This window comes from Pan troglodytes, chromosome 3, assembly GCF_028858775.2.
Source record: "Pan troglodytes isolate AG18354 chromosome 3, NHGRI_mPanTro3-v2.0_pri, whole genome shotgun sequence".
Lineage (NCBI taxonomy): Eukaryota > Metazoa > Chordata > Mammalia > Primates > Hominidae > Pan > Pan troglodytes.
The window spans coordinates 31,129,645-31,706,360 of NC_072401.2; the positions used below are offsets into that span (position 1 = coordinate 31,129,645).

General features: G+C 36.1%; 2 protein-coding genes across 21 annotated transcripts; one reads left to right on the forward strand and one right to left on the reverse strand.

Annotated features, from left to right (window-relative positions):
- Positions 1–11,230: 11,230 nt before the first annotated feature.
- On the reverse strand, positions 11,231–14,917 carry LOC129143707 (uncharacterized). Its single transcript, XM_054682824.1, has 2 exons — positions 14,827–14,917; positions 11,231–14,004 (listed from the first exon to the last, which is right to left on the reverse strand). The coding sequence occupies exon 2, from the start codon at positions 12,561–12,563 to the stop codon at positions 11,997–11,999; it is 567 nt and encodes a 188-aa protein (XP_054538799.1). The 5' UTR covers positions 12,564–14,004; positions 14,827–14,917; the 3' UTR covers positions 11,231–11,996.
- PCDH7 (protocadherin 7) lies at positions 14,072–446,211 on the forward strand. 20 transcript variants are annotated; one of them, XM_016951433.4, is made up of 6 exons: positions 14,073–19,262; positions 81,549–81,608; positions 221,928–222,144; positions 224,327–224,356; positions 237,084–237,120; positions 251,904–251,999. In XM_016951433.4, the coding sequence occupies exons 1-5, from the start codon at positions 16,089–16,091 to the stop codon at positions 237,110–237,112; spliced, it is 3,510 nt and encodes a 1,169-aa protein (XP_016806922.1). In that variant the 5' UTR covers positions 14,073–16,088; the 3' UTR covers positions 237,113–237,120; positions 251,904–251,999. The 20 variants fall into 20 exon arrangements, 18 of the variants coding, with proteins under 18 accessions (XP_016806919.1, XP_009445747.1, XP_016806922.1 ...); XM_016951435.4 differs by having other exon boundaries at positions 221,928–222,120; positions 251,904–251,941; XM_063809452.1 differs by lacking the exon at positions 251,904–251,999 and adding an exon at positions 244,600–251,080.
- The last annotated feature ends 130,505 nt before the right edge of the window (positions 446,212–576,716 follow it).

The window sequence follows — 576,716 nt, forward strand, 5'->3', positions numbered from 1 at the left end:
AATAACTTTTAGAAAGAGCTTAACTTTTCAAGGCATCGTTAATTGTTTTTATAGAATTATCTTATTTACTGCTTACAACAACCTAAAAGGTGGCTTATTATTTCCATGTTATTAGGTAGAATTAAAATATGAGCTTTATGACAGCAAGGATTTTAGTTTTATTCATACCCAAAATTTCACATACGACCTGATACAATATAGAATTTAAATACATGGTGGATGAATTGAATTAAATGGTAAAAACCAAGACTCAGGAAGATTAATCAACATCCCAGAGAAACACAGTGGAAGTCCTGGAATTCAAAGCCAGTGCCTTTTATTCCAAATTTTCCTCACCAAAGCAACACCTAACACCAACAATCTGGTCCAGTAATTATTTGTTATATCAATATGATTATTGTTTTTAGGAAAATATCATTATGCCATATTTACTTATAACTTAGGTTATGTAAAGCATAAACATTTTAGTTTTCAGAATTGAATTTGTGGTTTGAGGAAATGTTTATGTCCACACTTTGCTTATAATCATTGTCTATATTCTATACTATTTTAAATTAGTCAGTTAATTAAAGGACTGACACACTTCTATAATACTTCTTTTTTTGCATTTTGGTATGATCAACACTTCCAAAATAAAAAATATAGAGAGAGAATTAATTTGAAATTAAGACACAAAGAGGAACAATTGAAAAAGATTTTTAAAATGTTATTGTACCATGTTGAGATTCATAATTGTACAGATAAAGCATACTTAACTTATTGATTAATAGTTGTAAAAGTTTTGTCGCTGAAACATTTGTTCCTTTGAGCTCTCTTTATTGCATTGTTGGATGTTGGGTGTGATAATAATTTGTACCTCTGTCCCTGCCAAATCTCATGTTAAAATCCCCAGTGTTAGAGATGGAGCCTGGTGGGAGGTCGTTGGATCATGCGGGCATATCCCTCATGAATAGCTTAGCCCTGTCTCCTTTGTGATGAGTGATATCTGGTTGTTTAAAAGCATGTAGCACCATAGCATCTCCCACTCACATACTCTCTGTCTCTCTCTCTTTCTCCCTATCTCTCTCTCTCTCTTGCTCCTTCTCTCACTATGTGAGACACGTGCTCCTCCCTCACCTTCTATCATGATGGTAAACGTTTTGAGGTCTGGAAGCCAAGCAGATACCATCACCATGCTTTCTGTATAACCTGTCAAACTATGAGCCAATTAAACATCTTTTATTTATAAATTACCCAGCCTCAGGTATTTTTTTATAGTAACACAAGAATAGCCTAACACAGGGTGTGTCATTTCATCCAAAGTACCAGACTTTTCAGGAAAAGTTGCATCAGATTTGATAACAATTACCTTGATTCCATATCTTGGATATCATAAATAGAGCAGTAATAAACATGAAGATGCTGTTATCTCTTCAATATACTGATTTACTTTCCTTTGAATAAATACCTACCAGTGGGACTGCTGAGACTGCATGGATTTTCTGTTTTTAGTTTTTTGAGAAACCTCCATACTATTATCCATAATAGCTGTACTAGCTTACATTCCCACCGACAGTGTATAAGAGTTCCTTTGTCTCTGCATCCTAGCTGGTATTGCGGTTTTTTGTCGTTTTGATAATAGCCATTCTAATTGGGATAAGAAAATAGCTCAATGATTTTTTATTTGCATTTCCCTGGTGATTCATGATGTTAAGCATTCTTTCATATATTTCTTGGCCATTTGTATGTCATGTTTGCAGAAATGTCTGTTCAGATCCTTTGTCCACTTTTAAATGGATTATTTGCAGTTTTCTTTGTTTGTGTGTTTGTTTGCTTTGCTGTTGGCTTATTTGAATTCCTTTTATATTCTGGATACTAGTCCATTTTCAGATGAATAGTTTGCAAATATTTTCTCCTATTCCACGTGCTGTCTCTCCCGTTTGTTGTTTCTTTTGCTGTGCGGAGCTTTTTAGTTTGATATAGTCCCATTTGTCTATTTTTGTTTCTTGTTGCTTGTGGTTTGAAGTTTTGCCTATAAAATCCTTGCCTAGACCAATGCCCTGATGTATTTTACCTATGTTTTCATCTAGTAATTATGTAGCTTTGGGGCTTGTATTTAAATCTTTAATCCATTTTTTGTTTATTTTTGTATATTGTGAGAGCGATCTAGTTTCATTTCTCTGCATATGGATATATAGTTTTCCCAGCAGCATCTATTGAAGAGTTTTGTTCTTGGCACCTTTGTCCAAAGTCAACTGTTGTAAATGAATGGATTTATTTCTGGTTTCTTTATTCTGTTCCTATTCCTGTTCTCTATTCTCTATTGTCTATGTGTCTATTTTTATACAAAGGTCAGGCTGTTTGGGTTACAATAGTTTTGTAGCATATTTTAAAGTCGGGTAACGTGATGTCTCCAGTTTGTTCTTTTTGCTCAGTATTGCTTTGGCTATTTGCAGTCTTTTGTGGTTCCATATGAATTTGGAATTGTTTCTATTTCTGTGAAGAATATCACTGATGCTTTGATAGAGATTGCTTTGAATCTGTAGATTGCTTTGGGTAGTGTGGTCACTTTAAACAATATTAACTTATTCAATCCATGAGCATGGGATATCTTTCCATTTTGGGGGAGTCTTCTTCAGTTTTTTTCATCAGTGGTTTGTAATTTTTATTGCAGAAATCTTTCATCTCATTGGTTTAATTTATTCTGAGGTATTTTTATAGCTATTTTAAGTAGGATTGTTTTCTTGATTTCTTTTTCAGCTAGTTTATTATTCATATATAGAAACCATAATTTTTTACTGCTGATTTTGTATCCTACAACTTCACTGAACCTATTTATCAGTTCTGAGAGTTTTTTGGTGGAGTTTTTAGGTTTTTCTATGAATATAATCATGTTCCCTGCAAAGAGCAATAATTTGACTTCCTTTTTTTCAGTTTAGGTGTCCTTTATTTCTTTCTCTTGTTTAATTGCTCTGGCTAGGAATTCCAGTGCTATGTTGATTAAAAGTGGTAAAAGTGAGCATCCCTGTCTTCTTTCAGTTTTTAGAGGAAAGGCTTTCAACTTTTCCTCATTCAGTATGGTGTTAGCTATTGATTTGTCATATGTTGCCTTTATTGTGTTGAGGTACAAACCTTTTATACCTAACTTACTGAGAGTTTTTGTCATAAAAAGATAACGAATTTCATTGAATGCTTTTTCTACATCTATTAGGATGATTATATGGATTTTGCCCTTCATTTTGTTTAGGTAATGTGTCACATTTATTGATTTGCATATATTAAACAATCTTTAAATTCCTGGTACAAATTCCACTTGACCATAATGTGTTGTCTTTTTGATATGTTGTTGGATTTGGTTTGCTAATATTTTGTTGAGAATTTTTACATCTATGTTTACCAGGCCTATAGTTTTCTCTTCTTGTTGTATCCTTGTCTGCTTTTGATATCAGGGTACTGTGGGCCTTATAGAATGAGTATGGAAGAAATTCCTCCTCTTTAATTATTTGAAATAGTTTAAAAAAGTATGATGGCTTTTCCTTAAATTTTGGTAGAATTAGCAGTAAATACAACCTGTTCTGAGATTTCCTTTCTTGGAGGCTTTTTCTTACTGATTCAATCTCATTTGTTATTGGTCTATTCAGATTTTTAATTTTTTTTCTCATTCAATCTTGGTAGGTTATATGTGTACAGGAATTTATCATTTCCACTAAGTTTCCTAGTTTTTTGGCCTATAGTGTTAGTAACAGTCTCTAATGATCCTTTGTATTTCTGTGATTTCATTTGTAACTATATAGTTGGGTCTTTTTTTAAATCCAATTAGCCAGTCTATTTTTTTTAATTATAGAATTTAAACTATTTACATTAAAGGTTGTTATTAATGGGTGAAAAATGACTCCCATCATTTTGTTCCTGATTAGTTGGTTCCTGATTACTTTATATATCCTTTTTTTCTGTCTTCCTTTCTTATTGTTTATCTCTCTGTTTCAGTGGGGTTTTTTTGTTGTGTTTTATTTGTAGTGATAATATCTGATCCCTTTCTCATTTATGTATCTGTTCTATCAGTGAGTTTGATGCTTTCATGTATTTTCATGATGGTTCTTATTATCCTTTTACTTCCAGATGTACAACTTCCTTATGCATTTATTGTAGAACTGGTCTAGTGGTGATGAATTCTGTTTTTCCTTCTCTAGGAAATTCTTTCTCCATCATTTGTGAAGGATAGTATTAATGGGTATAGTATTCTTGGCTTGCAGTTTTCTTTTTCTTTCAGCGTTATGAATATATCTTTCAATTCTCTCCCAGCAAGTAAGGTTTCTGTTAAAAATCTCCACTGGGAGTGATGGCTCATGCCTGTAATTCTAGCACTTTGGGAGGCCAAGGTGGATGGATTACCTGAGGTCAGGAGTTTAAGACGAGCCTGGCCAACAAGGTGAAACCCCATCTGTACTAAAAACACACAAAAATTAGCCAGGTACAGTGGTGCATGCCTGTAATCCCAGCTACTCAGGAGCCTGAGGCAGGAGAACTGCTTGAACCCAAGAGGTGAAGGTTGTGGTGAGCTGAGATCATGCCACTGCACTCCAGCCTGGGCTACAGAGAGAGACTTCATCTCAAAAAAAAAAAAAAAAGTCTTCTATTAGTCTTCGCTTATATGTTAGATTCCCTTATATGTAATTAGATGCTCCTCTTTTGCTGTTTTAAAAATGCTCACTTTGTCTTTTACTTTTGACAGTTTGACTATAATGTGTCTAGGTGAGGACTTTTTAAGTTGAATCTATTTAGGAATGTTTGAGCTCCTTGTATCTGTCTGTCTACGTATCTCCCAATACATGGGAACTTTTCAGCTTTCCACATATTAGAAGAAAATTTATTCAATGTATTTCATGGAATAGGTTTTCTATGCCTTTTAAATCTCTTCTCCTTCTGGAATTCCCAAAATTTAAATATTTATTTGTTTTTAGTGTCCCATATGTCATGTAGACTTTCTTCATTCATATTTATACTTTTTTTTTTACTCTCTCTCTCTCTTTACATGACTGAGTTATTTGAAAAGACTTGTCTTCAAGTTCAGAAATTCTTTTTCCTGCTTGATATAGTCTGTTGTGGAAGTTCTTGATTGTATTTTTATTTCATTAATTACATTCTTCAGTTCTAGTATTTCTATTTGGCTCTCTTTTTTTTTTACAATATCTATCTTTCTTTGCTGAATTTCTCATTCAGATCACTGTTTTCTTCATTTCTTTGTATTGTCTATTTGTGTTATCTCTTATCACACTGAATTACCTTCAGATCATTATTTTGAATTCCTTGTCAAGACACTTCATAGATTTTTATGGGGGTCTTTTGCTGTAGAATTAATGCATTCCTTCGGTGGTGTAGTGCTTCCTTGCTTTTTAGTTTCTTGTGTCCTCATGCTGCTATCTGCGCATTTAGTGTAAAAATCATTTCTTTCAACTTTGTGGAGTAGCTTTTGAAGGGAAAGACATTTTTCTATAGATCTGTCTATAGTATTACTTTGGTAGGGTACTTTGGCTTTTGTTCTGGGTGGGTTCTCTGGTATACTCTTAGTTTGATTTCTTCAGCCTGTGAGTTCTTCAGGCTTCAATAACAGAGTTGCCTGTGAGTTCTTCAGTGGATTGGGCTGTGGTTATTTGTGGAGGCTGTGGTGAGGCTTCACTGGGGACTGGGGCTCTGCATGGGCTGGTTCTCAGGCTTTTTGTGGTATGTGCAGGTACTAGTAGCGATAACAGTGGGCTGGACAAGCCCATCTTCAAGCCCCTAGATGGTATGTGTGGGGTTGCTGTCAGTGGCAGTTGCCCTGAGCATGCAGTTCTCAGGCTTTGGGGAATGCACGTTTTGCCTCTCTGTATCCTGGAGGCAGTCCCCCTGATGTGCTGGACCTTTTGTTGCCCAGGGTGTAGGGTACTTCATGGGTTTGTGTGCCAGGGTTATGGCTGCACTGCTGGGTCCAGATGGTGTGACAACACTGCAGCATTCTGAGTGAATGTGGAGGGATGTTGGAAGTGCATCAGGAATATAAAAACGCATGGGTTATTAAACAGGATGTAGCCTGAGATCAGCCCCATTCTCAAAATAGTGGCATGCTGCAACGGCTTGGGTCTCAGGGCATGGGTGGGACCTGGCATGATTTCCCTCTCTGAAGCAATGTAGCTGTGTTTATTCCAGGCAGTTCCCTATACTATGCTCAGGGACTCTGGGTCCCAAGAAGGTCTTCTGTAGCTAGGATTGCAGGTGTCTATAGAGGGAATGTGGATTGTTGGGGATCTTTCACTTACCTTTATCCTGCAATGGGAAGTCTTTCCTGGCTCTGAGCTGATTTCAGTCAGCTGCTTCGCTTCCCTGTTTGTGCTGCCATCTTGAATTTTCCTGCCTCAGAGGGTCCCTGTTACTTCCTTGTTAAAATCTAGTGTTCTCCCTTAGATGCTCTATTTTGACATGTGGTTATCTACTCACTGTTTTTGTTCTTGTTTTTTTGTGTGTGTGTGTGTGGAGGGAACATGATGTGCTGAGTGCCTCTAGTAAGCCGTCTTGATGACCTATGCCCACTCATGCAAGTGCTGTTTGCAATACTGCTACTACATAATTGTACCATCAAACATGGATTCCAATAAATTTTGTATTTGTGTTTAAAAGACATACACACTCAAAAGAATAGCATGTTTTTAGTATATCTGCTGTCTTATTGAGTAATTCCTGACAAAAAAGGATTTTTGCTTTGATTAGACATTGTCAGAGAGGAAAAGCTTTTTCTCTACCAGTTTAGGTTATGTTCTTGAGAGGTATGCACATTAAGCTGGCAAAAGACAGATTATTAAAAGAGAAAAACAGATTTAATTATGTGTATGTACATGGGCGTTGACAAAGAAATGTGATTCAAGGAGGTAGTTAGAATTGGGCGCTTATATAACATCTTAATAGGGTACAGGGGAGGGCAGAGGGCACTTCTGGAAACACAAATGACTTTTAGGGAAGATCAATGGCCCCTTAAGAGAATAAATGTTAGATATAATAGTTTTATGCCAGTATCTGTTTCTCTTTCCAGGTGCTACCTTGTGCTGACTTCTTCACGTCGATGCTAAGATTTGCTCCTCTGTGGTTGTGAAACTCACAGGGAAGGGATTTATAACAATGGAATTATTTGCAGGAGGCATTGCTTTTAAAAAGACAGAGTTTCGAAAAAGCCTCTTTCTGCAGCTGTTGATTCTCAAATGTCTTCAACTCAAAATAGTCCTTTATGACACTGTGGCATATTCTGAACCCTTCAACATCAATAAGAAAGCACCTTCTTAGCTTGGAATTTCATGTCTAATAATTGAAAGAGCTTTCTACAGACTAGTTTCTGGCTCCATACATTTAAGCTTTGATTATACTCTATCACCCACATAGGCCTGGGAACCTATCACATCACAACCTGTGACGCTGCACCTTTGCACGACCATACTGATGAGCTGGCAAAGTGGATTTTGCGAAAATTCTTGGAAGCCATTCTACACTATGATGGCTAGCAACAACTGAACTGTGAGAGAACAGGAGTGTGAATTCATAAAAATACATTTTAACACATCCAAATTAAATGTATCCCCATCTCAACTTTCCCTTAGCTGGATCCTCAAAATGCCTGTGATCTCTCTAACACAATTTAAACAAGTAGTGTGGCAAAGAGGAAACTGGAATGAGATAAAACGTGCTCTTAACCTATCGTGGTTAAAATTCTTACTCTTGCAAATACCAAACTCATAACTGTGCAAACACTCCCTCACTGCACCACAACTTCAAGGTCTTGGAAGAAGCTGGTACAAGTAAGAGACCCTGAAAGCTTGAGCCTCATTGGCATCATAGTCAGTCTGGCCAGGAGGGTAATTCTGGAATTGGGAAACAATTGCCAGGATGCCTGCAGAGAAGAACTTTTGTTAGTTCAAAGCAATTTTCATTTATAGACCTTTAGAAAATACTGTTTCATAGGAGAAAATAAAATAGAAACAAGGGCATGGCTTTAGTTTCAGTGATACCTTTTTCAGTTTGGCATATTTTGCTCTTAACCTCTCTCTTATATTTTAAATATATTTTATTTTAAAAAATGTGGCCAGGTGCAGTGTTGGCTCACGCCTGTAATCCCAGCACTTTGGGAGGCCGATGCAGGTGGATCATGAGGTCAAGAGCTCAAGACCATCCTGTCCAACATGGTGAAACCCCATCTCTACTAAAAATACAAAAATTAGCTGGGTGTGGTGGTGCGCCCCTGTAGTCCCAGCTACTCAGAAGGCTGAGGCAGGAGAATCGCTTGAACCCAGGAGGCAGAAGTTGCAGTGAGCCACTGTACCCCAGCCAGGACGACAGAAAAAGACTCCATCTAAAAAAAAAAAAAAAAAAAAAAAAAAAAAAAAAAAAAAAAAGCACAATGCTGCCTAGGTATTAGATGAAAAAGAGAAGCTTTATATTAGATATCACTGAAAAGGCAGAGGTAAGGACTATTCCTTCCTTCCAAATTGGCCGACATGATCAGGCAGACATGATCTAACATCTGGAAAGAGAGGTAAAGAATCACTAAGGAACAGAAAGATCTGGATAACATATACTGTTAGTAATCAGTGCTGTTAGTTTAATAATGTGTCAAAACACTTACTATTTTATACCTATGTTACTCAAATTCCAAGCTTGTATTTACATTTTTGCAATTTTTTAATCCAATCATTTGCAGACAATATTGAGAATCAGTTACACAACCAAACCAAGAAATAAAAAGAACTGAAAGAAAAAAAAAACATACATACAAAGAATCATGCTTATCTTTCCATCCCACTGTGAGTCAACAATACTTTATAAAGAGTCCTGTTCAAAGTGTCAAATTCTGTACCAGTTACTAGAAAAAATATTAACTAAACAGTTTGATAGTGTTAAAAATCACCAGATACAAATGTGTGTAGCTTTATGAAGAACTTTTCTTGTGAATGGAATTGTATTTCTCTCTGTGACTGGATAGCACACCACACCTGCTGATTTATAGGGATGTATTGTTGAACCCATATTATCTACTTTGATATGCTTCTTAATTCAGCTTTACATGGATGATTTATTTTAAAAGCGCTGAAATGGGTATCGAAAATGTACTACCACTTTCCCAAATCAATGTCAGCCTGAAGTTTACTGAATTCTTCAAGTATTGGTCCTAAGTCAGATTCACAACCAGTCTGAGTTATACAGAGTTGAACAATGACTACATACCAGCACCCGTATTTCCCAGGGAAGTGAAATTCCTCTTACACTTAGGGCTGCCCGGAACTGGTTAATGGCCTCATCTAGCCACAAGGGGGCCAAGAGGTACAATTCCATGTTAGGCCCAGAAGCCACAGTCAGAAATACTTGGGGAAAGTTCTCAATGACTGCCCTATAAGTATCAGCATCTGTCGTTAGAAAATTCATTGCTGCTGAAATAGTCAAATTTCTTATATTTCTCATTCTAGAAACATCCCACATTATGTATTTCCTAATTATAATCAATCAAATTTGTTTGAATAAAGTTTTCTACCACCTGTTATTCAGAATGAACATAAGAAGTGGCCTAGCTAGGTCGACACAGCCAGGTGCTAAAACTTCTAAAGCTAATACATAATTTCCAACCATTCTTGTTATAAGCAAGGTCATTTATTTGGGAATTAAATTTGTCCAAGCAATTATAATGAAATTTCTCCCCTAAATCCTTAACATATTATCTAGCTGAGAGGTCATTATCCACAGCAGTATTTGATATATCCTGCCACGATAGTAAAAATATGCAAATCTCCCAAGTTCGTACTGCAAAGGGCATTGGTAGGTCTAATTTTACCATCAATAGTGAAAGGAGATAGCTTCAGATGACCCTAAATAATAGGATGTACTGCTTTTAACCTATCAAGGGTCTTCTTCCCAGAACTAATCCAGATTTTATAAAATACTGTGTGCCCCCAACTTACATTTTTGTAAATGTATGAAAATTAATGTAAAGTTGAAAAAATTCATAAGCTAATGATCTTGTAAGTAAAAGACAAATGCCAGTTATAGTCACTGACTGGATCTTTTTATGTGTGTCATGACTTGTAAATCTCTGCTATATTGCACATATTTTGGCATGTAAACCTTTAGAAAATGAATAAAAAATCAACTGTCAGTATGTGCTAAACTTAAAGTAAAAATCATTTATTCTGTGTTATTTTAAAACCTAAAACACTCTATTGAAATCTGAAAACCAGACAGCATGTGAGCTAATATACACTTAAAAGTTTATTTTTCAAAACTTCTTTTTTTTTTTTTTTTGTAAATGAGATTTTCATATCGGCCTTGTGGAAATGTTTATAGTTATCCAGTAGATAGTATGAATCAACTTAGTTTAGTTTCTGTGTGCTTCTTTTATAGATACACTGTAAAATATAGCTTTGCATATGATTTCTTGATTTAAACAGCACAACTTATTCTATGTCTTGGCTAGAAACCAATTAACCACTGATGCAAGCAGTTATTACCTGCTTAAAAGGAAATCTGTGGTTTCCTTATTTAAACTGCTGAGTTTTAATGTCTATCAAAAAGGCTGTTATTGCAATGAATAATTTAGTCATTTCAGTCTACTAAACATGTTAATACTACAAGCATGGATTTAAGGCTGTAAAATATATCTAAAGTTTCTCATAGTCTCAAGGATCAGAATCATACTTGGAATAGTTATGCATAGATATGTTTACTCTTTCAAGTAATATATGTTTAAAGGACAATCGTTTGTAGTAATTATTTAGAAAAGGAAGACTGAAGTATCAAATTTAGCGAAAGGGGTTAGAGAAATGGTTGATCATAAAGGCCTAGAAAACACGTCTACAGATAGAAGACCCTTTTTAAAAAGATGAAAGGTCAATGGATTTAGAGATATCCGAGTGTCATTTCCTCTGTTTGTCCCTTGGTGGAGTTCTTGAGTTACTTTCTCCTTTTCTGTCAAACTGTTTTTATCTTTCCAGAACTGGCTATCGTGTTTACTGTATTTAACCTTTTTCTCATATTATTGTGAATACAGCGTCTATTATAAATGAAAGGCCCCCTGAGATCACATCTCCAGCATCTACTTTGTATTCTTAACCATAAACTTTTGTTGTAGTTACTTCTCTTACTGTCTTTTCTTGAGGCTTGAACTACATCAGGGACCCTGAATGCTATTTTTCAGTTCAGCCACTGAAATTTCTTAACGGCAAAACAGGTTTAAGCAAGCGAGGTTAGTAGGTAAATTAAAAAAAAAAAATCTACTGAATATTTTAAGTTTAGGGTAAGATTTCTGGCACAGAAAATGAATCGTTTGTCAAGGTTTTATTAAATGCATATTAGAACGGGATGATATTTATATTTTAATCAATTTCATTTTTTACATCTTGGTTTCAAAGGGGTATTTCCTTTTATTGTTCTTTTTTAAAAAGCCACTAAAGAAAAAACAGAAATCTCCATTTCAACATTCCCTCAAACATTTTGCTTCCTACATGCGATGACGTCTAATCACTCTGATCGATGCAAGCTTTAGGACACTGATCTCATTTTCTCTCTCCAGTTCTGGGCGCCAAAGCAGCAGCACCAGCAGCAGCAGCAGCAGCAGCCTCTTTAATTTATTGCAGGCGGTTACACTTTCGATCCCATTTCCTTCTGAACCCTTTCCTCTCAGGTTGAGTAGATAAATGCAGCCTCAGGTCTGAGAAGCCGGGCGGGGTTGGTGGGTGGGAGCGAAGCCGGATATCACATTCCCTCGGTGAGGTCTGGTACCGGGGGGGATTAAGTCTCCCGGTTCCATTTAATGAAATTGCTGAGCACTTGTGACACTGGCTGTAAGACTGCGGAAATGGGGCGGGGGTGGGAGAAACTGCTTCTCTCTTCATTCATCCTCTGCGCCGGCGAGAGGAGAGTGTCAGCCCCTAGAGAGGGGGCGGAAGAGGACTGGGAGCTCCAGCCGCCGCAAGGGCGCCCCGAGGGCTCCTCTCACCTCCCCCGTACCCCTACCCCGCCCATTTCCTTTGCTTGCCCAGAACGGCGCTGCAGGGCAAAGCCGCCGCCACTTCTTTGCTGCTCTGGCAGAAAGGTCGGAGCCTGGGACTGATGGGGGTGGGAGCAAAGCCAGCAGGCTTCTTGGCCCCCGCAGTCTGTCCTCGCTGTTCTCCATGCAGCACACGTCGGACCCATTTCCCACGCTGGCTTGGCTCCGCCGCGAAGTTGGTAGGAATGAGAGTGAGGAGGGCGGGCTGGAGACTTCCTCCCGCTCGCAAAGAGGAAACCACTCCACTGTGAAGGACGCGCTGCAACTCCCTAGTCATCCGGGAAGAAATGTGCAGCGCGCTGAGGAAAAGCCGCCCACTCCTTCGCGCCCCCCTCAAGTGTGAGCCTGGAGAGTGCGCGCCAGAGCCGCGGGCAAATGCTTTGAAGATGCGGAGAGGCTTATTCAAGTTTATGGTCTGGAGAGGGACGAGGGAGTGCACAACGTTTCTGCCCACGCGGCTGCCTGAAGTTTGCAAAATCTTAGTAAGGCGATGAGGGGAGTGAGTGCACTGCACCATATTGCCGCGCATCGGAATGCACGGCGCAAGACCGCGGAGTGGAGACGGCTTCTCCCATTTGCCTCCAACCTGGGAAAAAGGGGAACCAGGGTCGGAGGTTTGGAGGGAGGCAGGCGTTCCGATAAACCCAGGTTCTTGCCAAATGTAAGAGGGATTTGGCTTTACTGCCACTTAGCCGGCCGCGAAGGCGCTGCGGAGCCCACCCCCGCCCCCGGCTCGAAACTGCGGCGGTGCGCACTGAGCCTGCGCGCGGGGCTTTTCTCGCTGATGCTGCAGATACAGAGCTGAGAGGTTCGGGTGCCAGCAGCGGGAGGGTTAGCGGGAAGGCCGGGTTCCCTGCCCTGGCCTCGGAGGAGGAGCCACCACCCCTGGGGTGATGCTACTTTCACAGACTGGAAAATACTCGCCAGCTCCCTGACACACACTTAGACACCCTTCCATCCAACGGGCATCTACGATCCCCTGTAGGGAGAGCTTGGAAATCTCTGCCGCCTCTCCCTCCTCATTCCTGTTCCTGCGCCCGCCCAAACAACCGCGCGCTACATCTGCTCGTTGACTTTATTGGTGTTTGTCTTGTTTAAATCATTCTGCCTCGTCACCCAGGTCTCGTAAAGAATACCCACACCGGACAGATTTTATTTTTTCGGCTTTAAATTTTTCTTTAAGGGGAGGCCCTTAAATGTATATGGATACGTCAGGCGAGCTGAAGACTAAGCAAATCCCAGCAGCGGCCCTTTCTCTCTTTCGAGATGGTAAAAATTCTCCCCAAATACCTACAGTCCGCCTCAGTCCTCTTAATCCTAGCCGGGCCTCTTCGTTTACAGCCACTGAAATAAATGAGTAAATGGCTCAGTTCAAAAACACAACCAGACCTGAGATCTGATGAGGCCGGCTGCGGTGGTCGTGAATGAAAATTGGAGAAGCCTTGCTTCGGGAAATAGGGACAGTCAAGGGACACAAAGTCAAAAGGAGAGATGGGAAAGCTGGGGACACTTTGGTACACAAAGTTGCCATTAAAGTTTATTTCCCTTTTATCCAGATAGGTGACGCTACACTTTGCCAGTTACTAAAGGCTGCAGGTTTCTGCTCAGAAAATAATACCGAGGTTTCCAACATGTGTTTATTCCCCAGGCGCGCACACACGGTCTACCCCCGCAAGCAAGCACGACGACAGGAATGTCAAGCATTTAAACAAAGACAGACATCCTTCCCCCTCCACCCAACGCCGCCCCTGCCCCCCGCAACCATCCAAAGTCTGAGCTCCCAAAAAAGGATCTTTCTCCCGCTCTCTGGAGTTTGATGTTCTCTCTTCACTACTGCAGCCCGTCATGGTTTTTCAGAACAGAGTGGCTTTCTGGGCGCTCGTAGGTTCCCCAGGACCCCGATAACCATGTCCTAACCAAGATGCTAAATCGCGAACCGGAGACACTTTCCGGGGGGAGGAGGACGTCGTCTGAGAGGGAGGGAGAAGGAGAAACCTATCCTGACACCAGCTCCGAAAGCTCTCACGCGTGAACTGGGCATTAGTCAAGGGAGGAGGAAATTTACCAGCCCGAGGGAGGGAAAACAAGTCCCCCAGAGAAGACGGCGGTACTTGCTGGGGAGGGGGACTGGGCTTTGGCTTAAAGAGGACTGGCTGGGATTGGGCACACTTTGAGCGGCCCCTGGAGCTGAGGCTGGGCTTTCCCGAGCGCGGCGGCTGGCTGACGCTCCCTCCCGCCTCCTTACCCCGGGCCCTCCTCCCTCGCTCTCTCCTAGTGTGTAGTTTCGGCGGCTCGGCTGCTACTGCCGCCGCCGCTGCAGCAGCAGCGTCAGGGACAAGCCTGATCCGTGAGCAAGCGAGCACCCAGCAGCAACCACCACTTTGGGCAACTTGCGGGTTTCCTGCTCGCGGGTAGCGAACGGGAGATTCCCACTAGCGGTTCAGTGTCTCCGAGCCGCTGCAGCCCGAGGGGCGGCGGGAGCGCCCGCACCAGACTCTCCCAGACGCGAAAAGGGACGAGACAACTGCGGAATTCACCAGCCGTGCCAGGGCACTTCCGAGGCCACAACCGACTGACACTTTTTCTCCCCTTGGCAAACTGGATTTTTTTTTTTTAAGCTACTTGGCAGCTGTCTCTGACTCCACCTCCCCCTCCACCCCCGCCCGAAAGCCTTTGGCTTTTCTTCGGAAATCCAGACAGAATTGGGCATCTTTGTTAATTGCCGTTGGGGACGCCCGGCCGTGCGCTTTCGCCGGCTAACGTCGCCTGTGCTCCGAGCCTGGTTTGCTCACCTTTGAACTGCAAAGGGATCAAGTTCAGCTTGAGTTCCCTGCATTGGGACTAAGAGGAAGGAGAGAGAGCGTGCAAGAGAGCGAGTGGGAGAGGGGGAAAGGGGAAAGGAGAGGAGGGAGGAGAGAGAGGAGGGAGGAGAGAGAAAGGGAGGGAGGGAGGGGAGGGATCGAGAGAGAGCGGGGAGAGAGAGGCTGCAATCTCCTCCCTGAATCGCGCACAGCGCTGCAGATCCCACTGCTCCGACATGCGGGCCGAATGCAGGTGAGAAAAGGCACGGACTCTGCGGCTGCGAACCCAAACTTGGGCACCGCACGGTGCGCACTGCTCAGCCTTCGCCCCCGTGGGCGAAAGGCTGCTGCGGTTTCAGGCGGCTGCTTCGTGACTAATGACCTTGCGCAGAGTTGTTAAGAAAAAAGAGAAACCCGCGCTCTCCGGGGTGAGAAGGGACTGACTCTGGGCGTCTCTGAAGATGGCTCGGGCTTCTCTTTGGCGCTCCGGGGGGACCCTGACACTGACCGCTCTGTGACGCGAGTAGTCTCCGCTGCACCGTGCCCGAAGCGACGTGCCGGGGGATTTTTCATTCTCGATCTGTTGACTGGCTCCCCCGCTGCATGAGCAGAGTCGGAGTTGAGACTGGCTTGTTGCTGGCCCCAGCGCCTGGTGCAGGAAGCGACTCACGTTTGTCTGGGTGGCCGGAGCCGGAGCAGAGCCTGGGTTTGGAGTGAGTGCCTGGAACGTGAATTGGACTCAACTCGAGTAGCAGCAAAGACCAGCGGGCTGGCAGGCGGGGGAGGCTGCAGGCTCATTCCCCACCTCTTCCCAGCCCCACTGCCCGTCTGCCGGAGCGGTTCTGGCCCCTTCCGACAGAGCGGGGACTAGAGCCGGGGATTCTCCGCCGGCTGCGGGGATGACTGTGGGTGGGGGGGCCGCCGAACCCGCGGCGCGCAGTGTCCCGTGAACTGTGAGTACTGCGACTGAACGGCGGCAGGCGAGCGGGCGATTAGCACCCATTGCATGAATTATGAAACAATAACTTTCGGAAGAAGCAGGAGGAAAAAAAGAAGCATCTATCGCTGCCCTCCCACCCCCATTCCCGGCCAACTCTCCACGCCGCTTTTGCCCCCTCCCTCCCCTCCCTCTCGCTCCTTCCTTTCCGGGAGAGGGGAGAGGACTGGGGGGAGGGCAGGCGGCCGGCCCCGGAGGAGGGGGGCGCCGAGGGGGCTGTGGTTAGAAGGAGCAGTAGCAGCAGCAGCAGGAGAAGATGCTGAGGATGCGGACCGCGGGATGGGCGCGCGGCTGGTGCTTGGGCTGCTGCCTCCTCCTGCCGCTCTCGCTCAGCCTGGCGGCCGCCAAGCAGCTCCTCCGGTACCGGCTGGCCGAGGAGGGCCCCGCCGACGTCCGCATCGGCAACGTGGCTTCAGACCTGGGCATCGTGACCGGATCGGGTGAGGTGACTTTCAGCCTGGAGTCTGGCTCCGAGTACCTGAAGATCGACAACCTCACGGGCGAGCTGAGCACGAGCGAGCGGCGCATCGACCGCGAGAAGCTGCCCCAGTGTCAGATGATCTTCGACGAGAACGAGTGCTTCCTGGACTTCGAGGTGTCGGTGATCGGACCCTCGCAGAGCTGGGTGGACCTGTTTGAGGGTCGGGTCATCGTGCTTGACATCAACGACAACACGCCCACCTTCCCGTCGCCCGTGCTCACGCTCACGGTGGAGGAGAATCGGCCGGTGGGCACACTTTACCTGCTGCCCACAGCCACCGACCGCGACTTCGGCCGCAACGGCATCGAGCGCTACGAGCTGCTCCAGGAGCCCGGAGGCGGCGGCAGCGGCGGCGAGAGCCGGCGCGCCGGGGCGGCCGACAGCGCCCCCTACCCCGGGGGCGGCGGGAACGGCGCGAGCGGCGGCGGCTCGGGAGGCTCCAAGCGGCGGCTGGACGCATCAGAGGGCGGCGGCGGCACCAACCCCGGCGGCCGCAGCAGCGTGTTCGAGCTGCAGGTGGCGGACACCCCGGACGGCGAGAAGCAGCCGCAGCTGATCGTGAAGGGGGCGCTGGACCGCGAGCAGCGCGACTCCTACGAGCTGACCCTGCGAGTGCGCGACGGCGGCGACCCGCCTCGCTCCTCGCAGGCCATCCTACGGGTCCTCATCACCGACGTGAACGACAACAGCCCCCGCTTCGAGAAGAGCGTGTACGAGGCCGACTTGGCTGAGAACAGCGCCCCGGGGACCCCCATCCTGCAACTGCGCGCAGCCGACTTGGATGTGGGGGTCAACGGGCAGATCGAATACGTGTTCGGGGCGGCCACCGAGTCGGTGAGGCGGCTGCTGCGCCTTGACGAGACGTCCGGCTGGCTCAGCGTCCTGCACCGGATCGACCGCGAGGAGGTGAACCAGCTGCGCTTCACGGTCATGGCCCGCGACCGCGGGCAGCCCCCCAAGACCGACAAGGCCACCGTGGTCCTTAACATCAAAGACGAGAACGACAACGTGCCGTCCATTGAAATCCGCAAGATTGGGCGCATCCCCCTCAAGGACGGGGTGGCCAACGTGGCCGAGGACGTTCTGGTCGACACCCCCATCGCTCTGGTGCAGGTGTCCGACCGAGACCAAGGCGAGAACGGGGTGGTCACCTGCACCGTGGTGGGCGACGTGCCCTTCCAGCTCAAGCCAGCCAGCGACACCGAGGGCGACCAGAACAAGAAAAAGTACTTCTTGCACACCTCGACCCCTCTGGACTATGAGGCCACCCGGGAGTTCAACGTGGTCATCGTGGCGGTGGACTCAGGCAGCCCCAGCCTCTCGAGCAACAACTCCCTGATTGTCAAGGTGGGAGACACCAACGACAACCCGCCCATGTTCGGCCAGTCGGTGGTGGAGGTTTACTTCCCTGAGAACAACATCCCGGGCGAGAGGGTGGCCACGGTGCTGGCGACAGACGCAGACAGCGGTAAGAACGCCGAGATCGCCTACTCGCTGGACTCCTCTGTGATGGGGATCTTTGCCATCGATCCCGATTCTGGGGACATCCTGGTCAATACCGTGCTGGACCGCGAGCAGACTGACAGGTACGAGTTTAAAGTTAACGCCAAAGACAAAGGCATCCCCGTGCTGCAGGGCAGCACTACGGTGATTGTGCAGGTGGCTGATAAGAATGACAATGACCCTAAGTTTATGCAGGACGTCTTCACCTTTTATGTGAAAGAAAACTTGCAGCCCAACAGCCCTGTGGGGATGGTCACCGTGATGGATGCTGACAAGGGGCGGAATGCAGAGATGAGCCTGTACATAGAGGAGAACAATAACATTTTTTCTATTGAAAATGACACGGGGACCATTTACTCCACAATGTCTTTTGACCGGGAACATCAGACCACATACACTTTCAGAGTCAAGGCTGTGGATGGGGGAGATCCTCCCAGATCTGCCACAGCTACAGTCTCGCTTTTTGTGATGGATGAAAATGACAATGCTCCCACAGTTACCCTTCCCAAAAACATTTCCTACACTTTACTGCCACCTTCGAGTAATGTCAGGACAGTAGTAGCTACAGTGTTGGCAACAGACAGTGACGATGGCATCAATGCAGACCTGAACTACAGCATTGTGGGAGGAAATCCCTTCAAGCTGTTTGAAATTGATCCCACTAGTGGTGTGGTTTCCTTAGTGGGAAAACTCACCCAAAAGCATTATGGCTTGCACAGGTTGGTGGTGCAAGTGAATGACAGTGGGCAGCCTTCCCAGTCCACCACGACTCTGGTGCACGTGTTTGTCAATGAAAGTGTTTCTAATGCAACTGTGATTGACTCCCAGATAGCTAGAAGTTTGCACACCCCACTCACCCAGGATATAGCTGGTGACCCAAGCTATGAAATTAGCAAACAGAGACTCAGTATTGTCATTGGCGTGGTTGCTGGCATTATGACGGTGATTCTAATCATCTTAATTGTAGTGATGGCAAGGTACTGCAGGTCCAAAAATAAAAATGGCTATGAAGCCGGCAAAAAAGATCACGAAGACTTTTTTACACCCCAACAGCATGACAAATCTAAAAAGCCTAAAAAGGACAAGAAAAACAAAAAATCTAAGCAGCCTCTCTACAGCAGCATTGTCACTGTGGAGGCTTCTAAGCCAAATGGACAGAGGTATGATAGTGTCAATGAGAAGCTGTCAGACAGCCCAAGCATGGGGCGATACAGATCCGTTAATGGTGGGCCCGGCAGTCCTGACCTGGCAAGGCATTACAAATCTAGTTCCCCATTGCCTACTGTTCAGCTTCATCCCCAGTCACCAACTGCAGGAAAAAAACACCAGGCCGTACAAGATCTACCACCAGCCAACACATTTGTGGGAGCAGGAGACAACATTTCAATTGGATCAGATCACTGCTCTGAGTACAGCTGTCAAACCAATAACAAGTACAGCAAACAGGTAAGATGTATCCCAAATATATTTAAATATCCCAGGGAGGGCTAATAACTCTGAGACAGATTATCTTCTGTAAAGTTTTGTCTTCTCGTTTTTAAAGTTATTAAAATTTTAACAGTAGGAATTTAATGTTAATTTTTGCACCATTAATTTAGCAAAGGCCATCTACAAGAGGTATACCACTGTATTTTGCAAATTAGAATTAAGGTTCACTAAACTACTGAAAGAAATATTCAGAGTAGGCAGTGTTTGGCAGTTCTCTTTGCACTTGACATCCCTAATTCATACTACATTTTTTTGTTTCCAGAATAAATATGTGTGTATTACTTAGATGGTTAGTTTTCACCTGAAATTATTTTCTTCTGTGGCAACTAAGTGGATAATTACATCCAGAGAAAAAGTTTCTAAAGTTACTACTGGTGTCTATGCAAATTGGATACCATAGAAGTTTTAGCTATGTTATTTACAATGCAGGATTTTACAGATAAATAGATGCTGATTCATGCAGATGTAGTACTAAGTCTGAGATATTGAAATACTGACTACTTTGATGAAACTGCTGGTTTAAAAATATTTACTGATATGCAAATGTCATGCAAAACTCCACTTTCAATCTTTTATATCTATAATAATCGATACCTATAATAATTAGTGTTCTATAATGATATGCAATTACCATTTGCATTCTTCCTGTTTGGTATTAAAAGTTTGCAAACAAAAATACATTGCATGAGCCATTTATTATTTAAGCCAAGTAATGAAAATATTCATGATTGATGTACTGTGTGCAAGACTATTTTGGTATGCATTATGATATATTGAGAATGTAAAGATTATGTGGAATATTTGACATAATAGTTTCTCAGTGAAATGTAGAAACAGTAAAAAATACATGTATTCTGAGGCAGAACTTAAGCAAATCTGAAATTTATTTTTGAAAGTTTTCCTCGTGTAATATAGCATCCTCAGAAAGTTTACTTTGTATACCTACCAAAGTTTGCCACACAGCAAACAAGACCTTTTGGAAAGGACTGTGTCTCATGGTACAGCAACCTCAGCTAATAAAACATGTATTTCTTCCTGTCAGAACCCATCTCAAGAAACACAGTTATGACTGTCAATCTAATTTCTATTAAATATGCTTTGCATGTGGAATGTGGAATCCGAGAAGAATTGAGGCAAAGGAAAAAGTTATTTTATAGCCTCATTGAAGATTATAGTTATAGAAAGAGATATGAATTCTTAATTGCTTTCATGATTATTGAAATTAGTATTTTAAATAAATATTTTCTGTATATAGTACTTTACTGTAGCTACTCAGATAAGGAGAAACAGTCTGAATATACTTTTATATCTAATAACAAATGCAATCCAAGAAAACACCAGTTCAAACTACATTTGCATTAAATGGCTTTTGAAAATATGTCCTTTGGTGTATGTGAATTTGAATTATTTATTTATTTTAAACCAACATTTGACATAGTGGAGTGTTTATATCTGTTGTATTATTGTGTTACATGGAGTGAGAAGCTGATTTTTGTGTTGTTTTGGTGCTTTTATCGGTGTTGTAAACAAGGAAGATTCTAGCTAAAATGGTAGCACTTTTTACAGATTAAACACCCAAAAATAAATTGAGATTTGTAGACATTTCTCTAGAAAATAGTAACACCTAATGCAAAGGAGTGTGAAGAGATCTGTCTGCAGAATATTTACACCTCGGTTCTTATCCTAATGGTACTTCTGTCCTGTGTCTGGATAGCATTTGCATTCTAAATTGTGTAATCTTATGCTTTTGAATGGACATATCAAGTGACACTTTTATGGATATTTTATGCAAACACTTCATATGTTCTGTGCTGTTACTTAAGCTTCATTTGGCTCATCAGATGAGGTTAGCTCTATATTCTTGAATATTTAAAACAGCTAATATCAAGACTGTTGGCATCCTGTTTAAAAGGCAAAGTGATATGCTTATAAATAAACTAATATATGGTGTTAGCCTCTTAACTGAGTAAATAAGTCCACATTCCAAAAGAGAAAACCCTCAAAGCAATTGGAATGAATCGCACAGTTTGCCAAAAGTGACTTTGGAAAACTTTTCTGTCATTACATATTCAAAAGAAGTATACACTTTTAACCCCAAGTAAATAGCTGACCTAAAATTAAATAAAGGCAGATGAAACACATTCTCCTTAATGTAATTAGTAATAGTAATTGATAGGTTTCATCTCCTCAATATTGCTGTCAGGGGACAAGGGATCCATTTACAAAGTTACATTCTGTTTTGACATCTGACATAAATGGGATCCTTTTTGTTCTGCTTTTTGTTTGTGCCATAAGTAGACAATTTCCTATTTTTATTTTTAAAATATATGACCTTTAATTTTTACAGAACTGCCAAAATATATTTTCTTTGATTAAACCTGATGTTATAAAAGAAAAAAAAGAATTCAGGGTTTCGCGGGAATTTCCTTCTTTTGATAAATGGATTTATCTAAGGTAAAACTAGACCTTTGTATTCTTTCAATTCCATACAGCAGGGTCTAATTTAAAAATTGAGATTTCATTTTACATAAAGCCTTCATTTTATTTATAGTTTTCCTGAATTGCCTTATTGCAGCTCTTTATTTGTGAAAAAATTAAAGTGATGTTTCTTAAGAGTGTTCTTATCTTCATGAAAATTAGACATTTTAAAGTGTTGAACCTAAGTCCTGTTGTTTTCGTTATAATAGGTTAAACTGCTTCGTAGAAATGAAAGTTTGTAAATAATACTCTCCCTTAACCGCTTACTTTTTGTTTTGTTTACATAGACTTGAGAGCCATTCAAATCAAGCTTCTATAGTTACTCTTTGGCAGACTCTAGGAAATGTGTGTGGTAGAGTTGCTGGAATTATTTCCGAAATTCACACTTTAGAAAAACTCACTGATGATGTAGCCCAAATTTTCATAGTTCATACCTTTGCATTTCAAACAAAAGCCTTTGCTCTCAACTAAATAATGTGTTTAACTGAGCAAAATCTGGATAATTTACATCATTATTGAGATTAAGTATCCACCTTTGTGTTTCATTCTTCCTTGGTAAACCTGGTCTTGGTAGTTGTTAAACTTTTGTGAACTAGAAGTACAACTGTGTTTTTCATTCATAACATAAAGGCATATGCATTCTATTTTTCTGTTTATTTTTAAGTCTCCGGTATTTTACTATGTGCTAAGCATTTTTCAATTTTCTTTTAAAATAATGTAATCCCCCTAAAGAGTGATAGTATGAAAAGTACAGTTACTATTTTGCTTATTATTCTTGAATTCTATTAAGCTTATCCTTGATATGCTGTTATTTAGATAATGTACTTACAAGTAAAAATTTTATTGTATTTAGTAAATGGAAAGTAAGGTAATTTATTTTTGGCAGGAGCTTAGTTTGAATAAACATCCATTTTAAAATCCATTTGCAGCTGATCCTGAAATACAAAAAATTTACATTAACTTCAGTGAGAGTTTCACAGTTTGTCTTCATAATGTTCTCTTTAGTGATCGAATTATGTTCAATATATTCATTGTATACCTAGCGAAAAAATTTGGGAGAAGTTTTTTTTTAATTGCTTCAATTTTGGAAGCAAATGGTTGACTTGCTGTCATCTATTAAGCAATAAGAAAACTAAATGTCAATTCATTTGTGTGTGTGTGTGTGTGTGTGTATACATACATATATATATATATAGAGAGAGAGAGAGAGAGCATATATATATATTCTTTAGTGGAAATGCATCTACATAGTGATGCCAACCATAGCTTCCAGTGCTCATTCTGTAAGCATAATTTTTACAATGTTTTTCTCCTGTCTATAACCAAGGATGTTTTCATAAGGCACAATGAATCTGCATATGGTGAAATTTCTGTTACATTTGGCCTCATACCATAGGCAAAAGACTAATAGCCGATGGAAGTTAGGCTGTGTCTTTAGTCATCTAGTAAAGCAACATTATCTGGATCTCTGGATGTCTATGAAATAAGGAAAAGGTCATCCATTGATTTGATCCGCAATGAATTTGCAAATTTATATGGAAGTCCACAAGATTATTTGAATCTTATCCAAAACTTATCCTAAACCAATTAATGACTTAGATGTAAGACCACAAAGTCAGTTTAAATATTTTAATGAACCATCTAGTATAATAAATATGGCAAAATCATTTTTTCTTATCCTTCTATCTTTGGGTAATTACGTATCTCCTATGTGAAAAAGTGTGAACATGGTTTATATCACAAACTCTGTACACACAGACATATACACACATATTCATGTATACCATTTATAGCTGTATTAGTCTTTTATTTAGTCATGATGTTTATAGATTCATATGTGAAAAATATCTGAACTTAAACATACACAATGTTGAAATAAAATATACTATAATCAACAGCTTAATGACTATACATGAAATCACTAGCATCATCACATTTTAGAATTACAAGGTGTCAAACAGTCCCCTCATTTTAATAGAAGAGGAGACTGAGGCCCAGCATGAAACAGTGACTTGATTGGGATTACAAAATTGTCAGGGATATAATGTGGACTAGAGTCCAAGTCATGGAATGTGGTGTCCAGTATTCTTATTTATCTGATCATACTAACTTTGGGGGAAAAAAACTGAATTTCTGTAACTTTCTGTGTGTGTATTTCAATTGCAGTAGAAATCTGTTGAAATTTACTTACTTATTTATGACTATATATTTGGCTATGAAGATTGACATCTTTACAATAGACTATAATTCTGCTTTAGGCTCCAGTTCTTCTGTGTAAAATTATCTGGGAAAATATAATTCAAAATTTACAGAATTTTAAAGAAGTTAATAATTCTTTTCCCTCACATAGGATTGTAATTGATAACATAGAGTAAAGCATCTTAACATGGTTAAGAACATATATTCTGTTGACAGAATTTTTAATATTAGCAGAACAATGATAACAGACATAAGTTCCTTCCTAGCATTTAGTATATTTCAATGAAAATTCATTTAAATAGAAAAGAATTAAAACATTCTACACATTATGTATGAAACTTTTTATGCATTCTAATTGTGATAATCTTTTACCTTTTCCATCAATATTGATAATTACTTTTGACTTCTGGGCTTGTGTGCATTTTATCAACTTTGCACATACATTTTATTTTAGTAGCATCCTTAACACACGGTCACGCACGAATGTTTTCTCTTAATTTGTTTTCTAGCAAGTTTTTAGAAGAATATGACATTTTGTTAACTTTCAATTGGATTGCTTCCCTGTTAGGCAGTTAGCCAATCTACTGTACTAGATTCTAAATTTGCACAGTGATAAAATATAAATTATTGAAACTATTAATTTTAAAAATAAAATCTGAACTATTTTAAAAACTAAATATCGTGTGACAAAGCCATTACTTCAACACAGCAATCTACTCTATTAAACATTTTAACATCTTTTCTTTCCTGGGAGGATGTGGTGGTGGAGATTATGTAGGAGATTTAGTATAATTATCTACAGTATTTTAAATATATATATAACCAACTTTGTTTAGAATAGTCATGTATAAAGAGTGTATAATTGATTTCTAGACTATGGCAAGGTTTCCCATTCATTTATTTACTATGACTCTATAGAAATAGTAAGAGCTGTTCCCATATATCTAGAGTAAGCTTTGCTTTTCTTAGTTTTTTTAAAAAAACCCATAGAATCTTTTCTAAAGCAGTGACTCTTCTGCGGTACATTACACAGTGCTTTATTTAGCATTAGTGTTGTGGGAAAAATCACATTCTAAGAAGAATTGAGCTGAAACCACTAAAACTAATCTTAATTATCACTTCTGGTGAATTAATGTTTTAAAGGCGGAATCAAGGTTTATTTTCAGGAATGTAGTGATGTTTGTATTGAACTCTAATGCTGTGTACAAACAAAAAGCTATTAAAGCTCCCAGGTAGGATTCCTCTGACAAGTTAACTTCCCCCACCCCCCAAGTGTATTTATTATTTACAAACACAAAATTGGCATTAAGATTTTTCTTAGCTCCTAAATCTCTACTAAAGCTTTTCCAGTTGGGCATAAGACACTGGGGAAAATTTCTTTATCGATTTTTTTTTACCTGCATAAATCTTTATTTTCCTTCTTTCAGATGCGTCTACATCCATACATTACTGTGTTTGGCTGAATTCCACTCTAATATGATGCTCCATTATGCACCATACTGTGATGACCTTTCTACTCCGAAACCTGCTGGAGCCTGCCCTTGGCCGTGGGGTGTCAGCCAATCACTGCTTGTTCCACTTGTTGTACATTTTATTTTTGAGTCTTTTTCTTTCTCATATACAGAAAAATAGTATGAAAATAAAATAAATGTATGAAACAGTATTAATGCAGAAATGTGCTACTAATGGATGTCTGAGTCACCAGAAATTCCATTCTTAAAGAGGCGGTTAGCACCTATTAGACTTAACAGTGATGTCTTTTAAAAAATCCAAAGGCATATTGCAACAATAAGTTTGAGACTTTGTGTGAACAAAGGGAAATTCAACCTCTTATGTCTTTGTCTTTAATACATTAAATACTGATTTTGAATAAAAATCTAAATTGATCAATATTTTTAAGTGCCATGTAATCACAGGCCTGTCAGATAGTTTTGTTAGAGTGAAGGATAATATCTTTTGCTCATTCTGTGTGTGTATTTTTAAATGCTGTTTTGTGTGTTTGTGTGTGTTTCCATATATGTGTGTGTGTATATATATATATATATATATATATATATATATATATATGCTGGAACTTTGAGCAATATTTATAAAAATATTGTCTGTAAAACAAGTTTGAGAAATTAATTTTTTATATTTATAATGGGCACTGAAATGGATTGATTTTTTTCTTAATCTTGAAATAGTGGCCAAGATATTTATATCATTTTTGAATTTATTTTTTAATTCTTTAAGAAAATTTAGAACTTTTCACTTTCATTTGCTAAAGTCACTGTAGTCACATTCGGAAGGAATATGTGGCTTTCTGTTCTTTATGGACTACGTTTATCAGAAGTCCATATTTATTAAACATCCTATTTGATGTCAGATAACGTAAACTCAAGCAGCTTCAAAGAGTTCAGCATGTTACATATTATTGAGAGAGCAAGTGACTGAATTTTAGTTGTATAAGCAATATTATAGGCAGGTCAGGGAGTCCTCTGGATGGCCCCTCTACCTCTTTATGTTTGTATTTTTATGTCTTTATTTGTTATGTCGTATATGTTTATGAGCCTAGAAAATAAGTGTTCCATACGTAAAGTTTAATAATTTTGTAATACATTTACCACGCTGTCTGCCCTATTAAAATTTTCCACAAATTTGGGAACTAAGAATGCCAAATTCTCAAGATTTTTTGGTGAATCACTCTCAATATAAAAGCCACTTAAGAAAAATAAATAAATAAATATTGGAAGGACATTGGAAGTGATAGGAAATGCATTGTAACCCCTGTGAATCTCTAATGTATACCTGAGGATTTTCATTTTATAAGCTGTGTATTTAATCTTGCAAAAGGGAAATTTTCAGAAACATCACTGCAAGTACAGTAAGATTTCTGTATAAAACTTAATTATCCTCAACCTCTCATTTTGTTTTGAACACAAGGACTAGTGTAAGAAACTGGTGAAAGGAACCTTACCAATCTCTGCTTCTTGAAAATGCTGTTTTCCTCATTCCAAATAGTAAACGTCACTAGATATTCTTCAAATGTAAATCCTGTAACAAGTCATATCAACTCAAAAACAAATTACAGAAAAATCAAAATCTAGAATTTTGGGTTAATTTAATGTGCAATCACATAGAAGTGATATTTATGAATACCTTCACAAAGAAGAACATTGTAAGTTAGCATTTTCTAAACAGGTTGCAACACACTCTTGAGGTATGAATCAATTTATTGAGTCTCTACCACAATTAGAAAAGTACAAAATAAAATAGAAAAATTCAGAGTACATCACCCATAGTAAGAGTAAATATTGACTTGTGCAATTTTTGTTTCAGTTGTGTTTGTGTGGAGGTGTGTGTTTCTGTTCTCGGTTGCTATGTTAAAAATATATCTTATTGTGGAAGCAGTCGAAAAGGTTTGAGAACCAGCACTCTAGACTGGGGTAGGAAGTTATGGCTATTTACTATTATGACTGGAAAAACATAGTAAATCAAAGCAAGAAAAAAAAATGCTGACACTCTCAACGATTTTAGTGTACTATTAAGCTGAATCAGAATGATCAACAGCATACTGATTACAGCAACATTTATCAACAGTAAAAAGCTTTTGAGAAGTCTATTACCATTCCTCTACTATTCTTGTGATTAAAAACAAAAAATCTTTGAACACGTGCCATTGGTTTATTGACCAGATACAGACTCCCAGTCCCCCTTCCCCAGTCCCTTACCATGCCCAGCGCCTCCCCAGCTATTCCTCACCCAGCTGTTGCTATCAAACTCAGGTCTCTAGGTCAGTGAGTCTCCTTTGTAATTACTGGAACTTACCATTTATGGAGGTGCCTGTGGACAATGGACAGGTTTGGACAGAGCAAACCACGTATTACCCTGTATAGTTTAGCATGTGGATATTTTATTTTAAACTAGAAGACAATAATTAATTCTCCATTTCAAAATCTGAGAAGGAATATGAGATGCTAGAGACTGGTCTATTTTAGAGTAATTCATCCTTTGGATAAAGTTTTTTCCTTTATCTATCAGTACCGGTCCTGGTACTAAAAGAATAATAAGATAGAGTCTTTGCCCTCATGGAATTAATATATTATAAAGATGATAACAGGGCAGAAAAATGATACTTCATTTCATTTAAAAATTTTATTCTATTTTTTTAAGAGACAAGTGTCTCATTATGTTGCCCAGGTTGGATTCGAACCCCTGACCTCAGGGGATCCTTCTGCCTCAGCCTCCGAGTAGCTGGGATTACAGGTGTCCACCACCACATTGGACAGAAAAATGATAGTTTATATTTGTATCATGCTTCTTAAACTTCAAAGCATTGAATACATGTTTGCTTATTTGTACCACAGAACAAACTGTGAGGAAAAGCACCAGTTTACCAAGGTGAGGATACTGAAATAATGAACAGGTTTTTCACGACTCTAATGTAACTAACTTAAAAACCTTATAACGTCTGTGAAAAAAAATATTCAGTCATAATTCAAGAGTACTGAAAACATTTGAGGGAAGTTTTGAAATGTATGTTTTGGAATATAGAAGAATTCCTTAAAACAGGTCCAGTTTTTCAAACATTTTGAGTCACAAACTGCACTTCATACTACTAAAAAAACGTGCTTGCAGGATTAATTTGGAGATCCAATTATTCGACTGGACTTATGAACTACAGCCACATATGTGATTAAAAAACAAAACCCTCAAGAATTAGGCAAATCACTTTATAACCCTAACGGTATTTTTTAGGTTATCTTAAAAAAAAACACACAAAAAACCTACCAAAGTCTTTTGGGAGCAATTCCACAGTTGGAAATATCTCTCTGGGAATAATTTTCTATCTGCAACTTTGCAAAACACTTTCTTTGATGTGCGTGATTTTTTTAATCCATTCATTTTTTAGAAAATGTATTAATTTTCTATCTTTTTTTTTTTTTTTTTTTGAGACATAGTCTGGCTCCGTTGCTCAGGCTGGAGTGCAGCAGCACAGTCACGGCTCACTGCAACCTCTGCCTCCCACGTTCAAGCGATTCTTCTGCCTCAGCCTCCCAAGTAGCTGTGATTACAGGTGCCTGCCACCATGCCTGGCTAATTTTTTGTATTTTTAGTAGAAATGCAGTTTCACCATTTCGGTCAGGCTGGTCTTGAACTCCTGACCTCAAGTGATCCACTCACCTTGGCCTCCCAAAGTGCTGGGATTACAGGTGTGTGCCACTGCGCCTGGCCATAATTTTCTATATCTTTAATACACACTGAAAGGCTTTGGAGTGAAGATACAACAACAACTAGAATAAGTTCCCTGTCTTCATACATAGGACAATGAAAAGTAATATACATGAGGCAAGGGAGACATGAAGCTCAGAGGGACTGCCGTCAAGTTTTTTTTGCCATCACAGTATTTCCAGTGCCCAGTAGAGTGCTGGGCTTAGAGGAGGCACTCATAAATGCTTGCTGAACAAATAAACAAAGGGCCTAGGCTTTGTTGCTAGGTAGCCTGCAGATCCATCCACGTTGGATTGTTGGAATATGGGGTGGCTATTTTATATTAGGCTCTGAGAATCTCACAGTTGCTATTTTCTGCCCCTGCTGGGTGAGTGTCTCCAAGATGAAAGTCTACCTGCTGTGTTGGCCGGAGTCCCTGCCTTCCTTGTGTGGTGTGTGACCCTTGTTTCGGTAGCACATGGGCAATTCTCTGATCTCCCCGCTTCCCTTCTTCTCCTTGGTGGTGTAAGCACGGAAGCCTTAGAAAAGCTAAACTCAAGCAAATGTTTGAGGCAAGTAAGAGACGCATTGGTCGTACAGTACGCTTTGACATTTTGAGGGGGTATGAAGAACAATCACAAAAACGTACAGGTTTTTAGCATTTTTCTGAATATCATTATCTGGAGAAGATGTAGATAAATGTGCACACAAACACACCCACAAACCTCTGTTTTCGTCAACTGATATATTCCTGCAGATATTATTCCTTCGTTGTGCTAATCCATGCTCACCGATAAACTTTCCATCTTTATTCAGTCAAATGTCAAGCAGCCATGTTTAAAGGTGAGGCGGGGCATATCTTGGTTTACTAAGCAAGGACGTATATGCCGTATCTTGAGAGCAACGGGCAGTGATTTGAGAGCAGAGCGATGCCTTGCAACTGAAAGTCACTTCTAAGCAGCCCAGAATTTTCGAAGGACTCCTTCTTTAAAGTGTAACTGACCGTAAGTGACCTCTGAAGCAGTTTGGTTCAGAGTTTAGCTCGCCAGGGTGTAAACTGCTCTAAGTGGATAACTAGGTCAGCAACTCACAGAGATCAATAGTCCTTAAGAAACGGGAATTTTGATTAGGGCCTTGAGGAAAGATGGGGTAACCTTGGGTAGCTTAGAAGACTGAGACTTTTGTTAACGTATCTTGAATTCTAGCGAGGAGTTGGAGAGGTAGGGTGAGATTATATCAGCGAAGGATGTTCAAGCCTGACAAAAGCAAATGTTTGTGGCCTGGAATTTTGGGCCAGGGCCTTGGTGACCATAAGGATGCCAGTAAACATCATGCTATATGATTGCAAGATTCGTGTGAAAAAGTAGGAAACCTTCACTTCTTCCTATTTAGACCAAGTGGCTTGTTTGGGTTTGGTTTTTGTTTTCAGGCTAGAAAATTCAGTCTAACTGCTTCATCTCCATTCATTTTCTGCTCTCATACTTATGGGAGATAGAGGAGTACAAAGAAGAAAAAGGGGAAAAAGAAAGTAGAAAAACTGCGTGGCACCCTACCTGACTCCTCTCTACTGCTGTTAGACAAGTATAGTAAAAATAGTTGCCACTTTTGACACATTGTTGCCACACAGTGGTTTCTTACCCTAACTTAACTGGAGTAAGCTGAGACTTAAAGAGGATAACAAAGGCCTGTTTTTCACTGTTGGAAGAAACTTGAAAAAATACAAATAACAAAAATCTGTGGAATATTTAGAGCAGACCAAATGTAAAGAGCTCTCCTACCCCATACTGGTTGGATGGACTAAATATTTCAATAATTTGAGAGATAATATATTTCATTTATTTACCTGTAATCTTTTAGCAAAACAATAAAGATTAAATGGAATTAAAACTGTTTTTAATTAAAAAAATCGGGGTGATCTCATAATGTGGTGTGGGACTGTGTTAACCAAGTGTAATAGGCCTGTGATTTTTATCTGGCACAAATGTCATTTTAGTTTTTTTAATTTATTTTATTTATTTATTTTTATTTATTTATTTTTTTTGAGACGGGGTCTCGCTCTGCCGCGCGGGCTGGAGTGTAGTTGCGCGATCTCAGCTCACTGCAAGCTCCGCCTCCCGGATTCGCGCCATTCTCCTGCCTCAGCCTCCCGAGTAGCTGGGACTACAGGCGCCCGCCATTGCTCCCGGCTAATTTTTTTGTGTTTTTAGTAGAGACGGGGTATCACCGTGTCAGCCAGGATGGTCTCGGTATCTTGACCTCGTGATCCGCCCGCCTCGGCCTCCCAAAGTGCTGGGATTACAGGCGTGAGCCACCGCGCCCGGCCACAAATGTCATTTTAAATGCAGGTTTTGCATGCCGCATTCTCAGAAAATCAGTTCTAGGAAGTCTGTTCTATCGCCTAGAAACCTGAGTTTTTAACACGAACCCCTGTTCTCCATTCTGATTGCAAAATGTAAGCTATGCTAGTGAAATTGGGAGTTACAGCTTTTGAAATTCTTACCACCTTCTTACTGGTTTACTCCTCAAAGGTCTCTGGAAAAATAGAAAACTAAAGCTGGATGAGGGAATCTAAATCTGCCTTCTAGCCCCAGCTCTGTCACTGATTGGCTGGTGTGACCTTGTGAAGTCCCGTTCAAGTCTTGAAGTCTCTGGAAACTCCTGTTCTGTCACTTTAGATTATAACTCCTGCTCTGATTACATGACAGGGTTTATGGGAGTCATATGAAACATTTGCAACTTTTTGAAGCACTAAAGCAACTGAAGAGAATATTTCTAATTATCTATGAATTTCTCTAACCTCTTTTTCAGTTGCATTTACACTTTTGGGGGCATTTTCAATATATTATATTTAAAATATAGGCTGGGTGCTGTGGCTCACACCTGTAATGTCAACACTTTGAGAGGCAAAGGTGGGAGGATCGCTTGAGCCCAGGAGGTCGAGGCTGCAGTCACCTGTGTTCACGCTGCTGCACTCCAGCCTGGGTGACAGAGGGAGATCCTGTCTCAAAAAATACGTATGTATACATATATGTGTGTGTGTGTGTGTGTGTGTGTGTATGTATTTGTTACACTTATCACTTGTTTGATCTTGTGATAGCTTCTTATCCTAGTCACTGTCTTCAAAGTTACAGTAATTTCAGATCAAGGTGCATCAACCGAGTGTGGCCCTCCACATATACCAGTAGGCACTGGGTATTGTGAGAATGACTTTCAGTGCTGTTGACATGTCCCTGGTAAAGGTGGAGAGGTAAAGCTTGTTGTCATAAACTAGGTAGTATAGGAAAAACTCACAATAGTTTGATAACATTCTTTTTTACAGTTGAAAAAATCCAGGTTAGTAGAGAGAATCTATGTGAGTCTACTCAGGATGTTATGACAAAATACCCCAGACCGGGTGTCTTAAACAACAGAAGTTAATTTTCTCTTGGTTTGGGAGGTTAGAAGTCTCACGTCAAGGTGCTGGCAAATTCAGTTTCTGATGAGGTCTCTCTTACTGGCTGTAGGTCTCTGCCTTCTCTTTGCATCCTCAGGTGACCCTTCCTCTGTGCCTGAGTGGAGAGAGAAAGCTCTGGTGTCTCTTCCTCTTTTTATAAGAACACTGGTCCTATCAGATTAGAGCCCTAACTTTATGACCCCATTTAACCTTAATTTTCTCCATAAAGGCCCTATCTCCAAGTACAGTCACATTGGAGAATACAGGGCATAATTTAGTCCATGATAGAATCTATTATTTTCTGAGCAAAAACACACTGGACTGGACCATTGTTTCTTCATGAGCTTGTCTTTATTACACACAGCCCGTCCATTCCTGGGAAAGTACGCTTCCCATTTTAAAGGAAACTTTCCTTCCCTTGATGAGCTCCAAAAAACCAACCTTATGGATCTGTTCTTAAATTGAAAAAAAAGAAAAGTACAATTACTATCGTTTTTGTGAAAAATATATGAATCTATACTACGTTTGCATGGACATCAAATTTAAAATACATTGTTTAGCTTACTATATCTAACTTATTAGGCACATCACTGACTGCTGTCTGCAATGTTAAGCTTTCATGGAGATTTCTGACATTAAAGAACATCTTAGTTTTTTTTTAATTCTGCTAACCAATAAGTGCATGAGGGTATATTAATTAATGTAAAATCAACATTTACATGAAACAGTCTAAAAACTGTTTCACAAATTTAGCAGTTCTTTTTAATGGCAATATTCATATTTAGTCTTAAAATTTTAGTGCATTTTCAGCATTAAAATGAAAAGCAATAGGAGTTAAGTGGAGAGGGAGTCAGTTGAAACAGAAATGTAGTCTTAATATTCTTCTTATGAAAGCACAGTCTCAGTGGATTTTCATGCACAGTGGCATAATTGGTCTGACATAGATCCAGTGGGTCTGATTTCTCATGGCATATGGAAACTGCCAGGCATGTAACCAAGGCTGGTACCACGCTCTGAGTGACTCTTCACTATTATTATGTATGCATGCAATACACGTTTTATCATGAGACCAATCCATGGACAAATTAAAAATTATGCTTTTGTTCCCTTTGTGCTTTTCAATGTTTAAAATAAAATAAAAATTTCCCATGATAAAATTAATAATGAGCAACCTGGAACTATATATATTATATATATATAAATATATATTATATATATATTTTATATATAAAAAATCTATATATTTTAATATATATTTTTATATATATAATATATATTATATATATATCTAAATATATATTATATATATTATATATATATATCTAAATATATATTATATATATATATATCTCTTTGTCCAGTGTGCTGTAGGAGTGATGACTTTGTGAGGGTAATACAGGATAAACTCATCAAAGTCCAGAAGGGGAAATTCCTCCTTCTTTTCCTTTGGTCAGCATTTCTAGGCAACAAAATGTAACAGCGAATAGACTTTTTCTAAGAAGTACCTTTCTAAGCTTCTAGAGCTAATTTTACATTTGACCCTCTACAATTAATATTATAAACTTTAACAGTTCCCTTGTTGAGGGAAATGGCAATAATGATGGTATAAACAAATATATATTTTTTAAATTGCATCTAAATCTGTTTTTCAGTGTATTTAACTGTTGAACACAAGGATCAATTTCATATACAGAGATGGCATTTCTGTTGGATTTAGGAACAATAGATGGTAATGTCTGGATTTTTCCCAAACTAATGCTTATACTGTTAGGTCAAGGATATTAAAATTTACTCTCTTACTAAAACTTGATGTTTTCTTTAATGTTTTACCTTTAATAAGAAATGTATGTGTGTATGTATTTATGTGTAGTGGACGTATTCATATGCATATATACATATACATACATGAAACACACAGAAAGAGGTAATGCGGTTGACATTTCAGAAAGAAAATAGTGAATCACTACTATATGCCAATTATGCTTAAGGTCTATTCCAGGCACCAGAGAAAAAGTAGTAAATGAAACAGAAAAAAGTTTCTTCCTTCGTGGAGTTTCAGTTTTAGTGTTGTAATATGTAAATAGTATATCAATGATAATATGTAAATACATAAATAGCTAAACTTGCATTGCACACTATATTTTAGGCACTGGTCAACATATTTCACATATATTAACTCATTAAATAGTGATAATGATAAAGTAACACCTATAATTATCTTCATTTTTAGTTTTCGAAGCAATGTGCAGCAGCGTTAAGTAACTTGCTCATGGTCACACAATTTGTAAAGTGATAGAACTGAGGTTTAGGTAAGGACAGTTGGGCTGCAGAGGCCACTCTCTCTGCCACTGTGCATATATGAAGTAGAGGGAACACATCTATTTTACAGCCAACTAGTTCTGTGAGAATGGAATTGGATTCCCTTGCTTCTCTTCCCTTCAGTGATATTTCAACCTTGCTATTTTAGTATCTTGTACTATGTTCTTGAAATTAGGTCACTCTGTCCAATTTTTAAAAAAATAGTTTCACCTTAAATCTTACCTTATGCAAAACAAAAGATGGGAAGATGCATATTAGACCAGTTTTATCCTGTGCTTTTGGGAAACACTTCATAAAATATTTTTTTTTCATTATTTTATTTCAATATTCTTCAATTCACTCATTATGTATATAGTTTGTTATTTATATCATTAGTACAGGTAGGAAAAAATAATTTCATTATTTTTGTTGATTGCCAATTGATTCAGGATAGGAAAATGCCTTTTCATAGAGAATAACATTTTGACTAGGATTTTTTTAAAAGTACATTTTGTTTACCTTTTACAAAAAAAAGATACATGTTTTTCTCTTGAGGTTTTTTTTTTAATCTTTCACAATGTTTGAAAGAAAATAAAGTGAAAGTGAATTACTTATACAAGATTCTAGTTTTACCTAAATTAGTTGTTCATTATTAAATAGTCAATTAAAATATGACCTATGTCATCTAACAGTTTTTTTAAAAATATCATTTTACTTCTTATTAAAAGCATTTATATAAATTTTTATGATACATGCTTTTTTTTTCAAAGAATATGAAACATTTTTAATCAGCTAAAGTGTACATAAGCAATACCAAAGCCCATCTGAAGTTAATTCTTTATGAAAGCAATGGTGCAGTGATTTTTTTGCTGTGACATTGTGTTCTTCATGTGTGGATGACGCTTTTCATTGTAGGATTTTTTTTCAACTGAGATATCTCAAAATATGATCTTTGTAATATAACTTTGATATCGGTTATATAATGTTTTTAATACATATGATCTGAGTTGATATGAGTATCATTAGAATGATTTAAAATTTTAGACTTCAAAAACTAGTGAATTAACTATGCGAGGCTGTTTCCTTAGTCCACTTATGCATTTATAGAGTTTTGTTTACTCAACAGTAGATGGTTTTTTTTTTAGATAGTGTGTCACTCGGGCTCAGGTGATTCTCCCACCTCAGCCTCCCAAATAACTGGTGCTACAAGTGTGTGCCACCATATATGGCTAGTTAAAAAAAAAAAAATTATAGAGACAGGGTTTCGCCACGTTACCCAGGTTGGTCTGGAACTCCTGATGTTAAGCCATCTGCCCGCCTTGGCCTCCCATAGTGCTGATGTTACAGGCGTGAGCCACTTCACCTGGCCAACAATAAATATTAAAACATTGCCACCACTGCATTTTTTCCTAGGAATGGAAATAAAGTATGCTAAAATTGTAAGGAACCCAGTCAATCCCCTGCAGGTCCCAATGCCCAACATATCATTCAATGCCCAATGCCCAGCATATCAATGCTCCTTATCATTCTTTTGAAAGTTTAACTCCCAGTTGGAAACAACCAACTTAGAGGCAAGTAACTCTGGAAGTTGAATAGTGTTTGTTATTTGCTGACTGACTGTGGGCACCACAAATATAATCTGCAATTACTATATGAGTAGAGTATAAGCAAATTAGGGGCTGGAACAATCTGGCTCGATTTGGAAAGCTGTTTCAAATTTAGTGTCTGAAAGCGGACAATTAATTTTGAATCTATAAACGTCAATGAAAATATTTGTATGCTTTCAAGGAGGGTTCAAAAGAAGAAGAAAAGATTGAGGATGCAGCGTGTTTTGCATGATCTCATTGTAAGAACTTGATGAAATTTATGATTTGCTCTGTGTCTATTATTATCATTCTTGCAAGATGTTTCCTGGATACACCAGGAATACGCTTGTGAGTCTTTGTATTCACTCAGACAAGTGGCAGTTGTTTTCAGTCCTCAGTAAAAAATAGTGTAAACACTCACCTCACACAGTTAATAATAAAATTGTATGTTTATCAGTTCTTGAGAATTCATGGCTATTAATTTTGATTTTTGATTTTTTTTGTAAAATTAGAACAGTTATTGTCAGAGCACAAGTCAGGGCTTCCTAGTGGCAAATAATCATGTAACTGCGCTGCTTAGCCAGACAAATAGTTTAATGAAGAATTTATGCTTACCATTTCAAATATTATCTAGAATATTGCTTGCTAATCATTAGATGAAGGCACACCCTGGAGGGATATGAAGTGTCTGATGTCTCCACTGTGTCGTATTGCTGTTAATAGGATAGCATATGCACATTGTGAAGGAAGAACAGACATGGCTTGGAAAAAACAAATTGATCCATATAATATAGTACTTTTACAACCTACATGTATATATGGCTATATGCATTTCTCTTTAGAAATGCTGGGTTCTACATTTTAAGCTACAGAGATGCTGTGCAAAGAAAATGAAAGTGATTTGTGTGAAGCCTAAACAAAGGAAATTCAGAAACATTTCTAGTCCTAATTATTATATCATGCATATTTGTGAAACTTACCTGGAGTTCAGAGTTGACAGGTGTGATGCCCTTTTGATCTTTGTCATTAGTATACTAAAAGAGTGCTGCCACTTGAGCTGTGAATTTTGTTTTAATTCGGCTTCATATGAGAAAGAAAAAGAATATTCATCACATACTGCTTCATATCAAAAGAAATTGAAATGCAGAAAGATCCTCATATCTAAAAGCCACATAACTTACCATACAATATGCCATCATATTAGTGGTTACAATCCTGGCTAGGACGCAGATACAGATTTTACAAGATTTATTTTAGTCTTGATCTCTGATGTTGAGCAAATCACTCAACTTCTCTTTATCTCTGTTCTTTAATAATTCATCTAATACTCTCTGGGAAATGTAAGACACTATAAAAATCCAAGTGACACTTTGGATATTGATTAATATAATATTGATTACATATTATTGTAAATAAACTAGCTTTGGGGAAGATGGTGGGAAATATAAACAAAAATAAAATAATGATGCCAAAAACTGAAGCTAATATTTTCCTAAGGAAAAAAATAGTTTTTTCAAAAAGAATATCTTGTAACCAAAAATAGCAGAGTTACATTGTCACATTTTATTCCTAGCATTCATCTGTGGAGGAGAATTGAAGACATATTATTTTATCACTCTGCACAAAAGCTGAAATGTCTTATTGAAGAAAGGAGAGAAAATATGCTTCAGAGCTAGAGAGGAAAGTCTTAATTTACAAAAGGAAAAAAATCAAGGATTTTGCTCAGGGGTTCAAAAAATGGCTTATTTCTTTTTTATCACTTAAGCTGGTTTCTTGCTGGGCCTTTTTACTGAATAATTGAAAAAAACTGGGTGGGGGAGGGACTTTTTCATCAAAGGAAAAAGATAGAAATAAATGTACTAAGGGAATATAGATAGGAAGTTGTATCTTTCTGTACTTTTATGATTGACTACATTTTCTCCTAAACTTATAGTTGAAAAAACCTGAAAAAATATCGGCCTCTGAGGAAAATCCTACAGAATAAAACATAGCATTCTCTGCTCCTTCAATCCTTCTTCTCAATCTTTCTCTCTCATACATACACACACACACACACACACACACGTATACCTCAACAAGCTCAAACTACTTTATGTTTTAAATCAGTCATAATTTATCTTTGCAAACTAAAAAAAAATCAGTTTGGTGAGCATTGAAACTTTGGGGGAATATTGGCATTTTTGAAAGCTGCTTTCAGAATAAGTATTATTAACTATCTCACTAGATTTCAAGTTGTGGAGGAAAATTACTAGAATAATGACTTGGGCAAAGTAGAAATTCTGTACTTGGCAATCTTCCTGAAAGACATGGGATTGTAGGCAATCTATCTCCGTTGATTCTTTAGAATGCTCTACAACAGTCAGTTTATGATAGTCTGAGGTGTTGCTCTTTTCTTTCCCCAGTGGCATCCTGTAAGCTTTTGCACTTACTCTATCTTCATTTTTCCCGCCAAGCTGTTTTCTCACTGTCTCAGAGGAAGTCAGAAGTCAGTATCTACCAAGCAGCCAAGTGGTAGGATTTTAAACACTGAATGTTTTTTCAACTTCAGTGTCCCAGCTGCATTGAAAAAACCATAAAGGACTAACAGACTAACAAATTTACATTTTTAAAAAAATCAGCAAGTTTCCAACATTCCTTGATTCATATAACTAAAGGTCAGTAAAAGCAAAAGAGTTTCCTTAGGCTGTGTCTCCATTAACCTATATGATTCGAAATAAGGTGGGACCATAAGTAAGACTCTAATAATAATGTAACCATGATTTATATGTCCAATGGGTGTTGTTCATTCATTTATTTAACTCCCAATTATTAATGTTCCATTACGCTAGTAGTATGAAGCAGGAGCTGACAGTCTTGTAGGGGAGACAGACTTGTTCAAGAATAATTATAATGTAGTATGATAAGGGTTATAATGGGAACCATATGTACCCTGAGGAAGGACTGACTGATTCCTAGAAAGGATGACACTTGACACTTGCCTCACAAGAGTTAGAATATGGCTTTGATTTCCTTCTCCTTTATCAGTCCTGCATCAGTCTTGCAACCTTGGCCATAGGGCATCAACTATTCTCACTGGAGCTGAGTTGGGATGTATTTTTCTTCACATTCCTCCTTTACATTTCAACAAGTTTTTGCTTTTAACAGATTGCTAATGGATTAATTCTTTATTTGTCAATCCTAGAACCAGTTAATGAGCAATTCCCATTAGCTTCACTGTATTTTAGTCATTCTATGATTTTGACCAAAACTGAACTTATTCACTGTAACTGTTCACCCTGAATTCTTCACTCTTGGCTCTAAATGACTTTTAGTTATTTTTAGATGTCAAATCACCTTCAGATGGAACTTTTGCCATCATCGAGGAGATTGAAAATAGAGGGACAGATGCTGTGAAGCGATTTCCAAAAAAACAAGGAGTTTATATAAAGAAGATATATAGACACTTTTAATCATAGAAACATTTCTGGAATGTTTACACCCTCCCATGGCAACTTCTTTGAAGAGTACAATTCATCTGAGTCATAAATTATATTTTCCTAAAAACAGTCACGTAATCTCATATTTTTACATCTTGTTTTTTTTTATGAATTGGTTGTAGAGGGTGTTCTAGCCCTGGGATATCTGGAGAACAATTATAATGACTTTTTTTTTTTTTTTACAATTTCTAATTATTTTTAGGTGGCTTTCATTTATCTAGTGCTCTCCTTTTCACTGGAGCACTTATCATGTGTCCTATTAACACTGGTACTTGTTATCAGCTGGCTTTCAGATAATCCTGCTTAAGTGACTGGTTGATGACAGCTTTTAAGATACTGCCTCTCCAAGTTATATTTCTATTCATGGAGGATTCTAGAAGAACAAAAAGCCTTGACATGAGGCTTTCTAATAAAGGCACTCATGTGGGGCATCATGCAGTATGGAAAACAGTGGAGGCAAAACAATCCTGGTCGACTTTTCTCCTGTCACTCTTGGTCCCTGCATGAAGTCTTTTAAAGCTGTAACTAACAACAGATCCCTGGTTTTGTGTCTTGGTGGAAATTAGGTACTTCTTATTTAGTGCTGATATCATCCAGGATCAAATTACTCAGTTTATTTGTGTGTGTGTATGTGTGTGTGTGTGTGCATGCACATATAATTTTTCTTCTAAAGAGATTATTATTATTACTGTTAATTTTTTTTTGATACAGATTCTCACTCTGTCACCTAGGCTGGAGTGCAGTGGCATGATCTCAGCTCACTGCAACCTCTGCCTCCCGGGTTCAAGTGATTCTCCTGCCTCAGCCTCCCCAGTAGCTGGGATTACAGGCATGCACCGCCACATCTGGCTAATTTTTGTAGACGGGGTTTCAGCATGTTGGCCAGGCTGGTCTTGAACTCCTGACCTCAAGTGATCCGCCTGCCTCAGCCTCCAAAAGTGCTGGGATTACAGGTGTGATCCACTGTGCCTGGCTAAAGAGATATTATTTTTACAAATCCTGAAGCAATTCAAGGTTTGAAAGACTCTCACCTCGAGGAAATAATAGTGGCTGAATACTTTAAAATTATATTTCTATCTTTTATGAAAATGATTAAAAAGAAGCCACAGGCAGAAAGACCACAACATTTAAAAAGTGTCCTGGCCCACCCTCAGTGTAAAAGATAGTAAACAAAAATCCTAATTCAATCTGGTTTTTGCAAGAACCAGATTGATTTTCTGGGAATTAGCTTTGGTTGTAAGGCCCTGCAGCGTGAAGGGAGAGCAGGGGGTAGATGTTCTGGAATGGGCACCACAGTGCAATTCGCCTTAGTTACAGTCCTTGCCTTAATATTTTGGCATCTAATCTTCCTACTGTTTTATGCTGCCAACTTTTCCATTTTCTTGAGTCTTTATTTTTGGTGGCTATTCCTGAAATTTGCCCCATTTGCTTTCCACAAAGCCTTGCAGAATCTCTGTGTAATTCTCTCAGGGCCATAGTTTGAGCTAATGCATTGGTTGGCATAGCCTATTGAGAGGATATTTCCACTGGTAAATATTAGTGGTCTAATATGTCAACATTACTAATGACAAAATTGAAAATTGACTTGATGCCAAAAAAATTTCCTCTCACAATGGTTATTTTAACTAAGTCTGCTTGATGGAAAGAAGATTTTTTTTCCTTTTCAATCATTTCACTTCTTTTATTCCTCTCCTTTCTTTCTGTTTGTGTAGAATCTAGAAAACCATAAATAGGTTTTCCTTGCACTGGCCTATCCCCATGTGAGGATTTCGAAATATAGGTCATTTGTGTCACTGGGTCATTTATACCACTGGTATAGTAGTGAATTCTTTAGTGAATCAGAATACAGCAGTATAATGAATCATTTGAACAAGATATATTAAGTCTCTTAATACTTTAAGTATTTCAATGCATTTTTTGAATTATTTTTTCCATCATGGCAATTTATATTATGATTTTCTAAAGGCATTAGCTGAAACAACCTGTATGTTGTTAAAATGTTTTAGTATGGTTTATATAGTTAATACTGAACTGGATCTAAGAAAATAGAAGCATGTTTGTACTAGACAACCAGGATCCGCTAATTCATGTCCTACATGATGTTGGCTAATGCGTCTAATTATAATTTTCCAAGTGCCTTCCAAATCTTAATTTTATTCATTTATTAGCTTCCCATTGCCCCTGTAACAAATTATAATGAATGCAGTGTCCGAAAACAACAAACTTTTTTATTTTAAATGGCTCTTACGGTCAAAAGTCAGAAATGGGTCTGACTAGGTTAAAATCAATGTGGAGGCAAGGTCATGTTTCTTTCTGTAGTGTCAAGAGGAGAATCTGTTTTCTTGTCTTCTCTAGCTTCTAGGGCTGCCTGCATTCTTTGACTCTTGATCCCCTTCCATCTTCAAAGCCAGGAATGGCTAGTAGAATTTTTCTCCTATCTCTTCATTCTGACTCTCTTCTGCCTCTCTCACATTTAAGGACACTGTGGTTACATTGGGTCCATCTGGATAATCCAAGAAAATTTTATTTTCAGTTTATTTGTTTAGAAACTTTAATTCCATTTGCAATCTTAATTCTCCTTTGCCATGTAAGGTAACATATTCACAGGTTTCCTGGATTAGGATGTGGACATCTTAGGGATCGATTGTTTTGCATACTACAGGTCTGATTGGCAGACATTCCCAAAATTTGATAACCACCTGTTATAAGCCACAAAATATTATTTGGGTAGACTACAGTCAGGCTTTCTTTTTTTCTGTGCAATCTCAACATTTTATTACTGAATAGATACTTTATTATTACTTGCACTGTATGTTGCTTTTCCCTCAGAATAATTTATTAGTGTTTTAAACAAATTCAGAGATAGCAAAAGTTTAAGCGATCAGTTATTTTTCTGTAAAATGAAAGGTTTATTCTCATATACAAGGCTGTCAAATATTTTGAAATGTGAAAAAATGTTTCACACTTTAATAGGAGCACAAGACTGGAGAAACTTTTACAAAATATTTATTCAACTTATCAAGTGCCTGTTACATACAAATACTCTGCTTGTTGGATGTGATCTAACTGACCTGCTACAATCAGAGGCCGAGAAGGGGTGGTGAGGCCAGGCTTGAGATACAGTAGGTCTCATCCTACTTCTTTGAGCTTCAGTATCCATCTGAGTTTGTTTTCTGTGCTGTAACAGAATGCCACAGACTGGGCAATTTATAAAGAAAAAAGATTTATTTGGCTCACAGTTCTGGTGGCCGAGAAGTCCAAGAGCATGATACAGGCGTTTAGAGAGAGTCATCTCATGTTGGAAGGCAACACATCGTGAGTGAGCACATTAGACAGAGAACAAATGGGGCCAGCCTCATTCTTTTTATCAGGGTCTCACTCCTGAGATAACTAATCCACTTGAAACACAGCATTAATCTCTTTGTGAGATGAATATCCTTATCACCTAATCACTTCTAAAAGGCCCTACTACCTAATACTATTACAATGGCAATTAAGTTTTTGATATACGAATTTTGGGGTGACACATTCAAACCATAGCAGTACCATCTGAACACTGGGAATAGCAATATCATTAATTGACATCCTATGTGATATTGGCCATTCAGGGGTGTTGTGAGGGTTAAATTTGATAATGATGCACACGTCTTGGGATGTACAGGAACTCAACAGAAGATAATGTCTTTACTCTCTAAGGAGTGGCCTGACAATGATGCCACTGAATGGACAGCCTGATGGGTGTTCTCTGGGACAACTTAAAGGAAATAAGATGTAGTTATATCTGGCACTAGTCATAATTCTTTCCTCTCTTACAACTATGTCATATGACCCTTTTTCTTGCAAGAGTCCATATTAACCATTATTATACTAGTACTTATCAACAGGGGAAGGGATATGTTATGAATTGGAGAAGGCCATTTAGTTGTAGCTTCCTCAAATGCATTCGATTTATTCCTATATGCATTTTCTTTGGAGATAATGAATCCAAGATAATGTCTCCTTCTAAAACAAAAGAAAGAAAAAGGAAAAGAGAAATATTGACTATGAAGAAAAGGTGTGGTTTCACCACTCTCATCAATTAATGCCCCCTCAGATACTAATGGAAACATTACCTGTTACTGCTTTGAATTCATAACTTTTTTCATGGCACACATGGCTGACATCATTTCTTAAAGTCCGATAACAGTCTGTGTCTTGTATGAATGAGAAAATTTCAATCGGTGCAAGTTTTTTTCTTCGTCATGGTAGTGGGAAGAGGGGAGGAAAGATAGAACAGTCTCTGGAACTCTGAAACGCATTAAGCATCCTTCTTGATTTAACATAAAATCATCAAATACATGAGTATGCCTGGAGTTATTCTATTTTTTTCTATTGCCTGGTGGTCTTTCTTCTGTAGAAGAGGTTCAGAATACATTATCTTTGAAAAGGATTCCAATTGTCAATACAATATGCCTGCAACACTGCTCTTCTAAGGGGAAGAAAAAGAGATAATAGATGATTGACTGTATCACTTACATTTCATGTTATGCCCAGAGAACTCCACTATGATTTTTGTATTTTATCCGAAACCAGTGAATCCTGATGATAAAACACGGGCATTTAGGAAAATAGTAATAAAAGGAAGTTTAGTTTAATAAATGTGTATAAGGCCAGTGCAGTACAATGAAAATTAGATTATGATTTCGGTTTTAAAAATTCCATATGTACCATTTCTTTGTAGAATTTTTAGGTGCAGGATTATTAGATGCTGTAACTGTTTCATTTTCTAATCTGTAAAAATGATTATAATAACATTTATTTACACAGTTCTGGAGCTTAAATGAGATTAAATAACTGAAAGTAACCTGCAAGTTTCTATACAAAAGGTATTTATATCTAGTGGGTAGATGGCAGGGATGCTGCTAAACCTCCTATAAGGCACTGGGCAGCTCCTTGCAACATATACTTATTCTGCATAAAATGTAGATAATGCCATGTTAGGGAATTTCTGATCTATAATGAGTAGTACCCACTCTCTTCCACCTTTAGGCTAAAGTACTAGAGAGAGGGAGAAGTTAATAGATTATGAAAACAGAGAAATTTGGAGAGGGCTGTCCAAAGTGGCCCTGAAGCCTGGAAATCCTGTTTCTTTTCTCTCTTTTTAGTATGGGCTAGCAATTTCTCATTGGCTTAACCTTGCCATAAGTCAGAGGGCAAGGGACCTTGTGATTGCAGTTCATATTGGTCAACCTCCTGGGCATAGAACATGATCACAATAAATGAGAGTGAGAGTGGAAAGAATAGGTGTATATGAGTCTAGATACCTAGACTCAACCATTAATCCCTCTCTCAAACTAACATTCAACTCTGTGAATCTGTGAGGAAATGATGTCTGTGGCGAGGTTCATCTATACGCAGAGGGAAAAGTTAACCCTGGGTGCAAATTTGGAGAGGAGGAAAATTAGTTCCTAGAGATATTTTGTGTTTGCTCACTATAATAAAACAGTGCATTTGTTTTTGCCACTTTCTACTGTATGCCCTTATCCATTATGTGCATTCATTAACTTACCAAGTTACTGAGAACATGCTGCATTCTAGGTACTGGCCCATGTACTGAGAATACAAAAAATCGTTATGAATGGTGCCCACCCCGAAGCAGCTTTAAGTGTAACGCGAAAGACAGTCATATGAACAAACTATTATAACATTTGGAGCATTTATATATAAAGTACTATGATAGAGAATGGAAATACTATTTTTTTTTCCAGGATGTAGAAAGTTCTTGCAGAATAGGTGATATTTACAGAGTTGTTAAGGAAAGGCAGGTACTTTTTGGTGCAGGGAAGGAAAAAAACGCAAGACTAAAAATTGTCCTGTGTTATGGCGCAGAAGCAGTGGACAATGAGGCCATAAAATGAGTTAGGTTTTTATTTCAAAGACTTTTTGTGGCCATGTTAAGATATTGAAACTGTTACCTCAAAATGCTGGAGAATCTTGCACAGGTGATTTTGTACCTGTGCAAACTCATTTAATTAAAAACGACTTCCAACTTCTATAACCTTGTATGATATGAGCTATTTGGAATTTTGTCTTTAAATTAAAATCTTTCAAAGTAACGTGGTAAAATTAATGCTGTGCATATTTATTTGAGTGAGCTTAACTCAGTGAAAATTTTACTGAGGCATTTTGATGTTTAAAAGTGATTACACTTAATACGTATCCTTTGCTAGGCTATTTTGATTGGAGTGATATAGGATCAAAGATCTCAGAAATATTTCGAGCAAAAGAGTTCTTCTGTTTCCCAAGTATAAGCATTCCTTAAATCCTAAAACACATTGGAAAATATTTCTTATATCATTATCTTTTAGAAAACTGTGAAATAGCCATAGTTGGGGAATAGATTTAAGGAAAGTTTATAGGTTATATAATTGGATTCAAATATTATATTATGTGGATGTTCCTAAATTTGACAGTATTAAAATATGAGTATATATATATATTTTTTTGCATGGTCTCTGAAAAGTTTATTAATCTTTGTGTCCTCCACAGAGCTAGGTACTGTGCTTTGTAGGTGCTTAATAATGCTTTGGAACTGATATTGTAGATTTCACCTTTGGCTAGACAATTTTATTTTGAAGGAAGTTCAACTTAATAAATATCTTTTAATAGGGCTATACATTTTTCCAGTAATATTTACTTGTATAGTTCCCCTTAGTCCTAACAAATATTTTGAGAATGAAAGTAAGGAAAATATTTTCACCATGGAATGTCCTTCCTATTCGCTGTCATTTTTAAAATGGAATTTTCTCCTGTTTCAAAATAGTAAACTTGTTGGCATGATGGTTTTGAGGGTAGAATAAGATTTTTTCTCTAAATAATCTTAGACATAAAAAACTAAAAGAGCATGATTGTCATTGAAAAAGAATATGTCTAGGTAGTTCCTATCTTTCCACTCTTCCACGCTTCTTTACTTTGCTTTTCTTTATTACTTTTTTTCTTTCTTTCCCTTTTTTTTTCCTTCAAGATGGAGTCTCACTCTGTCGCACCCAGGCTGGAGTGCAGTGGCGTGATCCCGGCTCACTGCAACTTCCGCCTGCGGGTTCAAGCGATTCTCCTGCCTCAGCCTCCGGAGTAGCTGGGATTACAGGTGCCTGCCACCATGCCCAGCTAATTTTTCGTATTTTTAGTAGAGACGGGGTTTCACCATGTTGGTCAGGCTGGTCCTTCTTGGCTTCTTTGGCATGATGGAGCAGGTTCATGGATGATTTTTCCAACACATCTCACACCCAAGTAGGTGATACCAGGAGTGAGGAAGTAGTGACAGCTACCTGGTGTCTCCTCTTTTTATCCCTGAACCGGAAACTTGAAAGAATTTCATTATAATTCAGTAGTTTAGCCTTAATATTTCTACTTCTCAAAATAATAAAATTTCAAAGCTATCTTTTGATCTAAATGTGAGGAATGTTAACAGTGCACGTATGTATTAGAAGATATGGACTCTTACTTTTTTTTTTTTTTTTTGCAAACTTTATAAATTGTTTTCTTTCATTGCTGAAGGTCAGAATCTCAGTGATTAATGGTGACTAAAGAAGTTTGCGACAGAAATTTAACCCAGATACGCACACATCCAGCCCTATCTTCCTCTTACCTGTAGGGGCAAAAAAAAAAAAAAAAAAAGAAAAAGAAAAAAAAAGAAAAAAAGAACCCTGGAAAATGGAACAGATTTTATAACTAAAGGTCAGCCCCACATATACTGTAGATATTTAAATAAGTGGTAATTCATTCTGCAAGGAATAAGTAAATGGCATATTACTGTAACCCAGTTAAAAATATTAGACTTCAACACGGAAGCATTTGAACTTGGTGTCATGGATTTTGGGAAGTTCTGAAAGGAATAAGAAGTGTTGAGATTCCAGGAATCTTTGATTAAAATATATTAATGAAAGTGGAAGAGTTCTCAGTGGCTGGTATGGGAGATAAAATACCATAAATGTCAGCATCATGCCTGGGAGACCCTTTAAGTCGTTGTAAACAATAATGGGCCTATGAAAGACAAGGTCAGAGTATTTCTCTTAACTTATCCATACAGAGTCTTTTTATTTCTGATACATATCTCATTTCCCTTCAAGTATCTCTAACTGTAAAAAGAGAGATAACCTTTACTACTTTCTCTGTTCTTGATATGGAACCAGAATGAAAATGCGTCAGTTTATATACATGGTCGTGGTAAGCTGGGAACAGCATATTTTCTTGAGTGACAATATGGTTAAATTAGCAAGAAACATAGAAGTGTATTTTCACATAACTTGCACATTTTGCTTAGTTGATGTAAGAAGGTACATTATAGGCAAAAATGAGTCATTTCTTAGGCAGGCACTTAGTACATGCAAAGGCTAGCAGTAGCACGCCATATAAGGTAGCATTTCAGGGGCTATACACCCTTTGGATTTTTGACACAGGGCTCAAGGTAGACTTGGGCTAAGCTTCCATGGCAAAGACATGTTTTTGGCTCTGGTTGTCATTCAGTAAATATTTATTAAACCCCTTGACTGTTTTTAGCTCTGTTCTTATTCTTGTGAAGCTTACCTTCTAATTTTGAATGAAGAAGACATAAACATTTATTACATATGCGGTGCATTTTAAGAATTGTGATGGAGCCTTTTTTTAAGAATTCCTCCCAAAAAAATAATTACCAGTACTTTCTGATTTCATTGCACATATAAATATGGAATGATATTGGAAGAGAAAAACATTACATTTGTAACTTCAAATAAAGCATGAATTAGATTTGAATATTATGAAATTTACCAACAAAACCTTGATTTTATAGAAAAGTGTTACTGATCATAGAAACTACCAGACATAACAGCACTGTATACTTTTAAAATATATTTTTATAAGTTACATTGAAACCCTATACACACGCTTGTCCAATTGTAGTCAGGTTGGGCGGTATGTGATAACTAAATTTTTATGAAGCAGGTAGCTTCTTCTTATCTATTCAAAACTGTCAAGATTTGCTGCAAACACTAGGTGTGTGTGTGTGTGTTTTTTTTTTTTTTTTTCTGGAGGGAGGAGGAAGTAGTAGAAGAGGTTACTATTAGCCTCCACCATGACTCATTAGAAAATGTCCTGAAAAAAGTTTAGCTCTGTATCAGACAATATACAGATAATTCCCAAGTCATTTGTCAAGTGAAAAAGAAAGGAGGTTGTCATAATCAAGCAGCTCCAGGAACATGAGCAGAAGTGTATCACTTTATTATTTTCCCTTCTACAGAAAGCATGATATATTAATTTATTTTAGATTGTTTAGGGTCCAAGGTTTTCTATGCTTACAAAAGTTATTAATTAAAGGTCCTAAATTGTAAGTCCTTAATGTGAATTAAATTCACACCCAATACAGGAAATATTAGTTGGAAACAATAAATCTTGTCAGGCTCAAGGTACTTTTATTGCTGTAAAAAAAATGAAGGTCACACGATAATACTATTCGGGGAAATATGTAAGACATTCAAAGAGATTCATCATTTTCTATATGACACACAGATACCCTTTTAAAGGATTTCAATATTTTATCTTCAGTTCAGTTTGGTATTTAAATATTTTAAGTCAATCCTTTAGAAACTTATATGTACTTTTTTTTTGACATTATCTAATTACATAGCTTAACAAGTAGAGGGGCAGTGAAGATTTTTGATGGGTGTACCTAATTGTTTGGCAATATTCAGATGGCTTAAACAATTTTATTTATAATAGAGCTTAAGGAAGTCCACATTGATGGGGAATCTGTTATACGCCAGACTCCGGGCAAGGTGTGTGTAGGCTGATTATGCCATTTCATCCTTATGCTGCTGATGGATAATATTTTTATGGTTGTATTCACAGATGGAGAAACTGAGGTTTGGGGTTTAACGACTTTTCAAAGATCATACAGTGGCTAAGATGTAGAGCTGAGTTGGAACCTAGGGCTAGCTGACTCCAGAGCTTCTTATGTCCATTTAAGATTAGTCACAGACCTCACCGAGTATCTCATCATATGCGTGCCATCCTATAATATTAATAGGGGCATAAAACTTACATGTGCTTGATCTTAGAAATTTAAACAACTCAAGTGTTTGAAAAATTACAGATGTTTCTCTGTTTATGAATAAGTATGGTGCTCTTCCTTTCTTCCTCACAATTTTGACTCGCCTTATAATTGCTTTTATTGAGAGAAATTTACAGGGAAAACCCTGTTATAAACAAACTTCTTTTTGGATCCTGAAAGTTGCATAGATTTCAACTCCTTGTAGTCCTTCCTATCTGCTCTTGACAGAAAAAAAAGAGAGGCCTCTAGCCTTGAGGCCTGAGTCCACAAAACATTTTTGTCTTCCTGTTTTCTCAACAAATACTTCTATAGCCACTGTCCTGAGAGCTTTACAAGGGGGAGATTGACTCCTGTAGTTATCATAACAAGCCTGTGCAGAAAAAAATGGTTACCATCCCCCACTGTCTTAGTCTGTTTTTTGTTGCTCAGGAATACCTGAGGCTGGGTAATTGATGAAGAAAAGAGATGTATTTGGCTCACAGTTCCACAGTCTGTACAGGAAGCATAGAACTGTTATCTCCTTGGCTTCTCATGAGGGCTTTTGTACTGCATTAAAACATGGCGGAGGCCAGGTGCGGTGGCTCACACCTGTAATCCCAGCACTTTGGGAGGCTGAGGAAGGAGGATCAGGAGGTCAAGAGATCAAGACCATCCTGAACAAGATGGTGAAACCCCATTTCTACTACCAATACAAAAATTAGCTGGGTGTGGCGGCGTGCACCTGTAGTCCCATCCACTCAGGAGGCTGAGGCAGGAGAATCACTTGAACCCAGGAGGTGGAGGTTGCAGTGAGCCAATATCGCACCACTGCACTCCAGCCTGGTGACAGAGTGAGACTCAGTCTCAAAAACCAACCAACCAACCAACAAACAAAATATATGGCGGAGGTCAAAGTGGAAGCATGCACCTGTGAGGAGGGACTAAACCTAAGAAAGCTTTATAACAACCCACTCTAGATGGAATTAATTCATTCCCTTGGGAACCAGTCTGGTTTTGGGAGTGTAAGAACTCACTACCTCAAGAATGGCACCCCGCCGTTCATGAGGGATCTTCCCTCATGACCCAGACACCTCCCACTAGTCCTCACCTCCCAACAGCACCACACAGGGGATCAAATTTCAACATGAGATTTGGTGGGGACAAACCAACTATGTCCAAATGATAGCACCCACCTGGAAGATGAGGAAACTGAGACAAATACAGATTCAGTAACTTCAGGTCACATACTTAGTAAATGGTAATAATGGAACTTGAATCCTTAATGTCTGATGCTAGAGACCTTGGTCTCAACCATTACATTGTGCTGACACCCCGAATACGGTACAACCTCTTCTTATCTTTCATGTTTCTGTTCATGTTAAGAAAATTTTGCTTGTGTCAATTTAAAAAATGCTCAGGCTGTTTGTTATCCCTGTATGTTACGCCACTACCTATATTTCTCCTAAAACATTGTTTCATTACTCATTCTCTTCCTGTCTTTTGTTCAGTCTCTCTCCCCATTAGTTCTTGCTTAGATGTCTAACATCTTAAACATGTACCAACTTCTCCACAGCTCTCTCCCACCATAAAATGGAGTCTTCCTTTGTATGTATTCATTTCTTCATCTCCCTTTTGGCTGTGAGCTCACTACTCTCTGGCCTACGCCTTAATCTCCTTTTCCAACTGTTTTTGCTAAGTCTCCTCTGACTGAGAGGCTTGGATCTTTCAGCCTTACTGTGCCACTGTTTGTAGGAAGCTCTGCTCCCAGAGCTTACAGTAACAGCTGTCACTATATCCAGGGGGTACTTCTACCTCCAAACAGTTCTACATCTTTTTCATCCTTTCAATGTCACATTCCCAAAGCTTCCATTGAGTTACACTCCTTAGTATAGCAGTCACCACCTATCAAAAGAGCTTCTATTTTCAAATGACCGTTGGTTTCTGTATTTGTGCACAAGACCCAATGTGTAATGTGTGCAAAGTCACACTCACTATCTCCCTGTAGCTGCACACCCATTCTGCTCCTTTTTCTAGCCTTCATCCTCAAATGTTCTACCTTTCATGATGCCCTAAGAGTTATTCCAAAAAAATAGATCTTGCTTTCTGGATTGTCCAAGTTGCTCCTGTGTGTAAAAGCCTTCAGTAGCACCAATAGGATAAAGCGAACACCATGAGCAGGGCAGAAAGGCCCTTAGCAAATGATTATCAATCTGCATTTTCTGACTTTCCTCCCAGGCACTCTGCCTAGCCCTGCTCAGGTATGCTAGCCATACCTACCCTATTTACTATTTGCCCAACAGGATTTCCCCTGTATCAGCTCTGTGCCTTTGTACATTCCTTTTTGCCTGTATGAAACATCCTTTGATCCTTCTCCATTTCTCAGAAACACACTCATATTTCATGACTCAGCTCAAATGTCACTTCCTATGCAATGCTTTCCCTGCCTCCCACGCCAAATGAGTTGTTCTCCTTCCTTTAGTCTTCATTCGACATACACTAATCACTTTGCATTCCAATTAAATTTTTATATGCCTATTCCCGCAATGATGTGCCCTTTTCAAGAAAAAGGACTGTCTAATTTATCACTGAATACCCAATGTTGCATACATAGTAGGCTCTCAATAAAAGCTTGTAGAATGATTGGAGTGATCAGATTAGTGACTGAAAGCAACAAACATTCATATAATGCATATGTACATGCTCTGTGCCAGGCAGTGCTCAAGGTGTTAGGACAGGGGAAAGAACAGCCTTGCTAAAAATCACTGCTATCACGGGGAGCTTACATTCTAGTAGAGAAATGTGCATAATTAATAAGACAGTGATAAGCAAAATGTACACTTAGATGGTGGCAAATGTTATGAAAAAAAATGCAGAGACAATGTAGGGAGTTCTGAGGACTGTGAGGGCTGCAATTAGCTATCAAGAAAGGCCTTGATAAGAAGGTGATGTTTGAGAAAGATCTAAACTGTAGGAGGGAGGAAACCATGTGAATATTGAGCACCTCACCTCACAGAGAGAACAGGAAGATCCAGGTAGAAACCTGTGTGGGATACTTGAAGCCTGGGCCTGGAGACCAGCATGGTGGGAGAGGAGTTGGGGAGTATGGGAGTATTAGAAGGGAAGTGTTAGGAAGAAAGCTCAGAGAAGAGGTTATGTTGTGCATGGTTTTACCCTGAGTGTCATGAGATGCCATTGGAAGACTGGCAGACAAATGGAATACTTCATAGAATTTAAAACATTTATCTTACAGTTCCAGTATGAGCAGTTACTGCCCGTAAGTTTGTAACAATAGCTTTGAAAAGAGCATCAAAGGCTCTTGATGTTGTGGTTCATTTTGCCATACATATATATTTGAGGACAGCCAACATTCACAAAGATAAAAACCACATCTCCATCTGCAATAGCATGACAGTTGTGTGAGCACTAAGGGGCAGATAGGACAAATGACCCTGCCTGCCTCGGTGGACAGGAAGGGAGAAAAGCATGGCTGGGAATGCAGGTATTGCACTAAGTTAACTACATAACTGTGGATTGCTCATTGCTTTTTTATATACTGCTTAATTTGGAAGGAAGAGAGTATTTCATATAATAAATTATTGATGCAGTTATTCTAATTGAGTAGGGTATTCCTTAGAAACTCTAGCACATTAAGATAGATAATTTTTTTGTTGATATGTGGCTTACCTGTTTTAATTTTTTGTATTTATTTGAAGAAGTTTTTTTTTTTTTTGCGATACAATCTCACTCTGTCACCCAGGCTGGAGTGCAGTGACGTGATCGCGGCTCACTGCAACCTCCGCCTCCCAGGTTCAAGTGATTCTTCTGCCTCAGCCTCCCGAGTAGTTGGGATTACAGGTGCCCGCCATGACGCCCAGCTAATTTTTGTCCTTTTAGTAAAGATGGGGTTTCACCGTGTTGGCCAGGCTGGTCTTGAACTCCTGACCTCAGGCCATCCGCCCGCCCTGGCCTCCCAAAGTGCTGGGATTACAGGTGTGAGCCCCTGTGCCTGGCCTCTTTGGGGAAGCTTTTTAAGTGGTCATGTCAAAGATGTCAGCATTCTTCTTTATGGATAAGAACAGAAATCATTTTGTTTATCCTCTGTCCGAATTTCTTGTTGCAGTTTCATAGTTACTTTGAGCTCTACACTTTTCTGGTGAAACAGAATGAGTTTCTTAGAATTCGGTGTATCAGCTTTCAGGAAATTCTGGGAGTAAAGGATCTTTGAAAGACAAAGAAACTCAATTAAGCAGTCAACTTTATTCCAATCTGTGCTCTCAAGAGAAAGATAAAGTTCATATTTTCTAGGAAGAGTGAAAAGATAGAAGTTGAATATTAAGTTATTGGATGTCAGGGGTTTATCTTTGTGTGAAAAGAAAAAAATCTATTTAGAATTTTTCTTCATCTTAGCCACAATTTCATTACATTATAAATAAATATATTGAAATGTATAAAATACAGCATATATATACACATACATATATAACAAAATCTTTCATTAAATGAAAGATTCATATAAATGAAATCTTTATTAAATGAATTAACAGTGGTTAAGTGCTAGATTATTTAAGAAAGTGCCACCATTGTATTTGTAATACATGAATCTGTTTTGTAAGATTAGATACATCTTACATATTACTTTTTGATCATAACTCATGTGGCTCAAAAGCCTAGGGTGATATTTCTCTTGGTTTGGGCTCTACTCCCCAATTCCCTCATAATGAAACCCAGGACAATCTTTTCATGAAACCCTCCTTTCAAAATAGTGGCACCTCCTCTCTACATTGGAAATAGGCAGGCATGAAACATAAACACATATGAAAGCTACTGACAAGAAAAAAAAAAACTTAAGAAGGGTGGTAGTTAAGCTTCAAGTGCCATTGTTCCTCTGCTTCTCAAGGTTAGTATCCCCCAGTGTTTCTACATGTTTCTCAGCCTTCTATCACAAAAATTTCTCCTACAATGCCTTGTCACAGCTCTTGCTGAAGGAATGGAACATTAAGGAGGAAGAAGTAGAGAGGAGCAGGGGAAGGCAGTCTTGTGCTGCTCAAAACACTTATCAAGGTCCACTTCCTACCCACTATCCCTAGCCCTTCAAGAGGTCACTCTTCCGGCACAGGGCACTTAGGCAAGAGAAAGAAATAAAGGTATTCAAATAGGAGGAGAGGGAGCCAAATTGTCTTTGTTTACTGATGACATGATCCTATATCTAGAAAACCCCATGATTTCAGCTCCAAAGCTTCTTAAGCTGATAAGCAACTTTAGCAAAGTCTCAAGATACAAAATCAATGTACAGAAATCACATGCATTCCTATACACCAACAACAGACAAGCAGAAACCCAAATCATGAGTGAACTCCCATTCACAATTGCCACAAAGAGAATAAAATACCTAGGAATACAGCTAACTAGGGAAGTGAAGGAACTCTTCAAGGGGAACTACAAACCACTGCTCAAGGAAACCAAATATTTCATTATGCCATGTCATTTCCTAAAGGGCACCAAGACACTGATAAGATCTCCCAACCAAGGGCATCTGAGCATGGCTATACAGTGAGAATTCCTTGAGTTTTGACTTTTCTCCCCTCCTTTGACAGCTCAGCTGTATGCCTTACACAGACACGTCTCCAAGAGTGAATCAGAAAGGGTCTTACAGAGTGGGGTGCCTTCTTCCCAATCATTCTCTTTGGAGTTCTGTTTACACCTTACATTAAGAAAGACCCACAAGCTTCCATTCAACTTGAAAAATGAGACGTCTGTAAATTCTCCTTAATCTTGATGTTCACCATTTGGTTGAGTGCTTGCCTAAAGGAACTGCTCTCTGTTTAAGAGGCACCCCTTTCTTGTATTGTATTCTAGTCTCATTAGGCACTAAGTAGGAATAGCCAAATCTCTCAGGACTTTTAACTGGAACATCCAGATGAGGATGGGTTCTTGGCAGTACCTAATGTATGCAGCCTTAGGGAAATAGTTTTTAAATTCTTACCTGCAAAAGACTCACTAACGGAGCTTTTAGGAAGCGCAGCTCTCCTCTGCTTATCTCAGTCATGGGCCAGGAGCTTGCACTTTTACAAAGTACACTGGGCTCTTCTTATGAAAATACTCTAGAGTAGCAGTGTCCAATGAAAATATAATGCAAGTCACATACATAATTTTTAATTTTCTAGTTGCCATATTTATAATTATTTTAAAAAGATGAAATTAATTTTAATTATACATATCATTTAACCTCATATATCCAGTATACTATCATTCAATATTTAATCAATGTAAAATTATTAATGAGATATTTTATATCCTTTTAAAAATTTAATCTTCAAAATCTGGTATATATTTTATAATTACAGCACCTCATATCAATTCATACTAGCCTTGTTGTAAGTACTCAATAATCATATAGAGCTAGGGACTGCCATATGAGACAGCACAACTTGGGATAATTACATTCAAATCCAGTAAATAAACCTGCAATGTGGAAAGGTCCAAATTCAATCACTTGACTGTCTAAATAAGAATATGCTTTATTTTGTATTGTCATGTGCTAAGTTCTTAAAATGAATAATATAAAATTCTTACAACAGTAATATTAATTAGATATGCTATTTAATCTATTTGGTAGAGAAAAAAATTCTCGCTTTAGATGTCGATTTGCCCAAACTCACAGAGAAGTGAGAGACAGAATTAGTTTGATGTGACCTCAGAGCATACCTGCCAACCACCCTTGAGTACCCTCTTCAACACTATGCTTGTTTCTTGTATAATTGAGTGAAATTCAGGCTTTTTTCCAATGTTAAAGTCTTATACATGATCAAGGCCATGTTTGATATAAATATATAATAAAATAGAATTCAGAGATAATGTGACTGCATTTATGTATTAATCCTGTATGCCACTTGACTTCCTAGAATTGAAATAAGCACCCTTGGAATGGAATGCTTGGGAGAATCGGCTATAAAAGCTGTGTGTTATTAAAATGCTGAAACTTTACACCAGTAGTTTTTTTCTTAGCAATTTTGTATTTCTTAAAATTCGCATTTTTTTCCCCTGAGGCAATAGGAAACATTATAACAAATAATATAAAAGATCATTTAAGGATGATTATTCATTGTTTTAAATATATGAATGATTAGATAAATAACTAAACTGATCCAATATGCAATAAAAGTATAAGAGCTTCAGTTTTTCAAGGGCAAGACTCTTAACATATTATCATTCGTTCAAAGAAGGTTATTTGTCGGAAGTTATTTACTCTTCTTTTCCTTTGCTTCCTGAACTCATGATATGAACATCTTCATTTATTTTAGTTCTAACTTGGCTGATTAAAAAAAAGGATTCACTTTGCTTTTAATATTGCTGAATATTTGAAGATCAATTGAAGCTATTAAATTAAAATAGTTTACCCCTTGAGGATTTTCAAAGACCAAAGAAAATATTAGTTTAAATGGAAAGCATTAGTCTTCTATTATTACTGTCTTGGACTGGATTGCGTTAGATCTTCAGAGTAAGGCAGCAAGTGCTTTATAACTGTAAAGCCAGTTGTAAAATGTGGAATTAAAGCAGACACAAAATCAAACAAACATGGTATTTCTCCCAATAATTATAAGTTTACTGGATGCTTATTTATCTGTCATTAGAATGGACATACAATCAGAACGTCCCAAACTTGTTTACTCACTCCAATGAGATGGGCAGAGGTAAATGGCAAACAGCAATTTAAATATGAATATATTTAGCCTAGGCCAGGCATGGTGGCTCATGCCTGCAATACCAGCACTTTGGGAGGCCTAGGCGGGCAGATCGCCTGAGGTCAGGAGTTCAAGACCAGCCTGGCCAACGTGGTGAAACCCTGTCTCTACTAAAAATACAAAATTAGCCTCTAATCCCAGCTACTCAGGAGGCTGAGGCAGGAGAATCGCTTGAACCTGGGAGGCAGAGGTTGCAGTGAGCCGCCATTGCACATTGCACTCCAGCCTGGGGACAAGAGTGAAACTCCGTCTCAAAAAAATAAAAACATAAATAAATATATTTAGCCTAAAATGGCTGTATTATTTTTAAATCTTTATCTTCTAATTCTGACTGTATATTGATTAGTCAATGAGTAAGATTTCTCAGAAACATATTGCTATAAAGTCTAACTACAGTTACAATTTTTCATAGATGATTCACCACAGTGATCTTTATCTAAACAATGCAGGGGAAATTATTTCGAATGTCAACAGCTCTCTTAAATTGGCCATATAAAATCATCTACTTATATGTAAGATAAACACAGAGGCTTAGAAACTTCTCAACATTGAGGTACATTCATTACAAGTCAGTAAATCAGTGTTTCACTAGCTTCAGCTGTTACCTCATGGGTATAGCTGTCTAGTCAGAAGTAGGAAATATAATCCCACAGTGCTCTGTTAGCCTGGGATTTCAGGATCCGTTTTGTTTTTGATCTCAGTATTTCTCAAATCCCTTTTCATTAATGATGAAATAGGGTCTCAATATCTTAAGCTACCATTTGGAAAGAGAAAAAGGAAGATTACACTGTTCGCATCCTAGTCGTTTGTGTATCGTCTTCCATTTCTTCTTACTTTACTATAAATACTTACTTGCATTTTGATATATTTACACATTTTGAACATTAATTCACTGTGTAACCTTTACTATTTGGAATGAAAATGAAACTGAGAAACAAGCTAAAAAGAGCACTGAGCAACTGAAAGAGGTGCTACCAAATGTATGTAGGAAATCTCACATAAGTCACTGATGTCTAAATCCTCACTCGGAGCTTGTTTCTTTTCATTTAATCTATGACTGTACTAAATATACTTACTTTCCTACTCTTAACTTTGTTAAAGCAGCCAATTAGGATTTGAAAGATCCTAATCTTTCAGGCATTAGTAAGACATACATATTTCAATTTCAGTAGTAAATTATACCCAAATGTAAGGAAAATATGTGTCCAGGAGAGAATCCTTATCTGGATTCGTAAAGTTACACACACTTCATTGACATCAGATGGCCCTGACCCAGCATATGTAGTATTTGTAATGATAATGAGTCTTCATGTATTCTGCAAGAATTCAGATCAAGGTGCAATGCATTTAACCACACAAACGGTTAAACGTATGCTTAATGGGTACTTTACCATATAGTTTTAATTTCCATGAGCATCAACAAGCCATCCTTGTATCTAACTTTAAGTAGTGGTTCAGGAATATAGTTTTATAAACTGTTTATCATTTATCATTTATCCCAAGATATTTATTTATGCAACAGTGCCTAGTCAATTCTTGACTGAAGATTACCCAAACATGTGAAAATAAATGTTACTGTTAAATCTTTATATGACATTGAAAGAAACGAAGTTTATAAATGCACTGTGTTAACTTTGAAATACCAGCCTTAGGTTTCACTAGATCTTTATTGGTATATGAGATGAAGACCTAAGTCTAATTCTACCTAATGCACACAATTGACCTGATTATATGTTGGTGTGTGTTTGTTTGTTTGTTTGTTTGTTTTGACAGAGCCTTGCTCTGTCACCAGGCTGGAGCACAGTGGCGCGATCTCAGCTCACTGCAACCTCCCACTCCTTGGTTCAAGCTATTCTCCTACCTCAGCCTCCTGAGTAGCTTGGATTATAGGCACACACCACCACACCCAGCTAATTTTTGTGTTTTTACTAGAGACGAGGTTTCACCACGTTGGTCAGGATGGTCTCTATCTCCTGACCTCATGATCTGCCCACCTTGGCCTCCCAAAGTGCTGGGATTACAGACGTGAGCCACCGCGCCCGGCCTAGTCTTTTTTGTTTTATGTGTATTCTTGCATATATGATCTGCCTGGGAAATGTCCTTTGCAATTAACAAGGTTACTTAAGGGAAAGAGAGATAGGACTTTAGATACTTTTTTTTTTTTTTTTTAAGAAGGAAAGGAAAGTAGCACTTATGAGTTAGGGTGTCTCATTTCCTGCACATTGTTCCTGAAAACGACCTCGAAAGATTAAGTTATGATATAAGATAACTAACTTAAAAATGCCCTCAAATTCCACTTTGCCACCTAAAATCCAAGGGCAAAAAAGACATCAATGGCATCTGGTGACTTTATGCATAATGTTCATGGCCTTGCCGCCTGGAATAGAGGCTATTAATTGTCCTCACAAGGATTTTTCTTTAACATTCTGGAATGCGTGTTTTAGTATTTTGGTGTGTTGTTTGTTTGTTTAGTCCCTGGTACCTTCAGTAGCATTAGAACCTGCTGTGCAAAGGTCTGCTCTGACTGATTTTGCACTTTCATGGGGTTCTAACTGCACTTCTTTTAGCAGAGACATTGGAGTAGACAGATAATCTATGGGCCAAGGGAATAAGTTCTTTTTAAGATTTATTTTCAAAATGGTATTTTCTAGGCTTACATTTCAGTGTCTAATTGTAAATCCTATGGTGTAAAAAGAAATGCAAGTTTTAAGTATGCACATGTGCCTCTGTATTTACTGTGTTCTCTGATGAGAGTGTGAGCTGTGCAGGTGGGAAGAAGGGAGAGCTGTTTTAATAGCTGAGAGAATTGAAGAAGGCACCAAAGGATTTGAGGCAATAATGACTTTGGATATTCAGGTTGATTAACTGGTACTTCCTCCCCCACCTGTCATTAGAGGTTTACTAGAAGGCAGTCGGTTCTGTTTAGGCAATGCATCAGTCAAAGGGTGGGTCAATTATCTAACCTGCATATTTATAATTGGGAGGGAGCAGGGAAGAGCCAAATTCCCTTAAGACGGAGAAGGGAACCAAATGACGCCTGGTAAGAGACACTAGTGGGCTTAGAGAAGACGTCACAGGAAAAGTGGCTGGGGACACTGTGCCAGACAGATCTCTCCCATTAAATGTAGGGGAAAAAAAAAAGGAACTGATTCTGATGAAAAGCCCCCTCTAATTGCAAAATGTCACTGTGTTATAAGTGAGATCTAGTATTATGACGATTCTAAATTTAAGAGAATATTTGTATACAGTTTTAAGATATGCAACCCATCCAAGAAGGGTGGTGCATGCCAGAAATCCATCTATTTGGGAGGCTGAGGCAGGGGGATCCCTTGAGCCCGGGAGTTTGAGACCAACCTGGGCAACACAAGAAGACTCCATCTAAAAAAATTTTATTTGAATAAGACATACAACCAAAATTCAAATTTCTATTACTATTATTTTTTCTTTTGTAAGAATTCACTTGAAAAGTGATTTGATCTAACAATACTTGTGGTGTGCTAAATGACAATGACACATAATCTGGAATTTAATCTTAAGATAACTGCATTAGGGGGTAGAAGGAAACACAGATTTTTAAATCCATTCAACTGAGATACTGGTGTATTTATAGGCATCATATAATAATGTGTTCTTTGTAGAAGTACTGTATTATATCAAATCTCAAACATATATATATATATATGTTTATAGTGTGTATATGTGTCAGTAAGACAGTGTCCCATTTATATTTTTAAAAAGCAAGAACAAAGTATTTTCTATACTTTAGACATTATTTTGATAGAAAATTACCAAAAAGGATTTTTTAAATGTTACATCTGATTTATTTGTATTATAGTTACTGTTATTTTTATCAGAGTCTCTTCAAATTGCAATATTTTAGAATTAATCACTGTATTTTTTCAAGTTGCAAACAGATTCATAAAATGTACCATCCATCAAAAAATTTTAAAAGATGGGCTTACAGTTGTGAAAGATATGTATAATATCAAAATTATTACTCATCTCAAATATTTGTTGAAAGAGTTTGACCCGTTGGTATAAACCTATATCTGATACTTTTTTTTTTCTTAATGTCACATCAAGTTCTTAAATCACTAGTGGGCTGTAAATAACAGCCATTACAAATTCCCATAGTAATAACCTGTGGCCACTGAAGTCTTAGTATCTTTTCTCTGAATAGCTAAACTCGGCGTGGTTGCACATTTAATGATTCAATAGTAGGGTATGGATTTGTGAAAAGGAAATATAAAATGTATTTCCTGAATATGGAGTCTTTGTTCAGTATGTTGTCAGGTAAGAATTAGCGGTCTACAGTCATCCACTTTAATCTATGATCTAATCGGAACTCAAGAGCTAAATAAGAACACGGGTGATTAGTCCTTAGTTAGTAGGGACCCCTAGGGAAAATTTCAGTGCCACAGGAAGTGATGCTAACGATTCATCAAGTGGTAAACTTGCCTCTGAGAAATTAATGAAGGGGCAACTTCACAGCCCGGGTATGTCTATTGGATATTTCAACCAATCTGAGTTTTGCCAGCAGAAGTTCAAGGTACATTTTAAAGACAGGACAGAGATGGTAACAAGAACTGTGACGGTTTGTTCATAAAAACCTGGACTCTGATGAAAATCTTCCTTTCATTTGGGCTAGGAATCTTTAGTAGCTCTGCCAACAGTCAGGAAACTCTTAGTCTCCCAGAGGTACTGAGTGGAAAAGCGTTTTAGAATTTAAGTAAAATAGCAAAATCAGATCTTACTAGTAAGGCAGAATGTAGTGCCTACCTTGCAATTTAGAACACTGAATTAGAAATTTGAGAGAATTAAACTTTTCAGAATAATAAAAAATTCTTTGTACTGCTTATCTTCTGAAACAAACATCAATAGAAAGGAAAATTCAAGCCCTGTTCCATTAAAACCATTAAAGGAGCTGGCAAGATTGCAGTTTGCAATTTGTGTAACTTACCTCCTATCCTTCATTATTACAGTTTTATCAGTTGAACATGAAATTTATGTCTCCTTTGTCTGAAAACATTGTTTAATAATTTTAATAGTCATTTTACCTTAAAAATGTGATACTCAGAATCAGAAAAATTCAACAGATTAATTTTAATAATTTACTTTTTTAGATAAAATGTTCTCACTCTATGTAAATGTATAGCTGCCATTATAATAAATTTAATGCCATGCATCAATCAATTGATGAGCCTTTAAAGATCTAGCAGTTGTATCTTATTTGATCTCTTAATTTATTGTTTAATTCAATAACCAAATGTACCTTTACTAAGCGTATTGGCTAATCCAAGTAGTATGCATACATCTTCCAAGTAGTATGCATACATCTTCCAAGTAGTATGCATACATCTTCCAAGTAGTATGCTTTCACTTGCTTATTACTGGAAATGTCAGAACTTTTAAGAGCGGCTGAAATTATGTCACCAGTAGAAAGAAGGTCGAGTGGATAGCCTCAGCTGTGAAGCATTTGGTTCCTTTTCAGCTTCCCTAGTAAGCTCCATTTGCAAAGGAGATATGAACAGGAAGACCTCAGTTGGCCTGAATCTGAGATTAACCCCCTGTGATTCAGTCCTGCTAAAGCAGGAAATTGGACTTAATAAATATTGTAACTTAGTGAAAGTTTTAGAGCAGGAGATTTTCAAGTAAGAGAAGATACTTTTAAGACAGTATCTTGCTGTTTTTATCACCAGTGAACTTATTTAGCCAGATGACAGTGTACATGTACATTTTCTGTCTTATCCATGACTCGGTTTTAAAATTTCAATTATTATCTTGCTATTTCCTACGTATCTTTAAAATCAGCTGGAAACCTTTCTTAGAATTGTGTTAAGCTACACAAAAAGTAAGGACCAACAGATGATGCTATTTGTAGTGAAAACAATTTGAAATAAAGCATAATTTTAAGCTAAATTTCTTCATGGAGTTATTGAGGATGAAATCAAGTCTAGGAGATGATACTTTCAGGTGGCTTTAAAACTGTATAATTTTTACAGCTGAATCAATCTAATATAGATTAGCAATGATTGTGTTTCCACTTCCATACACTATTTAAAATAATTGAATCTAGTGAGGAACATGGATCAGGGTCAAATAAATGTTTTCATAGCAATTATTGGCAGACATTTCCTTTCCGATAAGTTTCTCCAACATAGAAGTAGAGTTTGGATCTAGTTAAGTGTAGATGAGTTGAGTCGTGAGTTTTTCTGATTTTGAGAAACCACTTGCAGAGTTGCAGGACTGTAGGCACCAGGACTTCCTGCACACAGCTAGTGTAGAGCCACATCTGCCTCCAGCTCCTGCTGACTTGGCTGCACCGCAGCCCCCTTAGGCCCTGCTGCCAGATCAGGTGTGGAGACACTGCAGAGCTGTCACTCCGCATGGTTTCCTGCAAGTCAGCTATCTCGTTCCCATCTGTGTTGGTATTCTTTCCTAGCTTTTTTCACTGCTTGCCTGGCATGCATATATTTATCCGATAAGCCTCAATTTGGCTTTAAGACTTGCCTTCCCAGGTAGAGACTAAAGATGAAATTTCTCCATGCATGTATCTTCCTTTTAATTGTGCTTGTAGTTAATACTTAATTCTTAAATTTGAGATGTTACTGTTTTAAGATACACTCTATCATGCATGTTAGCATCCGTTTACATGTTGTCTATACTATTTTGAGGATCTTAATGCATTAAGATCCACCCTGTTGTGAGTTTTGTTTGCTTTATGGTGTAAATAAGAGAAAATGAGATTACTTCAGTATATAAGGACTTTTTCCACTTTATGTTTATCTTACATAATTCTCTTAAGCTAAGAGTTTACACTGTTCATCAGTTTTTACTTTTTAGAAGGAACTTATTCAGATAGCTTTATTATTAATATTCAGGTGTGCCATCCTGCAAAGTCAGGGATGGATTACAAGGTGTGATACTTTTAGTCCATAAATGGTTTTTCTATAGCTAGAGCTTGATCCTTTGTGCTTTGCACCATTAATTGGCGTTTTCAGCTATATTCTTGATTATGCAGCTAAAATTTAGCCTGAAGTGGCCAATCCCGCAGGCTTTGTACTTGCAAAACACCCATTGAATTTATTAAGAGTGGTGTACTCATAATGGCCATTGGAACAGGCTTGGTGGGTATCCTGAGTTCAAAAATGAAAGGGCAGATGACTCAAGTACACCATGCTCTGATTAGAGAGCCATGAACAGCTTCCTCCACTTGCAGATTAACATCATTTCAAGCTCTATTTTCAAACAAGTAATATCTGTTCTAAAAGTAGATTCCACCAGTGCTACTAACGTACCAAGTTCCAGTTGTCCTCACATGAAATAGTCCATCAGGTTTTCTTTTCCTTCAAGGAATAAATAATTATTGCTTTCATGTATTTTGGCAGATTTCCTTAGTTATGGGAATGTGGTTTGAAATGGTTTATGACTTCCTGCTTCTAAACAATAAGAAATAGCTTGAGTGTCTTGGCCCTATTACCCAATATGTTTGTTATGGAAACTGTTTGGGGTGAAGTAAATGGAAAGAGAAATATGAAACTCAGGTGGGAATTGAGTGCTCGCTGGATGATAGCTTGTACATTTCTGCCTTATAGATTCATTCACTGCAGTAACAGTAACTGAATGCCTACATCATGCTAACTACTCTTCTAGCTTAGAAGTTATAATTAAAGTTATAATATGTGCTTCCAGATGATTATAAGCTGGAAGCCTGCCAAAATTCCTATTAAGTACATAGGAATGAAATGCAACTTCCCCATTAAAAAACTGGAAAATTGAACAAAAAAGTCATTAAATAATTTTCACCGTGTTCCATTTGTTATAACTGAAGTTACACAAGAACCACATTTTGAAGGGGAAAACAAGATTGTCTTTCATTTGTCTTTTAAAAAAACAACCGTATACACTATATGATTTATTATGACAGAAATTTTGCAAAATATAAGCAACCTTACTTTCTGTAACTATTTTTTTCCCACCGCAGAACACCACGAGTAAGCAGGCAGTTTATGTTTGAGCTGTGACAATTTAAAATGTGAACACTAAATTAGGTCTTCTTAGTTCTGGGAAGGTCACACCCTAAAACTTATTTCTATTGGGAGCTAACATTTCCTTGATAAAATAAGTTACCTAGGTGTTCTAAACAGGAAATAAGTGCTATTTGATCTATTTATTGTCACCAGATCGAAATATTCCTCCACATTTCTTGTTTTTAATTTGTGTTTCTTATTTTGAACGAATTCATAATTTTGGCCTAGCTACATAAAAATGACCATATTTGAACCAGTTCTAGATCTGACAAATGACTGTTGTTAAATTAGGATTATAGGGAAACTCAGAAATTGTACTTCATTGTCAACAAAACAAAATAAGACTGTAAACATAAGCCCTTGCATTCTGGGACTCTATACAAACGCATTCAACAATTTGGCTGTGCCCACCTTCAGAAAAGCCATAATTTGATTCTAGGATCTGGGTACCATAATGCAGTCAGAGGATCTTAGCATTCAATAGGCACTCGTGGGGGCTGGGGGTTAGAAGTTGGTCAGTTCTGTTTCCTTGGCACCTAAAATCTATTCTCCTCCTGGAGCTCTTTGCTGCTCACAGAAAAGAAAAGTACACAATTTTATACATAAATGTGATTTTTAAATTTTGTTTTGCAAGAAGACTCTCAGATTAAACATTCCAGAAAACATTTTGTAACTTTAAGATTTTAACAAATCTGAAATTTTCTTTAATGATTGCAGACACCGGGAATCATAAATAAATAGGAAATTATCCTCTGTTATTAACTGTGAATGCCTTTTTATTTCATAAAATGCTTTATGAAATTTTATCATAAAATCATAAAGGTAACGTAAAGTGATAGAAGAAGAAGGGAATATAGGAATATAGATAGCCTTTTCTTTCTTTCTTTTTTTTCTTTGAGATGGAGTTTTGCTCTGTCGCCCAGGCTGGAGTGCATTGGTGTGATCTCGGCTCATTGGAACCTTCGCCTCCAGGGTTCAAGCGATTCTCGTGCCTCAGCCTCTTGAGTAGCTACAATCACAGATGCCTGCCACCACGCCGGGTAATTTTTGTATTTTTAGTAGAGATGGGGTCTCACCATGTTGGCCAGGGTGGTCTCAAACTCCTGACCTCAGGTGATCCGCCCGCCTAAGACTCCAAAAGTGCTGGGATTACAGGCGTGAGCCACCGCACTCAGCTATGGGTCACCTTTTCTTGTACACTTCTGTAGGTTCTGATTTTGTATAACCAACCTGTAACATGTTTCAATGCCAACACTAAAATGAATGTATTTAGTTAAAACTCTTTGGTTTCCAATATGAGAAATCAGCGGAAGACATTTTATGCTAAAGTTGGGAATACATGGGACCTAATCTTCAGAAATGGATTGGAAATTCAAGGCCATCATGTGTATTCTGTCTCCCTCCCTCTCTTTCTCTATCTCTTTCTTTGTTATCTTTTTCTTTTCTAGAGGTAAAGCATGGCTGACAACTTCATAGTTCCTGAATTAGCCTGTTATATGCCTGTTTACCTACAAAACTGCTATTGTGTTTGGGTGGCTATTTCAAATGCCAGAGAGAGAAACTCTGGCTCAGCTTGGTTAAGAGTTGACTCTTCATTCCATCTGCCATGCCTGGAAGAGAAGAGTCATGAGGCAGGAATATGCCTTCTGAAGGACTGTGTCTCTAGCAAGGCAGGGATTTTCTCAAGGAGCTATGGATAGGTATCTTTGAATAATAACAGTGGTAATGATAAATAAACACTTACTGTGTGTCCAAAATTGTGCTCAGTATTTTACTTATGTCATCCCATATACACAGCTATTAGTAAAGTGCTGTAAGTTTTTAGAAAGTGTTTTTACATGCATTATCTTGTTAATCCTAAAAATTCCTTTATCAAATAAATGCTATACTTTCTATTTTATTTATTTATCTAATCCCTTTTTTTTTGTGAGATAAAGTCTCACTCTGTCACCCGGGCTGTAGTGCAGTAGCACAATCTCGGCTCACTGCAACCTCTGTCTCCCAGGTTCAAGTGATTCTCACACCTCAATCTTCCAAGTAGCTGGGACTACAGGTGTGTGCCACCACACAACCAGCTAATTTTTGAATGTTTGTAGAGGCGGGGTTTTACTATCTTGGCCAGCCTGGTCTCAACCTCCTGACTTCAAGTAAGCCACCCACCTTGGCCTCCCAAAATGTTGGGATTACAGTCATGAGCTACCACACCCAGCCTACTTTCTATTTTATAGTGAAGAATTTCTTGCTAAAAGTTGAGTGTGTTTTTAAGTGAAAGAGCCAGAAGGGAAACCCATGACTTCTGATTCCTGGTTCAAAGATTTTACACTTGAAAGTGGTCTCCTTTCTGCAAGGTGTCAGCAATATAAAAGTATGTGAAACATGGTAGTTGATCAGACGAAAACACCTACAGCCCTGTATTTAGTGTCTGCTAGTAGCATCATGGACCTCTCATAATCATACATTGTGTTTTTCTTCTCTTTTTTTGGATAAACCTTCTATTTTTTTTTTCTTTTTCTTTTTTGGGAATGTATTGCTTAGGAATGCACTCAGCTGCAAGAAATAGATTCACCAGAGTGGAATGAGGGGTTTATGTTTTCCTTATACAAGACTCTAGAAGTCATCCACAACTTCCACTGAAGAATCATGGTGCTGCTTTCCTCTTGCCCACCATCATAAATATTTTATTTTCATTACCATATTCCCCAGAGGGTTGCTGTCTCTCCAGCCACTAAGTTCCTATTTCAGGTGGGGAGAAAGTTGAGGGAAAACTTCACTTCATCCCATTTCCTTTCTATTCTGGGAGGGATTCCCTTCCCAAAGATTTTTCTGTATATCTTATTGGTCATAATTATGTCACACAGCTTCCCCTAGGGACAAGCTAGATGGGAGTGTGAATGTTTTTCTTTTTAATTTTTATGACATTGGAAGACAAAGGAATGGGCCATCCCATATTCCATTTAGTGGGATTGGAAGTAGCACCTGAGATCTTGGTACCACATGCTTCTAAGTTCTCCCATGTAGTTTTGCTTCAGTTACGCTTTTTCAGCATTTTCTTTGCTCAGTTGAGTGATTTCAATTTCTTTTATGTCTCTTAATAGGATTGCTTTCTGACTTTTCTCTGACCTCTAGAGTCCCTTTCATTGATTTCATCTGAATCCCTGTCTCTACCCATACCCAGGAGGGTGTATATACCTACATATTCCCAAGAGGATACTTGAGAACCGTCTTGTTCTCTCTGTACCCTTCCTTTGCATTTCATAGATGAAACTGGAGAGACATGGAGAGGCAAAGTTACACAGCAAGTTAGTGAACCAAAACCACACTCGATGCCTCTTAACTCTTAGGCCTAGCTTTTTAAACTATTACTAAATAATAAGTTTTTATGTTTATGTATGTCAAAATTTTGGAGCAAAATAAAACCACTGGTGTATAAAGTGTTTATTACAGAAAAAAATTCTTGAAGTCTATCATTTAAATTCCGCAGAATCCTCTGTTTATTCAAATCAGCAGATGTTCACTGAGTGCCTGCTAATGTGCTAGGCACAACAGAAGCCGGGGTATTGCAGTGAACAAGAAAGAGTGACCCTTGGCCCTCATAGAGTTTATGTGCCAGATATATTTAAAGTATGCAATACTTTTCATAGAGTAATCAGATATTTATTAAGGGCTTACTCTGCATCAGGGACTGTTCTATGTACGATATACAGTTTATGACAAGAAATAGAAGATTTCTGCTCTTATGTTCTAGGGATATATAGTATAGAACTCAGAGGCCATCATTCTCCTGTTGTTTATTACCAAATGTAATGAAGACATACCTAATTGATAGTATTTCTTAATCTATAGATTGGAGTAATTCATATGCTTTTTACAAGTTATAATACATACCTTATGACTATGTGTGCAATTTAGTTGGCTTAAAAAATTGATTTAGATTTAAGTGTAAATTTGTTGGACTGAATTCTAACAGCTTTGACTCCTTCTTTATTCTTTTGTTTTATTGAATTTAACTTGAATGGAATCTTTTATTTGTCTAAGTCTATTTCTGTCTAGTAAGGAAGTTGAAATTGATCATGCCTTGACTTTGTGGGCCATCAGAGAACCATGACATTCCAGGGTATTGATTTTGTGGTGTTAAAGGGTGACAGATCTACTGTTAAAGTGCCGAGAGAGAATTGGGTTTCAGATTGTACACCATAAGCAGTCTTGGGTTTTGCTGAGACATGACTAGCTTTTTAAAGTAATGGACAGAGTTGTAAGTCTTAGGTAATTTTTAGTGCATAATTTTGAAAAGATTAATTTCAGCAAGCATTATGTAATCATGCATAGAGGGGAATAAGTTCCATCTATGATAAATATTGTATATCTAAATATATACAACTTGGAGTGTGTGTGTGAGTGTGTGTGTGTATATTCAGAAAGTATACTCTATACTAAGGGTATTGAGTAATGTTTCAAGACAGCATCACTGAACCTTTCAAACATATTTATTCTTACATTTGGAAGTTGCTTAAGAATGACAAATTTTGTTTCCTTTCATACAATTGATTCTTGTAATCATTATTTCGAATTTTGCTTCTGTTGTGCTTTCTCTCATTCAGCTATTATAAGATATGAGTTATAGGACGGGCATGGTGGCTTACGCTTGTAATCCCAGCACTTTGGGAGGCCAAGGCGGGAGGATCACGAGGTCAGGAGTTTGAGGCCAACGTGGTGAAACCCCATCTCTACTAAAAATACAAAAATTAGCCAGGCATGGTGATGCGTATCTGTAATCCCAGCTACTCGGGAGGCTGAGGCAGGTGAATCGCTTGAACCCAGGAGGCGGAGGTTGCAGTGAGCCAAGATTGCACCACTGCACTGCAGCCTGGGTGACAGTGAAACTCCATTGCAAAAAAAAAAGATATGAGTTATGATGCCCACATTTCAGAAAGGCCAGAGGTCTACAAGTGTAACGCTTGGCGATTTTTCATTTCCCTCTAAGACATAGAATGTTGGCAAGTACATTATAATAGCTGCTATAGACATGAACTAAGGAAGAGTAACCATGGTTGTCTTTCATTGTCCCATTTTCCTCTGGATTTGTTCTTTTAAATTTTATGACCTTTGGTGAATGCATTGAAAATAACATTTTGATTATATGATTATTACGTGGAAAACTATACTGAACTAAGTCCAAGTGTATCTTTGGAAACTAATCAGAGGTACACCACATTCATTGACTTAAACCAATCCATCATAGTCATCTTCTAATTTATTTCCACATGTTCTTCCAAGTTCCCATTCTTGAATAAGACTCTGACCTGCAAAGAAGAATGGAATGTAGTCTATAATGTATGTTTGTTCTGTTTTCTAACAACATAAATATTTTGCTTAAGCAGATTTGCTAGGAAGTGACAACTTTGAAAAATTGGACATAGGATCTGCTGGAAGCATTTCAGTTCGAAGCAATCTAAATAGTGCAGAAGGGGAAAATGAAATATCACCATGTTTTAAAGATGACAGTTTTGTCAAAGATTCCCTTTCACTCTTTGGCTTGAAACAAATGAAGTAAATCAAGTATATCTGTTCAAAGTATGCGTGTGTACTCACTGAGGAACATTCCTTCCTGAGACCGTTTCTTCAGAGACAACCAATGAGAGAATTATCATCGAAAAAACTGTATCACGAGTTGGGGAGACTATCATTTTCTTGGCTTAATTTTTAGTTTGGCTTTTGAGGTCATAAGATTTCACAAGAACAAAGTGGTAGTTTAAGAAATGAGGAAAACCTACAGGCTTAACACCATTTGAGTATATCATTAGGTACACGTACTGGATGTTCTTCAGAAATATGATTATAATTTTGATATGTGGCGTGTGTGTGTGTGTGTGTAAGTGGGAGAGAGAGTTTCAGTTAAGAACTTAAGGTTAGCTAGATACTAATTTTTATGGATATATTAAAAATCCCAGTAATATTCCCTACCTGAAAAGTGTTGAGGTACATTTGAAAAGGTTTAACAAGTTTGACAAAACTTGCTTTTAAGAACAATGTAATCACTCATTGGAAAGGCAGTGGAGTGTAGTCTACTTAAGAGAACAAAGACCAGGGTGAGACTTCCTGTGCTTAAAATTCCAATACTGCCGTTTTAGATCTGTGATTTGGGGAAAGTTAATTTCTCAGTTCCTGAGTTCCTTCTTTGTGAAATGTGGTCACTGGATAGTATCTACTTCCTAGTGACCTGGCACATCAGCCTGAAACCTTATAAACTTTCAGTAGAATGTTAGTATCACTAATTGAAACTCTTAACATGTTTTGACGCCAAGAATAACAGCACAAAATTTTTAAAAAGTAATTCAGAGGATGAATTAAAAGCTCAAACATTTCAGGAATCCTGTAATACATACATTATGCTTCTTTCAAGGTAGTAGTAAATGAGTGGTGATCACATAATTTTAACAAAAGAAGCATTGCTGATTATCATTTATGTCCTATGAATATTATGTAAAGTGCTTTAGAATCACACTATATGGGAGTCACTGGTAGTTTCTGATTTTCAGATTCTATAATCAGTGGGTTGATTTCAAGTTCAGAGGTTATTCTCAGTTTTTATTATATTACTGTTAGAAATAGCAGTGCCATGTAAATGCTTGTATATTTTAATTATAATTTGTTCCCACTCACCTTTAGTAAGAGTGGTTATGTTAGTACTGTTACTTTGTGAAACAACTTTCATTTACTACGTTACATTTATTAATTCTATGTTCACTTGTGTGCTATATTTGCCTATTATTAAAGAGGTACCTGGTAGTATAACTCTATCTGAATAACAACCTAAATCTTTCACATAAAACGATTGATTCATTCTAGTATACATTTAAAAAATCTTATCTGCTTGTACATTTTACTTAATTTTAGAGCCTATCAGCTTTTCATGTTAATAGGATTATCATTTTTATATACGGTAGGATTCTAGGTGTAGTTTGGCTTTGAGCCATAATATGATCTATCCTTTTAACCCTTTGGAAACATTGACTTTTTCATTGCATTAGTGCAGTCTTCATTTTATTTCCAGTCCAAGATGCCAAAGGTCACTTCATTAGACACCTCATTTGCCTTTCTTCCCTGTAGTGTTCTGGTATCTTATATACTAAGTATCATTAAAAAAAATTCTGCTTCCATTAACAAAATGTGAGCAGAGAACAAAAAGCCAATTATTTGTAGCACATAAAATCCTTATGATAATTTGGTAGACTTTAATTAAACTAATACATCACGCTGCACTTATAAGACGAAAGAGCAAAAGAGAAGCAAATAATCTTTTTTTTGTTCTGTTGAGAAAACCATATTGCCTTGTAATCAAGCATTTTAAGACTTATGACCTATTTTGAAGTATAAGATTTTCAATGCTTTTCATACAATGTGCATATTAAAATTATATGCTATATTGATTGGAACCATACCCCCAAAATTTAAAATGAAACTATGACAAAGCTTGACTTAAAGTAACTTTGATTATTATGATTTTTTTCAAACTCTTCAAAAATAAAAGGAGATTCTGCAAATTCATCTCACATCACACAGAAACTTTACTACAAAGAATTTTTTTTTTTTATTTAACACATTTTGCTGGGATTTTTGCATTGCTGTTTATTCTTTTTGATGAACCAACTGATATTATTAATGCAAAATTTGCTATAAATTAAAAGGATACCGGTGTAACTTATTTGTCTTTCCTGCATTTCACAACTGGGTTTTACTGGAATTAGAGATACTTAGTCTTTGTTTAAATAATCTCATCCCCAAATCTTCAACGTCTTTGTGATATAATTCTCATAATTTCAGTGGAAATAAAGAGCCGAATTGAGAGTGAATACATTTGCTTTCAATCTAAGGTCTGCAATGTTATATTGAACATGTCCTGTCACCTCTCTGGGTTTCAGCATTATCACTAGTAAAGTAAATAATCTTGTAAAGAATGATTCCAAATGGCCTCCTTACTCCGTTTTTTTTTTTTGTTTTTTTTTTTTTAATGGAGACGGAGTCTCACTCTGTGTCGTTCAGGCTGGAGTGCAGTGGTGCAATCTCAGCTCACTGAACCTTTGCCTCCTGGGTTGAAGCGATTCTCCTGCCTCAGCCTCCTGAGTAGCTGGGATTATTACAGGTGCTCACCACCACACCCGGCTGTTTTTTTGTGTTTTTAGTAGAGACGGGGTTTTGCCATGTTGCCCAGGCTGGTCTCAAACTTATACATTCAGGCAATCTGCCCGCCTCTGCCTCCTAATGTGCTGGGATTACAGGCATGAGCCACCAGGCCCAGCCCCTGGTCTCATTTCTGAAATTATATTTCTACATTAGATAGTAATGTAATGTCTTTCTTGTACCAAAATCAATATTTAAATATGTTCATATCAATCTTTAAATCAATGTCTTCGTGTTTACAAAAAGTATTTCTGAAAACATTTCTAGAACTTTCTAATGGTCAGAAAGCATAGGTTTTTGAAGCTGGTAAACCACAAATCATATTAAAAGATAGTTATATTCAACTTAGAAATTCACGTATTATCAACCAAAGGGATCATATAGAATCACTGTGCCAGTTCTTAGATTTTTAACATATTTTTCACAAAGAGGAAATTGTTTGTAATTTCTGATTTTGTCCTATCTCACACTTACAAATTCAAGTCTCAATTCCTTGGACATTTAATTAATTTGCTTTTTAGTAGATCAAACTGTTAGTGGGTTTATCAATCACCTGGAAATACTTTGTATTTTTCTACTCTTCTCTGTGGGTGTTCAAGGCTCCCCAAGTAGCTCTCAATTTTTTAGGCACATGATTGCAATTTTAGTGTCATTTAAGGACAGCCAAACTTGCTATTCACTTCATCTTCTCATTAGCATCTAGTCTCTGTTTCTCTCAGGCAGCCTTGGCACATGAATACCAGCCAATACTGCTTTTGTTTCCAAAGGTGGCCGGTATTATGGCCTGAAGAGGATAATAATGATAGTTTAAGTTTGTATCATTTTACGTTTTTATTATGAGCCTTCAGAATGGAAATGAATTAACTCTTAACTTTGGCCAAATGTAATTAGAACTCTAAAGCTGGGATCCATTCTAATGTTTTACTTATATAGTGCATAGTGGTATGGTCTATTTGTAGTTATCTGTATCCTTCCCTGATTCAGAAAGGGTGTTTCTTTAAAATAGTTGTTTTCTGGCCAGGCGGGGTGGCTGACGCCTGTAATCCTAGCACTTTGGGAGGTCGAGGCAGGTAGATCATCTGAGGTCAGGAGTTCAAGACCAGCCTGGTCAACATGGCGAAACCCCCATCTCTACTAAAAATACAAAAATTAGCTGGACGTGGTGGCACATGCCTGTAATCCCAACTACTCAGGAGACTGAGGCAGGAGAATCGCTTGAACCCAGAAGACAGAAGTTGCAGTTAGCTGAGACTGTGCCACTGCACTCCAGCCTGGGTGACAGAGCAAGACTCCGTCGAAAAGAAAAAAAAAAAAAAGCAAGAAACAAATAAAATAGTTGTTTTTATAAAAACAATAAAATGAAAGTATGGACCAAGAGAAAGATGATTTAACATTGAAGAACAGGCTCTTCTAGAGCACCAATCTTCACATACTTAATTACATTAGCATTCTCTTGACAAATAGTTGTTTTATTTGAATACTCTGTCTTTTGATAGTTATTGAATTAATTTGTCTGTGTACGTCTAATTGAGGATGTTCAGAACAGCCTTGTTATGTTTGTTTGTTTTTTCTTAGTATACTCGATTCTATTTTATGTAGGCTTCAGCTAAGTAGAGACAATAGGAAAAACAGCTCATGACGGAGCTGAGTGGAATTAAGAAAATCTCTGGTTTAGGCAGGGAAACTAAATCCTCTCACTGTTTTCTGACCTCACCTTGTATCTTCCTCTCAACTTTGTACATATAAGCAGATTGTAACCTTGGAGAGAAAAATGTAAGAGCCAAGTAAGAAAAAGAAAAAAAAAAAAAAAAAAAAGAGCCAAGTAAGTAAAACTATAAGAAATAGTTTTACCATTTCAAAAGATAAATAAAAGTTTCCTCAGAACCAGGACTGTGTTTTATGGTGCTTTGTATTTCCTTCCATGCCTCTTACATGACTGGACTGATACATACATATGGTATTCTTTCTAATGAATCCTGGGATTCCATGATTTTAACAGCCAGTGAGGAAACATTGATTGCTTGGCTATCCAACCCAAGGCGTTCTTCTTTTTTTTTTTTTTTTTTTGAGTTCAGGCCATTCTTCTGCCTCAGCCTTCCGAGTAGCTGGGACTACAGGTGCCCGCCACCACGCCTGGCTAATGTTTTGTATTTTTAGTACAGACAGAATTTCACCGTGTTAGCCAGGATGTTCTCGATGTCCTGACCTCGTGAACCGCCGGCCTTGGCCTCCCAAAGTGCTGGGATTACAGGCATGAGCCACTGCACCCGGCCCCAAGGCATTCTTTTGTAAGTTCCCAAATCATTTATACTCTGAAGTCAGGGCCAAGTATCTATGATGAGGAATTTGTATAATATTTTCTATCTCTCTATTTTTTTTTTTTTTTTGAGACGAAGTTTCCCTCTTGTTGCCCAGGCTGGAGTGCAATGGTGTGATCTTGGCTGATTGCAACCTCCACCTCCTGGGTTCAAGCGATTCTCCTGCCTCAGCCTCCCAAGTAGCTGGGATTACAGGCATGCGCCACCATGCCCGGCTAATTTTGTATTTTCAGTAGAAACGGGGTTTCTCCATGTTGGGCAGACTTGTCTTGAACTCCCGACCTCAGGTGATCCGCCCGCCTCATCCTCCCAAAGTGCTGGGATTACAAGCGTGAGCCACCCCGCCCGGCCTCTATCTCCTTTTCCTATGTAGCTAATCAGTGGTTGACTCGCTGACTAAAATACTTATTTTTAAGAGTATAGTTCAAACGGCGCTAATGGCCTTTGTGTGTGTGTATACTCTAACTTATGTAAATGGGTATAGACTTCCCTTTCTTTGATTGGATAGAATGAGTCTTTTAATTAATTCTTTTTCATGTTGCAATTTAGACAACTTTCAGGTATGTAGAAGTTGCTTCATATGTATGCATCTATTTAAATAATTATGATAGAATATATATTTGTGAATTTAAATAATCATGATAGAGTATGATATATATGGAAGTTTCTAGAACTGAGCTTCTTAACACTTTTTTTATATTAGTTTAGGAAACTTGTATAAGTTTGCTTATTTTTTCTTAAACATGCCAAAAATGGAGATATCTACAATGATAACTTTGCTGTCTATTTTAAAAAGATTTGAACTTGGATTTAAAAAAATAAATGTGAGGAAACATAATGTAAGGGGAACCTATTTGATTTGAGCCCTAATTCTACCACTTACCTGTGTGATTTTACATAAGAAGATTAAACACTCTGAGCTTCTGTTTCAAGTGTAAAATGAGAAAAATATTATTCCTACTTTACAGGGACTTTTTGAGGTTAAATTAGATAGTTAAATGCAATCTTGTAATAAAGATTGTAGGAGAGAAAAGATTTCTTTTTCTTAACCATTGCTAGATTGATAGCTGAGGCACCCGTAACAAAAGATAGAATAATAACAGCAAAGCATGCAAATTTATTTAATATAAGTTTTCCATGACATGGGAGCCCTCATTAAAAAATGAAGACCCAAAGAAATAAGTAAACATATGTTTTTATGCTTGGGTTTGATGAAGACGTGGGTAGTCATAGAAAAGTATGATTGGACAAAAGAGATGTGGTTTAATGTCTATAAACTGAGGGGAACTTAGCAAGGCCTATTTGTTCAGATTCTTCTGTGTGGCACTGTGTCTTCAAAGATAAGGATGTTCCTTTCCTTCGAGTATATGGAGGGCACCTCTCGAATGAGGGTCTTATGACCTGCTTCAAGGGAGAAGGGCAAGGGGAAGGTGAGAGTTGGCTTTCCTGCTCCTGCCGTTTTCTCAAATGCCAAGGTACCATATTTTGGGGTGGTGTTTCTTGAGCCCCATCAACATCTATACAAGTGTCACAGTAATTAATAATTATTGTCATTTATGGTTTTTGATATATCATTTGTATAAATGAGAAGAAAGTGAAATACCAAAATACCAACCAAAATTGTCTTTCTCATAGTCCTCCACTTTCCTAAATCCCATGTTCACTCTATGTCCTGTCTTTCATTTCAAATGGTTTCCTAGTATTAAAAAAGAAAAAAAACCAATAAACTTTTCAATGTTAATAATAACACTGGTTATTCTTAACCAATGGTTCAACTCCTCTATTATGCATTTATGCTCTAAAAATTAACATCAACTTCCTGTTGTTAGACTGTGGAAACTTAACATCAATTTGATTTTCTGGGTCATGGACCATACTCTGCGTTTTATATCATACTTTTTATTTTTCCCTAGATTTGAACATTAGACAAGGAAAAAGATAATGAATATTCATGGAATCATTTTACGTATTGCCAATTATATGCAAACACATTCAACAGATACTTGTACTTAATCTACACCAATTACATAGTGCATGATTTAGTATTGAAGCATACCTAATAAAAATAAGAAGAAAAACAGACATCTGTTTCTTTTAAAATATATATATTTCCCTGTCTGTGGTTTTGAAGTTTTTCAGGGTCACAGATAAAGGACAGGTTTATTCCTATGTGTGGGTGTGCAGTGTGTTCTTGTACTGAGGTCTGAGTTCTTTTCCAATTCTCTGCATAATTCAGTTTTCTTCTCCTAGCACTAGTTACCTATTGTTGGCCAAGGAGGTCTGGAGAAGGTAAACAATATAGCTTTTATATAAGTGAACATTTTACTGATTTTTTTAAGTAAATTTCTCAGCTTAATTTAGCCTCTGGGGTACGAAATGGAAGCTGAGTGAGACACAGAGATAACCTGGTAGAAGCTGCTCAAGGAATGATGTGGCTTCATCTGCATTTGTTTGTGTGTGTGTGTGTGTGTGTGTGTGTGTGTGTGTGTGAGACTTGTTGCCTGAGTGATAGAACAAATCCAGGAGAAAGGTTGAAAGGCAAAGACAAAGGCCATGTCTATACAACTTCAGCTGAATTGGACTTGACTGAAAGATTGGTTTGGTCTGATTTATTAGAGCATATCTCCTCAGTGTCTGTGATCTGAAAATTGCTTCCAGGGCCATTTTAATTAGCTGATTCAAATCAAAACCAACACATCCTGGTAACATCCAGTTCTACTCTGACCCTTACCAAAGACAATTTTCAGAATGGTGATTCCTAAGTAGTTGTGTATAAACTCAATAAGTGATTCAAGATAGGCACTTTTTGTTTCTAAACATTTAATCTTTAATGGTGAGAAAAGTACCTATTTCTTTTGGCTTTAGTGACAGGTGAGTATTAGTACACCATTGCATTTGTTGAGCACATCACAGCTTAAACCACAAAAATAGAAGCCTGTTCTTATGTAGTTAACATATGAAATGAGAGAGTTTCTGTTCCTCGATAACATTTTAATACGTGGACTTCATTATGCTGCATAGCAATATGATTAATGTAACATTTAAATGCATTATATTCCTGGGGATGCTTTTAAGTTAAAAGTGTAAATCAGGTCCTGAAAATAAAAATTAAAACATTTGATACCTATAATTTCCTATTTTTTTAAAAAAATGTTTTTCTTATCTATTCATTTATTAAAAACCTTGCAGAAAATTTTACATAGTATCTTTCGCTTAAGAAAAGAAGAGAAATACTATTATAGGAGAAGAATTAACAAGAGAAGCTTAATGAAATTTTAGATTGTTAGACTAAATTTAAGAGAGAGATGGGGAAAAAAGGGGCAAAATGGGGATGCTAGCAAAATAAAGAGCATTTACTATAGTTTGAAAGAGGTGTATTCCATAATCTAAAATATGATAAACAATAGAAAGTCAAAGATAACCTTGTGATTTCAAAACATTAAAATTACATATGTGATACTATGATATAACAAGTAATACGATTTCCCTAATTGGTTATTTCCAAATATGCATGTATTCATTAATCCAATTTTCAGGGCAACCAAACATGTACCAAAAACACTGAAAAGAAACAGAAAGTACATGATATTTGCCTTCATAGACCACATGGTAGCCTTGTATAGAATGTGATAATTAAATGAATAACTTCACAAAAATAGTTAAATAGTTGATAACCGCTATGGAATCATATCATATATAAGAAAAGTGCATAATAGGAAAATCTAATGTGGTCCTGGTATACATTACTTTAAGGTAGTTTTAGTTGGTTAGTAAATAACGCACGATATCAGAAACTTTGAAATATTTAGCTTTCATCTGTGTATAAGGAATTTTAGAATTAAATGTGCAGTGATATGGTTTGTGTAAATTAACATGAACTTTCTGAAACTTACAATTTAAATCATAAAGATTCACTTATAGATGCCTTGGTAAATGTGTTTTGCTTTATGTAATTAGCCCGAATATCCCCATATATATTAATTTTTAAAGCTATTGCTAGAGAAACAAAAAGATATTGTTTTTATTTCTAGAAGAAGACACCATTTAAATTTTAAAATTAAGACATATTTTAATGCTGCTTAACTTTATACAGCTAATATTGATAATATACTGTCAGAGCATTTTAATGCATTTTCTGTTCTCTAAACGATTAATTTTAAAGTTAGTCATTACTTGTTTTATTACACCATTTACTTTCACAAATAAGTTGGTCCAACATTCAGTGAAATAAGTCATTAATTTCTTTTCTAACTTTGACTCTAGTGTGCTGATGCATTGTTACATTGGAAATTAAGTGGAATATTTCTCTTCTCTGATCCTAATTCTTAAAAATAAGCACTTTGGGCAGTGAAATGTACCATGTTTACTCTATGAAAGTGATTTATTATTATTTTTTGGCAATATTCAGACTTACTAAGATTTTACTAACATCAATTGCACCACCATCGAATTGGAAAAAGACACTTTGTATACTTTCTGGCACCGAAAGTAGAAATTGACCTGTTGGTCAGGCTCAAGTTCAGAGAAATATTTAACACTATTTAAAACTGACATTAGCATCAAAATATTTTGAAGGAGTTTTTATCATAACTTTTATTTTTCCAAACTAGAAACAAAGTTGGGAAACATTGTGCTTTTACAGTCATGACTTTGAAAAGGGGCGTAATTCATCCTTGACCAGAGATTAGCAGGCCATTTGTTGATAGCATATAACTTGCCCCGATTTCTGTAGAGAAAGTGAGCTGTCTAATGATTGCATTAAGAGACTAGAGCTACTTGGAAGGGTGTGAACATTCAGATCAAGCTCACATCTCTGAGATCTTAGGGATGTGCAAGTTGTAAAAGCACTGACAGCAAAGTTACCATTTCATTCTTATTTGTATTTGTAATATAAAGAAAGCAAACAACACTCCCCCAGCCCTCTTTTGACATTTCATAGCCTTGAAAAGCTTAAACTCTGAAACACACTAAATGCAGTGTTTCTTATACCATGCAAACATCTCTTGTCAGAGATAGCATTCCTGAGATTAGCCAGCTGTATTGATTTAGATGCCTCAGGGTTGTTAATTGTAGTGAGGATTGTTATGTCTCTATGGCTTCTGAAAGACGTTATGGCTACTGCAAATACATCTTAAAGAAGGAAAGAATACTATCAGCAAATACATCTTAAAGAAGGAAAGAATACTATCAGCCAAGCTTTGGAACTAGGCTGGCAAAACCCTACTCACATCCCTGTAAAGCAGACATATATTTTTGTATTTTTTATAGGTGGATACAGTGCAGACCATGAACCCCTCTGGCCACATTGAGGAATCGTGTAAAATGAATGTATGTGCTCGTAAGTGAAATATATGCAGTGTTCCAACTCAATATGTTGGATCCTAATAGACCTGGATTTGTCTTGCGTAAAAAGAAATCGATTCCCAAGGGGCAGGATCACTAACTGATTAAAATGAAGCTTTGAGTTTGAAGAAAACAAAAAAGGCTTTAAAATAAGATCTCTGCAAAAAGGAATCAAACTGTGCTTTTTAAACCAGTGAAAAAAATCAAGCTCTCAATATGGAATAAAGGAGGGATGTGAGAGAGAGGTTTTGCAATCTTATCAATTACTGTGGAGAAACAGAATCAGATATCGCCATACTCAGGAGTATGAAAAGAAGAACAGGAAATTCTTTTTCTTCAGTTTGCACTTGAATGGACTCAAGCAAAGAGTGTGGATATGTATCTTGTTACTGTTTATAGTTAATAATGTGGAGATTAGTATATATGTGATTTCATTTGCCTTGTTTGAACTAATTGGATGCATTATATAGAAATCACCTGAGTCTGTGCTAGATCAACAAAGAAAATGGAAATGTATACCTCAGGATTGAAATCCGAGAAAATTAGACAATTCAATGCTATTTAATAACGCATTAAGAAGAAATACTACTGCCAATCAGGGAAAGTGAGAATCTAGTGAACACGAGAGGAAGTAAAATTTAGGCAATTATTACACTTGTTGAAACATAATTTATGACGGTGTAAAAGCAGAAGATAGATCACAGTATATGTCACAGACATTTTACACAGTTTCCAACTGAATTTGGGGTTAACTATGTAAGTGTTCAAGGAATGTATGGCCATTATATCAATAAGAAACTGTCCTTTTAAATTTGTGATCCTACACATTTATATATGCAGAGGAGGGCCTTTTAAAATTTATTGAGGATGAATTGCATGCTGGAAGTACCTCTTTGCATTACAGTTACTTGCTCAATTGAAGATACTGTATAAAGTCTAATTTTTGTATGGGTGTGAGGGTATGTGTATGCATTTATGTGTGTGTGTACAAGTGGAAGGAGGTAAAATTTAATGATTAGCATTTGCACTTTGGTTTGTTACCTGGAATGTAAAGAGGTAGAGTAAACTGTCTTAAGCCATTCTGTTATCATTAGTAAAGATTATTATTCACAAAGGAAGCAATTTTAAAATAGAATGACTACTTCAACAATTTGCCAATTAAATATATTATTTAATGCAATTGAGCCATTTAAATAAAGACAATACCAATGCCTGAAAATAATGAGAGTAGGCTCATGTGAAATTAGTCTGCAGACACTTGGAAACTCATAGTGTCCTCCTTCAGGCTGTCTCACATAGCGGCAGGATGTGAATCATGGGTGCTATTATAGAAAAAAATAGGGAAATATCTGTGTTCTAACTATAACTTTTTAATTCTACCAATAAGTTACATGTGCTTTCCCCCACTTTTCTTCAACCTAAATTATATAACCAGTAATGATATATCAACATGAACAAGATAGTGAATATTTAAAGCAGACTGACATGTTTTTGTGTAGTCACCGTGTGCCATAATAATTTTGAAACTGTTCTTCTCCGCTATTTGTACTCGTTTCTTTTTATCTTGCCGATTGACTTTATAGTTAAAATTTTTACCTCTTCTTTCTATGTGACAATCAACTGCAGTTAGTACCCTATCTATAATATTACAGGGATTTTTGTCCTTATTTATGATACTATAATAAATTATAAGCCAACAAACTGTATAATTCTGTTGTATTGAATATTTTTTGTGACCAAAATAATAAAAAAACTACTTTATAAAATGCCTATATTTCCTATTTTAACAGTCTCTTAAAAGATAATGGGACATAAAATAGGTTCATATTGCTGGCTTTTAGAATACACTCTCTACAGCTTTACGAATGGAGAGAAAAGAGTTTATCTTAGACACTTAAGATAAAAAGATTTGACTGAGTTAATTATGAGAGTGTGTGGAGAGAAACACTCTGAACAAGTTAGAAGTCTAGATGTCAAATTTTGCTGTGCCACTAAACAGCCAGACATGAGGGATACATTTTTTGAGTTCACGAGTATTCAGACTTTTCAACTGGGTTTTGGAATACACTATCATTTTTAAGATAATTTTAAGTCTTAACTTCAAAGGTTTTGGTAACTTAGAAATGTTTCAAACAGATACTTAATATTCGTCATCTTAATAATCAATATTGATCATTCATATTAAGAGAATCACATGCTGGTTTCCACTTAAATTGACCTCAAGCGCAAGACCAAGGGACAGTATGAATTGACAGTTGTTGCTACCTCACCATTAGTTTAACCTAATGGAAATATGTACTGAGGTATAAGTTATCGTGTTCTGGGATCAATAGGTCCCCCCCTAAGTTAACTGAAGCAAGCAATACCCAAGTACAAAATCACTGAATTTGTAACAGAGGAAACCTTTTTGTTCTGCATCGAGTTGAATGCATTGCCTGGCAGAATATTAAAGTGCAAGAACCAGTTTTTCTTGCTCTTTACCCCTGCAAGGATTGATCAGCACATGAAGGTTTCCTTGCCTTCAAAGGCATTTCTGGACTTGGATCAGCCTGATTGAGTTCAGAAGAGAAGGAAACACTAGCCCCTGATGTTTATTGCTGTAGGCTCTTTCATCTAATAGTAACTCTCTGCTTTAGAAGAAGCAACAGGCAGAAAGTCTTGTGACTTTTAATTTCACGATTAATGTTTACTTGCAAAGTGCCTCACACAGAAAATAGTGCTTTTATTTTAGTTTCCTGCTACTACTCCAACTGTGAAAGGTCAGGGAACCAGTAGGAAGCAAAATGAAAGCATGTATAGAGGGTTTTTTTTTCCTTCTCTGAAGCATGCTGACTTGCAAAATAGTGTCACTTTCAGAATCCCAAAGGTGTGGTGGATAATCTTCAGGAAGCCTCATTTAGAGCACTGGTCACACTGAATTTTTTATTTAGGTGAATTTCTGGCCATTGATGAAACCGAGATAAGGAAATTTAATTTTGTCCCATTAATTCCTTATTTTCCTTAGAGGATTAGATGAGAGAGTTGCAGACTTCCACCTACCAAATCTCTCTTATGTCCCCCTGTTTCTAAATAAACCTTCTACCCTTTCCTCTTGCCTCTATTTTGGGGGAAAAGAAAAGGAAGACTAAACTTGGCTCAAGGAAAATGGCTATCTACAGCAGAAGAACAACTGTGAATGAGAATCACCAACTGAAAACTTATGTGCAGAATCCATCATTAGATTTGGACTCGCATGAATAAAAATGTCACTAAAATATAAAACAAAATCCAAAATGTGCTATTAAGGATCAAAACCTTGCTTTTGGTTTTAGTTCTTGTTATTTTTTTGAATGCTATTATTTCACTTCCCTGTTTGGTAAATATAGTTTAGGTGAACTGATTCTAATATTTCTCTGATGACTTTTGAAACTTAAGTTACTGAGTCAATTCTGTAGAGGCGATATATTCATTGCTCTCTTAATATTCTTATTAACCTCCTGAAGAAGATACTATTATGTTCATGATACCCATCTTGCAGATGAGGAAAATGAGATACACAGAGTTTCAGTAACTTGTAAAGCTACAGAACTAGCAGGAAGTGGAACTGGACTTTGAGTCCAGAGGTCACACTCAACAGGAGGGCCTCAGAGCTTTGATGCCAAATAGTAATTAATAAATTGAGAACTATCTAGGGATGCAGAGAGGAATTTTGTGGTTCCTTAAATCACATATCCAGTAGCTTGATGGATTCAACTTGCATGACTTAAGATGGGAAAGGTACTCATTAGTTCTAGCATACAGAAATATTGGATGAAGATGAAATCTGATATAGAAGATCTGCTTTAAATATTGTAGACAGCACTGGCCATGGTGGCTTATGCATGTCATCTCAGACTTTGGGAGGCCAAGGTGAGAGGATCAATTCAGGTTAAGAGTTCAAGACCAGCCTGGGTAACATAGTGAGACCTCATCTCTACAAAAAGTAAAAAACAAAATTAGCTGGGCGTGGTGGCAGGTGCCTGTAGTCCCAGCTCTCAGGAGGCTGAGGTGGGAGGATTGCTTGAGCCTGGGAGGTCAAGGCTGCAGTGACCCGTGTTCACAGCGCTGCACTCCAGCAAGAATGACAGAGAGAGACCTTGTCTCAAAAAAACAAAACAAAACAAACAAAAAACAATAAATAAATAAATACATGCTGTAGACAGAAAAAAAGGGAAATTCTTTTCCAATTTACCTGCTTTGTGGGCTTAACGTATGTTCCTGTATATATGTATAATTTGTGTCAAAAAACATTTTGAAAATGAGTTTCTTGCCACTGGAACCTAGATGGAATGAGGAAAATGGCAACTGCATTCTTTGAACAGGGAGCGTTCACAGCCTAATGGGGTCACAGCCATCCATGCAGGCTAGTTGTTACAATGTCATGTGCTAAATGGCAGAATATCATAGTGATTAAGAGTGCAGTGTCTGGAATTCAGCCTGCTTGGGTTTGAAACGTGGTTCATACATTTACAAGTTGAGTGAACTTTGGACAAATTACATCTTACTGTCTCCATTTCTTCATATTTTATATGAAGTTATTAACAATATTTACTATTTACCTTATAAATTATTTATGACTGTTGATTAGATTAATCCAGCCTACGTGTGGCCAGTATAAGAAGAATTCAATAAATGCCAGAATTATTAATTTTCTTATTGTTGTTTCTATACTTGACATATGACTAGAGTGTAGTAGTTGCTGACTTAGATGTTCATGGGCCAAAATAAACCCAATGTCATTGTCAAAAGGTGAAATGCCTGTGGAAAAGATAACCCTGATCCTTCAATATTCTCTATATGCTATTGTGTGAAACTCAGCAAAATTCAGCAGATACAAGTTCTCCAGTTTCTGGTCTGCTATAATTCAAATATAATTCAAATCTTATAGCTCTGTGAGCTGTAATTTTTTCAGGCATAGACAAGTGAAAGGAAACTGTGAAAGCCAAAATCAAATCTCTGTCACAAACCAATGATGAAAGTTTCCAAAAAGGTTGAAGAATAATTTTTGAAAATCACTTTATCCACAGTCATAAGGGTATATACAAGTTCCTCCGACTACTAGTAGCATAAGAATCATGAAACCTAAGAATGATAAATTGTCATATTATCATAAAAAGATAATACTGATTATGATAACCATTTCACAAATAGTTGTTATTCTTTGCAAATATTTAATGTGTCTATTATATTTCATGAGGATTTTATTTCAAAAGTTTTTCATTAAATAGCAAATGTGCTGTGTTTATTAAGTGATAAGATTTCAGTGTATGAACAGAAACAAAAATTCTTGCTTAATTGAACTGGACAACATTTAATATCTGAAAAGTCAGTAGCTTTCATTGGAAATAGTTAACTAAGAGTATTTTGGAGAAGATAAAATGAGCAACCATTGAGAATGTTCAGTTTTGCTTGTTTGAAACTACTTTTTGAAAGAAATATATTAATTAATAATCGTGACTGGAAAATGTTGCTCTCAGAAATGGCCCTCTGGTCTTGGAGTACATAGTATCATGTGTGAAAATATGAGAAAGTTATATTTTGACTTCATATCGTAGTTTAGCAACTGAACATCAGAAAAAAAAACAAAGCCAATTTCAGATTTTCATTAGATGAGAAATCTCAATAATTTTTACAGATTTTATGAAAGGGCTGGCTACTCTATTTTTATGGATGTTAATATCACCATAATAACCAATCTTAAGCTGCTTTTTTTTGAAGTTCTAATGAAGAGTTAAAATTAGGGTGATTCAAAATGAACGTCTTAGCCTATATGGTTTGATGTTAGGGGAAAAATTAACATTTCCAATTTTAAGAGATTGGAGCTCTGAGATCAGGTACAGCTCAGTCTGTTTTCTAATTGCTACTGCTCAATTGTGTCAGTGAAAATTCTATCTCAGTAGGAGCCGAGGGGGATCCAGGTCTCTAATCTTTCTTTTCTGTGTGTCTAGCTGTTAAAGGCGGGTCGGCATGAGTTTTTTCTCCCCTATGTGTCAGACTTATGAAAGAAGCAGACATTTGGTATGTGCATTCCAAAAAGATCGGAAACTGGCTGCCTCCCGATAATACATTTCGAGTGGGTACAGTATTCTAACATTCTGCTGGTTGACTTTTAAAAAACCCTGCATACTTATTACATAAAAAAGTATGCCATTTTTTCAACCCCAAATTGAAACCTGATTGTTAAAGTTATGTAATTGATAAAAATTACATGTTAAGAGACACTGGTAATATTAAGGAAATAATCAAATTTATCACGTGGGCCTTTTAAATAAAAATCCTTTGATGAACAGTCACATAAACGCCTTGCTATTTAGATTGAGAAGTTTGTGAAAATGTTTATGAGGCTTACTTCCAATTAGTCCTACCTTAAGAGTGATTGTATTCAGATTAACACCAAGGAGAAGGCAAACACAGAATCTTTTTATTTTTCAATAGCCCACTTTAATACTAGGAAGAAATACAATATGTATCTTGCACCACTACTTAGTAACTGTGCTCTTGTCATTTGAGATTAACATTTGGATTAAAGAGCATGATTAGAAGATTCTAAATTAGTAGTTACCAAGCTGAAATGACACAAAAGTTAAAACAAAGTAATACAACAGTCTATTTCATGCAATTTATTTCTTATACCAGTTAATTAGCACTTTAATTAGCATGATGTTTCATGTTGTGACCTAAGCCATTGTATTCCCAACGGGTTTAGTGAAGACAATTAAAAAAAAAAAAGAAAGAAAGAAAAAGCTGCAGAATTGTTGATGGCTGTGTCACATACCAGCAGAATTAAATATAATTCTTGACTTTAAAACATGAGAATACACATATACTTTGTTCCTGAATTCAGAACAGATTTTTAAAAAAAGGCATTTTGATGGTATGAAAGACTTCCACAAACTCGAAGCATATGTACTTATGTGTGCAATAGCGTTAAAGGAACTACATTTTTAATTCCAAATGACCACAAATCAATGCCCAGAGGATTCACTTGGATAAAGAAGTACCTTTCACTATTTTGGGAACAAACATAGAAGATATGTATAAAGGTAATCATGGTTTTGAATAATAATGTGATTCATAGGAGTCTATTAAGGCCATTGAAATTACTTACAAAGGACAGCATTCTGGAGAGTCACAATGGAACTCTGCCTTTGGACAGACCTGAGGAAAAGAAATATGCACCTTAGAAGTCATTTGTTGCTTGCAGGACATAAAAGAATTCTCTCATCTCTCCTCTCCTCCCCTCCCCAGTGAGAACACATTCAGATTGTGTGTGCTTGTCTTTATCATGTGAGATAGAAGTTTCTGCAGAGCCAAAGACAGTCATCTGCCAGAAGATTGGTTCTGCCATTTTGCAACAGCATAAAAAATGGCCACAACGGTTGTGAATATTGGACTATAAAACACAGCAAACCTCCTGAAGGTGTTTTTCTCTTCATTTTATGCTGCTTACTATTCAAAACATGCAAAAAATAAAACATTTTAAAGATCTAATATCCAAAGATTCTGTCAAGCTTGCTTTGTTAATCACTGGAAGCTGTTGGCCTCCTGTTTTAGGACTGTATAATTAAACTATTAGTTTCCTTTGAATTTGTATAATACAGTAGGTCTGCAGAGGACTCTTATTTCCCCTCTTAAAAATTGTTCCATAGCCTCTTTTGGCAGTTAATCTACAGATATCATTTGGAATTTCTTTAGAATTGTTACATAATTCACAGATAATTCATTGCACACAGAACTGTGTATTTATGGAAATCTAATTTCATTGTTATGCAAAACCTTATAAGAAGGGAGACATTTAATTTTTTTTTCCTTGTCTCTTTTCTTTGTTGAACACATAAATTCAAAGGCTCACTTTTTGTTTAGTAGGGATTTTTGGCAAATGACATACAAAGTATCTAAAAATTATACATTTAAAATTTTTAATACAATCGATTGAAAGTTCTATTTTGTAAAATAAGAATAAATTTGTAATTTGTGATAAAAAAATCCAATAGACATTTTTGTTGAGACAAACACAAAGATGTGTGATACCTACATTTCTCTGTAGTTTGATGGCATGAATATTATTAGACAATCAGAAAGTTGCAGTTTTATTTTTGGTATGATAGTTAAGTGATAATGATTTGATCTGAGAGTGATCTTTCAATTTAAATCCATTTATTGAGTATTTAAATTACTATTTTTCCTCCCTCTTGGATTTTCTATGAAAATGTATAATTTAAACCTATATATAATTTATAAATTAAAAGGCAAATTATTTAGAGCACTGATATGGATCAGTCTTTGAGACTTTGGGGAAGTTACTTAATCTCTCCTGTGTTTGTTTATTTATTTGTATACATTTTGAGATGGAGGTCTCACTATGTTGCCCAGGCTGGACTCGAACTCCTGGGCTCAAGCAATATTCCTGCCTCAGCCTCCGGAGTAGCTGGAATTACAGTCAAATCCTACCTTACCCAGCTCTCTTATGTGTTTAAATGAAGATAATAGCACACTCTGATGGCATTATTTGGAAATGTGGGTAAGTGAACATTTTACATATGACATACACAATATAATATATAACACTTACAGCACTTCCTGGCATAAAGTAAGAAACTGTAAGTAATAGCTGTTGTTAAAGAAGGCTTGGAAATGTGACACAAGTCACAAAGCTACTCACTTACTGATTGAGCTAAGATTCTAGAATTGGTCTCAGTGCAAAGCAAACATTGCCTGGCATACAGTAAATGCATCTAGGTGCAATCTGCTATTAAAAACAAACACATATTTTCCAAAGGTCTTACACCAGTCACTAACTAGGCTGGGATGAGAATTGCAAGGGTGTCTGATTTTAAACCCTAATTTCCCTAAATGTTTGCAGGCGTCTAAACTTATTAGAGCTATTTATTGGTATAGATTTCACAGCCTTGATAAATACACTTGCTGTTTACCAAGACTTTGAAAAGGTATGTTTTTGAATTGTTTAGAATATATAAACATGCCCATAAAACATGGTAATATTTGTAAGTGGGAATATACTAAAAATGATTAATGATCAATGCACACACTGAGTTGTAATTGTGAGAATAAGAGTTTCTATATTGTCTTTTAATATAGAAACTATTTATTAAAACAAACACCGAAAAAATATGTAACAAGTTTATTTATCTTCTAGTAGACTTCAGCAGAGTAATTAGGTAAGTTCATATTCTCACCTCCATTTTCATTTTTTTGAATATTTGGAATTATATTGATAAAAGGTGTCAGGCTGTTGTGTCTATGAGAAATCCCTTTAAAACCTTGACATTCTCTTCTCAGCTGCTGCTACATCATTTTTCTTGCCATTCAGTTTTGTTTAACTGTGAAGTTTAGGATTGCTTTATTTCAGTTTTCTTCAAATATTTTACTGCAGTTTTTCTTATTAACTGGTTTTTCAAAGATATATTACAGTTGGATCTTTAGATTGACTACTTCTCAGTAGGGGGCCTAACGGACTTCCCCAGTAGTCACCGTTATTTACTGTTAAGTCTGAATTTGAAATTGATAAGCCCTGATGACTGTTATTAGCAGTCATTCCACTTATTGTGCCATCTAGTAATATTGTATCATGGAAATAGGTGTTCTTTAAAAAAGCAAGAGTTCTCTCTTTCTATGTACTGCTGTGGTAACTGATCAAAACTATGAAATACAACAGATCATGGTTAGGCCTGAAGAGCTTAGTTGATCTGATATTACAGTTTGTGGACAAATTATGTATACTGGATTCAGATATTACATAGAAGGCTAAAATATTCCATACACTGCTGCCTCAGATTCTTGCAAGGACAGAACAATTTACTTCTTGTTTGAGTGTGCTCAGATATATCCAGTGCCAGTTTGCTTTTAATACGTAAATTTTAAATGTCTTGATTTAGAATCACATTCCTCTGGTTTTAAACTCCCTTTCCCACTTTACTTTCTGTTCTTCTTCTAGAACTCTATTTTCCAACTAAATCTTATAACTTTCGAAGGCTTTTACGTGCTTTGCACTTCCCTGCTAGCTTATCCTAATCCTTACTGTTATCTCTTCTGCAATTCTCTTTCTAATTTTACATGAGTAATTCCTACCTGCCGTTTTCTTTTACTGAGCTTTTTCTAATTATTAAGTTGTTGGCGCTTTTTCTTTTTTTTTTTTTTTAAATGGAGTCTGACTCAGTAGCCCAAGGTGGAGTGCAGTGGTGCGATCTCGGCTCACTGCAACCCCCTCCTCTCGGACTCAAGCAATTCTCGTGCTTCAGCCTCCCAAGTAGCTGGGACTACAGGCGCATGCCACCACGCCCGGCTAATTTTTATATTTTTAGTAGAGATGAGGTTTCATCATGTTGCCCAGGGTGGCCTCAAATTCCTGAGCTCAGGTGATCTGCCCGCCCCTGCCTCCCAAAGTGCTGGGATTACAGGCGTTAGCCACCAGGCCCGACCACTTCCTACTTTGTTTTGTTTTGTTTGGTTTGGTTTGGTTTGGTTTGGTTTTTTTGAGACGGAATCTTGCTCTGTCACCCAGGCTGGAGTGCAGTGGCTCCATCTCAGCTCACTGCAAGTTCCGCCTCCCGGGTTCACACCTTTCTCCTGCCTCAGCCTCCTGAGTAGCTGGGCCACCACGCCCGGCTAATTTTTTTTGTAGTTTTAGTAGAGACAGGGTTTCACCGTGTTAGCCAGGATGGTCTCGATTTCCTGACCTCGTGATCTGCCCGCCTCGGCCTCCCAAAGTGCTGGGATGACAGGCTTGAGCCACCGTGCCCAGCCCACTTCCTACTTTTAATAATGGAATACTGTGTGCATGCTAGTGCATATGTATGTGTATTTCTTTATCACACCATAATGTCTTCACTGGGAAGATCCTGGTGTAGTTCATATTTACCTATCCTTCTTTCCCAGTTCTTCGCAAAGTGCCTTGCTTATAGTAGATTACTAGATTGCTTACTAAACAATGGTTGAATTCATTTGATGCTGTAAATTGGAAAATTACGTGTTTTCTGGGGGCACGCAATAAATATTTACAGAGCTCCTACAATACACTAGATGTTGAGTTTATCACATTCTTAAGAAAATATTAAATTCTGGGTCTTACAGTTGAGGTAATATACACGTTTATATACATATATGTCACGAATCACATGAATCTGTAACAAATCATGTGAACTTCGTTAGAGCTTCGCGTTCTTTTGTGTTACTCAGGATCTACTATATTGCTGGAATTCAGTTGTTACCAAGATAAATGTGTTACCCGTATGCGATAAATACACAGTGCCGAGAGTCCAGGCTCTAGTGGAGGACAAGTTGGTGTCCAGGCAGCATCATATAAAATGAGGCTGGAAAATCAATCAACATACCTAAGACGTTGTATTTAAGTTGAAGGAGATTCAACTTGAACTTGGGAGGAATGGGAGTCAGACAGCATAGGTCTTTACAGACAGGGGAGTGGATGCCTTGATTTGTTAGAACAATAACTTTCATGACGGCACAGAGGAAGCACTATAGAAAGAATCAAATAACCCTAAATATATCTGGGTTGTATGCTTACTTGAGACGTATCTCCATTAGACTTAAAACCCTTGTGACATTCATGGCCATAATTTATGTGAGATAGGATGTAGTAGAAACAATCGCATTTGGTCATTTCTAAGCACCAATATGATGTTTGGTACATGAGACTTACTTCTTTAAGTTGAGGAATAAGTATAATTAACAACAAAAGAGAAACATATTAATGCATGGTTTCAAAAATTCGTAGGCACAAAGCCATTTTGTGAACAGAGTTCAGTTAAACTATTTATGTGTGATGATATGGAATAACTTTAATATAAATTTTTAAAAATTACTTTGTTGAATACTAACAGTAAAAAGAGACTTTCCTTGGTGTTAAGCTAGGTTCTCAATGAAGTCCTGCCTAGGAGGCTATCTTGATGTTGAAGGCTAAAGAACCATCACTAACGAATCCATGGCCTCTCATTTCTACCTCTATCCTCTGAACTAACTGTTCAAGTTATAAACTGATTTTTATTTCAGGCTGCATTTGTTTTATACTTTGCAGCATATTACTAATTTTTAAAAATAATTTGTTTGCTTTTGTGCTTCCTGGTTTAAAAAAAGAATTTATGCTGCAAATAGTATGAATATGAGTTACACAGTTCTGTAGTTTATAGGACTCACTGTTTTCTTTTGAAAAAAATATAAAACAATTCATATGATTTCATTTGTAGTAAGACACTTCTGGCAGTTCTGTGACAGTGAAATTTTAAGGATCATCAATATTGGAGACATAGTCTGTAGAGTTACTTTTTTTTCTCCTTTCTTTTTTCACCTTTAATTCTAATTAAAAGATACTCTACTAGACTAGATGCTTCTGCCTGGATGTTTTCTGTCTGATCTTTGACTTGCAATCAAGAAAATTCAGCTTCAATCTGTTAGAGCTGAAAGGGCCTATGGCATGCTAGGGGCTGTCTAGCATTTCAAAAATTCAGAATTCCTGTCCTATGAATAATGATTAATGTACAGTACTTACAATGTTAAATTTTCCAAGAAAGACACCCTGTAAAGTTATTCTATATTGTTGAAGCCATTCTTAATATTCTGTATAATGCAGAAGTTGCACATAACACATCTATACAAAGTAGTTAGCCCATGGTTCTCTAGATAAATATTCACATGCATATAATTTTCAAAATGCCTGGATTATGCTATATCATAAAATTTATACAAAATCCCATATCAATCACATTCAATGTACTTTATCATGTACTTTCTTACAAGTAATTGTATATTTATCTGAATTTTTTGTTAGTTTTCATAAGTTTCAGTGGGAATATGGTCTTTAACATTGCTGTTACTCATGATGTGACAAATTTCAATTAGAAAATATTTATTTTTCTAATTGAAAGAGTTAAAAGTTTTCTTTTTAAAATTCACTTAGAAATCAAGGTTTCCTTACCAGACTTATTATTATGAGAAAATATAATCTATAATATATTTTTGGAATTATTGCATATAATTCAAGATTTTCTCAATTCTTAATTTGCTATTTATGAATATAACTTTTTTTTTTTTTTGGAGATGGAGTCTCACTCTGTCACCCAGGCTGGAGTGCAATGGCGCAATCTTGGCTTACTGCAACCTCCACCTGCCAGGTCCATGCGATTCTTCCGCCTCAGCCTCCTGAGTAGCTGGGACTACAGGCACACACCACCACACCTGGCTATTTTTTTTTTTTTTTTTAATTTTTAGTAGAGACGGGATTTCATTATGTTGGGCAGACTGGTCTCGAACTCCTGACCTCATGATCTGCCCACCTTGGCCTCCCAAAGTGCTGGGATTACAGGCGTGAGCCACCTTGCCCAGCCTATGAATATAACTTCTATTGATATCATAAGTAAAGTATATTAGGGATCCTAATGTCAGTGTGGGGTCATGAGCTGACTTGACTGAGGCATTAACCAATGGAGTGTAGGAGTATAAAAATACTAGATTATTTTGGATATACACAGGCAAACACATATATATACACATACATTTGTATATATTTTTGCAATATGGATTTTTCTTCATGTATATGTTTCACATATATATATATTTATTTGAAAATGTATTTTTTCAATTTGAAGTATCACCAGAGAGCTATAATTACTCAACAATAATTGCTGAGTAGCGACTTTAGCCCAGACACTGTGCTTGATGTTTTGAATTTGAATATAGGAAATAAAATATCTGTGTTTTCAAAGACCTCACTACCATGAGAGTTAGATGTGTTGGAAGTGCTATAGCAAGACAGAGATAGACAGGAAAAGTGAGGATATTTGGGAAAGGTTTAATGATACAAGAACCTTTTGAGTTGAACCTTGTAATAAATTAAGTTTCCTCAAACTAGGACAGAAGAAAAAAGCATTTCAACTGGATGAGAAATCATGAACAAAGTCAGGAGGTATCAAAGTGCATCATTTATTAGACAAAAGGCACATCATCCAGTGTGGTTAAGAGTACAGGGAGCATGGGATGAGTGACTAGATGGGAAGTGGAAAGAGAAACTGGACTTAGCCGGAGATGGGCTTTGACTTTTATGCCTAGGAGTTTGTATTTATCCTATAAACATTTGGAAGTCATTGGAAGTTTTCATGCGAGAGATAACAAAATACCTGTTTTGGGAAGTTGGCTCCGCTGATAGAGTGGAGGGCAGTTTATGGTGAAAGCTCTGGAAGGAGGGATGCTTGTCAGGGGACTAGTACAGTCTGATGAAGTCTGCTTATGTGATTTTGATGCCATGCCCTTGGACACTGACCTTGGAGACAGATCAAGAAGCATATGGACAGAAGGATATAAACTATTTGGTAGGTGGTTAGATGTTGGGAAAAGATTAGATGTTGGGGAAAAGAGAAAATAGTAATGGATAAGATATTTGCTTCAGATTTTAGTTTTGAACATTTTAATAAGAAAGTGGAATTGGAAATGTGGGAGATAAACATTAGGAGGAAAGAATTAAACAATTTATTTACATTAGTGATATTACACTTAGTGATAGGTGATATCACTAGTGTGATATAAATAAATAAAAAACAATTTATTTACATTAGTGATATTACATTTAGTGATAGGTGACTCCATGCAAGTAAATGAAATACCCAGTGAATATATGCATATAGAGAGTAAAAACAGAAGGCAGAATGCTAATCTTGATAAGCCATGGAAGGAGAGCATAAAAGAAAAGCCAATGAAGTAAACTTAGAATCAGGGGAAAATTGTGACAGAAAGGAAAGAAGGAGTGTTTCAGTATACATGGAGTCAACATACTAATAATAATATCAAAAGCAACAACAATAATAAAAATCAATTCAATCCCTGCTAGGCCACTAGTCTTTAAACTAAAGATATTACACAAATTATCTTATTTAATCCTAATAGCATATTTTGTTTTAAAGAAATAGAACTCAAGTTTATCACTTAATATTTTAAACCAAAGAAAGCTTCATGAATCATGAAGTGGAGCTCACAAGGTCATATTGGAGGATGAAGAAACATGTGCAGGAAAGAAAAAGGCGTATTCCAGCTCCAGAGGGTAGAAGTAAATTGAGAAGTTAATAGGAACAGGTAAACTGTCTCTTTCAAACACTACTGCTGGAATGACTTAAATCCAATTATGTTAATTTATTTAATTCCTATGCTCACTATTTAGATTCCAGAGAGAGAATGCTGCTGAAATGTCCTGTTGGAGAAACTAGCCAACCTTTTGGTTAGAGAAGGGTAACATTTTTTGACTAACAGTCCTACCAGGCTAAATTCCGTGGGTGAAAAGTAATTTGCTCAAGGGAAAGCAGGGTGTCCTTATCAAAAGAAAGTAGAATACAAGAGTATGTTAAAATTGTATTGTGTAAAAGTGACTCATGGATCTTCAACTTAAATGTGAGGGTGCCAAATCTTAGGGTAATTAAGTAACTTGCTCAAATTCACGCAGGTTAGTAAGTGAATGAATTCATATCAAAGCCAAACTCCATCATTCAGATCAAGAAAACTGAAGTGAGAAAAGGCTATTTTATATAGCATTTCTAATAGTTTCATCAGTATGGTAGCCAGGCAAGAAAATTATTAATACATCAAGTTTTATGGAGCCAATTTTAAGTAAATTCTTTGCCAAGAATTTATGCAGGAAAGAAAAGGAAAGAGCAGTTCGGCAGTGGAAGAGAGGAAGGATGATCTCTTTTACAAAATATGAAAATTTGATAGGTTTGTGGGTTGAAAAAAAGTTAGAGGTTGAACAGGAAGGAGAAAGTACATGGATGAAACAAGATCCTGTCAGAGGCAGGAAGGAGTGGAATCAAAAAGTCAGATGGACAAAAGAATAAGGATTCTTTTGAGATGCAAAATGAGATCCAGATGAATAAAGATGCAGATAAATTTGGAGATATAGAGGAGGGAAGCGGAAGGTGTTCACAACTGATAGGCTCAATATTTTCAGCAGTAAGAGGGGAAATCATGTGTTGAGGTTGAGGGGAATGAGGATAAGGGTGGGGATCTGAGGAGGGTGTGGTGGGAACAGCTGCTGTGTGGAATGGGAAGACCAGCCAAGTAGGAATGAGTAATAGGGCTGCTGAGCAGCTCTGAAGGTTCAGCTGACATCGGAAATCATAAATTTGTAGCAGAGTCAATCAGCATGGTTATTCAATTTTCTCAGGAACTCTTGGCAGCCCAGGAGGAGGAGGAGAGCAAACAGATGGTAGGACTGATTTGGTAATGGGATTGGCAAGGCAGCTGCGAGAGAAGGTTAAAGAAGGGAAGAAATCAATTGCACCCATGAAAGTGTGTTGAAAATGGTTTATCAGGGGGATCAAAATTAGGGAGAGAAGGAAGTCAAGCCAGGAAGGATTAGACACTGCCAATTCAGGGAAGAGTGAAGCCATGGAGGTCATTAGCCTTTGAAGCTTAAGAGGAGGTTTTGTGAGCATGAGTGAGTGGGATAGGTGATGAGAGAGGAAAATTTCACAATTTTAGATATTACAGTAGAGCATTTTTTTGTTTCAAAACAGCCCATTTTGTATCTGTGAGTGTGATTGCCAAAGCTGAGTAGAAGTGACTGTCACTGAAATATAAGGCAAAAGAATTTCAAACCTAAATAGGGGAATATGTCATCCAAGTCATTGAGAATGGTGATGATTTATAGAAGATAAAACAATAGGAACAACAAAAGCAACAATAAAACACCAGCTGCCAAGTTATTCAAGTGCATTTTTTTTTTCTTAGAGACAGGGTCTTGCTCTGTCACCTAAGCAGGGGTGCAGTGGCATCATTATGGCTCACTGCAACCTCAAACTCCGGCGCTCAAGAGATCCTCCTGCTTCAGCCTTCCTCACTGCTGGGACTACAGGTGCATATCCTTATGCCCAAGTAATTTATTTTTTATTTTTTGTAGAGACAGGGTCTTGCTGTGACCCAGGCTGGCCTTGAACTCTTGACTTAAAACCATCCTCCTGCCTTGGTGTCCCAAAGTGCTGGGATTACAGGCATAAGCCACTGTGCATAGCACATGCAAATACACTGATGTAGTACTGTGGATGACTAGATTTAGAAGACAGCTAGAAGGTTTGATTGTTTGGACCTTGTAAATATAAGACTTACTGAAATAAAGCAGTGGAACAATGTCCTGGAATTGAAAGGGGAAATCCAAGAGAATGTCCCACTTCCAAGAGGGACAAAAAATTACTATTTTTAGCAGTATTCTAGCATATAGTGAAATCTATGTGAATAAAACTTAAACTAACCAGTTTTCTCAAGCCCTTTTATAAGGGTTCTGATCCTCTTCATCAGGACAGAACCCTCATGGCCTAATCGCCTCCTAAAGATCTCACCTTTTAATACTGTTACATTGGGTTTAAGTTTCAACATGAATTTTGGACATGACACAAACATTTAAACCATAGCAGTGTTTAAAATAGGTTATATTATCATATGTTTAAATGTAAATTGGCATGACCTAGTAGTAGAGACGTCTCTACTTAGTAGAGAGGAAGACATTTACCCACTTGAACATACTGTAGGCTAAATGCATATTAAGATTTCATGCAGGCCAGGCACGGTGGCTCATGCCTGTAATCCCAGCACTTTGGGAGGCCAAGGTGGGTGGATCATGAGGTCAGGAGATTGAGACCAGCCTGGTCAATATGGTGAAACCCAGTCTCTAGTAAAATACCAAAAATTAGTCAGGCATGATGGTGTGTGTCTGTAGTCCTAGCTACTCAGGAGGCTGAGGCAGGGGAATCGCTTGGACCTGGGAGGCAGAGGTTGCAGTGAACAGAGATTGTGCCACTGCACTCCAACCTGGCAACAGAGCAAGACTATCTAAAAAAAAAAAAAAAAAAAAAAAGATTTCAGGCATAGGTATATTTTGAAATGAGTTTAAGTTTTATTCTGCCATGTGAGGATGCAGAAACAATGCACCATCTTGGAAGAAGAGAGCAGTCCTCACTAGACATTGAATCTGCTGGTGCCTTGCTCTTGGACTTCCCAGCCCCCAGAACTGTGAGGAATAAATTTCTGCTTTTTATAAACTACCCACTTAAAGATTATTATATCGCCAGAAACAGACTAAGACAAACATAAAATGTCTAACTAAAATAAGGCCTCTGACTTAGCTACCACCTCCAGTGATACCCCCTTATTTCTGATCTCCTTCACCAAAACTTGTCAAAGTGTTGTCTATGTAGTCGTTCTCTATTAGTCACATCTTAAGGTCTCCTTAATTGAGTCCTATGGGGCTCGTTTTGTCCTTTCTACTCCACTGACATGGCCCTTATTAAGGGCACAAGGTCTCTTTTGCTGAATCTAGCTGTCAATTCTGTCTCTTTTTCTAAATCTTGTCATTTGAATAGTTGTTCACTCCCTTCCCTGGAGCACTTTGTATCACTCTATTTACTTGGTTTTCCTCCTTAATTGCTGACTACATCTTGTCAGTCTGCTACTCTGGTTCTAATAGATGTCTATGTCTTATAGTGCCCCCAGGATTTTGTTTTTATGTATCACCATCCCAGACTTCTCCCTTGGGCTCAGTACAAGTCCTCAGTACAAGTACTTACCTGTCTTTCCTAAAGGTGAAGGCATATGGTAGGGGGTCATATGGTAGGTTTTGGTGCCAGATTCTCTTTGGCTCTTGTAACCTATTAGCTGGCTGACTAAGGCAAGTTTCTTAATGTCTGTACTTTAGTTTTCTCATCTATAAAATGAGGATAATACTAAGAACTACTTCATGGGGTTTTGGGGAGGATTAAGAAAGTAAAAGATATAAATAAGTAAATACATATAAAAGTAGAAATGTTCTTGAAACATATTAAGTGCTCAATAACTGCTCATTATTAATTGTATTACAAACATAATAGAGCAAAAGTAAAATCATGGATTATTTCCCCCTCAAATATTCTAGTTTATTCTCTTCAGAAACGTTTCTCATGAGTGAAGACTACTGACATCCAACCAGTTGGTTTAGGGTAAAAATCCAGAGATCATTTTTTGTTCTTTTCCCTCTTTATGCTGTTCCAACCTATCAATCATTACTGTTATTTTTACTTCAAAATTTTATACCAAATCTGACCACTGTTCATCATCTCCTTCTCTAAACCATAGTACAGGCCACCAACATTTGCTCTGTTTCTCTGACACTTCTATGCTTCTTACAATACATTCTCCATGGAGTGACCTCTCTAAAGTGTAAATGCACATTCAGGTTGAATATCCCTTATCTGAAATGCTTGGGACCAGAAGTGTTTTGGATTTCCAATTTTTTCAGATTTTAGAATATTGCATTGTACTTACTAAGTGAGCATCCAAAATTTGAAATCCAAAATGCTCCAGCAAACATTTCCTTTGAGTGCCAAGTTGGTGCTCAAAGGTTTTAGAGCATTTCGGATTTCAGATTTTTGGATTTGGTATGCTCAACCTGTATGTCCTTTCATTATTTAAAATCCTTCAGTGGCTGTTGATCACATTGAGAATAAAATCCAGTCTCCCAAATTGGTACAATCATGTCCTTATTGAGTACTAGCCTGACTCTGGAAAGTCAGTTCTTTTCTCAGAGCTATTCACTAAAATCCACTCTGACCCCTTTTCTATCACTCAAACATGCCTAAAGATTTCCTTTTTTTTTCAGACAGTCTTGCTCTGTCACCCAGGCTGGAGTGCAGTGGCACAATCTTGGCTCACTGCAACCTCTGCCTCCTGGGTTCAAGCAGTTCTCCTGTCTCAGCCTCCCGAGCAGCTGGGACTAGGTGCATGCCACCATGCCTGGCTAAATTTTGTACTTTTTTTAGTAAAGAAGGGGTTTCACCATGTTGGTCAGGCTGGTCTCGAACTCCTGACCTCGTGATCCACCTGCCTCGGCTTCCCAAAGTGCTGGAATTACAGGCGTGAGCCACTGCGCCTGGCCACCATTTCCCATTCTGAAAGCCTTTGCACGCGTTATTCTTCTGCTTGGAACATTTTTTTTGCCCTCAGATCTTCATATCTGCCTCCTTTTCATTTAAATTTTATTTCAAATTCCATGTCTTGACAGAGGCTTCTCTGACTACTTTCTGTCAAAATACTCTATTTTCTATTTTCTGTAGCATTTACTAAGGTCTTCAATCTTCAGTCCCTGCCCCAACCTTAATTTGCCCATGTTGATCACACACCTAAATCTGAAAACAATAAAAGAATCTATTGTAGAGTGTCACTTGTTTTACCTGATTATCTACATTTTCATCATCCAATTTCTTATATTTTATTTTTGTGTATACTTTGCCTTGTATTTCACTATTAGACAGTACACTGGTATCTGCTAATGCATTAGGAATTTTGGAATGGTAAGCATCTCCAGCCATCCTTTTCATATTTGCAAATGTTGACACGCATAAAATAGTAGTTGTTTTGGATCTGGATTTCTCATGAAGAACTACATGTTTTTGGAAAATTGAGCAGTTATCCTTTTCATATATTTAAGAGCTCTGAAAGAATTACCAAAATAACCTGAACATTGTGCTTAAGCCTGGAAATTCTTCCCTTGAATCACAAATTATTTTATTAATAAGGTTAATATATCAGAAGATTCTATTTGTTTTTATCATTAGTTTCCAAAAGCATAAACAATAAAATACAAAAAAAGACGTTGTCTTCCTTATATTCACTTTGCTTTAGAGCACAGCAATGCGAAACATATTTCTCATTATTTTCGAAGCAATGATACCTATTTTTCTGGGACTCTATTTGTTATGGACCAGGACATTGACCATGGAGGCATGTTCATGGATTACTGTTTTACGGTGACAGCAGTACGGATGAGGATATTGGGCTTTAAAGAACTGCAATCATGAGCTTTCCTCTGCAAAAATAGAAAGACTCTTACTCAGCAAATGTAAAAATAATGTTATGTTTGCAATCTCTACTCTTTATAATCACTTAAAATTTTAAGGTAACATTAGGCTTTTAATGCGTAACATGAAACAACAAATATTCTATTTTTGAGTTCTGGTTGCGTTTTTAAAGATGTGATGGAGCAAAGGGCTAACCCAGCACATACTATCATAGTCAAATCTATTTGTGAAAAAAAAAAAAGGAAATTTGGTGATATAGGCACACTTTCAAAATTCTCATTGCTAGAGAGGGCTCAGAGAGAGGCTCTGATCTTAATTATTTCATAAATTCTAAACTGAGATGCTTAATTAGAGCTTAAATTTATGGAGACTCTGATACATGAGAGGTGTCCACCCAGGTTTCGTTTTTCATGAAGGAGCAAAAAGTATATGCAGTCACAGCGGGCTCTCTGGAGAGTCTACAGTGACATGGGCATCATCTTTTCTTAGCTGGTGTAGGAGGCAGGGGAGGGCTTGTAGGCACATCTCTGTGTTGGTGTGCAGAAGCTGACTGAGATCCAAACATGTACTAAGGTTGTCAGATGGATAGAAGAGATGAAGAGATGCTAGTATGGACTAAATGAACAAACAGACTGAAAACAGGTTAAATTCAAAGATTAATAATTGATTTTGGAGAGCACAGTCGATAAATTTCAAGTATGACCAAAGAGCTGCTATAAATTGACTTTCCTAGCCTAAAATATTTGGTAATTTTTCTTAATGGATTTGTTAAGAAGATGTTTGAATAACAACTATTTTTTAGCTTCTTTATTGGCAAATAAAACCAAAAAATAAATAAATAAAACTTTTTCAGGGCATTCTGCTTAAATCTCCCTCTCTTTCTCTGCTGTTTTTTTCTTCAAGATAACTTAGGCACAATTCTTAAAAGAACACCATTTGGCTAATTTCCATCTGGCATCCTTTCCCTCTTATTTTCACTACAAAGAGTGGAGTCTCCTTTTTAATAATATTTCTAAGTAAATTCAGCCTTCAGCTCAACACTCATCCTCCCTTCTGTTTTTCATATAAGCAATTACTTTTTTTTGTGGGGAAAAATACATATAACTGGGCTCTGAGTTGATTGAATCAGATAAAAACAAATTGTAGAAATATAGGCTCACTAATTTCTAGTAATATTTTGTATGCTCTAGAGTACAAATGTGTCGTGTGAAAAGTTCCATTTGTGCAGAATTGAGTATTTTACACACAGATAATTAGAAAATTGTCAAGACATATGTTGCTTTTACAAACGTTTTTGTCTTTATTGTTTTGCAAATGATACCAAAAATTATCATGGTGCCGAATCCTGAAAAACCTCTCAACTTAGAGGTCTTCATCAGTGACTAATTGCTACTATTTGTAACCCACTTTAAAAGCAAATAAAGCACCCATCTGGTAATTCTATTAACAGTTTCTATGCTAAAATGGCAATTTGTCCTCAAAAAAGAAAATATGCAATTATGAAATATTTGTATTTGTGTCACTCTTGAAAAGATACAAATGTATCTGGCAAAATAGAGTTTATCATTCCTTTTCGCATTCTCTATTAAGTCTACAACCTTTTAAAAAATCACATTGGATTAGCGACATAGCTATGTAGCTCATATATTTAACAAAATGGAAAATTAGAGCAATAATCTGAATAAATGAAGGCAAAAAAAGAAAACTCATAATCAATCATCTGGATAGCGTTATCAAATCGTCTTTCCCCTTCCCTCCCCAACTATCTGTGTTGCCCACTGTAGGATTAATAGGTCTTGAATACCTAAATCTCTCCCCTGAAAAGAGGGAAAGGGAAGTGACATTCCTGACCTTGTTATTTTGAAACTCTGACCTTGAGAAAACTGTATCTCTCTGAGAGTCAGTTTCTACGGTGGTCAAATGCAAGAATTTTTTTCTGCTAGTCTATAATAAATGCTGTTATGAATAATTAAAGAAATGAAGAACTTGAAAATATTTTGTGGAAGTAAGCCCCTTCTAGAACTCAGAGGTAGCTGTGATCATGCAGGTTTCTGAAATAGGACAACAATGATTGTCCACCTAAATAATAAAATATTTAACTTCTGAGGAAAAACAATTTGTAGACTTGCTTCAGCCCTACGTCATTCTGAACCTTGGCCCTTTGGAGGCTTGTGAATATTCACTAACCTTCATCTACTGCTGCGTGGGTATTCTTTACAAGGGACACAGATTTTTCCGTTTCCTTTTTACTTTTGACGCCCTAGTAAACATCTCGGGGTTGGCAGAATGGGTTGGTCTGGTGTTTATTATATGTAACACATATTGTGTCCCTGGCCCCAGTGCTATAGCACCTTTTCTGATTTTATGATGCCTCACTCTTACTTGCTTTTGGACATGTCTGGAGTGCAAAATCTCTTTTTTCTCTTGCTAAGTTTTTCTTGTTCTTCAATGTGCAGCTAACTCAGTGTGGCAGGATTACAGGTAGTTTTAAAGTTTTCTTTTTTATACTTCACTTTTGTAGTTCTTTCATGGCTTTTATAACTAAAAATGCCATTTGAAGATTTTATTAACAAAAACCTAAAATACCTAATTTGAAACCTGAATCAGGATTAGAATTCTCTCTCATATGTTCCATTAGCACAGATGTTCACTTCTCATAATAATTATCAGAGTATAATATAATAGACTATCTGTCTCACTAGACTGAGACATCTTGTAACATATAGTTCCTTATGTCTGCTACAATATCCATAATAAACGTTTATTACATGTCAGTTGAATAAATGGATGGGCGAATATGTTACATCTGTAGTTCATTTTCATTTAATAAGTAGACATATAGCAATATGAAATAGCTAATAACTAATTAGATCTGCACTTAATATAATACATTTCATTTTTTTAGCTTTTTTTGCTTTTCTACTCATTGGAAATAAATGGTAAAATAAATTTCTTCATAATATAGTAAATAAAATTATAATGAATAATTAAATGATGAAAACTCTTGTAAATTATGATTTTTTAAAAAACGTCTTCTCATTTTCTTTTTTTTTTTTTTTTGAGAGGGAGTCTCACTCTGTCACCCAGGCTGGAGTGCAGTGGTGCAATCTCTGCTCACTGCAACCTCTGCCTCCCGGTTCAAGCTATTCTCCCACCTCCGTCTCCCAAGTAGCTGGGATTACAGGAACCCACCACCACACCCGGCTAATTTTTGTATTTTAGTAGATATGGAGTTTCACCATGTTGGCCAGGGTGGTCTTGAACTCCTGACCTCAAGTGATCTGCCCACCTTGGCCTCCCAACGTGCTGAGATTACAGGTGTGAGCCACCACGTATGGCCAACTTCTCATTTTCTAATTCCTTTTCTGTACCATGTGAAGTATTTTCATCTTGTGGTTTATACTTAAACCTTAACAGTTACAGCGGAGGTGCTATGGCAACATAAGGCCACAACTCATAAAAGCTAATTGTGACTATGCATCATGGTTTACCATGACGGATTATTGCTATTTGTCCATTTCATGTCAAAACTGAGGCTCAGACAACTGGATAACCTGAATGACAACCAGAAGCTTCAAACATTCCTTTCATGTAGAAGGATGGTGTACTTTCTACTGGAAGAATATTTCCTCTGGGATGGCAGTCAGTGGCACCTGATAGGAGTTGGCAAAGATAAGTTTAATTGTATTCAGTGTGATTCAACAGACATTTATTATATACCAATTAGTTTATAATTCTCTAGATATATAAAAGTAAATAAGGCCTTGGCCCTTTTGTGGAGGAACTCACAGTAAGTTTAGGGAGGCCAAACATAATCAATTACCTATAAAAAAAGGATGACAGTTTAATTGGCAACATTCAACAAACAATTATTAAGGGCTGTTCTTTGCCTTCTTTGCCTAACGCTGTGCTGAGTGCTAATGAAGTGCTATGGAAAAAAGTCATGTGGAATCTATTTGACTCTGATGTTGGAGGGAAGCAATTGGGCAGGACTCCCTTTTCAGGGTACAGTAGGTACAGAGCTTTGGTCACATGATACTTTTAGGGTCCTGTGACATTTTAATTTCTTTTAAAGTCAGAAGAGAAACAAGGACCTTTTAGGAAAAATGAAATGTTTTAGTATGTAATATCTTTATACCAATATAGTCATAAAATATAATCTGTAGTGTTTTTAGTGATGAAAGTGTCCCATCAAGGCAAAAGAGCCTAGGGGCCATGAAAGTCCTAATGTGGTCCTGACTGGGAGAAGGAAGTCAGAGAGGAAGGAGAAGATTCAGATCACTGGAGCTGGGCCTTGAAGTGATAATAATATTTCACCACGTGGAGAATAGGAGGGTTTTTTAGCCAGAAAGGTTAACCAAAGCCAAGATCCAGACTTGTGAAAGTATAGGATGAGTTAATTCAGACATGCCCAAGACGCGGTCCTCAAATGAAAAGATTTATCAGGTCAGTGGATAGAAGCAAAAGTATGTGAATGAAAAGTTACATTATTGAAAAAATATTTCTATTCCAAGAACGGCAAATGAGGCAACTGCTCCTGAATCTTAAAGGTCTCTGAGAATTAAAGCTTTACAACTAGACTATTTAAATAAACAAAACTGTTTAAAAGTTTACCGTTGTATAACTCTTGATGTTCTAGTCTGTGTAATGTATTTGAGAGTAGGGTAGGAGACAGCACAGTTTTGAGATCATCCTCAAGTCCTGAAATCTTCACTTACAAGTGATTATATATTTACCAATATTTGTTTTATTGTTATCCTTAAGTATTTTGAAAGTAATACTTGGAAATATATCATTTCAAATTTACATGAAAAATAATGTAACATTTTGACCCTCAGAAATTAACTCAGGACTAGTTGAATACCCTAGTCAGGACATTAATTCTTATGTATATTGTATGAAAGTGTTTAGTCATAAACAAATAAACTTTCTTTGTCTAGAATAAACTCCAAATCCAAATTCAACAGTGAATAGTAATACAATTCATATTGATGAATTCTGTTAAGCTATTTTCAAAATATGAGAGCATAAATCAAAACTTTAATCTAGTATATGCTATTGTGTTAATTCCATTTCAGCTTTAATCAAATTCTAAAAGGGTAGGTTCTCTTGGTATTTTCTAAACCCTGTTCTCAGTATTATCTTCTATTTTTCCCCTTTGTATAATGATGGGAAAACATTATTCATCTAATTTATTTTGAGTGAATAACATTAAGGCTACTTACATTTTTCTTGTTATTATAAAAGCTGTAGTGAATAGTAGGTGAGCTTATGAATTTAATTTTTCAACTAAGTAAACATGCACATATTAAATTCTCTGTCATAAATGTAATCAGGCCTTTAATTAGAAAATGAAGGCAACATAATTCTAAGCATTATGAAGATATATTGGGCCTCTGGTTGTTAACACATCTAGGGAGATGAGGCAACTCAATCAGAATTCCAGTGTCTAGCTCTATCCTGACTAGAACTTTTGCAGATCAATCTTAGCCTATAGGAGAGCTGCTGGAAATAAAAGCCTGTGCCTGTGTATGGTGTGTCATATTGGGAATCTTCAGAACTAAAGAATACCAGCCTCTCGTATAAGAAAGCAGTTGGATTCTTGGATATTGCAATCTATGTTTACTAAATACGGAGATAGATCTACTAGCTTTTAAAACACATTTTTCCCCATTTGTTTCATATTTGTTTGCAACTCTGAAATTCATTCAGGGGAGGCAGACAAAGGCATTAGTAAAAAGTGAACTGTTCCTTTTTGTGTGTTACTCACTGAGTGATTTTGCAAGACTTTTATCAATCTCCAGATCCTCCAAAATAAATGTTATTTATTCACTTAAGAAAATGTTGGTTTGGCAAAACATTATGCTAAAGTCAGAGACTGTAGGACTGTATAAGGCACAATCTCTACCCTCAAGAAATGTACACTCTGGTAGAAAAATGGAAATACAGTATGATATGACTAATAGTAGTGCATCATATAGTGTAGAGGAAAGATACTAAACTCATGCTTAGGATGTCAGTGAAGGTTGCTTCAAGTCAATGTCACTGGGTCCACAGAAGCTTACTTTATTTTAACTTATCTTTTGAGATGGAGTTTTACTCTTTTTTTCCACGCTAGAGTGCAGTGGCACGGTCTCTGCTCACTGCAACCTCCACCTTCTGGTTTCAAGCAATTTTCTTGCCTCAGCATCCTGAGTAGCTGAGATTACAGGCGCCTGCCACCACACCCGGCAAATTTTTGCATTTTTAATAGAGATGGGGTTTGACCATGTTGGCCAGGCTGGTCTCGAACTCCTGACCTCGTGATCTGCCAGCCTCGGCCTCCCAAAGTGCCGGGATTACAGGCGTGAGCTACCGCGCCCAATCGGCTTACCTTATTTTTTAAGGAATTGGGTTAATTATTTGAAATAATATGCCTAGTTTTATCTGTGACCGAAGCTATAAAATTTTTATCCCATCTTTGTACTATTATTTTTTATATTTTGATAAGCAAATGCATTATAATATCATAATTTATTACCTGTATTTATGTATATTTACAGATAGGTAACATTTATTTATTTTACATATAGGCAATTTTTACATAAATATGTAAATAGCTACATTTACATGTGAGCCAATAAAGGTGTGTTTGTGTGTGTGTGTATATATATGTGTATATACAAATATAAGTAATATGCCTATATTAAATATATATTGAAGAAAGCAAATAACATTAATCACATTTTGAAAATTATTTTCATCATGCCTTGCAATTTTTTCTGCAGCTTTAATTTCATATCAGATTCACAGTAAAAATGTCAATTCGTCATATGAATTTCTATTATTAGCTCATTTAGTTGTGAGCTCCTTTAGTTTATTTTACTCTTCAGTGAATTTTTAAAACCATATTAAATGCAGTATTGCCTCTTTTATTTACTTTTTCTTCTCTGAACGTTGTTGTTGGTAATATATTTTTACCTTTTTCTGGCCTAAGAAATTTTTTTTTTACCTACTTGAATTTTCTCTTTATATAAGGAAGCCCTTTTGTGTTGACAATCTCTGTTGACTTTTATTCACCATTCATTACTCTCTCACTTAATAATTGCTACAAAGATATGGAAACAAATCAAACTGTTTCTTTCCTCTTGGGAAAGATTTCTAAGGCTTAAAATATTGGTATAAACTTTATATGATGGATTAATTAAAGACATTCTTTAGGTTTTGGAAAAAGTTACTAGCTCCTCACATTTAATTTCTAAGGTAAGCATGTAAGAGTGAATTAGAGTCATTTTTTCCCCATAATTTTTATTAAAGCAAATGTGTTAATTAAGACTCATGAATTGAGCATCTGCCTTCCTATATTATGTTTGACGTGATGGGAATGTAAAAAACAGTGTAAGTCTCTTTCCCTGTACTAGATGGGCTCAAAGAGTACAGCTTTGAGACAGATTAACAAGCACAAAATAAATAGCAGTATATTAATAAAAAAGAGAATACAGCTCAATTGTGAGTTATACAACGAATATTATAAATATATAGGTCTTTTTAAATCTGTGAGGATTATATGTGTATATGTGCATGCATATATAAATTATAATGAAAAAAGAAGGATCTTTTTTCATTATAATTTATATATACATGCACATATACACCCAGTACTGTTGCTAGTGGTGAATCCATCCATATGGGTCTGCAACAACTGGATTCTTGCCTCTTCAGAGGAAATAATTAGGCTGAGGGGCAGAAATAGATTTAAGGCAGAGGGGGAGAGACCGAAATGAGTTTTAGAGCAAGAATGAGCATTTATTAAAAAGTTTTAGAGCAGGAACAAAAGGAAGTAAACTACACTTGGAAGAGGACCAAGCAGGCATCTTTAGATCCAAGTGCTCCATCCGACCCAACCCTTGACTTGGGGTTTTATACAATGACATGTTTCCAGGGTTTTCATTTGTATTTCTTTTCTCCTGATTCTTCCCTTGGAGCGGGCTGTCCACATGCCTGTGGCCTGCCAGCTTTGGGGAGAGGACGCATGCGCGGTGTGTTTACTGACGTTGCACACATGCTCATTTGAGGCGTTTGTCCATTACCAGTTGAGCGTTCCTAAAGGAAGATCATACACCAGTAAAACTCTGCCATTTTGCCTCTTAGTGCACATGTGGGAGCCCACTTACTCAACTCATGAGATCTTATTGGGAAGCTGCTGATCACTAGCTTCAAGTTTTTCTATCTATTGGGAACCTGCGTTTCAGCTGGTGCCAGCTGCGACCAATTATTATTTTAGAGAGACAGTTTAACAACTGCCTGATCATCACCTGATGGTCGCCTGATATTCCTCAGGGGAGGGCCCTGTCCTGCCCTGCTAATGTCTGCCTAGCTACCAACTCTAAGAGTATCTCACTACTGCTAGAAGTTTGAGAAAAGGTGTTTGAAACAATACAAGTGAACTCATTCAATAAATTAATGAATGGACCTCTAAATTACAAAGGATCACTCTTCCAGTGAGACTGCTGATTAATTATTAATTTCCATTATTTTATAGATACATTATTGGTTTTGTTCATCCTTTTAAAATATCTTCTTGATTTTTTTAATAGTAAATGTAGGTAATATATCTAGTTAAATTAGGTGAAATGAGCTTCAAATGTGCTTTAAAATATATTGTACTGTACATATTTAAAGAAATTCAAATGATGTCATGTTCTCTCTCGAGTTTTTGTATAATGCTGCTAGTGGCATATTTTGCTTTAAAATAAATTTTCAGTTCTAAAATCTCTGAAGTACTTATCTCCTGCAGTGATTGACTTTGTAGGGAAACGTTTAAGAAGGAATTTAAATTCAAAAGGTGCAATTTGAAACACATTTTCTTGTTTTTTTTTTTTTTTTTTTTTGAGGGAGATACTCAATATTTATTGAATGACTAAATATTCTATGTATGTTTACCCTACTTTATCTTTTTTTTTTTTTTTTTTTTTTTTTTTTTTTTTTTTTTTATTATACTTTAAGTTTTAGGGTACATGTGCACATTGTGCAGGTTAGTTACATATGTATACATGTGCCATGCTGGTGCGCTGCACCCACTAACTCGTCATCTAGCATTAGGTATATCTCCCAATGCTATCCCTCCCCCCTCCCCCCTCCCCACCACAGTCCCCAGAGTATGATATTCCCCTTCCTGTGTCCATGTGATCTCATTGTTCAATTCCCACCTATGAGTGAGAATATGCGGTGTTTGGTTTTTTGTTGTTGCGATAGTTTACTGAGAATGATGGTTTCCAATTTCATCCATGTCCCTACAAAGGATATGAACTCATCATTTTTTATGGCTGCATAGTATTCCATGGTGTATATGTGCCACATTTTCTTAATCCAGTCTATCATTGTTGGACATTTGGGTTGGTTCCAAGTCTTTGCTATTGTGAATAATGCCGCAATAAACATACGTGTGCATGTGTCTTTATAGCAGCATGATTTATAGTCATTTGGGTATATACCCAGTAATGGGATGGCTGGGTCAAATGGTATTTCTAGTTCTAGATCCCTGAGGAATCGCCACACTGACTTCCACAATGGTTGAACTAGTTTACAGTCCCACCAACAGTGTAAAAGTGTTCCTATTTCTCCACATCCTCTCCAGCACCTGTTGTTTCCTGACTTTTTAATGATTGCCATTCTAACTGGGGTGAGATGATATCTCATAGTGGTTTTGATTTGCATTTCTCTGATGGCCAGTGATGATGAGCATTTTTTCATGTGTTTTTTGGCTGCATAAATGTCTTCTTTTGAGAAGTGCCTGTTCATGTCCTTCGCCCACTTTTTGATGGGGTTCTTCGTTTTTTTCTTGTAAATTTGTTTGAGTTCACTGTAGATTCTGGATATTAGCCCTTTGTCAGATGAGTAGGTTGCGAAAATTTTCTCCCATGTTGTAGGTTGCCTATTCACTCTGATGGTAGTTTCTTTTGCTGTGCAGAAGCTCTTTAGTTTAATTAGATCCCATTTGTCAATTTTGTCTTTTGTTGCCATTGCTTTTGGTGTTTTGGACATGAAGTCCTTGCCCACGCCTATGTCCTGAATGGTAATGCCTAGGTTTTCTTCTAGGGTTTTTATGGTTTTAGGTCTAACGTTTAAATCTTTAATCCATCTTGAATTGATTTTTGTATAAGGTGTAAGGAAGGGATCCAGTTTCAGCTTTCTACATATGGCTAGCCAGTTTTCCCAGCACCATTTATTAAATAGGGAATCCTTTCCCCATTGCTTGTTTTTCTCAGGTTTGTCAAAGATCAGATAGTTGTAGGTAAGCGGCGTTATTTCTGAGGGCTCTGTTCTGTTCCATTGATCTATATTTCTGTTTTGGTACCAGTACCATGCTGTTTTGGTTACTGTAGCCTTGTAGTATAGTTTGAAGTCAGGTAGTGTGATGCCTCCAGCTTTGTTCTTTTGGCTTAGGATTGACTTGGCGATGCGGGCTCTCTTTTGGTTCCATATGAACTTTGAAGTAGTTTTTTCCAATTCTGTGAAGAAAGTCATTGGTAGCTTGATGGGGATGGCATTGAATCTGTAAATTACCTTGGGCAGTATGGCCATTTTCACGATATTGATTCTTCCTACCCATGAGCAAGGAATGTTCTTCCATTTGTTTGTATCCTCTTTTATTTCCTTGAGCAGTGGTTTGTAGTTCTCCTTGAAGAGGTGCTTCACATCCCTTGTAAGTTGGATTCCTAGGTATTTTATTCTCTTTGAAGCAATTGTGAATGGGAGTTCACTCATGATTTGGCTCTCTGTTTGTCTGTTGTTGGTGTATAAGAATGCTTGTGATTTTTGTACATTGATTTTGTATCCTGAGACTTTGCTGAAGTTGCTTATCAGCTTAAGGAGATTTTGGGCTGAGACGATGGGGTTTTCTAGATAAACAATCATGTCGTCTGCAAACAGGGACAATTTGACTTCCTCTTTTCCTAATTGAATACCCTTTATTTCCTTCTCCTGCCTGATTGCCCTGGCCAGAACTTCCAACACTATGTTGAATAGGAGCGGTGAGAGAGGGCATCCCTGTCTTGTGCCAGTTTTCAAAGGGAATGCTTCCAGTTTTTGCCCATTCAGTATGATATTGGCTGTGGGTTTGTCATAGATAGCTCTTATTATTTTGAAATATGTCCCATCAATACCTAATTTATTGAGAGTTTTTAGCATGAAGGGTTGTTGAATTTTGTCAAAGGCTTTTTCTGCATCTATTGAGATAATCATGTGGTTTTTGTCTTTGGCTCTGTTTATATGCTGGATTACATTTATTGATTTGCGTATGTTGAACCAGCCTTGCATCCCAGGGATGAAGCCCACTTGATCATGGTGGATAAGCTTTTTGATGTGCTGCTGGATTCGGTTTGCCAGTATTTTATTGAGGATTTTTGCATCAATGTTCATCAAAGATATTGGTCTAAAATTCTCTTTTTTGGTTGTGTCTCTGCCAGGCTTTGGTATCAGAATGATGCTGGCCTCATAAAATGAGTTAGGGAGGATTCCCTCTTTTTCTATTGATTGGAATAGTTTCAGAAGGAATGGTACCAGTTCCTCCTTGTACCTCTGGTAGAATTCGGCTGTGAATCCATCTGGTCCTGGACTCTTTTTGGTTGGTAAACTATTGATTATTGCCACAATTTCAGCTCCTGTTATTGGTCTATTCAGAGATTCAACTTCTTCCTGGTTTAGTCTTGGGAGAGTGTATGTGTTGAGGAATGTATCCATTTCTTCTAGATTTTCTAGTTTATTTGCGTAGAGGTGTTTGTAGTATTCTCTGATGGTAGTTTGTATTTCTGTGGGATCGGTGGTGATATCCCCTTTATCATTTTTTATTGCGTCTATTTGATTCTTCTCTCTTTTTTTCTTTATTAGTCTTGCTAGTGGTCTATCAATTTTGTTGATCCTTTCAAAAAACCAGCTCCTGGATTCATTAATTTTTTGAAGGGTTTTTTGTGTCTCTATTTCCTTCAGTTCTGCTCTGATTTTAGTTATTTCTTGCCTTCTGCTAGCTTTTGAATGTGTTTGCTCTTGCTTTTCTAGTTCTTTTAATTGTGATGTTAGGGTGTCAATTTTGGATCTTTCCTGCTTTCTCTTGTGGGCATTTAGTGCTATAAATTTCCCTCTGCACACTGCTTTGAATGCGTCCCAGAGATTCTGGTATGTTGTGTCTTTGTTCTCGTTGGTTTCAAAGAACATCTTTATTTCTGCCTTCATTTCGTTATGTACCCAGCAGTCATTCAGGAGCAGGTTGTTCAGTTTCCATGTAGTTGAGCGGCTTTGAGTGAGATTCTTAATCCTGAGTTCTAGTTTGATTGCACTGTGGTCTGAGAGATAGTTTGTTATAATTTCTGTTCTTTTACATTTGCTGAGGAGAGCTTTACTTCCAACTATGTGGTCAATTTTGGAATAGGTGTGGTGTGGTGCTGAAAAAAATGTATATTCTGTTGATTTGGGGTGGAGAGTTCTGTAGATGTCTATTAGGTCCGCTTGGTGCAGAGCTGAGTTCAATTCCTGGGTATCCTTGTTGACTTTCTGTCTCGTTGATCTGTCTAATGTTGACAGTGGGGTGTTAAAGTCTCCCATTATTAATGTGTGGGAGTCTAAGTCTCTTTGTAGGTCACTCAGGACTTGCTTTATGAATCTGGGTGCTCCTGTATTGGGTGCATAAATATTTAGGATAGTTAGCTCCTCTTGTTGAATTGATCCCTTTACCATTATGTAATGGCCTTCTTTGTCTCTTTTGATCTTTGTTGGTTTAAAGTCTGTTTTATCAGAGACTAGGATTGCAACCCCTGCCTTTTTTTGTTTTCCATTGGCTTGGTAGATCTTCCTCCATCCTTTTATTTTGAGCCTATGTGTGTCTCTGTACGTGAGATGGGTTTCCTGAATACAGCACACTGATGGGTCTTGACTCTTTATCCAACTTGCCAGTCTGTGTCTTTTAATTGGAGAATTTAGTCCATTTACATTTAAAGTTAATATTGTTATGTGTGAATTTGATCCTGTCATTATGATGTTAGCTGGTGATTTTGCTCGTTAGTTGATGCAGTTTCTTCCTAGTCTTGATGGTCTTTACATTTTGGCATGATTTTGCAGCGGCTGGTACCGGTTGTTCCTTTCCATATTTAGCGCTTCCTTCAGGAGCTCTTTTAGGGCAGGCCTGGTGGTGACAAAATCGGTCAGCATTTGCTTGTCTGTAAAGTATTTTATTTCTCCTTCACTTATGAAGCTTAGTTTGGCTGGATATGAAATTCTGGGTTGAAAATTCTTTTCTTTAAGAATGTTGAATATTGGCCCCCACTCTCTTCTGGCTTGTAGGGTTTCTGCCGAGAGATCCGCTGTTAGTCTGATGGGCTTCCCTTTGAGGGTAGCCCGACCTTTCTGTCTGGCTGCCCTTAACATTTTTTCCTTCATTTCAACTTTGGTGAATCTGACAATTATGTGTCTTGGAGTTGCTCTTCTCGAGGAGTATCTTTGTGGCGTTCTCTGTATTTCCTGAATCTGAACGTTGGCCTGCCTTGCTAGATTGGGGAAGTTCTCCTGGATAATATCCTGCAGAGTGTTTTCCAACTTGGTTTCATTCTCCGCATCACTTTCAGGTACACCAATCAGACGTAGATTTGGTCTTTTCACATAGTCCCATATTTCTTGGAGGCTTTGCTCATTTCTTTTTATTCTTTTTTCTCTAGACTTCCCTTCTCGCTTCGTTTCATTCATTTCATCTTCCATTGCTGATACCCTTTCTTCCAGTTGATCGCATCGGCTCCTGAGGCTTCTGCATTCTTCACGTAGTTCTCGAGCCTTGGTTTTCAGCTCCATCAGCTCCTTTAAGCACTTCTCTGTATTGGTTATTCTAGTTATACATTCTTCTAAATTTTTTTCAAAGTTTTCAACTTCTTTGCCTTTGGTTTGAATGTCCTCCCGTAGCTCAGAGTAATTTGATCGTCTGAAGCCTTCTTCTCTCAGCTCGTCAAAATCATTCTCCATCCAGCTTTGTTCCGTTGATGGTGAGGAACTGCGTTCCTTTGGAGGAGGAGAGGCGCTCTGCATTTTAGAGTTTCCTGTTTTTCTGTTCTGTTTTCTCCCCATCTTTGTGGTTTTATCTACTTTTGGTCTTTGATGATGGTGATGTACAGATGGGTTTTCGGTGTGGATGTCCTTTCTGTTTGTTAGTTTTCCTTCTAACAGACAGGACCCTCAGCTGCAGGTCTGTTGGAGTACCCTGCCGTGTGAGGTGTCAGTGTGCCCCTGCTGGGGGGTGCCTCCCAGTTAGGCTGCTCGGGGGTCAGGGGTTAGGGACCCACTTGAGGAGGCAGTCTGCCCGTTCTCAGATCTCCAGCTGCGTGCTGGGAGAACCACTGCTCTCTTCAAAGCTGTCAGACAGCGACATTTAAGTCTGCAGAGGTTACTGCTGTCTTTTTGTTTGTCTGTGCCCTGCCCCCAGAGGTGGAGCCTACAGAGGCAGGCAGGCCTCCTTGAGCTGTGGTGGGCTCCACCCAGTTCGAGCTTCCTGGCTGCTTTGTTTACCTAAGCAAGCCTGGGCAATGGCGGGCGCCCCTCCCCCAGCCTCGCTGCCGCCTTGCAGTTTGATCTCAGACTGCTGTGCTAGCAATCAGCGAGATTCCGAGGGCGTAGGACCCTCCGAGCCAGGTGTGGGATATAGTCTCGTGGTGCGCCGTTTTTTAAGCCGGTCTGAAACGCGCAATATTCGGGTGGGAGTGACCCGAGTTTTCCAGGTGCGTCCGTCACCCCTTTCTTTGACTCGGAAAGGGAACTCCCTGACCCGTTGCGCTTCCCAGGTGAGGCAATGCCTCGCCCTGCTTCGGCTCGCGCACGGTACGCGCACCCACTGGCCTGCGCCCACTGTCTGGCGCTCCCTAGTGAGATGAACCCGGTACCTCAGATGGAAATGCAGAAATCACCCGTCTTCTGCGTCGCTCACGCTGGGAGCTGTAGACCGGAGCTGTTCCTATTCGGCCATCTTGGCTCCTCCCCGAAACACATTTTCTTGTGACAACTTTTGACACTGACCTTTTAAAATATGTAAGCATGGACTTTCCCCTTTAATTATGTTGCATCTTTTAAATTAAATCTGTGCTGTAATTCTTTATAAAATAAGGTGATATTTTGGAATGAGTTTTTTTTTTTAACTTCTCTTAAATTTGGGGAGTAGAGTTTCATATGTTTACAATGATAAATCAATAATTTTTTGAAACATTTTTTCCTCTCTTCATTTAGGCAATAGAAGTCACAACACTTTTTATCCCAACAGCGATTATATATGATACAAAAATGTATATTCATTTTTCAAGATGTTTTCTATAGTGAATTTGAGCCAGAATTGCACGATGAAGAGTTAGAAGGAAAATAATAATAGTAATAATAATAAGCTGATCCATGGGATATTTATCAGAAAGAATAGGGAAAAGGGGCATTTTTTGGATTTACTCTTTGGTCTTAATATTAAAGGCCTTTTGTTTGCATTCCAATGTAGAAGAAAGAACTTCATCAGCTGGCTTCATTATGAGTTAGCATAGTATCTATTCTTGCATCACTTTGCCAGAAATTCAGCGAGCACATAGAGAATACAGACTGGTCATATCAAGAGAAGTCATTAACAATACCGAACATCCTTAGGTATTTGATTATTTGGCTATGCAATCTCTATTTTGAGGAATTTAAATAAAGAAATTCTCAAATAAAAGCATGACAGTTGTGATATAGGAGAAGAAAATGGCACCTGGACTTAGAAACCTGATTTAAATAGATGCAAGATATTTACTTGCTATGAGACCTTAAGCAGGTCATCTCACTTTTTGTAGCTTAGATTTTTCTTTTCCATCTATCTCATAGGATGTTGTGAGGGCTCAAGGATATACAGTTTCTGAGGCTTTTACTTATAGTGCTCAAGCATTTTAGATTCATTCTCTATGTTTCAGTATGCTGAGTTGTTATTTTAGTATTTTGAAATTTGGTTTTTAGATTTTAGTTTAATCATTAGTTGGTCCTAAGATAAGAGGCTGTGTTATGCATGAAACATTTGTTTCTTAATTTGTCCTTTCGTCTGCATATATCTGTTCTAAAAATGTCAATAAATAAGTAGGTGTCAAATATATACATAAGAATGAGATAAAGTAAATTGGAACATTAGAGACTTATGTAATTTGTTGAAGAACATGCAGTTTTTAATACTCATCCTTCTGAGATGACTATTCAACCTCTGGGAAAATTGACCTGTCAGCATTTTTCAGGATATGGTGGATTTTTTTTTTTAGAGGGCTTTTGTTGTGGTTTCAGATCAGGGCATGCATGTTATTGTGTTGTTCTGTTTCATTTTCTACTATCTTTTCTGCCTGGCAAAGAGTATCTAAAAGACTCCAAATTGGTCTCCCTGCTTCCAACCCTGGCCCCTACAGCACTCTATTTTTAAAACCATAGCCAGAACACTTCTTTTAAAACACAATTCAAATTACTCCTCTGCTTAGATGCCTCCAGAGATTTTTTTCATCTCGTCCAAGTTAAAGCCAAAAGCTTCAAGGTCCTACAGGACCTGGTTTCTCAAGTCCACTCCTGCCACATTCTTCTCACTCAGCTTCAGCCACAGTGGCCTCCTCCTTGTTCTTGCAACAAGGCCAGGTCTAGTCCCTGTCTGGGATCTGTACCTGCTTAGCCTTTTGAGCCATTTCTTCCAAATTTCCTCAGAGCTCAATAGGTTTCCTCCTTGAGGTCGTCTTAGCAGTGAGCTCCTTCAGATCACTCTATTTGAAATTGCACCTTCCTTCTATACCCCAAACCCGATTCTTCTTCCCTTCCCCTTAACCCAGCTTGGGATATATATGTATAGTGTATGTGTGTGTGATATTTACCTATTTATTTAGCTTACTTCTTTCTCACCCATTAGAATCTAAGTTGCAAGAGGTTAGGAATGTCTATGGAGCGGAATAGGAAAATTATTTACTGTTTCTCAGCTTCCATATTTCTAGTTATCATATGCCAAAAGGAAGCCTTATGGTCAAGAAAATGAGTCTTCTCTCCATAATATGGGACTAGTTGTTTTTCACTTCTAAACACCAGATGATTTCTCCCTGTAATGAGAGAGCAGCTTTCCCCTTGAAGAGAATCTAACAATTCCAATGATCATAGTTAATTCTCTATATATGTATATGTAACCATACAAACATAGTAACCCTTAGATTTGCTCCATAGAACTGGAAAATCAGGACTGACTAGGAGGATTTGCATTAGAATCTGGAACACCAATTTCCCAAGGCACTGTTTTTCCAATATATGCAGCTTAATGATCCCAGGAAACTAGCCCTGAAGGGATGATATGACCAATAATAAATAAGCATGACAATACCTGAAATCCAGTGGATTACTGGCAGGGAAGATTACAAAAATACTCATGACAATACCTGAAATCCAATGGTCTACTGGCAGGGAAGATTACAAAACAGGGCTCAAAAGAGAGGTTTTCAATCTCTTCTCTTTTCCCTACACTTATAGTTCTAAAATTTCATCTGATTGATTTTTGCTGTAATTGTTTCTATTCCTAACCATTTTGAGTTTCCATATTCTACAAAGGGAAAGACACCTTTCACAGTGCATCATTCCTGTTGTCACAGGATGAGACAGAGGTGGCTGACCTGTGATCCACAGAGCACAGAACATTGCTGAGTGCTTTTTTAAGGTGATGTGTTTCTTGTTTTCTGTGAGGGTACAGGAGCCACGACTCATAGTGGATAAAGTCTTCTAGAAATTTCCCATCATATGTAAGAAGACCTTCAGTGTAAACAGTGTCTTTTAGGGAAGAAAAATAAGTGTCATGAGGATAAAAAGTTGTGGTGGGGAACCTAGGCCTGGCTCTCTGTGTTGCTGCATTGAAATTAGAGATTTCACTGGTTGGGTAGAGTGGTGCTGCTTTTTCTAGATCATTTAGATAGACTCTGATTTAAATATGTTACATGAAGACTCTATTTAACTATATATACACTTTTTCATTCTCTTGGGATCTGATAATGTTTGGGTGGATTGTGTGATTAATTAAGTGCAGATGGTTTTGTGCTCGTACAAGAGTTTAACATTGTTAGGGGGAAATTGAATAGATAAAGTAAAAATAGACTTCGTTGCCGTTTTGCTAAGGACAAATTAAATGATTCATCTTCAGATTGTCTATCCCTGCCATTAATTTGATGGGGGTGTTATGATATGATAGTCTCTTGAATAACTAAGTTAAAGTTGGTTATGAAATTATTTGTTTAGTGGATTTTGCTCAGATCATTTTTCAATATGTAGAAGTTTTCTGTAATAAGGTATGGTGAACAAATTTCTGTAATTGGGCCGGACAAAGAGCTCACTCTTTTTTTTAAAAGTAAATCCAATAGCAAATTATTCTAAAGATCTTTGGGAGAGGATGGGGGCAAATATGTGTAATGGTGCCTCTAAGTTCTGAATAAATCCTAGTTCAAAGCAGTAGAGCAGATAGGAAACATGTCCTGCCTTGTAAGGGTGCTCTAAATATGTTAATAGAGTCTTGAATTCTCATAAAGTCATTGACCAGAACAATTAAGAGAGTAAAAATGCTAATAGGTCAAGATTCAACATCCAAAATAATACTCTTGGACTTTCAATTAGCATTTTTAGGTAACTCAATGATAGGAAAATTCCTTTGCTATTAAAGAAAACAGCAACACAGAATACAGGAAAAGAGAGAGAAAATAATGGAAATGCTTTCAAAACAGGCCCAAAGTTGCAAAATAAATAGTAAAATAAAATAGATACTTTTTGTGTGTGAGAGAATGTCCTTGTCTAAAAAGCCCCAGGAGGGGCTAGTTTATCTTAGTTTTCTTAATTTTCATACTTTTGACTCAAGCATTTTTTTAAAAAATGAAAATAGTTCTTTTTGTAACTCTCTAGGAATATGTAGGAAGTGACACATTAAACTGAACGGTTCTTCATACTTAAGTTTGACCACTGTGAAGAGTCTGATTGGACAAGGAGTTGCGTATTTGACTACTTCTTGTGTATGAAGAACCACATTGGCAGCAAACAGTGAAAGGTGATAAATCATATTCAAATAGACTTAAAAATAGTAATGTATTATTCTGATGAGAAACTGAGCATATTACTGTGGCAAAGAGAAAACTGAAGTAAACAACACTAGCATTTTTTTACGGAATAAAGAAGTTTTGAGAATATGTAGGTCACAACCATCACATCATATATAAATGATGATCGGACTATAAAAATACAGCTAATCTAGGAGAAAATGGGGAGGGGGACATGTTTTCATGTGAATATGAATATTTTAATGTGTAATTGATCTATTTAGTACATTTGCAAAAACACCACAGGCCACAGGACTTTATTAGCGATGACACATGAGGAAAATGCAATGTTCATAAATTACAGTAAAGAAAATTTGAGGGGTTGTTATTGCATTTTGCATGGTATTTTAAGTACAGGTTCTCATCTTCACTGTTCTTATAACGGAATTATTTTTCTGTGCCTCATTTTAAAAAATGACACTAATGGCTTAAATATTGATACTGGAACATTATCACAATGTACAACACCTCTTGAGCACTTAATGTCAGTCGCTTGTGCTAAGGACTTATGAATTGTCACAATGACTGCGTGAGATAGGTACTGTTATTTGACCCATTTCGCAGATGAGGAACTGAGGCTTTGGGAGGTTAAGTCACTCTCTGCCTCCTTGTAACTGGTAAATGATCTCACTCTGTTCACTCTCAGGTATGTCTGATTCTAAAAATCAAGTCTTTACTATTCTACCTCCTCTTTGCAGATTCTGGAAAATCACCTAAAGTGTTGTTCTCCACATTGTCAGCCAAGCGATGGGTCAGATAAGTTTTATCCACTTTCTTGAACTTAGAGGCTTCCAGAAGAACCAACATCATGCAGAGGAAAGGGGTCATCCCCATTTAGATGTGGGAGGAAAGATGTGCAATTGCACAGTTGACTCATAGCATTTGGTGTGCCTGTAGCTTGGCACAATGTCCAGAAAATAAAAATGAGGCTAGACTGGTTCTGACATACAGCTAAGGATGGTGGCCTTCTCAAGGTCTCGTTCAGATGCTGGGCATAGCCCTGTGTGTTTAAGATTTCCCACCCCTTAGGCGGGCCTGAAATCGGTATAAGGCAGTGTTCCTCTTACTACAAATGCACTTGTCTTCTTAGTCTTAAATAAGAGATACCCTTGCTTCTTCACAGATTTCCTTCATAATCTTCAGTGATAAATGGTCTGTGTTCATGGGAACCCAGGGTTTTTAGGACACTGCTGCTGTATGCATGAAAGTTGAATTGCCGGAATTCAAAACTTTTTATTTAAACTCAAACCCATCCTTCTGCATACAATTTTATTGTTTCTAGGAATATTCAGTTGAAATGGCTTCTGCATACTGATGTAACAAGAATAGAAACAGTGGGAAGGATAAAATGTGTATCCCAGAGGCACTATTCAGAACCTTCTGAGCTATGTTCCTTGATGCTCAGTTTTTATTAACGGTTGAATTAAGAGTGAGATAAATTGAGTTAAGCCCTGTCTCATAGCAGCATAGTAACTGGTGACCACAAACGATCGGTATCTCAGATATTGGGTGATGGCACAGACATAGTAAGTCCTTAAAGGGCAGGTCTGTAATCCGAGCATTTCCTCTCTCTTCCAGGCATGACTAATTAAACTCCTTGATAGTGAGGTCATGAGAGTGCCCTCCCATCCTAAGCAAATTCATTTTCAAAGAGCACCTACTTTCACATTTATTTGCAAGCAACTTCTATTATTTAATTTCATTTACTCAAAATAATGAGTAAAAATTTGAAGCTTTGCCTGACGGGGGACTGGATGCTATAAATGTATTAGAGTGCAGGCCAGCGACCGCTTGGTTTGGAATGCCACACGCCACATCCAGAGACCTTTTCTCATTGTTGTGTTGCATTAAACAGCGACAGCCTGGCACAGAGTAACAGTGAGCTGCGTAAAAGGTCAGGTGTTGCATTTTCATCTTTGGTTTGTGTTATTATTTTTCTGCCTGTTAAATGGTGCTGTAAGCCTTAAATAGCTACTTTACATTCCTGTGGGGATATTGTGTGCATTTTGATGAATCCGTCATGGTTTACTTATTTTGTGCTTCCACCTCTTTATATTAAAATTTTATATATTTTTTTAGTTAGACATTTCAAATACTAGGCTTTTAAACACTGGTGCTTCTTGTGGTCATTGCACAAGAAAGATTGCCTTTATTACAGAATGCAACTGTGGGGAGTGCGCAGAGGATAATCTACACAAGATCTTAAAACCTGGATATTATTCCTGGACTACCCCTCTGTTTTCTAAAGAACCCGTTTGACTTTCAGTTTACTAGTGGTAACAGAAACCTTTAGAAATAGTATGTAGAATTAATTCTCTTTTGAAAGCAACAGGATCCTTCTCATGCATTTTCCTTTTCTTCATTTGCAGGGTTTTGCGTTTTATATGTGAGTAAGAACGGGAAAAAAAGTAAGCATTAAATAACAAAGATAAAAGCCTTAGAGCCCAGATGCAGAGGCAGTTGACAATACAGGCATCACCAGAAATGAGCTTTGCACAGATATTCATCTAGTGAACAGTTTGGTTACTATATGTGATATTTATAACACATTAAAACATGGAGATTGTCCTGTGTAAGCTTTTTGGCACCCTTTTGCTTCGCAGGGTTGATAACATGGTTGACTTAACAACTTTCAGCTGGTAAAAATATGGAGGCATGATTTGGGTCTTCTGATTTATCTCCTTTTGTTGTTGTTGCTTTCTTCTTATCTCTTTCACTCCGATGCCTATGTCCTTTGGTATTTCTCATAGCTTGACATGTAGCGGTAATGGTTCTATTAGCTGTGGCAAATCTGCTGAGCTTGCTCTTCAAGGCAAGCATGTCGTCACCGGTACTTTTTGCAGTTCCTTATTAGTACGTGCCCTTTACTGACTCTGCAAGAGCCATCACCTAGAATTAAACATTTTCTGCTAGACCTGTCCTTACTCTGTGCAAAATGATTATAGTCCATTATGCCACCTCCTTGCTGACAGCCAGATACTGCTGAGATTACAGTAAAGTCCCTGCAAATTCAAATATGATGCTACCTTGGCATACAGGGGTCTTTGATAGCAAGAACCATTTGAAGAAATGCCTTCCAGAGATCAGAATATGAGACGCTTCTTGAAATCATATTATGGAAACACCTGGTTACTATTAGATTGATAATATCAAGAGCTAGGATCTTGGGGGTTAGATTAGTAGAAAGTCTAATGCTCTTAAATTATCCTAGAATAGGATAGGGCTAACTCAGCATAGGTCCGAAAGTGCTGCCTCTGCAGAACAAATAGCACCCAACCAAAAATGAGAATTTCCAATTTCTCTAATTTTAGGGTTATCATTTACATTTCACTCCAAAAGTGCTTTTCTTGTTTAGCTCAGCAAAAGCAGTTTCCTTTTATTCCTCATCAAATTTGGAATAAAGAACCCAGAATCTGGAGAAGCCAGTAAGTTCCAAGGATTTCACAGAAATATCAGTCATAGCAAAGGCAGAGCCACTCTTGATGGTTGGCTATCTGATAGTCTGTAATTAAAGCGGGGTTTCTTTTCTTTCTTTTCTTTCTTTCTTTCTTTCTTTCTTTCTTTCTTTCTTTCTTTCTTTCTTTCTTTCTTTCTTTCTGCTTCCCTCATATATGTGATTCTCCTTCCATCTTCTGGGAAATCTTTCTCTTTTAGCTCTTCTTCATAAAGCTGACCTCATATTTTCTGTAGTCATTGCCCACCAAGTGTAGCCTGTGTGTGTTCTCCCTCCATTCAAAAATTTAAACACAAGCTCTGAAATCTGATTTAATGTTCTCCTGGGAAACTTCAGATTTGTAGTTGTAATATTTCACTGAGAGATATCACAGGCAACTCAAAGACATTATTTTCCTTTAAAAATGAATACACTCAAGTATTAAACATTCTTTTTGGATGGATGGTATACGTTAACTTTGCCATTCAAAAATGAAGCCCCCAAACCAATCACAACTAGTTGATAGAGATATATCCCAAGAATTACTGAAGGACAAAGGAGTGATATTGCCTTACCTTGGCGCAGTGGCTACTCTAGGGGAGAAGGTCTTTGACTATGATCAAGAGTACGGTTTTATCAGGCAGAGTAGGAGGAAACAATACAGGCCCAGTTTTAGCAACATGAAAGGGATTTTGGATTGTTCAGGATTCTGATGTGGTTGAGGAAGCAGAGCACAGTGCAGAATATTTGGGCTGACAGGTACTTGGGGTTTTCTGAATACTGTAGAAACGTGCTTCGACTTTGTAGGAAATAGAAGCTATCAACAGCTTATAAATAGTAACTATTTGAGATCTGTGTTGTAGGCAAATAATTCTTGCAGTAGATGGTTTGGGAAGACAAAATTCAGTGGCACAGAGGCTGGAGTGGGGCTTAGGAGACAGAGGACGAATACCCTGACAAATAAAATGGTGAAAGAGGGATGAGGTGAGATGTACAAGGCATATATAAAGTTGAATGGATAGCGCTTGGTGAATAGATGTGGATGTGTTGTATTCATGAGGACAACTCATACCATTTATTTTAAGGTTCCTGTTTTAGACAATGGAGTAGAAGATGTTTCCAATATCTGACACAAAGAGTACCACATTAGACACTAGGTAATATCACCATTGCTTTCCTTCCTCCCTCCAGTGCTTTGACATTGTTGAGTCATGCCTCAGCTCGTGGACAAGGCATATTATTTATGTGATCCACTTTTCAGTGTTAACTTTGAAAATCTGTGATATGAACCATAAGATTATCAATATTATGTTTTGGTGTAATGTAGTACCATTTCTAACTTACACTTTACAGAATGTTTTGATAGAACTAAACTTTCAGTATGTTTTATCTTTTTTTGTTGTTATTTCTCCTCCCTTAGTGTATTGCCCATGAACCTTTAGGAATCCTAAGATAGATCAATGCCACATTAAAATTTAAGGAACTGCTTCATCAAAACCACATGCTTCATTTCCTGAGGATTGTCAGCAAGCCAGAGAAAAGAAAACATGTCAGAAATCTGTATTGCTGTTATTGATGCTTCTTGCTTAACTGCTGCATTACTGTGATGGTGGCCCTAAGTAGTTTCCTTTCCATAAAAGCTCAAAGAATGCATGCAGCAATGACAAGGAATGGGTCAAAATTTCATTGGGGACTTTTGAGAAGTGACCACAGTGGTTTAAGTGCTTAAGTTCTTGGATCATTTCTAACATATCAAAAGGTATTAATGTACTTTTGTATGGCTATTTTTTTACTGTTTTAAAATTCTAAAATGGCAGGTCAGACTAGGCCAAGCATTGACAGGCTTTTAAAATTAATGTTTAATAAGATGGGGTGGCTGCCAGTACCTTAAAAGAATAGTGAATATGACTTGGATAAATGTAGCATATTCTTTAAATTTGGCTTCTGGCTTGTAGATGGATATAGAAGCTGTTCTCGCCTTCCCTCTCTGTCCTTTCTTCTTTCCTCCATTTTTCTCTGCCATTTCTTCTTCCTTTCTTTCAAGCATCATTGCTGCCTCTTTCTCACTCTTTGTGCCCCAAAGAAGGCTTCACTCTTAAGGATGATCCTTCTTTAAAACACAATGGCAGATCATAAGTTCTATTCCATTCGATAACCTCATTAAAGCCATGGCAGCACTACTGTTTATTTATTTCAAGGACCTATATTGAGTTTAGAATCATAAGTATTCATTACAAATTTTGTGAAAGGGAAGCAGAACTGATAGAAAGTCAGTGTATTTTGTCATATTGTGGTTAGGATTCTCTGGGACATGGATTATATACATAAATAAAACAAATGCACTGAACATTCAGACAGCCTTGGAACAGTGCCTTATGGGAGTAAACATATGCTTTTAAAAAATGCATCACAGTAATACAGTTTATCAATAATCCACCCTCGGTCCAACTGAGCCTCCAGCATATCTAGTATATTAGAAGCCATTCTGGAACTTATTCCCAGCATGCTTCACTTCGGGCAATAATTGACCTATGCCATCACTGTGGAAATAAGAGGCAGGAGGTTTCTTCTTTGGGGGATTCACCCAGAAATGGATATGCCTCATCAAGAAAGTCTAGAGATTTTCAAACTACCCAATGTTGTAGACCATGACGCTTACAAGAGGGTGTCATCTGAGGAGTCCTAGGGGTCCTGTAATCTGACTGTTGATTACCCTTAGGAAATTTTTATCTTACTTTATTTTTGAGACAGGGTCTCGTTTTGTCACCCAGGCTGGAGTATAGCAGCACCATCTCTGATCACTGCAGCCTAGACAACCCGGGATTAAGCAATCCTCCTGCCTCAGCCCCCCAAATAGTTGGGACTACTGGCGCACACCACCTTGCCCAGCTAATTTCTGTATTTTTTTTGTAGAGACGGGGTTTTGCCATGCTGCCCAGGCTAGGAATTCTTATTTTTAACTTGAATCTTCCCAGTGCTACTCTAGATTTTTCTCTTATGTTTCCTGCCTTTTGCAGTCAATGTGTATATAAACAATGAGGATACATTTTCACCTTAGTATTAGAAAGATACAAATGCAAAGAAAGTCCACATATTTAACCCATATAAAGTTACAGTTAAGTTCATTTTTATGTTTGTGGGTTTTTAACTTATATGTCACTTCCTTGTAAAAAGCCTGCAAAGCAATTTACAAACTTACTATATAGTGCTTGCTTTGGGCCAGCTATTCTTTTGTTTTATGTAATTCTCCTCACAACTTTATTAAATAGATATTGCAATTTCCATTTGAAAGCTAAGGCAACTGAGGTTCAAAAAGTTTAAGGAATTTTTTTCCAGAATTTACAACTAGTACTATACATAGTGGAAGGGCTGGGACACAAACCCAAATCTCTGTCTGTAAAGACTATTATTTGTTTTTCAAAAAATACCAAAATATGCACACATGACTTTCAGTGCATGTTTTTAGAAATCTTTTTGGTAAAGGTAGGTACAGAAAGAGTGGTCTTTGAACAGTTACCTAGGTATCATCTACTCAGAAATAAAAAATAAAAGGATAATTAAAGTGAATGTATATTTGTGTCATTAAGCATGAAATATTCAATGCATATCTTAATTTTTTAAAGTTAAAATGTTATCTCATATATTATGCCTACAAGGCCATCAATCTACATAGGCAGTTGTGCATGCAGTACATATCTGCTGAGTACAGATCAGTGAAGAGAGTAGCCTGTAGGAGATTACTATGTGACAGAACATGATTCGTATTCTCAAGAAACATACAATCTAGTATGTGCATAGATGTCAATTCTGGAAAACTTCTTGGAAGACATGTTTAGGATCAAGTTGTTGAAGGAGCAATCCATGCAATCCTTATAAGAGGCAGAGCCTAGCAGTTAAGAATAATTAAGAACTTAGGTTTTGTAGTTACACTGCTGATATGTATAAAGTCCAGCAGCATCATTTATTAGCTTGTGATCCCTGGGGAGGTCCTTAATCTACCTCTACTTCTGTTGCCTCATCTATAAAATGAGGATAGCACATATAACCTACTTCATATGGTTGTTGGACAAACACAAAGCACATTCTTTGTGCTGTGCATTATCATAAGCACTGTATAAATAAGCCATTGAATATGCAGAAGAAGTAGGTGGTACTATTATTGTTAGTTTTGAGAGGATAAAAGGAGTTGATGTATAAAAAGTATTTCAGGCAATGACTATCTCAACAAAAATTACCCTTAGTAAAGGAAAAAAAAATATATTGAAAGCAGAGGAAACGTCACGTGCATAAGCTATAAAAACAAGAATAAATACATAATATATGCTTGCTGAAGTAACTACCACGAGTTTGGTTCTGGTGATTAATAAAGAAATTCTCAAGTGGAATGTGGCACAATGAGCTTCTCAACTTCCAGTGTCAACATATGAAATATACCCAGCCATTCACATTTTTGTGGCTTAAAACAATGTCAATTACCTCGTTAATAGTCTTCTCTTCAGTTAAGTGGCAGTTTCCCCCATGAGAATGCATGTGTTCATCATGAAATCTAATTAGAGTGATACCAAAAAAAAGGTAATGAAAAAATGTGGTTTGTAAACCTGCATGTTTTTCTGAATTGCCTCTTGTGTGCAAAAAAACATAAGGCTGGTTACTATGGTTCCAAGAGCATGGTTCTCTGGTTACGTTGACTCTTTTAAGAATTGCTCACTTTTCTCTACTCACAATATACACATTGAATATCATGCCTGTGCAATTATGGCTGCTGAAGGTATTTTCTGGTTTGTCATTTATAAGACTCTCTACACAGTTTGCCTTTACCTTGGCCCTGAGGTTTTTTTTGTTTGTTTGTTTGTTTTGTTAAACCCATGATTTTAATAGTGACAGTTAATCAATATATTTCTTAACTCATTTGCAATTGTCATTTGACTGTGTTTTATAAAAGCTTTAATGGTCTGTAAGCCTTGTGAGTTCTTTTTGAATGTGGCTGTTAGGACATGTTTTCCTTAAAGTAAACTAACATGAAGGTTTATGCCTGAGTTTAATTCAGATCTAACCCATATACATGTGCAGATACACATGTACCTGCACTTTATTTCATTGCTTCATCTTTTCAAACTGTAGCTGCCATTCTTTTGTGTTTGGTTTTGGAAGGGAAGAGCATTTGAGAAACTGATCCTGGGATTTGTGTGTGCTGAGAGAGAGAGAGGACTCTACCCAGGGAACCACATTATAGGCAGAAAGAATGAAATGGTTCTAGATGTATAATTGAATACTTCATTCCACAAGCATTAATTAAATACCTAATGTAAATTAAATACATATAAATATATGAATATAGAAAATTGTCTGTTTAATTTCCTAGTTATCAAACAGGTAGAATTCAGATTTACACAAATGTGATGTAAAATTAAATGATATCATTCAGCAGAGAAGAAGTTGAGGGGCAGTTTTAGAAATTTTACCCCCCAAGGCTGGAGGGAAAATCTCTGTTAATGAATCAGATTTTGCTCTTTAGAAGCAAAGTGTTGGTAGAGAAGGTATCAGTATATCAGTATTTAGAAGCAACAGCCTGAACCCACAGATGCAGCCCTATTTCATGAAGCAATTGTCAGTGGTAGCTAATTGATATCCACTATCAGGTATCTAAGTTGAAATCTTACCACATGTCATTATTTTAAACAGATAAGACTATGACAATGTCACCAATCCTGGTAAACTGGGAGGTGGGGAAGAACCAGACAATTTGCATTATCCACAGTCTTTAGAAATATGGCTAATAAAATGTAGGAAGCTTTATCATCTTATTGCACACAGTTTGCTCTAAAATAGAAGGGGGATGGAGAGGAGTTGATGATATGTTGTTATATGGACCACTTTATAGCCCGCATTCATTATAATATGACAGTTGCCCCATTGACACCATGTTATTTATTGAAAAGCAGAGCAAATAGGCTAGTAAATCATGATTGCACATCTAGCTAATCAGAATCTGCTCTGGTTTCGTGCACGTTAATTTTTAAAACTTATTTATTCTGCTTTTCATTTTATTTTTTATTGCTCTTTGTTTAATAGCAATCTTTTCTTTAATAGACTCTCATCTTGAGACATTTTAAAATGCACTACGTGTCAAATCTGATTCAACTATGATACCTAAATGCATATTATTTAAATTAAATATGAATGCTTTGAAAAGTGTATACTTATATCATAATTGCTTAAAACTGCATGTTCACATTATGTATGTTGTAGAGTTGAATCTTGTTAATGTATGCAAGAACCAAAGTTAGTTTAAAAAAAGTAAAATAAATTATTCACATCACATACATCTATACATCTGATAGTGTAATTAGCAATCAAAAGTACTACATATGGTGATGTAATAAGGACATTATAATTTTTGTACATCCTGCTGATGATGGATTTAGATTTCACATTTTGCACATTTTCTATTTTATTATTTTAGACTAAAAAAAGATTTAAAAAATAACATGTTTTGTTATTTTAGTTCCTTTTTTAATCATCCTTCACGCTTCTTTTGCTTTCCTTCCGTGTCTGGCTCTCATTTCCCCAGTTTAGATAGGACTTGTTTTTCTTCATTTATCTTGACTCTCTTTCCTGCTCTGCAGTGCTAACACTAATAATAATAATAGAAATCTTGGGCCTAGATCTTGGGATTTGGGAGGTCATTGTGGTTACTTCTCTGCTTTTAGTTAGCTTGCTAGCCATTTCAGAAAGAAAATCATTTATGCTTTTCTCAACATGCCCACAGATTTCTTGCATGTTTCCAGTTGTATTTGATCTCATTATTCCAAAAGTTTTATGTATCATAATGTTAAACACTTTAGCTAAAAGATTACTACTCCAATTCTCATTTCCTCATAATGCTGCCAATGTTTTAACACTTTCTTCTACTTCAACTCATTCCACTCTCTCCATCTTTCTCTTCACTAAATGTTGGACTTCTCTCTATTTGATATAAGTCTAGTCACTTTTAATAGAGTAAAAGCATTTCATCAAAAATAATTTTATGAAAGTATGGGTGTGCCGACATCCCACTAGTTAACGGTTTCCCACAGGTGTATTTTAATTCGTTCTTAGGCATTTCTTTACCCTCCCAGGCACTGCTATCTCTGCAGCATCTCCATCTTGTTTTCTGTGGGGGTTATGATGCTTCCACATCCTCTCCAACTGGACAGAATTTATCCCTCTTACGCTTCGTCTATTTATGCCTGGACAATTAAGAAGCATCATAACTAGAATTGGTTCAGATGAAATATATTTCTGTTTTGTGCCACCATCTTGAGACCCACTCCAGAAAAGGAGTCTGGGATATGGACTTGATTAACTCAAAGAATTGGGTTCAATTCATAGTCTTGGCCTTTACTAGCTATGGGACAAAACTTCCATCAATAAAATGAGTATAACAACTATACATAGGGTAATATCAGTTTTAAACTGTATTAGATAACATTTGTAAAGTCTTAGGCACAAATTCTCAGAGTCTTGAACATGGGTATTCAACAGATTTCACAAGCATTGCTTGTTTTCATTATGTAAATACACCACAAAACTATTCTTAGCTGATTAATAGAAAATAAAACAAACAAAAAGGAAAGAAGGACCTCTACTCATTGTATACACCCTCTCTCATCAGGCTAACTCTGAACCAGGAAGAAATGCATTAGAGTCAAATTTACCTATAGTTACCCAGCTAATGGTAGGATGATATAAGGCCTATTTTCATACCAGCTACTGAAACAGAATCTCATCTGTAAAATGGGCATAAACCCCTTTTTCATAGAGTTATTATTGATGAATATTCAATCATCAATAAACTTCTTTGTCATGCTCTGCTAGTCAAGTGTTTTTTCCTATGATGAGTTCTGTCTCTAATATTAAAGTAGCATGAATGATTTGTATTTAAGATATTTTGTAATTTTCATAATTTTGCATTTTTAATGTATGGCCACCACTCATTGAGATCTAGCCATATATGAATCAGTACTTAAACGATTCTCAAAAAGCAACACTTTAGAAAGCACAGTAACTCATACATGACTCAATGAGATTTGTTCAATTTCTTTTGAAAGAAACACAGTTCACACCTAGAAGTGAGCTCAGCATCACAGGTTGAGGGAGACTTGTGAGCTTTCTCTTGCTACGGGGGAATGAAACCTGGTTTCGGCCAGAAAGGATGCAACCTATAATAACACAAAAACATCCCGTGACTCCACTGTTGAAGAATTTTGTCTCACTTATCCATTCACATGCAGCAGGAATGGTGCCTAATTTTTAGACTCCTGAAGAACTTCTTTATGTCTCTTTTTCTTTCTTGCTTACTTGCTTTCTTGCTTTCTCACTGTTGGATACATCTGGTATATTCTGAAACTAAATATCTTGTAAGCATTGACAGATTTTTGAATAATGTGATATTATATTAACTGATAGCAGTGAAGCCTGTTGTTCTTTCATTGATAAATATTCAGTGATCAGAGGCTCTAATGATTAGTGGTTATAAGCATGAACCAGAGCTTAAATCCATTTCTGTCATCACTAATATAGTGCCTACCTTGTAATGTTGTTAGGAAAAAAATAGAAGTAAAAATTTATCCCCTGTGTGTGTTTGTGCATGCACTTGTGCTCCTGCATGTGCATGTACTTAAAGATTTTTCTAGCCATTCATCCATTAATTTAAGTCAAGAAACTTTGATGGTCCTGTCATGAGCCATACACTGTCTAGATACCAGATATGCAGATATGAATGAGGACACAGTTCCTCTCCTCCAGGCAGTCCCTGTCTAGTGAGTAAGATGGATAAATATATTATCCATTAACTAATGTGATCAACGCAATAATGGAGTAGTAGATTCAGTGCAGCAGAACCAATGTGGCAGGTCGAAATACTCAGTGTAGGTCACAGAAGGCAGGCTAATTGCACTTTCTACTACAATATCTCTGTAGCAGAAAGGTGGAAGCCTGTTTGGAATCCAGTGTTAAAGTATAGACTCTGCTGGCTTCAAGCAATAAGAGCCTGCTTTGTGACAGTATTTACTGGACATTAAGGATGGGAATATTCAATGCTGGAGGGCTTATTTGGAATGTGTTTTTGTGTGTGTCCATGCATGTGGGTACACATGCTATGTCTGTAGACATTATAGTAGCATCCTATTGCTGTTCTAATAAATTGAGTGTCTTAAAACATCTCAAATTTATCTTACAATTTTGGAGGCCAGAAGCTGGAAATGAGTCTCAGTGGGCTAAAATCCAGGCATCAGCAGGATTCCTGGAGGCTCTAGGGGAGGATATGTTTTCTTGCCTCTTTCAGCTTCTAGACAGTGGCTGTATTCCTTGGCTTACAGTCCCCTTCCATCTTCAAAGTCAGCAGTGGCTGGTCATGGGGGTCTCAAATTCTTATCACTCTGACACTGACTCTTCCGCCTTCTGCTTCCACATATAAGAGCCCTTGTGATTACATTGGCCCACTTAGATAATCCAAGATAATCTTCTATTTTAAAATCACCTGGTTAGCATCCTTAATTCCAGCTGTCGTCTTAGTCCCATCCCCACCCCCTGCCACCACATAACATAGTATATTCATAGGGTACATGGGTAAGGATGTGGGCATCTTTGGGAGGAGAGTATTCTGCACAAAGGTGCAGCTAAGGATTGTATATCAGGGAGAAAATGTAGAAAATTAACAATGCAAGGAAAGTACTTTACATCTGAACACGAGAAAGATCAGAACTTGAATCGCTTAAGAAACTGTGTTGTTACATGCACTATGTGCCATGATGAGACAGAAATTACGCAGATAATCGAATGGAAAATGTCATATAAATGTTGTATAAAGATGACGGAAAGAACATTCTGAACACTTTGTATGAAGGAAGGACGAAAGAGTTGTCTGTCAAATAAGTAAGAGGTGGTGCATTTTGCTGATAGGATCCCAAATCCAGTGTAGCTAAGAACATTGTTGCAAACTTTAGAGGTCATTAGAAATTTAGATCTACCCAGAATCTTTAAAAATGTGCCATTTTCCTTTATATTTCTTACGTGTTCAGTGAAGTCATAAGCTCTTTGATAACAAAAGCTAAAACATATAACACCATGTGCCAGGCACTTTTCCAACTGCTTCACAGGTAGTAATCATTTACTTATCACCAGGGCCCACTTCTAGGGCACTGGCCTAGAAAGTCACACAGGACCTTGCACTGAGAAAGATCCCCACTTGGTTTAATGGTTTGCTGTTACCATCTTGAAATTCTTAATAATTTTTGAACAAAGGGCCCTGCTTTTTCCTTTTGCACGAGGCCTCATAAATTGTATCATTGCTCCTGCTCATCACGATAAAGCAATACATCAGATACAATTATTATCAACATTTTGTAGAAGAGGAAATTGAGGCATAGAAGGGTTAACTTGCCAACGTCACACGGCTGTTGCATTAGAGAGCCAGGATTTTAAACTGAGGTGCTTTGAACCACTTCACTCTCCTGCTTATTTGAGATAATGTCTTCTTAAATGTGTCTGTTCCTCAACTATGACACACTGTCTGGTACATGGTTAGCTTTCACTAAGTGCTTGTTGAACAGAATTATGTTTGATGGTCTTTGGTAAAAATGTTCATTTCAGTTTTCAACTAATAGAGATGAAAGTAAAAAAAAAAAAAAAAAACCGAGTCTCTTCCAAGACATTTGTTTAAACAAGCAAAAATCAGCTTTTTCCCTTTGCATAGTCATATGTCTGAGGATGTTCCTTTGTTCAAGGTATGTTATTTATTATGTATTAGATTTATACAGCAAAATTTTCTGGAGAGATCTGATAAAATGACACAAAGCAATATTTTTCCACTGTCCTAATTTATCTTGAAGAAATTTGAACTTTATAAACATTGGTGTTTTTTATATATATATATATATACACACACACACACACATATATATATTCATCAATAAAATTGTTATAAATGTAAATACATGTGTATGCAATAAAGTGAGAATAGGAGAGCCATATATAATAATAAACCAGAAGGATGGGAGAGGTAGCTGAATTTGTCGGTTGTTACACCTTAAACAAATTTAATGCACATCTTCTGGGGTTTGCTGTGTGCCATATGCTAGGCAGTATGAGGGAAAATTCGTAATAATTGTATTAGTAAGAATAATAAAGTCATTCCCGGGAGCGCAGAGTCAGCAGATTGAGACAGGGATCCCAACCCCCGGGCCACGAACCGGTCCAGGTTCATGGCCTGTTAGTAACCGGGCCACACAGCAGGAGGTGAGCACAGGCAAGCGAGCATTACTGCCTGAGCTCTGTCTCCTGCCAGACGAGCGGTGGCATTAGATTTTCACAGGAGTGTGAAACCTATTGTGAACTGCTCATGTGAAGGATCTAGGTGGCACGGTCTTTCTGAGAATCTAACTAATGCCTGATGATCTGAGGTAAAAGAGCTTCATCCAAAAGCCATCTCCCACCCACCAGCCTTCGTTCGTGGAAAAATTGTCTTCCAGGAAACCGGGTCCCTGATGCCAAAAAGGCTGGGGACTGCTGAGCTGAGAGATCCAGTCATACGGAGGTCTCATCAGAGAGACTGTATGGCAAAGACTGGAAGAGAGGGCATAGTAGGAGCACAAGCCCAGGGCTTGGACATTTTAATGATGATTCTATCAATTGAAAACGTGTAACTTTGGGCCGCTCACAGCCATTCTGTATATTTCACCATCTGTAAAGTGGGGCTAATAATATCCCTTCTACCTACTTCCAGAGATGATGTAATTACTAAATGGATCCATAAATATGAATGCATGCTGAACATTTTTTAAAATGGGAGGAGGAGGAGGGAGGCATTAAATTAAGGTGTTTTTCTTGCACTAAGTATTGTTCCAAATAAGACATAGGCAATAAAATCACAACATATGAAAAAGAAGCCTTATTTAGCATGAAACACTGCTATATTATTTTAATCCCTACTTTACTACCTTACCTTAGATAATTCATATCTGGTGATTCAGACACTTATTGGACCAAAACAAAGAGATTGAAGATGTTAGCAGTGCTAATTTATTTTCAGCTTTAATTCACCATGTTATGTAATCCATATTTGGTTGACTTGGATAGCTAATGGAGAGGGCAAAACATGAAGATGTTGGAAGTACTGACTTATTTGATTCATTTCATTACTTTATTGAGCATTTATTATTTATAAGGCATTATGAGTGACACAGAGATAAACAAGATAAATAAGATGTAGTCTATACCCTTACAGAGTGCACAGTTTACTAGTGACAATGGGAATAAAATGTTTGCATACAAGACCAAATGTATTAAGTGCTGTGAGAGAATAGCTGCAAGGATCCACAGGAGGAAGTGACCATATGAAATAGAAAACCACGTAACTAACAATCTGAATGTTGTCTTTGGCAAGAAAAAACACAGTTTAAAATAAAGCAGTGTGGAATAAATAGAAAGTGTAGGAGAAGGTATTATCATTTTATGGAAATCCCCTAAGTTGCTTTATAAAGAATAACCAATGCTGCCCAGGAGATTGTATATGTTGGCAAATTTTTTCATAGCAACATTTACTGTGGCTTATGAAAATTTAAATTTCTCTCCTGAAAGTTTTATTGCAAAGAGGAATAGTTTTGAAAACATGACCAGGAGATCTAGGAGTAAAATAATGTTATGATAAAAGCCTGTAGCCTGGAGGTTATCATAATGAAAAAAAAATCTCACTCTAGCTGGTTCAGATCATTCCAAAATAGTATTATAATATCTGCAGATTTCCAACACAAGAGATGAAAATCCCACCACGAATACACCCATTTACATTCTTGTGACCCGGAATGACTGTCAGAGTAACTCATTGTTTTATTTCAACAGCCAAGCCGAGTGCCTTAGAGTTCATTACATTATCACTGACTCACTTTAAACCGTACTGGCCAGCACAGTAGGACAGTTGAGGCTCCTCCTTGAGACACATATAAAACATGAAACATTGAGAAACCAGCTTTTGGTTGTCAGTATTTTTGAAAAGAGAGTACCACATGACAGATACATGAAGTCTAGAGTGGTTAAGAGTGTAAGAACTGCATCTTGTGTCTTTTTAATTTTTTTTTACATTGAATCAATGATTGTATGATAAGTAGTGTAACAAAGATTTCAGGAGCAAATATGCACCAAAGCACTGGATTAGACCTGTGCAGAAATTATTAAAATTACTCCGGGCTAAGGGCTTTGTTCCTGCTAGCCACCTGCAGTGTGTGGTAATGCCCTTTTAACGTTCTATCCAGGGCCCTGCATGGACTGTCTGATTTGACATTGGACACTACTAAGAGGAGACAAGCATGCAGAGAGAGAATGATTAATGTAAGCCCTTCTGTAACTAGCCAGAGGCTTAAGGAATTCTTTTCTGCAGCATTCCAGAGATAATTGCCTACCACTTTATCTAGGAGAGTGTTGTGTCATTAAAAAAAAAAAAAAAATGGCATACTGTGACACCTAAGAGGTTGGTTATGTTACAAATAAGGAAGGAAATTAAAAACAAAATAGAAAATAGAGAAAAAAAGCGAGAATAGAGGGGAGTATGTAGAGTGTTTGAGGGAGGATGGGCATTGTCTGTTTCATTTGTTTTTGAGTTAATAAATGCAAAGGTTTGATAAATTTTTCCTTTACGTACCGACAAAGTTTCATGAATTCTCTGAAAAGTCAATGTTTTATAAGTTGAAGGCAACAGACTTGCCAGCTGGAAACCTTTATTTTACAAATTAACTCTCGCTCTATTATTAATGTCTCTATGAATGAAACTCTAATATAAGACACTAAACAGAGTACATTTCTAAAAATAATTGATTTTATATATATAATCAATTATTTTAAAAATATATATTTATTATGTATATTTTATATATATATATATAACATTATTGTGTTTGAATCCATTAATGTCTTATATGAGACCAATTCTGTTCCAATTTGGCATTAGCAATCCACAAGAGCATGTTAAGTTCCAAAATATTGTAGCCAAATATCTTCTTCATCATGCTGGGGCTGGGGGCTAGGAGAGATAATCGACTTCAGTTGTGTACAGAATGCCTGGGTGCTCCATATGGCCTATTTTCCATTGGCAAGTTAGTCCTTAAAATCTTAGGGAATTCTGCTACATATGCATAAGTATTATAAATTAATGTTCTAATGTGCTTTGAGGCCCTTGCTGAATGAATGGCAGGCAAAATGAAATGAAAAATAAAACATATTTTTTAAAGAAACCATAGGCATGTGGTTCTCCCCAGGCACTGGAATTAGGAATTTGATATACATTTTTTTTTTTATTTTAACTCAATGACTAGATCCTTCCTTTTCTGGAATGAACTCTTGGGAGATGTACTTAAATTAGGCCTTTTCTTGACACCTTAGCATTCAGAAGGGGCTGTAATCATTCCAGTCAAATCCCTTGCCTTGTTCTTAACTTATCAATGTTTCTCAAACACATTTTAAAGGGTTTTTTCCCCCTTTTAAAATAAACATAGACAATGCATTAAGCCACGTGGAAGTGATCTATCAGAAAGCTTATCTAGAAAAACAGCACTCAATTAAGAAGCCAGTCCCTGGCTTTGCTAGAGCAGCTCAGGCAGCCCAAGAATTCTTTTTCTTTTTTTTCTGTCTTTGTATTTTTTTTCTTTAGTGAAGATTCAGATTGGTTCTCTCTATGCGCATCCTGGAAGTGGAAAGAACTGTGGATCTTATTTTCTGTGGCAGAACAGTGATTTACAGGGAAAATAGTTCAACTGAGAACCACTAAATGCAGAAAGTCTAGCATCCAAGACTATACCCTCAGATCAGGGGCCAACCTTTCTTAGAAATCAACTCATCCACATGTTGAAAAATCTAACTAATTTATGGACTATAGGGAGAAAAGCATCTCCCTACTTTCTTCCTACCTTCCTTCTTTCCATCCTTCTTTTTTTAAGGTATTTACTTTCAAGTATTACATTAGTAGGCAGAGACTGAGTAAAATCAAGTAACAATAGAGCACTAGTATGAAAGGGCATCCTGAATTTATAATATTGTTTCTCCAATTAATAATTATTAAATATACAGTATATATCTATGTTATATGTAGTATATATAATAATCACAATTGCTATATATAATAATTGCTATGTATTATGTAGTATACTCTCTCTATATATATGTGTGTACATAACCAATTAATAATTACTAAGTATTTTGGACCTGAATTATCATTATTCATTAGTAGAGATAATATAGCCAAAAGGAATGAGAAGGGGACTTGTAGTCAAGCTGACTTAAGTTCAGTCCTCAAATTTCTTGGGCCTAATTTCTTCATGTGTAAAACAGAAGTAACGATAGTTTTTATATAGCTATTGTGTGTAAACTGCAAAATATGCTAAATACCTGGAATAGTGTCTGGCTCATGGAAATAATAAGTGGCAGCAAGTATGATTTCGTATTATGCAAGCTGAATAATAATTATTGGCATCCTAGGCCCATCCTTATGGGGGTCACGGTAATTTTTATTTTTTGCCATAGAACCTGTGATGAGAGAAATGTAACACTTACCCCAGGTCACCCAATAAGTCACTCTATGTCATTAGGACTTAAGGGTTTTCAGCTTCACTGTCTGATTTCAGTCCATTAGGCCACAAAGTCATCAAAACAAACCAGAAAAGAGCACCATCAAAAGCAAAAGTAATAAAATCAAAGGATCCTGGAGCAGTATTGTACTAAAAGCCATCTGCTATCTTAGTCTACATTCTCAACCCTCTTGAAATGTTATTTGTAAAGCTTTAAAAGGCTTGACTGGAAACCTTCATGTCTTTTTAAAGATACAGTATATCTATTGCTGACTCATGCATGCTAAATTAAGAATTGTAATATGGGTTTTTGAATATACATCAGAGAAATGCCAATACTTTTTCCATTGCCAAAGCCCTTAGGCTTTTGCTGTTGAGAAAGAGGCTTTATGATTAGCTAAGCAAATGATTAGTGCTACAGTAGCAATGATGATGAGTGTGTGTGTGTGTGTGTGGTTTTGTAACTGTTTGGAGGAGTAGGGGTAGTTGAACAAAATATTTGCACCATTGAAATGATAATAAATATTGGTATGCATTTCTTTTCAGTTATTATTTTTTTAATCTAATGTCCTTATCTGCCTGCTAGGATTTCTGTGCCATAATCAGGTAGGAAAAAAAAAAGACACAAAACTGCTGTCTTAGCATTTCCACTTGACTTTGGTGCCTTGTCTCCCTGCCTTGCTCTGTCGGATGTCCTTATTCTTTCCACTTCTTTTCTCATTTGGACTTGGCAGGAATGCCTTAGCTCAGTGCCAGTGTGGTAACCATAAACTCGCTTACTTAAGTGGCTGATCTCATCGCTTCCTTTATGTGGTTTGCGGGATTTTTCCCCTCTTTGCCTTATTACTTCCCTTGACCACCTTGCAGCTTCATCTATCTCATACTTCCGTTATTGTATTATCCTTTAAAAATAAAACAATAAATATTTAAAACATAAAGCATTTTTATGACAGTTGTGCGGGTAGATATTTTTATAGAAACAATAATGAGAAAAAAAAAATGGATTTCTCCAAGCTTTATAAAGCCCCAACTACGCAGAGGGCAAATTCTCAAGTTACAGGATTCTACTTGTCCTATTTCTGAGGAGCAGAACAAAATTTTTTTTGCAGATATTTTAAGAGATGGCAAAACAGGGAAGCAAACCAAAGTCATTACAAAAGCCTCCCAGTGTAGACCCAGCCATCTGCATATAGTTCACAGAACTCTTCTGTTTATTTATGAGTCGTGGAATGTGTAAAGCCAACTTCTAGCTGTAAAAGGACATACAGTTGCTCTCATATAATTTCTTTGGCCCTTTTTTGTTTCTGCAAAACCAAGAGTTTGCTTTCTCATATTCAAGGAAACACTGCCATGCATAAGGACCCAGTTTTTGGGAATTCCGATTCTTTTGCAAAAGCATTTTAAATGACAACTAAAAGATACACTTAAAACGTAAGACTATGGAATTTAAATAAATGCAACTGATCTTGATATATATACCTCGAAGCACTGCACCTGCCTAAAAATACTTTTTCATAGTTCTAATGTACTCTGTAAAAGAAACAGAATTAAATTGAAGAGAGAAACCTTCATTTTTCAGTATAATTTGGTTCTTTTCAAGATAATAATCTTAGATTAAGACAGTCACAAAGAAAGACAATGAAAAAAAGTCACTTATTTTACCTTAAGACTTCACAATTTGCTTCCTAGTAATATATTTTTCCGGAGGTTTTTATAGGGGAAATGATTTCTCAAATTTCATCTTGATATAATGAGTTAAAGGAACTAAATTGTTTAGACATTAAAAAATTAAATATCTCTGCCATTCTTGTTCTGTAGTTCTGTGCTCTATCTTTTCAGTTAAAAAGAACATTATGTTTTGCAGTCCAGCAACTTCCTTGATATGATGTTTTAGTTTAATCTATCTAAAGCATTACCCTCCAGACATTCTAAGAAACTTGTTTTTCTGACGTGATGTGATTTTGTGAACTCTTTGAAACATTTTCAGCCTTAAGCATTAAGCACAAATAGATGGAAATAGGTGGTAGCTTGAATGTTTGCCCTGTAAATGTGGGTTTGGAGTTACCCCCCTGTATATGTGAAAATGTAAAATAACACATATACCCTAGAATATAAGGATATAAACAAGTACTATGCTGGGCAAGGTCAGGGTTATCTAACCCTGACTTATCTTTGTCTCCTTATAATTTCCAGTGCATCTTGGCTAATATCTGGGGATAGTGTAGTTACAAAGGGGATGTTACCACCCTAAAAACTGAAAATCAAATTTAATATTCTCCTGAGTTGTCCATTGAGACAGATAATCCTCTGGTCTATACATTTAAGACCCTTACCACTAGAATAGGTGTCAGCAGGTTAATATTATATATTTTTTTAGGAATGTTGAGTCTGACAACATAATTTCAGAGAAAGTGGAAGGAAGAAAGACAAAGACCATTGATCCCATGAGCTGGGTATGAGGATGAGAGGAGAATCTGATGTGGAAAACATATTTGACATTAATAAAATCTGGGCTCAAGTCTTCCACCTCTGCTCTTAGTAACAGTTTCAGCTATCTACAATATGGTAGTCAGAGGTATAAATTTATTGGAAATAATTTCTTTATTACTTGTAATATTTTATATGATGCTCTGTATATGGGGTTGGGCACCCAGAAATAACTTATTAAGGAGCACACAAATTAACCGAATGCATAGAAACACATAACTGGAACATAGTAAGATAAACTTGAATAAATGCCCGGTCATCATTTTCTCTGGGGTTCATATCTTTTTATGAATTTTATTGATATCATGTTCTCTTTTGAAGCACTTTTCACATTTGAAATTGGCAGTCTCGTGGAACTGGATTAGTATCTGTCTTCTACACCACATTTTAAGTGCTTATAGTGGAAAGGACCAAAAATATTTATATGCATTATTATATCCCCAGAACATATAGGTATCTCAATAAATACTGTATTCAGTGAGTGGATGGATTGGATGGATGTGTGAATTAATGATGAAAGTTATACACGATGTGATATGATTACACTTAGTGAGGAAGATGAGGTTGGAATGTGAACAGGTGGGGAAGGCAGGTTGTGAAGGATCTGGAACACCATAGGTATTAGCTTATATTCTGTAGGAGGCATTGAAAGAACTTTAGCAGGGAAGCTACAAGATAAGATTTATGGTTTAACAGACCACTGTGAAGGTTATATGGAGGAGGAACCATGAGAGGGACAGCAGCAGGGGGCACGTTGGATAGAGTACCTGCAGTAATTTTTATAGCACTCTTTTATTTTGCTCACAGTAGTGCTTACTACTCTCTGATATTTGTCTACTTATTCTATTGTTTTCCATCAAGCCCTGCTTATCATTCTATAAGAGAAGAAACAGCGTCTGTCTTATGCAATACCACAACCCTAGCAATTACTACCGGCGTATGGTAGGGCCTCAATGTTATTGAATAAACAAATGACTTTTTTTTTTTTTTTAATAATTTGAGCATAGTTAGGGAACAGTTTATAAGTGTCAGTTGAGCTATATATTTTATCTTATTTCTACGAATCTTTTTTTTGGACAATTCTTCATATTCCATCTTTCGAATATAGAACTTTATTATTTATTTATTTATTTATTTACAGGCAGAGTCTCACTCTGTTGCCCAGGGTGGAGTGCAGTGGTGCAATCTTGGCTCATTGTAATCTCCACCTCCCGGACCCAAGCGATTCTCCTGCCTCTGCCTCTGGAGTAGCTGGGACTACAGTTGTGCGCCCTGCTAATTTTTCAGTTATTAGTAGAGACAGAGTTTCGCCATGTTGGCCAGGCTGGTCTTGAACTCTCGACCTCAAGTAATCTGCCCACCTTGGCCTCCCAAAGTGCTGGGATTACAGGCGTGAGCCACTCCGCCTGGCCTGGAATATAGAACTTTAAAGAAAATAGACATAATGTTTCCAGTTGAGGATGTAGCGATTACTTGCAAAGTCTGTCACATTTTCTGATTTCTGTCTTTACTTTGTCAGTGTGTGTGCTATTAGACATAAAGCAAACAAAAAACCAAACATCTCTCTGAACTAATTTTAACACGTTTAAATAACAAACTTGCTCTTGCACTACCTAGATTTTTCTTTGTGGTACATTTGGGCTGAGATTGCAATTTACCTTTTCATCAAGATTTGGATGGCCTCTTCTTATCAGTACGAAAATCTATTTAAGTTTACATGGACTGCACTTTCTCCTACAGACAGAAATGACTTCACTGTGCCTAGGCATTTAAAATTCTTTCAAAACCTCAGGAGTACATCCACAGTGATGATTTCTCTGTGGGTTTCACTGGTAAAAAAATAAAATAAAAATAAAAAATAAAAGAAAAGAAAAAAGAAAAAAAGTCATAGTAACAAGGAGCAAATGTCATGATCTTGACAATCAAATTCTGTTTCCTATTACAAATTACTTGCACTGTATGGTTCTCTTGTTTTCAGCGTCCAGGGAGTTTCTTAGCTGAAAAGTTGAGAATGTCAGATTATTTACATAAGTGGCTTATTCTGAGGTTATTGCTACCTGCTACCTGTGGATGCTTCACAAACACTATGTTCTTGTATGTGGCATGCAGATGTTTCTGTTAACTCCTATTAAATAAATATATAGGAAGTAAGCATCAACAATACGATCCCAAACTAAGAGTTTTCCTGTGTCATGTAATGTTACTAAACAAACAAATAAAAACTCATCTTATCATTGCAAAATTGCAAAATTGTCACTGTGGAAATAACAAATAGTATAATCAGCAATTTAAATTTTTTTCTTGTATATTTAGCTATAATTACCAGAAAAATTAGCTCTTCAGATATTTGCTTTTTAAGTCAATCCTCTGTGAACTCTGTGGATTCTAAGTTAGTATCGACTTCCACATACTTCTGTTGCCTGCTTTCTTTTTCATACTTGGAGCTTTTCTAGCTTTTTCAAGGAACAGCTTCTATAGTCATTTCTAAGGTAGGTACAGAGTTAAGGTGGTTAGAAAAATTTGTGGAAAGAAATAATCGTAAATCTCCTCCTCCAAATCAATTATTCACACAAACCACATTATTTACAAACATGTATATGTTTTGCTGTAGATATAGTCATCTTTGTTTCAAAAGGAATTTGAGCATACTGCAATCTGCATATTAATGAAATAAACTTGAGGGGCTGTGGTAGATATTGGAAAGAGAGCAGATTAATGTATGTGATCACTAAGGTTTAACCCTTCTAATTACATTCCACAGGGTTAAAATCAGGTGGGCTAGCCGTGCCATCTCTTTTCTACATTTTGAGGGGGACGGAGGTGAGCAATACACCAGAAGTCTTTGAAAATCTGTGTATGATTTTGTCCATCAAAAGTGCATCTTTGAATAAGAAGGGAGTTTTGTTTTGGTTTTAGTTTTCTTTTCCTTCTTTCCCCTTCCACTGACACCAAAACCACTAATCTTCAGGGGAGTTTTGTCATTCCTTTATCAGTGAAGTTATTCTAAAGAGCTTAAATACTTAAGTGATTTCCTTTGGAGCAGTAATGGTGAATTATGCGGTGCTCTAATTGTGCTATTAGTTTATCTAAGCTAAAATGCAATCTACTTAATTTGAGGGTCTTATTACACAGTGGTTTGAAAAGGTGAAACACATTAAAAGGACATTGGTATTTTTAACAGGAGGTTTTAGCCTTTTCAGATGTTGTATTTGATGGAAATATTGTCTCTTACATTTATTTCTAATGTTAGTGTGAGATGTTTATTTTGATATGGAAGCATAACTTGGAAAATTTGTAGGAAATTTGCTTAGTATGCATTTATATGTTGTAACTTGTGGAGTTGAAGTTCCAGTTCTAGTAAAACCAACCCAACCTTATAATACATCTAAATATTATGTGAATTTGTTATGGAATTATACCACTTACATTGTGGTGTGCTTGAAACTTAAAAACACATGTTTTTAAGTTGGTGTAAATTTGGTGTAAAGTTACAACGCAATAGGAAATAGGATGGTTTACTTTATATTCTCTCTTTGTCTTTTTGAAGACAAGGTCTACTTCTGTCATCCAGGCTGGAGTATGCAGTGGTGCAGTCACAGCTCACTACAAACTCAAACTCCTGGACTCAAGCCATCCTCACTCCTTAGCCTCCCAAGTAGCTGAGACTACAAGTGTGTGCCACCAGGTTAATTTTAAAAACTTTTAGAGACAGAGTAACATTACATTGCCCAGGCTGGTCTTGAACTCCTGACCTCAAGTGATCCTCCTGCAGCTGCCTCCCAAAGTGTTGGGATTACAGGTGTAAACCACCACACTTGGCCTCTCTATTCTTATTTGAATGCTGTGAAACTAGAAATTGATTAACTCAATACTATGTAAAAAGTGCTTAAGAAATTTTGAATTTTTGAAACTGAATTTTCATCTTGGAATTATTGGTAGTCTAATAATGGTAGTCTAATGGTAATAATGGTAGTCTAATGAGCAGCTACACTATTTATCCATACATTAAAATTTTACTTATAGTGATAGCTATAACTAAAACATGGTCTGAATATATCTATACCAGGGTTTCCCAATGTTGGCACTATTGACATTTTGGATCAGACAATTCTTGCTACGGTTTGAATGTGTCCCCAAAGTTCAATGCAACAGTGTTGATAGTTGAGGCCTTTAAGAGGTGATTAGGTCATGAGGGCATTGCCCTCATGAATGGATTCATGTTGCTATCACAGGAGGCAGTGGATTAGTTATTAGAATAGTGGATTTCTGATAAAAGGATGAATCTGGCCTCCTTGCTCCCCCTCTCTTGTACTCTCTTACCCTTCTTCTTCCTTTCATGGGAAGACACAGCAAGAAGGTCCGCACCAGATGCTGGCAACTTGATGTTACACTTTCCAGACTCCAGAACTGTGAGTTTTTTTTTTTTAAATAAACTGTCCGGTCTGTGGTATTATGTTATAGTAACACAAAATGGACTAAGACAATTATTACTTGTGGGTAGCTGTCCTGTGCAGGATAAAGTGTTTAACAGCATCCTTGGTGTCTACTTATTAGGTTCCAATAGTGCCACCCAAGTTGTGAGGATCAAAAGTATTTCCAGACATTGTCAAATATCAACTAAAAAGAATTGCCTGTTGAGAACTATTGTTTCTAAGGTAAATATGCAGTTACATTTTATTGTTGTTCAGAATATTTGCTACGCATATGTCCAGGTATGTTTAGCCTCCAGTTCTATGTGTAGAAATCAGGCTTTTAACAGACAGGATGCAGCCAGGGGCAGTGGCTCATGACTATAATCTCAGCATTTTGGAAGGCCGAGACAGAAGGATTGCTTGAGGCCAGAAGTTGGAGACCAGCCTGGGCAACATGGCAAGACCTCATTTCTACAAGAAATTAAAAATTAGCTGGGCATGGTGGCATGTTCAAGGAGTTCCAGCTACTTGGGAGGCTGAGGTGGGAGGAGCACTTGAGCCCAGGAGGTCAAGGATGCAGTGAGCTATGATCATACCACTGTACTCCAGCCTAGGCAACAGAGTGAGATCTTGTCAATAAATAAATAAATAAGTAAAAAAAAAAGAATGCATTTTTTAAAAAAGGTTTTAACTTTATTCATAATTTATAATGCTACTATCAGATTTTGTGCTTTTACCTCTTTTTTATGTGGTGGATTGACAGAAGACAGATGCAGATTTACACCCTGTAGCTCAAGGAATGTGTGAGTGAGAATCCACTATGAGTAGTGTTAGCTTTCTGCATTAGAGGCTGATTCAAACTAGTTGTGTTGCAGGCCTTCCTTTGTGCTTCACACCAGAAGGCTTTAGAATAAACATTTGGCTGAAACGTCTTTGCAGGACTCACCCAGCTGTCCTGTGAAGGAACTGTTGCCCACATCCACATGCATTAATGTCTGACTTGCCAAAATGTTTGTTTGCCTTCACATAGACAAAGGCACAATGCAATGTGAATAGTATACAGTTAAATTATTACTTCTTCAGCCAACCAAGTGAACATGGAATTTTTTCATACATAAGATAGATAGTTTAGTGAAACTTTTTTTTAAAAAAGAATGATAGAAATTTTTAGTTGAATTTTGCTGAAATCATAATTTTAAGTTAATTTTATAGTGGATTTTAATAATGTAAAGTGTTATAAACAAATTGCAGTATGATTTTTATTTCATTTTAGAGAATTATATATTTTACCACAGCTTTTCAATCTTATCTTCTTTCCTTGCTCTTTCCTCACTAGCACTCTTCCTTTATTACTTTGTTCATATTGGTACTACTGTTGAATCTCTAAACCTAGTAATATATCAGTGTGAACCTAGGGTTTAGAGTTGACACGAATAAAGGTAGACTATTAACTATAAAATGATTTTCAAGAGAAAAGTCTAAACTTTTTCATTTTGCAGCTATTAATATATATTTAATGAATTGCCTTGATATATGCCTTCTCTGTCTTTAATGTATATGAAGATGGATTGGATTATTTATGTATATGGATTACCCATATAAATAGATTATTTGTATACACTATAAGCACAAGTTTATGCAGTTGTGCAATCACATTCCCTTCTCTGGACTAACTTCTTTCTGAAATAGTTTTAATGAAGATAGCATCGGCAATCTGAAATCTTTGCTAGAGCCTAAAACTTTGCATGTAGGTAAACTTTGACTAGGTAGCAAACAAAAATATATTTTAAAATTTAAAGTACTCTGTGTAAACAATTAGGTAATTCAGTAGGAAAACAAAAATAGTTGAGATAATATGTCATCAGGTGATTCTCTGCAAAATTATAATTTTAATATGTATTTACCACAGTGCTGGCATACAGCATGGCATACTAAATGGTGATTTTGAGTATTTAAAAAATTTTCTATAGCAAAGAACATTCCTTCCTTTTTCATTTAGTTTTTATTTATCAGATGAGGACAGATGCAATGAGGGCTGTGTGCCTAAATGAATACTTTTACTCTTGACTAAATTAGTCTGGCATAAACACAAGACTGCTAGCTTTCAGTACAATTGAAAATAAGTGCTGTGGTTCAGAGGTCTTTCTTTTCATAGTCCTGCCAAATCATGCTTAAAGTTCAGTTTGTATTCCAACAGTAGCATTTAAGACAGCATAGTTAAGAATCTCTTAACATTTCCATTTACAACTCTCCTCTCCTTCTAACATTTTCTTTATTGATTTTAGGATGTTTCATGGTAACAGCTTATCAGTACTTACAGCCAATGACCTAAGTATGCAATTAAAATTGTACTATCCTAGCTAGGTGATAAACTGGCCCTGACGGTGGGGCTTTGGAAATACTATTTTCTTTCCTCAAGACCTATTCTTATTACTAATTATAAAATGGAAAAGCACACTATTGAGGTTGAACCCTTTAGAGAAATCATGCTTGTTTCTTTATAGATTTAAACATGAAGATGCTTCAATATTTTTTCCTTGTTAATAACACTTATGGCCTTTAACATTCCATTCTAACTAAACACATTCACTTATTTGTGGTTTGTCAGTGGAGAAAAATAGCATAGGGAAGTCTATTTTTATGATTTAAATGTCAGTATGGAAAACTGCCATCCAAGAGAGCATACTGTTGGATGAAACTTGGCCTTTTGGTAGTCATGGGCTTGTGTGTAAGAGAACACTGACCTCCCTCTCCCCTCCAAAAACCACTCTTGGGGAAATCATAGATTCATAGTGAGAAAACATGTTAGCTCAACTACCTTAAAGTTGAGACAACTTCCACAGACAAGAGCAAACTACCTGTAAGATCACAACATGTGTTTACTGATTCTCAGAATAGGCAGACTGACCTTTCAGGGCCTTTGCCCATTTCGTGTTACTTTCAGTCTTCTTCCCTCCGATTTACCACTGTATCACAGGACAGATCTTCAGCGATGTTAAATATAAAAAACATGGATGACAATATGCATGTGTGCATGCCTGTGTGTGTCTATGAGTTAGGTTATTATGAATGTGTAGCTTCTGCTTACTCCAAAGTAATAAGCTATATAATTTTGTAAGTTTGTTTTACCTTTTTGGGTCTCATTGTCTTTGTGTGTAAAATATAAACCTCCTGCTTGTTCTGAGAGATCTATTCACTAAATTTAAAGCATCGATCATTTTCTTCCAATAAGACCCTCGCATTGTCCTCTTCCTTCTCAAGCTTCAAATTCTGTGAGGTCTCCTTTCTTATCTGGTATTTCTTTAATTTCTATTCCTGGAATCCAAGGCAGAATAGGTTCTCCCATTCTCTGTGAGTAGAGACATATCTGTGTTAGTCTGGGACTTAGGTCTATACTTTCTAGCTTCAGGTCAAAATTCTTCTCTTGAAAGATGAAATTCTGTCAGGACCCCAATCTTTGTTTATAACATTACTTTGCCTATAGCATAATTTTCTTTATTCTGCAAAAGAACCAGTCTGTTCTGTTTCCTTTGGCTAACCTTTTCTTCTAGATCCTTTATCTCTTTTCTTGCCTTTGTCTTCATGTAGCTCAAAACTGTCTCTCTCCACAGAGACCAGCTACTGTCTCTTATATATTCGTGTTTTATTACAAGTACAACTGAATTACACTTTTTGTGAAGAGTTCAACTGAGACTGTATTCTTGATATATGTACATATTATTTGTGGTTGAGGGGCAAGGTTTTAGTGTATCTCAATGACTGTGCTCAGTCTTCATGGAATAAAGGAGAATGGGCTTTTAAGCTGCAACTTGATGGCTAAGCGCTGAGTTCGCTTTCATATTGATTTTTCCCTCCCTCTACCTTCAATTTTAATAACTGCTCTTCTCTTCATTCCTCTGACCAAGCCATAGGCTATTTGTGCTAGAAATAGCTTTAGGGATAATTTGGTTTCATCTCATATTATACATGAAAAAAACCGACCTCCAGAGAACCTAAGTGACTTACCCTGAATCCATTTAAAGTCTATAAACCAGGGTTTTTATTTTTTATTAGGTGGAGGGGGGGGGGGTTGCTTTTGTTGCTGATATTTCTAGTTCTGCATCCATTCCAGGTATGTGCCCATGCTTCATAGAAGTTGTTTAACTAAGTTGATACATTTGGTGTCCATATTTGAGGCATGACCCTTTTCTTTGTAGTCTTCTGTGTCAGGGCTCTATTCCACGGCTGGACACTCACTACCAGACACCAGTCTAGCCTGTTGCCCACTGCCTGCTTATTCCTAGTCCCCAGACCTTGCGTTTTTGGTTAGCTATCCACCTGATAACACTATGTCGGCTCCATGAGGACTTCTTGATTTTCTCCCAACATCAACTGCCACTGTTCTTCGGATACCAGGCTGATCCTCCTTGGCTCCCTGCATTTTCCTCAGTGGTTTGCCTGAGAGAAACATTATGTATGCCTGGTCTCTATTTTTTTTCCTCCCTTGTTCAGACTGCTGGAGATATTAAAGGAAGCCAAGCGATTGTTCTCTGGAAATTCTTTATAAAATTTTATAGGACTACTTTTGGAAATGTGTCTTGTTTAAGGTGAGTGACATGTTCTTCATAACCTTGCAGCTTTCCTGTAGACCCTGAAGCTGAGAGGCTCAGAAAGTAAATGTGTGTGTGTGTGTGTGTGTGTATACACATGCATTTGTGTTGAGGTATCACACAAATGCTAAAAACACATGTCATTAGAGGGATGCATTTCAGTTTTGGTATAATGAGATACATTTGGGCCTGGAAATTAGACTTACCTACTTTTGAATCTAGTTTCTCCAGTTACTAAATATGTGATCTTGGGAAAAATTATAAGTTAAGTGCTAGAGTCAGAATTCCAACCAAAGTTTACCAGGCTCCCAAATCTATATTTTTCATAAAATGTGACATAAGACATTCTCTGGTTGAGTATATTCATTTAATATCACTGAAGAAAAGAGTGTTTATGGTTTTCTGACTTAGTGTCAAGCAGGAAAGGCAACTGGGCTTCATCTTACTTCAAGGTAAATGAATGAAGACTAAATGGTTGGACAAACTATTTAACATCTCTGAGCTTGAGTTGCTTCATTTGTAACTGTATGACCAAAATTAGATCATGTATGTGAAAGATGCCTTTTGGAAATGGCATTAATAGACCTCTTATTCTACCTTCTCTTCATCCTAAGAAACTGAGTGTAGTAACCATTACTGAGTGTAGTAAAGAAGAAGTAAGCATTACTTCTTTAAGTAATGGTTGTCATTAATTTTTCTTGAAAATATATTGTCAAGATGGTAAACTCGATGGAAAGTGATAATATGCGTCAGTATTGGGATATATTTACCTAGAAATTATAATTTACATTCATTTACTCCTAAAACCTAATGCACATATACACACAAAATCAACTCACATATCATGGCTACATAGAAGTAATGAAACTCAGTGGCTTTTTTCAAAGATAACGCTAGCTATAACTTAGGACAATAGATTTTTCAATGGAAAGCAATAGATAAAATATGTAGAAGGTACCATTTAATGTTCTGTGCTATCTTATGTTATTAACTTCAACAAAACACCTAAAAACAGTGTTTTCTTATGTAAGAAGGATTGTAATACAAGCATTTCTATTTATGTCTAGCAATCTGAGTGTTTTTGTACCATTTTAATGTTTTATATTTAAGAGACTATGACAAAATATAGAATATCATGCTGAAGCACTAGTTACCAAGCTACAGAAACACATCGGATTCAATGAAGTCCCTTTGTTTATATGCAGATATATACAGATTCATGTAGTATAGGATTTAGCAATGTGCCTAAGTCAAGAAAGCAAAAGGCAGTGGGGGATTAGAGGATAGGGAAACAATTATTCTAGATCTGAGATAGTATCCCAGGCAATTAAGGGCTTCAGATATGTCAGAGGATAATGTGTCCTTCAGCAATACTATTTCATCTAATCAGCCAGAATCCTAAACTATCTCTTGAGACTACTTGAAGTAGTCTTGAGTTATTAATATGTTAACCAAAATGGTGGCAGAGTAGAAAATCTCTTGGTGATGAAATCAAATGGCCCTACTTGACGTTCATTATTGAATCATAATGGTCCTTCTGAAAAATCCCTGAAGGAGGAAGGACTTTAAAACTTTGCACATGAGCCTCTTATTTAATAATATTGTGCCCTCCAAATTTCAATACTTTCCTGACAGAATTCCAGCATTATTGGCCTCGGATGAGATGGGGGTTAAGGTTAAGCAATTGGTAGAAGTTGATGTGGAGCTGTCAGAACCAGAACTCAAACTCAGGTCTATCAAGCACAGGAAAAAAAAAAAAAAAAAAAAAGAAGGCTCTGTTTGAGAATTTGATTCGGCTTCACTGAACAGCAGAGAATTCCTTGTCTGTGCTCCCAGTGTTTATCGGAGATGGCAAATGGGTTTCATTCTACCTGCTGCTTCATAAAGATTGATTGGTAATGGCTTTCTGGAGTGCTACCTTGAGAAGGGCTTTACGGTAGATCCATGTTATTGAGAAAGTGACATGATTGATTAGAGACACCTGCTTTGGAATGTGAGGGGGATGGGTGCTTGCCAGTATTTGCCATTTCTGGCTTAGAAAGTGAGAAATGGGGAAGAATTTCTAAAAGAAAAAACTAGGCCTTTGGAGTCAGAGAGACATAAATTTGAATCCTGATCCATCCCTCTTAACTGTGTGACATTGTGGGAAACTAACTTTACCTAGTGTTAATTTATTCTCTAAAATGTGCTACCAATCTCCCAGTCTATTTCCAACATATGAGGAATCAAATGTCTAGGAGAGTGTGCGGTGAGTATTAGATATTTAGGAAATGCTATTTCTCTTCCATTTACCATTTATCAAGTCTTCTAGGTGTAGCCACAAGACTCTTCCTACGATGGACCTCAGGCCTATATTCAGCAATGCCCACCAGGATAATTTGGGAACACAGGGTTATAAGTTGAGCCAGAAGCTAGACATAGTCAGTGTTTTAATGTAGCAACCCTATTAGATCCTAGGAGGATTCATTCAAGTTTTATATATTTATTTTTATTTTTAATCAAACATGTTAGGGTATCACTAAGAGGTGGCATATTTTCTGGAATATGGGAAGTCATTTGAAGCTATTTGTTCACTTGTATTTATTGCTCTGTCACAGCATGCCTAAGATTTTCAGGACAGAAGTCAAGTGTAAATGATGATATATTTTGCTCTTCTATTAGCATCCCTTTTTTTTCTGCTTAAAGTTAAAAGTCACTTTGGATGTAAAAATGTAACTACCACATCAGCCAGGATTTTTTTTAAGCCATTGTGTACTCCAAAGTCTATTTTCCCTCTGAGTAGATACGGAAGAATGAGCTCCTAAGAGACTAGCCTAATCAAATTTAAAAGCAAATGTAAATTTAAATCAACCATGCAGCCTTGCTGTACGGCAATTAACATTTCAAGGTAAAATGAAATGTGATGATAGTAAATATCAGTTCTATGCAGAATCAGAAACATTCTGTTCCATGGTATATTTGGGCAGAGAATGGAAAGTTGAAAGGAAAACCATTATTAACACACCAACTTTGACATTTCAAGATATAATTCAAACTTGATTAGAACTTCCACTAAAAATAAAATCTTCTATTAAAAAATCACAGTTTCCCCCACCTCATAGGCTACATCACAGCCTCTCAACCTTGGCACTCTGGACATTTTGGACTATCTAATTCTTAGGGGCTTTCTCGTGCATTGTGGGACGTTTAACTGCATCCCTGGCCCTACATACCAGATGCCAGTAGTAACTCACCTTCTTTCATCATTGACAGCTATGAAAATCAAAAATGTCTCCATATAATACTGATTGAAGAATTTAGGGAACTGGGTTACTACTCACTAGGCTTACCAGTCCCTAACTGTGTGTTTTGTTTGTTTGTTTGTTTTGGGTTTTTTTGTGGTTTCTTATTCCTCCCATATCATATTTCAACTTAAATATATGAGGATTTTTAGTAGTTTTATTAAGCTCTAAAATGATCTGGTTGAATCTTCCTATTACTTTTTTAAAGGGAAAAAACACTATTTCAGAGACAGAAAGTCCTCGAGTGATGGTCTTTGGGGGATAAGCAGAAAGAAGTATGATATGAAAAAAGGGTTTAAAATTGTTTGCAGCAAAAGCAAAACTACCAGAGCCATGCATATTTTTTATAAGTGTCATCCAAGAGTCGGAATTTTTACAGTTGTTGTTGGTTACCATGGATATTAGTTTGAAGGACTTGGAAAAGTGGAAGAGGAGGGTTGTGGGTAGTGGGATGATGGCCATAATACATTTCCTAGGAGTGTTCAAGAAGTAAAATTTACATTCTATGTAATTTGTATAATTTTTCTGAAAAGAAAAACTTTTCAGGTAAAACAGGTATTATTATTTATACCTTACTGATCAGGAGCTGTATAGTTCTGAGTTAAGTGACTCACCTAAAATTATGATCTAGCAATTACGTTGGCTCAAGCTTCTTTTCTTCTACTTAGAAAGTGGAGGAAAGCATTTGCCTTCTGAAGGCAGAAGGCTCATTGCTAATTTTCAGTGTTCACAAAATCTGCTGCTGTGGTATTTCTGGGGCTTCTGACAAGGACAGGAAGCCACACATTGGTGAAGCATCTATGCATTGGCAGCACTATTGCTGAATAATGGAGATTCTAATTTAATCAGCCTGAGTTAGGGAAAGCACAATACAAATGAACACTTTGTAAAGATGCTTGATTTGTCATGATCAGAACAGAATATCCAGGTAGACCTGGTGCTTCTTCCTTTATTGTGTTTGTTCATCCTGGTCCTTTTCTAAGACATCAGTTGCTCATTGCCCCTTTCCCCAGATCATCTGATGTGATTGTGACATGTACACTTGGTGTGACTGTGATTAACAATAGCTGGCCAGTGGGCACTGCTGCTGTTTGCGGCAAACTCATCCTTTCTTCCTGATGAGAAATCACTTTTATTGGACGTTATCCTTAATCACCAGTCAAATGAGCCTCTCTTGAAATCTGGCTTCTCTGTAACCTGCTGCTACCACATTTACTCTATTGGCATCAAACAGGGTCGTATATCAATGCAAGTTAATTTCTTGAAATCTGTTAAAGAGGATGATCTTTTGCTCTGTAGCATGCAGATTATGTTGGTAAACTTAGTAATACATAGTAATACATTGGAGTTAGCACAGGAATAGGGCAATTCTGTTCTTTTTCTTGTTGCAAAGCTAGGGGACAGGTAATTTATTATACACGTATTCACCCTGAATAGGTCAGAACCATGAAATTTAAGAATCCTTCATTTGAGGCTATCAAGTCATTGGGGAGATTAAATCTACATTGTGCTTTAATCTGCCGGATGGCCATTGCCATCAGTAAAATGTCGGATCTGTCGGCATTGTTAATGTAAGGGGCACCGTCTGGGTAATCATCAACTGAATGCAGTGACAAGTAATTTTATTGAAGTACCAAGTAAGAACTTAACCCTCTTGATTTTTTTCCCTTGAACCCATTTTCTTACTTTTGATGGAATGAGGACATTTTTAGAAAATACAGTGAGTTCTATGTCAGTTTTAAACAAAATGTTTCTCACCCTTACACCTAAATTTAGTTCATCTGAGAGGTTATGCCAAGAAGAAAAGAAGAATTAACAGATTACCAAAAAAAAGTAATTTTACAAAATTTAAAGCACTCTCTTTTTCTATCTTTGCTAAGTCACTATTTTTATAGTAATCCTTTGGAGTATTTACATTTTGCTTCTGAACAGAGAGACAAATTCTCCTCCCACCACGTATGTACTGGAGTCGTATTAATCCTTGATATTGCTGGAACTAACTTTTCATAATAGAATATGTTCTCTTTCCCTTTTAGACTGAGAATTTAGTAGGTAAAAGAAGAAATACAGATTAAACTTTGAGCTTCTTAAATAATTCAAGATGATAGGATTTTACAAAAGCTTAGAAGTCAGATATTAAAAATGGAATCTGTATTCTGCAGTTCTTGTATACCAGTATAAGCTTGATCACAAATTTTTCTGTTTATAAAATATAAAATCACAATTTGATACATACGTGTATAGGCACTCTATTCATGCTTAGGAAAATATAACTGTGAAGTGAATTGTAAGTAATTTTGTAAGTACTTACTATACTGATATCAGAAAAAAATATATATATATATACATGCTTTAAACAAGTGTAAGCCAGAACTAAAACTTATTCAAATAAGATTGCAAACAGAGGTGTACATATATGCAACCAACTAAAAATATGAATTTATTGACTTTCAAAATTCACATTTTTACTGTCAAAAAGAAATATAGATTTACTTTCTGAAACCTAATTGTGAAATTGTACACTGAACCCTTCAAATAATTTTGGAAGCTTTTTTCTTTTTTTTTTAATCTTCAAATGACTCTACTTTGTCAGGCATTTCGGTTATGAGAGAACAGTGGTAGTGGTGGTGACTCAACGTGGAGGTTGAAATAGAGATGTAATTAAATACATTCTGAAATTAGAAAACAAGGTTAACGATGATATTTGAATGAAATCTTTTCAAACCCACTGTCAAAACACAACTTCTTTTCCACTCTTGTTTGAATCTCATGGCAACCTTGCTACCTTTTACAGTGACTTCTCTTCTGGGGTGTGTTTTCTGAATGCCTTTCATTTAATAGGCATATTTTAGAAACCTAATTTCTCTGTCTGCGTCACATCAGCAATGCTGTAGAAACCTAACCATTTTAGACTGTCTGGATGCTGTTCTCATCAAGTCATTAACATTATTATTGAGGGTGACATAGAGAAGTTAACTCCCCTCACTCGGAGCATCTTATTTGTTAAAGACCACAGCCCTTTAACCTTTATAAAGGATGTGGTTTCAGCAAGTTAACTTTTAATGTGGAGCTGTTTTCCATTATAATTTCAATTTATGTCTGTCTGCAGAACTTCCTGCAAATCTTACAAGACCTTTTTGTGTAAGTAAAGCTCGTCTGGGTTGTGCATAGGTGTGTTCTGAGGATCTTAGTTCTTGGAATGTTAGAATTGGAGCCCAGACTCCTCATTTTAGGGATGAGAGAATTGAAACTCAGGTTGTCCTGCCAAGGAGCATCAATACAACAAGGTCTATTATGAGTATCCTGACAGTTCATTAAGTGTGTTTTCCTCTACCTCATACTGACCTTTTGCACCAGTTCTATCTTGGTTAAAACTGTATTTTGAGACCCTGAAAACAGGTAATTTATGTTAGCCTTTTTTGTTCTGGATCGTTTCTCCTTTGTTTATGTTGAATCAAAGTGCAGATCCCAGTCTTCTGCCTTGTGCTACAATTCATTTTAACAGAACTCTTCACATAAACAATGCAGTTCATTGGAAAAGTAGTAATATTGCTTTTGTAAAAATGATATATGCTTTGTGCACAAATTTAAGATAACACAGAATTAAGTAAAGAATAAAAATAAGCAGAAACTATACCAACCACTTAAACTCATAGTTAATATTTTGGCAAATTTATATCCAAGTATATCTCTGTGCAAAAATTGTTTATTGATACACATATGAACTTTTGCCTGCATTGATTCATATGGCCATACATCACCAGTAATGCTTCAAGTTGCCATTCCTTCTATCAAAGCTAATACAGACTTTTGCCAGTCTTTTTATATTCTTCCCATTCTGATATACATTGAAAAAGTCTCTTTTTTTTCTTTATCACTAATTCAGCAGAAGCCTTTAAATTACCTTTTTGTGTCTTTTGTTCTCATTTATGTTGAGACAACCATGTTGTTTCTTCTTTCCATCCTTACGGATTTGTGAAATCTCTTTATCTATTTGGATATTCACTGTGACATTTTACAAATAATTTTCTGTTTTATTTCCAACTTGCTATGTCTTTTTTGTTGTTTTTGTTTATTTTGTTTTGCTAGCATAAGTTTTTCTTTGTAGTGAGGATAAACTTATTCTAACCGGTGCAAGTAATTAAGTAAATTTATCACTGAAGTTATATTCAGAGGTAGGCCTATAGCTAGGCACATTAATAGGATAAAATACCACAATTATTTTAGAAATACCTTTTTGCACATATAAGTTATATTGCTAATACATCTCTGTAGCAAAGAGAGAGTCTCTTAGTAGGCAAGAGTAGCAAAAGCCTGTGTATACATAAGCAGGTTAATGAGCTGTTTACTGATTTCCTACCATTGGGTTAGCATCCCTTGAGCATTTAGTTCTTCATCTTGTTATCATGCTGAGATTCCACATGAAGTCTTTTTTTTTTAAACTTAAGTGTGTCCTGTGTGAGAGTAGTTTCTGAGATGAATATATTGAGTTTCTGTTTTGAATTCTTCTAACATGCCACATGCTATTTTATCATTTGGTAGTGGAAATAACAATCAGTTACCTTCAGGAATTCTGCATTGTTTGACGGATGGTGGCCACACATATGTTTGGCCAATAGTGTTACTCTTCTCTAGCTTTCATCCTGAGCACTACAGCTTATAGCTACAGTATCCTGCAAACAGCCTTTCCTTTTTTCTCCCTTCTCTCTTTGTTCTTAACTATTGCTACTCTTATTGTTGTAGTGAAGTTGTTCATTTTGTTTTTGTTATATTGTAGTGCATACTCATTTTTAGGACAATGTGCCTATCTAAAACTGTGGTTTTCATCCTGGGCTTTTTCCTAGGTGAAAAGGACATTAAGGGTCAATATATGATAACCACACAGCATTTTAAATAGTTTATCAATTTTTAGGTATAATTAGGAGAGCACACTGACATCAGATTAGGTCAATAAATCTGTCCTAATACTTGTATACTGCCCTCTGAGTGTGTGATATTTTGAAAACAATAGCTATCAATTTCATTCCCCTGTATGTGCATCAGAGAAAGCTCTAATTCTTCTTTTTTTTTTTCTTTTTTTTTGAGACACAGTTTTACTCTGTCGCCCAGGCTGGAGTGCAGTGGTGCAATCTCGACTCACTGCAACCTACACCTCCAAGATTTAAGTGATTCTCATGCCTCAGCCTCCCGAGTAGCTGGGATTACAGGCGCCCACCACAACGCCCAGCTAATTTTTGTACTTTTAGTAGAGAAGGAGTTTCACCATGTTGGCCAGGCTGGTCTCGAACTCCTGACCTCAAGTGATCCACCAGCCTCGACCCCGCAAAGTGCTGGGATTACAGACGTGAGCCACCATGCCGGGCCAGCTCTGATTCTTTAGAACGCAAAATTGTCTTAGTTGAGAAAGGTAAGAATTTAGCTGATTGGAAGGAAACTAAAAGCCAACAGGACTTTGCTTCTGGTAGATACAGGAAAGTGTAAAGACTGAGTGAAGCACATTAGGAAGTAAGAGAAAGAAGTCTCTCAACGAGTTGGTACCTTGAACAGAAGTTCAGAAGAAAAATCAATAAAAGTAAACTTTTCATGAAAATGTGACTGAGGCTGGGAATCTTTCAGGTTTCATTGGAGGGGAAATTCCAAAAGTAGTGAAAAAATGAGAATCAGTCTTTGTTAGAGCACCTACCATGTGTTCGATTCTTTTCAAACACAAACATCAGTAAGGCATTCAATTCTCAAACCTCTGAAAGGTGACTCTCATTATTCCCATTCTACCGATGGGAAAATTTAAGGTACAAAGAAGTTAAATACTTTGCAGTGTGTTTGCTAAGTAATGGAGCACCAGGTCTCTCTCTGCCTTCAAAATCATGACCTCTCTCTCTCCAGGGAGGGTCTAAAAAGGAGAGTTTCCTAAGGGGATAAAAGAATTCAGTGAACTCTCTGATTGTCAAAAAAGACACCACTGAATTGGAAAAAGTCACTTTGTACTTCTCTGAGGAAGTAGAGCAGAGAGGACATTGGCAAGTGTAAATGAATAATTAAGTCTTTTTTTTGGTTTCTTTGTTTTAGCATCAGCCATATTTTCAAATTGGAAAGCTTTAGGATTTCTTAATTATGGATTGTCTATTCATTTTACTTTTCAACTTGTGCATCATGTCTTACATATTTTGGCAGCCTATATGAACAAGGACATACCTTTCTGAGGTTCTGCTTATCTGCCCAGGATCTTCTCTTCCCACATGATTACCCTCTTGCCAATCTTGCCCCAAGACGAAAAACAGCATCATCTGCCTTTTATAATGTTCAAATTTTGAGGTGATATAATCTGTATTAAAATTTTTATGTAAAAATTAATGTGAAGGTACTAGGATTGTATTTTTGTTAATCTTTCCAAATTTAACATGTGACTCTTCTAAAGAGTATGCAGGCTTATTTCAGTTTTGGTAATTGGGTTTAAGGCTCAAGGAGGAAGGAAAACATCTTATAGTTATCTTTGAATCTCTAGTACCCAGTATACTGTCATCTGCTTTTGAATTGAATTTTTTAACTGCTGTTTACATAGGACACTTTTCCATATCAAAATCATTTTTAAAACTATTTTTGGATCTATATATTTTATAATACATTAAAAAGAGTTTGCATAGACATTTGCAGTTTATGCAGGAAGATCTTAGCTACTTGGTAATTAAGAAAAGATGATTGCAGAAGGGAGCATGTGCGCAAGAGAGAAATGTTCTTGGGTTGTTTGCTGAATCAGTTGTATTACATGACAGCCCCACCTTATACACTAGAAGTACTGTTCTTTGTATGTGAGGATGATGCCTCCAACGATTCAACATCAGCATTACAGGATCTTGAGTTGTTTTTCCGGTAGAGGTAATTACTTTCTCTGATTCACCCCCACTCTCTTGCTTCTGATTCCTAGTGATATACTGCATGCAGGTATAACATGATTAACCAGGGTGATATTTGTATTTTCTTAACAGTGGATCTGAGCAACTAAATGCATGTATGCTTGTCTGCATGTTATAGTAACCACATGAGTGAAATAGTTATATGCACAATGTAGTTGAAAAAGCGACACAATAACAAAGAAATGACCTCCTTAATTGTTATTCATTATTTTCTGCTGTGTATCCCTTATTTCAACACTTGTGAATTGAAGGATTTAAGATAGATAATTTTTAACTATTCTGAAGTTCTAAAATTTATGATTACTAAATTCAGTATAGTTAAAGTAATGGGATTAATTTCCACACACAAATTTCTAGTGTAGTACTATATTACTTAATGTTTTCTTAGGAAGCTTTGCTTTTGTTGTTGCTCTTTTTGAGACTATAAACCCAATGCTTTTACCTTCATATACAGGTACATATCAAAGTAACATTCAATGAATTATTTGTAGTTGGTATATGTTCAATGGTATAAAATCATATTTTGGTCAGACAGAGGTTGTATATAAGCTACTTAGAAGTAGAGCACCTTGTTAGCCTTTTATTTGACTTTGTTCCCCCCAGGTTAAATTTCTGGTTCATTTTGGCCCTCATTAGTTTCAAATTATAAGCTAGGTATAAATTCTATACATAGGAAAATATAATCCTACTTAGGGCATGTTAAGAAGTCTGGCTTATCTATTAGTAAAGCTGAAAGGGACTACAGAAATGATATACTTTAAGTCCTCACTTTATGGTTGAAGAAACTGAGGTCAAGCTCAAGGTTGTATCACTAGCTTCCAAAATCCTCTGAATTCTGGTTCTTGGTCTTCCAGCTTACCCATGATATATTTCCTTAAACTGGAATATAAACAATAATAAGGTGTTGATAATGATTAGAATACAAACCAAGTGGAAAAATTCACAGTGGTGATGAAAACCAAAAATTGTTTGGTGCTCTCCAGGAATTTCAGAGAGGGATGCCAACAGTGTGAAATTCTCTGTAGCTAACATATTTCCTTTACAGGAACCAGAATTGTCAGAATCACATTATTCTCTCCACAGAAAACTCTCTTGCCATTAGCTGTCTACATCCACAATGTAGAACATCATGCTGAGAACTTGGGGAATCCCTATTCATATATGCAGAGGTTTGTGTTCCAATGACTTGGCTATTGTGAAATGTAGAAATTTGTTTCTAAATTTGAAGTGTGTACATAGTGAGATATTACGGAATTACATTTAAGAAGTGATAACATATTCTATCCAGTGTTTTTACCAAGATAATATCTTATGCCAATTGCAAATATCCTTTTAGGGTTTGTCGCCTATGCTGAGTCTTCCATTGCTGCAGATTTTAAATAAATGCACAGAAGAATTTTGCTTTTTGCTTTCTTTTCTTAGTAGCTTCTCTCAGTTCAACAACAAAAGGGTCATAAGTGAGACCAAGTGGAGCATCACTTGATTTAGTCTTTCTTACTTGAAATGAAAATATTTTTTCTCTTGACATTCTGAAGTCTGCAGCACTACATTATTAAAGGGTTACTATAGTACCATGAGACTGATTTAGTGTCGCCCTGAACCACATGATTATGGAAACATAGTTCTGATTATGAGAATGTATTGCCAAAAGTGAGTTAAAGGAATTAAAAAAAAAAGATTTTCCAATTGTGTACAACAGACAAGTACTAAAGTAAATTCTCTCATTTTTATGAAAGGAGTTTTATGTCTGGACAGCTTTGGCATTACCAATAAATGTGTTCCCTTTGCAATTTCAAAGCACTCCAAATTCGTATGTGTTCCGGGATCAGAGTACCACTAAGGGAAATTGGATTTTTGCCTGGTGGTTATGGAATAACTTCCCTTTGCTTGAAAATATTATGGAATGAAGAAGATATTGTATTGGTTTCCTGCCCAGAAAATGATGCCTCATTTCCTGATTATGTAGTTAGCTATTCTTTCTTCTGTAATCTCAAACCACCGAATGTGGCTATAATATAGTTGTTCTCAACCAGTGGTGATTTTGCCTCCAGGGAAACATTTGGTGATGTCTGGAGATGTTTTTGGTTGTCACATGGAGGGTGGCATCTAGTGGGTGGAGGGTATGGATTCTGCTAAGCATTCTACAACACAGAAGCTAGGTCCCTACAACAAATGATCGTCACGCACAAATGTCAATAGTGTTGAGGCCGAGAAATCCTGATTTAATGTTTATTGCTTTACGTATGTCTAACCTCTGGCTTGTTAGGTTTTTCCAGGGCAAGAATTAGTCTTCTGCCTCCTGACATATCTTACAGCATAAAAGCTGTTCCATAAATATGGAAAGAGGAAAGACTCTCAAATGTGTCTGACTAGGATTGTTAACTTCTTATACTTCTCCATGTACTCATTGGTGAGGTTGGAAATCATTATTTAAACTTTTGTATTGAAGTTTGGCACACACAAAAATTTCATCCACACAAAAAATTCTGCATTTTATTTCAGAATGCTTGTGGGTTTTTTCCAACCCCCAAGAGAATAAATTTCATAATTGTGTATTCTGTGCAGAAATATCAACATAAATGTGCTTTCCTGAAGCATACATCTGCTGTCAGTGAGGCTGACTGTAACTCAGACATATGCTGGGTGGCAGCAGATAAGTTTGGAATTAGTTGTGATAGGTTATTCACAAAATAGCTAGAGCGCATGACAGTAATCAAGAATTCACTGTAATTACTTTAATCTGTGATTGGCTTAATACAGTGCACAAAAGACTGGCAGAGGAATTCTGCAACCAGAGAGGAAGTTGGTTAATTATTCCAAGACCATCTCTTTGTTTTTGTATTGATTTTTCAATTGTATGACCTTTTCATTCATTTATATGTTTATTCATTCAGTAGAATGTGTTAATTACACTAGAAGCATATTAATTACACTAGAAAGAAAAAACAGCACAATAACATGTCTCCTGACCTCTCAGTACATCCCGAATATGAGACAGACATGTAAACAAACCCATAATAGCAATATTAATTGTATTCCTTCCTTGAAAAAATAGAGAATTTATAGACTCAAATTTAATAAACAGTTATTATGAGAAAGTCCTTAAGTCCTTCAATTTTTATCTTAGAAAGAAAAATTATTGGAGAACACACACACACACACACACACACACACACATTTTTTGTTGCCAAGGGAGCCAGCTTAATCTACCAGTGAAAATAGTGAAGTTTAATTTTGTTGTTGTTCCTAAAATGGTAGGATATAGATGATATACTACATTTACATGGATGACAGACTTGTTTATTGCACAATAAAGTCAGTCCATACAAATTAGATGCTTTGGTATTCTCTTCAGTGGTCCTATACTGTGAATGAAAAAGTTTGCACTTTCAAAGTTCAGCTGAGGAAACCTCTGATTCTGTTAGATATTTCTGGTTACTAAGACACTATGGCTTGGTCCAATGTGTAAACATCTCAAAGTAATTCAGTGCAAAAGGTTCTCACAGGCTGGATTAGGGGTGGAGTTTTACAAAGCACAGTTGAATAAGGATAATAGGAAAAAAAATTTAAGGCAAAATTCAAATAAAAAAATGAAGGAGATAAACTTCAAGAGCAACATCAATGACAACAACCTTCAGGAGTTTTATATAAGTTACAACATAAATTAGTACTGAGTGTGGCTTTCACAACAAAATGAGCTCATGTGATTTTAGAACACTTGATTAAGATGAAGCATATGAGAAGTAGGAGCTGATAAACGGTCTAACACTGATCATACCCTACTAGTTGCTTAGTGCTTATTTTTAGGCATCTCAGGTAACAAGTGACATAACACAGTCAAAAACTAAAATAATTTTGAAGAGGAAGGAAGTCAGGATGATGAAAAAGCCATATAAAAAAAGGCTGAAGATTTCAATAATGTTTGACTTGGAGAACATAGGACTTGGGATGTTCCTAAGGTTTTATGTTAAAAATTTGAAATGTTTGAATATTTGTCATGCTTAAGGGGAATTACATTGTAGTGTTCAGGAGAGTGATTGATATTTATAGGAAGGGGGGCTTTTAATAAGTATTAGAACATCTCAGTGGGGCAGATCCAAAAATGAAGTGGAAATCCTGGAAGTAGTGAGTTCCCATCCCTAAGGGTTCTTCAGGAGAAGCTAGACTATAGTCTGGAAGGCTGTTCACTGAATCTCATGTGGGGAATTTGGACATGTGAGCAACATTGTTCCAACCATATTAAATACCACCTCGTAAGCTTGTAGAGCTCTAGCAGTGCATGACACTTAGGCCCTGAGATGACAGTTGAAGGTCCATAATAGTTTGTAAATATTCTTAATAATTTACAATGTTTTTTAAGGAAAATTAAATACAACGTATTTTAAGGAAAATTACCTTGGAAAACCTCATAGGAAGGAACTGATAGAAATATACATACCTTCTATCTCTCTAACATAGCCAGTCTTTTCTCAGTTGATGAACAGTTGACTCTTAAGAACCAGTGGAAGTAGCTGGCATACTTATAGAGTACGTTGTATGAAAACCATGTGTTTTTTGACCCTTGAATCACATTTGGCACGGAAATCCTCAAATGCTGGAAGGAAGATGCCTGAGAGAATAGCAGATGCATTCTTATCCTCTTGTTCGAATTTAGGGGCATACTTCCGTGGAGTGGAAAACTGGATAAAATGGTATACACAAGTAAAGCTCCTTCTGTGTTTTTGCCTGAACCTAGTTGAATTCCTATATGTTAAATGAACATGAAATGACTCCACTCCTGTCTTTTTAAAGCTCTCTTATTACCTGATAGTCTTGAGTTATTTCTGCTCATTATCTCATGGCTCTTTCTACTTCCTTCCCTTGCCCTCCTTTCTTTACTTGGCAAAATTTTAAAAAAGCTGGTTCTATATCAAGAAGCTTAACTTTATTTACATGTTGGTAATGAGGGGAGATTTGAGAAGTTTAACCTGGCTTGTTACTTAACAGGTTACTAATTACCTAACATATCTACATTATTTCATTAAATTATCTAAACTTCCTCCAGAAAGAAGTATTGCTATTAATATTGTAAATTTAAGGAAACAGATGCTTAGTCAGCTTGTGTAGCAAAGACTTAAACAGAGGCAAAATGAGATCTGTTTGACCCGAAGTTCATGCTCTTTCCATTATACACAACAGCTTTCCTTATTTGACTTAGATCTTTTTAATAGAGGCATTTTTGGGCTGATTGCTGTAACGTTAGAGCAAATATACTCCAGTTTCTAACTTTTCTGTTCAATTTTCCAGGTTACATTTCTGTGAAATGAAGTGACTGGATATTTTGCTTACACAGCTTTGCTCAGCAATCAGTTGATTTCTGGCCATGGCCATAAAAGGAAAAGTCTTTCCACAAATAGAATCTCTGGCAAAAAAAAAAAAAAAAAAAAGTATTGTTCCTTTTGATGTGTTTTTACTCCTTTCTCTGCAATCCTTACATGGTAAACTGGAATAAGACAATCGTTTACAGAGAAACAGGACTTGCAAAGGAAAGATGAAACCCTTCTGCAGCCATTAAAGAAGTTTCTGTATGTAGCCCTCATTTTGATAAAGCAGTAAACCTGCCATTTTGTTTTCCTTTTTCTTTTCCTTTCTTTTTGGTTTCCCCCCAGAACACAGAGCTGGACTTTGGTTGGGGTAACAAAAAGGAAATGAAACCTTATTCTTAAATGTGAGGTAGATCTAAGGTTCATGGTGTAGAAATGGGAAAATTGTTTTCTACACCTTTGCTTGCTACCTTCTAGATGGAATTAGAGATTGTTTGCCCAGGGTGATGAGATTCAATTGGTATGTCACCTCAGGCTGTCTGTACAGGTCCATGGATCAGAGCTCTCTGTGACTTCCCAGAAATGTAAACCACAGATGGAGAATTATTGCTGGTTTGAACTTTTAGTTCTGATTTTATTTGGTTATCCTGTGTAGAATTAGTCTCTGTATGCTAAGGGAGAAAAAGGTAAGAATGGAGGTGAGGGTCCGTCTTAGTATTTCCCACAGCCCCCCTCACAGAAATTGTTGGAATTTTAAAGAATATATTCAAATCAGTAAGAAAGTATATGTTTTGTGATGTGCTTTGTAATTATTTACAACATTTGTCCTATACTTCAGGGCACCTAATACTCAAATCATTGTTCAGCAAGGAAGAATGAAAGCCTCTTTTAAGATGGTACATGATGTACTCACTAACTTTTGCATTCCTAACCATCATTTTTTTCTCCTGGATCTCATCACCTAAGCTGTAGGCTCCCTGGGGGAAAGGAAGGACAAGGATTTAGACATCCGTGGATTCAACTGAGAGCCTGGCACACAGCCTTTCTCTGGGTAGGAGCCCACAGAAGGTTTGGTGATTCACTGGTGCCGCCACTTCCTTGTGAGAAAGGGGAAAACAGACATGCAGTGTGATATGGAATATGTCTATTTGTCCCTGTCACTCATATGGATCACCTGAGGGGAAAATAGCATTCATTTTTCATTCTGATGGTAGGGCTATTCAAAAGAGATACTTGAATTTTATCAGAGGTGATATCCTCATTTTGAGAAACTAACATATAGTTCTGGATTAGGATGCAGTTTAAAAATTGCACGATATTTTTAATATACATTAAAATGTAGGTCTGTCAATCATGCTGGTTTTTCTATAAGAGGATGTCATAAAACCTTTCCCTAAAAGAGGCTCAAATTTGAAGCCACATTAGTTATTATTAATAGTTATTATCCATCATTACATGTCTTATAAAATCCGTCATTTTCACTACTTTTCAGTAGTCCTGTCAGAAATGTATTCTGACAGAAATAAAAATTCATGCACTACTAACTGGGACTTCAGTTAATGATACCAACTGTTATGAATATTCACTTTTTAAAGCTACCCTTTCTGGCGAAATTCCTATATGCCAGGCATGGTGCTAAGTGTTTTACATACATCACCTCGTTTAATCCCTATTATAGTGCTATTTTAAAGATGAAGAAATGGTGATTTAGGTTCATTTGCATGCTAGCATCATACAAAATGGTACAGCTGAAATTCAAGTGGTATGTCAGATTGCAAAACCCCAATTTTAAACATTACGCTGCTGACTTAAGTTCCTTGCTGAATTGTCTCTGCCTTTTCCTGAGCACTTACGAGCAGGCGTTGTGTATGTTCTGATTTAGCTTCTCTGACAAGGAATGTTCAGTGCCTTCCATTTTATGATGTTTATTCAAAGACTTCTGTTTGTAATGGCAATTCCTTGTGCTTAATTTTTTTCTTTTTTTTCTACTTTGTATGATTTGAACAATATAATTAAATGATAAACTCTCTGATGGAAAAAAAAAATCTTTGTTTATGTAAGTGTGACTGATGGAAGCCAGGATCTAATATCAAGAATTCTTGACCCCTGGAATAGGCCTGTTGTTTTAGAATCCAAGAAAACAAAAGCAATTTGTTCTTTTACTGAAGAGCCCATCCAAAGTAAAGCTGTCAGACCCTAAAGTGTTGTGATGCATCTGTATAGCCATATGCTGACAGATGTTTCTGTATGTAACTCTAGCTTTCTGATGTACAGGGTGACTTCCATGCAAATATTTTTGTCTTTACTTGTTGAAGTTTTATCTGCAAAATAGTTCAACCATATGAAAAAGAATTAGTAAAATGAAAAGGGGTGAACTAAAAATATACTATGTCAAAAGAAAACCAAAAATGTTATCAAGCATTTTTTTTTCAGCTGGCGATGGAGAACAACGTGATAATCTTGGATTCCTTCTGTCAGATAGCACAGAAATACCACAAGGTAGTGTGCCAGTTCCAGGGTGGCAGCTAATCCACTGATCACGCAGCAGCATGCCACCCCAGAAAGATAAATCTGCAGTCTCATTAGGACTTCATGTAAAAAAGAATTTTGTTAGCAAGAACAAGGAAAACCTATCAAAAATTAATTAAGATATTGTAGTTTAGCCTGTGTAAACTCAGAAAATAATTATGTTGATTTACTTTTTTTTAAATTGTACTTTAAGTTCTGGGATACATGGGCAGCACATGCAGGTTTGTTACATAGGTATACACGTGCCACGGTGGTTTGCTGCACCCATCAGCCTGCCATCTACATTAGGTATTTCTCCTTGCTATCCCTTCCCAAAACCCCACCCACTGAAAGGCCCCAGTGTGCGATGTTCACCTCCCTGTGTCCATGTATTCTCATTGTTCAACTCCCACTTATGAATGAGAACATGTGGTGTTAGGTTTTCTGTTCTTGTGTTAGTTTGCTGAGAAGGATGGTTTCCAGCTTCATCCATGTCCCTGCAAAGGACATGAACCCATCCTTTTTTATGGCTGCATGGTATTCCATGGTGTATATGTGCCACAGTTTCTTTATCCAGTCTATCATTGATGGCATTTGGGTTGGTTTCAAGTCTTTGCTATTGGGAACAGTGCTGTAATAAACATACGTGTCCACGTGTCTTTATAGTAAAATGATTTATAATCCTTTGGGTATATACCCAGTAATGGGATTGCTGGGTCAAACAGTAGTTCTGGTTCTAGATCCTTCAGGAATTGCTATACTGTCTTCCACAATGGTTGAACTAATTTACACTCCCACCAACGGTATAAAAGTGTTCCTATTTCTCCACATCCTCTCCAGCATATGTTGTTTTCTGATTTTTTAATGATCGCCATTCTAACTGGCATGAGATGGTATCTCACTGTGGTTTTGATTTGCATTTCTCTAATGACCAGTGGTGATGAGCTTTTTTTCATATGTCTGTAGCATGCATATATGTCTTATTTTGAGAAGTGTCTATTCATATCCTTCACCCACTTTTTGAAGGGATTGTTTGTTTTTTTCTTGTAACTTTGTTTAAGTTTGTTGTAGATTCTGTATATTAGCCCTCTGTCAGGTGGATAGAATGCAAAAATTTTCTCCCATTCTGTAGGTTGCCTGTTCACTCTGATGGTAGTTTCTTTTGCTGTGCAGAAGCTCTTTAGTATAATTAGATCCCATTTGTCAATTTTGGGTTTTGTTGGCATTGCTTTTGGTGTTTTTGTCATGAAGTCTTTGCCCATGCCTATGTCCTGAATGGTATTGCCTAGGTTTTCTTCCAGGGATTTTATGCTTTTAGGTCTTATGTAAGTCTTTAGATTTACTTTAAAAATAAAAAAAGAAGAAAGGAATTTTTAAAAAGAAGTTTAAAACTAGAATGTCTCATTTGGAAATTTTTGTATTTGTTATCTCATCTTATTTTATTCAAGACAGGTAAATGTTCCTCCTAACCATAGAAGGCTTCTATGGAGCTGCAGCTTTAAAGACTATCTTTGACAAAGACTGCTCTCTAGATGTGTTATTGCCTCCAGGAAGTGCGAAAATAGCACCAATTGGTTTCCCTGTTGCACCCACAGAAAGATCACATTTTGGCGTCACTTGGAAGCCATTGTTTGCAGAAGGCAAAGCTGTCAGTGACTCATTTATTCTCACCTCTTGTCTAATGCTTTGCTTCAAGCACAGTCTTGGCTATGCCTCAGATTGATCTTCGAGCTCCTTTTTGTTTTTCTTAGAGGTCCACATCTAGTTATTACCATTGGATTTTGCACATTGCGGCACCTGTAAACATCTTCTATGCCCCAAATTCTGAGGTTTACTCCCTTTTTTGCACAATACTTAGCAGTTGTTTGGATGTTCTCTTGTCATTTATTTTATTTGGCTCTTCTGTGAGGTTTGCACTGATGGCAAATGATGTTTGAGTTTGGATTAAGGTGCTTGTGAACTTTACATTGGTGATGCCCTTCTTCATTTGTTTTTAAAAATCTTCATAGAGGAAACATAATATGACACCTACAGGGAGTTCAAGTTCTAGAGATGATGAGAAATTTGATTTTATGCTTATTAGTTACTGTGGTTAATGTAATTGTAGCTGACATAATATAAAATCATTCCAAGGACTTACCCCCAGAGTTTACTTTTCTCTTGCATAGAGACCAGTTAGCAGAGGATGGGTAAGGAGCATAGGGTTTTGCTCCACGTATCTGTTCAGTGTTCAGACTTTTTTCATCTTGTGGCTCCATGACCTATAGGACCTCTGAACCAACTGCTAGATCCTGTGCATCCAGCCTGAAGAAGGCACACTGCTTTCTTAGTCACTTTGCCCATTTTGCTTCCAATAATATTCTGTTGGTGAGCACAAGTCACTTGGGTCTGACTAAGCCAATGGGGGCAGGGAAAAGTAGCCTCTGACAGGGCAGCCACTTCCCGAATACAAGTCTACCAAAAACAAAAAAAAATAAAAACAAAGTGTCGATGATCAGCTGGTAACCTCTGCTAACTGTTCAAAATGAGTAACTTAGTGCTAATCTCTGCCTCTAAATACCCTGAATTCATTGTATTTCTTTCTTAGGCCTGTCATAAAAAAGTGATACAAAACGGGTGGCACAAAATAATAGAAATATAGGATTTCACAGTTCTGAAGTCAGAAGTCTGAAATCAAGGTGTCAGCAGAGCCAGGGTCACTCTGAGACTCTGGTAGCATCCTTCGTCACCACCATCAGCAAGGATGACGGTGGTGACCCATCAATCCTTGGCACTCATTGGTTTGCAGCTGCATTGCTCCAAAGCCTGCCTCCATCATCTTATGGCATCATTCTCTCTTTGCGTTTTTGTCCTTACATGGTGCTTTCATTTTCTTAGGACACTAGTCATATTGGATTAGGGTCTACATCAGTAAATCTCCTCTGGCCTTTATTACATCTGCATATTTTTTCAAATGAGGTCACGTTTATAGTTATCAGGGGTTAAGACTTCAACATATCTTTTGGGAGAAAGAAACAATTTAGCCCATAACAGATAAATTGGGTTCCTCTGTTTTGTTTTTTAAGTTCCTTACCAATTACTGCTTATTAATAGATTAAATATAAAACGAAGCAACTATAATCATATCAGAATTCTTTGAATTTCTACCAAGATGTTATTTAGGGACAACTTAGACCAGGGATCAGAAAACTTTTTTCTGTAAGGATCCAGAGAGATAATTTTGGCTTTGTGGGCCATACTCTCTGTCACAGTTTCTCAACTGTGCCATTACAGCATGAAAGCAATCATAGACAATAGTCAATGAGTGAGCATGGCTCTGTTCCAATAAAAGTTTTATTTTATTGAATTTCATACATTTTATTGAATTTGACCTGTGGGCTGTGGTATTTGCAGCCCTGTGCTAGACTATGTTCCATTATAACCTGGATGTGAATATTGTGAAATGAACCTTGGGATTGGATTCAGGCATAAGTAAATTCAAATTCTGACCATCATTGGGTAGCTGTGATCTCGAATGGCTTAACCTCTGTAAGTTTCAATCCCTCATCAATAAAATGAGGACAATTCCCATAAATCATCCACACAACGCCTAGCTCATTGTAGGCATTCATATGTAGTTTTTTACATAGCACTTCCTTTGCAGAGGCAGTGTAACAAATTAGACGAGAGCAGTATCTCCTTCTGATGTTTGATCTTGGGCATGTTCCTTAATATCACTGTGCTTCATTTTTTCTCATCATTTAAATAGACATTATAATAGTGACTACCTTTTAGCTTGCTTATGAGGATTCAGTAAGTTAATACATGTCAAGAATCAGACCAGTTCCTGGCACTGTGTAAGCACTCAGTAAATGATAGGTAGTCACATTGACCATTATTGTTATAATTGGCTTCCCTTATTACTCAGCAAAAGGAATTACTGAATTTTATTTTTGCTGAATTTATGTCAAAGAGTGAACTAAATGAATACACCATGATTATTCAGGCCTGAGTATTCTTTTTGTGATTTATCAGTTTGATTAAGATGAAAGAACAGTTTCTCTTTTATTATGTATACTACTTCTGCTCAACTGGGGAGAACAATGGCATAAAACTGTGAAGGCAACCACTAAGTCCTTTAGCCACACTATACCTGAAGTCCCACCCATGTTACAATAAGAATTTAAAGGAAAATTGATTCAATGAATACAATTATGCTTTAGAGCTAACTTTGCTATAAAATATTTATGTATTATATCTGGGGATTCTGATGTCATTAGGCAAATATATAAAATTGGATACAATTTAATCATGTATAATTGAGAACTTTTTATGGAGATATGGCAGAGAAAAACCTCTTGGCTACCCAATGTTATGTTAAAATTTAATACAAATTTAATTTGAGATCTATATACAAATTTAATTTGAGATCTATATGTATTTCTAAATAATGAGAAATTTTGCAGAGAATTACAATGATCATCTAGCTAGTTTCTCACTTTTCTTAAATTAAGAGGGAGTGTAGGTCATTTTCCAGGAATATGATTTGATGGTTTTGCAGTCTGATATTCATGGGGTCATGAGATTCAGGTCAAAACTGAGTATTTTGCTGGGTATTTTTACTTCTATATGTTGAATATGGCATGCAATATGCCCCATGTTCGTAATGCAAATACCACCTGACACTAATTTGGATAAATTCAAATCCATAGAAATACAGTTTTGTGGGTTTGTTGCTTAATTATATTTGGAGGCTTTTATTTATTTTTGTTTATTTATTTATTTATTTATTTATTTATTTATAATTTAAGGACTAAAAGTCTGAATTTAATTTAAGGATCAAAAGTCTAAATAACCCTAACAGTATTTGAAAGCTCTTTACAATGTAATGGCTCAGAAAGTTCCTAGTTGTTTCAGTTGGGCTATGTTAATTTTTAAATAGTGAAATTGAATGGCAATCATTAAAAAGTCAGGAAACAACAGGTGCTGGAGAGGATGTGGAGAAATAGGAACACTTTTACACTGTTGGTGGGACTGTAAACTAGTTCGACCATTGTGGAAGTCAGTGTGGCAATTCCTCAGGGATCTAGAACTAGAAATACCATTTGACCCAGCCATCCCATTACTGGGTATATACCCAAAGGACTATAAATCATGCTGCTATAAAGACACATGCACACGTATGTTTATTGCGGCACTATTCACAAAAGCAAAGACTTGGAACCAACCCAAACGTCCAACAATGATAGACTGGATTAAGAAAATGTGGCACATATACACCATGGAATACTATGCAGCCATAAAAAATGATGAGTTCATGTCCAATTTCATGGATGAAATTGGAAATCATCCTTCTCAGTAAACTATTGCAAGGACAAAAAAGCAAACACCGCATGTTCTCACTCATAGGTGGGAATTGAACAATGAGATCACATGGACACAGGAAGGGGAACAACACACTCTGGGGACTGTTGTGGGGTGGGGGGTGGGGGGAGGGATAGCATTAGGAGATATACCTAATGCTAAATGACGAGTTAATGGCTGCAGCACACCAACATGGCACATGTATACATATGTAACTAACCTGCACATTATGCACATGTACCCTAAAACTTAAAGTATAATAATAATAAAATAAAAAAAAGTGAAATTGAAAAAAAAAGATAGCATTATTATTCATTTTATTTAGAGATGTTGTGAATTTTAAACTATCTTCTCCTCATTTTCTACCATACCAGAGACCATTACTTAACTACCTCTGTCTCATTAAAGTATTTAATATTTACTCTTCAGCAAGACTGTTGGAGCTTTTATTATTATTATTATTTATTCTTATTTTTACTGTGGCTCCTGAATATATACTGGCGCTTATGCTAACTCTCAGACTTGGTGTGTCTTACAAATTCTCCCACCTTCACCCATTTATTGTTATAGTCCTTATTTCCTCACATCATCGTATTTTCAAGTTGGCTAAGACCTTAGAGACTGTATTAGTTTGCTAGCACTGTTATAACAAAATACTACACACCTAAACAACATGAATTTATTTTCTCACAGTCTGGAGGCTGGAAATCCAAAATCAAGGTGGTTGCGCAATTGATTCCTTCAGGAGGGAGCTGTTCCGAACCTCTCTTCTTGGTTTGTTTGGCCATCGTCATGTTCACATCTTGTTCTCCCTTGTATGCACATCTCTGTGTCCAAATTCCCCCCTTCTTAAGGACTCTAGTAATATTGAATTAGGGCCTGGCCTAATGAACTAGCTCACTTTACATTGATTACCTCTGAACAGACCCTATCTCCAAATAAGATCACATTCTGAGGTAGTAGGGGTTAAGACTTTCACGTATGGATTTTGGGGAGACACAATTCTATCCATAACAGAGACTGACTTGAAATCCATCTCTTTAATGTTAGAGCTTAGAAATGAGAGATTCTAAGAGAATAGTCCAAGTTTACATAGTCCGTTTGTGTCAGAATCAGAACAAGAATCCTAAAATTTTCTAACACTTTCAAGAGTATTTAGTTACCTCCCTCTCTCTAGATTAACGCATCAATGCATTCTACCTAAATAGACTGAAAGCTTCTCAGCCCTGGACTCACTTGGGTCATGTTAGAATTCATGTGGTAGTGATTTAAGGTCATCTGATTCCGTATTTGCTTTGTTGGGTCTTAGCTTAAGGTTCTTAGTTAAATAAGTGAACATTATTCATCCAATTTTCTGTGAATCTTCTGCACATAGTTACCATTTATTCACTTAGCAAAGATTTATTAAGAAGTCCTGATGTTGGCTCGACATTAGGCTATTAATTTCAACAGGATCTGTGAACGTTTTCTTCTGTCATGTGAGATAGAGTGAAAATTAAATTCACTGGTTTTAAGTAGTATGCTGTTAAAAAGTTATGTAAGTAGTTTCTGAGGTCATGTTGGTCTCCAAGGAGTATTTGTTAACTGTAACCAAGTAGATCTGTAATATGTCTAAGTACTGATGGTGTTCTGTAATATCAGTAAAGCATTAGTCATATAAAATCTGAATCAGCATTTTTCCTCCACCTAATTCCTGGCCACTCACATGTTTATCAGCTAGAGAAGGTAACAGGCTGCAATATGCATTAAGATCAACCTATAGCGTTAATATTCTTACCTGTTGTCATCTAGTGAATAGGAAAACATATCAGAATGGAAATTATGTACAGGCAAAGTTTTAGTAAACATATATGAAGTAAGTGATATTAAATGTGTATTTATTTGGAGCTTAACGTACATAAAATGTGAGAAATTAAAACGACTGTTCTTGTGATATTACATTTTTATATTTAAGATCAAGAAAAGTTTTCAAGTAAAAACACTGTAAAATTTTTTAAATAAATTGATATTGGTAGTAAAAAACAATAAAAACATTTGTGTAGGTGGTAATAGTACAGATGCATTCATTATACGTGATTCATTTGGAAGGATACTTTGTTATAATACTGTACATTTGTATTATAATATCACATGCAAGTTTTATGGTGTGTTTATTAAGACTCTTAGTTTAAAAATACTTTAGACCTCAGGGAATGGGTATTTAATATGTGAAATATTATAAGATCATTAGGAAGTGAAGCAAAGGTACATAAGGTGGAGATGTGAGTCATTTACCTGTAACAAATAATTTGTTTTATTATTATTATCATTACTATTATTTTTTACTTTAAGTTCTGGAATACATATGCAGAATGTCCAGGTTTGCTACATAGGTATACATGTGCCATGGTGGTTTGCTGTACCTGTCAATCTGTCATCTAGGTTTTAAGCCCTGCATGCATTAGGTATTTGTCCTAATGCTCTCTGTCCCCTTTCTCCCCACTCCCAGACAGGCCCCGGTGTGTGATGTTCCCCTCCCTGTGTCCATGTGTTCTCATCGTTATGATGAATAATTTATAATATCTCCCGCACAGTCCCTGATAGGGATTAGTGCTTTCTTGTTTTCAATTTTTTTCCTCCAGACTAAAGTCTTCTTAGTAGTGATTGAGAAGCATTATGAAAGTATTTTGTTAAAATATTAGTGAATATTAAAAGAAAAAATACTTCTTAGGATGTAAGGACAAAGTTAAACTGGGGTTGAAGGTTTGGGGAGTGTGGAAAGAATAACAAAAAAAAAAAAGAAAACAAAAGCTAGACAGGCCAGGGCTAAGCAAAAGTTGGACCAATGTGTGGAAGGTAAATGCCTATTAGGGAGGACAAGAACTCTCTATCTGGTATCAAAATCCGAAAATAATTAGGACAGAAATGTGAAAAGTGTCAGGAAGTGGTAAAAGTCTTATAAAAAGGAAATTACTCTGGCACCTCGTAGTGTATTGATTAGTGAGAGATGGGCAGTAAGAAGAGGAAGTTGTAGCTATCAAAAAAAGACATGCCTAAGGCAACAGTGCTTGTGTGTAATAAAAATAAAATAAAATACGGTTTGAACTGAAGGAAAGGAGGCAGCAGGCCCATGGTCTAGGCAGATCACCTATCCCTCTGTCTCCTTCCGACTGGCTCTCTCTTCATCATGCAGGCAATTTCCATTTCTAATATCAGTGCTCAGGAATATGACTTTCAACTGTATCCTATTCTTTTTTCCATAATTTAGTTTTCCTAAGATTTCATTCTTATTTTTATGCTGGTAACTACATGGTATTCAGTGGAAAATTTCATACATATAGCTTTAGGCAGAATTTTCTGTTCTTAGGTAATTTACATTGGAATCAACAGATGGAGATGGAAATATGCCAGTGCCAATTCTTATCTGGATATGGAAATCTAGTTGGTTAGATAAGTAAAAGTTTTGAGGATAGTTATTTGTTATTTTTCTTAATGGGAACTCTGAATTGCCATGGTGCCTTATTTTATTTTGTTGATAGCAAAAATAACTCACTATGAGAAAAATGAGGTAGAAGAGTTTATTTATAGATAGGCTTATATCAGAAGAAAAGTGTGTGAGGAAGAGCAGCAAATACTGGATTGATATGGTAATTAAGATGTGGATTCAGTTGTGTGACTTAGACCCAACATAACACTGGCTTATACAAAGGAGGAATGTTATTTCTCTCACACATTAATAGGGCATCATGCTGGTGCAATGGGTTGACTCTATGATTTTAGGTGAGGCCTCCTTCTGTCTTAATGCTTCACCACCCTTAAAGAGTTGTGAGGTCTGGATTTCAGTCAGTGGAGAGTAAAGGGCAAGGGAGTCCACTTCTGGACTGTTGGAAGCATGATCCGATTTTCACACATTACTTCTGTGCACATGCTATTGCCCAGAAATTATAATCAAATGGGTTTACCTAGGTGGAAGGAAGGTTAGGAAGTGTCTTTCTGAGCTTCCATGGAGCTCTTGTACTGGGAGGGAGAATGGTAGAATGAAGATTGAGGACAGCCAATGGACCTTTCCGAAACTGAGGTTTTGAATAACGTGATGCAAAAGGAGAGGAAGCTGGGCATCCAGATGGTCATCTAAGGCAGAACTGTGCTGCTAGCTTGGATCACTCACCCCCCCTCTATGATATAAAAGAAATATTTGGGAGGCCAAGATAGGCAGATCACCTGAGGTCAGGAGTTCAAGACCAGCCTGGTCAACATGGCAAACCCCCCGTCTCTACTAAAAATACAAAAATTGTCTGGGTTTGATGGTGGGCGCCTGTAATCCCAGCTACTCTGGAGGCTGAGGCAGGAAAATCGCTTGAACCTGGGAGGTGGAGGTTGCAGTGAGCTGAGATTGTGCCATTGCACTCCAGCCTGAGAGACAAGTGTGAAACTCTGTCTCAAAACAAAGAAAAAAAAACAGGAAATACCTTTCCATTATTTCAAGCCACTATTTTCATGTGTTTTCTTTTCGTTGTTGTTTGCAGTCTTCGTTGCAGCAACCTAGCTACCAGTCACCTAACTAATATAGCTAGAAGGGGAAAAAATATCCAAGTATATCCTCTAATAGTATTTATTAAAATATATATGTGAAATATTATAAGATCATTAAGAAGTGAAGCAAACGTAAAGCCACTGAACTTAGAGGGAGATGGAGGTTTCTCTGGAAATAATCAGTTAATATAAAAAATCCAATTCTTTCTTCCTTTTTTCCTCCCTCCCTCCATTTATTCCTCCTTCTCCTGCTTCCTCCATCTTCCCTCCCTCTCTCTTTTCTTCTTTCCTTCTCTCTTTCCTTTCTTCTCTACTTTCTTGGTTCTTTCCTTTTTTCCTCCAATAAACAAGTTGAAACAATTATCTGATTCTTATTTCTAGACAAAAAAATCAAAAGTGATTATTTTCCAGGATTAACAAAACTGTGCATTAAGAGGAAATTCTTTAGATCAGATGATTTTAAATTTTAGAACTGTGACCACACAAGTCATATTAGAGTATTTTTTTTTGCAAAATTTCTCTCTTAAGCCCCAAATTCTTACCGTTTACGTGACAGTATCCTTGAAACTTTATAAATTGGCCTTTTACATTCAAGTCTGTCTGTACTGAACCTAATTGTCATATCATGGAGATATGTTTCTTGCATCTAATTCTCATTTGGATTATGCTTCCTCACAGGGACCCTGACCACTGAACAATAAAGCAATTATCGCCATGATGATATGCAATAGTGAGCAGATTATATCATGCTTAATTTTACATATTCATAACCCTGCCACTTGCAGATACTGACATCATACTGAAGCTGGTTTTGATTAGATAAATAGAAAATGGAAATTCTGAAAAACACAGTAGCATCCCTTGTTTCTTGATTTTCTCTTTAAAGATTAAATTTCTTCTGGTTGCTACCAGTTAATAACATTTTTTGGATTATAAACCTCTTTGATAATTTGATAAAAGATAGAAGCCTTTTCTTGGGGAAAAATTACCCTGATACATGTTTCTAAAATATTTTGCATACTTCAGTTTTTAACAGATTCCCTAAACCCCACTCATAGTTTCCACTTCATAACCCAATGTTTGGAACCCCCACTCTTAGTCAGTATACCAGATTGACTCATGGAATATTTAATGGAATGTCCTCTAGGTATTTCATAGCTTAGGATGAATTTTAACTTCTTGGGAAAATGCAATACCTAGGAACAGTTGAAGAGAGCCAAGAGGTTTAACTAACTATGGTAAAATAGTCAATGGCAAAAGGCAATATATGTTGCTTCCTCTAAGGGTCTTTAAGGTGTAAGTGGTCATTATCCATAGTACTGAAAAGCAAAGCTACAAAAGAAAAAAAAAAAGCCCTCCTCAGCTTTACTATAGAAAGTCCATATTACAAAGGACTCCTTATATAAAGAGCTTAATTAAAATATTCTCCATAACCAAATCTGCATTGCATAGTTAAAGCAGTATGTAGAATATGTGTAACTGTTGTGGGACACAGAGGTATCATAGTTGTGATTCAGTGAAAAACAATGAAATCAGTATTAGCACAGCTCAATATAAACACCTCTGCACTGAATTTCTAATAAAGTTCTTTATGCACTGAGGTATCATCTACTTTCTGTCATACAACTTGAAGCAAACAAAACAAAACAAAACAAACATAAAAACAGGAGTTCTATCTTCTTGCCTATTTATTTCCATTTTTCTCTCTTACTGTCCTATTTATTTCTTTAAGCTCCATCAAAACTCAAAAAGGCCAACCTCTCCTTTTTGGCAAAAATGCAAGCAAATAGTTTCCTTTTTGAGAAACAAAAAATAATATAGAGTAACACAGATAAGAACAAGGAGAAGTGAATTATGGTAAACCAAACACAGAGTATAAAAATGAATTGATTGGCATACTTAAATGAAAGCCAAGAGGCAGAGTCTTGTCAGGAGTATGGCTGGAGCTGGAGACTCAAACAATGACATCAAGACTGGGTAGCTTCTTTTGTTTTCCTTGCTTTCCTCTGTGTTACATTCACTGTTTGTCTTCTCCAGTGGACTCCCCAAAGTCAGATTTTCACTTTCTCAACTCCAAGACCATCAGATTAGCTTTCATTAAATCAAATCAGTTCACATACATTTCCTGAATCAAATTTGTTGAACAGTATGAGATGGACTTATAGAACATCTCCTCAGTCTTGACCAATCACTCTGGCAAGGTAAATGGGGAAACAAAATTGATCCTGTTACCAACCCTGGAGCTTTTGGTGCCGTCAGCAGGTCACCACAGAGACAAGGAGTAGGACAGGAATATTTTACTTAAAAACTGTAAGTTTCAAACTGCTTGAACCCAGGAGGCTGCAGTGAGCTGAGATTGCATGGCTGTACTCCAGCCTGGGTGATAGAGCAAGACTCCATCTCAAAACAAAACAAAACAAAACCCAGAACAAACTATAAGTTTCCTTACTACAAGAAGGGAGGATGCTGGTCAAAGTCAAGAACAACTGCTCACATCTAAAGACACATGCATAAAAACAAACATGCACATTTACAGCAACCAGAGATCATTGAGGAATTCATGTCATCTCTAGCACAAATTAGGAAGCAATTTTGCTGAGTTCTAGTTGTCTTTTACCACCGTTTCTAGCTTTTTGACTGCAGTTAGGTCTCTTAACAGCTTTGGAATGCAGTTTTTGGGTGCCTGAAGGAGCCTTTTCATTTAAGAAATTACTTTGCCCAGAAAATTGAAAAGTGCTTTCAATAAGACACCATCTGCTGCTCTCATATTAAGTTAAAACTGGCGAAAATGGAAATCTTCCTCTATGTGACTTGCAGGTTCCACCTTCACATTTTTAGCAGCGTTGGAAACGAACCCTTCAGAAATAGTCCTTGAATTGATGGGTTTGGAGTTCTGTGCCTATTCCTTAATCTGAAGTATTTTTTCAATTTAATTATTTATTTTAGCAAAGCTGAGATATAAATGTGGATTATATATAAAGTAACAGATAACAACTGGCTAAAAAGCAGAGGGGCACCCTTAAAGGCTACCAAGTGTGAAACATGAGCCTTATTGTAGATGTCACAATTTGGAGCTAGTAATTCTGAGAAGTCCTTTCTCTTCCTCCTCCTCTTCCTGCCTCTCATCCTCCTCCTCCCCTGCTTCCTCCCCCTCCTCCCCCTCCTCCTCCTCCCATTTCTCTCCCTCTTCCTCCCCCTCCTTTTCCTCTCCTTCCTCCCTCTCTTCCCCTTCCTCTTTCCCCTCCCCTTCCTCCTCCTCTTCCTTTTAACTCCTCCTCCTCCTCTTCTTCTTCATCTTTGTCTTCATCTTCATCTTTGTCTTCTTCTTGGAGAAAGGGTCTTGTTCTGTAGCTTAGGTTGGAGTGCAATGGGGCGGTCATAGGGCACTGCTGCCTCAAACTCCTGGGCTAAAGCAGTTCTACCCCAGCCTCCCAAGTAGTTGGGATGACAGACGCACAACCATGCCTGGCTAATATGTTTTGTCCTTTGTAGAGACAGGATCTCACTGTGCTGCCCAGGCAGGTCTCCAGCTCCTGGTTTCAAGCCTGTCTTATCCTCCCAAAGTGCTGGGATTACAAGTGTGAGCTACTGCACCTGGACTGAGAATGCTTTTTTAGTGTTTCAGAGGATGTTAAATACAAGGTTATTTTCTTCGTACCAGTTGGTAAAATAAATACAATATGCACTTGGTGTTTCTATCATCTCTATGTGTTAGTCATGTGGGGAAATAAATCTTTCATTGCATGCTTTACTCTTTGAAGAGTTGAAAGAAGATAAAAACAAAGTCATACTTTTGCTTAGGGAAGTCACTGCCTTAGCAATAGCTGCAATTACTTGAGAATGACCCCATGCCAAAAGTTAGTAGCATATGCTTCTTATACTTCCCAATATCTTCATATATCCAAATATCTTCATATATCTGTGTTAACCTTACTCCATTTTCAAGCTCTTCATAATTTCCATTTTATCACTTGAGACTCTTATTGACCCAGCCACATAATAAAGGTTATCCCATGGTCTCAAAGAGCGGCAATTTCCCTTTCAGTGTGATACATATTTTGCCTTCTTCTCTGACACTGTGCCATATCTTTTGTTGGCATTGGATTCTGTCAAGTGTGTGCACATGTGCACACATGTGCACGGGCACACACACCCACTTATCCTTTCCCTGGACTATTTCTCTAAATCACTACACTGACTTTTGCCTAAATGGCTCAGAATCCCACGGAGGTAATTCGAGAGAAGGAAATGTTATCTTCTCTTTTATAGAGGAAAAAACCCAGGAACATAAAATTTAATTGATATGTCAACTCATTCAGCTTGTTAGTGATGGTATAACCATTACCAAGCCAAATTATCCCAGTACTTTCTGAGAATGTGATAAAGAATAGAAAGCTGCACACTGCCTCGCTTACATGTATAGCTTTTTTTGTTTTCCTTGAAATATGTGTAGGTCCAAGAAATCATGACCTCAGTGGTTCAGTGAATCAATATGTATTTGTTTGACTATCACACCAGCATGACGAATGTAACGTGGTACTTACTTTGTTTCTAACATTTTTGCTGCTACAGACATTAAGAAATACAATTTCCATGGCAACCCCAAAGACCCATGGATACCCACATGCACATATGACTGTAACACTTTCATCCAATAGTATTTGCTTTTACTTCACGTGATGTACACTGATATTTTCTCCTCTCTTCTCCTTTTTTAATTTTTGCAAAGGCTAGGTTAAAATCCACTAAAATGATTTCATGACTTGCTAAATTTTGGAACCTATAATATGTTGAACACTGATGTAATGGAAAAGTAAGAGCTATTGTGTCAGGGAGGTATCATTTCAGGTCCTCTTGCTTTTGCCATTTCCTGACTGTGCAAATTTGAATGATCAACATGACTCAGTTTTTCTGACTGTGATGTGGGAAAACACTTCTTGTGGAGTTGAAGTGAACACTGAGGTAACTGTGGCAGCGGCCAGTATTCCTTCCTCTTTATTGACAAATTGGTTCCTTTAACATTTTCCTCTCCTTTTGTAACTTTTAATTCCTATGGGAGGCAAGAAGAAAAGTACTTTTTCCTGGTTGCCCTATTTTCTATTTATTTTAATATTACATATTAAATAAGGAGGCTTCCTTCATTCAGAACAAATTCTAAATACCATGACCAATAATTTGGGCACATAATGATAAAGTTAATAGCTGAAATTTTTGAGCACCTTACTACTCGCCAAACACTGTACACACCATTTTTGTGAATCCTAACAAAATCTATGTGTGGTAGGCATTTTTGGCACTGATATTTTATAAACAGAAAAAAGCAGGAAGTATTTTGCACAAGGTCATGGTCCCAGAATTCAAGCTGAGGCAATGTGATTTCCAGCTTTGAGTGTTGACGGTGAAGCTGGAGTGCTTTTTCCCTGAGTTATCCTGGGGAGGGGACTGGTTTACAAGACCAGAGTATTGAATTATACTACAAGGGCATTTTCATTTAGGTAGTTTATTTTCAATTAGGGTAGTGCATAGTATGAGAGTGAGGATAGTAGAGAAGTACATAATGGATGCTGTCTGTCCGATGGTAATAAAAGAGCATTCAGCTGACTGCCCTCTGATTTACGTGAGTGTAAACAGGGCAGCCACTAAGATTCAGAATAGGCATTGACTTAATGGCCCGAATATTACACTTTGTTGTTTAGACATGTGACATATGGGAATAACTGCTAAAATTAGAATGGAGAATACAAGGGCCAGAACGCCTCCTAGTTTGTTAGGGATGGATCGTAAGATTGCATATGCAAACAAAAAGTCTCACCCTGGTTTAATGTGGGGTGGGGTATTGAGGGGGTTGGCTAAACTGTAATTATCTGGGTCACTCAGGAGGTCAGGCAAAAATAGTACTAGAGTTATTAAGGAGGAGGAGGAAAATGAAACCTAGAATATCTTTAGTTGTAGGGTAGGAGTGGAAAGTGATTTTTATGGGGGTCTGATGAAACCCCTAAAGGGTTATTAGATCCTGTTTCATGTAAGAATAAAACGTAAATAATTGCTAGAGCTGTAATGATGAAGGGTAAGATGAAATGGAAGGGGAAATATCTTGTAAGGGTGGCTTTGTCAACTGAGAATCTGCCTCACATTCATTGTACAAGGTCAGTTCCAATATATGGGATGGCTGATAGTAGATTTTTAATTACTCTAGTGCCTCAGAATGATATTTGGACTCATGGGAGCACCCTTGCTTTCCACACAATCAACTGTTTGTCCTTTGTTACATTTTGATTAAGAGACAGGGTACCATAGTGATTAAAACACAGACTCCGCAGCCATGTTGCCTCAGTTCCACTTCTGGCTCTGTCACTTGTTAGTGTGAAATATCAGAAAAGTCTCTGAAACTGTTTTATCCTATGTGGTAATTTCTGATATGATATATGTTGAGTGTTGGGTGAATCAAATGAATTAATAAGGGCAAAACACTAATATTGACACATGGTTCCTAATGAGCAAGATGTGAGTGTTAGTTATTTCTTCAGTCTCTTTCAAGATAACCTTTATTTCTTCTCAAGATACTGTCTCTGTGTGTGTGTGCACGTGTGTGCAGTTTAAAAGCTCTGCAATGCCATCCCCATCAAGCTACCAATGACTTTCTTCAAAGAATTGGAAAAAACTACTTTAAAGTTCATGTGGAACCAAAAAAGAGCCTGCATCGCCAAGTCAATCCTAAGCCAAACGAACAAAGCTGGAGGCATCACTCTACCTGACTTCAAACTGTACTACAAGGCTACAGTAACCAAAACAGCATGGTACTGGTACCAAAACAGAAATATAGATCAATGGAACAGAACAGAGCCCTCAGAAATAATGCCACATATCTACAACTATCTGATCTTTGACAAACCTGACAAAAACAAGCAATGGGGAAAGGATTCCCTATTTAATAAGTGGTGCTGGGAAAACTGGCTAGCCATATGTAGAAAGCTGAAACTGGATCCCTTCCTTACACCTTATACAAAAATCAATTCAAGATGGATTAAAGACTTAAACGGTAGACCTAAAACCATAAAAACTCTAGGAGAAAACCTAGGCATTACCATTCAGGACATAGGCATGGGCAAGGACTTCATGTCTAAAACACCAAAAGCAATGGCAACAAAAGCCAAAATTGACAAATGGGATCTAATTAAACTAAAGAGCTTCTGCACAGCAAAAGAAACTACCATCAGAGTGAACAGGCAACCTACAAAATGGGAGAAAATTTTCACAACCTACTCATCTGACAAAGGGCTAATATCCAGAATCTACAATGAACTCCAACAAATTTACAAGAAAAAAACAAACAACCCCATCAAAAAGTGGGCAAAGGACATGAACAGACACTTCTCAAAAGAAGACATTTATGCAGCCAAAAAACACATGAAAAAATGTTCATCATCACTGGCCGTCAGAGAAATGCAAATCAAAACCACAATGAGATACCATCTCACACTAGTTAGAATGGCAATCATTAAAAAGTCAGGAAACAATAGGTGCTGGAGATGATGTGGAGAAATAGGAACACTTTTACACTGTTGGTGGGACTGTAAACTAGTTCAACCATTGTGGAAGTCAGTGTGGTGATTCCTCAGGGATCTAGAAGTAGAAATACCATTTGACCCAGCCATCCCATTACTGGGTATATACCCAAAGGGCTATAAATCATGCTGCTATAAAGACACATGCACACGTATGTTTATTGCAGCATTATTCACAATAGCAAAGACTTGGAACCAACCCAAACGTCCAACAATGATAGACTGGATTAAGAAAATGTGGCACATATACACCATGGAATACTATGCAGCCATAAAAAATGATGAGTTCATGTCCTTTGCAGGGACATGGATGAAATTGGAAATCATCATTCTCAGTAAACTATTGCAAGAACAAAAAACCAAACACTGCATATTCTCACTCATAGGTGGGAATTGAACAATGAGATCACATGGACACAGGAAGGGGAACATCACACTCTGGGGACTGTTGTGGGGTGGGGGGTGGGGGGAGGGGGGAGGGATAGCATTGGGAGATATACCTAATGCTAGATGATGAGTTAGTGGGTGCAGTGCACCAGCATGGCACATGTATACATATGTAACTAACCTGCACAATGTGCACATGTACCCTAAAACTTAAAGTATAATAATAAAAAAAAAAAGCTATGCATAGGGACAATCTTGTTCTTGGCAAACATAGCAGTAGTATGCTAAGGTAGCTATGACTAAATAATAATCCCCTGTTGATAGTAAGGATATTTGATTTTTTTGAAATAACCATTGTTTCTTTCAACTTGAATTCTTAAAGCTGGGATTGCTATAAGCACACTTATAGCACATTAAGACCAAAGCAGAAATCATCTGTGTGTATATGTATCTCTTCTGTATTATACTGCTTAGTTTTCAAGTTCATCTTTATATCCTAAGAGTTCAGACTCAAACATAGTAGGCACTCAATAAATGGTTATTGAACTGTCTATAATACAATGGACCACATTATCAAGCCCTCCAAATGGAATGGAGGGCTACAGCAAAAGGTAGACACACATTCAGTACATAGAGAAGATAATACTTGATAAAATACATAAAAAATACATTTCTTCTAATTTTCAGAACTTTTTTTCTCTATGAAACAGTAAACAAGTGTGATTACAATTAGGTCTAAAATAATTTTGTTGATTTATTAGTTTAGGTATGAAGTAAACTACAAAGGCATGCAAATTCAGTTTTACGTGTGAAGGTTCATACATCAGGACATGTAGAACAATTAACTTAGACTCAATGAAGTTTATGAGTTTTGCATTCACACGGCATTGATCAGATTTTCATAAGAGAAGAAACAATGAGCCAAGTATGGTCATAGCCCATTTCTTTTTTCTTTTTGGTTTTTTTTTTTGGAGATGGTGTCTTGCTATGTTGTCCAGGCTGGAGTGCAGTGGTGCTATCTCTGCTCACTGCAACCTCCGCCTCCCGGGTGCAAGCAATTCTTCTGCCTCAGCCTCCCGAGTAGCTGGGACTACAGGCATGAGCCACCAAGCCCGACTAATTTGTGTATTTTTAGTAGAGACGGGGTTTCACCATGTTGGTCAGTCTGGTCTTGAACCCCTGACCTCATTATCTGCCCACCTCTGCCTCCCAAATTTCTAGGATTACAGGCGTGAGCCACTGTGCCCAGCTGGCCCATTTCTTTTTAAAATGGATTTGTGTAATGGATCGATCATAATTGTAAAATCCAAAGCATGACCATACTTTAGGCACTTTCTATGAAGTAGTCTTATGAAACACACACACACACACACACACACACACACACACACAGAATCTGATAAGCCTATATATTCACATAATAGAGGGGCAGGTTGAACTTGACCACAAGAAAGTAATCAACAATATCCAAACTGTGAGATTATGCAAAACATTTGTTTTATTCCTCAACAAATAAGCTGCAAGGCAGAAATAGATGGAGAAAGAGAGGATATTTATAGACTAGAAGAGATATAGCAATCAAATGTTTTATCATGTATGGAACTTATACAGACTCTAAAAACAGAACAAATTATTTTATGTATGAAACAATTACAAATGTGAACACTGGATATTTTATAGTATTAAGGGATTATTGTTAATATTTTACTTTGATAACAGGGCTGTGGTTTGGTTAATATAGTTCATTTTTTATAGATGTACATAGTAAAATATGGATTGAATGAAGTGATATCTGAGATTTGTTTCCAGGTAACTGGGAAGAGAAGAAATTGGACTGGAGAGTGGTTTGACAGACTTGTTCTTAGGATGATAGATGTAGGAACTGGCCAATGTATATGAGTACTTACACTATTTTATTGGATTTTGGATATGTTTAAAATTCTCCATAGTAAAACAAGTTTGTTAATAATATATATTTACTTTTGACCAAGTGTGGTGGCTCATGCCTGTAATTCCAGCAATTTGGGAAGCCAAGGCAGGAAGATTGCTTGAGTCCAGGAGTTCAAGAGCAACCTGGGCAATACAGTGAGACCTCATCCCTACAACAAATTAAAAACTTATCCAGGCTTGGCGGTGCATGCCTATAGTCCCGGCCACTCCAGAGGCTGAGGTGGGTGGATTGCTTCAGCCTGGGAGGCAGAGGTTGCGGTGAGCAGATATCTCAAAAAAAAAAAAAAAAAAAAAAAAAGCAAAAGAAAATACTGTATATTTACTTTAGAACTCTTCTTTAAGTTACCAAGAGTTAACAAATTAGAAAGCGGAAACACTTTAATTAAGCATTTATGACGTAGTTTGAAAGTAACTGCACGCAGTTAACTATGGTTTGGAATATATAATGGCAATATATTCTCCTACTGGTTTTGTTACAAAAATAATAATAATAACTATTATTATCCTTATTATTATAAGCTATGGCAAATTGATCGATGTCAACATTATAACATTTTCAGAATGTAAAACACCAAATGAACTTTCATAGTGATGCTCAGCAGCATGAGACAATAATATTGCAATAAATTTCACAATGTTATAGTAAAACAATATGTATACAAAATCTTCTATGTGGTCAGCATCTGTCTTCAACTGTTTGAGCTACTATAACAAAATACTATAAACTGGTGGTTTATAAACCCATCAGAGTTCTGGAGGCTGGAAAATTCAAGATCAAGACACTGGCAGATTCCATGTCTGTTGAGGACCTGTTCTTCATAGATCTTGCTTTCTTACACTGCAGTCTCATATGGTGTAAGGAGCAAGGCGGCTCCCTTGTGCCTCTTTTATAAGGATGCTCAACCCATCCTCGTGACCTAATCATCTCCCAATTGTTCCATCTCTTAATACCATCACATTAGTGATTAGGTTCCAATATACAAATTTGGGAGGGACACAGGCATAACATTCAGACCATAGCAGCATCATACTGGGCATTGCAGAGACAGAAATTGATCCTAATATGCTAGAATGAAAAGTCTTTGTAGGCAGACAAATACATAATTAAGGAATTGCCAGACAATTGGATAAGTGCAATATTAGAGCTGTGTAGTGAACACACAGGGATTATTGTCAGTTCGGCTTAGGTGTCAGTATAGACGTCAAATAAAGTATTGCTAGAGGTTTCTACCATGTTCTATGTACAGCATTTATTTACAGTGACTTAAGGAGATATTATTAGTAGGCTTTCAGAAATATAAAATGTAGAGTAAAATTTGCCATTGACCAGTATTTTTAGGTATCTCCTTTAAAACACAGAAAATGAAATCACTGTCAAAGCGAACTGTAATTTGTATGCCAAGTGTGTCTGACTTTCATTTAGTGCAATTCATACTCATTTAATTTGAAGGATTCTGAAGTTGAGGTGATAGAAAAAATACCCTACACACTTAATATATTTTCATTTTAATTGCATGCTTAACATAAATACCTTAGAGTAGTACATCATTTTTAATGCACTTTGTTTTATGTGTCTGTTAAAAGATGGAATTGCAGTAGATTTCATCGTTTATTTTTCTTGATCTTTGTATAGTCATTCTCAACTGCTGAAAATCAAATGTTTTGAATATTTAAGCCCAAATATATGATCATCTTTGTTTATGTGCATATTTAAGAATATTTTCAAAGAGTTAATTCATTTTGATGCACATTAATACAGTTCAGATCACTAGTTTGTTTTTATAGTTTTCAGGGTTAGAGGGAAGACAGAATCAATAATCTGATAGATATCTTGGGAAATGGAATGCATAAGATATTTATGGAGAGGTGCTTCATATCAGCATTCTTTTGAAAATAAATCCTATTATTTCTAAGGGTATATTTAAAACCTTATATTTACCTAGTGTAGTAAATTATATCAGTAATGATTTCTTGATATCCAAGTGAAATAACTAATATTACTAAAATAGGGAACATGTCCTTTTAAGTTATTGTAGCAATCCAGTTAAGTGGGGGCCTTTGTGTTATTAAACATGATCAAGTAACATGAACAGAAACTTTCTCAAGTTTAGGAATAGGCTCAAACTAGATGCTCCATAAATGCTTGAAAAATGAAACTCTCATGATGATACCAGTTTATGGTTTGTACATTCTCTATCTGAATTTTTATCACCTTCTCTTGCTCAGTTTAAATGAAGGAATGGTCTCTAATTGCCCCTCTCATTTTGGATTATCTAGCAAGTCCCTCTTTAGTCATTAAAATAGTTAATTGGGTTTCTAAGTTAGTCTAATTTAATGTTATAGTGAACAATTAGGTATATTTTACCAGGAATAGGAGAATACATTGGTCACATTTTGGAATTGCATTAACTTGTCAATCACTAAGCAAATGAGAGTAAGAGCTTCATTAAATGGACTGAAAGTGTTGCTTTTCTTTGGAAGGATCTCGATAGAGATGCTGTAATTTCAGTGTTTTGTTTTTTTATACATTATGTAGAAATATTAAGCCTGAGTTTTACTGAAGCCAGAGTGTCATTTACTGTATATAAATATGTAGAATAATGTCTATAATTAGGATACCAGGTTACATTAGATCAAGTGAATAGTTGGTTAGGATCTTGTTATCCTTTAAGACTTTCTCTTCCCCTTAATGGGGAAATGATTGCTCCTGGTGAATGAACTTATCAGTGTGTCTGATCCAAATCCACTATTTTTCTCTTTTACCTAAATTAAAGAATGGCAGCAACAACAAACTCCATCATGGGAAGGGCAGGGAAATGACCAAAGATCACTTATTGATTAATATAAAACTGCTAGTTAATTACATGTTGCAACTAACTGGTTGATTCTCTGCCGGTTGGTTTTTCTTTTTTTTTCCTCTGTTAAGAGTTAAACTGTACTCTCCAGGGTGTCCATTGTATAAGTTACTCCAGAAAACATGGGGATGATGCCTTTTTGTGCTTACATGATATGTCAGACTTTCAACTAATTTGGTAAGGGGATCGTATTCGCAAGAATTTTTGTGAACTGACATGGATTTTACATAGTATAGATAGGAAAAAGAGAGATACTCTGTCAAAAAAGAATGAATGTTAAATATGTTAATAGCCTTGTATGTAGATAAAAAGCCTATTTCTAACCTTGAGGAAATTTCTATTTATGTTGCTTGATCATGTTTAATAACAGAAAGGCCCCCACTTAACTGGGTTGTTGCAGTAAATCAGAAGGATGCATTTCCTATTTCAGTAATGTTAGTTATTTCATTCGGATTTCACTGAGACATTACTGATATAATTTATTATACTAGGTAAATATAAGGTACCTGTAGAAATAATATGATTTATTTTCAAAAGAATGCTGGTATGAAGCACCTCTCTATAAATATATTCTTAGAAAAATAAAGAAGAAAGTTGTTAGAATTTATAATCTATTGTTAGTAAAGTAGACCACGTAGAGAGATGGATTCTCTAAACTGCATATTGGTGTACTACATAGGAAAAAAAGGAAGAAAGTTCAGAAGAATTATTCTATATCCAGTGATTCTTAAATTAACTGAGAAGGCATTAAGACTTATTGGAATATTTCATGGTGAAATAGAAACTGAATCAAACAATGCTAAGAGAGAAAAAGTTACTCTTAAACAGAATTCTAAAGTGGAGCCTTTTTCATGCAATGAATTATACTGCATAGGTTTGTGAAAAATGATATATGCTTAGTACATCGGGTGCTTTTTCCTTGATGAATTTAAATAGTGAATCATTAGTAAATTAAGAATCTTTTTTGTGAGATGAATGATGGCATAATAATATGTTAATATGAATTTTCTTATTTTGGGGTATTGAATGTCATGCTTGTAGGAAGTGAAATAACAAAGAAGGAATCTAATAATTGTATTCTCTTTCCCAAAATGGGGGAAAAATAAATCTGATGAATGCTTTCATGGATTAGGGATACTCAACAGTTGTCAGTTAAATAGTATGTACTGGCCCCTCCCATCAGTTTATCACTTCCTGTTTACCTAGGCCACTTCCTGTTACCACTGTTAAATAGGCCACATTTCTTTCCACAACTGTTTACTCCAAGCCATACAACAGCTGCCTCTGCATCAAGTCTGACTGTCATATTGGAGTGTGACTATCATTGTTTAAAATGTTATAGAAGTATTGTAGGGTCATTTTTCTGAATACATTTTATATGGTCTTTATAAGAAATTCTGTTACACTCTATTTGTACTGTGTCACATACTATATTATCTCAAAATTGGAAGCATCAAAAACAAATTAGCTATTTTCCATGGCAAAATAAGCAGACAATATATTTCTTTAACCGTTAAAATAAGATACTATTTTCAGTAATCAACTTTTCCAAGCTACCATTGTTGTTGTTTTTCTGGGCTTGTGGTAACTTAATAAGTAGGTTTAGTTTTACTTTCCAACAAATTCACATTCCTCTCTCCTGAGAAGAGAAGTTACAGAACTATATATATGGTGAAATTCTTCTTGATTATGATTAAATTTCAAAGTATCACCAAATATCAGTATTCAATATACTGCTATAAAGATAACAATGTCTGTCTTCTTATTTCTGAAACTCACTTATGGCTATTACCACTTTGAATATGAAGTCAGAAGTTTAGCACATATTCAAGTTTGCAGGTATATGAGCTAATACTTCTGCAGAAATGTGAATTGCTACATGTGAGGTCTGAAAGATTTTATCTCCTAGTGTTATGGCTTATTTTGTTGAACATTAGTATGTGGCAAAGACACCTATAACTGTGTTTCTAGGTAAATCCCTTTGTGTGTAACACCAGGAGTGACTTTTACTTGCAACAAAATCTATTATTTACTTCACTAATTGTTCCTTATTATACTATTTTTCATTGAAGGACCACATGCCTTCCATATGAAAAATTGACTCTGCTGCTTACACAGGCCTGCATGTATCATCTTGGCTAAATTTGCTAGATTAAATGTCTAGGGAGCAGTGAATGTTAGATTATCCTCACAAAGGATTTGTCTGTCAAATATGGTACAGGGAGGCCACCAATGGCTAAAGCCATTCATACTTCTCTAGATGAACCTGCAGGGTACCAGACAGATACTGGAGAACTGAATGTAGAATCTTGCAAACTTCCCCAAATTTTCTGATAATAAATTATTATTGCCTGGGCTATTATATTTTGTTCTTAAGAAATTATTTCTGTAGGAATATGAACCTTGTATTCTGAAGGATTATCTCCAGTGAAACTGTGGGACCTCCAGTGCTTGAAGTTTGCTTTCCAGACAGCTTAGGCAGGCTTTGAATTCTATTAAACCAGACAATAGCACCCAGAAGAAAACACTTATCCCAAAGAACAGCTTTGCTACTTTTAAAGTCCTATTAAGTCGGGGAGTTGTTAGAAGAAAATAGTATCACTGTCTGTGGCAAAGGGTACACTAGTGAATGATATTAATCAGCCTCCATATAATTGTAGCTTTCCAGATAAGCTCAGTTGTTTGGAAAGTGGTATTGATGAGGCCAAGGCCCTGGTCTGGAGACCAGTTTCATTCAGGAAAAAAAAAAAGTATATATATGTATATATATATACACACACACACACACACGTACACACACACACATATATATATATATATGTTTTACGTTTATAAATTCATAGTTTAATCCAGGTAAATGATCTTTTAAATGTAAGCATTGGTCATGAGTAATATTTGATGAGAAAATTCAGATGTTTTTATACGACCATGTGACTACCATGAGATGGATAAGGAACTCCAGGAGTAAAAAGATCAGGAACCTGATTTTACGTTGTGGCTTTGCCCCTTCTGCTTGATTGCTGGAAGTTTAGTCAACCTATCTGAAAATCAGATTCATTCTCTATAAAACTGAAATAATAATTCAGATGCCATATTGTTCTTGTGAGAAATAAGCAACATATGCAAAACCTCTAGCATGTTATTTAGCAAATTTGTAAGTGCTAAATCAATTATACTTATTATTATTATGTTATTTTTATCATAGTATTATGTCATGCATTAGTTTTATCTTCTTATACCAAGGGTGGCATCTATCCTTTCTTTACGAAATTTTAAATGAATATCTTTTGTTATTTATTTAAACAGTTCCATTTTCATTATGAACATGACAATTTCAGCAAATAATAATAATAATAATAAATGAGTACCAGTTTTGTTCCCATAGCAGTGGAGAATGCAAAGGAGGACAAAATCTAGTGTGCTGGAAAATCTTCCAATTTAATCAGGAAAACAGGCAGCATGTAACCGCATGTATGTTTAAGTATTTTACTATAGGTCTATAGCATTCATGATGTGATCTCAGCTAAATAGGGAAATAGGAATAGTTTAAGTATCTTCAGGTAAAATAACCAGAAGATGTAAGTGATCTCCAAAATATCAACTTAATAGAAAGCTTCTGAGCAGTGTGGCTACAGGAACATATGATGTATTTCTAATGTAGGGTAGGACAAAACGGGATTTTATAATTGGGTTTGTCTCACCATTGCCCCTACCTGCACTCTCATCATGAATGTTATTTTCCCCTATTCATTTCTTGCTACCACCAGTGGATGCAGAGTAGCACTTCTTCTGTCAGCTGGCCAGTGGTAAAAGTTAGAGCAGGACATTATTTTTTTTCAGCTACCTTGCAAAGAATCCCAGGATATGAAAAAAATCTCCTTCTTACCCCTCCCCCAAATACAGGAACACTGATGCCAGTTGCTAGCAGGATGGACTTTGCTGTGGCCCAGTGCTTGTGGCAAATTTTCATTACATGCTACCTTACTCAGATTGTGTTTATAAGACAAGTGAATCTAAACAACTGCAAACCAATTCAAAGTGAAGCTAAGCACAGGAGAGAATGTGAGAAATGAAGATATCTGCTTTCTCCAATGAACATATCAATAATTCAGAACTCTATTGATGCTTTACTTCTTCCGCTTCATCTAATGCACCATACGTGGAACTCTGGTTCAATGTCAAAGGTATTTGGAGAGTTCCATCCAATCTTATAAGCAAGAATAATTTTGACTACATAAACCCTGAGGAGGTGCAGGGGTTATTGTTTCTTTCTGAACTCCTTGACATAACTACATACTCTAATGGCATTTTTTATTTTCCTTTCACTTTCTAATGAACAACTTGGGGCTAAATCCAGTTGTATTTCCATTTTGGACAGTAAATTTGGTGTGTCTAGAGAGCATATAATTTATAATTTAGTTATATAGATTTGAACGGGCACTAAATTCTTACTGTGAAGTTGAAAACTAAGCAAAATATAAAATGTTGTTTGTTGAAATTTTATATTTCTTCTAAAACAGCTTAATTGCTTTTCTAGATTTGGGTAGCTACTTCAATGCTGAACTGGCTCTCAATGGTCTGTTTCTGCAAATGTGTTTCTACCCCCATCTTGGGCTCTAATCCACCATGAATGATAACCATAAAAAATTGCATTTTTATAAATGTTATAAAGTATCTTGTACTTTGAATATACAGTACAAACCTCATCACTAGAACAAGAAATGATTTATAACCTTTTTTCTTTTTTAGTCTTACATCTGATGAGTGATTTAAACAGTAATTTAACTAATTAGGTAAAATAAAACCACACCAATTCGGAGTAATTGTATGGAAAATTTTAAGGAAGAAGTGGAAAATCTGATAAAGAATTTTTAAATAAAATTTTATTCCTTCAAAATATTTACTATATCTTGTACTAATAATTGTGTCATTATACTTCTTTCGTATATTACTTTTTAAAGCAAAAACACACGAATTATTTGCAATTTGCACGTATCTTTGCACATACATGGACACCAGCCAGCTTTTGAATTGGTAGCTAAACGCTTTCCACTTGTCTTGTGCCCCCTCCCAGTTCTTTGCTTTTTTTTTTTTTTTTTTTTTTTTGAGGCGGAGTCTTGCTCTGTCGCCCAGGCTGGAGTGCAGTGGCACGATCTCTGTTCACTGCAAGCTCCACCTCCCGAGTTCATGCCATTCTCCTGCCTCAGCCTCCCGCTTAGCTGGGACTACAGGCGCCCGCCACCACGCTCGGCTAATTTTTTGTATTTTTAGTAGACACAGGGTTTCACTGCGTTAGCCAGGTTGTTCTTGATCTCCTGACCTCGTGATCCTCCCGCCTCGGCCTCCCAAAGTGCTGGGATTACAGGCGTGAGCCACCGCGCCCGGCCTCCCAGTTCTTTGTTTACAACACTAAATTGCTTCACAAACTCCTTTGTCAGAGACTATACAAATATTTAAAGTGCTTCGAAGATACGACGTTTAAACATCATTCTGTCATTTGTTACGTCACTCATTTAACCATATTTAGTAAATGCTATGGTTTACTAAATCGTAAATAAGTGGCTCACTAACTTGAAATATTTTCCACATTCATGCCAAAGTGTTTGTGGAAGTTTTTTTTAAGGTTTTCCTAAAGAAATTCCCAGTATAAAATATTTCTTAAGCTCCATGACAATTGCCTTTAATTATTAATATAAAATAAGGGATTAATATCTATGTTTTAATTAAAATGAGGTAAAGGTATTTGATTTAGATATTAGTTGCGTATATTTTATTGATTACAGATTTTTCGAAGAGGAATAGAGTTCTATAATTCTTAAATTTCTTAACAGAAGTTATGTGAATGAATAATTCTATTATTGATGGTAGAGAGTAAATGTAATCAGGTTAGCTGAACTAATTAAAGCACACATAGCTGTTTATCTCTTTGAAATAAATTATACAGGTTAATATTGTAAACCAATGAAATAGGTTGTACTTTTTTGTAGTGATATCCTGGGAATGCGAGCAAAATTGCTTTTAGTTTTATTTGAGAAATCATTTCAAATTTTGGCCAACTAGTACAATATATATGATTCTTTGGCAATAATGGAAAATATCTGTACAGCTTGGTATAATCAGCTCTCTGCCTTGTAATGGTCTGCTTTACTGATCCAACTCCAGAGTTCACTGGAAATGTTTTTCTTTCCTCCCAAAGGTACATTTGTAGTTGAACCCCGATAAGAAAATTGAGAAGTTAAGTTTTCCAATTTTCAGTAAGATAAATTATACATTAAAAAGTACAGTTCAGTCAAATTGGTTTAACATGTTTCTATTTTCTATCCATAAAAGTAGCCTCAGGGGGGAAAACTGCATGAACTAAAAAAACCACAGACTGCATTTGAGGGGCCTTTATTTTTTTATTTTTGGTTGTTGTTGACTTGAACTCTGCCATCGGTATAAAACCTGAAGGAATTTTAAAACCCGAAGGAATTTAAGTGTAGGGCTGGCACTCACCCTCTCAGCGCCTTAGTTTATTCTTCTGTTAAATTGCGGCAGGCATCAGATTGAATCTTATCTAAGGCTGGCTCCACTTCTGGTAGATAGTCGAGGAGGATACAAAAACAGGAATGTGAAAGACATCAAGAGGAGGTGAAAGCAGCTCCATCCGAATGTAATTTTTAACTCCGCAGATCACATTATTTCTAGCGATCAGAATAATCTAGATTGCTTGTAAAAGGCACATTCCTGATTCCTCCCCTAGAATTACTAAACGCACATCTTGAGGTGTAGATGGAGCTGAAATCCCAATTTTTTTGAGAAGAAATCTTGCTCTGTCGCCCAGGCTGGAGTGCAGTGGCGCGATCTAAGCTCACTGCAAGCTCCACCTCCTGGGTTCACACCAGTGTCCTGCGTAAGCCTCCCGAGTAGCTGGGACTACAGGCGCCCGCCACCAAGCCCGGCTAATTTTTTTGTATTTTTAGTAGAGACAGGGTTTCACCATGTTAGCCAGGATGGTCTCGATCTCCTAACCTCGTGATCTGCCTGCCTCGGCCTCCCAAAATGCTGGGATTACAGGCGTGAGCCACCGCGCCCAGGCTGAAATCCCTACTTTTTAGCAAATGCCTTTTTTTTTAATACTGTGATTGAGACCTAGTAATGGGTCATAAAGTCAATTTAGTGGATCTTAACCAGCATTTTAAAATTAAAGACAAGAATGGAATGGAATATGGAAAAAAAAAAAAAAGTAACTGAACTTTATGAAGTAATGGACAACGTTGTTTCATGAAGTTTTCCTTTGGTGTGTGTGTTTACACGATAGGAAAGCAAAATTGATTTCTTACTGTTGGTTGTGATTAAAAAAAATTGAAAGTCACTGCCCCAAGGTTTTTTTACGCTACAGATTTTGAGAATGACTGTCCAGAACAATGCAAATTCTAAAATATTCCTATCCTGCTCACATTGAATATACCAAAGTTCACTTTATGAATGAGAGGCCCGTAAGGTATTGCTGTATTCCAGGTTTTGAAGGATAAAATTGCCCTTATTTGACTTCCCTGACATGAATATTTTGTGTATCTGGAAATTTTTGTTATATTCTTGTTTAATAATCGTCCCTTGTCTAATTTCCTATCTATAGGTCCCAGCTCCTTAAAGCTGTGCTACTACCTGTAGCTCCCTCCTGTAAGGCTAATCTTATCTCAGCCTGCCCTATACGAGGTGGAATATACTATATCATCTGCTGCTGGTTTCATTTAAGCCTGTCAGCCAATAGGAAGCAGTAGCCTGTCTGCCAGAACTAGGCTAAGTCATCTGATAATCTCTAAGAGATCCTTTTGGGTTTCTGTTTACTGTTGACTCCATCTTTTGAAATCAATCTTCTTAATTTTCCTCACTATCCTTATAGAATAGGAACCACTTGACTATGACACTAATATTTTTTTTTCATCTTTTATCAATTCTTCACCACATATGTGTGTTTGTGGGGTGGGGGTGAGGTGGGCTGGGAATGGCTGCAATCCTACGCATTGGGTCTTGCCATAACTAAACTTCCTGATAAAGGGTGGACCTGACTCCCACTTTATCACCTGCTATAAGCAACATCTCAATAGTAGTCATAAAAATGATGATGTTGATAATAACAATAATAATAATAAAACAAATAATGTGGTCCATATTTTACATAGTTTATATCAGTGGTTCTCAAAACTTGGTGTGCATCATGATCATCTGTTTGTTTTCCTAAAACCGTATCGTCTGATGTGGGGCTAAAGGACTTCTGAGTATTGAACAGTTTCCCAAGAGATCACCAGACACACAAAGATTGGGCTTTACTGGGTTGTCTAACTTAAATCTTTTTGCTATACTGTGATGTAAGTATTCCCATTTCCCCCCATATTAGAGATTAGGAAACTGAAGTTTAGAGGGGTTGTCTTATATCATAGAGCAAATGAATGGTAAAGCTAGAACACAAAAACATATGGTGTGAGCAAAGAATAGAACCAATACATTTTTTTAAATTGCTGTTGAAATGGGAAAGTTCAATTATCAGCTCCAAGTCTGGTGCTATTTCCAGTTGAAGGAAGAATAGGTGGAGTGCTTGTGATTTAAGGAGTTCAATCTCCTCCATCAGTCTTCCTCAAATATCTCTCAACTTTGAGATAAAATTTATATTCTTGAAATATATACTACTTATGAAAGATTTTCTTAAAGCACCGGGGATTTTAATTGGGCTAAGACACAGGAGCAACACATCATCTAAAAGGTAATACATCAATACTCTTGTTACCATCACCATGGGTATTTATAAATCAGTGCATGGAAGTCCCAGGACAGAGAAAGGGTAATTTGTCCTAGATGGTTCTGATGCAGTATGTCAGTAGAATGACTTGAGTAAAATATAGACATAAAAATTGCTAAAAGGCAGAAGAGATGGTAAAGACATAGATATAGAAATGCTTCATAGTGCTGTCTAGTGATGGCATTATATATGGGGAGTTCCTGGGCTTAAAGAAGGAACTAGCATTTGATCACATGGAAATAAAGTCAGGAATGGCACTCTACATTTGCAATATGATGATAAAAGATAGGGCTAGTACCAGTCTTACAAGACTAATTGCTAATTGAGGGGCAACATATGTCTTTCATGTCTTATGACAAGTGTTAGATAACTCCATGAAGATGAATTTTCTGGTTTTTGATGTCATCTTCATTGTTTATATAGTATCTAATAAATAAAACTCTATTACTCATCCTGTTTCTGAACAAACTCCCAAATATGATTGATTCCAATTACAAATTACTTTTACTAGAATGTACGATAGCTTTAAAAAACAACACCAGCCTTTTCACAGAGTAAATAAAGTGAATGAGAAGAAATACTCATTTAAGTTTTTCTATAATCATTTTCAAAATGAAGGCTGCCAGCTTCCAAAAAGATGTGAGGTATTTTACAATAAGTCACATTTATATTAAGACTATTAATGTAGAAATAGTAAAGTAAAACAGAAAAACTACATAGAGAGAGGAATAAGTATATATACCAATTCTACTTAGTTTATAAATCACATGGTGATGGAGTGCTGACATCCCTAGCAGCCAAGGCAGATTAAAATTAGGATGATTTCCCGTTTTATTTTAGGGCCAGAGTAGATTTTTCAACCTTGCTGACATAGATACTGAGCTGTATGCAAAAATAATGTTAGGATGTGGTTCAGACATCAATATTTTTTTAAGTTTCCCAGGTAATTCAAATGTGCAGCCAGAGTGGAGAACAGCTGACTTGTGTAAAACACGGCAGGGAATTTACTGGGCTGTAAGAAAATGACTCCAACCCACATGATGGAAGGTGAACTACATACCTTTTCCCTTACAATTGGCTTAAATGTAACCAACTGCAGATAATGTCTGGTGGAGTTCAAACTGGATGTCTAATTTTTCAGCCTAAGGAACTCATGAAAAACTCTTATCAGAAGTGGTTAGAATAACTGACTTCATTCTCCTGAGGACTGGTTTTCTTGTATAGTTCAAGTTCTACCGACCTTTACTCTTAAATAAACTGGGCTATGCTGAAATGTGGTTTAGTTATATCAGTGCTCTTATCAATATATTCAGAAGTCTCAGTGCCTGTTTGTCAACTTCTTAAGGTTCAGTCAAGGCCATGACATTGCCTGATGAATAAGAACCGACCTGTGGATCAGTTAGCAACTATGTAACTGTGGGCAAGTTTCCTCCACGGGCATTGGTTTTCTTCTCTATAAAATGCAGAATAACAGGAGTAATTACCCATAGTACTATTGTGACAAACGATAAGTATTAGGGAATGTCACTATGCATTTTAAGTACAAACACTTTATCAACTCAATTACTAAGAAGGCTTTGCCTTTCTTCTTTCGTTATGTTCTGGGAAATGTCTGCTACCCGTTAATCATTATCCACTGGAAAGGATGATCTTTCTATTGGTCAGTTGTTGCAGTATGTAAGTCTGTGGCCCAGCCCTGTATCTCTGTGTTTTTTTACTTCAGCGTTCTTTGTCAAACTGAGTGCAGGTAATAAATGTCATCCCTAGTTAATTCATGATCTGCCAATGTAAGCAGTTGTCATTTAAAAAAAAACTGAAGCTAAACGTTTTTAAAAATGCCGACACTATCTTGTTCCTTCCCCCAGAATGAGTTAGCTTAATTACATGCTTTATTATTAATGCTATTTCTTAATACGTGTGATGCATATAATGAGATCCAGGGAGCAGAAACACTGGTGAATCAAACATTTTAATAGGCTATAATAAATTTAACAGATTATGGGTGCCAAAGTGTTATCATTTTAGTGCTTCTGAAGTGAAAATTAAGATATTAGTGAAGTAATGTGTAGAAAATGCCCATATCTATAAACTTTTGTGGAAAAAAAAGAGACTTGAAAAAGTCATAAGGAAAAAAGTTTAAAAAAATAAGGAATAAAACCCTTTTATTTTAGATATGGCTCACCAAGTCTTCAAATATGAAATGTAAACAGGCTTAGAAAGCCAAGTAGTAGTAGTAATAAAATATGATTGTTCTACTATTGCCTCATAGATTTGTTTTGCCCTCCTGTTTAAAAATATCCCTTTTCTACAAGCTTAAGAATTCAAACCATTTTTCTCAAGAAAAGGATAAATGAAGTAAGTTGCTCTTGTGGCATTTACTATTGGATAAGACATGGAGAACACTGGAAAATTTAGGTTATATTATCAAATTGTGCTTTAAAATTAAACTCCAGATGGCCAAAAGTACATCTGACAACTTTGCCCTTCTGAATAAGAATGACTTCTGTGACGCTGGGTTATGGCCAGGTTGTGAATATTCTCATTTTCCTAAAGAATCATGAAAATATCATAACTTAATATTATTTAGTGAATTTATTTTTCTCATTTCTTCTGAAAAGCTTAAGTTTTTATATAAATAACTCATCCTCTTAATATTTCTTTAACTCAAGTATAAAACAGAAACAAGAAAGAAGGAAGGAAGCAAAAGACAATAGCTACAGAGATGGTAACTCCAATTAGGCTCCAATCAGGATTCAATAACTCTCTCCAGTGAAAATTAGGCCAATCCTGAAAATAAAGACGTTTATTATCGTTATTTTTTATTGTTACAAGTGTGGAAAAAAACTCATTTCTTTCAAGTTCCTGGATTTTTTTTTGTCTTAGTGTATATAACAGTTCCCTAAAATCTTCATCCTGTGGACACAATTCTGGGCTTAATTCAGTCATTTATAGAGCACTCTACAGTGTAAATCTGTTTCACTTATAAAGATCTCATCAGATCTTCATTGCATCTTTAAAATGGAAAGATTATCCTTTATATTTTCCAAAGATGAATCATGACTCAGAAATTGAGTGGCCGAAGATTGCTCAATTTATAGTTGATGTCACAGAAGAAGTTCTGGATTCCTGACTTGAAACTCCATGAATTTCCCTAAATACAATATTAGTTATCTGAAAAGAGAGAACCAAAATGTAAATTTTCAGTGTTTATGCCTTACAAGGGGATTCCAGAGACCTAGCCTACTTCATTTTTTTTGTGTGTTTTTGGTGTTTTTTTGTATTAAAAGGATACTACATGTAAAAGTAAGACTATAAAGACTATTTTGATGATTTTACACTTATTAAGCTAACATTTTTAAACACAAAATATACAACACAATATATTGAGTGTTTTATAAAATAAGTGTAATTGTTAGAATGACATGTGATTTGCAGTGCCCTACAGGTGAACCCAACAGGGAACACCCATTTAAATTTGAATGATGACTATAGCCTCTTTTATAAGTATGAAACCCAAGCCCAACTCTGTCACTTCCATCTACTCCCCACCATAACCAGGATCTACAACCTACTATATAAGTTTTCTATTGCTTTGTAAGAAACTACCAGGAGCATATGGCTTAAAACAATGCACATTTGTTACCTTATATTTCTTGATGTCAGAAATGCAAAATCGGCCCCACTAGACTAAAATCAAGGGGGCTGGCAAATCAATGTTTGTTATGGAGGCTCTCTTGCCTTTCACAGTTCTTGGCATGCAGCCCACTCCCTCCCTCTTCAAAACTACCCATGGTGAATAGAATCCTCACAGTGCATCCCCTGACCTTCTTTTCTGCCTCCCCCATCTCCTTTTAAGAAACTTTGTGATTATAATGGGCCCACCCAGATGATTCAATAGACAATTTACCCATTTTAAAGTCAGTTGATTAACAAACTGCATTTCGTCTGCAACCTTAATTCCCCTTTGCATGTGAAACATGTCTCCGCTTCCATTCATTAAGACTTGGACCTTGTTGGGAGTCTATTTTTCTACTTAGCACACTCACCTTCAATTATTTCCCTGCAGTCATCTGACTTGTACTAAGGAATAAAAATTAACATATGCTCGGCGTTGAATATATTTTTCCTTATGGTCACTGGTAGCTTTCCTTTCTAACACAGTGCAGATAAGGAAGTTAAAACAAATGAGTGATGGGAGTGGCAGAGGAAATAAGTTCACCTGTGTAGTAAAAGGTTTGGGTGCCAAAGTTAGGTTTCAGTTCAGCTTAATAATTTAATGCTTAACTAACACTTCAGAAACTGACTCTATTTGTCTGTCTTGATTCCTGTGAGACATTTTAATTCATCTAGACCAGGAAAAGCTATTTAAGGACACAAACCTTCATTCCACAGAATATGAAAACCCAAGGATTTTAAATGTATGTAGTTTCCTAAACAGATTTCACCAGGTGCAGTTTATGTGAAATGTCTAAGATAGAAAAAGAAAAAAAAGAAAAAGAAAACAGAGCATCTGTTTGAGTGGATCTTAACATGCATGTTTCATTTTCATTCATTTCATTATGGGACAATTGATTCCAGTGTTCATGATGCAGGCCCCTATCTGTGCTTCTGTGTATTTTAGGAGGTAGCTTTTTAAAGTTGGTTTTTTGTCCTTGTTTATTTGTTCATTTTTAGTGTTTTACATACTACTGGAGTTCCACTTGGCTCTTCAGCATTGCTCCCTTGAACTGCTGCAGACTAACTCCAACTGTGTAATTTACCATGTAGGTTTATCGACCTCATTCAGCTGCATCTGGAACTCCATGGTTCTATAGGGTAGTCATGCAAAGCAACAGAGCAGCATGTGAACTGAGCTTTTGATGATTATCACAATGAGAAAATGAAAAAAAAAAAACCATAAAAATAAAAGAAACCTTTGCTTGTATTCTGTGAATGCTTTTGTACGATTAATCCACACTTTGCCCAACTGGGTTTAATGCCTGACTTTGCAGCATGTAGATTTTTCGGCACAGTGGTAGGCACAAAGCAAGTGCTTAATAAGTCTCTGTTGGATTGCATGTCATTGTGAAGATAGTATTTTTCACATTAGTTGCTTGTCAATATCTCTTTTCCTGACTAGGACTCCCTCTGTCTTCCTGTCTTTCTGTGGGTGTAATCATAGAGCCTTACAAGGGCTTGACTCAAATAAATTGGAAGGTGAAATCCAGCTGTAGTCCAGCATGCTTTCTCTGTTCTATTTTACACCAGCCTTGCTATCCTCTGCTATTAGAATTATACATTTTAGATAAATGAGATCTTGCAGCCTTTTACACACAGTAGGAATTCAATATTTTTATGAGGCTGAGGCTAAGAAGAAATCACAGAAGAGATGGTTTCAGAGGTAGGGAAGATTTAAACAAACATATTCCAAGGAACTTATCTTTGGGAATGTCTTTGCTTTTCCACAAAGATATTAAGCTTAAGGAAACCTTGCCATTTCTGTGCTTTCCGTTAAGTTAATTAACTAAGATGTTTGATTATTATGCATATTTTGTGATATTCCAAGATACATTAACATTTTCAAAGCCAGGCAGTATACTAAGGAATTTCTCAATAAGTGAACAAAGTCTACTCTGAAATCATTGATTTCAATCATTTAGTCACTGATCCAACCCATATACTCTTGCAGTTTCAAAGTCATATGGTTTAAGAGAATTAAACAACTGAAAAGAATAGTAAATATCACCTATTAAAATTCCCTCATTTTAAACTTGAAGGTATTAATGCTGAAAGATTAGGTATTGTCCCATATTTCACACAATATCAAAACCACTATTTGAATCCAAGTCCCCCAAACCCCTAATTCAGTTATTTCCAAAAAGAACACGACATATTAAAACATGTTAATATGTAGCAATTGGTAAAAACAATTTTTAAGATACTGTCATTGAAACAGAGCTATAATGGATAAATGCTATCTATAAAGGCTATACAGTATAGTTGAAAAGTCCAGAATAGTGTGTAAACATTTTAATACAATTGAAGAACTATAAATGTTGAAACAATGAGATATATTTGGTTCAATAGCAGCTACACTTTCCAGTAATTTGATATATTAGAAAAGTGCTGTTATATAGCATCTTGAATATTGCATTTCAAGGAATTAAAAATAAGTAGATTATGGACCGGGCACTGTGGCTCACACCTGTAATCCCAGCAGTTAGGGAGGCCGAGGCAGGAGGATCACCTGAGGTCAGGAGTTTGACACCAGGTTGGCCAACATGGTGAAACCCTGTACCTACTAAAAATACAAAAATTAGCTGGGCGTGGTGGCGGGTGCCTGTAATCCCAGCTACTTGGGAGGCTGAGGCAGGAGAATCGTTTGAACCTAGGAGGTGGAGGTTGCAGTGACCCAAGATCATGCCACTGCACTCTAGCCTGGGTGACAGAGTAAGACTCAGTCTCAAAAATAAAATAAAATAAAGCAGATTATGGTCCCAGCAATAATTTTTAAAATGTGCATTGTTGAGGATCCAGATGCAAGGAAAAATATTATTAAACCAAGATTCAAGCTGATGACCTGTCTATGGACTTCTCAGCAACTGTGTATGAAGATGAAGATCACTGGGCTATGGAGACCTCCAGCAGGGGAGTTAAAGAAATGGGCTTCCTTGGCAACAAAAGCCAAAATAGACAAATGGGATCTGATTAACTAAAGAGCTTCTGCACAGCAAAAGAAACTCTCATCAGAGTGAACAGGCAACCTACAGAATGGGAGAAAATTTTTGCAATCTACCCATCGACAAAGGGCTAATATCCAGAATCTACAAAGAACTTAAACAAATTTACAAGAAAAAACAACCCCATCAAAAAGTGGGCAAAGAATATGAACAGACACTTCTCAAAAGAAGACATTTACTCAGCCAATGTCATATGCAAAAATGCTTATCATCACTGGTCATCAGAGAAATGCAAATTAAAACCACAATGAGATACCATCTCACACCAGTTAGAATGGTGATCATTAAAAAGTCAGGAAACAACAGATGCTGGAGAGGATGTAGAGAAATAGGAATGCTTTTACACTGTTGGTGGGGGTGTAAATTAGTTCAACCACTGTGGAAGACAGTGTGGCGATTCCTCAAGGATCTAGAACTAGAATTACCATTTGACCCAGCAATCCCATTACTGGGCATATACCCAAAGCATTATAAATCATGCTACTATAAAGACACATGCACACGTATGTTTATTGCGGCACTACTCACAATAGCAAAGACTTGAAACCAATCCAAATGTCCAGCAATGATAAACTAGATTAAGAAAATGTGGCACATATACACCATGGAATACTATGCAGCCGTAAAAAGAATGAGTTCATGTCCTTTGCGGGGACATGGATGAAGCTAGAAACCATCATTCTAAGCAAACTATTACAAGGACAGAAAACCAAACACCGCATGTTCTCACTTGTAGGTGGGAGTTAAACAATTAGAACACATGGACACAGGGCAGGGAACACCACACACCAGGGCCGGTTGGGGGGTGAGGGGCTAGGGGAGGGATAGCGTTAGGAGAAATACCTAAATTATGAGTTGATGGGTGCAGCAAACCAGCATGGCACATGTATGCCTATGTAACAAACCTGCATATTGTGCACATGTACCCTAGAACTTAAAGAATAATAAAAAAAAAAAAGAAGAAAAGAAAAGAGAAAAAAGAAATGGGCTTCCTAATTAAAGAGTCCCCTATGGAGTACATTGATTAAAAATTGCAATGAAGAAAAAAGTGAAAGCACAAATGCCCAATGCTAAGGTGATATAGATTAATTAGAGAATGTACAGAGATAAGAAATTAGGATAGCATCCTTTAGTATAGTTGGCCATAAGGTGGAAAAATGTGGGAATGAGGAGTTTACAGTATTTTTGTCTCTCAGAATGTCACACAACAAAGATTAAATCAACTAGAAAATCTAGAAGAAACCAATAAATTTCTGGACACATACACACTCCCAAGACTAAACCAGGAAGAAGTTGAATCCCTGAATAGACCAATAACAAGTTCTGAAATTGAGGCAGTAATTAATTGCCTACCAACCAAAAAAAGCCCAGGACCAGAAGGATTCACAGCCAAATTCTACCAGAGGTACAAAGAGGAGCTGGTACCATTTCTTCTGAAACTATTCCAAACAATAGAAAAAGGATCTGGTACCATTTCTTCTGAAACTATTCTAAACAGTAGAAAAAGAGGGCCTCCTCCCTAACTCATTTGATGAGGCCAGCATCATCCTGATACCAAAAGCTGGCAGAGACACAGAAAAAAGAAAATTTCAGGCCAATATCCCTGATGAACATCCGTGTGAAAATCCTCGATAAAATACTGGCAAAGCAAATCCAGTAGCATATCAAAAAGCTTATGTACCACGATCAAGTCAGCTTCATCCCTGGGATGCAAGACTGGTTCAACATATGCAAATCAATAAACATAGTCCATCAGATAAACAGAACCAATGACAAAAACGACATGATTATCTCAATGGATGCAAAAAAGACCTTAGATAAAATTCAACACCCCTTCATGCTAAAAACACTCAAACTAGGTATTGATGGAACATATCTCAAAATAATAAGAACTATGTATGACAAACCTACAGCCAATATCATACTGAATGGGCCAAAGCTGGAAGCATTCCGTTTGAAAAACGGCACAAGACAAGGATGCCCTCTCTCACCATTCCTATTCAACATAGAATCTGAAGTTCTGGCCAGGGCAATCAGGCAAGAGAAAGAAATAAATGGTATTCAAATAGAAAGAGAGGAAGTCAAATTATCTCTGTTTGCAGATGACATGATTGTATATTTAGAAAACCCATCTTCTCAGCCCAAAAACTCTTTAAGCTGATAAGCAATTTCAGCAAAGTCTCAGGATACAAAATCAATGTGCAAAAATCACAAGCATTCCTATACACCAGTAATAGACAAACAGCCAAATTATGAGCAAACTCCCATTTACAATTGCTACAAAGAGAATAAAATACTTAGGAATACAACTTACAAAGGATGTGAAGGACCTCTTCAAGGAGAACTACAAACCACTGCTCAAGGAAATAAGAGAGGACACAAACAGATGGAAAACATTCCATGCTCATGGGTAGGATGAATCAATATCGTGAACATGGCCATACTGACCAAAGTAATTTATAGATACAATGCTATTCCCATCAAGCTACCATTGACTTTCTTCACAGAATTAGAAAAAAATACTTTAAATTTCATTCGGAACCAAAAATGAGCCCATATAGCCAAGAAAATCTTAAGCCAAAAGAACAAAGATGGAGGCATCACGCTACTTGACTTCAAACTATACTACAAGGCTACAGTAACCAAAACCTCGTGGTACTGGTACCAAAACAAATATGTAGACCAATGGAACAGAATGGAGGCCTCAGAAATAACACCACACATCTACAACCATCTGATCTTTGGCAAGCCTGACAAAAACAAGCAATGGAGAAAGGATTCCCTGTTTAATAAATGGTGTTGGGAAAACTGGCTAGCCATATGCAGAAAACTGAAACTGGACCCCTTCCTTACACCTTATACAAAAATTAACTCAAGATGGATTAAAGATTTATATGAAAGAGCTAAAACCATAAAAACCCTAGAAGAAAGCCTAGGCAATACCATTCAGGACATAGGCATGGGCAAAGACTTCATGACTAAAACACCAAAAGCAATTGCAACAAAAGCCAAAATTGACAAATGGAATCTAATTAAAGAGCTTCTGCAAAGCAAAAGAATCTATCAGAGTGAACAGGCAAACTACAGAATGGGAGAAAATTTTTGCATTCTATCCATCTGACAAAGGGCTAATATCCAGAATCCACAAGAAACTTAACAAATTTACAAGAAAATGCAACCCCATCAAAAAGTGGGCAAAGGGCCCCGTCCGGGAGGGAGGTGGGGGGGTCAGCCCCCCGCCGGGCCAGCCACCCCGTCGGGGAAGTGAGGGGCACCTCTGCCCGGCCGCCCCTACTGGGAAGTGAGAAGCCCCTCTGCCCGGCCAGCCACCCTGTCCGGGAGGGAGGTGGGGGGTCAGCCCCCCGCCCGGCCAGCCGCCCCGTCCGGGAGGGAGGTAGGGGGGGTCAGCCCCCCGCCCGGCCAGCCGCCCCGTCTGGGAGGTGAGGGGCGCTTCTGCCCGGCCGCCCCTACTGGGAAGTGAGGAGCTCCTCTGCCCGGCCACCACCCCATCTGGGAGGTGTACTCAACAGCTCATTGAGAACGGGCCATGAAGACAATGGCGGTTTTGTGGAATAGAAAGGGGGGAAAGGTGGGGAAAAGATTGAGAAATCGGATGGTTGCCGTGTCTGTGTAGAAAGAGGTAGACATGGGAGACTTTTCATTTTGTTCTGTACTAAGAAAAATTCTTCTGCCTTGGGATCCTGTTGATCTGTGACCTTACCCCCAACCCTATGCTCTCTGAAACATGTACTGTATCCACTCAGGGATGAATGGATTAAGGGCGGTGCAAGATGTGCTTTGTTAAACAGATGCTTGAAGGCAGCATGTTCGTTAAGGGTCGTCACCACTCCCTAATCTCAAGTACCCAGGGACACAAACACTGCGGAAGGCCGCAGGGTCCTCTGCCTAGGAAAACCAGAGAACTTTGTTCACTTGTTTATCTGCTGACCTTCCCTCCACTATTGTCCTGTGACCCTGCCAAATCCCCCTCGGCGAGAAACACCCAAGAGTGATCAATAAAAAATAAAAAAATAAAAAATAAAAAAAAAAAAGTGGGCAAAGGATATGGACAGCCAAAAGAAGACATTTTTAAGCATCCAACAAACATAGAAAAAAAGTCCATCATCACCGGTCATCGGAGAAATTCAAATCAAAACCACAATGAGATACCCTCTCATACCAGTTAGAATGGTGATCATTAAAAAGTCAGGAAACAACAGATGCTGGAGAGGATGTGGAGAAATGGGAATGCTTTTACACTGTTGTTGGGAGCATAAATTAGTTCAACCATTCTGGAAGACAGGGTGGTGATTCCTCAAGGATCTGGAACTAGAAATACCATTTGACCCAGCAATCTCATGACTGGGTATATACCCAAAGGATTATAAATCGTGCTACTATAAAGACACATGCACACGTATGTTTATTGTAACACTATTCACAACAGCGAAGACTTGGAACCAACCCAAATGCCCATCAATATTAGACTGGATAAAGAAAATGTGGCACATACACACCATGGAATTCTATGCAGCCATAAAAAAGAATGAGTTCATGTTGTTTGCATGGACATGGATGAAGTTGGAAACCATCCTTGTCAGCAAACTAACACAGGAACAGAAAGCCAAACACCGCATGTTCTCACTCATAAGTGGGAGTTGAACAATGAAAACACATGGGCACAGGGAGAGGAACGTCACCTACCAGGGCCTTTTGGAGGTTGTGGGGGCAAGGGGAGGGAGAGCATTAGGAGAAATACCTAATGTAGATGATGGGTTGATGGGTGCAGCGAACCACCAGGGCATCTGTATACCTGTGTAACAAACCTGCACATTCTACACATGTATCCAGAACTTAATGTGTATTTAAAAAAATCACCCCCCGAAAAAAGAAAGAACTACTAGAACATAGCCATGTCCATTTATTTACAGATGTTCTATGGCTGTTTTTACACTCCATTGGCAAAGTCGAGTAGCTGTGGCAGAGACCTATGGCCCACAAAACCTAAAATATTTACTTTCTGGCATATTACAGAAAAAGTTTGCCAGACCCTTGACTAGGTTTAAAATAACGCAGCAATAACGAGCAAAACCTAAACTGAATGATTGTGTCAACAATATAGAGGAACCACAATTTGTGTTTTGGAATATAATATCTTTTTTAGAAGTTTTTAGAAAAACAATTGCTTACATTAACTAAGAGTTTTAGGCTTTGGCTATTCTGTTTCCTGACATTTTTCATTAGTGGCGGAAAAAACCCGAGAAGCTGACTTGCACTTTTAGGCTAGAGTAGTTCTTGCATTAGTCTGAATATTGAAATTCATTATTTTCTTCTCATTTGCAAAATCAGAATATTAATCTGATCCACATAGGGATGGCATGAAAAGTGACAACATAAATGAAATGATAGCATTTTCCTGGCACAGAGTAGCTGCTTTAAAAAAAAAAAAACATTAATATCATTGTTTTGTTGCAATAATTAAATAGTTTGTAATCTACTGGACTAAGAATTATAATAAGCACCTACACTCATAATTTCTAAAGTACAGATATAAACAATAATGTCAAATATGTAATTGCATTCAAGTCAAAGGAAATAGTTATTTAACTTCTGCCCCAAATGAGAGTTTTAATTAACGAATCCAAATGTCTCAACATGTTTCTTGTTAATATCCTTTCATCTGCTATTGACTTGAAAGAAAGAAAGGCAGTTTGAAGTATGGAGGCATCTTGAAATGTTAGCAAAAGAAAACACCCCTAAAAAGTTTAAAGGCCTAACTAAAGTTTGTTTCAGAGTTCTGCCAGATATAGTCCAACTAATGCACTATGGAATCCTAAATATGTTTGTTCAATAGCCACTAACACTGGTTGAGACTGTTTGCAGATTAATCAGTGCCTGCTCATTTGCAAGGAAAGATCTCACAGCCTTAGCCCCTCTTTAAAAATGAAATGCAGCACTCCTTATAATACTGCAATGTTCTGCTCCATGACTGTTTCAGTGCTTTTTGACTGACAAAGAGAGTCATTAGAAGTCTGTTTGATGGACATAACTAAGTGAATTGGAAAAAATAAAAAAGCCTTTTCAGCCCATTCAGAAATAATTGATGTGACTGAGACAGCTGTATGTGAGTTCCAGATAAGGAGACGATTTATGGAGAAACTACTGAAGCTAAAAAGGAAGGTGCAGATTTAAAGTTCCCAATAAAGTTGTCTGTAAGACAAAGAGCAGTATTCAATGAGGAAAGAGATTTAACCTGAGGTTCTTTCCAATAGATGGCATCCTTAGGGTCCTATCCTTTTGCCAATAAAATCCCCATAAAGGTAGTGTCACTAGGTTATAAAAAATGGACTCCAAGCGGAAAGCATCTGCACTCTTAGCCTTGTGCTATATTTTCTGTTTTACTGTAACTATTGTGTACAGGTTGTAACTTAGAAAATTTTGCTTAGTAGATGAAAGGCACATATTTTTAATACGTCTGATTGTGGGACATAATATTTGCTTTTATGGTGTGATGGTTACTTTCTAATTAATCTAACCAGGATGGATAAAAATAAAGTTTTTAATATTATTATTATATATATATTTGTTAATATTCTTCTGGTCTCTATTGCTTTTCTTGGAAACCATACATGAACTTTTGGACAAATATTTTTCCAAATAGGTAACACCTGTGAATGTTACACATATTTTGCAATCATTGTATTCTGAAAGCAGAATACATTAATAATATAATATTAATAACATTAATAGTAATGTGAATTTCAAAATTAACTTCCTCAAATGTGCAGATTATAAGTAGTAAATGTTACTACATCAGTACTTTCAAAAAGGTAGGGTGGTTATATAGTTCTCTAAAATTAAAAAAATAATAAAAATGAAGTCACAAAACAAAATAAAAAATAAAGAAGTTATTATAGTACAATTTTGACTTCTGCTTTCTAGAGATTTAAAAATATGGACTTTTTTGAAAATTGTTTCAGTCTTCTAGTGAATTTGAAATATGTGGACTTAACTTTCCTTGAACTCTCTGTGTGGAGAGCGGGATAGAATTTGGCTGCTAGTTTATTTTTTGAAAAAAAGGTACAGTTTTTGAGAGCTTTTCATGTCGTCTCTAAATCTGTCAACTGCCTACATTTAGGGTGGCTGTTAGGTGCTTTATGTTATCAATCACAGAGATGCAATTTTACGAAAGGGAATAATGAATCAAATGCTCACCTCATTTTCCCTTCATGAGTGCCTTATCCTTTGCAATAATGTCATTAGAACAGAAGCCTTCTTTCTGTAATCCAGATGGATTCTAATTCTTCTCTTTATCTAAGAAGGCAGTCTTTCTCTTGATCCCAGTTTCACCAATATGCCCATTTTAGCATCTGTTTATATTTTTCAGAAAACAAAACTATCCAATGCAAATGCATTTACTGGATATGTCACATAGTACACCCCACAGGAGTCAATTTAATAAATCCTAATTTGCTATGTTTGTCCTTTTAAGTCTCTGAGATTAGTTTCATTCAGAAATGATCACTGTAATCGCACACCCCTTCCTCTGGTCTCACCCACATTTTAGGGCAGAGGGGAGGATATGAAAAGGCCGCCACGTTCAGGCCTCCCAACAGCAGAAGAGCAAGCATGGCAGATAGAGGACCTCTCCCTTAACACTTTTGCCTACTCGTGTGGCCTCTAGATTTCCAGAAAATAAAGTGAATAAAATTAAATAAGGAGAGAACAATGTTCATTATAAGTATATGGTAGTTTAAAAAAGTGTCAGCTCTAATGCATTTCCATCAGCTGGAGGCTTAGAGGGAGAATGATGGTACGTACAATGCTCCAGGAATTGTACATTATCTGGGTTTTGCCTTTGAATATATTTGTAACAAACTCTAAAATGTCTGAGTAGTACCTATAGGAGGGTATGTCCTTAAGTGAAAGTCTCTAGTATGTCATAATGGAAACAAAAATAGTTGATAAATACCATTCCAAAATAACTGAATAGAGAAATATTCATGCTTAATGAATGATTAGATTCAAATAGCTTTTAAAAATGTTGAGTATTATTGTATGTACATATTTGCATTACAAATAATTTGCATTTAGGAAAATAAAATTTTAGCACTTTAATAGGATAATTAGGTTTGAAATTTTGTGTGGATTTTAGAAATTCTATTTAGAAGCTTTACTTGGCCAGCTCTATATTTTCTCAAAAAGCATCAAAACAATGGGCCATAACTCTAGTTATATAGCTGTGGCCTGAGGTATACTACCGTTTATAGTATATGTCTTTGAGGGAGCTTAAGGCTCTTTTTATAAACTATCTCATTAATTCTGAGAGAATGTAAGTTAGCAAGGGGCAGTTACTATTGTCTCCATTGTACATACCCTGAGCCTAAGGCACAACAACCAAAAATCAGGTAACTTGTCCTCGAGGTCACGTAAGGTTTCTTGGAATAGAATTCTTTTCTTGTTCTGTTATTTTTTGTGTACTGTTTCTTTCCCATTAAACACACATACACACACATACCCCATTAATAAAATTCCTCAAAATAGTTTAATGTTTTTATAATTATTCTGATTTTATTTCTCTCTTAATTCTAGCTAGCTTGTCTTCTTTGCTCTCTTTCATTCTGCTCCCACCTTATCTTTTTGAGCACCCCTTTTTGCTTACATCTCCAAATGTTTATTTTAAAGCAAACCTTCTTCAGTGCCAATGAAGAAAGACACAAATGTAGATCAATAAATCAAACACTTTACAGAAATCTTTGTTTTAACTTCTACCCTATTTCTCTCTTTTTTCATATTTTTAAGAATAGTAGTACATTCCCACTTTCTCTATTTCTCCATTGATTGACAAGCCAATCTTCTATTTCTTTTGGTCCAACCTACAATTGTTCCCCAGGGTTTAGAGATACTATAGCCACAGTGGCCTTCTAAAGGATAAATCCAATGGGCATGTGGTAGTCAGCATCCTTCTTAATGTCTCTGATGCTTTTGATTACATAGGATTGCCTTTCTGGAAATGTTACGCTTCCTTGACTTCTGAGTTTTGAAAGTGACCTGCTTTTCATTCTCACCTCTGTTGTTGTTGTTGTTGTTGTTTTTGAGATGGAGTCTCGCTCTGTCAGCAGGCTAGAGTGCGGTGGCGCGATCTCGGCTCACTGCAACCTCTGCCTCCCGGGTTCAAGCGATTCTCCTGCCTCAACCTCCCAAGTAGCTGGGATTATAGACACGTACCACCACGTCCAGCTAATTTTTGTAGTTTTGGTAGAGACGGGGTTTCACCATGTTGGCCAGGATGGTCTCAATCTCTTGACCTCATGATCCGCCCACCTCAGCCTCCCAAAAGTGCTGGGATTACAGGTGTGAGCCACTGAGCCTGGCCCTCACCCTTTTTTTCAAATTGCTTGCTTCTAGCAATATGGAGTATGGAATCCATAATCAACTCCCAAATATTTATTATCTATCCAATTTCTTTTAGAGATCTCAACCAACAAACCACTGCCTTTGCAGTGCCTGCCCTAAATTCCTGAGTGTTACAGCATGTTGTTTATGCCTCCATTTTGCTGGAAACTTGATCACATTATATTTTTGTGCTTTTATGTACTGATAAGGTTTTGAGTTTCTTAAATGTGTAGAATCATTGTTGGAGCACCCTCGAAACCCTGGAAAATAATGGGCATAAAAATAAATGGAGGTCTAGTGAATTAATGACTCAATCCAATCAGCTATATGGGCTTTCTTCATAATGGCCTTGCTGTCCGTTTTCACTGCCACTACCTTCTCTCAGCCTTACCTCTCGCTAGGTAAATATTTCATTATACTTTATCTTCTAGCATAATCTTCTGCCTTCAACATTTCTTCTTCCTCCTCTTTCATAAGGAACTGTCAGAAAATGTCTTCATTATTGGCCTTTTATTTAGATAATTCACTTACCTAAAGAAATTCTTTGATTTTCACTCTCTTGTTTTAATTCATTCACACATCTCATCCACAGGTTTTGGAATAATTTTCTTTAAGATCTCTGTCTTGCAGTACTTATTCAAGTCTGTAGCTTGTCTTCATAATTTCAAAGAGCTGGCAGACTGTCACTCTTCCTCAAGCTCTTTTGCTTTCTCTTCTATTAAATAGACCAATTTACATTTACAAGACACAAAATCGTTTATCACCCCAGACAGAAAAATGCAAAGTTCAGACACTGCAATTTACTAAATGTCTTTATGACCATACTTTTAAGTCTCAAGATGGAACCAGGAGTCTACTGACTCTCCCTGGAAACTATTTTATACCCTTAAAGAACCAGCTAATTGCCTGGAGCACATTGCTTTTTGAACCTCTACCTATGTTCTTCCTGACAATAAAGTTTCTCATTCCTTTCTGTGCCTCTTCATTAGCTGGGGATTTTTAAAAACTCCCGATCTCTGAGTCCCGCCCTGAATGCTGATTCATTGGGTTTAAGTTGGGACCAGATATTGGCATTTGTTTTTTTCACAACTTCTCTGGGTGATACTAAGTCACATCTAGGTTGAAGAATTATCACGTAAGCTATTCTACTTCAGAGTATCAGTAATTAACAAAGTGACAGTTACATATATAATGCAAATTCATTCTCTGTCAGGAGCTGACACTCTGCTTTACATTTCTGCTTTAGTCAATCTTTCTAGAATATATAAATAATATGAATATGGTGTCATAACCTTTGTGGTAAAACTGAACCATCTTTTCAAGACTCAATTGTCTGCCTCTCTCTCTTGCTGTTTCTCTCTCTGTCTCTCTCTAATTTCATCTAACTCTGTATGTCTGATATACTATTTAAATTAAATCTTAACTGTTGCATCAATGGGAGCTCTTTCAGAATTTTCACTTCTGTATTTATTTGGTTCACACTGCCAACTTAAATACTTGGCCACAAAAAATTTATTATTCAAAACTATCAAAATGAATTTGAAGAGCTAGTGATATAATGCTGATACCATACTATAACATTCTAATTAAAATATTTTAAAATATGAATAAAAATGATAGGTGTGATATAATCCGTTGTATGATACATTTTATTTTGAATATTTATTGTGAGTTATGTTTTTATAAATTCAGATATTATTTTAAATGCAAAAAGCATTTTATACAAGAAAGAAAGAATTGATGGATCTAAGTATTTTCTAATATATAAATAGATAAAAATATTTTTAAATTATGCCATTTTTACTTCTAAAATAATTTATAGAGATTAAAATATGCACAGTCAAAATAGGGTAGGAAATCAAGAAAACAAAATGCGTAGATTCATAGCAGTCATTATATAGTACATTACAGATAAATCATTATTTTATTGTTAACATTTTTCATTATGAACATAGCTATCACCGGTTTCTCTGCTAGCCTATCCACTTTTTGTGGAATAAACATTTAAGCACAGATTCCAAAATTTTTCCAAAATTATTCCAAACTTCACCCAAATGTCACTCTTTTTTTCCACTTTTATATCAAAATGAAACACCATTTCTAATCATTTCTTATTTTCTGTTTCTAAGTTTATTGGTATATCTTATGTATTTCTGTATTCATTTTGAGTTTTCTTTTTGTGTTAATGAAGGTATTCTAAAAGATTTGAAAGTCATTAAAATAGAATTAAGAACAGCAGTTGACCCTCCTTTCTCTTTTTATGTATGTGTTTGTTTTTAAACCCGTTGCTATGTCTTCAAATGATAATATGTCTGCATGACCCTTGGCATTCTTAGCTAAATTCAACATTGTCATTAAAATTTCATTGCCCAGAAGTGTTTACTGATTATTGTGTGTGTGTGGAACAATGTGGTTTTAGGAGACTGTCAGTGGTCTCATTTCCAAGGTGAGACCAAAAACATTAAACAGTCACAGGTGTGAGAAGTTGGGTGGATGGGGTGGGTGGGGTGGGCGAGGGGTGGGAGAAAAGAAAATACGTACAGACAGGTAAAAATGAGAGTACAAATTGATTTCTTCATTTTTTTAAATACAGGGTATTTACATTTCTTTATTTTTTTTTAAATACAGGGTAAAATATCGCAACTATATTACCATAAAGAAATATGAGAATCATTAGTGAAATAAGAATAATGTTTCTAGAAAGTTTATTGTCAGTAAATTTAAATCCATAACATACATGCTATGTATACTGAAAATATTTGTAATTGTTTATAAATACTGCAGTTCCAATTCAGTGAAACATTATAAAGAAGAGAACATGAATTAAATGTTTTCCTTTTGTATTAAGATTCAGCTATTCTGATTTTGACTTTGAATTAGAATAAAAAGGAAACTTTCTAAAGATTGTACACTTCAAATAAGTACATGAATTGTGAGCTACTGGGTTAAAATTACCAATAATTCACAATGTTTTCAGCTAGTCTTCCATCTATGACAAAATAAAGGGTAATTTTATGGAAGCATGTGTTTGTCTTTAGCAAAGCTAATTTATAAATTAGGGGGAGATGTTATAACTCTTCTTAGCTTTCCCATTAATAACCTCCCATGTGCATATAATCCTTAATATTTCTAAAATTCTACTGGTCCAGGTTTTAATTAGTAATTTGTATCATGAACATTCAAGTTATAAAGGTGCAAAAAAGGTTTGGTAACCTTTCACTATTTTCTAGCAACATTAATTTTTTACTTTGTAGTAAAAAGAAACAGTCTGAGTTATAAGTTTAAAAATATGTACACTTCTGACATTTTCAAATTCATGCAGCAGCTTTATGGATACAACTATTGCCAAGAATAATCTCAGACTGACATTACAGAACATTTTTATATGTTTTTCCAAATTATTATTCCTATGTAGCACTGTCAATACTTGGCATTGGTTTGTTCCTTTAATGAGCCTAATTTATTTTAATTTATTTTATTTTGTGGTTAACTAAGACAATCTGCAAATACCTTCCATAGTAAATCTTCAGTCCAGCCATTGTCAGTAACATAGTAAATTGGGGGGTTCAACTGGATAAAGTTTCATAAAATTTTTTAAAAACAAATTAAAGGCTGTACATGATTTTACTTTATTGAACAAATCACAAACAGTAATATTAAGGACATACAACTAAACTTTATAGTTTATTCCCTACTCACTGTTTAGGGATACTTTTATCTATTATTTCAATATGACTCTTACAATTTCAAGGTCCATAGGCAATATTTTTATAGGAATGATGTAATAAACATATTTCTGTTTCCTAGCACTGCATCTAAATTCCTATTTGTCAGCTGTACTTTGAACAGTTTAAGTCAACTGCCAGCCCATTTGATTTTATAGCTTTGTATCATATGGACAAAGTATTTAAAAATTGAGTCTTCTTACAATGGATTAGTTCAATATTTACTGCCTTCACAAATCACTGACCTTGTTTTTTTAGAGGCCATTTCTGGAAAGCATATCTGAAGTGAATACTATAGAATAGAAAAAGGTTGAATATGTGGAACTAACATATCAGATTTAAATGTATGTTTTAGTGAAATTACTGTTTTTTTATCTCTGTTTCTGAAAGGGAATTTCCAGTTTTTCCATAAAAAAATCTAAGCTCTAGACATTGCCTTAGATAATACATAGTTAACTAATGCAGTTTCAACATATCTATTCATTTTGTATTGAATTAGTTGCCAGTAGACCTTAATGTATGTAATTTATGTATTTTTTAAAATAAGATCATTTACAATCTTACATCGTAGTGACATTCAGAATCTTTTCTTTTACAGCCATTTCGTAGAGTGACGTTTTCTGTTGTGAGTCAGCCTCAGGACCCACATCAGGGGTCACTGCAGAGTTGCTATGACAGCGGGCTGGAGGAGTCAGAAACACCAAGCAGTAAGAGTTCATCAGGGCCAAGACTGGGTGCCCTTCCACTCCCAGAGGACAACTATGAAAGGACCACGCCGGATGGCAGTGTTGGTGAGGCAGAGCATATGGAAAATGGTAGGGGCAAACACAACATCCACACACATAATCACGCTAGTGAGCCGTAATAAGTAGACTCGCGAAGGTCAGTCTAAAACCAAAATAAAATAGCTGACATTAAAACCATTTTATTTCAAGTGATAAATATTTGCTAAAATACAGAAATGCCAAATAAAGGAACATAACTCTGTAGATAAAATTCACCCAAATTGCACCATCATTTTAAAACATCCTGTCAGAAATAAACGCACTTATAAATAAATCAGAACAGGGCCCACTATGAAGGAAGCTAAATAAGTGCAGAATTCCTAAACAATAGTCACCAAGAAAGGTCTTGTCTAATTGTTTTCTTCTATTCATTTTTGTCATGCAACTATTTCTTCAATTGCAACTGTCCAGACTTAGTGAAAGGAAATGAAAGAAACATACCTTGCTCTACCTTTTCTTGTCCTAGATGTTTAGAAAAGCATTTTCAAACCTCTCCTTTCCCGTGATCACTGAATAGAGTCAAAAGAGAACAGTACTACTTTGTTCTCCATAGTATGCAATAAATGCTATTAGAATTTCCCTCTTATTTAAGTATAAGGGTTTTTTTTTATTTTTATGTGAGAGAAAGGAAGGAAAATAAATCATAATACTCCATATTTTTATACTGTTTTGAGGTGATTCTCATAATTACCACAATTGGCCTTGTATACATTTTCTTTTAAGTTATACATTTAGATTGCAAATAGCACTTATAAAACGTTCCACATTTGTTTATATTCCCAGAGATAATTTGGTGATTTATTTTCTGGATTTTGAGTCATAAGTAAATGCCTGAGGAATAGGTTTGTGTCAAATAATGGAATGGTAAAATTCATCCTAACTTCATTATTCTTTCAAATATGAAGAGAGAAATGGTTAAACAGAGAGAAAGGAAAGGAATCACACTCATTTTATCCCTAGTAAAACTTGCAGTGGATTTATGTCTTTTGCCATCTCAACCCCTGAGTGACATAAGACGCTCTAACTTTTTGTTATATATCCGTTTCTTTAGTGCTGATATATATGCAAGTAGAGCATATTGATGCAGGAGAAAGACTGATTTTCTTCTGTAAGTTTACCTATGAATATTAAAATCCAACATTAGAATATAATATATCATAAATGACCCCAAATGAAAGTATTGCTAAATTATATTACGCTAAATAATTATTTATCCACATTGTTCTTGGTTAAGAAAATATGATATCAGGGTCTGATGATTGACGTCCCTCTTGATTAATTTTGCAGAGTTAAAATGGCATTTTGCCTTATGGCTATAAAAGCATGCTTATCTGTGTGTATGGTGGTGTGTGCTTATGTGGATGGGAGTCTGGTGTGGTTTCTAAGAATTACCTTTTTTTAGTAATTTTTTTAATGGGCATATAATTTTGGTATGAATTGCAATGCTGATGAATATATATTTAAGGCAGATATGTTTAAAATTATTTGGAAAAAGAAATTAAACTAAAGATACTGTAATTACATACATACTATGTAATTACATATGTAATTTGGATGTCAGCTTTATTAAAAAAGGACTTTGTACCCCTGGCATTATAATCATTTTTCAACGTTAGTTTCTGTTTTATTAGTTTATGGGGATTCATCACCTTTAAAATAAGAAATGTGATGAATAATTAAAAGATAATTATGTAATTACATGTATGTAGTCACATGTAATTGCATGTATGTAGTCACATGTACTATAGTGTATTATGTTACATATGTGTAACGTGTAATTACGTATGTGTGATATATGTAATATATAATACGTATATAGTACATATAATTACATATATGTACATATATATGTAATTACAGTATTTTTAATATAGATAGATGATAAATAGAGCATACCTAGGAAGGCAGGATTAATTTAATTTAGGGGTATTACTACATCTGAGATTACCTTTTCATGAGAACATATAATTTTGTTTGTGTTTTAAAAAGTGCTTATTCTTACTGTAAAGAACAGAATGTACAATTAAATCTTTATTTTTTGGATGTCAGCTTTATTAAAAAAGGACTTTGCACCACTGGCATTATAATCATTTTTTAATGTTAGTTTCTGTTTTATGAGTTTATGGGGATTCATCACCTTTAAAATAAGAAAGAAATGATGAATAATTAAAAGATAATTATATATGACAAACACATATCGGTTACCTTTTAGGAAACACGCATGTCATGGAAAACTTAACAGGTGAGCTTGTTAATAAAATAGAAAGTATACTGAGAAAGAGTTCCAAAAAACGACTTTTAATTCTTTTTTAGAACCAAGTTTTTAAGGCCTGTCAAAAGCAAGGGTCATGATAATGTAACGGATCTTTCCTGATTTTGTATGTGACCAACACTTGAAAGTCAGAGTTTATATGACCATTTGTCATCTACTGGCTGTGATTCATGTTAGCCTTGATCTATAAGTAATGACAAAATGAGATGCGATGCACTATGGGTGATCTAAATGTAGCAGTTGACCGTTGAGTAACAAATTTGTTGGGTCCATGTTTTCAGACTACTCATCTAGCCATAAAGTGCAATTGTATTGCTTAAATTCTGGTAATTTCATCTTCAGTATTAATGGATCATTCTGACATAAATAGAATTGGAATTGAAACCTGTCAAGTATTCATTTGTCACATTTAATTGGAATCCAGGTAATCTGTAGTTTTTTGCTTGGCTAGGTTTTAATCAGGATTTGTATTGGATTTTCATTTGGATTTTCCATTAAAATACCATTTTGGATGCTGTGCTAGTTCCTAATTATTATTATCTCAAATAGTTTTCTTGAATTTTAACCTATGTGAAACAATGCAGTTATCAGCAAGTGTTTGGGATTAACTTTCATTGTAAAGTTTAGAAGATAATTTCTAGTGCAATAACAAGTAAAATTTCAATGCCATGCTAACAAACCAGGAATAAGTTAGGATAGCTAATGATAAAAATACATTTTCACAAATGCGGAGAAGGAACAGAAACAGGAAAATTTAAGTGAAATGTACTTACATTTTACAAAAGCGTTATCTTCCTTCTGTACTGTAGTATGATGAATACAATTTCATTCAAAGGGCCTGTGTGTTAATTCCCTGTTTAACAAGCTTTACGCTATATTCTAAAACACATTACCACCAAATGTAGAATGAGGTTTTATTCTCTTACTAGCTAAGGAAAAAGAATATACCATAAGAATAAATATAATTTCTTACCACCGGAATCTAATAACGTAGAATGAGATCCACCATTTTAAAGTTCCAAATCTGTAGAATGCCACAGACCCCTGGAAAGTAATACTAGAAATTACCCCATTTAAAAAATATTTTAAGAAAACCTTATTAGTTATACATTTATTTGTGACAAAGATTACTAATATATATTTCTTTGCCTTTAATTATCCTCAACATTATGATAATTTCATGCTAATCCTTTAATATCAATCTAATCAAAGATTGAGGAAATTGGTTATTTGTTTCATTAAAATACATTTAGCAATAAAGTAATAATTCATATAGAGTTTATGGGGGGAAATAGGTAATACAAACATTTGACAATGAAAATGTTAGAATAATTGATGCATATTGCAATGAATTGGTAATTCAAGTTAAAAACCAAACATTAGGCTTAAAGGCACCATCTCATTCAAGGCAAGCATTGACTATGCAAGAGTTTGCTCTTATTTTAATTATGCAGTAGTCTTCAGACTTTCTCTTGGAGTGGGATACAATGGTTTCTTTAGGTCTATTGTATTTATCCTGGTCCCTACCTTCATGCCATGACCTACTTAATCTTTCCAAAGCCCCCTCTAAATTATCTTTGCAAAGCCAGTTTGCCTTTGCTATGTAAGTCTTTATGATAATTAGTGTTTAATAAGCTCAGATATAGAAAACACCTCGCTTGGCTTCTCATCTCAATTTTGCCATCAGCATTGGGTAGGCTACTGTCTAAGGAAATTGATAAATCAACTCTGAAATCTTACTCGGTTCCAGGTCCAATAATCTGTGATTCTCTTACATTCAATTTTTCTTGTATCTTTTACGCTATAGAATGGAGACATTTGTCTCATAGTAAGATAGTGAGTGAATTTGACAAGGTATGTTAATGTGGGCAGGCCAGTAGTGATTCTAGGGCCTTTCTCTCAACCCACACAGCAAGTGCATTTTAATAGTAGAAAATGCATTTATTACATAAATCAAAGGAGTGGACTGAATCAAATGGTGTGATTTCTGGCCAGGTGGGTGGAAATGTTGGCACCATAGTAGGCCAGTGTGGGAGACAGCTGTGGAGCCTCCTTCAGATCCCACTATGCAAGAACCATCTGTAGATCTGATCAAGCCCTGGGTGCAATGCCCTTGAAATACATGAATTATGATTAAGACATTTCACAATAGAATAAGCACATGTGTTTTCTTACTTAACAATGTGAACTTTGGTCAGAGTACAAATGAAAAAAAAAGGTAGGAAATAATATATATTTTTCTGTAGGTAGATTTTCTTAAATATCACACCATAAAAATAAATTAAAAAAAAAACAGCAGATGATCCATAAACCAGGTTTATAACAAGTTAAATGAGGTTAGAAATTTGGCCACTCTAAATCCCTAATTCGTTTTATGCCTCTTGATTTTCTCAGATCTTTAAATAATACTTTTGACTTTATACGTGAATATTTTTGAACTTTCCCTTTCCAAACTTCCTTACTTTGTCACACTTATATAAGCTAAGCTCAACTGTTTGATTCATTCCATTTCCTTCATCTCTTCATTCTACATGCATTATACCTTGTCCTTGATTATTTAAACATGCTGCAGTAAACCATGGACTTTTCCTATTGCTTTTAGACAGTGTATTTGAAATATCATTGAGAATAAGCCACTAATTTTAAATGGCCAAGTGTAATGAGCATAGAGACCAAAGGCATATCTTTGTATGAGATAAAGGACCTCCTCTTTCTCTCTCCTTTTCTCCTGTCTCCCAATTTTCAAGCAGGCGTCTGTCAGGCAAAGTTGTCTAGTTATTGGTTTGTGCTGATTTCATGTAGATTGAGCAAACTTCTCTAGCAAGGCTGCCTCTTCCATCTTTACAAAGATCCTCATATACTTTTTAATGGCATAAGCACAATACCTAAAATACCAAATACCTGTCATACCTTTTTTCGTCTTCTGCAGAAAGAGACTAACATGACTTGCTAAGGATTCATTTTCACAGTTTTGCATTTCTCTATGCCACCCTAGTTGCCAATGTCTGACTGAGGCTGCAATTGTTTTCACCTTTCCTGTCAATTGTGACATGGCTCTATACCGCCCAAGTATCCCCCAAAAGTCTGTATGCCACCACTTTGGGAGGGTGCTATTCACTTTGAATTTCTTCATAGTAATATATAGAGAGATGGATTATAGAGACTGTCTCTAAGCCAGATCTCAACTAATTAAAATGTGTGCTATAGTGGCTTCTCAGCTGTCTAGTAAAATGAGCAGTACAATCTAAAAGAGTCTAAAGAAGGTACTGTCCTAGAGAAGAATTGGCAGTGCTGTAAGTAGAATCTACTGGTTTACAAAACAAGCTTTGAAATCTGATGACCTCAGTTTGAATCCTGGCTTTACCTTCTACAAGGAGTATTATTTTCTAACCCCTCTTAGCTTCAGTTTGTTCAATTGCAAATCATAGGATTGCAGAAGGAACTAAATGAGACAATAATATGCAATAATTTATAAATAAGTAATAAGTTGTATTTTCACTATATTAATTGATAAAATGTTTTACCATTATTATTTAAATAACAATGATAAATAGTTGGGATTATTATTAACTTTAGGTCGTGTTTTTTTTTGAGATGGAGTCTCACTCTGCCACCCAGGCTGGAGTGCAGTGGCACAATCTCGGCTCACCGCAAGTTCCGCCTCCTGTGTTCAAACCATTCTGCTGCCTCAGCCTCCAGAGTAGCTGGGACTATAGGCGCCCGCCACCACACTCGGCTAATTTTTTGTATTTTCAGTAGAGACAGGGTTTCAACATGTTAGCTAGGATGGTCTCCAACTCCTGACTTCGTGATCTGCCTGCCTCAGCCTCCCAAAGTGCTGGGATTACAGGCGTGAGCCACCACATCCAGCCAACTTTAGGTAAATTTGATATAATACAATGGCTTAGTCATGAGGACTTCATAAAATGCTCAGCCTCACAAATTTAGCATTTTTAAATTACCAGTATAAATTATATTCTCACCTTAAATATTTTCCAGTTAGTTTTTTGTCTTTTGTTTGGAGTACCATAGGGTAGTACTCATGAGTAGTGACTTACAAATATAGCAAGGACCTAAAATGAGGGGAAGGAAGTCTTCTATCTCTTGGCATCAAACCAACCGACTCTTTGTGTTCTTTGTCATTCAAGGTAGGGAGATGTCATTATGATCTTTCTACATTCTTTTCTCTTTTTTTAAGTGTTCTAGTTGAATGCATTATTTTTCAGGTGTACACCTCCCTTTAAAGTGCTGCAAATTATTCACATTAACAGGGAAAATTAGCTGAAAATAATGTCCAATTAGTATGCTTACCAGATTCTCAATCCTTTCTTTTCTAATCTCAATATTAATAATTAACTCTGATAAAATGTGTGGCCGTATTACCCTTTTATTCTAATTTGGTCCTTTTAAACTAGATCACTTGCTGAACCCTTATGACATTTGAGGAGGGAATGAGCGCTCATCAAATCTCAAAGTGACTTTGGAGGTCAGTTAGTGGTTTTGTTACCTCCAGACTCCCAAAGCTTTTGCTTGTGTGAATTTCAGCACTTGTTGATAATACATTTGATTGTTTTAGTTCCTTATTTAGTTAAGGTGTTATCTCAGTCTTTCCTGTGAATTCTTTTTGCTAATAGATTACATATAATTCTATTCTTCCTCTGATGTTATTGCCAGATTTATGTATAAAAAAACCTTGTGCTGTGAGGAGCCCATCTGCCCGGCCACCACCCCATCTGGGAGGTGTACCCAACAGCTCATTGAGAACGGGCCATGATGACAACGGCGGTTTTGTGGAATAGAAAAGGGGGAAAGGTGGGGAAAAGATTGAGAAATCGGATGGTTGCTGTGTCTGTGTAGAAAGAAGTAGACTTGGGAGACTTTTCATTTTCTTCTGTACTAAGAAAAATTCTTCTGCCTTGGGATCCTGTTGATCTATGACCTTACCCCCAACCCTGTGCTCTCTGAAACATGTGCTGTGCCCACTCAGGGTTAAATGGATTAAGGGCGGTGCAAGATGTGCTTTGTTAAACAGATGCTTGAAGGCAGCATGCTCGTTAAGAGTCATCACCACTCCCTAATCTCAAGTACCCAGGGACACAAACACTGTGGAAGGCCGCAGGGTCCTCTGCCTAGGAAAACCAGAGACCTTTGTTCACTTGTTTATCTGCTGACCTTCCCTCCACTATTGTCCTATGACCCTGCCAAATCCCCCTCTGCGAGAAACACCCAAGAATGATCAATAAAAACAAACAAACAAACAAAAAACCTTGTGCTGCTAAAATATAACACTCTTAAGCATCTTCTATTTGGTAAAGGAACTGTGGATCTTGACTGTTTAAGTATATTTAAGTTTAGTAGTCTTTTTTTAATTTTTATTTTTTAATGTAAGGTCTTGCTCTGTAGCCCTGGCCAGAGTGCAGTGGCACATTCTTGGCTCACTACAGCCTCGACCTCCTGGGCTCAAGGGATTCTCTCACCTTATCCTACTAAGTAACTGGGATTACAGGCATGCACCTGTTCAAGGCTGTTCTCAAACTCCTGGAATCAGGGGATCCTTCCATCTTGGCCCTCCAAAGTGCTAGGATCATAGACATGAGCCACCCTGCCCAGCAAGTTGGTACTCTCAACCTCAGAGGTTAGACGACCTATTGAGAAACCATTTTATCTCAATATTCCTCTTCTAAGGTAAAATACTTTCCATTGTTACCTCTTCTCTTGCAGGTTTTTAATAAGTAAAGTACTTTTTGCTTTGCTAATAAAGCAAAGTAGAACAATAGGTGTCTCTTGTTTCATGGGGCAATTATATAGTGTCAAAGCTGTGTTTATTCATTTTGATTCAACAAACCAATACTGAAAATAAAATATGACCAAGGCTTTCTGAGGAAATTTAAGTAAAGGAGAAAGAATCTCGGCCTTTAAGATGGAAGTTTTTATGCTCAGGAGATACAACCTTGATCACAGTAAATTAATTATAATGAAAATGTAGTAAGCTCATTAGAGAAGTTCAGAGTGGTGTGAGGTACAGAGGAGGGAATGGAAAATTATACGGAAGAAACAATTATAGACGCAAGTTTTGAAAATTTTTATTTTATAAATCAAATGTTGGACAGGAAGAAGGCCATGAAATGTTCTTTGGCTGCACATCCTCTCTCTTTATCTACTCATCTTTGATATATTTAAAAACAATTATTATACTGGCCTGGAGGCTTCATTTGAAGCCAAATAAATTCAGATTATTTGTTTTATTTTTCTAATTGAGTTACTGTTACCTTTTTATGTCTTCTTTTTTCCTTTTTTCATTTTTTAATGCTAAACACAATTAGTTCAAAAACTCTAAAATTTATCCTTGATGAAATTGGCAGCAGAAACTAAATCCAGATCTAAACTATAAAATAGATTAATTTGGTGTCTTTCTTTTCTCTCTGCTTATAAACATGGATAATTACTAAAAATGTGTGTGCTGTAAATAAGGCCTTTCAAACTCAATAATAACCCGTAAATAATCTTTTGAAGTCATTGTTATTTATTTTCAGAAGACCAGTTGTATTACTCAAATTAAATAGATGATTAAATTACATTAGAGTAGATTGGATTACATTATATTTATTTTTAAGAAAACCCATTTCTTCTGTGGCAGTTGCAAATTGTTTTTGTAATTGTTATTTCAAGATTCAAGTTAAGCATACAGGTATTTATATTACAATCCCTTTATACTGAAATATAGACAATAGGTTGCTTTGTTTTTAAATCTTGTCTCTGATAAATTTTACTTAATATACGCAGGTAGATTTTTTGGCATTAAGTCTCATTATCATGTATGTCTTCTCATTATTGTCCAGAAAATATAATTGTAAGTTCGTTATAAGAATGAGAAAATTTCTGAAATGCATGCAAATTTAAATGCCTCCTCTAGAACAGAGTTTCAACTACTAACATATGATAATGTTAAAGGAAACTAATTTTTGATACTATATGTATAAATAAAATCTGTGATTAGTGGTATGTTTTGGAAGTAAACAGACAATAGGATAGTATCCAGCTATTTAAAAATCTTCTTCTTCATTTCTGCTTGAAAATATATCTCCCATGGTTTTATTTCTGATCCTCAATGCTTAGCGTCTACATTAATGAAGTTGTTAGGAAGCCCTATATGATCTGAGAGTGGTATGCATTTCTGAGGTTGCATTCCTCAGAACCCCAGTGCCCAGTGCTGAATTGTGCCCATTGTTTCAGTTCCTTATGAGGCCACATTTCACCAAGGCAGCATTTGTAGCCAAAGGTCATAGCAGCTATAGCTGAAATTGTATACAGTGAACAGAGAATGTAGAGTGTTATAAGAATCCATTGAGTAACATTCAATGACCATTTGTTGAGTATTTATTTTATGCAAATTTTTATGAAGGACTCAAAGGTGAATGACACAGGCTCTGTTTGCTAAGCATTTACATATTGTCAGAGAGAAAGGCGTGTACAGATTTGATGTTTAAAAGTAAAGGCATGAGAGGCATTATATGGAGATACTGATTATATGCTACAAGAAGTAGAGGAGGACTTGAGTGGGGGTTACAAAAAATCATAGCCATGCTTTGAAGGGTGGAAAAGTAGGGATTTGCTGAGCAAAAATGTGGATAAGGCTATGGAGAACAGTGGGAGATACCAAAGATACCTACCCGAGAGGGTGAGGAAAAAGTGGTGCCATTTGCCAACCTCGGAAAGTGGAAAGAGCAGCACATTTTCATTGGAATGATTCTGGTTAAGATATCCTGTACTTAAGGTATCTTTGAAAAATGCAAGTGATATTTAACAGGATATAGATCTGAAATTTGTGAGTATAGATAAGCAGAAGAATGTAGCTTTAGGAGTCAGAACACTGGTAATGCTGAATTCCTGGGAATAGATCAGACTACGATTTAAGTATTTGGCACCAGATAAGTGACGTTATCCAAACAGAATGTTGAAAAGTACTGAAATATAAGAGAATAAGGGAGAAGTAAGTTTCAGCGAATGTGACTGTGAAATATATTAAAAACAAAATCAGGCTGGGCAAGGTGGCTAATGCCTGTAATTGCAGCACTTTGAGAGGCTGAGGTGGGTGGATTGCTTGTGCCTGGGAGTTCCAGACTCGCCTGGGCAACATAGTGAGACTCTGTCTCTGCAAAAAAAAAAAGTTTAAAAATGTGCCAGATGTGGTGGCACATGCCTGTAGTCCTAGCCACTTTGGAGGTTGATGCGTGAGGAGGGCTTGTGCCCAGAAGTCCCAGGCTGCAGTGAGCTTTTTGTGTGCCAGTGCACTCCAGCCTGAGTGACAGACTGAGAACCTGTCTCTAAAAAAAACAGAACACAAGCAAACAAAAAAGTAAAAACTGAAACAAACAAAATGTGACAGGATAAATGAAGAAGTTAACATTGGGAAAGTAGTAACTATCAAATATCTAGTCCTGCAGAGATGAAGATGAAGAAGTAGACCTGTGGGATCATGTAGATATTGATTAATGAAGAGAGTTACGACATTTGCATGGGAGGTATTTTGTGTTTTTACCACCCCTTTTCCCCACTATACCATAAACTGCTTAAAGACAAGACCTGTGCCTTGGCTACCGTTGCATGATACTTCTGGAATTATCCTTCCATAGACATGTCCAAAAGAAAAAAAGAAGTTGAATTAAAGTTAATATGTACTGGTCGGGCACGGCGGCTCCCACCTGTAATCCCAGCACTTTGGGAGGCCCAGGCTGGTGGATCACCTGAGGTCAGGAGTTCAACACCAGCCTGACCAACATGGAGAAACCGTGTTTGTATTAAAAATACAAAATTAGCTGGTCGTGGTGGCACATGCCTGTAATCCCAGCTACACGGGAGGCTGAGACAGGAGAATCGCTTGAACCTGGGAGGCGGAGGTTGCAGTGAGCGAGATCACGCCATTGCACTCCAGCCTGGGCAACGAGAGTGAAACTTCATCTCAAAAAAAAAAAAAAAAAATTACATGTACTAAATAGGGGCCCAATGTTGCTGATACAGATTTAACAGAATTGAGACAACTCAGAAAACTGGAGACCAGAAAATGGAATTAAGAACACACTTGAGAACTTCTTTCTTAGGTCACCAAGTCCATTGTAACATCATTATCAGAGGGTGGGGCATAGTGGCATCCCTTGATATCAGTCTTAAAGAATTTCTAATCGCCTTATGCTTCTATTTTTCAGGACTTTTTTTTTTTTTTTTTTTACAAAATTTTCAGAAAGTACCATGAGTGTGACATTTCTGTATAATAGCTTTTGCTGTCTTTTCTTGAGTGATGTAACACTGATTCATTAAATTAGTTTTGTCCTCTAGTATGACTTTTGTATTTTATTTTATACTATGCAATTCTTTGACCATTTTACTTACTTAAAATTAAAAGAATATGTGACTAACTACATTTATGGTGAGATCTAATAATTTATAACATTTCCTGGTCATCATACAAAATTATTTTGTGATTTTAAGATTCTTGACATTGTAACAGCACTATCAGTTGTCAGTAATACTATGCAAGTAGGTGTGCTTCAAAACATAAATCACGGAAATATAATCTGAATGAGAAATAAATTCAAATTGTATAGTAAAAGGACTAATTCCAGTCCATTTGATGTTTGCATAGCACCACAGAAATGTCACGTCACTGATGTCTACCACAGCTAGTGCACCATCCAAGGAAAGAAATGCTTCCAAATATGTTGTATGCAAAGTCATACTAATAATGATTTGTCAGGAAGATATCACTTTTAATGTTGTTTTTAACCTAAAGAAATGAAACCACCAATGTCACATAAATTTATTATTTCTTTGTGTTCATTTTTGCTTTATAGGAGTTATGTATAAGTACTATATCGATAAAAAGTCTTCCAGTTCAAGATAATCTAAACAATTGCTACAAAATAATTTCCAAGTAAAAAATGCAACTCCCATTTAATCACTCATATGTATATTTGTTTCATGGAAAATCTCTACTAATGTCCATTTTTTGACATGTGTATGCACTCTGCATTGTCCTGGAACATTAAATAGAATGTATGTAAATGTGGTATGTGACAAGAGCAGGCTACTTGGCTGATTACAGAGTGGCCTCTGGGTGGTATCTGTAAACTGCTTTCTAGATCCATAAAACACAATTTTATCACGGCCTCAGAATTGTACAGAGCCAAGCATGATAACCAAGTCTCGACAATATTACAAGATCCTAATGTCAAACTGTAACATCGGTTTATTGAACTTAGAACAGGAGAATATCCCATTCAGTAGATAAGAAAGTCTCTGCCTCTTCTTCAAAGCAATACCCTTTCTTTAAGGAGATCCAAGGAAAATCAGAGTAGCTCTTAAAATGTTGCCTAAAGAGGAGGATGGAATCAGAGGAGGAGTTTCTTTCTTTCTTTTTTTTTTTTTTTTTTGAGACAGAGTCTTGCTCTGTTGCCAGGCTGGAGTGCAGTGGCCTGATCTTGGCTCACCGCAACCTCCGCCTCCTGGGTTCAGGCAATTCTCCTGCCTCAGGCTCCCAAGTAGCTGGGACTACAGGCGCATGCTACCACACCCAGCTAATTTTTGTATTTTTAGTAGAGACAGGGTTTCACCATGTTAGCCAGGATGGTCTCGATCCCCTGACCTCGTGATCTGCCTGCCTTGGCCTCCCAAAGTGCTGGGAGTACAGGTGTGAGCCACTGCGCCTGGCCAGGAGTTTCTTAATCCACACACTGAAGCCTGATGAGGCTTGCAGAAACAAACCTATCTTTGAGGTCATCTGAAAAACACATTGCTTTTGCTCCCTAGATTCAGTGCTTCTTTCAGTGTCAGCTACTAACCACAATCTTGTGTCTCTAACTTACGCTTGTTGTTATTGTTTGTTTGTTTTCTCTTGTCTTTAGGGTCATCTATTTAGGATTTTGCATATTCTTTCTTAAAATATATAAAGGATTTTTTTCAATAATAGCTTTAGGCCTGCTTATATAACCACACTTCATTTCTCTCCTTGCTTCTGGTCCATTTTATAAAGTGTCTTTCCACTCTCTAAACATTCACCAACTATCTATCAATCAATTTTTTAGTTGTTTACTTGGTAGTTACCTGCTGTTACTCTTGTGTAGGTGGTATCTGACACTCACAACTGTGTACATAAGAAACAATTCCAGATTTATGTGTAATTTCAAAAATCATTAATTAAATGCTCATAATTCTCAGGTAATTCTCACCTAAAACAAGCTCAATCTTTAATTATATGAATACTTGAGGAAATGGAGTTTTAGGGCCCAGTCCTTATGATTTCCCTTCACTGTGGGTGAAGCAATCTAACCATACATAATCTTTCAATAGGTAACTGCAAACAACGTGTTCACATGGAACCATATTTTATCAGTTTTTCCCCGTAAGCTTACTGCCCTTTATTCAGTGTGATCAATTGTATTCAGCCTTCACTAGCTCTTTGAGAATTCAATTTTGAGAGGCATTTCTAGTTTCCTGGACAACATTGGTCCATCTCTTTCTCCCAGAATAATGAAGATCTAAAATCTAATTCTTGCCTATTTCAGCCCCAAACTTGTCATCCTCTTTTGTGAAATCAAGCCAGTATGCTTTTTCTTTCGCTGCCTACATCTGAGTATTATCTATGTCCCCGGGATCAAGTAGCTATCAAATTAGTTCTATCAATTGCTCATGGGTTTAGAGATCCCTGTGTGTCTGTTTTTTAAGTAACCACATTTTATTTTAGAACACAAAGTACAGGACTTCTGACTTGATTATTTAGCTTCTTAAACTTTTTCTGAAATTTTTTGAAAATAGCAGAGAAAATACATTATTACTCTTCTTTACCTTAATGAAAATTCTCAGTTCCTCTATCATTTCATTTTTGAAGGAGAATTAGAGGACTCTTCCACAAATTGACTCTCGGGCTTCATATTTTCTTTATTTCTCCATTCTAATAATCTATTCCTTTGCCTTTCCTAAACTCACCATCTCATGCACAGTTTCTTCTTTATAATACCTTATCTGTGACCTTTTGGAGATTAAATAATTCAGTTTCTCTACCAAAAGTCATTATATTTGAGTCATTTTTGACTATCAAGTTTCTCTTTTCCTTTGGGATACCTTCTGGAAGAGTCTATTTAATATTTTCAGTTTTAAAAAGTCCTTCTTAAATATAACAATTCTACTGTATTGTAATGTATCACATAACATGTACATTTGCAAAGAATTGGAGCCAGATATCTTGGGTTCTAGTTCAAGCTCCATCACATTTCCAGAAAGAGAACCTAGGTCAATTCATGTAATATCTCCTTCACTTACACAATGGGAACAATAATTATGATAATAACGGCCCTATCTTCCTCAAAGGGTTATGTGCAGTTGGACATACATTTTTTGGAAGTTAGCATTAATAAAATATGCTAAAGTATTACTGAAGTATTACTTTACTATATTCAGTTATTTATAGATACATTATTGCTGAAGTATTGCTGAAGTATTATTTTACTATATTTAGTGAAGTATTTAGTATATTTAGTTATTTATAGAAGTATTGAATTCTGAAGTATTACTTTACTATATTGAGTTATTTATAGATACCTTAAAATTGCTGATAACTAGTTCTACAACAGTCTTATTCCGCATTAAATCAGACTTGCAATGTTCATAATATTTATTAAATGCATGATTATTTTCTTACCTCCAGAAATGTTTACTGGCCTCACTTATATTTAGCTGTAAAGGTAAGTAGTTTCTTGGCACCTTTTGAATTCGCTATTGGTTTCCAATTCTCTATACTAAGAGTACATGGGTCTCTAACTACCGTGAACAAGTTCCAGTATTTATAACAAATATAATTCTATGAAACTATAGAAAAAGAAAACATTAATAGTATCACATCTGTTTTCTACAAGCTAAATGGCTCTGTCTTTAAGAAACCTGCATATATTTTCCTGGATTTATTGTTAAGGAATAATAAATGACAGAAACCAGTAACTCACAGAGATATTCATCAAGTAATTACTAAAGATCATTCAGTGAGCAGTGGCAGAATAGTTCCAAAAAGGCTGAGATTACAGACAACCGTCAAATATTCAGAGCAGTGAGCAAAACCTTGTAAAGATTATCACCGATCACAGAGTGTGGATAGAATCTGCCAATTAGGCACCAATTCATAGCCCTTATTCACATCTCCATTTAAACTGCTAATTATGCCAAATAAATTTATAAATGTAGAAATCAACTTTTATGGGCTATTTGAGATAATTTTCTGAGCACAGTGCAAAACACCCCAATTGCAATACAATGCGAGCACAAAAGGCTTCATGAAGTAATCTAAAGGCACCACGTCATCACAGTGTCAAAGATAAATAAATTATAATTATATTGGTATTCACTCCCTCTTATAAATACACATAAAATGAAAGAAGCACTAAAAAAGAACAACGTGAAGTGGATAACCTATCCATCAAAAATATTTACTAGAATGATAAAATAGTATCCTTATTAAACATACAAAAAGAAAAGATAAATAGAGCAAGGAATAATTGAATTAGTAAATTAATTATTTTATAGTATATTGGTGTCTACCTGAGGGTTCTACATAATCATTTGCTTTACAGTATCACTCAAAGCAAGGTAATATCGACATTTTACAGATGATGAAAGTGAGAAGAAGATATGGAAAGTTGTAGTTAATACCTGAAAACTCTTAGTGTTTAATACATGGTAGCTTTTATTATTTATTATTTGCCACTATTAACTCCAAAGGGCTATATTTGAGTTATTGCATTCAAAGCTTATGAAAACCTATTGTAGCCATTATAATTATTTATATTTTAAAAACTAATTTAAGTAGAAAAACATTTAGTTTTTGTTTGATATTTAATAGAAGCACTGATTTATTGCGTAGTTTTAAGCAAATCCCTTAGCCTTTTATTGTCTCATTGTTTAAGGCCGGCAATAAACTTTGCTCTGCCTATCTTTCAGGTAATTTCTCTTTCTATCTGTGTATTATAAACCACAATGCATTTTTTTTTGTTTTTTGCATAAAGCAATATTTATGTTATCATCAAGAACCACTGTAAATTGTAGCTTTGATGTTGGTACCTGGGATTATAACTCAGACGGTCAAATATTTACTTCACAAAAATTGGGAAGAGACTAATAGATTTTGGTGGGAGGTGCTTTTATTTGCTTGTTTGTTTCAAAATAACAGAATAATAACTCAGTATCATGAGCCAATTAAAGAAATATACCCAAAATAAGGTAAGAAGAATCAATACCAGATGCTTTATTTATGGTTAAACTTGATAGTTATATCGCTTTTGACTGTAATTCATTGGTAGTTCATTCAGAACACACACACACACACACAGACATACACACACCTGCATTGTATCCTTCTACCAAGGTAGGGAGGATGCTTAACTCAATGGGAAGAGGCATAAGAAAATATTGCATTAAGAGCCTGATTCTGGAGTTGGTCCCATGACTCCCAAATATTGTGGAAACAAAGCAATTAACTTTTTTAATTATGCAAACCATTCAGTAAAGTAAGCAGTAAAATATATTAAATAATTTATTTAATACTTCTAATATTCTCAGTAATGTTGGAAATTTCCAAATAAGCAAAAAAACTTTAGCTAAATGTGTAAACTCAGATTTTTCCTTCAAATTTTTCTCTCTGCTGAATATAGGAAAATATTTCCATATCCATATCACTGCTTTCAAAACTGCTAGATAATCCATTTTAAATAATAAGATTTTTATAATATGTGATTCAATTAGAAAATATCTTAGCTATTTTGAGTCTTGGTCACAAATATTTTTAACTGCAACACAAGTCACAACCTTTCCTCCTGCCTCCCTAGGGAATATTTATTTTAATTATGCCTGCCAATTGATCTAAATTATTGAACTTGCTCAAACTTGCTTAAGAATTAGAAGCTTCCTTGGATACAGTAACAAATTAAAATAAAATGGAAAATAATTTTGAAATTACCAGCATGACAGAAATAAAAGGGAATTTATATTATGCACACTAACACATTTTCAAGTTTCCTTGTTCTCAAGCATATCTCATTAAATCTTTTTATGTTCAGGAGAGGATATGCCTTACAAAAGTGGATCAATGACTCAGCTGGAGCTAGCATTTAAAATATTGTAAATTTCCTATTCTAATATAAGGGTATTATGGGATTTTTATTTGACATACGGAATCATGTCATCTATTTAGGAACACACATGCAGAAAAGATGCATATTTCAAAGTAGAATTAAGTAAAAATATCTGTTTCCACCGAGAAGATGGCATGTGTAGTTTGCTAATAATTGACCTCGTCATTAAGCAACTTTCAGCCCTCATCTGCCAATTCTGCTCCTTTGTAATTATCATATATATTTTACAATCAGTGGTAAGGCTTTCATTTCCTTCCTAAGAATAAGGTAGGGCATTTCTGAAGTGGTTAGGACAACTCTCTTGTAGCAACAGGGGAAAAAAAGAACAAAAAATGTAATATAGCTACATGGAGAGATGTATGCCTCTGAGCTCTTTTCATTTTAGCAGCTTGAGAAATATTGCTCCACATTATTGCTCAGACACACATTCTTTCTAAACGAAGTTTACTGCCATTGATTCCCAAGAGCTAAAGGATTCATTTTAATATTTTTGTACTTCATTTAGCTAGTCTCCTTATTGATTGGACTTTATGAACTATCTACTTGTACGTGATATGCATTTCTAAACAAATTTTAGGACAAATATTTCCTGGATCAACATGTAGAGAATTTGACTTCCCAGTTAATGTATATTTGGGATACTCATTCTGAAATTTATGAGCAAACTTTAGGGTGAACTGGCACTGCTCACTGGGGAAAAACATACACACACACACACACACACACACACACACACACACACCAGCCTTGATAGGCTAGGCCAAGCAGGTTTGAGACACCTTTTGGAAATAATTTGAGTAATAAATTATCCTTTCCGAAAGATTTTATTTTGGACATGTTCTATTAAATTAAAATCAATTGTTTCATACATTACAAACTTGACAGTCTCTTAATATATTGAGATATTTTTATATTGTAAAATCAAGTAATATTTTTATAATACAGTAAGCTTTAATAAATGACCAGTATAAAATTTGTAACATATGTGCCTTAAAATTTGGGTTATTTTCTTTTATTATTTAACATGCCAACCTGAAATTTAATGTAATCTTTTAAGTAAAATACTGACAGAGAAACCCTGTAAGGTGAACTTAAGATTTTAGTTTCCTAATTGCCTTCTAATGCCTTTTTCCCCTCCAGAGTAAAGTGTGTCCTTATATTTTTGTAATACTGAGGTAAAAATATACAAATATATTTTAGAGTATTTCAAAATACTGCTTTAAGGCTATTTCAGTGGACTGCTCAAGTACTTCATCATTTCGAAATGTCCTTTACACCTAAAGCTCTAATTTTCCGTATAAGGGATATTGTTTTTTAATGCAAGCCTGAAAATCCCTGGGAGCACTTAGGCCTGCCACTGCCAATGCACAACAACAGGTCTCAACAAGAAACCCCATGCCCTGGGACTGGTGCTGACAGTTGGTATTTTAAGTTTCTGTTGAAAACTTATGATAATCCAATGTAAATGTGCCTGTTATTTATAATAACCATTTCAGTATTGTGGTATATTAGGCTTTTCGTGCACTTTCTCTCAGCACTGGAACCCAGCCATAATTCTGTCCTTGGCTTCTGTATTGCTTGCTATAATAAAGTCCTTGTGATACTACTGGTAATAAACTTTCATGGATGCAATCCAAGATAGACCCTACTGATAACTGAATTCTCTTTCATAGTGAATTGTATGGTTGTGAGACTCCAGCATAGTTACTTTCTTTTAGAACTAAGGGTTTTACGTTGAAATAGTATTTATTTATTTATTTATATCATTGAACAGTCTCACTGCCATGACTAAGAAAATTGCTCCATAAAATACTTGGTAATGTAAATGTGAGAATGAAAGTTATATATCTGATGATTTGTCAAATTTATGGCTTGTACCAACACAACTGTCTCTATAAAGGAATTTAATACACACATTGGAGAATATTCCTGTAATGCCTAGTAAAATTGAATGCTGTTATGCTATGAGATCTCAAAAGCAGAAATCACTCTAGAATTATGCCTTTGACATTTCTAATCATGCATGGCCTGGCTTTACAAGTCTAAATTTGATGTAGGAAAACTTAAAATAAGCATTTATTATAGAAGTACCTGCCCTCCCACAGAGGATAGCATTCCATGTACAGGGCCTGCTTTTGATGTATTTCTTTACCTGTTTCTTTTATTGGCAAGAAATGGAAGAGTCGATTAAGGGTAGGAAGTTTAACTGCATTCACATTAGAGGAAAAACAGGTCAAAGTTGATGAGCACGTGCCTGGAATCTGAGATCAATGATTACCCCAGATTGAAGAGTAATGATGTAGTAGGCAAAAAACAAAACAAAACAAACAAAGAAAAACAAACCTCAGGGTTATACTAATAGCCTGAAAATGCATTAACGTATTGAAATATGTTTAGCCTCTTTCTTTGTCTTCCAAGAATTAGGTTTTAAAAAGTATTGGTCCCCATTTTAAAGAGTAGATTGCTTTTTTTGTCTTGAATTTAAAAAAAATTATCACACTTTCTGAACTGATTTTGATTGAAATTCTATTGACAAATTCAGTGTATTTGGTCAGTGAAATTTAAATTTTATAAAATGGTAATTTTAGAATTCTTTTTATAATGAACTTCCATTGATTGATATATGTTCATTGATATTTGAAAAATCCCAACATTATAGCCACTTAATATTTTATACAATTATATTTTTGCAAACCAAAATAATACACTAGCATAGTACAAAAATATTTTTTGTGCATTATGTATAAATAGAGTACACTAAGACAAAGATTTAGTTTCTTCTTATACAGTATTCTTAAAATAAACTTAGCTATCATTTTTACAATGAAATTCTTGTGGCATATGGCTTATTCTCAAGTTTACCCTCCCTTCAACCAGGAAATGTATTACTTAACTGAGACATAAAAGCGCATAGTTGGTAGGGGAGAGAAGGAACAGGTCCTTTACATATAATAGCAGGCTCTTATGCTGTTTATTAAGTTTGATGATAGTCAACCAACTCAGGCAGCTGATTGAAATAAGAAGAAATCAGCAATTTTGTAGAAGTGTGAAAACGTGTGCACATGTACCTCGCTCCTGCAGTTTTATCATCTGTCAGATTTCTCAAGAGTATACCATATTTTTTTTCGGCTTGAAATAAAACATTGAGAATATATACATACATAATGAAATGAGATATATGCTTTGAGGGAATAGCACTGCCCAAAGTTAACAGATAGTTCGTGTGATTTAAATGATTGTATTTGGAAGGGTATTCTCATGTATAAACTGAATTCCAACTTAGAGCACTTCTTATCTTTTTAGTTGTACATGAATGTGGTGAGCAGAAAATAATTTAAAAAAAATTTTAGTAAGTGTCTGGGATGCTTTATTGTCAAAGAACAACTTGTATTTTAAAAATAAATTAAAATACATTAACTAAGAACAGTGTGCAAAGTATTTCAAGTAGATAGGGTGAACAGACTGTTTTACTTTTCTTCCATTCTACATGTCTGTGAATAACCATTCCTTGAAGTTTAAGATTATAAATAACAGTGCAAAATGGTGTTATTTCTACTTTACGAGGGAAATCATCCATTTTGTTTTCATTTACATTTGGGTAAACTCAAAATGGCTTTGTATAGCTTCCGCTAATCTTATTCAAGACTGAAGCATTTTTGACAAAAGAATGTTTCCCAATTTTGAGTAGATTATTACATTTATGTGGCTAAATTGACTCAGAATTGACAACTGTTGTTTGACTTGGCAAAGTGAGAATATGGTAGTTGATAGTAAGAGGAGGGAGGTAACAAGTTGTAAAAACAAGAAATTTCAAAGAAGAACCTATAAGCAAATTGTGCTTTAGTAGTGAATGGTTGAATAAGGGTATTTTATTTTATTCTACTGTTTAAAGTGGAAATATAGAAATTCTCGCTCTGTGTTGATTACTCCACAACCTGCCCTCCCATACCTGGACATATACATGAGACCAAAAAATGAGGTAAAGTTTACTATCTAATACTAAGTTTAGCTATTCAGACAGTCCTTTGTAAATCCTAGATATGTGTGCTAGGTGGAGTTAGAAACCTGTCTAGGTGGATATAACCTTTGCTCTCAGTATTTACAAGGTTAGGATGTGAGAAGTTATAAAATAAAAAGCTTGGTTTAAGTTTTAAGATATGTAATTTTTAAAACAAAATTCTTTTGAAAATAATTTATAGAATTATTTGTAACACATTGGGTGGGGTGGAGGCCTGTATTTATTTATTTATTTAATATCCTACCTTACTAGACTTTATGCTACTTGATGACATGAGTTTGGAGACCACGTTTTCTTGTTTACCATAATATATCCAGCGAAACTAGGACAGGGTCTTGCATATAGTAGAGTCTCAATAAATTTTTGAATTAATTAATGAATAAATGAATATTCGAATCAAGGATCTCACAATTTCCATTATTACACATGCTTTAATATTTTATTTATTTTTTGCTTGCTCTTCTTATAACTTAATCTACATTGAATTGTGTTAGTAAAGAAATTAGTCAAAATTATTGATTAGTATAAAACATACTGTATAAAAAAGAAATTCAATTTGCAAATCCTAAATTCTTTATAGAGCCTTGATGAAGTGTGCTCTATATTTCAAAATCATACTTCTCTACAAGGTATAAATTTTTACCTTCAGTGTCCTAATTGGCAGAACTAAGGTATATCAGTGGCAAATCTTTATTTTGTAGTTGAGAAATTGTTTTTCTAAATGTTCTATCCCTCAAGGATCCGAGGACCTCAAAGACTTGAAGATCAAAGATGGCATGATGATGGTGCATTCCTAGCATGGAGAAAAGTCCTAACATTCTCTGTGTACTTTGCCCTTAAAAAAATTATTTTCTAGATAAGTTGGTATTGATTAGTAAACTTTATGAGTAACCCAGGTTAAGAACATCACAATTGCAAATTTGAATTCTTGCTACATTGGTGATACACGTTAAAGTATGATTTATTTACATATTCATTCATTAATTTACTTATTACTAAAATATTGTTGAAATCTAATTTCAAAGACAGCTGCAAGATTCAGGTATAGACAACCTACCTAAGCAATGGAAGAGGTAGGTTAAATTTCTGTCTTGAGTAAGTGTTTTTTTTTTTTTTCCTGACTATGCTACTCTTTACACATTTCGTTCTATTTTTATGAATATCCTGGAATACTTTTTGAAAATTACAGTTTGTTTTTCCTTTTTCCCTGGGAGAACATAGGGTGACACTGGGTGGAAATCAAGATTTGCTATGGGTTTGCAAAAACCTGCATAAGAAATAATTCTCTGAGTTTCCAAGGTAGTTTATTGGATATTATCATATTTCTATTTTTAAATCACTTTCATTCATCTTGAACCTCCATATCAATTCTGCTTCATCGCTGCCCTTTTCACCCTTGTTTATAACTTCAGTTATAAACTTCAGTCCTCTCTTCACCACCTCACTGCACCCTAAGCTCTCAGCATGATAACTAATTCACTCTCTTTAAATATGCAACAAAATCAATATATTACTGGTGTGCTAATTAACTGTCACGTGAAAATATTTTGCATATTTCCTCTCACTTAATTCTCACTGCATTTTTATTATGTAGGTTTTATTATTTCACCAGTGAGCAAACTAAGGATTACAGTATTTAAGTGACTTGCTTAAAGTCATGTAGCCAGTGAGTGGCTGAAATGCAGTTTGAACAAAATCTGGCAAAACAAAACAAAACCAAACCATGTTCTTCCCATTACATCATGCTATATCTAGCCATGCCTTTCTTTCATCAGAGTGGTCTTAACCTCTTTCGCCTGCATCTCTTCACTGCTGGCCAACTCTTCCTTTAAACCAGACTTGTCCAACTCGTGGCCCAGGATGACTTTGAATGTGGTCCAAAACACATTTGTAAACTTTCTTAAAACATTATGAGATTTTTTTTTTGGCTGGTTTTTTTTTTTTTTTTTTTTTTTAGCTCATCAGCTATCATTACTGTTAGTGTATTTTATGTGTGGCCCAAGACAATTTTTTTTCCAGTGTGGCCCAGGGAAGCCAAAAGATTGGACACCTCTGCTTTAAACTTTACTGCAAGTTTGGTCTCTTTTGTGCCCACCTCTTCCATAGCTCTTTGCATAACACATCTTGGTACTAGCATATGTCATATTAGGGTCTTAAAAATTTATGTATCACTCCTCTTGCTCCAGTGTGGCCTCCGTGAGGGCAGGATTATTATTTTTTTTATTCCACTCAATATTGAAGGAGCTTAAGCTGGCAGTTCTCAAAGCCAAGCGATCTCAAAACTCCAGGACTCAAAATCATTTCCTGACAATATTAGGATATCATTTACTCTTTCAACTCTCATTCTCATAAGTGCACAAAAGAATTTTCCTGAGGCTACATGCTCTGTGTCAGTGCAACAGATTGAATTCAGAGCGGATAGGATAATCCAGATATCCTCTAGTAAGATAATCATTCAAGAGATGTGCAAAAGTGTCAAATAATGTCATTCTTCTCACTTTTTTTAAATATGGTAATTTTCTATTAAAATATATTATTTTTGTCAGCATATAATGAATTTATTGTGACTATTTTCAAACATATATATAACTAATTATTTTAAAAGTGTTTTTATTTTAATGTTGAATATGATGAATATCAGCAGATATACCCCACATAAGCAAAAGCTCTTTAGGGTCCTCTATAATTTTTAAAGTGTAAAGGAGGCTTGAAAACCAAACACATAGGACCACTGACTAACCTAACCTCTGGCACCCATTAAATATTTGATTGACAAAACTGAATAATCAAACTAATAAACCAATCCAGTGGGGGAGACTATAAATGTTCTAGTGAGGACTTAGGTTTTCCGTTATTTTACAAACTTATTCTAACAAACAACTGTAAGTCAGGAAGATAATGAGCAAAACTCATTGCACATATATTAGTTACAATAAAAGTAAACTTAGAATATTCATTATTTCCATTGTGTAAAATCATGTATTAATTAAAATTAAATTGTAAGCAAATATCACTCAATACAATAGTCAACAGTTAACTAGGTATCCAGGTAGGTTATTAGCTTTTATAAAGGACATAGTGGGTTATGCTATTGTGGTTATACATTGTGAGATTTTTAGGGAGCAGGCTTGTGAAATTTAGAAATTTGAAATCAATTAAGCAAAATATTATACATTTGCCGATAGTGTTTTACAATGTTTTTAATGCAACTAAATCTTGAAATTTTAATAAAGTTGTCACCTAAGAAAAATATATCTCAGCTCCAGTTATGGAAAGCAACATTCTAATTGTCATGAAAATTAAAATAAATTTTGAAAAGAAGCATGTCATATTAAATAAGATTAATGAGCATCTTCAGTTAGAAGGAAAAATAAAATAATATTTTATGTATTTACTCTAGATTTAAGAAATTTTAAACATATGCTACTATTAATACAGCATACTTCAACTTTTCATATATGTGTGTGCATGTATATTATCTCAAATCCAATTGTAATATAATTCAGTAGCTTAGATTTACACCTAATTTTTAAATATTATTCACAAATTTCTTCATTGTATAATTGCTTATTAAAGCTGGTAATTTTAAACACTTTTAAAATTTAAAATTTTACTCAGTTGATTTTTACTGCCATTAAGCTATGCAACTTATTCATTTAAATCTCAGGAATACTAGAAACACTATTAATGCCTAATAAATGAGCTGTATATAGAATTCATAATTAACTATTCTTTTAACTCATTTATAATTCTTACTAATTTTCAAAAAATGCTTCAGGTCATGCCTACACAACGATTTTTTTTTAAACAAGTATTCTCTATTTATTTTTTTTAATGTGGTCTCATTTATGTCCTGACTGATAAGCTCACCCAGGGTTTACATGATTATGTACTTTGTAATTTGAAAATACTCTTTGTTCTTCACTTTAAAAGGAGATCAGGCACTAGCATATCTGCAGTTTCCTGATTCCTGTGAAAACATGTGACATTCCTCCTTTGCAAAGGTTTCCAGATTCCTTCTCTCTGTGTTGCCAATCCTGCCGCCACCCAAGGCTGATCTTAATTCCATCGGGCCACAGTTAGTGCCAACAATCGAGGTGACCTCTCCACACTCCAGCCCTGCCTATAACATTATGGACATTATGATTATTAAAATGCCCTTTTTGATGATTATTCAGCCACTACTAGCAAGAAAATCTGAAATGTCTCTGCCTAAAGCATGGCCTCCCCTGAGGAACATGCTAGACTATCTATGGTCGCAGAAGCCCTGAGTATAACCATGACAGACTGTGGGAAAGTTTGAGAGTCAGACCCAGAATGAAAATCTCTGATTTTTCCAATTGTAAGAGAAAATTTACTTTTAAGACAGACCTTACTGATAGGATAAGGAAAACAATACTGTTATCAGGAATATTTATGCAGCAGGGGAATAATCTCTTCTCCTGTATCCTTACACCAGACACACCAGGTTTTGACAAATGTTTAATAACGTAAGCAGAGAACAGGGGTCCCACTGCCTAACTAAACTCCCTGTAATATGTTAACATATTGCATATTAATGTTTAATATGTCTCTCCTACCTATCAAGGATGTGTTCTGTTGTTTTTCTCAACATCTATTGTTTTTTCCACCACAAAATCCACCCTGTTTGAACAAACTTCGCTGACTCTCCAGCTCTCACACACCTCCCTCCCACCACACTGCCTTAGGATGTTTTAACTTCCCTTTCCATAAACTTTTTTTTTTCTTCTCTGCAGCAACTCTTTTTTGCTGCCATTCTTTTATACACATCCTATCCAGTCTGTGAAAAGCAGTCTCTCTCTTGTGAATAACATTTACTCTTCTTATATCTTTGATTTTAATCCCCAATTACCTCAGTATTTAACGCCTTATCTCATGTGTGTGTGTGTGTGTGTGTGTGTGTGTGTGACAGAGTCCTGCTCTGTCACCCAGGCTGGAGTGCAGTGGCACGATCTTGGCTCACTGCAACCTCCACCTCCTGTGTTCAAGCATTTCTCTCCTGCCTCAGCCTCCCAAGTAGCTGGGATTACAGGCGCCCACCACCACGCTTGGATAATTTTTTTGTGCTTTTAGTAGGGACAGGGTTTTCCCATGTTAGCCAGACTGTTCTCAAAGTCGTGACCTCAGGTGATCTGCCCACCTCGGCCTCCCAAATTGCTGGGATTACAGGCGTGAGCCACTGCGCCCAGCCTTACCCCTTATTCTTTTATCCCAGCTAAAGAACTCATTCCTTGAGGACATGAACCAATGCCTTCTCTGCTTACAGTTGCACATGGTCTCTGGGCTTATTTTACTAAGTCCCACAGCCTTGTGTTATCAGCCTCTTAATATCTGTACTTCTACCATGATCATACATTTTTCCAAGAATGGAAACTAGAAGAAGCCGACTCTAGAGTGGTCAGACCAATAGTGTTTTCCATGTGATTCATATTGTTTCATTGCTGTGACAGATGATTCCTGTCGTTTTGGGAAAAAAAACTTATTACAAACTCTTTATTGTCAGTGCACTTAATAATAACCACAAACTGTCTCTCCATCTACTACTTATTTTTATAAATCATAGGGATCATTTTCCCTTTGTTATTGTTACCAGGTGAAAATCTGACTCATATCATTGTCCATACCAAATTCCTACCAAATGCCTCATGGGGATGAGGGATGCTTTTATTATCCTGGTCTCTACCTTTCAAATACATCAAATTTATATTTCCTTCACCCAGAAATTGCAGTTCTCTACTCTATCAATTCTTGTATTTTATTTCATTTCTTAATTGTCATATAATAATTTATAGTGTACCTAGCGATGATTCAATGCATATAGTATATAGTAATCACATCAGAGTAATTAGCATATGTCCATCATCTCAAACATTTATCATTTCTTTGTGTTGGGAACATTCAGTGTCCTTCTTCTAGCTATGTGAAACTATATAATATAATAGTGCTATCTGTAGTCATTCTGCAGTGGTAGAGAACACTAGAACCTATTTCTTTCCTCCTATCTAACTATAATTCTGCATCCTTTAACAAATTTTTTCCAATCCCCTCCTCTGCCTACCCTTCCCAACCTCTAGTATCCTCTGTTCTACTTTTTACTTCCATGATTTCAACTTTTTTTAGCTTCTACATGTGAGTGAGAACATGCGGTGTTTAACTTTCTATTCCTGGTTTATTTGACGCTTTAAGATTCCAGCTTTATTTTTTGGAGTTATCCTTCTATGTTGTTTTGGTTATTTATAAACTCTGCTATTTATGAAATCATTTTATATTGCTTATTACATCTTAATAAATTATCAGTGTTTTTCTGTGTTTTCTGTGTATATATTTACTTTTTATAGTTTCCCATAAGTATACTTTTCATTACTTTTAATCTCTCGCAGTGCAGTGCTAATTCATTATCCCATAATAATCTACCCTTCTTAAAGCCAAAGGAAGAATTTTCTATACATAAAAGTCTTAGTATATTAGCAACTCATATGCAAAAAAAAAAATGCTATATTTCATGCTAGATGCAAGATCTGGCCACAAATTAAGAGCATGTGGATTCTCCTCCTTTTTGGTTTTTGGCTTATGAGATTCCCACATTTGCTTCTTCCAAAGACAAAATTCTGATCCCAAAATAATCACTGAGGAATATTTAAATGTGCAAAAAATTAGGTTTAATTTTTTCAACTTTATTTTACTGAAATGCAGAGGTTTTAACTTTGAAGGGGGATTCAAACTTTAAAATATTACATGTAATATCAATTAATGTTTTAAGTTAAATACAAAATTATAGAAATTTATAGAATCCCAAGCAATGGTGCAAAAAGTATATGCTCAATATTATCAGTTTAAAATTAAGTTTGCTACTTTGAGTTGTTTCTTTTACATCAGAGGGCCTAGATGCTACATATGCCTTCAGAATTCTTTGATGTTAATCTCTTAGGACAACCAATTAGTTTCCAAATTTCTCAACTCAAGGGCTGACTAATACTATTGCCTAAGCCTTAGGTGGGTCATGTTATTTTAACTAGATAGGATGGCTAATCATAAGCAGTGTGTCAAAGACCAGAGGAGTTGAAAACTGGGAAATTTGGAGACACCCTGTCTAAACAGGATTAAGGCTAAACGAAAAGAATTATTGTTTTCCAAACCCTAATGATCCTTGTGATAGCTGCTTTCCCAAACATTGGGATTAAAGGTTAGATTCACATTTAGAAACAAGAATGCAAACACGTATTCATGAATAGCCCTGTCTTTAGAGAAAAATTCATCAATGTCCTAGCGCTTCTGTATCTAATACACTAAGAAACATATTTGTGTATGAAGTCACACACAGGAAAATTAATTCTCTCCTATATTTCATTTTTTTTACATTACTTTTCTTCATAAAATACACGTCTATTTTTGCAAGTTTATCTTCACTGTGTATAAAAGCTTTTCTAAATAAACAGTTTAAGAGAAACATTTTTTATATATGATTTGCATTTAAATATAAACATACAAAGTTAAATATTTCTTTTAAAATAAATTCTAAGAGAAAAAAATTGTACCAGTGTTTGTTTTGCAGTGGTATTATTGCATAGGTTATTAAAACAACTAATCTTTATTAAAATTCAAATAATTTACTGCCATCAACTGTTTGGTATACATTTTAATTTATTTTTATAAAATTCTGTGTATTTATACTTTTTGAAAGTATACATAGTCCAGATTAAACCATGTCCACAAAAATGTAACTAAAACATGAACATTTTAAAAATTTTATTAGTTTGACCTCCTCCAGTATATAAGGATTCTGTTAAATTAATTTTTTTATTAAGTTAATAAGTTGAAGTTGTTTTCATGTCAAAATTACATATCCTTAGGAGGACATGAAAAGGAAGGTGCATTGTGAGACAGTTATATAACAGCTAGGTAGAGACAGAATGAGATGATAATCCTACTGCATGTTAGAAAGAAAATACGTATCTATTTGGTATTAGGGTCATCTTATAGTTTTTTTCTGTTGTAAAAAAACAGTTATGCCCATATGTGAAGGTCCTGCCTAGTTAAAAAATGAGGATAAAATAGTGGCTCATTTTGTAGCAGCCAACTGGGTCCCTGGATTTGGAGAATCATAGTTGAAAGACTGTTCAAATTAACACATTTCAAAATACTAATTTGTTTAGATTGTCTTTGAAATTTATATAGATTCTTTTTTTAAAGAAAGCAAACAAACTCAGGGTTTTTGGAAATTGTTTTATTGGCGAGGTCTATGGATGGACACCATTGTGTAGGGGCTGCTGATTTTCCCTTTACATATTTCCCCATCTCCCTTCCCCAGGTGTTGCTGCCATCACTATCTTTCCCTTCCTCCCCTTTCCTCATGGCAAGACGCATGGAAGAAGAGTGCTGTTAAGGCCTCTCCATTAATCAACAGGTATGGTGGTTCTCATGAAACAGTGTAGCTGCCCCTCTTCTGCATTCTCCATTAATAGTCTGTCTCTTACATTTACAAGGTGCATTCATTCACTACACAGAGCCTTCTATATGGAAGAATTGTTCAACTTGAGTTTATATGTTTCACCGTGTTATGCATTACCTAAATCCCTATACAGTGGTAGATTTTTCTCTATGTATAGAGTTTAGAAGAATTAATGATATTATTCTCAGGGAAAGTTGCTATGCAGTTTCCTCAACAAAATATGTATAAAATAAATGGAACTTGTATGTATGAATATGCCACTTTCAACATTCTACAAACAATCGTTATATAACACATCTTTGAAAGTATAAAACAGGAATATTTCTGTGAATTTTATTTCAAAATTTAATAGCATTTGCATCTTCAAAAGCATTGCACAAAATTTTATGCACATAATTATAATACTCATCTGGTTATAGAAAATTAGGTATAAGCTAGTTCAAATAAATCTAAATGCCCTACAAAGCTATGCCATTCAGATGTGAAAGCTGAATGCATGCTAATTACTTTCTGCAACTTTCTTTCGTCAACTCAGCTGGTGGCATTTGAGGGAGACAGAGGGGACTAGGGACTGTTTGTTCAGTCCAAGATATCCTTCATTCAGGGTGCTATGTTTTGAAAGGAGCTAGGCCCTCAGGGCTCAAACTCCAGCAGAGTCATAACCTATAAAACATGAACACTCAGTCATCACCAGGAAGCACCCGCCTTCTTGACTTCTTTTTTCACTAGTGAAACGAGTCCTCCCAGCTCCTGCAGGGGCTTGTTTTGATGTATCAGGCTTTGCTTATAGTCTTGTGACTCTCTCAGGTTCTTTGAGACACATGACTAAAATGCTACCTTTGGGCTAGGAAGATTCCTGGCAGATGACTTAGAAAAATAGTGTGTCTATGGGTGTGTATGTGTATAGCAGCATTATTTGTAGTATTCTTTAAAACGGTAGCAGAATTAAGACTTGTCTGTGTACATAAACAAAGCAAACCATTTCAATTTACATACATTTTCACCGAACATTAAAAGATCATATTCCATTTTTCTACTGTATTTGAATGCATTGGAATACGGGAGAAATTGAAAAGGGAATGGATGTTAGTCTGGACCATTAATCTTCATTTAGAAATGTATGGCTTTCTATTAGATAAAGCTCTGATCATTGAGTATCTTTCATGATCTCACTTCTACCCATATTCCTTGCCTTTATATTTTGTTTTAACCTTGAGCACACACTGCACTCTGTGCTCTGCATCTTTCCCAGAGGGTGCAATCTTTCACGTCCACAGGTCTTCGCATGGTTAGGTCTCTCCGTCTGGAAGGCACTTTACTCATGGCTGTTTGGAAAATTCACATACAAAAAATAATAACAGCAACCGTGTACTGAGGATTTATTTTGTATGGGCACAACGTTAATGAGTTTCGCTTCCATTTTCTTGATTCATCCACACAAAGAAACAGTGAGTTAGAAATTATTATCCATTTTATGCAATAGGTAAGAAAACTGAGAGGTGGCGAAGTTGAGAGGGGACAAGATCACTCAGGATTGACTCAAGTGGGACATGCCTTATACAGCTTCTCCTCATTTCTCCCCAGGAAAGCAGTACTCTCGTTCATGCTCACCTCTTGAGTTACTAGAGGGCAATGATTCCACCTTATGTTTTATGAGCTCTTCAATGTCCACAGTATTTGTTACTCACTAAATGTTGATTAAATGAATGAATGTTCACAAAACAGCCTTTTGTCTTCTTCTCCTGAACATGGGCCCTTCCCTTCACCCATACTTCTCTCTATTCTGTTTTTATTCCCTACTTAGCTTGTTGCTCTTGGCCATTATTAGCTTCATAGACTACTCAATATATTTTCTATAAGAAATAATTTATTACTTTTCAGCAGGTTTAGGACCTGTAACTACGAACTGAATCAATATAAAATAATTTCATCCCCAGAAAAGGAAATCGGTAGTTCAAATCCTGTAACATTTATCAAATCTAATGGCAGGAAAGGAAGCACAGAAACACTTGTAACTCACACAGAAAGAAGAAAATTTAACCAAATTTTTTCAAAGATTTGAGGAAAGGAAATTATGAAAATTATACATGGGATTATAGGAAAATAAAGAGGCTATGCTTGAATAGGAAAACAGTTGTATCAGTTTACCACTAAAGGAAAACAGTGGATAAGTAAAAAGACAGATAGGAAAAGAGGCCAAATTAAGGAGAAAAAAAAAATCTTTGAGAAAAAAGAAGCAAAATAATTTTGGAAAGGTGAATTAGGAGTAACAAAATGAAGGAAACATGTCATTAAAAACCACAGACACTGAAAGGATGTTAAAAGAATATGAATTAAATTGGGAGGGAAAAAATCAATGGAGGTAGAGAAAAAGAAGTTTATTTATGAGTTTGTGTTTCCTTATTCTTAGAAAAGCCTTTGAGGTAAAATGACTGAGAGGAAAAGGGGTAATTTAAGATGCATTGATTTGTGTACACTGTATGTTTTTAGGACTTTTTCTGTGACAACAGTTTTTTTGAGAGCAAGATACGGGCTTAAGCATTAATTTGGAGCTATGCATTTAGAACTAAAATAGTTGTGCCTAGAGAATACGGTTGAGACAGGGCTTGCTGGGAAATTAGGATTCAAGTCCAAATATCCCTCTCCACCACATTCTCTACCAAGATACTCATAACACTAATTAATCTGTTAGTTTTACACATAAAAGTATCACCTTATATCTGTTTTTCTTTATGTAGAGTGCCTGAAGCGTAGAATAAATATTTGCTGAATTAGTCATGAAATTTTAAGAGTGGATAGAGATTAATGGTTAACAAATCCCGTCTTAGATTGTGCATGCACCCCTTAACACCATTTATAAGACTTGCTTATCTCCACTTGAATAATTCCAGGGACACAAAGTCTAGAGGTTGCTCCTATTTTGGGACATCTTTAACTTTCCAGCTTTTTCTAGCTTCCTGTAACTTGAATCCAATTATCCCAGTTTTCCCTTTTGGAAGCACAAAATAATTTCTATTTTTTTTAAATGAAAGTATTTCTAGACTTAAATTCAGACAGACACTATGTCATAATGTCTAGATATCTAATGTCTCTCTATTTTCTTTTTTGGTTTATAGCCCCAGTCTTTCTAATTTTTCTATGTTACTTGATTGCAAATCTTTTTAGTATTCTGGTTATTTTCATTTTCTCATTTGGTGAAAAATGGTCTTGCCCAAAACAAGCAATTCAGCATGGGCTTCCACAGTTTATGTTCTTATATTTAGTCAGCTTGAAGAAACTAGCAATTTCATTTGAACACCTTCAAGGAAAAAAAAAAAGACATACAGATTAAAGCTGCATATGGCTTTGACATTAATTTGTTAAAGGTGTGGTTTGTATAGGATGCAGTATATAAATAAAATAAACATGAGTATGTGTAAAACAATTAATTTTAAAAATAGCATTTGAAGAAAGATTTTCAGTCTTTACTTTTTACTTTGTAATTTAATACATATTTTAGTTTGTGTTGGTTGCCTGAGGTGAATCTTTGCCTAAGAAGTCCATTCATCATTCTAACAAATTTCACACTACAAAATATAATGTCCTTAAGTGGATAATAACATCGGTGGAAGTAAAAGACAAGCACAACAAAACAAAAATTATTTTTTCATTGCAAGTAATTGACTTGATTGACTGATAATATGGTCTCATATATAACAATATATTATATTGTTACATGGAGGGCAAAACAAGATTAAAAGATATGTAAAGCAAGAGCTGTCAGATCTGCGCTTTCCCTAACATAATTTATTGCAAAGTAAATTCTTCATTTATGGGAACTGTTACAAATGCCAAATTGCTGTCAATATCCCTTGGTGAAGCCTATTTATGAGTAGATTATGGCACACTCTGCAAGGCCCTGCACATCTGACTTTCAGTGAGTGTCTATGCAGAATATATGGCCTTTTCCAGAACTAGGAAATTTAATTAATTTTCTGGCAGAGAACACTTTTTATGCCACATGCCTTTTTGCTGACCCTACCCAAGACTTCCATTTTCAAATGTGCTTCATATATTATGAACCTATATAATCTTAATGAAAGTCTTCCATATGGTAATTATATTGTGTGACTTTGTACAATATTCTCAAGAGTTCCAGTGCTGACATAAATTTTTTCTCTGTGGTACTGAACATTTCTTTGTACATTGTATGAATATATGCACCTCCCTCTGCTTTTTGACATTCAGTTACCAAAGCGATACCCTTTAGGTATTAGATTATCTATAAGATTCTTAGGCCATATTCTTAAAACAACAGGGAACATGTATCTGCTTTGCTATCACTGCTGTTGAAGGGGTATGCCATGTGCAACATGACAATTTGATACATTTTACTCTGTCTTTTAGTGTCATAGAAAGATGAGTGAAAAGCAGGACACAGGGATTAATCACTTAACCTCTCAAGACCTCATCAATGCCATTAAAATGGGGGATTTGGACTAGTTCATTTTTAAAGTGAATTCCAACTTTCTACAGAATATGGAAGACAAGGAATTTTATAAATTGAGATTTTGTTCTAGGTTTGCCAGGAAACTATATTTAACCTCCCTGGAGCATGGTTTCCTCAGCTGCAAAATAAGGAGACTGAGCTAAATCACGGATGTAATCTTTAGTGATAACATGTGTTGACTTATTTTTCTTTCTGAAGCTATCTCTTGAGAAGGATTCTGAGAGCTTGCTTTGACTGAGTGGCATGGAGTGCTGTGATCATGTATTCCATTACCTCTATGTCACAAACTTGCATCATAAATTCTGAGAATGCTTCTTATTCAAAAAGAAAAATTTTGAATGATTATTATAATTTTTAAATTTCTATTTTTTTTCTTGTTTGAGGTATACACAGATGATTCTTGTGCTTAAAAATGTGTGAATCCAGGAAATTGTTTGGTGCTCTTAAGGAAGACAGGTTGAGGAGAGGACAGCCTCTTTAGATACTTAGAATACTTTAACTCAGAAGACAGATGAGGGATTCAACTCATTCTTTGTGCTTCTTAGCAGCAGACTGAAAGCCAATTGGATAACATGGGGAAAAAACTGACTCACATAAGCATAAAATGTATTACTATAGAAAATGCTCAATAAAGGTTGATACATAGAATAGTCTGTGTTGTGAAATCTGCATCAGTAAAGATGTTAAAATTTAGATTGCTTGACAATTTCTCAAGGCCACTATTTTTATTTATTTTATTTTATTTTATTTTATTTTTTGAGACAGTCTCAGTCTCTGTCGCCCAGGCTGGAGTGCAGTGAGCAGTGGCGCAATCTCAGCTCACTGCAACCTCCGCCTCCTGGGTTCAAGGGATTCTCCTGCCTCAGCCTCTCCAGTAGCTGGGATTACAGGCATTTACCACCACACCTGGCTAATTTTTTTATTTTTAGTGGAGACGGTTTCACCATGTTGACCAGGCTGGTTTCAAACTCCTGATCTCAAGTGATTGTCCCGCCCCGGCCTCTCAAAGTCCTGGGATTACAGGCATAAGCCACCGTGCTCGGCCAAGGCCATTGTTAAAGGGTCTCATAAGATAGCAAGTTAGATAAAATGAATTCCAGGCTGGCCGCAGTGGCTCACGCCTGTAATCCCAGCACTTTGGGAGGCCGAGGCGGGTGGATCACGAGGTCAGGAGATCGAGACCATCCTGGCTAACACGGTGAAACCCTGTCTCTACTGAAAATACAAAAACAAAAAAAAAAGCAAAAAAAAAACAATTAGCCAGGCAAGGTGGTGCACGCCTGTAGTCCCAGCTATTCGGGAGGCTGAGGCAGGAGAATGGCATGAACCCAGGAGGCGGAGCTTGCAGTGAGCCGAGATCATGCCACTGCACTCCAGCCTGGGCAACAGAGTGAGACTGCATCTCAAAAAAAAAAAAAAAAAAAAAATGAATTCCAATGCTAATGGTCTGTCGTTCTATAATAACTATCAGACATAATACTACCAATAACTTTGTACCTGGATTTGGTGATAAAATTATCAAATATTTTATCGGAATTGATGATTTAGAATTTTAACATAAGCCATCTACTTGCCGTAGTGTTCTAGTAAAGTGCTTTATATTATCAAAGCTGCTTTTTTGAAGGAAAAGTTACTAATTCTCATTTGTGGAATTCACTTCTTCTGTTATCTATAGACTACACTTTGTATCTTCATTTTGAATGCTACTTCTTTATTGAAGTATAACTGACTATAATAAAAGTTAAAATAAAGAACATTTGCAAAAGTAATTTAATTATTTTCAACTTAATAAGATATAGAACATAAAGCATTCACATAGAATCATAAAGTATTTTACCTGGAAGGGATTATGAAAATTTCCTTTTGAAATCTCGTTAACTTTTTCAAGGTCATTTAGTTAGTGAGACACTTGTGATCCAGATTTTCTGAATCTCAATTCAGAGTAACCAAATTTACTGTAGTAGTTTGCTGAAAAGTACAGATCTTGGTGAGTTGAGGCTTTCTTTTGCATCCTTGGATGCACTACTTGTCTTGAATCAGCCGGATGAAATAGGAAAGCAAACAAAAAATTTTGTATAGAAGAAACAGAAAAACACTAGGTAGCATAGCCTGCTGTGTTCCTGGAGGAACGTGGAGGTCGGCATCCCTTTGTAAAGCTTGACATTACAAATATTCTTTGTAATCTACTAACAACTCTTGCCAGAAGTAAAAACAGTAAAAACCAATATATATTCCAACTTAAAATCAGCAGCTGCGTAATATGAGCTTATCACCACCATCTCATGGCTCTGGTCACGAGAGTTTAACACCACTAGAGTTTATAACAAAAGAAACAGAGCAAATTACCGAAGATGTCCAATCACAAACGTTAACCAGACTTACCCATCATTATTTAAGCTTGCCTGTCCACTCTAATCAGGATAACAGACATCAATTAAATAAAAAGAATTATAAACACAAGCACATTAGCTGATTGTAATGGAATATTCTTTATTTGACAGGGGAAAAATGTCTTCAGACACCAGTAGGACATATTGCTCAGGATTTTAATTCTTTGTGGTCTTAGCTGAGTATAATAGCAACATAAGCCAGTGTGTTCAAATAATGAAGAAGATGCAGGAAAATATTTTAAAAACAACCAGGAAATGTGGATCTAATTTTGAAATTGTGACACTTTTGTGAGGATAAGCTTGGCCGAAATGCAAGTTTTACTGATCTTTCTCTATATTTATAATAGGAACAAAAATTGACATTGGGTGGGGTGATTGTTTTAAAAGGTGTTTTGGATCATTTATTTTAAAGATTTGTTCCCCAATAAGGCACTATACTATCAATGACTTTTCTTCTTATATCTGAACTAGTTCTCAAAAGGACACTGCATATCGAATGTCTTTAAATACATTAAATAGGCTTTACATTGTAAGAGTCTTATAGTATATATCCATAAGAAATTTTCTTCCAGGGAACTGAAGTTCTGATTTTATCATGGAAATCAATGGAAAAAGTTACTTTCGGCTAACGCATTAATTTGCTTTACTGCTAACTCTGCTGGGTCATATTAAGTTAGTGGATAATTTCCAAGTATTTTTGGCCTCAGTATGAGGGAGACAAGAGGCACTATTCAAATCATTTGAATATGTTTTATGACACTTGAACTTAAGAAAATTGTCATTATGCTTCAGAGACCGAAAATATCTGCTAAACTGTGATAGACAGAGGGTATTTATAGAAGAGAGGAAAGAGTGGAAAAGATAGATCAAAACTAGGCAGAACAAACTATATATACATGGAAAGAATCAGTGAGGAAGGAGGTTACAGTTTTTTAAAAAATACTCTTAACTTTTAGTTAATTAGCAAGATAGTTTGCTGGTGGAATGGAAACACAAGAAATTAAGTGTACTGAAGGAGGAAAGACACCAAGGGCCCATCTGTAATGTCTCATATAGTTAACTGGGCAGATAAGCTCTTCTTTACATTTCCGGAATATATTTCGTGGATATATGAGTGGCATGTAATCATAACATTATATCCAATACTTATCAAAGAAAACATAATCTATTCTCATCACTGATGTTGCCTCAATGGTGTTATAAGTATACTATAATAGCAAAAGAAATACACCCTTATATATTTAAATGATAATTAATAACTTAAGGTGATTCAAATAATAACATTAGAAAATAAAATATATTTCACCTAATAAAACTCTTAACAATCCACTTTTAGTTTTTAGAATAACAATATCATAAGAAAAAAATCTTCACGTATTTTTGGCAAAACATTTTAAAGTTTTAATAATATTTTAACAAAATTAATTTAATCTGGAAATTGAAGTAGTTTGCAACTGAAATAAATGATTATGGTACATAATGTAGCATTTTGTTTCTTTTTAAGAATTTTGATATTTATCTAAATTAACCAAGAAAAAGCAAACCAGTCATTTCATAAATAAACTATTGCTATTACTGAAATAGTGACCAGAAAAAACAAAATCAAATTATCTTATTATAAATTTAAGATTAAGTTTTTAAGAAAATAAAAAGTATTATGAACAAATAAAGCATAAAAGCATTTTACTTAGTAGATAATACCATACTTTTTAAGCATAGCTATATTTGCTAGCCCTTTGGTAGGGGTGGAGGAGCCAGCTTGTCTTTTCAATAGTGTGAGGCTCAAAGCACCAGATTAGCAAAATTAGATGGTTCTGAAAGTTTAAGAAAGTATGGAATCATCTACAACTTGGTATAGAAATCACTAGATTTTCCAAAGATGTTACAATTCAAGCGTTCCAGGGACGCTTTAATATATGTTTGCTTTTACCTGCAATTGTATTTATGAGATTCACTGATGAGAATGACTGTTTTTGAAATTTGCTTATAAATTGAGGGGTGCAAAAAGGAACATTTTAGCAATTGGAAAGTCCTTTTTTTTTTTAAGCCAAACATTTATTGTAAATAAGTGCAAAATTTCAGAGTAGTTTGCTCTAAGGAAATATGTGATTTACACAGTACCATTAGCAATTAAATTTATGAACTATTTTCTGGGCTCTCATAAAGTCCAAATATCAGAGATACATATTATCTTGTCTTGTTGGATGAATTATATCTTTTTAGAAAAAAAGTACAATTAAAAAGTATAACCTCTTATCACTGAGCATTTTGGCAAAAGTAAAACATGAACTATTATTATTACATATTATGGATTTTACTTTGACATGACTATAGTTTGTACAGAAGTATGTTTCCTGCAGCTGCATGAATATAATACTTATAAGTAAAATGTGTAGGCTGCTTTTTCTTCCAGAAGCCTGATGGCATTAAATCAATTTTAAAGTGCCACGTTAGGCCCTATGACCATGACATCTAAGGATTTAGTTTATAAAATAAAGTAATAAAACTTAGATACTTAAACTGCAAATGAAGTTGCCTTTTATCTTAGTTTACAGTACTATAAATGTGTGCCTTCATCTACTTTGGTAGGTAGTTGTTATTTATTTGTCTCTTCCACTTTGAATTAATAATTGAGAGCTTCCATTTTATTTAGCACAAGTCCTAAATGAAAGAGGATATATACTTAATCAATGAGTAAGCGTCTGGGAGAGCCAAGCACTTACACTGGATTGCCATTTGTTAAATTTTGATAGTCTAGCCACTCTGTATTCTATTTTCTCACCTGTGAAATTATAATATAGTAACCTACATTAGGTTCCCAATGGTTCATGCAGAAATTATATAGATAGTTAGAAAAGGAGGGGAGGGAGGAAGGAAGGAAGGAAGGAGGGAAGGAAGGAAGGAAGGAAGGAAGGAAGGGAGGGAGGGAGGGAGGGAAGGAGGGAGGGAGGGAGGGAGGGAGGGAGGAAGAAAGATTTCCTACTGATTTATAAAAGGATCAGTCCCCCAGTGCAATTTGGAGATGCTACATCCAAGTAGGGAGCATGGATAATGGGTGCAATAGAATATTTTGCCATTAAAATAGGATTATCTCTTCGAGACATGCTTTTGGGAATGAATTCGAAAATGAGAATTGGCTGTGGCTAGGTCATGTAAGGAAACAGTGAATCAGACATTCCAGTAAACCAGGTAGTTTATGAATGAGCAACATGCTACCCTGTTTTATCACTTCCTACTGCTTATTGAGGGTGGAATTCCTTTGGCATAGCCATGTTTTTAGAATAATCATCTAGAGAACTCTTACACAGTAGTCACAATAATCATGGAAAAGATCTGGGGAAGAAATTATAGGATATATTTTATGCTAACTGTTAGAGAAACAATCACAGTGTAAACATCAGATTAAAAATTAAGTGAGAGCTATTAATTCTAAAATATTAGTTAACCAAAATATTATTTACCTTCTTTTGAGTCTCATTTTTTGTTTCAGGCTTTTCCTGGGTATTACAGATGCAAATCAATTCTAGCTGTTAAGAAGGCCTTTTCCATTTCTCATGAGAACCTCAGTTTCGTTCACCTGATGTTATGCAATATGAGATGAGAAAATAACACTAGGACTATAAAAGAGACCAAAAATAAATCTACTGAGTTGAGGAAATGTGAAATAAAATTTAGTTTTAAGATGTTTTATGTTTTAATCTGAGTAAACTTTGTTAGCTCTCTCTCTGAATATAGAATGTAAAACATTGGAGTTGATTTCATTAAAGAGTCTAGGTGACTAAAATATGTGAATTATGAAGAAAAGACGTTGTTGTTATTTGACCTCAAAATGAAGATATGTGGATTTATAGATCTTTAAAAGACTATTTTCTCTCTCAACAGATCTTCTCTTGCCAAATGAATACAGTCACTTATTATTTCTTTTATGGGAATGTGTGTAAAGTGCTTATTATATTCTTAATAATACTTTTTAAAATTAATGAGTTTCATTAATATTATATCTTAGAAAAATTTATTTAAAGTAGCTTATAAAAATATATTATAAAACCTTGGCACACCGGGCACGGTGGCTCATGCCTGTAATCCCAGCACTTTGGGAGGCCAAGGCGGGTGGATCATGAAGTCAGGACATCAACACCATCCTGGCTAACACAGTGAAATCCTGTCTCTACTAAAAATACAAAAAAAAAAAAATTTGCCAGGTGTGGTAGCGGGTGCCTGTAGTCCCACCTACTGGGGAGGCTAAGGCAGGAGAGTGGCGTGAACCTGGGAGGTGGAGGTTGCAGTGAGCCGAGATCGTGCCACTGCACTCCAGCCTGGGTAACAGAGTGAGACTCCATCTCAAAAAAAAAAAAAAAAAAAAAAAAAACCTTGGCACCTAGTCATAGTTTGATTATAATCAAAACATATCTAAATATATCAAAGGTATAGCCCTCTTTTCCCTGACTTCTTGTTTTTATTATTTAAAAATGCAATATTGGTGTTTGCTTTCTACATATGATTATTGCCAATTAATACAGACTTCATTTGCATAAAACTTTTCTGTGGGTCTTCTGAACTGGTACCACCTCATTGTTTTTACTGCCATCTTTAAGCTGCAAACAGAGTCAATTCATCTCACCTGTTGTAGCAAATACAGATAAATTGTCTGCTTTTGTTTGGGTCAAACAGAATATGCCCATAGGGTGGTATTTGAAATTTTGTCTCAATAACTTCCAAGCATTTAATTTTACTAATGCTAATCTCTCCCACTAATCTCTTAATTACAAAGTAATATTTTTTTCATTGTTGGTAATCCACCTCTCCCTTTCCTTAGTCAACACTTAAATTTATTTAATGCACCTCTTTGGAGCTTAATAACAAGAGCAACAGAGTCCAGTTGAACAAAAGTGCATTTATTTATGAATGACTTGAATTGCTCTTGGAGGAAACACACTGTTTGAATTGAATTCTTTCTTATCTATGAAAGACCATTAAGGTCCTAAAACACAGATTTCTGCAGTTAAATAAATGCTTAATAAGCAAATGACTCTCGAATTGATAGAAGTTCAGGAAATATGACAAAATGATGGCAAAACTCCTGCCATTGTAATTGGGGAGTTATTACAGAGCACATGCCAAGATGTATCAGCTAGACTTGTTCAAGTTGGACAGCCTATGTAATACTTTTCCTAAATTTCTAACCTTTAAATTATTTAAAGCCTATGTGTACTGTGTATGCATGCACTAAAGTATGTATGTATGTATGTTTCTAATTGAAGTGGAAAGATGGTTACTTAAAAGTGTAATTCTAGGATGGGCATGGTGGCTTGTGTTTATAATCCCAGCATTTTGGAAAACCCAAGTGGGAGGATTACTTGAGGCAAGGAGTTCGAGACCATCCTGGGCAGCATAAGGAGACTCCATCTCTACAAAAAATTAAAAATAGCAAGGTATGGTGGTGCTCTGTAGTGGCAGGTATTCTGGAGGCTGAGGCAGGAAGATCACTTGAGCCTGGGAGGTTGAGGCTGCAGTGAGCCATGATCACGCCACTGCAGCCTAGGGGTCAGAATGAGACTCAGTCTTAAAAAAAAAAAAAAAAAGTGGTAATTCTATATAAGTGAAGTGTTGATACACTTGAGACTACAGTAAGAGCCTTGACTTCATATTAGTACGTATCTTGATAACTGTCCCTGTTGTTCTTTATTTCTGCTGAAGTGGCAACATCTCAACTGGGCTTTCACCAGGAAGGTAACAAGCCTGAGGAATAAGTCACATTGTCATCAGTGTTATTTGCCAATCAGAGGAAGTGTGGGAGGTAAAGTTCATTACAGTTGCTGTTAGAGTGAGAAACACAGAAGAGGTATGCCATTGGTAGACAACTGAAGCCATCACATGAAACTCAAACCTTGGCTAATAGTAACTGTAATCAGGAAGATGTGATAAGGGCTGACTCACAGATTCCTCTGGCTTTTGGCCTAAATCTAATCAATCAAAAAGAAGCCTTCTAAGTATAAAATAACATGCTGTATGTTGACTAAGCATATGTTTTGAGGCTTAAATTCATTGGAGATTTTATAGTTCTTCCTACCTTTGGTAAGTTGTCTTCCTGAATTATACTATCTTCTCAGTGTCTGTATACATGCTTCCTCTCACTGTTGGAGAGCCTTAAATTATGAAGTTTTCCAAGCTCTCCATGATTATTTAAGACCAAGTATATATTTGCATCATTATAATATGATATACTTTTATAAAAATAGTGGTAATTAATTTCACCTAACAATGAGTATTCAATACTACAGAATACCTCCTTTGTGCCTGACCCTGTGCTAAACGTTAGATTGAATTTATAGAACTTAACCTGCTAGTTATATTTTTTCTCTTTTTTTTCTTATTACAATGCAAATGGTGTGGCTACATATCCCTGCATTTTTCATAGCTCATAGAGAGTAAGATGGTATAGGCTGTGCATTTTAGAATGTATGATATCTGCCAAATCTGAGTGGAATGCCAGAAAGGAGAAAAAGAGGAAACAGCACAACCAAGTGAACTACCCCTTTTTCTCATTTCCAAAATAACTTTTCAAGCCGAGGGAAATTTTGACATGAGTTAAAGCCTTCCCCAACTCTAAGAACAAGACTGAATTCAGAAGATCACTCTGAGTCTGATGGCTATTGGCAGTCTCAGAGGGGCCATATTTTTACATGGATGAACCATTCCGGGACAATTTCTACAATATATTAAGCACAAACATATTATATTTCTATTTCAAACACATATGTCTTATCTTGCTCCTTTGATGTATCTTCAGTAAATACATATAATTTGGCTTTGTAAAAAATATTGCATTGTCTATCGGCATTGAACAGTCTTTATATTATCTTATTCCAATAATGGCATACAGCGGAACCCACTGGGTGCTTCAGAGTTCATTTTCTTCGGGAAATGTCTTATTCATAGCTTTAGTTTGCTATAGGGGAAGTGACAGGGTATATTAAGCTTCCTCAGCAGTAGTAGTTTTATTTATTTATTTATTTATTTTATTTATTTTTTTGAGACGGAATCTGGCTCTGTCGCCCAGGCTGGAGTGCAGTGGCCTGATCTCGGCTCACTGCAAGCTCTGCCTCTTGGGTTCACGACATTCTCCTGCCTCAGCCTCCCGAGTAGCTGGGACTACAGGCGTCCGCCACCTCGCCCCACTAATTTTTTGTGTTTTTAGTAGAGACAGGGTTTCACCGTGTTAGCCACGATGGTGTCAATCTCCTGATCTCATGATCCACCTGCCTCGGCCTCCCAAAGTGCTGGGATTACAGGCGTGAGCCACCGCACCCGGCCCAGTAGTTTTACTTATTTGGGGACTTACTGAATTTTATTTTTCATATCTTTGCATATGAGGAGCACAAATGGACTTTTTTTTTTTTTTTTTTTTTTACCTCCCTGAGGGCAGAAATAGTAGCAGCAGATGTACAGTTTCAGAGCTTTGGACAACAGAAGTAGAAGTACTAGAAGTACCGGCACGTAATAGATGGAAATGAAATTGTTCTACATCCATTTCCACTCATTCAGGCAATTCATGTACAAACTAAAAAGTCCTTTCCCTTTTCCACATTTTACAGGTGAACTACTTAGGTTTTGTTGGTTTGTTTTTTGTATGCTGTTCTTAATTTTGGTGAATAGAGAGGTGCTTTCTATTCCATTGACTAAGATTTTCTTTTAGAGAAAGTAAGCAATATTCAGAGTTATTGCTGTAAGTTTTGCTTGAGTGCTTACGCTTTAATTCATATTTTATGCCATGCTTTTTCACACAAAGCACTTATGGCATGCTCTAGAATCCATAAGAAATGGATATATGTTAATTAGCTTGCATTCAGTTATTTTACATTCAGCAGCTCTTTATTTCTGTTGGTTTATATTCTAATACGATTTGCAATTCTAGTGTAGTATATTTAGTACACGGTCTTTAAGGTATAGTAATTTACATTTTAATCATACATTAATTTATAAAGAATAATAAAATATGATAAATGTTTTCTTCTATGTAAATTTATGTTTACATCCTGACTCACAACTGGGAGATAAAGCAATTTGGATCAAGCAAGGCATGCAGATATATGAATTGGTTAAAAAATCTGTAGTTTTATAATTCTAGTTACATAAGATGACAATTTAAAAATTGATGGCTAATGTTAGAGAACAAGAAGTTTATTTTTTCCAGCCTTTTATAAAGTACAATGAATAACTGTTATCAAAACAATTTTATGTTAAATTTGTTTGACTAGAGTATTTATCAAGCCTCCACTTTTTCTTCAAGCTTTTCCCTCTATAGATCACATGATAAGATATCAAATCACCTTACACCAATCAAGCAAAGCAAAAGATTTTAACAATTCTAAGCATTTATCTTTCATGAGAGATGTTATCTCATGCTGTTGAATCTTCCAGTGCAAATTAGGTTTCTTTCTCATTCTATGCCATCATTTAAAGAAATAAAAAAGAGTACAAAACTTGTCAACTGGAAATGGTCATGTTAAATATTTTTTCCTTCTCTGTTCTTGCATCTGTATCTTTCCGTCAAAAACAAAATAATACCTGAAGTTTTATAGTATTTCAAGCAGAAAAGGTTTAAAATATTATTTTTTTAAAAAAAGTAGTATTTTCCTATGTGCAGAAGCAGACCCAGCCAAGTTATTATGGATAATCTTCAAGCAGTATCCAGACAGGATGGCCATTTTCATCTAAAAGTATTTCTGCAGAGTGAAAACGCATTTTTCTTTTGGAATTTTCAGGATAATTAATCTTCAGTGCACATAAGATGATTTAGGTAGATAACCTGGCCTTGTTAAACATGCTATGCTGTTTCTGACCATCAACATTATAACTCATCAGATTTCCAAAGCAAGGGCTGCTTAAATCAAAGGATTTTCATTGCGGATTCTTGACTGCTGCTGGTTAGATGTCAGAGCTTGGAGGTTACTCTCCAAGTAATTGTAAAGCACTGTTCTCCAATCAGCATATATTATTGCAAGCAAGAACGACACTGTCAGAATTTCTATTTAAGTTATAACTCAGTCATTTCAACTTTGAGTCACACATGCTTAAATGTCTCAACTGGATTAAAAGCATGTTATATTCTTTTCCTATCCATAATTGTGTTCTGGACAAAAATATATTCTTTTGATTTTTCTAATTATTCATTAGGGATGGGTGTCATTGTTTTGTGACAAGATTTACTATCCATAAAGTGTTTCATGTCAGTTTTAATGTGTTAGCCCCAAATTACAGAGTAATAGCTCTTAAATTGCAGGAAAAATGTGGGGTGCCTTTGGGTATGAAAGTAAAGGAAGAGAAACACATTTTTATTTTGGGGTTTTGACTGTCGTTTTTTTGTTTGAGGGGAGTGGAATATGAATTGAGTAAGCAGGGATGTGTTTAGTTTCTAGAAAAACTGTAAGGAGTAAGTCACCAACTTTAGCCCAAAGGTTCCATATTGTCAGTTGTTGAAACAAAACAGGAGGCACTCTATGTTGAGACTTGGCCTTGTTGCAAATAGGGAACAAAACTCTCCTCAGACCATGCATCAAATTAGTGTTAAAGCTGAAATGAAAATGTAACTTATCAAAATTGGTTTAAAGGGCAAAATCCTATTATTCTTGTGAGAGAACATAATTTAGTAAGAAGAGCATCAAAATGGAAACTGAGAGTCTCCATTTTAATTTCTTCTTAGGAAATAAATTAAGCAATGCATCAACTTCTCTATGCCTCAGTTTCCTTATTGCAAAATTGTAGAATTGTGCTAAAGACTTTTAACATCTTAGCTAGTTTTAAATTTGTTTTCTTTCTATGTGCTGGATATTTAAAATTAGTCAATATAAATAAAATGTGGATATTTAAAGTGAAAATAATTTACCACAAAAATTGTAACTTGAAAAGTTGTTTTAAATCCATATAAGAATTGTGGCTAAGAAGAATGATGAATTGCAAGAAGGAAAAGCAATGATTGACATTGCAAAAAGAAAAAAAAAATCAGTCATAAACACAATTGATTTTTATCCGTTTGGTTATTTGGTTTGTATGAATTGTAATTCCAGACTGTATTTTCAAGACTAATTATAAAAGAGCCTAATAGCTAGCAATAGATAGCTTCTAAAATTGGGCCAAATAGAATTTTCTACACATTTAGAATCAAGCAATTCTCGTGGTTGATATTATTTCTTCAATGGATAGTCTGCATACGATGTCTTTCTTACTCTGCTGTCTCTCTTTATTTAAAATTATAGTTTATACTTTTGCATGAAAACTACATAGACTCTGATTGGTGGCAAACATAGACAATTGTATAAACTGAAGTGCGCTCTCAACAGTAGAAATCACTGGATCTTATTAGGAAAAGCACTGGGTCCTATAGAAGCTCTTGGGATCCTAGAAGTATTCTTATTTTCTTCTCTCGCTCCCATGAAATTCATGTTACATTCAAACTGAGCATGTTGACCTATATAAGCCTTCTGAGCCAAATGTTTTGAGTAGCATTTTCCAAACCTCATACAGGAATCAAAGAATTTAAGAAATGAGGTATCCATAGTCTCTGTGTCTGAACATTTAGTACCCAATCTATAGTACACCCCCAATTAAGACAAATCATTGCCAACTTTTGCCCTGGAATTGAGTAATGGGAACTGGCTGAGGTGTATTTCATGTATACTTCTAGCAGAGCTGATATCATAACTCAGACAAAAATTGATTTGTGTGCCTCACTCTTCCAAAAGACTAAGCCTTGTGAGTAGAGGAACCAGTACTCCCAACTCAGTGTCATCTACTGAAAAGTGTCTCAATATATTTTTAAAGAATAGATGTAGTTCCTTGATTTCATTAAAAATATATCCCTAAAAACTAGGTCATAAACACAAGGACACTATGTCGTCTCCACTGTTACTCCTTGACTTTATTTTGCAAATATTTGTTGAGCGGACACTGTTCCAAGTACTGTTTAGCTTCCAGTAATAAAAACAAAATTAACCATATGGAGTCCTCACCCTACACAAATTCAAGATGCAGTGAGAAGGACATAAAAATTGATCAAAGAAAAAAATTACTATATATATATATATACACACTATATATATACACACACACTATATATATATATAAAGGATATTATGTCAGAATTAAAAAACAAAAGACAAGACAGCTCAGCCTTCAAACCAAGGTTGGAGACTTCTTGAGCAGAGCACATGATCAGAATCTTCTTTTTAATCTAAAATCATCCCTGAACTCCATGCTTCTCATCCCTTAACCTTCTAAAGACATTATTGTGCATACTTTTTTGCACAAATAACTTTTTGATATTTTAATCATTGAATTTTGAAAGATTAATTCAGTTCACTTGCCAGTTATTTTGAATCCAGCTTTAATAAAGAACTGCCTAACAATTTGTAGTTTTCATGTCTCTGTGTGAACAAGAATGTCACCTAAGTTAGCACAAGTCTCATTAAATATTGAAAAACAGAAATTGGCATAGGATGCTCTATAGTGGCATAGGATAACTCCAGGTTCTGAACCATACATGTGCCTGTATACATCTTGTTTCTTTACCCTGTTACAATTTTTCTGTCTTCTCTTTCTGGACAACTCATTCATACATTAACCTCCACAAACATTATCACTTTCTATGAACTTATGTAACAGCTTCAGGATCCTGCATAAAATTGTAATCTTTTCTTCCCTTTATAACATTTTGTACGTACTCTCGGTCAGAGAATATTTACTGAGAGCCTGTTTTGTTTAAAGCACTGCACCAGGAACAAAGAGCCATTTCAGCTCCTGAGACAGGGCTGTTTTAGGCCGGAATGCAGAGCCTAGACTTACTGGTTATTTGCAGCCAACGTCCATCCTGAATGTTCCATGCCCTTGCCGTACCAGCTAGTTAAAGATTTTGAATGTCACCCCTATACAATGCATAAAGAGTCCCTGGACATTTTCAGACATGCCATTCCTGTTTCTGTCCTTGAAGCTGCACTGCTGCACCTGTGTGGCAAATCTCTTGATAAGAAAGAAGCTTGATTTTGTCTCTTTTTTTTTTTCTCAAAGCTTTCCAGGGGAATGTCAGTTCCTGTTTTGTGAACCTTTTAGGAGCTAAAGGACACACTGGGAAAGCAATATAGGAAATTGCTAAACCAAATGAAGCAACGTTTGGTTCCTATAACTATTCAGAGAAGACTAGCAATATGAAACAAGGATTAATGAAAGAGGTTGTCCAAATATAGAAGCCATCTCTTTAGCCTCATCTCTAAATGTATATGTAACTTCTAAGTCCCAGAGATCTAAGAATGCTTGGAAGAGAGTTGGGAAAAGAGAGAGAGAGTAAGAGAGAATGAGAGAGAGAGAGACAGAGAGAGAAAGAGAATGCACGCATTAAAATTTGATCTAAACATATGACTTTAAAGTATCTTGTATCTATGTAAATGGAACAAAATTCAAAGTTTTTATTTTCTGGTTTTAAATAATGATAGTAGTTAAAATTACAGATGCTGGAGTCAGATCTCATCTATAGCATCTAGAAGCTGAGACATTAGGCCCTTAAATTATCTTACTAAGCCTCTCTTTCCATAGATAGATTTCACCTAAATTAGAGAGGTAAGTATTATCTGTCTACCACTTCCTGTGTGCCAGACATTGCTGCTTGAATTATGTGTTAATTAATGTAATCACGACACAACAATCTGATTGCACATGAGAAACTGAGGCTTAGAGTTACTCATTTTGCCTCACCCAATGTGTTATCCTGGTGGTCAGACCACAGAGCCTGAACCCCAAGTACTGTGCATACTGCTGCTTCATGTGAATTATAAATGGGTTTTTATTAATAACAGTTCTGAAACAGACCTATTGTGCTCTAGGAATTTTATTGTAAGTTACACAACAAAGTGTGACAAAGTACAACAAAGTGTGACAAAGTGATAGTTTTGCTTTCTTCCTGGCACAAATAGTACTTCATGTGTTGAATGATACCTTTTTTTTTTTTTTTTCCTGAGACGGAGTCTCGCTCAGTCGCCCAGGCTGGAGTGCAGTGGCACGATCTCGGCTCACTGCAAGCTCCCCCTGCCGTGTTCACGCCATTCTCCTGCCTCAGCCTCCTCAGTAGCTGGGACTACAGGCACCCACCACCACGCCTGGCTAATTTTTTGTATTTTTAGTAGAGACGGGGTTTCACCATGTTAAACAGGGTGGTCTCAATCTCCTGACCTAGTGATCCCCCGGCCTCGGCCTCCCAAAGTGCTGGGATTAAAGGCATAAGCCACCGCGCCCGGCCAAATGATACCTTTTCAATATCAGACACTTTTTTCTTTTCTCTTAACACTTTTTGGAACACCAAAAGGAAAAGGTTTTTGTTTGTTTTGTTTTTATTACTTCTAAGCAATCAACACTCTTTTACAGAATACATCACTAATTGTTAACTAGATTCATCAGGCAGATGAAGGATTTTGTATATTTTCTGTAGCTACAGAGCACATATAAAATGTATCATTGTAGTGCAAAGTATGAGTCCAGGTTTTCAGATGCAATTCTGTGAAGTAGTGAAAGTTGCTTCATCTGTCTAAGTTTTTTGTTCCTCATGTGCAAAGTGTACAGTGAGTTCATACACAAATGACACTTTCAGCTCTCAGCTCAATGATTTTGCAGTTTAGCAAGTAAAGTCTTAGGAAGGAATATTACGTGCAGCTCAGTAGGATAATTCAGGTTAGCCAAATACAGAATCATCTACTTTTTTAAAGTTATTAGATCCACATCACTGGAAATATTCAAAAGAATTTCCTTGCCAGAGGTCACTTAGAAGTTACAACTGTGTTAAGTTGAAAGGTGAACAACACTAGCTCTTAAAGAAATTGTACTGTCCTGAGTTTCTTAACTAGCTTGTATGAACGAAATGCATATATAATAAGCAGTATCTTAAGAACTAGCACAGGTTATATTCACATTTCTTAATCTAGGGGGAAAATAAAACAAAACAATATCTCCATGTAGACTGAAACCAAGGCTCCAATTACTCTGCAAATTCTGGCAGCAAAGCAATAGGAAAATAAACCCAAACACCTGCTGTGTGTTTATGTAAATTAAGTTTAGGAAGGATTATTTCGCTAAAATGTCCCAGGTAATGCTGGCTCAATAATTCTGGCTTTATTGGTAACTAGCATAAATTTGATCTGTGTTTTTTAAAATGTAGTCCTCAAGCCATCTGCATCAGAGTCACTCTATTAAAATTGCAGATCCCTGGGCTGCAAAAACTTTTGAATCAGAATTAACCCCTCTCTCCCTGTTTAAACAAGTATTCTTGTCAGTTGTTTTAGAACACTTTGACAAGGATGCACAGTAAGTGGTACATTGTAGGTAAATTGTCTACTTTTGAGGATGGACTAGAAGTAGCTACACCAACCATGAACACACCATTAAAAAATCATTCTAGTCCAGGAGTTCAAGACCAGTCTGAGCAACATGGCAAAACCCAGTCTCAACAAAATATACAAAAATTAGCCGTGCATGGTGGCACATGCCTGTGGGAGCAACAACTCAGAAGGCTGAGATGTGAGGATCACCTGAGCCCAGGAGGTCGAGGCTGCATGAGCGGTGATTATACCACTGCACTCCAGCCTGGGCGACAGAATGAGACTGTCTCAAAAAAATAAAAATAAAATAATGATTAAAAAGATGAACTGCAAAGGTCATCTGAGCAGTAAAATATTGAGATGGCTTTATTTATAATTTACTTAACATTTAGGGAGCACCTAAGAAGCCTCAGGCTGTGTGATATTAAATGGCAGTCATAGCACTTCTTCAAGATGAAAAGGAATTTTTTTATAACTAAATTAATTCCCTCTTTAATTGTCAGAATTATTATTATGGAAATGATGAGTGCTCCAATTTTTCTTAATCTGAACACCAGTATTTCATTTGCCATTGCTAAAATGTGTGGACTGTTATGAAAATTTTACATAGTGTTTTTTTTTATATGAGTCATTCAGCTGGCTTCTAACATTTATTTTAAAACTTTGATTTTTGTGTTTTTGTGTGCAGGATTTTTTTATTTCTTCTAAAGGATTTTCCAATTCTAAGTCTGCCCTACAGTTAAGACAAAGGTTATAAATGGTGAACCACTGTTATCTAGAAGGGGCCACTGTCATCTACAAAAAATAGTCGAATGAAGTGAGCCAGCCCTAAAATTCAGTGTCAATTTCTGGTCCAGGTACACTAAACGGTCTTCCAGTAAGCATAAGCCTCTTACAAAGAGTGAGGTAATCAAGACTATTATAATGCCCAACCTATATTAATGTAATTATCCACTACAACACAAACAAATTATCTCTAAAACTCAGTTACACTTCACAGATCTTATTTTGCTCATAAAATCACTGACCTCACCCACATCGCCCACACCCTAAGCTTCATATCATCTAACATGACATATGATAATTTAGGCACAATCACGCCTAGTCCATCTCAACTGTACCCCACCCCACTCTACCACACAGAGTGTCAGACTCACTGGACAGCATAAACTCACATACATTTGCAAATAAACTATTTTAAAACTTTAGCCCTCACCACCTTTCTTGCCATTGTGTTTGGTTCTTTCTAGTTTAAACAGTTCCATTCTTATGACTGTTTCTTGAACACTTCCTAGATGAGGAATAAATATTCGATGTTACCAAGAGACGTGAAGAAATGATAAATACCTTTTCCAACCTTTCAAAAGGTAACATGATGAGGAAATAAGACATACAGTCACAAATTCCCCCAAAAATGTGGAAATAGGATTAAATTCTTAGTAAGTTTGCCTTTAAATGGCCAAGTGTGTAGCAGAGACAAAAATCACATTTACAAAAGATTTCTGATATAGAGATAGATTATGAAAAGACCTCTAGATTGAACAGATTTTAGATAGGTGAAAGGGAGAATGAAAGGTACTACAAGACAGAGTGAAGACAGAATGAGCAGAGATTGAGAAATGCTGTTGCATGCTTAGGGAAGACAGGGGATATTGGTGTGAGAGTGGAAAGAGTATTACCTGGGGAGATGAGTTTACATAGATGTTTTAGAATCAAATCATAGCACCCTTTGATTGACATACAAATGTTTAACTGAGTGTAATGAGTGATTGGTGCATTTTTGGAATAAAAGACTACCACATTAGAATTTTAGGCAGATTGTTTTAGTAACATTCGAGGAAGAAGAAAAGTAATAATTGAGATGTGAGGAAGGGGACAAAAGCCAAGCATTAAGATTACTGAATCCATTAAAAGCAGGGAGGATGATGATGGTAATAGTAGCAGGGAAGTGGCTGGAATGAGGTAAATACAGAATAAAACTCCATTGGGGCAAAATATTCCTGGAGTGCTGAGCAATATATGTCACAGTCTCCAATTTTTTTTTTATTCTTACGTTAGTTCAGATTCCACTGTATCCAATATGTGCTTGAGAGTGAAAATTGTATTAGTTTCTATTGTAATCTATCTCCATTTCGCCTCGAGAAAAATTACCCAAATGGATTGAGTTACTTTCTTTCAAAAAAGAAAAAAAAAATACAACCTGAAATTTAGTGGAAGATGGTGCTGCTTGAATTTATGTGAATTTACTTTCTCTCTTTTAGAAAAACTAAACTTTAAAAAATCACTAGTAAAACAGCAGTAGCAAGAAGGAGTATGCTTGAGGGTGGGAAGTGTAAATTCATGACAGATACCCTTGTCTCCTAGCTCAAATCTTCTCTAGGAAAAAAAACACACACTCCTAGATGTTTTCTTATTTCTCATGCCAGTTATGAATTCAGTTGTCAGTAGTATCCATGAATACTACTAGTGTTGCAGTTCTCTCTTTCTTTCTTTCTCTTTCTTTCTTTTTCTCTTTCTTTCTATTTCTCTTTCCCTCTCTTTCTTTCTTTCTTTCTTTCTCTTCCTTTCCTTTCCTTTCCTTTCCTTTCCTTTCCTTTCATAAATTTCTGTCTTTGATTACTAAATGTAATTCTTCTCATGACCTGAGGAGGAAAACAAAGCAGAACTTCCTCACAAAGACAATACTTCCCCACTAAACATGAAAGGTTTTTTTCTCTCTCTCTTTTTAAATTTAGATGTGCTTTATTTCATATTCAAATGCCCGATATTTAATGAACTAAATTGGATAATAGAGACTTTCTTCCACCACACAAGCTTCTCATTTTTCTAGATAATGATAAGAAATAGTGGAAGCTGTCATGGGACTTGACTAACTAGAAACTACCAGTTGTGTGTTGGCTAAGTAAAAAGATTAATCTTCCCCTCAAGCTAATTTCTGATAATTAACCAAAATATCCGGGAGTGCCAAGATGAATTAAGCACGTAAGGTAATATTTTATAACCTCCTTTGGAAAGAATATCCCTTCCCACTGTTCTCTATCACCTGGCCCAATTCAGCAGTTTTAAATAAGCATTCAAAAGTGCTGGAGTTTCACCCTTTCAATGAGGTTTTCAGAGGGCTGTCTTAAAGGACATAGGGTGGGCGATGGGGGCAGGGGAATGAGACTAAAGGCAAGCTAGGAGAAATTAATGACAACTACAAAAGAGAAAGGCCTTTTATTTAGTTGGCTTGTATTTCTCTAATAGACTTTCTCATTCTTTTTAGCCTAAGTTAGGCACGTAGGGTTACGTCTCTCTGGAAAGAACCATTAGAGCAAGGAGATAACCGTATTGTAGTTCTCTGGCTTGTAACTGTTTCCAACTGTGGAGCTGCCAGCAGAGATTTCAGGAGGAGACAGTCCCCCTGAGGAGGAGAGAGACAAAGCAGTATGTTACAAACCCATCAAATCCATCCAGTCCTTCCCTTTCATTGTGTGTGTGTGTGTGTGTGTGTGTGTGTGTGTGTGTGTGTGTGTGTATTTGTGGTGAATCTCCTACCAAAAACTTAAACCCAGGAAGGTTTAAATTTCAATGAACATTAATTGTCTGCAACCACCTATAGTTTGTTTTATGAAAAGCCATGAAAAATATTTTCAGAGAGGACACGTCACTCTGGAAAGTTCTAAACATGAGTAATAGTGTATCTCAAAAATCATCAGAATCATGTTTCTCCTTCATGACTAATATAATACAGGCCCTTCCTTCACAGGAGCAAAATCATTATTGTACAAGAATACTTTTACTCATACATGCTCTGTGTTTTCTATATCCTCGAAAGACTACCAAATTTTCAATTTTCAGCAGACACGTTCCAGAGATAATATTATCTGGCCCATCTGTTTTATGTTTTTAAGTTACTTTTATTTTGTAAAGCAACATGTTAGTATTTCCAATTTTACTTGTTACATGTATTTACTCATCTATTCTTTCATTTTTAGCCCTTGACCATATTCTATACTCTGACAGCAGCTTTGAATTGGTTTACTTTGTGTATTACAAGCATAGTAAAAATGAATGCCCTTGGTCCTGAAAGTTCAATTATTTCAAAATGTATCAACGCTTACTCTCTGTGAATGTTTAAAGCTGGCCTGGTGTCACTCCCATATCCCTTTGAGTGTATTAAGCCAAATAAGAATGTCAGGCTTCCCCAAGCACCCTTTGGTCTCTAACCACAACCCTTAACAGCATTTCCATTATGTCCTTCAATATCTTTCAGCTCTAGTAAATCCCTGCCTGCTCAGGTGAGCATTTGTCTTACTTTGAAAGAATCTGCAGCCCTCATAATGTGGTTGTTCATAAATGCCATCACTTCACAATTAGGATTTCCCTGGTTACAAAATGCAAATCAAAACATCAGTGGGCTTTAGTATCTGATACAGGCTTGGTTTGTAATAACTCCAGGAGGTTTTATATCTGCTTTCAATATAAAATTCTTTTATTTTTATTTTTGTTTTTTTTTTTTTGAGACAAGAGTTTCGCTCTTGTTGCCCAGGGGCTGCAGTGCAATGGCGTGATCTCGGCTCACCACTAACTCCACCCACCACACCTGGCTAATTTTGTATTTTTAGTAGAGATGGGGTTTCTCCATGTTGGTCAGGCTGGTCTTGGACTCCCAACCTCTGGTGATCCGCCCACCTCAGCCTCCCAAAGTGTGGGAATTACAGGCATGAGCCACCACGCCAGGCCATAAAATACTTTTTTTTTTTTTTTTTGAGACGGAGTCTCACCCTGTCACCCAGGTTGGAGTGCAATGGCTTGATCTTGGCTCACTGAAACCCCTGCCTCTGGGGTTCAAATGATTCTCCTGCCTCAGCCTCCCAAGTAGCTGGGATTACAGGCGCCTGCCACCACCCCCAGCTAATTTTTGTATTTTTAGTAGAGATGGGGTTTCACCATGTTGACCAGGCTGGTCTCAAATTCCTGACCTCGTGATCCGCCCACCTCGGCCTCCCAAAGTGCTAGGATTACAGGGGTGAGCCACTGCACCCGGCCCATAAAATTCTTAAAGAAAAGCGAGTAAACACAATAATATGGGAAACACGTTTGCTTGCCATTGACAAAGTCTTGTTGACTATTTTTATCTCATTCTTGACAGGATTTAGAACAAAATTCATGGTTAAACAAGAGTAAACAATTATGCCACCTGATTTTTCAGGTTAATAAGTAAAAATTGTTTTATTTCATTAAAAATAATCAGCATCTTATCAGGAAACTGGGTAATTATTAAACATTTACCCAGTTGAGTCTCATAATTAATAGCAAGTCATTTAAATCTATGCTGTTTGTTTGTAAATAGTTGTTTTCATTGAAAATATATGGTTATTTTAATACATGGGTGTATTTTAATTTTGAAGACTTTAATCCACATTAAGCATAAAAGATTGATAAATAAGTAGGCATTTATCATATCGTTCTTTAAAAGCCTTCTATATACAACAGGTATGAGAAACAGTACTTAGCTGAATTTTCTTATTTGCAAGAATTAGAACTACTATCTCTATAGGTAGCCCTAGGTTCTATTCTCTGGGCCACTTTTACAATAGAGTGGAGTCTTGCCACTCCATTACAATTATCATTTTAATAAAAATTATACTTAGAAGCCCTTATCCCTGGTTTCTTCTTTTTCCTGACCTATTCCCCCAGATAATTTGGCCCATTGCTATCTGTGGAGTGCTCCAGAAAACATCTTCTAAATGAATCGGTACTGATTAGCAGGATTTTTGATGTCAGAACGAGACCAACCTCAGTCATCAATGAAAGACTTTCTTCTGGAGGCAAAATAAGATTTTTCTTCTTCCTTCTTCCCCTTTTCTCCTTTTGCTTTTCTTCCTTGCCTCCCATCTCTGGGAGGAAATATGACTTGTATTTCAGCCAAATTTGGAATATGGTGGTACATTAAAAATTTTCACCAAGTGCACATTTTCATGCACTAGAGTGTTCTCAGAAATTGTGTACTTGAATTTCACTTTGGAGCTCATATTATTCATTTTCCTCTTCATAGTGTGAGTCATGGAGGTTTTGTGTAGGCTTGTGGCTCTTTATCACTCAGCCTAAGTCCCCAACTTTTCCCCTTCCCTCGTCCTCTGAGGATCTCTGGAGTGTCATCTGATCAAGTTATTTTAATGTTTTAAGAATTCTGAACAATTGTATTTTCCCATGTTGGCCATTTTGAAATGAAAATCATTTGGTATTAAAATAACATGGTGGAGAGCGTTGCGTATATAGTGATGCAGAGATGCATGCTCCTTAGCTTCATATAAATCTAAAACTTTTCAGCTGGTTTTTTTCTTCCATGCTCTGAATTTTCTTTGATGTTTGGCCATATTTCATGAGCATCACTCAAAAGTTCATTTAAATGTTGCAGTGAACTAAGTATTATATGTATGCCCCAATTAATAGAGGAACATTTTGTTAAAAATCTGAGTTCATAGAATCCTGACTCCCTTATCCTAAGATTACATAAGAAAACATCTTATAAACGAATTGGTACTGATTAATATCCATGTTATTAATATTAATAACATGGGATTTCCTTCCCTGATTAGCAAAATTTAGTCTAGGCAATGGATACTGGCAGACATAAAATGAAGCTGAACATGAGCATTAAGAATTATTTCTAACTCCAGTGTTCATGTTGTATTTTCTCCAATTGATCCTCAAGAGAAGAAAACACAAGGCTCACAAAGAAACATCGAGTATCATACTCACTTAAATATGTATAATTCATTCATTGTTGAATGAGAAAAAAAATCAAAGCCCTCTAATATCTACATTTGAAACAATTTCTGTCTTTCCAAAAATTATCCAATTTTTAAACAATTGTTACATTTTTAAAAGTGGAATCAATTTTAGTTAATTTCTATGGACTAAATAGAAATTTCTATCACAATTTGAATTTACCTATGAATCTCTTTAGTTATTTATTTAGTATTTTTTATTTTTTTGAGACAGAATCTCGCTCTGTCACCCAGGCTGAAATAGAGTGGTGTGATCTCAGCTACTGCAACTTCTGCCTCCTGGGTTCAAGTGATTCTTCTGCCTCAGCCTCCCCAGTAGCTGGGACTACAGATGTGTGCCACCATGCTTAGCTAATTTTTGTATTTTTAGTAGAGATGGGAGTTTCACCATGTTGGCCAGGCTGGTCTTGAACTCCTGACCTTCGTGATCCACCCGCCTTGGCCTCCCAAAGTGCTGGGATTAAAGGCGTGAGGCACTGCGCCTGGCCTATTTATTTATTTTTAATCATGAACGTTTAAAAGAAAAGTAGAGCTCCAGTGGTTGGGACTAATTAACACTCCCCCCATTCCTCTGTTTCCTTGTTATTTGTAGATTATTATTGATGCCATCATCAACTACGAAGCTCAGTGATCTATGCATGAGGCATTTTAAAGCCACCAGAAAGTGTTGTATCACTTGAAGGCTTAAGTTTATTGACAGTAGATTATTGTTGGGAACCATATTTCATATTTGGATGCCGAGATTTATGACAGATTTAGTTGCAAAGGAAATGAATTTGATGGGTAGCACATGAAGCTTTGAGCTGCATGAAAAAATATCATGATTTTTCATAATATTACTGTCTCACATTGAACTATCTGGTGTCTTGCAGCCCAAGGTTGAAGCAAATATTTTATTAGAAATCAAATCAATTTTAGACAATAAAAAGCTCATATTCTATCAGCGAATAAAATACAAGCTCTTCAAAGAATCCTTTTTAAATTAATAGAATATATCAGTTTAGGTATTATAACACAGCTTCCAAGAATAATAAAGGATTCAGTTTTCACTCTCCTTAACCTTCCTCCTTAATGTGAAGTCTTCTCATGCCAGTGTCGATCTGATATGAAAATGCTTTGTGTTGTATATCACTGATTTTTTCTTTTTAAAAAAGTGTTACTCTCATTTGTTTTTGCCCTCTAAAATGATAGTCAGAGTTCATATATTTTACACTGTAGAATGCCATTCACCATTGTTGGCAGCCTATGTTCTATTTCTATTGGTACATGAATTCCACGTTAGAACAGAATTGCAAGTAAACAGATAGGAGGAATAAGTTCAAGAGTTCTGTTGTACCATAGATATGACTGTAGTTAATAACAATGTATTGTGTTCTTGAAAATCACCAAGAAAGTAGATTTAAAGTGTTCTTACCACACAAAAAACGATAATTATGTGGGATAATGTATATGTTAGTTAGCTCAATTGAGCCATTCTACTATGTGTACGTATTTCAAAGCATCATGCACATGAAAAATATATAATTTTTGTGGATTTAAAATTTCAATTAATTTTAAAAAGGAGAGAATCACACAGGAGCAGTGTGCCAAGGGGAGTGTGAAGAGAAAAAGAGAAATTAGGAGGAGGCATTCTCTAGCCCCGTTGTCTTTTTCATGTGAATTTCTCCTTGAGGAGTCTTCACAAGCATTTTCAGCCAGTTCTCTCACTTTCAACTTCTCTCCCAGTTTCTGCTTACCTCTCTTCCTCATCCCACTTTTCCTGGCTCGTATACTTATGCCCTATTTTTATTCTGTCAAGAAAACCTTCACCACCTTCTCTCTCATAGGAGGTAGAATTGTGGTACCATCCAAGCATGTTACCAAGGTTTGACTTGATCTTCCGAACAGGGCTGTCATCTCCCCTCAGACTCCTAATTTGAGAATCCTTTTTTATATTTCCTCCTTTTCAAAATAATTAACAAAACAACTCTTAACCCATTGTGTAATACATGTGACCTGGTGCATTATATATAAAATGCTATTATGAAGGATGTCAGACTTTTGTTGATTTTTTTCCCAGTTACTTTACTGACCTCACCACATTTAACAGTAACTGCATCCACTCTTTCCATTGTATGATCTCTTCTACTGTCCCTCACATATCCATAACGGGAAGAACACTTGAATCTACTTCTGATAGTACCTAGAGAGAGTACTGCAGAGTTGGGGAGGAATGTAGACATTTTCTGTGACATTGATTTTAGAGAGAATTAAAAATTTAAAGAAAAATATTTCATTGTTTTAAGCATTAAACAGTAACTGCAGTTGGGATCTGACAGACATAATCTTTCTGCAAAATCAAGTTTGTCATATAGGTAAGTAATTGATAACATGCCTCTACTCTTACCTGGACATCACCTGCCTCTTGTTAGGATCAAGGGAGTAGGTAGCTGCAGGGGGCATCTTTCACAGCTTAATTTTGGTCTCTGACTGCTTCCACCTAAGACCATGTTGGAGTTACATTGGCCAAATCATTTGAAAAGAATATTATCTAAGTAATCATACATACACATTTACAAGTAGATATAAATCTGTGTCTACATCTATAAGTGTATTTTTATCTTCATCTATCTAATCTAAAATTTAGTTTTCTTTTTAATGGGAAAAAAGTAGCAATTTTGTTTTAAACTATAATTACTATGAGCCAAGGGATTCCTGCTATTATTTGGACAAAAATGAAAATCAGTCTCTAAAAACTTGAATGGAGGACTAGTTTGTTTTAAAGTCACTGCACGGGTCAGCATTTAACTTTCAAATCAACTATGCCATTTGTTTAATAAAAAGCTAACTTTAACTTACGGAATTTCAAAGAAAAAGCTATTTCAAATTCAGAAAAAGAGCATACTTATACATTTGCATGATCATTCATAGCTTTATTTTTCATCACACTTTATTTCAAATAGTGTTGGAGGGATTACTTAACCCCTAAAATGTTAACATATTTTTGTTTCTAAAACTATGTGGCTTAGTACAAATCAAGTGGCCATAATCAGTATGCATTTCTTGTAGAATGGAAACATAAGTGACATTTTGAAATATTTTAATTGCATGTTCAGAAGTGCTAGTGGATATGCCAAAGTCAGAATAAGATCCTGAAACTAATTAATGTGGCTTCATTTATCAAGAGCACTAGAGCTGTTATAAATACTAATAATAGCATTGTAACAGTATATTTCCATTTGTCTGTTGATACTTGCTGTGTACTGTCATAGTGCTCCACACCACTGAGTAGAAGAAAGGCTTTGTGTGAGTTTCACAAAAAGCATTCCACACTTCTCTGTAGTAAATTCTGAGACCTTTTTACTGACATTAGTATCCCTAGTACTAAGATTGATTGATTGGAAGAAACAACTGTGTTCACGTTCACAGAGTTGCAGGATTAAGGAAATTAGTAAAACACATTCCAAATTCAAACATACTAATTAGTAAAAATATGTAAAACAGAAAAAATTGCCTTGCTATTCTTTTGGGGAGGTAAAAGTGGGCCCAGAGGAGGGGTTCATATGCAAGGGTTAGTTTTTATATAAAATCTTGCCTCGTAACTAGAGACTGCTGAAACAGAAAAGACTTCAAAGTGATATTCTTGGATAAAGGCCTGGCCTTCATTTCTCATCCTTAAATATTTGGGAATCTTTGTCAGCAGAGTGTTTGTTCGACGCTTATTGTGAGAACATACGGAAAGAGCAATGGATTAGGAAACCTATATTTGGTCTTGAATCTTCTGTTCCTTGGGAACGTTTTCTCCCAGCCAATTTTACTTCTCAGGTCTTTAGTTTCTTCACACATAAACATAAGGAAGTTGGACTCACTGACAGTATAGTTCTTTTCAATTAACTCTAAAGACTGTGATTCTGTGATCGTTACTGTAAGATGACTGGTGCCCCAAAGAAAGGGTAAAACTTAAGGTTTAGAATTGTATGCAGAAGCAAATTGCCTGCCAATATGTAATTCCCAAAATTTGTGTGTTCTTGTGAGTCACCTCTAAAGGTGGCCAGTTTGCTGCTTCTATGACAATGAAATTTCCAGGTTAAATATAGAAGAGACCACCATGGGCAATAAAGGTAATTGCAGTAGAATGTGGCAAAGGAAGGTTAAATAAAATCATTATCTTAGAGAAAGAAAGCCAGCAACAGATGAGCATAAATATGTGTAAAGAGAAATGTCCCTGAAATTTTAGTTACATTTGTTTTCTGGGGCAAAGGCTAGATTAGTAATACCATTAAAAAAAAAGAAGGGGACATTTGTGCATTGTTTTATATTTCATCTTTTTGTTGTTGTTGTTGTTGTTTTGGACAGAGTCTTGCTCTGTCGCCCAGACTGGAGTGCAGTGACGTGACCTCCGCTCACTGCAACCTCCGCCTCGCGGGTTCAAACGATTCTCCTGCCCAGTAGCTGGGATTACAGGTGCCTGCCACCACACCCAGTTAATTTTTGTATTTTTAGTAGAGATGGAGTTTCACCATGTTGGCCAGGCTGGTCTCGAACTTGTGACCTCAAGTGATCTGCCCACCTTGGTCTCCCAAAGTGCTGGGATTACAGGCACGAGCCACCATGCTCGGCCCTTATATTTCATCATGCTTAGAAACTTCATTTGTCTTTGTTTTGAGTCAGAAGATCTACTAATTATTTATTAGATTTATATTTTGGTTCCTTTTCGGGAAACATTATAGATTATTACCTTCATTTTTTTTCAACAAATATTATTCCAGGCTAGATTGGTTATAGAACAGGCCTTGAGTTCAGATATTTTAATATCTAGTAAAATGGAAAGAAGATGGCTTAAGAAAGAGAATGGCTTAGGTTTTAGTGGTGACTATGCAGTCAACTTACTAATTTTGTGACCTTGGACAATTTATTTAATCTTTTTGACATTAAGTATTCTAGTTTGAAAAATCAGCAAAATTTCTTACCTCCTGAACTGTGACAGAGTGAAATGAAAAAATTTGTATGAAGCATGTAGCATAGTACTTATCATAAAGTAGATGCCCATCAATACGTAGTTGATCTACCTTCAGCTAACTCATCGCACATTTTCCAATTTTTGAACTTTTAAACCTATGACTTAATCCTTGCTTTGCACAAGGATGTATGGCCCGGAGTAAACCATTGTTTTTGGGGTTGCAGTGTTAATCGGCAAAAAGAAGGGTTTGAGCTAGATAATTTTAAATATTCCATTGTCTTTTCATCAAATTTTATCTCTTTTGGTTTATTTAGATTTAAAATAACAACAATAACAACAAAATAGATGCACTACCATCCTCTGACCCTGTAACAACAACGGCATGTTATACCCCAAGACTATCATAATTATCGTGACTTTTTAAATTCAAAGCTTAGTCTTTTGTAAGAATCACCTTGAAAAGCAGGATAATTTTTACCTGAAATAGTTAAAAGACTTGAGATATGTATTTTCAATTCTTTCTAAAACCAAGAAAAATTAATCTGCATATGGAATTCTTCTTTAAAAGTTGAAATTTTCCTTCTAGTATGGAGTCTGAGACATCAAACTTACAGTTTATTTTGGCCCGCAATTGATTTCTCCTTGCCTGCTAAATGATAACTACTGATTACATTAATATTCAGGTCTGTCCTTTCTTCCCAAGAGGTCATTTTTAGTCTTTTTTAAAAAATTAGTCTATTTTCTCCTGAGAATAGAATTATTATTTCCCATGAAGATGGTTTGTAGCTATGAGTGCCTTTCTTAAAAGCACACAGAAAAGCAAAAAACAAACAAACAAGGAAAAAACCCACCTATTTCTACATAAGCATAAAATGATTCACTATTATATAGATATTGTAGCAAATCTGAAAAGCCAAACCAGTCAGAGACGTGTAGATAATCCTGGTTTCACCTCCTCCCACCAAGAAAAGTCTAATGACCTTATAATATCATTATGAAGAAATGGTTGAACAATGACAAAGGTGATCTTTGCACAATTTGATTTTTCTTATCTGAAATTTAAAACTGTTTTATTATAATCAGAATCCGTTTGAAAATGTCTTTATCGGCCGGTCGCGGTGGCTCATGCCTGTAATCCCCGCACTTTGGGAGGCCGAGGCGGGCGGATCACGAAGTCAAGAGATTGAGACGATCCTGGTCAACATGGTGACAACCCGTCTCTACTAAAAATACAAAAATTAGCTGAGTGTGGTGGTGGGTGCCTGTAGTCCCAGCTACTCAGGAGGCTGAGGCAGGAGAATTGCTTGAACCTGGGAGGCGGAGGTTGCAGTGAGCCGAGATCACGCCACTGCACTCCAGCCTGACGACAGAGCGAGATTCCGTCTCAAAAAAAAAAAGAAAAGAAAGATAATATCTTTATCTCTGGGCATAACATTCTACAATACACTGTGACATTTTACACCTACATGGAAATCACAGTATTCATAGATCATAAATTAGAGAAATTGGCCCTTTTTCTAGTCCATTCCTTTATGATTTTATGATGAGAAAGCTAATACATATTATTCTTCTACAGTACTCCAAAATCTTCTTAAAATTAAACAAACAACAACAAAAACAAAACTTAATCCAAGTATATCATGTAATTAATTTACAGATCACCTAAGTAAGAAGGTTAGGAAAAAGTAATAATCCATATCTATTTTATACCAGGTTTTTACTTGAAAATCTTTTTTTTTTTCTTATTTACCTATTACTGGTATGTCTTTTTTGTAAGGACACCCAGCTACTGCCTCAAAAGCTTCTAAGTACAGACGTCAAGTTGGCTCCATGAACCTCATTTAATAGCTATAAAATGAGGTGGATATTATTCATAGTATCTCTGGGAAGTTTTGCCATTAGTAATTCTTGAATTATTTTACATAATTTTAAGTCATGAAAATGGCTTGTATAATAGTATTTTTCTCCCCTGTATTCTCTGCTTCTCAGGTGGCTGAGGCAGGAGGAACGCTTGAATCCAGAAGTTCTAGTCCAGCCTGGGGAACATAGTGAGAACTTATCTCCAAAAAAAATCAGTTTTCTTTTTTCTAGGTTCCTATATAGAATTAAAATAAATGTGAATACATTTATTTCTTATATATTTTTGGAAATATTTTGAGACATAATAGTATCATAAGAATATTTTTATTTTTAAATATTAGTTGGAATATGAAACAACAAAATAAAATATTGGTGCATAGTCATACTAATGAAACCTAAGAAATACTTTTCTTATTAGGGCAATTTAGGAGTGTGTGCCAAGGAGGAAAGAACCCTAGAAGTATATTAGGGGATATTTAATTTCTAGGGAGGGTATTGTACTGCAAATGGTGGTCACTCACCAGGTCACTGTCAAGATGAGACTGAGCTAAGGCAAGAATATAAATTATTTTAAAGGCCAGATTTGCATCTGCGAAAACATGCTATTCCCTAGAAAGCACACAGACATGAGTTGCATAAAAATACTCATTTGTAAAAATTGTGTGTTTTATTCAGTTTGGCCATCTGAATCACCACGTGAGAAAGGAATATGAAAACATTAGACATCATGGTAGGCAGATAGAAACTGCACGATAGTACCATGTGATAAAAAATGAGGGATGCATACTGCAGAAAACACATTATTTTGGCATGTTTCTGCCCACAAGTGTATCAACTCCATTACATTTTTCTGTATGATGAATTACTGAGAATAATTAGACTCAGAATATTGTAATATATTAGTTAGATAGATGGGTAGACAGAATTGTCACCTACATACTCTTAGTTATAAACAGTTGTAAACACTATAGTCTGAATTAAACAGAATTCTCAGTTTATGAGAAGCCCAGCATTTTCCATATGCACTGTCATATTCCATTTTTTCTAATATTCATATTTCATTAGCATTTAGTACACAGGCCTTGGATTGTTGAAACAAGAAATATAAATATATTCAATTTCTATATTTGTGAACTATTTATCATTTAAGTTATCATCAAGGCCGAGTTAGTTTTGTTTAAGACACTAAATCAATTTAAATCCCACCTCTTTTACTTTTGATATGCAAATATTTTTACTTTGATGTTGTAGCAATACAAATTGAAGTTTGCAACATGCACTGCTAATGCTAATTTGATTACTTTTGTATTAGTGTTTAGTGTTACAAAAATAACAAGAGATTATTTTTTAAATGAAACTGGGAATGGAAGAACTCTTTCTTTGCAGGCCCTCTGCAATGATGGTAGTATTAATGCATGTACATTAATGCCTGATGATTCTTATAGAACAATGAATGTGATTTTGAAGGCAAATCATTCAAGATTTTTAGAAAAACTGACAGCTTGATTTCTCTTTTTTAATTGAAAGTTCATCAAAAAGTCCTCACCTTACTTTTTAACAGGTCAGAGACTTCAAATCTACTTAAAATATTTGTTGTAGATGATTTAGACCACAATTTATTTTTAGCATTAAAAATGTTTTATGTGAAGACAAGGTGCCTGAATTGTGAATGCAAAACTTTTTGGACAGAATCGAATCACAATTTTTTTTTTCCAGAAACTTGTTTCTTAGATTATTTGATTTATTTGATAAAGTTGAAGAGATTTCTCATGATCTGTCACAAGAATGGTTTAAATATCTGACTGCAAAACAAGCTAAGACAGGTACTCCTAAAACCTGTTGAAAAACAATTTTTTCTCTTTCTCTTTTTAAATAGTACTTATGAATGGTATCTCTCCAAATATATACATCTCACTAATATATATAGCTATATAATCTGTAAGATATCCCAGTGATGGAGCTGCAGTAATATCGGCCACCTGTAGTGTGCCTGCAGCGTGCATGTTGCTTGTCTGTTTCTTGATGAAATGTCTGTGTAGTGTCTGTAATTTGCATTATGCCTGAAAGTCTCTATGCTCATTAACCTTTTACAGGTGCCGCACCATTCCAAGGAACTGCAGGTACTAAAAGAATGGGCAGTACTTACAAAGTAGAGGCACAGAACCCTTGTGAGCTCTAACCTCTCCTTTTGCCTACCTTTAGGCAATGTTTTGGAGGTCACTGGTCTAACACTCAATGAGTTAGAGATTCATAACCAATCTAAGGAAGTGAAACAGAGGAGTAGCTAATGATTGAATAGGGGTTATGTTGTATATTTCCAACATATCACTGATTATCTGACACCCTTCCCCACCAAAAAATGTATAAATTTCAGTGAAAAGAGAGAGGGAGAGAGATTGAGAAATATCAATTAATCATTACTTTATGTATCAAATTGTCAAAAGTTTTGCCTCAAACTATGTCTAGAAAAATGTATTAGAATTTATTCACATGCCATTGACTTTTCAAAGGGTTCCTGATAATATATGTGGTACCTGGAAATAGAATACAGAAGTTAATCAGGTTAGAATGTTGATAAATACAGACTAATAGACTGAAGGACTGTATACAAAATTTATTACACTAATAAATATTGATTTCTATTTGGCAGATTCTCTTTATGATTATAGTATAATTTTTATTTAATATAGTCAAATAAGAGCAAGCATTCAGCATTATTCTACATTTTTTCTTTATAAAATTTAAAAATTTTGTGCCTAAAGAGGAAAAAAAACATGCAATGATAGCCTCAAAGAAGTTGAACAATGTGCATATATCTGTCTATGTATCTACCTATATATGTATGTACACAGACTATATAGACACACACTATATATACACAATATATATAGAATATATACACTATAGAAATGTTTTCAGCATGATAGCAACTTGAATGATAGAGAATTCTCTTCCAGAATGCTACTTACTATGATTTTGCATTAATACCTGTAAATTCCATGTGTGATAGAAAAAGAAAGAATTCTTACCCTTTCTATCCAGTGCTTTTGTTTTCTTTTTCAAAATAGTCACTTTGGCTTACAGATGTTTTCTTTTATATACGGTACAATGTTTAAGAAGAATATAAATCAATCTACCTTGGGTAAACACTTATTAAGTAGCTACTAAATAGGCTTTGGCAAACCACTCCTATAATCCCACAGACTTGCTAGAGTTAGGGAATACTTTTGTGATTATGAAAATCATTAATGCTATTAAAAATATTGATGTCAATGATATTAGCCTTCATCACTGAAACCATTTTCAAGAGCTAAAAGTGGGCACAGCATTATATGATCCCACTTGTGCTTAATGGCCTCACAATCCAAATTACCATCTTGCTCAACTTCCCATTTTTAAAATGCAAACTTTTTTATAAGTTATTTATGCATATTGTTAAGAATAATAAACCATCCTCTTTTTTATAGTAGGTATAAAATAATTATCTATAATTCTTTACATATATAATGAAAGAAAATTGAGGTCAGGTATAGCAAGGAAGAGAAGTATTCCATTTTCTTCACTTTAGAAAAGGGGATTCTATAGATGTAAATGCTCACTGCTTTGTTCACTTCTTCATCTGTTTTTCACGATACACCGGGTTCTTTCCATCTAGATGTTATGTTTTTCAAAAAGCCATCTATTTTTAAAACTCATTCTCTTCCAATATAATCTGGAAGCACTCAAGACTCAAGTCACCATGGAAATGTTGTGAGTTTTAAAATGATGTCTGCTAAATTATGCCATTGGCTGAACCTCACTCCTCCCCCAAGTCAGAAGGTCAGTTTTTGTTTTGCCAGCCATCATTTTTACCTAAATGGACAACATTCCCACTGGGCCCTATGAAAGATAATGTGAAAATGACAAACAGTTCATCTTCCTCCAAAGTACACTGTTGTGAGAGGGAGGAAAGAGGACAGAGGCTAGACAAGAAGAAAAGAGTTAAAGAGGGATATCCCTGATAAAATCAGCACTTAGCCCTTAGTTTCATTTAGATCAGCACTCTCGAGACTGAGGAACTGATTTTTTAATATTTTATTTAATCTTAATTTGCATTTAAATAGCCACATTTGACTGGTAGTTATCATATGGGACAGTGCAGATTTAGATCCTCGGGTTCTCATTTAACTTTAAAAGGCGAAGGTTAAATGTTTTTAATTTAGTATTTGAAATTGACACCAAAGAATAAAACTGGTCATCGTTCTTTTGGATAATCAGTATTTCTTTTGGTATTTCTAGATTATTTTTCTTGGCTTCCTGTGGTTTTAGCCTCCTCCCTCACAGAAAATAATTAAAATATTGCTTAAAATTAAGATTTACATAAAATGTATATATTTATGTATTAAATAGATATAAGACAGTATTTACATATATATAAGCACACATATACACACAAGTTTTCTTTATTAGAGGAATTTTACTAAATATTTGAAAAGACTTCATGCAATTATTTGGCATGGAACAGTACTTAAAACTTATTCTGTGTGGTAAGTAGAGCCATGTCTTTGAAATCAAACAGATGAATGATCAAGTCCTAATTCTGTGACTAGGTGAATGACTTTGGGCAAATAATGAAGCCTTCTGAGGCCTCAGTTTCCTTATCAAAAAACAGGGATCATAATGCTTTGTACATGGTAGAATTGTGTTGAAGATAAATGAACTAGTAATATAAAGCAGGGAGCATTGTGCTTGGCTTATAGTGTTTGTTAAGTAAATATCAGCATGTCAGGTAGTCTTATTTTTAATGTTGCATAATGGTCATATGATGCAACATGTCCTCTAAGGAAACTTTTATGCTTTATGGTGGCTCACAATGGATAATTCCCAATCCAGCTGAATATCAACAGTGCCACTGGGTTTCAGCACTTCTTCCTCCACTGGCCACACAAAGATATGAGATGATCTTACAGGGTGCCTCAGTATAACAACAACCTTATACCGTTAGGGGGAAATGGTAGTATTTTCAAGTGTTTGAAGAATTGTCCCAAGGAAGAAGAAATAAATGTAATGTAATGATGCTTCCTCTTGAGCTTCCAGTTTTTACTTTTGCTATTGTCAAGCCATGTCCCCTTTGCCTTTCAGATGGGGCTAATTTATTTAATGTAGCCATGCTTAGGGAATAGACCTCGTAAATCATCTTATAAATCACAAGAGTTAGCCATAGGAGAAGGAGCTGATGTTACCAGAAGAGACAGAAAAAATAAAAAGATGAATGCTAAAATACATAAAATACATATAACAAGCTCTTCACTCCTTGCTCCCAACTACTGTTGCTAATGTCAATGGCCAAGGAGGACTACTGTCCCATTCTTTTTTTTTTTTTTTTTGACGGAGTCTTGCTCTGTCGCCAAGGCTGGAGTTCAATGGCATGATCTTGGCTCACTGCAACCTCCGCCTCCTGGGTTCAAGTGATTCTCCTGCCTCAGCCTCCTGAGTAGCTGGAATTACAGGTGCCCACCACCATGCCTGGCTAATTTTTGTATTTTTAGTAGAGATGGGGTTTCATCAGGTTGGCCAGGCTGGTCTCGAACTCCTCACCTCAGGTGATCTGCCCATCTTGGCCTCCCAAAGTGCTAGGATTACAGGTGTGAGCCACTGTGCCCGGCCTGTCCCATTCGTTTTTGATAGACAACCCTCAGAGAGCAAACTGCCACTCAGAACTTCTATAGATGTTTCCTTCATCTCACATGTGCTGTGTGTAAAGTTGGGGGAGCTAAGGTATATGCCTACCTATGGCTCTTCCAATGCTAGTTTCTACATTTCCCATGTATGTGATCCCACATGGGTAGATACTGTGCTTGACAATTTTTTGAAGTAAATTGAAGAAATAAGGTGTTCAGATACATTCAAGTCTGGTCATGATGCTTTACCTTTCCAAGGTGTCGCCATGCTCCATACATCTAATGAAACCATAATCGAGACTGAGTTAAAACATAAACAGAAGGAGCCTTCAAAGCAGCAAGATGCTATGAAAATGATAATAATGATAAATAACATGGATCATAAAGTGTGATACTTTGTTAATTGTAGGGAAAACCCATTCCTAACGTAAGTATTAGGTAACTGTCAAAAAACAGCATTGTCATATCAGGGCATTAGATACACTGTCATTTTAGGTTTTGATACTGCTTTACAAGAAAAAGTGAACTAAAGCCAGTACACAAGAAAAAAAATGTAGAAGTTTTATTTTTTATTATTTTTATAGGAAAAAATACTTTAAGAGATTTGAAGATCATCTTCAATTTAGATTTTTTTTTTTGGCCAAATAGTGATAATCCTAAAAAAAAGTCTGAGAGTTGGAACATTTATTCAACTGTAAATTATATGAAGATTGTAATGAATTTTATTTAAAACCTGCAATGCCCACTAAATGTTTAGAAGAGAGAGTGTGTCTGTGTGGGTATAAATTCACAGTTCATAACATCCCCAAAATGTGTAAGTCTGGAGACCAGAAAGGGAAAAAAAATGCTAAGTTGGTAACTAGTTGAATAGAATATTAACATGGGCAGTGAAAAAGACTGTATTATCAGTAAACATTTTAAAATATCAATACCGTTATTTTATGTAGAAAAATAAGTATAATGGTGGTGTGGGGGGCATCCTACTAACTGCTTAGGTTGGAATAAAAACCTTCAGAAATATTATTGATTCTTATAATCTACAATTATGTGTTCTTTGTTAAATGTCTTTATAAAATTACATTAAGAATAAATTATGCATTTTTGCCTTTATGTAAATTATCTCAAAGTATAAGAAATGGAAAGCTGTAGAATTTAGCCAGCCATTGGAAAGGATGCCCTGAAATACCTGTATTCTCACCCCAATACTCTGGCTATTTCTGTTCAGTATCTCTGAACTGACACGATGACCCATGACAGCTTTGTTGTACCTGTGCTTTGATCAAAATAAGCAGCCATTCAGAAGTAGATGAAAAAAAGCAAATTCATTTTATCTTCGTTCTGTACCACAAAAATCAGAGTCCAAATAGAGTAAGCAGAAACTCAAATTTGAAAAGATAGGTGATAAAAACCAAGTTTGTATAGAATTTGAAAATCAGCTTTCTAATATGCCTTCCTGAAGGCATGGTTGATATGTAAATACTTCAAACTTCTACTTAGTCATTTGAAATTACTTCATATGTTGAGATGGTCCTATTAACATTTAAGTTTCTCTGTTCAGGTTTAGACTATTTATTCAATGTTTTGGTAAAAGTCAAAGCATATAAACTTTGAAAATGTATAAAAAATCACTATCCTTTATTAAAAAAGATACAATATTAAACTTATAGTTTTCTAATATAGGTATATTCAAAACTATCACCCAAATTGGCTTTTGGGTGTTAGCTAAAATATCTCTATATAAAATCTGGGCTGTTTAATGTAGCAATTGTTAGCCAATCATGACAATTAAGCAGTTGAAATGTGGCTAGTCAAAATTGAGATGTGTGGTCAGTATTACAAGCACACCAGATTTAGAAGATTTAGTAGAAATAAAAGGAATATTAAATATCTCATGTATAATTTTTTATTGATCACATATTGACACAATACTTGGATATATTAGGTTGAACAAAAGACATTCTTAGAATTAATATCATTTTAAATTTTTTAAACATGGCTTAAAGGGCATTTTAAATTATGTTTGTTGTTCTTATGTGGGATTTACATTATATTTCTTCTATTGGTCGACATTGATGCGGACAGTTTATACACATAAGGAAAACAGCAATTTAAAGATGAATGACGGCCCGGCACGGTGGCTCACGCCTGTAATCCCAGCACTTTGGGAGGCAGAGGCAGGAGGATCATGAGGTCAGGAGATCCATCCTGGCTAACACGGTGAAACCCTGTCTCTACTAAAAATACAAAAAATTAGCCGGGCGTGGTGGCGGGCACCTGTAGTCCCAGCTACTCGGGAGGCTCATGGAGGAGACTGGTGTGAACCCGAGAGGTGGAGCTTGCAGTGAGTCGAGATCGTGCCACTGCACTCCAGCCTGGGCGACAGAGCGAGACTCCCTCCCAAAGGAAAAAAAAAAAAAAGATGAACGAGGAAGGGTGTGTTTATTTCCTATTTCCACTGTACACATTACCACAAACTTAGTGGCTTAAAACAGCATATTTATTATCTTACAGTTCTGGAGTTCAGAAGTCCAAAGTGTATCTCACTGGACTAGAATCAAGGTGTCAGTAAGGCTGCGTTCCTTCTGGAGACTCTAATGGAGAGAATCCCTTTTCTTGCCTTTTTCAGCTTCTGAAGGCTGCCCTCCCACATTCCTTTTCTAGTGGCCCCATTTTTCTGTCTTCAAAGCCATATTGAGCCTTATACTTCTAACACTGAATCTCTCCAGGGCTCCCTCCCTGCCTCCATCTTCTCGTGCAAGGACCCTTTGATTACATTGAGTCCACTGGGATTATCTAGGATAATCTCCCCATTTGAAAGTCAGGTGATCAGCCACTTTGATCCTCCACCCCTTGCTATGTAACCTAGTGTATTCACAGGTTCCTGGGATCAGGACATGCACCTCTTTGGTGGCCATTATTGTGCCTCTTCAATGTTTATACACATATTTATATTCACATAGAATTAAATATATAAAAATCCATGTGTCTTCTTTCTATCTCTGTCTTGTCTTCGCCCTTTCACAAAACCTTAGTGCCTTTCTTTAGACTTTTTCCTTTGTTTCCCTTTTGATACTAATTTTCCTTATCGTCTAACACATGCTGACTATCTCACCCAAATTGTCATAGCCAAAGGCCAACACATGCTGAATGAACAAATGAAGTTATCCATTTTAATGTGGTCATTTTAACTAGGGCAAAACCCCTCAGAGTTTGGAATTGTTTGCAATGTTCCTCAGGTAGACTAATAACTGTCACAGCAGCTATACCATAAAGAAAGGATAGTGATTCCAATGGGCGAGGACATTTTCCAGCATGGATAGAATCAGTAGGTCTTTCATGAAGAAAAAAGGGCTTTGAGACAAAGCCAAATAAAGGAAAGAGGAAAATGACTTTTCTTCCCCTCCGAGAGACTTTGTTGGTTTAGCACACCTGCTCAGACCTTTCGAGATCATCTTGGGACATGCTACTGATAGTTGAAAAGTGGGTTCCTTCAGAAACTGTAGAAATGTGGCAGACATTCACTAACATCTTTTTACCCTGTCAGACACTGGGAAAACTTAGTTTTATTTTTACAGTGTAGTTGATTAGACATATTTCACCATTGTTTTTATAATACTGAGGAATAACTAGGTTTAATTATAAGACAATTGATGAGAACAGTGCTTAGGAGTCAGAATTTGGCCATTGAGTTTTTTCTTTTACACAAAAAAGACTCAAATACTTTTTCAAAGGTAATAATCCATGGTATAAAACACATCTTTTAACATATTATACTCTGCATTGCAATGATTAAATTGTTTTCTTGCTTTCAGTAATAATAATGATTTAACTAGACTTAGGAAAACTGCCTATTTACTCTGTTTATTGGACAAAACTAAATTGGATACTAATTGCCAAGAGGTATAACTGTAAAATCAGTGAACCCTAAACATGGTGATTTAAACACAAGCTGAATGTTTTCCTTCTTTTCTTTTTTTTTTTTTTTTTTTTTTTTACATCAGTGTACTATTTCTGAAAGCTTTGTGTTATTTCCACATAGGTGATCTTTATGGGAAAATTTACCAGCTAAAGAGCAATATAATAAAGTGGTTGAGGAAAACAAATTAAATGTATTTATCATTCTGTAATTTATGACAGTCTTTTAAATTCTATAAATGGTTATTTTAGAAAGTATAGAAATATTAATAATAACATGTGATATGGCAGGAAAGGAAAAGGCTATAAAAATTAGTCCATGGTAATTTCAACCTCCAGTTGGATGATATTTTTGTTAGAATTTAAAATGCTTTTAGGATTGAAGATTGTGTTTTAATAGCTTTAGAATTTACCCTATGACTATATAATTTAGAAAATATAAATGTGGATGGTAGTAAATTTTGAATTTTCATGCAGCAAGTAAAATCGTTAAAACTGAGGATGAGGACAGACCATATCATGAGGTGTTGATCAAGGCAATTTCTGTATATATTTAAAGATGGTGATTTAAATTACACAGAAATAAATGTGTGTTGATTTAGACATTTGTGTCTCAGAGACACATGCCTACACAATATTTTTCCTAAAATCATGCAGACAATGTTGAACTCTTTCTTTAGTACAGTTTGGCATTAGCATAGCGTGTTGGAGGTGATAATATATGCTGAATGATATATTTGTAATCGAGACATTTTAAAAGAACGTTTAATAAAGGGAAGTCATCAGGCCAAACAAATTATCTTTTTTTCTCTTTATTTTTATTGAGGGATGGCAGAAGGAAATAATCATAAAGTACCAAATATATAAAGTTGTTGATTTTGTGTGTGTGTTTGTGTGTGTGGAGGCTTCAGAAAATAAAAATAAGCCTCTAAAGGAACCAAGTGATAATTGAATTAAATATAATGAGCAGTTCAATTGAGCTATTTCTAAGCAAAAGAGGGAATCAAAGTAAGAAGTTACAAACTCTGCCAGGGGAAGCTTGAGCATATTTCACAAAGAATATGACTTTTGAAATAGACTTTTAGTTTTATAAAACTTATATGACAAGAGTTCTATTGCCCATGTGCTCATTTATTAAATAAGACAGAAGAGTTGGCCAGACTAAGATGAAGGTGAAACTTTGTGCAAGAGAAACAGCCAGAACCAACAGTAGATCATGGTAGATGAAAACCAGAATGTTAAGGTGATCATCTTGATCTCTGGAGAGTGGAATGCCATTGAAGAGATTCATGAGTTATTCGATAACTTTCTCAGATTTCTGTTTGTACTTATTAAAATGGTACAAGATAAGTTGAGGAATGGAGGGAGGAAGGGTAGTGACTGAAATACCCAGCTGGTGTTTTTTTGTAGTTGTCTGACTGAGATATAGATGAGAATATAATGCAATACATGTGGGCAAAAAGTGGTAGGATCTCCTGGAATGGTTTTTCTCAAAATCTGGTTCTCAGATCAGAAGAATTGACATCACCTGGCCAAAAATGCCAATTTTATGGGGCCTATCCCAGAACAATTGAATCAGAAACTTTGAGGGTGTGGTCCAGCAACCATGTTTTCACAAGTCCTCACGTGAATCTGAGGCATACTAATATTTGAAGACAACAGTCTTAGAGATGTATTTTCAGAGCAGAACCCTCAGAATTGAAGAATTGATAGGATTTGGGGATAAGGAAGGTAGAATAATCAGGAACAGCTAGAATTTCTATCGTAGAAAGTGGAGAGGGACGTCATTACATGAGATAAGATATATGAAAGAAGAGTTAGGTTAGGCCAAAAGGGTCCTTTTGAAAATATGCAATTGGAAAGGAAGCTGTCATTGGAATGGAAACAAAATAATAAGTCTAGAATTAAATGTCAGGAATTGGTCTTGATTAAACCAATTGTTGGTCTTCATTGCACTGGAGAGTCTGTTATTAATGTTTGTAGCTTTCCTTTACAGTGAAGGTACCTGGATAGAGGGTGGGACACCATTAGAATATGTGATGGAGCAGAAAGAGCCTTGGACTTAGGGGTCAGAGGACCTGAACTCTGGCTGTGACCTATAACATCTATAACCCTACCTGGCCGTGAATACTAATTGTGTTACCTTTGGAAAGTCACTTCTTGAGATCTAGTTAACTACTTAGAGACCCAGGTGTTTTGTTAGTCTTTTGTTTTTTGTTTCCCCTCCTTATTAGGACAATGAAAATGTTGCCTGTGAACATAATTATTGTGAGAAAATAATAAGTGTGTGAAACATAGCATAGTCAACAGGAAACACTTAATAGATGGTAGGCACATCCTTCTTGGCTATTTGTTGATTACACAAAATTTCCTTTGATTTATCCAAAAATTTGGTGGAGAAGAGGATGAAGGACAGAGAAAAATATTTCTCAGGACATTCACAAATATGCAGAGGAAATAAAGACCAAATTGTCGCCTGAAAATTAATTTGAATAGAGCATCCTTAATACAGCCTCATATAGTTTCCTGGAGAAGATTATTCAGCAATACATCTAAAAATAGTTACTAAGGGACTGCAGAAAAATGAGTAAGGGTCTTTTGTAAAGACACGGGACCAAACGATACATTACATTTTAAATTTAAAATAGCAATGCACTGTAATGTTTTGCTATCAGCTACACCAATTAATGCAGATGATGCTAATTAAAAGTAAATTTAGAGAGTGATTAGGTTCTCTCACCATTGTTAGGGAGAATTGATTCTTCTATAGATCTAATGTGTTAAAGTAAGAAGTTAATGATATATTGATGTATTTTAAAGCACCTAATTTAGATTATAATTCTGAGGAAAACATTTGTGTTAATACTGAATATTAAATGACAAACGTTTTCTCTTGGATAAGGAATGGCAACATTTGTATAACCCTAGAGCAACAAACATGTTGATGTTTCAAATAAATTATTGCGTATGGCTGTTTAATCTCAATTTTAGTTTTATAAAACTTATAATGCAAGAATTCTATTGCATATATGCTCATTTATGTGGCAGTATACAGCTGTGTGTGGCATAATAGCTATATTGAACAAAATTATGTGCTGTAGGACTTGCTGCAAAAATTTCATGGTCCCATCTGGAATAGCTTTGCAATTGAGAAGGCTGAAGAGGGCAAACATTTTACAGGATTATGGAAATCAGTAGTAGGGTTTTGCTGTCAATTTTAACGTTTAGAAAATAAGGTTAGTAGGTGTCAAAGCTAGAAGAACCTTTTTCATATTCAAAAACAGTTTCTATATGGAACAAAGTTACTCTCGCTATAGGAAAGTCTGAAATATATACACAGACATCTAGTTTATATCTGAACGTATTGGCCTTCAATTACAAGGTATATCTTAAACACAACAAATAAGTTGAGTTTTGAATAGATTGCTATATTTCACCAAAATAGGCAGTTTAAAAGATCTGCTATCCTGGAAAATTATTTTCTATGTCCTTAATATTTAGCTAGCATTATGTAAGAATTAGGAAATTTGTTGTTTATGGGGAAAAGAGAAAAAGGTTAAAATAAGTATGAGGTCAATTAAATGGTAGGACTCATTCATTGCTTTCTTTATTATCTTCTCTCTTATTTTTTCCCTCTATTCCTCAATTCTCCTTGCCTTTCTTCTTTCCTTCTCTCCTACAAAACATGTGACACAAAGAAAAGAGAAGAAAAGGACAGAAAAAGAAACAACACAAGTTCTATATATGTAAAACATAGTAAAACAGAGTTTGAAACCAGAAAATAACCTAAATGGTGGTTCTTACAGCTAGTAAAATGGTGACAAAATGGAGGAGCTATTACTATTGTTTTTAGTGTAAACTATTCTTTATGCTGTGATGGCATATTTTATATAGTTTAGAGTCTATGTGTACACACCAATACACCCTGTTATATAGATGGTGAAGCATCAAAAGTATATTAATTAAACGGGGAAACTAGGAATGTAAGTGGTGGCAGTGTGGGCAAAAGAATGTTGATAATACAAATTTATGTCTAATATGTATTTAAATCCAATATAAGCTCTTCTTTTCAATGATTACAGTAAGGACATTTGGGCTACATATGCAATCATCTGTAACAAAAACCTGCGGACAAAAAAAAGTTCATAAAATAGTCCATGGCTTGACTCATGTACCCTAATTAAAAAATATTAGGTAAAGTCATGTAGTATAATTTGATTCTCAATACATAAAATAATAAGCAGATTTTGTGCATTTTGTAGGTATGAGTGCTGAAAGTTATCTTCAGAATATATTTTAAACCTGGTTAAATAAATATTAGTTAAAAATTTTCGTAATAAAACATTAAACACATGCTTATATATACATAAATAAGATTAACAAGAGCACATAAAATTGCACTCATGTATCTGAGGAGTGCTTTCACTAAATCAGAGTGAAAATTTTTTTAAAGTATATGTTTGTGTTTCTATATACAGCTACACATCTAATGTGTTTGATGGCCATCATACCCACACACACACATACATACATTCAAATACATAAGGAATCATTAACTTGTATTCACTAAAACATGGTTGACACACTCATTTATAAGCATTGATTTATATTTTAAAAAGAAGTTAAAAAGCACACCTACTAACCTAGTCATTAAATCGTGTGGTGAAGAAAGAATGAACAAAACTCTGATTATGTAGAAGCTGTTTGGAACAGTTCCTTTTGATGTTATTTTTATTGTTAAGAATATTTACATAAATTAAAGGAAAAGTTCAATATGTTCATATTTGTTGTTGGGAACAAAATTATTTACCCCTACTTCTATTTTCAACACTGTAATTATTTTCTTAACAGGTATAATATTGAAGTCCTATTAACCAATTGCAAACAAGAACAAAACAACAAAAGCGTTTTTTGGACTGTACTATTTAAATTAATTGTAAACTCCTAATAATAATGATCAAATACGCTGAGCCAATGTGATAGAATGTAGCTTCTTTTAATATTTAAAGCAAGCTGCTTTGCTATTTTAAACAACCATAGATAACAATTGCTCCCCCATCCCTACAAACTCTGTCAACCTGACTTTTTTCACCTAATTGGGAATCCTCAACATGCTTATAAATGCACACACTTGGAAAATATTAGCCAAAAATGTTGAGTGATCCTTATATTGATTTGAGTAAAAATGTAATTCTGGGGGTATATTAGCCTTTCAAAGGGATAAAATGATAAGCACTCAGGCACCATGGTTTCACCAGCAGTGCGTGTTCACACAGCTTCACATCAGACTCATTGTTCCTATTTGCAGCAACATGCACAATTTAATAGCATTTAATAGCCCAGCAGTTTCACTGCACCATTCACAAGCCTCCAGTATATTTAATGTAGACCAGTTTTTAAATTAAATTGGCATAAATAAGCTTGGTAGAGTTATAGGCTCTACTTAGATTGCTCTTGAGTATGGAGGGAAAGATTTTTTGCAATGATGCTAACAAAATTAGTTTCTGGTGTATGACTTGAATAGGAATGGAGATATAATCCCAGAAAACTAGAAAATGCATTAATCGAACAAATAACAAAATTTCAGTAAAGTAGAATATTTCTTTAAATAAAACTATGCTTTAGCAATTAATGCAAATTTTACTGTAATTTTGGCATGAAATAATTATTGCTTGAGGTATTCTAAGTTCACCTTAATAGAAAAATTAAGGGGAAGAATGATGCATGTGTCTGTTATATTGATTCTATCTATAGTTATAGCCCCAAATATTTTGACATGTGCATTCCTGTAATATCTGAAGCTCCATTCCATTTATAATCATAATTCCCCTGTTGAGATCATGGCTTGTGCTCATACCAGCCTGAGCCTCTCACCTTTAGGTCAGAAGACAAGTAATTTATATGTTTTAATTAGCCTAAACTTTAGCTCTGAGGAGATGACTTTATCTTAACACTTTCATAGATAAATGCATCCTTTGAAACGTAATAACTATTTTCACATTATTCATTCATGAGTAGAATTCTGAAAAGGCGCAGTTAGTCTAGAAGAAATAAAATCATGCTTATTTAAAATTTCTTTAAAAATACTTACCATGCTTATTTGTTTTAAGCCTCTTGATCACCTCTGTAACTTCCCTCCCAGAAGCATACTTTCATTTAAATATGTAACTTTTGGATTCTTTCTTCTTTGCAGGCATTCCAACTGAAAGATTTTTCTTATCTTGACAATGAATATGTACAAAGTGAATCTTAAGTAGTAGCATCTTACCAAGAAATTTTATGTCTAGAGAGACAGTGACATCTGAAAGAAGCTTCCACATTGTAAACATTTCACCACAAAAATACTTTTTTTTTTTTCTTCTTTACCAATTGCTACTGCCCTGTACTCCTTCTAGTCCTCGTTTTTTTCAACCCCTTATTCCTTATCCGAAGTTCTTGGAACCAGAAATGTTTCGGATTTGGGATTTTGTTTTGGATTTCGGAATATTTACATTGTGATTACCAGCTCAGTATCCCTTATCTGTAAACCCCAAATCGGAAATTCTCCAAAGAGCATTTTCTTTGACCACTATGTCGGCGCTCAAAAAGGTTCTGATTTGGGGCTAGGCGCGGTGGCTCACACCTGTAATCCCAGCAGTTTGGGAGGCAGAGGCGTGTGGATCACGAGGTCAGGATATCGAGACCATCTTGGCTAACACGGTGAAACCACATCTCTACTAAAAATACAAAAAAATTAGCCAAGCGTGGTGGCGGGCACCTGTAGTCTCAGCTACTCAGGAGACTGAGGCAGGAGAACGGCATGAACCCGAAAAAAAAAAAGGTTCTGATTTTGGAGGATTTCGAATTTCAAATTTTCTGATTAGAGACTCAACCTGTACCAGTTTCTTCATTTTAACTAACACTAAATGAAGTAGGTTTTCTTTTCTTTTGTACAGACCTGACATCAGCATTTTAGGTTGTCTAGGAAAAAGAATGTCATTCTCCCCATAATCTTTTGAGGCCCAGATGAGTGAATGTGCAAATCCTGCTAAAGTCTCCAAGGAGAAGAGCTTCTTTGGGGTCCTTAGAGGTTTTACTTCACGGCTATTGTGACCACATTTCCTGTTATCCAGTGGCTAGGGAAAGTCTTTCCCATTGATAAAAAACTGTTACATTGGAGAGACACGTTTAACTTCGGTTTGTACGTAATCGATAGTTATATCCCACGTGCCGCGTTCTGCTAAGTTTTGTGGGTCAGACGAGAGACAGAGAGAAATACGAAACCGAGCCCCGGCCTAAAAAACACAGGAAGAAGCCGTACACACATGATAGCTCATTTACAATGCACGGCAAAATATGCTTTATTTACTAACCTAGGAAGTACAAGCAGTACTAAAATAAGGAGTGAGACTGATCAATAAGAATAACATAAGGCCGGGTGTGGTGGCTTACACCTGTAATCCCAGCACTTTGGGAGGCCTAAGCTGGCAGATCACTTAAGGTCAGGAGTTCAAGACCAGCCTGGCCGACATGGTGAAACCCCATCTCTACAAAAAATACAAAAATTAGCTGGTCATGGTGGTGCACACCTGTAATCCCAGCTACTCAGGAGGCTGAGGCACAAGAATCGCTTGAACCCGGGAGGTGGAGGTTACAGTGAGCCGAGATCCCGCCCCTGCACTCCAGCCTGGGCAACAGAGCGAAACTCTCATCTCAAAAAGAATGACGACAGTAATAACATCCAATATTTATTGAACATTTGCTACCATGCCAAATACTGTTTGAAGTAGTCTTTTTTTCAGCAATCCTAAAAGGAGGAACAATATTATTTCCTTTTTAAAGATGAGAAAACAGAAGCACAGAGTGATTAATTAATATGCCCTAGATCACACAGCTAAATAGCTACAACGACAATCAAACCCAAGCAGTCTGACCTCTGAGCACACAGGATGATTTAGTATAAGTAGCGGTCAAAATGAAACACACACGAAAAAAACAAAATAAAGCCAAAATCCCTCAAATCTTTATTGGTGAATTTACTATGTGAAATAGTACTTCTGTAAAATTGAGCAAGTGAAATTTCCGAGTTTAACTTCCTTTTCCTAAAGTGTCGTTAAGCGTATTTGGCCTCCAGATTGCAGGATTTCTTGAATTTCAAATGGTTTATTTTGTAAAAGTGCTGGACGAAAACAAACTGCTCGGCAGATGTTAGTTGTTTTATCTGTTGTTGAGGTTATGAGGAACTGAGTGTTGCTTGGGCTATTTATAATGGGAAGGTTGGGAAGCTGGAAGCGACACTCCTTTGCATTTATTTGCTGTGAGCCTTTCCCCAGTCACAGAGTTTAACACTGAAAGTGATGTGGAAGGAAGGAAATGGGCATGAGTGGAGGTGCCACAGGGGCAGTGGTAGCTGTCTGCTGGTGAACACATAAGGAATCTTGCTTCACTATTGTGTCATCAACCCTTCTTCAAAAAGGGATCTACGGATCAGCTGGAAAGGGAGAAACCAGGTTGGAAATAGGTTTCATGTGTGAAAAAAAAAGATAAAATTGGAAAGTAATGATTTGCCAATGTGTTCCCTCTGTTCTGTTAGGTTTATCGGCATGATACGATTTCAAAACCATATAACGCTTTTTCTCCCTGTGCTTGTTAACATTATTTTGTTGAGAATCGGATGAAAGATTTTAACCATTTTGCAAGTAGAAGTGAAAACAGGTTGAGTTTATATGTTTTTGTAAAATACGTGAAACATAGCAACATGAGGCAGTATAGGTCCAGTGTGGTCACTATTAGCCATGTACAGCTATTTACATATGAACTAATTAAAGTCAATTTAAATTAAAAATTCAGTTCCGTTTTATAGCACATTTCTATCATCGCAGAAAGCTCATTTGGATGGTACTGATACAGAGTAGTGGTTAACAGGTCAAGTTAGATAAATTCCTGCGTTGCAGCCCAACTTCATCACTTACTAGCACTGTGACCTTGGACAAGTTCATCTCGACCCTGATTATTTCATCTGCAAAATGGAGATGATAATAATATCTATTTCATATAGCTCTCAGGAGAATGAAATAATATATGTAAAGTACTTAGGTCAATACAAATAAAGGGCTAAATAAATTTTGGCTCCGGTTGTTAGGGACTAGTCATGTTTTTAGAGCCATTAAATCAAATGTCATTGATTGGTTATAAAAGGACCAATTGTACATTTTGGGATTAAAATCAACATGATAGTAGGACCCTATAATGTTTAATTGTAACACATTTTCACTTCCATATATTCAGATATATGTTTTCCATTTTCAAAGGAGATTTGAGGCTACTAAACATTTTTTAAAGCACAAATGCTCAAAATTGAAAATGATTAACCTAATTTTAAGCAGATAAGGCAAAAATGAAGGATGAGAATGAGATCATATGGAAGACCATAGTTAAAGGATGCTATTTCAATTGCACAATAACAAATCTTAGCTGAGAGGCCTAGTAGTTGTGGCCAAAGGGAGACATATATTTAGGCATAATCTTAATTTTATTTTATTGTTTAATTTAGATGAGATCCAAATGGATGTAGGAAGTTTCATGGTTGCAGTCACGTATAATGTGAGTTTAACTCATGCTTCATAAGAAACAGGAACTAGGCCGGCTGTGGTGGCTCATGCCTGTAATCCCAGCAATTTTGGATGCTGAGGTGGGCGGATTACCTGAGGTCAGGAGTTCAAGACCAGCCTGACCAACATGGAAAAACCCTGTCTCTACTAAAAATACAAAATTAGCCAGGTGTGGTGGTGCATGCCTGTAATCTCAGCTACTTGGGAGGCTGAGGCAGGAGAATAGCTTGAACCTGGGAAGCAGAGATTGCAGTGAGCTGAGATCACGCTACTGCACTCCAGCCTGGGCAACAAGACTGAAACTTTGTCTCAAAAAAGAAAAAGAAAAAGAAACAAGACCTTATAGAATTGGCAGAAAATGATCTATTACATATAGCTATTTTAACAGCCTACTATTGTTTATATTTTAAAAAGCAGGCCCTGCTAACCATCTAGGGAAAAATTACCAGGAATAAGTTTAGGGAAGCCTGAAATACTTGCTTGGAAGTGAGGCACTGGTATAACTCGGTGGCTACAAGCACAGAAAATGGAGTCTGATGGTTTGGACAAAATGTCTCTCCTACATTACAAGCTGTCTGGCTTGGAGAATTATTTAATCTCTCTCTGCCTCAATTTCTCATCTGGAACATGGAGATAATAATTGTAAATACTCATTTGCATTTGTTGAGAAGAACAACTTAGTTAGTGTTTTTAAAGTATAGTGCCAGATTCTTAGGGTATGCAATACATACTGTAATCAATATTAGACAAGAGTATTGAAGTGGCTGACTGTGACTTTGGAGAATTCTTCTAGTTCCTTTCTTCCTCTATTTTCCTCCTGTGAATTTGGTGTCAAAGTACCTTGTCAATTGTTCGCATTGCAAAGACTGTCCTAGCATAAAAGAATACATTATACAATTTTAGTATAAAATAACTTACGTCCAGTTTTAATTGTTGAATTTTTCTGAAAGTGCTATGCAATATTTTCACACAGTTTCTAGAAGATATGGTTTTATGGGGTTTTATTTTTTTTTTAAATATGTGGATGCTCTCTAAGGCAATTGTCTAAATAGTTTTCCAAATTCTGGAAAAGAAGGAACAAGAATATATGCTAATGGAAATTACTTGGAGAAACCTGAGTAAATCTAGTAATTGTGTGCCGTATGTGGTAAGAAAATTAGATAGTGCACTTAAAATGATTCAATAATTAAATATGTATTTATTAAATCATTTGTAGTAGCTTTAGTATATGACCTCAGGATTCAAAGACAACCATGTTGTGATTACCCTTGAAGTTTCATTGAAAAGTGAATTACAGAATCAGCTTTCTTTTCTTTTACTGCCTGAACATGCTTTACCCTGAAATCTCATTGTAAAATAAACCTTCCTGTTACAACTATTGCACACCACTTAATCACTGCAGCATGACATGGGGTAGGAGTTGCAAGAAGGGAGGGGAGAATGTCATGAAAAGTCGACAATAAACAGAAACAGTCAGAAAATTACTTCTGGGAGATGGCAGATGATGAGATATTAAGACAGAAGGCAGACACTCTGCACAGCAGCTGGAGAGGAGAAAAGGTGCATTAGTCAAATGAATTATGAAAAAAAAATGAAATCAAGTTCCAGAGAGGTGCCAACATTTTCTTCATGCTATTGGGTATTTTCACTTTCTGAGATATATTCATTAGTTGCAATTTTGGTCAGTTTATTACTTGGACAAAAACAATTTGGATTATAGCTTTTGGGGAAAAATATACTATTTAAGTGATTAACTTAAGAATGATATGATGGTTCGTAAAAATAGACTTATTTTAACTTAGTTAACTTGAATAACTTACTTTTCAAAGTCATTCTCACAGATCATATCCAAAATGTTTGTTTTTCAATTCATGAATTAATCCTCAGGATGAATGTTATTACTTTGTTAAGTTAGATTTTCTGGGCAATATGGTGAAAATATAAGTAATACAAAAATTTTAAATGAATATTAGTGTTTCTTTCTCTTCCTGTATTTCTCTTGTTAATTTCCAGGGTTTCCTCTTAAAAAAAATAGCAGCTGTAAAATATCCTTTGAAGATCTAATTCAACCTCTTTGTCCTATTTTCTAAAACCAAATGGACAGCATTGTATTATTCTAACTCCTATACCCACAGATTGCCTGCCATGTTTTTTTTGTCCATTCTTCTCTTTATTTTCTGCAGTTTAGTAAAGTTTGTATTAAAAGAAATCCCTTCAAAAAGTAATTTAAAGGAGAAAGTTCCCCTTAAGCTAACATAGTTCTTATTTCTTCTATTTTCAACTTCAGTTCTTTTTTTCCACTGTGTTCTCAAATTTGCAGAGTTATGTAATTTTAGATAAGTCCCCTGGCTGTTACCTACTACTGCCACACTGTATGTCCCATCACATAATATACAAAGTCACTTCGTTCCTGTGAAACCGTTCAGCCAATTCAGGGTGCTTTCATAATCAGGATAAAGAGAAATTTGGAAAATTATTGACACATAAGTGAAAGGCATTGAGAATGAATCCAATTTTCTATAACACTTGGTCTGCCTAATTAAAATGTAAAATAATATTAACATGGAAATATTGTGTAATGTTTTATTTATTGTAAATGTAAAATGGCAGATCAGCTTTACTCGTGATAAATTGTCAAACATATGAGATTAGCAGGACAGTATTTCTTTTAGGTTTTTTCCACTTGCTTCCACTTTTTGGCATTGGAAAAATCTCACTCGTATTAGTGGAAATAGGGAAACAGCTGTTTAGAATGTCAGTAGAGAGTTTTATTTTTACTGAAAGCAAGTGCAGTAACATTTATATTAAGAATGAAGGTGTGCATACATTCACATACACACAGAGACGCATTAAATATTTTTGTTAAAGAAAACACAAAATCTACACAGTACCTGCCAAGAGTCATAGCAGAGACCACCAACACTGTGATAGCAAGTTCCAATGACTTCTAATGGGGCAAAATTCCAGTCACTAAAATTGAATATATTCTGTGACTTAGATATGTCATTAATTTTCAACTGTTTTTTTGTTATCAGGATGTATTTTTTATATATCTATATATATTCATCATCTCTATCCTTGGTCTACACAGCAAGAATGTAGGGGATATTTTCAGGAAATTTATTTTGGGCTGACTTCTCCCAATAACTAGCCATAAGATATTCTCTATACTAAAACAAACCCCACCTTTAGTTGGGCCCAAAGCATACTGTTGAGGGTGATAAAGATGGAGCTCAATAGTTGATATTCATTGACTGCTGAGGTAAAGATGAATTTTCTAGTAAAACTCCAGAAAGCAATTCTTAGGAGGTAAAACTTTTTATTGACATAGGGCCAAAGGTGAATATTTTGGGGAGCTTAGATAAAACTGGCTTTGCCATTTTTGAATTATATCCTAGAAAGGAAGAGGGAGGAAATGTGTTCCCTACTGAATCATAAGATTTCAACAGTTTTTTATGCCTGCAAAATTCAAAAATGCCTTGTGGGTATAAACCTCAAACTTGGAATACTGTCCTTCTTATTGTATTGAGAAAAATGTATTGAGAGCAAAAGCAATCCACATTCACATTTATAAAGCTGGGAGGGTTTTGCAATTCATGCCTGGATGAGCACCATATAAGCATTTTTTCCTGGCTTCTCAAACCAACCACTCTATTATGGAACTTTATTAAGAGCTAGAAACTTAATGAAAATCAAAGGTTTAAATATGAGTAACATATTTTAAATAAACCCTCATTTATCTAGGCCTGAGGCAGTTATTAATTTACTTGCTTGTTTTTTGCTTTCTGTAAATCTTTGCCTTTCCCTCCTTAGCTTTAGAGAAAATAGGTAAATTAAGGCAATGTTTTACTTAAGGATTGTAACAGATCTAAAAAAATTGGAAAAGGTAAGATTATGTGAGATATATCAATAAGAATCAACTTTAACTTGATTTGAATATCTCTACTGAGTTGATGCCATGAGTTAGAAGTCAAAATTACCTTTGTAGTACTCTACCTCAGAGCTCCTGCTTGTATATTAAAAATATATTTGCATTTCACCTAACACTAAAGCAATATTCTTAAGCACTTTGGAAGATAATTTGACCATCTGATAACTTGTCTAATTTTCAGCTCTTGTCACATGCTTTAAATAGGTGTAATAGTTTCAAAAACAAGGCAGGTAGGAGCATGTTTAACCAGACCTCCACCTACAGCAAATAAGAAGAAGAAGAAGAAAAAAGGTGGCAAAAATAATACAATGATTTTAAGCCTCATTTTTTCTCAGTCATATTTTAAAAAATAAAAAGATGAGCATGATAATTGCAGCCTTTAGAGCAATTTTGTAAACAACACATTATAGGTACTGGATAGAAAATAAATGCCAGCCTCCTTCTTTCCCCCGATAAATCTGTTGAAATATTTTTTCCCCTATATCAAAATAGCAGACTTCTTTCTTGGACCTACATGAAAATTCAAGCCCATCATTTTTCTGTGGGTTCCTACAATATGTATAAGATCCCTCAATTAACCATTGTGATCAAAATAAGTCAAGGTAAATAGCAGACAGTAGGTTCTATAGACAAGGGCAACCACAAGGTTACAGTTTTGTAGCAGGTGTGGAATATATAGATAGATCATTCATAAAATAAATTAAATTGGAAGATAACAGATACATTAAGCTATTTTATAAGAAGATATTAAAGTACTGTGCTGCTGTAAGAAAGTACATCAAATTGCTTTTTTAATTCAGTATGTCAGTTGAAATACGGTCACTATTCTTGGAACTTGTTCTCTTTGTAAAATTCAACATGGATCTTTTATTCCTGATATTTGGCTCCTTTCCAGGCATGTGTCTAGTGAAGTATCTTGAATTACAAGCTAATAATGGATACTTGTAATAGATTTCTAGCTTTTAGAACCATTTCTTTCCGACCTTCTCTTCTTCTATTCTTCTTTTCTCTCTTCTTTGCAGATAAGACATGTTCTAATGTTTGCATACATTTAAAATGAGGAACTTTACAACATGCTGAGGTGGGATCCATAGAATGAAAATGACAGAAAAGGCTGGGGTATATATGAATTGTCTGAATTGTTTTTAATAAATAATAAAGTACAATTTCATCAACTCTCAACTTTAAGGTAATTACCTATCAAATCACTACCATAGTTCAAAACTGTAAACACATTTATTTATTTAAAATTAATGTTTGGGGCTATACTAAAGGAAATTGACAAATTACATATGGAAAAACTGTAATATATTTTCTTTTTTTAATACAGCATTCCTATACCATAATTATTTTTTAAGGTCTACTTTTCTAATAATACTGTCACTTAAATCAACAAAAACAAATGATTATTTTTAGTGTAGCATTCTTGCCTTTTAGTTAAATATTTTAATTATATAAGCATTTGCTAAAAAATTACATACCCTATATTTTATTCAGGCATCAAATGAATTAGGAAAATTTTAGTCAGCACCAAATCTTCTTAGAAACAGTATAGTTTGTAAACCTCAATAATTTCTTTTGAAAGTTTTGACAATAAGTGGATTTAAAGCTGGCAAACATAGTCTCTTGCAAGAAAAAAGCTACATCCATCTCTCAGGTTTGATTTCCTTTTGGCCATGTAGAAAACACAAAAGAAATAAAAATCGGTCAGTACACCGAAACAAACCAACAAACAACAAAACAAAAAGACCAACCACCTTTCAAGGTTATATAAATAATATTCGTTTTATTTTTCTAATTTATTTGTCATGTTGGTTTATTATTGCCGAATTTATCCTCTGGCTACAAAATATAGAAGATGTCTCAGTTTTCATTACAAACTGCCCCCTTCTAGAAAAGCAAAACAGCAGCACTCACAGAATACATGTCTAAACTTAAGGTTTGATGCTTTTAGAGTCTTGTTATTTACTAGGCATTGGGTACAAGGTACTCAATACATTTTGTACCAATGAGGCATAAAAATCTACGTTTTATTTGGTAAATGTATTTGATATATAACTTCAGATAAGATCTCTCTATAGAAGAAAAAAATTAACACTTGCATTAATCTTGCCAGAAAAGTTATTTCTACTAAAATAGTAAAAATAAGAAATTATCTTACTAGAAAACAGAGATTTCTTTCCAACTTTTTTATTCAATTGAAAGCAGATGTCCAGGCTCACACCTGTAATCCCAGCACTTTAGGAAGCCTAGGCAGGAGAATTGCTTGAGGCCAGGAGTTCAAGACCAGCTTGGGCAACAAAGCGAGAGATGGTCTCCACAAAAAATAAAATGAAATCAATTAGCCAGGCATAGTGGCATGTGGCTGTAGTCCCAGATACTCTAGAGACTGAGGCAGGAGGATCCTTTGAGTTCAGGAGTTTGAGGCTGTAGTGAGCTACGAAATGATCGCACCACTGTGCCCAAGCCTGGGCAACAAAGTGAGAGATGGTCTCTACAAAAAATAAAATGAAATAAATTAGCCAGGCATAGTGGCACATGGCTGTAGTCCCAAATACTCTAGAGGCTGAGGCAGGAGGATACTTTGAGTTCAGGAGTTTGAGGCTGCAGTGAGCTGTGATATGATCACACCACTGTGCTCCAGCCTGGGCAACAGAAGGAGACCCTGTTCTCTAAAGAAAAAGAGTGGAAACATTAAATTAAAGGAAATAACCAACTATGGATGCACACATGGAAGTACTTCTGTGTATTTAATGAAGACTGTGTACATATATCTAAGACTATATATGTATACACACACACACATACTATATATCTGTGTATGTATGTATTATTTTCACAGAGAAAGAGTATGCCTATATATAGACATACATATTATATACACGTATTATATATATACACACATATATCATATATCTTCATATATTATATATAATATGTGCATATATAGTATATGATATGTGTGTGTATGCTTATGTATGTATATATACATATATATGTAGACATACTCTTCCATTATAGTCTCCTTTCCCAGAGAAAGATTATGTCCATATATATATTTTATACACACACACACACACACACACACACACACATATCTGCACATACTGTTTCTCTGGGAGAGAAGACTATAATGAATGTGCATAAAGAGCTATTTTGACTTATTTTTCACATAAATGTTATGTGTTTACTGTATATTTTACAATTGTCTGTAATATAAAACAAGGGAGGGACCCATCCTGGAGACAAGGATGGAATAACTCTAGCATTCTATAATTTACATATAGAAAAATGAGATTTAAAAAATGTTCCTGTCACACAGAATTCCATTCTGTTACATTGGCATTCATGTTATTTATAGCTTCCTGTAAGTGGAACATATTTTTTTCTTCCTGGGGATTTCCAGCTTAGGCTATGATTTGCAACTAATTATCTCAGGGATTTTAGCTAATATTTGCAAAGAAATCATACAGCAATAAAAACTTTATGAAGACTTTGGAATAAAATAGACAAATAATTATGATTTGGGGGATAGTAAGTTTATTTTCACTACTAAAGTACTAATGTAGGGTAAACTCATTTAAAATCCTGATTTACACAGAAGTTTGCATTGCTATGGAAAAAAAAGGAAGTGGCCTATTTAAATTATACAGCAAAAATCTACCCAGAGGGGTCAGGGAAACAGAAAAGAAATAGCGTAATTATAAAAATGCTTGGAATGTTGCCATTAAAGAATGAATTATATATATTTAACGTGATAATCATAAAAAATGAGACATTTAATGATGAAATACACTTGACTTATTGAAAAAGTTACCTGAAAAGTCTTATACCCATGTATTTTGAAATTGTTTCTATAGCTATTCTATTATAAGCAGTTTGCATGACACCAATTGAGATTTTAGACAGGAAAGAAAGACAGGAATGTACAAAATGACAAAAGAAGAGAAGTGGAGAGGAGGATGGGACAGGACTGGACCGAACTGAGCAGAAGGCAAGGGAAGGGAAAGCACAACTACACGTAAGCCAGTTAGATAATCACACCTTTATTTTGCAATTCCACATTGATTTTTATCTTAACAAAAAATGTTATGTTTAAAATATTAAATGAGAATACATTTTTTTCTGTCACTTACCCACGATGTAGAGAAAGCTATAAAACTTGAGATATGTAATGTATTCTATAAAATTAATAATGTACTTTTCTTAAATGATATCACAGAAAAATGATCTCTTAGAATTGGAGTATCATTTAGTTTTCTGATAAATGTCCCTTTACAGAGGCCTCTCCAGCCACTCATTCACTTTCTCTCACTTGATTTTAAGTTCCTGCACAGGATTTACCCCTACCTGGCAAATACTTGTTTATTTATGTGTTTGTTTCTTATATGTGTCTCAGTTATAGAATATAAGCTAATGTGAGAGGAGAGAAATTCTCTTGCATGCACAGCAAAGGCAATCAATATTTATTAGAAGAATGGATAAATAAATATAATTTAATGTGGTGAAGTTCCTTTTCAATGAAACTGTGTTTTTCCATATCACCAATGATAATACCTTGTCACCATAAGTTGACCTGAATATATGTCAATGGCTGACCCTCCAGACTTGGCGATGAGAAAGTTCCTTTAAGTTTCATTCTTGTTCTTTCTCATAATGGAAACAGCGCTACTTCATGCCCTTGTCTTTTTCTGTCAGAAAATCAGAATGCATAAACTCAGCAAACTACCAGTTGCTTTATTGTGCAAATAAATCCAATCCACATCGCACTTTATGATGAAATGCCAAGTCCATGACAGTTGTAGAATACATCCTTACAGAGGTGTACTGTGAAATCCCACGTGATGATTCCCAGTGTGTTTTATAGGTTTTATTGACATAATAAGTAAGATATGTCTGTCAAATGGAAACATATAACACAAACCATGGAACACTTTGTCCCTATCGATCAAGAATTGCCATGAAAATACATATATAAAAATGATATTTTACAAGCGTGACACGTCAAATCCTTGCACCTCCATTAAGGCCCAGTACAAATTCCAACTCCTTTATTAATTCTTCTAAAATCTCACACTACCCAGAATCTGTCTCTGAACTCCCTCATAAGCCTTTACCCATGTCTGCATTATATCATTTAACATGTTCTTTTCTAGAAGAGTAAAACTATTAGTATATGGGTCTTTAATACATAACTTTATATCATAAAGTCTCTAAAGGTAGAGTCTCTAAAGGTAGAGACAATGTTTGTTTTCTTTGCACTTTCCAAACTACCCAGCATAATGCCTTATTCATAGGAGAATCTTTAGAAATATTAATTATAGATGACTTGTGTAAGTACAGACTTTATTTAACACATAAAATGTCAATATCTAATTTAAATTTATTTTGAAATTGAATGTATTAGTTATGTTCATGTGTACACGCTTTCAGTTTCAGAGATTAATTTTATGGTATGATTACCACGATACATAGCTTCTGGTGACAGAAAAGATGGGCCTGGAATGGTGGATGAGTTTAATATAATTCATTTTATTTTATGCAACTAAATCACTCCAGGCCAACATTCCACCTGCCAAATTCAACCAACTATTACAAAAATGTAATGAAGTGGTTTCTCAATGTCCAAGGACATTAAAGTAACAGCTATTAATGACCAATGTTCAGGTTCTTTCTACTTTTTCATTCACAATTATTAGATTATGAGGACCATATGGATCTTTATAACCACTTTCTGGGTGGACTGTTTTGACTAAGAAACAGGTTGTGAACATTCGTTTAGGTGTTTTTGAATAATTTCTTCAGAAAATTTGGCTCCTGTTAATTTTAGAAGCATATGACTTACTACATGAGCTTGCTAAGCAAGTAACTGAAAAAGACAGATTTTTTTTTTTTTTTTGCAGAACATCACTATTGCTTTTATTAGACAGGAGAGGGGGAAAGGCCATCATCTAAACCAATGATTCAGCCACAGATTGTGCATTGAGCAACTCCAGGGGGCACCACTTACAAAGGCTACAATGGGATTGGTGCTCTTGGACCCCTGGAATACAGTGGTATCAGTAGGAAGTAGCAGGTTATCACAAGCAATGTTATAGTAAGATGGGTAGTATTTGTTAAGGAAATAATAATTTTGTGGTCTGTTTGTATAAAATTAAATGGACAAAATAACCCTGGAATCCATTTGTAGGATAATTTCATTGAAAAGACTCTTACATGAGCTGTCTCAATACAGTGTCTCAAAGCAAATAATTGAGTATAAGGGCTATTGTGTGTGTGTGTGCGTGTGTGTGTGCTGGGTGTGTGTGTGTGCTGGGTGTGTGTGCTGGGTGTGTGTGTGTGCTGAGTGTGTGTGCATATGTGTGTGTGCTGGGTGTGTGTGTGTGCTGTGTGTATGTACTGGGTGTGTGTGCATGTGCTCGGTGTGTGTATGTGTTTGTGTGTGTGTGTGAGAGAGAGAGAGTTGGGTATTCTTCTTGTTTACAGCACTGAGCTCTTCTGGACTATGTGTGACAGGAAGATTTATTTAATTTGTGTGAAAACCCATTTAAGAGAAGCATTAGCAATGTTGCCAGTGGTGTCAGAGAAGTACACCCAGTTAGCCAACTGTAAAAGCTGCCCAAGAAGCAGTTATTATGCACCTTTACCTTCTAGGCATAGTCTGAATCTTACTATCTTCCAAATGTCTGCTTTTAATTCTATCTTTTGGATTGGAGTTAACATAAGACATAATTTATGGGACTAATCCAAAATTGAATTAAGTAATAGTTATTCTTATTTTTTTAAAAAATAATTTAGATCCATTTGATGCACAGCATTGTGATAAGGGCTATACTGTAAGCTCAATACAGCAAGGACTTTGTTAGCTGTTTTTGTTCATATATACACTGGTCCCATAGAGATGGGAGGATCTAAACAGTTCCCTGCACATAATGCCTAACAGACTTTCGGAATCACTTATTTACTGAATGAAGATATCCAGAGTAGAAGAAATTAAATAGAATAATCTTTTATTTAATAAAGTTTCTGATATGAAGATTCATTTGACACACACATGTATATATATGCATATGCACACATACCTACATACACACTATCACCACCACTACCACCAAAAAGCAACAATAATGATTGTATAATGAAAGCAGTGTCATCTATTTGATTGGCTGTTGTAGTGAAAACAATATAGAGAGAAAAAAAATAAAATTAAATTAATACTTAGCTCAAGGCGGGGATAGATAAAGAACTCTTTTTAGAGTTGAGGGTACATTGATTTTATCTTTGCATATAGATACAATAATGATCAATAGATAAGAGGCTTGTAATCATGGCAGCATTCAAGTGGCATTACTAATACAGGACTTCTTTTTTTTCTGAAAACTAATATAATGATATCTATACCCAATAATGTTAAAGCAATAAAACTTTCCACTTACCTGAGTAACTCAAAGACAATTTCAGTCTTGTTTTAATTATAAATTGGACAGTTTTAATAATCCCCAGATTTGTAACATCAAAGTGTGAAACTTTATTTTTCAAACCTTTGGCATTTTTCAATCTTATGAATATTTGGAAACCTTAATTAACTTGGTGAAAAGGCTGAAAAAGAAGATTATCAGCATGTGGTGATTGACAGGATAATGAAAATTTTCTTCTGCAAAATTCTGATATATTTAGTCTGACTTGAGTTTCTCCCTATATCACTACTTATCTCATTTTTATTTTTAGTTCAGCTGAATCACTAAAAGGAAATATTCACCAATGTAACTTGGGGAGAAAGACTCTGATCAGAAAACCACGATCTTTGAACCTAGTCAAATTTTAAGTAGAAGTGAACTACATCTATCTAAGACAACATTCTTGATTCCTTTAAACCTTTTCCTCACTTACTACCAGTATCCTTAAACTTCAACTTACCTGGCATGTACCTGTCTCTATATCAACATCTTTCAATTCAGGACCTATATATGATATCTAGCTTTCTCTTTCCTTGGTTTGATCATTTTCAATCCCAAAATAAAAGCAAAGCCTTGAGGCTATTCCCATTTTATTCTGCATTCCTGTAAGATTTGACATAAAGTTTCTCTAAGTCGTGTATATTTTGGTAGAATCTGGAAATTGAGCCAAAATCTGCAACTACCTGGCACTCTAAATCCACTGACAATTTGCAGCATCTCATTTGTAATACCTGACAGAAATTGAGGCAGCTGTTTGCTTATGTATTTGTTTTTACAAATTGCTTCTCCAACCATGATTTTCTATTTCCTAGCAAGTTCATAAAAATACCAGAATATACTTTTGAAAATAAAATCCTTATATATTAAAAAATCAGAAAATGGCCAAGAGATATAGGGAAATGAAATATCTCTAGCCTTGTTTTTTCACCACATAACTAGCAAAAGTGAAAATATAGGTATGGTATACAGTGTCATTAAAGCTTAAGATAAATAGGCACTTTGATTTATACTTGGTGAGAGTGTATATATCTGCACAACTTTTAATGGAGTAGTTCAGAAATATGTATCACAGGTAAACTGTATATGACTATTGACTCAACATTCCATTTTGAGGATTGATCCTAAGAAGGGAATTAGTACTCAAAATGTATTTACCTAAATGTCCATTACACCATTGTAGGTAACTGCAAAGAAAAAAAAAGATAAATGTCTATATATATGTGGGCATAGTTACACAAATTATGATATATTTATAAAATTAAATATATAGTCTTAAAATGATTTGCTAGAGTTATATTTATTAACATAAGAGCTTTTCAAAAATTAAAAAGCATGATCATATTTCATTTATTTAGTAAAAATGTTGATTAAATTTTACCTTGCATGAGGCCACATGTCTGGGCCAGGGGATAAAATGATAAGCCTACAGAAATAGGATTCCTGGCCAGGCATGGTGGCTCGTGCCTATAATCTCAGCACTTTGGGAGGCCAAGGCGGGTGGATCATCTGAGGTCAAGAGTTTGAGACCAACATGGTAAAACCCCGTCTCTACTAAAAATACCAAAAATTATCCGGGTGTGGTGGTGGATGCCTGTAATCCCAGCTACTTGGGAGGCTGAGGCAGGCTTTAACCCAGGAGGTGGAGGTTGCAGTGAGCCTAGATTGCGGCATTAAACTCCAGCCTGGGGACAGAGCGATACTCTGTCAAAAAAAAAAAAAAAGAAATAGGATTTCTGCCTTTGTGGAGCCCACAGTTAACTACAGGAGAGGAACCATTCATTAAAGACACATATACACACATGTATAGACACGCACATGCACACACACCCACAGGTACGCATGTAATAACATAAGAGAAGAATTCTGTTAGCTGCCTGGAAGAATAGTACCTGGTATGCTAGGAGTGGGGAGCTGGGGATATTGTTTTGATGAGAGAAGCAAAGAAGGTAGAGGTCTTTACAAGCAGAAGTAAAATGTTTCATTTTGAAAGCAATTTTGCAAACAAAATGAAGTAAGTGGCTTGTTATTGAAACAGAAATAACCGTGGCCTGGTATTAAGGAAAAAATAGAAACGTAAATGTATCCATGTGTAAAAACTATACAGACCCCTAGTCCCATTGATCCTGGACACCCCATAGAAACAAATAAAAACTAACCTAATTTTTCATCTGTGTTTCCATTTCAACGTTGTAAAAGCTGGGGATCAACATAAACAGTGGCATTACTCAGGAAATCCCAACACAGGTCAGAATGAATGGAATCTCTTAGTGAGAATTCTATCATGCAGTGACTATAAATTCTTTAGAGATAAAAAGCATTTTCCCTTCATTATTTGGATTTTATTTCAAGGTACGTGAGATTGTCTCCTCTCTCTCTCCCTCTCTCGCACACGCGTGCACACGCACGTTCACCCTTGCTATGTGTGTGTGTGTGTGTGTGTCTGATATGAGTACTTAAGAGACACTGGATATTAAAACAGCTTCTAAAGTGTAGGCGAATCAAGTTCTAATTCACAATTGCACTGTAAACTTCGGAGTCACTGCAGTTGTTAAGCCCTCTTAAGCTCTTCTCTGATATCCAGTGCTGGCTTCCAGAACAAAGAAAACAATTAAAAAGCAAGAAAAAAAGGTACTTCAGGACCTGTGTGCAGAAGGGTGTGGATTCAGAAACTAAACACTTTGTCTTCTATAAAGTGGCACAAGCCATAACACCCCAGCAATCTTAGTTTAGTAAATTAACAGTAGGATTCTCTCTGCTTTAATTCAAATGCAATCCAGGCCTAATTACTACTGTTCACAGCACACTAGCCATTTGTTTGAGTAATGCAGGGCTGTATATATTCCCACTGTGAAATCCATGTTTGATTAGGATTCACACTGATTTCTACCCACTGATTGTGTGTAAAGATTCTCATCCAAATTGATTTGTTTTTTTCTCCTCCTCTGTTTTCTTTATTTTGCCTTCTGAATGGTAGAATTCAAGAAGATATTTGTGTGTAATGGAAGAAAATATTTCCTATGTTTACATTTGAAAATAAAAATAACACATTATGAAAATATTCTGAGAAATATGTGGACCAACGAATGTTTCATACATGTTTAATCAGTTTATAAGATAAAACTGTGCATGGGAAAAGAAAACATAAGTCTTGATTACATTTGACAGTTTTGTTGATTAAGTCATGGGATAAGGGTCTCCAATGGCACTAGGCCCAGAGAATTAGATGCCATTACCTCTAATTCATTAAGACACTTTCAGTTGTTATCTCAAGTGGTCTTACATAGCCCCTAGGGAAATGCAGGTTATAACTACCAGAAACTAGATTCATCACCACACAAACAAAAATTCTTCATTTCCTGATTTCTCTTTCAGACCTTCTATGGAGGAATTGTCTCGACCAGCATGGGCTAGAAAGAAACCAATCAAATGAAAGGACTATATTTCTTTGAAAAAGGCAGTTCTGACCTTTTGTATGGTCAGAAATATGCTAACTGTTGTAATCAACAGCTCCAGAATTTTAGTGCTTTAACCCAACATACATTGACTGTTTGCTTATATAATTCAGTGTGGGTGTCCTGGGGGTGGCTTTCTGTGGGACTCAAAGACCCAGATTCCTTACCTCTTGTAATTCCAGCCTCTCTCAAGACTTTGGAGTCTTTTCTGTTCCTCAAGGAGATAAGGAAAAGGAAGTGCAGCACCAATACTTTTTTTAATGGGTCAGTCTTGGGAGTGGCACACTTCTTCAGGTCCAGAGACACGAGTGTCTCTAATTTCAAGGAAGGTGAGTAAATATGGTCTAATCTAGAGATGTGGAAGGGGAAAAACATGGTTGGATGAGCATCTAGTGAGTTGCTATGACAGAAGAAAATTCACTGAGGAAGTTATTTTCTTTTGGAAATAAAAAGATACAAAATAAAAACAAAACAGCAACGTTCATCTTTGTAAAGTGTATCTTTAGTTTTGAAATTATAAGGTGAATGTACCTTTGGTTAGGTTAGGAAACTTAACACAGCTTATTTTGCTTAATGGATGTTCTAGGGATAATTATTGTCATTTAAATATGTGAAATAAAGAACACTTCCTTTGAATTACCTTTTAAGGAAGTCAGTGTTTAAACTGCAAAGGCTTCTTAATAGTTAATAGTAGTAAGTGTTGATTTTCTGTAGCAGTAGACTCTGTTTGCAACAGATTGTATGAGAGTGCCCTTTGGGGATTAATAATAATTTTTAAAAATCTCATGTGTTTAACGTGGAAAACACCTCCTAGGTTTACTGATAAAGGTATTCTTAGCACCATGGAGATTTTGTGATTTTTCACAGTTGATGATGATTATTTCTAACGGTAGAGTAAGTAATGACTTTAAAAATTCACACTATAAGCTTGAAAATTCCTAGCACTTAGTTTTATTGTACATAATTTTGCTTACTGTATCATTAAATCTATTTAGGTAATGAGGCAAAACATTTTCTGAAGCTTGGTGGGAAAGTAAAATACTTTAAGAATAATGCATGACTGAATATTTCGTACATTTCTTATATGTTTATTTAATTGAAACGTACTCTTGGATCAGAGATAGATCACACGAATGTCGAAAAGAGATTTTAACCCAGGTATTGCATGTGTAAATCATATTTATCATCAGGAGAGGTGAGGAGAATGTTTAAACCTTCCTGCATTCCTACTTTCAGTTTTTCCATAGAAAAAAGTATGAATACCAAATTTGTCTGTATTTTGATAACTGTTGATTGAAAACTATTATGAGTAGGCTACCTGGTTAGAAAAATACAGAGTTGAGTCAAACTTGGCCCTTGTCTTTCAAAAAGCTTACACATAGGGGTAGAAATTATGACTAAGTGTCATAAGCTGCTGTGCAAGGTAGAATAATACGGTGAGTGTGATAAGGAAAATGAAAATAAAATAGACCAACAGTTAAGATGAAGGAAAAGCACGGGAAAGATAAAGGAGAAACAGGAAATGGAAGTAACATAATCAGGTAAATTATGCCAACTATCTTTGCTCAGAACAAGGGGATTGTGTTCATAGGTAAAGGAAATGAGAGCGAAACCGGCAAATGTTTGCAATGGACATTGAAACAAAACTTAAGACATGTTAGTATGGCACTTCTGAATTTAAGGAGATAGTGGGCTAGGCAGTGAGGTCAAGGTTCAAAAGCAGAGCATTAATTGGCAAAGCATATGTGGAATGAAAAAGTACAGTCTTTGACTCTCCCATTCAGACCTGATTATTGGCAACACCAGAATCGCAGTTTGCATGGAAGCTGGCTATGGTTTAAAGAGGTCTGGAGGTTGTAAAAATAGACTATGACACTCAGATGAGGCTCCTGTGTGTATTTTATATTTCACTATCCCTATTCTTGTCCTGGCATCTAAAGCTTCCCCTTCTAAAAGAATTGCTGGGAAGAACAACAATTTTATAGTCAGACAGACCTGAATCAAATTCCTGCTCTCTCTCTAATTTAGCAGTATAATTTCAACATTTCTTTTTTTAAACCTAAAATTACCTGAAGTAAAACTGAGGAGAATTCCTCATTTGCAGGACTATTGTTAGGAGTAAGCAAAATAATATGTGTGTGCAGGTAAGAAACTAAAACAACGTAAGTACGATAATGATCTGACATGACTATTCATTTTGCTGCTCTCCTACTTTCATGTAAGGGTCAATTTTTCCCTCCTTTTTTGTATTCCTCCTTCCTTCCTTCCTTTTTAAAAATTTTATTTTAGGATTACAGAAGAATGACTGTACATAAAAGCTAGGCTACAGGATTTCTCTACCTTACATTCTATCATAGCAAAGAAAGGCTGAATACAAAACAAAGCTCCTAGAAATCATACTCAGGTTTTAGGAGGAGTTGAATACAGAAGGAATGTTCAGAGACATGTAAAAGAGAAAGCGTTCTAAACCCAGCAAGGACAAAGTAGTAGAACTCAAGGTCAGGGAATGTAATGAGGCACAGCATAAAAGAAGCACTGTCAGAGGCTTTGGAGACCTTGATGTCCATTTGGGTGGAATCAGGGATTGATGCTTGTCAGTAAGAAGAGCATTAAAACTTTGAAATGCTAGTTTCTGTGATGTGGAAGGGTAGTGATTTGTTTGAAGAGAGTTCTGTGTTTGAGGAAAGATATACTCCAGAAAAGTGGAGTGGGATAGAGAACTGTGGAGAATAATATTTGAAAAATATGCGCTTTTTTCAGAGCACTCAACTAATCATTGAATGAAACATAATTTCCTTTAATACTTGAAAAAAACCTTCAGGGTAGATATAATTCATATTTTACTTTCCTTTTCTCAGTTCAGTTTTTATTCCTGTTAAAAACTGAGATACTAATATCTGTTTAATAGGAGAATTGAAAAAATTACAGGTTACTATTCAATGTTCCTGGTTCAGTGCCAGAAATATATTAGGCTCTCCTTAAAAATGGTAGCTATTATAATTATTCTTGTCATTTCTATTTACGAAATACAGAACTTGAAGCTCAAGAAAATTTTATGATTCTAGATTATGACATAAATAAATATTAGAATCAGTACCATAATTTAAACCTGTTTGTGTATAATACTGAAGATGGATATATTCTTTCCAATTTATCACATTTATTTTTCACTTCAAAGACTTTCTCAAAGCATTTTTTTCTTTGAATCTACATACTATAGAGATATTATTCAGAGAAACAATGTGTGATTTTACTTATAATTACTAAAGAAATTCTCATAGGAACCTGGGTTTTCTGTGACTTTTTATTTTTATTTTTTGAGACAGAGTCTCACTCTGTTGCCTAGGCTGGAGTATGGTGATGCGATCTCCGCTCGCTGCAACCTCTGTCTCCTGAGTTCTAAGCGATTCTCCTGCCTCAGCCTCTGGAGTATCTGGGATTACAGGCATGCACCACCATGCCCAACTAATTTTTGTATTTTTAGTAGAGACAGGGTTTCACCATGTTGGTTAGGGTGGTCTCGAACTCCTGACCTCAGGTGACCCACCCGCCTCGGCCTCCCAGAGTGCTGGCGTTTCAGGCGTGAGCCACTGCGCCCGGCCTGTGTGACTTTTTAAATGTTTAAAAGTTATTCAATGAATAACCTTATGGAGAAATCGTGATCCTGTTTATGGTGCTGGTAATATTTGTTATTTTTTTAGCTGGTGTAATGAAACTCACAATTCTGTGTCATTTTCTCTCAAGAGATATCCAAGAAAAGGAAAGGTTAACATACATTTTTTCAGTATTTTCAGAGAAATTGTCTCACGTATAGGACATGTTGAATTTAACATCTTGCATAGCATCTGCCCTTTCACTTTCAGCTACGAAAAGCTAAATGAAATGGCTGTTAGTATACAAACAGCATTAGGAGAGTGACTTGTTTCTTATGTAGTTCTTCTAATAATTGGAAGAAATCCCAACTCTGGCAGAGTGGAAGTATTTGGAGGATTCTCGTTTTTTCTTTTCTTGTTGTTCAGCTGAAATGTTTTGATCCCACTTAACAAGGATTCAGTCTTGCGTTGTACCAAGGAGATATATGAGATTGTTTTGAAGTAGATGATTTATTTTCTAATTATCATAGGTAGTTAACAGATGCATGAAGAAAGAAATGTTTCCACTTGCCTATTATTTACTAGAAAATTAATCTAAAACCTATCTTTTCACATTATAATATTCATCCTCAATCATGCATTTTAAGTGCTTCTTGTTCTTTCCCAAATATATCAAGAACCAGTTTCTCCATTATTTCAGAGATTCCAAGCCTAGTGATTTTTAATTAAGATTGCATTTTGCAAGTCCAGTCTTCGTAAATGTAAAACTTACAGAATATATTTTATGGCACCCACTGAAAGTATGAATATAACAAAAACCCTTTCTCTATTAAAATCTTTGTGGAAAATGCTGGAAGTTTCCAGGACATATAGACTAAAAAAGTAACAATGCTTAACATACAAGACTCAAACGTTTTTAGACAACCACTTGTGGGTATACATGTTTTTTGAATTTCACATAGCTATAATTAGTAGTATGTGTCAAACAATTTACCACGCACTGTTATATGCCATGTCTTACACTGCCATTACTGAGAAATTCCAAATAACATTGAGGTCACATTGACTTTGGTACAACCAAAATATTTGCCAACATTAGACTTTTATCAATAACTCATTAACCTTCTTACATTTTCTCCCTTTATACCCACTAATCTATGACATTTTTCTTGAGTTCCTTCCAATTTTAGACATTTTATTTGAATTATCTTTCTAAGTACAGTGTCATTTGCCTCTATTTTCTGTGCCACAAGTTGTACCTTTGATGTTTTTAAATTTAAACTTTGCATTTTGATGTGGAAGTAGCAAGGATTCCTGAGGCTATGATCTGATCGGCAACAGCCAGGCTAGCAGCAAGGGAAGTTGAGATAACAACAGTGGGCATACCGAAATGAGCATACTGTTACAACACGTGTTCGTAGTTTTATGAACATATTATGGAGCTGACAGATGCTATGATAAATTTGTATGAAGATATTGTCTGCAGCATAATTTTTATGTATTCCCTTTAAAGCTGAAAGTGTATGTGTCTGTGAGCAAATATGTATTAGCATACATGCTTTCCTGCCTGCCTCGTTTTCTTTCTTTGGGACAAAACATTCTGCCACCTTGGCTTCCCACATAATTAAAAGTTTCTACACATTATTGATATTTGTAACACCTCTTATTTTTGCCATAGAAATATGTTGCACTATTTGGCTTTCCTTTGGGGGGAAAAAACCTGCACACACACATAGACACACATACACACCTGTGGACTCAAGTTTTAAGAGCATGGCCTAATGGTGCATGACTACCACATTAAAAGAAATGCGTTCAGTGATGTCACAAAGTTGATTGCCTCAGTTGATCTATAATTTGGTTCATTAATAAAAGTCAGCTTATTGGTAGTATTCTCGCAAAGGCTTCAAATTATTGCATTTTAAGTAAAAATGGGAGTAAGATGCTAACATCTATTTCTAAACTTTTTAAAAAACTAATCTAATGCAATTATAACACTAGAATCCTCTGCTGAAGTCCCACAAACTTTCGTTCATGATTTGCCGTAAGGAAACCCAGCCCCAGCTTTGCTGACTAGTAAGATAAATTTATCTTTACCAGACCCAACTCTTTCTGCCATTCTGCTAAGTCTTGGTGGAGTAGCTAAATTAATCCCCCCAAGGACTCTTTAAATTGCCAGCTAAGCTTTCTTGGAACCTCGTCACAAATAGGCATTATGTTCTTTGTGAGAAAAATTTCGCTCTGCATTTGATCAGACACCTTAGTTGTTTGCTTGATACAGAACCCTTCACTATTCTTTATAATATTCTACATTATTCAGTTTAAAACTCCTATATTCACATTTATATGTTATGTATGTGTATGTATGTTATTATATTATATTTTATTTTATTTTATTTTATTTTATTTTATTTTATTTGAGACGGAGTCTAGCTCTGTCACCAGCCTGGATTGCAGTGATGCAATCTCAGCTCACTGCAACCTCTGCCTCCCAGGTTCAAGGGATTCTCCTGCCTCAGCCTCCTGAGTAGCTGGGATTATAGCCATGCACCACCACGCCCAGCTAATTTTTGTGTTTTTAGTAGAGATGGGGTTTCACCATGTTGGCCAGGATAGCTTCAATCTCCTGACCTCATGTACCGCCCACCTTGGCCTCCTAAAGTGCTGGGATTACAGGCGTGAGCCACTGCACCCAGCCTGTATTTCATTTATATATGCATAATATTTATATATGCTTTCCTATATACAAGTATATTTGACATTAAAATGGATTATTAAAAGTGATTATGTCTCTGACTGTTGGTTCCCTTGAAATTACTGTGTGTAACATTTCCATGTGACCTAACCTGCTTTGTATCAATCCTGCTTATCCTTTATTGGTATTTTATCAACTTGATTTAATTTAACTGTAGAAATGCTTCAGTTTCCTTGGAAATTAAATTAGCCAATTGAATTTTAGCTGCTGCAACTTTTTGTATTTAGATGACTTATTGATGACCATGGTCATTTTGTACCTTTTATAACTTTTATTTTTAATTTTTTTTAATACAAGAGAAATACTCTAGAAAGTATTCTTAGGTAAGCCCAATTATTTATTTTGTATGGTACTGACTTTGAGTAGCCTTAAATAATGTCCGCTGACATAGCTATAGTGATATTAGGATATATAAAAAGTTATATGATATGCAGTGTTATACACAGGAATATTCCTAGAATAAGAGGATTTAAGAATGTTCTTTTATTTAAAATCCCTGGGTTTTTTTGTTTCGAAGTTCCTGCAGTACACCACACTCAAGCTTAATTATTTAAATGTGAAAATCTTCCTTAAAACAGAATAGAGGAAGTTAAGTGTTTCATTTCGAAATTACCCAAATTGTAGTACTTTGGGCCGCTGAGGTAGTAGGACCTCTTAAGGACAGAAGTTTGAGACCAGCCTGGGCAATATAGTGAGACCCTGCTCTAAAAATAAAATGAAATTTAAAAATTCGCCAGTCATGGTGGTACACCTGTAATCCTAGCTACTCCAGAGGTTGAGGTGGGTTGAAGTAAGAGGATCACTTGAGACCAGGAGTTATGGCGAGGTCTTATCGCACTACTTCACTCCAGCCTAAGCACCAGAACAAGACCCTGCTTCAAAAAAAAAAAAAATACCCAAACTTTAGGATTAATATTAAAGGTATTGAGGTAACATATTTTAAATTTAACCTTACATGAGCTACAGTTCTTCATGATGGATAACGCATGAGATGAAAAACATCGAAAAACATGCTAATCTTCCAAAAAGAAGCTCATTCTAGAATAATTTGAGGCTTTGGGAGATAATATATTTGTGAAAAAAATAGAAAAACAAATTATTGTGTCACAAAAGCGATTATCCCAGTAATGAGGAGCAACCCCAAACTGGTTGTGTGACATTGATATATTTTGATGATTGACTATGCCCAGAACAGCTGATTCAGCAGGGCAGAAGAAATGTAGTTTTGGCAAAGGTGGCAAGAAATTTCAGAAACAATTACAAAATTTTATCTCTACCACCTGAAGTGTAGCAAATTTTAAATATTTCTTTGATTATGAAAGGCCTTGTTAATCATTTCTTTGATTTTGAAATGCCTTGTTAATTCTTTTTACTGCTAATCATTTGTGCTCTCTGACCAGCCTAAAACAGCTATAGAACATTAATGCATCACAAGCAACTGTAACCAAATTAAAGGCCTATAAGTCCATTTTTTTGGTGTTGGAGATTCTGTGCCTATTTCACCTAATGTACTTTTAACTAACCATGAACTAAAAATAGTAGCTTGCTTCTGAAGATGGTGGGTCTCAAACAACAAAACAGAGTCAGAAATGTCCTAGGTGCCCAGACATCTAGAGGGGCGCTCAGCAGATGGGAGTCAATGGAGTCTAGAACAAAGTCTTGGATTAGAGTGGGTTCTGAGTGGAGCATGAAAACCAGATATCTGCAGGCACAGCTGAAGGCTTTGAGGGCACATTACTCCAGCATTTTCCTGGGAAATAGCGGTGCTATTATAACGGTTTAGCACTGACAAGTCTTGGCTCATAGCTCTAGCAAGGAAGTTTATAGAGGACTTTGAAGTCAGACATACTTGGGTTTGCACATTAAATCTGCCACACTCCATTCATATTATACCCTAGATGGAGTGGTCCAGAATTCTAATAAGTGAGTAGAATACCAGATGAAGAATCCGGGCAACATTTGGAAACTCCAGGCAGGCAGATAGGCCTGATACTGTAGATCTGGTATGAAGCCCTTAGCTCTGGGTTGGGGTTCAGGCATAATAAAGTTCCTAAGGATCATACACTAGTCTAGGCCTCAGTCTTAGAATGGACCTTGGCAACTCTGTGGGTTCTGAGCATAAAGACAGAGAAAGAAAGACTAATGCAGAAGTAGTTTAGAAAACAAAACAAATCCACTAGACTAGGCTGGGTTCTAACAAGTCTTGAAGAAAAGCTCAGTTTTCTAGTCATGAATGAATTAGCTACTCAAAAGACCCAATGCAGGGCTACAAATTGTGAATTTGTAGCTCTGCAGTCATTAGTACTTCTAACTATGACTGACAGGACAGCCTTTGTGTGGGTTGCGTGTGTATGTTTGTGTGTGTTTGTGCATGTGTGTGTGCATGTGTGTATGGGAGTGGTGTTCAGCAGCAAGACTGCCAGTTATATTCACTTGTCCTATAAGACCTACCCTTGCTGCATCATCTCAGCAATCCTTCCTTGTATCCTCAAATTGCTTTGTCTTCTTTAGGGCCAGCTATTTAGTACTAGGATGTTATTCTTCCTCACAAATAATGGAGAAAGACATGTAGTTATTTGCTCAATTACAAATAATAACCCAAACTTTTGCATTTAGGAATGCTATCTGAAGACTAGCCAGGGTTAGCTATAGACAAAGAGGGAAAGAAAAAGAAAAAGAAGTTGAAGTTTGTTCTCCAAATTGTGTCTTCAGGATAAGAGCCAAGTTACACTTTTATTTACATGTAATTTTAATCATGAACAGCATAATTTCATCTTATTTTAAATTATTGGTGCTTAGAAAAAAACAAGTAGAAAAAAAGACGGAAAGTTTTAGTGAATTTCAATTACTTATGGCTTAGCAGCAGTAACTGAAAAGCTAATTTGTTTAGTAATGAACTTTATCCGCAAAAGAAAAGACAAGACCGCTACTGAATTCAACAACAATGACTTACTCTCCAGTTTCAAGCAAAAAAGACAATAGAACTTGTCTATAACATTCTTCAGATTGGTGAACATTAATCATGTTTTGCTTTTTTAAAAAACTACAAGACAGTTGTATAGGGGCAAAGAACATGTTGATGATCATAATTTTGATTATTACAGAATGAATATTTGATGGTTTCTGAGCAAATAAGAGGTGTAGTGCATTTTCCCAAGAAAGCTCTCTTGAAGATACTGAGGCAGAAAATGCATCATCCTAGATTTCAACCAGTTTCCTTTCTAGTGATGTAGGTAAGATCTGCACAAAAGTACGTGTAATATAAAGACAAAGGGGGTTATTTGAAGAAGAGTTACAAGTGGTGGTAGTATGAGGAGGATGGAAAGATCATATTTGATGTAGGCCTGGAAGAGGAAAGATGGTTAAGATTTTATCAAGCACATATAAAGTGATTAAACAGTGATTCTCAATGAGGAGAATTTTTGACACCTCCCCGACCCCCCAAGGGACATTGGCAATGTCTGGAGACATTTTTGTTTGTCACAACAACGGGGATGCAACTGGCATTTAGTAAGTAGAAGTCAAGTGTGCCACTAGACATCCTGCCATCCACAGTACAGCAACAAAGAATGGTCCAACCAAAATTGTCAATACTGTCGATCCTGGAATAAAGAATCATTTCAAGTAGGAGGAAGAATATTCACAAAAGCAAGGCTTGTGTCCTTTGGGAAATTCTGTGTGGTCTAGTTTGCCTGAGGTATAGATTATGTGAAAGAGCATAAGATAAGTGAAGGCTGGAAGGATAGTTTATGAACGGATGCGGACAGATGTTGATGTCAGATTAAAGAATTGTATGTTCTTATTTGTTGGCCTTCCCAATACCAACTAATAAAATATTTCACTGGATGTAATGCAAATTAAAAGAAAAAAACTTTTATTATTCAGTGTTATTTCAAATATTCAATAGATTTTGTTCTTTTTAAAAATTTCTTTCCATCTCAGTGTAAGGAATTAAAAGGGCCTTTGGAAACATATACAACTAACTCTTTAGAAGAATATTCCTATTATCTGCCAGTTTCCTTCAAACTTACTTACAAAGAATAAGAGATCACTTCCTTAGATAAGTGCTGGGATTCTTCTAACTTAAGCCTTTCATGACTTTCCTCCATTAAATATTTAATTATTTTCAAGGCATTTCATGATTATTTTAATTACACATAAGTAGTACGTAATATCTATATGGGGCTAACTCATTTTATTGCTCAATCTCCGAAAGCAGCAAGATAAAATATAGAGCTACTTATTTTATTTTCAATTAACTTGTTAAAAAGTTTTAGTATATCTGCCTTAGTAAAATTATTTGTTTATAATTATCTGCATGTGTCAGGCTATGACAAACAACTTCTTAAGATCAGAGAAACTTTTTATCAGATGATACGCCCTTCTTAAAAAGTTTGGCCTCTAATTATAGGATTATATTTGTATAAATTATACGCAAGATCATACATCTAGAGAATCCTCATGTGGCTCATATTCTTTTTCAACGCCAAAATAACTTTTAAAAATGTATAAGATTATTGCATTTAAGAAATAATACATGGCTGGACCTTGTGGCTCACGCCTGTAATCCCAGCACTTTGGGAGGCCAAGGCGGGTGGATCACTTGAAGCCAGATGTTGGATACCAAACTGGCCAACATGGCGAGACCTCGTCTCTACTAAAAATACAAAAATTAGCTTGTTGTGGTAGCGCATGACTGTAATCCCAGCTACCCAGGTGTCTGAGGCACAAGAATCGTTTGAATCCAGGAGGTGGAGGTTTCAGTGAGCCGAGAATGTGCCACTGCACTCCAGCCTGGGTGACAGAGTCAGATTCTGTCAAAAAAAAAAAAAAGAAAGAAAGAAAGAGAGAAAGAAAGAGACAGAGAGAGAGAGAGGAAGGAAGGAAAGAAGGAAGGGAGGGAGGGGTGGAGGGAAAGAGTACATGTCATTGTGAGCACTTGATTTTTACAAATAATCAAAATGAGTTATCTTAAAATCAAAATTCAAATCTTGAAACAATGCATTTTATATGAAATTAGACGATAAGAATTTTGTCATGAAATGATGTTTTATCTTAGAATCTATTAATGGAGAGTTAAGGAATAAGGAATAGATTTTGTGCAGTAACTTTTCCTTTGGTCAAGTCTCTGCCTTTTTTGGTAATTATTCACATAATAGTGTTTATGACTTTTTTTTGGTAATTCTTCTTGACTCTCCTTTATTAAAGTTTACTTTTGGACAGGAATCATAGTGTGTTGGTAAGCATTCAGAAAATACTTATGGAATGAATAATTTTAAAGTAATATTATCTGATTTTTTTATAAGGCAGTTTCCCAAAAGTACAAAATATGAAATGCAAAATAAAAATAATGTTAAAGCTTCATGTAAAGCCAATAGAAATGTAGTTTTGTTAGGTCCTTAAAAGTGGACCTCACGGATGGTATCTTACAGCAACATGCTAACAGCATGCTCCATCAATAGGTCTATCAAACTATGTGCAGCAGCCTAACAAATTGTAAAATATTGATTGAAATGATAGGATGTCTTTTTAAGCTTCACCAGGAAAAGATAGTAAAATTAGAGAATCTTTATTCAGATAACAGAAGATAGCATTTCAATGCATTGTATTAATAATAGAAATATAACAAAATGGAGTAAGAGGATGGGGAGAAATATCGAGAGGACTATTTTTGCTGCAGAATTTGCTTCAACATGCTAACTCCAATTGCATCATGTTATACAACTGGAATCTACATCAGAGCTTCAAAACTTCAATTCAAAAACTCACTTCACGATATAAAAACAAGCTTTTGGCAATGCTTTTTATTCAACATGGCCCCTTACTTGCATAGACAGTTTAATCATTACAGGCATTACCCGACATCCCCCTTTTAAAATCATTTCTCCATCCAATCCTTTAACTCCCAGTGCTTCCTAAATTTCTCACCTCCACTTTCATACTCACTTTTATACTCAGTTGCTACTTTTCTGTAGCTCTTTGTCTTTTATATTAGAAACTATCTAGGCTGGGTGTGGTGGCTCAAGCCTGTAATCCTAGCACTTTGAGAGGCTGAGGTGGGCAGATCACCGGAGGTCAGGAGTTCGAGACCAGCCTAGCCAACATGGTGAAACCCCATCTCTACTAAAAATACAAAAATTACCCAGGTGTGGTGATGTGCCCCTGTAATCCCAGCTATTCAGGAGGCTGAGGCAGGAGAATTGCTTGAGTCCGGGAGGCAGAGGTTGCAGTGCGTGGAAATCACACCACTGCACTCCAGCCTGGGTGACAGAGTGAGACTCTGTCTCAAAACAAACAAACAAACAAACAAAAAACTATCCAGATTTATCCCATCCAGCAAAAACTCAATTTATCCTATCTTGCCACAATAGTCCTCCCTAATAGATTTCTCCTGCCTCCATCATCTTCCCTTTCATCTTCTATCCCTTACTTTAATTCTCTACATCGAGTTGGACCTTGGCTTCAGAGGCATATTAAATGCTTCTCTTTATAGAAAATTACCTTCCCTCATGCACCACCTCAAAAATCTAAGCCAAGTTACCTAATTTTAAAAGGAAATGATTGTTCATTATTAGTAATATACTTTAACAATAATTACGATATAAACAGAAATTGTGTGCATTAAATATTATGGTTTTTGATTTTCAAATTTCATTGTAAATATAGCAGGGGAGATGTTACCTATTCCGAAAACACATTTTTACAATGAAGACAACTAAAGCCTAGCTGCTCAGTACTTTTACAAAATTTCAGATAAACATCAGAATTTAGAAATTGCTACTTTAATATTATCTAAGTCTCATTTTACCTACTAGTAATGCTACTCCAGAATTTTTTTAGGATTGTAAAAATCTATCGTCATTTCATCATTTCCCTGCCCATTGCTTCCACATTTATCCTATAATCTCGCCATCTGTTTCACTGACATGGCAGACCCAGAGGGCAGGGAGCATATCTTATCTGTGAAATGCTGTATGTAAGTGTGGATTCTCTGTCAGCATTTAAAAAAATAATAGAACTTCAAATAGGATTGATTTAAGCCTCCCTAGTCAGCAGTTAGTCTTGGTGACATGAATCACTCTTTCAAATGGTAATTTACACCTGTTACCTGCATCCACAGGTTGGAAAATGCTTACACCTTAATTAATTGCACACTTGTGATGTGGGAGATTGTATCCTCAACTCTGAGACGGGGAGACTAGGGAATAGAGAATCAACAGCTTTTCTAATATTTCAAAGAAGAGTTTTGCAGAAGAAAATTAGAATTCAGGTCACTTTTCATTGAATGATCGATGAGGTTCTTTAGGAATCTGTGCTCTCATGGGAGAAACATTGCGATGGCATCTCTTCCAGTAAGATATGTACTTGTCCTTAGCTTATGCGGTAGCATCAATTCAATATGACCTCAGCAAGCATCTATGTTTTTTTTCCTTTTTTCCCTTTTTTTTTTTTTTTTTTTTTTTTTTTTGAGACGGAGTCTCACTCTGTTGCCCAGGCTGGAGTGCAGTGGCACAACCTCGGCTCACTGCAACCTCTGCCTCCCGGGTTCAAGCGATTCTCGTGCCTCAGCCTCCTGAGTAGCTAGGATTATAGGCGTGTGCCACCACGCCCGGCTAATTTTTGTATTTTTAGTAGAGACGAGGTTTCACCACGTTGGCCAGGCTGGCCTCAAATTCCTGACCTCAAGTGATTCACTCGCCTCAGCCTCCCAAAGTGCTGGAATCACAGGCTTGAGCCACAGCGTCGGCCACATCTATGTTTCTTAATAACACTTTTGCTCTCTGCTTCTGTAGTGGCTGATGTCATCCTCAGAACCAAAGAGCAGGTTGCATGCAAATTACTTTTAGGCGAGCATGACATTAGAATATAATTCCCCAAATGGTAGTGCCACCATGTAATTAAGCTACAACTGATGACAAGTATCTGACATCAGATAATCATTTAATAGAGGAAAATGGGAGGCAGTTCATTATTTTAAAGCATGTTTTCTTTAAAGTTCCTTGAGGATGTGGAAGGATTTTCTTGGCTTTCAAATGATTTCAAAATGTTTGTGTGTAATTATTTTTTGGCAGGTTTTAGAAATATATTTATGGTAGCGATAAGGGTTTCCTTGGCTGACATCACTAAATGTTCATAAGACCTGTAAGTGGACTTTCACCTTTGATTTTTTCCCTACCAGAGCACATGTTGTCTGGGTTAATATGCTTTTTGTTCCTTAAACTTGAACAAAATCTTAGGAAGTGCTAAGATAGAAACTTTATAAGGTATTATAAATGTGTTTTACACAAAATGTGAAGGGTTTATTGTTATAATAGCTTAATCTGTACTTTGCTAAGTCTCATTTGGTCTTTTTCACTGAACATAGAAACTGAGAAATTGTAGTTCTTTTTTTTTATTTTTGAGATGGAGTTTCACTCTGTCACCCAGGTTGGAGTGCAGTGGTGCAATCTCAGCTCACTGCAACCTCTGCTTCCTAGGTTCAAGCTATTTTCCTGCCTCAGCCTCCTCAGTAGCCAGGATTACAGGTGTGCACCACCACACCCGGCTAATTTCTGTATTTTTAGTAGAGACAGAGTTTCACCATGTTGGCCAGGCTGGTCTCAAACTCCTGACCTCAAGTTTTCTGCCCAAAACTCGGCCTCCCACAGTGCTGGGATTATAGGTGCAAGCCACTGTGTCCAGTCTGTAGTTCTTGAAGTATAAAGATAATGGAAGATCCTATCCCCAAAAGACTCTGAAACTAACATTTTTACATACATGTGAGGTCAACTTGGCAAATTACAAAGAGAAAATTGAATTAGAGAGTGAACTATATAATGTTCATTCTTTCATCAAAAATGTTTGATTATTTATTGTGTGCAAAACACTATACCGCACTAATAGCATACTCTGTTGTGCTTGTAACTCTAAAGTCAGTACGACTTTGAAAATTCCATACCTGTATTAGTTCATTTTCACGTAGCTAATAAATACATACCGGAGACTGGGCAATTTACTAAAGAAAGAGTTTTAATGGTTTCACAGTTCCACATGTCTGGGGAGGCCTCACAATTATGGTGAAAAGTGAAAGGCATGTCTCTCATGGTGGCAGACCAGAGAAGAGAACTTGTGCTGGGAAACTCCCCTTTATAAAACCATCACATCTCATGAGACTTATTCACTATCACAAGAATAGTGTGGGAAAGACCCACCCCCCTGATTCAATTACCTCCCACCGCGTCCCTCCCATAACACATGGGAATTGTGGGAGCTACAATTCAAGATGAGATTTGGGTGGGAACATAGCCAAACCATATCAATACCTTACTACCATCTTTACCTCTCCAACATCATCTCCTGCATTTTCAGTTAATGTTATTTAATTGTCTCATGTTATTTTCTGCATTTCTCTAACCCCATCTCTGCCTTGTTCTCTATCCTTGAAAACTCTTGCCTGATCTCCCTGAAATTCAGTTTGTTCATCTGTATATTGGGAATAACAATGTAACCTAAAAATTGTGAATTAAATTAAATAAATTCATGAAATATTTTGCTTAATTATTAGCATATACTAGTTAAGCAGCGATTACTTGCTAATATTGCCATTATTGATATTCAGAGTTCAGCTTAGATATGAGGAGCTCTCCTGGAAGGGGATCTCCCTGGTCCCACTACACTGTGTTCATACTTCTATTTGCAAGTCTAGCCATGTTCTATGTTACTGTGAACCTAATAATTGATGAGTGCCTTGAGAATATGGGCCATGTGTTATTTCTTCCTGTATCTTCAATGATTAAAATATTCAAAAGTCTCAAGTGTTGGAAGAAATGCTCTAGAATATAGACACATGGCTGATAGTAGTTGGGAATATTTTACCTTCTCCCACTGAAAGCAATCATTCTTTCACATCCATTGCTCTCTTTTCTAAAAGAAATGCTGGTGAGTGTACTCTAGAGATATTTAGCCAGTTCTCACTTCTCCCACCCCTTCTCTGCTGTGAGGCCAGCATTTGTGGTGTGGACTTTGCTTTAAATGCTGGAAACCTAGAGGATCTATAATATCATAATAGTATGGTGAAAGAAGGAGGCAGCAGTTCAAGTAGACAGGTCTATGTGACAAGTGACAGATAGATGATGGGTGTTTTCTGGCTGATGATCAGAGTTCATTGACACAGAAAGACAGCAACAAGCAATATTTGGAATTCAGGTAGTCAAGTAGATGGATTCAATAAGGTTTGGCAGCAGATGGTCAGGGCCCAGGCCAAGACTCTGGAGAGCAATCCTGACCTGCAATTCTAGAATTATGGCTAAGGCAGAGATCTTGTTGTCGAAAATAAATTGCACACTATGGAAAACACAGGTATTCTCAAGGGTTTAGCCAAACTACTTGCTTCTGGGGAAGAGTTCCGAGGAGATTGTTTGATATCTAGTATTCTAGATCAGTGTTTAAGATTTATCAGTACCAAAGGAAGGTTGCACATGCTTTGTTTTTCTTAAATATTGTTCTGTATGTTTAGTTCCTGAAGTTCATGTTAAAATTGTATTGTAATTATTATTTACATTACCCATGATAAATCAAAACATTTATTGAAATATACTATTAGAATCTCAAAGTGATGAAACCAAATATTTCTTCCTTAGAAGGGTAAACTTAAATATAAGCAAAATAAATACAAAGGTAGCCAGAGGACTATTTGAGATGGAATAAGAAATTATAAAGCAGAAAATAAATAGAGTTTACTGCTGTCTTATTTTCCATTATAATTTTAATGAATTGTATATCTTCAAAAGATATTATTTTATATTTTTCATTTGTGAATTGTATATACATGTAATTATACTGTATATATTCTGTGACTTGATTCCTTCATCAGAAATTCTGTTTGTGGGATTAGTCCATGCTGATGTGAGTAGCTATAGTTCCCTGATTTTCAATTTACGTTGTATGTTATTGGAAAACATTGTGATAATTTACTTATCAATTCTTCTATTGATGGACATTAGAATCCTTTCTGGTTCTTTGCTATATTTATCAATGCTCTTACCTACACTTTCTTGCAGCATTCTATGATCTTTGTATTTAAAAGTTCCAGTCCACATAAATCTGCTGTTAAACCTGAGATAAGTTACTCTAAGTCGAAGACTCCTTGTGTGTATCATAGGAATGACAGCAGTAACTTACCAGATAGTGTTTTCAAAGAGTAAATTAGCATATACCAAGTGCTTAATATAACACCTGCCCATAAGTGCAAAGCAAATATTAGCTATTATTAATAGTATTACTCAAAAGCAATGAAATAATTTCTGTAAGAATTATCAATTCTAAATATCAAAAAAAAAAAGCTCACATTTCTGCTCAGTGTGGTTTAAAGCTCCAAAATCAAAGATTCAATTTGGCATTCTCCTTTAGCATTTTAGAGTTCACTGCACTTTTGTGACAGTGTTAGGATATTTGAATGTCCATCTCAACTCCTTCTACCATCAGAGGCAAATATTAGAGCTGCTCTAAAGGCTGAAAGCCAATTGAAGGGTCTTCCTCATTAAGAAGAAGGAACATGTCTTGAAGTAAAATAGTCTGTTGGGTACAGTTTATAGTGTTGTTGTTTTGTTTTGCTTTGTTTTAGAGATGGGGTCTTGCTATGTTGCCCAGGCTGGAGTGCAGTGGCTGTTCACAGGCATGACTGTGGTGCTCTATGGCCTTGAATTCCTGAGCTCACACGATCCTCCTTCCTCAGCCTCCTAAGTAGCTGGGACTACAGGCACACAATGGGACTTTGCCCAGCCACAGTTTATAGTCTTGCTGCCTCTTCTCTACAGTGCCCAGTCATAGCTCCCAATAGCCACTGCTGACTAACCCCTATTCTGATCTCTGGAACAATATAAGAGAATTCCTTGACTCTACACATTCTAACTTTTCTAGAAGAGCAACTGGAAGACTTATGTTTTTTCTAACTGTTTTGCTGGTGTATGTATGTATAGGCATAGTTCAAAACGTAATGAAAACTCAGCCAAATTTCCTCTTAAGATCACGGAGTAAATTATAAGCAATAATCTCGTGATTATATCTTGAAAACAAAATAGGTAAATTTAATTAATACTAAGCCAATAGACAGAACTTCTAGACATTCAAACTAAGATTGTTCTCCCCTCATGTAGAATCTGCACTCAGTTTAAAGGTTATATGCTTAGATACAAACAGGGGGCTTCAGAAAGGGGTTCCAAGATGATATAGTGCTGCCTTCTTTATCAGTAGTGCAAATGCCCAGAGCTGAATATTTGTTTTACTTTAATTAAATCAACTTTATTGAAATAATGTGCATAATTTACATTCAGTTAAATGCACAGTATGTTTTTCGATGTATACTGCAGTGTGTCTTGACAACTCTGTATACCCATGTAACCACCACTCCAATCAGGATATAGAATATTTCTATCACTTCAGGAAATTTCTTTGTGCCTCCTTTGAATCCTCTCTTCCATTCTTCCCCACTCTTCCCTGACTCATCTGGGAATCACTGTTCTGATGTTTATTACCATCTTTTAGTGTTGACATTTCTTGAACTTCATATACATGGAAGCATGCTGATGTAAACTCCTTTTGCTCAATTAAATGTGCATGGTGTTCATAAAGGGAAAGGATGTTCTTAAATTGATTTTTGCTGTAAAATTATATTCACTTAAAATTTGTACATGTACAATGATTTAAATAACCTTAGTTCAAACTGATATGTTGTATCAGTTGAAATAAACGAGAATTGATTTTATTTCGGTATATAGGGCATATTCACCATTAATCAGAAACTAAAAACATTTCTTGAGTTTAGGCCAGGTTGGCCAAGTAAAAATGAAGCAAAAATTTACTCATTCAGCAGTTCATTAGGTAAGCCTTTACTCATCACATGTTAAACCAACTTCAAAATTCAGTGATGTCCTAAAAATACGAACAATTTGAGTTAAAAAAAAGACTATCTTTTAAGACCCAATTTGCCCAGATAAATCCCCTCTGGCATATTTTGTTGGTTGAGAAACTAAAAATCAAATTAAGAAAAGCTAAATCATCTGCCAGTTAGTTACTAAAAGTGTTTTCCTGCTTGCCACCATTCAAATGATGTGTGTGCTGAGAAAAAAAAAAAAATCCTGGACCAGAAAAGCACACGGGGTTACAGAGTTGTGGAAAAACATTGAAAAATGTTTGTCCACTTTCTGAGAAAGGAAAAGTACAATTGCTTTTTGACAGTGCTGACTTCTGTTTACCGGGGCTTGCATTATAATCTCCATCCTTAAAATTCTGTAATACTTCACAAATTTGGAACATCAACTCTATAAGGGATTTAGTTTTATGCCTGCTTATCCATTTATGTGAGTCTCAGGATGAAATTCTACCAATATGTCTTCCTGAAAGAAGGTGCAATATCCATTTTCTTCTGAAGTGTCTCTTCTCATGGGAGTTACCTAGTGTATGATACTGTCTAACTGCTTTTAGAATTGTTTGCTTGGTTATTATTCCGGGGATATTTTTTGAGTGATGAAAATATTTTAGTAATACATTGGCTTAATTTTCAAATACTGGCATTTTATTTTTATTCACCTTGCTTTCTTCTACTTGGTGTATTTTAAAGAGCATGCTCCTTGCTTAGCATGATGAAATGCAGTCACTGCTAATTATCATGGCTGCAATTTTCAACTTCACAAGTGAAAATCAAACCACAGACTCCTAAGTGCTGGAAGTCATGCAATTCTAAGCAAAATCCTGAAGGAGCACGACACAGAAGGCCAGTTAAAGTTACCCCCCACCCCCTTGCATTGAGCAGTCCTACAAAGAAAAGAATTGTCCCCAACTAGACCATTGTTTCAGTTGGCATTGCTTTGCTAGTTATTTACATTTTCATTAGGGCAGGGCAATTTCCCCTCAAACAGGCTGTTGCAATTTGTTTATGTAGCGTTTTCATCCAATCAATATGCTCTTTATGATGAAGATGCAGAAATGCCACCAACTGGCTTGGGTTATTTTTTAAAAAAATAATGCTGCTTTATAAAAGCAACTTTTACTATTTCTGAGGAATAAATGTCATCCAAGGGGCATAAAATAAACCAAGAATTTTAAAAAGTTTTCTGTTCATAGAAGTGAAATATTTTTTCCTTCAAGAGAGTTGTGTGCAACAGGGGACAAATTGTAGCAATGGGAGTAGGAAAGTTAATCAAAAAGGTAATCATGTGAATCCAGGCAGCATTCCCTCTGCAGCAAGATACTAGTGTTTCTGATCGACAAAGTATGCAGTGAGTTAGGGCACTGTGGTTTTCATCGGCTGAGTGTGCAGCCTCAGTAATGTAGAAATGCAGAGCACTCATTCATATCATTTGAATGAGCATGATTCAAGGCTTGATTTTTATTCATATGTTTGATTGATTGTCATTTTCTCTCATCCCTGTTTTCTAGATAAGATAGGAGGATAGCAAAGTCAAGCAATGCTTTTCCTTCTAGTCATCAAATTAGAGTAACAGCAGTGAGTCAGATACTCTTGTTATAAAGAACAATCATATATTTTTTCCCAGTAGAATTCTCCAATCTCTTTTTGATCTTTGCATGCTGTATTAATGACTGTTAATTACATTGACATGGAGAATATTTGATTTTTTTGACGAACAGTGTTGCAATAATTTATGAAAACTATCATGCGTGTGTGTCTATATGGGTGTGTGTGTGTATTTTATATTTATGAATCGTTTATGCAGATCGTTTCAAGAAAAGGGAGTCTTGTAAGTTAACTCCTAACTTAGTTTCTTTGGGGTCCTGTGGGAAGCATTGGGGAAGGATTAGATATCGAAGTCAAACTCAAAAATTTTACTCTTTAGGGAGAGACAATTGCACAAAAATAAATGTGATGTATAGTAAAGTGTAAAAGCTACCATATGAAAAATGCAGGTAATCAGTGGTGGATAACATAAAAAAAGAGATTGTTTTCAGCAAAATAATGTGCATAAAGGAATTACTGTAAAGTTTGATGTCTTGTTCAATTTTTTGTTCCTTTAACAGAATACTTGAGACTGGGTAATTTATAAAGAAAAGAAACATATTTATTATCGTTCTAGGGGCTGGAAAGTCAGAGGTTGAGGGGCTACATCTGGTGAGGGGCCTTTTGCTGGTGCAGAGTCCCAAGGCAGCACAGGGTATCACATTCTGAGGGGCTCACAGGAGACAGCCAAACTAGCCTATATAATGGCCCATTCCTATGATAACCAACTCACTCTCTTGATAATGCATTAATCCATTAATTCATGAATCCGTGAATGGATTTTTTTCATGGGGGCAGAGCTTCTTTAACCCAATCAACTCTTAAAGACCTCATCTCGTAATACTGTTACCCTAGGGATTAAGTTTCAACATGAGTTCTGGAGGGGACAACTATTCAAACCATAGCATCTGGCATAAAATAATGTGCTTCAATGAACATATGCGTGCATGTATCTTTATAATGGAATGATTTATATTCCTTTGGGTATATACCCAGAAATGGGATTGCTGGGTCAAATGGTATTTCTGCCTCTAGGTCTTTGAGGAATTGCCACACTGTCTTCCACAATGGTTGAACTAATTTACACTCCCACCAACAGTGGAAAAGTGTTCCTTTTTCTCCACAACCTCCCCAGCATCTGTTGTTTTTTGACTTTTAGTAATAGCCTTTCTGACTGGTGTGAGATGCTATCTGATTGTGGTTTTGATTTGTATTCTCTAAAGATTAGTGATGTTGAGGTTTTTAAGATATGTTTGTTGGCTGCATGAATGTCTTCTTTTGAGAACTCTCTGTTCATGTTGCCCTTTGCTCACTTTTTAAGGGGGTTTTTTGTTTGTTTATTTCTTGTAAATTTGTTTAAGTACCTTGTAGATGCTGGACGTTAGACATTTGTCACATGGATAGATTGCAAAAATTTCTCCCATTGTGTAGATTGTTTGTTCACTCTGATAATAGTTTCTTTACTCTGATAATAGTTTCTTTTGCTGTGTAGAAGTTCTTTAGTTAATATTTTCAGGAGGTTAAAGGAGGATGAGGCTGAGCAGTTACTGAGTTTACAAAGGAGATCACTGTAAGCCTTCAAGGCAATTGCTTTGTCATGGTAAAGGCATAGGCTAAAGTGTAAGGGACTTAAAATTAAATGGGAGCTGAGAAAATGGAGCTGGCTGGAAGTAGTTTACCTTTCTCTAAGGATATCTAATGATGAGAGAAAGGAGAGAAGATGGCAGCTTCTGGTGTAACTTATGCCTAAAAGTGGCAATCTCTTAGGGACAACTTCTGTTTATTTAAATACATAAATAGGTAAGTAAGTAAGTAAATAATAGTGGTGCCTACCATTAATACACAATGAGGAGAGGGTTCATTCAATATAACAGATGCCACATTTTAGGGGGCTGGAAAGAAATTAGCAGGTTATGCAGAAAGCCAGGCATTCTCAGGATTAACAAAGTGGACTCTGGGATTTTTATACAAAGCTGTGCAGAGAAAAGTCAAAAGGTATACACATGTCTGTGGGCACACATTTTAATACTATAACTGTGGCTTTTTTGCATTTATATATTATAAATTTTATATCCCATATTTCTTTAAGCATAAATATCCTATGACAACAAGGTATTATGGCTTTCTCCCTTTTCATTTTTTTAAGTGTAATTATCAGCAAGAAGAATGCATTCAACAGACACAGAATATTGATTTCATTTTTCATTGATTGACATTTCTGTGTTTTCTTATGCTAGGAGGCTAACAACTTTCAATTTTATGTATTTTATCTAGATTTTTAAAATGTAATAATGATTTAATATATGTGGGATAATACATTACTACCACGTTTGTGCACTAGAGTTATTCTAAAGTACTAAGCAGTGAAACAGACAAAAATGTGAGTGTTGTTAGTAATATAATTTGGTGTTTTAACAAACAATACCAAGAATCTCTAAATTAATTAATTGGTTATTTTAATAAGCTTGGAGTCATTTCTTGGGAAAATAAATATAAGATTCACATAGCTGTCTTTCCTTTTCAGGAGGAGGGAGATAAAGTTAGTTACTTTTATGTATTTATCAATTTTCCCAAGTTGAAACACAAGTAACATAGGACCTGCAGTGACTTTTGGACCCTGACTTCTCTGCCTCAGGTTTAATCTCAAGCTATCAAGTTTTGGAGAGTCCCCTAAGTATTTTATTTTTATTCATTTTATTTATATTTCTTTTATGGCCTAGCAGATATACGAATAACCAGTTAGATTTTTTAGGAAGTAAGCCAGCATATTAATGAATGATTTGTAATTTCAAGGTAGTTTATTAATTTATTCTAGCATGGTGGTGACACAGAAATTACTGTGACTTTAGAAAATAAAATTAATTTGAGCTTTAGAGTCTGTTTTCTTGCTTTCTTAACTTCTGGTACTTTATCTGAAGTGGAATCTCTGATTCTCTGGTCTTTCTGATGTGTCTTCTCTCTCTTTTTTCTTTTTGCACTTTTTTTCCCTAGGGATTTGTATTTTGATTGCAAACCTTCTTTGATATCAGGTTTCCGGAAGTAATTGTACACAGTATCTCTCTCTGTGTCTGTGTATGTGTGTCAAAGGGACAATATGAAGAGCCAGAGAGCCATTTCCATAGTGAACATAAAGGTTCTAGACCAAATACTAAATTAAGAGATTCACAAAACACTTACACTGGGCATTCCGTTCCTGCTGTCAGAAGTCATAACATGATAAGCAGAACGGTAGCTGATACAAATGATGGTAGCATATTTAAAATCTTTGGTCAAATGCAGTTCCTGATTTGCTACAGTTTTGGATGGCTACATGTTAATAAAATATTTTTGGTTGAAATTCTTAGTAACCAATTGATAACACTTTTCATAAATTAGATTATTGCAACCTATCTCTCCTGTAATTATAAAAACCAATACTACCCCATCTATATCCTTGCATTAATCTGGTAGTACTACAAAGCCTGCCTTTTGAGGACAAGTTTGAAGAACCAGTGTGAACAGTTCTTTCATTGCACTTGTATTTTTCGAAGCACACTGATTCTGATACATGAAAGAATGTCAATTTTACCTGCAGCATTCTTGAATAGGTAGCTGATGCCAAATTTCAGTAGCATCCTCCAGAGGGCACTGTCACCTGTTTTATATACTGTATAACTTGTATCCTTTTATTAAGATGCTGTGCAATACTCGAAGAGTTATTTTAATCTATTTTTATGTGAAATGCAATCATGCATTCTTTGCATCATCCACAACCCTGCTATCTACAGCAGCTTCCCCTGTCCATTGTTGTAGACCATGGGTTGACTTGTATATCTGTATACAAGTTTTATATCAGTAACATTTTGTAGATTGATCCACCTAGGCTAAATAGTCCAGTCTAGGCCTGTTTAATAAGGATCTTTCACAACACCCCCACTTAACCTTAATTTTTCCCTTTTCTTGTTAAAATATACTTTATGTAAGTTATCTTACTTTTCACCATATTTATACATATGCCATGCTTGGCTCTGGAGTCAGATTTCTTGGGTTTAAAATACCAGCTCCATCAGTTAGACTATGTGATATGGACCAATGACTTCTCTTCTTGGGTTATTAAGAAGATTATATGAGTTATATATGTAAAATACTAAGCTAATCTCCCTAATATAATATACTTTGAAAGTTCTCTATTGCATTTGCCATGACTCAAATAATCAGGCTTACAGTTTGTGAAATTTAGTTGAACTCTGATGATTGAAAATGTTTAATTTTTTTTCAAAATGTAAAGGATGCTTTTTATTTCTCAGACATAGAGTTTAAAAATCTCAGTTTTTTAAAGCATTTCCAAAAGTATACACACACATGCAAGTTATAGTTTTACAGAAATTATCTTCTAAGTGACTTAGATTTAATTATTCAAAGAGGCCGAATCTATTGAGTTAAATATTCCAAAGCATAACAAAGTAAACATTTTAAAATAAATTCTTTTTGTGGAAATGTTACTTACATCCATCATATTAAAGGTTTGGAGATTTTTTGCAAATACCACTCAAAAGGAAAAATCAATTAGTTCTAATTTTCAGTTTGCACAGAAATAGCTGTATATACATTATAAATCCAACATAAGCATTTGTAAGTGCAAAGAGGGATTGTTTATTTAATAATTGTTATAAAGGGATAAATGAGAATGAAAGGACACAGTTGCCAATATACCTTTCTGTACATAATAGTGCTTAATTGTATATAATTTTGATAGATTTGAGTAGTTAAGTTTTAATGTTCTCAAGTTCACTAAAACACAAATTTTTTGTTTGTTTTTTTTAAATAGGCTCAATTTCCAAGTAGTTGAAACTTTCCTTTTTCTGTGATTACACAAATATCACATAACAGCAGTTTTAAAATCAGATTACATGGACTCAAAATCTTCTCTAAGATTAAATTCATGAATAACTTCATGTGGATTTCTCCTCAGCTGCTGTTGTGGGCAAATGTTCAAATACAAATTTCCCACGCATGTGTACACTACCCTATAGCATGATTGCCAATTTGTAAGCTCCTAAGTGCAAACCGGTGGTCTCAAAACTTGGTCATCATTTCATCTTTTTTGTTTTTAAATTCAGGAATCATAAACATTGGGTCATGTACAGCTGCATCTTTTGGACAAATGCTCACTGTCATAGGAGCCGCCATCCCTGCCTTTCCCTGATTATCTAGCTTCTATTCACTCCATAGGAGTCACACAGTTGTCATTTCTCCCTTCTCAAAATTTACTTCTCAAAATGCACTCATTTGTTTCTTAAGAGAAATACTGTAGGGGCAAAGAGAGAAACTATTCAGTTTTTTGATTGATTGGTTGACTGACTGATTTCAGAGCTTTCTTTATGAGTTTCTTATATTTACATTTAGAAATTGATGTTGCTTTGTCAAGTTTGTCATATTTAATTAGCTCGCTCTCATAATTGTGAAGATAAGTATAGCTGATGCCTTAACCTATATTTTATTCATGTTGATCATTTTCTTCCTTGAGGCTCCTATTTATTTCTGCAGTCATAAATGACTTGAGAGACAAGATTTAAAAGTGATAAGTTCCCACTTGATAGGAAGTCTGTTTGGTTTAGTCTGTAGTGACTTCTTAAATTAACATTTTTAAATGTCCACATGCATAGATGACTTGTGGGTTATTTATACATTTTTAACCATAATAAATTTTACCTTATGGTTGCATAGTAATTATACTCCTCAAAACTTTAATTAAGCAGTTATCTATATGAGTATTTGTTAGAATATTAGTTCCATGAAGAAAGGGACTTTTTCTTCTTTCATATAATTGTATCTCTACTATCTAGTTAAAGATTGGTACAGTAAATATTTTTCAGAAAATATGTAAAATAAATTTATTATTAACTACTAAATGCTGTTAAATGACAAGAAAAAGAATATCTCAGGAGTCTTGAAAGGTAGAATATTAATGAGAGATGTTTCTGGATTTCTTTATGGCTCTACTCAGTCCTCAGACAAGAAGGTATACATCTATCAAGTCCAAAAACATGTTAACAATCAGAGTATCACAATTTTGGGTAAAATTTAGTCATTCTGTTTTCAATAAAGATTACATCCCACTAAGGCATGTAAATATTGACACTTTCTAATCCATGGCAATATAATTATTTTTAGTCTTCAGGCTTCACGCCAGTTAGAATCTTTCCATGTCAGTAGAATTCAAGACTAATTTGCTGTGATTAGCAAAGAATTACTTTGCAGGCTTTCTATTCATTTACGCAAGGACAGACCTGTTAATTCCAACTCACTGAATTTATATGGGATGCCCACAAAAGTCCTTGGAAGCCTCAAGCTTCTACTACAAATAGTTGATTTTTCCATATGCCAGATACTCAGCTTTTCAGGAGAAAGCATCCCACTAGTACTGTTGAAAAGAGAGAGAGAGAAAAAGAAAGGCAAAGCTTAATTCTGTAAGTAAGGTTGCTATTGCCACTCAACAAAGGAAATCGCACTTAACCCACTGCAGTGTAAGCTCTTCTTCCAAACAATCTGGAAAGAACATTATATGAAAATGTTGTCATAGCAGAGCTCCACAATGTAAAAGGACAAATTGCCCTTTGAGAATAAAAGTATAGTCAGGACAAAGACAACTATGATGATATGTATAATTCAACTGTAAACCAGAAACAGAAAAACAAGCTGTGGATATCATTTAAAAGTAATTTTTTTTATTATACTTTAAGTTTTAGGGTATATGTGCACAACGTGCAGGTTTGTTACATATGTATACATGTGCCATGTTGATATGCTGCACCCATTAACTCATCATTTAACGTTAGGTGTATCTCCTAATGCTATCCCTCCCCACTCCTCCCACCCCACAACAGGCCCAGGTGTGTGATGTTCCCCTTCCTGTGTCCATGTGCTCTCATTGTTCAATTCCCACCTATGAGTGAGAACATGCGGTGTTTGGTTATATTGCTACTTGAAAGGGGCTTCAAGGCAGGCAAGCAAAAGTGAGAATAGACTAATTGTGAGTGTTATAGGTAAGTATAACCCATTTCTTCCAAGTCATTATTAGGGTGTGATTTACAAGTTCAGTGATAGGAGGTATAGGCCCTAGTTAGGAGAAACCAGGCATGGATATGCAAGAGTGACACAGACGATGTGGGGCAGCCCGGGAAGCAACAGGCAAGAAATAAGCTACATTTCTTTCTCTTGCTAGTAACAGGGATAGGGCTTAAATCGTTGATATTGATTGTATCTGTTCATTGCACTGTAAGTGACAGAACACTTGACCCAAATTAGGTTTAGGTAAAGAGAAGTTCATCAGATTAGGTGTCCGAAAAGTTTGGAATTTGATCTGGCATGGCTGGTTACAGGGTCAGACGCCTTCATCAGGGCTCTGTTTGACTCTCTTCATCTCTTGATCCCTCTTTCCATCCTCAGACACGATATCTTTCTGTGATTAAAATATAGTACCTGATAGCCATTCCAGCATAGTCACATGGTCTCCAGTGAGGTCACATGGACATACCTGAACCAATCATTTTGATGAAAGATAATATATTCTGATTGGCTTAGGCCCAAATCAAATGTCTACCCCAAGCTTAGGGATGGGATTATCTCTGCAGACACATCATAGCCTAAAAGCTGAAAGGGGTAGTTTTCTGAAGTAAAATAGTATATTTACACTAAAAATAAGGGAAGTGGATTCTGAGTGGCAAAAATACAAATATCTACTTTATTGGTCAATAAATCAATAATTACAGAGAGATATGGGCATATCTCTCTGGCTGTGACAGGAGGTGCAGGACTCAGCAGTTCCTTTTGAAGTTCCCTGTGTTCAGTCTATACTTTGGCTTAAAGAATATGCTTCAGCAAGAAGCAGACAGAGAAGAGTACCCTCAGGCAGGCTTTTGCCAAACACTGGATTTGTGTCAGATTCATTGCACATCAATTTCGAGAAAAAACTTATAAAAATATCCTGATTTTGGAATTGGATGTTGATTCTATTACCATTGTACTCTGCTAGGTAGACTACAATATTATTATTTGTTATACTGACAATATGTAGGTGGGGGCAAGTCTGGAAAATAAATTTTACATGACACAATAATTGTACTGACAGTTACATTAGCTCAGAAATAAAATAGAATAATGAGGAAAAATAAAACTATATATACTCAGAGTGCAAGGACTGTCCTCTGTTCAGAGACTTTTCGGTTGTAAAAGATGTCTTCTAAATATGATCCATGCTTCATTGTGGATGCCCTTGTTCAAGTATTGATTAGGCCTGTGGACATTAATGACAATAATGTGATGTAAAAAGATTTTATGGTAAGCCTCTCATAATTTACTGAAATGATATTTATACTAAAGAGGGATGTGAAAATTTGTCTTGCCATTTCTAAGAAGCACATCTTTATAATTAAGTTACCTCTCCTTCTACACTCACTGGACAAAAATTGGTGTAATTAAGTAGATAACATTTGTAGGATACTTTAGAATTCACAGAACAGGTTCAAATACTTTCCTCAAAAATCCTGTGAATTCATATATTGATTCTGTATTTTAGAGATTGATAATAGGACTGAATATATTTCCAGGGGTCACTTCCCTGCTTCACATTTACAGCTAGGTTCTCTGCTTCACATTGCCTAACCTCTGCTATGCTCGTGTGTTTCAAAAAGTGTGTTACTTGTGAATAGCACCTGAATCTTAATCACTTAGTTCACATAATTATTTATCTATTTAACTGACTAATTTAACTATTTCACTATTTGTGTGATTTTTACTGGACCTGCCTTGGTAATTCCAATTCTTTCTTCAAAATATTGCCTATAAGCCACTCTTTGTTTAAGGTCTTCCTTGAATCCCCAAGCAAACATGCCTTGTCTATCATCACAGCCCCACCTTACAAGCATCTGTTAGCGTGTCTCACTCCATTATAATGATGTGTTTACATGACTGTTTCTCCAACTGAACTGTGAGTTTCTTGAAGACAGAGACCATATCCCCTGCATCTGTTTATCTTTTGTTACTAGAGCTCCAGGAGTGTGGCACCTGAAGGTTAACCAGTGTTTGATGAACTAATGAATGAATCATACACACCAAAAATAGAGCAGCAGAACTATAGGATACAGTGACTTACTGAGGCATAGTGAAGCTACAGATAAGTAATCTAGCTTCCAGCCATAGAATAATAATCCCTGGATTTTATATGTAGGTTTTTAAAAATTGTTTCCTCATAGTTAGAAGTTGCCATTCTATAATTATATTACAGCTTGATTCTATTTCTTTATTCAGATATTAAAACTCTTAAATAATGCCCTTTGTTTTAAATTTAATTCTTAACAAGTAAAATAAAACAGCAGTAAATCACATGCTTATAATGGGTAGCAGCAGACCTTAAACCTTTACAGCATAAAAATAGCAGTCTCGAGTTGCTAACACATCAGGTATGCAATCTTCTGTAGAAAAATATTACACATTGTCTTAAGTAGGAGCAGACTTGATCTTCTCAAAACCAAAGCATTGTTGGGTGTGTGTGTGTGTGTGTGGGTGTGTGTGTGTGTGTGTGTTTGGGGGTAGGGGAATTGTTCATGATATTTCATTTATTTAATATAGCTTCAGCAAATAATAGATGTCCTCTAATTTTGTGATATTTATCCTTGAATATTATGACATTCATTTGCTTATCAGTGGTATCCTGACGAACTATTTTTCTGTGGTTTCATTGAAAGAGTTGATTGGTAATTTTGCAAATATCTGAATTAAGTGTTAAGGTTATAGCTTTATAAAATAATAGAAGGCTAATGGTGCTCTGTGGTTTGTTACTATATATAATGTCCCTTTTTTTGTTGTCTTTTATTTTGTTTAAGGCATTAGAGAAGTGTTGACTTGAAGTGATGTTGGAGGAAATGATTTATCATGCCTGTTCCATATCAACTTTAGTTTAAACAAGTGTCTTCTATACACAATAATCCTAGTGCCAGTGTTTTGAGTCTTTGCTAAACTGATACAGAATTCTGTCCAGTCTGAGTAACATCAAACTTTAAGTAGTAATATCATCCACACCACTGAACATTTTGAAACTACACAAAGGAATCTATCACCATACTATTGAACAAGAACTTACAGACTCTTGGAGATTACAATTCAGTTGGGGCTTTTTTAAAGTTTTATTGAGAGGTGGTAGATTAAATAATGCAATGAATTCAGTCCAAAGATCATTCTGTAGTGAAAAGATTTAAAATATGTCCTTTTCTTTAAGGACATAGAGTCCCATTTACCTAGTCTTCACCCTCAAGCCGCTGTCCCAAATAAAAATGGCTCTTTAAGAAATAAAAATATAGTAAGTGACTGGAAGTCAGAAAAATCATACCAAGCACAAGTGATCCTGAAAATCTATCTGCATATGCAATTATAAAAGGAGCTTTGTTTCTGACACACAGCAAGCTTTGTTTAATATGATGAGCTGCTGCTGATGCCAGCATCTGACTATTTGGTTTATCTGTTCATAGGAATCACTTGTGTGAGATTGAATTTCAAACTATTCTAAGGAGAAGAGTAAATGAAAATAATATAATCAAACCTTGTCCCTTCAGAATAGAGATTTTCATAAAGTATTTTTATTTATGTAACAATTTTTTCTCCTTTTTCTCTTCAACTTTTCTTTACCCCCTTTTAAGTATTTTAATGCTATGGTGTGACTGCTATCTATTCGTCACGAGTCAAATTACTTTTTTTTTTTTTTACCAGCGCTTTCTTTAATGGCATTTTTGGAGAAATCAGATGCCAGATTCCTCTCTTTGCACCAGTTAGGATACCTTTTTGTTGGCAATTTGTGATTTTCCTTTGCAAATGCTAAAAATTAAATATGATGTATAAAAGCAAAAGCTTGTCTTCTTGCCTCTACCTCGCCTCACTTCCAGAGTTTTGCATACCCATCACCAGGCTAATACTGTGAAAACATCATTTTCAAAACACTACCCCCTACCCAAAGTCCTTCTTCACCCCTAGTCATTTAGACTATCCCAACCTATCTTTCTGAACTTTACATCCTGTCCCCAAAACATAACTTAGTTATTTTTCTTGCTTCCATGCATTTGTTTCTGCTGTTTCTTCAACTTATGATACATCATCCTTCCGTCGAGGCCACTAACTTTGATTCTTTACGTCCATCAAAACTCAGTTTCAGTAAGATGTCCTGGCTCACACCTGTAATCCCACTACTTTGGGAAGCCAAGGTGGGAGGATCACTTAAGGCTAGGAGTTGGAAATCAGCCTGGCCAACACAGTGAGATCCTGTCCCTACAAAAAATGAAAATAAAAAATAAAAAATCAGTTTGATTTCTTTATCTTCTGCTGAGTCATCTCTGCTCCTCTGAGGTCACTGTACTCTCTTTTTACTGTGACTTCATGACCCTCTGCATGGTACACTCACTCACTGTTCGTCACGTATATTATTGTCCCACATCCTTTTATGTATTTATGCTCTGTCCCTAAGCTAAGTTTTACTTTCTTGGAGTTGGTAGTTACATATTATGATTCTTTTGATTTTCCCATACCATTTAACAAAGTATATAAAATAATATATAAAAATATATTATATATAAAAACTAGGTTACTAAACTAAAATTTTCTGGTTATTTGAAATTATTTTCAGCAGCAATGATAATACATACACCTGGACCCTGGAACAACTTTTTTTGTTGTTTTTTGAGACATGGTCTTGTTCTGTCATCCAGACTGGAGTACTGTGCCATAGTCACAATCAGAGCTCACTGCAACCTCTACCTCCCAGGCTCAAGCAATCCTCCCACCTCAGCCTCTCCAGTAGCTGGGACTACAGGCACATACCACCATGCCCAGCCAATTTTTGTGTTTTTGTAGAGATGGGGGTTTCACCATGTTGCCCAGGCTGGTCTCAAACTCCTGAGCTCAAGCAATCCACCTGCCTCAGCATCCCAGAGTGCTGGGCTTACTGGCTTAAGCCACCACGTCCGGCCCTTGGAACAACTTTTGATCCCACAATCCAATCAGCTTCTTGGGAACAACATGTGAAATCAAAGCAACCACAACAAATTTAACATATACCACGAGGGCTGAAAATTATTAACATGTCCAAGTTAGTACGTCCCAAAAGGGTTGATGATTATTAATTCTGCAGCTGGAGTTGCACAACAAGCAAAAAATACAAACTAACCTCTTACAGTGAGCAAGAACATCAAAGTGTGAAAGATACCACTAGTTTCAGCCACATCAACTTTCACAGAAGAGATATTGCTTTTTGAACATCTAGATCTGGTGCTTCTAACACATTGGAAAATTCTTTTAGTACCTCCATCCTGTGTAAGAAGATGAGAAAGTAACTGAAACATTTATCTTCATCAAATTCAAGGAAGTAATCTGAATACCATGAAATCAACTAAAGATTTCTATTCTTGGTGCCATTATACGATAAAGGCAGAGTGATGAAAGATGCCAAACAGGTGTGCTAATATCTGGTCTAGTATGACCTCAGTTCTTTTTTGTTGGTATCGTTCAGGTTGTCTGCAGGTTTATTTTTAGAACTTAATTCATTGAATATTTTCTTCACATAGCATCTTTTATTTAAGAACATTTCTTAATGTTGAGTTTATGAAATCTATCAACCTGCCATAATTTTAGTTTCATCCCATTTCATGTTATTTACTAACTGCTGTAATGATCTTATATTGGCTTGCTTTCTTCTTCTTTTTTATAGCATTACCTCTAAGGGTTTTGCTCCTAGGAGGTGTTAGCAACTTATGAATAACAAAGCATTTATATTTCGTCGTAGCAAATAAGGATTTGACATTGAAGCTCACTAGTTTTAGCTTCACAAATGCCTTTGCTCCTTTTCTCCTCAACTGATATTTTTTTTTATTTATGTCATCCATCTTCAAGTGAAATGTTGTATTTATATAACTTCCTCCTGCACAGAAAAACATGTTAGATTTGTTTAAAAATAAACTATATTTTCAGTTTTTTAGAGCATTTTCTGTTAAAAATATTGATTTTCAGAAAATGTTAGTGTATTTTAATTGCCATGATGAGTTAAAATTTTTGAAAAACGAATTTCTACTCCCTTAGGCAGTAGTATAGTAGCTGTGCATTTTGGCATCTACAAAACCTTTGGTAGTAATAGGTTTTTAAAAAATCTAGTTGTGTACCATAATGGTTTTGAGCAGTAGTAGATTTTTTAAAACTCCAAATGGCATTCACCTTAGTAAACATCTAGCAACATACTAGGTCCTAGAGTTGAGCCTTATAATATAAAGGCTTTGTTTTTTTGTTTTTTTGTTTTTGACAGAATCTCATTCTGTTGCCCAGGCTGGAGTGCAGTGGCATGATCTCGGCTCTCTGCAACCTCCACCTCACGGGTTCAAGTGATTCTCCTGCCTCAGCCTCCCAAGTATCTGGGACTACAGGTGCCCACCACCATGCCCGGCTAATTTTTGTATTTTTAGTAGAGGCGGGGTTTCGCCATGTTAGCCAGGCTGGCCTTGAACTCCTGACCTCAAATGATCCACCCACCTCGGCCTCCCAAAGTGCTAGGATTACAGGCCATATAAAGGCACCTGCACCCAGCCATATAAAGGCTTTATAATCTTCTTTAAGTATTCTCACAGAAGACTCTTCCTCATCTTTGTCAAAGAGGAAATACTAAATAAATTATTGCCCAGGCATTGTGATGTAGGTCTCAAATTCTAGAACTGAGTAAATCAGTTGTAGTTAGTAATGTTTTCCCTTTAAGACTAAGAATGTATCCCAGAAGTGGACTTAGAAAATAATGAGAGCCGGGCGTGGTGGCTCATGCGTGTAATCTCAATACTTCGGGAGTCTGAGGCAGAAGGATCATTTGAGCCCAGGAGTTCTAGACCAGCCTGGGCAATGTGGGGAAACCCCATCTTTAAAAAAATACAAAAATTAGCCTGGTGTGGTGGCATACGCCTGTGGCCCCAGCTACTTGGGATGCTGAGGATGTAAGATCATTTGAGCCGAGGAGGTCGAAGCTGTAGTAAGCCGTAATAGTGTCACTGCACTCCAGCATACGTGACAGAGAGAGACCCTGACAGGAAAGGAAGAAAGAAAGAAGGAAAGAAGGAAAGGAAGAAAGAAAGAAGGAAAGAAGGAAAGAAAAATAAGAAAGAAAGAAAGAAAGAAAGAAAGAAAGAAAGAAAGAAAGAAAGAAAGAAAGAAAGAAAGAGGAAGGGAAGGAAGGAGAGAGGGAGAGAGAGAGAGGAAGGGAAGGGAAGAGAGGAAGGGAAGGGAGGAAGGAAGGAAAGGAGAGAGAGAGAGTGAAAGACAGAGAGAGAGAAAGAGAGAGAGGAGAGAGAGAGAAAGAAAGAAAGAGAGGAGAGAGAGAAAGAGAAAGAGAGAGGAGAGAGACAGCAAGAGAGAAAGAGAAAAAGGAAGGGAAAGAAAGAGAAACGAAAGCAAAGAAAAGAAAGAGAGCCCAGTGATGGGATTTCACCGTGTTGGCCAGGCTGGTCTTGAACTCCTGACTTCAGGTGATCCGCCCGCTTTGGTCTCCCAAAGTGCTAGGATTACAGGCATGAGCCACCACACCCAGCCAACATTTTCTTAAATAGTCATCCATTAGTCAAATATCCAAATGGGACAAACTTTAAATATGTATGTTTGTCAATGAATATCTTAATTCATTTGTGTTACGTATTAAGAATTTATTTTTAGAAAATTTCAGTGTTTAGGAAAAAATGCGTTATTAAATAAGTTTGGCCTTTGTTTAAGTCTATTCATTTATAAATAGTACATTCATAAATGCACTTTATCAGAAATATTTGTAAACCTGTGAGATCTTTTTTCTTATTCTTTTGCCAACTTTCAAAAACAGTTTTACTTTCGTAAGTAGAAAAGCTTAGTCATATTATATTTTCCTCTCTTCTTCTACACCTAGCAGAAATTGACTTTATTTTTCTGACTCCATTTAAATAATAATCTCTCCTCCATTTTTCTTCAAAATAAAGTCATCATAAAAAATGGAAAGATGAAGCCATGGTCCTAAAGCACAGTCTCTGAAATAGAACAAGCATTGTCACTTTCAACAGTAGTGATGCAGAGGTGGGTCATTGCATGAGTCTCCTGGTATAAACATATATGAACTTTTCTGTACTGGGGATTAGAGAAGAGATTAAAACTTTCCTATATGTCCGTGAGAACTGGGCTGTATGTGATAATACACCTGATGATTAAGGTCACATGCCAGTTAGCTATGGGAATCCAATTCTGTCAATGAATTCAACTACCAAAGTAACACCATGTATTCCGTAAGAATGAACAAGAAAATCAAGCTTAGATATATCCCTTTAGGAATCAACAGTAGTGTGATCATTTAAATACATTGTTTAAAAATCTTACTTGGTTTAGAAAAATTTATTGCTCATTACTATACATCTCCATCACTACAACCAGCTATTTCCTCATCTAACCATTTCTTTAGAAGAGGCTTATTTAGCACCTACTAAATACATATAGCACAATCAGAATGCAAAACCGATGAAATATCCTTGTAAGATACCTACTCTCTTAAAGGGGAGACAAAACATGTACCTGGAATATGTACATATTCTTTCTAACTGCCTTTAGAATCATAGAAAGCATGATTAGGAGTTCAAAGAAAAGATAAATCTTCTAGTGGATGCTCACAGGAGAGTCTTAGGATTTAAATATCCAATTAAGTTGAAATGACCTTTGACAACTGAAAGCAATGATTCCAATGAAGTATCTGCTATAAAATAAGAGTTTGCAGCTTTGAAATAGTTTTATTTAGAAGCAGTAGAGAAAAATTTGGCTTCTCTGACACAACCAAAAAAATTAAAATTAAAGTAAAATAAAATAAATCCCTCAACAAACAACACACACACGCAACAAAAATACCAATGAACAACTTTCATCAATTAATTCTGTGCAAGGAATTGGGTGATACCCATTTTCACTTAAAGAATTTTTACTGTATTCTTTGTTTTAATCCATTCTGTTTAATAGAGTATGCACAATGGTGAGGTTCTGTGAAATTCATCTTAAATAATGTTGATGCCTGGGTAAGCAATATTAATTTATTTGTTAAAGGCTTGTTGATATATGCCAGTCTACTGAAGCAAAATTTACCCCAAAATTTATAAATTTAACAGACAAAGAGTATGATCCTTAAGATCATTTTAGTTAGGCAGAGTGCATTTACCTGAGAAGTAAATGGTATATATGACATTTTGTTCCAAAGATGGTTTTCTAATTTTTTATTACTTTATTTAATGAGCTTCCTGAGGACAATAAATATAATTTGACCATTGATTTAATTAAGGAGGTAAAAGACCTTCTTATAATGTAGGTAATATTTTTGGAAATTAATGAATGAAAGTTAATTGCCTGGCAGCCTTTCACACCAACTGTGTTGGCAATGTAGTGGCAAACCTAATAAACACTCTCTCATGTAGACAAATGTGCTTTAGATAATGATGGAGTTTTTGAGTGGGGGATTCCAGAGACAGTCATTCGAAAGGAGGACAATAGAATGAATAGAGCCAAATAGAAGAATTAACAAAAGCAGTGATACACAGAATTGTGAAGCTATTTACAGGCTGACACTCACTGCCACATGTAACTGACTGCCGATCTAAAACCTATTGTTCCATTTTTATTGGGTAAAAGTCATAGGCTCTAATTCAATACTTAAGAGAAATTGAAGCAATCATTCCCTTATATGGAGAAACCTGATGCTTAAAAAACATTTCAAGTTTTTTTCCTTTAGAATTTACTTCTTAAAATTGTGATATTTGTCTTGACTTCATACCATTATGTCTTAAGATCATTTTTGTATTTGCTGACTTTCATATGGTTTTTGAAGTGTATATTTATATTTGAATTAACTTGAAATGACAACCAATTTTGAAGCAAATCTTTATTCTGAGGAGAAATGTTCTATGAATGCTTGATGACAGCATCTGTATGACTTGCATAACTTCTTAAAAATTGTGTTCTTAAAATAATAGAAATCAAAACTCTTTTGTTCCTAATAACACTTCTGGCAACAATGTATGATTACTATTTTTAAAAATCAATTTAGGTATAGTTATCCAGGCCTCTTCAACACTCATTGAAAGCATGACAGTAGAATTGTATCAATTCAGATTACTCAGTCATATTTATTCATAATCTCCAGAGTATATGTAAATATTTTCTTCTAAAGATTAAGCTCCATGTCACTTCAGTGTTGTTTTATTTGCCCTCAAAATGATAACAAGTTAAACTGTTTGAACACATAGTAAAAGAATATGATTTTCAACTTGAGCTAGACAGATGTACATTTCCATTTGTTCAATAATCTGGGAAAACGAAAATTTATATTTAGTGAAGGACAGTTGAGTCAGATATCTCTGAATTCTATTCTGTGTTTCTAATAACCCAAATAAATTACAATCAAGAGAATATTTTTTCAACAATTATATGTAATCTTATCTCCATTGATTTATATGTATGTATAATTGAAGCATTATACATATTTACTATATAAAGTATTCTTTTATTAGCTGTATAAAATACTAGGCTGAAAGTAACCTTAGAGATCATCTAATCTATGTTCATTCTACAAGTTGAAGAGATTGAGCAACATCAAGGCAAAATAACTCATAAAATTACACAATTATTGAAGCATAAAGATGGCTAGAATCATTATGATGCCAGCTTTTCTTTGCTTAGTCAGAGATACCAGACCAAAGAAATGTAGAGTGTGCTGATTTCCATTAAGAGGGCCTTTATCTTTACGTAGAAATTTATACAAATGTGGCTAAATCCCATAAAGTATAAATCAGTGGCATCTGGTTGCAAGCTCATTTTTCCTTTGCTCTTGTTAGCTGGGAAGAGATGGATATTTTCTGGACACATTGTCCCCAATCTTGGTTATGAAAGTAGATATCTTTGTATGATAATAAATTACTTCCCTTAGCATTTAAATGACTAAGACCATACTCACTGACTGTTTATTTATTTGGGGTCACTTAATTATACTTTTGCTAGCATTCATGTATAAAGAAACCTTTATTTCTTACATTTCTGAAGAGCTCCCTGTATCCAGCTAGGTTCTTAAATGCTTTTGTCTTCCTCATTGCCGTATTGTTTGATGCCCCTTGGTGGCCAAATATTTAATTAAAGTTCCTTGAGGGGACAGTTTCCATAATTTGTTATTGGACATCTGCCAAAGCTTAATTCACCAAATTTTTGCCATCAACTTAGGTTACTTCTATGTATATTTTTAATACTGTCCATATGCCTTAAGTTTTAAATATTCCCCAAGAGCAATCATTTCTTACCATCTCCAAAACCTAAACATATTCAATTTCAACATATATGAAGGTTAGTGTGTAATTTCTTCTTCTAATCTGCTTATAATTCTTTTAAGTTAGTGATTTTTCATTGTGTTTTTCTTTGAAGCACAAAGACTGTCAGCCATGAGGATGAAAATGTTGATTTAGTTAACTTAGATAATACATCAGTAATGATAAATATTATTTATTGAATGTCAGTTTTTCAACATTCTCTGTAGTGAGCACATAACATGCATTTATTTTTGCATTAAGTTTCACTACAAATTTAGGGAAAGTTTTCATTATTCTCAGTAAAACAAGATGGGTTGTTAAGTAACTTGCTCAAATTTATGCCATTTATAAGGAGAGACTCTTGGTTTCTGTCAAGATCTCTTGGAATCCAGGTTTTAATAATTTCACAATACAAACTTCTCTTAGAAAGTGCATGCCTGTCCCCTGTTTACTGACTTCATTTATTGTCATGTTGATTTCTATGGGATATGAAATTCTAGAACATGTGTAGTTTACAAGGAAGTTCTAAATTACACTGTCAGTGTTTTACTTACAAGTCTGTGGTTCGTATCATTTGCACTGTTCCCTGGATTGAATATTTGTGATTTTATTTTAAAATCTCTTTTAGCAGAAGCTATCTAGTGATAATTGCTGTATTAGGTTTGTCTGCCAACAGTGTTTGGCTCATGAAGTCTTTTTCATCTTTTAAATTGTATAATGCATAGGGTGTTTAGATAATAATATGATGATGCAAAATCTAAAGATTATAGTTTTAATTTTCTTCTAGAGAGTTAATCTTTGTTTCTTAACAGATCCTACCTTGTTTTGTCCCTAAGACTATTACTATCAGAAAATATAAAATTATACTTATTTTCTGTCATTATAAAACTTTTCTGGACTTGGAGAAAAAAAAAGAGTCTCCATGCACTTAAATTGATTTCTGTCTTTTGCAGTAACAAAGCAAAATACATATTCTGAGTCAAGAAAGAGTTAAAAGAATGTTTTAACAAAAGAGACTTAAAAGTCAGTAATCTTAAATTCAGTGTTACAGAATTAGAGATTTTATTTTCTCCTTTTCTGGAATAACTGCAACTCCTGTAATATTCAAAGTATGGAGATTGAAAGTGAAATTTTTACTGATTTTCGCTGAAATGATTGCTGATTTGACTGAGCTGACCTTTGCTTTAAATCAGAATTGATTGACCAATTGAGTCAACATGGTTAAATTGGTTGTGCATATACACAGAGACTTTGTTTATTGAATTTAGGATATTCTGAGTAACATAATTTTCCTCTGCTTCTCTTCTGCTCCAGGAAACACTCTACTTTATGATGCATTTAATAATGTGTCGGAAAGCAAATGGAAGTAGAACCATACACAAGGGAGAGTAACAGTGGATTCTGCAACTGTTTAACATCCAAGAATCCTTTCAGATACTCATGTAGTTTGTATGTTACATTGGTTTTTCATATTAAAGATGGTATCTAAAATGTGGCTTTTGTGAAGTTATCAGAAAACCAAAAGCCATTGGCAGTATGATAACCATCTATTACAACTGTATAATTTCCAACCTCTAAGAATATTCTAGGAGTACATCCTAGAACATTTGGATGAATCGGAATGCACTAAGGATATTGCATTCTATCTCTATTTCCAAGTCAAATTTTTATTGTTGCAACTGGATAACGCATAGAAAAGAAATCAAGTAATACATAAAGGAACCTATTGATGCTAAGATTTGGGTGCAGGATATTTCTGAAAATAATAGTTTTCTTGTTCATTTAAAATATCTAATTTCCTTTATTTTGGCATACTTCTTAGGATCTAGACATCAAAAACAGGCCTGAAATGCAGAAATTCATAATCAGCAGGATACGAGAGCCAAACCCTTCTGAGTTGTAGAGGTGCCTGCCTCTCAGTGCCAAATCAACAACTGATTTCATAAACTTAGTCTTCATGTTATGAACTCTACTGCCAATGAAAATCAATAAAAACAATTTCCTTCTGCATTCATGATCCTCTCCTCACACTCTTTCTTCATATTCTTTTCAGGGTCATTTTGTCAAAATGCCACAGGGCCATACAAAATGTAATTTTGTGTTTCTGTGTGTGTGTCCCATGAAACCTAATTTTTCTTGTACACTTTTGATTGGTATAAAGCGTAACTTTGAGGTTTTAAGTAAAATCAAAAACTTCATGTTTTTAATTTTGAAAATATTGAAGGAACCACCAAGTTTTGTTGCTGTTGCTGCTGTTTTAGCATAAATTTTGAGGCTGTGTATAATGTATATAATATATTACATGCAGTATAGCTAGTATATCTACAGAAAGAGAGAATATGTGTGTTTATTACATATGTGTATAATATAGTATATGTGCTAAATTAATCTTTATTGGGTATCTGAGAAGACTTTGAGAGAATGAAGTGTAAAATGATGTTTTAACAAGAAAGTCTTTGTCAAGCCTCTGAACTTCAAGCATAACTGTTGAGATACCTCCAGATAGATCTATTATTATTTAATCAGTTAACTCACTCATTCATGTGTATGTACCATGTGGATTACTGTAATGGCAGAGAAAATATATGAATGCCCTTTCCATCAAAAAGCTTATTCAGATAGTCAGAAGATAACATAACTTTAATACATGCAGGTATATAATACATCTTGTTTCTAATGCCAACAAATTTTTGTATGAGATTTATGTGGTTCTCCTATATTTAATTCTTAGGGACTGAATCCACAAAATATTTTACAAAAAATTTTGCAAGGATTGAGCATGCTATCATACACGCTTTTTTAATCCAGGGCCTGACAGATCATTAGGATTTAATAAATAATGGTAATTATTATTATTATTATCATTCTAAAACGATCCAAATGAGAAATGTATTATTTTCCTCCATTTCACATTTGAGAAAACTCATCCCCCAAGTTAAGTAACTTGTAAAAGAGATAGCACTTATTAAGTAGCAATGCTGTCAGTCAAAGCAAGGGATAATTGATTTTAAATAATGGTCTTATCTTCTTTATAATAAGGGAATGGATATTCAAATTAATGTATTCAGTATTTAAATTGTCTGCCTCATTCTATAGAGTATAATGGTCTCTAAGATTGAATGAACAGGTGTTAGATATTGACATGAGCAATTTCTAGATGTTATCTCTTGCATGTATTACAGCATCTCAATGAGGGTCAGTTTTTATAAATGTCCCCATTTTATAGATGGAGAAACTGAGACAGGCTTAGAAACTTGCTCAAAATAAATAGCTGGTAGTAACTGGAGAAGACAGTCAACCCAATTCTATCTGAAAACTATATGACTTTTAAGCTTGATAGTGGACTGGCACAAAGTTGTACAAAGTGTTGAAAGGCAGGAAGATTTAAATGTTTACAGTATATCAAAAATGAAAAAGTGGTAAAAAGACCCAACATTATATTTTGAGCCACATAGTAAGTATCAGTACTGTTTTCAAAACAGAAAGCTAGAAGGCTGTTTTTAAAAATTTAGATTTCCAACAGAAGAAAATCAGATTAAGTCTTACTTATTGTTTTCTATTATTTCATTGCAACATAATTATATGTTTAATATAAAAAATTTGGAAACAACACTCAGGAGAAAAAAATCACCTTTACTCCTATCATCCAGATATAGGAACCTTTAAAATGTTGGCCCATGTCCATGCGTTGTCATTGTGTTCTATGTGTATACATGGAGTAAGTTCTCTCTGTGTTTGTAGGGCGTGTGTGTCTTTGTATGTGGCAACAAAATGTCCTAAGGCTTTTGTAATCAAGTACCATGAATAGGGTGGCTTAAAACAACAGAAGTTTATTCTTTCACAGTTTTGGATGTTAGAAGTCCAAAACCAAGATGTTGGCAAGGCCATGATCCCTTCAGAGCCTCTAAAGTAGAACCTTTCTTGCCTCTTCCCAGCTTCTGTGGGTGGCAGCAACCCTTGGTCTTCCTGGCTTGAAGCTATATTGCTCCAATCTCTGTTTCTGTCCTCACGTGATGTTCACCCTGTGTTTCTGTCTTCTGTTTTGTAAATTCAATAGTCATATTGGACCCACCATCCTCCAGTATGACCTCATCTTAATTTAGCTAATTACCTCAGCAAAGTCCCTATTTCTGAATAACAGCAAATTATGAGATACTTGGAATTGGATTTCTTATCTTTTTGGGGACACAAGTCAATTCAGTTCATAACACACACACACACACTATACTTGTGCAAAACTAGAATTTTAGTTCATATATTATTTCATAGCTTATTTCATCTAACATATTGTAAATAACTTCCATGGTCACTAATTAAGATTAATCATGATTAAAGTTCTCAAGTTTACCTGCTTAGATTTTCAGTAAAAAAGTTAAAGAGTTTTAATTTAGAATTTTGCTTTTCAAAAATGTGAATATATTTTATCACCCCAATGGTGCTTTTGTGAGGAACTAAGACACCTCTCTGAGGGATGCTGTGTAAACCTGGCATGTTATTATTTTCCTCTGGCAATGCAAGAACACCAGAAATTTGACTTATTCCCATCCTTTCACCTGCATATTGGCAATAAATATAAGATCTGTGTGGCAGCTTCAGTCTAGTGTACTTAGCTCTGAGTTGTCGTAACATCCAGGAGAGCAATTCTTCGGTGAGGTGGAATGAGCAGCACTTTAATAGCAGTGCTTAGTGGTAAGGCTGTCTGAGAGGCAGAAAAGAGATTTTAAATTAAATGGACTTTACTGAAAATTGTCTTCACTTTGTAGTTTGAAGTCAGGGATGCAATTTTCAACTTTCTTTTCCCTCCACTTACCTGTTGCTAAGAGATCACATTCAGGGTAAAATTAATGCTTCTCCAATTACAAAGCATGTAGTCAGCAAAGGAAAGGAAATGTAACACGCAGTCTGTTGGTTAGAACTTTAAAAAAATAAGTGGCATTAGAGAGAAAATCATGCATATAATAGACATCTAACAAATGAGCATTAAGTCAATCAGCACGTACCGAGTAGTAAGTCTTAAACGTCTTGTCTCTGAGACTGTAAGTAATTCACTTTATGTTTTTGTGCTTTAGTTTATTCTGCTTTTTAACTCTTAGGAATGTACTCTTAAGGTAGAATTGACAGGGATATTACCCACTAGCTTCACCATAATATTAACAGAAATCTCTTGTGTCTCTGGAATCTTTTGGAACCAGGGAAAAAAAATTACTTTATGTCAGGATTCTTTTAATTGTGCAATATAATTTCACTGCGAAAAATTGAGTTATTTTGGTAATGGAGGTGACATCAGGAGATATATAATATTGGGTAATTGAGTGTTAGACCTAGTCAATAGTGCCACAGTTTTCCTTACATGTTCCCTGAAAGCTAGCATCTCATATATAAGTGTTCCTTCTATCACACTAACCAATGATCACCATCCTGTTTCATATCAGCCTCCTCATTTACTTAGTAAACATTCACTGGACATCTAGTTCAACTAAGGCTCCACTTGACACTCTGTGGCATTGGTAATGTGACGTGAGACAAAGCTATTTTACTCTTAAGATTCACTCTCTAATTTAAGAGATAATATATGCATATATTATAAGGAAAGGAGGCTCTGTTTCTTTCATGTTAAATGAAGAACATAGAGCTAATCCAGCTTGATATTGTGTAATATGAGGAGTCTTATAATGTAATAATAATGACATAATAAGGATAAATATATTAAGTCACCCCTCCTTCAAAAAAAAAGACTTAGATCTATCTTTTTTCTGCCCAAACACTAAGAAGCATTCAGAAAATTCATAGAATTCTAATTTTTCTCTTCACACTTAATGCAAACAAAATGAGAATTCAGGTGGGAATTTAGTTTGGGTGTTATAATTAGCCAACCTCACTGACCAAAGCCACATTCGCAAACTTACCCGTCTCTCAGATGCCTTCTAATGAGCTCTATTAATCTGTTCTCTTCACCTCCCCCTTTGGAATTTCACTCTGGTATTACTCTTTTGAGATGCTTTGCTATAATGCTTGATTTTAAATAGGGTTTAATATATTTTGGTCATGCCATTGACACAATACTTAACATCCCAAATATGCTTTCACATATGGAGAGTACCATCTGTGGTATTAAATATTATTTCATAAAGGTTCAATTACTCCATTTCCTTTAACTCTCCACCTCCAAATAGTAGACAAAGAAAGGGTGCATGAACATTTTTAAACATCTCTCCCGTAAATCCATTAATTTAATTCACAATTTCTTAAAGAAAATTGCCTAAAGACAATGCAAGATAAAGGAAATAATAATTAAGCCATCCCCAGGGATAGTGGATGTACCTGAGAACCAGTTGCTGATCATGATAGAGTAGAACAAGGACTGGCATGAGGAATAGGAGGCCTGGGCTTTATTCCTTTCATGGTCACAAGCCCAAGTTTTAGTTGTTTCATCTAGAAAATAAAAGGCTTGGGGGAGATCCATGCTTTCCAAGTGTACTATGCATCGGATTCAGCTGTGAAGCGTGTTAAAAATACAGATACCTTAGGTCCGTCTAAGTTTGGAAGAATTTGAACTTAGGGCCAGTGCCCATGAATCTGTGTTTTTTACTAACTCCATAGCGATTGGGACCTACAACAAGGTTTGGGAACCACTGTTCCAGGGATGTCTAGGATTTTTATTTCAGTTCGGAATGGATATGACACTCAATGTCTACATCAGGGGAATTTCATCACTGAGACAAAAAAAAAAAAATGCCTAATTGGAATTAGAAGAACCAGTATTTTAGTCTGGGATCTGCAAGACTTTACACTTTTGAGATTCAGTTTCTTTCTCTGAAAAATGCGGATCGTGCCAGTGGTATTTCCGTGGGCTGTTGAATAGGTGATCGTACTTAGCATAGTGTCAGTAGGTATTAGCAGGAGGAACACAAGGAGAAATAGAGAAAGAGCAGCCAGTTCACAAAATGAAGTGTTATCAAGGGACCAGGAAGAATATAAATATATGAAATGAGTAAGAAGTAAAATAATGTTTGCTATGCTTCCATTATATTACCAGCTTAGTTCATTCATTTATGAGCGCATAGCCCCTTTTCTAAAAAATTCAGCAGAACAAACAAGCTTCTTCCTTTTAGATCTGTGGGGAATTTTGAGACGTTCATTCTAAGATATCATAGAAAATTGTCAATGGCAAGTGCTGTGAAGTTGCTAGAGATAAATAATATATACAGTGAAACAATGAGAGCGGCGCAATACCTTACATTCTGAAAGAATATTTTAAGCTTCAGATTTCATTCATACCAAAAGATACTTTTTAATACTTGCTATCTCCTGTTTAAGGACCCAATTGTGCACAACAGTTATGCATAGTTCCATCTCTTCATGAGCTTATAGTTTAATGCAGTCCATACATAATTATAGAAAGAGACATGATGCAGACACAAAATTCCAAACATATTTCTAGCGTTTTCTTACGGGCAAATTGGACCTTAAAATTTTTTGCAACATTTAAAGCAATAGTTTTCACCATCTTGATCTTTATTTCTTTTGATCTGCTAACTGAAGAGAAAGTAGATAATACAGGAGTAGATAATGTATGAAGGCATGGAGTAGATGGGAAATCTCTGTATCTTCCTCTCAGTTTTGCGGTGAACCTAAAACTGCTCTAAAAAAAAAAAAAGTCTTTAATAAAAAAGAGAGAAAATAGAAAAAAAATCCATCGCATTCAGCTAACACATTGTTGCTGTACAAAAATTCCCGCACAGCAAGATGACTCGTAAACTGAAGGCAGGCAGAATGTGTAGGAACTGTATTAGGCTTGTAGACTCCAATATATACACCCTTGTACAAACCACATTTCAGCACAAAGAATTCAATAATCTGACACTTCTCTGGTGAAGTGCGTTATTCTGCTGCAGAGTAAATTGCTGTGGCCAAATTTTTCAGTAGGATCCAATTCTCTATAATAACCCAGCAAGGTCACACCTCAAATGAAGCAGTGACCTACCCGAATGTCCCCTCATAACTGTCGAGGGATTCCAAGGAAGCAGGACGTCTCCCTAACCTATCTGCTGGGATCCTTGAGATTGAGTTATAAGAAAGGAGGCTGTGTCCGTTGAACTCCACCTGACGTTGTTCTTTATCATTGTTTCCTTAGCTTCTGAATTTTTGTTCCAGGGATAGATTATAAATGGGACGAACAGTGCCTAGAGTAGGCCCCGTGACTCATATAAGCCATAATTACACTGGCCATGAGACTATTTCCGGAACAGACTTCAGGCCTATAATTCAGAGAATAACATTTGTTTTAAAATATGGCTCCAGATACTTTTTTGGCTTTGTCCTAGAAATGTTGAGGGTAACAGAAAAGATGACTTTGTTAAGTACCTATAACTTCTTAATATCTGTGTGTGTGCGTGTGTGTGTGTATTTACACATTGAAATAGCTGTTATCTTCGAGCTAAATGCCAAACTGATAGACTAAGAATACCTTTAAAACGCATTATAGTTTCCTTTTCTGTGCCTTTATTTTTAGGGATAAATGAAGGTTTTTAAAAAGGGAGTTTACTGCAACCATAAAGCTGCCCTATGCCAACTGTTGCAGAAAAGGCCCTTCTGACTCAGAAACACTAATGCGTGGAGAAACTTGCTTTATTCTGGTGAAACCAGGGTTCAAAAACCTCATCCACTTCATTTGCTTTGCTGAAATAAGCCAAGTCTCCCTGCTGCCTCATGCCTCAAATTCCTTCTTGAAAACACCTGTTCTTCTCACGGAATTTGGGGCTTTCTCAGTGACAATTTGAAGGATTTTTTTAAACCAAAAAATTAGCAGAGAAAACCCAGAGAGAAGTAATGGGCATCACTTTACACATCATGAAAAATGCTTAAAGAAAGTAAAAATAATATTGCAATACATTTCCTCTAAAATGATACTTTAATGCCTAGAATTGTTTTAGAAAAATATTTAGTTTTTGCATAATGTTTATGGATTAAATGATGATAAAAGTTTGATGGAATTATACCAAATTTTCTTTAAAAGTTGAAGCCTATCTATAAATGAAATATGAAATTTTTCTTATTAGACCACCTGTTCATGTGGCATATTTTTTCCTTAACACTTTTGTCATGGTTGTACTTATGTTAATTTAAAGTATTAATCCATAAGATAGTATGAGCTACTTCTTGGCTATTTTCTAATATATATTTTATATATAAATGAATCTCAAATTTTCTCCACTTGATTCATTTGATGGTTCTCTCAACAGATCAGCTCTAAGTTGAATTCCTGAAGTTTGACCCTTTTAAAAGCTGACATATTGTGCAACAATCTTTCACAGCCCAAATACTTTGAGTGCCTTATTGAGATCTTTAGATTAACTGAGAAGGTAACTTGTCTTGTATTCAATCTGTGAATGATTGATCTACTCACACTTAATTTTAAACAGTAAATGTATTCCGTGCCTAAAGTGAATTTTCCTTTCCATTGAATGCTGAATTGATACAAAGTAAATTCTAGAAAAATATGAAATATGCATGTATGTACGAGAATAAATCCTTCATATTTCCACCTTAGATATTCTCAAATGTTCACTTTACCTATAGTAGGATTTATCGATTGACAAATACACAGGCTCATTCAACAGTGTAATTTTTGAGATATTTCACTGAAACAAAATGGGCATAATTATTTAGACGGACATCTGACAATGAATACTTTTCAGACTTGGCTGGGTAATGTTTTTAGCATCACTGATCCAGCAAGATCCAATAATACGACTGACTTTTTGTTTAATAGAATTCCCTCTAGAATGTTCTACTCCATTAGTAAAAGGGAGTTGCTCAAGTTACATAGATATGTTCTCAAGGACATTGGCTAATAAAACACAGACATTTGTGTCTAGATGCTGAATGTTTATATGCAGACATTTGCTCAAGCAAACCATTCTCTAAATATATAAGTTGTGTTAACAAAATGATTACTGTATTAGACTTACTCAGACCTAATCATATTTTTTAAATTACTGTAGCCTATGGAAATATTTCTTCCCAAATATAGAATTGTTTTATATATTTAGGTTACTTTGCAAAGACTATAACAACATTCATAAAAACAATCAAAAGAATACATTATCAGAAGTCACTTTGTAGAAAATAGAGGAAGTTTTATTAATTTTTGTCTCAGACTTTTATATTCTACAACTCAGTATGTTAGATTCATGAAGATGAACAGATATAGGTATTTGTTAATGCAGTGCTGCAAAGTAGTGGCATTCAGAATTATATCAAACACAATTTATACAGGGCCATCCAAAAAAGACATTATGCAGTGTTTAGCTGAGTTTGTATAAAATACTACAGCTGTCTCTAGGATGCCTTTCCCTTGTGGAAAAAAGCTTAATTCTGCCAAGGCAAGAGTGCAGGGCCCCTTCTTGCCCTTATTTGCTTTTAGAGACTCACACTGTCAAGTTGATAAATGGTCTTTGACAGACGCAAAGGTAATTCAAAGCTCATTCACAGGTAGAATAGTCTTTAATAGATTCTTTTTTAAAACTCTCTGGTGGAGAAAAAATATATAGAGGGAATGCCTAGTATTAACTCACCGTGAGGCTGTTATTCTCCCAAAACCCAAAAACCCATAGTCTCTGTACAGCTATATTTTTGTCATTCTATCATGTTTACTGTGTACATGTGTGTCTGTTGTTTACAAACAAGCTTATTTATTTTGTATCCATATGAAAGAAAATCAGTGTTCAATTAAGAAAAAAATCTTTGGTTGAAACGTGGTGTGCTTTTTTTGCAGGAGAGGGGGCAGCCTTTCATAAACTGAATAACGTTGAACATGTATTTGACAAGCTCACCCTATCATAATGATGCTTTGGAATTACAGAAAAGAGTTGAAGGTTTTAGTAAATGCAGGCAAATTTTAGTTCTATTCTGTTTGCTTTTGATGTTTGACAAATCAATTCATTAGTGATAAAATAATGGGGTAAGTCAGCAGAGAAAGCTCAATTCATTGCATTTATCCCACCCACCATAGTTCATCTGCAGAGTGGTTGCTCTGATTGTGTTAGATCATATTCCCATCATCCTCCCAGGCAGAGATCCCTCACATTTCATTTAGGTTTATTCCTTTTGTTCTTTTCAAAAAAGACTCAGGAATACAGCATTGAGAAAGCTTTTCCTGCAGTGTTAAGGAAATTCTCTAATTAATGGTAGATACAAATGACAGGATACATGCTTTTCTGGTTATTCTGAAGGTGGTGAGAACACTATTTAGTTGCTATTACCTTTATATTAGCTCGTATAAATAACTACTCTTATACTAAACCAGTATCAGAGCTATGAGTCATGTTTACTGTCTTTGCTTTTCTAAGCTTGGACATGTAATGAAGTTAATTTTCTTTGGAAGACAGTGTTGGAGTGATCTACAACACTCACATGGCTGCACACTAGCACACCTCTAAGAAAAAAATAGAACTGATTGAAACCCTAAGGCAATCATTTTGGCAAATAAAAATGCCCAATTCAATGAAGGGCTTTTCTGGGTTTCATCATATTTGGTAGAAATAATATGTTAAATCTTTTTTAAATGCATACAGGAAAAGAATTATAATTACATCAGTCATTCTGTTGAGCACTGCAGTTGCATCACCCTGAGATATGCAGTCATGCATGTATCTAGAGGAGAGTGGTATAAATAAGATCATATATGTCTCACTTAAAGAGCCTGTAAATGTATAGATGTGTAAAGACTCATGCATGAATAATTATGCTTTAATATAAGCAAACATGATGTGGAAAGAGATAATTTTTTTAAAAAAAGGAGGCATTGACAATGTGAGCATAAATACAGAGGAAAGAAGCAGGCTTTTGAACTAGGTGCCAATAAAAGCTTCTTGGAGGAGTCACCATTTTAGAAATTGGAAGATGTGTAAGATCATGTAGAGTTGCTGGTGGAAGGGGGCAACTTTAAGAGTGAGGAACACCATGTATGAAGATATGAAGGCCAGAAGTCCGAGAACGTTTCACAGAGTTGTGTTATCTCAATCACATTACTCACATCACATTATTGGAATGTGTCAAATATAAGAATGGAATGATGGCTGACATATTCACCCATTAATTCACTCATTCATTGAGTTCATGGAGTTCCTGCAATGGGTTGTAAGAACTCAATGAAATCAATGGGTGAGTGTAACACTAGAAAAACGTTCAGAAATGAATAAAATATAGCAGCTGTGTAGAGGTCATTCTTTAGTGCGGAGTATGGAAGGAAAAACAGATAATCACAAGGCAGTATAATAAATTCTCAAGTTGGAGCTTTCACAGAATATCATGGAAGTAAAACACATGTCCCAGCTAAATCTACTTGAGAGAATCAGGAAAAAATTAACAGAGAAGCTGAATGTGGCCTAGATCCTGAAGAGTATGTAAATATTATAGTAGATGGAGAGTGTGAGATGAACAGTCAAAGCAAGTGAAATAAGTATTTGTAAATGCAAACAGGTATAAAAGGGCATAGTTTTTTGGGGTAGAAGGCCTTGATTACTGTGCTTAGGGGATTAGATTTGCTACGTAGCATTACATCATTGAAAGCATCTGAGCAGAGAAGCAAAAAGATCTTATGTGAATGTTAGAACCATTGATTTATAGCACACATAAATAAACAAAATAGATTGCTGTATACTCAACCCACTGATATTTAATATCTTCTAAGTTATGATGATATCTTAGACCAAGTAGAGATTATAATGTGTCAATCATTACAAAGAACTGAAGAACCCATCTGCTATACTATTAGCTCAACTGACTCATCATTACTTAGTCTAATATAAACCTCTTAATTTCAAGGAAAACAGAATAATTAAAGGGATAATAACTCATAGCAGGTCATGTGCAGTTTAGTGACTACATGAAAGACTTCTGAACAAGACTATGGCATCTACCTAAGTCCACTGAATATGATAATATCAAAAGAAGCATATATGTCATATATAATAGTAGTTCCTCTGGCCTCTGCCCAACCACGGATCAAGACTGAATACTAATCAATGATGTGTAACCATTACATGGTGGGATTATTTCACTGTTTGCATACACAATTTTGTAACACAAAACTTAGTATTTATTTTAGTTAAATATGTAAATCATAATCCTTTTCAAGATATGCAGTAAATCCTTCGCTTAAAATCCTCCAATCCATCTCTCTGAGGATGAAACCTAAATTTCTTGCCATGCCTTACAAATATTTCCAGTATCTCAACAGTGCATACTCCTAACTTTGTCTCCTATTATTCTCTCCTGGGCTTTGTACATTCCAGCCAAACTGCCTTTCTAGCTATTTTTTCAAACACAGCAAGATCAACACCCCAGGACTTTTGCACTTCCTCTTCCTACTATCCATGCTCGTCTTCCCCAAGATTCACATGGTTGTTTTGCCTTTCAGATCCTCGCCCAGTGTCACCACACTATCTGTTCTAAATTAGCTGTACTCTGCAACCCCAAAACCCCCGTCGCATTCAACCATATCACTCCTCTTATCTGAAATCATCCCATTTATCTTCTTACTTATATGTTTATTCTATCTCCTTCTATCTCACATCCCCACCACATAAACATACTAGATTGCAAAATAGGAGAACAATTTGTTCATTTAGCACATTACTGTTTTCTGAAGACCTAGGGCAATAGGTGTTTAGTTGAATGGATGAAGATATAGCATTATTATATACTTATATCATGGCTTTCAAAAACGATGTTAATGACAGTGAGTACAAACTATATTTGGGTGTGACTGGAAAGATAAATGTGTCTTAGTCCCCTCTACATTATGCAAAGACATTTGTTTGGTTAAAAGTTTCATTTATTGGCCAGACGACGCAGTGGCTCACTCCCAGCACTCTCAGAGGCCGAGGAGGGTGGATAACCTGAGATCAGGAGTTCCAGACCAACTTGGCTAACATGGTGAAACCCTGTCTCTACTAAAAATACAAAAAAATAGCCAGGCATGGTGGCGCATGCTTGTATTCCCAGCTACTCAGGAGGCTGAGGCAGGAGAATTGCTTGAACCTGGGGAGGTGGAGGTTGCAGTGAGCCGAGATCACACCACTGCACTCCAGCCTGGGCTACAGAGGGAGATTCCGTCTCAAAAAACAAAACAAAACAAAAAAAAACTGTATTTATTTGACAGACCTAGCCCTACCATCCTGCATATGAGATTCATGCCCACTGATACATTGCTCATCATTTGTACCAGGAAAATTAATAGGAATTAGGAGGAAATGTTAGTGTCCTTTCTTCTTCTCCTCCTACTCTAGTATATAATCAACCATGTCCTTCTAATCTACAAAGTACTTATTAAGGCTCTGCTGAAAAAGACTTTGAAAGGGAGCCTGCAAAAAAGAAATTACACGATTGTCTGGACCTCACCCTTTTTTTACAAACAGAGACAAATGTAGATAAAAGTGATGGAATTATATTTATTATGTGCACCCCTTTGTAACATGTTGCCTTCAGAAAGCCTCTTTTTTTGTTCTTGTTGCCTTATTTTGATTTACTTATCTCTGTTCTATAATCATGAATACGACCTTTGCATTTGCCTGAAAGTGGTTCTTTTGCATGGTACGATACTAATTTTGGGGATGACATAGTGCTGTTTAGAGATTAGCAATGTACCATGGGAGAAACAACCAGAGATTAAGAGTAAATAAAAAGAAAAAATAACTGAGATCACGGAGCTGGTTTTGCTACCTGATCAGCTTAGACCTTGGCCAGTGGGTATGTCTCTTAGTCTCCTAGGGCCTTAATTTCTACCTCTGTAGTATCTTCTCTCACAAATTAAAGAAATAATGTATAATGTACGTGAAGAATCTGATTCTCTATGTCTGAGATATGTATACTTGTTAAAAGATGCACAAGTAATTTAGATATGCACTAGGAGTGAGAAACAAAGGTGTGGATTATGACTTGGGACCCTCAAGACATGGGCCTAGCTTTATTACTCCTCTGATAATGCTAACTGTGTCATCATAGCATGCAAAGGTCAGTGTCTGACTATCTGATATGGGCCCTATTGTATCTCATGGGGAATAACATCTATAACCACCTTAAATTCAACTAGGAATGTGATTTATCAATAACTTTTTCAATCCAGAACTTAATCCTTCCTTCCTTTTATTATTTTTTGAATCAACTTCACTGGGCCACTTTTTCTATGGAAAATTTCTTCAATGTATCTCCATATATCCCAGAAGCAAAATTCAAACGACTTTAAACCAGAAAGGATGTAAAGTACTCCAGCAAGCCCTGGCAGTGTTCGTGTAGGTATAAGACCAGTTTTAAATTTCCCAATGTAGGTTATGACCTCATGGAAATATTTGTATCTCTAAAATATCCTTGGGGTTAAGTGACATGCAAATATTATGTGGCATATATATTTCATTCTAGTGAGACAGTTATTTTCCTTGTCCCTATGTAGTCTGAAGTTTGAAAGCCAGGCTGTTTTTGAAGCTCTTAGAGTGCAGAGGAATGAATTATGTCTGTTCTGACATAGTAATGTCTGAAGGATCAGCTCTGGCATACTCATCAAGTTTATGTTGCCAATGCTCTTAATATGTATTAGATTCTGCATCCAGGATATAATGTGTTAACCTTTTGTGATACCATCCTTTATCAAAAGAGATTATTTTAATTCATGCTTTATTTAAATTCCTTTCGTGGCCTGTTAGTATAAAAAAAGAAACACATTTAAAAATGCATTTGTTTCATACAGAAATATTCTAAGAGAAAATCTAGAAGGAAACTTCCTTTTTCTACTTTCCTAAAACATAAATAAGACATTAGTGTAAAGCAGTGGTACTATTTAAAATATACCACTGGTGTTGAAGCTTTCTCATCTAATTTGGTGTATATATCTTTATACTTATAAAGTTTCCATACAGTTTATTCAAACAAACCAATTCTAAGAAAGCTACATTTTATTCTTATTTCTCAAACTCCCCATATGCCAAAAGAAACAGCCAAATTGCACTTTTTCAGCATCTCAACATAGTTAGTAATATTATAGCAATTATTTTATGAAGATCTAAAACATACAGGGAGATCTGGCATGCAACATTATTACACAGGTTATCTATTGGTGTAATACACCACATTAACAGATTAAGGAAGGGAAAAATAATGATCACATCAACAGATGATGAAACAATTCTTATTCATGTCAAACAAAATCTTTGCGCACTTAGAATAAAAGGGGATTTTGTAATCCTCATGCAATCTTATATTTAGTGATAAAACACTGGAAGACTTCAAAATTTGAGACTGGGCAGGAATGCTCATTATCACTGCTTCGGTACATCCTATGAGATCTTCAATACAAAAAGGCAAAAAGAAAAAAAAAGAAAAATTGTAATGATTGGAAATGTTATCATATATACATATATGTATATACATACATACATAAATCTGATGGTATTATGCATATTAAAAAAATCAGGCTGGGTGCAGTGGCTCACGCCTGTAATCCCAGCACTTTGGGAGGCCGAGGCGAGCAGATCACCTGAGGTCAGGAGTTTGAGACCAGCCTGACCAACATGGAGAAACCCCATTTCTACTAAAAATACAAAATTAGCCGGGCGTGTGGTGCATGCCTGTAATCCCAACTACTCAGGAGGCTGAGGCAAGAGAATCGCTTGAGCCCGGGAGGCAGAGGTTGCAGTGAGCTGAGATCATGCCATTGCACTCCAGCCTGGGCAACAAGAGCGAAGCTCCATCTCAAAAAAAAAAAAAAAAAGAAAAAGAAAAAAAATATGCAAGTCTTTTCCAAAAGGACATTAAATTAGAAACAGAATGAGTTAACGGAGATGACGCATTTCAGATACTGAAGAGAGTAGTAGACAAATCAATTGAAAATTTTCAAAGGAAATGTTTTAAATGTTTAGCTCCTATTTCTTAATATGTCTCCCCACTTCATGTTTATGAGATAGGATGGAAAGGGAGTTGTGGGAGGTAGATACTTGTTAAGAGCTTGCTTTGGTGAGAGCTGATAGGATAGGTGCATTTCACCCACCTTCTACAATGGAATTGATAAGAAAAGCACATTTTATATGACAAGATGACTTAAAAGAAGGCCTTCAGCAATACTTTCAAGTATTGCTACTTGGAGAATTTGATACATGACTCTGAAATTTAGAAGGCACGAGGTCCACTGACTGACTCCTAAACAGAAATCTAGAGAATCAAAGAGGAGATATAACAAGCTGTTTTGAAGGAAGAATTAAAATGAGGTGGCTGATTTAGGATCAGAATTCTGATCCCAGAATTTACTAGGTTAAAGGAAACAGGAATATTTTCTCAGGATTCGATGTGAGCCATGTGGAGAAAAAAGCTGGCTTATAGCTGTTTTTACTTCTATCTAACAAGGGTCAATTGGTGTGATCTAACAGTAAGAATCTATGCCACCCTGAACAATTAGGGACTAAGCGCATCTTCAGAAAGTGGAAGGAATTAATGTAACATCCATATCATGGTGGTTGCATTGGGAGGGACGCAGCAAGGAAGCTTATGTGGAACTTTCAAAAGATCCCAGAATCAAGTCAGCTTTAAACATCTACCAGACTCAAAGTACATAAAATCAATTCTCTCTCTCTCTCTCTTTTTAGAGACAGGGTGTCGCTCTGCAGCCAGGCTGGAGTGCAGTGGTTCAATAATAGCTCATTGTAACCTCAAACTTCTGGGCTCCAGTGATCTTCCCACTTCAGCCTCCCAAGTAGCCAGGGCTACAGGCACATGTCAATATGCTTGGCTAACTTTTTTTCTCTTCCTTCCTTTCTTTTCTTTTTTCTTTTTTTCTTTTGGTTTCCAGAGACTAGGTCTTGATATGCTGCCCAGGCTGGTCTTGAACTCCGAGCCCCAAGCTATCAAGCAATGCTCCTGCTTTGGCTCCCAAAGGGCTGGGATCATAGGCAAGAACCATAGAACCATGAACCATGCCCCCCCCCTTTTTTTTTTTTTGCAATCAAACATCCTAAATGTAATTTTCAAGTAATTTAGTAAGTCAATCCCAAAATTTGTTTGGAATATTACAAGTCCAAAAGTTGGCAATATAAATTTTAAGAACAAATTTGGTGATAGGAAGAGCTTTCCATACATGATGTCAAAATTTATTTTAAAGCCATGGTGGTTAAGAGGATGGTATTGCAGATTGCACAATGTTAGACAAAACAAACAAATGCAACAGAATAAGAAGTTACAAAATAGGTCCACATATATGTGGATAATTAATTTATAGATGCTGTATCTGTGGAAAACAGTGGTCTGTTGACTCCAGTCGATAAACGAATCTGTGATAACTGGGTGTAGGAAGAGTGGAAATTTACTTCACAAAATGCACAAAATAAATTCCAGGGGTATTAAACATTTAACATTTAAAGATAGAAATGTAAAACATTTAGAAGATCACATAGGAAAACATTATCACCTCAAGAATGAGGATGTTTTCTTTTGCCAAACAAGACACTAAAAGTGAAAATTACAAAGAATATATATTTATTAAATTTGACCTCGTTAACAGTAGAAACATCAATGCAACAGAAGACTCCATAAACCAAGTGAAAAAAAAATGCCACAGTGTGTAAAAGATATTTACAATACTGGGAGATATATATATATATATATATATATATATATACCACATTTTCAAAATAGACAGAATAGCAGTGGATGTGAAAAGTTATCCAAGTGGCTGGTAAACACATGAAAAGTTGCTCGATATCTCTAGTAACCAAGAAAGGTTGATTGGAGCTGCATTTAAATACTATTTGACAACCATCAGATTCCAAAGAAGTCCAACAGCAGGTAATACCAAGTATATGTTTAAGATGTGGAGAGATAGAAATTTTCATATACGGTTTTTTTTTTTGAGAGTACAGGTTTATAGAATTGCATTAGGAAGAAATTTTGCAATAGCTGGTAAAGTTCTAGATAATCACATCCCATAACACATTAATTCTTCTCTTACATAGACCTTAGGAAAGCTCTCATGCATGAGCACATTGAAACATGTTCAACGGTGTTAACTGCAGCTTTAGAAACAGCCCAAATGTCCATTACCAGAAGTCTAGATCAACACATTTGGGTGGATTCATACAATGTAGAATTCTGCAGATAAATCAAAATGAGCAAACTAGAAAGAGAGGATAATATGGAACCCAGTGGAAGGAAAAGGAATAAAAAAGGAACACAAAATGATGAGGGAAAGAATATAATACAAATAAAATAGCAGTGATAAGAGTAAACACTCAGTAAGAAGTGCCGCAACCTCTCTTCTACTTACATAATTAACCTTCTGACTGCCTGTTACCACCTAATACCTTCCTGCAATAAGATAAAAGCAGGGTCCTTCAACATATTTAACTTAGCTATTAAATCCTTTCTAGTGCCTTCTTTAAATCTTAGAATTTGTTGGAAATATTTAAATATAACTAGATAAGTCTCTTCTACCACTTTTTAAAATGCTAATAAAATGTTTGAGTTGTAAAATGTCACCTGATTTTGCTTCTTTCCCCCTACAAATCTGTAGATATTCTTTATCTTGTTTAGAAAGTTTTTTTTTAACTAGCATATCTATTCCTTGGATCAACCTTGATTAATCAAATTGATTTTTAAAAATAATAGTATGTATAATTCATATGATAAAAATATCAGAATTTCTTGATTACCTAAAAAATGGTAACAGCCATTGTATTTGTACCTGTGATTACAGAACAAAAAATAAATCAGTGTAAAAAGTCATTAGTGAGTTGACAAGGTATTATTAAAACCTCTAACATTTAATCATTTGATGTATTAGGAACTACTGAGACTTACTATAAAATAAATGATTACCTATTGATAATTAGAGTAAGATCGTTCTTTAGAAAAAAAAGTGTAATTCTTTTCATATTGCATTTATTCATGCCCTATGGAAACATCTATAGCACAGTTTGTTTGTAGAGTTGAAGCCAGAGAAAGCTATAAAATGAAGAGTAAACTTGCCACAAGTCTTAGCACTAGTACCAAGCTAAATATTATAATGTGATATGGTTTGGCTGTGTCCCAACCCAAATCTCATCTTGAATTGTAGCTCCCATAATTCCCATGTGTTGTGGGAGGGGCCAATGAGAGATAATGGAATCATGGGGGCAGTTTTCTCCATACTGTTCTTGTGGTAGTGAATAAGTCCCATGAGATGTGATGATTTTATAAGGGGTTTCCCCTTTCGCTTGGCTTTCATTCTCTCTTGTCTGTCGCCATGTAAGACACACCTTTCACTTTCTGCCATGGATCGTGAGTCCTCCCCACCTGTGGAAATGTGAGTCCTTTAAACCTCTTTTTCTTTATAACCTACCCAGTCCTGGGTGTGTCTTTATTAGCAGTGTGAGAACAGACTAATACATAATGTATGAAAAACATGCAGTATTTTGGAATAAAGAAGAAAAACTCTAAATGGAATTTCTGGTATTTAAAATATGCATTCATAGTTTGTAGTTTTTTAGAGAAAAGAGTTGCTTTCAAATTTTATTTGGTTATGTTTTCTAAATAGTAAGCAGACTTTCTAACATTTAGCCTTTTGAATAAGGAAATAACATGCCAGTGAAACTGTTAAGCATTTATTTCTAAAGTGGACCACATTTTATACTTCTTAGTTTTTCTATTCAATTAATTATGAATAACCATATATTATATGCACATTTTGATCATTCTTATATAACATTTTATAAATGGAAATGTGATAGATTTAGAAACATTACATAACATCTTCTTAATATGGCCCTTAAATTTATTTGCTTACAACTTTGCCAAAAGTCCCAATGAGATGCCTCTACAATGATTCATATTTCTGTGTCTTTCAATATTGCAACATTATTAGTTTTGGTTTCTTTACATGAGTTTTGGCCAAGATAGCTGAGATTATGTGAGCTGATCTCAAGAAAGTTACCAAGGTCCATTTTTTCCATTCCCCAGCTTGTTTTTTAAGAAAGTCAAAAGTCAGATAGCCTAATAAGAAAACTCTTAGATATAATACAAACTTCTTTAAAGGGACTTTTTTTAATTTCTTTTTTTTTTTTTTCTGAGTTACAGTCTCACTCTGTCACCCATGCTGGAGTGCAGTGGCACTATCTTGGCTCACTGCAACCTCTGCCTCCTGGGTTCAAGCAATTCTGCTGCCTCAGCCTACTGAATAGCTGGGATTACAGGCCCGTGCCACCACGGCCGGCTAATTTTTGTAATTTTAGTAGAGACAGGGTTTCACCATGTTGGCCAGACTGGTCTTGAACTGGCTGGTCTCGAACTCCTGACCTCGCGATCTGCCCACCTTGGCCTCCCAAAGTGCTGGGATTACAGGCGTGAGTCACCACGCCTGGCCTTTTTAAAAAAATTTCTAACCGAAAGTACACTTATGGAAGCTTAGAAAACAGGCACCAAATATTAGGTAAAATGTACTGGACTGCCTTTGTAAAGCCTAGACTATAGATACAAGTGCTAAGTGAATCCACATGCTTTCTAGACAGTGTCCAATCTTACAGCTTATTTCCTGTTCTAACAAATCAATATAGTCAAAATTCATTGGGATACAACAACCTTAAGACTAGTGTAAGGTGAGAACCATATACTAAACATGCATATAAAAAGTCTGTAGATTACATTGTTTTTTCCCCAACATAAAATGTGAATTTTATTCTGAAATATATAGTGAAATATGGTAAAATAAAGTTTTGGCCAACTATATTTAATACAATTCAGATACTTATCAAATTTTAGATGCAATTAAAATCAGCCAAAAGTTTGGATGTCAGGACAGTTGGAAATACTGGTGAGAAAGAGCCTTTAAAAAGCAAGAAAGTCACAACAAATCATGACATTATCAGAAGTTGATTTTACAGGAATGAAATAATGTCTTCTGCAGCAACTTGGATGGAGCTGGAGGCCATTATTCTAAGTGAAGTAACACAAAAGTGGAAAATCAAAACCTGTATGTTCTCACTTAGAAGTAGGAACTAAGCTATGAGTTCACAAAGGCATACAGAGTGATATAATGGACTTCAGAAACTCAGAAGAGGGAGGGTGGGAGGGGCTAAGGATAAAAAACTACACATTAAGGGCCGGGCACGGTGGCTCAGGCCTGTAATCCCAGCACTTTGGGAGGCCAAGGGCCAAGGCGGGCGGATCACGAGGTCAGGAGATCGAGACCATCCTGGCTAACATGGTGAAACCCCGTCTCTACTAAAAATACAAAAAATTAGCTGGGTGTGGTGGTGGGCACCTGTAGTCCCAGCTGCTCGGGAGGCTGAGGCAGGAGCATGGCGTGAACCTGGGAGGTGGAGCTTGCAATGAGCAGAGATCGCGCCACTGCCCTCCAGCCTGGGCGATAGAGCAAGACTCCATCTCAAAAACAAAAACAAAAACAAAAACAAAAAAACTACACATTAAGTACAATGTACACTACTCAGGGGGCAGGTGCACTAAAATCTGAAAATTCACCACTATTTAATTCATCCACATCACAAAACCCCTTGTACCCCAAAAGTTATTGAAATAAAATTTTTTTAAAGAAAAAAAATTGATTTTACTTTAGTTTTCAATAAAACATCATAATAAGAATAAATTATAGATATTGAGAAATTATTACTCTTGTGATATCTTTTTCAAAATATAGGTATGAACTATAATTATTACCAATTTTAAGAAAGAGATTTTTATTTAACATGCTCTTTCTGTCTTTATCACAGACCACTTAAATTATTTTGCTTTCAAAATCATGTCTTCCTTGAGACTTACAGGTAATAGAAAGCATCTTTTTTGCCATACTCTTAAAAAGTAAAAAAAACTAAGCTCATTTTTCTTTGCGTCTGAGCCAAATTTTAAAGGATTACGTTCTTAATCTTGACATTCAAAGGAGACATCCCAGGATGTTGTAAATGTTCCAGCAGGATTAAGAAGAGAGACTGCAGTGTCTCTAAGAGCTCTCTAGCCTGTCTTCAATATGCTCGTTTCTCAAAAATGATGGGGTGGAGTGGGACAGAATATCTGAGCCCTTGACCTCGTCAAAGAAGTCAGATGTGTCAAAGTGTAACTACCCTCAATGTATTAAGTAATGTAGAGGGAATTACTGCAGCATATTTTACTTGTACCACATTCCTCCCCAGTCCATTCAGTGATGCTGGAATAATAAATAGGAAATGCTTAATATCATAAGTAAATTTTCTTTAAAACTTTTAAGTAGAAATTAAGTGATAGTAAATGTGAGAAATCCATAATCATTTATTAAATATCATGTGTTCTGGGTCAATACTTTTGCCATTTAGCCTATTTGTTATGTTTATTATATTCAAAGAATACCTATTATTCAGTAATTAAACTTATAAATTTGATGTATAGTTTTGATGCAGATTATTAAAAAATACCACTACTATTTCAGATGTAACTATATTTAGAATAAATCTGAGCTGACTATATTTAGAATAAATCTGAGCTGACTATTTTATGGACATATAAAATACTAACTGAAAAGGAAGGCTGCATTTGATTGCCAATAATGAATATACGGACAGATTGCAGAGAAATATGTAAAGGTTGGAAAATATATTATAGGTTCATTTGTAGGGACAGGAATTTAATTTTTCTGCATTATAGATGAAGATGTGAAATTTGAAATTAGTTAAAAGTATGGCTATTGAGCTTTATTATAGAAAAGTTAAAATTGTAGTTGAATACGAGTGTAGTGTGTTAGTCTGTTCTTACATTCCTGTAAAGGAATATCTGGACTGGGCAATTTGTATTCAAAAGAGGTTTAATTGGCTCATGGTTCTGCAGGCTATACAGGAAGCATGGTGCCTGCATCTGCTTCTAGTGAGGGGCTCAGGGAGCTTATAGGGAACTATAGCTCATGGTGGCAGGCAAAGGGAGGCAGTGTCACATAACGAAAGCAGGAGCAAGAAAGAGAGAGAGAGAGAGAGAGAGAGAGAAAGGGGGAGGGGAGGGAAGGGGAAAGGGAGGAGGGGAGGGGAGAAGAGGGGAAGGGAGGGGATGAGGGAGGGGAGGGGAGGGGATGGGGAGGAGGGGGAGGGGACGGGGGGAGGGGACGGGGGGAGGGGAGGAGACTAGTGGAGAGGCACCATATACTCTTAAACAACCAGATCTTGCATGAACTCAAAGCAAGAACTCACTCATCACCAAGGGGATGGCACTAAGCCGTTCATGAAGGATCTGCCCCCGTGGTCCAAACACCTTACACCAGGCCCTACCTCTGTAGCCGCCCAAGGGGTTCACCTTGCCCGCTGCCTAGACAGAGCTGATTCATCAAGACAGGAGAATTCCAATAGAGAGAGTAATTCACGCAGAGCCAGCTGTGCAGGAGACTGGAGTTTTATTATTACTCAAATCAGTCTTCCTGAGCATTTGGGGAGCAGAATTTTTAAGGATAACTTGATGGGTAGGGGAAAGCCAGTGAGCCAGGAGTGCTGATTGGTCAGAGATGAAATCATAGGGAGTCGGAGCTGTCTTTTTGTGCTCAGTTTCTGGGTGGGGCCGCAAGATCAGATGGCCAGTTTATTGATTTGGGTGGGGCCAGCTGATCCATCAAGTTGCAGGGTCTGCAAAATATCTCAAGCACTGATCCTAGGAGGAGTTTAGGGAGAGTCGGAATCTTGTAGCCTACAGCTGTATGACTCCTAAGCCATAATATCTCATCTTGTGGCTAATGTTAGTCTTACAAAGGCAATCTAGTCCCCAGGCAAGAAGGAGGTCTGCTTTGGGAAAGGGCTGTTACTGTCTTTGTTTAAACTATAAATTATAAACTAAGTTTCTCCCAAAGTTACTTCAGCCTACTCCCAGGAATGAACGAGGACAGCTGGAGGTTAGAAGCAAGATAGAGTCAGTTAAGTTAGATCTCTTTCACTGTCTCAGGCATAATTTTCCGAAGGCAGTTTCACTTCCAACACTAGATATTACATTTCAACATGAGATTTGGAGGGGACAAATATCTAAACCATCTCATGTAGGGTGTTTTCATCAACTTTCCTAATATGGCAATTGATTAACAAGTGTTAAACTAGCATCTTGACTTAGCAACTGCTAAAATTCATTATAAAGTCAAAAATATATTGTGACATCCTACATACACATCAGACTCTTTTCTCTCTCTCTCTCTTTTTTTTTTTTTTCATCTCTTCCTCTTCACCAGGAAATCTCAGGCTTTCATTTACAAATGACCATGTCAAATCTGTTGATGACAGATTTAGTGCCTAACAGGAAGATACTCTTTAAAGAATGCCAGGAAGTAACAAAGTAAGTTGAAAAAGCAAAATTCTGTATTTTGTCAGCTAGGAAAGGATCAGGAAACTGAGGGCTTTGAATCAGTTAATCCATTTTATTCCTGGTTTTGCTTTGTTTGGAAAAATAGAATCTTTTCATTAAACCTTTGTAGAGGCTTGTTAGGTGAGGAAGAAAAATAAGATTTGAGTTCCTCCTTTATGCGAAGCCTATACTGTCTCACCACTTTCTCCTGTTTTTTAACATCCAGAACTGTCTAGAAAAAGAGCAGAGTTCCTTTTATTTGTTTTAAATAAATTAAAATAGCTGCAAAAATCCTAATTCTTGACCTACAGCATTTCAGAAAACTTTTCAGTCGATGATGTCCCGCAGTTATTTTAAGTCTGTTTTTGCATGCTGTGTGTCTGTGTGTGCACATCTGCACACATGCACACCGTAACCTCATCTCATTATATATACAGATGTATTATCTATACACCCAGAGATTTGTAGGCTGAAAAATGCTTGACCCTAAATGTATTATCATACTTAATAAGTATTTTGTTTTGCCTTATATAAGATTTGAGGACAGAGGTATATTATATGGTATGTACAGAGAAAAGTAGTATAGAGAAAATTCCACTTTCAGAAAGAATCAACTTCTGTGGGGATATTTATATGTTTATGTTTCTGTCTCTGTAGGTATAGATACATTTCTTATTTATCTGTGAATATAAATATGTATTCATGGCATCTATCTTAAAACAGGACCACACAATAACATACCTGGCATATTAACAGCTTATGCCAGATAAAGATCAGAATTCCAAAGGGTCAGAGCAAAAGCGCAAGGAATAATACATATTTGATCAAAATTCACTTGTAGACTAAGAGTTGATTGGCAGAGAACAAGCAATATTAAGCACTCAGCTCTGCTCAGAGAAACCACAGTGAATACATAGCCAAGAATACCATCTGTTGAATATGAAATTCTTGGATCAAGACATTATAGATACATTTCCCCAAACAGCAGGGACAGAAGCCTTTCTGGAAACAAGATCACAATAGAGTTGCAGAAAGGTGAAGTGAGAGAGAGGCAAATAACTGTTCTCTGCATTGTGGGGAGCAAGTTCTCTTACTGCTAGTGTGGAGTGTGATTAATTGCATGGCATGGTTCACGGTGGTGGTAGTAAATAAACATACAGCAGGTAGTCACCCTGTTCGAATAATTTCTACATCAGTACGTCAACTGCTAGCTATGGGTAGATCAAAATCTTTTTACTCAGTGTGGTGTCTGCACCTTTTTTTCACACTTGGAATTCATTGTGTTCCCTGTCATTCATTATGTTTTATAAAGATAATAGAATGATGGCTGTGTGATATTCAGTAGGAAGATTTATATGAAAAGGTTGATGAATGATACTACTCTTAAGGAAAAACTCAAATACAATGCTATGCGTTTATATTTGGATCTGATATTCTCAGAAAAACCATGTTTTTCTGTACATTAAAATAATACCTTTACTAGAATGGACCTGCATCTTTTTTAGGGAACCAGTCTGGTATCTAGAGATAGATAGTTGTTGACATGGAAAGGATCTGTGTTAATGAGAAGAGACATAGAATGGTGGGCAGGAACAATGACACAGTAGGAGAAATAATAGTGGATACACAGCTGTTAGTGAAAGGACCTCCATTCCTTTAATTGCACACATTGAGAAAACATGGAAACCAATATGAAGGGAACTAAAATGTCGATTAATTCAGAATTTCATCTTGTCGCCGTTTTTGCATTCAGACGAATTACATTAAAACATTTTATTTTTACTTTGGAAAGTTCTATACTTCAGTTTTCTGGAGCATCACATATTAATAATGGGATATAATCATTATTAACATGTAGTAGGTGCTCAATAAGTAGTTAAGGGAAGAAATATAATGATCATACAATAAAAGCACTCCTTTAAATGCTTTTATTTATTAACTCATTTAATTCTTATAACAATTCTAAGGAGTAGATGCAGTTAGGATCTCTAATTGTTTTTGTAAGGAAACTAAGGCAGGTATTTTAGGTGTAATGCCAAAAATCACTCAGTTAGTAAATTGATTCGAAATCGGAACCCTTTCTCCAGATTCTGTTTCTATCTACTTTGCTATATTGTTTATTCAAAAAGCCATGGTACCTTTTGAATGTGTATTTTTAGGCCCATAGTAGACATTCATAATGAGATTATTTGTCTCACATGTTTACACAGAGCATCCATTGGGGACATTGTTATTATCTATTTAGAGGATAATAGAATTGCTTCTGTTTGCTTCTGTTAATTTTCTGTTAATTTTGGGAGATGTATATGACTTTAGGTGTCCTGTTATCCTGTTCATACTTCTATCAACAGATTACAAGCTACGTGAAGAGCAGCATAGTTATTTGGGTGAACTTGAATTTATAAAACAACTACTTAGAGAAAGTTTAGTCACTTTTCCCTTGGCTTTCCCTGGGCCTTTCTTTATATCTCATACGTCATAAATTTTGCTTTGTGTTGTATTTGTATACACCTTCTCTCTCCTAGGCCTCGTGAAGGCAAGAGTTATTATTTAATGGCCTTTATAATTTCAACTACCACTGATAAAACATACATAAGTCAAACATATCAGTAATAATTACCAAAACTAGCAATGAAGAGAACATCTTATATTGTGATTTTGCCTAAAAACGTTATGGCTGAGTCTTTTAAAAGAGTGTATTTGTTTTTTTAAAAATGTCAAACAAGTGCATCTGCTCTCTTAGAATTTCTGTATCTATTTCTGCCATTTTTTAATGTAATCAAGTTATGAGTTATCTTTTAAAAATAAGTAACCGTAATTCTTTTCACCTACGTGTAGAGTGTAATAAAAGCTCCAAGAATCTTAAGTGTTTTCAATAATAATGTTAAAATATGTTTTTATGCTTTAATTATTTTAATTACATGTTACAGTATATCATGTGTAACACCTAAAAATATCTTACACTTTAGGTATTCTATCTTTACTTCCTAATATGGTGTGTTTGCACTACATTTTTTGACTGTTTCAGGCATGCTATCTTCTAATTCTGACTCAGTCAGAAAATAGCTAAGAGCACCACTTGTTTGCTTTAGATAAGTGAGTTTCTGGCCATTCATCACCTCTCATACTAAAAATGACCACACTGCAGGGACATTGTGTTATTGGCAAAAGTTGGCCAAATTACATACCAGTAGGTATAATTGGACTATGTCTTCAAAACATTATGTTTATATTATAAACCATAAAAATGTTACAGTTTACAATGAACATAATATAATATATTTTAGGAATAGAAAAAGAATTTGTAATAAATACAGAAAAAACACATATGCCTTTTAAAGGCCACCCTGCTATTTTAACAGTTTAAGGATTTTTGGATACTTTACCAAAATATAAAATGCCAAGAAAATTTTTTTCTTATTTTTTTAATTTTTCTTGGCATTACTTTTGTGTGAAGCTGGGTAAGATTGTAAATTAATCTCTGTACTGAAAAGTGCTATATTAGATGCTGTATATAAGATGCTGTATATTAGATGCTGTTTATATAGATATAAAATATCAAAAAGAGTTTAAATCATAACCATGTTTTAATATTAAATTCCCAGTGTAGAAATATTAAGGCTAAATTCAGAATAGTGACATATTTACATATGTTTTCTTACTTGAGAATTTCTAAAGCCATTTATAAAAGCTCCCTGTAACAATTTTCATTTTTTCCCCACAATTTTACTTAGTGATGCTCTTTGAATAGTAACTTTAGGTAATGGAGAAGTAACATTATATTCAGAGAACCATCAACTAACTCTCGAAGTATTACGACAAGGAAAAATCCGTAAAATCAGCTCTGTTAATGAGCTCAGCATTTTAGCTTTCAAACATTTCCGTCAAGTACATTTGCTAATTTTCTTTTACAGGCCCCAGATAACTTAGTAAGATTTTTAGAGTGGCTTGTCAGATGTAATTTGACCTAATAATTACCCTTAAAGATGTGATTAAGAAACACCTGACTCAGATGTCGTGTACATAGGCAAACCACAAGTCATCACCCCTTTCTCTCCTTTGATTTCGGTGGCCAAATGCCAAGTCAGCAGGCTATGAGAACTGGCCTTCAGGAATAACCTGCCAGTTTATAGCTTATTCAGGTCATTGTACCTATGCCAAGTAGGCCTAATGAGAGAGGATCCTTGGATGTGTGCAAGCATTAAATGTATACATGGTTCTGAAAGACTTTATGAAAAAAAAAGGAATTCTTTTTTTAGAAAATGTTTATTTTTAATTTTTGTGGGTACATAGTAGATGTATACATTTATGAGGTACATGAGATATTTTGATACAGGCATGCAGTGCATAATACTCACATCTGGGTAAATGGATTATCCGTCACCTACGGCATTTATCCTTTGTGTTACAAACAATCCAATTATGCTGTTAGTTATTTTAAAATGTTCAAATAAATTATTTGACTATAGTCACCCTGTTGTGCTAGCAAATACTAGGCCTTACTCATTCTTTCTAACCATTGAAAAAGGAATTATTTCCCCACAAAAACCTTGTAAACTGTCTTTAATATACATGCAAACAAATATTTGTAAAAAGGTAATTCAATCACAAAGAATATTTCCAGTTTCACTAATTCGGATATATAATCTAAGGATGCCAAAAATATTTTTCTTCCTCTATAACTCAACATCAACTTTCATATATTTTGATCATTGTTTTTTAATCTTTGAAGTTCACAAATTGATGAGAAGCATAGTATTTTTTAAAGATATTTCTTGACTATTTTTTTCTGTTCTAAAATGTATTGACTAATGCTTAAGTCAATAGTTTAACTCCATGTCTCCATTACAGAATATCTATGAAAAGTGTTATTTAGATGCATTTTTATGCCTCCTCAAAGCTCATGATGTATCTACATTTTTTAAAGATACAAAACTGTTGTAGTTAAAAACAACTTTATGAAAAACACTTGATGAAGTACATTAATAATTTATCTCTTAATATAATGAGTGTTTTGAGTGAGATAACGATTAGTCATTTTCAACATTCATTTCTAGCCCAGTTCATTTTTTAGACTTTCCTTCTCCAAAAACTTTTCAGGACATGTCTTTATTATATCCTGTCACCAAAACCTAAAGGTAAGTTTCAAAGCTTGCTGAGGGGTTATGACCCACCATGGGAAATAATGAAATGCCTTCACTGACTGATAGATGCATCCAAACCTATTAAGAATATCAATGGAAAATATCAGATGCATAACTTAAATTAGCTTTAAAGTGTGCATTTTTAGCATTCATATACTTCTTATCTGTAAAAGATATTAAAATAGCTACATGACATATATATGTATATATGCTTATTGATTTGATTTGTGAAGTTTTATAGAAATATATTAAAATATAAAAAATGAGAAAATATACTTTTTAATTTGAAAAGGAACTTGAATTCCTTCCTGTGATATTAATAAAATGAAAACAGATTAATGTGGAAAATTGAATTACTTAAGTTATCCTAAATATCACCTGGATTTACAGTGATTTTTCAAACTTTTATTAATCAATAATTGGTTTAAGGTCTGTATTTTGAATGAACCATACTATTATGTATTGCAAGATGAAAAGGATAGCATAAAAATGAATTTGATGAAAAAGAATTTTATATCCTAGTTTAATTCCCATTAATCTTCTATCAGTTATTGTGAGGAACATTTACTGAACCAAAGCATAATATGTAATTATACATAAAAATATATAATTCTCACTCCACTTTGACATTTGTGAATAAAGTTTCCACTTAACTCAAGAATTTTACAACTTAGAAACATAGAGAGTGAGATTGTGGATGTATATAATTAAAGAGTAGAGCTAAATGCTTGCATGATTAAAGGAAATGAAAAATTAGGAGTATTTTTAATAGTTGAATTGTGAAATCATAATCAAGCTCAATCTGAAGTACGATGATTTCCATTCTGGTGGTCGTCTGAGTAATTTCTTGTCTGATGGAGTAGCTATTCTTCCCCCATGCACGTGTTTAGATTTTCCATATATTTTACATTTTGAGAAATTGCCTAATTCCCTGTTTGAAGAAGTGCCTGGTACAATGTTGATGTGCAATAGGATTTTCCTATGAATAAGAAAAGTAATCAACAAATATTTTCTATATATACATAGTCTAAAATGTACATATTTCTATCTCTAAGAAATGAGATTATTCTCTTCCGTATAAATATAAAAGGTAAATGTCAAAATCTTTGTCTTTGTTAGCTATGAAGTTGAAATAATAAATGAAATTCAAAGAACCTGCTAGGGATAGACGTTGGGGAAGGAAAAACTGAGAAATTAGAAAAAGCTACAAACATAAGATCAGATTCTAACCTATCAGCAGCGATAACATTTTTATTCTCCAGAGAGAATGGGTTACATTTCTCTGAAACTATTTGTTGTATTAAAATCTCAGAATATTACCATTGAAAGGGCTCCTAGAGATCATCTAGACCAATGGTTCTTAACTGATGTGAGGTTATGAGATGCTTTGTGAATATGGTGGGGGTTAAAGACCTTTTTGCTGGAAAATTACACATTTGCCCAGAATCACGATTTTGCACACAATTCTGCATACATTTCCAGGAATTCCAGTTTAATACAGGCAACCTATAGATGCAATTTAAGAGCCTCTAATTATTCAAAGTTCATTTTATAAATCGGTTGAATAAACTAGAGACCTAGAGAGGGACCAGCCTCTCTAAATCTAATTACATTGACCTTTCCTATCTCTCCAAGTTGTTTGGCCATTTGCACTGATAATGCTTCAAAGCAATCACCACTTTATGCTCATTTCTATGACTGGATGGAAATGTGTGGGAGCAATTTCCACTTTCTACCAGAGACTGGTCCAGTTCTAGTACACAATTTTGTCTTTATATAGATGAAAATATTGCATTCTGTCATTTATCTTGTATCTGTGAATGACCATTTTAAAGCTTTGTCTGAACCAGGCTGTCCCACTTCTGTATTAAGAGTGTGCATCTGCATCTATCCACCAATGAATAATGTGCACAGATAATGTGCAGTAGGGAATCTGTGGTCCAGTGACGGGCACATGGATGATGTATCCTTATTTCCCTCAGATATTGCCTGGTTTTTAAACAGGATAGAATGGTGTTTATTGTAAACCACAAGGAATTATTTTGAATTTCCTAAAATAAGAGCTGTATGACAACTAAAAAATAGCAAGAACATCCATTTTCATTACATTTATTTCATTATAGTTTAAGGGGTATCAATAACAGCACTGTTTGCTTCCCTCTTGCTGTAAGTGGTAGTCAAAAGGTAAATTCTGTTGTTTGCATTACTCCTGTTTAAAAAGAAGCATAATGAAATTTGGTAGGGAGAAAATGACTTACAGCCTTCTTTCTACTTTTTTGTGTTCTTTAAAAATATACATCTCTGAGTCCTTTTCTTGAGGCAGTAGAATACCATACAGAGCTAGGATTTTCTTGAACAACATAAGGCCCATATTTGTTTTCTACAGCCTTATTTTGAATTTATAGAAATAAAATGCAAGGTGCAGTGAATTTTCCACACACACACACACACACACACACACACATTACTTGAAAAAGACATTTGTTAACTTAAAACTTAAACGTAAGCTTTTCTTAAAAGCATCAGTGCAAGTATATCCACTACATTGCAAGTCATCTTTGGTTTCTCCTATAATCAATTTAATAATTCTTGGATCTTGGAGAAGTTATACGTTGAAAGGCAACCACATGAGCCAAAGCGTCACTTCTTTCCTCTATCTTTTTTTGAGGATTAAGTGAAATTAAATATGGGAAAGCCTACTGTAAATAAAATAAAAGATCACAATATAATATAGAAGTTGATTATAAATTTTTATTAGTGTAGTGTGAGGGTTTCATCACTTAATAACTGGAATTTGTAAGCCATCTTTACCTTCCATTTTACTCAACTTTATGGTGGACATGTTTTTGGAAGACATGCATTCAAGGCTCTATCACTGTCTTTGGGAACCTGCTGTAACTTCCGTCTGTACAATTTCCACATCCTCAAAATACTGATCATAACACTTGCCTCTTTGATATCCTAAGAAAAATTGAGTGAAATAAAATACGTGAAAACCATTTGTAAATTACCATTACTCAAGAGAAAACATGGTGATGATTCCACCCTCTTGAAATCTCTCAGTAAATGAAGCTGTGAAAACCAATAACATCTTCAGGACCAAATATTTGTATTTGTGCAGATCTCTGCAACAATCTCTAGAACAGAAACATTCCAGACGTCCTAGTAGAAAGCTGAACCCCCATCCATTTAGATTTTTGCATTAAAATGACAGATTGCTCTATGACTATTACTTACTGGCTATTACATAAGGACATCTTATAACAAATCCGTGAAAGGCTGCAAATGGACAAAGCATATCTTAAAGACTAAAAAAAAAACTTCACAATGGATTGTAAGGAGAAATGTTTTATTTTCATAGTAAGGAATGTTTTAGTTTATACTGCAGAATCACAGACAGGTCACACTGAGATAACAGAAAGCATTTGTGATCAACAGAAGCAAATCAGCAAGGCACATCCAGCAGTGGGACTGGGAGCAGTTTCATAGCATCTGTTAGAGGCAAATGGAACTGGGGAGAGCATTAGCAAAAATCCTGCCCTTCGTCCAGATACCACTGATAGGAAACACATAAACAAACAAAAAAAAATTGTACAGTTTAGCTGAAGTCTGCTCTTCTGATACATTTCCTGCAGCCCATGCACATTTCCTTTTAAATCCTTAAAAACATTCCAGTTAAGTTTCATGATTCATATTACCAACAACATGATGCCTTAGGGATATGTTACCTAGAGTTTGGAAGCTAGCATCAAATACCAATTTACCGTATAATTCTTCTGCTATTTAAAAAGACAAGGTTCTTCGGTTTAAATATTGATGGCCCAACTGGTAATCTTTTTAGTAAAGGTGTAGCTATAAGGTGAAAAAATCAAATAGAGTAGTCAGGTTTATATTTTCAGAAACAAAAAGACCTTTACCTGTATAAAAGCCAAAGATACAACAGAGAGCTGAATTATAGATTTACCAGACAGGGTATTTTTTTTTTATGGCTAAAACCTTAGCTTTAAATATCTCTGGCACCATTTTGTTTCCTTTTATTTTAGGTTGTTAATGGTGGTTATAGGAATTGGTTCTATGGTAGATTTTGTAACTAGCTTAAATTATATTTCTTTGGTCTAGTGAGTCCCTCCCTGCCACCCTCACTTTTAACCCTGCAGTATTGAATCTGAGTCTGATTAAGGGTAGGAACCAAAAGGAATGGGAGTAGCTCAAAGGGGGTACCTGCAAGGGTTTTTATAGCTTTTCTATTCCTACTGAGAATCGACTTACTGACCCCAGAACTGCTCTCTGCAGGCCCTTGGAGGAAATCTAGTTTCTTATCAGACATCTGTACTTGTTCTATCTTTGAAAATAACTTCTGTTAGGGTCGTTTGTCTGGGTCTCTTTTTTGTGACAGAGCAGTATAAAAAATTCATTTTTATTTAAAAAAATAATTTCAGTATAGATATTTATTCAAAAATTTAAAAGAAGACTCCTCTCCTGGTGAATAAGAGCTAGGTCCTGTCAGAGAGCCAAGGACTGGATGGATGAGGCTTGGGAGTGGAGTATTTAATTGAGATTGTCAGCAAGGGAAACAACATCCCTTTAAAACAGTGAAAAAATTAAGAAGTTCTATTCACTACTATGGTGATTAGGACACTTTCTGTTAATTTATGGGCTTTCTCTCTATAGTGTTTCTTCTCATAATTATTACAGAATTGTTGTTTCATACTTGACAGTTTATATTGTTGCTTTGTTATACAAATAAGGTCTTACAAAAAGTTTAAGCAGGATATTATAAGTTGTTACCTATGTAAACCTGAAACATTCTTGCCATGATGCTCACAATCATCAGACACTGCATCTCCCTTGGTGTTGGTAATCTAGGCAAATAGCTGCTGTATTAACATTTCAGACCCCTAATAAGTGCTTAAGTGTTACAATAACCTAATTTCACTGATAAGATATAGCTCATCATGCAACACAGGCATATCATATGTGCAAAAGATGCCCCCTAGGCCCCAAGTTATTGCCAATGATTTGCATTATATGAAGTTGTTCTCCTGTTACGAGAAATTTGGGGGAAGTTAGACGGAACTATCTCTGGTCTTTAGAATAGATTCAGCTTAGATATTCAATAAAACCTATTTATGTTTACCTTTTACCAAGTTTTGAGTCACCTCTTTAATATAGAAAAGGATGTGGTCAAACATGCATGAAAATAGAAAGTTGGGTCACTGGATCTGGAGGGGAAAAAAAATTAGGAAGCAATTGAGGGATATAAAAAGGATCTAAAGAAGAACCTTCTTTTCACCTTGTCCCAAAATTCAGGGTAAAAGTAGAGTAGACACTCTCAATTAAATTAAAGGGTAGCAAATTTAGAGTTTCTTTTTGTAGCATGTAATCAACCTGTGGGAGCCACAGCCTCAGAAGGTTGAGTTAAATCTATGTCTAGAGTTTAAAAACAAATAAATAATTTTATGCCTATAAGAGTTTTGATGATGTTATAGAAATAATCACATCTCATGCTTTCAAGAATAAATTTATATATGGACAAGGGAAATCTGTTCCCAAAATACAACGTAACTGGGAACACCTTGTTTGCTTCCAACCTTAGACAATCCAGATGGGCAGATTCTGGGATCCTTGCTTTCAGTTGGTTAATAACATTTATTATTGAGTTTACTGTGCTCTTGGACAGACAAACAAGCAAAAAAAAGAAAGAGTATACTTTCTGTAAAAGTTCATAATTGATTACTGTGAAAATATTAATAAATTCCTTGTTTGTGTGTGTGTGTGTGTGAATAAGATTTTCTGTCAGTGTGTGCATTTGTGTGTGTGCTTTTCATGAGGTTGTTCATGTAGGTGTATGTCTATTCACAGAGAGAAAAAGAGAGACTTTTATATCACTATTATGTAATTTTGTTTTAGATAAAGCTAATTTGCCCCTAGTTGTGCCATCGTGACATCCATTAAACAATGACAAATAGAAAGTATGTGCCTGCTTGCCATTTTTTAGACCATGACATACTTTTATCTTTAAGTGTCTGGGCGCGGTGGCTCACACCTGTAATCCCAGCACTTTGGGGGGCCGAGGTGGGTGAATCACCTGAGGTCAGGAGTTCAAGACCAGGCTGGCCAACATGGTGAAACCCTGTCTCTAGTAAAAATACAAAAATTAGCCAGGCGTGGCACACACCTGTAATCCCAGCTACTTGGGAGGCTGAGGCAGGAGAATCTCTTGAACCTGGAAGGCGGAGGTTGCAGTGAGCTGAGATCGCGCCACTCCACTCCAGCCTGCGTTGCAGAGTAAGACTTCGTCTAAAAAGGAAAGAAAGGAAGAAAGAAAGAAAGAAAGAAAGAAAGAAAGAAAGAAAGAAAGAAAGAAAGAAAGATGCACTTACTATGTGAATGTGGCTGTTTTTCCTCCAAATATACATATATATATATATACATATATATATACACATATATATATACATATATATACACATATATATATACATATATATACACATATATATATACATATATATACACATATATATATACATATATATATACATATATATACGTATATATATATATAAAATCAATCTTTTTTCTGTAATTTCTGTAATTTCCTTTGTGAGGCTTATTAATTTTATGTTGTTGTTGTCTACCTAATAAGCAAGTATGGATAAAGTATAATTTAAAAAACAGCTAGCTTATTTGAAAGTCAGGCTAGCTCTGCCTTTTTATATGTGTGCTTTTCTTTTTTCAGACATTAACTCTAATTAGGATCTGCTTGTATCTTAATTATGAGACTTTTTAAAAATAAAGCAGTTAAATGAGACCTTACATACTAAAGATGTAGGCCACTGTTATTTTATCCTTTCTAAGGAAATTTACATGCATCAAGATAAGGTGATTCTTAATCTAAATGAATGATTTTTTAGGAAAGATTCTTTCAGGCCATGGATTATCCTAATGGAAAGTATTTGGGTGCAGCACTGTAACCCAGAGTCCTTCGTATACTTCTGTTTAGGAAACACGTTGCTTGTTTCTTCACTCAGAGAAAAGACAAATTGAATCAGAACATAAGTTCCAGTAGCTACTGCTTCCCCCACCCAGGGATGTCACTGCCCACATGGGCAGGCCAGGGCCACTAGTTAAAATGTTCCCATTGTTAAAGCATATTATTATCTTCGGGGGTATTTTTGCTTCTGGTCTCATGACTGACCAGTGGAAAAAGTCATAAGCTATTTTTGTGAAATGTATTTCTAGTACAATTTGAGTCAGTGTTTAGAAAACATCACATATTAATAAAAAGGATTATATAGTGAGTACCTATTTTATATCAATTAATTTATACACATTATTTCTAATATTCCTAGCCACCCTGCCATGTAATGTTCTTATGTTCGATTTGCAAGGATTTCAAGATGTGGACCACTTTTTGCAAAGCCAAAATTTGATCGTTGCTACAAATGGTGGGGAGAACAATGTTATGATTATAGCGTGGACTCTGGTACCAGACTACTTGGGTTCACATCCGTCTGGTCACTACAACTTTATGATTATTGCAAAGTTTTGTAACTGTCAGATTGTATTATAAACACACAATATAAATGGTAGTTTTCAAGAAAGTGAGTCTTGTTTCCAACAATCCCTTCTGCCTCTGACATGGAATAGATTAACTAGATATGTACAGTACATGGCCAGCATTTTAATATGGAGTATATTAATTTACTAGGGCTGCCATAACACAATACCACAGACTGGGAGCCTTAAACAGAAATCTGTTGTCTGGAAGTTCTGGAGGCTGAAGGTCAAAGACTAAGGTTGAGCAGGTTTGGTTTCGCCCAAGGCCTCTCTTCTTGGCTTGCAGATGGTCACCTTTTTGCTGTTTCCTCACGTGGTCTTTATTCTGTGCACACTCCTCTCTCATAAGGACACCAGTCTTATTGGATTAGAGCCCCACCCTTAAGATCTCATTTTACCTTAATCACCTCCTTAAAGGCCTTATCTCCAATACAGTCATGTTGGTGGTGAAGGCTTCAACATAGGAATTTTGAGGTGACACAATTCAGCATATAACACAGAGGGAGAGAACTTTCATTTGCCATGAATACAATCTGGCTAACACTGGTGCACACAGCTAAAAGGTGCAACTGGTGCCTTAGTTATACAGCCGGAAAGGGGGCAAAGGAAAGTCACTGTGCCCTGTGTTGTAGGTCTTGAGTTTTACTCAATCTGCTCTCTGAGTGAAGTGGGTTACCTTTATACAAGCAGCATATACAGGCTGCAGGGGGGTCTGCCTAAAGGTGTTTGCTCTGGCTATAGGCAGATCATATATTCAGGAAAATCCCAGGAAAACCTGGACAGATACATTTATCAGAAGTGGTAAATTTAGAAATACTTATTAAATACTGCATGCAAGATTCATGTTAGGGAAAGTGATGTGGAATAACAAGCTTTGCCTTCAACACACACAAATGTATACATATGCTTGCAGATATCCACAAAAATATGGCATATGTAGTTTATTTATTGCTAACTGTGTCAGGCACTGTGATGCATTATCTGTTTGATTCTTATTAAAAGTTGAGAAGGAGAATACTATTTTCCCTATTTCACATACGGTGAAATTGAGCCCCTGAGAACCTAAGGAACTTTTTCAAGACAAACCAGTTTAGTAAGTGGAGTGGATAGGCTTCTTTCATTCCTAAACCTGAGCTCTTCCCTCAAACCAGATGACAACCCGAAATATACATACATATATATATAAAAGATTTGACGCATGTCTTCATTAGTCTTCGTAGGAATGTATTGTGGTTATATTTGCATATACCTGCCCCTTCTGGTAGGAGGGTAATGTGATCTTTACATTAAAAGCGTTTAACTTTGTGCCTATAACATTATGAGGCTCAGATAAATGCTGAACAGAAGGAAAGAAGGAGGAAAGGAGGGAGGGAGGGAAAAAGAGAGGGAGGGAGGGAACTTGGCTGACTATGGCTCTCACTCTTTCTACTTTGCCATGGATGTGTTACATAAAAACCTCCACAGCTAAATACATGCAAAATGTAGCTCTAACCTAAAGAAAGTGATAGCTCCAATTTCTTTAGCTCGAGAAAGGCCTCAAAAAGCAGATAAAAAGCTGTAGTTGAAGGATAAAAAAGAAGTAAAGCTCGATAGGTAGATTTGTTAAAGAAGAGCAGTTTAATGGAGATATCGGGGGGATCAGCATGGCTGAACCAGGTTTGGAGAAAACCAGTGAGAGATTATTTAAGTCAGCATCAAACAAAAATGTAAAAGAATGACTACATATTTCTGTTTGCAAAGAACTTTTAGTAAGATACAGATGAGATAATCAATCCTAGTGGAAATACAGATTCATATTACTTGGGATATGATAAGTCCCATCGTTTCTAAAGTTTAAGGATGAGGCAAATCCTGATAAAACACAGGAAGTTATTAGGTGAGGCACTCAGCTTTTCTTGCGTGGTAAGCATCAGAAGCCAGAAGCAGAATTTTAGAGTTCCCAGTATCTTAGGAACAATCTGGTTTTACCTCTCAATTCTAGAGAAAACTAACTTGTACAGAAATTAGCAGAAGTAATCCAAATTTATGGATTGGCAACAACACTGGATCCCAGATCTCCTGGCTCCCTCTTTAGGATTTTTTCCATTCAAGTTCAACTTTCTAGAGAAGTCATAAGTGGATGAGTCAGGGAAAGAGAACTGTGGCCTGATATAAACTGTTTGTACTTGAAGTTATAGAAAAATACTGTTTTATCTAGATCATTCTGCACATGCATTTATCTTTGGCATGTGGAAAATTGGTTTCATAACCTCTGGAGAAAAATTGTTAATTTCTGCCTAGATCATTCTCTCTGCTGATTCCTATCAGAATATTTGCAACTCTAAAATTAATTTTACCCTATTTGCTGTGTTGGTTGTAATGAATCATATTCAAAATCACCAAAAACTTATACAAAAGACTGCACAGGAGAGGAGAAAAAAATGTATTTGGTTTTCCCAAGCTGCTTCTCTGTTGATTATTACCAGGTAGCATTTTTTTTTCATTTCTTATTCTCATTTGTATAAAAATCCAGATAGAAATGAAAGTAATGTATTAGCCATTTGGTTGAAAAAATGTTAAGTCAATTATACTCTTGCAAGATTTATAAGAACTAAAGTGAGTTTAAATTTGAATTGTCAAAGGAAATTTTACATGCATTAAGCACTCAGTAAAATCCATCATAAGTATTTAATTATGTGCTGGGTTTTGAACTTCTGTATCTAAAGTGGTATTTTTATAAAAAAGATTTTTTTCAGTGAACTTATTGTAGGCATCACTTTAAATTATACCTGTAAGTATAATTCAGGTAGTAATATATTTTAGTGAGACAATTTGGAGGACGTGTGTATGCATGTGACACAATGAAATAGTTTTCTTTCCTCTTTGCAATAAGCATACTTAGGGAAAAAGCAATGAACAATTGCCATATCTGTCTGTGTGCGAGTCCTTTAAACCTTATATATTCAGGTGTTCTGGAAAACCTACTACTCTCTGTTGTCACTTAGATTCTTAACAATATGTGACTGTTGAATTCCTGCATATTAGGCTGTTATTTCTAAATATGAAAAGTCTTATCTTAACAGAGTAAGCATTGACCTTTAGATTTTCCTTTCAACTGAAATGTTTCAAAACCAAGCATATTATATAAATGCATTGAGTATAGTTTTTATAAATGCAAGGCACTGCAAAGTATATTGAGTGATTTACAGATATATGAGATGGTCCCCATGTGTGCTTGTTGCATCTGTACACTCTCGTGGTAAATATGCATAATTCCATATTACAAATGAAAGGACATGGTAGGAATATTTTGCCTTAACAAACTCATCTTTTTATGCATGAAAAATTTCACTTGGCTCTGACCCTAATGACTTAAATATTACCCATGTGGAGCATTTCTCAAGCCTTATTAATGTTTTCATATCTTCCAGTAACAGAGAGTAATTTAAAATGGAATAAGATATGCAGAATTCTAGCAATAGGCATCATTCTTAGAATTGTTACTGTAAATGGAAACTAGTATATCTGGTAGTTCCCCCAAATGTAGCCACTTTCAAAACAATATTATGATCCTTTTTTTTTTTTACTGTTGTGTACTCCAAATGATAGCCTAAATCCAAAGTAAAAATGTCACCTGGTATCTATCTAAACCAAGTCAAGTACAAAAATTGGAAATTGAAATACTTTATTTTGCTAGCCACTCTGGGGCTGGTGATATGAACAGGAAGAGGCAGTAGTCATAAAAGCATGGGTGTTTATAATATTGTAGATTTAACATGAAAATGAAATGAGGAAAAGCATTTGTAAATAAAAAGTCTTATGGGCTGGGCACGGTGCCTCATGCCTGTAATTCCAGCACTTTGGGAGGCCGAGGTGGGCAGATCACTTGGGGTCAGGAGTTCGAGACCAGCCTGGCCAACATGGCGAAACTCTGTCTCTACTAAAAATACAAAAATTAGCCAGTGTGGTGGTGGAACTGGGGAGGTGAAGGCTGAAGTGAGCCAAGATCATGCCACTGCATTCCAGCCTGGGTGACAAGAGCAAAACTCCATCTCAAAAAAAAAAAAAAAAAAATCTTATGAAAGGTGTAGAAAGGTGTATCAGGATTATAGTCAAGTATCATGTATAAAATACATGTATCTGTATCTGTACACATAATTTGTACATGTAATTTTTATTTCCTGTGCCTTCTTTGGACTTTCTATGAGACATAGTAGTAACAACCTACCTTTTAGAGATGTAATTTAGATTCATTGTGAGATCTAAATGATTCACATTCAGTAATACATAACTTTTGTTCATTATGTGTCATAGAACTCTACGACAAATATATAATTTAGTTTGAACAATGTATAATCACTGAATAATTTTTCATGTTTGCAGGTAAGTTTTGTTTTTTAACTGATGTTTACATTAGTATTTACATGTGGCATATAGAAAAAATATAATATTTGTAATAACCATTTTCTGGTCAAATATTTAATATTAGCTATAATACAGGTCTCCTTACAAGACGTATGACTAACTGCCAGATCAGTGTCTTTCACATTTTGGTAACTATATTGCTTGAGAGACATCAAATAATTTTATACATTTGTTTTCTTATGCTTCCTTGCAGTGTTTCTATAATTAGAAAGAGTTGTAGGGATATTTTATTTATTTATTTATTTATTTACAAGGCATATAATTTTTTGGAAAATTTTCCCAATTTCTTTTCTTTTCTTTTTTTGTTTTTGTTTTTGAGACAGCGTCTTGCTCTGTCACCTAGGCTGCTGTGCAGAGGCGTGATCTCGGCTCACTGCAACCTCCACCTCCCAGTTCAATTCTCGTGCCTCAGCCTCCCAAGTAGCTGGGATTACAGGTGCATGCCACCAAGCCTAGCCAATTTTTTGTATTTTTATTAGAGAGACAGGGTTTCACCATGTTGGCCAGGCTTATCTCAACCTCCTGACCTCAAGTGATTCACCTGCCTCAGCTCCCAAAGTGCTGGGATTACAAGCATGAGCCTCCCAATTTCTGTCTTTAAAAATGTTGCTCTGATCTTCCTGATTCTCTCTAGCTGACTGTCACCACTGTCTTCCCTGGATTACTAGAGTATCCTATTATCTATTCCATTCCCCTCTATGAATATGACTGTTCCTCCAATAATGGATCTCATATACCCACGTACCTATTTAGAAACATTAATTGTTTACCATTTTTTCACTTAAAGGGTGTGAGATTTCTAAGCATAGCACTGAACACCACCAACTGCTTTCTTTTCTTTTCTAACTTTATTTCCCCCATTTAATCTGGTCTATTCATTCTGTATCAGTTTAAGACCCCAAATACATGATACGGTTTCATGCCTCCATGCAATTACTTATGCTGTTCGCTTGACTGGAATGCTCGCTCTACCCCCACTCCATTCCTTGGTGGTCAAAAGCCAACCATTTCAATATCCAGATTAAATGCGCTCCTAAGGGAGAATTCTTCACCTAAACAAGGGCTCCTATAGCATAATGCTACAGAAAGTGCATTGCAGTTAGAGTTTCTCAATATTTGTCTTTTTCAGTATACTGTGAGCTCTTGTAGTGCAAGCACTTAGTTCTGTTTATTTTTCTACCACCATAGCACCCAGAATGGTGACTAACATTGAATCTGCTCAGAGTGTTCAGTGAAATGAACTGTGTGAGGTTTTGAGTAAATGCATTCATCCCTAATTGTACTAAATTATATTTCCTGCCAAATATACTTAAAGCAAGTGGAAAAAAAAATCTAGTTTTCTCATACACACCCCTTCTCTCCACAATCTCTATGATTTACATTGGGAAGAAATCAGTTTGTTCTTTTAGGTAAATGATATAGTACTTAATTGAATCAATGCTTAGTGCTTCTTGCCAGAATGTTATCATTTTCTATAGCAGTACACTTGTCCAAGAAAATGTTAGTTTTTATGTATAAAAATACATTACCATGCACTCTGTCTTCCCAAACTATTTTGAGCAACTACTTAAAATGATTTAATTTGCAGGACTGTGTGCCTAATAAGCTTTCTGTTTAAAATCCTAACACTGAGCTTTCTAAGAGCGACGTGGTCTACATGTAAACTCTTTACAAACAGCATCTGAATTACAGGCAGAGACACACATTAGGAGCTGCCAGAATTGTGTTTGTTGTGGCTGCCTGGTTAGCTGCTGCTTGAACAGCTGAAGTATGAGCGTATTGATCAATTAGTGCCAGCTCAAACAAGAAGTATGCCAACTGAAAGGGAAGTCAGATTTGTATGCAAAGCTGCGTTGGTAAAATTTGGCTGGTATAGGTGGTAAAAGGGTTGGACAAGCTATTTAATATGAAAGCACCAGTGTACCTTAAGGAACACATGACAATTGGTATGTGATATTTCAAAGACTTCATTTGAACTTAATAAAATGGAAAACGGCTTCATTATGACCCAAAGGATGGCGCCTACCTTCATATGTAAAGTAGAATGGGGAATAAAGTTCCTCGTTGAAAATATTCAATCCTAAACCTAGCTTTGAACTGATGTGTTCATTCTCACTGAATAATTGTCATACTTCATTTACTTCTTTGTGTATAAGTAAAGGACACTTTAAATATATAAAGCTATTAAGTCAATTATATAAAATAACATTATGAGTTTTGTGACAGTAAATTTATATCCTAAACCTAACTTATATGAATGATGAGAATAGCAATATTCTATTTAACATAATGCATGTGAACGAATCACAAAAATCAAGGTTTTTTGATGCTAAATTCTGCCAGGGTATCAGTCAGGGAAATATCAGGAGTACCTTCTAGAAACCACATACATATGTATAAGAAGGGTTGGGTGGAAGATTGAGAAACTCCCTGAAGGGGATACCATTATTAGGACTCTATACCCTGGAGGTGCTTGCTCTAAAGAGTCACTTTGCTCACTCTGGGGATCAGCAATATCACTGAAATGAAGAAGCAATGTTCTCAAGTCCAGAATTCTTTTGATGACACTAGTGTAGGTGTGTGTGCTTGTGTGTGTGTTAAACTTGGAGCTATAATAAGTATTGTTAGAAAATAATGGAGCTCATTCTATGAATGTAAGCACAGCATAGAATAAGTATTTTTGGCCAGGCGCAGTGGCTCACGCCTGTAATCCCAGCACTTTAGGAGGCCGAGGTGGGCGGATCACGAGGTCAGGAGATCAAGACCATCCTGGCTAACATGGTGAAACCCCGTCTTTACTAAAAATACAAAAAATTAGCTGGGCATGGTGGCGGGCGCCTGTAGTCCCAGCTGCTCGGGACACTGAGGCAGGAGAATGGCGTGAACCCAGGAGGCAGAGCTTGCAGTGAGCCGTAATCGCGCCACTGCACTCCAGCCTAGGTGACAGAGCAAGATTATGTCTCAAAAAAAGAAAAAATATATATATATATGTATATATACTTTTAAAACTTCACAGTATTGTATGTAACAGGAGTATTGTATTAATTTTATGGTTTTTGAAACAGAAATAAAACAAGACAAAACAAAAATTCAAACTATGTTTAAGGCAGTCCTCCCTCTTCCAGTCCAGTTCTGATTCCTTTTCAAAGCTCTGCCATTGACTTTCTTGTCTCACTTTCTTATTGATCTTGTGTCTGTGCTAGGAAGAGGCTTTCTTGAGGTGAAACCTTAATATTAATTGCAGAAATGGTCAGCCTTTATATAAGCGATTGTGCAAAAATTTCCTGACAATACAAAATTTTTAGATGTGCTGCTAGGGAGGATCTACTTTTCTTCCTTTAGTTTCTGTGGTACGCTAGTCACCAGGTAAGTGCTAACTATAGAATATAGCTGTTCTTGCTATTTGCATGGCTCTTTCTGAGTGCGATGAAGTGAGGTTTCCCTGTGTCCTTTGTTGATGAAAAGGAGGTTTTATACTCTGCTCCTTTGGATGGAAGAGCCACTTCCTGATTGGGTTCTGGGCTAAAAGTGGATCTGCCTTTAGGCATTAAGTATGAATGTCATGTTACTTCCTATTTAACATTATTAACCATACTTCCTGGCCCCAGAAGGCCAGAGTTTGACTGTTTATTTCACGTCAGTTATCATGAAATTATTCATAACAGGAAAACAATACTGGGTGAATTGGCCACACTCATGTTGAAGGAATCTTATTTAGACATATCATACTTGTTCTGAAGTATGGTCCATTTAGGATAGTATTCTATTTCTGGAAGTAGCATGTGGTGTGATTGATGAAAACACACACATTTTATCTTTGACATTAGTCCATAGATTTTGATGTTTAATAAAAGATGAGCATCTCATCCTTTCCTAAAAATCCATTATGGTTTTCTAAGCATTACGCTTTTAACTTCTCTATCCTACTCATACTAATAACTTTTACTTCTTGAATGATTATTTGCTTAAGGTAACTACTCACAGTAGAGGAATCTAATACCATTATTTATTTTCTACATTTCCCTTTTTTTAGTTTTCCAACTGTTTTTTAATAATAGTTCTTGTTCAAAAGTTTAACCTTTCTACAATCTTCATGGGCACTCAAAGCAGGGTATATATCTGATAAAATTACCCACGAAATTTTTTTATAACTAAGTACTATAATATACAAGTAATGACATGAATACGTGGGTGAAATAATACAAATTGAAGGCTAAATGGTGATAGAAATGCATTTTGCATTTCGATTCTTTTTTCTTTCTATCTCACAATAAAGCAAAGAAGGATGATACAAATATATGTGCTAGAAGGCCCATTAACTGGCATACAAAATTGCTGAAGCAATGTAGTTCAACAGAGAGACCAAAGACATATAATGAGAGTGAGAAAGCAGTTTTGATAATTAGAATGAGTCAAAAGCAATCTCCTGCTTGCTTAGCTCGCACAAATGACAGAGGAAGGAAAATGTTCTTTTCTTCTGAGACAGAAACAGGACATCAGTCAAAATGATAAGAGATGTCAGTATAATATTCCTCTGAGTCAGGTACCACTGAGTTAGTCATCTGGGATGAGAGTTTCTAATCTTTTTCTTTGCTTCAGTTTCACTTTGGGCTTTGGGGTAATAGATTCCATATCAATATATATCTAAAAAATGTTCACAGTTCTTAGTTGGGAGAAATAAAAGTAGTTTATAATCTAGTGGGAAAAATATAGTCTTTGAAGTCAGTCGAACTAGACTTTCACTTTTTCTATGTTAACGTGAATAAGTAATTTATCTTCCTTAAAATGGGTATGAAATTACCTTTCTCACCGGAATTTTGTGGATATTTATGATTAGATATATGTAAAATACTTTTGCAAATATTTTTATTAGTAGTTGTTATTAAATTCACTTAAGGGGCAGCCAAAAATATCAACCTTTTTTATAGTAACAAAATGAACCAACACTTAAGGTAATGCCTTAACATACAAAGTATAGTACTTCTGCATTTTTTAGTTTGTTGCATTTCCAAAGAAAACTACAGAAAAGGACATTTCTATGTCACTGATGCTAGCCAAAGGCAAAACTTAATTAAAATTATCTTAATTTCCAAGGCCAAAATAGACCAGATCATGTTTATGGTATGAAATCTGTAAATATTCACCCTATTCCTCTGTCCTACCCTAGTAAAAGGTGAGTTTTTCTTTTCAAAAATAAAATGTAGTGTAATAAAGACCACTGAAAAATTTACTAATGAGAAAATGTGGAATTCAGCCAGTGTGTACTGACATATTCTAAAAATAGAGCAATGACTATAGTAGACTGTAACATACAGCATACAGTAAAAAAAAAAAAAAAAAAAAAAAAAAAAATCACTTTCTAATTATACAGGAAAAAGAGACGGGGGAAACGAGTGCCAAAAGATTGCATAATCTTTTTAACTAAGTTAACTGCTAATTCGATGAATCAGTGTTTGTGCCACATGGTTTTCTACTATCAGCAAAAATTTCAGAAGAGACAAACCTTGTTTTTGTGATTGCATAGGCACCTATCTCACAGCTGGAAAAGTAAGGCTCGCAGCTGCTATTTTTATGGGGGAGAAAATTAATTGTAAGTGCAAAATGTTTAGAAGATGACTGGTGTAAAGCAACTGTGCAATACATTGTAGATACATACGGTATTAGCAAGGATCAATTCATTTTTTTTTCACAACTACATATTGAGCATTATATGCATTAGTCATATAAGAAGAAAGGATAAACTGTGCAGAGAATACTATCAGCCATTGCTGTGCAACAAACTACCTGAAGACCTGAAGACTCACTGGCTTAAGGCAATAAACATTTATTACCAGTTGGGTATTTCTTCTCACCTGAGCCATAGTGAGCTGTTCTTGGTGGGACACATTCTGCTTCTGTGGTCCACTAGGGGTTGTGTTGGGTTGCTTTGCTAATGTTGGCTGAACTCTTCCATTTGTCCTTTCCTGGGACAACAGCCCACCTTTGCCCCGTCAGGCTGGCTCAGGCTTGTTCCCATGCCATGACAGAAATGACACACGTGTAGGAACATGCAAAGGCTGGGAGTGTAACAATGTTGCTTCCACCCCATTCCATTAATCAAAGCAAGTCTCAAGGCTAAGCCTAGTTTAAAAGGTAGGAAAACAGACTCTACCATGTGAGGGGAAAAACTGCAAAGTCACTTTGCAAAATATGCATTGATATGGGAAAGGATGGAGAATTATGACCATTTTAGCAATCTACCATGATGACTATGCTAAAAGAATAATTGACAAGGTTGCTTTTGAAATATCTTTAAGCATATTTATTAAAGTAAGTTTGTTAGCGTCAACCTTTTCCCATGTAAAACAAAACAGTGCAAAAAAATCAAGCCATGAAATAGTCAAATTATAAGATTGTAAGAGGATAAAGTCAAGTTTGTTGTCAGAATGTTACATGATAGAGATTTATTTATTCAAAGGTAAAATTACTGTAATGAATAGTGTTTAGCTAGGTGTCCATGATTGCTACCTCTAGGTTTGAATGTGTTTATTTATTTTATAATAGACAGAGAATGGGACTAATATATGCTCATTGTCTTGTACTTCTCACAAGTATAACCATTTCATGGGTTTATCTCTGGCAGCCTTCACCAAATCAATATTCCTTTAGTTGAAACTGTTGAAGAAGACAAGGTTTGCTTTCCAAAATACGTATTCCTAAATACCAAATATAAGTACTCTGCCATGTCCCACAGACAATGCCATTGGTACATTTCAGTACTTCACCTGATGCTGATAATCTAAGCAATGGATTTATAAATTGGCTTCCATATCTCTATAAATAGGCAGACGCCATTACAATCTAACCTTGACTTCATTGGAGGCCCTCCTAAATTTTTTAATTACAGCATAAACTGGTGTGAAAGAAGGTTTGTTGTTCATGAATGCTCAATATTATTAATCAGAAATTGAAAGTATACCTAGGACACCATAAGAATAGCATTTACTAAAAATTCAAAGCATTTATGGCTACCTAGGCTTGTTCTGAGTACTTTCTCTGAATTGTTTATTTCACTTAATTCTTACACCAACCATGAATTGTAAATACTATTTTTAGCCCAGTTTTCCGCTGAGGAAATTGAAGAGTATTCTTGGGGCATATTTAAGGCCATGTGTCTTATTAGTGAATCTATCATTCAAACACGGACACTGTAATTCCAAAGTGACACCCTTAACACCCACAGTTTTTATTTTCAGCAAAGCTACTTAGTGGAAAGAGAAGAAACAGCTAATAAAATATCTCATAACCTCGTACAAGTTTTAAATTGTGTTCATGATTTGCTACCAACATTCATTTTTAGTAATCTTTTCCTAAAAACAATGCAAAGATTTTATTTGTTCACTTATGGAAACTAGGGGTTGTGAAGTTCCATTAGATATAAAATAAGGAATTTTGCTAATAAAACTGAAAACTTTAAAACTAGTTGTTTATCTCTATATATACAAAAACGTATTTTGTTTAAGGAAACTCATTATTTTGACCAAGTAGTTCATGGCTTTGGATATCAGAGAACAAATCTTAAAACATTGAATACCAGGCCGGGCGCGGTGGCTCACGCCTGTAATCCCAGCGCTTTAGGAGGCCGAGTCGGGTGGATCACGAGGTCAGGAAATCGAGACCATCCTGGCTAACACGGTGAAACTCTATCTCTACTAAAAATACAAAAAATTAGCCGGGCATGGTGGCAGGCACCTGTAGTCCCAGCTACTCGGGAGGTTGAGGCAGGAGAATGGTGTGAACCTGGGAGGCGGAGCTTGTAGTGAGCCAAGATTATGTCACTGCACTTCCGCCTGAATGACAGAGCGATACTATGTCTAAAAAAAACAAAAAAAAATTGAACACCAAACACTAACTTACATCATGTAAAAGTCAAGTTTAAAGTAATGTAGGACATTTTGCTACAACATGTTTCAAGTTATTATTAAATTTAACAGAATTCCATATTGACTGACAGGAATTACAGCTATCATAGTGTCACTGTGAAGAATACTGTGATTGAGGGTATTAGTATATTTGTGAATTCATAATGTATAATATATGGTTCATATTTATTCTAGGTAATTAAATTATTATTACAAACTGCAAACAAATATCCTTGATGTACCTTATATGTAGCCCAAAGCGTATTTTGTAATTGGCAGTTAAAAATAAGATTTGAAAAGAAACTCAACCTTTTCAGTAATTTACTATCTTAAAAACTATAGATATTTGTTACAATTTTTTTTTTTTTTTTTTTTTTTCTGAGACGGAGTCTCGCTCTGTCGCTCGGGCTAGAGCGCAATGGTGCCACCTCGGCTCACTGCAACCTCAGCCTCCCAGGTTCAAGCGATTCTCCCTGCTTCAGCCTCCCAAGTAGCAGGGATTACAAGCGCCCGCAACCACACCCAGATGATTTTTTGTATTTTTAGTAGAGACGGGGTTTTTCTGTGTTGGCCAGGCTGGTCTCAAATTCCTGACTTCAGGTGATCCGCCCATCTCGGCCTCCCACAAATTTTCATGTGTGGATATAATCTCCATCATGATAAAACAAACAAATGTAACAACAACACTCAGAGGTACGGAAGTGTGAAACAGGGTATGTTCTAAGAACAATAAGCAATACTATATTGTAGACACTCTAAGAACAAGTAGTTAGAAGAAAAGGCACTTCTCAACCCTAACATGTAACTAACTCGAAACCTCTGCAGTGCCAAATCATTCCTGCAAAGAATTATAGTTTTTACATTCTTTTCTCTTATGCTCTAACTATTAGCATCAACTTTACTTTTCTATTAGTATGTCATAGTCTCTGAAGATAGACAAGAGTTCAAATCCAGCCTGGAGCATTTAAAAGCATAATGATTTGAGCAAGCTACTTAATGATTTTGTGAGCCATCTCTAAAATGGGAATCAAAAAATTGAATGAATTAATGAGTCAGCATTTAAAACCATGATTGGCAAGTAATAAGCATTCTATAAATGTGTTATTGTAAAATCTAAAAGTTAAGTACGGAAACAGACGCTTGTTAACTGAGATATTTATTTTTCTTGAAATTTCTTTCAATCCCATTTGACTACCTTTTTATATACTAACTTGCCACTTAGTTTCTAGTGATAGAAACCTTCTTTCAGTTGATTACTGATTAGTTTTGCTAACTTTCTGTCTTTCCTTAAGCAAACAAGATTCAGGTATTAATATGTGGCACAGAAATCTTGCAGACATTTTATTCTTATGGTTATCCATAGTTTTGAATGAATATGTCCAGAGCTGTGTCTTAAAATGTTTTCCTTGGAATTCATGTTCAGTGGAGGTAGGACTGGCATATTTAATTCATGTAATGATTTACATTTTCATAAAATCTACTATTAGGACAGCAAATTTATAATATTTAATAATTACTACTAAAAACCAAAGCTATTTTAATCTCTACTTAACATCTTTCATGAGGCAAAACATTTTGAAATAATCTATCAATACTGTATGTTCAGTTGGCGTAACATGCTGTGAGCTCTCAGGATGAACAGGAATCTCAAATCCAAGAAGCAAAGCCTCTCTGTTGTTTACAGTATTTAAAATAAATTGTTTCAGTTCTCTGTGGGATTGTTTCCTATTGAGAAGAAGCTCATAATTAAAAATAGCAACTGGAATAGAATTACAATGCAGGTATTTTTACAATGTGGGCACCTGGTATATTATCTTGAAATAAACTGACCTATAGTTATTACTGATAGTGTTCTTTCTAGGCGGGATTTGCATAACCACAGAGAATTATTCCCTCTGCCCATCCTTTTGAAAAGAGCATAGAGTATTTAGTAGAGAGGAGGTAATTATGCTATTTGGGATAATAGTCAGATTTACTGTCTAGGACTGCTATTCTGAACACTACATGAATTTCAGTATAATTGCTCAGATCCTGTTTAGATGAAAGCTGATTCATTTTTTTCAGGTCTTCTTTGTGCTCCCTTTTTATTCTTATTGGTATTTTTTTTTTAAGCAAGCAGGTCTAACCATTGCAAGCAAAACTACTATTTAATACTAAAATTGACTTCTTTTGTCTGTATTTAGAGATTGTTTATTGGAAAATTTTTGAGTTGTCATAGATCAAAATTTTGTTCAAATGATAACTGCCTTTTATTCCAATGCTTCATTAGCATACCTGTCATTGCCCATAATAATTACAAATAAATGTACTCCATAAATTCCATTTTTTAGACTGTTTAGCACCCACCAACATCAACAAGGTCAAGTGGTAAGCTGAAAGAATTTTGCATTTGACTTTGCTTATCAAAAGAAAACCATAAAATAATTGCATTATTAAAGTTAAGCATATTTTGCTGTATTTTAATTGTGGTGATACTTAAGTATTACATCTTAAAAGCTATACTTAACCAGAATATAAAAGAGATCCTCATGTAGAACATGTTGGTAATATTTCCTCCTTTTCCATATAAATATATTATCATTTTTAATTTCTGTGACATAGAGGAGCTAAAACTGAGGTATTTTATATGGCTTGTCCTATAAATTACCCATGTATAGTCTCACGCTGCATAAACAAATCCAAAGCTTACTTAAATAAAATAGTTTATTTTAATTTGTGTAGTTTCAAGAATTATCTTTATACATTTTCAGAAATAGAACAAAGCATTTTACCTATTGAGTTTTGAGCAGATAGGCACAAAACATTTTTGCAGTATCACAAAATAACTCTTAGGGACCATCTGCCATACTTTTAATGTTAACATTTAATTTAGTTATAGTTTTTGAAATTTAAAAGGTAACCTTTTTTTTTTTTTTTTTTTTTTTTTTTTTGAGATGGAGAGTCACTCTGTCACCTGGCTGGAGTACAGTGGCACAATCTCAGCTCACTGCAACCTCCACCTCTCAGGTTCAAGCCATTCTCTTGCCGCAGCCTCCCTGGTAGCTGGGATTATAGGCACCCAACACCGGGCTTGGCTAATTTTTAATATTTTTAGTAGAGACTGGGTTTCACCATGTTGGCCAGGCTGGTCTTGAAATCCTGACCTCAGGTGATCCACCCGCCTTGGCCTCCCAAATTGCTGGAATTACACGCGTGAGCCACTGCAGCCAGCCTAAAATTTAAGCATTTTTCATCTATCATCAAAATGTTTTGTATTATTCTATCCTCATTTTTCAGTTAAAAACTTTTCTAATCAGTAGAAATTGCCTAATGTAATTACACATATACTACTTTAGACAATTAGTTGATGAGTAATTACATATCTGCATGGCATCTTTGGGTAAATAATAAATCAGCATATTGGTATTATTTAAAATATCCAGAATCCATTATAATGCAAGTATTTTGACACTATGGTAACCTAGTATATTACCTTGAAATAAACTGACATATGGTTATCAGGTATACTGTTTCCTATGTAAAATGATCACAATTCAGATATTGACCTATAAATTACCCCAAATCTGCTTTCAAAATACTTTTGGTAATACAAAATTGGGCTTGTTTTTAGGCCCTCCATGAAATTGCATCATAAAAGTATGAAGTTTATTGGATCTATTTTATCAATGTTTATTCCAAAGTCACTCACCATGCACACACTCACACATACAAACACACACACACACACACACACACACACACACACACACACACGAAGAGATGGGGAGGGAGGAGGAAGAGAGAGGAAGCAAAGGAAAGTGGCAGGGATAGAGGAGAGAGAAAGGGAGAGAGAGGTGAGCATATACAGCTAATACAACAAGCAAAATTCCTATTATTTAATCAGACTCCTTAAATAAAAACATGTGAGAGCTATCTTTCAAAGACTTCTCTTAAAGCATGAAATTGTTATATGGCATTCTAATTTACAGTCCACAAAGCTATCTGTGATAGCAGAAAAGGGTTCTTTCTTGAAATGGATGCTTCATTCTTTTTCTCCCATTAGCTATTCAACGCCCTTTGTCTATTTATATTCATTATTGCCGCTGTAAGAACAGTGCGGGTTTTCATTACTTCATTGGCATGGGACGCACTGATTCAGTTTTGCTGTCACTTCTGACCCGTTTCCCTCCCTCCTCCACTTTCGCTTACTGAAAATCTACAAATAGAAGGAAAAACAAACACAGTATAATACAGTACAAAATAAACAGCACATACAAATTAAGTTGTCATGTTTAGCTTGAATTTAATAGAAATGCATGTGTTGAATGATAATTGCAAAGAGGCTTATGAACAAGCAGTATATTTGGAAGATTTTTCTGTATAAAATGATTTTTAAAAATATGTTAACTGGTATTATCAATCCTCTGACTTTTTATTATATTATTATATTATGGATAATTTTTATTCCCTCTAAGATATTCAACTGAGGAAGAAAAAGTAGTTTTCTTAAATAATTGACATGATATGTTTACATATTTGTTTTGAAATATGTGTAGCTATTTAATAAGAATTCTTTATTTTCAGCTCATTCTTTATTTTTCTGTGGATTGTATGATCATGTAATTTATTTTTCAAGTTTCTCACGTATGTATATTGTATAAGCTGTATTCACCAGTATGGAAAACAGTAGGATTCTTGTTTTCTCTTAATTTTACTATCAGTAATAATTATCAATGTAATGTGATGAATTCTTTATTATGATTCACATAACTAGGAAAAGAATTCTTAGAAAATACGTATTCTGTGCTTTCCCTCTTTCTAATAGTCATGGATAAGAGGAAGCTATATTGAATTTTAAAATAGTTTAACAGAAGTAATTGGATCTCACACAACAGAAAATCAGTTTAAAATATACATTTTGCCAGCTCAGAAAATTCAGTCCATTATCACTACTGAATTCACATTTATTCTTTTTCTTGCAAAACAGATAAGAAAAACCTCCATTGTATCCAGAGGCCTTAAGTTTGGCTTAATTCTTCTTCCTCCAGCCCACCAAAATAATATTACTTGCAAAGAATTTAGAAAAATGTAATGATGTAATAACTCTTCATTGTCTTATTCCTGGGAGCTATAGAATATATTAAAAATCCCTCTCTATATGCAGGTTAATTAGATTTCTACAAGACTCCGCCTGGTCAAGGGAGGGGAGAGAAATGATCCTAAAAAATCTAAGCCCTCTAAAATAAGTGCCTCTGACACTACAAGAGTCTGTTTTATGCTCAAAATACATTGAAGCATCTCTCAGTCTTTGTTGAGTTCCTGCACACATCATGGTACCTGAGCACCCTTACAGCTGTAATTCTCTAGAAAAGCATGAGGCATCTTTAGTTTACCAAAAGTGGATTTGGTTATAAAAAGGGTCCATAAACGCTGTTTGCATACTTTTCTGGTTGTTATAGGCAGTAACCAAAATGAGCATGTGTTTCATAGAAACGTGTAACATAACACTATGAAAGCCTACCAACACATCAAAGCTTTAGTGGTACTCTATTGATATCACTTTTCCTGTGAGGGAACTGAAGTAGACAAACTTTGTCTTGATCACTGCGGTGGCATTTTCGGTGGCATTGGCACCATTGTTTGCACAAGTAGTTGATGGGGCTGCTTGAGAAACCCTATGCAGATCATAGTGACTTTGTTATCCTTGGAAAAAAATCTTACCTCAGGCTTTTCTCTCAATATGGTCTCAAATGCAAGTTGAATACAGGAAGTTGAGTAGGATAAAATAAAAAGGGAAAAGAAAGAATTAATACAACTGTAAAATATACAAACCAAGGTGAGTGTGAGTGTCAATAGTAAGTGTGTATGTAGCACTATACCATAAATAATATATTGTATATTATCTAACATTCAAACTGAATATTTGTGGGGTTTTTTTGTTGTTGTTTGGTTTTTTTTGAGACGGAGTTTCACTCTTCTTGCCCAGGCTGGAGTGCAATGGCGCGATCTGGGCTCACTGCAACCTCTGCCTCCTGGGTTCAAGTGATTCTCCTGCCTCAGACTCCTGAGTAGCTGGGATTACGGACATGTGCCACCACATCTGGCTAATTTTGTATTTTTAGAATTTTGTATTTTTAGTATTTTGTATTTTGTCCAGCTAATTTTGTATTTTTAGTAGAGACAGGCTTTTACCATATTGGTCAGGCTGAACTCCTGACCTCAAGTGATCCACCTGCCCCGACCTCCCAAAGTGCTGGCATTACAGGCATGAGCCACCGCTCCCGGCCTAGGTTTTATGTAATATATGCCAGATTGAGTTTTAAAATTTTTAGCAACTAGGGAAGTTAAAGATGCTCTGGAATCTGTCTTAAGCAAAATGTCAGTAAACCTATTTACCTGGGCTAAACTCTCACATGATTCCAAGTCAATTCAGCAAATGGGTGCTGTACCCTAGAGCTTTTTTATTTTCTCTAGTTCCATTAAGGGCACTGAGCTTTACATTGAGTAACACGTTCAAGACTCCCATATATATTTGAAGCATTTGACAGAATAAGAAATATTAGAATTCAGAAACATAGTTAATATTTTAGAATTCATTAATTCATTTATCCCCCAATTTTTTATCATGTATTACAAAATGTGCCAAGCAGTTTTCTAGGCAAAATATTTTTTCAATCCAGTATGTTTTTTTCCTCCTGGGATGTTAGCATAATTATAATATTGCTATTGCTAAAACCATGAATTTTCCAGTTTGAATAAGACTATATTTGTTCCTTGATAGAATATAATGATGGAGATAATTGAAATTTACAAGGAAAAAACCATTTGCCATATTTAGGGATGAAAAATATTTTTATCTGTCATCCAATACTGAGTAATGACACATGGTAGGACTGTGATGTAGAGGTCAGTCTGTAGTAGAAAGGATGGGTAGAGGGATTGTTAAGGAATTCTGTCGTGAAGGTAGGTCAGAAGTGTTAGGGACCAACATTTCATTTCTATTGACAGGCTCAATCAGAAAAGCTACGTTTTATTTGTTTTTATCACTCCTGGAACATTTCACTTAATTTATTGCAATTATCTTATGAAAGTCAGTGCTTTCTAACATGGATTAAAGTTACTTCTATACTTATTCCCTTTCCTAGATTCTCCCACCTTGAAGATAGGATTCACATTTAAATTGTGTTTCCTCCACAATCCCTGGGAAGGAGATACATAGTAACTATTTGTTGAATAAATATCTGAGTGCAAAATTCTGCATTTAAGTAAGATGTTCCCTCAGTGACTTATAAAAAACCCATGGTTCTTTTAAAAATCCATGTCCAGCACTGTAAGAAAGTAGCTAAGCTTGGGTAAATTATGATGAAGACTCTGCTGTCCTTATAGCACTCAGATTTACTTTGAAAGGGAATTGATATCAGCGACTGGGAACTGTAAATTATCTACTAATTTTAGGTCATTAGTTGTTCTTCTTGTGGAATATTAAACAATTCCCAACTAACATTTTTTTTAATGTTGTTCTAAAATATGCCTCTGCCTAGCCAAGTCATTTGGAGGTCTTTCCGTCCTGCAAAGCTGATCCATCATCTTTCCAGTTTAAGAAAGATTTTAGCTGAAAACATGTTTAGTGTCAGTAACTCCTAAAAAAGAAAAAAAAGAAGAACAAAAAGAAAAACAGGATGTCAACCTGAGTAGTATCTAATTTCAAATCTGTTTTGGGATAGTCTGACCTCAATTTAAAGCCATAATTTTGGTACTGATGGTACAAATGAACAAGAGCTAAGGATAAAGTAAGAAGGAACAGATGAAGACCTTCTAACCAATAGTGATACTTATGTAAGATACCTAAAACACTAACATAGAAAGAGCTTAAAGTATATGTTCTTTAACACAATGAAAAGACTAGTTAAAACATTCAGAAAACTTGATGGTTAGATTTGGATCCCCAAGGATCAAAATTTTAAAAAGGAAAAGAAAGGAAAAAAGAGAAAATCATAAACCTCAATGTATATGTAACAGCTCCTGTTGGCTTACTCCTCTTTTTTAACCTCTAGGGTGCTACTAAAAACTTTTTGAGATTAAAGGTAGATAATGTAAAATGTGCAAGTCTTTGGTGTCATCAAACTACATTTTTTTTTCCTAATGCAGTTTTTCTTTCTTGCTAAGACCATAGTTTTTCATTAACTTGCCTACCATGTCCTAGTTTTAGATTCATTTCATAAGGCTTTTATATATTTTCTTTCTTCATGATGGGAAATGATTGATCAACTCACACATTCTCTGTTATGTTTCATGCCAATGAAGTAATATCCTGTAGAGTCATTTTTTAAATTATGTTTTGGTCTTACATTACAACCTGCCCATACCTGTAAAAAAGAAGACTCCTAGCTCTAACACAGCATCTAATTAATTGAGCGCAGATCAATCTGTCATAGGTCTGTAACCATTGAGAGTCAAGGATTATAATTAATCTACACCCTTTACCTTAAGGCAGAGCTGAAAATCTATATAAAGTTTTTACCAACTGCAAATCCATATGGGTCTGCAGCAACCTCAATTCTTGCTTCCTCAGAAGAAAGAATTTGACTGAGGGGCATAAGGCAGAAGAAGTGACTGAGACAAGTTTTAGAGCAGGAGTGAAAGTTTATTAAAAAGCTTTAGAGCAGGAACGAAAGGAAGAAAAGTATACTTGAAAGAGACCCAAGCAGGCGACTTGAAGGACAAGTGCTGGAGTTCGACCTTTTGACATGAGGTTTTATATGTCGGCATTCTTATGGGGTCTTGTGTCCCTTACCCCTGGATTCTTTCAGTGTGGGTTATCCACATGTGCAATGGTTTGCTAGTGCTTGGGAGGCGGGCATGTGTAGTGTGTGTACTGGAGTTAAACACATGCTCCAGAAGAACCTGAGGCATTCTTCCCTTTTCCGGTGGACTGTGCCAGAAGGTCTTATGCCAGTTAAATTCTGCCATTTTCCCTCTTAGTGCGTGTGTGTGAGCCCACTCACCTAAGTCCACAGATCTTATCAGAAAGCTACTGGTCACCAGTTTCAGGTTTTTTTTTCCATCTATAGGTAAATGCCTTTTCCTGGTGCTGGCTGCGACCAATTATTATTTTAGAGAGGCAGTGTGACAACTACCTGACCATCACCTGATGGTCACCTGACTTTCCTGGTGGGGTGTGAGGGCTGTCTCCTGCCCTGTTCGTGTCTGACTAGCTACCCGCTGTAACAAAGTCAATGGCAAATATAAATTATTCTACAAGTCACATATCGAATTAAGAAACTCATTACCTTTCTCTATTTTATTTTTTCCTTCCTGTTTTTTCTCCCATTTCCCTCTTCTTACTTCCCTTATACATCTTTCCATTCTTTCTTCCTTTCCTGTTCATCCCTATTTCTTTTATTTTTTCCTCCCTTCCTTCTTGGTTTTTTAAAATTCTTCTTTTTTCCATTCCTTTCCTCTTTTTATTTTCTTCCCCAAGCTTCCTCCATTTTTTTTCCTTTCAGTCTTGTCTTTCGTTGTTTTTCTTTCTATTTTTTCTTTTTTTTTTTTTTTGGTCAATCTGTATGTTACATCTCCTGTATGTTCACTGAAAATTAGGTATAATGGAAAGAGGAGATGACAAAATCAGGATCCAGCTTTCCTTATTTTATTTCCTCCTTCTTCCCTTTCTTAAATTCATATTTATTGAAAACCACTTAAGTAAATATATCTAGAAATTTGAGGTGCAGAATCTCATTTGTTCGCTGCAATGTCCATCCAAGCAAATAAAGAGGCAGTGGCTAAGCAAGGGTAATTAACTTGCATAAACCCATAGGTGAATGTCAGGATTAGAAAGCAGGTATGGTTACTCCTGGGGCCCTAGTTTAGCCAAATCCTTTTACCTCTTTCACTGTCTAGATTAGCTAGTTGAACAAATCATTTGGTATCTGTTTCTTATTTTTAACCCTCTGGGAAATGAATACAACACTTGCCTGTTTCTCTTCTTCATTCAATAAAGAAGATGCCTTCGATTGTGCCAGGCATGGAATAATCAATTCCCATGATGATGATTATGGTAATGATGATAGCTTACACTTACATAGCCTTTTGTGTGCCCAAAGCTATCCTTACCTTTATGTGGATAAATGCATGCCACTCATAATGATAACTTAGCCATTTATCTTAATTAACGCTGGTGTGCTGGATGTAATCAGTACATGTTCATTATTCACTGGTCGCTGTAAAGATAAAGAGATGTTTTGGGGCTGGTATGTCCTTTGCACATTGTCTTCATTTTTACATCCAGGTGCTGAAAGAGAAAAAAAGACATGTTTAACCAAACTTAATTTAGGTTGAATACAATATTCATTTAAGACCAATTTTGAGGAGAGGAGGTAGCATATATAAATTATCTATCTTTTTAATAACAGAAAATCATTAGGAAGGAAGGAAGTGTAAGAAAAATATCAGTGGCTATAATTTGCTTCCTTAACTGTAGAGATACAAATTAGAAGAGTTTCTTCTGTAAATGTTTGCTTATAAATTTAAGAATAATTAATTTAAGAATAACTTATTTATTTAAGTCCGATATCCTGTGCCTTGCTGCAAGCAGCACTATAATAATCTGTGGATACTTGGACACCAGAGACATTTTATCTTTGTGGACTTTTTATGTTCCTGCATCTTTTTATATACAGTCAGGAAAATATGATTACTAGTTGAGAATTTGTAGTTGTTGTTAGCTTTCTGTATGTATAGATAAGCACTCCCAATGTCCAAATAAGAACAAGTTTGAACATTTAAAAACAGCTCAGTGGTAGAAGAAAACGCATCTCTCATAAAAATTTATTTGTTTTAAGTTACTCCAACTTAGTTTAAAATAACCTAATTTAGCATAATGATAGTAACTTGGTGATTCATCTGTAAGGAGTTCCATTTTGTAGGAAGAAAAAAAATACGTGGGTCTCTTTAGTTATCTACAAGGTAGCAGATTTTATTATATCTTGCTCAGGAGGAAAAACTTCATGGTGCTTCTCCTTGTTGGTTAGTAGCGCTGGGGTTAAGTATTCAACAGAATCATTATTACATCTGAATCACAATGTAGCCAGAAGTTTTCGGAGATTTTATTTTATTTTTCCCCAAAAGAAGCAAAAGCAAGTCTGATGATGACTATTTTGGAATATTTAGCCATAACTATCTGGACACACCGTGAGCAGCATATTGTACTGTTTTCCAAATTTCATGAATAATATATAACTCATCAGATACTTCTTAGATCATCTTATTCTGAATCCTGAATCTGACTGCAATTCTAAATATATTTAATCGCACCAAATCCCCGCGTGCTCTTTGGAAGCCATGTAGGTATATCATGGGCTGATAATTAGTCCTCACTTTGACTGGACATTTTTAATAGTTAAATGACACTACTTAATCCAGCCTAAAGGATAAATAAATCTCAGAAGTCATTGCTAGCTTTTTTTTCAGAGAAGCAAGTTTTCATTGACAGTTACTTTAAAAGACAAGTCTTCTCAAGATATTTGCTTTCCCTTTTAATTCTCTTGCTTTTGCATTTAAGCTGTGCATTGTTTAGCCTACTTAACATGCAGAGCAGGAAGCTGTTTTCTAACTTTTCCCCCTCTTTTTGAAGGTTATTTAATGCACATTTACTGAAATCCTGTACCTTTTATACTTTCTAATCTGTTTAAAGATTCTTCAAATAATTTTTTTTTCAAATGCTGATATACTTGTAAAGTCCATCTAAGTGTAGGGTAGAGATGATAGCGTGTTGAAGACAAACATTCTCTTTAATTTTCTCAATTTTACCTTCTTTTAATGTCCCTTTTTTTTAAGTAAATTGGGATTTAAGCAGTAAAAAAATGTGATTCTAAAATATATAAAATGGCAATTATATAAAAATTGTTTCTTTGGGGGAAATGAGAGATTATACCTAGTTAAGTAGATGACAGAGTACTAATTATTATTTATAACCTTTATTATTATATATCTGCAAGTCACAAAAGATTAAGTTTCAGTTAACTTTGAATAGCTAGTAATTATAAAATACAATGCCAACTGTCAGAAAATCATTAACTTTTGTACACCTAATCTTTGAAATTAAATTATTTTATAATTATTTTTCTAAGCTTCTTACAATGTGCATTTTAATATTTGTTAATTTTAATACTTTTAAAATAAGCAACACTAAAATGTACCTTTTTAAGCCACTTTTCTGGGGGTTTATTAAAAGAAATGTATTTGGTACTATAAATTTATAACAAAAAAACATGAATCTCTAATCTTTCATTTTCTTATTGGTAAACATAACAAATTTAAGATTTTGACACCTTCAATTTTTGCCAGGAAAGAGGTTATTAAGTAAAAATATATAATTAAGAATCAATATTCGATACTTAAGAATCATTATTCTATCTATCAAATATGTGTGGCAGAAAGAATACGTAGAATAGTAGTTAAAGCAATAGTAGTGAGATGGGAGAGATCACTTGACCCCCTTGGACTTCTGAAAGGGGTGGCTTGTTTACTCAGCTGCCACTGTGCTCAAACCCCTTGCGGGAGCAAAAGCATGCAGGTAACCGGGTGCAAGAGCCAGGGCAAGTGCCTTTGGACGCCAACAGGAATGAACCCCATACTGGCCCATGGCAGCATCTAAAGGTGGCCCATGACCTCTGGAGCCCCAGAGGGTGTGTGTTACAAACAGTGCTCTTTTAGCTTTGCTGTTCACGGATGGCTTCAGTGTTAAACAGCTCAGTGAAGAATCAGTGTCACAGCCTTTTTGGATTCCCACACCCAGTGCACCCATAATTCTTGTCCAGCGTCCAGGAAGAACCAGGTCCCACGAACAGATTGAAGGGTGGTGTATGCAGAGGATTTTATGGAGCAATGGAAGTGGCTCTCAGTGTGATGGGGGTCTGGAAAGAGGATGGAGGGAGAAGAGTTCGGAGAGGAGGCCAAACTCCTCTCCAACCGTCCCCAGCCAAACTCCTCTTCATCCATCCCCAGCCGAACTTCTCTCCAACCTTAGTCTCCAATGTCCAGCTGCCTCTTCTCCTCTCAACGTCCAGATGCTTCTTCTCTTCTTTCCTTCTCTGCCATGCCACTCTGCTTTTCTGCCAGTGGAGCTTGGGGTTTTTATGGGTACAGGGTGAGGCGGTGTGACGGGCCAGGGTGGTTTTGGAAAAGGCAACATTCGAGCAGGAGAAAAGGAATACAGGTTTTCATTAGGGCCATGAGTCCAGCCTCGAGGGTGGAGCCCTCACCAGGGACGTTGCACTCTTCTACGCAGCATTTGCCTGCCTCCTGTCTATATCAGTAGTGATAACAGCAGAGAATATATTAGGTGCTTCTATGTGTATACCATAATGCTAAGCACTCAATGTGCATTTTCTCATTTACTTCTCAGAACAACCCAATGAGATAGACTCAGATTTAAATCACTTGCTAAAGAACATAGTTGATAAGTGGCAGAATGTGGACTCAAAGCAGACTTCCTTTGTTCAGATACCTGAGTGTTAACCACCCCGATTCATTGATTTCTCTAACTCACAAGTGAAAGTGAAAGATTACACCATGCATGGTTCCTTGGCCTTTGTGCTCCAAGATACAATTATTAAAATTACTAGGTATAGGAATGTACTTGAGTGCTCTACTACCTTCTTACCTCACTGTCTTTTCATATACATAGCTTTTCCCCATTCCTACAGATTATTTATTAGATTCATGGATTGTGACCATACAACCAAAATAAACTAAAATTTCAGATGTTATCCAATTACTTGATTAATGTAGTAAGTCAAGTTGGTGAAGCACAGCTGAAATAGTGCTTTGTGTTCATTTTCTCTTAAGAAATCTGTACGTTCTTTTCCAATAGAAGAAACCCAATTGTGATTAATATGTCCTACATAATCTCTTTGATGCTTTGTTTGCCAGAAATAACTGTCCAAATCCTACTCCTTTTTTCTGTTGTTAAGCATTTATTTCTGCTTCTCACATCTAATTCGCCAAGGAGTGGTTCAGCATCTCCCATTCTTAGTTCGGCCCAGCATGCTGTGGTTTCCAAACATGGCTTTTCTTTCTGTGAAATGACAATAATCCAAAACCTCATAAATGAGTGGTCTTCTTGCCATGTAGGATCTAAAATAGACCTATCCCGTGAAGATAAACCTTTTTTTTAGCTGAATATGGCTTTAATGATAGTGGAAATTTGAGGCTTTTTACCAACACAGTAATTTTGTCTCTTTATTTTGACTTGGATACAAAATTTTCCATCTCATTCAAGGACCAACTGAGGGACAGCTGTGGGAGAAAACCTCCAGGAAAAACAGGTTGGACACCAACAGTCACATCCGAGTGTGGTTTGGCCCTGGAATCTTCCCAACACACACTCTCAAGTTGTCACCTTTCTATCTGTCCAAGCTAAAAATGTCCCTCTTATTTAAAGCTAAGACTTTTGTAGTTACCACTATATCTGACATCCAGAGATGCTACTTTTCACAGCTTTCTTCTTCCACATATAGAGGAGTATTTTTCTGCTTTGATTCAGCTTAGACAAAGAAGATTTTTTTCTTTCTGAGTTTATAGTACAGACTGCCCCTGGCATATGATGGTTTGGCATATGATTTTTGGACTTCATGATAGTGTGCAAGTGATATGCATTCTGTAGAAAACGCAGTTCAATTTTTGAATTTTTATCTTTTATCTTTTCCCAGGCTAATGACATTCAGTACAATAATCTCTCGTGATGCTAGGAAGTGGCAGTGAGCCATACTTCCTGGTCATCCAGAGGATCTCGAGGGTGAACAACTGATACTCACAGTGCACTGTGTTGTCAGATGAGTTTGCTCAACTCCAGGCTAATGTTCTGAGCACCTTCAGCCTAGGCTTGGCTAAGCTATGATATTCAGTAGGTTAGTAGTATTACATACATTTTTAACTTAATGATATTTTCAATTTACAGTGGATTTATTGAGCCATAACCTCATTGTAAGTCAAGAATTATCTGTACATTTATGTCTTGTGGATCAAGATGTTGTATAATATTGTGATTAAGGGCACAGGTCTGACAGACTACTTGGGTGTGTAACCTAATTCTGCCACTCAGCAGATGCAAGCTCTTGGGTAACTCACTTAACTTCTTTGTGCCATAGCTTCCTCATCTGTAAAGTGGAGTAATATACAACTAGTCTATTTCTTAGAACAGTGCTTGACATATCCTTTCTTTTTTTTTTTTTTTTTTTTTTTGATACAGAATCTCTGTCATCCAGGCTGGAGTGCAGTGGCGTAATCTTGGCTCACTGCAACCTCTGCCTCCTGGGTTCAAGAGATTCTCATGCCCCTGCTGCCTGGGTTCAAGAGATTCTCATGCCTCAGCCTCCTGTGTAGCTAGGATTACAGGTGCACACCATTATACCCAGCTATTTTTTTATTTTCTTTTCAGTAGATAGAGGGTTTTGCCATGTTGGCCAGGCTGGTCTCAAACTCCTGGCCTTAAGCGATCTGCTCACCTCAGCTTCTCAAGGTGCTGGGATTACAGGCCTGAGCCACCTCACGCAGGCAATTTATTGAATGTATGAATAAATATAGTTTTGGAGGTTATAGTACTACAATAGTGGGACTCATCTTCCTTAATCCTGGAAACTTCTTGCCAGTTTTGTGCAGTTAAGTCCATTTCTTCTTATTTCTTCTTCATCTTGGAATTTCCCCCGAGATTTTATGTCCTGCCATAGCAAATCTCAATTCCACTAGTCCTTGGCTTATTTGCAGAACAGGGAAAGATGACAAATTAGAAAGCAGAGATTGCCAGTTTTGTCCATCTGATGATTCGCTTTAGTATTCACAAAGTACCACCAAATGGTTAATATAGTTCACATAAATTTTAAGTGTGTCATTTAAAGGAAAACTCTCTTTAGTGATGATTTCTATTGCTAACAATGCCTGTAGTTTTATCTATTTGTTTCTGATAAGATTGATTTATTTGAATTGTACAAGACACTGGCCAATATACAAAGACTTGCAGAAATTAATTCCCTGCAGCCAGTCTTCTTTGCCTAAGAACTGCAGAATAGCCAGTGAAGTGAATTCATTGCTCACATGGGAAAATCTGTTGACACCATGAAATCTGCTCTCCTATGTGATACCCACTGCTGGCAAAGTCAAACCTGAAAATATTGGCAAAAACAAAAACAAAAAAGAGAGACTTAAATAAAGAGCATGTGTGGCAGATGGTGGAGACGAATAGTTGATCATCACTGTCTGCTAGTCTCACTCACTGTACTCCCTTCAAATTGTTGCAGTACCATAATTTTGCCATGATTATCTATGAAATTATATTGACTGTTAAGCTCTGACTCACGCTTTTCTTAAGTCATCTATGGGAAAGATGTCATTCTAATTGCACTCCTGATTTTTTTACACTATGAGTTTGTTAAGCGCAGACACGTTTAACTAAAGAAGAAGCCTAAATGTATGTAATTTGACATTGTGACAGATTAATACTTAGGCATTAGACCAGCAGTACAATTAGATAGCTTGAATGTGTCCTACATCTTAATGTCTATATGACTTTAAGAAGTCACATTAAATCCTCCTTTTTTAAAGGGTCTGTTGCCATTTTGTTGATTGAAATAAATGAAAGTCTACCAGAGGATTTAAGTGAATTATGAGTAGGTACATCACAATTACACCTAATTCTAGAAAATTGAAATCTAGGGAATTAAGTGTAAATTCAGAATATCTCAAGGTAAGAAACTATATTTACATTAGATTTCCTGAAGTGGTTGTTGAGGATGTAACTAACTCTTATTCTTTGAGTTATCTGAATTATTTTAATAAGAATAAAACTTCAGTCTCTGAAGTAATTTGAAATGACAGCTAAAAGTAAAATTTAAAATTCAGATGACATTGTGTGCATATTAAAATTATATTATGCTATAGCAAATGTCATAGGATAACATACAGTTTACACAGAAATAGCCAAAATACACCAATTTCCATATAATATGGTTTAAATTATAGAGGCTTTCAAGCTTTTTTAGTGTGACTCAAAATAAGAAATTCATTTTTCACAGTGATCAAGTACCTATATGTGTGTGCATATATATGTGTGTCCGTGTGTATATATATACATATATATATGTATGCACATATGCATATATATGTATATATGTGTGTGTATATATACACATATATATGTATGCACATATACATATATATACACACACACACACACACGGACACACATATAAAAGTCTGAAACAAAATCTTCTTTAAGCAACCTGAACTTCATGTAAAGCTGGTTAGAGCTCCTTAAATGGATTCAGTCACCATCTCATGGGTCATGGCGCTCAGTTGAAAAGCACTGATCTAAACTGTCCATGATTATACCCATTTTAAATGTATTCATCAGGTTACTACCATGAGGCAGATAAAATTTGTCATACTGTATTAGGTTGGCACGTTGCCTACAGTAGTTCTTATCACAATGCCCTCAGTTACAAGGATGGGAGAAGAGAGCCTTCTGCTATTCATCTCTTCTATCAGAAACATTTCCTCTGTGTTTTGAAAATTTTCATCTATGGAATGAGCTGTGCATGAGACAATAATAAATATTATCTCCCAAGTTTATTCTTAAAAGACATGTATAACTGCCAACTAGAAGTCGTGACAACGCTAAAATAACTATAAAATAGCTATTATCCATAAGCAAAGAAGCTTAACAAGCTAGTTCATGTGTATTTCCTTGTGACCACTAAGTATGGAATTTTCCCATTGGACTTTTTCTTAGCAGCCTCTACTGACTCTACTGACAGCACCCTGCTCCCTAGGCTGGGTTTGAAGACTGCATTTTGTGTTATAAAACACTTCCATGGATTATTCCCATTGACTACATTGTTCTGTTAGAAAGAAAATCTCAACTAAAAAGGTTATAGGACTGGTCCTAAAAGGGGATGAGGAGAGTGAGTGGTGAAGTTCATTCAGATCAGCAAATACCAAACAAAAAAGCAAAAGCCACATTGCTTTCTCAGCTTGGCCAGTGACATTGCATTTAGGATTAACAGATATCTTGCTAATAATTCTACCTATGGCCATTGTGAAGGTAGATATAATCATCAGGGATGACAGGTAATCTGTCTCCCTGCTATTTCCTTCATTCAACCATTCAACAGGCCCTTAATGAGCATGGGACTGGAATGGTCCTAGGATTCAAAGTATGTACTTGAACAGCTTACCCTGCCCATAGAGAGTGATATTTACAGAAAAGGTCATATGAATAGGTAGCAGACTTCAGTGCCAGACATTAAGTGCTAAGAAGAGGTAGGCATAGGATGAAGACCAAAGAGGCAATGAGGAATCAAAATTCCACAGGCTATCCAGAAGAAATCTTGAACGAGATGCCTTGGAACACTGTTTTGAAGGACTCATGAGAGACAGATAACAAGCCAAGGAATAGCAGAAGAAACACATTAATATCATGAATACATTGAACAACATGAGGCTTTCCAGAAATGATACCTACCTTAGGTCTGTGGAAGTGGCAAATGGCAACGTGTGAGATCCGGAAGGCTCTTTTGTGCTGAAATAAGGGGTTTGTGATTTAAACCGAAGTTTATGGAGGAGTGTTTTAAACTAGGAACAGACTTGTTATTCTACTTACAATTCCTAAAATAATCATGAAATTGTTTCCTTTAAATTTTATTATTATTATTATTATTATTATTATTGAGAAGGAGTCTGGCTCTGTCTCCCAGGCTGGATTGGAATGTAATGGTGCAATCTCGGCTCACTGCAACCTCCACCTCCCGGGTTCAAGTGATTCTCCTGCCTCAGCCTCCTGAGTAGCTGGGATTACAGGTGCCACCACACCCAGATAAATTTTGTATTTTTAGTAGAGACAGGGTTTCACTATGTTGGCCAGGCTGGTCTTAAACTCCTGACCTCAGGTGATCCACCCACCTCGGCCTCCCAAAGTGCTGGGATTACAGTCACGAGCCACCATAACAGGCCATAATTTTTTTTTTATTAGGTACAGTTTTCTGCTAATCACTAGGAGGGAAATAGGTTAAAGAAAACAACAACAAAAAATAAGTGATGAACAAATAATAAACATCAGAAATCACAAAAATGCCATAAATCCTATAAAGTATTTATTAGAGTTGTGCCCTGGTACCTGACACTGCTTCTTAGATGTTACGTCAAATTCTCTTCTCTTCTTGGGAATTACATTACCCAAATTTAGAATGACTTAAAATGATTCCTTTGATTATAGTGCCAGAGGCAGCTATCACTAAGGGGTAGAGAAAGGAAAATATGATCACCCAGAAAGGTGAGCTGTTTGTATTTTACTGAACAAAAATAATTTAAGGTGTGTTGATTGATCATATACAAATAATACGGACAGTTGGATACTAGAGTGAAGTAGAATTTTCAAAACTGCAAAATGAAAATTCTTTAGTGTATTCTAAAAAATTAGGTATGCATGACTCAATGGGAAATAAAAATCAGTTTTTCCACTCCATATCTTTTAATGGATGAAATATAGGTACAAAGCACAAATGCAGCAAGTCTATACTAACCCTACTGCAACCAGAGAAGCGGGAATGTGTTTAAGGTTCCCATTGTAGCTATAAACAATAACTACAAACTTAGAGTCTTAAGACAATGAAAATTTATTTAAATCCTATAGACCAGAAGTCTGACATAAATCTGCCAGAGCTAAAATCAAAATCTCAGCAAAGCTGCATTCCCTTTCTAGAGGCTCAAGGGGAGAATCCGCTTCCTTGCCTCTTCCTGTTTCTGGAGCATGCCTACATTCCTTTTCCATCTTCAAAGCTGGCAATGACAAGTGCAGTCTTTCTCACATCACTTTATTCTTACATGGGCTTTTCTTCTGTCTCCCACTTCCACTTCTAAGAAGCCCTGTGATTAAAAAATGGCTGAGTCAGGTCATCCAGTATAATCTCCCTATGTTAAGGTTAGTTTATTAGCAACCATGGCAAAGGGGAATGAAGGTTTCAGATAGCAATGTCACCTGAAACTTTCATTCCCCTTTACCATGTTACCTAACATATGCACAGTTCCACAGATTAGGATGCATACATTTTTGGAGGGGACAATTATTCTGCCTACCAAGAGAGGTTGTAAGAGTAAATGCGCAGAGCAGCTCCTGCCCCAACACAGGGAGCACTGAGACTGCCTCTGAATCCATGCAGCCTGAGAAGGCATAATGTTGGCATGAGGGGATCTCCAGAGCTTGCTTCTCCGTGCATCACAGGCTCCCCGGCAGGTTTAACAGTGAGATTTTGCCACTCTCCAAAGTAATAGGCAGTAAATAAAGGAAAACATGTCAATGAGCAGGGAAAATCAATGAAGTAAACTGATCCAGTGTTGCTTCATTGATTTCTCCCCTTTTTATCTGATCATTGAGTTTTGTTTGCTGGTCACCAGAGATCATTTTCTTCCTTTTCCTTTTATTTACCTGCTCTGCACTCCTGAGCTCTTCAACACTCTTTTCCTCCTAATTGTGATTGCCAATTTTACTTTCAACTGATCAGCTTATTGATCAGAGTAAGGAGCCAGCATTTCAAATGTTTAAAACTCTTCCCATGAATGGTTTTTCAGCTCCTAACAAAAGCTCCCAGAGCTTCATCCCTTAACAGTATTTCAGAACTCAATGTTTGCTTGAAACCTTCCTCAGAGGTTGAAATTTTTGTCTTTCTCTCAAATCACAATCACTAATGAAATTCTATTACAACACAGCTTGTTATTAAAAGAGTAGTTCCAATCCAATAAGCTTTTCTGTGTGATTTCTGAAATGTTTCAATAGGCAATCCCAAGCAAAGAGTTTGAGAATATGATTTGAATATATTATCTTTGAATATGATTTGAAAATAGCCATGTTATTAGAATAACTATAGTTTCTCATGATGACTACAGGAAAGAAAAATGCATGGGTGTCATATTTATTACATTAAAAAAATTAGGATTACTTCAATAAATCTAAATTGCTGTGATTTGTCCCTGTGCAAAAAGTAATCACCTTTCAATTCTACTTCAAATATGATTTGAGCTTCAATGTGGTTCATTTTAGATTTTCACATAAAATAATAAATAGAAAATAACACATGGAAATACCTCATATCACATGATGTCTACTGTAGTGATACTTTCTTTCTTAAGACATCCCCTACTACTGAATTAATTCGATTTAACATATTTGTACTCATTAAGTATTTTAATAAGAACTGCTTATTGCAGAGGCTATTTCTTCTCATTTACTTTTAGAAATGCTTTATCATGGTTTATATGGAAGAAAAGAGAGTTTAAGAAAATATCTATTACATTTTTTTCAATTCTCATTTTTCCCCCATCTTTTTATTTGTGTAAAAGTATATGTCATGGGGGATAGCAAAGATAAAATGAGCGCTTCCTTCAAGATTACAACCCAAAGGTGATATTCTTACAGTTAAAGGAGACTTTATGTACTATTCCTGAAGTCAATATTAATATTTATTACAGAATATACATTCTACAACTTTATCATCAATAATAAACATTTAGTTAATAATCCAGTTACAGAATTAATGAGTAAAAAGATCATACTGCCATATGATAATTACCTAGTTATGATGAAAAATTTGACAATTTGAGACCATTAAAATGAAGTGGCTCTAAATTGAATCTTATAACTGTTTTAGTACCACACCAATACACTTTCTAGTAAAATCATTATCATTGTAAAGTAGCTAACAAATTCTATTAACTTATAAAGAGCACCCCATTTGCATCATTATTGTTCTTATTTGGACTTCTGTGGTAACAAGAACTGATTTTACTTCTTATGACAAATAAACAAAGATTCAGTTGCTGGCAATTCAAGACACTGGTTTGAAGCAAATGTTGAACATGGATTGTAGGAAAGGAGACAAGTTTTTTCAGGTTGGTGATCAGCAATCAGTTAAATCCATTCCCAAGAATCAATTTTCTATTTAAACAGAATCTTGCAAATTATTAGGATTTTTGGATTTGGGCCTCCAAAGAACTTACCTAAAATATTAACATAATCATACCTGTTTTCTTTTCTGCCAAATATGAGTTTTATAATTTGTTTGTTTTAAATCTTTGTGTCACTGAATGGCAGTTTATTTACCACATGTAATTTCTGCTTCTTGAGGACAGGTGCTGAATTTTTAAACATTTTTGACTTTGATTCTAACTCAATGGGGAAAAAAAGGTCTAGGTGTGAAAACACACTGTCTTTTTCTCATTCACCTGGATGTTGGAACTATTCTGAGACTCTAATTCAGGTATCTTGAACCCCACAGAAACTGCATGCAAAATTTTGTGGGTACATATTTGCATTTATGTGAGGAGACAGTACTTTTAGTTTTCAACAAATTATTAAAATATATAATTCCCGAGCAAGTAATTTTGAATATAGGAAAATCCAAGGGACAAGAAGGAAAATTATGAAAGCTATGATTATTTCAGTGAAAAAGTAAACATGAATGACCAAGAATTGGGTCTATTCTTAGTGGGATAATCAATTGGTTATTGTGGAATATATGCTCCTGTCTGTTCCTGGGTTTTATAAATTCTCTTTATCTATATCAGAGAATCATCTCATTTGCAGCAGTTATTTCCTCTCTTTCCACGCTGCTCCTTCACATGAGTACCGCTGCTATCTCTAACTCGGCATGGGTAAAGAGGAGAACCAAAGTGAAGCCACATCTCTGATGTGCATAAATTGATTGCTCCTAAGCAGTCCTCGCACATTTTTCTGCTGTAGTGCAGTTTTCATGTGCCAGCCAGCAGATTCATGTTTGAGTTGATTCAGCAAGACTGCTTGAGATGTGGCGTACAGAATCTCCACTCTATATAATAATGCCACATTCAGAATGACAGTGGTCTAAGCCTAAGGGCAGTAAATGCTTCTTGAGATACATTCAATTGCTGTTTGAGTTTAGCCTAAGGTACAGAGAAAAGTTGCTGATGCTTTCAAACATGTTTAAACATTTTAATATTGTCTTGGCATGTCAGCTTGAACTAGAGCACTCCTAGGTATAACACAGTGAAATCCTGTAATTAAAGGACCAGAATTTCTAAAGGTTTAGATAGTAGCTCTCTACTTAAACTTCTTAATTAAATGTGCTTATATCTCTGAAAATGTTCTGTTATAAGCATTGTACTTGCAGTGATATTGGTCAGTCTATTATCCATGATGAGGAGATATAAAAGAAGTAGAATGGGCCAGGCACGGTGGCTCATGCCTGTAATCCCAGCACTTTGGAAGGCCGAGGTTGGGGGATCATGAGGTCAGGAGATCGAGACCATCCTGGCCAACATGATGAAACCCCGTCTCTACTAAAAACACACAAATTAGCTGGGCGTGGGGGTACATCCCTGTAATCCCAGCTACTCAGGAGGCTGAGGCAGGAGAACTGCTAGAACCCGGGAGGCGGAGGTTGCAGTGAGCCAAGATTGTGCCACTGCACTCCAACCTGGTGACAGAGCTAGACTCCATCTTAAAAAACAAAAAACAAACAAACAAAAAGAAGTAGAATGTATTGTTGTTAGATCCTGGGTTATTGCTTGGAACAGTTAATTTATTGCACATAGCATAATATATCTATGATCATTATTTCAGGGGCCTATTGCTTTGTCAATGAACTATTTCCTTGAAACAAACAAACACACAAACATAACTTAGTGGCTTCAAACAACAAAGATCAATTACTTCCCACATTTCTGTGGATTGACTACATGGTTTTTCATGTTCTGCCTGGCTCACTCATATGACTGCATTCACCTGGAGAACTGACTAGGATAGACTTTGCTGGGTCAGCTGGGTCTCTGTCTCAAGTGGGGTTCCATCTGCAAAGAGGCTAGACCATGCTTTCTCTCAGGATGGTGATCCCAAAGTTCTAAAGGTGAATGCAAAGTTGTGACCTCTTAATAGCTGGGCTGAAAATAGCACACTATCACTTCTGCCACATTCTGGTTGTCAACACTAGTCCAGCTTCAAGGGGTGCAAAATCGACAGTAAGAGTAGTAATGTCACATTCCAAAGTGGGTATGTGTAGGGAGACTGGAAGAATTTCATGTCCGTGCATCATGAAATCTTCATAGCTCATGCTGAATGGCTGTTTTGTTTTATGATTTTTGATGTATGGTGCATTTTAGGTATTTACCCTGTGTTTAGGTTGTCTTGTCCTGATTTTCAATTTCTCATTCTTAAAATAATGTATTGCTAATTTTGACCCATCTTTTAATGGAGCTGCTCCTCGTCCTGCCCATGCAAGCAAAACAAGATAGCACGCTGGCAACCTAGTATCTTAGGGGCAAGTTTCAAGTGAAATGATTAATCGTGAGGTTGATCTGTGAGGTTGTAAAGATAACTCCAAATAATATATCATTTGCCCTTGAATTTTGAGCAACCATGACACGTGATGAATAAATCTTTGGCAAACTCCTAATAGAAAAGTAGTAGGAGGATGCCTAATGTGGAGTAACCAGGATCCAGTGGCCAGCGTATGTCTCTAGATAGATAGTAGCTCTGTGTATCACAGACTCTGTCAGCATAAATCCATTAGCACTACTAGAAAACTAACTGAAAATAGGTACCCATTTGCTTGACAATTGGTATTTATTCCATAATAAATTATCTGAAACCCTTGGGACCAGATACATTTCAAAATTTGGAATCCTTCATATGTTATAAGATGTTATATGTTATGCATGTGTCATATATTATTTTAAAAATCTAAAAGAGTCTAAGGCCATGCTTTTAATTAAACACATTATTTCTATAGTAAAACATACGAATATTCACACTATGTGAGACAAAAAAGATGCAAATAGCCTTGCATTAATTCATATCAGGTTCGTTGTAAACTTTTGAAGGGGGAACAAGGTCCTTTTGTTTTCCTAAGATATTTTGAAGACTGAATTTGGATTAGGGATTGTGCACCTGAAGCAAGTAATATTTATTGAGGGCTTACTGCATGTCAAAAATTATTATAGGTACTTTATATATATTAACACATTTAATTCTCACAGTAATTCTAAGAAATTAATACATTCTTAAACATTTATTACACAGATGAGGAAACTAAAATCAAAGAACTTGTCCACATTCATACAGCTGTGAAGTGACAAAGTTAGAATGTGAATCTAGATCACCTGGCTACTGAGCCTGTTCTCTTAAACAATATCCTTTTTATTCCCGGAAGACTTCAGAGAGGAAAAAAATCTCTACCTCTTAAATCTCTCCAGGGGCTATGACCTACTATTTACTGAACACCTACACGGCAGCCAGGACCATATTACGAGCTGTATAGACATTAACTCTTTTATCCCACAATAAATGGGGGAGTAGGTATTATTATCTCACATATAAGGAACTTGAAGCTCAGAAAAATTATGTCAGAAGTCACACAGCTTCTACGTGGTTGAGCCTGGAATCACGTTGAGCAATACTGGGACTCTGAATCTCCTGCTCTTTTTAAAAGTTCATTGCTCTTTGCAGGAAGGGCCCAGGAATGGTACAGATGATGCCACAGCAAGGATTGATTGATTAGCCAGTGTTCCTATACTCTTCTATTTTGGTTAAATCAAGTGATTCTGTAATAAATTAAAAACCTCTTTGGAAATCTTAATGGCCTTTTTGTGGCCAGAGTGACACTTACTTACATAACTATAAATTTCTCCTCTTCCAGAAAGTGTTCCTACATTTAGAGGATCACAAACTGCTGGTCTGAGTCAGTGATTCCCGCCCTGACCGTGAACTGTGATGTGTTTGCCTGTCTAGTCTTCCTAAATTCCCCAAACAGGCAAAAGTCAGGGATATTTTAGTTATTTACGTGAAAAAGCCAAGTCCAACTCACTTGTGCATCTTTTGGATCTTGTCTCCTCACCTCCAATCTTTATTAACTATGATAATAATTATCCAAAAAAAAGTTTTGGTTAACCAGCATTTATTTAATTATTTTTTTCTCAGCCCTATCATATAAAATAAAAGTAAACAATTTTCTAACAGGTATTTTAAAATAAAGCATTTATTTAATCATTTGAGTAAAAGAGATATTTTCATTTAGACTAATGACAGTGAAGGGAATGTTAAAACATTTGTTGTAAAACATTTTTCACTGATCTTTTGTTTTTCTTGTTTACCCTTTTGTAAAACCTTTTGTAAGTCCACCAAATTTCACTAGCATTTAAGTGTGCTTCTAGAAAAAATAAGTCTTTGTGTAGAGGGAAGTCAAGAAACATAGAAAGAAAACCAAACACTTTAAAAAGGAAAAAAGGAAAAAGTTCCTGCATGTGGTTTTGTTTTGTGTTGTTTTGTTATTTTGTCTCTAAAAGAAAGATATACCAGGCCGGGAGCAGAGGCTCATGCCTGTAATCCCAGCACTTTGGCAGGCTGAGGAGGGTAGATCCCTTGAGATCAGGAGTTCGAGACCAGCCTGGCCAACATGGCCAAACCTCATCTCTACTAAAAATACAAAAAATTAGCCTGGTTTGGTGGTGCATGCCTGTAGTGCCAGCTACTCAGGAGGCTGAGGCATGAGAATCGCTTGAACCCAGGAGGCAGAGGTTGCAATGAGCCGAGATCGTGCCACTGCACTCCAGCCTGGATGACAGAGCGAGACCCTTCTCGAAAAATAAAATAAAATAAAACAAAATAAATAAAAAGAGAAAATACTTCTTATTTTTTTGCAGATTTTGTCAAGTAATGTTAATCATATGCCAGAGCTTGATGTTAATGAACAAATTGGAGGAATGGTGTGGGCATCTGGGAAGTCTACATATTGACTTAACAATCCGTTTATCTCACATGGCCAGCAATATGTGAGTTAAACAAATAAATGATACATACAGTTTTACATATCTGATCTTTAAGAAAACTCATTGGAAATATTTTAATACTAAATATAACATTTTCGTACCTTCTCTCAGCAAATACAAAGATCCATGTATCTCTAGCCTCAAGCCAAGGACCTGGAGTAGAGTGAGTGTCTGGGATTCTGACAGGATGCAAAACTCAGCATACTTAAAATCCTTCCTGGTGCAGAACTGTCTTCAAGTCTTAATGAGTCTACTGTGCTCTCCTATAATAATTTTGTCTCTAATGGGTTCTGAATTATGTAAGGCAGCTTCTGGAAACATGAAATTCCTCTCTAAACCTGGGCTTTCCTTGTTATTTCTAATGATTCTATCTATTATCTATCTGTCACTTCTTGTTGAGGTCATTGTAACAGCATCTAGCAGCATCTGCCCACCACCCATCCATCTACCCTGCCTAGTAAAAACAAAAATACTATGTTTTTGAGAGATAATCTGACTTCTTAAGAAAACACATAATTTTCTCCACTTTCCAAAATGTATAGTTTTAGGGAGGTTGTTTCATTCTTTTCACTAAGTAGTAAAATTTGTGACTCTGTGACATCTATTTCCTGTGCTACTCAGATTTTTTTTTCTCTTTCTCTGCAGTCTGTAGCTTGTTCAGATGGTTATGAGTAGCAGTCATTGACCTCTAAATAACTCAGCTGTTATATTTTAAGAAGAAGCAATGTGTTGTAGTGGGAAAACAGTAAATTGAAAGTCAAAACACTTTTTCTTCGGCTTCAGCTCTCCTGTATCTTGGACCCCTTCGCTGTTCCATCCTCCTTGCTATATGATTGAGGTGCTAAATTAAAGAGATGAACTTCATGTGGGAAGTACTTCATGTGTTATGAATTGTTCTAAGATTGTTTGCTAGTTTGATGGCTTAGCTTAAAAACTGTTACTTTCTCCCAGCACTTTGGGAGGCCAAGGCAGGTGGATCATTTGAGGTCAGAAGTTCAAGACCAGCCTGGCCAACATGGTGAAACCCCATTGTATTTTGAAACAATACAAAAATTAGCCAGGTGGTAGTGGTGCGCGCCTGTAACTGTAGCTACTCAGGAGGCTGAGGCAGGAGAATCGCTTGAGCCTGAGAGGCAGAGGTTGCGGTGAGGCAAGATTGCACCACTGCACTCCAGTCTGGGCAACAGAGTGAGATCCTGTCTCAAAAAAAAGAAAAGAAAAGAAAAAAAAAACTGTCTACTTTCAAGAGAGATATTAACCTTATGTCTAGGAAAGGATCTTAACTTTCTAATAAGATGCAATGATTCTAGTAAATAGCATAACTTGGTTAAAATGGAAACCTCTACAAGTAATGCTGAGCAAGAACAGGATTTGATGGATACTATTTTTTTACTTCCAGTCTTCTCAAGGTTTGATATGATTGATGGGGTATGGGGGCGTTGAGAAATACAGAAACAACAACAACAACAAAAATCTCTAAGGAACTGGCTTTATTGTGGAAAATGCTTACAGAGAATACTATTTTATTTTCCTGTTGTTCATTTGTATTGATTTACTCAATGCCAGCTAAGATTTGTGATCAAGTGTCTTCCATCTTCACTGAGATCAAAATTTAAAACAACAGTACTAAAGCATAAAATAATGTTCTTAGATGTTAGAAAAGACATCCTTCAGTGAAAGACTAAGAAGAGTTACTAATTGTGAAAGGTTTTCCTCTATAATGCCACAAGAAAATAGGACAGTTTAAAAGTATGTCTTTTATGGAAAGAAGAAATAATTGCATGTGATGTTTCTCTAAGATCCTGCATAAATTTTGTGTTGAAAAAATTCATAATATATGCATGCATAATTAAAATAAGAAAATATGTAAACAAAGAAAAATACTTTTCCACTCATGCCCTTCTTTAATAAGTTGCTTCGTAATACAGATTGCATTTGTTAATCATTGGTATTTCTTTTGAAGATTCACTTTAGTCAACCAAATTGGAAGTTTTGATTGCTTGTGATGAATCTCTTATAGCCCTTCTTGATTATTTTTCTAAATTTGATGACAAACATTGCAACATGTCTCAGCCAATTAGGCTTGTCAACTTCCTCTGTGGTCCCCAATCAAGTGTTTTACTTTGGAAATGACAGGAGATCCTTATTAAAAGTCATGCTTCTTGGATAGAGATGTGGCAGCTTGCATGTATATGATGGCACAGAAGACAAGCTGCCTTTCGTTAAAAGCAATAGAGGAAATCAATTTTGGCAGAAAATACTCCAGACTGTGAAGTAAAGACTGAAGGAAAGAACTGAAGAGCATCTCACTTATAGCTGATTGGAGATTCAGTCAATCTATTTAATAAATGAGTATAATCTCTTATGAGCTGTAGGTAGTTTAGGTACACAAGTTAAAAAGTAAGAAGACTCGTTTGAGCATGAATATAGAATTACAAGCTGTTTATAATGCATCTCAAACAACAGGAAAACAAGTGCAATGAATTTCAAACTAAAAACACAAATTAATCCCTGAAAAGCAGCCACCTGTATAAGTCACTGTGTAAGTGAACTGACATATTGTGTGAGACATAAATGTGGAGAGATGATTGGAGACAATTCAGGGTCATTTCTGCAGGGAATAACAACCACATTCATAAAGTTTTTTTATATTTTAGAAGCTAAATTCCTGATTATTTTCCCATGTCCTTGCTATTCACTATCATAAGAAAAGAGGAGCAATTTGAATTTGTTGAAGCAGTGAAAAAAAAAAAGGAAATATTTTGAGTAAAATGCAGACCTGATCTTACACTTTGCATTTCTATCCTTTTTTCCCCCTGTTCAAAGCATTTAGGTCAGGTTAAAAAAAAAAAAAAGAAAAGAAAAGAAAAAAGGATCCCAAAATAGGAAATATTCTCAAAGAACTTGCAGTTTGTTCATTTAAACCAACTAGATTACAAAAACCATTAATAAAATTTGTCAATAATTTGATTATTATAATGCATCTAAGATACATATTTGAGAAACAGACAATTTAGGGTAAAAAAATGAGTGGGAAAGTACTTTTTTCTTTTGATGAAAAAATTAAGAGAATCTGCTCACTTGTAAGTCAAATGGCAGCATCGGCAACTGGAATAAATAATTAACCTTACATTTTACCTACAGGAAAGGGTCAGCTAATTCTAGATTTCCAGTGTAGAACACTAGAATTTCCTTGTTAACGCTTAGTCAAGGGCATAAAAATCCCAGGACGCTGTTTCAATAATCGATGGGCCGACAAATGTCAATACTTCAGTTACCCATCATTGAAGGAAAAAATGACAAACATTAGTGGAGAGCCTTCATTTAGGAGATTTAGCCAAGTAAAACGTCTAAAATATCCTATACAAATGTTAAACTACAGGGGATGGGGTGTGGAAGCAAAAGCAGAAAGTGTACATATCTTGGGAATAATTTAAATAACTTCCTCTTCTATTTTAAACAAATCTACTAGGATTGTGCATATGCACATCTCACTGATTCCACTGGTTGCAAATGTATTTTCAGAGGTCAAATTTGTCAGTCTTTAAGTCGCAAGCCTTGTAATAAAATGATACCATGTGATAACAACTGGAATGCAGTCATATTATGTTCTTTTGTTTGGCAATAAAAAACAATAAAACATTTTAAAGAAAACCCTTCAGGTTATTGCCTCAGAATCTGTTGAAGTAGAACAGGCTTTTCTCTCTCCCATTCTCTCTTTCTCAAACAAAGTCTGTAAAAACATTTTTAATATTTAGAAAATACATAACCATTCTCCAAAGACAGACACATGCTTTCAATTATACATACAGGTAATTATTAACTGTCATCTTTAATCTTGTTTCCTAAGAATTCTTTGTACATGATTTAGCCTTTTAGAAGTAAAAGTCATTTCCCATTCCATTGGACAGCACCATTAATTAGAGTACATGCTAGTTCATCCAAAGTTTAGTAACTTACCCATATTCACCCAGTACATTACATTTCAGATAAGATGGCCTATGTATTTTGATGTGAACACATCAGCACATATTAGGTCATTTGGCATGGTAGGAGGGGGGTGAGGGGATGTGGGCTAGGGTGGGCAGGTGCGTGATATTGCTAGTATGCTTATACCTGTAACTACTGGTTCCTTGCTTTTTACTTTTTACCACATAATGTGCTGTCAATTTAGGTTCTACTTATGAGTCACCCCATGTCTTAGAATGTATTTTAAATATAAGGTTTTGCATATTTGCATTCTGTGAATAATGTATAAGCAGGAAGAAATCCAATTGGCAAAAGCACACCACTTCTGGGATAATTTATAAATCCAGAAAATTGTCTATTTGGATTTAATAATTTTTCTTATGGATATGGAAAATATTAGCACCCATACAAATTTACCTATGTATTTAGAGCTTCTAACTGAGACCATCCTCATGTCCCTGTCCTGTAACAAACACACATATATCTGTTTCATCTACACACTTAAATGTATCATTTTGTCTACTTTCCTGTTCTATAATATTGGATGTCTTTGCAAAACCTTATCTTTGATGCACATGGGATTAAAAACTGTCCTATGGAATGATGAGCTAGAGGGTGTTGGGAAATGAGAAATAAGATGGTAAGGAATATATTTATATATTTCCTCCAATTTCATATAGATCAGGGGAGCCTGTTGAGGAGTGTCAAATACTAATGGCTTATTCTCCTTGGATTTCAGATTCAAGGCCTCTTCCAGATGTAGCCCTGACTGGGAAGTGCACTCGTGAGTGTGATGAGTATGGCCACTCAGACTCCTGCTGGATGCCGGTCCGCACTTCTCCGGAGAGGAAGAAGAGCCAACCTAAACTGTCCACTTTCATGCCTGTTGATGAACGAGGAAGCCAGGAAAAGCTGGCCAATGGGGAGGCCGCCATCATGGGTGACCGCAACAGAAACCTCCTGAACAAAAAGTTGACCTCATCCTATGAGACCTTCAGTGCAGCTAGTTTCAGCAAAAATGAGGAAGCCAACCCTGAGGATATTCCCCTTACAAAAACAGGGGAATATAAGCCATCTCCTGTCAATACTCTCACTAGAAGAGAAGTTTACCTGTAGGCTATAAAGGAGCAACAGCAAAGTTCTTTGCATGTATGAAAAGGAGAATAAGGGGCAAAAACCTTACAAAGCGAAACGTTTAATCACAAAGAGGGGGCTACCAAAGAGACAAAGCTTTGCCTGCCACTTCTGCCTCCAGATCAGGCCTTTAGTGATACTGTTAGCCTGATTCTACTGTACAATGTAGAAACCATCCTTGTTACTTGCATGTCTAACCCCTTCACTGATTCCCAACCTCACTTTCTCTTCCCCACCCCTCTCCAAAAAAAAAAAAAAAGAAAGAAAAGAAAAAAAAAGGGGGGATAGTTGCAAGTTTCTTTCACAGTAACTGTACGAAGCCTGATTAGCAGAACACAACACACCCTCATTATCCCTAAGCTGAAGCATGATTTTAGTCACTTTGATTTTGTTCGAGTGTCATCTGGCTGGTCAAAAATAAGCAGGACAGATAAAATGTATTTCAGACATACCATCAGAAAATGGTTTATCACCATCAAAGGCAATCCTTTGAAAGTGATAGAGTCCCTCTAAAGGTACAGTCCTTAGAAAGAGGGGCTGCATTAAAAAGCATTTTGGGAAGATCAAAGCTTTAATATTCCAACAAAGACTAAGAGCAAAACAATACTCGGTGGGTGATTGCAGTCCTAAATTGGCATATGTTGTTATTTTCAGGTCAAGAGCATCAACTTCAATTCCATACATTCACCAAATATTCTCAGTATACACACAGTCTTGATTACATGTATCAATTTCACCAATTATGACTTCTAAAAATTATATATATTTTTTCAGAACAAGACCACTATTATTAACTAACTTGAACAATTGTATCATCCAAAGGCCAAAGATCATATGGCAGATCAGGGAAATCATGAAGTTGGTTTGGTCTTGACGTGGAAAACCATTAAGCAACAAAAGCAACTGAACCCATGTATGCACAGAAACAATCAAACACTAGTTCATTTTATAGTGCCCAGGAAAATGTTCCTTCTTTTAAAATGGATTTTATTTGAAAGCTCAGAAAATGAAAACTAGTGAGATATATTTTTGGTATTATAATAGGCAATTGGTTGAGGTTCAAGTTTAGTTTCAGGTAATATTATCAGGGAAGATTCCATGTTTTAAAATAGTATTTATGGATCATGGGTAGGTTAAGAAAGATGCATTGGCATATAGTCTTGATAGTTAAGTCCACGATTATCATTTTAGAATCCAGGCTATGCTTGCTGCTCTTTTTATCCACATTTAAATTACAATTGCATTTTTTACTTGTTCAGTGCACACTTTGATGCACCACAAGTGCATTAATTTTGAATCGTGTGCAATATAGAAATATTTTGAGACTCACAACATTGAAACAAGGTGACACCCTAGTTGACTTTATCACTAATGTGATTTGAACATTATTTAAACAAATCTAGACTGAACATGAAAGAAAGGAGTTTTGGGCAGTGACATTTTTCACAGAATGTATATCTCAAAGGTGAAAGCAGAGTTTTTCCAGTGCAATAAAAAGAAACAGAATATGCAGATTTTGAGCTACTCGCTCTATAGAGGATAACCTAACACGGCTGAAAATTGAGCTGGGACATTCAGACGAAAGTGACAATCCATGGACAGAATAGGGAATAACAGGTGTGAAGAGAACAAACTCATCACTGAATGTTTGCAAGCTGGTTAAGGCATAGCCTTGATGGCTCTCTAGCAAACTGTAGAAACAATGTAGCTTTGGGTAGTTTCATGCTTTGCAGAATTTCTCAGACTATAAAGTGACACAGCCTGGAATATAGGTTGATAATTCACTATAGGTCCTCAAAATACTTATCTTTGAAAACCGCTTCTCTGTTTGGTGGGGTACAATTTGGGGGTCATTTCCTCATGCTGTTTCTTAAATGGAGTTTTCATTTTGATGTTAGTTTATGTATAATAGGTAGGATGCAAAAAGATATGTAATTGAAACAAAAAACATTGGACTAAAATATCAGTAATTGAACATGTTTATGTTTGATTATTATTTACACTATGGAAAGATGCAATTCTAGTACTTTGTTAGGAAACTGCATTAAAGCAGTTCTGCCTTGTATAATCTGTAAGTACCTATTAAGACAAAATACTTCTAAAGATACTTATGAAATGTATACATATTTTTTCTTGCACGTTACAAAGAAAATACTCAATTGCATAACACAGATGTTTGACAAACTTTTTTTTTTAATGCACTTCTTTCTTTCATGAGACATTGAAACCACTGATAGCTCATTTCACCCTATCTTAAACCCTTCTCTTGTCTATAAAACTAATACGGGTCACACCGGACCTTCGGATTAATTGGATCCACATTCCCCAATGATGTTTGCACCCCATTCAAGATAGCCATGCCATTGTCATTTAACTCATGAACCTCTCTTTAAAACTAATATGGGTGTGAAAGAATAAAATTCAGTGTACTGTAAGTATTCACAGTAATTCTAGTAGAATTAGCTGTCATAACATGTTTATTATATAATGAGCTGGCATGACACAGAAATATATTTTGTGTTTGTATGACTTTTATTTTAAATAGGTTAAATCTGGTGCCACTCCATATATAGAGTGCTTTTGAAAAAAAATCAATAAAAAGAAACAAAAAAAATAAATGAGTGAATGCAAAATAAGCAACTGTGCCTTTTATACCTGTTGTTATGGTAAAAAAACGGTTGTTGGGTTTGGACAATGAGGGGAAATGGGCTATTCCCAACTTTTTTGATCCTGTATATTTGTCCATGTTTATTTTCTGAAAATAATAAATAATATATTAAAAATTTGCCTTCTGACAAACTCAGATAATGGACCAGTCTTAAATATTGTTATGTCATAAAGCAAAGTTAAGGCATTAATATGGGCTGCTTAAATCTGAGGAGAAGATGAAAGCGTTTATTGTAAGTGTAACACAGAGATACTATCAGGAGTGAAATCAGTCCATTTGGCAAGGTAAAATACTGATTTAGAGTTTTATTCTTTATTTCTTTTTTGTTGTGTTTCTTTCAGCTATGGTTTCATTTTGGTTGTACAGTATATAAACCATATTTGTTTTCTGTACACAAGACTCTCAAGTGAATTTTGCATGCATTATACATTAGGACACATTTATAAATTAATGAGTAACTATATAAATTTATGTGTATTAAAACGTCTGTAGCTTCAATCTAAAATCTACTGCTCTTTCTGAATCTCCAGATATCATTTCTGTATGGTTTCTGACTGGCCTGCTGCCTGAGTTTCAGAAAACAAGGGAGGCATTATTTTTATGGGAGGAGGAACTAAGATGGTACTGAGGATGTCTGACTGAAACACTACCCTAGGAAACTGTCTTGTAGGAAAATAGAATAAAACACACAGACCGGAAGAAATTGTCAAGAATCAAACAGCCATCCAAAAACAGTCATGAGAAATCTACAGACCTAAATAATCTTAGGTATATGCTCTCAGTGAGAAATAAGAAAATGTGTCCTTAAGCAAAAATAAATAAATAAATAAATAAAAAATAAAAAGTGAGCATGATCATGAATATAGTAAATCTTGTGAGTTGTGACCTAGGTGAAGGTATAATGATAACATCTGGAGGAAGCATCATTTGTTCAGCTACCTAGGGTTTACTTTCAGACTTTTCCTACAGTTTAAAGCACTTGTGTTCAGTGTGGTACGATCTGTTTGTAATGTTAATCATTGACTATTGTTCTGCTACTTGGATGTTGATAGTGAAGCAGAGAACAATTTATCATCGTTTATTATGAGTCACTATGCACGCAACTATGCTTAACATGGCGAAATGTATTAAACACTCGTCCAACTATTTATGAAATACTTTGCATAATTTAATTTGCTTTTGTACAGTTTTATGTAAATAAATTGCTTGTCATTTTTGTCTCTGCAAATTAAAATATAACATGGTCAAATGGTTTCACACTTGTAAGTGTACTTCTCTGTTGACAGGTAATTCAGTTTTGATTGGACGAAAAGTGAATGGATGCATGTACCAGTTTGATTTAAGATGGTTTGATTCCTTGTAAATTAAGACACAACAAGGAGGCTAATGTGGCAGCAATTGTTGATTTGGGGGGGCCATTCATAACTGTCACATTACTTTGCCTCGTAATGGAATAGAACTCGGATCCTTCAGTTTCATCAAAATAATTCCTGAGACATTTACCTAGCTAGCTTATTATCTTAAAGTGTATGGCAGAAAAAGGAACTTAACATCATTAACATGAAGACTGATTTATTTTCAGAGGCATCTACAGGAATTTCACATTTAAGATAAAAGTAATCCTAAGTTAAAATGTATCTTTGTTTTGGAAATATTTGTTTTTAATCTAACTTAACAACAAATACAAAAAAGTTATAGGCTTTAAAAAATCATGCAAAATGTAGACAAAATAAAGGAAAAATATAATTTTTACTTCGATAACTTACTTTTTCTTTAATGGACTTTCTCTACTTTTCACGTTTTTTCTATATTTTATTATCTATTTTTAATCATTCCACTTACTATTTGTTATAAAATTCTGTCCCTAACTATTATAGTTATCTTCTTTATTTACTAAATTGGTATCTATTCGAGTAAGCACCTTTTCTTCTCCAATCTCTCAATTACGGCCTTTTTTCCAACTCAGAGACTTAAAAGAGAAGGAAAATACTTTCTATATATACTAACAGATTGCTTGGAATTTCTGTCCCATCTCACAATAGCAATGCTAAAATCTACCATGTGAAAAAATATTCTAAAGATCTTTACCTGAGGCTTCTCTACTAGTTTTTTCCCCTCTCTTATGTGAAAATGTAATATATTTTATTTATATTAGATGACGTATATTTTCTTGAATCAAAGATATCTCTGTAAATTGAGTTTGACAGGCAGCCTTTCTTCTCTAAAGAAGGAATTAGGGTGAAGTATGGTGAGAAAGTCTACTTCAAATTGGAATGGGGTGAAGAAGTGATATGTCCATTCATTTTGGCTTTCTGCTTTTCTAGTGGTGAGAGCTAAACATGAGTACATATTTTAATGGAACAGTACATAAAATAAGATCACTATGAAGTAGACTTTAAATTTTCACATAAGAGAGGGGAAAAAACATGGCTAAAAAAACCTGCATGGAACTGCTTCCAAGGCATAGATTTGATTATTCTACCATCTCTGATTCAATGGAAGAATTTCATCTCATAACTTAGAAGCTTGACTTTACCTGTTTACAGCAATACTTTACATTTACTATAAGATTTATCTCGAAAGTCTCATATCTGCAACGTAAGCTATAGTTAGATAAGCCATTTATCAAGGATGATTTTACTTTTATTTATTTTTACTTATTTTTAATTTATTTTAATTAATTAATTTTTAGAGACAGGGCTTTATTCCATCTCCAGGCTGGGGTGCAGTTGTTGGATCATAGTTCACCATCATGTGGAACTCCTGGGCTCAACGGATCCTCCCACCTCAGCCTCTCTCCCAAGTAGCTAGGACTACAGATGCATGCCACCACCCTGCCCAGGTAATTTTTTTTTTTTTTTTTTTGGAGGGGCAGGGTCTTGCTATGTTGCTCAGGCTGGTCTTGAACTCCTTGCCTCGAGTGATCCTCCTGCCTCAGCCTTCTCTGTTGCTGGGATTACAGCCACTGTGTCTGGCAGATTTTACTTTTAATAATTTTCAGGTTAATAAAAATTTGAACACAAAGTTCTACCAATATTAACATGTTTCCCTCTTCTGGCTTATGTACCAATCCAAACATTTTACATGATTTACCATGGTGACAAGAAAAAAAAAAAAACTTTCCACATTTACCTGAATAAAATAATTATTTGTTAAAGTGGGAATTTCAGGAGGAGGACACTAATTATGCAGATAGACATCTAATTATCTTCACTTGACATTGCACAGCATACTCTGGCAGTAATTGTAACTTGTATAGTATTTCAGACACCAAATTGTAAATCTTGAAAACCTCATAGCCACATTTCATCCTACTTAATACCGCTGACCTAGCCTATCAGGCAATGAGATTTTGGTGGACCTTGGCTTGATAAAAAGTCAGTCTAGCTTTAGGAACTCAAATGATCATGACCAACAGTCAGCATTATCAAAATTGATCAGATAATTGTAGAGCTCCCAAATTGACTTTAGTTTTCATTCAGCTGATTTCACAGAGAAATTGTCTATTGAGCTTTTGTCTTTTTTATTTTCTTTTTGTATTTTTAACCTTTTCGTGTCCTCATTCGAAAGCCTTTGCCACACTTTGAGAAGTTATTCACTCTGTGCCTTTACCCTTTCAAAAGCAAACCTCACTTTCCCAGCAGACAAGGGGATGTTAAATAGCTAACCAAGGTCCAGAGGATTTGCAACCCAAGCAGCTTTATTTTAATGGAAATTTACAATATCAGCTAACTTGAGCTCTTAGGAAACAGAGTGAATAGGGACTGAACTTACGTTTGTTTATTTTCTCTTATCTTTATCCTTTACTCTAATACTTGTTTATAAACTGCATGAAGGAAGGTGATTAGCCAAGATAATATAAATTTTCTAAGCTGCAGGGAGTGGGGAATGGATATGAATGTAAAATGTGGAAAGCTATTTATGCTTTCCTTTAACCCTAATTTTATTTTTTCCTGTTGTGTTTGGGTTAAATGTAAATTGTATTCATTTGTTGATTTTAATATGTGTGACCCACACAGAAATAATTTTGTTTATTTATTGAACCTCCTGTGGGAAGATGCTTAATAGTTTATAAATATAAAATTGTCCCCAACACTACCAGATGATGCTAAAAGATTTATAGTTTATTCATGATGTTCAGTTTTGTTTTTTCCATTAAGTTATCATGGTTCAAATTATCCATTACCAAAAACGTCATGAGAAAGATGCATGAGATCAACAAAGTAATTTCAGATATAATCGTAAAGAGTAGAATGAGTTTTGAAAGACAAAAGTGTTAATGAGTGTGCCTACTTTTTTTTTAAAGTGCATTGTTAAAGAAACACTTGATAAGAAAACTAAAAAAAAAAATAAAAACAAGATTTTAAAATTTTGTCAATTTAACTAAAAGTGCATGACCATATCCCAGACTTAGTAAAATTGTTGTAACTTGATAGGATCATGTCATTTTTTTGTGTGCTTTATATAATATTACACAAAATATATTTATTGCAATTTTATGGATAGTTATCAAAACTTGACTGCATATTTAAACCATTTTATAACACATTTATGTAGAGGAAGCGAGAGCAAAATAGTAGAAAGAAATAAAGTAAGTAGTTGCATAGATCATTTATTTATAGTTTTATCATCTGGCTTTAGAAGGAAAATAATTATTTGAATGCTTTTCCAGACCCTACAATACAGCTGGAATATGCTAGAATAGCTATTTCTTAAACTGGCATTTGAGGTCCACTGAGAGAAGACAGACTTTTAGGGGTCTAGGTATTCTATAAGAATTTTTTTAGTTTTATTAATATAATAAAGTAATATTTCAGCATATTTTTCTTTTTTTTTCTTTTTTTTTTTTTTTGAGACAGAGTCTCACTCTGTCACCAGGCTGGAGTGCGGTGGTGCGATCTTGGCTCACTGCAACCTCCACCTCCCAGGTTCAAGTGATTCTTCTGCCTCAGCCTCCCGAGTTGCCAGGACTACAGGTGCAAGCCACCACGCCCAGCTAATTTTTGTATTTTTAGTAGAGATGGGGTTTCTCCATGTTGGCCAGGATGATCTCAATCTCCTGACCTCGTGATCCACCCACCTTGACCTCCCAAAGTGCTGAGATTACAGGCATGCACCACCGTGCCCAGCTGAAACTGAGTTTCACAGAATGAAAGTTTGCTTTGTAAGTCAATATTTACTCATCTATTGTGTGAAAAACTGTATTCTCTGCAGTTTGAAAAGATTTTTTTTTCTTTACAAGAGCCCATATTTTACTCAGTTGTGAGAACCACCAAATCAGAGAAATGGATAAGTAGCAAAGTATTAAACAATATGAATGATTAAAGTAGAATATATTAGCATATACAGAGAGTGACAAACTTTTTCTATAAAGGGCCTGATTATAAATATTTTAGGCTTTGTAATTCAAGATTCAAAATGAAGGATATTGAGTAGGTATTATATGACAGGAAAGAATCACATCTTAAGATTTTTTTTTCAATCACTGAGATGCATAAATACCATTCTTCATTGAGAAGACATACAAAATAGGCAGTGGGGCTGGATTTGGCCAGTAGATTTTAGTTTACTGACCATGGTATACCCAAAATGATTTCAACTGATACGAATTTTAGAATTTATTACTAAAATTTCCTTTTTTATGCCTTCCTTAAATATGTTCCTGTTTGCCTAGAACAGTGCTGGTTTATGGCTTTTCCAACACATTCATTATTATTCATGCTTAAAAGTTAAATTATGAGGTCACCCTAGTTATCAGAGTCTTTCCTTCTCGTTGACCAGCTTCCCATTGACTAGTTATGTAAAAAATCTCACCCCTAGATCACAAAAGTTTGACTCTGTAAGAGAAGCAGGTCATTGTGCACAAAGTCCTCAGGCCACTGGAAAAAAAGCTCATATCCTAATGCGGTAATCATTCTCCACTTAAAAAGTTAAAAAAATAAAAAAGAGTGTCTTATTCTAGAAGTGCCCACTTGGGATTAGAGGTGGGAGATTTGCTATTTTCTATTGGATCAAAAACTTTAACATACTTGTATTTAAATGTTATGGATAAGTTCTCATTATATTGTGTTAAATAAAAAAATGGTATGAAGTTTCATATCTAGAGCATGATATGCACAAAATAAAAAGAAGAAATACTGTGATGAACATAACAGCATTCTTGGAGCTTATTTATAATTATTGTTTGTGTTTTCCAAATTGTATACAATGAATATATTTTATATTAACAATATGAAAAAGTGGACATTTTGATAATATTTTAAAATTATGAGTAGTTCAGTGAATAAACTTAAAAATAGTAAAAGACACCACTTAATGTTAAAGCATTGGACATTCTTTATCTGATCATGCCCCCAAAGAAAACTGTATTTCAAAAATGTTAAATTATCATTCTCTTATGACGTTTCACATTAGCTATTTTCTATCCCAGCAAAGTGAATGATATGCTAAATAACTTCAGAGATTGTTTTTAAACTAATGCAAAGGAAATAATATTCATGTGAAGGTTAAATGTGAACACTTTCAACTTGGTAAATTAAATGTGAGGCTTATGTTTTGAGGGAAGTATTATATAGCACACAATCATACCAAAAAAAAATCAACTACTATAATAAACCTATTAATTAGGTGATCAACATAGAAACTATGAATAGGTGCTTCAGCATATTCACTGGATATTTCTATTTGGATTCACCAGTATGACTATCTCTAAAGCCTCAATCTGGGAATTATTATAGATTTCAGCTTTGTTGTAGATGGGACGAGTTGATTTTGTTGAACCTCCAAAAGTGAAGCTATTGAAAAAACTACTATATAAATCTATATCTAGTCTGAGAAACAATATTCTCATTGACTAAAATAATCTGGAAATATAGTTGAAAGCAAAAAGGATAAATTATCAGTTGAATGGGACAGGTACTGGGATACTGTCAGTCCATAGATGATTAAGAAATGAAAAATGGCAATTGAGAATAATGCTACCATGTGGAAAATTTGCTTCAAGGCTACAGATGTTATTGGCAAAAAGAGGATGAAATGGATGAGCAATCTAGCTTTTATCTAGAGAAAGTCAGCCTCCAGTGAACCATCTTTTTTTGTATGCCCCTGCTATGTCAATTACTGGGGTTCAGAGAGAGATGTTTAGTATACTGCCTATTGACTTCTTTCCTTAAATTGCCTAGAATACTCCAAACTCATTATTTCTATTTTTCTCTATATTTTATTAGATGAAAACAAATACTGTGACAGGTGGTTTGATTTTTCTCTCTGCTTGGGATTTATATGTGCTTCTCAGCCAGCATTTTGTTATCCTCAGCTTTAAAGGCTCTAAGTCATTAGAGAATCGCTCCCACTTGACTATAAATATAAGTCAGATGATTATAATGACAGTGTCACAGGTGGAAAAATAATCTTCATTCTATTGTAATCAAGCCCAACACTGACAAAGAATCATACATTGCGTCGGTGTTTCAATTAAGATGAAGGTACCAATTTATACTTTAACTCTTCAAGAAGGGCAAGAAGAAATGTATACAGAAGAATATCTTCAGGGTTAATTTCAACCTGAGTTGCAAATATAAAATCCTGATTATTCAGGATAGTGAATCAAAGCTGAATTACCGGAAGTTAATTTGGATTCAGCATTTGCATTGCTTGCTTTCACTGGACTCACTACAAAAAAAGGACTTGTTCTCTGGCATACTTGTTCATGCACACCATGGTGGGAAAGAATTCCTGGAGGTATCACTCTTCTCACACAGATTTACAATCTCCAGCATGGAGGAATTAGGTGGAACGGATATATTTCACTCATACCTTGGTCAACGTCTATCTAGGAAAGTCTAGATGTCCCTATTAACTAAACATGTATTTGTATCTGTAATTTGATTCTGTTTTAACCAATATGAAGTCCTGCTTATAACTGTGTGAGGCAGAGAAAAATTTTTAGGCTAAGATTCAAATCAGAAAGCATGCTGCAATAAGCAACATCTTCTCAAGGATGTGATACCAACTCTTAGTCTTCTCCAGGTGTGATACTATCTCTCAGTCTTCTCTGATGACCAATTGGAAAAGTCATCTAGGAAAATGGTCACCATCATTCTAGCTTTTAAAGATGTTTATCCTCATTATCAAATACATAAGAATAATGTAATTAAGGAAACACTTTCTAAAAATGTATCATAACCTTGCAGAAAAGTTGCTCATATCTTTTTCCTGAATTTTTTTTGACTTTGTGCATTTCTTCCATGAAATGTGGGTGCAATTTATTAGCTTAACAAAAGTAAGTGAGACATATACAATGCTGGATGTTTGGGTACAGTGGTGAGCAAGATATGGCTTGCTCCTTCTCTTATAGAGTTATAATCCAGGTGGGAGGTAATCTAGAGGAAAAATTATCAAAATTAACAAGAACCACATAACACTTGGTACTTGGTATGTTCAAAGAAAATAAAGGTTCTTTGGACTAATGTGTGGGACATCTATCTTGAATTTCTGCAGCAAGAATAGCCACTGAGAGCAAGAGGCATCCACGATCAGGAATGATAATGCACAGTTGGGAGTAGAAGGATGAAGAGATTTTCAGGCAAAGATAGCAGCATATGTAGGCTGGATGATCTGAGAGAATATGAAGAAGAGAAGAATTGAAAGTGGTTTTTGATGGGGAAATGATAGAGAAGGAATGAACATGAAGGAGGAGTTTGGGGAATGAAGGATGAGGGTGTAGGAAATTAAATGTATCAGGGATAGTGGTAAGAAGATTAACCCCCAAGTGGTTGCTCTCTGTCTTCCTTCCTGGAAAAATATCTGAATATTTTATGATTGAAGAATTGCATTATTTGGTGCCCTCTCAAAGAATTGAGACAGTCTAAGGTTGTCTCTATAGTTGTGAGAAGTACAAAAGTTCAGGGTCTATCTCAGCAGCTGAAAAGCCTTCCCTCATGGAACTAAGTGGTTATTCATTATGCCATCCAGGTTTAACACTTCTATTCATTCATAGCTGTGATGGTTAATACTGAGCATCAACTTGATTTGATTGAAGGATGCAAAGTATTGATCTTGGGTGTGTCTGTAAGGGTGTTGCCAAAGGAGATTAACATTTGAATCAGTGGCCTGGGAAATGCAGACTCACCCTAATCTGGGTGGGCACCATCTAATCAGCTGTCAGCATGGCCAGAATATAAAGCAGGCAGAAAAACGTGAAAAGCCTAGATGGTCTTAACCTCCCAGCCTACATCTTTCTCCCGTGCTGGATGCTTCCTGCCCTTGAACATCAGACTCTACATTCTTCAGCTTTGGGACTCAGACTGACTTCCCTGTTTCTTAGCTTGCAGATGGCCTATTGTGGGACCCTTGTGATTTCATGAGTTAATATTACTTAATAAACTCATATATATATACACACACACACACATATATACGTATACATACACACACATATATACGTATATATGTGTATATATACACATATATACACACACATATATATACGTATATATACACACACGTATATATACATATATATACGTATATCTATGTGTATACACACACACACACACACACACACACATATGGTCTATTAGTTCTCGCCCTCTAGAGAACCCTGACTAATAAACTAGCTTAGTCTGTTCAGGCTACTATCACAAAGTGTCATAGACTGAGAGGCTTATAGACAACAGAAATGTATTCCTCACAGTTCTAAAAGTTGGAAGTCTGAGACCAGGGTACCAGCATGGTCAGGTTCTGGCGAGAGCTTTCTTCTAGGTTGCATTTCTTTTGTTTTACTGTATTCTCAGATAACTGAAAGAAGATGAGAGAACTCTCTGGGGTTTCTTTTACAAGGGCATTAATACCATTTATGATGGCTCTACTTTCATGACCTAATTACCTCCCAATCCTTAATACCTTCATATTGGAGATTAGGATTTTAACATATGAATTTGGAGGGAGGCACACAGACATTTAGTCCTTAATAATCCCCTTATATCATAGATTCCTTGATGTCTTCTTGGCCACAGCTGTGACTTGGCTCATCTTTGTCTCTGCTTCCATAATTCCTATTGTGGCCTTAGTTGTTCTTTTTAGACAAGCTTCCTCCAACAGGGTACCCACTAGCCACATGTTGCTATTTAAATCTGAATTTAATTCAATTAACCTTCTCCAGCATGTGTTCCATTGGACAGGCTTGTTACGTTCTGACAGTAGACAGAATGATTGAGTGCATAGACTGCTGGTCATCCTACTGGCTGCTTTCAGGTCATCCTGCTGCCATCAGTTGAGTGCAGGATAAGGTGAAACAAAGTATGATGATACAACCACAGGAAATTCTTAAATCTGCTGCTTTGGGCCATAGAAAGAGATGACAGGCATTATATCTAGTAAAAGTGACATAGATAGATATGGTTATAAATAAAATCATAGTGACTGGTCTGTCTGAAGCAGCTGGGGAAGCTGATAAAGAAGGTTCTTTAAAAGTCAGCATGGAAAGATTAAGCGGAGGTAAGAAAACCAATAAGGGGGAAGATAAGTATCTCAAGCACAGGGAACAGTAATGCTAAAGGTGAAATATATGTAAACAGAAAAATCAGAGGTAGTGCCTGCAAGTATTCAGAATTCCTAGAGCACAATGAGAAGAGGGGCAGGGTCCCTGTCATCCTATAATACAGCAGTTTTGTAAGTGCTCTGCTTCTTAGCCCCATTTTTCACATCCACGTTGTGTATGATTAAAACTCCCTTCCCTACTGTTAGATACATCACTAATGGTGGACATCTGTTCATTTCATCAACCAAGCTTTTCTTCTGCCATCTCTTGGCAAAATCACCTCAGTTTTCCTTTGCCAGCTGTCTGTGGTTAAGTGTCTCTATTTTCCCCTGGCCACATACTGGGTAGGGAATTCAAGTTGGGCCAATTTGATCCTCTCTCCAATTTGGAGGAGAACCCAGAGGCAGAAAATGGTTCAAGCTGATTGATTCTAATTGTAAAGCTCTAACCATTTTCCTTATCTCAGCAGCCTTGAGTCCCAGAGCTGTTTCCAAGGGGCCCTGAAAGAGTTTACCTAGCATCTGCCTTTTAGTGAGCATTTTAATCCAAAACCTGGAATACCTGCTTAATGGTATTGACTATAGGATCAAAAGCATGAAAATGCAGAAAACAAATGCATATTCCCAGCATTCTTTTCACATTGTTGTATCATCTGACCTCTCCAGTTGTATCTGCCCCAATGTTTCCCATGGCTACTCTGCTCTAGTTACTCATGTTTATTGTTTCTGAACTTGCCTTTTATATTTAAATCACTAAGCCATTTTTACACGTTATTCCCTCATCACAAAACATGTGCTTCCTGAAAACCTACTCAAATCCTGCCCATGGTACAAGGCTTACATCAATCTTAGATTCCCTAGTACCAACTTTGATTGTTTCAACTCAAAAATCATCTCTCTATTCCTCGAAACTCTGATTGAGGAGAGAAATATCATTTTTTCATTTATCCTTTCCTATATGAGACAGAGTTTTATAAAACACTCTTAGTTTCCTGCCTCATATTCCACTCCTCCTCACAGCAGAATGACTTAATTTGTGGATGAGAAACAGACATTAGCCCATTTTATTTCTTGAATCCACACCTTTTAAAATCAAAAGTATCAAATAAAAACAACAAAACAAAAAATACAACAAAAACAATGACAAAAATCAAAAGTATTGACCACAGCGGAATAATTCAATCTTTCACCCTCCTTATTGAAATATTTGCTTCTTGTATTTATATCCCATCTTACAGAACTTGTAGACAGAAAATTAAAATGTTTCTCAGTATCTTTTCCATATCTTTTATTATGCAAATGCTAATGAGAAAATATTGGCACCCAAGACTCTGATGGATAAAATCCTTACCATGATATCTTGTCTTTGTTTTTGAGGTCTCCATCTTAAGAGAAACTATGTTCCAGAACTAAATGATTTCTAGAGTGACACTACATGTAGTTATAGAATAATTCTTGGAAGTAATTGAACACACTTTCTGCTAAATCATTCAGTATTTCAACAATTGCAGTGTTCACTAATGCACTAATGTTGAGTGACTGGTTGCAGATTAATAGGTGTTTTTATTTACTACTCACAAAAAGGTACTATGATTTATAGTAATGCCAAGAGTCAAAAAAAATAGATCATAATACTCTTTTTTGAGACTGTTTCACTATTTATGATATAATTTGACATAGCTTTGAATATGTGTTTCAGAATCTGTAATACTTAAGAATTAATACCCATAGTGTTTCTTTGAGAATAATATAAATTAATATATGCCAAAATTTTATTTGTTGTAAACATTTTTAGAATCACTACTTATCTTATCTTACATCTTTTACTGAATTTATATAAAGAAGTAATTCCACTTACATCTCTAAGCTGGGAGAGAAGAGGTGGCTGTTTTATTCTGCCAAAGGGAAAAAAAAAAAAGACTGTTGAGCTCCTTCTTGAAATTTTGTGTGAATTTTGCTTAGCCACTCCTGTGTTGTAAAATTAGTCAGTAAGGGTATCATATATGTCAAAACTTCTTCCATCTAAACTTAAGTAGGCTAACTAAGAGAATAAGGTCTCTGATTTGCATTTTGCAAAAACGGAACTCTACTAATGCAACAGAAGCAATCATGACTTTGAGGATACTCTTTCAAGGAATGATGTACAGTCAACACTGTCTTTTACAGCCAGCACAATAAATGATCTACAAGAGAAAATTTTAAATGACATTTCTACTGTAATTCCCATATGCCTTCTCTGTTGTTCTGGATATTTAATTTTAACACTAGACTTTCTTCTTCAGATCCTTTTTTCTTCTCTTCATGTTTTAATTCAACATGTATGTATGTCTACAGTAAAAGAAAGGTAAAGTTTAAACATGTGATTATTTGATCACTCTTGGGTCACTCTGTGCAATTCAATTACAGCTAATTTTCAAATTAAAATAAATTAATTTAGTATATTTATTAAACACACACGTATACATATGTATACGATTTTCTATATGTATGGAACTATTCCAAGAGTTTTATGTTTATTAACTTATTTAACCTTCAAAACAATCTTATGTGAATGAATCTTATCATCTTACTTTTCAAGTGAGTAAACTGAGACACAAAAAAGTTCAGCAAATTGCTCAAGGTCACCAACAGTGGATTACAAATTCAAACCCAAGACTTTGGCCTCCAGAGTCTGTGCCCCTCGCCACTATGATTTACCCTTCATTTATTAATAAAAGTGAAGTCTCATTTGCTCCAGCTCTTCAGACGTATAAGGGTAGGTGACTCTTTACACACAACCTGTCAGAAGCTAAAGATAGACTTTCTAAATCTCTGAATGAATGTATCTTTCAAAAAATATTTTCCATAAAACAAACACATTTCATTATCTTGCATAATCTACTGCTGCTTCAGAGGCTGGGAGAAGCTGACTTCAGGGGTGGTCCCAGGTGAATAGGGTACAGAGCTTTGTGGAACTGCGTCTTTGCCAGGAGTCTTAAAAAATTCTGGAGATTCTGTGAGCACAGTTTTGTGGCCTATTTAATACTACTGGGTTTCTGTAAATTACAGCTTCTATGTCTGTTTGTTTATAATCGATATGTTGCAAATTTTAAAGCTGTGATTGATAAAAATTCAAGATATCAGGTTTGCAAAAAAAATAAACTCAGGTCAGTCAATATGAGTATTCAAGTCCTAGAAATGTGTGTCATATGGTCAAGTTGAAGTTGAACTTGATTGTGGATAATATTAATTTACTAACTGAATACTCACTAATTTGAAGAGGGAAGGTATAATTTTTATTTTTGTAATCCTAAGTATGAATTCTGATGGCCTTTATATTATAGGATCAACAAATAGACAGGCTTTCCAGCTAGATTCTAAGTTCCAAGAGGACTTAGGACAACCTGTCTACATTATTCAATATTATATCACAATAAACTAACCCAGTTTATGACACATAGTTGAAGCCCAGTAAGATGTGAAACATGAAAGAAAGAAGAGAAGAAGGCAGGAAGGAAGATAGCCTTTTAACTAATTTACAGAAAGCATCATTGAAAATGTGTTCTTAACTGTAGGTTCTATAATGTAATTATCCTCTAAATTAATGGCCCCCCAATTTTTATTGTGAGTATGTTCAGAAACTTCAGCCTGTTTTAGAAAGGATTTATTCACAAAATTACTTCTTCATTCTAAACTTTCCCCTGTTATATTGTATAAAAAAGCACTTTGCCACAAGCATCTGTATGCATCTAGAATTTCCATAGGGACAATGTATAAAACTATTCTAGTTAAACACAAGCTTTCTCTCCTTTTTGATTGTGAAAATTTAACTAACTTCTACTATTATAAAACGGAGATAAATATGAATCATATTTAAAGGTTCTAAGACAATGAATACAATAGATTCCACCTAATTAAATTTAGATCTAGGCTCTAAGAAAATTCTGGTTAAGAGTCTCAAACGCAAGTTTGAGTTATTCCATATTCCAGTCAACATTCTCTTTCCTATCCCATTCATTCAACTCTTTAAAAATGTTACCACATGTCCCAGATCCTCATCCAAGGTTTGTTTGGGGTTTTTACACAAATAGTTTTTGTCTTCTAAGATAGAGGCTCTTTTCTATGATTGAAGACATGTCAGCAACTAGAGACTAAGCGGGCTCTTTGGGTCCATTTTGCATTCATGAACCCCTTCAAGCCCGTTGAGAAAAAGTCATCTTGTGATCCTAGCATGACTAATTTATTCTGGGTTGTGGTTACAACACTAGGGGCAAAAAGAAAAAAAATCAAATTCTTAGCTTTAGATATTTTTGCTTTATGCTGTGCCACCATTGGAGATTTTTCTAAAGGCTAATGAGGACAGGACTTGTTTTACACAAGGTTTTCTTGTGAATATGCAGTGGGTGGAGGGATTTGAAGGTTAATGCATGAACGGAGTTCAGTTACCATGCTTTTCCTTGTTTCCAGGCATTTTAGCTGAGTTATTTATACATAGATGCATTAGATGTCCTGTTATTTTGAATAAGTGTCTATTTTTAATTAGGCAAGGTACATAAGCATTTTAATTAGATATCTAAATACATCATCTAAAAATTTTCCCCTCAGAAAATAAAAGAATTTCATTCCTTCTTTATTAAATATAGGAGTAGTAAAATCTTATGAATAGATTTTCAGCTCAAGAGATTGGAATCTTTTTGATATAATACATGCACAGATTATTTCCTCTTAAATTTATCTAAGCTAATGAAGTGTATGAAAGTAATAAAATTAAACCACAACTTGTTAAGTGTGCTGCAGTACCCCAACATGACCAAGGAAAAAAACTTTTACGTTACTGCTGGTGCTCTGAATTAGAGCCTAGTTCGTTCATTTGCTTTATTAATTCAATGTAAAGAATATAACTGTGTGTGTGTGTGTGTACTTCTGTTTATATGAGATGAAATGAGCAACAGTATCCTGCTCTACCACCGGATTACTTTAAATGGAGAAAACGGCAATTGCTTTTGCACGAACCTAATAGCTGCAAAAGTTATTGCGGTTTTTTTCTATTACTTTCAATGGCAAAAACCGCAATGACTTTTGCACCAATCTAATATTAAACTAGGGCATAAAAGTAAGAGAAAAGATCTTTAACCATCAAATTGGATACTAGATCCTGCGCTTTTCAAAACATCGTTAGCATATCTAAATCTCTAGGTTTTCTACATATTTTAATTGCAATCAACCAACTAAAATGTATTGTGGTATTGCTCATAATGCTTAGTTTTCTTAAATAGAAGTTAAACTCTGAATGAAATTATGGCCATGGCCTTCTAAATGGGAGTGGTGACGGGTGTTGAGGAAGCATGGCTGTGAAGCCCAGCTCTTCCACTCATTAGCTGTGGGGCCCAAGACAAGTTACTTAACCTGTTGAAAACTCATTTTTCTTATCCATGAAATGGATACTGGTTTCCACTTTGTGTGTGTTTTGAGGGTTGTAAAGAATATAAAGGGGGATTTGCTATCAAGTGAATACTCATTAAGGGTTAGTTATCATTTTATCATCTTTGCTTTTCAACCATTATTCCCTTTGTCTTTTTTGTTTTTTCTTATTTCTATTAGCTCAGCCTTTAACCTAGACTGGCTTTATTATTGTATCTTACTCATACTTAGTTTACAAAAGCCCCATTTTACTCTTTTAATACTAGTCAATGGGAATCAACTTGAGTCATCTACCTACTAAAATCCTTTGTTATGTATGGAGTACAGCACATCTTCAATAATTTTTTATCATAAATTAAAAAAGTATAAACTCCAGATTTATTGGTTAATGCAAACAATTTTAGATACAGGTTTTTGGAGGAATCTGCAGGGAAGACAAAATTACATGCCTACCTTCTTAGGGTTTTCAACTGTGCCTGAGAAGTAAATTGACATAAACTGATTAACAGAAGTAAAGCATATAAAATTATTTAATGTAAGTTTTACATGACATGAGAATCTTCAGAAGGAAATGAAGACTCAAAGAAGTCCCAAACCTAAATGCTTTTATACTAGTTTCAACAAAGAGAGGCAATTGTGAAATAGTGACTAACCTATGTAGAGAGGCTAAAGAAAGATAAGAATTATTTTAACAATCTGTTAGTATAGAATTCTCTCAGTTTCAACTTCACTTTCTTGATGATAAAAATATTACACTCCTTCTGGTATGCAGAAGACATCTTTTATATGGGGTATTTATCACCTGCTTTCAGGAAGAAAAAGAGGAGGGTCAAGAGCTCTCTTCTTGAAACTCATGATTTTTTAAAGTGCTCAAAATAATCCTTATGCCAAAATGGCATATTTTGTGGTAGTGTATTCCACCACCTTTCAGATCTAATCAAACTATCTATCTATCAATCTATCTATTATCTATCTATCTATCTGTCTGTCTGTCTGTCTGTCTATCTATCTATCTATCTACCTATTTATTATACTTTAAGTTCTGGGGTACACGTGCAGAACGTGCAGGTTTGTTACATAAATATACACATGCCATGGTGGTTTGCTGCACCCATCAACCCATCATCTACATAAGGTATTTCTCCTAGTGCTATCCCTCCCCTAGTCCCCCACTCCCTGACAGGCCCCATTGTGTGATGTTCCAAACCATCTATATTTTTATTCACTCGTTCAGAAATTTTACTGAATGGGTCTTGAAAATCAAATGTGTTTTCGTGAGAGAATATTTTTCACATTGTCTTTGTGTAATTGTGTCTTTTGTATGATCTTATTGAGATAACTTTCAAATAACTGTGGACTTTCTGATAAGAAGCAAAAGTGACCATACAAACTAACTGAAACCTAAGTAAATTATGACATATGTCAGAATCTCGGCCAGGCGCGGTGGCTTACACCTGTAATCCCAGCACTTTGGGAGGCTGGGGTGGGTGGATCACGAGGTCAGGAGTTCAAGACCAGCCTGGACAATATGGAGAAACCCCATCTCTACTAAAGAAACAAACAAAAAAAACAATAAAATTATCCGGACGTGGTGGTGGGCTCCTGTAATTCCAGCTACTCGGGAGGCTGAGGCAGAGAATTGCTTGAACCTGGAGACGGAGGTTGCAATGAGCCGAGATGGTGCCACTGCACTCCATCCTGGGTGACAGAGCGAGACTCTGTCTCAAAAAAAAAAAAAAAAAAAAAAATTCAGGCTCTTGAAGTATCTTCTCTCTGATTCATGGCTAAAGTTTCCCTGTATATCAGAAATGGAGAAGGATGTGATTTGGAGAAGCCTAATACTCTCTGGACAGTCTCTGGGAACAAACATCATTTATTTTGTGACACTATTTTTAGAAGACATCCTTTCTCTCCTCATGGTCTAGTTCAAAGAACATCTCCTCTCTGAAACTATTCTGGATGGTGCAGAATTATTTGTTTCTTCATCTAAATCCTTACAGTATCGTCTCTCTCTATTAAAAAAATACTTACCATATTGCATCTTAGTGATTGCTTCAATCCATGTATTTACCTTACTAGATTATTTCCAATAGCTAAGAAATTATATATTTTTCTCCTTTCCTATGAGGGCACCCAGCCTAGAAACCCTCTGCGAATATTTATTTAATTGACCTGTTACTGTCATTAAGTTAGATGCCAGGTTACTCTTAAAAATTAATATGAAACCTACAGTCAGAGGGAAATTTTTTATGTGCCCATTGTGGAAAATTTTGCCAAGAGTAAGAATTCATCCTGGACTACATAGATTGGCATGAGTTAGGGATTTAAGAAATATTCATCTAGGATGAAATTGTAAGCATATTGTATTTATATATCTTCATTCTCCCTAATCTTTGCCTCCTTAAATAGTCTAATATATTATGCATGTAATCAGAGGTATTTAGTTCAAATTCCTAAGTTAAATTGAGTTGTTTTCATTTTTTCTTGTGGCTGCAGAATGTGTATTTATTAATAACACAAGAGAAGAGTTCCCAAAATGTACTCTGGTCACTTACCTGAGCTGCTTGCTCAGGTAAAACCATAGGTTGCTGCAATTTTTTTGTAGACCCTTGGGTTGCAAATAAACCAAACTTATCTGATTTTAAAAACTTTAAAAAATTTTTTATGGGATTATTCTTAAGAGTGAACAAGGCCTCCTTAATAACAGAGGCAATTAGATTCAATCAGAGGGGTCTTTTACTACATGGAATCAGGATAATATCAAATTAAACCATTTCATATCCTCTCTTGATGCCTCTGAAAATTTAGTTCCCAAATCTTATTTTCTCAAGGAACTAATGATATTCTGCAAAGTGAAATGTCTGATTTTTCTATTGGAAAAAAAAGGTAAAATATACAATTAGCCTAACCTAAATAATTGATGATGACAATTTTTTTTCTTTTTAGATTTTGCAAGGGTATATCAATTTACCAGGCACTAACTAGATTTCTATAAGATCCTGTGACTAGGTCTTACTGCTCTGTAGATAGACAGCAGAATATTTATGAAGAGAAATATCACTTTCATGCTCCATGTTAGAAAAGCATCCATTTGTGTCTGCTCCTCTCCCTTTATTCCCCCATGTATATGTATATATGGATATGCATGTCTCATATAAAACACTAAAACATCCTACCTCTATCGGTTCAGCTAATTTTGTAAGATATAGCAGCAGCCACAAATATCATAAGGAGATATTTTTAGATTCAGATGCTGAATCAAGCCAGATATTTCATGTTCTGCGTGCAGTATGTCCACGTGGAACTGAAAAGCATAGTTTTGGTGTTTCCTGGAGTCCCTTAAAATGAAATAAATTTAAAGTAGGCTTCAAGATCAGTAGAGACATCTTTTTATTTATTTCTGTGTATATGTGAACTCCCAGTTTGCATAAAGACGTATCATGCATACCCTGTAATGGCTCTCTTATATTAAGGAATTTAAGGACTGATTGTATATTGCAGAGAGAGAGCCAATACTAAGAGGACATAGCAAAGCACTTTATTTTGGAGTAACCTGGGTGATAGGAATAAAGATCTGAAGCTATGTTAAATAGCTAGAGGAAGGAATAAGGTAACCATCATTCATGGGAAAAAAATAATACTTTTGTAGTATAGAAAAGTTGATAATTCATTTGCTTGTTATTTCCCATGACTATTTGAAGCTTTCTATTTCTATTTAGTGTATTTTCTTATTCATTAAGTATATATAGTGTTTTACCGTGTCCTAGATATCATGCTAGATGCAGACAATACAAAAGTGTAATTCCTGCTCTTGTAGAGTTTGCAGTCATTAAAATGTGTGTGTCTACGTTTGCATGTGTGTGTGTGTGTTTATGTACTTGTAGTAGTGATTAGAGATTCGAGAAGAAAAACAAAAATACAAGGTGCTTTCAAATAGCTAAAACAACAACAGCAAAAATAAAAAAATCTCGTCTGGTCCAAGGAGAAAGAGCTCCCTGAGGAAGTGACAGTTAGTGTGAGATTAGAGGACTGATACGGTTTGAAGTTGTCTCCAAAAAAAGCATATGTTGGAAACTTAATCCCCAATGCACCCGTTTTGGGAGATGGGGCCTAATGGGAGGTGTTCCGGTCATGAGGGCTTCACCCTTTTGAATGGATTAATGTCAGCTATGAAAGTACTTGAAGCTGTGAATTTGATCTCTTGCTCTCTTATGCTTCTACCAGGGGATAAATGAGGCAACAAGAAGGCCCTTGCCAGATGCTGGCATCTTGATATTGGATTTCCTATACTCTGGAACCACGAGAAATAAATTTCTTTTCTTTCTAAATTATCCAGTCTGTGGTAATCTGTTATAGTAATACAAAATGGTCTAAGACAAAGACTGAATGAGAATTGATCATGTAACGGTGGGAGGGAGAAAAGCAGTGTAGGGGTAGAGATAATATACTAGACTGGAATCTTGAAGCAAGAAGGAAATTGGCCTATTTAAAAATCAAGTTGAGGGCATTCTATCTGGACAATAGTAGCAGCAGGTGGCAAGTTTGAGACAAGCTGGGAGCGTTAACTATTCATGTACTGCAATGCCATCTTAATATGAAAAAGAGACAAAAGAAACAACACATGTACATGGTTTTAGTATGTACTCTGCTTTTTCTGGAGTCGACCTCACACATACAAATTACCATAACAAATTACTGGGTATTTTATAAAACCTTTGCTGAAACTCCCCAGAATAATTGATTACTTCAAATCCAGTGTTGCCTTGATAATTGGTATATATTTTCCTGCATTTGTTCATTTGTTCAACCCATTTGTCTAAATACCAGTACATTCTGGAGACTATGCTAGATATTGCTGTAATGGGATAAAAGGGTACATACAACAGCCTTCTTGCTTTCAGGAAGGTTATCTTTCACTGTTTTGTAGTTTTTTAAACACACTTTTGTTTGTTTGTTTGTTTTTGAAATGGAGTCTCTCTCTGTCACCGAGGCTAGAGTGCAGTGGTGCGTGATCTCAGCTCACTGCAACCTCTGCCTCTCAGGTTCAAACAATTCTCCTGCCTCAGCCTCCCACATAGCTGGAATTACAGGCTCCTGCCATCACCCCTGGCTAACTTTTTTATCTTTAGTAGAGACAGGGTTTCCCCATGTTGGCCAGGTTGGTCTCGAACTTCTGAACTCAGGTGATCCGCCCACCTCGGCCTCCCAAAGTGCTGAGATTACAGGCATGAGTCACCGCACCCGGCCTTAAATAAATTTTTTTATTTTAGAATATTTCTAGGTTTACAGACAAATTGCGAAGATGGTACAGAGAGTTCCTTTGTATCCCATACCCATTTCCCCCATTATTACCATCTTTTATTAATTAGTATGATGTATTTGTCATGGTTAATTAAATAATATAGATACACTGCGAAATCGGCTACATAGACACATTACTAAATTTATTTATTTAGAACGTAGGGTCCTGATGTCTAAGGGCAGGAGAAGAAGGTCATCCAGTTCCAGAAGAGAGAGAAGAGAGAGTGAATTCACCTTTTGTATTAGTCAGTTCTCTAGAGGGACAGAACTAATAGGACAGATGCATATGTGAAAAGAAGTTTATTAAGGAGAATTGACTCGAACTATCACAAGGTGAAGTCCTACAATAGGCCATCTGCAAGTTGAGCAAGGAAGCCAGTGTTGGTTCAGTTAAAGTTCCAAAACCTCGAAAGTAGGGAAGTAGACAGTGCAGCCTTCAGTCTGTTGCCGAAGGTCTGAGAGCCCCTGGCAAACAACTGGTGTAAGTCCAAGCATCCAAAAGCTGAAGAATTTGGAGTCTGATATTCCAGGGCAGGAAGCATCCAGCACGGGAGAAAGGTGAGGGCTGGAAGACTCAGCAAGTCTGCACTTCCATCTTCTCCTGCCTGCTTTAGTCTAGCCATGCTGGCAGCTGATTAGATGGTGCCCACCCAGATTGAGGGTGGGTCTGCCTCTCCCAGTCCACTGACTCAAATGTTAATCTCCTCTGCAACACAGACACACCCAGGAACAGTACTTTGCATCCTTTAATCCAATCAAGTTGACACTCAATATTAACCATCACACCTTTCCTCTGCCTTTTTGTTCTACCTGGGCCCCCAGTTGATTGTATGATGCCTGTCCGCACTGAGGGTAGATCTTCCTCACCTAGTCCACCAAATCACTTGCTAATATTCTCTGGAAACACACCCCAAAATAAGTCTTTGCCAGCTATCTAAGGATCCTTTAATCCAGCCATGTGGACACCTAAAATTAACCCTCACAATTGTTATTAATTAAAATCCATACTTTATTCAGATTTTCTAAATATTTACCCTAATGTCCTTTTTCTATTCCAAGATACCAGGTTTCGTTTAGTCCTAGAGTCTTCTTAGGGTCTTTTGGCAGTGAAAATAGGTTGGACATGCCTTGTTTTTAATTATCCAGAAATTGTGAGGTCCTCTGGTCAGGTCTTTTGTAGAATGCCCATCGATTGTTATTCGCCTGATGTTTTTCTCATGATTAGACTGGAGTTATGTGTTTTCAAAGGAATATCACAGAGGGGAAGTTCCATTTTCATCCTGTCCTCAGGAATGCATTCCAACAGCAGGCTTCGCTGTGGACATTGACCCAACTCACCTGGCTAATGCAATGTTTGTCAGGTTTCTCTATTGCAAAGTTACTCTTTTTCTTCCTTTCCATATTGCACTTTTTGGAAGCTAGTATTGAGCACAGTTGGGTTTTTTTGAGATGGAGTTGCACTCTGTTGCCCAGGCTGGAGTGCAGTGGCACAATCTCGGCTCACTGCAAACTCCACCTCCCGGGTTCAAGTGATTCTTCTGCCTCAGCCTCCCGAGTAGCTGGGACTACAGGCGTGCACCACCATGCCCGGCTGATTTTTGTATTTTTAGTACACACGAGGTTTCACCATGTTGGCAAGGCTGGTCTTGAACTCATGACCTCGTGATCCACCCGCCTTGGCCTCCCAAAGTGTTGGGATTACAGGTGTGAGCCACTGCGCCTGGCCCGAGCACAGTTTACAATTAAGGAAAGAGTGATTGTGCCCTACCATTTTGAGTAGAGTATGTAAATTATTTGGGATTCATCTGCATGGGAGATTGTTCTTTTCTTTCTTATTTATTTATTCAATTATTTATTCATATCAGTATGGGTTCATGGATGTTTATTTTATACTTTGGGTTGTAATTCAATATTATTTTAATTATTTCGTTGCTCAAATTATTATAGCTTTGTCCATTGGTAGCTCTTTTACTGGGTCTTCGCTTCACTTTAACTTACTCCTACACTGTCATTTGAAATTCAATTTTTTTCGTCCATGATCACTTTGGCCAAGTCTCATTGCTCTTTCCCTTCTTAATTATACCACTTCTGAGATAAAGACACCATTAAGACCAAGCAACTGATTCCTTTCTTCTTCTTTTTTTTTTTTTTTTTTTTTGAGACAGAGTTTCACTCTGTTACCCAGGCTGGAAGGCAGTGGCAGGATCTTAACTCACTGCAACCTCTACCTCCCAGGTTCAAGCGATTCTCACGCCTTAACCTCCTGAGTAGCTGGGACTACAGGCACCACCACCTTGCCTGGCTAATTTTTTGTATTTTTAGTAGAGATGGAGTTTCACCATGTTGGCCAGGCTGACCTCAAACTCCTGACCTCGTGTGATCCACCTGCCCTCAGCCTCCCAAAGTGCTGGGATTACAGGTATGAGCCACCGCAGCCAGCCTGATTACTTTCTTCTAACAAGCAGCTAGAACACCTGAAGCCTCCAGGTGAGCCAGCACTCAATTCACTAGGCTTCTGACCTGATTAGAAACGATTTCCTTATAAATTTCTCCATTCTTTGTCCTTTTGAGAAACACTTATGAGTTCTTACATTTCTAATCAACCTCTATATTAAAAACTCCATGTCTTTCCTCTGGACTTTTGAAGTATTCTACTTTTAACTGTGTGGCATTTCCCAGAGAGAATTTATATTCCCCTCTAGATTTAGCTACTTAGGTTAGGAACCAAACATCATTTTAACATTTCCTTTTTCAAAATAGCATTCTTGAAAATATCATAACACTTCTGTCAATCTCTCTGATTATTAAAGACTAAATGCTCATGGGGTATGTCAGGAATGAAGCTTTGTTTTTAGTTTTCTAATTGATAAAATACCTAATTACAAATATTTTATTGTATATATTTTCTCTTATGAAACCTATTCAGCTTTTAATTTTGATGTGAATTTTTTTCTTAGCTCACCCGGGATTGGAATTTAATAAAATACGTTCTTTCAACTCTGTTTATGGAGCAAGAGATTGTTTTGATTTTTTATAGTAGACATTCCCTGAAGAGCCAAAAACGTTCAGGAAATGTATATAAACAGGCTCATCATCTTTAGTCTTGTAAAAATCACCCAGCATATCTACCGCCCCAAGAAACTTCATGTTCTTGATATTTGCAACCTGGGGTTGGTTGGAGAATGTGCTTTGTTCCCCGGGGCTGTTTTGGACTGGAATGTGCCTCTTAATCCCAGAAATATTTGGATATCAATGAGAGCCGACGTACGAGCAGTCACAGGTTTTTAAACCATTTACTTAAGTGTCTTCTCTGCTTTGGACACATCCATTCACTTGATGAGAGCTGTCAGTCCGAAGGTAGCTGTTTGCATAAATGAGAACATTTTTGTTGCAAATAGTAAACACCAGCATGTGCTAGATTAAGCTGCAAAAGAATTTGTCCCAAGGACACAGATGTGTTTTTTTGGAAATCACGGGAAGGCAGGTATTGCAACAGGAAATTGGGAGCCTTACAGAATTTGGAAATCTCTTTCTCTCTCTTTCTCTCTCTCTCTCTTTCTCTCTCTCGCTCTCTCTGTTCTTTCCCCTTCCCCATTTGTGCCTCATCCCCGCCCCTCTCTTTTCTTTGTGTCTCCCTGCAAACCAGCTTTCCCTGCTATCCAGTTCGTACAGAGCCACGTGGCTCATCATGTGCTTTTACATGCCTCCAGCTCAAGAAACTAACCCCAGCTGAGACTGGAACCTCTTATTTTTAATTCTAAATTCCAAAGAAAGGAACTTTAAGTAGTTCAGCCTGAACCATCTGCCAGGGCCTTAGGTACCCATTTGATTACTGGGGACAAGTTCAAGAGGTCAGAGCTTGATCAGAACAGAGGAGCCATTCTAGGTATTTGGAGTTGCAAGTAAAGACTCTTATGCCATTAGAAGATGAATAAGTGAAGGTTAGAAAGGGCCTGTTTCATAACAGATGTAATAAAAGCAACTGAAGGTAGATGTCCTGTCATCAATATCTTCCTTTTCTCCCACGCAGCTAAGTAGTGCCCATTGATTAATACGTTGGCAATGATTCCGAACCTTGAGTAATTATGATACGTTCTTTATTGTTACATATAAGTGATGCTGCCACAATTGCTTAAGAAGTCAGATCTGGAACTTTTAGAAGGTACAGGTCTGCTTACCATTGAAAGAATCACTGTTTACTAATATTCATTGATTTCAGTTCTGGATTCAGTTTAAAAAAATATTACACACGCAGATATATGTGTGGAAAGAAAGAATGGGAGAAAAAGTGAATAAAAACACCATGGAAAAATTAACTTGGTAATATGAAGCATGGGCTACGTTTCCTGATTTCATTTTGTGACTTGATGTTAGTCAGTAAACCTGTGATTATATGCTACCCACAGTGAAGGTGAATTCCATATATCCAATGAAGTTTTTCAGGTAAAAATTAGATATATATATATGTGTGTCTTTATTATGCTACAGTGAATTACTTATAGATCACTTTCAAACATTGTGTAATATATATATTTATAAACTCAAATTAGTATACTGAATTCATATTTATTTTAAACAAAAATAGCAATTATAATACTTTAAAAATACACACACAAACAGCCAGCCACACACACACCTACACACACACCCATCCACCCACACACACACATCCCCAACACCCACACACCCACACACACACACACACACCCACCCCCTCCACCCACCCACACACGGATCCGATATTGATATGAATGGGACTAGCGTATTTCTGATTTTGGACTTTTTTGGATTGTGGAATATTTGCATTATATATTTACTAATTAAGCACCCCAAATCCAAAACCTGAAATCTGAAATACTCCAATGAGCGTTTCCCCTGAGTGTCCTGTTAGTGCTCAAACAGTTTCAGATTTTAGAACATTTCAGATTTCGTATTTTGGGATTTGGAATGCTAAACCTCTCTCTCTCTTTTTGTGTGCATACGTGTGTACAGTTTCACTTAATTCTTACTGTTTTACCTTTATTTTTCAGATGAGTAAGCAAAAATTTATAATGTTATATAATTGCTGAGTCATTCCAGTAAAAAGCTGTAGACCAAGGGTTTTAATTCAGGTTTTCTAATACATGCGACATATTCTAGCTTAAACCTTATTTTTCTTCTTTTAGCACCGCACACAGAACACCTAGTTAACACACAGAGAGATAAACATTTTGCTTCATATCAAAGGAATAAATCCTCATGTAATTATCAAATAAGACATCACTCTTCAATTAATTATAGTGAAGTTGCATTATAGTTGCATTATAGTTGCCTTTTACTTATAATAATTAAATTATGAAATAACACTCCTCTCACACACATGCATACACAGGAGGGGCAGAAAATACCTTTTAAATGGTGCAGCTTACTTTATTCAATATTTCACTCAAAAAAAAAAAGTTCCAGAATTAGCATGAAACTAGCATATAAAGTTACTTTTCCATTACTTGGCTTTAGTTCCTACGTATGTCCCACAGTGTGAACTGATCACTATATTCAGTGGTTTCTAGTACAGTCATACATCACATAACTACATTTTGTATATGACAGTAGTCCCATAAGATTATATCGGAGCTGAAAAATTTCTGTCGCCTGGTGATGTCACAGCTGTTCTAAGATCATAGCAGAACACATTACAGACATGTATATGGTGATACTGGTATAAATAAACCTACTATGCTGCCAGTCTTTTTTTTTTTAATGAGACAGAGTCTCGCTCTGTTGCCCAGGCTGGAGTGCAATGGCATGACCTTGGCTCACTGCAATCTCTACCTACCGGGTTTGAGCAATTCTTCTGCCTCAGCCTCCCGAGTAGCTGGGATTACAGGCATCTGCCATCATGCCTGGCTAATTTTTGTATTTTTGTAGAGATGGGGTTTCATCTCCTTGCCAGGCTGGTCTTGAACTCCTGACCTCAGGTGTTCTGCCTGCCTCGGCCTCAAAAATGCTGGGATTACAGGCATGAGCCACCATGCCAGGTCAATCCTGCCAGTCTTTTGAAAATATCGTGCATACAGTTATAGGTAGTACATACACTTAATAATGGTAATAAACAACTATCTAACATTATTGGTTTATGTATTTACTATACTATACTTTTTTAGAGTGTACTCCTTTTACTTATAAAAAAAAAAGTTAACTGTAAAACAGCTTCAGGCAGGTCCTTCAGAAAGTATTTCAGAAGTAAGCATTGTTATCTTAGGAGATGACAGCTCCATGAGTATTACTGCCCATGAAGACCTCTCAGTGGGACAAGATGTGGAGGTGGAAGACAGTGATACTTATGATCCTGACCCTGTGTGGGCCTAGGTTTTAGCAAAAACCTAGGTGTTTTTGTTTGTGTTTGTGTCCTAGTTTTTAGCAAAAAAGTTTACCAAGTAAAAAATAAATTTAAAAATTTAAATATAGAAAAAGCTTATAGAATAAGGATATGAAGAAGGAAAATATTTTTTGTACAAATGTACAATGTGTTTGTGTTTTAAGCTAAGTGTTATTTTTTGTTTGTTTCTGTTCCCAGAGCTGGCTTTCACTTTCTTTTTCTTTTCTTTTCTACTTCCAACTTTTATTTTAAGTTCAGGGACACATGTGCAGGATGTGCAGGTTTGTACATAGGTAAATGTTTGCCGTGGTGGTTTGCTGCACAGATCACCTCATCAGCCAGGTATTAAGCCCAGCATCCACTAGCTATTCTTTCTAATCCTCCCCCTCCTCTCACTCTCCACTCTGTGAAAGGCCCCACTGTGTGTTGCTCCCCCACCATATGTGCATATGTTCTCACCATTTTGCTCCCACTTATAAGTGAGAACATGTGGTATTTGGTTTTCTGTTCCTGTGTTAGTTTGATATGGAAAATGGCCTCCAGCTCCATCCATGTCCCTGCAAAGGGCATGATCTTGTTCCTTTCTATGGCTGCATAGTATTCTATTGTGCGTATGTACTATATTTTCTTTATCCAGTAAATCATTGGTGGGCATTTGGGTTGAGTCCATGTCTTTGCTATTGTGAATAGTCCTGAAATGAATATACACATGCCTGTGTCTTTATAATAAAAAGATTTCTATTTCTTTGGATATATACCCAGCAATGGGATTGCTGGGTCAAATGGTATTTCTGCCTCTTGATCTTTGAGGAATCGCCACACTGTTTTCCACAATGGTTGAACTAATTTACACTTTACGAACAGTGTAAGAGCATATTTTTTTTCTTTACAACTTCACCAGAATCTGTTGTTTTCTGATTTTTTAATAACACCCATTCTAACTGGGGTGAGATGATATTTCATTGTGGTTTTGATTTGCATTTCTCAAATGCTCAGTGATGTTTATTGGCCACATGTATGTCTTCTTTTGAGAAGTGTCTGTTCATGTCCTTTGCCCAGTTTTAATGGGATTGTTTTGCTTTTGTAAATCTCATTAAGCTCCTTATAGATGCTGGATATTAGACCTTTGTCAGATGCATAGATTGCAAAAATGTTCTCTTATTCTGTAGGTTGTCTGTTTACTCTGTTGATAGTTTCTTTTGCTGTGCAGAAGCTCTTTAGTTTAATTAGATTCCATCTGTCAATTTTTGCTTTTGTTGCGATGGCTTTTGGCATCTTCATCATGAAATCTTTGCCTATGCCTATGTCCTGAATGGTATCGCCTAGATTTTCTTCTAGGGTTTTCACAGTTTTGGGTTTTACATTTAAGTCCTTGATCCATCTTGAGTTTTGTATATGGTGTATGGAAGGGGTCCAGTTTCAATTTTCTGCATATGGCTAGCCAGTTCTCCCAGCACCATTTGCGAAATAGAGAATTTGTTCCCCATTGCTGGTTTTTGTCAGGTTTGTCAAAGATCAGTTGGTTGTAGGTGTGTGGTCTTATTTCTGAGATCTCCATTCTGTTCCATTGGTCTATGTGTCTGTTCTTGTACCAGTACCATGCCGTTTTGGTTACTGTAGCCCTGCAGTATAAAGTCAAGTAGCATGATGTCTCTAGCTTTGTTCTTTTTTAAGCTGTGTTATTACAACAGATTCAAAAAGTTTTAAAGTAAAAAGTTTAGGAAGTAAAAAAGTTACAATAAGCAGATTATTATCGAATAAAGAAAAAACATATATATATATATATTTTGAGATGGAGCCTTTCTCTGTCCCCCAGGCTGGAGTGGGGACATTTAAGTCCTTGATCCATTTAAGTTGTGTGACTTTGGCTCACTGCCACCTCCACCTCCAGGGTTCAAACAATTCTCCTGCCTCAGCCTCCTGAGTAGCTGGGACTACAGATGCACACCACCACACCCAGCTAATTTTTTATATTCCTAGTACAGATGGGGTTTCACCATGTTGGCCAGGCCGGCCTTGAACTCCTGACCTCAAGTGATCTGCCTGCCTCGGCCTCCCAAAGTGCTGAAATTACAGGTGTAATCTTACCACACTCAGCCAAGAAAAATATTTTAAAATAAATTTAGTGTAGCCTAAGAGTACAGTGTTTATAAAGTACACAGTAATGTACAGTAATGGCCTAGGCCTTCACACTCAACCGCCACTCACCTACTGACTCACCCAGAGCAACTTCCTGTCCTGCAAGCCCCATTCATGGTAAGTGCCCTATGCAGGGGTACTTTTTAAAATCTTTTCCATCATGTTGTTATTGTACCTTTTCTATGTCTAGAAATGTTTAGATACACAAATTCTGTTACATTGCCTACAGTGTTCAGCATAGTAACTTGCTATACTGATTTGTAGCCCAGGAGCAATAGTCTTTATCATATAGCCTAGGTGTGTAGTAGGCTATACCATCAAGGTTTATGTAGTGCACGTTATCATGTTTGCACATGACAAAATTGCCTAAGAACACATTTCTCAGAATGTACACACATGATTGTATTTAGGAATATGTATTTTTGACAATGTGGCCCCAGGTACAATCCAACTACTCTGCCTGGTGCTCAACTTAATGAAACCATAGTATGTTCTAATGATGGAAGATACACCTTTTACCTGCATGCTGATTTGAACTTACTGAGAAGAAATGTTTGAGAATTATTATTGACTAGATGTGACTATATATATATTTATGTTTTTGTTTTTTTATTGGTTTACTTTATAATCTTTCTATAGAAAACCAGCATAATTACCAATCTGTAGCTCATAGGAGGGCATCAACTGCAGATCACTTATGAGGTATAAAGATAAAATAATTCAACTTAGTTTTTGTCAAACTTGTTAGTGCATTTATAGACAAATGTGAACTCGTTTCTGAAAATTTGGCTCCTATTCATTTATTTCAAAAATCATATATTCAGTTTTTCTCTAATTTCTACTTTTGCAATATCTTTGAAGCTTGCCCAAATTATTGAAATTTAATTAATTTTGGCATATGGCCATCCTTAGCAAGTAGACTTGGTTTCTAGCAATAGGCCAAATTAATTTCATGTAAGTGATAGGCACTTAAATTGGCAAAAGTATTTCAGACAAAATATGCTCTGTCTCTAACGTAAGAAGACTGCTTCCCTCCTAGGGCTCATCATCTAGCTCTGAGAGTGAGTCAAAGGAATTAATTCCAAAATATTTATCAGAACTTCATTGGAATTAGTAAATAAATATGATGACCACTTTGGAAAAGAAAACACATATTTGGATATGATCATTTTCATACAATTTTTTAATCTTTACTCTCTAGTAGTCAAATCTTCTTTACTTTTACTTTTAGAAAACGTCTTAGCTTCTTACAGAAGAAGAAGCATGAAATGGCTTTTCACCTCCACCTGTATGCTGTTTCTAAGCTCATGAAGCTAGGTAAGGCAATTATCTTCTCTCTCTCCATATTATTCTATTTTCTTTCTTTCTTTCTTTCTTTCTTTCTTTTTTTTTTTTTTGAGACAGAGTCTCGATCTGTCACCCAGGCTGGAGTGCAGTGGCACGATCTTGGCTCACTGCAACCTCGGCCTTCCGGGTTCAAGCGATTCTCCTGCCTCAGCCTCCCAAGTAGCTGGGACTAGAGGCGCCCACCACCAAGCCCAGCTAACTTTTTTTGTATTTTTAGTAGAGACAGGGTTTCACTGTGTTAGGCAGGATGGTCTCGATCTCCTGACCTCATGATCCGCCTGCCTCAGCCTTCCAAAGTGCTGGGATTACAGGTGTGAGCCACCACGCCTGGCCTTATTATTCCATTTTCTAAGAAAACCCTTGGTTTAGGAAATTGCTTGATATGACTCCTTTTTATTTATTTATTTTTATTGATTTTTTTTTTCTTCACCTCTCCAAAAGACATACCACAATGTGTCCTCAAGGGTCTTTATTACAGAGAATGTTCTTTGGTCATGCCTGACTGTACTATGACTGTTGGCATATAAAATTAAAATAGATTATAGAGATTAGGACTGGGATTTTTTTGGTGAAAGTGGGGTGCTTACCTCAGGTGCAAAGTTTAAGGGGCCAAAACATTCAGTAATTAAGATAAATAATATTCTAAAGCAATATATTAAGCAAATCAAAATCAGTGCAAAATATGAAGTGCAAGACACCAAATTTTACAAGACAAGCTGTTGTCTTTTTGTTTGCTTTGCCAACCCGTGCTATTGTGCAAGGAAACAGTCCTTTATAATCAGCCTGAAGTCCTGGGCTGCATATATGTTGTATCCTTGCCGGGTGGGTTCATAAGGGTTGAAAATGATGTGGGAACAAATTGAACAATGTGAGCTTTAATATATAGTCACATTTTTTGAATGTAGAGTTGTTTATTTTTATTTATTTATTTATTTTGAGAAGGAGTCTTGCTCTGTCGCCCAGGCTTGAGTGCAGTGGTGCGATCTTGGCTCACTCACTGCAAGCTCCGCCTCCTGGGTTCACACCATTCTCCTGCCTCAGCCTTCCCGAGTAGCTGGGACTACAGGTGCCCGCCACCACGCCTGGCTAATTTTTTGTATTTTTAGTAGAGACGGGGTTTCACCGTGTTAGCCAGGATGGTCTCGATCTGCTGACCTCGTGATCTGCCCACCTTGGCCTCCCAAAGTGCTGGGATTACAGGCTTGAGCCACTGCCCCCGGCCTAGAGATTTTATTAATTTCTTCCAATTGACTCTAAACATGGAAGGACATTTTGATAAGTGTATGTAGGGGCATATGTTTCCCTTAGGCTCTAAAATTTTTCTCAGTTGCCTTTTGCCTTTTGCTACCAAACACTGGTAGAGAGTCACCCCTTTGGCCGCTGAAGGTTAGACGTGTGGTGTTCATTATCCTGCATTACATCCCAGAACAGACAGACAGTATTGCTGGTAGAAATCAACCTGAATATCTGTTAGACAAAAATCATATCATTTTCTTAGATTGGTACATTCTTTCAGAATAATGCAAAGATACATTAAGGGAAGAAATAACATCAAAGCGTAAATATCAAGAGATAAATACCATACTATACCATTTTAACTGAAAATTCTGCTAGTTCTTGGATATCTAAATAAGTTTGCTCTTTATTCAGTGTGTGATCTGATTCAAATTATTTACAGTTCAGGTATTTGTATCTAATCTGAGTCTTGTTTTGGCTGTTTCAATCTCAACTGGTTCTTCTTGTTATTTCTTGTATACTGTAAACAACATAACCAGTGTGATTAACACTAATTGAGAAATAGAAATGAAAATGGTTACTTGCTGAAAACAGTTTGGCTAATATGTATAATGACAACATTTTGTATTACAGGAATACTCAAATTGTAACATTTGACTTTAGTTCTAAAATCTCTGAAGCATTTCAAAGAATAGAGTTTTGGACATAGATGAATATATAAATGTATGCTAGATAAAATGCCGTTGCGATCTGTATAGGAATATATGCTGTTTTATTAATATATTTATTGAAAGACATTATCATATAGTTGTTGAAGTATAGGCTTTAAAATTATACTTAAGATGTGAATCAATTCTGGCTTCAATTGTTAGCTGTGTAACCGTAAATAACTAAATCTCCCCAGGGCTCAGTTTTCTCACTTGTAAAATGGAGAGAATATAATCCAGTTGGTAGGCTGGTTGGAAGACTTACATAAAACCCAATATGAAAGGTTTTTGACATCATATCAGGCAAACCGTAGATGTTTTCTAAATATTATCTATACACTATTACTTCTCTGATATTTTTCTGTTTCTTTAATGTCATATTATTGTTCATAGTTCTGCATTTTTAATACTCTTTTTACAAATAACTTTTGCTATTTGTTATATTACTGGCATTCATAAATGTACATTAATTTTGATTTCTGAGAGGTTCTGAAATTCTCTGTGGGTTTTTTTCTTATTTCTGTACATATTGTCCCATTGGAATCCAAAATTACTGAAGTAAGCACCAGGTTTTTCTTTTGACACATTAAAGTATACTATGTGTTAAAGGCAAAATGGTCCCTCATTGTATTTTTTTAAAACGTAATTTGAATAAGCCTGCCTCAAAAATACAAGGGATATCTGCATCCAAAATATCAGTTTTGGAAAGGTAGCCAATATATTATTAACTGCTGAAAATAATTTTTTAAAATTATGTCTTATTCGTAAGATTAAAAATTTAAAAATTAGAAAAGTAAAAATACTCATGGGTAATATTTTTCTGGTAATACTATTTTGACAGCTATCAATACAGGCAGAGAAAGGAAGTTGTCAGACTACTTATTATACAGGAAAAGATAATAAACTTTAGTATTGTGACTATAGAAGAGCTCATCCTTTGTTCTTTGATAAATCACTAAGAAAAAATGGCTAGGCTTGCAAATATTCCTAATCCTTGTCTTTTAAGATTATATCATTGATCACATTCAGTTGTAAGTAACATTAAAAAATATTAGGTTGGTGCAAATGTAATTGTGGCTTTTCCCATTAAAAGTACCATGAAAAATATTTTTTCTTCCATGCGACAATTAGTTTGGAGGTGAAATATTGAAAATAATGGTTCAGCTATTCAGCAGCAGCATAAAGATCCCGGGATGGTTCCATCTTTCTACTCCACAATCCTCTGATCCCATTTTGGCCTTTTAGGTTAGGTTTGCTGCCTCATGCTTACAAGAAGGCTGCCACAGCTCTAGATAACAAGACCTCCTTCTAAGACAGGGATATAAGCTACAAGCAGTAAGAGAGCTTTTCATGCAGGTTTCCTCTTTGTAAAATTATCTTTCCACAAAAACTCTTAGCAGATTTCTTCTTTATCACTTTCAGGAGAAATAGATAATGACCACTTCCTAAACGAAGAGGTTTAGGCCCACTTTCTGTAAGATAAAATAACTTCTGCTTGATGGCTTAAGAAAATTAAGATCCTGTTATCAGGGGAGTGGTATTTTAGTAACCATTGTGACTGCCACATAAGTTTACACACACACACACACACACACACACACACACACACATTTTATTCTCCAGGAAAAAGCAGGAGATTCACAAGAAAACAGTCATCTTTCTTCATACCAGCTTCTTATTTGTTTATTTGTTTCTAAAATGTTAGAATACTAATAAACTACAGTTAATGCTTCTTTGATCAGTTTTCAGTATATATCTGATTTTTTTAGGTAATTGTTATATCATTCTACATCCCACAAATAAATAAGGAAAATGAAGAGCAAAGAGAAAATGTAAGCAGGGGAATAAAATGAAGAATACATAAAATGCATGTCAGTATGCTAATCTCTTCTTGATGGTTGATCATGATGTTGCTTTAAGCTTCTTGTCAACTGACAGGAAGAAGAAAATAGATCAAGTCTAGATGTTCATAATATCTCTAATACAAAAATGAACTACTGGCTCAACGGAAACATAACTACTCTGCAAAAGTCCAGAAGCACATTCCTTGCGGGTGCTGATAAAAAGAAGAAGGTCTAACCCAGTGAAACACGGTTTCACTAAATAATTGCCCCATCTTTCATCAGCAATTTCTTATGAGCTCCTTTAATTTGGGCAATAGCGTATTACCTAAGTGTAATTCAGCAACACAATTCTTGGTCAGGGGTCATAGACCTGGCAAATCCAGAAACAGGATAGAACCACTTGTAATAAATTAATCTTCCCTCTCCCCTTTGCACACTCAACATTATGAATGAGAATAATAGACACAGGAAATGTACAAGCAAATCTGTGTGGACTCCCAGTTGGCAACACATTTGGTCAGTTTTGGTGGCTTTATTGCTTCTAAAGTTTTCAAGGTCTCAACAAGCTAATATTTTTCTTAGTTCTGTGCTGGTGGGATTTCAGTATGCATGTAAGAACACTTAAAAAATATATTTGAGACAGAACACAGACCATAGATTCAAATACTATCAGAACAAATTAGGGTTGTCATTTAACTTACAATTTTTTAAAATTTACTTTCCTATTAATATCTCCTAAAAATCAAAGATTTCGGCCAGGTGTGGTGGCTCATGCCTGTAGTCCTAGCCCTTTGGGAGGCCGAGGCAGGTGGATCACAAGGTCAGGAGTTTGAGTCCAGCCTGGCCAACATGGTGAAACCCCGTCTCTACTAAAAATACGAAAAAATTAGCTGGGTGTGGTGGCGGGCTTCTGTAATCCCAGCTACTCAGGAGGCTGAGGCAGACAGTTGCTTGAACCCGGGAGGCGGAGGTTGCAGTGAGCTGAGATCGCGCCACTGCACTCCAGACTAGGCGACAGAGAGACACTTCGTCTCAAAAAAAAAAAAAAAAATCAAATATTTCAGTCAGAAATATCCTGCTGAGCAGTAATATGTCAAAAGATTACCTTTGGTCCTGGCCACTGACTTTTATGTCTATAAGTAATTAAATATTTAGGGAGTTAATTTATTTCCAACCATTAATTTTCATCTCAGGTTAAGTGGTTTGTCTGTTTGACTTCATTTCAAATTACCGGGACCTGAACTTAGACATCACTTAACAAAAGATAAAAATCTTAAGGGTCCAGGAGCCCCAATTATTCTTATCTTCTACAGAGGTGACGTTTCAGGCTGTATAAAGAACAGCTTTTAAATATAACCTTTGAATCTTCCATGAGACACGTCAAGACAAAAGCAGACATCATTTATAAGATTAGAGAGATATCCTATTGTTTTTTGAAATAGCATTCATTTTCATATAATATGTGTATTATGTCTAACACTTTAAAATGATCTTTAAGTTTCATTTTTGTTTATTTGTAAGGATTGTTCCTTTGAAAAATGTCATCAGTTGTTCACTTTACCATACAATGAACTCGACTTTTTAAAATTAAAACATTGTCAACTCTTTTGCTTATTTCCAAATTCACCTCGAAAACACTAATAAAAAAAATTGAACATTTTAGATGAGATCTATGATTTGGTTAGCTTAGCAATTTAGATATGTGAATAGAGGCATGCATATTACTTTCAAAAGGTCACCAAAATTACAGGTGCAAAAATGCAGGTGCAAGTAATTAACCTCTTGAGCAAGCTATTGGCTGATTGCAGGTGCAATTAGTGAAACAGGAAAAAAGAAGGGATGGTCTTGTTGAAATTTAACCTCAAATTGTATGAGTTGTCAAACTACATTGTAAACACTTAAACTTGCTAAAATTTGGCTTTTGTAGCATTTGTCTTTTTTTAATGGTAAAGAAATAGTTTAAAAAATATCATGGCTATTTTTTAATAGTCTTCCTTTCAAATAAAATTTTAAATCCTTGAGAACAATGTCTCTCTATACCTGATCATAAGGCAAGTTGAAAAAAGAGTATAATTTGATACCTGGATCATTGCTTAATACCATGTTGAGAAAATCAGACTCAATAGACAAAACTCGTTTCTCACTTTTCCCAATGTCCTATAGTCAACTATTTGTTTTTCAAATGAAAATAACAATACAGGGACTTCCTAAAAGAGCAAAGCTGTGTAAATGGTTATCTATCCCCTTTCCTTCTAGGAATTAAAAAAAAAAAATCATTTGGTTGGGCGCGGTGGCGCACACCTGTAATCCTAGCACTTTGGGAGGCTGAGGTGGCTGAGGTAGGCGGATCACCTGAGATCTGGAGTTCCAGACCAACCTGACCAACATGGATAAACCCTGTCTCTACTAAAAACACAAAATTAGCTGGACATGCATTCCCAGCTACTTAGGAGGCTGAGGCAGCAGAATCGCTTGCCCCTGGGAGGGGGATGCTGCGGTGAGCCGAGATTGCGCCATTGCACTCCAGCCTGGGAAACAAGAATGAAACTCCATCTTTAAAAAAAAAAAAATTAAACAAAACTAGAAAAAGATATATAATTCACAGACTTCAAAATAAAGCCTACTGCTAAGTAGGGCAAAAATGTGGAGCAAGATTTAATAAAAGTGAATTAAAAACATGAAGAGTGGGGAGAGCATGAAGATCTCAGAATATGCCAGCAAAACACACTTCCTGAATTTGAGGGCATGAAGTGAAAACACTAAATGTCGTGTAGACAATAATAGCGGAGGAAACTGAGGTGAAGAGGGTCAGAAGGAAAATGCTTCCTGGGCACAAAGTAATAGGAAAGCAGGAGGCAGAGCTCTGCGCAGTACAACTAAGTAACATTTGCAAGATGTTTCTTTGGCAAACCAAAAGCAGCTTTGTTTTAGGAAGTCTGGAAGGTGACCCTGCTGTTCAGCTTTTCCATATACTCTATGGGATTCTTCTGAAAAGGGCTGGTCAAGGAAAATACAACTCATTTAATGAAGAGTACTAAGAAAAGTAAGTGTTGCAGGACTTTTACTTATTCAGCTAAAGACTGGGTTCTTTGTCCCACAGCCACGAAAATTCAGGCTCGCAGACAATTTAAATGGTGAGTGAGACATGGTTTTATTGGGTGAAAAGGAAGAAAAGGGGGAAACAGGGACTCTTGCAAGACCAGGGTCTCTCCGCTAGAGCACTTCCTGCCAGCAGCTTGAATCCCAGTTTCCACACATAAGAAAAAGGGGCGCCAGGCTCCTCCCTACTGCAAGCGACATGAACTTCCTAAGGCTCCACCTCAGTGGGCAGGCTGGTTGGAGTTTCTCCAGGGACCACCTCCCACCTGGCTGTCTCAGTAGCAAGCACAGCATCAACACAAAGGTATAGTAAGTGAAAAAAGGATGTAGAATTATCAAAAAGGCAACACCATCTCACTCAAAATTTGTTTTAAGAGAGTAAATGAAAATTACAAACTAATATTTCACAAAGAATTAAAAAATAATAATAATTAGCTCTTTGAAGGAAAACCAAGCAGCAAAAATGCAAAATCTCAAGAATGTGATGCTAAATAACAGTGTGTCCAGAATTGGTGGGTTCTTGGTCTCACTGACTTCAATAATGAAGCCACAGACCCTCATGTGAGTGTTACAGTTCTTAAAGGTGGTGTGTCAGGAGTTTGTTCCTTCTGATGTTTGGATATGTTCATAGTTTTTTCCTTCTGGTGGGTTCGTGGTCTCACTGGCCTCCGGAGTGAAGTTGCAGACCTTCACGCTGAGTGTTATAGCTCATAAAGGCAGTGCAGACCCAATGAGTGAGCAGCAGCAAGATTTATTGCAAAGCCTGAAAAAACAAAGGTGCCACATGGTGGAAGGGAACTTCAGCAGGTTACCACTGCTGTCTCAGGCAGCCTGCTTTTCTTCCCTTATCTGGCCCCACCCACATCCTGCCGATTGGTTCATTTTACAGAGAGCTGATTGGTCTGTTTTACAGAGAGCTGATTGGTCTGTTTTGACAGGGTGCTGATTGGTGCGTTTACAATCTCTGAGCTAGACACAAAAGTTCTCCAAGTCCCCACTAGATTAGCTAGACACAGAGCACTGATTGGTGCATTTACAAACCTTGAGCTAGACACAGAGTGCTGATTGGTGTATTTACGATCCCTTAGCTAGACATAAAGGTTCTCCAAGTCCCCACTAGATTAGCTAGACACAGAGCACTGATTGGTGTATTTACAAACCTTGAGCTAGACACAGGGTGCTGACAGATGTGTTTACAAACCTTGAGATAGACACAGAGTGCTGACTGGTGTATTTACAATCCCTTAGCTAGACATAAAGGTTCTCCAAGTCCCCACTAGACTCAGGAGCCCAGCTGGCTTCACCTAGTGGATCCCGCTCCGGGGCTGCAGGTGGAGCTGCCCGCCAGTCCCGCGCCGTGAGCCTGCACTCCTCAGCCCTTGGGTGGTCGACAGGCCTGGGCACCATGGAGCAGGGGGCGGCACTCGTCGGGGAGCCTCTGGCTTTCCAGGAGCCCACGGCGGGGGGGGGGGAGGCTGGGGCATGGCGGGCTGCAGGTCCCAAGCCCCGCCCCACGGGGGGGCAGCTGTGGCCCAGCGAGAATTCAAGCGCAACGCCAGCGGGCCGGCACTGCTGGGGGACCGGGGCACCCTATGTGGCTGCTGGCCTGGGTTCTAAGCCCCTCACTGCCTGGGGCCGGCAGCACCAGCCGGCTGGCCTGAGTGTGTGGCCCACTGAGCCCACACCCACCTGGAACTCGCGCTGGCCCGCGAGCGCCATGTGCAGCCTGGGTTCCCACCCGCGCCTCTCCCTCCACACCTCCCTGCAAGCAGAGGGAGCTGGCTCCAGTCTCGCCAGCCCAGAGAGGGGCTCCCACAGGGCAGCAGCAGGCTGAAGGGCTCCTCAGGCATGGCCAGAGTGGGTGCCAAGGCCAAGGAGGCACCGAGAGTGAGCAAGGGCTGCGAGGGCTGCCAGCACGCTGTCACCTCTCAACAGGATGAGATGAAACAAAAGTGGTAACGTTGCGATGAAAGGTAAGAAACAAACTCATTACAAAAATAAAGTGAAGGATTGAGGAGCATGAAGGAAAATTGTAATACAGGTTGAAAAGAAATAAAAAGTGCTGTAACAAAGGGAGCGAGAAGAAAAAACATAGTGACAGGAGATAAAGGAGGTTCAACATAAGCACAACTGTAGTACCCAGATTAAAAAACAAAAATATGATTTAATTATAGTTTGCTTAGAGTGTAAAAATATGTGAAGATAAAACTGATGATGTATTTCAAGAAAAACAAAACAAAACTTTAAAAGCATATTGTGAGGATAGACCACGTGTGAGGAATAATTGACACAGAATGGTCAACATCAAGATACATCTTAAACAAAAACAACAACAATAGTAACTTAACGAAACAAGAATTTTAAGGGAGAAGGTTAAAGCTAGCCTATTTCCCTACATCAAAATCCAACCAAAAATAAGGGAGAAGCAATTTCTATGTGACACTTAAGGAGAAAGAGTATGAACTGAGAACTTTATATTCAGCCAAAGTCTTTCCAGGACTAGTGAACATAGTTTTATGTCTATAAGTAATACACAAGAATCCAAGGAAGAGTTTACCCTTGAGCCACACTTCAGTAAAATAGTAGAGAAATTAATTTTAGATAGCCAGGAAAGAACTGGAGAAACAATAGTAAAAGTTCTGACAGCAGATATTAAATATTTTTAACAGTATACCTAAGACTAAAATAAATGTGATGGAACAAAATGTAAACAGTGTATGCCTTATTAATGAGCATTAATGAACACCTCCATCCACGGCATTATTCTCATCCATGGACTTCTTACTTCCCAGTACTGGTAGCTGCTGTATTCAGCAGTAATCTTATTGAAAATCACCTTTCCTTTATCTATGTCAACAAGGCGTTCTGATAATCTAGCACATACTAATATGATAACGGGGTAGGCCTAGAAGGGCACAGCTGGGTTATATGTACAATACTCATTTAAAGCTTCTAGGAAAAAACATTCCTTTTCTTTTTTTCTCTTTAGTTTTGTTTTTGTTTTCCCTACGAGATTACTAAAGAGGAGGATTTCAGGCCAACTGGGAAAAAACATAATTAATAACAGGTGTAATTTTGGTGTGTATATTAGTCTGTTTCATGCTGCTGATAAAGACATACCTGAAACTGGATAATTTATAAAGAAAAAGAGGTTTAATGGACTCACAGTTCCACATGGCTGGGGAGACCTAATGATCATGGTGGAAGGCGAAAGGCACCTCTTACACAGCAGCAGACAAGAGAGAATTTGTGCAGGGAAACTACCCCTTATAAAACCATCAGATCTCATGAGACTTATTCTCTATCCTGAGAACAGAACCGGAAAGACCCAACCCCGTGATTTAATTATCTCCTGCTGGGTCTCTCACACAACACATGGGAATTCTGGGAGCTACAATTCAAGATGTAATTTGGGTGGGGACACAGCCAAACTGTATTAGTGTAAACATCAAATTAAACCAATTGGTCTCATTCAGTCCAATACTCAATGCATTGGTACATCTCAGGACACTGGCATTAATAGGATCCTTACAACCTTATAAGGTAGTGGATTACCTGCTCAATGACTCATATTAATAGAAAGCCTTCATAATAAAATGTGATCAGTTTCACAGTGATTTTAATCTATGATCCCTAGGTCTATTCTTTGGCCCTTCAAAACAAAAGACCCTCCACAGAATAACTCTTCAAATATTCAAAGGAAGGTCTCATGGTTTTTTTCTTTTCCCAACTGGTATCCTGTGCCTTTTCTTTCTTTGCTCTCCTTTTTTTGGTTTTAATTTCTGAAAAATTAGTTTCACTAATTTTGCAAACTTGAGAATGCATATATCCTTACATTTAATGAAATTTGATTTGTTCTATTTTTGCTAATTTGGCTTCAGAGAAATTTTATACTGCAATTTCATAGAACCATGAAAAATTGGTTTATGTGAAAAAATGCTAATGTATTTATGCATGCCTTTCTAATAAAACTAATTTCCATTTGTATGCTTTAAACATATGTCAACGACCAGATCAATAGAAATGTTATCACTCTAGTTTATTCTCCACTAAAATCCTTGAAATTTGCAGCCAATTTACAAAATAGAAAGCAAAACAACTCTATAGGTCTAAATTTGCTTTAGGATATAAAATCAAGAAACAAAGAAGTATTGATGTCACCAGCTTACAGCTAGTAGAAATAAACATTAATGAAGAGGAACTTTATTTTAACCAGATCTTGGAAATGCTCTTAAAATTGCATTTATAAAAGACAGGAAGGAATTATGTTATTAGATTTAGAAGTTTTACAATAAAATAATCTATTATACATTTTAATGTATCCTTAGTTCTTCCGCCAGATTACATGGTATATGTTTTCAAAAATCACTTCTGTACTTTGAAATGTCTACATTTAATGTCTTAAGGTTGTCAACAGTTTTACATTAGATGCAGTTCTTCTAAAAGTAAATTGTATTTATGGGAAACGGGAAAGCTATCATGTGATATGAAATGCCTGGGCAGTGAGAGTTAAGCCCTACAAAGAGAAGATTTCCTTGTTCCTAAGGGTGTGGTACCAGCTACTTGGTTGGTCAGAGGCCTGGCTGGAGGCCACAGATTTTCAAAGAGAAAGGGAAACAAAGAGATACTACTAGACATTATAGTCAGACAAACAATACAGTACATCCCACCGTCTCTAGTAGCGCTTTTTTCTTTTTCTTTTTTTAACTCGTACCCAAAAACTAGGAAAGAAAATGGAAAACTTCTTTAAAAAGCTGCTACAGCTTATCATTGGGAAATCTTTGGGATATCGTTTTAGAAGGCTAAGGAGACCAATGACAGGAACTCAAGAAAAAGGAAAAACAGGGGAGAAAAGAAACGGCTTTGGCTTTGGGAGACTTGGAAAAATACAACAATACAGTATCACTGATACTCCTGAGTATGGAGACAGCAAAAGTCACGGGGGATTTCACTGATATGTGCTAGAAGGACACTTATATCACTAACTCTTAAATATTCTGGTATAAAAATGGATGGCATTTATCTAGCTGGACAAAAAAGACTAAGCCAATCTTTGGACCTTATGCAGATTCACACTTACTCTCATTACTGAACCCTCAATGCAAAGTCAAAGAAGAAACAAAATTATTTTTAATGATCTAGGAGACAAAAGGCAATCAGTAACCATCTCTCAAGGAATTTATAAATTTAATTTAACAAGGAGTTTACAAATATTTAATCTATACAGACTTTTTTTTTTTTTTTTTAGATGGAGTCTGGCTCTGTTGACAAGGCTGTGGTGCGATCTCAGCTCACTGCAATCGCCTCCCAAGTTCAAGTGATTCTCCTGCCTCAGCTTCCTGAGTAGCTGGGACTACAGGTGGGCACCACCTCGCCCAGCTATTTTATTTTGGTATTTTTCATAGAGACAGGGTTTCACCATGTTGGCCAGGCTAGTCTCTAACTCCTGACCTCAAGTGATCCGCCCAACTCTGCCTTCCAAAGTGCTGGGATTACAGGTGTGAGCCACTGCCCACAGCCCTAATCTATATAGATTAATCAGTTATGAAAATATCAAAATTGTTCTTGGGAAATGTTGATTCACTCATTCATTTGTTTATTCATCCATTTATCCAAATATTTATTTGAGCAATTAAATTGTTTCAAATATTCCAAGCACTAGAACTTGTTTCGTAAGTCATGTGTTCTTTTGAATACCATTTAGTGGTATATGTTAATTTAGAAATAAATATAGAAATTCCTTTACCTGGGTTCAAATGTCATAATACTGTAATTTGATCCAGTAAAGGATTAAGACTCAAGTCAATGAGTCTGTACCTCTATTTAATTTTCCTAGTTAGGTAAAAGCATTGGACTCTTAAATATCGACTATGGCTTTAAATAATTGTATACATTAAATTTTCCACTTTTTCTCACATAAACAGAAGTATAGTGTAAAGAGATCACAGAAGATATGAGGTAAGGTCATCTAAGGCAACCACAAAGATGGTGTTCTGATATGAGAAATTAATAATATAATAATTTTGAAGAAAAGAATAAGTTAATCAACTGTAAGGTTATTTTGCTATAAAGACTCCTAGCATTGTAGTCAAGATATTAGAATTCTACTAGAGCAATCCTACTTATCTAACCATATCTATTGTGTTCTTAGTCATTTTATAGAGTCCTATTTAATAAAATAGTCCTTTTAATAATAATAAAAGAACTAACATTCTTTCTTGGCCCTTTAGTAATGTTTGTTTAATAATAATAAAGATAGCCCTGAAGTGTGAGCTGGGCAAAAAATGTGCCCAATTAGCGAATACATTTCTCAGAATCTTTTGCACAGAGCTACATATACCATGTGACTACCTTCTGGCCAAAGAAATGTGAGAAGTGACAGATAACAATTAGTATACACTTTCCAATTCTTTATTTTCCTGTCCCACTGGCTGGGAGTTGGTGACAACTGGAGAATCTACTTTTCACTCAGAAATGAATGCTGTAAGTTAAAGATGACAGAACCTATAAAACAACCCTGGACCACACCTCTGTTTTGTTATCTCAAAGAGAAATTTATTCAAATCATTTTGTTTTGGTTTCCTTATTACCGCAGCTCAGTGTATCCCTTAACTAATGTAAAACTCAACTCTGCATTATCTGGCTTTTGGAATGTTGAAAAAAATATTTAATTTCTTTGGGTTTCAGTGGGCTAGATGTACTGTGAGGACTTTTCCAGCTTTGAATGTTCATGAGACTAAAACTGCAGTTGGTTATGCTGCAATAGAAAACCACTGGTATTTCTTACCACAACAGCCCTATCCTCACATTACCTGGAGGGTCAAATTAATTTAGCAAGATAATTGTATTAATATTTTTTGGAAAGCAAAAGTTCTCCTTCAAAGTCTACTCTTTTCAGCCCTCACTGCCTAAGGCCCATTCTTTGAAGCTGTATGACATTAACATACCTCAGGTTATAACCACTAATTGCCCCTTCACCTACATAAAATGGGTGATAAGAATAGGAAAAGATCCAGAAAAAAAAAAAAAAAAAGCAAGCTGAAGAAGAAAAAACATTAGTGGAGAAATGTGGAGAAAAAGGTAGGCAGTAAGCCCTTTTTTCCTTGGAAATGAGAGAGAACAAAAGAGCAAATTTAAAATTTGTAGAGAATCTCTGGTCTGACACACTTAAGAAAGAGCAAATTCACAGTGGATGGCTGAGCATATTGTTCATTTTCAATAGAGCTGTTAGAGACTATTGAGACCAATTGATTACAGTATATTACTAATGAGGCCAAAGTTCAGTCCCCACGTGGGGCCAGTTTACTGTGCCCTATTCCACACCCACACAGCATGCCCCAAACTTTGGCCAGCTGTCTCTAAAATGCATGCTCTTTGTCACAAATGGGACCAGGTGTATATGAATCCATGAAAATTTATTCTCACCACCAGGAAAAATTCTCAAGGCAGATGGTGGGTCAGTAATGTCACTTGAGCGTATGAAGGATGACATGTGTTCTTGTACTGAAAAGTAAAGTGGAGATTTGTCAGTTATACAATTGTAATGTAATTGAATATTTGAGCCAGAAACCCAACTGGGTTTAGTTTAGACAGTCAACATGAGGGTTTATGTCATTTACTAGAGAAACTACCACTTCAGGGTCTCAAAGATTTTGGTGATCCAAGAGAGACTCTGGTCTTTTGTGTAACAGTTGGGAGTGGTAGAAATGGTGATAAATCAGACAGTTTATGCTCCATCTAATGTGACCAAAAAATACAGTACCAACAGTACATTTACCAACCTCCTGAAATATATGGGCCTGTTATCCAGAGGAATCAAAAAACACATTGTTGATGGGTCTTAAATGCCTGATGATACAACAAAATATATTGATTTTATGAAAAACAATTATAATACTTTATACTTTTTATTATAATTATGTGTTTTAATATACATCCTATCACTAGATGTTGAGTTCCACAAAGAGAGCACAATGCCTTTTTCATCCTTCCAATACCAGAGTGTAATATGGCATGTAGCACCTCATATACAAATGGTGAAAGCTTTTCTAATGCATGTCTATAGTGTAAACACTAAATGTGTAACAGTCTCAATTGTCCATATCAATTTCACTTGCATAAACATATTTAAGTTCTAGTGTGTTAAAAATTTATTAGTATAAATAGATATAATCCGATATGCAAAAGCATATTCTCAATAGTAGAGGACACAAAAGTTCACTTAATCTATATAAATTACAACAACGGAAAAATAAATCTTCAGTCTTACTTTAACTAGACTTTATTGTGGTAGTTAAATGGACTTCAGTTTTTGGTGTACATATAAACAGAATCATTAGGGGAAGTATTTGCTTAGTTGCTGGATTTTATGCAAACGAAAGCAGATGAGGGTAAAACAGAAATAAACAGTAATTAAATTACACAGAAATTTCGGGATGAAATAAAACAATTCTTTACAGTTTCTAGGTAATGGCAAAAGTGTTTCTAGCAAGAAAAGCATAATTAACAGCAGTGTTAAAGCTTTGCTTTACATTCATTTGGCAATTGAGTCTACTAAGTTGAAAACTGTTAAGCAGAGTATTTGAGTTTCATATTAATTTGCATTTCACTTGACTGCTTCTTAGTGTTTTGTAAGCATGAAACAGAGAGGTCTGGGTTCAACACAACAAATTACCGTTCAAAATAAAAAATTACTACCCAAGCAGCTTTGTGTTTCTACTAGGTTTGTCATGCTGTGACTAAAAATAGTAAAAAAAAAAAAAAAAAAAAAAAAAAAAAAAAAAAAAAGAAAGGAAAAAGAAGCGTTGATTCTTTAGAGGCATTTCAGCACCAGATTTGCGCTATCAAAAATAGTCCTCAAACATAGTTAGAGTTATCTAGAAATTCAGCAGTTTGCAAACAAGTGCACTAGGGAATAGTTTTTTCACACTAAAATATTTTTGCTACACATCAGCAAGTCCTTGAGGAGAGCCTGCTGGCTCCAAAGGCCTGAAGTTTGCTGTTGAAATAGCAGAGCAATAATATTTAGCCAGTGCTAACAGGGAAGCAGTGATATGACTGCTCTTTATAGTGATAACTACATTTGACAAAGAATGGTACAGCACTGGGATTACAGAGCATGACTTTGTTTTAATACTTCTTAATATTATTTTTGGAAGTGTTAAGTATACATGTCACCTATTCTTTTCATAGGCATTGATCACAAATATAGAATGAAGACTACTCATTTCCAAAACCAATTAATCCTATTGTGTGAGTACATGTGTATTTGTGCTTGTGTATTTGTGATGTGGTTTGGCTGTGTCCCCACCCAAATCTCATCTTGAATTGTAGCTCCCATTATTACTATGTGTCGGGGGAGGGACCCAGTGGGAGTTAATTGAATCATGAGGGCATGTCTTTCCTGTGCTGACCTCATGATAGTGAGTAAGTCTCATGAGATCTGATGGTTTTATAAAGGGGAGTTCCCCTGAACATGCTCTCTTGCCTGCTGCCATGCAAGACGTGACTTTGCTCCTCCTTTGCCTTCTGCTGTAATTGTGAGGTCTCCCCAGCCATGTGGAACTGTGAGTCCATTAACCCTCTTCCTTTATAAATTCCCCAGTCTCTGGTGTGTCTTTATTATCAGCATGAGAACAGACTAATATGATTTGTGTGTATGGAGATGTATGTATTTACCATCAATTCTGTTATGGTTAACAATTGGCAATAGTTAAATCAGAAGCATAGAGAATCTTGCTATAGGTAAGCGTGTGATTGCTTGGCTCTATTAGTTTTCTGCACTGTGGAAAACTGTGTTATTTCAAGTAGCTTACAAGGACACAAAAAAAACCCAAAAATGTGTTATTTCATAATGTTCTTTAAGTTATTAAAATATTTCAGCTTGCTTCTTTCTGTATCAGCTTCCTTCTATATGTTAACGTAGACTTCCATAATTATATGCTAATCTAATTAGTTCATATGCCTATGATGTAAGCTAAAATATTTTAATGTTGCTTGACTCCTGACCCTTTCATTTTAATATTCTTATATTTTTCACTAAAAACCTGAAAGAGGACAGATATGTAAAAAACACAGCTTTAAAAAGCAAGAGGATAGCAACTCTTTATTGAAGGAGCTTTCCTATTGGCAGCCATCCAGATGGCAAATAAAGCTGTTTAAATATTTGCTCATTAGTGAAATGAAATGATATCAGTTTAATTCATTCCCATTTCATGTTTTCAATGCTTCAAAGCAACTTTATAATACACACTCTAAAGGTTTCTCTGGAGCTCTTGTGCTGTGATTCATTTTCTTTTTCTCTCTAACTAGATATAAATTAACGAAGTTATACAGAATAAGGTTTTGGGCTTCTCCTAAAATCTTCCTAGTCATTTCTTTGAGAGTTTTGCTGTAAATTTTAGGACTGCAAAAATCACTCAACATGGGCCCTTAGCAGGACTCAGGGGCTGAGATATGTTAATGAAAGATACTGAAGATGTCAGGTAGCTGATGTATTCCAACACTATTTAGGGAGGCTCGGGGCCTATCGCACTAGAAGAAGCTGCTGTGTAACACTAGGTTATCTTGAGACATTCAGACAGGGAGATAAAATGCATATTAATCCCTAAGGATAAACAGTCTTTCCTGTTGTATTGGATAAGCATTTGTTTTGTCACATTTAGCCTAATTGTGGGCAAATAGAGAGAAATTAGCGTTGAATTATTGTGGGGAGGGAAGAAAAAGGGGAGGCTGTAAGAGTGGTAGATCGTGTCCATTGCATTTTGATTATACATACAGTTCTGTCCTCTAATCCACCTTTACTGAGGTATCTGCATTTAGGTGGCCATTAATAAAGTTGACATTTTCATTCTCTTCTCTTTTTTGCCTAGGAGTTGCCATGGGGAACCTAGAGAGCAAGAGGGTGAGTAATTGACATCTCCAAATCCCAACAGGAATCAGAATCTTTCATGTTAAGTTCCTTCAGGTTAAAGACTTTCTATTATTTTTGTATTATTTCCTGTATAATGTCCAGCGCTATATTAGGTAAAATAAATATTATGTACCTATTTCTTGAATGAATGTCCCAGTGACTGTGAGGTTTTTACTTTCTGACTATTGCCCCAAATTGTCCTTTATTGTTTTTATTATTTTCTAAAAAGAAGCATAGCTAAAATAAGATCATAAGCCTTTAGAGGAAACAGAGTAAAAGAGTTTTTATTTAATCAACCAGATTCTGGGCCCCAACCCCATGCGTGTATCACCTGCTTTTACTTAATGTTTCCACAAAAAAATAAACAAACAAATAAATATGCTTATTACAATACAGGAACAACATTAGCCTTGGGGTATCACCACGGGTCATTGTTACTTCTAGCAAAAGGCAAGATTTGGAACAGAAATCCAAACAATTATCCATTCATTTTGAATGTGACCCTAACAAGTCTGCTTAGAGAAAGGTTAGATGACCTCTTATTTTCCTTTCAATTATGATTGCACAATGATAAATTTAGAGCCAAGGGGATTTTTGAAATATTGGCTAAATTCCCATGCACACAATACACTAAAAAAACATGTGTTGAGATGACTCTAGAATCTGTGCCCACTTTTGTAAGATTAATTTTGTAAACACACAGTTGATAAATGCTCTTTCAGGGTCTCAGGTACTACGTATGGCAAACATGTTTTCAGTGGTTTAGATCTATATTAACTTATATGTCAATAATATTCTGTTTTTCATGAAGTCTGCTGCCTAATTATTGTCAGTCTTTTTTCTCAGTGAAAATTTAAGGATATTTTTAAGAGAGAGATTTGGAGTTTTTTTTTATTTGTTGTTGTTGTTGTTGTTGTTGTTTTGGAACAGTGTCTCTGTTGCCCAGGCTGGAGTGCAGCGGCATGATCTCAGCTCACTGCAACCTCCACGTCTCAGGTTCAAGCCTGCCTGTTAGAACGATTCTCCTGCCTCAGCCTCCTGAGCAGCTGGGATTACAGGTGCATGCCACCATGCCTGGCTAATTTTTATATTTTTAATAGAGATGGGGTTCCACCATGTTGGCCAGGGTGGTCTTGAACTCCTGACTTCATGTGATCTGCCCAGCTCAGCCTCCCAAAGTGCTGCGATTACAGGCTTGAGCCACCACACCCGTCCTAAAGTACTTTTTTAAAATACTGAATTCACATCCTTCATAGATCGTGGAGGTTCCCCCTCATCTCCTGTGAGAATTTGTTTCACAACTGAGTTTTCATCTGGTACGCTTTTCTGTAAGGTCTATATTGCTCACTGTGGTAGCCATCTCAAAAATGGCCCCCAGTGATAATGACCTCCTGATATTTACCCCCTTGTGTAGTCCCCTGAAAAACTATCAAGATTGGGCTATGTGGCCTGGCACAGTGGCTCACGCCTGTAATCCCAGCACTTTGGGAGGCCCAGATGGTCGGATCATTTGAGGTCAGGAGTTCGAGACCAGTCTGGCCAACATGGTGAAAAACCATCTCTATTAAAAAAAATACAAAAATTAGCTGAGTATGGTGGCGCATGCCTGTAATCCCAGCTTCTTGGGAGACTGAGGAAGGCGAATCGCTTGAACCTGGGAGATGAAGGTTGCAATGAGCGGAGACTGCATCACTGCACTCCAGCCTGGGTGACAGAGTGAGACTCCGTCTCAAAACAAACAACAACAACAAAAAACCCAAAACGAACAAACAAACAAATAAACAAAAAGATTGGGCTACATGACTAATAGGATATGGACAAGAGTAAATAAATTTCTGCTTCTGCTCTCTTTTCTTAGATTGCTCACTTAAGGGGAAACTAACTACCACGTTATGCAGCTCTACTGTAAAAATGCACAGGGTGAGAAACCAAGGCCTCCTTCTGACAGGAGCCACTTGCCGGTCATGTGAGTAAGCCATCATGGAGATAGGTCCGTGTTTATAACTGGTATCATATGCCTGTCCCACTGCTGTATTTTGAGAGCAGGAAACTCATTTCTTGAGTGTTGCAGGTTCGCAGAGGAAGAATTGTGCCCCTGGATGAATTATACCTACAGCCTCACTCATATCCAATTTAGATAATGTACATAAGACTTGGAAATTTTGAACTGATGAGATCTTGGACTTTGAGTTGAAGCTGTAATGGATTGAGACTTTTGGGAACCCTGAAGTGCAGTGAATGTATTTTGTGTGTAGGACATATATGAATCATTGGGGGGTTAGAAGTGTGCTATGATAGATACCCCCACATACACACACAAGAGGTCCACTTTTTACTCCCTGAAGCTTGTGAATATGTTAACTTACTTGGCAAAAAAAAAAAAAAAGGGAAAAAAGAAACTTGGTAGATGTAATTAGGTTAAGGGTCTTGAGATTGGTAGATTCTTTGGGTAGACCGACTGTAATCACATGGCTCCTTGTAAGAGCAGAGAGGCAGTACATTGGAGGCCAGAGAAAGATATCAAGATCCTATGCTACTGGCTTTGCTGATAGAGGAAGAAGCCATTAAGCCAAGGAACGCAGGTGGCATCTAGAAGCTAGAAAAAGCGAGGAAACAGATTTTGTTCAACAGCCTCCAGAAAGAGAAGAATGAAATACAATTTACCATAGAATGCATTGTGCCATTACTTAAATTGTTATTTTAAATTATTTTTTAACCTTTTTTGCTTATTAGTTGTTTGAGATTACGAATCTTATGCTGCTAGAATTAATTACACCTCCATTACCATTGGATCCAGCTGATGTCCAATCAATAAATACCTGTTGATTGAATTGGTTATAAATTTCACTTTTTTTCTTTTTTTTTCATGGAGGTGTAATTTACATGAAAGAAAATGGACAGGTTTTGATTTTTTTTTCCATTGAGGTGTAATTTACGTAAAATAGCATGCATAGGTTTTAAGTGTTCATTTGAATGAATTTGTCAAATATATATAGCAAAGTAACCACTGTGCAAAACAAGATACAAAATATTTCTGTATTCCCAAAAGGTTCCTTGTGTACTGTACAGTCATCCCATTTTCCAAGAAACAATTATTTTCAGATTTATTTTACACATCAAAATGTTTATTACTAGTTGTATCTTGTGGTAAGATTACATAATAACACAAATTATTTATTCTCTCGTATTGTTAGACATTTATTTAACAGTATCAGGAACTGATTACTTTTTCAGGAGCAATGCTCCAAAGTATTTCTGGCATTTTATATCCCTGCCAGCAACATACAAGGATTCCAATATGATCTATGTCTTTGCCGGTATTTGGTATTGTCAGACATTTTAATTTTAGCTATTCAAATGCAAATGAAATGATATCTCATTGTTGTTTTAGTTTTCATTTTACTGGTTGCTATAGTTAAGATGTTTACCCCCTCCAAATCTCATGTTAAAATTTAATCCCCAATATTTGAGGTGGGCCTAATGGAAGTTATTTGGGTTATGGGAGTTGATACCTCATTAATAGATTAATGCTCTTCTAGGGGGAGGGTGAGTGTGTTTTCCCTCTTTTAGTTTTTGTGAAAGCTGGTTGTTAAAAAGAACCTGGTACCTTCTCCTTCTCCTCTTGTTTCCACTCTGGTCATGTGATCTCTATACACCAGCTCCCCTTCACCTTCTGCCATGAGTGAAAGCAGCCTGAGGCCCTCACCAGAAGCAGATGCTGGCCTCATGCTTCTTGTACAGCCTGTAGAACTGTGAGCCAAATAAACCTCTTTTCTTTATAAATTACCCAACCTCAGGGATTCCTTTATAACAACACAAAATAGGCTGTGATACTGATGACTATTGATATTGAAGACTGTATTAGTCCATTTTCATGCTGCTAATAAAGACATACCTGAAACTGGGAAGAAAAAGAGGTTTAGGAAGGCTGAAGTGGGTGGATCATGAAGTCAGGAGTTTGAGACCAGCCTGGCCAACATGGTGAAACTCCATCTCTACTAAAAATACAAAAATTATCCAGGCGTGGTGGTGGGCACCTGTAATCCCAGCTACTCAGGAGGCTGAGGCAGGAGAATCACTTGAACCCGGGAGGTGGAGGTTGCAGTGAGCCGAGATCTTGCCATTGCACTCCAGTCTGGGCGACAAGGGCAAGACTCCATCTCAAAATAAAAATAAAAAAAAAAAAAAAAAGGAAAAAGAGGTTTAATTGGACTTATAGTTCCACATGGCTGCAGAGGCCTCAGTATCATGGCAGGAAGCGGTGGCAGGAGAAAAATTAGGAAGAAGCAAAAACAGAAACCCCTGATAAACCCATCAGATCTTGTGAGACTTATTCACTATCAGGATAATAGCATTAGAAAAACCAGCCCCCATGATTCAATTACCTCCCCTGGGGCCACTCCCACAATGTGTGGGAATTCTGGGAGCTACAATTCAAGTTGAGATTTGGGTGGGGACACAGCCAAACCATATCATTCCACTCCTGGCCCCTCCAAATATCATGTCCTCACATTTCAAAACCAATCATGCCTTCCCAACAGTCCCCAAAGTCTTAACTCATTTCAGCATTAACCCAAAAGTCCACAGTCCAAAGTCTCATCTGAGACAAGGCAAGTCCCTCCTGCCCATAAGCCTGTAAAATCAAAAGCAAGTGAGTTACTTCCTAGATACAATGGGGGTACAGGTACTGGGTAAATACAGCTGAGCCAAATGGGGGGAGTTGGTCAAAACAAAGGGATTACAGAGCCCATGCAAGTCTGAAATCCAGCAGGGCAGTCAAATTTTAAAGCTCTAAAGTCATCTCCTTTGGTTCCAGGTCACGCTGATGCAAAAGGTGAGTGCCCATAGTCTGCCCTGTGGCTTTGCAGGGTACAGCCTCCTTCCTGGCTGCTTTCATGGACTGGCATTGAGTATCTGCAGCATTTCCAGGTGCACAGTGCGAGCTGTCAGTGCATCTACCATTCTGGGGTCTGGAGGACAGTGGCCCTCTTCTCACAGCTTCACTAGGCAGTGCCCCAGTAGGGCCTCTGTGTGGGGCCTCTGACCCCGCATTCTTCTTCCACACTGCCCTAGCAGAGGTTCTGCATGAGGGACCTCCCCCTGTAGCAAACTTTTGCCTGGGCATCCAGGCATTTTCATACATCTTCTGAAATCTAGGCGGAAGTTCCCAAACCTCAATTCTCAACTTCTGTGGACCCGCAGGCTCAACACCATGTGTAAACTGCCAAAGCTTGGGGCTTCCACCCTCTGAAGCCACAGCCCAAGTTCTACATTGGCCCCTTTCAACCATGGTTGCAGCAGCTGGCACACAGGGCACCAAGTCCCTAGGCTGCAAATAGCACAGGTACCCTGGCCCCAGCCCACATTACCACTTTTTCCTCCTGGGCCTCCAGGCCTGTGATGGGAGAGGCTGCCATGAAGGTCTCTGCCATGGCCTGGAGACATTTTCCTCATGGATTAACGTTAGGCTCCTTGCTACTTATGAAAGTTTCTACAGCTGCTTGAATTTCTCCTCAAAAAATGGGTTTTTAGTTTATACTGCATCATCAGGCTATAAATTTTCTGAACTTTTATGCTCTGTTTCCCTTTTGAAGCAAAATGCTTTTAACAGCACCCAAGTCACATTTGAATGCTTTGCTACTTAGAAATTTCTTCCACCAGATACAGTAAATCATCTCTCTCAAGTTCAAAGTTCCACAGATCTCTAGGGCAGGGAACAAATTCTGCCAGTCTCTTTGCTAAAACATAACAAGAGTCACCTTTGCTCCAGTTCCCAACAAGTTCCTCATCTCTATCTGAGACTGCCTCGGCCTGGACCTTATTGTTCATATCTCTATCAGCATTTTTGTCAAAGCTATTCAACAAGTCTCTAGGAGGTTCCAAACCTCTCTTCTTTTCCTGTCTTCTTCTGGGCCCTCCAAACTGTTCCAACCTCTGCCTGTTACCCAGTTCCAAAGTCGCTTTCACATTTTCAGGTATCTTTTCAGGACGAACCCACTCTGCTGGTATCCATTTACTGTATTAGTCTGCTTTCACACTGCTGATAAAAACATACCGGAGACTGGGAAGAAAAAGATGTTTAATTGGATTTACATTTCCACATGGCTGTGGAGGCCTCAGAATCATGGTGGGAGGGAAAAGGCACTTATTACACAGCAGAGGCAAGAGAAAAAAGAGGAAGAAGCAAAAGTGGAAACCACTGATAAACCCATCAGATCTCGTGAGACTTATTCACTATTACGAGAACAACACATGAAAGACTGGGCCCCATGATTCAATTACCTCCCCCTGGGTCCCTCTCAAAATGCGTGGGAATTCTGGGAAATACACTTCAAGTTGAGATTTGGGTGGGGGACACCGTCAAACCATATCAAAAATTTTTTCAAGATATCTGTGTATCTTCTGTTTCAAATGTCTATGCAAGTCTTCTGTTAATTTTTATTGAATTATTTAAAATTTTGTTATTAATGCATGCATTATTTTTAAATGCTGGATACAATTCTTTTTGTATTTTATTTTCTATCAGTCTGTGGCTGAAAATATTCTTAATATTGGGTTTTGAGGAGCAGAAATTTTAAGTTTTGATGAAGTTCAACTTATTTATTTTCCTTTTTTATTTCATGATATTTTTGTCTTGGCTAAGACATATTTCACTATTTTAAGGTTCCAAAGATATTCCCTTACACTTTTTTTCTGAAAATTTATAAATTAAGCTTTCATATTTCAATTTTTGATTAATCTCAGGTCAGTTTTGGATAGGAGGTAAAATATGAAACAATCCTCTTTTAAATTAATACATATGCTGTATATGGACATCCACTTGATCCAGCATTATTTAAGTAAAACATTTTTTTCTTCAATGGATTGCCTAAGTGTCTGTTGAAAATCAGTTGATCATATACGTGCAGGCCCATGTTTTGGCTCTATGTCCTGTTCCATGGACTTGTAAGTTTATGTTTAAACTAACACTACACTGGTTAATTGTAGCATTATAATTAGTCTCGAGATCAGGTTGTATAAATATTTGTAATTGGTTCTTTGTTTTCAAGATTGTTTTAACTGTTCTGGATACTTTGAATTTTTAAACAAGTTTTAGAATTTGCTTATCATTTAAAAATCCTTATGGAGATGCTGATTGCGATTGGATTGGCTTATAGATTATTTTGGAGATATCTATGAACATGATAGAGTTTTCTATTTTCTTACGTTTTAATTCATTATTTTAGTGAGAGGTGAAGCCAGCTGGGCTTCTCGGTTGGGTGGGGACTTGGACAACTTTTCTGTGTAGCTAAAGGATTGTAAATGCACCAATCAGTGCTCTGTGTCTAGCTAATCAGGTAGGGACTTGGAGAACTTTTGTGTCTAGCTAAAGGATTGTAAACGCACCAATCAGCACTCTGTAAAATGGACCAATCAGCACTCTGTAAAATGGAACAATCAGCGCTCTGTAAAATGGACCAATCAGCAGGATGTGGGTGGGGCCAAATATGGGAATAAAAGCAGGCCACCAGAGCCAACAGCAGCAGCCCGCTTCAGTCCCCTTCCACACTGTGGAAGCTTTGTTCTTTCGCTCTTCACAGTAAATCTTGCTGCTGCTCACTCTTTGGGTCTGCACCACCTTTATGAGCTGTAACACTCACCGAGAAGGTCTGCAGCTTCACTCCTGTAGCCAGCGAGACCACGAACCCACCAGGAGGAGCAAACAACTCCAGATGTGCCACCTTTAAGAGCTGTAACACTCACTATGTAGGTCTGCGGCTTCACTGCTGAAGTCAGCGAGACCAGGAACCCACCCGGAGGAATGAACAACTCTGGACGTGCCACCTTTGAGAGCTGTAACACTCACTGCGAAGGTCTGCAGTTTCACTCCTGAAGTCAGCAAGACCACAAACCCACCAGAAGGAACCAATTCCGGACACATTAGTAATGATTTGTAGTTGTTAGAGTAGAGCTTGTTTTGCACCATTGCATTTTTAGCCCTAAATATTTCATAATTTTCTGTAATTTTAAACATTTTTAAATTCAATTTTAATACTGTTGTGTAGAAATACAAAATAAATTTTGGTATATTGATCATCTACCTTGCAACTTTGGTAACTTCCCTTATTATTATGTGGGTTTTACTTTGTTGTCATCGTTTCCTTAGGGTTTCTTAGAAACACAGTTTTGTCACATGTTAAAAAAAATGGATTCTTTCACTTCTCTCTTTCAAACTTGGATGCCTTTTAATGCTTTTTCTTATCTTAATGCACTGGTTCAGACTTCTATTAAAATAATGAATGGAATTGTTAAATCTGCATATCATTGTCATCTTTTCACTTTTAGGGGAAAATGTGTTATATTTCCCTTTTAAATATGATGTTTGCAGTGCAATACAACACTACAGTTTATTCCTCCAGTCTAAAGGATTGAAACTTTGTAACATTTGATAGACATCTCCTCTTTTCCCATCTCACCCTCCCTCCTTGCCCCCTAGCCTTATTTCTTGCAACCAAGAATCCTAAATAATGCAATTATTCATAGCAAGTGGGACCTATTATGTATCCTGTTGTAACTGATTTCCCCAGTAACATACATCCATCAGTTTGCCCCCTGCTATAACTCTCAGGAACTTCATATACAGAATATCTGGTGTTCTCATATTACCTACTTGAATGTATTTTATGCATTTTCTTTTTTTCATTGCAAATAAATGTAAAAATATAGAAAAACACAAATAATAATATAACAATATTTATAATCTTATCTTCCTTCCAATAATCCCTATCCATATTTCCAGAGACAAAGACCATCAAGAGGTCAATGTATGCACTTCTAGTCTGTTTTTATCCTTTTACCTACATGTATCTTTGTTTGTTAACAAATTTACTTTGAAGAGTGGCACTTTAAAAATACATATTATAGGCCGGGCATGGTGGCTCATGCCTGTAATCCCAGCACTTTGGGAGGCTGAGGGGGGCGGATCACCTGAGGTTGGGAGTTCGAGACCAGCCTGACCAACATGGAAAAACCCCGTCTCTACTAAAAATACAAAACTAGCCGGGCATGGTGGGGCATGCCTGTAATCCCAGCTACTTGAGAGGCTGAGGCAGGATAATTGCTTGAACCTGGGAGGCAGAGGTTGCAGTGAGCCGAGATCATGCCATTGCACTCCAACCTGGGCAACAAGAGAGAAATTCTGTCTCAAAAAAAAAAAAAAAAGAAAAAAGAAAAAAAATTGTGTGTATATATATATATGTATATATATATATATATATAGTGACTTCTTTCACTTTTTATTTAGTCCTTAAAACCAATTTCTCTCTACTTGCATGTCTCTCTCTCCCTGTATATACTATTTTTGATCATTGTTCCATTAATAGTCCATGTTCTCATTATCTATTTCTCTAATGATGGGCATTTAGTTATTTCCAAATTTTAGTTACTACAAACAATGCTGTGATTGATCATTCTTCCTACATTCAGCCATCTGCTGTGATTTCTACCACCAGACGATTGTCATCACAGTTCTGGTTGCCTGTCTCTAATTGCCTAGCTGGCCATCCTCCCATTATCTGTTACCTAGACCTCTCATCGTGGATCTGTCTCTCCATGGTATATGCTGTCAGCACTCAATTCTTGAAGAAGTTACACTGAGAAATTATCTAATTCAGTAACCTGAAATTGAAGGCTTCTTGTATCTTTTTCAGACCAAGGAGTGTGTGTACAAGATCATGAATAAATAAAATCATTATCACTTCTTAAGGTTTCTAGTGTTTCCCCCCCTACCCCTGGCCCGCCCCGCTCAACCAATGGTTATCAAGTAAAATTTGAAGCTGGTGTGCTTCATTTTAAAATGACTTGGCTATTTAATATCTTTCATGAATCCAGTTTAGAAATAAATTATACTATTGTTTTTCATAGTATTTGTTTTTGACATTGTAAGGGAATCTAATTCAAGAGGAGGAAGGCAGTCAGGCCTTGTTTAAACAACACCAGTTTCTTTAGTTCTATAGTAAAATAGGTGTGCATTTGTTAGTGATTATCTATGACTAATTCACTCTGGAAAAAAAAGCAATGGGGATCAGAATTTACTTATAATTGTTGTTGTTGGCAATATTATAGTCTTGTTATGTTTCACCATTGAGTTTATGCCTGTGGCTTCTCTGTTGGACTCCCACCCCAAGGTAGTTTAAGATTGTGTATCTAAAAAACACATGCCCAGGCCCTGAAACATTCAAATGTGATAAAAATCAGTTTTACCTATGTTATTCCCAGTTGAATGCCACTTCTGATGTACATCAGCTTCAAAAGAAATTAAGAGATAAGTAACATGATTACAATCAGATTAGCTTGTCTAGGCAGACAAATGAGATTGCAGAGTTGTCTGAGTGAAGATACTTCCTAGTATATTCCTAGAGACCAGTTTGCATCACATTAAACAAAAATGAGTTTCCAATATGTGTACTATATAACAAAGTGGATAAATGAAAACTCCACCCTGTGAGTGAATATGAGTCAGGGAAACTTATTTTGTGACTATTTGATAATTACTTCCCGTTATTCTAATACTATGTGGTATCTAAGAAAAAACAGGATCATTTTCTGAGAGTGCTTTTTTTGCTCAAACTAAAAGAAGTATTTTTATTAATTATTATTAATAGAACCCATGAAGGTCAAGGAGGGAAATCAGGGAGAAAATATCTTGACTCACAAGTTATTCTCCATTGCAGAATAAGATAATGAAAAGTATTTAGAGGGCAGTTTAAAGCGGGGGGTGGGGGGGCGGGGTCACATCTAACCAGAAGAAAAGAGGGAACTACATTAATAAATACTAAAAAGACAATATGCAAGAAATAGGGGTAGGTTCAGTTTCAATGAATGTGAGATCCATAGTGAAGGAAAAAGCTCCTGGCTCTATCTATCTTACTTATAAAATGACTTTTATTTTCCAGCCCAGAAAAAAAAAGAACAAGTAAAGTTATACAGGGCAGGTAAAAAATAATTGGGCAATGTTTATTCAAACTAGTGTGATAATGTCACCCTAAACCATTTTCTTTTCAGTCTGTAATTATTTGGGGCATTAAGAAAAAATAAACAGGAAATTAAAATAATCAAATGCCTTGATTATTGGATAATTGCAGGATTAAGAATACTCTAGGAGCAAGTTTAAAAAAAAAAAAAGCGCATGACAGAGCTATTGAAGTTAAGAGTAAAGGATATTGTAATCCCAGCACTTTGGGAGGCCGAGGTGTGTGGTTCATGAGGTCAGGAGATCAAGACCATCCTGGCTAACATGGTGAAACCCCAGCTCTACTAAAAATACAAAAAATAAGCCAGGTGTGGTGGCACGCACCTGTAGTCTCAGCTACTCCGGAGGCTGAGGCAGGAGAATTGCTTGAACCTGGGAGGCAGAGGTTTCAGTGAGCTGAGATCATGCCAATGCACTCAAGGCCGGGTAACAGAGTGAGACTCCATCTCAAAGAAAAAAAAAGTAAAGGATATAACAGAGTAGAACAGAGTAATGTGAATGCAAGCCCTAAACATGAGACCTGTTTTTATACCACAAAGAAATAACGAATTGTCCAAATGGTTCAACCATAAATGCCCATTTTCCCAGTCACAAGGTTTTTATTTTTATGTTTTTTAACGTCTTCTGATTGCAGAGCTGCTATACTTTAAGATTTCTTCAAATTGCATAAAGACATGGAAAAATATATCTCTGAATTAATAGAATATTTAGAATTATTTGATGAAAAAATATTACTGAACATCCATTTAGAATTTGTGATACTTATTAACATTTTCATTATGCACAAAAGGGAAGAAAACTATATGTACGTAAGGCATACAGTACTGCTTAATTTGACCTTTTTATAGGAAATGTGACTATATCCTTCACAAAAACTGCAAAAGAAAAAGGAGAGGCAGGGAATTAATTATGAGTGGAGGAATCTTGGGAAATATTTCAAATAGACTTTTTCTTCATTCTAAACATAAAACAGTACCTTCACCTTAGCTTCAGCAAAGTCAGTTCTACATATAACTAAATATCAAATTACAACATGCAATAATTTAATAAAGCTTTTTGATCTCTAATTTAGATCTTTCTTTTTAAAAAAATTGAGCTTAAATATTAACAGGGATAAATGAAGAGCTTAGTTAAGTGTTTATCATCAAAAAGTTGCATGGCGTTTTCACGACCATGCACAGTAATCCTCGTGAATATATTTTGGCAAATGTTGATATCAATCGGTTATTTCTTTTGTGATCTAGATATTTAATTTCAAATAGTTATTTCCAGAAATCAATATTTGGCTCACTTTTCAGTAAATGCCTTTAAATTAGAGTTTTCTACAGCTAAATTAATTCAATGTATATTTAGAGTTATATTTTATGAGCAATTTGGAAGTGGGACAGCTATCTTGGAATGTATCAGCTCTGAAGCATTAAAAAAAAATTTCAGCTGTCTTGGATCTTTCAACATTTTTTCTGGTTCTCTAGTTTTATTTTTTTTCTCTCCTGTGCCTTCTCTCCTGTTTCTCCCCCTCTTACTGTACAATCTTCCCATTTAAAAAAAATCAGGTAAAAACCTCCTCACATGGTGGTTGTAATGTTTAAATGAGGAAGTCTGTGTACAATGCATAGTGTATTGCCTAGTGAGTATTCAATCAATGTCCATTTCTAGTTTTCTTTTTATTCAGCACAACCCAGGGTTGTTATTTTTTAAAAAAATCAATGATATTATGCTATATCAGATGGGTATGTTGTGGCACTGTCACAGGACTGCCTGACATAGCTAATGATTACTTTTTTCCTCAAAGGATTTCTTTTGTGCATCAAATAGTGTTGTTCATTTAGCACAATTTATACACTGAGAACACCACATGTGAAATGCTCATGTTATTCAAAAAGTCTTCTAATATTTTAGGTTGTCCATCATACTTTGGGAACAAAAACAGGCTATTTGGTCTATAACTTCTCCAGGGTTTTGGTTTTTCCTCCAAAATATTTTTGACCACTATTTAAAATTGCATTTAATTATTTATATTTCATTATATTTGATTGGCTGAAGGATCCTGTTACTGAACTGCTATCTGGAGCCACAATTTCCACTAGAAATGAGCAATTATTAAGATTACCCTGCTAAATTTTGATCTATCTAAATGCTTCCAGCATTCTAGGCTTCTAAGAGAACTTTTGTCACTCTGGTTTCAACTGTCTTTGGAAATACCAAGCTAAGTGAATACTTTATCAGTTGTTTTTTTCTTTATGTAGTGCATTATGCATGATGCTTTCTAGCTCAGGACTATGATTGCAGCAGGAGATAACAACGGTCCAAGATTTCTCTCTGACTCAATATTCTAAGTTGTAAGACATTATCTCACAAAACAGATTCAGAGCTATTTCTTGATACCCTTTCTGTAATGAACCTTGGGACCTTATTAAACTTAGCTTTTCTTCTTGGATATGTACCTTCTGCATCCACACATAAAACCATTTTTTTTTTTTTTTGCTTGCCTAGGTACCTGAGTTTCTAGTCAGTTCCCATGTACTGAGTTACTTAAGTGAAAATGATAATCTTCAATAAAAGGCAACTTCTTATCTGTGGTTCACTCATCATCAGAAAGCATGATTGTATGGTTGCTAATTTTTTTCTCACTGCTTTGAATGTATTTATATATTAAATTACCACTTTCACTCTTGTATGTGCTATCAGAAATTGTCTTTTTCTTGGTAAAAAAAAAACTTGGTTAAAGTTATATAATTTATTTCCATTCTGTAAGAAAAACCTTGATTTAACAATTGGTTTGCCTTAAATATATAAAGTAATATAAAGTTCCTGTGCCTTAAAGAATTTTTGAAATAAGCATGAAACTGGTTTCCCTTTGTCTGCCAGATTATTAAGCCCTTGAGACATAATTAGGAAGACTAAGGATCCAAGTAGTAAAGGAACTGTTAATGCTTAGCTAACTAATAAGGGCTTTTTTTTTTTTTTCCAGAGAGTTTCAAGGAAGAAAATTCTGGTGATTACTATAAAAAAAAAGTCATCAAAAATTTTAAATTTCTTCTTTAGGAGAATGACTCAATATGCTCACCATAGCGTTCCCTACTGTGGAATACTGTGCAGTATTTAAATTTGTGTAAAGGCACTATAATTTTAAATTTCTTCCCCCACAGCCCTGTATCTTCAAAGGAACATTCGTAAGCATTTGGTTGGAAATGGGCACTTGAATAAAATTATAAGATTCTGGAAGGTGAAGAGTCCATATGAACCATAAGTTTTGTACAATCAGCCATTTTGACTTAAGTCATCTCTTTTTTTATCATCATCACCACCACCCATTATTATAAGCGATTATCATAGAATTTATTATATATACATGCATGTGTGTTTGTATGTATATGTATATATGTTTATGTGTGTGTGTGTAAAATAAAGGGGCTGGAAATACAAAGAGTCCATAAAAGTTTATCATTTGTTTTGTTTAGGGATGCTAAGACAGATATTATTGACAGTTTAAACATAACTGACAATAAAAAGAGCATATTTTAGCTGCAAAATGAGAAATCAACCCAAGCATTGATGGTGTTCTGACCCATATGAGACTGATAGGAAGGAGTCAGGGAGTGATTGGCATAGTGGTTCATAAATGATACCTCAAACAATAAAAAAAAACTTTCAGAGGTGGTGAGAATGAAAATGTATTTTAGGGGCCGGGTGCGGTGGCTCACGCCTGTAATCCCAGCACTTTGGGAGGCTAAGGCGGGTGGATCACCAGAGGTTGGGCTTCGAGACCAGCCTGACCAAGATGGAGAAACCCTGTCTCTACTAAAAATACAAAATTAGCCGGACGCAGTGGTGCATGCCTGTAGTCCCAGCTACTCGGGAGGCTAAGGCAGGAGAAACGCTTGAACCCAGGAGGCAGAGTTTGCGGTGAGTGGAGATTGTGCCATTGCTCTCCAGCCTGGGCAACAAGAGCAAAATTCTGTCTCAAAAAAATAAAGAAAGAAAGAAAGAAAGAAAGAAAGAAAATGTATTTTAGGTGGATGATATGAAAGGAATAAAGGATTGGTGGGAGGATGGCATATCCTCTGTTCAGAGGAGGTCTGATATGTCCTGAATTTTTGGACTCAAATAATTTTAAAGTCTCACATCAATCAACTATTGAATGACAGTTAATACTTTTCATCTAAGGATAATGAATATGCTATTCCTTAGGAGAAAAACAATTTTTAAATTCAAGTGTCTTACAAGCTTTGTAAATACGTATCTCTTGAACTTGGTTTCTTTTCTGCCAAAATGTGAAGATTTCAACAGATGGTCACTCTGGTTGCTTCTCGGCAGGCACTTTTAAAGAGAGATATTGTTCCGGGTTTTGTTTCCGGATTCTCACATTTGGGGTTGAATTTTTCCTTTGAAAAACATGTATTTTAGAAAATGAAAATTTTAGAAAAGTTTAGAAAAGGCCCAGTCTCCTCTAACTGTGATGCAAAATATAAAACAATAATAAGAATGGGAAGAAGAAAATAATAATAACAATGGGAAGAAAAATGTTCCAGGACTCAGGAAACTTAGGTTGCAGTTTTAGCATGTCTATTCACCAGCTATGAGGTTTGAGACAAGGCCCTTTAAAATCTTTGAACTTCAATTTCTTCCCAAATAATGGCAGGATAATAATTCCCAATGATATCTCAGGCATGTAGTAGGAATCAACACAATAATATATTCAAATGTTTGGTAAATCTTAAAATATTCTTAAATTAAAAGTATTATCAATAAATTCAAACATTGGCAATTGGAACAAAACAACCCTTGGCACACTGTCCCCTTATTACCCCTTGACAGTGACAAGCAAGATCCTATTTCTTGCCTTTTGCGTTACTGTACCACCTCTGCTTGGAATACCCTTTGACAGGATTATCTGCAGGGTTCATTCTCTTACTTCCTTCAGATCTCTACTGAAATGTCACCTTATCAGAGAGGACCTCAATTCCCTGACATCCTATATCAATTTGCAACACGCCTCAGGTACCTCTGTCTCCCTTACCATGCCCTATTTTATATTCACATGTCTAGTTTTTCTACCAAATATTTCCCTCTTGCAACACCCATGTGTATAAAATCCATTACAACAGGGATCTGGGTTTGTCTTACTGTGTATCTCTTATCCCTAGAAAAGTGCTTGATATGTGGTAGGCACAAAATAAATATTTGTTGAGTGAATGAACAAACTTAAAAACTGTCTGAGGGAGCTTTGAATTAAGCTTGTATAGGCAAAATGAACCTTGTGATTCTTTTGTCTTACAGAAGCTCATTTAATAAGCCTTTACATTTATCAAGGACATATTGAAAGCTCATAAAACATATACGTCATGTCAAAGCTCCAAAGTTCCTTTGAGTGTTACTAATATGATTTATTTTTAGAAAACTATGTATTGCAAGGAAATTGGTGCTTGTGTCACATCAAAACACGAAATAAAAACAACAAATATATGGCATTTTAGATATTTATAAAAATTAAGGGATCTTTCATTGTATGAAGGTCAATTATATAAAAGAAGATAAACCCTAATTACTTGAATAATTAGTTCAGAACCCATGGAAAAAATAATAAACAAGTACTCACATTTATTTTATCCACAGATTTAAAATGCCATGCATATCATAGATGTGCATGTACGCATATGGCAAGACCTCATTAGACAACTATGATTTTTATATTTTTTACTGACAGGCTCTTTGAAAGACTGAAAAAATTGACAGGACCAGAGAGAGTCCATCTAGAAGAATGTCAAACAAACCACTGAAGTAACATGTTGACAAAATAACAGCTCTAATAAATTGCAATTTGACTATAAATAACAGTTTCTCTGTTCTTTTTGGTATACCTGTAGAAGACAGCAGCTGGGATCTGCACCTCTTTGATTAGGTAGTATTCTTAAGAATAATGTGGTTTTTGGCAAGTCACATAATATTAACCCATTATTTGTAGAATTAATAAACTTTTTGGAAGTTTTTAGCAATGCCAACAGGAATTGATTATCACTTCAATAAAAATAGTTTTGACATTTCTAACTGAGTCTTGCTTCTTTATGTTAATAAAATTCCAACATTTCTGGAAATACTTAATGGAAAATGTAAAAGAATAAACTGATATAAGGTGCACACAGTTGTCTTATTTATCCAAAATGCAGCAGATAAAATCCTTCCAACCTACCTATAGAGAATTTAATAGTAATTGAAGGACAGAGTTAGCCTTTATCTTAGCATAAGCCTTTTGAAGGCATGCACAACTAACAATACTTATAATCTAGGTAAAGTCATAAACTGCATAAAGAATATGAAAGTGTCCTTCTAGAAGTTAATGAAAGTTTAATGAGGCCATTAAGTCAACTGATAAAAGCTAAGCTTCAACTCCAAGGAGTTTTAAAGAAAGCAAAAATATCTGAGCAGTAATTGGAAAAGTTGAGTTGTATTTCTTACATGAAATCTGACGAAAGATTGGATTTCATAATAACAACAGTGAGCTTCCCATAACACCATTATTATGGTTTGAATGTCCCCTTCAAAACTCGTGTTGAAATTTAATTGCCAATGCGCTATTATGTTGCAATGAGGCCCTTAATATATGATTAGATATAGAGGTTCTGCCCTCATGAATGGAGTAGTGCCATTATCACAGGAATGGGTTAGTTATCATGGGAGTGGGATCCTGATAAAAGGGACAGGGGAGTTTGGCCTTCTTTTCTTCTCTTTCTCACCTCCACTAACTATGTGATGCCTTCTGCCATGTTATGACACAGCAACAAGGCCCTCACCAGTCACCAGATACAGCACCTCTATCTTGCACTTCTCAGAATCCAGAACCATGAACCAATAAATCTCTTTGCTTTACAAATTACCTAGGCTGTGATATTCTGTTTTAGCAACAGAAAATGAACTAAGACAGTCATCAATTTTACCTGCAAATTTTGATCTGCAGCTATTACCAACAAGATGAGTATGTATGTGGTAGGGGGAGGAAGGGTTGGAGAAATAAGTGGGTATTAAAAATTGTAAATATGTCAGCCTTTGATTTGTTTCAAGGGGTGTTTTTAACCCTATTTCATATATATACGGCATTAAGTCACCAAGACAAACTATGAAAGTTAGAGAAAAATGAAAGACACACTTTGAAAGTGAAAGTTAAAAAAAGAGATCTGTTATTTTCAGGAATGATGTACTTTCTTCTGGAATCATGACCACTAACCACCCCTTCCCCCAATTTACGGGGCTAATGTAAATAGAATGTCCTAAACAATCTCAGAGTAGATTGTTAGTTGTTCACAGGACATATGAGGCCAGAAATTTGCCCGCAAAAAGTGACAAAAACATTACATAGCTGTGTTGACAAACACATCTCAGAATAGTTTGTCTCCAACTTCTGAAACCTAAGTAGCCTAGAGATAAGTGAACTCAAACATTAAACCTCTGGGACATAATATGCATGCATATTATAAAAGCTGGATGGTTCTGTTTGAAATTTTTCATGAAAAACAGATGAAGCCCGTTTCAATATACAGTGCAATGTTTTAAGTTATCAACAAATGATAGAGTGTTTTCTACTTTACTTGATAGTAAATTAAAGATAGGCTGTTACACTTAATGTATCAACTGAAATAAAGGGCTATGATTATAATAGGTAACATCATTCTAGCAAGTTCTTTTCATTGTTATGTTTTCATAATATTTTGAAAACTTAGCCTTCCATTAATACATAATTACAAGTAACAGCATTTTTATCCATTCAGTATGATCAGGTAGTTACTAAGGTGTGTTGCCTAAAAAACTGACTGATAAATAAAACAATAAAATATTAGTAGAAATTTTCTTTGGGGGAGACTAGGGGTGGGAAGAAGAAATGCAAAATTTTCACTATATGGTAGACTGAGGGGGTCTTTAATCCACTGGTTAGCCTTTTTGATTGCCTCAAGGCAATAATCACCAAAATGGTTTTTTTTTCATTGAAGAAAAATAATCAGTAGTGTTATTCTTTACCTTCCTTTTGAATCTGTAACTTAAACCACAAATAAATGAATTAAAAGTCACATTCAAATCACAATTCCTATAATCATTTCTCTTCATCCAGTTTTTACACTTTGCTGTTTTGTAGTTTTGTTGCCATATGTCATGAAAGCATTTATGGTTGTGCCTTGAAGTAGTTTAGGAGTGCTAAGCCTTGGAGCCACATCCACAAAGCTACCCAACTTGGAGGGCATTGCTCATTAAGGCAAATTAATCAAGCCTTAAAGTCTTTCGCAGTCTCTTTATTTTTTTTTATTCCTTTATGGGAAAAAAGCAAAGAAAAATATGTAACAAGAACTTAGTTCTGTGTTCAAAAATTGTAAGCACCTTCTGTGTGTTGACAGGGCATGATGACGTACATTCACTCTACTTTATTATAAATATGTTTTAAACATGAATATTAAAATCAACTGGATTTTCTTTGCACAAAATTTTGAATTTTACCATTTCATTGACCACCCTGAGACAATTAAGAAACAATATCTTGGATACTTCATTGGTGATTAATGATGGTAATAATATGGGCTTACAATGAGCCTGTTTTGAGATGCCACTCACATTCTTTGGTTCCCCATTGATTTGGTTTCATCTGTGCACGGTTCCAGCACTTATTACTATTTTAATGGCTAATTTTCCTTGCTAAAAAAAAAATCACACAACTTGTTAAAATACCTGCAACATCAATTTTTCCATACATGATTTGCAAATTAACTGTTCTATAGGGACTATCATTATAAATATAAACAAAAATATAAATAGCTACTTTGAGGTAACAAACTGTCTTTCAATCAATATGTCAAGCATATCTTTTGAAGTCATTTAAATGCATCGTCAATTTTTAAAATTAAGGTCATCTTTCTCAGCCATGCTGCTTTTTTATGTAAAACAGTTTAATCTATAAAAACAAAATGTTACCAAAGTTTTTCCTATTAATACGCTTTTTTTAGAAAGGCATGAAACTGATAAATAAGAGAATTTGAGCATTAAAAAATTGCATGTTGACGTTGTAAATATATTGTTTCTATGCAAGACATCTCTTGTTTTAATTGAATACAATTTTCATTCTCATTCAAGTTTCCATTTTTAACGAAAATGACTCAAATGTTACTGCAAGAGCTAGGGCTTCATACATACGGTAGATTGTTTTCAAATATATCTGCAATATTTCCTCTCACTCCTTATGTCTACTCCTTTGCAAAGTGACTTTGTTACTTACACCTCCCATAAGAAGGTGGAGGCCATATTTGGTGGCCACAGTAACAAGTTATCATAAATTTGGTGACTTAAAACAACAAAAAATTTATTCTCTCACAGTTATGGAGACCAAAAGTCTGAAATCAAGGTGTCACCAGGGCTGTACTTCCTCTGAAGTCTCCAGAAGGAAATCTTTCTTTGCCTCTTTCAGTTTCTGGTGGCTGTCAGCATTCCTTGTGCTGGCATCACTCATCTCTTCCTTTGTCTTGAAATGGGGTTTTCCTCTTCTCTGTGTCTCCTCCTCTGCCTTTTATTATATAAGAACACTGGCTATTGGATTCAGGGCCTGCCTGCGGATATCCAGGATGGTATCATCACAAAAGTTAATTACATGTGCAAAGATCTTTTTTCCAAATAAGGTAATATTCAGTGTCTGGCTTTTAAGACATAGATGTATATCTTGAGAAGCCATTATTCAAACCATTATACCACCCTTTAAATATAGGCTGGTCTTATGATGAGCTTCGATCAGTAGATTTTGGCAGAATAAGCATGGGCTTACGTTGCACTCAGCTTCTGCTTTTATTCTTCTTGAATGCAGCCTTGAGAGTGTTATGAAAAAAAAATTGGTCTACTCTACTGAAGCATGAAAGCCTTATGGAACACGATCAGACTTTTTCAGCAGAAGGCAACTGACCTATACCCAGCACTAACTGCCAGTTATATGAGTGAAGATATTATAGCCCATTGATATGGTTTGGCTGTGTCCTCACCAAATCTCATCTTGAATTATAGCTCCCATAATTCCCACATGTTGTGGGAGGGACCCAGTGGAGAATCATGGGGGCAGCTTCCCCCATACTGTTCTTGTGGTAGCGAATAAGTCTCACGAGATCCGTTGGTTTTATAAGGAGTTTCCTCTTTCACTTGGCTCTCATATTCTCCCTTGCCTGCCACCATGTGAAATGTGCCTTTTGCTTTCTGCCATGATTGTGAGGCCTCCACAACCACGTGGAACTGTGAGTCCATTAAACCTCTTTTTCTTTGTAAATTACACAGTCTTAGGTAGGTCTTTATCAGCAGCATGAGAATAGCCTTGTACACCCATCCAGCCCCAGTCCAGTGTGTGATGACAGCCACTGCATGTGGGAACACAAGCGAGACTAGCAGAAGAGCTGTCCAGCTAAGTGTGGCTAAAATTACTGACAGCATAGTGAGCAAATTAAATAGTTTGTTTTAACTTACTAAGTTTGCATCACTAAGTTAAGTATCAGTAGATAATGGATACAGAAATTAATATTTAGATATAGGATATTACCATAACAAAATTTCCAAACAAGTGGCATGGCTTCAAGGGAAATAATGGCAATAGGCTGGAAAAATGGCAAGGTTGTAGACAGGGAAAACAAATTGTCAGTGGGCACTTGAAAACTAGTGAGAAAGCTTCTAATAGAAGCTGGAAAACTGGGGACTTACATTGTGGAGTCATGAAAAAAACTGGCAAAACTATTCGTAGTAGATTGAAAAATGCACATTTTTTTTTCTAATGAACATGTAGATCTCACTAAGGATATTTTAAAGCCAAATGTTAAAGATGTCAGTTGATTTATTTCAGTGTGTTCTAATAATATTTTTGATGTCTTATAAAAGGATATCTGGGTTTTGAATGCACACCAGGTAATGAACATATTGTATCAGTTACCTATTGCTGTTTATAAAAAGAAAACCCAAGACATGTAATCTTAAAACTGTAACTTTTTCTGGGGGAAAACCCTGTCTTTACTAAAGAAATACACAAAATTAGCCAGGCGTGGCAGTGTGCACCTGTGGTCCCAGCTACTCAGGAGGCTGAGGCAGAAGAATCGCTTGGGCCCGGGAGGCGGAGGTTGCAGTGAGCCGAGATTGCGCCACTACACTGCAGCCTGGGCAACAGAGAGAGACTCTGTCTTCAAAAAAAAGCACAAAAAAACAAAAAAAACTGTAACTGTTTTTGGTCAGGGTTCTACGGGTCAGCTTGGATTTGGCTCACCTAGGCAATGCTTCTCTCTTTCTTTTTTTCCTTTCTTTTTTTTTTGCCAAGGGTAATTTATGCAACTGTAAATTTGACAGCTTTACAAGGATTCAGTAATCTAAGATGGTCTCACTCATATGTCTTGAAGCTGGTGCTGGCTGGCAGCCGATTGCTCTGGAAGGCCCTACCTGGGTCAACTTTCTTCTCCTTCATGTACTTTCTTATCCTCCATTAAGCATGTTAGGTCTTCTTCTTCTTCTTCTTTTTTTTTTTAATTATACTTTAAGTTCTAGGGTACATGTGCACAATGTGCAGGTTTGTTGCATATGTATACATGTGCCATATTGGTGTGCTGCACCCATTAACTGGTCATTTACATTAGGTATTCCTCCTAATGCTATCCCTCTCCCCTCCCCCAACCCCAGGACAGGTCCCAGTGTGTGATGTTCCCCACCCTGTGTCCAAGTGTTCTCATTGTTCAATTCCCACCTATGAGAGGGCTTCTATCTATGGTGATCTCAGGACAAGTTTCCAAAAAAGTAGAATAAAAGCTGTGTATTAGTCTGTTCTCATTCTAAAGATACTACCTGAGACTGGGTAATTTATAAACAAAAGAGATTTAATTGACTCACAGTTCCACACAGCTGGGGAGACCTCAGGAAACTTACAATCATGGTGGAGGGCAAAAGGGAAGCAGGCACCTTCTTCACAAGGTGGCAGGAAAGACAGAAAGAAAGAGGGAAGCACCCGACACTTATCAAACAACTAAATCTCGCAGGAACTCCCTCACTATCATGAGAACAGCACTGGGGAAACTGCTCCCATTATCCAATCAGTTTCTACCAGGTCTCTCCCTCAACATATGGGGATTACAATTTGGATTACAATTGGGATAACAATCTGAGAAGAGATTTGGGTGGGGACACAGCCAAACCATATAAAGCTGTAAGATCTCTTGGCAACTAGGCTCAGAAGTTGCAAAATATCACTTCTGTTGGTTTAAACTGACTTGCATTTCCTTGGTAATAAAGTACATATGATTAATAAAAACCTAAATTATTCTCTTTACAAAAACTACTGCTTCAACAAATTTACTAACTATATTTGGGGTAGAACACAGAGATACACTGTAAAGTTCATTTCCTTCATCTGAATGACAACATGCCTATTAGAATCCTCAATGACTTAAAGTGGCATTGAATTTCCTTAATTTATCTGAATAAGTTTATTTTACACTCCCATTTTCTCAAAGTTCCTCTTTTTAATTTTTCACCTATGATCTCAGTTGAAAATATAATTTTAAGAATACCCTGCTTTTAAAAAGACCAAAAAATTACACAACACATATATTTTCAAATATTTATATGAAATATTGAGTATTCAATTGTTAACAGGAAGTTTGATGAAGTTAATTGTCAAAGTGTTTTGAATTGATTTGTGGATGTGTGCGTATGCATGTATGTATGTGTGCATGAATGTGGGTGTGCATGTGTGTTGTTATGAAAAAAAGCAACAACACTAGTTCACAAATGATGAAGTAAAAAATTCCAGTTGTGTTGGGCTCCTGTTTTCAAGATCATTTTATTGGGGCTAAGGGTAGGAACTAGAATTAGCTATGACAACCAGGGAAATAGCAGAATTCATTCTGGCTGAATCAAGACTGCAGTACTAATAACACTGTTATGCGATTCTTTGACAGCATAAAAGTACTCAATCTTTCAGTACCTGACTGCATGTAAGTATCAGTATATGTGTGAGGAAAAGAAGGATAAAATTATCTAAACTAGGAAAGAAGGTTTCTGCTGTTTTGTTCACCTATTTGTACTATAAAAATAAACAAACACATAAAATAAAACTGTTTCCCCTTAGATCTGTGAGTAAAACTGATATTGCCTGAAGATTATTTGTGAAGATGATATGACTTTTTTTACTCCCAGGACAGCCTCTGAATAACTGTTTTTAGCACACCACAGTTTGAGGACTGCAGCTTTAGAAGATGCTTCTGGGCTGTGGTCTCCTTGGAAAACATGGCCACAGAGAAATTACAACGTGGAGATTCATTTTAGAGGGTAACATAAATACAGGATCATGAACCCAAACCCAGAACTGAGTAAAATGCAAATATGAGTGTCGAAAGTCAAGCAGGGCATCAACTGTAACAACAGCAACAGATACAATAGCAGTGGAAGCAGTCTTCTTTTGTAGCTAAATGTAGATGTTAAGATTAAGTTATGGTTAACCCATCTTTTGAGATTTATATTACATTGGCTTAATTACCCCACTTTTATTCTCTGGACAATCTCATTCTCTTCCTGGATTTCTGTGCATTCTTAGGGGCTTGCATTCTCGTGAAACCAAACCCAATTGCATATAGCCTTCTGTATTAATTTCCTATTGAAACTGTAATAAATCGCCACAAATATAGTGACTTAAGGAAACACATATTTATTATTTTACTGTTCTGGGGGTCAAATGTCTCATAGGGCTGAAATAAAGGTGTAGGCAGGGCTGCATTCTTTTCTGGAGGCTCCAGAGAAGAGACAGTTTCTTGCAGTTTTCAGCTTCTAGAGACAACCCACCTTCCTTGGCTCTTTGTTCCCTTTCTCCATCTTTAAAGCCGGATAAAGAGGGTTGAGATCTTTTCATATTGTATCACTATGATGTCCTACTCAGCCTCCTTTTTCCACTTCAAACGAGCATTGTCATCGCATCAAGTCTGCCCAGATAATCAATTTTAAGGGCAGCTAATTTAGCAACATTTATTCTATCTGCTACGTTAATCATTCTTTGCCATGGAAAGTAAAGAGTGATTAAGGTAGCAGACAGAATAAATGTTATTATGTTTTGTAACATTGTAAACATTTGTTAATTATATAACATATAAATATCATATAAATATAATCTTTTATATCAGGCTCAGCATATAAGAATGTGGATGTATTTGAAGGACCATTATTCTTCCTAACTCATCTTCCATGGCTGTTTTCGTAAGCTAGATATTGCCATATTTAGACCTTAGCTATCTGTCTCTGATTTCCATGAAGCATTTATAGATATAAAAGACATGATCGTTGGGGTGACAGTTTACAGTAATAAAACCAAACTACCTAAGACATTAACTTTTTTTTTTTTTGACAGAATCTCCCTCTGTTGCCAGGCTGGAGTACAGTGGCGTGATCTCGGCTCACTGCAACCTCCGCCTCCCGGGTTCAAGAGATTCTCCTGCCTCAGCCTCCTGAGTAGCTAGCACCACAGGTGAATGCCACCATGCCACACTAATTTTTGTATTTTTAGTAGAGACAGGGTTTCACCATGCTGGCCAGGATGGAACATTAACTATTTTTGTTTTAGAAAAGTTACCTCTTGCCAACAGAAAAATATTTATTTGTTTTACTCTGATATGGTAGCAAGAACAGGACCTTAATTCTTTAATAATTCAGAAATGAGGAAATTACAGAGAAACTATGAGAAGAAATATGGTGCCGTATAATTACCATTTTGAACAAACATTCCTGGCAGCTGGGGAATGTGCCTCAATCCTAAAGGGGAGGATCTGGATTACAGCCACTGCAGGATGCCTGTTCCCTAGTCAGATGGGTGGGAACAGAAACTAGATGTTTGGAGCATTCTCACAAAATTTTCATTATTCAACCATATGAAAAACCTCCCTTGGCTTTAACTCCCATCTGAGTCTAAGTCATATTTGTTGAAGTGCTGATATTATTGAGTTGGCAGCCATCTTGACAGTGAAGGAGATTTGATAATGTGACATCATATTAGATTACACTTCAAATAATGATATAGGCTGATCCTCGATTTTGTTCTTAATCAATAGAACACTATTTTTGGCAGTGGACCAAGACCTAGGGTATACATAATTATTAGTTAAACAATCATGGTAATTCCATTCCCATTTACCAATAATTGTCTTATTTAGGTGGGGATGTGACTCAATTTATAACCAGTGTCCAAAAAAAAGAACTTCAGAAAAATTAAATTTTACAGAGTTTATTTGAGTGAAAAATAATAATTCATGAATTGGGCAGCACTCAGAGCCAGAAGAAGTTCAGAGAGCTCACCTAGCAGTGAGAGCAGCAAGCTTTTATAGGCTGAACATGGAAGCAAAACAGGAAACTTTCCTGATTGGCAGGAAAGCTAGGCATCTGTCTTATTTGGGTATGCTATGATGAGGTATTTTCCTTTTTTCAACATGGTTTGATTAGTTGGCTGCCTGTGATTGGCTGAAACTGTGCTATCTGTGACTGGATGAAACCTGATTATTGGTTACCAAAAAAAGTTACTTCTAAGTTCAGTTTTGGTTTACATACTATGTTAGGTTGTGGTTTGTTATGTGTGAACTCAAAGTATGGAGACAGAGTCGGACTAATGGTCTCTTGGTTATTTAATTTACTACCAGCAAAGACAATTTTTCCTTCTGATCTTATCCTTTCTGCTTTCAGTGATATCTGATAAGAACTTTTGATCATAGAAAGTGCAATGGCCATCTTTCAACTATGAGGTTCTACAATCTTCTGAGGACAGTGGACAGGGAAAGATGAGAAGAGACAGTCCTTGATTATGTCGCTGAGCCACTGGATGAAGATTGGAACTGACACTGCTGAACTTGTCACTTTTTTTACTGAGAAAATAAATGTCTTTATTGTTCAACCTGCTTTTATTTGGTATTCTGAAAATGCCACCAAAGATAAGAAATACTGCAAAGTTGTACTTAAAACAACCAAAACACATTATAAAAATTTAAAATGTAGAATTTTGAACAAGTGGAAGAAGCTGCTTTAGTCTGCTTGTAACCTGGATGACTTAAAGAATACAAACTTATTACTCTCACTTCTTGAAGCTGGGAAGTCCAAAATCTGGGTGCTGGCCTATTTGGTTGCTTGTGAGCGCTTTCTTTTTGGCTTGCAAAAGGTGGTCATCTTCCTGTGTGCTCACATGGTCGTTCTCTGGTGTGTGTACTCAGAGAGATGAGAGAGAAAGAGAGAGAGAGTAAGCTCTCTGATGTCTCTTCTTAGGAACATGATTTAACCTTAATTACTTCTGTAAAGGTGCCATCTCCAAATACAGTCACAGTGGAGGTTAGGGCTTCAACATATGACTTTTTGGGGCAAACATAAATAATTAGTCCTTAGCAGAAGCTAAATATAATAAATGCTATACAATTAAATATAGTAAATTTATGATATAATCAAATATGTAAATTATGCAAATATATAATGTATCTCATTTATTATAGTAGATGATATAGTAAGGTCTCATTCTGTCACCCAGGCTGTTGCATAATCTAGCTCACTGCAACCTCAAGCTCAAACCATTCTCTCACCTCAGTCTGCCAAGTAGCCAAGATTATTACAGGTGCATGCCACCAAACTCAGATATGGAAAAAATACATTTTGGTAGAGACAAAATTCTGCTGTGTTGTTCAAAGTGGTCTCAACTCCTGGTCTCAAGCAATCTTCCCTCCTTCCAAAGCACTGGGATCACAGGCATGAACCACCGTGCCTGGAGAATATATAATATACCTTATAAGATATATAACATGTTAGGGGTAGCAGATAAGATATTATATAGAAGAGGTTATAGGTTATATAATCTACTACCTATTATATAAATATATAGTAAATAAAATATAGATTCATATTCATATGTTTTAACCGCCTTTTAAAGTTAAAAATGTGTTGAAAATTTTCCAATTTAATAAACATTCTATTTTTATCATAAAGTTTATGTATTTTGTTATTAAAAATAATAGTAGAATGAAAATTACTGTACATACACTTCATTCATATCTCTGAATATTATTTCCTTGCTGTGAGTTCCTAGAAATAAAATGATATTTTTTAAGAATTTTGAAACATTATCTAATTTCTTTCAGGAAGAAAAAATAAATATACAAAAGCATTAATGACATCGGAAATTAGCAACTTGCTGCCCACATGAAAATACTAATATTTTCATTATCTTTGACTTTTCATTTTCACAGCAATAGGATTGTAACCACATTTTTGCTTGCATTACTTTGGTAACTGTGACTTTTAATTAAATTTCATTATATAGATTGCTATTTTTCTTTCAATTTTAAAAATGTTTGTTCTTTTTATTTAGCATGGGAAATGGCAGCAGGCTTTCTGAAATGTTTAAAGGCCGGTTTGTTGCCTTACTGTTGCTGGGGAGCTTGACTCAGGGACAAGTGCAACCTGTTATTTCTAAACATTCCCTTGAATAGAAGAACATGATATTATTTGTATAACTTCAACTGGCAAGTGATGTAAACCTGAGTATAAAAATGCAGTACCTAATAAGAATTGGCTGGTTTTTTTTTTACTCTGGCAGGAACAACAATCATTCCCATCACCGCCCCCTTCCACATAGCACATTGTACGAATCAGAAAAAGCAGTCCCTTCTTCCGGACACCTCACTGCCTGCAATCTGCCAGCAAACTGTCAAATTTGCAAATCTGTAATAAACAAATGTCCAAGCATGGTAAAAGTGAATTTTGTCCCTTAGAATTGTGTCATACACAATTTACACATATAAGGACTAATTAAGCATATCAACACTTTGGTAAAACATAGGTTTCAAAGTATTCTCAGAGTTTTTTTGTCTTTTATTTTCAATTGTGTATATATATATATCTATATGCACACACACATATATCAATATGTATATATACACAGACACATGTGCATGAATATATATGTACCTACTTTTTTATGTACCATATCTATGAGTCTTTTTTTTGGCGTTTCCTATTTTTGCGCTACACACACACACACACACAAAAAACTTTCCTCAGCCCATGAATAAATGTATGTAATTTACTTCTAGGACCTTTATAGTTTCTTACTGAAAATTGAATTTGTCTTAAAAGGAAGTAAAACTAAAAAACATCTATCTACCTTTTTTTTTTCCTTTTATTTTCAGTTGCTGTCTGAAAGGAATGAGTTACATTAAAATTCATTCTTTTTCATATGGACATGAAAGTCCTAGTCTCTCTCTTTATCTCTCTCTCTGTCTGTCTCTTTCTGTTTCTCTCTGTCACGCTCTCTCTTTCTCTCACTCCGCGTGCGCGCACGCGCGCACACACACACACACACACACACATCCCTAAACACAATATTAATTACGAATATCCTCTGTCCTCCCAGAGATGGTATACATGTCCCTGCCTCATTGACATCAGGCTAAAGTGGTGATGCTTTGCCCAGTGAATTGTGAATAGGAAGGATGTTTGCTACTTCTGAGCCAATACTGTGAGAGGGTCATGTAATTCATCATTTCTTTTCTCCCTTTGCCATAGGACTCACTATAACCAGATAAGATGTACACTGGTGACAATATTAACAATAGATACATAGGGTTAGTTAGAAATAAATCTTTGTTGTAAGAGGCCAAAATTTGGGAATTATTTGGTGCTGCAACATTACCTATGGTCAAAGTGATTAATATATCTCTGAAATCTCTATGCATATTGAGGTAATTTTATAATCTAGGGAGAATACAGATACCAATAAAAACATTTCTTTCTTCTATGGAGGCATTATATTTCATTTATTTAAATAATCTTTTATGAATATTTTTTGTAGTTGTATCTATATTAAATATATATAGTATAATATATATTTAATATATATAGTATAATATATATTTAAAATATATATTATATATACATATATTAAACTACAGCATTATTAAATGTTTATTAATTTAATTTAATGTTAGATCACTTTTATGTGTGTACAGAAATCATTATAAAAATAATAAAAATATTCCCTATTTTTTGTTAATATTTTTCCCTGTTATTGTGATTGATTTGAAATGTAGTTAGTAAATGAGCTCTATTGATTTTATCCTTCAAATCCCCTATAATTTCATTTTCTTTTCTCTTACTTGATATTTGTAGGACAGCTGGCCTTGAATTCCGGGCTTCAGGTGAACTGCCCTCAGGTGATCGTGAGGTCAAGAGATCGAGACCATCCTGGTCAACGTGGTGAAACCCTGCCTCTACTAAAAATATAAAAATTAGCTGGGCGTGGTGGTGCACGCCTGTAGTCCCAGCTACTCAGGAGGCTGAGGCAGGAGAATCGCTTGAACCGGGAGGCAGAGTTTGCAGTCATGCCATTGCACTCCAGCCTGGTGACAGAGCAAGACTCCATCTCAAAAAAAAAAAAGTATGGTGTAATAAATACCTAAACCAGTAACATAGTCATTTATGATAACTATCAGGTGATATGTACTGTGTATAACTGTATGTGCCATACTTTGATAAGACTGGCAGCACAGTAGGTTTATGGCAGCATCACCACAAACACGTGAATCAGTGTTGCACTCTGATGTTATAAGAGCTATGATATTGCTGGACAATAAGAATTTTTCATCTCCATTATCATCCTATGGGATCACCATTGGATATGAGGTCTGTCATTGATTGAAATTGTGTGGTGTATAATTGTAATTACCACTGTATTTGTTTTAAAGAGGTAGGACCTCATTATATTTCCCCGATGGGCCTTGAGCTCCTAGGCTCAAGCTATCCTCTCACCTCAGCCTTCTGAGTAGCTGAGACTATAGACATGAGCCGCTGTGCCTAGCTTACTACTGTATTTTATATTATATATTTGTTGTTAGTTTTCTATATTTTACTTCTTTGGATTATTTACAATTCTTAGTATTTTTGTTGTTGCTGTGTATTATGGAAGTGCTACATAGTAGTTTTGTAATAGATCCAATACAATTTTTTTGCAATGTAGTTATTATTAGAGATTCATTTGCCTTTTTTTTGTAGAGGATGTTTCTGAATGGTATGCTGATTTCTTGAATCTTGATCATAATCAAATGAAAATCCTATGACCCCAACACTCAGAATCAGTTAGTTTCTCAGTCTTTTTAGTTCCTTTTAATGCAATGGCAAATTAATAACTAAAGTAGTTTAAGATGTCTTTACTCAGTGACATACTGTAAGATATTTTTTATCATATACGCATATACACAGACATACATAATTAGACAGATACTCATTTAAGTAAATGAAAAAATATAAATTGTGCTTAAAAGTTGCAAAGTGGTCAGGTATTTCTGTTCCATTTAATTTTTATTAATGCTATCATGACTCAATTTACTTCAAGATCCAGTGTTCCACGTATCTTGGAACTTAAGCAGTACTGAATGAGATGACTTGCACTGTCTGCAGCGCTCTAAGACATTTTAATTGTTAAAATGTCTGGAGACCTGAGCTGGCATTGTTCTGTCTTGGTACAGGCAAATGGAGACAGGGGCTGCTTCTAGCCTTCAGCTCAATCACAGTAGAAATTTCAAAAATTTGGTCTTCCACCTTTTCTAGTCTTTTCAGTTTATTGAGTTCCCTGGAGTCTAGTGCGCATACAGACGGCGCTGATAAGAAATTTACTCACAGCCTCCCTTTTCTTTAATAACATTTTCTAGGTAAATCCCTATTAAGCTTTGCCTAAGGGAATCCTCTAAGAGCTTAAAGAAAAGAATGGGCCCTTTAATAATTTAAGTGCATGGGATAGGATCGCCAGAAAACTTGAACAAAAAGAAACTTAAAGCATGGAATCAGCATTCTTTCTTTTTCACTGAAAATTCATAGACATCTTTATCAGTATATTTCAGACTGTTAGTCAAATCCATTAGGTGGTCAGACAGTCAGATTAATGCAACTAAATGAACATTATTTTAAATAAATTAGAAGATAATAGAAAATTCTAGAGAGCATTATATAATACACAGTGTTGTTTCCGAAGATTTTTGTCTTTGTACGTGATATGTATGTATACTAGATTATGATGTAAACCAATGTTTTTATTGTAGGTAGTGGTGATGAAAGTTTGAAAGCCCTTACCCTGTAGGATATGTTAAAGCAATTTTATGCACAGGTTGCTACAGAAAAATATTTATGATATTATTTTTCTCTTTCCCACAACTGTGCAAAATCCTTACATGGCTAGACCCACAGGAATTTATATCTACATTTTTTTAGAATTTTCCACAAATTCTGCTGTTTATGCCATTTACATTTTGCTAAAGCATTCTTTGTTTCCTTAACTTTCTTCTCCAAATCTGACAGCTAACTTTTCATTTTGGTCTGTATATTGTCAGCCAGTCTTTTATCTCCAGCTTCATAAAGTGCACGTTTTGTTTAACTTCATGGGAATCTCTAAGGAGATGCTACAGAAAATTTCTATCTCCCAAGTGCTGTTTTTCTCCCTTTCTATTATGTTACATCAGCTTTTTCTATATTGTTTTTTTCTTATTTTCTTTTTTTCCCCTAGTAACCCCTCCTTGAACATAATGAAGTCTATCCTATTACTGTATTAGCTACCAAATGCTACAAATGAATTTCCCTTGATTCCTTTAAATATTTACCTGGATAGTATTGGAGGTTTCATATCAGTTCAAAAACTGGAGAGCTAACGGATGTAGTTGAGTGTTAGCACCTTGCAGATCTGCATCCTGAGGGAGTAGGAATAGAATTGTAGAAAGGTCATTTCTCAGGAAAAGATATGTGTTGATGTGAGGTCTTTGTGAGGCTGTTTTTCACCTCTAAGTTATTAAGCAAAAATTCATAAGAGCTTTGGAAAGTAGATAGTGTAATTTTCCTATCTTTTTTTTCTCATGAAAGCTTTTTTTTTTTTCTTGTTTTCAAATCTTAATGTCTGTTTTTGCTATTTCTTGGAGAGGGAGTTACATAATGTTAAAACTTTACTATATTTCTGGAAATAATTATTTTCTTACTGTCAATGTGTGTGTATTTATGCTTGAGAAAAACTTATTGTAATGCTCAAAGTATCCTGTTTACAAGAAATTTGGTTATCTACAGTTTAATTAAAATAATTTTCCATTTCTACTTCTTAGAATTTTAAGCCCATTAGGGCTTTGAGAGACAGCAGCAGCTAAATTGAATGCAATTTGTGCCAGGCATTTTAGGTACATGTGACAAAAATTGCCAGCTATCCACAGCATTCTTTGTCCATTCTTTGGACACACAGATTACATTTCCCAGAATTTCCTACAGGTGAGTACAGTCATGTGACTGGAGTTTCTTTATAGAAATATAAGTAGAAATAATTCACCATTGTTGGCCTTGCCCACAAAATCCCTCCAGATGCATTTACTTTCTCTCTTTTTCTCTCTCTCTCTCTCTCTCTCTCTCATTCTCGCTCTAGCGCATGCTCTCTATCTGTTACAGTCTCAGCTGTGGTCAGCCTAGCTCCCTGATGACCACACGATGAAGAGCCACCCAGCTGACCCGAATTCCTATCCAATAATTTTATATGAATAGCACATAACATTTCAGCCTGTTAAGCCACTGTTAAGCAAAATGTGGGTCTTGTTATTTGAGTAGCACAGTCTTCCCTAATATATACATCCATCTCATCTAGGTTTTATGACAATATTGAGAAATAGGTATTATTATTCTCGTTTTACCATTGAGAAATCTGAGTTATCCAAGGCCAAAGTGCAAGAAAGTAGAAATGCCAAACTGGATTTCTAACTCACTTTGCCAACACCAAAGCCTGTGTCCCAAAATGCCCCATTTAAAAGGTGAGACGCTGTTTGGAACCAGTTTCTTGTTGAGGAGCACCAACTTAGGAGAGTATAAACATGAAGTGGCTTCATTTTTTCCAGTAAACACCAATATTCACAAGTATCTGTTGAAACTTCACTTTGCAAAGGTATAATAGTAGGAAGGCATAACAGCATAACAATTCTCATCCCAGCTCTACATCTTTTCAGCTACTGACAATTGTGAAAATAGAGACTTTTCATTTTTAAGTATTTATTCTATTCATTTAAAAAATTCAGTATTAACTCAAAATTTTTTTTTTGCTTTGTCTCCTCCACCACCATTTGGTTGTGTGGCTGGTTTTAAGTGGAGAGTGACATTAGCTTTGCCTGGCACGGTTTGACCATATCTCAGAAGAGACTGCCTGGTGTAAACACTACCTCTGTCATTTACTAGCAATGTGGCCATGGGCAAGTTATGTCACTTCTCTGTGACATGGTTATTTCACCTGTAAAATGTTGGTGATGATTCTCCCTGTTTCAATAGTTATTTTGGGGAAGGAGGTAATGATTAAATGAAGTACTAATGGCAGAATTTCGCATATAATAAAATCTCAATAAATGTTCAGGTTTTAAAAATTCATTATTTTTGCGTGGCTGGTGGCACCACGCCATATTCCTCTGGTTCACAATCATATTGCTCCCCCGCTATTCATCCAAGACAAGGCTGTAGCTTCCAATCCTGTTACTCACCAATGTCAAACCTATGGCCTCATGAAGTATTCAACTTCTACATCACTTAGGAACTGCTGATTTATAGTGAAGGGAGGTGGTCCTATTCCACTCTCACTGTCCCTAGCATATTTTCCAAGATGTTTTCTCCATTTCTCATCAGTGTCAGATGGGATATGATCACTTCTCCCTCACTGATAGAGGAAGAGGAAATGTGCAGCCAATCCTCCAAACTTCATTATTTTCTTCAGTCCTTGATCCTGGACTTTGCAGCCAGAAACAACCTCATCTCCTTTATGGGGAAGGAAGGAAAGAGAATGGACGTTCTGTGCCTGCTCTTCTCCAAAATACAAACTTGTGTCTCCAAGCATGCCTCTTGATTATATTAAGAAGAGTGATACAGCTGTGGGGAATGTATAAATTCCAATAACTATTCTCTTTGCAGCTGATGTGTGAGAAACTGAACATCTTTCATTCTTAGCTGTGGAGGCTCAATAGTCAATTTCAGGGAAATGGGACCCAACTCAGCACTAATATCATCTAGCTACATTTTTAATTAAATGATTAGATCAAGTCAAAATAATGAAATTAGCTTGTGGTATAGCTAGGCTTAAAACCCAGTCTTGGCTGGGCGAGGTGGCTCACGCCTGTAATCCCAGCACTTTGGGAGGCCGAGGTGGGCGGATCACGAGGTCAGGAAAACAAGACCATCCTGGCTAACAAGGTGAAACCCTGTCGCTACTAAAAATTACAAAAAATTAGCTGGGCGTGGTGGCAGGCACCTGTAGTCCCAGCTACTCGGGAGGCTGAGGCAGGAGAATGGCGTGAACCTGGCAGGCGGAGGTTGCAGTGAGCTGAGATCGCACCACTGCACTCCAGCCTGGGCAACAGAGTGAGACTCCGTCTCAAAAAAAAAAAAAAAATCTTTGGGTTCTCGGTACAATATTTCTAAAACATTTCGAGTGCCTCTATCAAGTTCTGAATATAAACAAATATCAAAGCATATATGAATTATTGAATATGCACATATATTTTCTATTTTATACATACATATATTTATATATGTACAAAATATGTTCCTATTCAAAAATAGGAAATATTTATATATGGGTATATTCTTTCAAAGAAAGGAAAAAAACCTCTACCTGTAGACCACTTGATGAGGAGAAGAAAAAATTCCTCCCTGTAGGTGATGGCCGTAAAGAAGCAAGTCTTTTTAGAATCCGCTGAAAGGAGAAGGAGAGAAGGAAAGAGAAGGTAAATGTTGCTGTGGCTAATAAGATGCTTTTCATTAGCTCTGGAGCTCATTTTTAATCTGACAAGTTTTATGATCAGGCCATCTTTTTATAATAGGGTTTAATATGGATTTCAGCATCACAATATTCATATACTTAAGCTTTATTTATGAGGACAATTTCAGAGTATGGTCTTTTCTAGCCTCTCAGTGGCCTCTGCTAAATGTCAATTTTGGTTTAAAGCTGTCATCATGGAGGAGCCCTGGAGGAGCCAAATTTCTCTTCTCTAGACATCATAATGCTGCAGCTTTGACTGCTGCTCACAAATGCAGCTCTTGCATATCTGAAATTTAGACCCACAAAGGGCAATCTAAGCTTAGCCTTTTACAAATGTGTTTTTAATTCATATACCTTTACAACACAGCTAAGCATTGTAAGTGTTGTAAAGGTATATGAATTGGTGATTTAGTGGAAGGATTGGGATTCATTCCTCTTATACATGAGAAATTAAAACCAAAGATGGCATTTTATTTTTTAAAATTTGTATGAATATGTCACATATAAGAAAAGGTCACAAAATATGGTCCCTCAAGCACAATCATTACTATTTATCCACAAAATTTTCTTTTTACTCTAATCTCAAAACCATAGTCTCTGAAAGCCATTAGGCTAACCTATGTTGAAGCAAATAAATTTGATTATATAACCACGCAGTTTATTGTCTTTGCTCTCAGATTGTGAGTGGTTGAAACATTGTTTCACAAAACAGTTGCTCATCTAGAATTTGGGACTCATTCAAGCTTCCAATCATTCTCTTTTGCCTGCTCTTTTTTTCTCAAACTATCTTGCAGAGCTAAACATACTTGGTAGGTTTTGATTCTGTTATAAGACTATTTGTTTTTTGTGAATTTTTTATTTTCCATTAATTTTGATAAAACTAATGTTTGTTCAGCTTAGTTGTGAAGAAATCACAAGAGACTTGAAAAAATGAAAACTTATGTAGTGGAGATTTTAGGGAAATTGCTTTTAAGCAAACCAGAAAAAAGTACATGTGAATTGGCAAAGAAGAAAAGTTGTTTTCTTTGGTTATGGCACTCTGGTATTTAGAAATCACCTTGAGTAGGAAAAAACCAACAGGAAAACGATAAGACACCTTCAGTATATAATCTAGTGAAAATAATCAGTGAGCCAATGAGTACAGAAAACAAACAAATACAGTATTCTCAATTGAAGATCATTTACTTAACTATAAATGGTGTTACTACTATTTATGGGACATGTAAAATAACTTCTTGAAGTGATATCTTAATATATTTCATATACACATGAAGTCTCATTCATTTTTAACTAAAAGAATATATAAAAATGACTAAACATAATTACCATAAACCAAACAATGTCTGTGCAGTTAGTTACTGCAAAGAAAAGATATTAGACACATCTCATATTTTGTAATTGTTTCCACAATTTGTGTGTTTAAAGTCTTTAAATGACTTCACATTGCTCTTCAAATAAAAATCCCAAATTTTGAAACATACACAAAAGGCCCAGTACATCCCGTCTCTTTTCAGTCGTATTTTGTGTTGTGATTCTCCTCAGTCTTCTCACTCCTCCCATCATGACCAGTTTTTCAGTTCTCCCAACACACTGGTTTCTACTTCAGGGCCTTTACGTATATTTCACAGATATCCATTCCTCTCGCAGTGATGCCATTCCCTTCCTCACTTCTTCATCCATCACCCCCACGTTTGCTCCTTATATCCACTTTCAGCCAAAGATGACAGTTTCAGTGAGAACTTCTGTGAATTTCACCTCAAATTTAATTTGGTTTTCTAGAAATATTCTGTCTTTGCTTTATAGGTTTCATTTTATAGCATATAATTATGTTTATGCATAATATTATGTGCTTAATGAGCATGTTAGCTAAACTTTTTGAGAAACAAGAACCCCATTTTGCAATTTAGTTTTTCATTTGGTGCTTAACCTAGTTTCTAGTACAGAAAAAGAAGTCTTTGCTGGCATTAGTTAAGTATAATTGAACAACACTTAAATTATTTAAATGATAATTTAGAGACAACTTGAAACTCTGAAATTCCTGGAGGTTGACACAACATAGAGAGTAAAAGGGTCTCTAGACATGGTAACACCAGTTGTTCAACCAGGAAGCATTATCAGCCTGGAAGGGGAAGGCTCTTAAGGTATGTACAGAGTTCAGGCCTTCTGAAATTTCATCTGTCTGCTTACATTGCTGGCCAAGACAACTCTATCCAAATGTTGTCTTTAAGGAAGTTCAGGCTGACATATGTAAGAACGGCCCCACAGAAGGAAATGGAGATAGTCTCTTCTACTAAAGGTTAGAGCATAATAGACTTTCAGAGTCACAAGATTAAGAATATTAGTTTTAGTAACTTCTGTGGCTTTTTCTAAGATTAAAAAAAAAGTAAGAAAAAAACACAAAAAAGGTCAGATCCTTTTCCTGCTCAAAGAGATTCAGCCATTGTCTATGCCTCCTTTCCTCTTTGTGCCTACTTCCACTGCTTCACTCATCTCTCTATGTCATAATTTATCTGTTCACGTGATTTTTTTTTTTTTTTTTTTGAGATGGAGTCTCGCTCTTGTTGCCCAGGCTGGAGTGCAGTGGCACGATCTTGGCTCACTGCAACCTCCGCCTCAGTGAGAAGACTGAGGGTTCAAGCAATTCTCCTACCTCAGCCTCCAGAGTAGCTGGGACTACAGGCGCCCACCACCACACCTGGGTAATTTTTGTACTTTTAGTAGAGACGAGGTTTTGCTATGTTGGCCAGGCTGGTCTTGAACTCCTGACTTTATGAGATCTGCTTGCCTTGGTCTCCCGAAGTGCTGGGATTATAGGCATGAGCCATCACGCCCGGCCCTACTAACTTTAAGCTCTTTTGAGGAGACAATTACATAATTTATGACTCATTAAAATAGTTAAGAGCTTTACAGATGTCTTAAAATTTGAATGCTCAAGAAAAAATACACAGTTGTCCATTGAACAACATAGGGGTAAGGAGCACTGATCCCCTGCACAGTCGAAAATCCACATATAACTTTTGACTCCCCCAAATCTTAACCACTAATAGTCTACTGCTGACTGAAAGCCTTACTGATAATAGAAACAGTTGATTGACACATATTTTGTATGTTATATATATTGTGTACTATATTCATGCAATAAAGCTACAGAAAAGAAAATGATTAAAATCATAAGGGGAGAAAATATATTTACTATTCATTAAATGGAAATGGATTATCTTAAATGTATTCATCCTCATCATTTTCATGTTGAGTAGGCTGAGTAGGAAGAAGAAGAGGAAGGATTTGGTTTTGCTGTCTCAGGGTGGCAGAGATGGAAGAAAATTCACATATTAAGTGGACTCACACCATTCAAACCTGTGTTGTTCAAGGGTAAAGTGTATTTTACTGTTCAACTCAGTGCATTTCTCCTCCCCCTTATATAACTAAAACAATATTACCAAAAAATAATACTATCCTTACTTTGTGTAGCATCCTTACTCTCATATTTTCACTCTATTTTACTATATTTTCATTTTTGAAATATGTTCTTCGTATGAACAACTTGGTCGGTTTCATTACCCAGCAATGTTTTGTGAACAGCATTTTTGAAAAGAGGGCAATAGATTGTGAGCCAAAAGCAGGGGCTATGTCTACCTACGTTTAACAACTCAACACTGACTGGCACGCACTAAGTTTGATGAGTAAATTAATGACTGTATCTTTCACAATTAGAAAAATCCCTATATAGGATTTTATGCCCATGTTGCAGAATTTAGTTTAGCTAAGACCTGGGTTTTTTCATAGGACCAGGAAAATTTAGGCATGTGGACGCATTGGAGGGTGAGTAGAGCAAGATGTTATTGGGCGAAAAGGGAAAAAAAAAACACCTCAGCAAAGCACGATGGAGTTCTGCTAAGAAGCCCCCCATCTCACAGATTGATTCATAGATCACCACAGGAGCTGAAGAGAGCAGGCCCCTCCCCTGCATAAGCCGCAAATTCCCCATGGCTCCACCCACTTTCCCCAGTGAGCATTTCGGGCTCCAGTCCTCTGTGGGCATGCCCAGACAAGCCCTGGGCAGGTTCCCTCATCTGCACAAAAATATGTGATGTAAACACTTGTTGGGTGCGTGCAAGATTCTCTGGGGACCCCCTTTTACCTGTTTCAGTATTTGGCTGTTGAATAAATAGATAGGCAAGACCTTTCAGACTTTGAAGGAGGCCTGGGATACTTCTGTATTTGCCATTTGCTAATATAATATAAATAAATACATGTGTAACAAAGTTATAATATTTTAGCTTATTGAAATGTTCATATTAACCATTAAATTAGAAATGAAATTATGCAATTGACATAATAGGGAATCTGCAAGATCATTGATTCAAGTACAAGCAATATAGTCCATTATTGAGAAACAATATGAGTTTAATGAATACCTTCTCTTATCTTGGCAAGGTATGCCTGTATCAAAACATCACATGTACCCCACAGATATATACAACTATTATGTACCATAATAATCTAAAGTTAAAGTTTAAACAAAGGCCAGGCACAGTGACTCATGCCTGTAATTCCAGCACTTTGGGAAGTCGAGGTGGGCAGATCACCTGAGGTCAGGAGTACCAGACTAGCCTGGTCACCATGGTGAAACCCCATCTCTTCTAAAAATATACAAAAATTAGCTGGACATGGTGGCATGCACCTGTAATCCCAGCTACTCAGAAGGCTGAGGCAGGAGAATTGCTTGAACCTGGGAGGCGGAGGTTATAGTGAGCCGAGACTGTGCTATTGCACTCCAGCCTGGGCGACAGAGCGAGACTCCATCTAAAAAAAAAAAAAAAAAAAGAATCTTGACAATGTTTCTCTGCTCCTGTGTAACTTTTTGATGAAAATTTCTAAGTTCAAGTATGAGATCTTTCAAGCACATTAGACACCTTTCTTAAGGTTTTTTTTCTTCCTGGGCATAATTTGATGCTTTTACTTCTACGTTTAGAAAGAAAATCTTCTGATTAAGGAAGAGTTCTCAAAAATGCGTCTGTTTAAATGTAAACACCTAAACAAATTGAAAGTATTATTTTAATAAATAGTGAAAAGTAACACAAGCAAATTGAGCTAATTAAAGAAAGTGGAAAGGAAAATAAATTATCTTTTGTTCAGAAAGACAGTTCTAGCTAGGACACAATGGCCCATGAGGTATTATGAGAAAGCCAGAGAATATAAAGGACATGAGGGAGTCACTTACCTTTGGAAAAATAAAATAATCTTTAGAACTAAATATTTCTCCTTTTTTGCTATAGAAATATATTTATTTTATATTTTAAAATTGTACAACTATTATGTATCCATAAAAATGAAAAATAAAAAAGGCCTGAATATTTCTGCAACCTCACCCTTTCCTTTAATTTTCCTTCCCAATGCCTTCAATTCATTAAATTGCTTTCCAACCAATCTCCCTGTCTACAGTCTAGCCCTTTCTACACCACTGCCAGAATGAGCTCTTACAAATTCAAATCTGATTATGCCATTCTGCAGCTCAGAAAGCTTTAATGACTCCCCAGAGCTCTGAGTGAAAAAAAATCAAAGCCATAGAATGGCACATAAGCTTTGCCACCTGTTTACCTCTCTACGCCTTCTCCCTCCACCTCATCACCAGCATTATGAGCATCAGCAACAAAACAAGGCTCTCTGTTCCCTGAATGTACTTTTTCTTTTGGATCTCTTTGCACATGATTTCTCCTCCCCCTGGCAAACTCTCCCTGCCTTTGAATACATTTTCAGTTCTTATTCACCCTTTAAAAGAATTTTCTTGCATCTCTATGACGACTTCTCTACCCTCTGCCCCAGGCCCCTGAAGCCACGAGGACTGTCTCAAACAGACCCAGGCTGATAGAATGGCAGCAAAAACTGCACAGATATCACATGAAGGCAGCCCTTTATTTGACTTCCAATTTTGTTATGGTTATAACTGTTGAAACCTGATAACGCTACTTGGCTTCTCTCAATTTCAAATTCCTTGGCAAAATGGAGATATGCTGATGCAAAAATTTGAAGTTTGTGGGGATGACACACAATACAGACTAAAGTAGGGTCGTTGTCATTTACAGAAATTTATATTTCCAATTGGGAGGGTATATTTCACCTTCAACTCTTATTTTCCTTTGGAGAGGTAGTTTGTGTCATCTTTCATATCCGTAGTACCTCATACAACCCCAGGGAGTAGGGTCTATCATTATTTCCACTTATAGAAGAGGAAAGTGAGTCACAGAGATTATTAAATCGTTGCTCAAAATGACAAACCTTGCATGTGTGGGTGCTGGGCTTTGGCCCTAAGCAGTCTGGCTCCAGAGTTCGTATTCCTAATCAGTAGTCTACGCTGCTTATGCTGTTAGTCTATTATAAGACTCTGACAGTCCTAGACGGTATTTCCACTTTGTAAGATTCAGCTTCTTGATTGGTCAAACAGGAGAAATAAAAATTTGTGAGATAGTGGAGAACATCAAAGCAGACAATGAATGGTGAGCACATTAGTGCTTAGCACGTGGTAGTGAGTTGATGCTAAACTTATGTTGGTTCCCTGATATTTAAATGCCTCTTTCTAATCAACAATAGATAATGTGAAATACATGTACACATTGTTTCAAACTAATTCAGATTCTTCAAAACACATGTGGATAGCATAAAGTGAGGGACCTTTCACATTTCCAGATTTACTTATAATCATGATCCCTTGCCCCACTTGCCAGACACTGTAACCACTTCTAACAATGGTGACTCATGATTTTCCAGAATATTCCATGTAACATCATGCCAATATCTTCATTCTGTGTATTATCTCTGTTTTGAATTCTCTTTGATCTCTTCAATGACTTACAAATTACTCATCCTCTAAGGTGTGGAATTCTTCCAACCTTCCTGGGCAGAATCAAATGTTCTCTGTTCTACTCCCAATAATTTTTACTCTCTCAGAGCACACATTACCTTTGCTTACAGTGCCTTATTTGTATTTTTGTTTTTCTTACTGGGTAAGTGATCTTTGAGCATTGGCTATGTTTTATAATTTTATGAATCCCATAGATGATCTAACACAGTACCTGGCACATGACAATTACTTAGTGAGTGAAAATTTGGGGTTTGCACCTGGTTTGTTCACAGCCACTATGGGTATAGACTAAGGGGAATAATTTCATAAACAGACTTATCTTCTCTATAGTTTAATTTCATTGTATAACTAAAATGCCTAGATTTATTATGATTATGTCCTTTTAAAAAATGTGTAACAAGTCTGGACTGGGTGACTCTTACCTGTAATCCCAACACTTTGGGAGGCTGAAAAGAGAATGTTGCTTGATGCCAAGAGTTCAAGACCAGCTTAGGCAACATAGCAAGACTTCCTTCTCTAACAAGAACAACAACAAAAATAGTGACGTGTGGGTACATGGCTGTAGTAGTCCCAGCTGCTTGGGATCACTTGAGCCCAAGAGTTTGAGGTTGCAGCAAGCTGAGATAATGTCACTGTACTCCATTTTGAATGACATAATGAGGACTTGTCTCTTTAAAAAAAATGTGTAACAGTTCTTCTCAGAAATGCGAATGATTGCATATAAATAACAGTAATTAAAATGGTACTACTTTATAAATTTACTCTTTGTATTATTTCTAGAGCACTCTAACATTAAGACATATTTGTAGATTCTGGATAATTCCAGAGTGGACTTAGTTGAGTAAGAATGAATGACAAATGCTGGCTTTGACAAATATTGGTTCTCAGAATGAGAACTCATCTCCGAACATGTGTTTTACTTATAATCTTATATTGTTTCTAGGACATCATTTGTTTCTTGAAATTATCAAATATTTCTTTAAAACCAAACATAAACCTCAAAGGGACTCTCTTTCATCTCAATCGGCATTCAGAAAACTTTATTTGGTAAAAACATCGTATTAAAATGGGAGAGTTCCCTGACCTTTTGCAGGATGTGCAATAGGGATAAGCTCATCTGTTGGGCCGCCGCATGCTCAAATCCCTTACAGGAGGGGCAACACACAGATGGGCAGGTGCAGGAGCCAGAGGAACCAGGGAGAGTGCTTTGGGGCTCCACCCCCATGCTAGCATTTAGGGGTGGATGCTTGCAACTCCCAAAGCCCTAGAGGGTGTGTCACAGTGATCTTTTAGCTCTGATGTTCACAGACAGCTTAAGTGTTAACCAGCTCAGTGCCCTCTTGGGACCTGCGTTCTCGTCTGGCATCCAGGAAGGATTGTAAATTTGGGGGATTTTACTGCCGGATGGAGGTGGCTCTCAACAGGATGGATGGGAAGCTGGAAAGGGGATGGAGTGGGAAGGTGATCTTTCCTTGGAGTTTGGCTGTCCTGCGGCTGATCCCCTCTCCTATGATCCCCAGACGAACTCCACTTGATGTTCAGATGTTCTTTCTCTTCTCACCTTCTCTGCCGTGCCACTCCTCTGTTCCTCTGCCTTTCCATTCTTCTGTTCATCTGCTCGTAGATCCTGGGGTTTGGGGTTTATATGAGTACAGGATGGAGGGGTGTAGTGGGCCAAAAGGCAAATTTGGGTGCAAAAAGAGGAATGCTTGTTCCCATTTAAGGCTGTGAATTTCCAGGCTTGAGGGTGAGGCCTTCGCTGGGGAGCCACCCTCTTCTACCCGGTATTTCCCTGCCTCCATTGATATTATTTGTTTGTCAAAATAGAGTGATTTCTCAATAAACTATTATATCACACACCAATAAATGAATTAGAAAGAAAAGTTGCTTGAAAGGATAGACATTATCTGACTTGATTTTTATAAAATAATAAAAGGAAATTCACATTAAAAATGACATTTAAGAGTCATATCTAAAAGTTTTTTTAAAGCATTTTTATTTGAGAATGAGAAGTTGTGACATTAAGAGAATGTATTACAATATTGTTTACCATGGTACAGCAATTCTGCAGTCTTTTTAAAGCTTCAGCTTTTTGAAAGAAGGTCCAGTTGCTGCACTGTAATAATGGTTTGCCTTTATTTATGCACCTACCCATTGTTTTTGAAGTCAGGTAATAGCAGCAAATCAAATGGCATATTCTCATTCCGTGTCACACATCTTACCCCTTAAGCATTAGGATAAACAGATGTGGCTTCGCCAAAGCTGTTGTCAGCAATACACTACTTCCAGTGACAATAAATTTTTCCACTAATGATATTAGGTAGTAGAATTGGTGTTTTGCACTGTCTTTTCCCACCACTCTATTTTAAGGCAATGCCTTTGTAAACAAACACTTATATAATGCAAGGTATTACATGGTGTGAAATAGGCTTGATCCATTAGTATGTTGTGAAGTTGGGGCTTAGGAAAATAAAAGAATATAATGTGATCAGTACAGCAAGGGAAAGGAACATTCTGTGCAACATAAACAACCTGACAAAAGGCAGGATGGCTTAGTTTCATTTATAAAAGCCTTTACATGCTCCCACATTTATTAAAACATGACCCTCTTGAACTCAGTCTGAGCAATATTAAAATGCTGAGAGAGAAACAATAAGGAAGAGTCTGCCAAAACATTTTGCTATCAATGGTGATGTTTTTCATTTATTTTACCCTAGATCAAAAAGAATAAGGGAATTAGGGAACTCACTGCTTGTAATTTTAATAGCAAATAAACACCTACCTAATAATACCTCTGAGAAACTTGTTGGGAATTTATTTTTTATAAGCTCTCATGCCATGAGGGAGAAAAAGTTGTTTTTTTTTTTAGAAACAGAATTTAAACCACTTTATATCTATTCTATGTAATAAAACAAGGGGAAAATGCTGTTTCTTGAGATTTGTTCTTATATAAAAATAGGAAAAACATGTACAGGAATTTTGACTTACTACAAGCCACTTCTATAGGCTTTTTAGAGGAAGCATTTAAGATTGTTTTTATAATGTTTCCTCCTCTTCCTCTTTCTTATTTTCCTTTCTCTTCTTTTTTCAAAAGAAGTTTATATTTTCAAAAGATTCAAGAAAGTATATTTGAGGACTTTAAAAAAGTCCAAATTAAATGTAAAATATCCGGTGTGTACTTTTATAAATGTTTAATGCAAATATAAATGTAAAGTTTTTAAAAGGCATTGACAGTGCTCTGATATGGAACTGTCTTTCATTTCTGTTCCTTAGGTTAACAGGCCTTCCCTGCTTTTGACCTTCAGCTAGATTCTTCAAAGGCTTCGGGACATGATCCTGTACTCACAGGACACCATACTTATTCCTATCAGAGCACCCAACAAATTGGAGCTGTTGTTTTTCTATTGGTGTTTTCCTCTCAGTGACAATAAACTTGTCTGGCTTATTGATATATTTCTAACATACAGTATAGCGTCTGCTATGGACTAAATGCATAAATGATGTTGAGTTGAATTGAATTTCATTGAGTAAAAATGTCATTTGGGCTGAAAATGTCTTTGTTTCTATGTGCTTTTCAGCATATGTATACCTGGGATATTTGTAAATAATTGTGCAAAACTAATATAAATGAAATTACAGACAATTCTTTTTTTTCTTTTTTATGCAAGCACATAAGATTTTATTCTAAGTTTGCAGGTCATAAAGCGATGATCAAAGCATGTTTTTGCCCTTAAAGGAGCTATAATCTGAAGATATAGGCAGACAAATAGCTAAAATACATGACTTATAAAATAATTATCCAGAGAAGCTGTAATGACATGATAATTAATGCAGGTGGCAGCGGGATTCGAAATAAAAGGATTTGTGTAACAGATACTATGGAAGTGGAATATATTGTATTTGCCACTTAGATCATTAACAAAAAGAGATATCAGAAGGATTAATTGGTCTTGGTAGAAATATGCCTTTGCTCTTAGAGCTGTTGATTTCAAAGTGCCAAGAAAGCATTTGAATAAAAATGAATGTCAAGCTGTTGGAATTGTGCTTAGGAATTGGAAGATTAAGGTTTAGATATTGTAGTAGGCTGTATCATGGCCACCCAAGGATGTCCACATCCTAATCCTCAAATCTGTGAATCTGATTCTTTATTTGATGGAAAAAGGGACTTTGCAGAGGTGATTAAATTAAGGATCGTGAGATGGGCAGATTACCCTGCATTATCTGAGTGGGCATAATTTAATCACAAAAATTCATATGTGATAGGGGTAGGAAGTAAAAAGTCATTGAGAAAATGCATTGGGAACAGAGGTCAAATGGGAGAGAAAATGCTACTTTGCTGACTTTGAAATTGGAGGAGGGGCCATGGGCCAAGTTCTCCTCTAGAAGCTGAAAAATGCAAGAAAATTGCATCACCCTCCAGTCTCTGGAGGGAACAGGCCACTGCTGACACCTTGATTTTGGCCCAGTAAAACCTATTTCAGACTTCTGACCTCCAGACCTATACGACAATAAATCTTTGTTTCTTTAAGCTACTACATTTCTGGTAATTTGTCATAGCAACAATAGAAAACAAATGCAAATTTTGGTACCTGAAAGTGGGGTGCTGCTGTAATAAACACCTAAATATGTGAAAATGACTTTGGAACTGGGCCATAAACAGTGGCTGCAATAATTTCAAGGAGCATAATAGAAAAACCTAGATTTCCTCTGACAGACTGTTACTCAAAATGTCAATGTTGAAGACTCTGCCTGTGAGGGGTCAGAAACAGATGAGGATGCTAGAGAAAATCTGTATCATCTTACATGATACATCATAAGCAGACTACTGGTAGAAATATGGAAGTTAGAAAGCACTGCTTATGGCCAGGCGTGGTGGCTCGTGCCTGTAATCCCAGCACTTTGGGAGGCCAAGGCAGGCGGATCACTTGAGGTCGGGAGTTTGAGACCAGCCTGATCAACATGTAGAAACCCCGTCTCTACTAAAAATACAAAATTAGCCAGACATGATGGTGCATGCCTGTAATCCCAGCTACTCGGGAGACCAAGGCAGGAGAACCACTTGAACCTGGGAGGCGGAGTTTGTGGTGAATGCCATTGTACTCCAGCCTGGGCAACAAGAGCGAAACTCCATCTAAAACAAAATAAAAAAAAAGCACTGCTGATTAGGGCTAAGAAGGAAATTAGAAACTAGCTATAGAAAATTAATACAGTTATACAGGTAGTTTAAATTATGCTCAGAGTCGATAGTCTTGGCATAAACTAAATCGCCATGGAAAGCAATGCAGATGGACAATTTCTGAGAGCTGAGGACCAAACTATTAGGAATATTTTCATTTGGGATGATGAGGAACTTAGCAGAGGTGGAGAAGAAATAGAGAGGGAGTTGTCACGTTATGTGGGATCAAAGGATTAAGCAGTTTAAAGGGGAAAAAGATTTTAGCAGCATCAAATACTACAAAGAGTTTGAAGAATGAAAAATGATATTGAATTCCATAATCAGGAGGCCATTATCTTTCTCAGGAGAGCAATCTCTCTCTGATATTGTGTGCTGAAAACATTGCAAAGTTTTAGAAATGAAAAAAAAGTGAGGCAATGAGGGCAGGTTATTCAAATAAAATATTTGGTGATAGAAGGAAAATAGTATCATAGCTTAAGGAAGAGATATTTGTAAGGAATGCCAAAAAATAACATTTCCTTTAGGGTATGGGAACTCAACATGCCATGGAAGATTGGGAAGTGGTCAATAAAAGGAACTGAGGCATCTATTATAAGAGAAAAATGTTGTGATCAAAGAAAATATTTGACAAGAAAGAATAAAATTTGATATTCAGATATGTTAGCAGATTAAACACAAAGAGGAGACACAGCAAGAAGACTTGGAGTTGGAGAGAAAGGCCAACACTTTCATATAGTTCTGTTAGGAACTGATATTGTATAATAAAAGTAAGAACTTTAGGAATAGGCATCAAGGCTTGAGGTGAGGATAGAGAAAGTTTGGGAAAGGCTTTTTTGGGAGGATCATGAGAGACAGATAGTAGGAAGTTGAAAGGCGACACAAAGGAAACAACCAAGGTTAGATAGCAAGCAAGTACTTGCAATTAATGAAAGTAGAATTTCTGCAAACTTCTAGCAGTACTACGTAGCTTGGGAGAGACCAACGAAGACAGAAAATGCAGTTTTCTCAGAACTGTCGAATAGCAAAAAGTTTGAGATTCTAAGTTGTAGTGAATGCATTTTTAAAAGACTACTCAATTTAGTCCAAAATTGTGGTATGGAAGCATGCTGACTTCACCACTTTCCTCAAAAACAAACAAACAAACAAACAAACAAACAAAAGCAGGCCCAGTACTGTGGCTCACGCCTGTAATCTCAGCACTTTGGGAGGCCAAGGTTGGTGGATCACCTGAGGTCAGGAGTTTGAGACCAGCCTGGGCAACATGGTGAAGCCCTGTCTCTACTAAAAATACAAAAATTTGATGGGTGTGGTGGTACGTGCCTGTAATCCCAGCTACTGGGAGACTGAGGCAAAATCACTTGAATCCTGGAAGTGGAGGTTGCAGTGAGCCAAGATTGGGCCATTGCACTCCAGCCTGGGTGACAAGAGTGAAACTCTGTCTCAAAACAAACAAACAAAAAACTAAAAAACAAAAACAAACATACAGTGCTAAGATCATCACCAGAAATATCCTAGAGCTCCAGGAGGCTGAGGCAGGAAAGTTGCTTGAACCCACGAGGTGGAGGTTCAGTGAGCCGGGATCATGCCACTGCACTCCACAGTCCAGCCTAGGCGACAGCGTGAGACTTCATCTCAAAAAAGAAAAAGAAAATAAATACCCTAGAAGTTAAATATGAAGATGAGACATTTTCCGGAACTTCAGAGAAGTGAAAAAAGCCCTGAGCCAATGGTAAATTAATTGGACTTCCGCATCCATAAACCCCCTCCTCTCATTCTGCCCAGCATCAAACACAGAGAAAGTTTTTTCCAACTCATTTTGTCTACAATGGAAAAAGTGAAATTGTGGTGGACAACAAGCTTCTTATTATCCTGGGTTCCTTGGCAGGAGGTTTGTCCCTACCTTAACTTACAGGAAGATTGTGAGTGCCTGAAGGAACAAATGTAGACAAAGGGGGAGGTGGGACTACCATCCTCACTCCTGGCAACTCTGCTCTGTAACACTGCCAGAGGATCCACCAAATCAAAGTTGTTATTCAGCAGCACCACACTGTAGGAGGCACAATCCACTGCATGAACCTAGGCATGAACCACTGGCCTGTCTTCCCACATTGCCAGGGTCTTACCTTTGGGATCTCCCTGATTCAGGAAGGGTGATACTCCAATTGTTTATGAGAGCTGAGGTGAACCTGGGCTTAAGGAGCCATCAAGACCCAAAAAGTAGGCAGCAACCTTGTGGTAAAGAACCTCTAAGTAAACGTACTGAGAGAAAATCAAAACAAATCACAGAAGACTGAAATAAATAACTAATCCCTCAACGCAAAGACATAGACATAGATCCATAAGAAACAACAGCAAACAGGGAACCATGATCTCTCTAAACAGACAAAGCAAGGAATCAGTAACTGACCCTCATGAGACAGTGATAGGTGAGCTCTCTGACCAAGAATTCTAAATAGCAATTTTAAGAAAACTCAGTGATCTCCAAGATAACATAGAAAATCAATTTAGAAATTTATCAGATAAATTTAACAAAGAAATTTAAATAATAAAAAAACCAGAAATTGCTGGACTGAAAAATTCATTACAGACCATCAACAGTAGAATGTATCAACAAGAGGAAGGAATCAGTGTGCTTGAATATAGGATATTTTAAAATACATAGTCAAAGGAGAAAAAAGAAGAAAGAATGAAAAACAGAAAAACAACAAAGATCAGCTACCAGATATAGAAAATTAGCTCAAGAGACAAAATTTATTGATAATCAAGTGGGAATTGAGGAAGAGCAAGAAACATAAACCATATATAAAGAAATGATAACAGAAAAGTCTCCAAAACATGATACAGATATAGCTATCCAGGTACAGGAGGGTCAGAGAATACCAGATTGAGCCCAAGTAAGACCTCCTGAAGGCATATAATAATCAAACTCTCAAAGGTCAAGCACAGAGAGCAAATCCTAAAAGCAGCAAGGAAAATGAAGCAAATAACATAAAAAGGAGCTCCAATTTGTCTAGCAACAGATTTCTCAATATAAACCATACAGGCCAGGAGGGAGAGGAACAATATTTTCAAAATGTTCAAAGAAAAAGAAAACTGCCACCACGAATATCGTATCCAGCAAAATTATCCTTCAAGGATGAAGGAAAGATGACCTTTCCCAGACAAACAACACCTGAGAGAATTCACTACCATCAGACCTGTCTTGCAAGAAATGCTAAAGAGAGTTCTTCAATCTCAATGAAAGAAAAAAAAAAAAAAAAACTAACCTGAAAATAAAGAGCTTTTGAAGGTGCAAAACCTGCTGATAATATTAAGTACATAAATTGACTCATAATAATACTATAATAATAGTTTGCAATCCACTTATAAGTCTAGTATAAAGCTCAAAAGACAAATCTATCAAAAACAATAACAGCTACAGAAAATCTTAAGAGATAGGTAATATAAAATATGTAAATTGAGACAACACAAAGTCAAAATGTGGGGGAATGCAGTTAAAGTGTATAATTTTTATTTTTTTCATTCTTTTATTTGTGATAAAGATAAGTTGTCATTTCTATAAAAAATAATTTGTTATGTTTGTTAGCCTCATGGTAACCACAACAAAACCTATGCAATTCACCAAAATAAAAGGCAAGAAATTAAAACATGCTGCCAAAGAAAAATAACCACAAAGAAAGACAGTAAGAAAGAACAAATGGAAGAGGGGAGTTAAAACAACTGGAAATGCCAACCTAAATGGCAGTAGTGAGATCTTACATATTAATAATAACAGTGAATGTAAATGGACTCAGTCCTCCAATTAAAAGGTAAAATGTGACTAATTGGATAAAGAAACAAGACTTAACTATACTCTGTCTATAAGAAACAGATGTCATATATAAAGATACACATAGACTGAAGGTAAAGGGATGGATAAAGATATTCTATGACACTGGAAACTGAAAAAAAAAAAAAGCAGGAGTAGCTGCACTCATATTAGATAAAACAGACTACAAATTAGAGACTGGGAAAGGATACAAAGAAGGTCACTATATAATGATGAAAATATGTAACAATTATAACTATCTGTGCACCCAACACCAGAGCCCTCAAGTATGTAAAGAAACTATTAATAGATCTATAGGGAGAGATAGACTGCAACACAATAATACTAAGGGACTATAATATCTCACTTTCAGTAATGAACATATCATCCAGACAAAAAGAGCAACAGAGAAACATCAGAGTTAAACTACAAACTGGACCTAATAGGCCTCACGGACATTTATAGAATTCCTGCAGAATACACATTCTTTTTATCAGCACATGGAACATTCTCCAGAATAGACCATATCCTAGGCCACAAGACAAGTCTCAGCAAATTCCAAAAAGCAGAAATCATATCAAGTATCTTTTCTGACCACAATAGATTAAAACTAGAAAGCAATCACAGGAACCTTGGAAACTTCACAAACACAGGGATTGTAAGCAACATGCTCCTGAATGACTGATGAGTCAATGAAGAAATTAAAAAGGAGATTAAAAAATTTTGTGCAACAAATGAAAACGGAAATACAACATACCAAAATCTATGGGATACAGCAAAAGCTATAGTAGGAGGGAAAGTTCTCAAAATAAACACTTGTATCAGAAAAGTAAAAAGACTTTAAATAAACAGCATGAAAATGCACCACAAGGAATTAGAATAGCAAGAACAAATCAAACTCAAAATTAGTAGAAGAAAAGAAATAATAAAAATCAGAGCAGAAATAAATGAAATTGATACTAAAAACAATATAGAAGATCAACAAAATGAAAAGTTGTCTTTTTTTGAAAAGGAAAATAAAATCAACAAACTTTTGGCTAGACTGATTAAAAATAAAAGGAGAGAAGACCCAAATAAATAATCTCAGAAGTGACAAAGGAGATATAACAACTGAGCCAACAGAGATACAAAGAATTATTTAAAACTATTATCAATAACTATACTCCACCAAACTGGAAAATCTAGAAGAAATGGATGAATTCCTGGACACATGCACATAATAAGATTTAACTATGAAGAAATAGAACGCATCAATGAGCCAACAACGAGTATGAAAGCTGTAATAAAAAGCCTTCCATCAAACAAGAGCCCAGGATCTGATGTCTTCACTGCTGAATCTACCAAACATTAAAAAAACTAATACCAATCCTACTTAATGTCTTAAAAAAACTTGAAGAGATAATTATTCCAAACTCATTTTATGAGGCCAGCCTTATCATGATATCAAAACTAGACAAGGATAAAAATAGATGCAAAATTAATCAACAAAACACTAGAAAAACAAATTCAACATTACATTAAAAAAATTATGCCCTATGATCAATTGGAATTTACCCCAGGGATGCAAGGATGGTTCAGTATATGCAAATCAATAAACATGATACATCACATCAACAGTAAAAAGAAAAAAAACCTATGATTATTTCAATAGCTGCTGAAAAAGCATTTGATAAATTCAACATCCCTTTATGATTAAAAAAAAAACCCTCATCAAACTGAGTATAGAAGGAACATACATCAAGATAATAAAAGCCACATATAACAAACCCACAGCTAACATTGTACTGAATGAGGAAAAACTGAAAGCCTTTCTTGTAGGATCTGGAGCAAGGCAAAGATGCCCACTTTTATCATTTTTATGCACCATAATGCTGAAAGTCTTGGCTGGAGCAATTAGGCAAGGGAAAGACAAGAAGGACATCCAAATTGAAAAGGAAGAAATCAATTAGGCTTGTACGCAGATGACATAATCTTATGCTTAGAAAAACCTAAAGACTCTATCAACAAACTGTTATAACTGGATAAAGGATTTCATCAAAGTTGCAGGATACAAAATCAACATACAAAAATCAGTAGCATTTATATATGCCAATAGTGAACAATCTGAAAGAGAAATCAAGAAAGCAATCACATTTACAACACCTACAAAGAATATAAAATACCTTGGAATCAATTTAACCAAAGAGGTAAAATATTTATCCAAGGAAAACTACAAAACATTGATGAAAGAAATTAAAGAAGACATAAAAAAAAAGAAAAGACATTCCATGCTCATAAATTGGAAGAATTAATATTGTTAAAATGACAATACTACCCAAAGCAATTTACAGATTCAATGCAATTCCCTTAAAAATATCAGTGACATTATTCACAGAAATAGAAAAAAAAAAGTCCTAAAACGCATAGGGAACCAAAAAAGACTGAATAACCAAAGCAATCCTCAGCAACAATAACAAAGCTGGAGGCTTCACACTACTTGACTTCAAAATTCACTACGAAGCTACAGTAACCAAGCTAGCATAGCACTAGCATAAAAACAGACACATAAACCAATGGAACAGAAGAGAGGAACCAGATGAAAGTCTATGCATTTACAGTGAACTCATCTTTGACACAGCAAGTATATTTTCTGACCAGAATAGAGCAGAACCTCCTCTTTATCACGGGAGGCAAATAAATGATGGTGGGAAAACTGGACAACTATATGCAAAAAAATGACACTAGACCCCTATCTCTCACCATATATAAAAATCAAATGAAAACGGATCAAATACTTAAATGTAATACCTGAGACTATAAAACTACTAGAAAAAAATTGGGAAAATGTTCCAGGACATTCATATGGCTAAATAATTATTTTGTGTAAGACCTCAAAAGCACAGGCAACCAAAGCAAAAATATGCAAATGGGATCACATCAATCTACAAAGTTCCTTCACAGTAAAGGAAAAAAATCAACATAGGGAAGAGAAAGCTTACCATCCGTGAGCACCTAGGTTGATTCCATTTGCTATTGTGAATAGTGCTGCAAAAGACCTTAAACAATTCAACAAGCAAAAAGCAAATAACCCCATTAAAAAGTGGGCAAAAGACCTCAACAGACACTTCTCAAAATAAGGCACGCAAGCAGCCAACAAACATAGGAAAATATTTTCAACGTCACTAATCACTAGAGAAATGCCAATCAAAATCATAATAAGATCTCATCTCACAATAGTCAGAATGGCTACTATTAAAAAGTCAAGAAACAACAGATGCTGGCAAGGCTGTGGAGAAAAGGGAACACCTATACACTCTTAGTAGGAGTGCAAGTTATTTCAGCCACTGTGGAAAGCAGTTTGGAGATTTCTCAAACTTAAAACAGAACATTAGCCTGTAATCCTAGCACTTTGGGAGGCCGAGGTGGGCGGATCACGAGGTCAGGAGATCGAGACCATCCTGGCCAACATGGTGAAACCCAGTCTCTACTAAAAGTACAAAAATTAGCTGGGTGTGGTGGCATGGGCCTGTAATCCCAGCTACTCAGGAGGCTGAGGCAGGAGAATCACTTGAACCTGGGCGGTGGAGATTGCAGTGAGCCGAGATCACACCACTGCACTCCAGCCTGGCAACAGCATGAAATTCTGTCTCAAATAAATAAATAAATAAAAATAAAACAAAAACAAAAACAAACAAAAAACCCAGAACATTAGACCCAGCAATCCCATTACTATTTATATATCCAAAAGTTTGAATATACACTTGTCAAAAGAAGACATAGAAACTGCTAAGAAGTACACAGAAAATGTTAAACATCATTAATTATCAGAGAAATGCAAATTGAAACTACAATATCATCCCACCCCAGTTAAAATGGCTTTTATAAAAAAGACAGGCAATATCAGATGCTGACAAGGATGTGGAAAAAGGGGAACCCTCATACACAATTGATGGGATTGGAGATTAGTTCAGCCGCCACTATAGAGAACAGTATGGAGATTCCTCAAAAAAAAAAAAAAAAAAAAAATAGAACTACCATTTGTTCCAGAAGTCCCACTGCTTGGTATATATCCAAAAGAAAGAAAGTCATTATATTGAAGAGATATCTACACTCCCATGTTTATTGCAGCACTATTCACAATAGCCAAAATGAATCCACCAAAGTGCCCATTGACAGATGAATGGATAAAGAAAATGTGGTACACATACACAATGGAATACTATTCAGCTATAAAAAGGAATAAGACCCTGTTCGGGTGCAGTGGCTCAAGCCTGTAATCCCAGCACTTTGGGAGGCCGAGGCAGGCAGATCACCTGAAGTTGGGAGTTTGAGACCAGCCTGACAAACATGGAGAAACCCCGTCCCAACTAAAAAAATTGCAAAATTAGCCAGGCATGGTAGTGCATGCCTGTAGTCCCAGCTACGCAGGAGGCTGAGACAGCAGAATTGCTTGAACCAGTAAAAAATAAGATTTTTACTTTACTTTACTGTGGTTTTTTTAGAGACAGAGTATCTTTCTCTCTTCCAGTCTGGAGTGTGGAGTGCAGTGGCTCAATCGTAGCTCACTGCAGTCTTGAACTCCTGGGCTCAAGTGGTCCTTCAGCCTCAGCCTCCCAAGCACTGGGACCACAGGCGCAGGTTACCACACCCAGATAATTAAATTTTTTGTTGTTGTTATTTAGGAGCTGGGGGGCCTCCCTTTGTTGCCCAGGCTTGTCTCCAACTCCTGGCTTTAAGCAATCCTCCTGCCTCAGCCTCCCAAAGTGTTGAGATTAGAAGCATGAGCCACCATGCCTTGCCAAAAGTGTTTTTAAATAACTAAAATGTTTTCTAGAGAAATGTACACTTCAGCCTTTACTGATATATACATCAGTAAGAAATGTTTACATAGAGCAGTAAATTCATTACATAGCCTTCCATGCAAAAGTTGAAAATAATTAGAATATTCTATATGTACTGCTCACATGGAAAGATCTTTAAACATAATGTTATTAGAAAACAACAAATTGTAGAACCATAAGTGGGTTTTTCTCTCATTCTTTAACCAAGGTAAATAAATATGTATTCAGATGAAAAAAATGCATTTGGATCTTAAATATTAAAATAAAAGCTTCAGTGACAGAAGCTCTGTCATTCCCAAGTGTGTGGCTTCTTTCTTTTTGCCTCAACTTCTTTGCATCTCTTCACCTCTTTCACTAGAAAGTTACGGTTTTGCTAGGCAAAACTGTAACTTGATCAAACCTAACTTTCTGCTGACATTATACTTGGACTCAAATAGCTGTGGTTGGTACAAAAGTAATTGCAGGCTTTTCCATTGAAAGTAATGGCAAAACCGCTATTACTTTTGCACCAACCTTATAAATATTACTGGAGAAATTTTCACAATGATGCGAATATTTTCATGTAATTTAAATGTGCCAAAGAACTTCAACATTGTCAGACAATTTGCTACATTTTCTGACAATTTGTTTTGCTTATTCTCCAAGTTAACCATTTTATGATATTTTCTTTTCAAACTACAAAATACCTGTCTCATCTTCTTAAATTCAGGTATCATATTCTGTATCAATTTAAGAGAGAAGATATATACAATTAGGAGATAATTACTTTATCATCCCCTGTTGAACCCCTATCATCATCCTAACTTCATCGTACTACAGCTAATACAGATAATAGATAATGCAAAGTTGTTTTTCACTGAAAGAAACAAAATCTCTGCATTAAACTGGCTTAAACAGTAAGAAAGTTAAGAAGTAAGAAGTAAAGAAATTATTTATTCTCATAATTGGAGTCATGTAGTTGGAGAACACATTATTCAGTACTCAGCTGCAGATTAAATTAAAGAAACAACAATAATGCTCAGGCTAGTGTAAAAATAAAGGGATTTAATACAAGAAATTGAATTCTTAGAAAATATTAAAAGGCCTGGTGACAGAAACTGTAGGTTGAGGTTCCAACAATATCTCCCTGACCACATAACTAGTCTTCCAGGGATGCTGCTACCTCTGCTGCCGTCTGAAAGTGGAGACTCAGAATACTTGTCTATCCAATAGTGTTCCAGAACAATATCATTTCTATTGTTCCCCACTGTTTCCTAGGGCTGCCTTAACAAATTATCACAAACTGGGTGGCTTAAAACAATAGGAATTTATTCTTTCATAATTTAGCAAATGAAAATCTGGAGTCAAGGTGTCAGCAGGGTTGGTTCCTTCTGCAGGCTCTGAGGGGGCTCTGAGGGGCCCAGAGAAGGCTGGTCCATGACTCTCTCCTACTTTCTAGTGGTATCCAGCAAGCCTTTCTGTTCCTTGGCTTGCAGACATATCACTCCAGTCTCTTCCTCCATCTTCACATTGCCTTCTCCACTGTGTTTCTCTCTGTCCTTTTTTGTTTCTTTGTAAGGATACTCTTACATATTATGAGGGTTTGTGTGGATGTGAATTTTGGGAGGACACTGTAAGACTATTTTATGTCTTATTTCTTTCCTCTGAACATCCATGTAGTTAGAAACCCAGTATTAGGCTTCAGTTAGTGCTGCCACAGAATCTAAAAGCTCACTGAAGTTATTAGTTTACATAATAATGCTGTGTTACGAACTACCCCAAAATTCAGTGGATTAAAACAACCATTTATTATTGCTCAAGGGTCTATGGGTGGGCTGGGCAGAACTACTGGTCTGGATTGATCTTGGTTGGACACTGATGTCTGGGTCTGTTGGGAGCTGTTTCATCTGGGATGGCCCTCTGGGATGACTACCTCTCACCATCAGTCTTATGTCCAGCAGGCTAGTCCAGATGTATTATCATGGTGATCACAAAGATTCAAAAGACAGGGCAAAAGCAAGTAATGCCTCTGAAGCATAGCTTTAGAATGGGCACTCATCCTTTCTGCAGCATTTTATTGACCAAAGAAAGCCACAAGACAAGTATAGATTCAAGGGATGGATAAACAAACTCCAAACTTGATGGGGGGGGGAATTCATTAGAGACATTGGAGGGGTTACAGGGAAAGGTGAAGAATGGGGACCATTTTGCAATCAGCCTGTATTAGTCCATTTTCACACTGCTATAAAGATACTACCCAATAAACATACGTGTGCATGTGTCTTTATAGAAGAATAATTTATAATTCTCTGGGTATACACCGGTAATGGGATTGCTGGGTCAAATGGTATTTCTGGTTCTAGATCTTTGAGGAATCGCCACACTGTCTTCAGCGGTTTAACTAAGTTACACTCCCACCAACAGTGTAAAAACGTTCCTATTTCTCCACAGCCTCATCAGCATTTGTTGTTTCCTGACTTTTTAGTAATCACCATCATGACTGGCATGAGATGGTATCTCATTGTGGATTTGCATTTCTCTAATGACCAGTGATGATGATCTTTTTTTCATGTGTTTCTTGGCCAGGTAAATGTCTTCTTTTGAGTGGCAGCCATAAAAAAGAATGAGTTAACGTCCTTTTCAGGGACTTGGATGAAGCTGGAAGCCATCATTCTCAGCAAACTAACACAGGAACAGAAAACCAAACACCACATGTTCTCACTCATAAGTGGGAGTTGAACAATGAGAACACATGGACACAGAGAGGAGAACATCACACATTGTGGCCTGCTGAGGGTAGGGGGAAAGGGGAGGGAGATCCTTAGGACAAATACCTAATGCACGCGGGGCTTAAAACTTAGATGGGTTGATAGGTGTAGCAAACCACCATGGCACATTTATACCTATGTAACAAACCTGAACGTTCTGCACATGTATCCTAGAGCTTAAAGTAAAATTTTAAAAAAAGAAGAAGAAGAAGATATTACCCAAGACTGGGTAATTTATAAAGGAAAGAGGTTTGATTGACTTACAGTTCCACATAGCTGGAGAGGCCTCAGGAAACTTACAATCATGGTGGAACGTGAACGGGAAGCACAGATCACACGATGGCAGGAGAGAGAAGAATGAAAGAGGAACTTCCAAACACTTATAAAGCCATCAGATCTCATGAGAACCCACTCACTATCATAAGCAAAGGGGAAACTGTCCACATGATCCAATCACCTCATTGTCTCGAGTTGTGGGATTACAGTTTCCTCCCTAGACCCACGGGGATTACAATTCAAGATGAGATTTGGGTGGGGTCACAGAGCCAAACCATATCACAACATCCAGCTTTTTAGAGAAAAACAGCAGAAATTATTGAAAATCCAGATTCCACCTAATTTGTAAATTTTTAATTTGTAAATAAATGTATTAACTTCATAAATTCAATTCCATATGGAATCCATGTTTAAAGAAAATATGAAAACCACACACAGAGATCTATCTATCTATCATCTATCTTCGTCTCTCTATCCATCTACTATCTATCTATCTATCTATCTATCTATCTATCTATCTATCTATCTCTTTCATCTATCTATCCCCACCTACTTTAGAACCTGGAGAATTGGAGTTGAATAAGTCAAATTTTAATATCTGCTATAGGCAAGATTCAGGGATGGTTGATACCTCTCAGTGATCAGAATATTTACTTTATTCTCTATCTGGTAGTAAAACTACTCCAACAGTTAAGGCATACTGCATATATGACACCATTCATTGAAAGAAGAGTGTGCCTCTAATCTTGAAGATTAAAGTTAAAATTAGACAAGTATTTTCCCAAAGGGATCTTAACTTAATCTCTCTGAAACCGCCTCTTGTCATAGTTACCAACAAGCTCCACCACACAAAATCGAATGGTTAATTTTTTATCCACTTCTTTCTTCCTGAAATATTTTTCTCCCATGGCCTTTTCACGAAGATCAAATAAATTAATATTCATAAAAATTAGAATAGTGTCTGGCACATAATAAGTGCCATATGTTCATAATCATAGTAATAATAATTATAATGATGATTACTATTATTATTATCATTGTTATCTAGCCACTTGGTTTTAAATATAGCTAGTCCTGTTGTTAATGCTTGTTTTGGGAACACAATTTTTTTCAATGAGGGCTATCTATTAGGAAACAATTTGAGTACAATGTAAATTTCACCCAAGAATAATGCTAGGCTAATGTAGAAAACTGTAATCAGTTGAGCTAAGCCATATAGGACAGACATACACATATCTCATGAGGACAATGAGCTACTCTCATCTACATCTGTTGTTACAACGTTCCTTCCAATTTCAGATAACTTTCCTTGTACCACACCACAATAATATACAAGTTACAACCTTTCCTGACGCCACCCTGGCCAGATGACTCTACTTCTAACTCTTTTTAAAAATTGTTCCCTCTTTCCTCTTATCCTACTTTTTGTTTTTCTTCTCTATCCTCTGTTTTATTTTTCTTTTGTTTCATTATTTTCTATATGTCTTCTGTTGTCCTTTTGCACACAGTAAGCAAATTCCTTAAGCAAATTCCACAAGCAAACTTTTGTACCCCTCCTAGGCTGATTGATTCCAGACATCAATATACACATCACTTTCATACTTATTAATATCCATCTCTCTGCTCAACATATTTACTTAAATTTCATCAAAGGATGTATCTTTATTTTCCCCATAAACTTAGGTGTCCCATGTTTTCCCACTACTGCCAATACCATCACCCGTAACCCAGTTGTTCAGCCCAAAATCCATTTTTTGTCTTAATTTTTCACCTTTCTTTATATTTACGTCAAATTTTTCCAAAACTCCCATTGGTCATACCTTTAAAATATGCCCATAGCTCAACTATTTCATACCCTTTTAACTTCTAAGACCAGTTATAACCACCATCAACTCTTAGATAACTGAATTTATCTAAAATCTAAATCTCTTAATTGGTTGAAAGTAGTCTCTTAATTGGTTGTACTGCTTTCTTTATTGCCATCTCACTCTGATACCCGCCCCATTAATCTATTTTGCACACAGCAATGGGAGTAATCTTTTACAGTTAGATCATTTTATTCCCCTGCTTAAAATCTTCCAAAGGACTTGCAATCCATATCAAATAAAATTCAATCAACTTAAATAGTTTATGTTCCCACCTATTCTTACTACCTTTCTAATGCTATATCCTACTCTTCTTTCCCTCCTTAACTAAGACTCAGGAAAACAGACCTTCTGGCTCTTTGTAGAAGTGTGAATAATTTTCTATGACAGAAGGGAAGAATGGGACAAAGCAAGGTTTGTCATTGTTAAGAAAGCAGCAACTATTAATCCCAGCACTTTGGGACGCCAAGGCAGGCGGATCACTGGAGGTCAGGAGTTCGAGAACAGCCTGGCAAATATGGTAAAACTCCGTCTCTACTAAATATACAAAAATTAGCCGGGCGTGGTGGCAGGCGCCTGTAGCCCCAGCTACTCGGGAGGCTGAGGCAGAAGAATTGCTTGAACCCAGGAGGCGGATGTTGCGGTGAGCCAAAATTGTGCCGTTACACTCCAGTCTGAGCGACAGAGTAAGACTCCGTTGAAATAAAGAAAGAAAGAAAGGAAGGGAGGGAGTGAGGGAAGGAAGGAGCAACTATCTTAAAAGAAGGAAATGCTACTTATTTTTGTGCTTTCGGTCTGGCCATGTCCGTTTCCTGTTAGAAACATGTATTGTTGGCCCCTCTGTGTTTGTTGGAAACACTGTTCATGTTATCTTAAGAACATTGTGATTGGAATAGCAGTAGGGTCTACTTTCCTTTTCTCACGTCTTTAGAGAGGCAGTCTGAGACTAGAAAGTCGTGCATGATCTTAATCATTCTAGATTCCTTTTACCCTGCTTATTTGTTTCCTAACATTAACTGAAGTAGTCTTGTTCATGTTGCCATTTGACTTGTTTCTGTCTTTTCCAAAGAAATGTAAGTCCCATGATAGCAGCAACTCTTTGTTTGCTGTTTTATTCCACCATTGAGAATACTGCCGAACGTCTAAGAAGTACTTAATAAATATTAAGTGGAGAAATGAATATATGGCAGCCTCTTTTGTGGATCCAGGACTAGTATTAAGTCATGTGGTTCACTTCCTCAAAAGGTTCATGACATTTAAAGATTCTGTCTCCCAAGGCGTGAACATCATAGTTCCTGGAATCCAGAAGTGGGTCAGGGAGTTGGGCATGAGCTGCTGCTTCTCAGTTTCTACACCTGGATCTTTAACTTCTCCCTTCCCGCTCATTAAGCTTTACTGGGCTCCTCCATCACTGGAGCTGTAGGAAGAGCAAAATACAGATTTTTACTGGTTTCATAAGAATCTTGAAATTAGTAGAATGGCTGTTATTAAAAAGTCAAAGTAGATGCTGGTGAGGTTGTGGAGAAAAGGGAACGCTTATATACCACTGATGGGAATGTGAATTAGTTCTGCCACTGTGGAAAGGAGTTTGACGATTTCTCAGAAAACTTAAAACAGAGCTGTTATTTGACCCAGCAATCTCATTACTGGGTATGTACCCAAAGGAATATAAATTGTTCTGTCATAAAGACATATGAATATGTGCGTTCATTGCAGAACTATTCGCGATAGCAAAGACATGGAATCAACCTAAATGACCATCAGTGGTAGACTGGATAAAGGAAATGTGGCCTATATACAACACACAATATTAGGAAGCCATAAAAAAGAATGAAATCATGTCCTCTGCTGCAACGTGGATGGAGCTGGAGGCCATTATCCAAAGTGCATTAAAGAAACAACAACAACAAAACCAAATAAGGCACATTCTCACTTAGAGATGGGAGCTAGACATTGAATACACATGGACACAAACAGGAACGAGAGACACTGGGGCCTAGTTGATGGTAGAATATGGGAGGAGGGTGAGGGTTAAAAAGCTACCTCTCGGATACTATGCTCGTTACCTGAGTGATGAAATAATCTGTACACCAAACCCCTGCAACATGCAATTTACCTATGTAACAAACTGCACATGTACTCCCTGAATCTAAAGTCAGAAAGGAAAAAAAAATCTTGTGTAGTGCATTCTCAGTTAAGCAGATTTAAAAGGTTAATTTATTCTCTAATGGGGTTCTTTTCTGGGTTGTTTGGAAACCACCCAAGGGACTCTCTTATGCAAAGTTCCACTGATGCAGAAATACACAGCTGCTGGACACTTACCACTTTCCACTCATCCCCTTGGATTCTAGTGGGTTATTTCTCTGTTGTGCTCATTTCGTGTCCTTATACTATTCTTTTGTCCTTGTGGGCTGGAATTCTCTTGAGAGGTGACAACATGTTAGCAGCTCTCGCTTGTTCTCTGCGCCTCCTCGGCCTTGGCGTCTGCTCTGGCCGCACTTGAGGAGCCCTTCAGCACGCGGCTGCACTGTGGAGGCCCCTCTCTGGGGCTGGCCAAGGCTGGAGCCTGCTCCCCTTGCTGCGGGGAGGTGTGGAGGGAGAGGTGCAGGTGGGAGCTGGGGCTGAGGCCATACAGCCGGCCAGCGCCTGCTGGGGTTGATCAGAGGCTGGGTCCCATGCGTGGACCGCCATTCCCTCTTCCCGGGATGGCTGGCCACCATAGCAAGTCTCCGTCTCTTTCTCGCTACCCCTCTTTTCCTCCTGATTGTCTGGGACGAGCTCCCTCTGGGCTGTCGCAGTGCCCAGGCTAGGTGCCGCAAAGTCCCGTGGGGAGTGCCAATGAGAGGGGAAGCCAGCTAGGCTTCTGGAACAGGTGGGGACTTGGAGAACTTTTCTGTCTAGCTAAAGGATTGTAAATGCACCAATCAGCACTTTGTGTCTAGCTAAAGGTTTGTAAACGCACCAATCCGCATGCTGTCAAAACGGACCAATCAGCTCTCTGTAAAATGGACCAATCAGCAGGATGTGGGTGGGGCCAGATAAGGGAATAAAAGCAGGCCACCGAGCCAGCGGCGGGAACCTGATGAGGTCTCCTTCTATGCTGTGGAAGTTTTTTTCTTTTGCTTTGTGCTGTGGGATGTTTGTTCTTTCACTTTTGCTGCTGCTGCTCACTCTTTGGGTCAGTGCCGCCTTTATGAGCTGTAACACTCACTGCGAAGGTCTGCAGCTTCACTCCTGAAGTCAGCGAAACCATGAACCCACCAGTAGGAAGAAACTCCGGACACGTCTATACACCAGAAGGAACAAACTCTGGACACACCATCTTTAAGAACTATAACACTCACTGCAAGGGTCAGTGGCTTCATTCTTGAGGTCAGCGAGACCAAGAACCCACGAATTCCGGACACACTCTCAGGACCATTCCATCTGGCTTCCTTTTTCGGAACGTAACTACATACATGCCATTGTCCTACCAAACACTTGAAAGCATTAGCCATATTTAAGATTTCTTTCCTTCTTACTCAGCCAACAGGCAGAGGATATTCCAGCCAAAGTCTCTAGCTTTTAGACTATTCCAGGTAGGTGAAAATCAGAAACCTAGCTGTATGTTCCTCTATCTCCAGGGAACCACGTAAAACTCTCCAATTTTTTTTTTCAGTCTGCATCACCTGGATTGAAATGAGAGGGAGAAAGGGAACTGTCCTCTCTTCCACTCTGTGGGCAGAAGGTAATGGGGAAAGCAAGAATGTAACAAGTCTTTCCTTATCTCTGGACCTTTCAAATTTCAAGGAATGTTTTTCTCCTCACATATAGTCTTAGGGTTAGAGGTAGTTGCAGGTTGAATGAGTAACCCTATCTTTTAGCAAGTCTGGCTAGATAGATTGGAAACTTGATTGAGAATGTAGGACTTAAAAATATTGTCTCCTATTTTGAGCCGTTTCCAAACATCTGAGATGACAGGAAAATGTTGCTTTTTTATTTATTTACTTATTTATTGTTTGAGACAGAACCTCGCACTGTCGCTAGGCTGGAGTGCAGTGGCGCAACCTCGGCTCACTGTGACCTCCACCTCCCGGGTTCAAGCAATTCTCCTGTGTCAGCCTCCCGGGTTGCTGGGACCACAGGCGCATACCACCACGACGAGCTAATTTTTGTATTTTTAGTAGAGACGGGGTTTTCTCATGTTGGCCACGGTGGTCTTGATTTCTTGACCTCATGATCCGCCTGCCTTGGCCTCTCAAAGTGTTGGGACTACAGGCATGAGCCACCGAGCCCAGCCAAAATGTTACTTTTAACATTCTGTTACATACATAAATATTCAGAAGTGCTACAGTTGTTAAGTTTTAACTGGAACTTATTGATTCATATAATTGTGAGACAGACAGGTAATTCTGGTTTCCATTACAGTTGGATCCAGGACCTCAAATGATCTCAACAGCCCCCCTCTCTCTCTGTCTCATTAATTGCTGTTCTCATTTTTTTCTCTTTCTCTTACTTAGGAGGTTCTGTTTTCTGATGGAAATTGTCTCATATTATTAACATAAATAAGGTTTGGGCAAGAAAAATGGATAAATCATGAAATTTTATGGTCTTAACAAGGTGTAAAACACTGCTTGACTACCAACGATTGTCATTGGTTTAATATCCCATTAACTAGAATAGACTAAGTTCCTATATTATTTATTCCATTGATTTTGTTGAAAAGATAATGTACATCTTCAGCAACTATATGCATTAACAAGAGGATGGTAAGGTATATTTAATAGTGGAAACTATATTAGTACACGTATTATTATTGCAAAATGCAAAAAGAAATTGAGTTATAAATCTGCCCTGCTGCTCTGTATATAATTATTTCTACTGGGATTCTCATAATATTGTGCACATATATTTGCTGACCTTCTAGACAAAGAAATACATTCTGTGATATGTGAAGTATATTGTAACCCAGAAGTGGAATGTTTTCCCTAGTGAGGGTTCATTTAAATAATTTTATCATCACCATGGTGGGTTTTTTTGTTTGGTTTTTTTACAACACAGTCTGTGGTTCACAGCATTGGTGACCATAGTCCCTAAAGTGAGATAAAATGTGTTAGAGAAGAAATGAACACCTGCTGGAGTTATTTTTGTTTTGACTAGAGGCAGTTTGATATTCAGCTAGAGAGAGGCATATGCAAGGGAAAGGATGTATACAGTGATTAAAACCATGTTTTCTTGCCAGTGGGGGTTCTATACACGTTTTATCACTGTTTCTGGAGGTAAAACAAGAAGGTGTGTAACCTTTGTATCCCACGGCCACACCATTAATCTCATCCAGAATGAAGACAGAAGGTCCCAGTATGTGGTGCCCATAGAACAGATATATTTTAATAGACCAGAGCTTGATGCTATCACAAACACCAGCATTTGCCAAGTTTAACGTGAAATAAACTCTACTCTTACAAATACGTGAAATAGAATAAAATATAAAAAACATCTGTTTTCAAATTATTTTAAAGTTTATAAATGAAATGAGACACTTCCTGGCTCAATCAACTTGTTTTTATAAGTTAATGGGCTGTGATGCCAGTTTTCTTTTAATACTAAAATCCATTTTAAGGTGGTTCTTACAGCCTTTAGCGAAACGATGGTTCTCTAGAGAGAATTTTTTTTTTTTTTTTTAATTTCTGTGATGCCTACTTGCTCACAAATAGTGCATGGGGTTTGGCACATATATGAGCACCTAGGTATGTACAATGAATTGTTTGAGAGAGATATTAGTGGGTTATCATTTAGCCCATAGCCAATACTGGGAATCTGGTGGAAGGGAGCAACTTTTTAGAAAGACCACTTTTGGGGCTCCAACTGCTTGGTTTACAAAATCTTATTTATTTGTCTTTTATATTCTTCATTTATTATTATTATTAGTGACTATTTCCCTCTTTTTCTCCATCTCAAAAACAACAACAACAAAAGAAATATGTGTTCATGAAAAGCTTTTAGTAACTAAAAATGATTAGTTAAATTTAAAAAACAAAGTTTTGTAAGAACTGGGATACGACCCAAAAAACTGTTAGATCAAAATACATCAGTTTTAAAATACCTATAAAGGAGCAGGAGATCCAAAAGCCATCGAGATGCACCCTTTCTCAACTTTGTAGTCCCTCTTTCCTCATTTATTGCTGCACCACAGACGTTTTGGAGTTCAGGGAATTCAGAAAATCCCACCCTAAACATGCCACTTTGGCATATTGATTGTTTTAAATTGAAGAAACTTCAAAAAAATAGCAGATGCAGAATGGGCATTTTGACCTTAAAAGCAAGAGATGAAACTCCCACATAGAAGAGGTGCCCTCTCTGTACCTTAAGGAAGAAAGACGTTCTTATTTTGAGAAAGGGCAGTCAAAACCCAGAGAAATCTGTACAAGCAAACTTTGTTCAAATAATCCTTATATTCCTAGTCATTTCTTTACAATTAGCTAGTGTAGTCCCAAAACCCCTTTCTTTGTCACGTTTTCACACTGTCTGACACTTGGTTCAACTCAGTAGATAAGTGTTCAACTCTGCTTCTTGGGGTCTTCATTTCTTTTTGAGAGATTCCATGTCATGTAAAACTTATATTAAATACATTTGCATATTTTTCTTCTATTAATCTATCATATGCTAGTCTAATTCTCAGGCTTAGCTGGAAAACCTTAATAGGGTAGAGATAAAATTTTGCCTCCCCTACGGATTTCAAAAATATTCTTTTTGATACCTACTCTAAGGGTTGATGTAGTAAAACTGTTCTTAGCTCAGTGTTTGGCATTAGAAAAAGCAATCAATGTTAATAATTATTTATAGGTACTGGTAAAGATATCCCAGTGACCCCATCTGTATTAGGCAGGATAGATTAGGAACTGCTGATAAGTGGGGCTACTGGCTCTCTCAGGCAGCTACTGGATCTGGCGACTTAGATATCTAGATTACTATTACTTTGTATTTTGTTTATCCCAATGAATGCACATCCTTCATAATCACTGTGTAGAGGAAGATAGTTCTGGAGTGTAACCTCTGCTTTCACTTCATTGTCCAGTACTATTACACAGTCTGAGGTAACTGCAACTAGACTGGGAAATGTGGGAGAACATATATTCAGTATGTAGAAAGTATTTTGGCCACATCAGCCATATAGCAAGGAAATATTTATCTGCTTGGTAATGCAATTAATCAATAGTAATTGTATGTGATAATTTTCTATACTTAAATAACAGGTTAAAAAAACAGTAGTACTGGTTAAAACCCTTATATAGAGAGTGACATATTCTGGAAATAAATGAATATTTGAGTATTTAAAATATAACTTTCTTACATATTGTATATTCTTAGAAGGATGATATTTCAAAGTAGAAAGTCATGCTCTATGCTAACGGCTAGAATGGCTTACTCTATATTCAAACTATCTTCATTGTTTAAGTACACCGTAGACTTTTGAACTGATACTTGTGTTGTATAATGTTTTTCAGGTTTCATTAATTAGAGTATTTAGTATATATTTTACTTAAGTTACATATGTGATTTTATTTTCAACAAATATTTACTAGTAAATGTGTTACTTAATCATACATAGTAAAATTTAATAAATATATTGTATTAATATTTTACTTAAATTTCCATGTGTGAGTTTTTATTTCAAAGTTTGAATAGGTTATTTTTTCCCAAAACTATTAATAGTCAGAGCTGCAGAACAATAGATATTCTAGGATCAGAAATCTCCTGCCAGTATGGTTTTTACATGGTCTTTGAAGATTATCCAATAGAGATAGAGTTTTTTTTTTTTTCCAATTCTTGATTGACCTAACTTCAACTACTTGGTTGCATGTAGTAGAAAGGAAAAGAGAAGGGAGAAAAAGAAGAAAATGAACCTGTATTTAAAATAGTGTCTCAGATCACGTAAAAGAGTAGATACATAGACAAACTACTGGAAGGTAATCAAATTTTGTCTTTTTTCATCTGTCTACATTAAGCAATCAAAAAACTTCTTGTTCATGTAAAATTGAAAAAAATGTTATTTTTGTTATTCAAAAGGAATAATTTATTTTGCCAATTCATGAAATTTTGTGTGTTTGGAATAATTGTGGTGAAATTGATTTATATCTGTATCTATTTTAAATTTTCACTGTATACAAAATGATGCCAACGATGAAATAACATTTGTTGAAAGCTTACCATATGCCAAGTATTTTTTAAACTTGTTACAAACTGCATTAATTAGTTAATTAATTAATTAAAATTACCTGATGGGACTTCCCTTTTATCCTCTTTTGCTTTTAAGGAAATGTAGGCATGAATATCAAATAGTGTTATGGTGAGAACATTTGGAAATATTAAAGCAACTTATATTTCAGTCAGCCATAGAGAATGTTTTCTTGTAGTTTTCCACTGTTAAGATTAAACCCGAGGCAATGCCATTGAGAATAAGTCAGCCATATCTACTTTGACACTTATAGCTGAATTTCAGAGTCTAGATTGAACAATGCATTAGAAATCTAGGCATTTTGGAGATTAAAAAATGTTTTTTTAAAATTTTTAATTAATTAATTAATTTTTGAGATGGAGTCTCTCTCTGTCACCCAGGGTGGAGTGCAATGGCCAATCTCAGCTCACAGCAATGTCCACCTCCCGGGTTCAAACGAGTCTTCTGCCTCAGCCTCTCGAGTAGCTGGGATTATAGGCGCCTGCCACCACACCCAGCTAATTTTTGTATTTTTGGTAGAGACGGGGTTTCACTATACTGATTAGGCTGGTCTTGAGTTCCTGACCTCAGGTGATCCGCCCACCTCGGCCTCCCAAAGTGCTGGGATTACAGGTGTGAGCCACCGTGCCTGGACAAAAAGTGCTTTTTTTTAAATGCCAACTTCTTTGTGCTCTTTGGATTTTTGCCTAGATTCAAATAATAAAAATTGACTATAAACGACAAGTATAGAGAGCTCAGATTATAACCAAAGATTAAGTTTTCATTCAACGGGAAATGTAAATAGAAGCCTGTTCGGAGAGGAGAAGGGAGAAAGGTTAGATATACGTGGATTTTATGTGTCCTTATTTCTCAACATTTCCTCCAGCATTCTGGGATCAATGGGGCAGTGAGTGTCCTTTTGAAGAGTCTGTAATAATTTGATCTCTTGTGTTGATTTCACCATATATATAAATTTAGTAAGGAAGTAGAAAGGAGGGAGGGATAAAAAGAATAATAAAGAGATGAAAGGAAGGAAGAAAGGAATGTAGGAGAGAAGGGAGGAAGGAGAAGGGAAAGAGCGATGATATCTAGAAAGAAATTGAAGAATAATGGGATCAATTATTGAAATATTTTTGTTATTCCTGGGATTAAACCCTAGAAAAGTCATTGGTTTTCAACCCTAATGATTTTTCAATTCTACTGACAAATTAGAACCATCTGGAGAGATTTTTATGGGTATTACCCAGAGCCCATCTGTAGAAGCTAAGAATCTCAGCCCAGCTATTCCAGTTTCAAATTTAGTTTTTTTCAGATGTTTAGTCACAGACAATATGAAAATAAATTTAGGCCGGGCACGGTGGCTCGTGCCTGTAATCCCAGCACTTTGGGAGGCTGAGGTTTGTGGGCAGGTCACCTGAGCTCAAGAGTTAGAGACCAGCCTGGCCAACATGGTGAAGCCCTGTCTCTATTAAAAATACAAAAATTAGCTGGACTTGGTGGCATGCGCCTGTAATCCCAGCTACCCGGGAGGCTGAGGTAGGAGAATCCCTTGAACTCAGGAGGTAGAGGTTGCAGTGAGCTGAGATCACACCACTGCACTGCCCTCCAGCCAGCCTGGGAGACAGTGAGACTCCATCAAAAAAAAAAAAAAAGAAAAGAAAAGAAAAGAAATCCATTCAAAATGAAGCGTAATATTAAAACTGTCCTCTCATTTAAACAGTCTCTCCACCTTTTCTCCATCCTCCTCTTTCTTCTACTACTCATGCTCTCTAAGATGACAGTATGTGAGAGGGGGTGGAGATTGGAATGACTTCAAGAGTTTGAGAGGGAGGAGTCTGATCTTCATTCCATTCCCTCTTCCTTGCTAATTTCTGCTGAGATGATTGATTTGATTCATCATTGCATATTTGCCTCTATCCACTGTACACCTGCTTCTCATGAAGTTCTTCTCTCACTGTGTTGGCTACAAATATCTCTGCTCTCTAGCTTGGCTTCTGATTATGGGATTCACCTACTTTGAATCATACCTACCCTAAATTCTTTTCTCTATCGACTATTCCAATCCTGTAACCATTACGGGAGAATGTGATAAATTGGGAACCCCCCCCAAACTATGTACTGCCTGCAAGCTAACTCCTACCTTCTATCAAGCCATAACAACTTCACCATGCCATTTCTATTCATGATCCATATGCAGTGAGCCATCAATAAGAGGAATGACTCCTGCAGACCTACACAATGGCCCACTCACTGCTAGACAGAATCCAGGTAAAATTTTTTCTAAAAAAATATTAAATGCATTTCAGAGGTTGTATCATGTCACATAGGTTTATTTGTACTGAATTCACTGAAGTGCCATGGAGATATGAGTACTTACACAGTGCTAGTATGTTTCCCAGTCTGTGAATATGAAGTATTTTTATATAGAATGATTCACATCTTTTTTTTTTTTTTTTTTTTTGAGATGGAGTCTCCCTCTGTCGCCCAGGCTGGAGTGCAGTGGCGCTATCTCCGCTCACTGCAAGCTCCGCCTGCCAGGTTCAGGTCACTCTCCTGACTCAGCCTCCTGAGTAGCTGGGACTATAGGTGTCCGCCACCAGCTAATTTTTTGTATTTTTAGTAGAGACGGAGTTTCACCTTATTAGCCAGGATGGTCTCCATCTCCTCACCTTGTGATCCACCCACCTCGGCCTCCCAAAGTGCTGAGATTACAGGCGTGAGCCACTGCGCCTGGCCAATTCACATCATTTTTAGATTTAGTACACATTTCAAAGGTTTAACATTAAAACTCAATTAGGTCGTATATACTGCTAGGTAGGTTGTGACATCCAGAGGTTCATGGACAGATTTGCTAGTGAGTCAGTTTAATCACAGAGTTTATAGAAGAAGGTCTTCTACACTGGAATTTGTCCACCTACCTGGAATTCTTTACTCATCCATTCAGAATGTTGGCCCTAAGGGAAACCAGAAAGAAAGCTCCAAGTAAGTCTCAGAGTAGGATCTACCTTTCTTCATTCTTCTTCGCTTTTTACCTCTTCCTTAAGTCTCCAGCTTCACATCAGAAAAATATTTGACCTTCTTCTTGGCTCTTTTGCCATACTCTGCATTCTTCACTTTATGGCTTTCAGTAAAAACTCAGTGCTCTCTATCTAATTTGGCACTTCCTCTACCTAATGCACGCTGATATATATCTTTTCAAATACTAAATTCTTGCAGGTTGAAAAGTGCTTTGGTTTTTCCTCCTTTGCTTGCTTCCCTCTCCTGCCAGCATGTAAAGAAAGTTCTTGCTTCCCCTTCGCCTTCCACCATGATTATAAGTTTCCTGAGGCCTCCCCAGCCATGTGGAGCTGTGACTCAATTAAATGTCTTTCCCTTATAAATTTTACCCAGTCAGGTATTTCTTTATAGCAGTGTGAAAATGGACTAATACGTATATCTTGATCTATCTCCTTAATAACTACCACCTGTCTGCCAACTTCACTTAATTCTATAATTTCTGCTTTCTGAGATTGACACTTTCAACAATGACCTATTGCTATAAATAGATCTGTATATTAATTGATTTCCAGAATCTGAAACGTATTCTATCTCATTTCAACCATGTTTCTGATAACAATAAAAACTCAATATATTAGAAAATTCTTTTAAAAATCCACATTATTTACAAGTTAGATTATGCAAACCATAGTTTCAGTAGATAACTTACAGACCCTCCAATTCACATTTGTAACATAAAATTACATTTATATAAACGAGCCACAGATGGCCTCTGTGCATTGGCCCTGAGGTGCTTTATTTTTTCACTATAGTTTGAGGCCTATTTGCTCAAAAATCTGCCAATATCAAACCCAAATTTTTACATATCCAATTAAAAAAAAATAACCCACCTAAGAAGCTCATAGCCATTTAGAACTTGTTTGTTTTATTCTACCTGTAAAACTTCATCCAACAACTGTTACCCATTGATAAGATAAGACCTTATAGTTATAAGGCCCCAAGCTGCTATGACCCTTCAGAGTTCTCTGACCCAAAGACTCCCTGATGTACTGCAGAGCAACATCACCTAGACATATAAGCACCCACTTCCATTCCCCTCACCCCTGGGAATTCCCTCACCCTCCTCTCCTGGATGGTGGTTCCTGGGCTAAGGCTCCAGCTAGTATCATGCTGTAAGGGTCTTCATATCTCATGCAATCCTGTCCAAGTACCACCCATTAATGCTCATTGTGTGTTATTGGCTATTGTGGTTGTCTTTTCCTTGATCAACCTCAAATCCCTCAAACTCCCTATAATTTCCCATCTCAGACACCAGAGATTCTTGAACTCAAAATTTGTAACACTGTACCTCGGTCAGTAGTAAGTTATCAGGTAGGGAACTGAAACCATCTCCTTACAAAAGTATCTACACCACTGAGAGTTTTACAAGCACATACATATTTAAAATATTGATATCTACTATTAATTGAATTTTACCAAGTGGCAGACACTTTACAAGGCAGTTTGCAAATATCACATTTAACGTAATTACCATGACAATAAAATAAGGTAGGTGCTATTATTTCTATTTTACCTATAAGGAAAATGAGATATAGAAAACTTATATAAATTACTCCAAACAAAATAAATTTTTCATGGGAGGACTGAGTCATGATTAAATCAAGTCTTTCTTCTAATAAAATGTTTAGCCTTTTTCTCTTTCACTACGTTATGTTCCTCTTGTAGTGACTTTTATTATTTTTATAATCTTTGTTTTGTTTGTTCTGTTTCACTAAGCAAATTTTTTTTCCAATTTTTACTGTATGTATTAGTTCTACTTCACATACAAAATAAAAACAAATGAAAAAACTCTTTAAAAATATTGCATTAACCCTGAAGAAAATAACTATGTTTTTTGTCCTCATAGTCTATTTAATATCCACAAATCATTTTATTTAAATTGACTTTCAGTTAATCAAATTCTTGATGATTATAAATATAAATTAGGTATACTTTGGCATAAATGCTAAACAAATATGTTGCAACAAATGCAGATATACAAATATCCTAGTAGGGTATATCCTACAAATATTTACAGCAGGAATGCACTGAAGGGATTTTTTTCTTTAATATTTCCATTTGTGTAACTAAGTCACTTGCTGAATTAAGTTTAGCAATGAAATATGACCATTTGTAATTAATGTAAGTGAAAAGTGGTAGAGTCAAATAATCAGAAATTTGGAGGGCTTGCTAATTGAAAAGATCAGTGGAGGGAGTACATCTGCAAATGGCCATGATTAGGTCCTAAGAAAGGCTGAGGGAATGCGGTTCATGAAATGTCCAAACATAATTTAGTCAGTATGCAAGGAAAACTTGGTTCTATGAGTTTGAATCACACTTAACTAAAAATCTAGTGAGACTGAGGGAGACACCAGAATAATGTGTGTTTATAACAAGAAATAAAACGTCACCATGGACCAGAGTATTTGTATCATTAAATCTCAAGGGGGAAGACAAAGAGTCAGTAAAAGGCAACATTTTTATTTGCTATAGAAACTCCAGAATATAGAGATAGGAAATACTCAAAACTTTATATTGAGCACCATATCAGAAAGTAGATTTTTATGGGAATTAAAAACCGTATATTGAGCAAAGTTTCAAAATAAGGGGAATTGGCTGTGTTAAATGTTTAATAACATCAGGTTTAATTAGCTACTCTAAACATCTAATCATGGGCACTATCTTGTCAACAAGTAGTAAAAAATATTTATTTTCTCTTGTGATTTATATTTAGCCCTGTCCATATGATAACCTGGACATTAGAATGAGAAATATTCAAATTTCCATGAGCAATATATCCACTTTCTTAGGCAATGGCTAAATTAAACACAGAAGGCAAGTATCTCTATCTGTATGGTTCTTCCTTCTGTAAAAATATATCCTTCAGTTTTATGTTAGCATTTTAGTGGTGTCCTTCTGCTCAGGGAATCCTTCTTCCCCTTGGGTTAATACTAAGATTTAATTATTAAAGAGCAATCTTATCTTCTTCACTTTCTAGCATTAGGGGCAACTTACTGAACTCTCTCTTTCCAATGCTAACCAAACCGATGTTTTGATTCATTAAACAGTGACAAAGTGTTTCATGTAATTCTTCCTCTGGTGAGTGGTAGAGACAGGAATCTTCAACTTATAAAATATGTGTATCACTTTTTACAGGCTGCTTTGGTATACTTAAATGAATGATGTCTCTCTCTCTCTCTCTCTCTCTATATATATATATAGAAATGGAGTTGCCCAGGCTGGAGTGCAATGGCGTAATCTCGGCTCACTGCAACCTCTGCCTCCTGGGTTCAAGCGATTCTCCTGCCTCAGCCTCTTGAGGAGCTGGGATTAGAGGCATGCCTCATTATGCCCAGCCAATTTTATATTTTTAGTAGAGACGGGGCTTCTCCATGTTGGTCAGGCTGGTCTCAAACTCCTGACCTCAGGTGATCCACCGGCCTCGGCCTCCCAATGTGCTAGGATTACAGGTATGTGCCACTGTGCCTGGCCTATATGTGTCTATTTCTTAATGTCCCTTCTTGTGTCATAAACTTCTTGGTGTAACTCATTCTTTAGTATTTCTCAGTACCTTGAACTGTGTCTTGCCCTGAGTATACACTCAACAACTGGTTGCAGAAATAAACTGAAATCAGCTGAACCACTGATAGCCATTGCCAAAAATCTAATGAAAGGGAAAGGCATATCCTTTTTCATATTTTGATGTTTTATAAAAGCAGAATCAAAATGTTCTTCAGAGTTCAAAGCAGACAGGGCAAATTAGAATTCAGACATAAAGGAGAGGAGACGTTCGTTACTTGGAGTTTCAGAATATTTATGATTTTGGGCCTGCTATCCCAGCACTTTGGGAGACACAGGTGGGCAGATTACTTGAGGTCAGGAGTTCAATACCAGCCTGGGCAACACTGGGAAACCCCATCTCTACTAAAAATACAAAAATTAGCTGGGTGTAGTGGCAGGTGCCTGTAATCCCAGCTACTCAGGAGGCTGAGGCAGGAGAATTGCTCGAGCCTGTGTTGATGGGGGGGCCAAGATCGCGCCATGGCACTCCAGCCTGGGTGACAGAGTGAGACTTTGTCTCAAAAAAAAAAAAAAGAATATTTATAATTTTTGAACTTTATTCTATAAAATGTTATACATATACGCATATCTAACTATATACACACATATTTGTGTGTGTGTGTGTGTATGTGAGAGAGAGAGAGGGGTGGGTATCTGCCTCCATGAAGAGTCTTCTTTCAGGTTCCCTATGCTATTATGAGATTGGTTTACAAAGTATATGAAATGGAATATTAAAAGCTTGCAATCAATATACTCTCATAGAGATTTATCATTGTGATTATTGAGGGAAACTTAGCATTGAAACATTGAGAATAAAAAAGAGGACAATGATTTAGGATGAAAAGCTTCTGATTATGTTAACCATTAGCAGATTTTCAGGATGAGAAGTATGATAAATGACTGCTATCCAGTTTTACCTACAGTTAACCTTCTTAATGGGAGGCAAGAAAATGTGGAAGACACTGTCTCCCAAAAAGGACAGCTCACTGCCCAAAAATTTGAATTTCATTTCCTGAAATGCCATTGGAATAAGGCATATCTTCATTGTTAAAGGATTTCTCATCGTAGTTGGACAAACGTGCTTGTGTATGATATTCAGCAATAAATAATCTCCGATGTTTAAGATCTGGTTTCAGAAAACACTACATCCAGCAACGGGAAGAGGGGAAATTGTATCGCTTCATCTGCTCTGAGTTACAAAATCCCAGAATCTTGTTCCACAGGGGAATCATGTCACTGGAGCTAACTACCATGGCCGCAGAAAATTTAATAAAACACTCAGTGACAGCAAGAAGCTCTCAAGGTGAGGTGGTGCTTTAGTTTTATTACCTTAACCATGCCTGCATAATAAAACCATTACAGAGCCACAGTAAATATTGTAAATCATACATTCTCACCTATAAAAGTTCATAATGAACTGAGCATAAATATCAGTAAAATATGTGAGTAACAAAACTATTCAAATACATACTGCATAATAATGAAGATAGAAGTTTATTCTTGACTTCTCTGGGGTACAGCTTAAAATGCTGTTGCCAGCCACTGGAGAAACCCAGTAATGAAAAACAAAAGATAGAAAACTGGGGGCTGGTAAGCAATGACTTCTCCTTGTAGTATCCCTGTCACTTAGAACAAATTCTTGCACTGGTATTTTCAGAATACAGGATTTATCAACTTTCTTTGTGTTATTGTGTGCATTTACGTGAGTCACTGAAGCAGAGAGTCCATTGCTTATCTAACAGCAATCTTCTCAATTGTTTCTTGTATATAGGACGCTGAATAGTTTCAAGTATTTACCCCACTGGATTGTGATTCCGTTCTCTTTCAGGGGTAAACGCAATAAATCTATTCTAAAACTCATAAGTATTTTGCCAGTGATTGGTTTAGGAGTGAGTATGGGTCGTGATTTAGTTAGTGCAATGTGTATGTAGGGACTCCTTTCCTACATGATTTGTACAAATAAGAGGCCTTGAGTTAAGCAGGCCCATCATCCATTTGTAACCATTCTTTAACTGTGAATGAAACATTTCTGGATAAGGCCAACAAATGAGGTTGGTATAAAGAAACAGAATAAACCTGAGTCCTGGATAATGCTAGTAAACTGCTGAATTAACTTACCTCATAATTTCTTTCTTTCTTTCTTTTTTTTTTTTTTTTTTTTTGAGGTGGAGTCTTGCTCTGTCGTCCAGGCTGGAGTGCAGTGGTGTGATCTCGGCTCACTGCAAGCTTCGCCTCCCGGGTTCATGTCATTCTCCTGCCTCAGCCTCCTGAGCAGCTCGGACTACAGGCGCCCACCACCACACCTGGCTAATTTTAATTTCTTTTAATGTGAGATAATACATTTTCTCAATATTTAGGTTAGGAAGTCAAGATTTTCTATTACTTGAAGTTGGAATCAGCCTCAATGATAGATACAAGATTCCTAAGAGGAATCACAATTTGTAGAAAATGTTGATTCAGAAGACAACTATTTATTTATTCATTAATTTTTATTTGTTTTTTTGAGATGGAGTCTTGCTCTATTGCCCAGGCTGGAGTGTAGTGGCTCAATCTTGGCTCACTGCAACCTCCTCCTCCCAGGTTCAAGGAATTCTCCTCCCTCAGCCTCTTGAGTAGCTGAGATTATAGGTGTGCACCACCACACCCAGCTAATTTTTGTATTTTTGTATTTTTTTTTTTTTAGTAGCAGTGGGGTTTCACCATGTTGGCCAGGCTGGTCTCAAACTCCTGACCTCAGGTGATCCACCTGACTTGGCTTCCCAAAGTGTTGGGATTACAGGCGTGAGCCACTGCGCCTGTCCCAGAAGACAATTATTTAAAAATCGTCAGTGGAATCTGTGATATCTTTACATCACAAACTAAATTTATTAAAGACAATAATTAACCTATTGGATTATATGGATAACATATTTAGATTATATAGGTCTCACATTATTTTCTCTAGGATGTGTTTTTATAGCATACATTATTCAAATTTGTATTAATTCTTAACAGCTTTTCCTCTTGTAGAAAATCATAAAAATGGCATAGAATCCAAAGAAAATAAGTACTAGCATATTTTAATTGAATTTTGAGAAAACATGATTTTTGTTCATTTTCTGACATATAATTGTTGTCATTATTCCCTAAATTCTAAATTTTAATGAGTAAATGAAAGAATTATCTTAAGTTGTTTAGAAATTTTGTTCAAATTATGATTTTTATAGTGGTGTGCCACTTTATCTTATATATATTTTTAGGCCAACAAACTTGTTTAATATTAAGCAAATCACTAATAGCTATACTACAGTTATTTTTCATTCATGTTTAGGGATCTTGATAATACTAAGCCCCAAAAGCAGGCATTGCTTATTTATGAAAAATCTCAGAATAATAACATGAAGTAGTCAGTTGAAGTCACAACCTTTATAACCAGGAAATTACGCAGGGCATGACCTGAGATGGATTCATTTTCTTTCAGTTTATGATTTCTTTATATAATTTTCAGTTAAAGTATGAAAATGACAAATAGGTCAAAAAATCATTCTAGATGAAATTGTCTATAACATTAACTCAAAAATTGATTTAAAAAATTTTGATTGGATGTTTTCCATTGGTGTTACTATGTCAAAGATGATGCCGAGTCCATAGCCCTAAAGGAGTACATGTACCTAATAATCTTAATATGTCCACCTTTTGAAACTTTATTAGGGCAAGGAATTTATAGACATTTTATTCATTCAATAATTACCTATCGAGTCAGTCTATGTATCATCCATTGATCGATCTATGTATCTCAGACATCATGCTAAGTGCTGGATAACTAAATATATAATTTCTAGTCACGTGAGAAAGGCTACGGAGCTGGAGAATCAGTAAACAGAAAAAAATGAAAAATAAAACAACACAGCACAGCATTACAGAATATGAGAATATGTAATCACTATAAATAAACCAATGCAATTTTGTATGTTGCACTTTCATTTATAAAGTAACAGGGATGATGAATTAGGATGGGGAGTATACTTATAGGTTTCGCAGAGAAGACCCAGCTGTAGAAATGGTCTTTCTGGAAACCAGATGATGAAAAAGAGCTGATCATGCAGGAACAGAGAAATTGACCTGGAGTGTATGTAAACAGCTCATCTAAAGGTCTTGAAGCTGAAAAGGGCTTGCACCATTTGAACAGAAAGTTCAATGTGCATGGATCATAGTTCTCATATATCTATTCGATTTATTTTCTCTCCTGCCTTTTTCTTTTATTCTCTCTTTTGTTACAGAAATAAAGCCATACCAGTCTGATTTTTATAATAATTATGTGGTTGAAGTACAATATTTTTTCAGCTTTATTGAGGTATAATTGATGAGGTATCAAGTTTAAACGAGAAGAGTGAATAGGACTGGGCCAAGAGCATTTAGCTCCTTGCACTTCTAATCAAGTTGAAATACATGACCCTTTTTATATCTGAATGCTCTCCTTTATGTCTGGTTTTCCAATTAATCTTGAATCTGTATTTAAATTTATAACTTGAATTATGTTCTTCCCTACCAGGCTTGCCCAGGAATTTTTCCAGGGAGGAAGTCTTTTCAATACAATAGGGTTTGAATATGAAAGGAGATGTAGATAAGATCTTACCAATCACAATCTGACTTGGCACTGAGGGCCTTATTATTTTGAAGAGAGTGTTAAGTACACAGGCTTTGTAAAGACTTGCCTGAATTTGAATTCTGCCTCAACTCCTCAGTTGCTGGATGGCCTTGTACAAATTATTAGACTTCTATCTGCATTTTCTTCATCTTTAAATAATGCTAATATCTACTGTACAGTATAGGTATAAATAAAATGCTCATTGTACTGCTTTTTATAGAGACAGAATTCAGCATATGATAGCAATTTCTTACTTTGATTATTTATAGATTTGTTTTTTCTAGACTATAATTCCCCTAGTTTTTTGCTTGTTTGCTTTGAAATATGCCTCATTACATAATTAACAGGGCATTCTAGCAATCCATTAAGTGTTCAAAATCATACATTGTTTTCAATAAAATTATTAGAATTACTTTCATTATTAAACAAACTATTGATTCTTTATAGGGAAAGATATAGGAAATAGGAATAGGAAATAGGAAATATGTCAAATAGGAAAAGTTGTTAAAATAATGTAATTATAAGCACATAAATCAGAACTTTAATTCTATTAACTATCCAACAAATATCTACTAGGTATGTTCTAAGCAATTAGAAAACTGTGTTACTGTGTGTAATTATTATAAAAATATAGTTGATTTTTATTTAATCATTACAGAGTACTGCTAGATTTCTATAACATACACAATTGTATTTATTCCTTGATTCAATAAATATAATTGAGCTTTTAATATGAACTTAATATTGAGAGTATTCTAGTAGGAAATAATATTTCCCTCTTTCCCTCTCTTTCTTTCACTCTTTTTTTCTTTGGTTGTAGTAAAATAATTTTTTGGCACAGTTCTTCATGGTTAGGAGACTAGTTATGTAGTGGCACATTGAGTAAATAAAGAAAATGAGAATAAAGAAAGGCAAGTTTATCATTGTAAAATAAAGAAGTTACACATTTATGGGGGGAAAAAAGAAGGCAAAAATAAACCTGTGATGTTGAATTTGAATGGATATATATGTGCCAATTCATGGTTTAACATCTATCTATCTATCTATCTATCTATCTATCTATCTATCTATCTATCTATCTATCATCTATCTGTGTGTGTTTGTGTGTGTGTATTTGTACCATATAAATGTGCATGTGCATGTGTGTGTGTATACGCATATATATTATTGATCTTGTTAAAAATTCATCTTGTTTGGGCTCTAATTGAAGAGAACAAATGAGTAATGGCACTAACGCTAACTAATAGAAATGTCTGTAGCTAATAGAAATGTCTGTAGTTTTAGCTACAGACATTTCTATTGGTTCTCTCTCTCTCCCGCGCGCGTGTGTGTGTGTGAATATAAAAAGTTTGTGTATTATTTTTCCCTCATAAATGGATGTACACAATCTGTCATTGTGGGATTCACCTTCAACATACTCTAGTCGCCTTTTAAAATGAGTATCTTATAGCAAAGACTTGGAACCAACCAAAATGTTCATCAGTGATAGACTGGATAAAGAAAATTGGCACATATACACCATGGAATACTACGCAGCCATAAAAAAGATGAGTTCATGTCCTTTGCAGGGACATGGATGAAGCTGGAAGGCATCATTCTCAGCAAATGAGCACAAGAACAGAAAACCAAACACCGCATGTTCTCACTCATAAGTGGGAGTTGAACAATAACACAAGGACACAGGGAGGGGAACATCACATACCATGGCCTGTCAGAGGGTGGGGAGCTAGGGAAGAGATAGCATTAGGAGAAATACCTAAGGTGGGTGATGAGTTGATGGGTGCAGCAAACCACCATGGCACGTGTATACCTACGTAACAAAACTGCATCTTCTGCACATGTAGCCCAGAACTTAAAGTATAATTTAAAAAAATGAGTATCCTTTTGTAAATGGCTGATTTCTATTGGCTCTCTCTCTCTCTACATATACATACACACACATATATGTGTATATATGAGGGCCTTTAAAAAGTTCATAGGGGCCCAGACTTCACCACTACACAGTGTATCCATGTAACAAAACTGTATTTGTACCACTTAAATTTACAAAAATAAAACTCATGGAAACATACATATTTAAAAAAAA

Coding starts and splice junctions, on each gene's coding strand:
- LOC129143707 (XM_054682824.1), bottom strand. CDS start 12,563: ATGCGCGGCAATATGGTGCAGTGCACTCACTCCCCTCATCGCCTTACT.
- PCDH7 (XM_009447467.4), top strand. CDS start 16,089: ATGCTGAGGATGCGGACCGCGGGATGGGCGCGCGGCTGGTGCTTGGGC. Junction 19,263..81,548: donor ATAACAAGTACAGCAAACAG/GTAAGATGTATC, acceptor TATTTTTTATAG/GTGGATACAGTGCAGACCAT. Junction 81,609..221,927: donor AGGAATCGTGTAAAATGAAT/GTATGTGCTCGT, acceptor TTTCTTTTACAG/CCATTTCGTAGAGTGACGTT.